The sequence below is a fragment of the Podarcis erhardii genome, assembly GCF_964252035.2.
Source record: "Podarcis erhardii genome assembly, chromosome: 10".
Lineage (NCBI taxonomy): Eukaryota > Metazoa > Chordata > Lepidosauria > Squamata > Lacertidae > Podarcis > Podarcis erhardii.
The window spans coordinates 69,072,838-69,649,553 of record NC_138500.1 but is presented as its reverse complement, the minus strand read 5'-3'; the positions used below and the strand labels follow the sequence as shown (position 1 = coordinate 69,649,553).

Here is a 576,716-nt window from a genome sequence, read left to right as displayed (position 1 = left end):
TCCTTGTCTTAAATAGAACCTTCTAAAAGGATATATGAAGGAAGGTGGGGGTGGACTGGGATGTGCTTATGTGCCTCTCAAAATTTACTAGTCCTTCCATCCATTTTCAGCCTTCATTTAAAATACAATCTTTAGCTCTCTAGATGTTGCTGGACTCCCAGTTCCCATGTGCCCCTGTCAGCATGGCTAATGGTCAGGGACGATGGGAGTTGTAGTCCAACATGCAACAGGCCACAAGTTCCCCATCCCTGCTCTTGCTCCTTTAACGCCCACAGCTGCAACTGCAAAAATATGCAGACAACGTCTTATCAGTCGGAAGTAAACCTCTTCCTGCATTACATTGGGAAGATTGGCATGTATTTGGCATTTTGAGCATCTTTTAAAATGTATGAAATGAAGGAAATGATCGGCAGAATCCAAGACCAGGGAGAAGAGTCAGTGGAAGAAGATTGGAAGAAATTTAAAATCTATCTACAGAAACACTGTAAAATTATTGAATGTTATTTTTTTTTTATAATAATATTTATTAAGTTTTTGTTTAAACAATAAAAAACATACATAATAACATAGTATTTTCCAATATCCACATTTCATTCTCATCTTTGGACTTCCTCACATCTCTTGTTCCTGCATTCTAAACTCATAGATTTTGCTAGCAAATTATTAACCTATTTCGATTCATACGATGTAGTTTTCCAATATTAAATCTCAAATTTTAGAATTTAAATCACTCTTTTGGAGACTTAATTATAACATACTATTTATCCAAAATTTGTCTTTTCTTTCAATTGCATTTAGATTTGTATTCCTTATAACTAATTTGTTGGAGCCGAACTATTACTAATCTTACATCTTTCTTTAACATTCATACAATTTACAATATTTTTGTAGATAGTCCTTGAATTTCTTCCAATCCTCCTCCACCAATTTTCTCCCAGGTCTCGGATTCTGCCAGTCATCTCCGCCAGTTCCATATAGTCCATCAGTTGCATCTGCCATTCTTCCAGTGTGGGCGAATCTTGAGTTTTCCAGCATTTGGCAATGAGTATCCTTGCTGCTGTTGTAGCATACATAAAAAAAGTTCGATCCTTCTTTAGCACACTCTGGCCGACAATGCCTAAAAGAAAGGCCTCTGGTTTCTTAGGGAAGGTATACTTAAATACCTTTTTCAGCTCATTGTATATAAAATTATTGAATGTTAATGACGTTGGAATGAAACGAAGTGGTTCTAGCAATAAGGCAAAATAAGAATATGCAAGAAGGGATTGATATCAGATGAAAATTTGAAGTTAGAATATGTGAGGACAAACAATTAAGGGTAAATTAAGAGGGTAGGAATTTGCTGAACAAATTCTTAAATGGAATACAAAAAAGGGAGGTGTGAGGAAGTCAGGAAAATAAGTAAATGATTGTAAGATATCAGAAAGAGGGATTTATATTTTTAATTTTTACGTTAAATTTCGGTTTTTGTATTTTCTTTGTGTGTTCTCTGTTCATTGTTTACTGTTTTGTAATCCTTTTTTTTTGTTAAAAACTTAATAAATATTATTTTTTAAAAATGTATGAAATGACACCTGATTTTAGTAACAACTTTAAGTAAACCCTAGACATCTTATAAACATATTGGACTAACTTGATCTAGGTTTCTGCTGCTTTGCACTGATTTCCAATGTACTCCATTCTCCCAGTTTCCAGAAAGGTAGCTGTGCTGGTCTGTTGCAACAAAAACAACAAAGTGCCACAAGAGTTCATTGTTTATATCCCTTCTATTGGCCTGTGACTCGGGTAGTCTGTTTCCTACATCTTTTAAGGAAATTCTTGTTTGTACTGCAGCACACACCTATAGCAAGCATGTGTTCTGCTTATCAAACTATTTTTGGTTAAGCACTTCCCTTGCCAAGCACAAACCACGTAATTTCTGGGAATATAAAAAGCAGTGGCGAGGGCTACTAGAGGGGAACTGGGCCAACAGGCTAAGGTGATGTATGATGCTATGATTGGACAAAATAGGTTGCATCTTTGACCTACTATGAATTCTTCTCCTTTCTCAAAAGCCTGAATGGTACCTAACCCAGGTACTCATGTGGATAGGAAATCATGCTAAGTTTCTTGAAGACAAAATCCAACCAGCGTTGGACAAGGCAGGTGTATCTGTGAATGCAAAGGTAAGCATCTCTGTATATTGTTAACATACCGATAACCATTAAATTATACATCCAGCACAGGATGGGCAGAAGATTGACTGGAAACAACTGTTACGGTCACTGGGTGTTTTCCAGTTGATCAGCAAGGATTTCTGACTCCCAATTGATTATTGGCAGCAGCAAGAAAGTGACATATGCAGACTACTGAAATTAAGAAAGATGGGGGGGGGCAGGATACTCAATTTGAAAGGACTGTGAGAAAATGTTCTAGGCTCAGGATTCTTTAATTCTAAATGTGTCTCTTTTGCACATGGGTGGCGGGGCATTGATTAAAAAAAAAGTAGATTCCACCAGCCTGAAGTTTAACCATTTCTGATACAAATGCAGCTGTCATCTGAATTAATCACTTCGTTTTTTCTTAAGCTGGAATTTTCCCGAGCTTTGGTGATGCTGATCCTTGAGAAGCTGGCTGCTGATATCCCCTGCTTGTTGTATGACGACAACCTCTTTTGTCACCTGGTGGATGAGGTACTTCTGTTTGAGAGAGAGCTGCACAGCGTTCATGGGTATCTCAACAGCTTCCCCAGCTGCCTACACATTCTATCAGAAGAAACCTGTTTTCAAAGATGGTTAACTGTGGAAAGAAAATGTAAGATACTTTGGGGAGATCTGACTTGGTTAAAAACCAGACCTGAAGAAATTGGGTGTTTGGGGAGGGGGGGGCCATTCCAAACTCCCCTACCTTCGGGGAATAACTGTTTTAAATCTGAACAAGTCTTGGAACTAGAGTTGTGCTCTAAATGTTTGCATTTGGGATAGAATTTACGGTGTACGTAGTTTTCTGCAGAGGCCCATGACTGTAAGAAACACAGTCCATGCTGCTGCTCCTAAAGGTGTCAGGCTTTTGGTGGGGAGAGGTATATAGATCTGTCTGATAATAATCCTGATGCACAGCAGAGGATATAGCTTGCTCCCTAATCAGGAGGCCTACTTGATAGCCGCTAGAGGGCTATCCCAGGAATATTAGTTTTCAAACATAGCATGGTAGAGCCAACTTTACTGGGAGAGGGTTAAGATGCCAATATCCATGAATTAAGGCTAGATTTTTAGCCATTGAGACTACTGAGATAGGCTTCTAGGAGATGTGCTTAATATTACTGCTGTAACATATGAGCTCTTCAGAGCTTTTTATCTACTGCAAAGCAAATCCCTGACAAAGAAAATAGAGGCAAGAACAGACTGTACCACCAGAGATCAGGCAGCTGATGCATATTTGCTTTCCATGTCAGATCCATCTTATTTCTGCTTGAATAGTACTCTCTTTGCTAAAGTTCAGGAGACTTTAAAGTAGAGAAGAAATCATAATAGCAAATGCAACCTGGAAAAGGATGCATTATTGCTAATTACCCCCTTATTACAGTTTATCGTAAAATTGAAGATCGGGTCAATAAGAAGTTGAGTTTGTAAAACCTATGAAATTCGAATCAACAACTGTAAAAATGTGGCACTAGGAAGTGTTAAGCTTTACTTTGGCCAATACTTGCATAAAGATAATAGTGTTTGTCAGTTTTGTAAGGGATTTTAACAGTTGGTATAAGAGAACTCATCTGATTCCAGGGCTTTGTTGATAAACGTGCTCTCTTACTGGGTTCATATTGATTGTTTTAGCTGTTACTAAGGTTCATTCAGTTAACTCCTTTAGTTGAAGCAGCATCTTAACTTTGATTTGAAATTGCCATATTTGATATGTTTTTCCCCTGTCCCAAATTTCATTTTAAAAAGGAACAATTTGTTTCCCTCTTGAAATAAAATTTGAAATAATAAGGTAACTATGGTAAGTTATTCTATTTTAACTAAGGTAACTATTTAAATATTTAAGTTCTTTCTGTGCTCGGCAGTTGCTCTTCAAAAGATGGACTCGATGCTTTCATCTGAAGCTGCCTGGATATCACAGTATAAAGACATTACAGATGTCGATGAAATGAAAGTCCCAGATTGTGCTGAAACTTTTATGACTCTGCTACTGGTTATCACAGGTAATTATAACGTTTCTGGCATTGGGTTTTAGTTCTTGAATAATTCAAGAACTGTAACGCAATCAACAAGGAGATCAACATCCTATCAGCGGCTACAGTTGTCACCTAATAATTATTATTATTATTATTATTATTATTATTATTATTATTATTTATTTCTACCCCGCCCATCTGGCTGGGTTTCCCCAGCCACTCTGGGCAGCTTTCAACAGAACCTTAAAAACAGAATAAAACTTCAAACATTAAAAACTTCCCTAAACAGGGCTGCCTTCAGATGTCTTCTAAAAGTCAGATAGTTGTTTATTTCCTTGACATCTCATGGAAGGGCATTCCACGGGGCAGGTGCCATGACCGAGAAGGCCCTCTGCCTGGTTCCCTGAAACTTCGCTTCTCACAGTGAGGGAACTGCCAGAAGGCCCTTGGCGCTGGACCTCAGTGTCCAGGCTGAACGATGGGCATGGGGATGCTCCTTCAGGTATACTGGGCTGAGGCCATTTAGGGCTTTAAAGGAGTAAGAGTTGGAAATTGGAATTGCATTTGCATTGGAACAAATCAGTTTAGTTTCTGTTCATTCTTCTTTCCATCATTGAATAATTCACAAGGTAGTCATGGCACTGTTAATACTAACAGCGTGGATATGTTGGGCAATTACTGCTGGGATAATGTACCTTTAAAAAAGAAAAACAATCTAAGAATATTCAGAAACCTAAAAGAGACCAAACATTGCTAATAATTATAGTATGGATTTTGAGTGTACCTTATGCTTGGAGTACCATGGAGCAGCATCAGTTAATTCAGAGGAAGTTAATTGCCCTTTCCATCATTATCTCATGCATCTCCCATTGAGTTGAGTCGCACTCAACTGTGTGTAGTATTTCAGGTTTAGGCCTGCAGAAATAAGTGGGGAAAAGTTAGTCATTGTTAACTTCAGGTCCATTGAAACCATGGTGGCTAACTTCCTCTCGATCTAGCTTAATGTGTTTTAGGTTGATACCCCTATTTTATTAAGTTAGTTAGCAGTCAGTGTTTGGCATAGAACAACAGACAAATGCCATTAGGGGAATGAAATGTGGCCTTTGTGTGTCTACAGAACAAGTTCCCAGCCTGTCTTGTATCCATTAAAAATGCTCTTTCTGTGGGACAGCAGAGACTATGAAAAGGAGGCAAAAGTGTTAAGTGCCATAGCGCGAAGCACTGAGCACATTAATAAACAATTTTTTGTAACACCATTCCCATTCCTTAAACAGGGCCAGTTAAGTCTGTGATGAAATCTTGGACGGTAGGTGCTTTCTAACAAAAGAGAGCCTTTAAAAATATGAAATAATTTACCAAATTCCTTGTAATGTGTTCTGCATAGATAGGTATAAACACCTTCCTGCAGCTGCTCGAAAGCTTCAGTTCCTAGAGTTGCAGAAGGAGTTGGTGGACGACTTCAGGATACGCCTCACTCAAGTTATGAAGGAAGAGACCAGAGTGCCTTTAGCCTTTCGCTACTGCGCCATCCTCAATGCTGTGAACTACATAGCAACAGTCCTGGCAGACTGGGCGGACAACGTTGTAAGTGATGATCGTTTTACATAACTATAGTTGCTCTTTGTGGATTGCCAAAACTTAATTTTAAACGCCTTTTGTTACACAACTGCTCCTATTTCTTCACAGTATAGAATTGCCTTTCACTTGCACTGGTAGAATTCAGTACATTTTCAAAGTGGAGGGGAACAGATTGCGGCCATTTTAAGTTGCGACAATTTTTGGGCGGCAGTGCATACAGCAGGGTCTTCATGTCTGTCTAGTTCTTTTTGCAGCTTCAGCAGGCGGCGCTGGAAGTTTGTGCTGATAGCAGCGCACTAAATAAGCTGCAGCTGGGACAACTGGCTTCCATGGAAAGCTCCGTATTTGACGACATGATCAACCTCCTGGAGCGACTAAAGCATGACATGCTGACTCGTCAGGTGGACCATGTCTTCAGAGAGGTGAAAGAGGCTGCCAGGATGTACAAAAAGGAAAGGTAATACTTTGCTGGACACATTTTAATTTGTACACAGTATGGAAGGGAGTGAAGGGGAATTTCAAAAATGTATAGCCTGCGTTCTTCTTCCTACAATACTGTATGCCATTACCTTGTTTTATAAAACCTGGTCCTGCTGAATGCATCTGGCAGGATACAGATATCTGAAAGGAATGATCTGGATGTCTATTTGAGGGAGAACAGTCATCAAGGAATTGTATTCTGTGCTTGTTGTGAGATTGATAAATAAATCGGCTGTTTTATCGTGCCATGAAAAACACTTGTATCTTCAGGATGTAGTAACAATTTTGCCATTTAGAGAACCCAGTTTTGTCACCTGAATATTCAGGGGGGACGACCTTGGAGTAATTCTTCCAGTTCCAGAGTAGTTGTGCGGATTGACCCAGTAGTGTTACAGCTTTGGAACACAGAATTGCTTCCAAAAACTGTCTTAATGTTCAGGATGGTTAAATAAAGCCATGTTTGTTTTTATTTTAAGAGTCCACTATGATTCCACTTTGATTTATCGTCTATCCTATCATATCACAGAGTTCGAAGGGACACCCGAGGATGATCTAGTCCAGCCCGCTGCAGTGCAGGAACATGCAGCTGTCCCTCCCATTCAGGGATCGAACCTGCAACCTTGACATTATCAGCACCATGCTCTAACCAACTGAGCTATCCAGGATGGATACTAGTCACTGTGGTTTTGGGATCTAGTAATGTGTGTATTAAAATACATTCCTCCCCCTTGCCCCACCCTGCTGGCAAGGATGATGTTGCTGCCGTTCCCACCATCCCTGGCCCATTAGGTACCTTAACTGGGGCCAATGGGAGTTGTACTCCAGGGACATCACAGGTCACAGGTTCACCATCCCTGTGCAATGGAGAGAGATTCCTAATGCCAGTGGCAGAATGCAAAGGCAATGTACTGGTTGTGTCTCCTAGACATTAGCAGGTGTGTTTCTGGACTCTCTACTCCTTGAGAGCTTTGAACCAGAATGTCAGGGATGGAAGCTGGGCTCTGCCATTGAGCTTAGATGTGGTCCCCTTCCCCATCTGTCAAGATAATGGACTTATCTGGAATCGCAAACAGAAACAGTGTCTTGTAAACTCCCAGGCAAACTTGGAGTTGGGTGCTGTCAGAAGCCTTCCTTTGCAGTGACGATTTTCTGTTTCTTTCAGGTGGCTGTCTTTGCCCTCGCAGTCAGAACAGGCTGTGATGTCTCTGTCGGCCACTGCCTGCCCGCTGCTAATGACCTTGAGAGACCAGCTCCTACAACTAGAGCAGCAGCTTTGCTACTCGTTGTTCAAAATCTTCTGGCAAATGCTTGCAGAGAAGGTGGACTTGTTTATCTATCAGGAAGTAAGTGTCTGTCCTGGGTGACTAGGGCCGTAATGATAAATCATGCCAGAAATGTTCACTATGACCTGCCTGTTTTTTGTATGCTGTGTGCAGATCATTCTGGCCAATCACTTTAATGAAGGAGGAGCAGCGCAGCTGCAGTTTGACATGACCAGGAATCTTTTCCCTTTGTTCTCACATTACTGCAAGAGGCCAGAGAATTATTTCAAACAGTAAGTAAAACATATCTCACTTTCTAGTTTACTTCAAAACTTATATATTGGAGGGGAAATAGAGGAGTTGCAAGGAACCTCTTCCTTCTACCCTTTTGTTATGAACACTTTTCTGAGAAAGGGTGTGTGTGTGTGAGAGAGAGAGAGAGAGAGAGTGCGCGTCATCCCTTTTAAGAGTTTTAATAAAAATGTAGACTGGCGACAGCCAGTGTGGTGTAGTGGTTAAGAGCAGTGGACTCATAATCTGGTGAACCGGGTTCGCTTCCCTGCTCCTCCACATGCAGCTGCTGGGTGACCTTGGGCTAGTCACACTTCTCTGAAGTCTCTCAGCCCCACTCACCTCACAGAGTGTTTGTTGTGGGGGAGGAAGGGAAAGGAAATTGTTAGCCGCTTTGAGACTCCTTTGGGTAGTGATAAAGTGGGATATCAAATCCAAACTCCTTCTCCTCCTCCTCCTCCTCCTCCTCCTCCTCCTCCTCCTCCTCCTCCTCTTCTTCTTCTTCTTCTTCTTCTTCTTCTTCTTCTAGCATTTACAGTAGGGTTGGTTATATGGCAATTTTATGTTGTCAGCTGCCATGAGATCTACAGGTATATGGCAGTTAGTTAGTTAGTTAGTTAGTTAGTTAGTTAGTTAAATAAGCAAGCAAGCATATAAAGACCACTGCTTAATACTTTTACATCACTGTTGGGGAATAATTATGGGACAAGTTTAAGGCGTAAAAGCATAAGATCATGGTCCTTGCCAAATTAACTGGAAGACAGTAGTTAAATAACATAACTTCTGCAAGCATGGGTTCCCTCCCCCGTTTTGTACAAAAAAGTGAACTTACCATTTACAAGCTGAGATATTTAGTGAGATATTTGTCATTTGAAGAAGAAAAAAGCTGATATAGCATGAAGATCTGTTGTTCCGATTTCTCTGTTTTAAATGTGGCTTGTCATATGGCACGATGGGCGTTATATAAGCAACAAGCCTAAAGTTCCCCTCAACCGTTTGCATAGCTCTCTAGGTTTTTCCCTCATTTCTGAAATGAGGACTTTCTCATTTTCTTTTGCAGCATAAAGGAGGCCTGTATTGTGCTGAATTTAAATGTTGGCTCAGCCCTACTTTTAAAGGATGTGCTTCACTCAGCCACTGAAAATAGAACTGAAACCACTCTGAATTCAAGTCAGCCCACAGCAATGGCAGCATTAAATGAACTTGGAATTTACAAGTTAGCGCAGCAAGATGTCGAGATTCTTCTTAATTTGAGAACAAACTGGCCTAACACTGGGAAATGAGCAAATAGAGAGAGTAATCACTCTGTTGAATTCTATGAGAAACAAAGCCTAGTTTTCTCTGTGCTAAACTAACTATTTCAGTGAAGATGAAAGAGCTGTATACATGTCACAGTTTCAAAGATACAATTTCGTGTTGGGTACAGTTCAGCAAGTATTATAACTGAACAATATGTTCAGCTGGAATATATTCTTGTCCAACACCAGTGTGACAAATACAGTTTTCTCAGCTGACATTCTGTGGTAATCAAGTAAAGTTATTTTCATTACAGGGCATATTCTAATACATCCCCTGTACACGAACAGGAACAGATTAAGAGTGTGTGTCTCTTAATCTCAAGGTTGTGGGTCGGAGCCCCACATAGGGCAAAAGATTAATGCACTGCAGAGGGTTGGACTAGATCAGTGTTCCCCAACCTTGTGCCTCCAGCTGTTTTTGGACTACAATTCCCATCATCCCTTGCCACTGGTCTTGCTAGTCAGGGATGATGGGAGTTGTAGTTCAAAAACAGCTGGCGGCACAAGGTTGGGAAACACTGGACTAGATGATCCTTGTGCTCTCTTCGAACTCTACAATTCTATGATTTTATTCTAGGATCCTTCTAGGAGTTTGTGGGAACTGCATTTTATGAGCTAACCTGAGTTGCTTCCCCTTGTTGGCTGTTCAGTCACACAAAATCCTGTTAAGTCTGACTGGATTGTTGCTAGGGTTTTCCAACAACTCTTTGCAAGGGCTCTGAGCTGTTAACACCAGACATATTGCAGTGGTCCCCTATCAACACTAGGGGCTTGCAGCATTTTCTGCGATTTCTATGTCTTCGTCTGGAAGTCTAGAGCACTCTGAAACAGCTGCAGCCCTAATCAAACTGAAGACCAGCCAGAGAGAACTTGAGAACTGGTTTGTCTTTTTGTCTTCCTGGGCTGTTGTTTCTGTCGACATCCCCTGTTGCTGAGGACTGAGATTTTGCATTATCCCTGATGAAGAGCAAGTAGACAACTGTTTAATTATTTGTTTGTTGAAAAATTGGGCTGGGGGGTTGCTACAGGCCTCAGTAGAAAGGGGGAAAAGCAAAGGCTGGAGAAATAAAAAGGAGTGGTGTCAAGACATAGGTGGCGCAGCTAAAGACTGTGGCAGATCATGAATAGTGCAGTATTGATAATTCTCTGGTGAAGACTGGGAGCCAGTGGCTACGCTGGTCTGAGAGGGTGCCTTGTGTAAAAGGTTGCACAGGTAAGTTTTTAAAGGTGGCCAAACTGCAGTCAGAAGTACAGCCATAGGAGCTTTGGGGTGCAGAAAGAGCTTAGTTTGTTTCATTTCATAAAATTAATACACTGGTCTAAAAAACACAAGGCTCCCCCAGACCTCAGAGCGATTTACAAGAGAGGATTTGCCACAATAGCTGAACTGGGTTGTGAGAATAATTGGCTGGCATGGAAATGGGGAAGGGGGGGGAAGAGAATTTGGCCTGCGGTAAAAGTCTCTTAGAAGCTGGCTCTTGAGTCTTTGGAAAGACTGCAGCATGTAAATATTAGTATTTCCTTGGGTACAAAGGTTGTCTTTAATAAAGCAATTATCTTAGTTTAAAGCAGGCAAGTGCAAAGTGTTTGGGGGTCCTGACATGGCCTCTGTGGCAGTTTATTTCCTGGGGTAAAACCCCTCAATAAGGGGTGGGGATGGAAAAAAAGCTCAATAACTTAAATCCTAAAAAAAGGTCAACAACTTTGGTTGGTCTTGGTCGGCCCTCACGGCCCTTCACTTCATCAAATTTGGCCCTCTTTGAAAAAAGTTTGGACACCACTGATTTAAATTACAGCACTCCTCTCTAGCCAAGTGTCTCTAAAGATGGCTGGCTAAGAACAAGGTATATATAGCTTTTGCTTTCTTGGGGTTACTGTTTTCTTGAGTCTGTGCGATGGCAGGAGGAACATTGTGTGTGTTCCCTTCTTCAAAATGGAGCAGGTCCTAATATTAAGGATGTAGACTAGAGTACCACTCTTGACTAAGGTGTCTCCGAGTCTACCATGAAGAGACCAAAACACTTGACCTGTAAAGGTACTATCTGCTCCTCAGCTTTAAATTCTCCATCTTGGGGCCAGAACCATCTGAACAAGCTATGAATTGTGGACTCCCCATACCCCAACCCGCCTATCCTAGCAGCAGCCGCCACCGCCTCTTAAGTAGGAAGGCGTGGGGATGAAAATCCCCACAGAAACCTACTTCTTCATGTGGGCTGGACCTTGCTGGATCAGTGATGACATTTTAGAATGAACCCCAATCCTAAGTGATTGCCTTGTATTTACAACAGTGACAAAATGAGGTAACAGAAGCACTGGTTGATGCTGCATGAAACAGAAAAAAGTTTCCCAAAAGTAACTTTCCTTCAAAAGCTAATAAAAACGCTTCACCTATTTCTTACAAACATATAAATTATTTTATTTACAAAGCCATGTTACAAAAAATAATAATAATAATAAAGCAAAAAACAAAATGTAACCCCAAAACAAAAGAAATACAATCGCTCACTAGAGAATATCTCCAGGCCTGGTGTTGAACTGTGGCAGTATCAGTCAGATACATGTTTGTTCTTTTTTCAAAACTGTAAGCCATAAAGTTTTATTATTTACACCTTACTTCCGACACAATTTTCACAAGCATGGAATGGGCTCTTTCTGATACTGCTAATACATAAAAGGTGCAGAACAAAGAATGAAAATACTTAGTGTTACAAAATATGGGTTTGTAGAAAAGAAACAGACTGTACACATATGGCATTTTCTTTTAGAATGATTGGACATGCTTTCTTCAAAAGTCTTCTGGAAAAAGATTCTAAAATCTGTAGTAGGAAAGCACAATACAGGAGGTGCAAAGTCATTTCTGTGCAACAGTTAATATTCCCCATGACTGACCAGCTATGCAAAACCCACAGAGTTTTGTTAAAGTGCCATGGGCCAACAGCATAACAAAATATAAGGTGTAAATAGAAAATTTTCTTTTTTTTCAAACAATAGTTCACTGAGAATCAGCAGTAATAGAATATGCTGTATAAACTATTCTCTACAAAGGTTGATCAGCACTATGTACAATTGTTAACATTGATACAAAAGAAGGCATACAAGTTATCCAAGTCGCTTTTGTTTTTTTAATATGGCTGAAGGGCCTATGCATTGCGTATGTGTAACAACCAAAGCTGCTGAGCCTCTATTGCTGGAAACGAATCACAAAGTCTTCAGGCAAAGGTGGGAGGAAGAAGAAGGAAAAGCAACTGTTGGAATGAATGCTACACTAAGAATACATTATAGGCTGGTCCAGTTCAAATCCATTTTTTTAAAAAACAACAACTGCATTTCACTTTTCAGGCTGGACATTTTAGCACGTATAAAATCAATTGATTTTTTTTAAAAAAATGCAGGGGATTAAAAAAAGTATGAGGTTTTTACTTGGTTTCCAAAATGCTTTCAGACCGATGCCACTGAAAATAAAAAGATACATACATAAGCAGCAAAGAACACTCCAGCTTCTTACATAACAGATGCATGTTAAGAGCTAAGGAATTCTTAACACGACTGAATTGTTCCTTCGGTCACTGAGTGACATTAATCCTCAGAAGCAGCCACTGAATCTCACCACCCCTGTTTCCCCTCTAGAAGTAGAAAACAGCAGTTCACTTATCAGATGGTGTTTTCCTACTGAGATTTTAAAACTCCTGCAGTTATACAACACAAAATAAATTAGTTTTTTTTATAGATAAAAAAAGTCAACAAGGCTCTGTTCCTACAACTGAAGACAAACATTGTGCAAAAATAACAAAGATATGTACACTTTTTTCAGTCTGAAGAAATGTACAATAAAACCATAACTCAAAAGTACATGAAAAATATAAGCATTGCTTAAAACTTTCCTAAGTTTCATATTGTTCATGAAACTATTCCTGTCACTTCCCAAATATAGCAAAACATAAATTACAAAATTAACACTATAAAATTTTACTTTAAGAATATCTTCTAATTTCCCCCCAAAGGGCCTAGCCATGTTTACAATTGTTAAACATTGTATAAGCTTTAAAAATTTCCTTAAGCCTTCCACCCCCCCCAAAGGAAACAGCTTCCTGCCCCCTTGAGATGTAAATAAACCAGCATTTAAGTGCACTTTTAACACTGTAGAAATAAAAATTAACTGCTCTGTAGTAATTTTGCAGTACCCTAGTATTATTATTAAGTTCCTGATTTCAAAATCTACCTTTATTTTTTTTTAAAGCAGTAATTCCTGTAAAACATTGTCAGTGCAATTCTAACTGATACAAATTCAGTATGCTCAGCTCCTGTCTTTTCAAAGAACAAATTGTTTCATTAAGGAAAACAGTAGTATAGATTCTTTGTGGCTCTCCCATCTACAAGTGAGGAAATTTTCACATGGTGCTCCTATTAATCTCACTGGGAACAAATTGAATATACCCTTCAGTACACTGAACAGATTAGGAATACCATAATCAACAAAAGGTGCTACACACTGAAACCACTGAACAACGTCAGTGAAACTTCTGGCCACACAGTTGTTAGTTACTGCTGAGAAATGCACTAGGACAATAATAAATAATAAATACAGAAGTTACTGTAAATTTTAAACAATGAAGGGGTGTTTTAAATATAATATAACCACACATTGCATTATTTCGGAATGTTCACTGCTGTCATTTGTTGCAAGAAACAAAAAGGGGAAAATGCAACAATTTGCTTTTAAAAGCTTGAATCCGAATCAAACCAGTTTGCACAGATCAGAGGCTGATGTATATTGAAGAACTGAAATACGCCACAGTTTTATGTAGATTTTAAAACATTTGGGTTTTTTTTAAAAAAAAACCCACAAAAAATATTAAGTAAATTTTATCTGCAGGAGAGAAAAAAATAAAATAAGAAACCAGAGTAGGGCTGCTAAAACGAGAGAGATCATAGGCTGGTTGCTTTTCCTTGTTATGGAAGAGTCCTTATCCTACCAGTCCGGTTTAACGTCTTCTGGAAGAAAGATAAGAGTTTATTGTAAAACAATGCAACATTTTGCTACACTATAAGAACTTAATTAACTACAAACCCCCAAATTTGGGATACCCTCCAAACTGGTGCCAAAGTTTCGCAGTCCTTTTGCAGCACGAACCCCACATTTTGCAGCAACCCACTAAACTGAGTAATTCATGCTCAAACCAGAGGTCCTAGGTATCACCCCAAAACTCAACATACTTCCAGTTTACAGAACCTTCCCAACAGTTGGCTAGGCAGAATTCTGACTTGCTAGACAGAGATGAGTGGCTTTTTAGAAGCCTGCATTAAATCATTACAGTACTTCTTATAATGCAATAAACGTGTGCAGCTTCGGTAGTTTATATTAAAATCACTGGTCAACAAACTGGTTATATAACCACTTCAGGAAAATTTGTAGACTGCAACTCACTTGTTTGTTGTGCACTGGGTTCGGAGTACTTGAAGGACTGGACTGAGACAAAGCTACACTGCTATTTTTTCCAATCTGTAAGGTACAAACAGTATTCAGAAGGCAAGATGCAGAAACCATATAGAACTGCCATAAAAGCAAGCGTACTCTCAAAATCTTTTGCAAACTTTTTCAGCAGGGGGCCGGTCTACTGTCCCTCAGACCTTGTGGGGGGGCCGGACTATATTGGGGGCGGGGAATGAACAAATTCTTATGCCCCATGAATAACCCAGAGATGCATTTTAAATAAAAGGACACATTCTACTCATGTAAAAACTTGCTGATTCCCAGAACGCCCGCGGGCCGGATTTAGAAGATGGTTGGGCCGGATCCAGCCCCCAGGCCTTAGTTTGCCTACCCATGATTTAAGTCCCTATTAACATACTCTCATTTAAAAGCAATATGGAACACGTGACTCTCAATTTCAGTAATGTATCATGCAGATGTCAGGCTATCCTGGGAAATGTTTGGGGCTGACCATTGGGTAAGCGTGGTACAGTGGTGCCCCACAAGACGAATGCCTCACAAGACGAAAAACTCGCTAGACGAAAGAGTTTTCCGTTTTTTGAGGTGCTTCGCAAGATGAATTTCCCTATGGGCTTGCTTTGCAAGACAAAAATGTCTTGCGAGTTTTTCCCCTTTTTTCCCTCCTTTTTCTAAGCCACTAATAGCCGCTAAGCCGCTAACAGCCGCTAAGCCACTAATAGCCGTGCTTCACAAGACGAAAAAACCGCAAGACGAAGAGACTTGCGGAACTAATTAATTTCGTCTTGCGAGGCACCACTGTATAAGAAACCAGGAAGTTGCCTCTGCATCCAGGAGCGGAATGGGAGATGCAACCTTTCTTCAACCTCATTGCTCACTCACAGGCCAACGGAGGCTGGCTGGAGTTGTGCATTACATTTGGACAGGATGCTGACTGGGTGCTCCCTCCGCAGTTCACCTTTGTGGGCATCCTGATACATCCGCCAGACTACTTTGCCCCTGCCAAGTCAGGGAAACAAGACCCCACAGACTCGTGAAACCCTTACCTGCCGAGAGATGGAGCTGTTTGGAGTATCTGGCACCGTAGGAATAAGGTTGGCAGTGCTCTTTTTGTGAACGCTATTCATACCAGGCATTTTAGTGATTTTACAGGCTTTGCTACTAGAACTAGAGTTTTTGCGTTTCTTCCCTTCCGATTTGTCAAAACAAAGGGGGAGAGAGGACACGGCGTTGTGTGCTGTTAGGGAGTGGTCCCCTGAATGGTGGAGGAGGGAGGGCACAGACAAACCGGAAGAGTCAATACTGTTTACTACGATGCTCATGTGTTTCACTGAGTCTGCTGAGCTACTTGATAACGAAGTCCGTCCTCCTGAGGGCTCCGATTTGGCACTGAGTGGGGTTGTTCCATTGTTTGCATTGTGCACAGACAGACTGTTATAGGAAGATGTGGCCTGATAAGAGTTCAAGGTCGAGCTCGGGTTCAAGACGCAGTTCTTTTTGTGAGACCCTGAAAAGGAAGAAGAGGGGGACGAGGAAGTCTGCAAAGACAGCGAGGAAGAAGAAGAGGGCGGCCTTTTCTTTTTGTTACTAGAAGACTCATCACCGCGGCACGAGATATCTCTGACTTTTGAGGATTTGCTGGTTTTCGTTTTGGATGGCTTGTGGGACGGGGGAGGGATAACCGCTGGCACAGGTGACATGGCCGACGGGGTCTTAAATGTCGAGTCTATAATACTCAGGCTGGCAGCCACGTGAGGGAACGCCGTAGTGTGCGACATAATGGAATTTGTATCCGATGCAGTCACAAAAGCCGTGTTGGACAACATGGCAGAAGTCATCAAGTAGGAAGAAGGTATTCTTGAACTGACGGGCGCCGAAGGAATATACACTGCACTAGGATTGCTGAAAGGTTGCAAAACCGATGCTGGAAAAGGGGTGGAGATATGTGCTGCTGGAGAGGGCATCGGACTATCCACTGCAGGAGGGATTTTCCTGTAACAGGAAAGAAAAAGAAATACTTTGAGGTTTGAGCACCTCGTAACTCAGCTTAGCTACAAGGACTGAGCAATAAACACATACACACAAATAAGAATTATTGGATAGTTTTAACTTACCAATTCCAATTCATTACATTTTGGGATTTATTTCCGGATTCTTGCAACTGGGCCTCCTCTTACTTCACACTGGACTGAGGGTATATGCCACTCAATCACATATGCTCTCCCAACTGCCCCGCCCAGCCGTCTTATGTGAAATTTCCTTCCATTCTTTTCTACTTAGCTGTTAATCAGGAATGCTCCTAAACTTACTTTGATCAATTGAGTTTAATCTGGGTTCTCAAAAAGAAGTAACACCACAGTTGTGCTGGTAGTACTCAAATCATATACATAACTGGGCCTGATCCACTCAAGTGTCAGAGTAGGTTTCCTAAGTGGTTAAGTCCTATTTCTCCCATTCTCCTGCCAACACCAGGAGACACTGCAGGGGATAGGAGATGTTGTTCATGCCTCCCCCAGCCACGTTCAGCCCTCCCTCCCTCTGCCAGGCAAGTTCCTTGAATTCACCAGACAATCTACTCCAATCCAAATAACTTCAAATATAGAAGGACTATCATAAACATTAACAACCAATTAGTATTGGGATGTGCAAAGTTAACAGAAGACTATGTATCAAGTCTGACCCCCAAAGTTCCAACTATTGTACCTCATTATTATTATTATAGGGACGCGGGTGGCGCTGTGGGTAAAACCTCAGCGCCTAGGACTTGCCGATCGAAAGGTTGGCGGTTCGAATCCCCGTGGCGGGGTGCGCTCCCGTCGCTCGGTCCCAGTGCCTGCCAACCTAGCAGTTCGAAAGCACCCCCGGGTGCAAGTAGATAAATAGGGACCGCTTACCAGCGGGAAGGTAAACGGCGTTCCGTGTGCTGCGCTGGCTCGCCAGATGCAGCTTGTCACGCTGGCCACGTGACCCGGAGGTGTCTGCGGACAGCACTGGCCCCCGGCCTCTAGAGTGAGATGAGCGCACAACCCTAGAGTCTGTCAAGACTGGCCCGTACGGGCAGGGGTACCTTTACCTTATTATTATTATTATTATCATTATTATTTATTGAATTTATATACCGTCCAATACCTGGAGGTCTCAGGGTGGTCATCAATAAATTACCACTAAAGAACAAGTGATCAATGTTCCTTCAGGCAAATGTTACAAGTGACAACATCCAAGTTCAAGACAGTGCAAATGGCAATCACAACCCCAATCTTCGGAGGTTCGCAGAGTTTGCTTTTAATGGCCCGGCCCCTGTGGCGGTCACACAGCGAACGAGGAAAAGGCACAAGATCTTCCGGCAGTTTTCTATCCTATGGTCACAGTGGAGGCTTCATTTAACCATCAAGACAAATAGCCTCTGAGAGCCCTTATGAATTGGTATAAATCCCTTTAAAGCCATCTCTGCCAGTGGATATCACCACAGATTGTGGGAATGACACTGAATACATTGTGCAGAATACTACTCTTGGGGGGGGGGGGGCTGCCCTAAATCTGTCAGGCCAATCAAGCTAGTTGAGTTGAGTATAGAACTTCTCTTGATCCACTTCTGAATACTATCCATAATGGTATAAACCTGTTATGTCTCTAATTCACGTTTTTTTCCTGGTTAAAACAAAGCAAAACTGAACAAACATTCTAACCTTTCCCCATGAATAAGGTCCTCTAAACCTCTCGATTGTTTCTGCACCTTTTCTACCTCTACAGTTGTGTGTTTTTTTAGTTTAGTTAGAATCGAGTATATTCACTTCCAGAGTTAACACTAAATACATTAATTCTAGTAAATGAACCACCATAGCTGCTAGACTCTAGAGGGCCGTGAAAATTGGTGTCCCGGGATTTTTAGACTCCTCTATCCATGCACTATCTGAAACCAAAGGGGCCATAGGAGCCAACCTCTAGAGACCAAGCTCCCTTCAACCCCTCCCCCAAAATAATGTATTTGAGGGGGCTGGCCCCCCCAAAGTTGATGGGCATTGCCATTCAAATGGGTGCATGCACTGTGTACTGTGATCAATTATATGCAGCATGGGGCTTACCTGGTCCCCCCTTAAAAAACCCTTTGAGGTGACAGATGTGAAATACATTGGTGTTATTTTCTGCTCTCATACCCCACTCTTAGACCTGTAGGATAACATGAAAGCAGAAGCTGTTTACTTACCTCCACATCTGTGAGTTTAAGTGTCTTTCTACCATGGAATTCAGTGCTAGTCGAAAACGATCCCATCTTCTATCAAACACGTAGTAACCTCTTCCCATCAAATGACTTCCAAATGAACAAAACTGGAAAGGATAAAGGGGAAAAGATATAGGGATCTTGCAAAAATCAAAGGATGCTGTTGATCAATACATTGACTACAGAAGTTAGTGATTAGTCTGCTATCTGTTGGAGTCTAGTGAAAATAATTGCATTAGTAAATACCTTTGGCTTTCTCCTTTTACCCCAAAACTTGATTTTATTTTCAGGTGATTTGGATGTATATCACTTTTGATATCTGTAACTAACATCCTTAAATTTATGCTGCCATAAATATATATATATATATATATTACGGTCTCTGGCTTGCTGTGCATGCATCCTCTAGTAAGATGCAAGTCATCACAAAACACAACATGGGAGAAGCCACAAACTGCATTAACATTTGCATTTGCAAAAGCTACAGCCTTGAATACTATAATGTTAGAGGATGTTATTAGCTTTATAATAGCTATTATCTTACTTTCGCTCCTAGGTCATCTACCTGGTAAAAAAGTATAATCTACTATTAAATTAAATGAGACAAGGAATTTCACACAAATATGCTGAAAGAAAAGATATTCATGAAATCAGAAGAGCTTCAGGGTATATACTATAGGGAGCCAAGATTGCAAATTAGTTAAGGATCTTTGGACTTACTGTGAAATCATTCTTCTAAATCAGGCATAGGCAAACTCGGCCCTCCAGATGTTTTGTGACTACAACTCCCATCATCCCTAGCTAACAGGACCAGTGGTCAGGGATGATGGATGGGTGTTGTAGTCCCAAAACATCTGGAGGGCCGAGTTTGCCTATGCCTCTTCTAAAGACATCTAAAGATGACCTCAGGTGGGACTTGAGTTCCACCTAGTGGTTGAAGTCAGGAAGTGCTGTTCATTTGCAGAAGCTTCTGGGTATCAATTGAACCACATGGCCGGTTCTTTTATGACAAGCCATACAGAGAACAGAACACAAGACCCGTGGCAATAAGGCAAAAGACATACACCGCTGCTCCTGGCTCCTCTTTCCTTCAACCCAGTGGGAGAGATGGGCATCAGATGGGGACGCTGAAATCTCCTGGGGCACATTCACGATCCCAAAGATCACCAAACCATCCTCAAGTTGAGAGGGATCTACAGGGATCACTTGCATCTACATTAACCACAGAGGCCAAAACACAGCCTTCTGGTTTGGCAAGAGAGCTGTGTGCATCATTTAAGGAAGCACAGGCAATTTTTCCTCTGCTTTTCCCTAATTGCTGCAAAACACTTTGCTTGGAGCTAAACCAGAAGTCTGGGGCACGACAGGTCTGCTGGAGACAGAGAAGGAAGGAAGACTGGGGGGCACAATCTTCACAAAGGGAAGGGCTTCTGTGGAGCAGGAAAAAGATGAAAATGGACACAGGTGACAAAGGGCTCTTTTATTATTACTACTTAAAGGCAAAAAGGTAGGAAGGGGAAAGCGGGGAGACCTCAGGAACTAGCCTAGGGAATGGACAGACAAACTGATATGAGAGAGACAGAGAGAGACAGAGAGATGGGCTCCATGGAAAACATATACACAAACCAAGAAGGGAACAAATGAATAAAAACACACCTAAACTCAAGGTGAAGCCGGAAACAGAACTGGTCACAGAGTGAATTGAGATCCAGGAGCTTCTGCAATTTCTGCCTTCAATCACTAGGTGGATCTCAAGTCTCACCTGAGGCCATCTTACATTTGGTTGTTTTTCAATATTAATGAGCTGCCTTCTACCTGAAACATAAATCTATGTCCCTACTAAGGATTGAAGCAATTAGATCTGCACGTTCACAGCTTGTGGTCTCTATCATTCAACATGACTGACTGCTCTGCAGGAATGCAACGGTACAGTTGTGTAGACTGAAGATGGCATACAAAGTTTGAGCAGCGTGGGGCAGGGCAGCTCACCAACTTGGGAGACCTCAGATCAGGGATGGAGAAGCTGAGAACCTCCAAGGTTGTTGAATTCCAACTCCCATCAGCTCAGACAACATGCTCAGCTGTGAGGGGTGGTGGAACACCAGCACCATCTGCAAGTTCCCAGGTTCCTCACTCACCCTTGCCTTCAATTATGAACTACAAAGTAAATGAGGACATGCCATGGAAGAGTTGGGTGGAGAAAGTCAGTATGAAGAGAGAGGGCTACTTCTGGAAAAGAACCCAGCACAGGTTGGCCGTTGGAGGATGGATGGCGGCTAACAGATTGAGGTTGAATCCTGACAAGACAGAAGTACTGTTTTTGGGGGACAGGGGGCAGGCGGGTGTGGAGGACTCCCTGGTCCTGAATGGGGTAACTGTGCCCTTGAAGGACCAGGTGCGCAGCCTGGGCGTCATTTTGGATTGACAGCTGTCCATGGAGGCACAGGTTAATTCTGTGTCCAGGGCAGCTGTCTACCAGCTCCACCTGGTACACAAGCTAAGACCCTACCTGCCCGCGGACTGTCTCGCCAGAATGGTGCATGCTCTAGTTATCTCATGCTTGGACTACTGCAACGCTCTCTACGTGGGGCTACCTTTGAAGGTGACCCGGAAACTGCAATTAATCCAGAATGCGGCAGCTAGACTGGTGACTGGGAGTGGCCGCCGGGGCCACATAACACCGGTTCTGAGAGATCTGCATTGGCTCCCAGGACGTTTCCCGAGCACAATTCAAAGTGTTGGTGCTCCCGAGCACAATTCAAAGTGTTGGTGCTGACCTTTAAAGCCCTAAACGGCCTCAGTCCTGTATACCTGAAGGAGCGTCTCCACCCCCATCGTTCAACATGGACACTGAGATTCAGCGCTGAGGGCCTTCTGGCGGTTCCCTCATTGCAAGAAGTGAGGTTACAGGGAACTAGGCAGAGGGCCTTCTCAGTAGTGGCGCCCACCCTGTGGAACACCCTCCATTCAGATGTGAAGGAAATAAGCAGCTATCCTATCTTTAAAAGACATCTGAAGGCAGCCCTGTCCAGGGAAGTTTTTAATATTTAACGCTGTATTGTTTTTAACACTCGATTGGGAGCCGCCCAGAGTGGCTGGGGAAACTCAGCCAGATGGGTGGGGTATAAATTATTATTATTATTATTATTATTATTATTATTATTATTATTATTATTATTATTTAGCCTGGGGAGTAGTTTCACTTTCCAACAGCCTTTCCTCTGTACTTTGGTGAATGGCTGGGGCGGGGTGCTCAAACAAACCAAGGTTACTCCAGGATCTTAGGTTTGGGTGTAATGACAAACCACGGTACCAAGCCACAATTCATAAGCCAAGCAATCATGAGTTCAAATGGTGGCTTGTTAAAATGTAAACCATGGTTACTTGCTCGGAGCTGGTTCAAATGTTTAGGCAAATCATACTTAGGTTAAGCAAACCATGGTTTAGTACAAACACAGCCAGTTTGTTAATGTGTCTTTATATAACGAACATGGGTTTCAGCAATGAGGTACCGTATTTTTCGCCCTATAGGACGCACTTTTTCCCCTCCAAAAATGAAGGGGAAATGTGTGTGCGTCCTATGGGGCGAATGCAGGCTTCTCGGACCTCTCAGCAAGCAGCGGGAGCCAGCGCTGGGCTCCCACAGCTTGCAGAGAGCTGCCTGTTTGGGGGCTGGGGTCGGGGGAAGCTCGAGAGGGCCTCCCCTGCCCCAGCCCCGCGCCTGGGGGGGAAAAATAATTTCCCCCCCTTTATTTCCCCCCCAAAAAACTAGGTGCGCCTTATGGGACGGTGCGTCCTATAGGGCGAAAAATACGGTACTTCTTTTGTAAGTGTATACAGCGAGTTATAAATGTCAGCAATGAACAGGGTTACTGGAGATAAAAATACATACCCCAAGAGGTCGAGGATGGTGTCCGGAATAGTGACAGTCTAACTTCTCAGATTCTTCGGATCCCTCCACTTCGCCCTCGTCACTAGATAATCTGCTAGGCAGATCTCCTCCCATAGAAGGCAGAGGCAGTTCTGGAGCATAACCACCATGGTTTGAAGAACTAGTGGTATTTATGCTGTTTGCAGAGGAGGGCCTAAGAGGGTAAAATGACCAACACAGGGTTCAAACGCCACAACTACCTTCCTAGCCAAAAGGAAACTTACAGTCAGATACTGCAACACATACACACGCCAGAGTAAATGTCACCATGCTCAATAAAACTTATTACATCCTAAGCATGTTTACGATGGAAGCCTTACACAACTAACTCTCAACTTACACACATTTATCTTGTGTGCATTCAGCTTTACACACTTTGAATGAATAAATAAATGAATGAATGGGGCTGGGCTTACAAGAAAAAAGACGTTGGCAATCCCACCCCCACCATTGAACCCGATGTGTTTTGACTATACACAATTTGGCTTTCCGCGCTATCTCCTGAACGTAACCCCCACCAAGTTGAGAGTGTGTACTACAAACACATTAAGTAAGCAGTAAGTCCCTCTGAATTCTTTGTTCCTGACTTCTGAATAAATGTGCATAGGATTGAGCTGTGTGTGTGTTTCAATAAACTATGCACATAAAAACCTTTCACAAAAATCCATCTTCAAAATGCCATTAGTATTGAAACATTAAATGCATTACTGCTAGACAGAAAGTCTGGATTGGAAAATAGACATTTCCTACAGAAAAGGAGAAGGAGAACATTCAATGCCCCCGCTACACAGAAAGCACAGAAGCTTTTGAAGTATAGCAGATTTACTATGACATTTATATCAGAAATTTAGAAGGGCTTGAAATTTGCCGGGACTTTTATCAGGAACTGAATTGCAGAATTCTGAATGAAATCCAGAATGAAACCTGATCATTTCCTACTTCATTAAAAAGGTGCAACTTTCAAGCCCTGATTGTGGAAAGCAGTTGGAAAACAAGTTCCTGGTTTTTGCTAGAGTCTGAATAGTGACTATGCCTCAGTCTCTAAAATTTTGCACTGCACACGTGGGATATATATATACAAATAAATATGATTTCCATAGTTTATCCACGCCACTGAATTGAGCTTGCTCATATCATAATTTGGCAATTCCCTGGGCCCACTGCTTCCTGTGGAAATGCTCACTGAATGCCAGAATCCTGTGCCCACTTACCTAGGAAATGCTGAATTGGGCAGTCTTGATTTTGCAGGCGACGTTCCTTTGGGCTCTTGCCCAGAGTTCACTGATGTTCCTGACAGAGCGTCTTGGACTAGCACAGGCTGAGGCTGATGAGTTTCCCTTATACATTGCGGATGCTCCTTGTCTTTTGCTACTTCTTTTTCCCGCGATCGAGCTTTGTGTTCAGCTAAGAGAATGTCAAACTGTTTTTTACGGCCTGGAACTGCTCGCCGGTGATTAAGTGAATGAGTCTAAAAAATAGGGTAGTTGAAAAAAAAAATTGGGGGGTGCAAATATAAAAATCAATTAAAATATTAATCTAGGAGATACCTAGAAATATTTGACTGATCATTGATTTTATGACAACGCGAAACAGTTATTCTATACAGGTTAGTTCACCTGTCCTCGGAGGCACATGCAGTTTAATGAAACATTATTTTGGTGATAAGAAAACTTTCCATGAAAACACTTTACACATTAGTAGCATAACCAGAGCATTGTGGTTTTAAAAAATGGGGGTGTGAATATAAAAACAGTTAGAATATATTAATCCAGGAAATAGCACAAGTTCCATGATGTTATTGTGTAAATTAATTGCAAACCAGACCTGGAAATTGCATTCTCTGTACCTTCAACATAAATGTTCAATAGCTTTTCATCTACAAGTTTATTTATTATTTATGTCATAAAATTTATACACCAGTTTTAAAAAATCCTCAAAGCAGTTTACAAAGAGAATAAAACCAAACCAAAAAAGAAAAAAAAGAACTCTTTAATTCATTCAAAACAAAGTTGCAGGAATATTTTCCTTTTGTTTTTAAATGAATGGGTAGAAAGCAGGTCTTCTTGTCTTTACAAAAGGCAATATATCCTAAAGACAAGGGTTCTCAGTTTGGGTCAATCAGTCAAAAATAATATTTTCTTTACTCTGAAACAGGAGCTGCAATGCTGAAGTCACTCAGATGCACTCCGACTTTTCCACATTTCTTAAAAGGGAAGGCAAATATTACTATTCTCCCCTACCCCTTTGTAATCTGTTAAATTATGGCCTTAAAAGGATTTTCCTTAGCTAAGGGAGTAAGTTGTCATATATGACCAACAGCTCAGGTATTTCTGTGTGTTTCAACCCTTTAATTGGAAACCACTCAACTGGATATTCCTGGTCAGATAACGTTGGTCTGGGCTTTGGAGGCCTGAGTTTGGGAGCTCCTGCGACGAGACAAGCTCCTTTCTGCCCTCCCCAGTACTGAGAAGAGACGGGGAAATGCTTACTCCACTTAAAGGGATTTTTGTTTGGTTCCTCTTGCTGTCCCTCCTTGCACTCCAATGCCTGAAACCTGCCATTAAATGCCTTGTCAGCCTCCCTTACTCTTCCAGCCATCAACACTTCATCCAGCAAACACCTGTGTCTTCAAAGCATCATGTGCTTAACCCCTATGAATTAGCTACAAAAAGAAAAAAAGATAAAGCCTATCCATAAATGAGGACTGCACTACTGCAGAACTATTGTTTTCATTCATTCATTCATTCATTCATTCATTCATTCATTCATGTTTGGCAATGAATAACCAGAGTGCCCAAATCACCCTTTTGATTTAATATTGGGTTACTCTTGGCTATTTAAAAATACACGACGTATCAGAATGACCTTTATGCATTAGTAAAGATGTCAGTCACGACAAAGCATTATATATATTTAAATTAACAAGAAAACTACCTTGCAGGTGAGTGATCTTGTGCAGGGTTTCTTTGTCTCAGGATCCAATACTCCACAATGTTTATTTGGGTCAAACTCTCTTTCTGTTTGAAAATAATAATTATAATAAAGTGAGAGGGTTTTCTCCTTTTTTTATAAAAAAAAACCTTAACATGTTTAAAGTGACATGAAACAAAAACTAAATACACTTTAATGGTGCAGATGAGAATAAATATATAAAGATATTGTACTTTTCCTTAACACATTCTGATTTTTAGCATACCTGCATCAAGGAATGATGCTTGCAGACAACAGATTCACAGACACACAAGTTCATTCTCACACAGAAACTTAGCAAGATTCCTATCTAGTTAGTAACAAAGCTAATTTCTCTGTTCCGCTCTGCTTCTTGAACTGAAGCTTGAAAACGACCCCACTAGCATCACCTACCCCTTAACAGCAGAGCATTTAATGTAGCAAAGGGAACGGCTGGTGCAGGCCTGCTTTCCATACTGTTCTTGTGTAACGGATTATTTTTTGCACTTGGGCAAAAAAAATGAGAGGCACAAATACAAGATGGGTGACACCTGGCTTAAGAGCAGTACATGTGAAAAGGATCTAGGAGTCTTGGTTGACCACAAACTTGACATGAGCCAACAGTGTGACGCGGCAGCTAAAAAAGCCAATGCAATTCTGGGCTGCATCAATAGGAGTATAGCATCTAGATCAAGGGAAGTAATAGTGCCACTGTATTCTGCTCTGGTCAGACCTCACCTGGAGTACTGTGTCCAGTTCTGGGCACCACAGTTCAAGAAGGACACTGACAAACTGGAACGTGTCCAGAGGAGGGCAACCAAAATGATCAAAGGCCTGGAAACGATGCCTTATGAGGAACGGCTAAGGGAGCTGGGCATGTTTAGCCTGGAGAAGAGGAGGTTAAGGGGTGATATGATAGCTATGTTCAAATATATAAAAGGATGTCACATAGAGGAGGGATAAAGGTTGTTTTCTGCTGCTCCAGAGAAGTGGACACGGAGCAATGGTTCCAAACTACAAGAAAGACGATTCCACCTAAACATTAGGAAGAACTTCCTGACAGTAAGAGCTGTTCGACAGTGGAATTTGCTGCCAAGGAGTGTGGTGGAGTCTCCTTCTTTGGAGGTCTTTAAGCAGAGGCTTGACAACCATATGTCAGGAGTGCTCTGATGGTGTTTCCTGCTTGGCAGGGGGTTGGACTCGATGGCCCTTGTGGTCTCTTCCAACTCTATGATTCTATGATTCTATTCTATGATTCTATTAGCACTTCACTAAGCTCAATATGAAATGTAATGAAAGACCGGGAGGGAGACAGCTCGATGGAGTTTACAGGCTTCTTTCTATGGGCGTTGGTGTGCAGAAGAACTCGCATACCTGTTAGAAGGCATGTGGAACTATTCTATTCTTTTCCTTCCCTCCATTTCCTGTTGCTTGGACAAAATGAGCTGCTTGTCCTAACTTCTCTATCAGAAAAGTTATGGGCTAGTCTTAGGATCAAAGCAATGGCCAGTCTTCCTGTTTTGGTTGCACTTGCCCTGGGCTAGATCAGGGCTGACAACACGAAGCCCACAGGCCACGATCTGGCCTGCTATGGGTTTTCGACCAGCTCACATGCAGTAGCTTACCTGTTCACTCTTCCAGCCAGGCAAAAAGTTTTACAGAGCCAGGAATAGGGAACTTCTAGCTTCCAGATGTTGTCTTACTACAGCTCCCATCAGGAGTGCCAGCTTAGCCCAGTGACTGTGGGTGCCCAGGGGCCTTGGGTGCCATGCAGTGTGCATGGCCCTGGCACCAAAATTTGTGGGTGCCTGGCTCCTTCATGGGGACTTTTATCAGTGGCCCAGGGTGCCAGGGAGTTGGCACCTATGGCTCCCATCATCACTGCCTGTACTGGTGAATGGGAGTTGAAGAAGATTAGCGTTAGGTAAAGCCATAGGCTCGCCACTGAAGGTCAAGAATTTGACCCAATCTGCATGCACAAAGACATCATCAAACATGAAAAAGTGTTTCACTAATACAAAACAGTGTTTAGATCCTGCCATTTAAATCTAAAGCACAACACTAAATTTAAGTATGTGCTTCTCAATGTATGTCATTCAAAAACAGAACAGACATGTCCCTTTCTCAATCTGCAAAGGTCAGAGAATTCTGGATCTCTGATCAAAGCACGAGTGGTGAAATTAATGGGATCAGAAGACTTTCCCACAATAAAATGTATCATTTTTACTATTACATAACAGAACCAAGAATGTGATAAGAATTATCAGGATGGTTCAGAGGATCATTTTCTACCAATTTCTTGCCACTTGAACTTTTGGCACACTGCATGTTAAAGGTCTAGCATTAGCTCTTACGAATGGTTGCACCCACTCCTGAATATGGCATAATTATGCACTAATTACAAAGATCTTTCTTGTGTTTATTTTGTTTTATTTCTCCACCAAGGTGTTTTGTTTTGTGTTTGTTTCGTTTTTAATGTCAGGAGAAAAGCATACATGATAGCTTGCTCATTTGGATACAATTGCAAGCTATGGTTTGCCCAAAACTGAAGTCAGTGAGGGAACTGGAGTGCATGAGGGACAAGGGAATATGCAAGCCCAAGACTCGCTCATGTAATGCCAGATCACAGTTTGGTATTACATGTTTAACAGGTCATTTAATTGTGCTCCCTTACTAACTGTGGTAAACATACGATCCCAACTTTGCTTTCTGACATTCTTTAAAATATTGTTCTGCCCTTAATCTTGTCTCGGTTACACATACCCAACTCCTCCAGCCTTTCCTTATATGACTTGCCTGCTGGACCTTCTGTCACCCTCATCACAGAATCCTCTGAACTTTTCCTCTTTGCTGACAATGTTCTTGCATTGTGGCACCTAGTGCGGAACACCATATTCCAACTGGGGACCAGCCAATGCTGAGAAAGAGGATACTATTCATTTACTCCGTATAGCATACCACTCACAGCCTTTACTATCAAACCAACATTGCCTCTTCACTGTCATCCCTGGGCAGAGGATGTTGTAAAGTGTACTTAAACTGAGAGAACATGGAGAGGTATTCTCAGATGAGTGTTCCACAACTGGGGAACTCCTCCTGTCGACCTATTAAACTTTGAGTCTGTAAGATACCCCTGTTTCAAGTAACCTACAGCTATACTTCAACTGGTGGGTCAGGACCCACAACTAAGTCAGACTAAGAGAAGGTAATGCTCACTGTTGGCACTAACATCCAAACACATGCATGGTAAAAAATTAAGAAGAGACCCCACCCCCCAATCATGAATGAGTGCCAGATCTGTGAAGACTGAACACTACTGTGCAACACATAATAAAGTCTAGGAGGACAGGGAGCTGCTATTATTAGACTAATGCTATGGTGGAAAGTTCGTCTCTTCTTAGAACATCTATATAACTATGCTAATACGAATGTGTACATTCAAATACTATCAGACCAATTACTGTTTAGTATTCCTAAGGTATTAATAAAACATGCCAAATAACCATTAATGATCAAATACAATCTTTCAATGTTCTTTTATTGCACAGGCCTGCTAAAAGTCAATTCTTTGAGAAAAATAAAACTTCCCGGAAAGCTTTTCGCTCATTTCATAGAAGCATCACAGTGCTGGATGACAAAGGCACACAGTCTTGAGCCAAATACACCTGTTGCTGCCTTTGAACTAAACCACTAAAATGAGATAATGAAAACTATACATATACGAAGTAATCTGAATTGTCTGCTAAAAAGACAGCATCCATATTTGTGCATTTCCCATTTATGTGATCTCTCATTAGGGAGTTACCAGTTGGGCTTGTCCAATTGCGAAAAGACACTGCAGCTTTGAAGCAACATGCACAAAGCAGCTGAATAATCAAAGGGGGTGAGTGGATAATTTCCTTCGTACAAGAGCTAGTATTTCAGCACACACAAATTTCTCCAAAATTGTAGTTTCCCTCCTTTAATGTTAAGCGCTAATACTTTACTCAGGCATTGCGTACATTTCTCCCCCAACATTTGAACAAAGATGACTTGATTGTTCAGCTTTGCTTTCTCACCTCAAATGTTTCTTAATTATCATTTATTTTTCTTGCTCACATAACTCTCAATTCTAGACTTGCTTCACTGTAAGATTCTATTTTCTGGTCCTCCTATTTCTGACCTTTGTCCTACTCTCAGTTCCTTTCTTCATTTGAATTGTTCTGAATATTCTCCCTTTTCCTCTTGTTTCGATTTACCACTAACTTTCTTGCTTTCAAGCATCTTCGTACCTCCACTCTCCCATTAACCTTCCTTCTTAAATCTATCCCTTTCCTCCGGAGGCCCACTTTATGTTCCTTCCCTTTTAAAAAAGCAACCCGTTGAAAATAATCATTTCCTAAGCGTCCCATGGTTACTCCTCCTTTCCCATCCTCTATTCCTTTCTCTTGTTCTATTCCTTATCTTGCAAGTCTATCATGGCTACGAGCCCAGAGCCAATGCTTATCTTTACTTTTCAAATTTTATGCATTGTCCAGATTTTAAGCGCTGGAAACAAACAAAACACCTTTTTTTAAAAATCAGGTTCTTTCCTATATCATGGTCCAAATAGAATTGTACAAGCAACATTCCTGCATTAGAAGGCGTTCCGGTCATCTTCAGTACACATGAAATGATCTTTACTCCTTTAAGTTTTTAGGAGCAGGGACGCGGACTTATAAAAAATATTGGGGGGGCCCGGGAAAGCTCATGAATAATAAATAAGCTCATGAATATGCAAATAAAGTGGCGCCGCCTCCTCGTGAGCGAATAGGGGAGAGCGTGCTGCGCCTATTAATCAGCTCCAAAGGAAATTGGGTGGAGCTTTTGCTCGGGAGGGAGGGCAGGAGGCATGCAGCCCGCCCCTCCCTGTGCATTTTGGGCTGGGGGAGGGGCGGCGATGGCGCTCTGCTGGAGGGGCGCCGGAGATTATTGGGGGGGCGGAGCCCCCCCAAACGAATTTTTGAGGGGGCTCGGGCCCCCTCAAGCCCCATGGAGTCGGCGCCTATGTTTAGGAGTACAGTAATAAGTCAACAGTTAGTAGTTTATACAGTGCATGATTGCCAGTTGAAATGCAATGAGCAAAGCTATGTGTCATTAAAGCGATGCTTTGTTCCAACAAAGGCATGAATATTCACATGAAGGGAATGCTGACCGATGAGACAAGTAAAGGACACCTACCTTTAACCAAGAGAGAGGAAGTACTTTGTGCAAATCAATTGTTTTTTTTGCTTGTTCAAATTTGGGAACACTGGGTTAGTTCCAGAGGTTCCCACCTTCCACTGGGGCAAGGAAATATTCAGATCCAAATCCATTTTATTTAAATACCGCTGAAGGGAAGCGCAGCCGACAGCCTCCTTTATGAGATAATCCTGTTTGATTTTTACAGAATTTGTTCCTTAGTTCTCCTACGTTATATTGCGTTTTGCAAAATTAAGAAATAATGCCAGAACACCAATATAAAGTGTGAGGCAAGTTGTGCTTCGGTATTGACGCATAAACAGATTTGACATGTGGGCCGAGATCACCATTATGTAAATAATAGCTACGGCATATAATAAATAGCAACAAACGCTACTAACGAAGAATGATGGGATCTCATCAAGTCATGCTACAATGCTACTTACCTGAAACTCTCTTGTAAGACTTGTTACTGTTTTTAGTGCCGTTTTGGTGTTTCTTGTCTATTGATGGAGCTATGATGCCTTTGCCATTCAAAATCTTTTCTGGCGATGGTGGCACCGATTTACATGTCAAAGCAGATTTAATTGGAGCGGATGTGGTAGATGAAGAGGCCGAGGAGGTGGAGCTGGTGGTAGTGGTTGCAGAGTTCATTTTAACATTGGCACCATCTGCCTTCACTAGGTTAGGAATTTTCTCTAGACTGACTACGGGAACAGGAACACTGAAACACCAAAGAAAAAGTCTTCAAGATGTGTTTTCTGCACCATGCGACATATAGTCTCTCAACTTCCTTCCATGCTTGGTTTCACATTACAGCCACTAACCCTGGAATTAACCTAAAAATGGCACATTTAGTTATACTGTTTATTAACATGTGCGCACACTATTTTCTTAAAGGCCAGTTCTAAACACAAAAATATAAGTGGTGGGATATGTATGTATTTTTAAAAACCTATGCGTACTTGTTTTTAAAATTGTTTTCTCTTTGATTATTATTATGCCTACTCTTGAAATAGTGTAAATTTATAAGGCTTACTGGCTGTATGGTGCAGGCCTCTATCACAGAGAATAAAGGTAAAGGTAAAGGGACCCCTGACCATTAGGTCTAGTCGTGACCGACTCTGGGGTTGCGGCGCTCATCTCACTTTATTGGCCGAGGGAGCTGGTGTACAGCTTCAGGGTCATGTGGCCAGCATGACTAAGCCGCTTCTGGCAAACCAGAGCAGCGCACAGAAATGCCGTTTACCTTCCCGCCGGAGCGGTACCTATTTATCTACTTGCACTTTTATGTGCTTTAGAACTGCTAGGTTGGCAGGAGCAGGGACCGAGCAACGGGAGCTCACCCGATTCGAACCGCCGACCTTCTGATCGGCAAGTCCTAGGCTTTGTGGTTTAACCCACAGCGCCACCCACGTCCCATCACAGGGAATAAAAGGAGTCAAAAGAATATTAACATCTTCAAATTTATCATCCAAACTAAAGTGTTTGATAGACAGAAGAGAAGTCTTAAAAGATTTTAATGGCATGCTTTTAAATATTGTCACAGCATTTAATAAATCTAACGGACCCTGAAATAGAGGACCAGAACGGAACCCCTGTGCGAAATGATCGCCACCTGTATTTCAGTTCCAAACTACTGCAAAATGTGGCACAAATTCAGACTCTCAGAATTGTAAGTCCCATGACTACAGAGACCTTTACTCTGTAGAAGACTATGTACACTGATCGTGTAATATTAACAGTGCTTCATTAATAAAAAAAAACAGTTTCCAGACACTGTGATGACAAATACATATTTTGAAGTGGAACTGGCAGAAGTATACAAAGCAAACAAGAAGGATCATTGCACTCAGCTTTATGTTCTCCCGGCTCCATTATAGTCTTGTTGCTTTATGATATTATCACCATACTTAATTTCACTTTCTGATCTTGGTCAAACTTAGAAGCAGTTTTCACACACAAGACTAAAAAGACATTCAGCTAATGTTGTTGATACAGGAGAAAAAAGAAAAGAGGAAACTGGCATTTCTAAAGATCTTCATTGGAGGCCATTCTTTGGGTGCCCCAGCCTTTACTGGTTAGGCCAGAAACCTCCTGCCCAGCCAATGGAAAACCATGGCAATAGACACTGGCATTGTGAATTATCTGTGTTGATTTCAGTGCCAAATTAAAACTAACTTATTTCGAAGACTTTATAACCAAGGTTTCTAGAAGGCTTTTCTGTTTTATAGTTATCTTGCTGGTATTTTACTTATTATTATTATTATTATTATTATTATTATTATTATTATTATTATTTAATGTATTTTATTTAGAGATGTGATTTAAGTACACTTATGTTAACCGCCTTGCACACTGCCCAGTGAAAAGGGAAAATACACTGAAACAGACCCAAACATTAAAAAACCCAGTGTACAGTTTAACCAATACAGATTTTACATCCACGTATGAGACTTGGTAAATGCACCGTAAGTCAAAATAGCCATGCATCATTAGGACATTGAGAAGATCTTTGACTGCCAAAAATATTTCACAATCAAAATTCTGGCCAGTACCTTTTGTAAAATTTCACATTAAAGTTAGGTTGTTGTAAGAAATGTTTAACCTGGTTGCTTTAAGAATTTGAAAAGGGCATTCAATTTTCCCCCTTTTAAAATACCAATTCCATTTTTGTTGTTGTTATTCTTGTTTTCAGTATAAATACAGAGATAGAGATGTAGTCATAGGCAGAACGATAGCATGAAGCTCCATGCCTCTCTTGTCTCATGCATCAATATGCTCTCCTTTGCCTTCAACCCATATTATCTTTCTCCATTTCACGATACGCTATTCTTTCATTCATGGAAGATTTTCTACATGCAGCATTTGTCCTGTGTTTACCAGTTTTTAAATTTCTCTACAGTTGGAAATGAGGGCTGTTGCTCCTTTAGTCACATGATGGGAGAATATTCGCTGTGTTCCAATCTGTGCAGAATTTTAAAGGAGCCCAACACAGAAAACTTAGCAGAAGTGCTGTCAGGCTATCACTGCATATGAGGCCCTATTCTATCATACCAACATGGTTAAACCAGCTCTGGCTGTGTTTTAGCATCCGTTGTTGGGCGCTGGAATTTAATTATAATGGAGTTACTTTCACAGCTAACTTACATCAGCAAAGTACATCTCTACAATAAACATGATGGCATATACTTCATGGGTAAGTGAATCATTCAGAACTTTACAGTGGTGCCCCGCAAGACGAATGCCTCGCAAGACGGAAAACCCGCTAGACGAAAGGGTTTTCCGTTTTGGAGGTGCTTCACAAAACGAATTTCCTATGGGCTTGCTTCGCAAGACGAAAATGTCTTGCGAGTTCCTGCGGGTTTTTTTCCTCCCCCCCCCTTTTTCTAAGCCGCTTATCTGCTTATCCGCTAAGCCAATAAGCCGCTAAAAGCCGCTAATAGCGCTAATCCGCTAAGCCGTCAATGGGCTTGCTTCACAAGACGAAAAAACCGCTAGACGAAGAGACTCGCGGAACGGATTAATTTCGTCTTGCGAGGCACCACTGTATTTTGCACAAGTGACAATGACTAAGTTTTGAAACTGGGCAACTTGCAAGAAGATGGGTCAAAGCCACAACTGATTCCATGAAGCAGGTCCTATCCCTTAAAAAAACCCCGTAAAACTGCAATCCAGTAAAGGGGGACAAAGAAGCCAGACATTAGGATGAGTAGAGATAGCCTAGTGATAAAGCTGTAGTTGAGAACATATGGGATTGGTGAAAAGGCACCCTAGCCAACTGGAATACAAGTAGGGATAGCTCAGTTGGTAGAGCACGAGATTCTTAATTCCAGCGTTGTGGGTTTGAGCCCCACACTGGGCAAAATATTCCTGCACTGCAGAGGATTGGTCTTTTGGTCCCTTCCAACTCTACAATTCTATGATTCTAAGTGCTGCTTTTCAGTAGATGCTACACAGAGGCTTGAAAAATTAATCTGGATCAACCTCTTAGTAAGTAGAAACAGGACTGTTTTCTCTGTTTTAAAATGAGTTTGAGTCTGTGGTTCCTATCTTTTGCCTATAAATGACAACTTTGGAATGGATATTGCCTGTTACCTATTGAGAATTCATACTCTTGATGTTATAATCCAAGAACAAAAAGTAGCAGACATTCCCCGAGGTATATAAAATAACTACTGGGATTAACTAATATTAATTTTTGCTTTTTGCTGTCGCCATGTTGTCATGGAGTGGGGTTCAGCCATTTTGATGTGATTCCTCCTATCCCCTCCTCAGGAAATGTCTTTTCCAAAGGAAGTCAGAATTCCTTATTAACTTGCAAAATCACAACCTCTTATTGGGTCATATACAACTAACTTTTACTCGGATTAGACCCACAGAATTTAATGGACCCAAGTTTGCTCTCACCAAATGTGGTCCAAAGGAAAGTCTCACATTAGAAACAGCACAATGGCAGCCGAGAAAATCAGTAACGTCCCTTTCTAATATTATGTCATTTTTAATTAAGAGCAAATGAACTAGCATACCCTCCAACATTTCTCCGATGAAAATAGGGATGGGCCATTCCATAAGGATAATTTTACTATTTATACCCCACACATTTTACTGTGTTTCCCCAATCACTCTGGGCAGCTTCCAACATATATAAAAACATAATAAAACATTAAGCATTTAAAAAAAAACTTCCCTATACAGGATTGCCTTCAGATGGCTTGGGGATCATATAACTCCACACCCTCCAACATTTATCCAATGAAAATAGGGATGTCCTAAGGAAAAGCGGGACATTCTGGGGTCCAATCAGAAATTGGGACAGCTTCTGTAAATCAGGGACATCCCTGGAAAATAGGGAAACTTGGAGGGTCTGAACTAGTGCATATCCAATCTAATTCTCGCAGATAAAGGAATCGTCATTTCTACTCGATATGCTACAATTACAATGCATTCAACTTTTGTCCCTTAGGAAAGAAAACTGTTCAGTAATGGGCCTTGTCAAATATTAAAAACTGCAATAAAGATACAACAGCCCATATCCTATCACACAAAGGCCTGGGGTTGCTCTTCTTCAGATCTTTCCAGGACAGAAATATCAAATGCAATATTGACAATTTTTTCCCCCTAGAGAAAGCCAGAGCAAGATATGGCAATATGCTGCCCTAGGCATAGAGGCTGTTCTAGATTATAAATTAAGGGAGGATCTATATACTGAAGACTGCCACAGGAATCCAGGACAAAGGAGACATGATGAAAAGGGTCACCACAGCTGTAAAAAATGACTCCTCGCTGAAGTCTTAGTTTTCCAGATCTCAGGAAGTGCAGGCCCTGTTAGAGAACCCGACAGTCATTTAGCAATGCCTGAGGTTTGTTTTGCAAGGGAGACTTCCTTCTGTACATGTGCAGAGACACTAGTATTCAAGCATGTTTTAACTCTTTTGGCATAAAGTGCTATTAAAAAGCAGCCCCAAAGGGCTGAAAAAACAGGTCCTCATTCAATAAAGGTAAAGGGACCCCTGACCATTAGGTCAAGTCACAGATGACTCTGGGGTTGCGGCGCTCATCTTGCTTTATTGGTCGAGGGAGCCGGCGTACAGCTTCCAGGTCATGTGGCCGGCATGACTAAGCCGCTCCTGGCAAACCAGAGCAGCGCACGGAAACGCCGTTTACCTTCCCGCCAGAGTGGTACCTATTTATCTACTTGCACTTTGACATGCTTTCGAACTGCTAGGTTGTCAGGAGCAGGGACCGAGCAACGGGAGCTCACCCCGTCGCGGGGATTTGAACCGCCGACCTTCTGATCGGCAAGTCCTAGGCTCTGTGGTTTTTGAAGATGACATTCCGTCGCATGCATGGAAGTCTGTTGCAGCAGCAGGGCTGGTTACAGTCCAGAATGACAGCACAAATATAACAATAAATGAAATAATTGACCGTTTGATGCCTTTGAATGGTACCCAGAAATCTACTGTATCTGCTTAAGAGCTGGCTGGGCCTGCTACTAAACAAACATATCCTATTAATATCAATGGAGCTGCAATATGAAATGACTGGGGTTTTTTTTTTTAGGTGTGCGCATATGCACATGTGTTAAGTACACCCACACCCCATAGGGCATAAATGGAGGTTTCCTGCTCTTGCGCCATGAATGAATTCCCATATGTAAATAATTCACAAGGAATTAGTCAAATATTACACCACAGGCAATTGGGCAGATACAACACACAAATCATGCAGAAACAGTATTATTCTTGTATACAGCTATTGTCTGGGATCCAAGTTCCAAATGGGGAATTCTATACTTCCAGCTGTGCTCCTGGAGCTCCTCCTACCAAGAGCAACACCTGGAATTTGGGGAAAATTTTGGAGCAACCATCAACATAGCACAAGGAACTAAGGAGAGGCTGGAAGGTAGTGGGTGTGCAAATTCAGGGTCCTAAGTGTGGCAGCACTTGCCCTCAACAACAGGAAGGCACCTGCAGTATTTGGCATTGAAGTACCTGCTTAAAACTCACCTGTTCACTCAGACTTTCTTTGAGGGATAATTCAACTATGTTGATAAATTCATTTGAGCTACTAATTTGCGCTGTCTTTGTTTTGTGGATATAATCTGATTGTTTATTTTATGTCATTTTGTGGTACACCACAAAAACAATATGTCCATCTTGTGATTTTCTATTTAAGAAACACACACACACACACACACACACACACACACACGCTAGAAGAGATCCATTATTCAGCCACATATTAAATTTCTGTGCCTGTTTTATAAGAAATATTGAGAAGAAAAAGGAGAAGAAGAAAAAACCCAACAGTTTTCCAGAACAGCAACTTACCAAGGTTTATCCCTTGATACTTTCGAAGAAAAGACCATGTGCTGTTTGCTAGTGGAGGTAATTAGATTGTCTTTGGGCGTTTTGAATGGCTTTGAGTTGTTATTGACAGGGTTATGGCCGCTGATACAGGATCTCGGTTTCATCTGTATAAATGATGCCCTGGAATTGCAGGGTGGAGAAGCCGGAGATGGGGAAGGCTTACACATTGAACCGTGTCTTCGTTCTAAAGCAGGGAGGGGAAAACCCAGAGACAATGAATAGGCAAGACAATGGCAGCTAGGTAAGAAAGAAAAAAGAAACCCAAGCAGTATAGAAACCATTAGCCCAAAGCATCCCGAATAAAACTGATTTGCTATTAAAACATTATTTATACTATAATATATATTATAATATATAGATGGCCCAAATAGAAATGGAGTACAGTGCCACATTGTGTGCTTGGTGAATCAATGCTAATGGTTATTGCTGAGCTGGCACTGAAACACAGTCCTTGGAAAAGCCAAATGGAAACCAAGTGGGACTCTTATGTCTGATGAGTGGGCTGGTTTGCAGGTATCTTCGGCCTAGATACAAGCTGTATGGATAATAAATAGAATTTTCCTTATGCATACTCAAAACATATCAGCACCTCTTCATTCTGTGCTATTCAGCTTAATAGGGTGGCTGAATAATTACACAACAAAGCTACATTTCTCTCGCAAAAATAATTCCCAACATTCCCTCCCCTCCAAGTCTTGTTTGTAGACTTGTAATTAAGAATAGAGAAATGTTGAGACTAGGGCAAATAATTTTAGACGTGGTGGCAATTCCCATGATCTTAATGGCACATTTGTAAAATAAAAAGAGTACCGTCAAGGAAATGGCTGCTGCACATATATGTCATCATGTGATCCCATGCTTGAGCAGCAGAAAATAAAAGTAACTGGCTCACAGATCAGTTACAATCTTTGAAACAGTCCTAAACTTTTTGTCCTGACTTCCTGTGCCTGTTAGCAAACACAAAATGATGTACTATGATATGCAAAACCTCAAATTTCAGCCTTTTCATTTGCTCATGATTTGATCTGCAGTAACAGTTTGCACATACTCGTTCTCCTTAGGGACCATTAATTACCACATTTATAGGAAATGCCAGGTCCTATCTTTGCAACGGGGGAAAAATTGAACTAAGAACTGAATCTGAATTAACTGCCTAAGTGTTTATACTGATCAGTATTTAACTATTTATATTAACGGTCATAATCAATTAAAAACAAAAGGGCAAGAAAGACAACATTAATTCCTTCTTCAATCCTTCAGAAAAATTAAAGTGAGAAGCCCATGGACCTTAAAGGTCACATTCTGTCCGACCAATACAAGGGGAAAGGCGCTCAGTGTGTCCGAATCAAGGGCCTCTCTTAAGAATGCACTCTCTTCCATTCCTCAGCACGTGAACATATCAAATGTCTAAGCTGATCTCACTGGCTGTACAGTCTCATGCATGCAAAAGCCAAGACCTCGTTATACGTTTAATTCACATACACCAATGTTAAAACTGTGTGGATTAGCTTTATGTCAATAGATTATGAAGTTGGATAATCGATCTTTAATAGCAACATGATCTCAACCGCTCAAAAATGCTCAGTGCTTACTAGAGCTCTTAAAAAGAACACAAGCCAAGTATCACAAGTAACGTTGCAAACATTAAAGAGATAAGAAAACAGGAATGTGTGAGAAGAACAATGCCTAGAAGAATGAATATTTATGCCTTTACATTATCAAAATCTAGCATATCAGATTGTGTTTATTCATGCTACAGTCTTTAGCCAATAACTTGTGCATATGCCGGAAGAAAGTTTTGTCATTCCTGTTTATTATCCAAGGTTGTTTATTTTTATTGAATTTTGAATTTTGTGATTACCCAAGTCACCATATGCTACAGTGGTCAGTTATTCAGAGAAAAACACAAAAAGGTGAGAGCCAAGAACCCCAAATTATTACTATGCTTTCATATTTCCCCCCAGCCTTACAGATTAATCGCTGATTGGAGTGAAACAAATCATTATCATCTCAGGCTAAAGAATCATATGAAAAGCCCTAGGAACAACAAATGCAAAAAGGCAGGAAATGAAGTAAATTTCAGTTGCACAGCCACAGGATGCTAAGTCAGCGGCAGAAGAGTAGAAATGAGTTACTAAAGAAAAATCTATAAAAGGAACTTGGTGGGCTAAGAATTCAAACATTTCAACCCCATTTCTGCTGATTAAAGCATTCTTCCTTACTGGACCAACCATAAAAGGACTGCTGAGCCCCTTTTCGGTGCTTTTTAAAAAAACTTTTTTTAGATATGCTTCCACTGCCAAAGCAATCAAGCCAGTGTTCCCCCCCCACCATCAGATCATGTGTGGTTGATTAAATGTAGCGTCTTCTTTTTTTAATTAAAAAAAAAATATTTATTAAGAGTTTAAAGATTACAAAAAGAAAGAAAAAGAATTAAACAAATCAACATAATAAAATAGAAAAACAGAAACAAAAACACTACATAAAACATTGAATTAACAAAACAAAACAAAAACAATTAAAAACACTTCCAATATTTTCAATCTTAACTTTCATTCACTTGTTTCATTGACTTCCTCACGCCTCCCTTTTTGTATTCCACTTCAATTAACTGTTTCAGCAATTCCTTTCCATCTTCATCTAATTTCTGTCCTGTAATTAATCTTAACATATTCTAACCTTGTTTTTTCCCTTTAATACATTAACAATCTATCTGTACCTAGTTCCTTATAACATTTCTGCCAAAGCCATATAACTTCATCCCACCATTTTTCTATAGCTCATTAATTTTACAATATTTCTGTAGATAATCTTTAAATTTTTTCCAATCTTCTTCCACCGACTCTTCTCCCTGGTCTCGGATTCTGCCAGTCATTTCCGCCAATTCCATATAGTCCATAAATGTAGCGTCTTCATCGCCAACAACATTCTGTTGCAAATAATCATAGCTCCATCAGGGCAAGAGTTCTCCCATGCAATGATGGTGGGCAGTAAAAACACCAGCATAATATGGCAAATTTGATAGTATCAGCCTTGCTGCCTAGTCAATGGGATAAGTTAGGATAATAAGAGAGCTTAGAATTCCTCCACTGATATTCTGTCTTTTTAAAACCCCCTGTATTTTTTTTAAAGCTCTCTATAAAATATAAGACTTGGACTAGGCAGTGATATGATGTCATTATGTTCATTGCATGATCCCTGATTGGCATGGACTATGCCATGACTATCAGCATGGACTAACCCCTTCATGGATCACTGCTTTGCCGTGGCGAAGGGGCTTGAATAACTCAGAGAAGCTAGGAGCTATGCCGTGCAGGGCCACCCAAGATGGACAGGTCATAGTGGAGAGTTTTGACCAAACGTGATCCACCTGGAGCAGGAACCGGCAAGCCACTCCAGTATCCCTGCCAAGAAAATTCCATGGACAATTGGTGCTGGAGGAGACTCTTGAGAGTCCCATGGACTGCAAGAAGATCAAACGTATCCATTCTTAAGGAAATCAGCCCTGAGCGCTCACTGGAAGGACAGATCCTGAAGCTGAGGCTGGCCACCTCATGAGAAGAGAAGACTCCCTGGAAAAGACCCTGATGCTGGGAAAGATGGAGGGCACAAGGAGAAGGGGACGACAGAGGACCAGATGGTTGGACAGTGTTCTCGAAGCTACAAACATGAGTCTGACCAAACTGCGGGAGGTAGTGGAAGATAGGAGTGCCTGGCGTGCTCTGGTCCATGGGGTCACAAAGAGTCGGACACGACTAAACGACTAAACAACAACAACATGCCATGAAGAAGCCCTTTAAAATGAGACAGCAGCAGTAATTCAACAAATAAATGTTGCAAATAGGGTGCAAAAAATGCACGAAGTAACTGAAGGGAAGGTGTGCAGTTTGCCAGATTCTTCCAACTTACTGAAAGGGCACTTTTTACATTGAAAAATGAGCCTCATGAAAATACAGCATAGCGTTATATGAAACCCTGCAGGTCACCACGGCCTTCCCAACATTTAAGTGCTCACAGAGTGCCAGATATGGGGACATAACTCTGTGGGCAGACAAAACACTGGGAGCAAAAGAAGAACGGAGGCAACAAAAATTTTACTTGTGTCAGGCAGGCTTACTGAGATAGAGCTCAAGATCCCCAGTGAAAACTGGAAAATCAGGCCACCACCCAGCTAGAAAGCTACTTATCAATGTTAGCTTACAAAATTGAAAACCAGAGACTCAGAGCAAGGTACACTCATTTACAATGGTGTTAATGTGCTACTGCAATGTACTTCCTGTTAATATCGCAAAACTATAGACTGACACACTTCATTCGGAATTTCCATTAAGCATGCAACCAAACTGATTTTGTACAGGCAATACCCGTCATAAGTCAACAACTTTGTAGGTTACTATCTTAGTAAGTGATATGACGTATGCTTCCAGTTTAAAAGGTCTAAACATTAAACCAAGTGCCAAGCATATTTTAATACAAAAAAGCATACTCTTGTAATGAGCCAAATAACTCGAGTTATTGGGGAGATTAGGGATAACAGGCAGTTACTTCACAGCCAATCGCCATAAACACCTTGCTAAACACTTTCATTTTCCTTGTGACAAAGTCTAGCACACACTGTTGTCCATTAAATTAAATAACAGAAAGGAAGGAAGGAAGAGGGAAAGTCTGCTAACAAATTTGAGCGTTGTAGGAGTGGTAGAAAATATCCAAAGAAAAATGTATAACCTGAGAGAGTTGGATAAACATAGTTTCAAGTTTGGTTGAAAACAATCTTCAAACTGAATCCACTCCAATTGTATTTGCACTGTTGAAAAGGAAATGGCAGAGAGTTTAGCTGTGGCTCTTCGTGTAAACTGACAAAGGAAACAGACTGCCAGGTCGAAGAAGAGTACTGATGTTTTTGATTTAAAAAAAAGCAATTTAAGAAACTTGTTAACTCCAGAGACATTACTGGAAAACAATCAGCTGAAATACCCACCCAGTTGCACTATTCCTGTATTGGTTACACACATTGTCTTCCAACATAAAACAGCTAAAAACTCCTCATTTCTGCTGGGGAGGGGGAAATCAGCAAGAAGACACAGTATACAAAACAGCTTGCTAGAAGAAATTGTAAACTAAAAGGACTTACACCGAGGCCCAGTCTGCCAAGTTAATCCAATTCTAGGGCGACTGTAAACAACTTGTACTGCTGGAACATGAAATGATTCACGTTACGGACACTGTCAGAGAATGACAGCAATATGATTAAGTATTCTGCAAAGGCTGGAAACGAGGCAGACGACTGCTCCAGTAAGCAGCACACTTGCAGTCGCCAACTGTTTTGACTACAGACACAAAACACCATCCCTAACCAGGTTTCACACCCTACCAGTTAGACAATATAACTTTTTAAACAGCTTAAAAAAGAGAAAGACAACTACCATGCATTATAAAAGAAAAATGTTCTGCACATTAATAAAGTTTTGTTGGTGGCAAATCTCACGGTGACCAAGTAGGGATGGCAGTAAACTTACCCCCCAATTACCATGGCCTTTTGCATTTTGAAAACACAGCTCAGGACTACCACACAATTAGGTACCACCTGTGTACAATGTGGCTTAGCATTGGCCGGCAACTCTGTTCACACGAAGACAGCTATCTTGTCTGTTGTTCAATCAGTCAAGAGACCATCATGTCTTTTTCTACTGTCAAAAGTTTATTCACTGCTCAGTGTTTCTCAAGCTTGAGTGACCAGCTGTTGTTGGGCTACAACTCCCATTGTCACTGACCACTGGTCCTGCTAGATAGGGATGATGGGAGTTGTGGTCCAACAACAGCAGGGGGCCCAAGTTTGAGAAACACTGTGCTACATGCCGATGAGGAGGCATACTCACAACAACTATTTCATTTGCTGCACAAACATACGAAACTGTCTTATATGGTGTAAGATTATTGGTCCAGCTATTCCTGGACTTCAATTTCCATAATTCCTGAACAATGGCCATGTTGGCTGAGGCTGATGGGAGTCCAAAAACACCTGTAAGGCCACAAGTTACTTGCCCCTGCTACTATTGTGACTGGCACCAGCTCTTCAAGGTCTCAAGGAGAGGTTTCCCCCCACCTTATTACCCAAGTTTCATTTATACTGAATTAATCTATAATATTTTGCATGCAAAATATGTGCTCTACCCACTGAAATATGGTTACTCTATAGAATCAAAATCCAGCCAAATAACCCATTTGTGCGTTTTATGTAAACAGAGGAGTGTCATCATGTATTCTAAAAAACCAATATATTACAAATGTTGACTAGTCATTTATACCAATAAAACCTGGTTCTGTTTTAACAGTGATCATATCTAGGGTTGGGGAATAGATGAGTGACCCCAAACTCTGAAAGCAAAGCCATGTTCCCAACAGTCCAAAGCACGCTCAAATGTTTCTGCGCATGCACTGTGGGGTTTTTTTGTGAGGCATGCATGGAGCTTCACAAACCACCGTTTGATTCCCCACTTTAATAGTCAATTAGAAGAAGCAGAGTCTATTAGCTGAATACAGGCAACTTTCCCCTTCATTCCCACTTGATGAATTTCTACCTCCCACATACCTTTCTCCTAAATATTTTGCCAAAGCTCCAATTCGAACTTAACTGCTACTTTTAACAAAAAGCATAAGAATGTGAAAAGCTACTTTAACCCAACCCCCTCAAAGTAAGTTGCAGTACTGCTTTCAACAGAAGCAAAAGTTCTCAATATGTGGCGGTGTCAGTAGCTGCTCTTTGTAGCTTATGGTTACAACACGTCCCCGTTTCCCGGGGACAGTCCCTGGATTTACAAATCTGTCCCCGGACAAAATCTGTCCCCGGATTTCATTTAACGTCCCCGGATTTATATTTTAAGTGTTGTAGATTTATTAGTAGGGAATGAATGTTGCATGATTGGTTCAACGGCACAAGACACATCATATGGGGACTTCCGGTGAGGCAAAATGGTGGACGCCACGGCAGCAAGCAGCTCCTGAAGCCAGCCAGAGCCAACTGCTCTACCAGGCTAGCTCCAACCTTGCTGCACTGCCGCTGCTGCTGTAGCTGAGGAGAGTTAGGAAAGCACCAGGAGGGCAAGGACACCTGGCCGAGCCCAGGCCCAACCTGAGCCTACTCCACAGCTGCTAGCGCTCCAAGAGAGCAGGCCCAGAGGAAGGCTGCGCAACAGAGGAGACTACAGAAGAGAAGGTATTAAAAATATTTTTTTTAAAAAAAATTAAGAAGTAATAACTCCCCCCCCAAAAAAAAGGGTCCCCGGATTCTTTGAAAAAAATCTGGTAACCTTACTGTAGCTTGCTTTGTAATTATATGACAACGGAAACTACAGAAATGGCTTGAGACTGAAGGGTTGAAATTAAGGGGTGGCATCTGACAAAATCATATGCAGAACAGACCCACTGAAACCACCCTCCTTCCCAAAGCCTAGTTGGTGCTTTCCCAGCTTTGGGAAGGAGATGGGAGGGCCTAGGACGCTGCCAGAGCCTCGTACCTCCTTTTCAAAGACTGACACTTCGCTTAGGTGGCTTTGGGAAAGCAGCACAAGGACTGGGGTGGGTGTGTCAAATTCTGGCCTTGCTCCCTCCCCCCCCCCCCCACGAATGCACAACAAGGCAGCATGTGACCTGCAGGTTCCATGTTGATCTAAAAAAGTTGGGTCGCCCTGCTCCAAATCACCTTCAAAAAGTATGGAATAAGCATAGCCAGGAGGACAAGCTTGGAAAGGAGGAGTTTGTATGGACAGGGAGCAGCAAGCAGGGCAAGGGTTAAGCACCACCTTCTCCCACAGATTCTCCCCGTCATATCACCTACATTATTCAGCAGACACATGGCAAAGGAACACGACCTGCCAAGGTAATATTCAGTCCCTTACTCAGCTTCCTCCAGACAATTGTGTGCCAGCCTGCAGACACACAAACAAGCAACCAAATCAGCCCAGAAATCCCCTGACCGTATTTGTTACTCATCGCCGATGAAACTCCGGTTGCACCTCACAAGTGGGCACTGCCAACTAACTACAGAAAGAGAGCCTGTGCTTATCTCTAATTTGGTGAAATAAAATAAACAGGGCTCTAGAGAATATTAAAGTAATTCCAGGCGGAAGGAGGACACCAGCCTGCAACAGTCACACTTGTAACAGGAAAAAACAAACCCTTGAATAACAACTAATTATACATTAAATGTGCATTGCTCCTCTTGGGAAAGCCATCAGGTGATTATCAAGTGTGGAACAATAGATCTATTATTGGATATATTTTTGTTCACGTATGACATGTTATGAGATAAATTTGCTTCAAATCTTATTCAGTTTAGGGAGGGGGCAAGGAGGAGAGTGAGGAAAGCTGAAATCTGTTTCTACACCTTACCAAGCAACACTGTCAGATGAGATTCATACAATTCTGGAAAGTTTGCTCTCATTTGCTCTGCTACTTGCTGCGGTGTTCGTGAACCAAGAAAGGCAACAGTGCAGGTTAAAATTTGAATCCAATTTTAAAAGTGTTCTAGGATACCAGTTAATTTGCGGGCTAAACTTCCAAGTGGGATGGCAAGAATTAGACCTGCAGAAATGAAAGCATTTGACTGCAGCTTTCTACTGTTAAAGCCTCCTTCAGATCCCAGAAGAGGCCAATAGTTGCAAGGCCAAATATGAAGTGATATGATCTCCCTCTGCTGGCTATGTATATGCAAGCAGCTGAGAAGCTATGAAAATCTGAGTGTTCCAATAGAACGCATTTCACATGACAGAAAAAAAACTAAATTAAGTTATTGCCACATTTGGCAATTAAATAGCCTTTTCCTCCTGTTCCGGTGCTGAAATTCCTGAATAAACCCACAAGCTGTGCAAAAATAAAAAACTGAATGTAACAGTGGTCAGAGTTCCTCAGCTATGGCGTGAATAATTTCAATCCACACACTGTCTTGCAGGCACACATATTTGAAAAGATGTTCCCCAGCCTCACCACTCCCCTCATATCTCTAGCATGCTATACAACTTTCTTAAAAGAAAAGAAAAATAGCTGAAAGGCGTGAAAGGAAGACATCCCATGCTGGACACCAGCATCATCCCAAGGTGTCTGATGAAAGATTCAGCCACAACATAATAGCAAGCAAACAACTGTGAGAGATTTACAGCCATACCTATATGGCCTATGATTTGAAGAAGCACCTTAACATTGTGCGTTTTGAATTTCTTCCCCCATTCTAAAAAAAAATATCTAACTCTTATCTACACCTCATTCCTAGATCTCTTGACGAGATAAAGGTAAAGGTAAAGGGACCCCTGACCATTAGGCCCAGTCGTGACCGACTCTGGGGTTGTGGCGCTCATCTCGCTTTACTGGCCGAGGGAGCTGGCGTACAGCTTCCGGGTCATGTGGCCAGCATGACTAAGCCGCTTCTGGCGAACCAGAGCAATGCATGGAAACACTGTTTACCTTCCCGCCCGAGCGGTACCTATTTATCTACTTGCACTTTGACGTGCTTTTGAACTGCTAGGTTGGCAGGAGCAGGGACTGAGCAACGGGAGCGCACCCCGTCGCAGGGATTTGAACTGCCGACCTTCTGATCGGCACGTCCTAGGCTCTGTGGTTTAACCCACAGTGCCTCCCACGTCCCGTTGAGAAGATAGCAAGTTACAAAATATTGTGGTGGTTTACTGTACTGTGAGAATTACAATAAGAGAGGGTTTTTTCCCTGGTGACACACACCTACTATGATTTGCGACTGGGAACGTTATGGTCCGCATGCTAGACAGAGAAATAGAGATTAAACACAGTTTTAAAGCATAATATTATTTTGAAAGAGGCCACAAAGTCACATGTTAGATCAGCTTTATTTCGCACTGTAAGAGAAGCCCCAGTTCTTTGTCAATAAGATCAGTCGGTGTTGTGGCCTATGGGTGCCTTCGGCTTTTACGCAAGAGGTAGCTGTTATTTAAAGCAGCCAAGGAAGTGATCCTAACAAGTGCGTAAATGTGTAGGAAGCTTTCAGATGCTGAAAATAAAACGAGGCTGTTGATTAGCTGTGCACTTTCAAAGAAAGGGCAGCCTAAAGAAGCAAACTGATTAGCCACAAAAGTTATCTGAAGCCTTTTCCTCTGCTTATACAGGCAATCTGTAAATTTAGCACAATGGAATATGCTGCTCCAACACACACACACACACACACACACACACACACCCAGGACATACCTCCAGATCAACATAAGCAGAGTTCGCACTCACAGCCAATACTTTAAAATGAGGTTTATGTCCAAATAGCTCAACTCTGCATTATTAAAGAGGAGGCAATGCATATAGCACGACAATAAGAAAACAGCACACGTGGCTGATATGAACTCCAATATTTAAACTGAATTTTTTGCTGTGCCCATTCACTTGCATCAAGCTACTTTTTCATACGGCTTGAATACCAATTTGTGGGGCTCGGCGAGGGGGGGGAGTGATTCAAGGTGGAAATCTTATTTGTTCACAGTTGGCACATGTTCATTCTAATGCAATACTCTTTTCGGCAGGGTGGATCAACATAATTTCATACCAGAACCCAAGTATGCTGATTGAAAGTAAATCTCGCTAATTTGAAAGGGAATGGTCTGCTGAGTAAGGATGCTTTAAGGTAGGAACTTCCCACAGTCCTGGTCTGCTGCTTTTGGGATGAAGAGCAGAACACACTAGCTTAAGCAAGAACATTTAAAGCATACAGTAAACCAACAATTTATGCACACTGAACTCGTGTGCATTCAGCTTTACACTAGTGGCAAAAATAAAAAATAAAAAATGGGGGAAAGGGGGCAGGATTCTGGGGAAGATTACTTTGGCCCAACCAGCCACCACTGAACCCAATGGGTTTTGACTATACAGTGGTGCCTCGCAAGACGAAAAGAATCCGTTCCGCGAGTCTCTTCGTCTTGCGGTTTTTTTGTCTTGCAAAGCAAGCCCATTAGCAGCTTAGCGGATTAGCGCTATTAGCGGCTTAGGGGATTAGCGGATCAGCTGATAAGCGGCTTAGCGGCTTAGCGGATCAGCTGTTAAGCGGCTTAGTGGCTTAGCGGATCAACTGATAAGCGGCTTAGCGATCAGCTGATAAGCGGCTTAGCGGATCAGCTGTTAAGCGGCTTAGCAGATCAGCTGATAAGCGGCTTAGCGGCTTAGAAAAAGGGGGGGGAGGAAAAAAACCCCGCAGGAACTCGCAAGACATTTTCGTCTTGCGAAGCAAGCCCATAGGAAATTTGTTTTGCGAAGCACCTCCAAAACGGAAAACCCTTTCATCTAGTGGGTTTTCCGTCTTGCGAGGCATTCGTCTTGCGGGGCACCACTGTACACAATTTTGGCTTTAGGCAAGATCCCCTGGATATAACCCCTGAGTAAGTTGCAGGCTTACTGTATTTAGTTAACAGAGCTAGCTTACAGAACCCTTAGCAATCTACAGCTCCCAGAACTATTTGGGTGGGTGGGTGGGTGGGTGCATACTTGGAATGTGTTAATGCTATAAATGCATTATATGTAGGGCTACCTCTGAAGACAGTTTGGAAACTTCAGCTAGTGCAGAATTCAGCGGCCAGGTTTGAATTCTGAACAGGTTTGAGCGTATTACACCGGTCCTGGTCCGACTGCACCGGCTACCAATTAGTTTCCAGGCCCAATTCAAAGTTCTGGTTTATACCTATATAGCCTTAAATGGCTCAGGACTGCAATACCTAAAGGACTGCCTCTTTCCATATGAACCCTGGGATCAACTTCTGAAACTCTTCTTCGTGACTCCTTGAGAGGTTTGGAAGGTGGCAATATGAAAACGGGCCTTCTCTGCAGTGGTTCCATGTCTGTGGAATGCTCTCCCCAGCGAAGTTCGCCTGGCACCTTCATAACACACCTTTAGGCGCCAGGCAAAAACGTTCCTTTTTAACCAGGCCTTTGGTTGATTTCACTGACAAATCCTATGCCCTTTTAAAACATAGGTTTTGGGGGGGCGTGGGTGTTATTAGGTTGTTGTTTTTATTTTGATAATATATTTTGTGGTGCTATATTTTGATTTTGTTCTGTGAACTGCCCTGAGACCTCCGGGTATAGGGCAGTATAAAATTTTAATAATACAGTCATACCTCATGTTATGTTTGCTTCAGGTTGAGCATTTTCAGGTTGCGTCCTGCGGCGACCCAGAAGTAATGGAATGGGTTACTTATGGGTTTCGCCGCTCGCACATGCGCGCAAAACGACATCACGCGCATGCGCAGAAGCGGCAAATTGCAACCCGCACAGATGCGGGTTGCATTCTGTTCAGGTTGCAAACGGGCCTCCGGAACGGATCCTGTTCGCAACCAGAGGTACCACTGTAGTAATAATAATAAGAATAATAAATGCATACAGCCATGGACTGGCAGGTCTGTATCAGTCCTGTATTCGTTGCCCCTTGTGATGTGGACTGGTGGGACCTAGCATAGGGAACAGTCATTCAAGGAACAGAGGCAGCCCAGCTATAAAGCCAGGGAAGGCTGATTATGGGCCAGTTCACAAAGTCCTCATGCTGCACAGACGCTACGAACAGTGGGGGCAGGGCAGGACTGTGTCCAGCCTTCCCACTTCACAGATTCCCAGGCTGCATGACTGCAACATCTGGACCCATGTGCAATGAGTTCTACATACCCCCCTTTGCAAATGTTGAATAGTTTCTGCCGAGTAAGAAAGTAATCCAAACTTGGCCATTGAAGAGACAGCAGAGTGGGAAACAGGCAATTCTGATCCATGGGCATAAATATTTGTTTGAATGGTGGCTGCACAGGGATAATACCTCATGTCTGTAGGTTCTCCCTCGTGTTAATTAGTGGCAGCAATCAACAGAATGTGATTTCCTGGCCAGTCAATAATAATAATAATAATAATAATAATAATAATAATAATAATAATAATTTATTATTTGTACCCCGCCCATCTGGCTGGGTTTCCCCAGCCACTCTGGGCGGCTTCCATAAAAACCAGAAATACACTAAAATATCACAGATTAAAAACTTCCCTGAACAGGGCTGCCTTAAGATGTCTTCTGAATGTCAGGTAGTTATTTATCGCTTTGACATCTGATGGGAGGGCGTTCCACAAGGCGGGTGCCACTACCGAGAAGGCCCTCTGCCTGGTTCCCTGTAACTTGGCCTCTCGCAATGAGGGAACCGCCAGAAGGCCCTCGGCGCTGGACCTCAGCGTCCGGGCAGAACGATGCGGGTGGAGACGCTCCTTCAGGTATACTGGGCCGAGGCCGTTTACGGCTTTAAAGGTCAACACCAGCACTTTGAATTGTGCTCGGAAACGTACTGGGAGCCAATGTAGGTCTTTCAAGACCGGTGTTATGTGGTCTCGGCGGCTGCCCCCAGTCACCAGTCTAGCTGCCGCATTCTGGATTAGTTGTAGTTTCCGAGTCACCTTCAAAGGTAGCCCCACGTAGAGCGCATTGCAGTAGTCCAAGCGGGAGATAACTAGAGCATGCACCACTCTGACGAGACAGTCCGCGGGCAGGTAGGGTCTCAGCCTGCGTACCAGGTGGAGTTGGTGGAGTCAAAAATTAATTGCAGCTGGGACCCTCTTTATCCCAAGTGTCGAACGCACAACAAGCTCATGGGAAAATCTGCTCCTCTTTCTAGCTTCAACCTTGTGGCTAGGAAGGAGAGGCAGAAAATCAGAGGCTCGCTCTGCCTCAGCACCTTCTCTAATCTGGACATGTACCGTGTGTGCAGAGCAAGCCAATGCACATCCACCTTTACCCCTTCAGCCCAAAGGTGCATTGACCTGCTCCGCTTTTGTGCCCTACACTCAGAGCAGCCCCCAGGCACGGGAGAAGAAAATGCAAGGCGCAGGAAGAAGCCTCTCACTAACCCCTGTAGCTTCGAAGTACAGAAGCATTTGACTTTTGCCTGCAGTTCCAGGTCCAGAGACTAAGCTCACTCAACAGAACCTGTCTCCCTTCTTGCCATGCCAAAGGGATGAGTGAGCCTGCAAGTGGCACCTGAGGGCAACAACTCTCTCTCCTCCTGGTATTCAGAAGCACACTGCCTCCAACAATGAAAACAAAGCGCAGCCACTAAGGTTTTCAGCTACAGATAGTCTTAAAGGTAAAGGTAAAGGGACCCCTGACCACTAGGTCCACTCGTGACCGACTCTAGGGTTACGGCGCTCATCTCGCTTTATTGGCCGAGGGAGCCGGCGTACAGCTTCTGGGTCATGTGGCCAGCATGACTAAGCCGCTTCTGGCAAACCAGAGCAGCGCACGGAAACGCCTTTTACCTTCCCGCCAGAGTGGTACCTATTTATCTACTTGCACTTTGACGCGCTTTCGAACTGCTAGGTTGGCAGGAGCAGGGACAGAGCAACGGGAGCTCACCCCATCGCGGGGATTCAAACTGCCGACCTTCTGATCAGCAAGTCCTAGGCTCTGTGGTTTAACCCACAGCGCCACCCGCGTCGCTTAATAGTCTTCTTCTCCATTAAATGGGCCATCCTAGTTGGTGGCCATTGCAACAGCTCATGAAAGCGAATTCCATAGTTCAGCTATGCACTGCGCAAAGAAGGGTTTTCTTTAGTCTGTCTTGAATCTTCCAACATGCATTTTCATCGGATGCCCCTGAATTCTGGTGTTTTAGGAGAGGGAGAAAAACTTTCTCCAAGCCAAGAATAATTTGAGGCATCTCCATCACGACTCCTCTCCTCAACTTTTCTCTAAACTAAAAAGCCCCCAAATGTTGCAACCATAAATCATTCTTGGAGAGCAGACCCACAGAGAAACGGGAAGATGGTCCTTGCCTGGTCTTCTCTCCTAGCCAGCAAATGCGTTTGTGCTGCAACAGCTGTTTGGCCCGTGTACCATCTGGTTGCACTGGTTGCGCTGTTTGTAGTGGGGGTCAGTGTTTTAACTGCTGGCTGAGTGCATGCAGCTGGGGTGCAGCTGTGATCTAGGGTTCGGCCCCGAAGGGGACAACACGAAAGGGATTCGCCACTTTTGATCGCCCCTTTGGGGAGATGCTCTGTCAGTCAGGGTATAGCAGTGTAGGCCTGGCACTGTGTGAGACAGGTCTGTGAGCCTCAGCCAGGGTGAGAGCCTAGCTGAGGGGAAATTTGGTTTGGTGGAGTTCCCCCTGCGTGAGAGGCAAGGGGAGGAGAGCAGGTAGCGGATTTAACATCTGCCTCTGTAAGTGTGGGGTGCCTATTATCACTGGGCCTTAGTTTACTGTTCTGTGGTCCATGAATGGTGGCGTCAACAACTTTTCTGTCCGGATTTTCACTTTTTGAAATATGGCAACCCCAGGAAACACTCCTGAGTGGAGTGGCAGTTGTGAGGCTGCTCCAATTCCAGTGGTGGTGGGCAGGGGGAAGCATGACTGGAGTTGGGGGGCTTCATTCTTTGTTCCAGCCCTTTCACTCCACCAGAATGCTCTGTGGGATGTGAAACACAGAGCAGTCAAATACAACATTCCTAGAGTGGACATAAAAAGGGGGTGTCTGGACCAGCCAGTCGGAACTTCCTGTTTCCTCCTGGGCTGGGACAGACTTCCTCTGTGTGTGACCAGAGGTGGGTGTGGCCTCACCTGTGTAGGTAACAAAATACCTCAGGGGAGACAGACATCTCTCTCTCTGACTCCATTCCTCGAGGAAGCAACATCTTCTTAGCCTGAGATGCTCTCTTGGCTCCCAGCCAAGAGAGGACAAAGGAACTATCTCCTTATGGGATAGATTCCAGGTGTATATATTTTGTAACCTAAGTCTGCCTTCTGGGATCCTTCTGTGAACAGAATGTGAGGAAACTATTTTATATACTTTTATACAAGACTGTGTCTTGTCTATCTTTTTATGAGGGAATAAAGGCGAATTACCATGGAAACTTATTTTAGAGACTTATACAAGCCTGGCAAAGACGTTATCTGCTGTACAAGTTTAAAAAGGGGAATGTTACTCTGCTAAATTGTAGAACTTGTTAACACAAGTTGGGAAGGCTACAATTTAACAATATATCCTCTCCTGCCTCCCTGAACATTCCCACACTCTCTGGTAGCATATCCGCTGGGCCCTCTGATCTGGTGGTTCTGTTGCTGAATCACAGATCAGTCCACAACAAACTTGACTGCGGATGAGCAGACTGATTTGCCTTGTATTACTGAGACTTGGGTGAGTGAGCTGGGTAAGGGCCTGACCTTACCCAGTTGCACCCCGCCCCCTGGATTTTCGATACTGCACAAGGCTAGACTGGGGTGGGCGCGGGTATCAAGGTGGGGATGCTGATGTTGTCTACAAGAACACCATCTCCTCTTGACCTTGGAATGGGCTTGGGTCTGCATCTGGTATTGAGCCAGAGAGACACATCAGGGATGCTACTGCTCTACTGACTTCCTTGCAATCCTAACCAGGCTGGGTTAGGGTAGTCTCTGTTGGAGGACCCTAAAACAATAATCCTGGGTGATTTCAATATCCACCCAGAGGCTGCTGCCGAGCCAGGTGAAGACTCCATGACAACCATGGGTCATTCTCAAATGGTCATCAGTCCCACGCACCAGGCAAGGCACATTCTTGATGTGATCTTTGCCCCAAATGATACAAGAATGGACTGAAGATAGGGGGACTGCGATGCACTCCCTTGTCAGGGTCCGACCATTAGCTGGTTAAGTTTGGACTAACAGTGGCAATTCCTCCCTGTACGGTTGGAGAGCCCATTTGAGAGGGTGGGATTCTCTCAAAGACTGATGGAACTTGTTGTGTTCCTGAATGCTCTGGTAGGTGTTAGCACAGGGAATAGTCCCTGACATTTGAAGGAACAGGGGCAGCAAGGGAAGGCTGATTACGGCAAAATGAACTGGGCAGTTAACATGATCATTCCTGAGCATCCTCCTTGGTGTTTGGGAGCCCAAGCATCCCTTCGCTACTCTGAGGATTTCCGGACAATCTGGATGAGGACCAGAACATAAGTGGCGCAAATCTCAATCTGCAGCAGACCTAACACTGGTCAGTACACATAACCATGCCTACCATGCGGCAGTATTTCCTTTGGCACCTGTTGAAAACCTGCACAGATGTTTACAGAGTTTGTAGGAGTTTAAAATTGTTTTAGTTTATTTCTTTGCAACTTTTATCTTCTGTATGTTGTAAATTTTTGTCTCTTTTTTTTTTTTTGGCTTTATCGTTTTCGTAAACTGCCCTGAGGTTTATTTTCTACCATCAAGCATTATATAAATTTAATGAAATAAATAAATAAACCCCAACGAGCAGGAAGAGTAGTGCCACTTGGATTTTCTCTCCTAGGCAACAGATTTTTTTGGACCGGCTTTGATGAGCAACAAACACACTTCTGCCATCCCACCCTTAAAAAAAAGTGTTTTCTGTGTGTTTACCTCGGCAAGGTAAGTGAATTTCAAGTGGTTTAACAAGATGAGAAGTTCAGCTTGAAAAAGAGGAAGGAGGAAGTTAACTGCTAATGCACCATTTCTTTTGGGACATGTACACGAGCCCGTAATCCAGGAACAAAAGTTTTCACTTACCGCAGTGTGACTGGAAAACCTGTGGCTTGACTACCTGATTGCAGATATTGCACACTACTAGATAGAAATCATCATGAGCTGGATAATGGCCAAATAAGTGCATATCTGTGGGAAAGTTAAAAATATATATATACAAGTATTAGAAGTTGTCCTTTCAAAAAAAAATATTTTTTTAAAGAAAAAAGTTAAAATTCCACCATACTGTATTTTAAAAAGACACTCAGGGAAAAAAATATTAGTATCACTACAAAGAAGAGAATTTTAGGAATACAGCTTTTCTAACTCTGTAAAGTCTACATATTTTTTCTTTTTAGTATACCAGGGATGGGACGTCTGATTACCACAGTGCAAAAAACAACATGCTCAATCACTGTGACTATCAAAGGTAACTGGTGTTCAAGTAAAAGAAGAACCAATGCAATTATCATCACCCCCATCCAAAAAGAAAAAAAAAAGAATCATTTTCTGAAGTTGAAGAAGGAAGCTTACCCAAAGTTATAGTCATATAAAGTTTGGCTCCTGATGAAATCTTAAAAGAGTGAGGAACTAGTGACAAGGCAAGACAGAAAGGGGAACAAGGAGAAATGTCCCCTGGTTGTGTTGGTAGTCACAGGAAATGTCAATGCTGATTACCAACCCTTAACCAGTATTCCCAAGGACTGAAATTAACTCCTGGCCAAGGACCCATTCTTTCCACACACATAAGCTGCTGAGATGCAGCCTTCACTTTTCTCATTAATTTTTACAACCTAGGGGTGAGGTTAAGGGGTGATATGATAGCCATGTTCAAATATATAAAAGGATGTCACATAGAGGAGGGAGAAAAGTTGTTTTCTGCTGCTCCAGAGAAGCGGACACGGAGCAATGGCTCCAAACTACAAGAAAAAAGATTTCACCTAAACATTAGGAAGGACTTTCTGACAGTAAGAGCTGTTCGACAGTGGAATTTGCTGCCAAGGAGTGTGGTGGAGTCTCCTTCTTTGGAGGTCTTTAAGCAGAGGCTTGACAACCATATGTCAGGAGTGCTCTGATGGTGTTTCCTGCTTGGCAGGGGGTTGGACTCGATGGCCCTTGTGGTCTCTTCCAACTCTATGATTCTATGAGGTATAGAAATGATTGGCATAGAATTTTCCATCAGCAACAAACCTGGGAGAACTCTTCAGCTAATTAGGAGACAATCAGCAAAAAAATTTAAAAATGACTAGTTTAGTCTGCCCTCGGACTTCTACATCCACGGAACAGAAATCAAATATGAGTCATGGTCTCAACACGGAGAGCAGTGATGGTGCATCTGTGCAGTAGTGACTGTGTCATCCCCAAAATCCCACTTAAAGTACTTGCAATCTCACTCCCCAGTCTCTTTTTAAAATATAGTTCATGCAGCAATATACCTATAAGGCATTCTCTTTCACTCTTAAAGAGGATGATTCAGCTTAAAATGCAATGGTCAGTAACTGTCAACATGAGGACTCGCAGCACTGCTTTTCACTAATAAGCATAAAAAGCTCACTCTCTGCAAATACCGCATTTACTCGAGTGTAAAGTGCCATGGAATGGAATGCACACCACAATTTTCAGAACCTTGAAACCAAAAAAAGTATTTGTTGGCAAATGTAAATGTGCCATCAAATCGAAGGCACACCTTAATTTTCACAACCTAATTTGGCCAAAAAAGGTGAGCATTAGATTCGAGTAAACACAGCATTGTGAATTCAAAGGTTTCCTTCTTCTACAGGAGGAAGGCTCTTTCAAGCCAGAGGAAAGGAACCTTGGGATTCGACCCTTTGCATTTATCAGTCACCTCCAGTGACTTCCATTAGTGACCTAACAGGTTCTCAGATAAGGGGCAATTCTTAACTCTCACATGCTAATAGGCTTGCAGCGAACACCAGCCACCGTCTGAAATATCCCTAACATTTTCTAAAAAGCCTGAACTACCAACTCCATCCATTCTTCAATGATTATTAGGTCAGTCATTCCCTGGTGTTCCATCTCTTCTCCTGCCACAATTTCCACTCTTTCTTTCTTTTAAAGCTTTAATTTTAAGCAATCGGTATTTCGATGAACCCTTGTTGAAATGAATGGTAAAGTGGAACTATGAATGGTTAGACTAACTGAGAGTTCATTTATCTCCAGCACCACCTTTAAAAAGAGGGTTATTCTGTGCACGATGTCAATGAGGTGAACACCATCCTGTATCAGATACACTACTTGTACCACTTCCAAAGTCCTGCTCTTGACTCCTAAAGCAGCCCTCTGCTCTTACCTATGAGAAAACAGAATTTTCTCCATTTCTCCTGAAAATTTTATCACAAATGCCACCAGCTTTTAATTCAAGTTGTCCAACGGAAGCCCACAAAACCCCCAGCACACTAGATTCAACAGTGGAAGAAGTTGCAATGTTAGATGCTAACACATTCAAGGTGCAACGTAGAGAAAACGCTGTGTGCCTAAGATTCGCTGGAAATAAAGCGACCGAGCCTAGAGCACATAATTGTGCACCTGAATTCTACAGACCACAATGAAATTTAGACACCCAACGTCCCCTAGACTGCACCCAATCCAATGAGATGATGCAATTCAACAGCCTTTATAAGATTCACTAAAGAGGATTACAGGTTTGAAGTTTTAAAAGCACAAAGGGGCTGCACCAATGATTGCTACCACAGCTAAACACACACTTAACGAGGTGGTGGAACTTTTTCATAAGAAATCACTTTTCAGACTGAAAGGTATGAAATTTCACCTCAATAATGTGTAATTTGGGGAAAACGGCAAATAACCCGACAGTGTTGAAAATAAAATATATAGGAGGGCATTGGCAGTGTTGCCATCCTATCTGCAGTCAAAATATGTAAATCTAATGTACTTAAAACCACTTCATTCCCCCCCCCCCAATTTGTTTCCTTCTTTTTGGTCCTCTGAGAACCATCAAGATGACTTACAACCGTGTTGTCCAAATTTTTTCAAATAGGGCCAGATTTGATGAAGTGAAGGGCCGTGAGGGCTGACCAAAGTTGTTAACCTTTTTTTTAGGATTGAAGTTTAAGTTGTTAAGCTTTTTTTGGGATTAAAGTTGTTGTTTTTAGGATTTTAACCCAGAAACTGCCACAGGGCCCCCCGAAACGGACTTTGGACATGCTTTGGACATGCTATTTGGGTCCATGGAGCCTTCAGTGCAAGTGAAGCACAGGTAACAAAAAATAACACTGTTTTCCAACTCCATGCTAGGTAGTAAGGTACTGGAGGTTGTAGCCGTTGGTAGGCAGTTGTGGCTTCTTTTGCCATCAATCCTGGTTTTTGACAAAAAAAAATCTTTTCCTCTCTTGACTGAAGGGAAGTTGTGTGAGCTATGTGCAGGTATCTTCCCATGGTTGTTGTTTGGGCAATATATTAAATGCCTGCTATTTTCTTCCCTTTCTGTGTTCAGACACAGTACTTATGAGCCAGGTGTCCTTCACGTAAGGCTAACATGGGGGAGTCCCTGGGTGCCCATGATAGGTGGGCACAGATGGTGTTGCCATGGGTGCTGTGAACATGCCTACTGTTGCTCCATTCTGTGCCTTTTCGAGCAGTTTGTTTCCACCCTCCAGTTCTGGGCTGGAAAAACAAAGGTTATGGTGGACACCATGCTGACTGACATAGGGGTGGCATCTTTCTCCCTGTACTGGGGAACAAGGATTGCTCTGTCTATTAAGCTCAAACGCAAATTCATCTTATCTTCTCAAACGATTTTATTTCCCCAAGCAAACTAGTTTACCAGTGGGACTCCCCTTCAACTTGGCCTCCCCTTCAGCAGCATAATCCCAATTCAGATTCCTAGGGAGAAAAATGGGAATCTAGGCTCCATGCCACTCTTGAAATGTCCAATATCCCTCGCCCAGCACTAAAAGCTCACTAACAGAAGAACAAATTCACTGCCACCATTCAGTTCTGTAATTTGGTTAAAGTAAGCTCATAAAAGGGAGGTAAAAAAGAAATAGTGGGTCTTCAAAGTAACTCTTTATAAAGGTAAGATACTTAATTAGTTTTTCCCTCTTGCTTTGGAGCACAATCACAGATGGTGTATAAATCTACTGGCAATATTTCCTCTCCCCCTGGAAAAAAACCCCATAATTGCACAACTATAGCAGATCAAATACATTCATTTTGTTTCCTGATTTGTTTGTTTGTTTGTTTGCAAGAGTGCATGTTTTAATGTTCTCTCATAGCTGACTCAGAATAGATGTTTAGATTTCCAAATCATTGATGGGCATTTTAAATGAGGATATTTGAACAACATCACAATAATTGTTTTCGATAAAATGATGACCGTCCCAAATGAAACTAGAAATGATTTGTGGTTTGAAGTTATACATATGTCCTCTGTGTGCTCTCTTATGCAAATATGTAGATATATTTATTTGTACAAACACACACACTTCCAAGGAGAAGATAATTTAAAGACCTAACCTGCCAGTATGGATTTTACACAATAGAGTTGAGTCACACTACTCAAATCACAGAAAAAGTATTCAGGACTAACAAGAATTCAAAGACTGGAACCATGCAATCCTATCATTACCCTTTGAATAAGGTCAAGATGTTCCAAGTGAATTATACCAATTTAGCTGTATGACTCTTTCACAGGAATCACACTCTTACGTCCCCACAATGGAACACACGCCTAGAATGGAGCAACAATTTCCAAGTAAATAACTCAGAAATCACTAAAAATGTGGCACGCTGGCCCTGCAAGTTCATTAATCTTAAAAGGGATCCCGATTTCATTTCGTGGGGGTAAATGTAAAGTCGGGGGCATGTGCTTTCAGTGGGCAGAGGAGTGCTCAAACAAACAGGTTTAATGAGGAAAGGTTAAAAGATTTGCAGTTTGACACCTGCAAAAAAACGCTGTGGTTATAAGTAGTAACAAGGCAGCATTTGGCTTTCGGACAAAAACATCCCCTTTGGGTGAAAGCAAACATGGGAAGCACAGACAAATTATTTGCAGAGGAGATAGCACTAAAGCAGATAACAAAAGGAATCCAGCAAGTCATTAAGAGAGTCTCTTGGAAAAGCTTTAAAACTTCTTTAGCAATTGTGCCAAGATTTGTGAACTGTTTTCACATAAACACTCTCTCTCTCTCTCTCTCTCTCTCTCTCTCTGTGTGTGTGTGTGTGTGTTTGGAGGGTGGGGAGAGAGAATCAAGCAAAAGCAGCAAAATTCAGCTGTCAGGAAAAGCACTGAAATGGGGATAAAGGTAAAGGTAAAGGGACCCCTGACCATTAGGTCCAGTCGTGACCGACTCTGGGGTTGCGGTGCTCATCTCGCTTTATTGGCTGAGGGAGCCGGCGTACAGCTTCTGGGTCATGACTAAGCCGCTTCTGGCGAATCTGAGCAGCGCATGGAAACGCCGTTTACTTTCCTGCCGGAGCAGTACCTATTTATCTACCTGCACTTTGACGTGCTTTCCAACTGCTAGGTTGGCAGGAGCAGGGACAGAGCAACGGGAGCTCACCCCATCGCGGGGCTTCAAACCACCAACCTTCTGATTGGCAAGTCCTAGGCTCTGTGGTTTAACCCACAGCGCCACCCGCTTCCCAGACAATTCCTCTATGGGTCAGAAAGGAAAACCCAATTTTGCCAATGAACTCTGCAAGGTGCAGCCAATCATGGCTCTCCAACAAGTGCACTTCTGTAATACATATATTTGCCATATTCACAAGTTTATATATTTTTTAAGTGAGTACCTAAAAATAATGTAATGTATCATGGGTTCCTAGGATCAAGTAGGGAAATGCTCCCACCACTTCAAAAAGCTGCCTATCTTTTACAAGCTGAGCTTTTTACAGGCTGAGCGTTTTATATGCAACACAACATTATTTATTTTATTTATTTATTTCATAAAATTTATGCACCGCTTGGTTGTTAAAAAGCCCCCACCTCAAAGCGGTTTACAAAAAGATAAAGCAATATAATCAAGAAAAATTCACAACCACGCTTTAAAACAAAGTTAAAATACTAAAACAGATAAAAAATTGCCTGAAATGCATCTGATCCATCAATGGGAGGGGGGAAGGCAAGGAATCCAACTAGCTTACTGACATCCCCTTAAATTGCCCACAATTATGAGAAGCAAAAGATGGATTCAGGGGCCTGGTAACCTCATAAAGGTTTCAGGCTTTGAGGTGGAAGGGACTGCAAAAGCACCAGCCTGGTTGCACCTGAGAAAGCCCTCGTTCCAAGCACAGTTACTCAGAAGTAACTACATACTGAAAACCAGTGGGTCTTCGAAGACAACACACTTCAGTTCACACTGAAAGTTGTGCTGTATCTTATTTAGAAAGACAATAATATACCGTATTTTTCACTCTATAAGACACACTTTTCCCCTCCTAAAAAGTAAGGGGAAATGTGTGTGCGTCTTATGGAGCGAATGCAGGCTGCGCAGCTATCCCAGAAGCCAGAACAGCAAGAGGGATTGCTGCTTTCACTGCACAGCGATCCCTCTTGCTGTTCTGGCTTCTGAGATTCAGAATTTTTTCTCTCTTGTTTTCCTCCTCCCAAAACTAGGTGCGTCTTGTGGTCTGGTGCGTCTTATAGAACGGAAAATACGGTATATGCCATAGAACAGTGCATAGGTACAGCATGCTTTTCACAAGCATACTAAGTCCCAAAAGACACGACCTACAGCACAATATTTTGTATTTGCACACTGTTCTCTGGTCCCTTTCCTTTGCAACTATTCATGACAAAGTCCACCATGTAGAAGCCACAAGTGACAACAGATCCACAGGCCCATCACAAGGGGTGAAAACCATTTGTTTATCACTAAATTGCTGAATTTCTTGGACCTGTCTGTTCACAGACTGTAAAGCCATGGTGCTGCACATAATTAAAGGGCTACGCTTCTCATGCAACAGTCAATTTGTTATACTGAGCCCATTTTAAGATAATGTTCACAGACAATTGCTTTCTCACCAGAATGCATTCAGAGTGAAGTGTGGCGTGCTTAATGAGGATGGACAACCATGATCTCATGAATGTGTGAGAAATACATTGACAGATTAGTTGAAAAGGGCTGAACAGAGATGCTGGATTTGGCAGAGAACTCGATTATTTTTAACTATCTCACATTGTGGTACAGAGTTAAGATTACCTGGCTAAGATTATCTTGCTATCTTCTCACCACTGAAAGGAAACAAGAAGTTCATGTCCTTTACTTAGTATTTTAAAACAATGATGCACATTTGTGGTTAATGCCAAGAGGCACAATCCACCAGACATTTCTCCAACAGAATCCCAACAGGAAATGAATGGATCACACTGTCTTAATAGACGCTCTAATATTCACAACAGCACAATGTAAAATTGCTACACATCCAAGGATGAACCTGAGAATGTAGCAATTAAACAGGCCAAATTGGAAAGGTGTGTTACATATTAAAATCCACAACACAGACAGACACGCAGCTAAGATTTCCAATTTTACTGCACTACAGTAGCATTCTTAGAAAATACACATTTACCAACTTAACAACTATAGAAATAAGACATTATCAAAAGAAGAAAACAGATTTATTCTCCAATAAAGATATATTTGTAACAATAAATCCTGTCTTGCGTGGTAAGACCAACTTAAACCATAACCTTACTACGTATTGTGGGCCATAGCTGACCCCAAACGTAAGTGTGTTCCCCCCCCCCAAAAAAACCCTGCCCCCTCTCATGAAAAAAAACCCTTTGCTATTTCACACTTTCTAAACTCTCCTACAATAAAGAGGCTGAAATGGAAACACCTCAGAATAAACCCCACAATCTCTGAAATTTGGTTCTGTTCTTACACTGAGGATTTCGCTGAAAGACAAAGCAGACTGTTAGCCTCCAATTAAACTGATTAGGGGGGCAATCAAATACAGTGGTGCCTCACAAGACGAAATTAATCCATTCCGTGAGGCTCTTCGTATAGCGTTTTTTTTGTCTTGCGAAGCAAGCCCATTGACAGCTTAGCGGATTAGCGCTATTAGCGGTTTAGCGGCTTTTAGAGGATCAGCTGATAGGCGGCTTATTGGCTTAGGAAAGGGGGGGAGGGGGAAAAACCCGCAGGAACTCGCAAGACATTTCGTCTTGCGAAGCAAGCCCATAGGGAAATTCGTTTTGCGAAGCGCCTCCAAAACGGAAAACCCTTTCGTCTAGTGGATTTTCCGTCTTGCGAGGCGTTCGTCTTGCGGGGCACCACTGTACTTTATCTCAACGACATGGGGTAAGGGGGGGTTTGATGAATCCTATATAGTGAAATATTTCATTTAACATGATGAAAAGTTTAAACAAGGTATGAAAGATTCAGGTTTTTGTTTAATTTTTCAAAATTCATACTTTCAGAAGCTTTTTAGTTGAAGGCAAACCGAATTGCTAACAATGAGGCCCATAGCAGACTCCAGAGACCATCTTTCTGAACTTCAAATAAAAAAGTTTCATTTAACATTGCGCACTACTTTCATATGCCTAAATTTTACATCGTTATGACTTAACTCTTTGATTCCAATATTGTATTAGTAAAGGACCCCTTATAAGTATAGGAGGGTTTATAAAAAGCATAAACACTGCTGCAGAAGAAAAACAACATTAGAAGGTATTCTCTTTTACCTTATTTGCAATACCATGTGACAAAAGGCAACTTAACAAGGGCTCTTCTGTTCTTAAAGGGGGTGGGGGAACTATATGTCTGTCTATCTGAAATACCTATGTTCACCAGAATGTGAAAGGAAGATCTTTCAGTGCATGGAAGAGGGAACAAGCTTGTTTTCTCTGGAGGGTAGGACTCGAGGCAATGGCTTCAAGCTACAAGAAGGAAGATTCCGACTAAACAGTCGGAAAAACTTTCTGACAGTAAGAGCTGTTTGGCAGTGGAACAGACTCACACAAGAGGCGGTGGACTCTCCTTCCTTGGAGGTTTCTAAGCAGAAGTTGGATCTGTCACAGATGCTTTAGCTGAGATTCCTGTATCCCAAGAGATGACCCTTGGGTGCTGTGATGGCCTGGAACTCGGGCTCAGACTCGGAAGCAGAGGAGTCTCGGTCCACACCAGATCCTCTGCCTCAGGCGGCATCTGAACCGAGTCTGGGGCCTGATCCTGAAGAGTCCCAGTCTGCACAGGTTCCCCTGCAACAAGCACCAGCTGGGCCGAGTCAGGGGCCTGAGCCTGCCCTGGCTCCAGATGCGGGGATTACCTCGTTGCCTTCAGCTGGGCAATCACTTACAGCTGCTCCACTACCAGTTGGGTCAGGAGAGGCTGGGGCGGCCTCTGGGTCTAGTAACCCACGAACATCTCCCAAGTTGCAGAGACTGAGGTCGGAGAGAAGGAGAGACCTGAGTACTCGCAGGAGGAGTGCTCGCCTTCGGGCGAGACAGGGAGGTCAGTCGCCGGGGGATCAGGACCGGCCATTACCCGACAGAGATAAAAGGCTGCTGGACCCTGCCCCAGGTTGCAGGAGCAACATTGCTGTTACCTGCCTGTTACCCTGTGCCTGACCTCACCTGGTTTCCTGCCTTGGCCCTGTTGGACTGACTCCTCGTGGAATCCTTGGATTCGGGACCGGACCTGGACTGTGTTGCTCAGGTTAACCCCCGGGCCCAGCACAGGTGCCTTCCAACTCTAAGATCCTATGAATGTGGACTACACAGCCAACAATCCTCTTCTGTAACATTTACAGAGGTGAACCAGCTCAAATGCTTTTCCCCCATCCACTGTGAGCCGGCAATAAAATACATTCTGTGGTGCACGGCTTCTTTTACGCAAATGGCTTGAGGAAGCACAAGCATGTTCAAGTTGAGAGGAAGGCTTTCCCAACATGAACAATGCACTCAGGGGAGGGAACTACAGAGTAAATTGAAATACAGTCATACCTCGGGTTACAAACACCGGAAGTAGTACCTCGGGTTACGAACTTTACCTCAGGATGAGAACAGAAATCACGCAGCGGCGTCGCGGCGGCAGGGAAGGCCCCATTAGCTAAAGTGGTACCTCAGGTTAAGAACGGTTTCAGGTTAAGAACGGACCTCCAGACCGAATTAAGTTTGTAACCAGAGGTACCACTGTAACAGTTGATGTAGCTTCCCCCACCCCCAGCTTTTAGAGAGACATTACAGCATTCAGTCATACCTCATGTTACGTCCGCTTCATGTTATGTTCTTTCAGGATATGTTCCACAGTGACCTCAAAGTACCAGAAAGGGTTACTTCCGGGTTTCGCCGCTCGTGCATGCACAGACGTGCAAAATGACGTCACGAGCATGTGCAGAAGTGGCGAATCGCAACTTGTGCGTGCGCAGACGCACCACTGCAGGTTGCATTCTGCTCATGTTGCGAACCGGCCTCTGGAACGGATCCTGTTCGCAACCAGAGGTACCACTGTACTAGAAAGATTGAGGGCACAAGGAGAAGGGAACGACAGAGGACGAGGTGGTTGGACAGTGTTCTCAAAGCTACCAGCATGACTTTGACCAAACTGCGGGAGGCAGTAGAAGACAGGGGTCCCTGTCGTGCTCTGGTCCATGGGGTAACGAAGAGTCGGACATGACTAAACAACTAAACAACAGAGAAGCACAAACTTTCTTTTATCTGCCCCACAGTCACCAAAAGAACCCTTCTTCAAAACAAAAACGAACAATCCATGATGGATATCCACAGCCTTGCAGACCTAGAAAGAATCCTTGCTCACGCCATTTAATACCATCTTACATCCATATGAACTCTGATACAGTGGTGCCCCGCAAGACGAACGCCTCGCAAGACGGAAAACTCGCTAGACGAAAGAGTTTTCCGTTTTGGAGGTGCTTCGAAAACGAATTTCCTATGGGCTTGCTTCGCAAGACGAAAATGTCTTGCGAGTTCTTGCAGGTTTTTTTTCCTCCCCCCCCCTTCTAAGCCGCTAAGCCGCTATAAGCCGCTAAAAGCCGCTAAACCACTAATAGCGCTAATCCGCTAAGCCGTCAATGGGCTTGCTTCGCAAGACGAAAAAACCGCTAGACGAAGAGACTCGCGGAACGGATTCTTTTCGTCTTGCGAGGCACCACTGTACAGGTATCACATGCTAAAGAGATTCACTTCTCTCTGCTAGGGAGTAATGAGAGGGAAGCAATACCAGGGCATTGGGGAGAACAGCTTCAAGTTTTTTAACCCTCTTATTTTCCTGCTCCAGCATCCTGGCATTTATAGCAAAATATCTAGCAAACCTTGAAGGGGGGCTTTTTGGAAAACTCTTTTATTCAGAACACACTGAAGTCAAGTGACCACCCTCAAAGTTAACAATTTTCTCACCCTGTACATAAACTACTGGTGCACAACAGCAAAAACATTTCTGCCCAGAAGTGGTGCTATTGAAAGAATCATTAGCTGCCTTTGGTGAGCAATTAGAGACAACTGTAACCAAAGAAAACCTTTAATAAAAAATATTTTAAAAAGATTGCTTTAGTAGCCTTAAATAATTAAAAGAGAGCTGGAAAAGAGGCAGACCTATCAAGGTTTAGCAATTAAGGTGTCAGGACGATTAACTGTCTTTTTTTTAATTTTTTTTTTGGCGCATCACTAAAAAGTCTTAGCTTCCCACCAAGGCAGTAACCTCGTGTGTGGACTGTAACAACTTCAGGCTGCAACTGGGCTCACATAACTGAACGCTTCCCCATTCCAAGAACACAATAAATAAGAATCTCTGCAGTTGGAAAACTAGAACGTCAGGGGAAAACATTCTGCTTAACTTACTAGTTCCTTATGTGTAAACTTTTTTTCATACCAACATACCAGCAAATGAGCCCCCACTCACTCTCTAAAGTGGTTCTCATAAGACCCAAATTGCTACACCAGCAAGAACTTGGTCAAAGGATATGTAAGCATTGAAAACATTAGCAAAACTATTTATTTAGGAGCAAAAAGGACTACATAACTTTATGCTATAATATACTGTGATTTTCTATAATACTCAAAGGTAGTCAGCACCATAACATCATGAGCAAGCATCATGTCAAAGAATGGGAGCAAGCAAATTTTCAAAATGGATTAACATCACATGGTAATTGTTGAAGAAAGAGGTTTGGAAGAGAGATTTCTTACTCTCTTGTAGCAGCGTTAAACACAACAGCAATTGCTTTGAGCACATTTAAATTTGGTTAGATTTTGTATCTGCCCCCATCCACAAAAATCCATTTTAAGCAAACATTTCCTGTGAAAATACTTAGGATAGAATAAATCACAGACACTTGGTAGTAGATAAAGATGGGGGACGGGACGGTTCCAAACAACTTAAAAAGAAAAGTACAAAGTTTTCTTACAAAAAAGATAATGCAATCTTTGAATGAGCAAATATGCATGTTCCAGATAGCACAAAGAGAAAGAGAATGAGAAGTGGGGAGCAGAGGCTGCTGAGAGACACCCACTTGCAGCCTGAGCTCAGATTAACCCAGGCACAGGCAAACTCCACCCTCCAGGTGTTTTGGGACTACAACTCCCATCATCCCTATCTAACAGGACCAGGGGTCAGAGATGATGGGAATTGTAGTCCCAAAACATCTGGAGGGTCGAGTTTGCCTATGCCTGGATTAACCCTTTCACATACACACAAGTGTGAATTAATAACTGTATGTTGCAACAGTAAAGACAAGAGATTCCTGCATTTCCACTTCATTAACTCCTCATGACTGTCCAGAAGTTCCTCTTTTTAAATCATGATTCTGTGTCAGTATTAGGAATCAGCAGCTTACTCTCAACACCTGGTTTTGTATGCTACTTTTTGTGGTCAAACCTGTGGCTGTTTGAAAAGCAGATGTTCTCTCAGTTATGAATTCTCCATACAATAGAAAGTATGAACACCCTCACCTACCACACATGCAAATCAGAGTACATCGCAGCTGACCCCCTCCCCCAGTTCTCAGAGGCTTTTTCACCGATTTCGCTGTTATTAGGATTTTTTTTTAAAAAAAAAAAAAGTTGTGCTGCTCATCTATGATGCAATTCATGATTTAACATAATTTCTGAGGAGTTTTGTTTTTATACACCAGTTGAGGAAAAGACAAAGCTGCCAAGCCAGGTCATTGGTCTGTATAGCTCAGCACTGTCTACCCCAGCCTCTCTCAACCTCAGGTGCCCAGATGTTATTGGACCACAGATGCTGAGAAAGGCTGGTCTACACTGAATGGCAGTGTGATGGCAGTAACTCTCCCTCCCTCTCTCTCTCCCTCTCTCTCTCATGAGTTAGCATGCCCAGGTAAGGAAAGAGATATTTATGTATTTTTTTGCACAATCTCCAGAACCACCTTAAGCCATCCAAGCCTTGCCCTGGACCCCTTCTGTGCAAACACCTTTGCCGGTAGACCTTCCCCAACACCTTCCCAAAGCATGCCTGATTTTGACAAGGCAGCGTAAGGGCTCTTGCAATGCTGGCGGAGCCCTAGCACTGCATTCCCAGAGACTCTGGAATTCCTGGCACACAGGAACTCCAGCACCTGAAGAGGTGGAGCCTGGTCACTTCTGCTTCCAGGGTACAGCTTTTTGCACTCCCAAACCTCCGGATATTTTGGCCTTTTTAAAACATTCCGCCGGACGCTATTTTCGCTGTTTGAATCCTGGACGTGTCCAGTAAAATCTGGACATATGGCAACCCTAAAGCAGGGATACGCCCAGGGTTTGAACCTGGAAGCTTCTGCATGTACCACCGAGCTACGGCCCTTCTGAAGTTTAGGAAACTAACAGACAAGTAAGCTAATGTAAATGTACAGCGAATACACTAAATAACAAGTTCTTGCGGTGCAGGCATGGCCTCTGGAGCAGTCCAAAGGAGAATATAAATTAAGTGATTGAGAAAATGGCGGAGTAAACAACACGTCACAGGGCCCAGGAAATAATATAATGTTGCAACAATGTTGCAACCACTCCAGCAAATAAATCTTGTTTCCGATGGAAGAAAGTAACATTTCTTTACATCGTCCCCTTTTTGATCCAGTTCACCTCTGATTCAATTGGGAACGACTGATTCCTGTAAGTACATTTACTTTAAAATCATGTTTTTATCCTTCTCCTCATCAGAAAAGGTTCCTAGAGTGGCTTACAAAGAAAGAAAGAAAGAAAGAAAGAAAGAAAGAAAAAAAGAAAGAAAGAAAGAAAGAAAGAAAGAAGTCCCTATCCCCAGGCTTACAGTCTAAAAAGACATGGCAAAAGAAAAATGGATCATAAAAGTTGGGAGAGACCCAGAGGTTCATCTAGTCCAGGGATGGCCAAATTTGGCCCTCCAGCTGTTTTGGGACTACAACTCCCATCATCCCTAGCTAACAGGACCAGTGGTCAGGGATGATGGGAACTGTAGTCCCAAAACACCTGGAGGGCCAAGTTTGGCCATCACTGATCTAGTCCAACCCCCTGCAATGCAGGAATATACAGCTGTCCCTTATGGGGATTGAACCTGCAACCTGGGCGTTATCAGCACCACGCTTTAACCAACTGAGTTAGGAAATAAGCAAACTCAGGTTCCAGTTCTTAATTGCAAGTTGTTCCAATTACCAGCCGGGATGGAAAGATTCAAGGAGAGGAGAAACCAAAAGATGCTGGCCTCCCAGTTGTTTTGATGGAGTGGCCCTGCACCCCATCTCTTCCCTCCTCTGCTGCAGACTGATGTAATGATACATCCATGTCCAATTATTGTTGGCCAGTATTCAGTTTCGATCTTTGTTTTATAGACAATTATGTCAGCTCCCTAAGATAAATGCAGTATCTTTTGAGAATCCATAAGCAGGGTGGGCCAAGCAACCCACTTAGCCTGCCACCAACCTGCGATCATCATCGGAGACCCTTCTCCGCGTGCCTCCCCTATGAGAGGTCCGAAGGGTGGCAACATGAAAATGGGCCTTTCCTGCAGTGGCTCCCCATTTGTGGAATACTCTCCCCAAGGAGGCTCACCTGGCACCTTCATTACATCTCTTTAGGTGCCAGGCGAAAACATTAGCCTTTGGGTTATTAACATTCTACGGCTTTTTAAATGTGCTTGTGGGAGGGGGTGGTTATTGGTTGGTTTTTGTTTTACAGTGGTGCCCTGCAAGACGAACGCCTCGCAAGACGAAAAACCCACTAGACGAAAGGGTTTTCCGTTTTGGAGGTGCTTCGCAAGACGAATTTCCCTATGGGCTTGCTTCGCAAGACGAAAATGTCTTGCGAGTTTTTCCGACTTTTTCCCCCTTCCCCCCCTTTTTCTAAGCCGCTAAGCCGCTAATAGCCGCTAATAGCGCTAATCCGCTAAGCCGCTAATGAGCTTGCTTCGCAAGACGAAAAAACCGCTAGACGAAGAGACTCGCGGAACGGATTCTTTTCGTCTTGCAAGGCACCACTGTATTATGTATTTTGTGTTCTCATTTTGTATTTTTATGCTGCGAACCACTCTGTGTTCTTCGGATGAAGGACACTATACAAATGTAATTAACAACAATACAGTCACACCTCGGGTTACAGGCACTTCACGTTGCGTTTTTTCGGGTTACGGGCGCGCCAAAACCTGCAAGTACCAGAACGGGTTACTTCCAGGTTTCGGCGGACGCGCATGAGCAGAAGCGCCAAATCGCAACCCGCGCATGCGCAGACGTGGCACTGTGGGTTGCGACCGTGCCTCCCGCACGTATCAGGTTCGCAACCCGAGCATCCACTGTACTAGCAAAGTGATGTACACGGGTGTAGCACACCAAGAATACCAGACTGCAAGTAAGTAGCTTTGTGTTCTTTTCTACACAGTAGTCAGAGAGAGAGGAAGAAAGAGAGAAACATAGACACTAAGAGTCCTGTTATGTTCTATAAAATAGCTGCTGTAGTTACTGTATAACCTTATTAGCATTAACCCGTCTCCACAGCACCTTGTAGAAAGTGTGATCACAAATGCAGAAATGAATAGAATTAAATGAATAGAATTAAAAATTCATTCCTTTCCTAAAAGAAAGCGGGGGGGGGGATTAAATCATTCTCAGACTATATCATAACAATAAATAGAGAAGTAGGCTATCTAAGCTCGGTGGTTCCTACTTCCCCACCAAGACCACGAACCACTTGAAAATGGCTTGGTGGACCGCTTTATGATTTTTCTGCCTGTCCTAGCAATTACACCTTGAATTCTGTGGAATTACAAGGCGTATAAGATGTGCTGTCTACTATCTGCAGCCACAAACCAACCCGCATGTCACAGATCACCTGAATGAAACTTGCCCAAGGACCACAGTTTGGGAGTCCCTGATCTTGCTGGCTACTGTACAGTGTTCTGTCTGGAAGCTGCAGCTACAGCAGAATTCACCTGTGCATTTAACACTGGGAACTGGCCGCAGGCAGTCAGATTTAGGGGCGCGTGGGTTAAACCACAGAGCCTAGGACATGCCGATCAGAAGGTCGGCGGTTCAAATAGCCGCGACAGGTGAGCTCCCGTTGCTCGGTCCCTGCTCCTGCCAACCTAGCAGTTCGAGAGCACGCCAGTGCAAGTAGATAAATAGGTACCACTCTGGCGGGAAGGTAAATGGTGTTTCCATGTGCTGCTCTGGTTTGCCAGAAGCGGCTTAGTCATGCTGCCACATGACCCGGAAGCTGTACGCCGGCTCCCTCGGCCAATAAAGCGAGATGAGCACCGCAACCCCAGAGTCAGCCATGACTGGACCTAATGGTCAGGGGTCCCTTTAAACTGTTTGGTTACGTTGGGTGCAGAGCCTTGCAGGCACTGCAGAGGACACCACAAATATGATTTAGAATGCTGCGTGAGAGGCAGGCGGCAATTTTTTTTTTTGGCATCACTGAAATTTGAGACCCCCAAGGACCGCCAACCACTGCAGGGTTGGCAAATCAACACTGACCGATATTTATCCAGATCTGAGGAGTTTCGAAGGAACTTTAGCTGAAATTCCTAAAGGACCTGGGATGAGAATATACGCCAACCTTTCCACTCCTTATACATTACCGGATGAGGCCTTGCTCCACATCCCTTTACTGAGTGAAGTAAAACCAGCAGCACGCAAGGCTGGAGGACATGCTCTGTATTAGCATGCCCCTGAATGCAAATGGCTAGTCATGGGTCAGCAAACTTTTTCAGCCAGGGGCTGGTCCACTGTCCCTCAGACCTTGTGGGGGGCCGGACTATATTTAAATAATAATAAAAAAATTCCTATGCCCCACAAATAACCCAGAGATGCATTTTAAATAAAAGGACACATTCTACTCATGTAAAAACACGCTGATTCCTGGACCATCCGTGGGCCAGATTTAGAAGGCGACTGGGCCGGCCCCGGCCCCCGGGCCTTAGTTTGCCTACCCATGGACTAGTGTGTCTATCTCATTACTTGCATTTGTGCATAAAAACAGAACCTTCTTATTCTCCTATTTAAAGACACTTTAAATTTTCCCATTGTTTTCTGTTTTCATTTATCCAGTTGTTTCTACTGTCATGACATTCGAATTGCCTTAAGGAAGTTTTAGTTGTTCTTTTTATTTGAAAAAAGGGAGCAATTAATACTTTATTTAAAAAAAATCAGCAGGTTATGTCTTAAGTATTGTCCACTTCAGCCTCAATTTATAAATATCATTAAGGTTACCTTCAAAAACACAAACTATAACTTCAGGTAAGCAATATTTTATATAGTTTTCTGGTAATCTTTCACCGGGATTGTTTAAAATGTTTCCCTCATATAAATTAGCTCTCATATCAGGGCAGTTCTTCTGTCTCTGTCCCAGCAGCAAAGCCTCTTCAGTAGAACAGCACCTTATAGCAAAGCACAAAGAGATGGAAAGTGACAAAAAAAAACCCCAACAACCCGAAAGAATAAAACAAACGAAAACATTATTTCTAGTGGCATGGCGAATTCTCCCTTCACAGCAGTGGTAAGAAGCAATACTTTCCCTGGGGCACTCATCATTTGTAATACAGTAGTGCCCCGCAAGACGAATGCCTCGCAAGACTGAAAACTCGCTAGACGAAAGAGTTTTCCGTTTTGGAGGTGCTTCGCAAAACGAATTTCTATGGGCTTGCTTCGCAAGACAAAAATGTCTTGCGAGTTCCTGCGTTTTTTTTTCCTTTCCCCCCCTTTTTCTAAGCCGCTAAGCCGTTTATCTGCTTATCCGCTAAGCCGCTAAAAGCCGCTAATAGCGCTAATCTGCTAAGCCGTCAATGGGCTTGCTTCGCAAGACGAAAAAACCGCTAGACGAAGAGACTCGCAGAACGGATTCTTTTCGTCTTGCGAGGCACCACTGTACCAGAGTCCTCTTTGCCAGACAAAGGGGAACCTGTTAACCCACTAGATGCCAACATTCTTACTATAACCCAAGTTGCACCCCTCCCTCAAAGTTTTAAGGACACACAGAGCAGTTACAACCTTGATTCACATGAAGGGAGAGAAATTGTGGAAGGAAGTCAGTGTTCATACATCATTCCTCCACTAGATTCACCATGAAAATATAAGAAGGAACCAGTTATTATACATCAGATTCTCTTACCTGGCATCTTTTTACAGTTTCTGTGAAAAATGCAGTGTGACACAATCAATAACCAAAGTGAAGAAGCAACACAGCAAGGGTTGTGGTGCAGTTTGAAGGCTTAAATACACATTCATCAGAATTCTCGCAAGAAAGCAAAATATGAGAAACCATGCAAGGTGTTATCTCAGAAGCACCAGTTCATGAAATAAATACAACTGGGAGGCTGCCACACCAGCCTCCATCAGCCTGGTCCCTTCCAGATGTTTTTGACTATCATCCCATCATCTCCAGCTGCCACAGTTGTGTCAATAACAACTCCAACCAAACAACTAAGACTGAAAAAAATAGGCTTCTGTGACACAGAATGGAATCCCTCAGTTAAGGGAGACCCTGTGATTTACATAAATCTTAGAACTATTAGTTCAAGTGTTATTCATTAGTGTTTAGCTGCTTAGGCAAGAGTAAAGCGCATGTTTTCAGTTTGGGATATTACAAAGTCGTAAGAAACAGGCAGCGTTTTTCAGCTACATCAAAACTGGCAATCTGTTGAGGAACGTGGAGATCATTTTGTTCTGGATTAGTAGTCGACTTGTCCTCATATTATCTCGGACAAGCATGATGGCGGTGGTTGTTAAGACTTTGGTTTTAATGGGATTTTTACTATTTTCTTTCCAAAGAAGTTATGAAGTGACAAACAGAAACGTTCAAAAGTTACTATTATGGTTATTTACAGTCTTACAGAAGAACCCTTTGCTTGTCTACATAGAAGAAAGTGCCACTAAGTTTAACAGGACATATCCCAGACAGGTGTGCATAGGATTGCAGCCTTACCTGTGTTTTGTCATCATAACTATCTTCAAAAGTAGGTTGATATGGGCCAAAGCAGATGCATGAATGTTTAATAAACACATGCTCTCTGGTTTTGCTTCAGCACAAGGGTTAACATTTAATACTGTGCTTTATAGCTGAAATAATGAAGTGTCTGCGAAAGACACACACACCTGATTTGGCACCATTTTACTGATTTGCAATGGAATACAGTCATACCTTGGAAGTCGGATGGAATCGATTCTGGAAGTCTGTTCGAGTTCCAAAATGTTTGCAAACCAAAGAATGACTTCTGATTGGCTGCAGGAAGCTTCTGCAGCCAATCAGAAGCCATGGGAGCCCCATCAGATGTTTGGCTTCCATAAATACAGTGGTGCCTCGCAAGACGAAAAGAATCCGTTCCTTGAGTCTCTTCGTCTTGCAGTTTTTTCGTCTTGCGAAGCAAGCCCATTAGCGGCTTAGCGGGTTAGCGCTATTAGCGGCTTAGCGGATCAGCTGATAAGCGGCTTAGCGGCTTAGCGGATCAGCTGATAAGCGGCTTAGCGGATCAGCTGATAAGCGGCTTAGCGGCTTAGAAAAAGGGGGGGAAAGTGAAATAAAACCGCAGGAACTCGCAAGACATTTTCGTCTTGCGAAGCAAGCCCATAGGAAATTCGTTTTGCGAAGCACCTCCAAAACGGAAAACCCTTTCGTCTAGCGGGTTTTCCGTCTTGCGAGGCATTCGTCTTGCGGGGCACCACTGTATTCGCAAACCAGAACAGTCACTTCCGGGTTTGTGACGTCCGGGAGCCAAAACGTTCGAGAACTTAGCTGTTCGAAAACCAAGGTACAACTGTAACTTGCTTAAGTCCTTCCAGTCAATCTGTGGCGAAGGTGGGACTGGAACACCAACAGTCCTACGAAATCCATGCCTACCTAATTTCTAACCATAGCTGCTCAGGTGTGCAATCCTAACCCCACCTGCAAAAAAGCTTCACTGAATTTGGTTGGAACATATGCAGAGGAGGGTGACCAAGGCGATCAAGGGTGTGGAAACAAAGCCTTATGAGGAACAGTTGAGGGATTCGTGTATGTTTAGCCAAGCAAAGAGGACACTGGGAGGACATATGATGGTCTATCACATGAAAGCTAGAGCAAGCTTGTTTTCTCCTGCTCTGGAGGGTAGGATCAATGGATTCAAGCTACAAGAAAGGAGATTCCGACTAAACATGGGGAGGAACTTTCTAACAGTAATACCCGTTCCAACAGTGAAACAGGCTCCATCGGAAGGTGGTAAACTCTCTTTCATTGCTTTTTAAGCAGAGGTTGGGTGGCTATCTGTCACAGATGCTTTGGTTAAGATTTCTTCATAGCAGGGGGTTGGACTAGATGACCCTCGGGTCCCTTCCAACTTTACAATTCTATGATTCTACTAATTAAGCTGCTACCCTATCAGCATTACCTATTTAGCTCATCTGACAAACACAAATACATTTCCAAATTTTCTGCCTCAGGCAACCATTTGTAAAGAGAAACTAAAACTTAACCCATGTGCTGCAGCCTTCCATGCAATTATAGCTAAAACAAATGAAAATCATCATGCCTGCTATGGCTGTTTTACAAGATAAAGCTGCCATGTGAGGACTGGACTCAGGAAACCTCTGTGGGCCACAGTTGCTCCAAGCAGTGAGCTTGCCACAGCGATGGCCTCCTACCACACAGTTTGGTTTCATGCTGCAGCCAAGCTGTTGTCAAGAGTTGTCTGGTGGGAACGTGAAACAAAACATTCTAGGATCTGGTTCACATGACAGCTGCACTGAGAAAAATGAGCCTTAAGTACAGTGGTACCTCGGGTTAAGAACTTAATTCGTTCTGGAGGTCCGTTCTTAACCTGAAACTGTTCTTAACCTGAGGTACCACTTTAGATAATGGAGCCTCCCGCTGCCGCCACACGATTTCTGTTCTCATCCTGAGGTAAAGTTCTTAACACGAGGTACTATTTCTGGGTTAGCAGAGTCTGTAACCTGAAGCGTCTGTAACCTGAAGCATCTGTAACCCAAGGTACTTTCTGTAAGGGTGTGTGTGTAATTTTTTCTGGGCAAAAAGTATAATAGACACCAGGCCACCTCTGCGCTACAACAAAGCGAGTCAAACACCAAGGGACGGTGTGATTTCAGGATCGCCAAACAACCAGCAGCATCGAAGCCAGACAAATACTAGGGGATAACTGTAGAACACAATACACTATCCCATTCCAGAGGCCTGAAACAGTTGTGCTATTTTATATTCAGTCCACCACTCTGCAAGCAGCTCATGCAGACTCTGGTCTTTTTCTTTTCCTACGCTTACAGCCTGGAATCAACTTCAATACCACCTCTAAGACCTCACCCATACTTACTTCAAACTCAACTTATGCCCCTTGTTTCAAAACCCTACTGTAAAAAAGATGAAACATGCAAAAGCGAAGTTCATCCCGTATTATTTTCCCACTTGATTCCCCGCCCCCGTTTCCTTTGTGTCAGTTTGCAGCCCCCTTAGAGTCAACTTCTTTGTGAAATGCCATATATATTTATCTATTTATAAAAGTATTTATGTGCCACCATACTGTAAGATATTGGGGAAGGGAACAATGATAAAACATAAAACAGTATTAAAAACAATGTGAATTAAAGTAACTGGCTAATTAAAGCGCTGCTAGTAATAATAATAATAATAAAAAATAATAATTTTTTTATTTATACCCTGCCCTTCCTGGTTCAAAAACCAGGCTCAGGGCAGCTAACAACAAATTTAAAACACTTTAAAACAATTATAAAAGCAGCATAAAATACAGTATAAAAACATGAATAACAATAAAATTCAAAAATCAAAAGGCCTATTGGCACAGAAACCTATTCAAGAGATGCCTGGAAGTGAAAAGTGGGGATGCTTGCTGAATCTCTGCTAAAAGGTTAATGCCCAAGTTCCGGCTGAAGCTAGTTGGGCCTCTGTAAGACGAGGAATAACCTGAAACTGGCTTGGCAGCATATGGGCAGCCAATGTAAATGTTCTAGCAGAAGTGCCACATGCCGTCAGCCTTCTGCCCACACACTGCCAGCAGTCCAGTCACTGTAACAGCTAGAGCTTCCAGAGCACATACGAAAACAGCAACTACCATTGCTACACCGAGTTGCCTAGGCGGGCAAAAGCAGCCACGGAGATAGGTCCAGAACATGATGCGCGTGATAAGCAAATGCTACTGGAAGCCCACATAAGACGTAACTGAAAAAGCAAGGTGCCAGAGCAGTCTATGCCATGGAAAGTTATGCCAGAGGCAGCCTGATAAACATATGGGTAAAGCTTATGCAAACAGTACCAAGGGAAGAAAAAGTTCATGTATTCAAGCTTCTGTATTAAAGATATGGCCAAATTAATTATCCATTTCCTGCCTCCACTGTGAACCAAAGCGGGAAGGAAAAGGCTCGTGTCATCACCCTCTCCCAATTATCACTTCCTCTATCTTCCACATGCCGAGTTTGTACAAGGAAAATTAATGTATCCATGCAGGGATATTACGTCAGGCCATGAGATACACAGTTGGGTCATCAGCAGCATATTTGGACATGACATCACCCATCTTATAAAGAATCAAGAGAATCAAGAGTGAATGTGTTGCGTTCCCAGATGACATTCCTTTTCCAAGATGGGCTACCTTCCCAGGTTGACAAGCCACATCTGCCCCTCACTTCCTGCTACAGCACGTATAGAAACTAGCCCCTTGACCGTTGGACCCACTACTGGTCTCGTCCAAGAGATCCACCGGAGCGTGACTTCGCATGCAGGGCAAATCCCTAACTCACTGAGGGTTTGAGACCTATCAGCTAGCCTCATCTGGTTTATCCAGCCAGTAGAAGCTGTTCCCAGGGTACAATGCTGCCGCATGATGAGCTTCTAGGAGCTACAGGTGAGAGCTGAGCGCAGGGTAGGGACCAAAGGTGGTTGAAATACCCCAGAAGAAGCACAACCTGTCCTCTACCAGAGGTACTACCCCTCTCCTAACACCCCATTACACCTGTGTAGGCTGCAAGGAATAGCAGTAACCAACAGTAGCTACATGCAATATTTCAGACTTTACTTTCAGAATTGTACAGTGTATTGTACTAATCATTTAGTAACCGATAGGCTATTCTGTGGCAATTGGGCAATGCTTCATCATGCTTTGTGTCCTTCCACTGAAATCTATTTCCAACTATGTGATCATCAACCTTAAAACAATCATACGCTAGCTAAGTGAGACCTGGAATGAATTTTGTCCAATAAAAAACCAAATTAAAATAAGTTCCACTGGAAGGCAGCAACGTACGAAGATAAACTGAATTTTCTCGCTGTAAAAGGAATCCAACATATTCTGTCTTATTAAAGTTTTGCTCAAGATGGACGAAGTAAAAGCTTGTGAACTGAACCAGCGTTCAATGTGTATGGAGCCTTAAAAATATTTTCCTCCATCTATCACTAACTTCCAAATAGTGTGCCTTCATACCTAAATGTTAGGCTTCACTGACGACGACAACAACAACAACAACAACAACAACAACAACACTACTAATGGTTTAATTAGTACGGGCGGAATTTGTATTTGATGGAATTTCTCTCCACATTTGTCTTCCATAAGCAATAGTGAACCTGCTGGACTACAACTGCTGGACTACAACTCCCATGATCCCAATTGATTGACCATGCTGGCTGGGGGTGATGTGAGTTGGGGACACAACATTTGGAGGGCTACAGGTTTCCCACTCCTGCTTTATAGAATACAATTTCACATTCAGAAGGACACGTTTCAAGTCTGCCGAACAAGCTACATGTTCTTCAGTTGGGGTGGGGAGGGAACCCATGGGTTTTTCTGCAGAAATGGCACAGGAGAGTCAAGATACACTAGCTGTTTACGTGAGAGTCTAATTTGTTTTGCTCCAAGTTAACAATGTAAGACAGAAGTGCCTAAAAGGCTCAACATGTCCTGGATATCTCTATGTTCTCTGGAAATTTTCAGGGTTCTATCTTCAAGCATAAGAATTTTTTACTGCAAGCACGAGGATTCATCCATTCTCTCTCCCACATCCTGCATTGCTGAATGGAAATTACAACCAAAGGCCTAGGAAAGGGCACCTGCCTTCTGTCTTCCTTTATCTTGCCCATTGGCCAACTATGCAACATCTATCTCAACAGATGCATACTGAACACAGTAAGTAATAGGGAAGCCTGAGTTTTAACATGCCAAATTTTAATGAGTCACTACAGAGTAATCTATAGTTTGCATTTGTTGCACTGGAGATCAGTGTTCTGGTCTCTTACATGGTGCTATAATAATATTTCTTTTGCATATTTTATTTTATAATAATCTCACACATTCACACTTAGCCATGATTTGCGCTATGTGGAAACCAACCAATACTCTGCAACAGGGAAAACCTAAATTTTCTTAAAGTAGCAGATGAAATAGTATTGTTCAAGAAAAAAGGAACGACAAAGAGCAATTATTCTGCTCAAGACTATTAGGGAAAGGAGATAGCCTCAGCCTCTCTCTAACTTCAAATAATGAGAATTTATTCACACAGTGTACTTGCATATTAGGTTGATCTTGGGAGATCTAGGTCCCCCAATAAATGACATGCAACATGCTGAAAAAATACATTAGAAGTTTCCCTCCAACACAGATCTGAACTACTTTCTTCTTTTTCAAGATGTTTTACAAAGATCAATCAAGCTCTTCCAGCCTTGAAGAAGCCAGCAGGAGATGCCTATTTGGTTCCCCCACTCACAGCATCAAAGCCAACGAGCCAGTTCCTGCCACTCCAGACACAGAGGTTCAGTAACAATATCGGTGCCGAGTCAAAAGAATTTCTCAAGTGAAGTGCTACAAAAACAGCAAATGCACAGCTAACCCTAACACTAATCCTAAATCATATCAACACTACCCTGCCTTACACTGTGATGGATATGCAAGGTTTCCTCATGTTGGTAAGCTTCACTCCAAAGAATCACCTAGGTGAGAAAGATTTATTTTCATTCATGATCGAATCCCCTAACAACTAAAAACAACAACAACAACCCACAAGCATCTACTCCATATGCACTTATTAAAAGTATCGCTGCAAAACACCACAATGTAAGAGTTGATTCACACACTGTTATGTGGCATAATGGCTAAGGGATGGGACAGAGCCCACTCCTGAAACTTGTGAAGGCAACCCTAGACAACAAGTCATCGTTTTCAGCCTCCACCCCATCATCTAAAATATAGGAATAATACTGACAGACCTAACATGATTATAATGATTTATAAGGGCGCTTCCAGACTGCTGCCGTTTTCAGGTGGGATTCAATCACACCTAGAAATTCAGGTTACATGATTAAAGTTGATTCAGTGTTCTTGCAGAACAAATCCGTCTGTAGCCACCACCACCTCACTGGACTTTTTGCTGTAAGAAAAGTGACAGGAAAAAGAATTGGAAAGTGGGAAGATAACACTTACTTGACAGAACATTGTCTAACCTCCCCACAAACCTTGTGCAAACAAATCAGTATTAAATGTTCAATGAGAGGGTCATCTGGAGGTGACCTAAGATAACATTGTAAGGATTACAGGCAACTCCGAATGACGCATGATCACACACATGTGCACAGCTCAGAACTCGGAAGTAGCCCCAAAACATCATAAAGACGTCATGAAAAGGGATGGAGCGGACTTACACGTGCAGAGGTCTGGAACAGAACACTTTCACCAAACAAGGATTGCCTGTACTGCAAGAACACTGGAAGCTTCCTTACACAAAGATCACTGTGCCTTCTTGGTCAGTACCATCTGCAATGGCTGAGTTTGCATGTAATGCTAAGTCAAACTATGGCTTAGCTCCAGGTAACAAGACAACAAGGGAGCAGCAAAGCAGCTGCAATTTTTACTGTAACTTCAGAGCATATGTTCATGCTTAGCCATGGTTTGGCTTAGTGGTACATGTGAACTGGACCACTGACATGATTTAAAGCATGATCTCTCCCAGCCTACCCTAAAGGTGCCAGGGAACAAACCTGTGAACAACTGTATGCAAAGCTCTCCCAACCAATGACCCTTCGTACTATTTTGAACATTTCAAAGTGCTATATACGTGCCAAGTATCACTTTTTTCCGCATTGCAACTGACTGCAAAAGCTGCTCATGCAGGCGGCATACTCATGTGAATAGTGTTAACATCGGAAGTGGAACTTACAGAAGGTACATAGTGGCTTCTGCCCAGGAGCAGATGCGTAAGAAACAGGGAGTTGCTTTTCAATGAAGTAGCTGCTGTAATCTTTCAGGAGCCATAGTTCCTCCACCATGACACTGCTTATGTGAGTAGATCACTTACACACACACACAGTTATTTCCACATATTAGCCAGTCAGATTCTGTACAAACTGTTTTTCAACCACTGGGTGGTTTGAAGAGATTGCATGGGCAATGCATGCTATCACACCGAAACAAGCAAATTCTGTGCACAGATTACATTTGTATCAAAGAGGCTTAAGCACACAGTGCTCTTGGGATGAGGTCTCTGCTCCCCAGGCTTTATTTCTCAAAAGAACAAGGCTCTGGATTCTCTAATGCAAGAAAATCATTTAATATTTAAATTATTAAAATACATTTCAATGTTGTGCAGCAACATATTTTTACAATATATTCAAGCACACGGTCTGCTTAAAAAACAACAACACCCAGTCAAGATACTACTTCCATTTTATGATAATTTGGGTGTTGTTTTATTGTTCCATTTTCCGTGGATTGTTTTTATATACACCACTCAGAAATGCAAATAACTAAGTGGTATGTAAATGTCTTAAATAAATATTTTGAAAGGACTATTATATATACCCTGATGCGGTATAATTCTAATCAGAGCAACTCTTTACTAAAGCAGAACTGCGCAATCCACTGCCTCTGTTTTATCAAAGTTTCTCCAAACCAGCCTATCCTTGCTCCCTAGACTGTACTGACAGCCAGTGGCAGAGCTTCATGCTCCAGCACCGGGGGGGAAGAGCAGGTGGGGCGGGGCTGGTGTGCGTCCCAGGAGCATGGTGCACCACCTGTGGGGGTGTGGTGTGAGTCCCGGGGGCATGATACGCCGCTTGTGGGGAGCACGGCAGCAGCACGGGGGGGGGGGGGCAGCCACAATGGCACCCCACCAGGATTGCACTGCTCCCCCTGCACTCCTCTTCCTCCGCCAGTGCTGACAGCCAAGCCCCATGGACCTCACACATTTGCTACCAAGTCAGAACTCTGAGCCCTAAGACTGACAGGCAGTGTCCCTTGTGGTGTGTGGTAACATGAGCGTACACCAAATGGCCGAAATATTGGGAAATTTTGGAACGAGAGGGAGATAGATTAAAATTGCAGAGTTTTGAAAAACTAAAAAACAAAGTGCGAGATTGGCTTCATTATTACCAAATAATGGAGGTTTACAATTTGAACAAGAAAATTGGCTTCCAGGTGGAAAAATCAAAATTGGAAATAGAACTGTTAGATCCCAAAACTAAGAACTTGTCAAGAATGTATAACTTGCTGTTGAAATGGGGCACTCAGGATGAAACGGTAAAATGGGTTATGATTAAATGGGCACAAGATGTTGGACATAATATTATGATGGCTGACTGGGAACAGTTATGGACCACAGGTATGAAGTTTACGGCATGTAATGCCTTAAGAGAGAATATAATGAAAATGATCTATAGGTGGTACATGACACCAGTCAAGCTTGCAAAAATTTATCATTTGCCCGAAAATAAATGTTGGAAATGCAAAGAGACTGAAGGTACATTCTTTCACCTTTGGTGGACATGCCCAAGGATTAAGACTTTCTGGGAGATGATCTATAATGAAATGAAGAAGGTATTTAAATATACCTTTCTGAAGAAACCAGAGGCCTTTCTCCTGGGCATGGTCAGCCAATTGGTGTCAAAGAAGGATAGAACTTTCTTTATGTATGCCACAACAGCATCAAGAATACTTATTGCAAAGTATTGGAAGACACAAGATTTACCCACCCAGGAAGAATGGCAGATGAAGGTGATGGACTACATGGAACTGGCGGAAATGACTGGCAGAATCCGAGACCAGGGAGAAGAGTCGGTGGAAGAAGATTGGAAAAAATTTAAAGTTTATCTACAGAAACATTGTAAAATTAAGGAATGTTAGAAGGATGTTGGAATGAAGCTATGTGGTTTTAGCAGAAATGTTATAAAGGATTAAGTAAAAATGGATTGGTAATTAGTGAAAGAGGAGAATGTAAAATTATAGTATATCAAGATAATTTTTTAGGATAAAAACAAAGATGGAAAGGATTTGCTGAAATATCTAATTGAACTAGAATACAAAAAAGGGAGGTGTGAGGAGGTCAAGGAAATAAGCAAAGGAAAGAAAGTTATGTAAAGGTTGGATTTGTTTTTTTTTATTGTTTGTATTTTTGTGTGTGCTTTGTTTAACTTTTTCTACTTTTCTTTCTGTAACCTTTAAAACTTTAATAAAATCTATTATATATATAAAAAAGATAACATCATCGTACAAGCAGAAGCAAGAGCAGGAGGCATAATTCCACGATCCTCCCAACCAACAGAATAACCACTACCATTTAGTAGGGCAGGGGTGGGGCAGCATGGCTGCAAGGTTGAGGCTGCACAGGTGTGAGTACTGGACTGGCTCTGCCAGTGTGCTCGCAGAGCCCCAGTTTCACCCCCCACACCTGCCTTACCCTGCCTCACTAAGTGGCAGCACAGCACTGCTCCTGAGCAGAAGGGACTAAACAAAATATAGTGGTACCTTGCTTTGCAAACAGTCTGGTTTGCATACATTTTGGATTACAAACACGCCAAACCCAGAAGTGTGTGTCCCTGTTTGCAAACTTTTTTTGGATTACAACCCATTTTTTTGGATTACAAAAAAAAAAATTGGGAGGCCCCATTGGCGAACGTGCGCCTTGGGTTACAAACTGTTTTGGTTTACAAACAGACCTCCGGAACAGATTATGGTTATAAACCAAGGTACCACTGTACTCCCTGCCACCTTCGAAATGGGGTTGTTTCCCCAGACTGTGCAAAATAGCTAATGATGAAAGACAGCTAACGAGGAAGTCCTGTGAATGTTTACTCATAATTAAATCCCACTGTGTTCAAATAAATGTGCACCAGAACGCATCCCAAGAATATAAGCCAGTAGGTCCCTAGTTCAAGTGAAGGCAGTATTTCTCAGCATCCTACCACTTGCCATACGAAAAGATCCATAATAAAATAAAATCCTCAGTTTGCTAAGAATTGACGTGAAGTGTGCTCTAAAAGCACTTTATAGCTGCTAAATATCACTGTAAGATCAAGATGTCAAATGGACAGCAACTGGTGCTGTTCTGGGATTCTGGGGACCCAGAAATTGATATTACAGTAAGCTGCTAGATAAACTGCAAGATAGCCAAGCAAAGTTGCCCACCCATCCCAGTAGTATTTCTAGCTTTGTCTAGGCAGTCTTCTGCCACCCTTCTGATGCCGAGAGAGCCTAGTGCCACAATGGGAGATGTTAAGAGAGTACAAAAAGGGATGTGGGTGGTGCTGTGGTCTAAACCACAGAGAGTACAAAGAGTAGTTCTCAATTTGAAAGCCTCACTTATTCAATACTGTAGATTATTAATTAAAGTTATTCTCCAACCAAGCAACAAGTATAACCAAAGCTCATTTTGACAACTGGACCTTCGTGCACGCCATTCAACGGCTCAGCCTGAAGGCATGTTACGTTAGCAGGCAAATGCCAACAATGAGGTACATCAACAGCTATGACAGTGTGATATCAGAAAACATGGCATTACTCTGCTCTCTCACACAGGATAAATGCTTAACATTGGTGTGGAGGGACCCCATCAACAGAACTTTGCCAGCCAAACACTTTTCATTCTCACATAGATTCCTTGGCTAAACTATTCAGGTACTAAATCAAGTGCAATCAACATTTAAGCAAACCACACCACCTTTTCAAAAAGCTGCCATCAGTTACAAACAATGAAAACAAGAGCCTACAGGTTGCAGCAGATTATATTGTGGAGAAAGGAAACTTTTCAGTTTAGGCCCGACAAAGGGGGTGCCTAAAATAAGCTAGGAATATACTACAGCTAAAAGTAAACTTTTAATATGTTATGTTTACATCATAACATGGTTTAATTTGAATGTAGTAATTGTACTGTGTTTTAAAAGCATAAAGTTTCCACCTCCCTAAGAAATAACTATGGAGGGGCCAGTTTCATCGCAGAAGCAACAATATTTTTAGGGGAGCCATTACAGCAGAATGTGATCCAAGGGCTTTTGCAATGTCAAAGAATATCCCTGGGGCGTACCTCTCAGTTCACTAGATTCATGCAGAAAAGCTGCTTCAGGAAGTAGCGCATCTTGAATGAACCCTACAACAAATATAAAAAAACACTACTGTTTTTAAAGACCCACGTCATACAGGAGCTGAAACTGCGGCAAGCTCAATGACCCTGTCTATATACAAACTAGTGCAAAATACATTCATCCACTAAGTTCTCGGTCTTCCCTTCTACTGTATTATCTCAGTTATCAAAATTTTACATTAATCTTCATATTCAGGGTCATCAAGCAATTCAAAGCAACCGCACAGCACACTTCCTGGGAAGTAAGTTCAGTTAAAATATGTGAGGATTTGAATAAGGAGACATACTTAACACTATTTTAAAAATTGGAGAACATTTTTAGCCTGCAACGTTTATACTACAGTTTAAGTGTCCTCCTATGGACCAGGCGGTTCTACAACGGAATTTTCTGAGGTACATCTGGAGGCAGTTATCACGAGAATTTTCAGCTCAGTCTGATATAATTTGGGAGGCGGATTAATTTGAATTTATGATATATCCTGGCAACAGCAAAATTACAAAATGTTATAAAACCCTAACTATCCCCCAAACGTATGCTTGTGATACTGAAAATAATTAATAATATTGGTCCTAGACTTGTGTTAAGATTTACTAGAAGCTGATGTATCTATACTTGGAGTTGAATTTTTCTTTCAAGGTAAATAATTATGTATCCTAATCTGCTGGTGGAGCATTGATGCCCCTTCCGAAAGCCTCTTAATACCACAAAAACTCAAAAGGGTGTAATAGAGTTACACCACTGTTCTTGGCTTCAGGGCAGATAAACGGCATGCGGTGTGCAAGCCTGGGAACGTAAGCCTCACAATATTTAATGGGGCTGACTCCCAGTTAAGTGCTAATAGAAATGTACCCTTAGAATGTCATCGTATGGACACCATCAGCAGAACTAAGATTATAATCCTTACCTGCATTTACCTGACAGGAAGCCCCACTAAATTCAAGAGGACTTGCTTTTGAGTAGACACAATTTGATTTATAGCTTTACCTCTGAGTAAAAACACTTAAGAATATGCTGACAGGTGCCGCTTAAAAAGCTACTAACCTTATTCTCACTCATGCCCACTGGAAAAAATAGCCCTTGCACAGCTCAGCAGAGTGGAAAAGGAGAAACCCATGGCTCATCCTGCTTCTGTGCTTGGGCCAGAGTTCGGCACCTGCACCAGCAAGGCAGAATGAGCTATCCACCTTCAATGGTCCTGGAATCTACATGCCTGATATTGATGAAGTATTGTCTCAGCACATTAGTTAACAGGATCTAGCCATTAGCTTGTCCTATCAAGTTCCAAAAATACAGTGTTTTTCTACAACATACACACTAGTTAGTTTCAGTTCTGCTAAAAGAGTGTGTCAAACCCTTGCTCATGCCATCATGAACCCACACAGCTTCTTCAATGTACATAAAATCTGACAAATGCTTGCTGATAAGTCTATGGATCACATTACAAAACAAATCTGTCAATAGGAACTGTCTGCAGTCATAAGTACTTCCTTGATAGAAAGTATAGGCTTGTTTGCCAACTTCACTCACTCGTAAGCTGCACACATGCTCACAAACCTGGTGCCATATTAACAATTCTCTGAATTACAATTTATGTACGCTTCTTTACAAATGTCAAAAATGCTCATTTAGTTTGAAAAGTTGCCCAAAACTTAAATACTCACTACGCACTGCACCTCTGTGCACCAACAGCTTTATCATCACGAAAACCAAAGCTTATGTTGAATATTGATCCATCATCTGGTTATTATGACAGAACTGTTTTCAGCAACACTAAAAGTAAAACTATGTGATTGCTTGATTCAGCTGTTGCCTTTTCAGCTACAGAATAAGTTAGTAAAAAGAATATGAAACGCTGACTAGCCTGGACGCAGATGAGCAGATATAAGTGTGTACTTACTTGCATATTTGAAACACAGCACTGTCTCAAATTAATAATGGGATAGCCAGTTCCTTATAAAACAAAAGCTGAAGAGAACCATGCAAGTACTGAATATTCATACATGGAACTATCTCAACACATAGGCCCAGTAAGCCTTATTTGTGGTTAGATTCAATAGGATCCACATGGCTGTGAAGCACCGGCCATACTTGGTAAAACAAAAACAAAAAAACCCTGAGCTCTCTAACCAGAGCCACGCAGAGAGCAAGGTACAATAACATATGGTCAGACCCCTGTCCCCTTCCTTACCTTCTTTATTAAGCCTCATCACCTCCCTGCTTTTTCCACCCTCTTTTCCAGCATCTTCTAGCTCTATACCTGCAGAAGAGAAGCAAAAGTCAAGGGAGAGCAGAGGCAGAGGCCGCTATATCCGAGGAGAGCGCTGAAGAGTTAAAGGGTGCTCCGCTAGCCAGCGGCTGCAAAAAAAGGCAAGATGCAACAATCGCTGCATCTGCCAGGCAGGAGAAACCCCCGGGCAGCCTTCAACCAGGCAACAAGCATCCTTCCGCACCCAGCAGCACCCTGGCCCAGATCGCCCCCCCCAACCCCCTCCCCAAATGCAACGGCATTCTCCTGCCCCTCCCCCCGTCCCTCTGACAGCCAGCCACCCAGACAGCATCTTCCTCCTCTCCTGCAGCCGGAGTTGCCCAGCAGGACAGCACCGGCCGGGCACGGCGCACCACCCGCACACATGCATGGATGGATGGATGGGGGTGGCTGGGTGGGTGGGTCTCCATGCAACTGGGTGACGGGGGCGGGAGCAAACCCCAGTGCCGTGGGGGGGTCTGTGCAATGCAAGGCAAGTGCAATGCAATGGGTCGGCGGGGTGCTGGGGGAGAAGAGGCGGCAGGGCATGCATGCAAGCTCCCTCCCTCCCTCCCTCCCTCGCTCGCATCCACCCCGCATGTGCGTGTCCGGGGAGAGGGGCGCCTCCGCGAGACCCCCCACCCCACCCGCCGCCCCGATCCTTGTGTGCGGCGGGCGCCCTTACTGTGCGGGGGGGCGGCGCAATGCGTGTGCGGAAGGGCGGCCTCCCGGACCCAGGCGGCCCAGGGCTGGCCCAGGAACGCCTCGGGACTGGGCACGGGCCGCTCCAGGGCCGCCATGGCGCCGCCGCCGCCGCCGCCGCTCCTCCGGCAAGAGTCTTCCTCCTCCTCCTCTTCCTCCGTCTCCTCCTCCGCGCCGCTCCTGCCGCCGCCGCCGCCGCCGCTCCTCCTCCCTCCTCCTCCTGGCTGCTGCTTCTTCTTCCCCCGTTCCCTTCGGCACAGGCGAGCGAGGAGCCAGCGAGCGAGACACGGGGTTCGAGAACGCCGCACGTCATCCTCGGGACGTTCCGCCGCCCACACGGGGGTAGTGTCAGCCCTGGCTTTCCCTATCAGATCGCGCAGGCGCGGTGCGGGGAGGCGAAGCCGCTGCCCTGAAGAGGGCCGCCCGCCTCCTCCCGCCCGAGTCCGCGAGGAGGGGAGGCGCGCCGAGAAAGCGTGGGGGGGGGGAGGGAGGGGCGTGGGGGAACGGGCAGGGTGAGAGCTGGGAGGGAACCGAACCCACGCAGTCCAGTGACTAGAAGACCCCCGGGGATGAGAGGAGGCGCCGGCTGGACTCTCTTCCCCCTCAGCCGCCGCCTCAGGTGGCTCCGCTTCGGAGACCGCGCTGAGGGGACGAGGCTCGGAGCAAGGAATTGGGGTGACAGAGAGCAAGGGGGAGGGGGGAGGGTCGTGGACGGACGAGGCTCCTTCGCCCGCCTCAGCTGCTGCCCCTCACGCGCGGGCGCGTCTCGGGGTTTCTCGCCCTCCGTGAGGGAAGCGGGAAGAGACACCTGTCAAAAAAAATCAAACCCCGAAGCCCAGCGCGCGCTGCGTCGCGTGACTGGGGGGGGGGGGAGGGGCAGGGCGAGGAAAGTTTTCCTCAGGCTCTCGCTTCCCAGCGGGGATCGGTGGCTCCGGAGGCGCGGGCCAAAGAGCCTCCTCAGGCAGAGAGGCGCGCAGCTGCTCCTCCGGGGTTCAGAATATCATCCCGACCGCCGGGAGATGGGATCTGTTGTGTATTGAGTCAAAGGATTTTATATCTGTATTACTATTGTCTGTATTTGCATTAGGGTAAAGTAACTGCCTTTTGGTTCCAGAGGGTTCAGCTACTATTGGTTCATTTAAGCTGCTGTATTTGGATCCTCGTTCTTATTGGTTGCCTCCAAAAGGCAGGACTGTGATTGCCTGATATTGTTCCCTCCAAAATGTATCCTTTCTAGCTAGTTCCCTGTCCCTATAAATGTAGCTCTCCCCTCCTCAGTTTTCAGTCTTGTTGGTTTAATAAAGAAGTGTTACTAGAGAACTGTCTCCAGCATATTATGTCAAGACAGCTGAAATCACAAACCCCACGTCCCAACAGGATCTCTTTACAGGAAGGAGAGAGTCCGCTTCTTCGGAGCGCTTCCTCGCTGGCGTGGTTTTGGGTTTGGGTTTCTGAAATATAGACATACTGTAGTACATGACTGGCAGAATCCGAGACCAAGGAGAAGAGTTGGCGGAAGAAGAGTGGAAGAAATTTAAAGTTTATCTTCAGAAATATTGTAAAATGAAGGAATGTTAGAAAGATGTTGGGGGGGAAATTATGTGGTCTTAGCAGAAAGGATTTAAAGGATTAAGTAAAAATGAATTGGTGAAAGAGAGAATGTAAAACTACAGTATGTTAAGATAAATTACTAGGATAAAAACAAAGTTGGAAGGATTTGCTGGAATATTTAACTGAATTAGAATACAAAAATGGGAGGTGTGAGGAAGTCAAGGAAATAAGTGAATGTAAGTAAGTGAGTTAAAGGTTGGATTTGTTTTTTATCTCTTTTTCTTTTTTCTGTTTTTTGATGATGTTCTTTTTTATGGGTATTGTTTTTTCTTCTTATTTTTTGATTGTTATATATATTTTTTCTTTTTTTTCTTTTTTTCCTCTGTAACCTTTAAAATCTTAATAAAAAAATTTATTTAAAAAAAAATGAAATATAGACATAGTACATAACAGTTTCCCTTGCTCAACATCAAAAAAACGAAGATCATGGCCACTGGGCCCATCGCCTCCTGGCAAATAGAAGGGGAAGAAATGGAGGCAGTGAGAGATTTTACATTCTTGGGCTCCATGATCACTGCAGATGGTGACAGCAGTCACGAAATTAAAAGACGCCTGCTTCTTGGGAGAAAAGCAATGGCAAACCTAGACAGCTTCTTAAAAAGCAGAGACATCACCTTGCCAACAAAGGTACGTATAGTTAAAGCCATGGTTTTCCCAGTAGTGATGTATGGAAGTGAAAGCTGGACCATAAAGGAGGCTGATCGCCGAAGAATTGATGCTTTTGAATTATGGTGCTGGAGGAGACTCTTGAGAGTCCCATGGACTGCAAGAAGATCAAACACATCCATTCTTAAGGAAATCATCCCTTAGTGCTCACTGGAAGGACAGATTGTGAAGCTGAGGCTCCAATATTTGGCCACCTCATGAGAAGAGAAGACTCCCTGGAAAAGACCCTGATGTTGGGAAAGATGGAGGGCACAAGGAGAAGGGGATGACAGAGGACGAAATGGTGGGAACAAACTGCGGGAGGCGGTTGAGGACAGGGGTGCCTGGCGTGCTCTGGTCCATGGGGTCACGAAGAGTCGGACACGACTAAATAACTAAACAACAACAACAAAGGACCGGGATGAAGGTAAAACGCAGTCTGGAGTGAGGGGCATGGGCATAGCCAGGATTTATGGGGAGGGGGGGTTGGGGGGGACAGAACCTCAGTTAGTTAAGTATTTTGATTCGGCATTTTGTGTTTCTGTATTGTGGCTTCATCCCATGGACCGCCCTGAGACCTGCGGGTGTACAAATTTGAATGAATCAACAAATCAGCTCATGGGGTTTCATCCACCTGGGAAGGCAGCCCATCTAAGAGAAGGAAAACTCTCTTCCTAAACCTCCACTGCCTTGCAGGACATCTTCAGGAGAAGAACAAGCTAAGGAGTCCCTAAGGTGGTTGGGTGGTGCTGTGAACTGCTGGCAACTCCTGCAGCCAAGCTGGTGCCAAATGTCTTGCTCTGCTTTCCTTTAGACCACATCAGTGAGGCTGAGAGGGGGGTCTTGTTGTCTGGGCAGCCCAGGACCTCCAGACAAGCTGCCCAGACTTGTGCCCAGTTGAGGACACTTTGGTGCTGCCAAAGTAGTGGTTTGACTTCGGAGTTGTCTTTACACTTGGCAACAAAGTCACACTCCAAAAAAAATTAATGTGTGTTTTTCTTCTTTTTCTTTTGAAGCAGGCCAGAGCTACCAAAAAGCAATCTTGACATCCCAAAATTCCAATGTTATTTTGAAAATGGTCTGATGTGGTCAGTTAAGTAATCATGGCAGTGGATGGAAATGTGTTGAGAATGAGACTGCAGCAATGTTTACATAGGAAGCACCAGGTCAATGGACAGAGGAAGGGGTGGGGTTTGACCTGTTACGGGTGGAGCTTGGTGAATTTTTTGTGGTTCACTGACGAGTCTCTTGCAGATTTGGTTTGAGATAATTTATTTTCTCAGTGATACTGAAAATCAGTCGGGGCCTGCTGATTAAAATGTACTGAAAGGAAAAGCTGTGTTGGTTTTGTTTTGTTTTTGTGAGTTTTATCTTCAGAAGCAAAGAGCAGTAGGATTTACCAGCTTTTGGGGGTGGAAACTAATATTGTAGTTTGTGACAACTTTTGCTCCTACTGCATTTTCCGTTGACCACTGCTGGACTGCATCTGAGCCCTGTCTCTTCCATACTGGGCTTTCCTTATTTGTATACGATTTCTCTCCTAGAGACTGATTTTCTGAAGTTACTTTCCCCAAGTCTATATACCCATGTTAAATATTTACTCCTCTTCAACTGCTGTCTTTCCTCTCCCCCACCTTCTTCCATTTCCCCCATGCATAACCTTCTCACCTGGCCATTGCACAAAAATGGGAGATACTGGAGGATTTGGATTTAGACTTGTGATATTGCAGTGCATGGGATATATTGGTGTCTGAGAGACAGACTCAGGCAAGAGAACTCCAGACAGATTTTATGTCCTATGGCACACATTTATTGAAACTTTTCATCATGTGGAACAGAAACACAGATATGAGTTTGGCTGTTCTGCTGACAAATACTTTGGGACTATAGCTTTTGAATGGATATACCTTTTGAATGGACATTTATATCTTGATTTTGCGGGACTTGAAGGAAGCAGAGGAGATGAGAGACATACTAAATTGCATTGGCTATGCATTTAGTTGTGACAACTCTTTTCTTGCTGTATTTGCTGAAGGATCTGGCTAATTTCATATGCAGCTTAACACACCTGTTGTTGTTGTTGTTTGTTTTCCTGCTTTATTTGTTCGCTGTTTGACCAATACGGCATTTGAAAACGACAACAAATTTAGCAGGGACAGTACACAAAAATAAATAAAGAACTGCATAATCTTATCTGATCAACTGCCTGCTGCTTATGCATTTTGGAAAATTTCCTCAACACTCAGTTATCTTCCAGGCAACACTTTCAGAGTGCTTGGTAATGTCCATCAGGAAACAAGGTCTGGATAAACACTTCCTACAGGAAGTTGCCGCTGCCACTTTGGCATTTCCTTCCCTTTATTTGCCCCACCAGCACAAGGGGCTATTTGCCACTTCTGTCATCTCTATTGATGCTTCACATGTTTGTGTGGGTGAGAAGCTGGGGTGTGATTTGTCTTCCCATACAGATGAATGCTATTTGGATTATGAGTGCTTTTAAATTTTAAAATAGACTGTGTGTGCTATGTTTCCTAATGCTAATCACCTAAAAGGTTAATTTGAAATTAACAGTTTGCCTGACATTTTATCTATTCGCTATAGCACATTTTTTTAAAAATAAAACTGTACCTTTTTTAAATGGAAAAAATGTTTTGCAGAAAAATATAGTTGTAGGACAATGTCCATTCCATATTACTTTTAATATGCACATTCATATTTATTTTGGTTTGGTTTCTGCTCACAGGGCTTTGAAACATTGCAGAAACTGCAAGTCTTGTTTACTAGAGGCAAAGGTGGGGTGAATATGCACAGCACTGGCAGCAAACCCTCTTTCTCCCTTCAGCTCCTTGTCTCTAGGCTAAAGCTGTGGTAGGAAAACATGATTTCTCTCAACTTTCCAATATCTGAATTTGCCTTTGTTAATACAGACTGTGATTTCAACATAAAACAAGTTTTTCTGTAACATATATGTTTTCTGAGTGCAATCAATTAGATATTTTAGTCACATAGAAACATTTCAGGTTTTGCTGAAGCTGAGGTCAGCTGGAGCCTGACAGAGACACTCTGCCTTTTCTTACCCTAGCAGTGCGAAACTTAATCGCTGCCTTATTAAAATGAGCTAACACTGTGTGGAGTCCCTGCTCAGACTGTGCACTAGCAGCTGTAGCATTCTAATAAGAACAAGCTGTGATTTTAGTTTTGCCTTCAGGCATGGCAGACTGGAGAGAGTTTACCTTTTCAAAATTGGATGCTGTTTCCTGCCCAAAGCTTTTCTTAGTGGATTCAGTAAATGAACAAAGTGCAAACACGCAACCATTTTTGACACCTGTTTTGCTTTGCAAGGAATCAGAGGGGTTGCTAGTGGAGCTGGCTTTCAGTCTTCTGTCCTGATAAAATGAACAGTTTATAACAAGAGCACAGATGTAATTCTGCAGGAAGATAATCTATTGTCTCTTTAAAATCAGTATGAGGTGTACTCAGGAATTAGTATTATTTGTCTGCTAGCATTTCCTGAGTCTCAGGGAAGGTTGACAACCACATTTCTGGTAAAGTATAAAACCGTATTGACTCCCCAAAAGGAATGGATGGTGGTACACAATGCGCAGGAAGAACCAGGAAAACTTCCAGTCCTATTAGCCCAACTCTCACAGGAGGTAGGAATTCTTTAAAAACTGAAAGGAAGAGTCTTTGAAGCATTGTTGCACTAGTCCATGATAAAATGTGGGGAGAGGACATGCTTAAGCCAGAACATGCTTATAAAGTGTAGCAGTTAAGACGATGAGCTTGAAATCCCTAGTTAAAATCTCAGCTCAACCATAAACAGAGACTATGTACACATCATTATTTACTCTGGCTCCAGCAAAGTAAACATGATGTTTGCCATATTCTATAGCTCAGGCATAGGCAAACATGGCCCTCCAGATGTTTTGGGACTACAACTCCCATCATCCCTGACCACTGGTCCTGTTAGCTAGGGATGATGGGAGTTGTAGTCCCAAAACATCTGGAGGGCCAAGTTTGCCTATGCCTGCTATAACCTCTTGAGAAATACTCCTGTTTGATGTGCTTTCCCTTAGACCAGCTTCCATCGAAATTGAAAAAATAAGCTTTGGTTAAGCTGAGGTGTGTACTTTTAAGGCAGTTGTTGCACAAGTGTAGATGACAGCTTCATTGAATTAGAGTTTAGCTCAGGGAAACAAATCAGGTCATTTGCCTCAGGTGAATGCACCCCCCTCCCTCTCTGGTGCTGAGCAACGTAAGAATGTGACTTGAAACACGGCGGGGGGAGACAACCTTACTGTGTTTCAAGCCACTAATGTGTACATTGTCAGATTGTGCCATGGACAAGACACTTGTTGTTGACTTCAGCCTCTCATCTGTAATATGGACATCAAGCAGTGCCAGTACCAGGCTATTTTGCACCCTAGGCTAGACTAACTATTTGCACCCCTCCAAAGAAAGGCTAACTCCAGTTAAAAAAAAAACTGTAGAAAAAAATGAAAAGCACAAAACTTGAAACTTCTGAATTTATTCTAAATTGCAAGAATAAGTAACAGAGGTGGTGACAATTTTAAAGGTAAAGGGTAAAGGGACCCCTGACCATTAGGTCCAGTCGTGGCCAGCTCTGAGGTTGTGGCGCTCATCTCGCTTTATTGGCTGAGGGAGCCGGCGTACAGCTTCCGGGTCATGTGGCCAGCATGACTAAGCTGCTTCTGGCGAACCAGAGCAGCGCACAGAAATGCTGTTTACCTTCCTTCCTGCCAGAGCGGTACCTATTTATCTACTTGCACTTTGACATGCTTTCAAACTGCTAGGTTGACAGGAGCAGGGACCAAGCAACGGGAGCTCACCCCGTCACGGGGATTCGAACTGCCAACCTTCTGACAGACAAGTCCTAGGCTCTGTGGTTTAACCCACAGCGCCACCTGCGTCCCTGGTGACCATTTTAGGCATGTCCAATTGACAGATGATCACCAACGCATAGGGACTCGGAAGAGGGAATAATGAGGGTGGGGCAGGCTTATGTGAACTCACATGCACTCTGTCGACGCACGTGGGAGCTGGAAACAGAAACACCACGTGAGAAATGGTTGTTGCCTGTACAACAGGCTTTGAATATCTTTCTCAAATGCAAAATAAAATGTTTTGGCACACAAATAAGTTCGAATAATCTTGTGATTTGTGATGTTAAAATTTAAATTTCTTAAAAGTTCCAATTTCAGGCCCATCAAATTCTCACTTTGCGTGCCTTTTCCTTTGTAAATTTTGTCATCAATTCCTTCAGGTCAAGTGCTGATGCTTGGGCATGTTCAACTGATATAGTTGCTAAGCCACCTAGTCCCTTTTGCAACATGTTAGTTTTTATAAGTTTGAGCTTTGAGAAACTGCATTCAGAATATTAAATAAAGTAAAATATAAAAAAACCTAATCAGTATCAAACTGTGCCCCTCTGAGGTCTGCGTCCTAGGCATCTGCCTACTTGGCCTAATGATAGCACCAGAACTGAGATCAAGGATAATTATACTAATGAACTTGACTGCAGCACTTTAGTAAAAATTGAAATAGCAAACACAATACTCTTGTAGTTTGGTTAAAAAGAGTTGCCCGATTCAAAGCTGGTGAACACTCATATAAATGAGGGATTGCCTCTCTTCTCATGTGTCTGTCCATACTTTGAGTCATCAGTCCGAGGTCCTTCTTTGGGTTTCCCCACTGTCTAAGGTACAGTGGGTGGTTACATGGGGAAAAGCATTTTCAGGATGGTACCCCAGCTGTCAAATGCTTCCCTCGGAGAGGTTTAGTGGGCACCCACTCAAATTTGTTCCCATGCCAGGCAAATACTTCTTTGTTTCCCCAGGTGTTTTAACTTTGGTTGACCAGCATTATGGCTCCACATTTTGTTTTTCTGCTGCTTTTATACTTTTAAGCTTATTTTATTGTGTTTTTAATATGTTATTGTAAGATGTCCTTATAATGTGATTGAAGGGTGTGGGGGGGTGTACGTCTCACAAGGCAGGAGCAGTCAAGGCAGGTGTTCTTTCTCCTACATATTTCCTCCAGCTCATAGGGATAGGTGGATGATAGAAGCACAGAATGAACAAGCACAGGAATCTGCACCATACTCATTGAAAGCTCTAAAGGTTCTGAATATTCTCTGGCTTCCCTGTTGTTAAGAAATCAGAACTGTGTCTTGGGATTTTATGCTTTCTCCTGCAGCACCTTCCTTCTCTCCACAGCAAGATATTTGTGCTGCAATGCTAATGTGATATGTAGCAGAATTGCACAATTCTCTTTGCCTAGGAAGTGAGAATTCCTTATAGCACTAGATGGCGATATTCCCTAGCTCTCATTGACTATGCAAAAGCCTTTGACTGTGTCGACCACAGCAAACTATGGCAAGTTCTTAACGAGATGGGAGTGCCTGATCACCTCACCTGTCTCCTGAGAAATCTCTATGTGGGACAAGAAGCTACAGTTAGAACTGGATATGGAACAACTGATTGGTTCAAAATTGGGAAAGGAGTACGACATATTGTCTCCCTGTTTATTTAACTTATATGCAGAATTCATCATGCGAAAGGCTGGGCTGGATGAATCCCAAGCCGGAATTAAGATTGCCGGAAGAAATATCAACAACCTCAGATATGCAGTTGACACAGTCTTGATGGCAGAAAGTGAGGAGGAATTAAAGAACCTTTCAATGAGGGTGAAAGAGGAGAGCGCAAAATATGGTTTGAAGCTCAACATAAAAAAACCTAAGATCCTGGCCACTGATCCTATCACCTCCTGGTAAATAGAAGGGGAAGAAATGGAGGCAGTGAGAGATTTTACATTCTTGGGCTCCATGATCACTGCAGATGGTGACAGCAGTCACGAAATTAAAATATGCCTGCTTCTTGGGAGAAAAGCAATGGCAAACCTAGACAGCATCTTAAAAAGCAGAGACATCACCTTGCCAACAAAGGTATGTATAGTTAAAACTATGGTTTTCCCAGTAGTGAGGTATGGAAGTGAGAGCTGGACCATCAAGAAGGCTGATCGCCGAAGAATTGATGCTTTTGAATTATGGTGCTGGAGGAGACTCTTGAGAGTCCCATGGACTGCAAGAAGATCAAACCTATCCATTCTTAAGGAAATGAGTCCTGAGTGCTCACTGGAAGGACAGATCATGAAGCTGAGGCTCCAATACTTTGGCCACCTCATGAGAAGAGAAGACTCCCTGGAAAAGACCCTGATGTTGGGAAAGATGCAGGGCACAAGGAGAAGGGGACGACAGAGGACGAGATAGTTGCATAGTGTTCTCGAAGCTACCAGCATAAGTTTGACCAAACTGCGGGAGGCAGTGGAAGACAGGCGTGCCTAGCGTGCTCTGGTCCATGGGGTCACAAAGAGTCGGACACGACTAAATGCCAACAACAAGGCAACCTAGTTCTAATTTTCTCTAGAGTTGTGTGGCAGAGATGCACAGCCCCGGTTTTGTTATTTGTGTACAAAATGATCAGGTACGGCAGACCAGCAGAGGTCAGCAGAGGACAAATTGGAAATAGAAAACGGATTTTCAGGTGCTGTGTAGATGACCCCATGGAATCTATCACGTCATTGAATCTATCTGTCATGGAATCCCTCAATGGTGATTCCCCCGCCACACACACTTTTTTTCATAATCAGGTTAAGAATTGGATTCCTGCAGTTTCCCTTCAGGGATTCTTATTAATAATAAGGGAAAATGAAAAACGTGTGCAAAACAACACAAGGCATGGTCCTAAGCATGTTTATTCAAAAGCCCACCACTTGCTTATAAATATGTTTCAGAGCCAAATGGTCACAAAAATGACACTTTGTCTATTTGTGCAAGTATCTTATTTTTCTGAAGGTATGATAGTGTCTCAGTTCAGTTTTTCTATGAAAGAGCTGTGTGTTTAAAGCAACAAATACCTATTTTGTTTAATGGAGCTTCAGCGTACATTTGTGCCCTAACTAGACTTTCTCTCTTTGGCAGTTTGACAAAGGATTAATGTTTATATTCTACAATTGTGGGGCCAATCCCCTACACACACACACAAATGTTCCCACACAAAAATAATGTTTGTGTCAGAAATAGCATGAACCTCACCATGGCCAGCACAAAACAGTTTAGCACCTGAGGCGAACCACAAAAAGGTGCTTCCCCGCCAGGGAAGAAGAGGTGAGTGAAGGTCTACATGAGGAACAAGGGAGGAAGGACGCCGCTTGCCCGGAGCAGGAGGAGGGCAGAGAGGCGAGAAAAATGCAACATGGCCCAGCAGCTGCAGTGGCGGCGGCGGGGCTGTGAGGAGGGGCTGCCTGGCGCGCCCCCCGTGGCCCTGACGCACAGGGACTGCGGCGAGCGCTGAGAGCCGCTGCCTGCCGGACGCCTTCAGCCCGGACGCGCGCACAGCTCATCGGTTCCGCAAGACATGGGGCTCTGCTACAGCCTGCGCCCGAGGCTCTTCGGCGACTCCGGAGGCGGCGAGCGCCCCCCCCCGATGTTGCGCCCGGTGCGGCCGGCCCCCCCTGCACCCCCCACGCTACGCCACTGCATACACTGAAACCAGTGCCCATTCATAACATTTATTACTCATTCATTTCAGAAGAAATGAAAAGTTAATAGAGTGGGCCCCATTTAGTTGAGATTCTCATTCATTTCCAAAACTAATGCCCACCCCAACATACCCCCTACACCCCAGCTAAGTCAACCTTTGAGGGGTTTGAACTTGAGTCTCTGTCCTTCTCTAAATACAATACTATATCCATACTTCTGTTACTGGGAAGGCTTGACACCTTCTTGTGTCAAAGTGTATTTATTCAGTTTGGCAATATGTGTAGCACAGATTGATTTACAAAATGTCATTTAGACACAGAGATTTCCAGTTCTGTTGTATTTGCTATAATGTATTTCCACTTTTCTTTCCTGAATTTACTATGCATTTTTCTTGGAACAGATTTGCATAGTGGGAAGAGATTATTGACTCTTAGTTTTGCTCAATAATCCTGAGTAACAGTAGCTTGCTCCATCTCTACGTAAATATTGAAACTGCTTCAGGAAAGCAGTGGTGATTTAGTAAAGGACATGTACCTGTCGGATGGAATTTTTGTGCAAGTGCTACTACATAAAGTGATGAACATACAAAGAAGGCAGGGACGTCTTTCAGAATTGTCATGGCAGCCTCCTGAAGGTGGAAGATTAAAGTAGGACTATAAACAAAGTGCTCTAGTTGCTTCCAAGTAAAACAGAGGGAGGGTCTTGCTGATCCCAGTCTACACCCCACTTTGTCAACTGGTGCTTCAGTCTTAGTTTTCCTGCTCCTTCAGCCCCATGAAGAGCACAGATTCATTCTCTCAACCCTTGCACAGATCTTCTAGAAAACGGAGATTAAGCAGAGAAGTGGTGCAATGGATACTGGAAAATGTCCCATTGCTTTGTATAAGACTTGACCCCTTTCTTTCTTACCCATGCAAGCAAGAACCATCAGAAGCAACACTGTGCTATTAGTGAATCTGGTCAGCCAGCTCTCTTCTGCTCTGTCCATCCATTGACTTATGTTCCTGAGATACTTTTCCATCTGCATCTGGCAGTGGCTTGATGCTTCCACTTTCCAAAGGCTCATTACTCAGTTATCAAGTCACACATAAAAAGAGATCTGGTGAATCAGATCAAATATCAAGTTCTCCTGGTCTTGTTCCTCAGCAGCTGGTCAGTAGCATGTTGAATCTGATTTACAACAAGGGATAGAAGAACCCGTCAGTTTCTCTAAGATCCTCATTTTCCCAAGCTTATGTTTGCATCATATCCCACATCAGTTTGAAATTTTAAAAATTATGCACAAAATGCATATTATTATTATTATTATTATTATTATTATTATTACTACCCACTCTTCATGAGCAGATTTCAGAGTGGCTTACAACAATGTTAAAATTCAGAATAAAAATACTTAAATTGTTACATTCACAAGAATAGGGTGGGCCCTGAAAACACACATTTCAGGTGTCGAAGGCCAAGGTAAAGGAAGTGCACCTTCATCATCTCCCAAAATCTCATACATCATAAGGTAAAGGTAAAGGGACCCCTGACTGTTAGGTCCAGTCGTGACCGACTCTGGGGTTGCGGCGCTCATCTCGCTCTATAGGCCAAGGGAGCCGGCGTACAGCTTCTGGGTCATGTGGCCAGCATAACTAAGCCACTTCTGGCGAACCAGAGCAGCGCACGGAAATGCCGTTTACTTTCCCGCCGGAGCGGTACCTATTTATCTACTTGCACTTTGACGTGCTTTCGAACTGCTAGGTTGGCAGGAGCAGGGACCGGGCAACGGGAGCTCACTCCGTCGTGGGGATTCGAACCGCCGACCTTCTGATTGGCAAGTCCTAGGTGCTGTGGTTTAACCCACAGCGCCACCCACGTCCCTTTCATACATCATAGGTAAAGGTAAAGGTACCCCTGACCGTACGGGCCAGTCTTGACAGACTCTAGGGTTGTGTGCTCATCTCACTCTAGAGGCCGGGAGCCAGCACTGTCCGCAGACACTTCCGGGTCACGTGGCCAGCGTGACGAAGCTGCTCTGGCGAACCAACACCAGAGCAGCACACGGAAACGCCGTTTACCTTCCCGCCAGTAAGCGGTCCCTATTTATCTACTTGCACCTGGGGGTGCTTTCGAACTGCTAGGTTGGCAGGCGCTGGGACCGAGCAACGGGAGCACACCCTGCTGCGGGGATTCGAACCGCCGACCTTTCGATCAGCAAGTCCTAGGCGCTGAGGCTTTTACCCACAGCGCCACCTGCGTCCCTACATCATAGAGTAGTGTAATTACTCTACATCATAGAGTAGTGTAATTATTTACCTGGAAGACTGGAGATAATTTTTGATTGTTATTCTAGGAACATTTTATCCATTATAAAACCTCTGATGAAATCTTTGCAGGGAGTGAAAAAATATAGGCTGCAATCCTGACCCCATTTACCTGGGAGTAAGAACTTACTTCTTAGTAGACATGGGTTTAGATCATGTGTGGAGGAAACTCACTTAATAAAGCAGGGAAAGCTGTTCCTTTCCAAAGAATGAAGAGATAACACATTCTGGGAACCAGATCTCTGCTGCCACTGTAAAGTTGTTTTCTTCTTCATCATCATCATTTAAAAATCCAGCAGTGCTACAATGCTGTTCAACACTACTAATGTCAGACCAAACTTTTATTTTATTTCCTTGTGGGAACAGAACATCATTGAAAAACTTAGGCATGAGTTTCTGTACATAGAAACCTCACAGTTTCTGTAAACCTATTTAAGCAACTCTGTTTCCTTTGTGCCATTTGCTACTTCAAATAGACATTTGTGTATTTGCCAATCTCATCAGCTCAGGAGGCTGAGCAATTATACAGCAGTATGTAAACGAGTCAGTAAATAAACTGTAAGTACTGCAGCCTGCCAAATAGTTTAGTTGCCTTTCTTGTATGTCAAGATAAATCCAGATCTAATTGCTCACAGCATAAATCTCTTCTCAGGGCACAGATCAGGTCCATGTGTCGGGGAGAATTCTGCACAGCGAGTTCTGATGTCCAATTTTGCTGCTTCCCCTTTCACTGTCTGTTCTGGTGGGGAGAGGAAGAGAGATTACACGTCCTGTTAAATTTAAAGAACAGCAGGGTCAGAACAAACACCAAGTCTTGTTACCTTCTATATGCTGGGTTAATTTGGACTGTCATGTTTGATCAAGAATGTAATAAAAATTAACCCTTCTGTGAATAGTGCGAAGACTTACCTCTATTAAATTTATTAATCCATGAAGAAGCGCTGAGATAGACATGTGGAAATTTAAAGGCAGCATGATTTTCTAAGTTCACATTTAAGAAAGGAAGCCAAGAGCTCTATCCCTGGAGTTCTTCGTTTGACCTTTCTACAGGGCATGTCTAGCTGCACCTATGGCCTCTTTTCAAATTCTCTGGTTGGATCCTGCCTTATATTCAAGTCCTACAATCTTTCTAGCCCAAGCCTAGAATTAAGATCCAACAAAGAATATGGAAAGAGTTGCGAGAATGGGGGGAAATCTTGAGGAACAGAAGATATCTAGATTCTAAATTGTATGTTCTAAAATTAAGCTATACCTATACTTGATCACTCAGATTTAGTCCTATGAGGAAACAACAAGAACAACACTGCACTAGATGGACCACTGATCCGGATTGGTATGAGGCAAGTGTAGTTTACTGGTAACAGCTACAATTCCCAGCACCTTCAGTAGTAAACTTCAGTTCCAAGCATTCCTTAGGGGAAGCCTTGTTAATGAGACCTGTGAACTATTAGAATACTCTTCCCACCCACTGCCTACATTGTAAAGCATTGAGGTTCTTGCCTAATACCACTGATAAGAGGCATTAAGTGAACCATGGTTAGGCTGTATTTGTAAAACCGTTTAAATGGGAAAAAATACATCCATTACTTTAAATTATGAAATACAACAAGCAGTAAAGAACTGCATGCATTTTTTCATGTTGTCAGCCACCTTGAGCATGCTTTGAACTATGGAAGGGTGGTATACAAATATATGTATGTATGTCTGTTTTGGGGAATCTATTCTACCACTGTTTTTTTTCAAAAGCACTTTCTTCATCTATGAGATCCTTCATATACCCTAGAAAGAGAAGAAATAGATACAGTGGTATAAAATATACAACCCCCCCATAAATTCTCTTATTTATTACAGTTGCCCATGCCAATTTGATTTTAAACCATTGCCACCAGCAGTACATAAACTCAGCATTGAGATTACCCAACATTCCAATACCCCAAACTAATATTATAGATTTTATTTATCCTGTTGGCATTAAATACTGCTTATAAGAACCATCAAAAGTCTTTTTAAAAGCTATAATAATGATAAGCATAAATAAAACTGATTCTGTAAGCCTGTTTTAGTAGAACCATATCTTACATTCCCAGTTTTTGCCATGTGAATTTCTCCATGTTGTTTAAGACTGAAAAGAGGCCATTGAGATAATCAATTCTGGCTACCTGTAAACTTTCTAAATCTTCTGCCCTCCTTTCACTACTACTCTATGAGGATCACTAACTTTGTGATGGATTGTTATCAGTGAGCCATTCACAAGATGGTAAACAGACTGATGTTTTAGAAACTGCCCTGGCTACAGCAGAATCTTTGTTTGATTTGTCACTCCTCCATGATAAGGAAGAAATTGAGCAATGAGATTGAAGTAGGCTAGGAGAAAGATATCTCAGTTTGATCATGGATGGCCACATTCAAAGAAAGACTCAGGACATGCTGTGCTTTTGCCTCCTTTTGTTAGGAGAAATATATGGTAAGGACATAATTTTATTCCTAGATTAAATATGGAACACTATTTTGATTGTTCTCAGTAAATCTTTAATATTCTGGTAATCAGTAGACCAAAGCCCAGTCTTTCAGAGTCTCTCTTTGATTTTCTTCTATGAAAGGGAATGTGCTAAATATCTTTTTAACAGTTAAGGCTTAATTGATGGGGTTCACTCTCTCTTCCCTAACTGTGACCCCTCCTTCAATTGGGAGGCTGTTTTCAAGTCTAATTGCTTTCCCTGGGACAGGCAAGGAAGTGAAGCCACAGACGGAATGGCTAGGTCTTGCAGACCACTTCTTGAATTAAGCTATAACTAATCAGTGTAAACAATATTTTTGCTTCATATTCTTGCTTAAGAACATAAGACAGTGCCTTTTTGAATCAGGTCAAGGCCCACCACAGCCAGTCTTCTCTGAAAGTACATCAGCAGGTGCTGGGTGATTCACCATAAATTTGTCGGTGGCACACCAAGGACCGCAATCCAGCTTCTGCCCATCCTGAACTAGACAGTGACTTCCTAGTGGTTTTGCTATGGACTTATAGTGCACAATTGCAAACATGGGAAGTAAAGACGGATGCATTGCTTACTGGGAATAACCTTGTTATAGGATGTGGGGTGTGAGACCAATGCAGCTCAGTGTTGACTGTAGACTAGAGGGCAATGAATGTGATAAGTACTTCATACCCCCCCCTCTCTCTCTCTCTCTCTCTCTCTCTCTCGTGTGTGTGTGTGTGTGCGCGTGTGTGTGTGTGTGTTTTAAATGTTAGTAAAGAATTTCTTTTTTAAAAAAATATTTGGAGATGACTAACTGACTTACGGTACTTGCTTTTACATGGGGATTGATTGCATGGTTTCCCCTCTATTTGCTGTTGATATTGATTTTATTGTTGCTATAATTATATTAGCTGTTTGATATAGACTATTTAGAAAGGCCATTTGACTAGATGCAGCATTTAGGTTGCACACAACAACATTTTATTCTAGAATCAATGGAGACTGAGTATTTTTACTGCCCTATGTAGTACACATATAATTTAGATCTATTGCATATTTTTTGCCCCTGAAAAGCACTTATTGATAAACTGGTTTCACACATTCCAAAAATAAAAGCTCATTGTAGATTGATTCTGTATTACCCAACAATGTGTGCATTTGAAAATAGATGCAGGCAGTCCCAGCAGTGTGTGTGTGTGTGTGTGTGTGTGTGTGTGTCCCCACACCTGCACAGTGATATTGTAGGTGGGCATATACCAAGATCGCAAGCACCCCTTCACTCACCTGGGACATCTCCAGGGAGAAAAATATATGGGTAACCTAATCAAGGGAATGGTTTTCAAAGTCACATCAAATAACCATGTCCACTTTTGTGGACAGCAGGATCTAGAATCTATATGGATTGAAAGCAGCGTATTGAACATAAGCATGAATGATACTGGACTGAGAAAAACTACATTTTTTGTGCTATGAATGGGTTAATGTTTTTGCAGTCATAAAGCTTAAGGTAGACAGATGGATATAGTTAGAAAGCAAAGTGGTTTCTATTTCATGGGAAGATACTGTTAAGACAAAGTGTACGTTGTCGACCAGTCTGCACTTAAAAATAATATTTCTGAACAATATATGCTTTGATTCTCTGTAATCTGCAGGGGGAAGAACACTGAGTTTTTCTGGCTTACCTGATACAGCCAATGTAACAGAAAATTCTCCAGCTGGTACTGTGGTGTATACTTTCAGTGTTGATTTAACCCCAAATGTTTCAGTGGCAAGCGGATATCCTAAAATAATAAACTCAAACCCACTCACACAAGCTTTTGCTATCAACCCTAGATCTACAATTCTGTACCAGGTAAATATTTGCTTAGTCTCAAAATCTTGCCCGTCAGATTCTGGTGGTGGAGGATACTGTTATAACATCAATAACTTTTTTTCCTTTAATAATAATCTTCTTCTTTGGCGATCACTCATAGCCGAGTAAGATTGTCTTCCATATACACGGTTTTAACAGTGGAGGCCAATTCTGGATCCACACGTCCTTCCACAATGGGGAATTTCTGGGGTTTTCACAATGGGGTTTCTGGACGGGAGCTTATCATGGTGAGGGTTTGCCAAGCATGCCTTCCTCTTAGCATGTTTCTCCCTTTTGCCCTGAGTTTGAGTGTCTTCAAAGCCCATGACACCTTTGGTAAAGGCTATTCTCCAACTGGAGCACTCGCAGGCCAGTGTTTCCCAGTTGTCGGTGTTTATACTACATTTTTTTAGATTTGCCTTGAGAGAGTCTTTAAACCTCTTTTGTTGACCACCAGCATTACACTTTCCATTTTTATATCAAATAATAATTAACATGAGTACCATCGATTTCATTAGGAACTAATTGCAACTCACTTATTCTGGGTCTAACCCAATGTTTGCTAATAATTACTCGTTTTTATTTTAGGTTGTTACCACTGGAGACCCTGTTCCAGATTATGAAGCTATGCCACATCGATTTGAATTACAGATCCTTGCTTATGACGAAGCTGGGGCAAATGACCTACAAATACTGACAATCCAAGTGCTTGATATACCTGAACCTCCAATGTTTCTAGGCAATCTGAAATATCAAAGTAAGTCATTTGCTTGAAATAAAAAAGAGTGTTTACTACACTACTGATAGCTCAGGTCCACTGTAAGAAGACTTCACCTACACCTGAAAAACGTTACTATTAGACTTGTAATAGTAAAAATCTGCCCTGCCTTCACCCCCATAATGTTTCCACTGATCTGGTGGCCCCCCCTCTTCACTCTGTTGAATGGGGCCTTGGACATCTGCCCCAAAGTCCCAGTCTGAAAGCACCACTAGGTTTGCATCTGTCTTGTGATTGGAAGAGAGCAAACTCGCATGCAGTGATTCATGTGCATTGCTGACCCAAGGCATTTTGCTGCATGAGACGACGGACGCCACCTTGAGTTCTTGGAGGAAAGCTGATATATAAATGAAATAATGATTTTAAAACACCATCTCTCCATTCTATGCAGAAGCTGATTGGATTGGCAATTGAATGCTATTTCAATGCTGATGGTAACAGGATAGCACATCTGATGGCAGCAGGCCAGGTTGCAGAGGGTTGGGGGGAGGGTCCAAACAGGCCATGCATCTCACACAGTTCTATCCTCCTAAAGATGGGGTGGTCAGAAGCTCAGGGGGAACAGCCAGTGGGTTCACAGTGCTGGCCCCCCAGCAACTCCTGCTTGATGTGGTCAGGGCCAGCTCACACATGGAGTGGGCTAAAGCAGCCACTTTGATTGGCAGAATCCTACGGGGTGCCTGCCCCCCGCCATCATTGGGGTCGCATGCCAGTGACTTCTTCTAGTGAGATCTCACAAGTTCTCATGAGAACTCGCCAGAAGCTACATGCAAAACGCTGCAAAATAATTGCCAAACCTTGGCACTGGTTTGGAGTGAATTAGACAACATTGGGTTCTTGGGTGCTACCAATGACCCCTGTTTTGAATATCATTTACTTAGTTTTTTTTGGGGGGGGGGTGCTTCAAAATGTGGGATTTTCACTGCAAAACTTTGGCACAGGTTTGAGGGGGTCCCAAATGTTGGGGTTTGTGGTTAATGAAGGGCAGCACCTTCCTGTTTTGCCTCAGGCAGTGAAACAGTACGGGCCACCGCTGGAGGTGGTCATTTCATTCTGCCTAATGGTAGTGCTGGTCCTGTTCAAGGAAATACACAATGGGCACTTCTCTCTGAAGGCAAGCAAGGCATCTCCACATTGGGAGTTTTTCACCTGCTTTCACACAGTCCAAAAACATTTGGAGCAGGTGAGGTGTCATGCCAACTGTACCCACTCCCAGCTTCCACAAATTAGCTCTGTATGTACGGAACCTGTGTACAGCGGCGTCGCAAGGGGTGGGCTGGGGGTGCAGTCTGCCCCAGGTGTCATGCCTGGGGGAGTGATTAAATCCCCCCCCCCCGGGCGGATCGGTGTGGCGGCGCTCACACCCTCGACAAACAGATTTTCCCGCATACAGTACAAACTTAAGGAATGCTCTCCCTGCTGAAATATGGGAGGCCCCATCTGGCACTCCCTTGATGTCTGTCCTGAGTCTTCTGTTTTAATTGCTGTGCTGTTTTAATGGGATTGCTTTAGTGCACATTTTAATTATGGAAGTTTATATTTTAGTGTTTTAAGGGAAATGTTTTATTTTGTATTTTAATTACGGAGATTTATATTTTAGTGTTTCAGTGTAATTGGTTTTTATGCTTGCAAACTGCTCAGAAGCCTCTTTTTTGCATTAAGCAGTAAATAAATTAATTATTTTGCATTGCTAATGACCATGTAAAAAGTGAAAGAGAGAGCAAGTAAGATCTCCCTCTTCCTCCTCCTCCTCCTCCTCCTCCTCCTCCTCCTCCTCCTCCTCCTCCTCCTCCACACATCCAGCCTACATGGTTTTGCCCAGCATGCCGGCATTAAGCCAACAGTTTGATTGGAAATTAGGTAAGGTCTGAACAGTGAATCTGAAGCACGTGAATGTAAGCAGGTACTCGCTTGGTGTTAAATAAGGATCAGGCAGACTCAGCAATGGAGAATAAGAAGGTGAAGTTTATTGCCAGGCAATAAGGACCCAGTTTGGAACCTCTTCCAAAAGGAACTGGGACCCCGATTGACAGAAATCCAGAGGTCTTTATACCTGAGCAGATCACAGCAAATCATAGATCATGAGACAACCATGAGACAGTCACGATATTGTCAGCGAAAATTAGCCAATTAGCAAGCTTCTTGCCATGCTACCAGCTCCTGGTCAAGCACGGAGTTCTAGTTCTGCTTTCCGATGCTTGCAGTGACGCTCTGTCTAACCTCTCCCCTAGTTATGACAGGACAGGGAGTTTGGAGATTTTGTGGTTTTATCTTCCTGTTCTGTGGATTAATTTAGCCTGTATCTGAGGGGATTTTGTACCAGAATCTCTGATTCACATCTTCCCCTTGTCCATGGTACACGGATGTTTGTAGGGGAAAGGTTGGCTCCTAATTTTGCTGTTTCAAGCAGTATGCAGTTAGCTAAGGCACAGCTTCCCTTTGATTCAAAATGGATTATAAAATACTGTAAGCCTTGATTATGTGTGAGCATATATGAATATATTGATTACTGATAACTGATTATATGGATAGCATAGGGGTAGCCCTTGTTCCTTGCCTCAAATCAAGCAGATGCATCAGACCACATCCTTTCAGTGAGCACTTCAGGCACACAAGAATAGTCCATTGTGATTTGCTCAGTTGGTTAGAGCATGGAGCTGATAATGCCAAGGTTGCAGGTTCGATCCCCGCTGCATATTCCTGCATTGCAGGGGGTCAAACTAGATGATCCTCGAGGGTCCCTTCCAACTCTACAAACCTAGACTCTAGGACCTATGCTTTAAATTAATTGGGTTTTTTAATGTTATGTTCTTGTTAGAACCTCCCTCCAGTTCTGCTGATGCTTACTAGAGACTGGTGGCATTTATGTAACATTTGAACACTGGAAAATATCAGAGTGAGCACATAGTACAAGAATTTCTTTTACACTTACATACATCTGTATTCTCTCTCAGCTGGAGGTGCAATAAACCAATGCTTACTTCTGAGTAAACATGCATAGGCTTCAGGGCCAGCATAAAAACACATTGGTGGACCCTCAAGCATAGCACTGCTGATTGGTCCCGGGCCAGAGCCAACCTGACCTCCATTGCTGCCACCCACCGTTGTGCCACTGCCATTGTACTGTGCTGCTACCTCCACAAATCACCACCCTCCATTTCTCAGTAGGCATTGGGTGGCAGCAGCTCGTGAAGATGGGAACCAGTCTGACCCTTGGCCATTCTATGGCATCACCTGCCATCTTACACATCAGGCACTGCATTTTGAGCAATCTATGTAGAGCATAGATCAGAGAGGTGTGTTGGATCAGCTCCCATTCCAGAGTGCTGCTACCAGCCAGGGATATGTCCAAGGAAGATGGGTGACTAGTGGTCCCAGTATGCAGCAGAACCAAGTAGGAGGTCCCAGTGTGGCGGTCGGCAGCTGCAATACTGCACAGGAGCCCTGGTCAAGGTGGAAAGGGTAGTGATGATGGGCCCTTCTAAGCCCCAGGTACCCAACCATGATGGCCCTTGAAATCTGGGCCCTGATAGGATGGTTCTGTTAGTGATCCTTCACATGAATGAACTCTGCAAGGAGGGTGCCATTTTTGAGTATAGCTTCACATCCAGTGTCCTTTACACTGCATCTTAAAGCTGCATTTCCATAAACGCTTAACAGACTTCTTAAACGAAGCAGCAAGCTTTGCAAGCATTTTAAAAGCCCTTTATTGTGTTACACCTGAAAGATACACAGGGTATTATATAGGCATCAAGTCATAATGTGTTCAGGCCTACTTACCTATATGCTTGCATAATATCTTCATAACCTCTTTAATTTAATGCACATTATACTTTCATTTCCACAGCTGTTATGATCTACCAATTTGAAGGAGCACCAAGTGGAAACATATACCAAATTAATGTAACCACTCCTGTAAAGGTAAGTCAGTGTGAGTTTAATTTTAGAAAATTATGTTCTAGGAAATGCAACAGTTAAAACTCTTCTCAACTGAATTCAGTAATCAGAAATGATCAAAAGCCACACAGCATATCTGAAACTTATTGCACTGAAGCATTGAAGTCTTTGACATTGATTGACTGAGTTACTGTGATGACAAGCTGGGTGAAGGAAAAACATTAAAAGTGACAATGGTCATAGTCCAGCTTTGGTGAGTAGGAATAGTTTTCAGTTTGACGGCGATTAAGATATCACACAGAAAACTAGATTGAGTAAAAAAAAAAAGGTTCATTTTTTTCAGATGTGTCCACATTACTGTGCAAATACCTTATAATTTTCCTCTTGATAGTAGCTGGAAGATTTCCAGGTGTTGGGAAGTAATGACGTCTTCTTTTTTAAAAAGATTGTTAAATTCATTTTATAAAGTGTATTTTATAATGAGAAAAATTATAACAACAGATGAAAATTAAAAGAGGAAACACGAACCATAAAATAGATATGTAGAACAAGTAAGGAAAATAACTTATGAGCTGGTATGCATTGGGTATAGTCTCTAGTGCTATTATTATAATAATAATAGGCTTTTAAGGAGATAAACTGACTCTGATACACTTAAGTCTATCTGGTTTCCATTTTTGTAAACACCTGCAGAAGAACCTCCAGAAGAAATTTCAGAACTGATTTATGGGGCATGCAATGGAAGGTGAGAGTGGGAATTTCTGTTGCACAAATGGAAATCCTTGCATTGATGAAACAAATTGGTTGGATCCTGCCCATTGTCTTAGTTCAGCCAAGATGTTGTCAGCGTTTTCTGACTTCCCGGAATCCAGACAGAGAGACATTATTGCCCTTAAGAATACCATTAAAGCCTGCTTAAACTATGATAGGGTTGCCATATTTCAGACAGTGACAATCAGGACAGAAAATATATTAAGCTTCTTTGGCAAAGTTGTTGAGCTATTTTTATGAAAAATTGGCAAAAACAGCACAGCCGACATGGGCTGCCATACATCCGGATTTTCCCCGGACATTTTTCCGATTTCTGCACAGACACTGGATTCCAGATATGTTCGAGAAATCCTAGCCGTATGGCAACCCTAAACTATTAGTCAGTTTCTTGACCTAAGCTTGTTTCCACTCCATACCCAAACATTACCTAAGTAACACAACTAAGAATGAGTTTTTGCAGGTCACACAACTATATATTAGGACCATGCTTCTTTGCTTACCTCTTTACAAAGGTTGGAATTCTTATCGCATCAGCTTCTTTCCCTACCCATCTCATGAGGGTTTGATGTTATTGTTTCTGTCTTGGAAGCAGGAGTTATCCCATGTGGGATTGTGTGAAGTTGATATTGGTTGTGGGTTTTTTTTACTGTACAGTTCAGAGTATTTATTTTAATAATTTATATATTGCTTAATACAACAGGTTTTTATGTGGTGTACAGTATGTGTGAAGATAAGATGTGGCGCATGTGAAAAATCATCAGGGTTAAAATAGAATGAAGGTGATGATATAACACAGTGGGACAAAGGCAGAGATTATGTATAACCTGGTGAGACTGTCCAGGCTAATCGCTGGAGGAATTATGGCTCGGAAGCATTTCCTGTAAAGAAAACAGGGAGTGAATTACCAAATGGAACACAATTTACTAGCCATTTGCATCTCTCTGATTCATACTGCACAACAAAGCAGTACTGTGATCTTCCAATTTGTGTCATTTATTTCAGTATTCCATGACCCCAGCATCACCATTGTTCTCTATTTCTGGAACTGGAACCATTTCTTCCTTGAAGGTATTTGATTATGAGAAAGATCCACATAGGTGAGTACGTATTATGTAGGTAGTCCCTAAATGAGCACCTAACTTGGCTTTTTTAATTGATTATTGTTAGCAGAGAAGAGATCTGTCGTATGGAACCCACAATGTGACATTTTGGGTGTTTTGGTTTTACAGCTATATGTTAAACATTACGGCAACAGACCACCTTGGTCGGAATACTAGTGGGACTCTGATAGTCACTATCATAAACAGGAATGATGAACAACCTTATTTTACCATGTAAGTGAAAAATTCTAGGTGTATCAAAACAGTGTATTTTGGTTTTATAAGTGGATGGCAGCTCACACAAACCACTCCATGCATAGCTGGGATAGATGAGTCTAAGCCCTGTCCTGTCTGTGATCACCTCATTACCACCACCACCACATTCAACCACCATCAGAAGGAGCTCTACCTATGTACATCTGTACACACATAGAACTCCTTTTGATATCCACTGAAAGTGTGAATAATGGTTGGAGTGAGGTAGTGGGTGGATCTGACTAGACACCCTCTGCTCCTTCTGTGAATTCTTTCAATATGGAGGAGGCATCTGGAACTGTCCCCTTTAAATGTTAATGATCCATGTGTTTTGGATGGTTCCAACACAGTGATTAACAAATTTGAGTTTTCTGCTCAATATTTGGCAGGTTATTTCAGTTGAGCATGTCAGGGCCAAACAGATTCAAGACTGAATTTTCCAGATATTTGTTGTTGATGATGATGATGATGGTGTTGTTTTTGTTGTTACAAAAGCAGCTCTGAGGCATTCTTATTTTTATCAGAAAAGTGACACCCAATTCTATATTTGTGTTTACATATATTGACAATGATTAGCAGGTGGGACGCATGCTAGACAGTGATTTTCACCAAATAATGTTTTTTGTCTGGTCACGATACTAGGACATATGGGATAGTGTTATGAGTGTGTCATCTAGTGTGGCACAAAAGTTACTTTGAGGTGTAAACCCCCTCCGCCAGTTCATAAATGCAGCCTGGGCTTCTCATGTTAAAGTGTGCCATGGCACCCTGGGGTGCCTTGAATGATGGCCAGAGGTGCCACAGGCAACACTGGCCTCTGTCCCTCTTTCCTTCTCTCCTTCCTCTGATGCTCTCTTGCGTCTCTGCCTCCCAAAGGCTTGCACAGCCTTTGTTGCAGCAGCCCTGGCTACAAGCTCCACAAGTGAATGGTGCCTCAAGGGCTGGCCAGGGAGTGCTTCCCAAGTCCCTATGGGGCAGTGTGAAGGGGGCACCTATCTTTGGGGTGGGGGTGGGGTACAGCTCAGAGACCAAGGGCAGCAGTGGCAGCTGCCCTGAGGACTCCCAAGGAGAGGGAAGAAGAGACGAGGCTGAGGGAACACTCTACAACAGGGGTCAGCAAACTTTTTCAGCAGGGGACCAGTCCACTGTCCCTCAGACCTTGTGGGGGGCCAGACTATATATTTTTTGGGGGGGGACGAATGAATTCCTATACCCCACAAATAACCCAGAGATGCATTTAAATAAAAGCACACATTCTACTCATGTAAAAACACCAGGCAGGCCCCACAAATAACCCAGGGAAGAATTTTAAATGAAAGGACACATTCTACTCATGTAAAAACACACTGATTCCTGGACTGTCCGCAGGCCGGATTGTTCCGGATCCGGCCCCTGGGCCTTAGTTTGCCTACCCATGCTCTACAAGGAAGGGTGTTTGAAAAAGGGTGAGAGGCTGCCAGCTCTGCAGGCAAGGGGTGACACAACTGGGCTCCTGAGCCCCACAGGGGTGTCGCAGAAAGAATGCAGTTGGTCAAGGGGGTCGTGGATGAAAACCTCTGTATTAAAGCATATTGCTCAAAAAGGATGCTTTGGGCCAGAGAGAATTCTGCTGCATCTCAAAGGAGACAACCTTACAGTCATAGGTTGTACGATATGGGGTAGTGCAGGCTTTTTTTAGATGTCCAGATGTCAGACACATAAACTTATTTTGGGATGCCATGTATGTGAAATTTAAGGTGCTCATGCAGTTGCTTGACAGACAAGGATCTGGGGGCTAGGAATATTTATATTTAAGTATCATTTAGTGAAAGCTTTTTTACCCAATTTTTCAACTGAAAAGCTCCCAAAGTAGCGTATAAAGTTCATTGAGAATACAGTAATAAGGTATTGGGAACTTCAGGTTCGTGGTTCCCATAAAACTATATTTGTTGAATAAGTTGATCTTAATAAATGCATCACTAAAGAGTATGATGAGAATAATAAGCTCTTGGTGGAGGAGGAAACATACACACCACAACGGATAGCCTAAGTGTTTTATTTTGCTACCATGTAGAAAAGCTACTAGATGCATCTCAGAATTTTATGCTCAGAGTACGTGTAAACATCTTGGCTAGACTACATGAACAGAGAATAATAACACAGACAGCTATTATTATTATTAATAATAATAATAATAATTTGTATGCCGCCCTTCATCCATAGATCTCAGGGCAGTTCAAAACATAAAAAAACCTGTGAATAAGAGAAAAGTAAACTAAATAAATGCAGGCCCTCACATTAAAATTGGGGTTAAAAGTGAGTTCTGGTACTAGAAAATCTAGATTTTATTCATTTATCATACTTTTTGTCTAAGGCACTCAAGGTAGTGGTCATGAATCTTCACAACAACTCTGTGAGGTAGGTTAGGCTGAGAAATGAGTGGCTCAAGGTCCCCTAATGAAGTTCACACTGGTCACACTAAACAGACAATAATCTAGAGTCTAGATATTTTTAACCCAAGATGCCAGTTCTCTTTTATACAAGGAAGAGCTGCTCAAACCCACACATTTGTGGCTTCATTTTCTACAACAGGAAACAAAGAGCTTTCAGTGTTCTAGAAGAAAGTCTACCAGGAGAGATGGTTGCCAATGTAACAGCTAAGGATCCGGATGATGGGGAAGGTGTTAGTAGTCTTCGCTTCAGGATCAATAATCCTGAAGGGATTCCTTCTTTCTCCATAGATGCAGGTCAGCATTTCAATTTACGGATTCCTGAAGGATTTGGAATGGCAAGAAACATTGTGGGCTACAGAAATTCACCGAGTAAATGTTGAAGGAACAGAGCTTGCTTGGCCCAGAGAAGAGTAGGCAAGAGGAGGGTCATGATATCACCTTTCAAATATCTGAAGGGCTGTGTTTTGCCTATCAGTGTGGTTCCTCGAGAGCGATCAGGCAAGGTCCCTCACTGGTCTTTTCAAAGGCTTTATTATTGGTGCAAAACATTTACAATGCAGAACGCCTCTATTCCTTGTCTTGCTCACTCACTAGCAGAATCTGAGAGTGGGCGGTCCTTAAACTTTCCCCAGCCAGTGGCGTAGCGTGGGTGGTGCAGGGAGGCCGTCCACACCGGCCGCAACATCTGGGGGGGCTCGCTCGCCGCCTCCGGAGTCGCCGAAGAGCCTCGGGCGCAGGCTGTAGCAGAGCCCCATGTCTCGCAGAACCGACGAGCTGTGTGCGCATCCGGGCTGAAGGCGTCCGGCAGGCAGCGGCTCTCAGCGCTCGCCGCGGTCCCCGCGCATCAGGGCCGCGGAGGGCGCGCCAGGCAGCCCCTCCTCACAGCCCCGCCGCCGCCGCCGCTGCTGCAGCTGCTGGGCCATGTTGCATTTTCCTCGCCTCTCTGCCCTCCTTCTCCTCCGGGCAAGCGGCGTCGTTTGGGCGGCAGCGCCAGTGGCAACTCGCCTCAGATCACCTGACATGGACCCGCCACTGCCGCCGTGGCTACCTTACCGTAAATACCCCAGCCCAGGCAGCAACAAGAAGAAGCTGGCAGCGGCGGCAGGTTAGGGGTTAGGGGCACAAATTACTTGCCTTGCCCCGGGTTAGGGGGCGCAAATTACTTGCCTTGCCCCGGGTGCTGACAAACCACGCTACGCGCTGTCCCCAACAGAGTAGTCTCTTGACCCCCAGCCGACGCCTCCCCTCTCTGCGAAAGCCTACTGAGCAGGGAAGGCTTGGGTAAAGGGGGACCTCCCTCCTCCCTGCTTTGCTCAGGCTCTTGTCTCTTTCTTGCATCCTCCGAGCCCTGCAGCTCTTCCCCACTAGAGGCAGGGCTTCCTTCCTCCGCTGAGGAAGTGCTGCTTCCCATGATTTTTGGAGGCTCTCTCTAATCCAGCTGCCCTTCCCCCTCTCTCCTCTGAGCTGATGGCAGTTCCCTGACAGGCTGGCACAGAAGGGGGCAGAGACATGCTCTCTCTGCTGCATCAAGGGGCAGGAAAAGATCGAATGGGCTTACATTACAGGAGACAGTAAGGGTTTTGCTTGAACCTTGGCAGAAATGTCTTAATAGAAAGAGGAGTTTGGCAATGGAACCTGTTACCTAGAGAGATGGTGGTGGGCTGTCTCTCATTAGAGGTCATCAGGCAAAGGCTGGCAGCCAACAACTGAGGAAACTCTGGTTTTGGCTTTCCTACCATGAGTAGTAGCTTGGGCTAGGTGGCCCATGAAACTCTCTCTAGCTCTCTATGATTTTGTTCTACTTGCTTCTCTACAGTTTGGAGGTAACCAAACAAAAACCTGTGGTTTATCATTAAGGGAACAAGTCACAGTGAACTTTGGCTTCACATGCTCAGTGCCCTGTTCCTCCTTTGCTGCAGTTAGGCTTTTTTAAAAAATATATAAAAAGTCCCAACCTTCTATTGAAAGCAATAGAAATATTTTCCCCAAGTCAATTTGTCATTAATTGGGTATTTTTCGGTGTGGGGACGGAGATAATCATAGCCGTGGGGTGGAGCGAACTCTCCCCAACCTGTGTTCGTTGACCTCCTGCACTGAAACCCTAAATGCAATTAATTTAAGGGAAAAAGCTGCTATTTAGTTTCTATTGATCTCTCCCACCGACTGAAGCAAGTGCTGCTGATTCTAGAATGTCTCACAGATCAGAAAAACTGGGAGTGCATAACTCTATATTTAGAGTGAGAGAGTAGAGTGGGGGAATTGGTGTTTGGAAACAAATGTATGTAGGATGTGGAAACCCTTTCAAAATAAAATTCCTAAGTCACAGAAGATATTTGTGCTGCACGCAATTGGAAATGCTTACAGTATATTTCTTTCTCAGTAACTGGTGTGCTTCTGGTGGCTAGAAGAATAGACCGAGACTCGGACCCATTGCGAGAACATCCCAACATTACATTGATCATTCGTGTTGACGATAGGCCTAGCGGTGGACAATATGCTGAAACAGAAATTGTTGTAACTATTGAAGATATTAATGACAAACCACCAGAATGTGACAAATACAATTACAGGTATTTGTATTTTTGCACTTTTATCAAATTCCACAACATTTGAGCAAGTTTTCAGAACAGATTATATCTCCTGAATCTTTTTTAGCACAGGGTTTGTGCTAAAAGTTATGAAGTTGTAGTGGTTATTGTAATTTATTGCTAGAATAAAAACCAAGCCCCACCAAAACATTAGGATTAAATTATTTTCTTAATAAAGGCCACTCTCCAGTACTAGCAACACTATCCACTGAAATATATAAATTCAATAAATAATAGTAGTAATAATAATAAAATGGCAAAATAAAATCCTTATAAGAAAATGTAGTAGGATAGTTGTTATATATGTATATATTTAAAAATCTTGTCCTAAGTCACTGTCAAAACTTCTTAGGAAATTGTTAAAACTTCTTAGCAAATTTTGCCCTCTTGAGCTCTCCTGCCTTTTTGGCTATCTTCTCTTATGTTTCCCAGCCCCCACAATGCTCCTTTCTAAATGCCAGCAGCTCATATTTCATCCCAGGACCTATTTTAGATTTTTCATAATCAGACCAACTTTCTGCTTTTCCCAAAGAAGCTGTGCTTTGTCATTTTTTTAAATAGCCAAGCTCCCCGCTCCCCCACCAGAATGTTTATAGACATTCTGTGACATCACAGCCGCTCCGCCAAAGGCTAGAGTGGACTCGCTGACAAACAACAAAGGATAATGGATTTTTTATCCCATGTACAGTATTAATTTGGCCTGGAATAAGGATTATCAGTTATTTGTGCCTTTCTTTAAAAGGAGAGAGATAAAAGAAACAGACCGCCCTGGAGAAATAATTCTTGATTTGAAAGATTGCTGTCGTGACTATGATGCTGAGTTACAAAACCAGCTGTTTAACTTCACTGGATTGTCTGGCGTTGGAAGTAGCAAGTTCACACAGGATCCACCTGGTTCTGGAAGGATCAAGGTCAGCTTATTATTGATTTATTCTCAAAATATTTATTTACTAAATTAAGAAAATTTAGATCCCCCAGAGCTTATTGCTCTGTACAAAGAGGAAACTAATATTTTTTTAAAAAAACACAAAATGAATGGCAACAGATATGTAATGGAAGTAACAATTGCCAGAACAGCAGAGGCAACCTTAAAATACTAGAAAGTAAAAACGCATTTAGAACTACTGGTTCTCAAAGCAACCTGCATAGAATTATCAACACAGCAATTAAAATGAAAGTATAACTAACATAGGCATCACTAAAACCAAACACTGTACAGAAAATAAAGCAACAATACAGTTTCTAGAGTCTCTTTCTAGGTACTCAAATGCCTTTTTTAAAACAGGAAAACCTGTAAGTCAGGTGGACCCTGATGATTGTACAGTTCCAGTACACATAGTTTGGCTTACCGTGTCATGTGAAATAGTTCCTCAACTGGAATTGTTGTTCTTCCAAAACAGGAAGTATGCGTATGGGGTTTTTTGCTAGTTTTTTTGCATAAATGAATTACAGGAAACGGATCTAAATCACAAAAGAAAGCTCTGGTGATGGAGGAGAAATTCTGTGTTACTCTTCAATAAAATCTTTGTGTGCAGCATGTTTAGTCGTTTAGTCGTGTCCGACTCTTTGTGACCCCATGGACCAGAGCATGCCAGGCACTCCTGTCTTCCACTGCCTCCCGCACTTTGGTCAAGCTCATGCTGGTGGCTTCGAGAACACTGTCCAACCATCTCGTCCTCTGTCATCCCCTTCTCCTTGTGCCCTCCATCTTTCCCAACATCAGGGTCTTTTCCAGGGAGTCTTCTCTTCTCATGAGGTGGCCAAAGTATTGAAGCCTCAGCTTCACGATCTGTCCTTCCAGTGAGCACTCAGGGCTGATTTCCTTCAGAATGGAGAGGTTTGATCTTCTTGCAGTCCATGGGACTCTCAAGAGTCTCCTCCAGCACCATAATTCAAAAGCATCAATTCTTCGGCAATCAGCCTTCTTGATGGTCCAGCTCTCACTTCCATACATTACTACTGGGAAAACCATGGCTTTAACTATACAGACCTTTGTCGGCAAGGTGATGTCTCTGCTTTTTAAGATGCTGTCCAGGTTTGCCATCACCTTTCTCCCAAGGAGCAGGCGTATTTTAATTTTGTGACTGCTGTCACCATCGTGGGCAGCATACAATAACATAATAGAAACTATAAAACTGCTACCGGATAACACTTAGAAGCAGCATTAAAACTGGATACCACTGTAATCAACATCCACCTTATGCTACATGCTGGAACATCCTAGCTAACAAATAGGTCTTCACCTGGTGCCAAAATAACATCAAGGTTGAGGTTTGTTGAACCACCCCAAGGAGGGGTGCCACAACTGAAAAGGCCTTCTTTCTGGTTGCTTCCCAAATAACTTCAGATGGTGGGGAACATGGAAGAGGGGTTTGAAGATGATCACAAAGTTTAGGCAGATTTGTGTAGTAAAAGATGGTCCTTAAGGTACCCAGGTTCCAAGGGCTTTCTAGATACAGTGGTACCTCGGTTTAAGAACACTCCAGTTTAATAACGGTTTGGTTACAAACTCCACAAAACCAGAAATCGTGTCTTGGTTTGAGAACTTTACCTCGGTCTAAGAACGGAATCTGAACGGTAGAAGGGCACCGCCGGCGGGAGGCCTCATTAGGGAAAGCGCACCTCCGTTTAAGAACGGTTTTGGTTTAAGAACAGACTTCCGGAACGGATCAAGTTCGTAAACCGAAGTACCACTAGCAATTGCTAGTATTTTGAATTGTGCCTGAAGATAGACTGCCAGCTGGTGTAGCTGCTGGGAGACCTGGCCAAGTATGATTCATAGAGCCAGTCCCAGTTAGTAACCAGCTGCATGTTGCACTGACCGATGTTTCCAGGAACTATTTAAGGTTAGTCCCATATACATTGCAATAGTCAAATTTTGAAGTTACTAGGGCCACACTACTTCTGTCTAGGAGGGGTCACAACCTAAGCTGATGGGAAGAGGTTGCTCAGAATCGATAGAGGCAAACTTTCGTGAGTAAATGGTGTTCCTGAAATTGAATAATACTAACCTTTAAGAAGCAATCCTAAGCTCCTGGGAAGGGTAGTTGAGGAGGCCTCCCATACTGCAGATCTCCATCTCCAAACACCATGGGTGGAGAAGGAGCTTCACCTCTGGGCGGCGTCTTGTTTTGATGGCAGAAAACTTCTCACCACGACTCCACTGCCTGTGTTCTGACAAAGGAAGAAAAGGAACAAGTTGGGGTGGATCAGGGAGGCCTTTAAAAACAGTTCCAGGGAGCAATTTTTGAAAAGAATAACCAAGTACAAAAAGTGGGGCAGTTGTTCCCCATCTACATGCCTGTCTGATGTACATTCAGCAGGGCTTAGGAGGCAGTGGTCCTTCTGCCATGAATTGTCCTCCCTCTCCTCTTTCCATTGGATTACAGTCATAACTCGGGTTGAATGTGCTTCTGTTGAGCGCCTTTGGGTTGCGCTCCACAGCAACCTGGAAGTAACAGAGCGCGTTATTCCGAGTTTCGCCGCTCGCACATGCGCAGATGCTCAGAATGATATCACGAGCATGCGCGGAAGCAGCAAAACACGACCCACGCACGCGCAGACGCGCCATCACGTATTACGTTCCATTCAGGATGTGAACGGGGCTCCAGAACGGATCCCGTTCACATCCCGAGGTACCACTGTACTCTGTTAAGGAAATAAAGCTTTCCAATGCAGCTTATCACTAAAGTCACAATACAATAGTAAAATCGCAATAAGCCACAAGCAAATAAAATTCTCCCAATTTTTATCCAGCTGATAGGAAATGTGGATCTTGAAAATGCAACTGATGGAGCAGAGAAGGAAGAATATACTCTGACCACTGAGGTGCAGAATATTGCTTTCCCATACTATGCTAGCAAGTATCTCTTTTATTCTTCTTATTTATTATTTTTATTTTTAATTTTAATTTTTCTACATTCTTCTTCTTCTGAAGGAACTGGTCTCTTTAAAATAGGATTTGCAACTTTAAAACAGGATTTGTTTTATCCTTCATCCTTCCCTTGCTATATTTACAGATATTATCTACATTTATGTCAAAATACAACCGGTCAACGAGTTTAAGCCAGTATTCAGGGATGCTTCGTATGTTTTTAATGTGTCAGAAATAGCAGCAGGTAAGTAACAACACTGCTTTCAGAAATGTACAAGGCTGTAGAATGTAAGTATACTCCAAAATAATGTCCGATTGTATGGGGCCATCAGCCACTCATCCTTTCAAGCAAGTAGTCGTGCTGTGCTTAATGCTGTATTCATTCATTTTAGTTAGTAAGTTACACACACACACACACACACACACACACACACACACCAGTCAAGTGCTTGCCCCTCTCTCTGCCAAGCAGTGGCAAGAGCCCATAGGGTCCCAGGCACTCAGACAGGATCTGTGATGCTTTGGAGAATTGAAGACATGGTGGAGAGTGTTGTGGCTTTAAGAAAAATGGTTTATTCACCTATTTACACCTTCAGTCTGCATGAAGGGAGTCCAGATCTTACTGCGTGGTCATTTCAAGAGGGGTTTGTACCCCACAGCTATGCAGCCCTGGAGCCAAGGCATCTCTGCAGCCAGCCCCCTCCAAAGATGGATCTCAGCTCTTCTTCCTGCTTCTTATTCCCAACACACCTTGGCAACCTGTTCACATCTCAGGGTGGTGGTGGTGGGGAGAGTTCTCTTGTATTGCTAATAGCCCTCTATTGTTCTTTTGATAGCCATAGCTCAGCCAGCTTGGTTTGTATAAGCCAGCCCAGGAATTCCCTGCCTGGCACAGCTCTGCAGCTTGTACTTTAATTCATATCCCAATTGATCAAAATCCTAGTATTTAGCATATAAATAAATAAACAATACAGTGGTGCCTCGCAAGACGAAATAAATTCGTTCCGCGAGTTTTTTCGTCTTGCGAGTTTTTCGCCTTGCGAAGCACGGACTTTGGAAAAGCTTCAAAAATCACCAAAGTCTTCAAAAACCTCAAAAAAGGCTACCACACCGCGTGCTATGAGTTGCTCCTCGAAGTCAAGTCGCAACTGCACCCCCTGAATGCACGTTTTTAAGAAAAAGGAAACAAACTTCCAAGACAAAGGAAACAAACTTGCAAGATGTTTTCGTCTTGCGAAGCAAGCTCATAGGGAAATTCGTCTTGCGAAGCAAGCCCATAGGGAAATTCGTCTTGCGAAGCAACTCAAAAAACGAAAAACTCTTTCGTCTTGCGAGTTTTTCGTCTTACGAGGCATTCATCTTGCAAGGTACCACTGTAGTGGGTGGTATTCAACTAAGTTTTACTCTGAATGGGACCCATTGAAATGAATGAATATGACTAAGTTAGGTCTGCTAATTTCTGTGGGTCTACTTTGAGTAAAACGTAGTTGAAGATTTATTTATTTATTTACCTGTCAAATTTAGAAAGCTTTCCATCACCAAACATTCCCTAGGCAGCTTACAGCAGAATATTAAGAATGCAGTTATAATAATAATGAAAACCATCAATAAGAAAAGCAGTTATGGAAACTGCTGAGGCAATCTGCAAAGTCCTTCGCCTTTAATATTGGAAATATATTTCCCTCCAAGATGTGTGTGTTTCAAATGTTGCTTCATTTCAGTTTATTCCAGAATCGGACAAGTGATTGCTACAGACAAAGATGTACCACCCACCGGAATATCATATTCAATTTCAGTTGGAAAAGGCAACCCTAACTTCTCAGAAATTTTCTGGATTGATCCTACAGGGGGCTACTTGACAATTATAGCTAGATTAGACTACGAAACATGGCAGAGTGCCATTCTCATGGTGCAGGCCTCTGACAACAATGGCGAGTTTGCAACTGTGCCAGTGAGTAAGATGCTGGCTTTTAGGCCAATATCTCTACTTCTAATATGTGCACTTTTCTTCCAAGTGTCTAATAAAAACAATAGGGCTTGCAAGGCATTCCAAGAGTGCAGAGACATGGGGGTTTTCTGAACCAGATGAGTTTCATGTTTCAATTTCCACTATTCCATTCCAAAACTCAGAGCCATCCTTCATCAAGTCCTGACAGCTTCTGGACCCTGAGTCAAATGGGACCTCCTTAGCAAAGGAAGTTGGTTCCACCTAGCGAGGACTTTGAGGCAGCCTCTATAAAGGGCATGCCATCCTTGCACTCAAGGGCTCCAACATATACCCTTTGCCACATGCCTGCCTTCCCCTTATGCCACAGCAGCTCCAAAAACAAACAAAGACAATAGCAAACCTGAAGAGAAATGGTCAGCTGAAGAATGGAGTGGTCGCTTGGCAGCCTGACATCTTCACTAAGGTCTGCTGCTGAGGGATGAGACCTGACTTAAGTGCTAGCAGGATTGAGTACCCCACATGAAAAGTAGGCTTCCCATAAGGAACCTCTCATCAACCTCTGCTTGGCTGGAGCTGGTATAACACCTATCCTTTCTTTGTGGGCAGCTCTCCTGCTATTTCAGCAAATGCCCTGGACCCTGGTTCCCCCATCTCCCTTGTAGGCCTGTGACTCCATCCCACCTGCTCCTGTTTGCAGAAATGGGACACTCCTTGTTCACACTGTTTGCTCATTGGAATGGATAAACAATTATGAAAGAAACCATCTCTTGACATCTTTTAGACCCATTGAAATTAATGAGCCTAAGTTAGTTATGTCTATTCTGAGTAGGACTAGTGTTGAATACCACGCAATATCCCTAAAAGGTGGGTGGGAGAGGATCAGTTCTTGCCAGTGAGTATAAAAAAGTAACCCAGCTTAATTACAGGAAAGGTGGTTTCATACCCACACCCTGCTCCCTTCTTTTAGGTAACTGTGAATGTTCTTGAAGCAAATGATGAGCCACCAATCTGCAGTCCTAATTCATATTTGCTGAACATCCCAGTAGACCAAACTTCTGGCAACATTGCTGGATTCCATATTACGTGTGTGGATCGCGATTCAAGTCCTAGATCATTCCGTTATTCTTTTGATTCAGGTAATTCACTTTTGGACTTTTGAATTTCCCTGTGTGATTGTTTGCTAGCAGTCTTTAATAGAATCAAGTGTATATTACAACCAAACATTTCATGTGGTTTTGATTGCATATGACGTTGGTTCCCAGGGCCAGTCCTACCTTTAGGCAGAATGAAGCAACTGCCTTGGTCAGTGGATGCTGGAGGGTGGGGCAAGAAGTAGTGCAAGAGGTTGGAGGACAAAATTGTGTGGGCTATGCAGCCTCCCTAAACTAGCCGACTGCTCTCAGGTATAGCTCTCAGGTACAGTGGAGGATGCTGTTCCATCATCAGTATGTGTTCTGGTCCATGATGATGTTTGTAGTCAAGGGAAGATAATGGCCCAGGCAACATGGAAATCATTGGGTCCAGGTGCAGATGAGAAGGTCAGGACACCTTGGATAGGGATCAAGGTGGTGGTTCAGAACCACACTTCCTGATCAACTCTGGGCCCTGCAGGATCTGATTTCTTTCCGCAGGGCCTGTAAGACAGAGTTGTTCCGCCTGGCCTTTGGCTTGGAGCCAATTTGATTCCCTTCCTCCCTCTCTCTCTCTCTCTCTCTCTCTCTTTTCCTTCTCCTCCTGCGATGAGGCTACATTTTAATATTTTAATGTTCCATTATTTTAATGTTGTATTTTATTTTTGTTTTTAAGTTGTAATCATTCATCTTGTTTTTATTATTGTTTGTAAGCCGCTCTGAGCCCGGCCTTGGCTGGGGAGGGCGGGGTATAAATAAAACATTATTATTATTATTATTAGTATTAGTATTAGTATTAGTATTAGTATTATTAGTATTATTATTATCTTGCAGCTGAGCTAGAAATTACAAATTTTCTCAGCATAGCAGCTGGCAGAGCTTTATAGTCCGCTAGCATGTTTACTTGGTTGTCTGAAACATACAACCAAGAGCAATTTAAGTCAATGGGGAGCAAAACTTGTGCATTGAGATTTCTATGCAGTAACCACCAGGTTAATTGGAAATGTCACAAATCCATCCATGCTAGAGAATCAAAATCAGGAGCGTCCTTCTTGTAATTTGCTACTCGTTTTAATCTGCAATTTTACCTTGGCTTTGTTTTAGGTAATGTGAATAACCACTTCGCTTTCTCACCAAATGCTGGCTCTAATGTCTCGCGGCTCATCCTTGCATCCCCTTTTGACTTCGAAAGCGGCTTGGATAAAATTTGGAACTACAGGCTGAAAGTCTTCATAACAGACGATAACCTGCTGTCAGTGGGAGACAGAGCTACAGTCCGCATTGAAACTGGCACAGTGACTCTAACCATCAACGTCATCCCAAAGCCAACCACAGAGGCCCCGACAACAGTAAGTGCTCTTGCGGGCTGAAGAATGCAAGTCCCTGTCTGTGTGGCATTAAGAGACATCAGTAAATATGCCTCTTAATAAGTGGAACCTCTGAATTCCCCTAGGGGGGATGTGAAAAGCCTGGGCCCACCTCTTCACAGCTTCTCCACAAATTAGTTTTCCAGTGAAACGATTTGTTGACTAGGAGTGTGTCATTAATGCTACCATTTAGAATTCGGGTTGGGAACCTTTGTCCGTGTGTGTGTGTGTGTGTGTGTTTGAATCTGGTCCTCAGGACTCTCCCTCAGTCATGCCTCCACCCTAGCCACGCACCGCTCTGAGTATTTTTGCATGCCTGGGGTGTGTCCTTGAACTGTGATAATGTCTCTTTCTATCCTCAATTCAGGGAAACGAGGTGGGGAGGGCTGTGCTTGGGTGGGTGTAAAAATGAAAAATTTATATTTCTCCGCCCACTTTTGCCCCCGGCCCCCCAGAAGGTTGCCCACAAACCAATATGGCCCGCAGGTTCCAAAATGCTCCCCGCTCACTTCTTTAGAAGTCTCTCTATCTATGACAATCGCCGAGCTAAAATAAACCATCATTTCTAAACACATCCACAAAGGCTGCAATCCTATATTCATTTGCTTGGGAATAAGTCCCATTGACCCAAGGGGTTTACTTATAGAAACTAACCCCTTGCAATTCAGGAATCTTTTGCTCAATGTGGGGCTCGAACCCACGGTCCTGAGATTTAAGAGTCTCATGCTCTACCGACTGAGCTGGACAGAGAGACATGCATACAATTGCACTCTAACAGTCTCAAAAGTACCTGCAGTATATAGTTACCACTGAAAGGCTAACCTTCCATTATGAATGTGTTTCTTTTGACATTTTTAAATTTTGTTTTGCAAGCCTCGTGTTATCATTTTGACTAGCAGAGAAAATGTGTATTCTGCCTTGGCTTGGTACGTGCCATTCATCATTTCCCTCGGCAGCGTGATCCTCCTTGGGCTTCTTGCGTATCTCACCTTTTGGCTGGCAAAATACATCCGCGCCCACTGCCCACCAAAGCCTAGAGCTCCAAAACCTAGAGCTGATAAACAGCCACTGTAAGTAATTGACAGAAACAATGCACCTTGTATCATTTGTTTCTACACTAATATATTACTGCCTCCACTAAGAATCCGTGCAGGTCAGCAAGATCACATACCCTCAATTGTTTCTGCTACACTTAAGTTTCAATGTAAAATACGCACTTTACCTAGAATCTCACATGGTACATGGACAGGGGCGCCGACTTATAAAAAATATTGGGGGGGGCGGGGGCCCATACCGACTTATAAAAAATATTGGGGGGGCCCAAGACCTCCAAACCGCTGCTGCTGGGGGAATGAAAGGGGCGAGCCCCGGGCTGCCCCGACCTTAAGTGAACCTGTGAGGGCCCGCCCTTTGCGGCAGCCGATTGGCTGCCGCCGTGGGCAGTGAATATTAATGAGCTAGGGGGAATCCCTGCTTCTCGTGGGGCTGACGCCAGCCCCGCGAGATTGTTGATGGGTCGAGAGCCCGCAACCCCACCCCCTCTCTAGATCGGGAGTGGCTTTGTTTTAACTCATTACTGAATGTATTTTCAAAGGTAACTATCGTCAAACAAGGAAAATAAAAAATACCAACATAATTTTGTGATTTTACAAAGCATAATATAACTAATAATTTTCTTAAATTATTGGGGGGGCAGAGCCCCCCCAAACGAATTTTTTAGGGGGCTCAGGCCCCCTCAGGCCCCATGGAGTCGGCGCCTATGTAACATGGACTATGTTTTACAGCAGCTTGTCTTTTTTTGCACAAAAGAAAACTGAAAGCAAAACGCAAAATACTAATACTGAATATAATAGAGTAGCCTTTGTTCAAGAAAGACAAAGTAAAATTACTTTTAAAACATGCAACGTTTTCCCATTCACGTGAATTGCATTAGACAAAATTTAGAAGCAGAAATTAATAACTGTATTATATGAACACCCAGTTGCTCTTATCTGTCTGCAGCAAGGCAACTGGAGGAAGATGGGTGGGTATGAGATAACAACAGGAATTAACCCTCAGTAGGAGAGGGGCACCTAACAGAACATCATAGTCCCTGGTATGTTGCTTTCTTCCCCTAGCATAAAAGCACTAAAATGTCATGCCATGCATATTGTGTTTAGGGGCAGACTTCATTCACACTGCCATCAGTACTAAATTGCGTTGTTATGATATCTGCCACTTAAACCTGGATCATGAGCAAATGCCCAAAATTTGGAGTCTCCATTGTGTTTGATATGTATTATAGGATTAAATGCTCATTTGTGTATTGTGTTGCCAAATGACTGCTCAAATAGATTAACATTTATCTATTTATTTATTATTTTACGACAGGATGAAACCACCAGGTATGCATTTCCCCCTTTTTTCAAATTATGTGCATATTTCTCAGATAACTCTTCAGTCCAGATTTGCATGTTCTAAAGTCCTGTTGAGGTCAAATAACAAGGTTAGAACGAAATCTAGACCAGAATGTAAAGTTTCAAATATTAGCAGAGCTGGGCAGGGCTTTGTTATATGGTTTATAGCCAACAAGGCTGGTACACTCCACCACATTTGTTTGATGCTGCAGTGCCTGCTTCCTTCCACATATGTATCACTTGCTAGGTCAGTAACTGGAGGCACAAACTGGATTCAGGTGTGCATTTGAATTCAATCTGAGTGTGGAAACCACCCACCACTAATTCATCCATCCATCTGCACTACATTGCTTTCAATGGGGTGCATATTATTTATTTAGTGTTGTTTTTTTTTTTTAAAAAAAATCACATTATGCCCATAATTACAGGTGTAGTTTAAATCTGGGGTATTGTTAAAAGTTAGCATAAGCAAGGCCATCTTTTCCTCTTTTTTCCAATAGAAAAGAAGAAAGCTAAGAAAGAAGTGGTTTGGGTATGTATGCTATCAAACAGAAAATAAAAAGAAGTGTTGCTAGCATAAGACTCTCCCTTTCTTCTTTCTTCCCATCCTAATGTTATAGAAGCTTTTCCTTTCTGTTCAGAACCTACATTCAAAATACAAAGCACACAAGCATTTGAGTCACTGCTTTTCTTGCTGTAATGTACAGAAGCAAGAGCCCAGGCACTCCCTAGTTGCTGTTTCCTTGTAATGATTTGTTTATGAGGAATAGCCAACATGGCGTCCTCCAGACTACAGTTCCCATCATCCTTGACCATCAGCCATGCTGGCCAACAGCATATGGGAGGTACCACATTGTTTACCTCTGCTTCACACCATTATTGTCATTCACAAGTGAATCAAGAATGTAACGTGCTTTGAATAAAGTTGCCCTAATTTGCATATAGGCAGTTAAGATACATTTATGAGCCATGAATAAATCATCTTGTCATCAGGTTTTGAAACCTGTAAAAGTACTATTTCTTGCATTCTAAGTTACATTTCCCATAAAATATGGATAAAGCATGGGTAATCTATAAGATTTGTTTGGAAAACCTTGTGCAGAAAAGCCTGAGAACAGCATCTCTCTCTTTAACCAACCAATTTACCTGGCACAATGATTAGATTCCCAGCAACCTACCTTTCATAGGTCTCTGAAATCTGCTTCATTCTATATTGGTCAATATTTCTGCTCTTCTCACCATTTAAAAAATAATAAATGACACTGATTTCTTGATTTCTTTTTCTGGCTAGGAGATGACCAACATAAACCCTGTTTTTGATGGTGAAGCAAAAGACCCAGGTATCATTACTTCTAATGGGAGGGGAAATGAGAAGAAGAAATAAGTTTGAAATGAAAGAGCTTAACTTTAATTGCAAGGAGACACTGACATTTCCAAGGCAAATATCAGTGACATACAGTTTAAATAGGAAAGTCAAACTGCAATCTTTGGAAGTGTACTAAAGTAATAACACATATTTGCTGCTATTGAATAATTGGTTTGCCTACCAGTTAATACTGCACGTGTGGAATAACTTTTCCATGTGCAAAACTCACCTTCTGCTTGTCTAAGGAAAGCCGCAGCAAATCCACCCAAATGCACAAGCACATGATGATGGTTTTGTTGCTTTTTTCACATAAGTGACCCAAAGCAATTTAAAACATTTAACCAAGCATAAGAACAAGAATAAAATAAGCACCTAAGTACATGAATATATTCAGTGCAATGCAAGCTGTAACATCTCTCCAGAAGACATATGGATATGCATTGCTCCTCTTTCTCTTTCTTTCTTTCTTTCTTTCTTTCTTTCTTTCTTTCTTTCTTTCTTTCGGATGAGAGACAATGTGCATCCTTGCTGTCCTTTTCCCAAGGTGAGGCAGGCTGGAGCTTGGATGAGAGATGTTACTTCACCAATGAAGCAGGGAGCTTATGTAAGAGCCAGGCCCTGATCTGAGAAGGTGATTCTGTGCCATTTCCCGTCCTCCCAAGTAGCTCTATTTGGCAGCATGCAGCTCCTGCCAGGCTCACTATCTCCTCTGGTCCTGGGGGAGATGTCAGACTGCAGGGGTCAGCAAACTTTTCCAGCAGGGGGCCGGTCCACTGTCCCTCAGACCTTGTGGGGGGCTGGACTATATTTTGAAAAATATATATGAACGAATTCCTATGCCCCACAAATAACCCAGAGAGGCATTTTAAATAAAAGGACACATTCTACTCATGTAAAAACATGCTGATTCCCAGACCGTTCGCGGGCCGGATTTAGAAGGTGATTGGGCCGGCCCCCGGGCCTTAGTTTGCCTACCCACGTGTCACGAGGGTCTGAGAGCTGGCCAGGAACCCAGGCAGATGGTGTGGTGGTCTTTAGTCTTGGGGCAAGGGTGTCCAGATCCAACAGCTCCTTGTGTTGTAACGGTGTGAAGATCTGTTGGGGTGCCCTGCTTCCCCCCGTGTACTGTGGTTTAAGGTCTGGGTATGGCTGAACCCTGACAGTGATCTCATCATCACCATCATACAGATGTTAGCTACTTGCTACCTGAAGGTCTCCAAGTGACAAACAACACAGTTTAAAACACTGAGTACATTTATACAATAAAAACCAAAACCCCTTAATAACAGCTGCAGGAAGCTTTGCCAGCACACTAGTAACAAAACATCATCTTGGTGTATTCTAGACCTTGGGGGAAAGGTAAGTCTTTACCTGGCACCAAAAAGATGACAGCAAAGGCACCAGGTGAAAATGACTGAGGAGTATTCCACAAACAGGCAGTCACTGTGATTCTTTGGCTTCACTGTTAATATAAACTAAATATAATCTTACGCCCTTAATCTGTGATGTGGAATAGCTACGTTATTGTTTTTCCCCTCTCCATAGTCACTGGCAAATGGTATGAATATAATTCCAAGTCTGGGGCTCGAAGATGGAAAGATTCCAACACGCCTTCTAAGTTGGAAGCAAAGGACCCAACTGCAGAGGTGATGACTACGAACAGAGTCCAACGGGATCTAAGCCAACAGGAAACTCAGCCCAGTGGCCCAAAGTTGGGAGGACAAAACAAGGTGGCACAAAAGTCCACAGAAAGGAAGACAGAGACTTCTGACCCAAATAACAAGCTAAAGTTGCAGAAACCAAAAGAAGAGTCTTTGGGCAAGGGGTCTTTGTCACCTGCTCCCCCTCACAAGTCCCCGGTCCCTTCTCCCAAAATATATCCCAAGTACGAGAATCAGTCTATACAGAAATGAAGGGGGTTGTATTTGTAACCCAGAAAACACCCCACCTGTAATCTTAGTCCAAATAGTGAGAGGTAATGCAGACAAATTGTAATCATTTTCAGTTTCAGCCCTACACAAAAGGGAGGATATCAAATGATCTCTTCTGGCTGCCTAGCAATTCTCATTGCGAAGGCCTGTTTAGAGCACAATCCATTCCAGTGACTTAATACAATGGGATGGTGAGCGATTTGTGTAACTTACAAGCAACTTTGGCTTTTGCAATCTCATGAATCAGATCTGAAACAGTGGGGTGGGGCAGGAACTGAACTTGATTTTGAGAAAACAGTGAAGTGCATGTATATTTCATTAGAGTTCTTGTGACAAGATCATTTGCCTGTGGGAAAGTTGCAATAGAAGGTGGCTGCAAGCTGCTATGGGATTTTTGATATATGTGTAATCATAGACATATTAGTAGCATAATTTGGGCACAATGGCTTTTGACAACAGTTGGCTCTATTTTGGCTCATCCTATGTATCTTAATTTTTGAAGCAAAATGGCCATGCAAGTTTCTCCAGAAATATATTACAATAAACCAGTTATTGCGGCAAGGGCGGTGAGCCTCTTTTGTAACCCTTGGGTCAGCACCCATACTTAGGTTCCATGCCCCTTGTATTCAATTCTGGCTTGAGCTGTGGCTCACAAATCTCTCATACTATTAGTAATTTCAGGCAAGAGTCCAGAGTCCCTAACTACCCAAAAGCCCAGAGAAAGTGAGTTAGCACAGTGCTAAAAGGAAGAATAGGGGAGTGGGTGTATCTGATCTTAGAGCAGGTGTGGTGTCACAAGGCAAGGAATTGAGATCTGTGCTTTCTGCAAGAGTTAAGCTCTCCACTTCAAAATCCCATTTCAGCAAGACAACATTGTGTCTCAAATGTTCCTGTGGTCCAGTGGAGTGTAAGGTTGATCCTTCAGATCGCTGAGAAACAAGGACGGGTCTTGTTGGAGCTGTGAGCTAACCAACCATTGAAAACTTGAGGATTAAGTATATTTTGATTCCAATGTCTATAGAGAGGACTTCCTTAGTGAGTGACTAACATGACACCAAATTCTTTGAACTGTTTTCCTTCTAGTGCACTATTATGTTTTGTGAGGCAAGAATGAAGTGAAGAAAACACAACCTTAATTTTTGTGAATACTACATCTTTAGCTTTTACAATTGCTGAAGTATAAATTTGTATCAGGCATTTTTTTCACAGCCTGTGTGATGTCTTGTTTCCACCAACAGAGGAGACTGATAACTAGATCTTTATGGCAAATACAAGGGTTCATGTTCTGATCTTTTCTGCAAATGTTAGCTGTTCTTTCCAGGTCGTGTTTATGTTAGGAATTTGCACCATGGTCTCAGATAGTTCTGGGAGGATATATTTTATATTAAACATGCCAGCTACACTGATTCCTTCATCCGCAGAAGTAAATTCTCCTATTGTCAGGGTAGAGATTAGTGCATGATTTATTTTGTTTGGCAACGCCAACAAATTAAGGAGACAAATGTCATTCTACTACTGCAATTCATTTCCCCCCTTATCTGAAAATCACACAATAAAGAGTGTGGTTGAAAGCCGGTGGGTAGCCCTGACATGTCCAAAGTTTACTGTGGCTCTGTGGTTGCGATGGCGACAACGGGTCGGGTAGCATTAATGATGCAAGTTCACCGTTCAGAGCTCTACAATGCCATTGTTGCCACTGATTTCATGTAAATAAAATGCATCCAGGTTTGCCATGGTTGACCTTCTAATGAAGCAAAAGTGCTGTTGCTAGTGGAACCTATCGTTGCACTCATGTTTCTGTCCTCATAGCTTTGACAGGACCAAGGCTACATACACTAAGCCTGTATAATGAAGCTGTACACATCTTAGTAGTCACACATTTTAAGTGACTTTAAAAGAGTGCACATATTTTTGCTTGCATTTCAGTTGACAACCCTCCTGATCTTCTGTCATGCAAATGATCACAGTGCAACTCAAGACACCTCTACAAAATTAAGCCCTTTTTCAGTTCAGTGGGACTCAAAAGCAAGTGTGTATAAGACTGCAGCCTTAGCCTGAGTACCTCACTCCACTTACCTGGCATTTTCAGGAGGTAAAATTAACATTCTTTGGTTTCCCAAAATGTTTCTTCATCAAATGTACACTTACCAAGTTAAATGTTTCTCAATAAGAAAAACAGCAAATTGGAATTTTTCGCACCCAAAAACATCTTTAAGGCACCTCACTAAAGAAATTTGCCAAAATTAAGTTTCTCTCTCCTCCCCACACCTGCCCAAAAAAATGACACACTGTACAGTCAGAAGAGGAAACCGATAACCCTGGGACAAGAACTTCAATAGTCTAACAATGCTGACAAGAAATCAGAAGGAAGAATATTCCCAACAAAACAAAATTCCTAGAAACTTCCATTTATTTAACTGAAGTCAAAATACAAGCATGTCACAGGTGTTTCCGCAAAACGAAGTAGCCATGCATATACATCCAAACTTAAGAATTAGGAGCAATCTTCCTAAAGGGAAAACTGTTTGCGTAACTAGTATACTCCAGAACAGAATCTCTCTCATTTTAGCACATGTCAACAGCTTTTCAAACATGTTATCACTGTTGAAACTTTGGTTTTAAATGGACATGGGCGACGAACAAGTGGTTAGAGCAACCTTTGCCAACCTGGTGCCCTCCAGGAGTTTTGGATTACCACTCCCACCACCCCAAGCCAGTTGTAGCCTAAAACATTTGGAGAGAACCAGGATGGCAAAGGCCGATTTAGAGCATCTGGCTCAGTATTTTTGTCATCCAAGATTTACTCTCTCTTCTAAATCAAGAATTAAACTATTATACCAAAAGCTGGAATGCAAGTGTGCCAAATTTGGAGGGGAAAGGCTTTTAAACCAAGCAACTGAAACCTGTTTAAGCTTGAGAATTACTGTTTCTGAGCATTAAAATAGGCAACGTTATTTATAGCTCCTCAGACTGCATGTTAAACGGAAGTGCAGCACAGGCTTGGAAGAGTACTAGTTACACTGGCAAGGTTTTGTAGAAATCAAATGCCGCTAACAAAATATTACTTCCAGAGAGATTGCCCAAATTTTTATCAAGAGTGTCTGTGCGTTAGACTGAATGAATACTCTATCAAGTATAGGCAACCCTTCCAAAACTTACTGATTTTTCTATGCAGAGTATGTACTTTGAAGTGAATTTCCATTTTTAAAAAACAGCTAAAGTACATTGAACTTCAAGGTTTTTAAACTATTGTCAACAGAATGCAGCTTTTTGTTGTTATAGTTAAATTCCTGATGCAGGTGGATAAAGTCCGGAGTCTGGAGAAGCATTGTTAGGTTTATGCAGAATCGTCTCCTTGTATACAAACCAAGCATTTCCTGCCCACAGAACCATATTTAACAAGCCAAAAACCTGCAATTTAAGACATGTGTGTTATCAGATAGTTACATTACTATTGAATACAACCAGCTAAAAGCCTTCTCCTCGTTAACAATTCAAAAACTTTTATCATGTAGCCCAATAGTTACCAATTTGATTTGTTACCCACCCTCCACCCCAACGTCTCAAGGTGCGTCACAACCATTCAAAATGCAACATTAAAAACAGTTTAAACCAAATGACAGTCACAAGAATAGGGTCCTAGAGGATACATCTGCAGAGTTAAAGTCTAGGGCAGGGGCAGGAAGTTTCCAAGAGACTGCAATCTACCCCCACTAAAAAAAACCTGAACACTGGGGAGTTCCATAACTTAGGGGTTGCCACAGAGAATACCATATCCTCTGTCACCAGCACTCCTGAGGATGCTGAAACTATCAAGAAGGCACCCTCTGACTTTACCACCTGAGAAAGTCTGTAGGGAAGGAGTTAGTCTTTCAGATTGTTGGAGCCTACATTGTTTAAGACTTTAAATACCAATGTGAGTACCTTGAGTTTAGTTTGAAAACAAACTTACAACCAGTGCAGCTGTTATAAAATGGGTTATACAATTTCTAAATGGAACCCTAGCTAGTATTCTGGGCATTGTATTTTGGACCATAGTTTAGAGATGAAGCAGCAGTTATTACATTATTATATTCCCATTTGTGTGTCTGGGCATATTCAAGGACACTGAGCAATATCAGTTAAACATTAATATTAAATACTACAATACTGGACCCAGTGGGGAACAATCTCTAGCTGCATTTAGACTGGAAGGCATACATATACAAGGTTATTAGTTCCCTGATCTCTTGCATTATGCCTGGTTTGGCTCCAAGTTTACAGACTCGGGTGGTTATTTACGTTTGATCTGCTGACGCTACTTAGATTCAGCTCGTAACACTAGCACTTGAATGCTCAAAAGCTGACATACATACCACAGACACATTCAGACTTCCCATGCTGGTTACCGAAAAAAAGCTGGTTACTCAAAAGCTGACATACATACCACAGACACATTCAGACTTCCCATGCTGGTTACCGAATCAAACAAACAGGAGGTTCCTGGTATTTTGCAAGCAGATATTTCTTCAATAATGCGTGGACCAGTTGATATTTTGATATCAACAAGTGCCTTTGCCCACGCAGCACTGCTGACTAGCCACAGAAAGACGGCACTAAGAGTGAAGACATAATCCTGTAATGAGACAGTCCAAAGTTACCAATTGCTTCAGTCTAAAATGCATTTAGGGGCTGAGAGGGGGTAGTCAATATTTACTATCACTTGACATAAAACCATTTTCATTTTAGCAGCTATGTTCATTTTACTGTAAAGTATCTAACCATCCAACCACACTCCTAGCACGCATGCTACCATTTTCTGGAAGACACTTTCCTTATGTAGCAGTGACTATTTGGCCAAAATACAGACCGCTTGAGAAATCCACAACTCCAGCTTTTTATCCAAAAAGTCACTTGGGTGTAGCACTGAGGATGCCTTTACAGTTTGCAAAGAAGAAACCATAGAGCCCAAAAGCGATGCAGAACTGGTAGCTAAACACAGCTCAAAAGATGCTGGTTGCGTCCTCTATTTCAAGAAGTTGAAAATGCAAGTTTACCCTCTTCAGCAGCAGCCTTTCTTAACCTGGTTCCCTCCAGATGTTTTAATGATAGCTGGGTTGATGGGAGTTGTAGTTAAAAACATCTGAAGGACACCTGATAGAAGATGTACTTTTCAGGTTCATTCAGGCATGCTCCATTCACAGAACTTGAGGGAAATTCTCTGCACCAACAAATAGATACTATGCAAAGTAGGAATTACACCTCCTAAACACACTGACTTGTTCCTCAATTTTTGCATTTATAGCCTGCCTTTCCTTCAAGTAGCCTAGGGTGGTCACACTGTTCTTCCTATCTCCCATTTTATCCCCACAGCACGCTCCTGAGACAGATGTCCCCTCCAGATGTCCAGTTTATTGCACATTTGTGATGACTTGTGCTCATGATGCTGTTAGTTAGGGTGATAATAGGCTGGACTGCTTTTAATACAGTTTGTGCCTGCAAGGGTTTCGGGGTAGTCATACAACTTAATTAATTAATCAAAACAACAGAACCCCCACATATTTTGAATGATGAGTTTACACATCAAACAAGTAAAAAAAACCCAGAGTTCTGAGTTACAGAATTAAACTTCTGGTAACTTAAATTCAAGGGTTTTTTTTAGATTTGTCCTTAGTATCAACCTACCATCATTGGTAAAATGCCACCGCTTTGGTACAGGTGCATATAACCAAGATACAGCACAAGGGCAGCCATGCAATACAAGAATATCAAAATCCCAAAAGTTACGAAGAACTGTGCAGTGGTGGAGAAGTTGCCCACGAGGTGGGTTTCACCCCAAGTGCCATTGCATCGGGTTGGATCTGGCGAACCAAAGATCACTTTGTTCAGCCTAAAAGAGAAGTAGGCAGAAATTATCAAGGGAAGCATGTCTTAGCTACTACAGTCATCACAGAGCACAGGCAACTGGGCTGTTAAGCTTCACTTTCTGTACAACCGTCAGCTAGCATATCAATTTCCATTCCACTGGTATGTATATTGGCAAATAATGAACTGCATTGTGTTAGTCTCCTAGGCCTGCATACCTATCATCCTCAGCAGTTAAGGCTAGTTTAATGCATACAGCAGAACAGCTTAAGGTAGATTATCATTATTATATATGCATACCCCACCTTGCCCCCCCCCATGGGGACTCAAGGCAGCTTACAGGTAAAATAAAGACAGCTTAAAACATAGGAGAGGAGTCATTAAAAAACAAAGAAAGACCAGTAGAATCATCTGACTTTCTGTGTAAGCTGCTTTTTGCTGCTGTGGGTGCAATGTGTTGAGGCCTTGACACTGTGATAAGAGTAGCAGCCACGAAGCCAAACAAAGATGGCAGCATAACACGTTTTGACAAACCAGTATTTCATAGTCTACATCTTATGCAAGTCTGCCCATATGAATAAAGACATTAATGGAAAATTAATGGAAATTTCCATCCCCAAGCCTGTTGTTGATCCAGGTCAGCTACAGATTAAGCAGAAAAGTAACAGGTTAACTATAGAATCTATCTAGAACCGAGCACTGAACTATATGTTACATTAAGCAAGTTTTTTTAAAAAAACAAATATACATGTTTGGCTTTTTTCTTTTTCAAGAAAAAGCAGCCACATAGGCTCTGATCCGGAATGTGTAGGAAGGAGAGCATAGACAGAGGAGGCTGCAGGTGTATTTCACTAGATAAAGCAAAACGGTCTCTTAGCAGTGAACAAATTTAATAGGATATGAAAGGAAGTAGTAGTCAATCCAATACACTGGTTTTCCCTGGCCGGATGCTACATATCTGAGAAGACACTTTTATTCTGAGACCATTTCTGCTATTACTGGAGAGAATGCACATTGGACACAACTGCCATGCAAAGTACAAAGGTAAACAAACTTTTTCCACTGATGGCACTATAATAGAGGATTCATTCTCCATTCAGATTTTAAAAAAATAATAATCTGTAGAACAGGCACATGTTGTGCCAGGCCACATGAGAAATGTGATCCCCCCTGCCCTAATTTTAGAAAGACAAGATTGTTGTTTGTCCTGTACATTTGTATAGTTCATGTTCTATCATTAATTACTGATGTAGCCCCTGTTAGAAGACCTTATCAGAGCAATATTAAGTACAGTGGTGCCTCGCAAGACGAAATTAATCCGTTCCGCGGGTCTCTTCGTTTTGCGGTTTTTTCGTCTTGCGAAGCACGGCTATTAGCAGCTTAGCGGCTATTAACGGCTTAGAGGCTATTAACGGCTTAGCGGCTTTAAGAAAAAGGAAAAAAACTCGCAAGAACTCGCAAGACGTTTCGTCTTGCGAAGCAAGCCCATAGGGAAATTCGTCTTGCGAAGCACCTCAAAAGACGGAAAACTCTTTCATCTAGCGAGTTTTTCATCTTGCGAGGCATTCGTCTTGCGGGGCACCACTGTAGTTAAAGCTGGAAAGATTTATCAACTATAAATTGCTGGACTGACCTAGTGCTAATCAGGTAATGGTGACCAATGATCAAGCACTGGCAGGAAACTTTACATACAGAAATATACTAGACACTTGCCATTTAAGAGGCTCACCTGAAAGGATAAGCAAAACTTGCTCTTACTGTTCCATTTGCAAGTCCATTACAGGATACTAAAAGCACTGTTACACCTTTATAGCCTCCACATGTAGCAAATGCAAACATGGAGAAGAACTGTATAAAGAGAAAATGCACCACATGCATTATTATACGCATTTATATACATTTGGAAAATTTAAAAAAATGTAAGGAACACTTTACACCCAATCTTAATTTGACTCATTAATTCCATCCAAATTTACAGCTTTAGTGGGTGTAGCTACAGTCGAAACACTATGTGCACTTATCTGGATGAAAGTCTCAGCCAAATCAATGGTGCTTACTTCTGAGCAGTTTATATATAGGACTGCACTGAAAAATGCTGAAAGTTTGTTCCTTTTATTAGAGTTCCTAAGCAATATAAATGCACAGTGCACTGAAGCATACAAGTTTTTTGATATTAGTATTTTATTGAAAAGTTTTCAATTATAAAGAAAATGAAAACAAGGCACAAAAAATGTGTAGAGAAAAAAATGTGTATACAAAAAATACCCTACCCCATACATTATTTTATAGGTTTGATATTATCCTAATATATTTGTAAATACTAACAGCCTGCATTATACAAAATATTGTATAATTCCAACTCGTTCCAAATATTGTCCTATTTATCCAAACAAAGTCTATGTCTGTAAGCAAACTTAAGCATGCAAGTTTATCAAAAGGGGGAAAAAGAAATTTAATTTTATATTAGCATAATCTGTTGAGTGTTCATATGGAAGGTGTTTGATAGACAGTTATGAATGTTTCTTTACTCTTTATAGGGCTGCTGACATTGTTATTAATGGCAATGGCACCTAGAATGTTTTGTTACTTGAAATTGAAAATCAATTTAAAAATAGTTATGGGGAAAACGTTTTAAAACCTGTTTCTGTCAGAAGCAGTTCCTTTATCAGCTGCACGATAAGCAGTTTAGTAACATGCAAAAGATGTTCAAGTTGCTTTCATTATAAAGGGGTTGGAGGCAGTCAAATTATTATCAGATGTACACCTTATTGTTTAGGAAACTAGGCATTTGTCTTCTATTAGAAAGCTTACTTGTTTTCCCCTATGCCCTAAAGCAAAGGCAAGCCTTACCCTTAAAGCATAACTAGGGAGCTGCCTAAGGCAAGGATAGGAAACCTGTGGCCCTCCGGATGTTGGATTACAACTCCCATCAGGCCCCCAATCATCAGGTTGATGGAGTTGTAGTCCCCAACTTCTGAAGGGCACCTTGTTGGCTACCCCTGGTATAGAGTATCACTCTACAAAGGGAAACAAGTGGGTGAGTCCATCATGGCATAAAACTGTTAAGGCTAGATATAGGAAATTGGTCAGGGTCGGCGGGGGGGCGGGGGGGCAGGGAGACAGGCATACTGGGGTGTTACAGCAGGGCCAACCTTAAGGGTTTGCAAGACCTTGCACTAACCTAGTGAAAAAAGCAGTAGGGTCTTTAATAACGTTTTTTACAAGCTGCCTGACAAACTACAAAAATGAATTCCCATCAAATTAGCTTCTTTTTCAGGCTATTGCCACGTGTCCTATACAAAAATGAGACCACTGCTTTATTTGATGCATCATTGCCGTGTACAACAAATATAGCTTGTGTGTATGCATACACACAGAGACAAATAGAAAAGAAATGTGCAACAGTTCGATTTCAAAATTCTATATCTGACAAAAAACTATCCAAACACCCTGTCGGAACTAGAGCAGGAGGTTACTGGCAGGAAAGCAGAAAGTGCAAAATAGCTGTTGGACTTTCCAATACACAACCTTTAGAAGACATCTGAAGTATTGGGAAGCTTTTAAAGTTTGACATTTTATATATATTTTTTATTTTGCTGGAAGCTGCCCAGAGTGGCTGGGAAAACCCAGCCAGATGGGCGGGGTATAAATAATAAAATTGTTGTTGTTGTTATTGTTGATTGTAGGACCTGGGAACAGTGGGACTTCTTATACTGCTAGGCTTTGCATTCCTGCACAAGCCACGCAAACTTGGCAACACTACAAAGCTGGCTGGGTGTGCTAGATGCAGCAGAAAAATCATAATTGGGTCTAGAATGCTTTAGGGTGTTAACATTAGTATTTGTAAAACAGAAGGAACGACATCACTTTGTAACAGGATGCAGAAAATCTGACTGGCTGTTTGCCTTGCATTGTATAGATCTATTATATTTAAACCCCTTCATGGATCACTGCCTTGTTGTGGTGAAGGGGTTTGAATACCATATTTTTCGCTCTATAAGATGCACCAGACCACAATACGCACCTAGTTTTTGGAGGAGGAAAACAAGAAAAAAAATATTCTGAATCTCAGAAGCCAGAACAGCAAGAGGGATCACTGCACAGTGAAAGCAGCAATCCCTCTTGCTGTTCTGGCTTGTGGGATAGCTGTGCAGCCTGCATTCGCTCCATAAGACGCACACACATTTCCCCTTACTTTTTAGGAGGGAAAAAGTGAGTCTTATAGAGCAAAAAATACGGTAACTCCAAGAAGCAATGAGCTATGCCGTGCAGGGCCAGGTCATAGCCGAGAGTTTAGACTAAATGTGATCCACCTGGAGAAGGAACTGGAAAACCACTCCAGTATTTTGCCAAGAAAACTCCATGGACATAAAAAGGAGAAGCTTTGAGAAGAAAGAGTTTCCAAGGCATGCTCTGGTTCATGGGGTCAGGGAGAGTCAAACTCGACTAAGACGACTAAACAACAACAACAACATTATATTTAAAACAGCCCCCTCAAATTCAAATGGATTTCCCATTTAAATGCAGAAGCCCAACTTTAATGTATAGAAGGCAGTTTTTCACATGAATTAAACAAAACACCGAGTTTTCACTGAAAAAACAGGTATTTGGTAGTACATATGGTACTAATTTTGCTCAACAGACCTGTGCAACGTGACAGTTGAGAGATTACACAGAGACCCCAACGCTTAAAAAGACATTTTACTCCTTACAAATTAAGCGTTCAAAGTCATAGGCTTTCAGGGTTTTCCCCAGCGCTGCAGAAGAAACTGCACACAGGCATTACTGAAGAATTTTTTTTAAAAAAATGGAAATTATTTCCAGTAATTTAATATTTTGTATTAAAGGAAGCTACTGGGAGATTACAGCCAACATCAGGATTCAGAGAGGCCAGGAGTTTTAAGGGAACACAGGCTTAGAAACAGCTGGGGAAGGATTTAGGCCTAACAAGACAGGCAACTATTTAAAAAGTCAGTTCCAAAGCATGTGCAAGTCTAGGCCTCACCACTTTGGAGGCAAGCCTAACCCCACATTTTGGGGGGTAAGCCTCCTTGAACCCAACAGGCCTTGCTTCCAAATAGGAAGGCACTGCAACCTCAGCCTAAAACCCTTTTATTCCACCATCCCTCAAGGCCTTTTAGGAGAACATCCCATATCAAAGGAAACGGCCCTGCAAGACAGTCTAGGCAAGGGGGTTGACCCATATGACCTGAACCCCCTAACCCAGCAGACTCACCCACTCAAGAAGCTTGATGAACCCCAGGGGCTCCTTGAGCGGGCTAAGATCCAGGCGAAAATCACTCATTTTCTGCAAGAGAAAGAAAAAGGAGGAGGAAGGGGAACACATTAGGACAGAGAAGTGTGTGGAAGGCACAAAAAAGAACCATGCGAGGTGTAAGACCAGACCTGGCGTCCTCCCCCTGGCCTGGCCACCAAAGGCTCCTCCTTCCCTCTCTAGGGCTTCACTGCAGCCAGCGCCCGACCTCCGTCCCCTTATATAGGCTGCCTCTTCAAGCTCCGCCCACATCTCCCAGGCAACGGAACCGCCTTCTCCTCCTTCCCCAACTGCCATCTTACAATGGGCCTGGGAGACTCTCAGGTGTGTTTGCGTCCTGCACTCTTCTCTATGCAACGCAAGGACGCGCCACTTAAAACCATGTGGGGTGGTTGTTGTTTTTCTGTTTTAGTACCTAGGCCGAGGCTTCCCTGTCATAAAGAAGTCCTCTTGTTCAGTGACAGCCTCCTTCCAATCCTTTGCTAAAAAGCTGGGTTTTGAGGGAATCGCAGTGGTCAAGCTGGTCTGAAGCCTTGGGGAAAGCCTGGCATGCTCGTTTCTGCCTTAATCTTATGCAACAGCCAGTATTTTTTAAACAGAGACAGGGAGGGTTAGGGGCCTTCATAAAAATATTCAAAGAAGTCCGTTTTAAATGTTAATATTTTAAGTGATAATTAAAGTAAATGTCTGCCTGCAAATTGGCAATGGCCATTTCCCCTCCCCCTTTGAAAGAGGTGGTCACTCTAAGAAGGACCCGTCTTGCTCCTTCCTTGAACAATGCCTTTCTTTCTTTCTTTCTTTCTTTCTTTTTGGGGAGTAGTTTCCAATTTAACTGTCTTGCAAGGTTAAAGATGACCACGCTATGAGAAAAAATCAACTATTTCGGAAAATAAAGAGAGAACAGTTGTGGTCTTCCAACGGTTGGTGCTTTTGTTCTGGAAAGGAATAGATATAAAGAGAGAGAAGGAGGATTAGGGTCCCTGCAACTTTATTTTCAGCAGAGTTTCTTTCAAATGCTCGTAGCACAATGAAACATCAGGCTACACCTGCTGAGATTCCCAGTGCAGCAGTTAAAGGTAGAGGAACACTCATGCCAAAAAGTTGGTCATCCTTAAGCTAAACCATGGGTAGGCAAACTAAGGCCCGGGGGCCAGATCCGGCCCAATCGCCTTCTCAATCTGGCCCCCTTGGACGGTCTGGGAATCAGCGTGCTTTTACATAAGTAGAATGTGTCCTTTTATTTAAAATGCACATCTGGGTTATTTGTGGGGCATAGGAATTCGTTCATTCCTCCTCCCCCAAAAAATATAGTCTGGCCTCCCACAAGGTCTGAGGGACAGTGGACCAGCCCCCTGCTGAAAAGGTTTGCTGACCCCTGAGCTAAACCAATTCCACAGTCCTTTCCAGTGTAATTTCTACCAGTTTGCTTTCAGACCAGTTATATGTGGGAGGTATAGCTGCAACAATAGGACAATTCAAGAAAAGCTTTTTAGTCTTCTAACGTTTCCCCTTGGAGCAACATACTTTTGACTGCCTGATGCTATGGCTTAATAATAAGCTATAGGTAACTTCTCTGAGGCCAATGTTAGCAGAGGATGGTTATCATTTAGATGGCCTATTGGATTAACCAGGAAGGCTATCATTTTCTTTTTCTTCTGATTTTATAAGTTTGGATAGAATGGAAAGAGTTTATATTGACTCCAGAGTATTCCTATTTACTGTTGCAGACCTAATCCACAGTAATGGTTTGGGGTCTGTTTGGACATAAAGGTAAAAAAGAGTAAAGGAACAGTTAAGTCCAGTCAAAGGCGACTATAGGGTGCGGCGCTCATCTCACTTTTCAGGCCAAGGGAGCTGGCATTTGTCTGCATGGCTAAACCACTTCTGGCGTAATGGAACACCGTGAGCGCATGGAAATGCTGTTTACCTTCCCGTTGCAGCGGTACCTATTTATCTACTTGCACTGGTATGCTTTTGAACTGCTAGGTTGGCAGAAGCTGGGACAGAGCAACAGGAGCTCACCCCGTCACACAGATTTCAGCATATTCATAACTGGGGCATAAGTCTTCTTAGAACTTCTGCAATTACACTGTAAAAGATAAATTGGGAGGGTCTATAAGTATGATGGCCAGTGACTGTCAACAGTCCTTCCTCCTGGCAGTGCTGTGCTGTTTTCTGCTAGCCCTGTCCTCAATGCAACTGGGCAATCTGCTTTAAATTATTATTATCCCATATTCTGGCCCATGGTCTGCAGGTCTGAACAGTGCTTGGAAGAAAGATTTCCTCACAGGAATGCCAGCTTGGCCCTGCGACAGTGGGTGCCCGGGGCCATGGGTGCCATGAAGCGTGCATGGCCCTGGTGCCAAAATTTGTGGGTGCCTGGCCCCTTCATGGGGGATTTTGTGGGTAGTCAGGGCCCCAGGGAGTAGGCACCTATACTTCCTCAGAACTCTGAGTTCTTTGGTATGCTTTGATATAAGTGATTTGTGGATATTCATGCCACAAGCTTTGTGTAGGCCCACATCGGTTGAATGGTCTTGCTTTACTGCTTACAAAGTAGGATTAGGAGGCCTGACAGTCCGCTCATATTTTATGTTCTTGTCTGTTTGAATGGGAATATATTATCTGCCAACTTATTTTGGAGTCGTGTTGTAATTTAACCTTTGTAGGCTGCAAGGATTCCCATTAAATTAATTGTTATGTACTGAGTTGAATAGGATCCAAACTGCAGCAGTCTGATTGGTCCTAGAACAATAGGCTCCAAAAGGCAGCAGTCTGATTGGTCCTAGAACAATAGGATTCAGAATGCAGCAGTCTGATTGGTCCTAGAACAATGCAGCAGTATGATTGGTTAGCAGGAACCACCCAATCATGCTCCAGATAGAAGTGAATCCACAACCTGATTGGCCTACAGTAGAATCCTGGAATTAGCCAATCATGTGCAGCCCATTGTGTAAATAATGTATATAAAGCAGATACTTTGAGGGGACATTCATTCATTCCTCCTCACCACTATGAGCTGAATAAAGAGCATGAAATCACTTTGCGACTCTGAGTATATTTCACTGGCGACGAAGGTGGGATCCCGCTGAGCTGACTGCCACACACAGCACCGCAGCACCGCCACCTGCCGCACCGCTGCCTCGCACCGTGTATCCAGGCTTCAGCTCCGGGACACAAGGAACTCAGAATGGCAACTGACAGCAGCTTCTCGCCATTCAACCCAGCATCTGGAGACTGGGAAGCGTACGCCTCCCGTTTCACCTTCCTCCTAGAAGCCAAAGGGGTCACCGATGAAGAAGACGCCAAGAAGAGGGCAATATTCTTCAGCGTCTGCGGAGAGGAGACATTTGAAATCGCCCGGGCTCTCCTTGCGCCTGAAGACGTCGCTACTGTTCCATACAAAACAATAATGGAACAGCTGAAGGGGCACTTTTCGCCACAGCCCTCAGTGGTGGCTCGTCGAAATGCCTTCTACGCAAAGCGGCAAGCCCCTGGGGAAACCATAACTGGGTTTGTGACCTCTCTCCGCCAAGCTGCCCGGTTCTGCAACTTCTCAGAGCTGGAGAACATGCTTCGTGACCGCCTCGTCGGTGGCCTGAAGGATGAGAAGCTGCAACGACGCCTCTACGCTAAGAAGAACCTAACGTTCCAGGTCGCTCTGGAGGAGGCCCTGGCAACGGAAGCTGCTGAGAGGTCGACGCAAGAGGCACGGCTGAGCCAGCCGTCCCAACCGAGGGTCCACCACGAAGACCTCACCAACGACTCGGGATCCGACAGGGAGGAGGTGCACCGAGTACAGCAGCGCACTCAAGCAGCCCACATACCACAGCTGCCTCGACGAGAAGGAGGGAACTGCGCAAGCTGTGGAGAAAGTCACGAGAGGAGGACCTGCCGTTTCCGCAACGCAGAGTGCAGGCAGTGCAGAAAATTGGGACACATCGCCCAGGTGTGTCGGGCTCGGCCCACCCGAAGCCAGGCATCAGATGACCAATCCAAGAGCCCCAGGTCCCGGGGCCCAACGCACCAAGGCAACTCGACGGAGCTCACAGACTTCCAGGTATACCAGTTGCCCCACCCCAACGTAGAGAAAATTTATGTAGAGGTACAGATAGAGGGGGCCCCATGCCGCATGGAGCTTGACACGGGTTCAACTCTATCCATAATCTCGGCAAGGACCTTAAGGAAACTGTGTCCTACTGGGGGTCCCAAACTCAGGCCGGCCCCATTCACCCTCCGGGACTTCCAGAAACGTAAGGTCCCCACAATGGGGGTGGGGACCTTCAGGGTGCAATACCGAGGGCGGACGCGGCAACTGGACTTGCTTGTGGTCAAGGGCCCCTACATTAGCTTACTGGGGTTGGCATGGTTTGGACCACTGGGACTAGCCATCACCGGGGTGAACCACATGAGCTTACAAGTGGACGTGGACGCCATATGCAAGGAGTTTCCGGGGGTTTTCGATGGGAAATTGGGACAGTATACGGGCCCCCCCATTGCTCTACAGCTTGACCCCGCAGTACGACCAGTCAGGCTCAAGGCCCGCCGGGTCCCATTCGCCCTGAAACCCCGTATAGACGAGGAATTGGACCGACTCGTGGAGCAAGGAGTGCTGGAGCCGGTGCCTAATGCCCCCTGGGAAACCCCAATCGTCACACCCGTCAAGCCTAATGGTTCGGTCCGCATCTGCGCAGACTACAAATGTACCATAAACAAGGCCCTCATGGCCCATGCATACCCAGTGCCAGTGGTCAGCCATGTCCTTGCCACCCTGGCTGGGTCGAAAATTTTTGGCAAGCTGGACTTGGCCCAAGCATATCAACAGCTGCCAGTAGATGAGGCCACAGCAGAGGCACAGACGATTGTGACGCACAGAGGAGCGTTCAGGGTAAAGCGGCTGCAATTCGGGGTCAGCGTGGCACCAGGCATATTCCAGAATCTAATGGACTCTCTCCTTAAAGGGATTCCTGGTGTCACCCCCTTCTTTGATGATGTGTTGATTGCCGGGCCCACACCAGAGGAGTTTGAGGACCGCCTCCGCACTGTTCTGCACCGTTTCCAGATGGCGGGTCTCAAGGTGAAGCGGGAAAAATGTCTACTAGGAGTGCCTCAAGTGGACTTTCTGGGATTTATGGTGGATGCAGAAGGGGTTCACCCGACTGGGGACAAGGTACGGGCCATTTGTGATGCCCCAGCGCCCAAGAACAAGACTGAACTTCAGGCCTTCTTGGGATTATTGAACTTTTACCATTCCTTCCTTCCCCACAAGGCGGCGGTAGCGGAGCCCCTACACAGACTCCTGGACAAGCGGGCCCCTTGGGTGTGGGGCCAGCGCCAGGAGGCCGCATTCCAGGCAGTCAAGGACTTGCTTGTCTCAAACTCGGTCTTGGCACACTTCGACGAGAGGCTGCCGGTGGTGCTAGCATGCGACGCCTCGCCCTATGGCATCGGCGCTGTCCTGGGACACCAACTCCCGGATGGAAGAGAGGTACCGGTAGCATACTTTTCCCAGACACTCAACGAAACCGAGCGGAACTACTCGCAAATCGACAAGGAGGGTCTGGCAATCGTGAAGGGAGTAAAAAAATTCCATGATTTCTTGTACGGGCGGCCCTTCACCGTGGTGACTGACCACAAGCCGTTGCTTGGCTTGTTTGCCCCCGAAAAGCAGACCCCCCAAGTGCTGTCTCCTCGCGTCCTCAGGTGGTCAATTTTCCTTGCCAGCTACCAGTATGCACTGATTCACCGCCCTGGAAAGGCGATGGGCCATGCAGACGCCCTCAGCAGGCTACCACTACCGGAAACAGGCCCCGACCCAGCACCTGCACAAGAGGTTATGAGCCTGGAGCTGCTTCCTGACCGCCCCATTCAGGCACAAGAAGTTGCACACCATTCCAAGAAAGATAGGGTCATCTCCCGGGTCCTGGACTGGGTGTGGAGGGGATGGCCCAGCCGCAGCCCCGGGCCAGAATTCGCCGGCTACACAACCCGCAAACATGAACTGTCAGCCCACAAGGGGTGCCTGTTATGGGGAAGCAGGGTCGTTGTTCCCCAGCCCCTCCGCAAAAGGGTCCTCACAGCCCTACACGAGACACACCCAGGGGTAGTAAGAATGAAGGCCCTTGCCAGGAGTTATGTGTGGTGGCCGGGGATCGACGGAGAGATAGAGGCCTGGGTCAAACACTGCCAGGCCTGCCAGGAATCCCGCCCAGATCCCCCAAGGGCCCCAGTCCAGTCCTGGGAGTCCGCCCGAGCACCATGGTCACGCCTGCATGTGGACTTCGCTGGCCCCTTTCAGGGGAAAACATTCTTCATAGTGGTGGACTCCTACACCAAATGGCTGGAAGTCGCACTGGTACCGTCCACTTCTACGTCCGCAGCCATCCGGGTACTACGCAGGCTGTTTGCAACCCACGGGCTCCCTGACACTCTCGTCTCAGACAACGGGACTGCATTTACATCAGGAGAATTTCAAACCTTCACAGTGCAGAACGCCATCCGCCACATCCGTTCGGCGCCATTCCACCCTGCCACCAATGGCCAAGCAGAACGCATGGTGCGGACCACCAAGGACACCCTTCGCCGCATGACGCAAGGGGATTGGGAGTACCGCCTTGCCACATTCCTTCTAGCACAGCACAGCACCCCCAGCTCAACGACTGGCCGGAGCCCCGCTGAACTACTAATGGGTCGGCGCCTTGCAATCAGATTGGACCGCCTTCACCCCGATAGAGCTCAGGATGAGGTAGTGGTGGGGGAAGGCAGGAACCCCCGGACCTTCGAGGCCCAGGACCCAGTGTACGCAAAGAATTTTGGGGCAGGCCCTGCATGGGTACCTGCCACAGTCACCAGGGTCACGGGCCCCGTGTCGTACGAGGTGCTAACAGATGGGGGGCAATGCTGGCGCCGCCACTGCGACCAGATACGGCGACGATTCCCGGGAGAAAACCAGGAGGAGGAGGACAGGTCAGAGGAGTCCCAAGGGAACAGTGGGGCAGTGAGGCCCATAGAGCAGCAGGGGCAAGCAGGAGAGGCAGAATCAGTAAATACAGAGAGGACCCGCGAGGCCGAAAGGACACCGGAACCAGAACCACGACTGAGCGAGCCGGTTGCGCCAGACCAAACAGCCCCATCCTTGGAACACGAGCCAGAACCTGAACCCCGGACCAGGGAACACCCCAGGCCGCAACGCACACGTAGGCCACCGGCGTACCTTGAGGACTATGAATGCGACCTTCCGGGCAGGACTGGAACTTAGAGGGGAGGGGTGTTATGTACTGAGTTGAATAGGATCCAAACTGCAGCAGTCTGATTGGTCCTAGAACAATAGGCTCCAAAAGGCAGCAGTCTGATTGGTCCTAGAACAATAGGATTCAGAATGCAGCAGTCTGATTGGTCCTAGAACAATGCAGCAGTATGATTGGTTAGCAGGAACCACCCAATCATGCTCCAGATAGAAGTGAATCCACAACCTGATTGGCCTACAGTAGAATCCTGGAATTAGCCAATCATGTGCAGCCCATTGTGTAAATAATGTATATAAAGCAGATACTTTGAGGGGACATTCATTCATTCCTCCTCACCACTATGAGCTGAATAAAGAGCATGAAATCACTTTGCGACTCTGAGTATATTTCATTAATGCAAAGTCTGCCCCTTTTAATTTTTATTTAAAATTATTACAGACATAACATAACCATCAGCTGCACTCTAATCTGCTTTAAATTGTTGTGGAAATCTCAGGCCCATAGGATCAAACCTGATCTATCGTTCCAGGCAGAATAACAAGCTTCTGGGTTGGAAGTCTGTTAGCAATATTTCTTGGGAAGATAAAATACATGTTGGTCCATAAGAAGAAAACTCAAAAAATTGACAGTTTGGCAATACTTTTATTGGGACCAACCCAAATACCACTAAATTATGGGAAGCTTTCACAGCGGGGAGGGGAATTTAACAGTAAAAAACATAGAAGTACAAAAATTAGGCTAAATATTTGTAGCCATGAGGTCAATATGTAGACTTAGTTCCTAGATGTTGATTGCAGGATGTTCAATCCCCGTTTTGTGTAACCTCATGCCTGATGAAGAGCACGAGAGAACTCGAAAGCTTGCCACAATTTTGGTTGGACATTTTGGCTGGTCCTAACAAACGTTTTTGCCAAACTGTTGATTGTGGAGTTTTGGGGAAGGGTAGACATGCCCTCTAGTGGCTAAGTAACACCAGAAATGGGCCAAGTCAGTTGAAAAGTTGCAAATGGGGGCAAATGGGGACATTTTCCCATTTTCTAGCCCAGCAGATGGCACAATCTCCATTCCGATGCCAGTGGCAAAGTGAAAAGATAATTCTCCCCTACAATGAACTAACTGCCTTTACATTAAGACTCTGGCTCCCCCGCCCTTGTAGTTAGTTGAGGAAAGACAAGATACGTTGCTGTCAGAGGTGTTAGTGGTGCAGAGTGCCAGGGAAGAGGCGGAGGCTGGACACCAGTGGCGTAGCGTGGGTTGTCAGCACCCAGGGCAAGGCAAGTAATTTGCGCCCCCTAACCCGTGGATTTGCGCCCCCTAACCCTAACCCCCAGATGTTGTGCCGGGCCCCCCCCTGCACCCCCCCACGCTACGCCACTGCTGGACACGGCGCCTTCCGGCATCAGCTCACCGCCCTTGCTCACCTCTGCCATGTTGCGCCTAAGCAGCGCCATGCCTGGAGCCTCCGCCTGCTGTGGCCACTACGGCACGAAGCGTCCAGCTGAGCCAGGAGCTGCCACGTCCAGCCTCTACCTCTTCCCCGGCGGAGGTGCTGCCCTCCAGCTGCTGCCTGTCTCCTCCAGCCCCTCAAAGCTGGGCACATCGCTGGCAGCGCCGTCCTCCCTAAAAATGGTGTGCAACTCTGGGAAACGGGGGGGGGGGCGGCGGGAGGAGGGATCTTTGCATCACAGCACCCAATATACTTAAGACGGCCCTGGTTGCTGCCTACCCCGTATTAAGTGCATGTCTACTTTGGGTGGCCCTTACAAATGGTGGCATGCCTCACTAATCATTACCATGGGGAAATGTAAGTTTGGGGAGAGAGAGGAGGAAGATTTCCTCCTTAACTTTATGAGTTCTTCACCAGATAGGGGAGGGGATGGCAAGCTGTCCCTGGACCCCTCAATATGCATCACCGTCAACTTTCTCCGAGTCCCTTTATCTAGCTCTGGTGATGAATTCAGGGTGAAATGGTGCAGAATGTGTTTTCTCACTCTCTTCTTCAGCCTCTGTGCCATTGAGAAAGCTTGTCATCGATTTAGGACAAGCCACTTTCATCTCCTGCGTCCAAGTCTCTGTAGCCTAGCACCCACAGTGGTTTCAGGGTCAAAGTGACACCAAAGTCACTACAGTGACTTTTATACGAGGCTGGAGGGAATGACCGCTCCCCGCTTAAAACGGGGGGCGCCCTTTGCGTGGACGTGTGCAGCCCCTAGATCTGGAGCGGCTCCAACAGCATAGGCTTGGCTTTGCCTTCCCTCAGGTGGGATACCTGGAGGTCTCCGCCTACCTCAGTCAGTTGTCCAATCCCACCTGGGGGAAGCGTTGCCAAGGAGACCAGGCCAGGTAGGGGAGGGATTACCTGCCCACACAATAGAGGGAGGATCTTACCTGGGAATCCTCACTGGGCTCCAGAGCTTCTCCCACCCTACCCACCCTCAGTTAATATCTTATTTTGCAGGTTAACTTTTCTTCACAGGTTTTGCAGGTTAATTTTTCTTCACAGGTATGCGGGCGCTGCTACGTTAAGGTCGCTGTTAAAGGGCCGGAAAGGAATTTCCCTGCATTGGCAGGTTTCGCCTTTCCCATAGCAAAACGTCACAACTTCGGCGGTATCAGGCCTTGGGCGGAATCCTTTAGTCCATCTTCCTCTTTGCGGTGGCGATACCAGGGTTCCCCGTTAAAGGGGTTTTCTGAAGGGAGGCTTGGACCGTACGCCGAAAGGTCGTCATTGCTCTCCCCTGCGGCGGCGGCGGCGTAACAGGGGCGGCTATCTCTGCTTGAACATATGTTCTCCAGAGCCGGTCCACCCCCCCCCCACACACACTGGATAACCCTGATGCTCCCTAGGTCCCTGGCTGGGGACTGGGGAGGGAGAACGCCCAATGCCTGAGCCAAGGTCTACCCACATTTGAAATTTAATAAAGTTGTGGCCAATTTAATCCCATAGCACGTTGTCTAGAGTCGTTATTCCACATGACGGGGGGACCGCGCGGGAACTGGGGACTCTGCCTGTCCACGCAAATGAGTGACAGGCTTCTTGCTTCCTTTCAGCCACCTGCAATTTGATCCTCACCTGCCAAGAATCATAGAACTGTAGATCCAGAAAGGACCCTCTGCAATACAGGAATCAAGGGCGACAGTTGTAACTGTTTTTCTAGACTGAGCAAAAGACCCTTGCCTTCCCTGCCAGAAGCTCTAGCTTCCCGTCCTTTGCATACAGGGAATGCAAATAATAGATTATGTCCTCTACTTTTTCCAGTTTCTGCTTTCTTGCATCAGGATGCAGCAGAAGTAAACCTAAAATAAATGCCTTTTCAGCAGAATGACTCTTCCAGCTGTGCTCCGCAGATCACTTAAGCCTGCTTAATTAAGTCACTGAGGACAGTCACTGTGAAATCTGTAGCAATGCCTCAGGTCGTGGAGAGTTAGGATAATTGTTTGGTGCATGTTTGTAGAAGTTGGTCAGTGTTTTGAAGTGTGGAGAGTTTTATAGCAAAGTTGGCAAGCTGTTTCTGGGCATGGCCGAAGTGAAAAGGTGAGTTCGGCAAATTTGAATTTGCTTTAATAGTCACATTTGGGGGATATTGGAGTGGTCAAAAAACATTTGGGATCACAGAATGGTTAGTAATTCTTGAAAATAACTAAAAACACGTTAAGCATGTTTTTGGGGAGGTTACAAAAAGCTTTTGGCATCCCAGTGGGGGGTTTCTATCAGAGCAGTCAAAAACAAATTTAATGGGACCACCCCAAGTCGTTTTAGCATCATGGCATCATAGGATTAGGTTCAGCATAAAGAAAAAAATATTATTGATAGATGGGTCTTACAATTTACTTTGGGGTCTCTGAATGAAATGAGTTTTGAACTGTGGATTTCTCAGTCATTGTTCTTTCTCTTGAACAGTAGGATGTTTATGAACCACATAGTGAGTGAGGAATTGCTGCAAGATTCCCAGCTTTCAGCTCAATCTCTCCATCTCCATTACTGGTTCATGTTTAACTGTTGAATCACATTTTAATGAGCAACAGATTTATTGGTGCATAAGCTTTTGTGGTATAAAACACAGTTTGTCAGAAAGGTAATCAACCTGAATGGATTGGGGTCGGGTTATCTGAAGGACTGCTTTCTTTTCCTTGCAAACAGTGTTCAGCATCAGAGGCCAAGATCCATGTTCCCCCACATAAGCTTGAAAGTGTCTTCTCAGTAATGTCACTCAGTCTGATGGAACTGCTTCCTGAAAGAGGCTTGGTTAAGCCGTGCTGTTGTTTTAATTATTTAACTGATCTATTGTGTTAGTTTTTATATTTTTAAAATATGTTTTCACGCTTGTGTTTTTACTTTGGAAGCCACCTTGGGGGACCCTTTGGGAGCTGAAAAGAGGAATATAAATGTTCTTAAATAATGAATAAATAAATAAATAGCTGCGTAAGTCTGTGGCAGTGAAAGGAACAGTCTCCTGGCACCTTCAGACACTAGCAGGTTTATTGTGGCTAAGCTTTGGTGGAGTAGAGCCCATTTCATCAGATGCTTGAAGTGTTGTAATCACTTGACGCATATTATGTGCACATGCACACACACACATCTAAAGAAAAACATCGTCAATGGTGGAGCCAAATTGTCAGGGAACTGCCATCGGAAGAGCAGGTGGTGGAAGGGCTCAAGGAGGTTAGGAGAGACTTAACCGCAGAGGAGGGAACCAGCAGGGGGAGAGAAGGAGCTCCGAGGGAAAGGGAGTCGGAGGGATGGCTCTGGGACACTTCTAGCGAAAACAGTGAGGAGGTTTCAGGACCTCCTATAGGGACACCCACACCTCGCCGGAAACTGTCACGCCGAGAGTCCAGAAGACGCGTTTCCGTTAAGGAGCTTTTATGTTGGAAGAGATTCCGCAAACGCCCACTGTCGGATTCTGCCAGCGATTGAGGGAGCCATGCTTAAGGGGCTCCGCTACAGACAGAGCTTTGCTAATCTGGGCAAACTCTGAGGGACTAAGCTTTTACGCACAAGCAGCTCATCATCCCATCACACAAATGGTCATGAAATTTAAAGAAACAAAACTGTAGCAATTCTGTGTTAGGTTCGATGGACTGCATGTAAGACAAACGCAATGACCATTCACATCAGCGATAATATATGATCACACAATTTATTTAGCTTTCATTATCTTTTCAAAAAGCCAGTATAATATTCCATGGGGCAGGGGGCAGGGACAAAGTGAAATTAATTTGCTAATAAATGCTAATTCAGCAATTTCATGTGGAGCGCCCTTTGAAAGTACTTTTGTTGAAGACTTCAATTGCAATTCAATTGTACTGTAGATTTCTGGACTTTTGATAACGTAGCTATTAATGGCATCTGCATGACACTGTGTTCAAAGTCACTTGTTGGAGCTTGGTTGACTTTGGCAACATAGTTTTGCATGCTTTCAGTGTAGTGTGTGACTCAGAAGCAAATGTATCGTGTCAGGTGAGATGTTCCAGACCAGCACAAACAAGACTATTACTGTCAGAAATAAATACTCCTGCCGCTTTGTTGTAAGAAAGGAGAAATACATTAGGCCCAAAGAGCAATTGCTCTAAATATATCAGTTTCTAAGTATAAATATAAATGCCAAAAAGTTGACAAAACAAACAATAATGTGAAAGGAGCAGCTTAACTCAGAATATGGTAATCCTACATTTCAAATAGAACCAGATCTAATGCCAGCATTTCATAGAATCATAGAGTTGGAAGAGACCACAAGGGCCATGGAGTCCAACCCCCTGCCAAGCAGGAAACACCATCAGAGCACTCCTGACATATGGTTGTCAATCCTCTGCTTAAAGACCTCCAAAGAAGGAGACTCCACCACACTCCTTGGCAGCAAATTTGTACTCAGCCCTAACATCAGAGTACATAGTTTTTTGTTCAAAAGAGTTTCATGGTTAATAAAGGAACCGGGCAACACAGGAGTGGCTAATCTGTTTCTTTCCAGTTGTTGTTGCACTACAACTCCCTTCCACCCAAGCCAACATGGTGAATAGTCAGGGATAATTAATAATAAAAAAATTTTATTTGTACCCCACCTCCCTGGCCGGAGCCGGGCTCAGGTTGGCTAACATAATAAAACTAACACAGTATACAAAGAACGTAAGAACAGAAAAACAGGCAATCAGTAATTAAAATACATCTTAAAATTAGTCCGAAGCAAATTAAAATCTGGACATCCCATCTGGATGATGGGAGACGTCGTCTCAACAACACCCAGACTACATACGTAGATTGTGGTTGGGCAAATTGATTGTTTTGGATACATGGTAGTGTTATTTGTGAAGAGTATTAACTTTACAAATGTATCAAAGTGCCTTGGGCCTGGTCTCGATAGGCATAACATTTGCTAATGTTCGACAGGCATCTCCTATACTTTTTTTTAATAGAAAAGCCAGCATAAAGTGTTTTTACTGCAATAATAAAGCTCCACGTGTTTGCATGATGATGGTGGAGGAGGCAGGGGAAGAGGCAATAGCAATTCTATTACCAAAACTCACTACGTGAGGGGAAAGGTACCGTATTTTTCGCTCTATAAGGCGCACTTTTTCCCTCCTAAAAAGTAAGGGGAAATGTATGTGTGTCTTATGGAGCGAATGCAGGCTGCGCGGCTATCGCTGAAGCCAGAACAGCAAGAGGGATCGCTGCGTTCACTGCGCAGCGATCCCTCTTGCTGTTCTGGCTTCAGCGATAGCCGCGCAAAGCCTCTTCAACAACATTTGACTCAGAATACTTTTTTTCTTGTTTTCCTCCTCTAAAAACTAGGTGTGTCTTATGGTCGGGTACGTCTTATAGAGTGAAAAGTATGGTAGTCAGTAGGATGGTAGGAGGCTGTGGCAAGCTGCAACAACCAGGCCTTTGTCTCCTGCTAATGCCCCACCCAGCTAGCTCTGCCCAGCTGATAACTAAATCCAGGGTTTGGTATGTGTTTGGCCAATATTAACCAAACCTTCATTCATTCTAACTTTTACTACATCCAGGAAATATGGGAAGGATCTGGCACCCAGTAATTTAGGGGAAGCTGACCCTCCCCCTCAAAAACAAGTCCTGCCAGACATTTGTGTGTTTTTTGGATAGAGTTACAAGCTGTTAGATCAGGGGAATGCTGTAGACATAGTGTATCTTGATTTCAGTAAGGCTTTTAACAAAGTCCACCAGGACATTCTTGTGAGAAATCTGGTAAAAACTGCATTGAACAAAGTAAATGTTTGGGGAATTTGGAGCTGGTTGGCTAACCAAACCCAAAGAGTGCTCACTAATGGTTCCTTGTCATCCGGGGGGGGGGGGAGCGATAAGTGGATTGATGCAGGGTTCTGTACTAGGCCTGTTGTTGTTCAACATTGCTATAAATGACTTGGATGAAGGTATCAAATTTGTAGGTGATACAAAACTGGGAGTGGGTACATATTGCCACTGAAGACTGAAGCTGAATTCAATATGACCTTAACAGATTGGAGAACTGGGCCAAAACTAATAAAATGAATGTTAATAGGGACAAATGTCAGGTTCTGCACTTAGGCAGGAAGAACCAGCTGCACAAATAAGATGGACACATGGCTTACTATCAGTACATGTGAAAAGGATCTAGGGGTCTTGGTGGACCTCAAGCTTAACGTGAGTCAACAGAGTGATGCAGTGGCAAAAAAAAGCTAATGCTATTGCTATAACTGGCTGACTGACCGAACACAAAGGGTGCTCATCAATGGTTCCTCTTCATCCTGGAGAAGAGTGACTAGTGGGGTGCCACAGGGTTCTGTCTTGGCCCCGGTCTTATTCAACATCTTTATCAACGACTTGGATGATGGACTCAAGGGCATCCTGATCAAATTTGCAGATGACACCAAACTGGGAGGGGTGGCTAACACCCCAGAGGACAGGATCACACTTCAAAACGACCTGGACAGATTAGAGAACTGGGCCAAAACAAACAAGATGAATTTTAACAGGGAGAAATGTAAAGTATTGCACTTGGGCAAAAAAAATGAGAGGCATAAATACAAGATGGGTGACACCTGGCTTGAGAGCAGTACATGTGAAAAGGATCTAGGAGTCTTGGTTGACCACAAACTTGACATGAGCCAACAGTGTGACGCGGCAGCTAAAAAGCCAATGCAATTCTGGGCTGCATCAATAGGAGTATAGCATCTAGATCAAGGGAAGTAATAGTGCCACTGTATTCTGCTCTGGTCAGACCTCACCTGGAGTACTGTGTCCAGTTCTGGGCACCACAGTTCAAGAAGGACACTGACAAACTGGAACGGGTCCAGAGGAGGGCAACCCAAATGGTCAAAGGCCTGGAAACGATGCCTTATGAGGAACGGCTAAGGGAGCTGGGCATGTTTAGCCTGGAGAAGAGGAGGTTAAGGGGTGATAATAATAATAATAATAATAATTTATTATTTATACCCCGCCCATCTGGCTGAGTTTCCCCAGCCACTCTGGGCGGCTCCCAATCAGTATTAAAAACAATACAGCATTACATATTAAAAACATCCCTGAACAGGGCTGCCTTAAGATGTCTTCTGAACGTCAGGTAATTCTTTATCCCTTTGACATCTGATGGGAGGGCGTTCCACAGGGCGGGCGCCACTACCGAGAAGGCCCTCTGTCTGGTTCCCTGTAGCCTCACTTCTCGCAATGAGGGAACCGCCAGAAGGCCCTCGGCGCTGGATCTCAGTGTCCGGGCTGAACGATGGGGGTGGAGACGCTCCTTCAGGTATACAGGACCGAGGCCGTTTAGGGCTTTAAAGGTCAGCACCAACACTTTGAATCGTGCTCGGAAACGTACTGGGAGCCAATGCAGATCTCTCAGAACCGGTGTTATGTGGTCCCGGCGGCCACTCCCAGTCACCAGTCTAGCTGCCGCATTCTGGATTAATTGCAGTTTCCGGGTCACCTTCAAAGGTAGCCCCACGTAGAGCGCATTGCAGTAGTCCAAGCGTGAGAGAACTACAGCATGCACCACTCTGGCGAGACAGTCCGCGGGGAGGTAGGGTCTTAGCCTGCGTACCAGGTGGAGCTGATAGACAGCTGCCCTGGACACAGAGTTAATCTGCGCCTCCATGGACAGCTGTGAGTCCAAAATGACTCCCAGGCTGCGCACCTGGTCCTTCAGGGGCACAGTTACCCCATTCAGGACCAGGGAATCCTCCACACCTGCCCGCCTCCTGTCCCCCAAAAACAGTACTTCTGTCTTGTCAGGATTCAACCTCAATCTGTTAGCCGCCATCCAACCTCCAACCGCCTCCAGGCACTCACACAGGACCTTCACCGCCTTCACTGGTTCTGATTTAAAGGAGAGGTAGAGCTGGGTGTCATGATAGCCATGTTCAAATATATAAAAGGATGTCACATAGAGGACATAGAGGTTGTTTTCTGCTGCTCCAGAGAAGCGGACACGGAGCAATGGATCCAAACTACAAGAAAGAAGATTCCACCTAAACATTAGGAAGAACTTCCTGACAGTAAGAGCTGTTCGACAGTGGAATTTGCTGCCAAGGAGTGTGGTGGAGTCTCCTTCTTTGGAGGTCTTTAAGCAGAGGCTTGACAACCATATGTCAGGAGTGCTCTGATGGTGTTTCCTGCTTGGCAGGGGGTTGGACTCCATGGCCCTTGTGGTCTCTTCCAACTCTATGATTCTATGATTCTATTTTAGGCTGCATCAACAGAAGTATAGTGTCCAGATCAAGGGAAGGTATAGTACCACTCTATTCTGGAATACTGTGACCAGTTCTGGGTGCCACAATTTAAGAAGGATATTGACAAGCTGGAACATGTGCAGAGCACATACAGAGTTTGGAAACCAAGCCTTATGAGGAGTGTTTGAGGGAGTTGGATATGTTTAGCCTGGAAAAGAGGAGACTGGGAGTAGATATGATAGCCATCTTCAAATATCTCAAGGGCCTTTGAAGTTCCTTCCAACTCTACAATTCTATAATTCTCTGATTGAAGATTGAAGGCTTCAGACCTGTGCTCAGTTATTTGGAGTAGGCTCCATGGAAAACAATGGGACTTACGTCTGAGTAGACATGCATAGGATTAGAATCAGATGGTCAGAACAAAAGGAAATGCCTACTGGTGAGATCAAGAAAGACCAAAGTGCTCCTTATATACAAATTCAAATACATTTGTTTTTGGACTACTCCAGTCTAATCTGAATGAGGGGAAACAGCTAAATAATGCTCATATGTGGATAAGCCTTAATGCCTTGACTAGAGCTTAGGCCTGTTACTGTGGAATACTGTATATCCGATTTCCTTTCTCAATTGCTTTTGTTCCTTGGCTTGCATCCCTTTTGTGATTTCCCAGGCACACGTGCTAAACTGTTGTTATTAGTTTTGGCACTTGCAAGAGAAAACAGTATGTAACACTGAAAAGTCCCCTGTGCTCTGTGGTCCATTCCATAAGTGTCTGGAAAAGCATCCACACGGATGTAAAACAGGGGCCATAACCAACATCAAAACACACACAAAATCTAATATAATTTGAAGGAAATAAAAGGAAACAGATTGAATGACAAAGAACCACCACTTGGGAATTTATTGTAGAAAATGGAGTAAGATGCAGCAAATGTATTCGTTGCCTTAAAGTTCCACAAGCTTGTACTTTAGAATTTGTTTAATCAGCTCAATCTTGCATGCAATACTTATTTAGGTTATCAACTTCAACTGTTTAAAAATCTGTCATTAGCATGTGCTTAATCATGAATAATACTTGTTGGAAGATATAACTATAGTTTAACATAACACCTTTAATTCTTTAAGTTTCCCTCATTTATATGCAGACAACAAAAACAAAACACATGAGCCCATGCATAGAATTCCATGCAATTTTATCTTCCTCTCAAGTAACAGGTCCTTTAAATATTATGCAAGCCACGTGCAAGTTGTCTTTCCATAGTTTAGCACTGCATGCACTCATTCTCTTCTTGCCTTCCTCCTCCAGCATAGCTGCAACAAAAGTAGAAGCTTTTGCTTCCATTTTCAGCTATCTGTGATTCCATGTTATGTCCAAGTCTGGGCAAAACAAGGTCGATATTAACTATGGTTTATTGAAACAAGCCAACTTCAAGCAGTAGTTGTTACCATATTGCAATAAAGTAGCCACAGCTCCCAGTTCAGACATAACAAGAAACTATGGTTAGGTTAAAACGGAAGTGAAAGCTTTTGATCTCATCACAGCAGTGCCAGCAAAGGAAAGGGGACAGGTTAGATGAACCCAAAGCTTGTACATGTATTGGTTAAGGTATGGTGACGTTATGTGGAATCCTGGCCAATGCATGAAGAATTCCTACATTTTTATTTCAGAAGTCTTTATCTAGAAACATATATTGCTGCTTCCTCCAATTTTCAGGAGATGGAGCTCATGTATTAGAAATACCAGTTTCCTCTTCGTATATTTATGATATTCTGTTTAATTTTTATCAATTCCTCACATACACCTAATTCTTTTTGTGAGATGGTTGCTATACCAAATAATTTTTTTGAGAAAATACTCTTTGAACATTTGAAATTGCTGTACTGCTTAAACTGAGAAAATTGTTTGTAATCAAGCATATATCTAAGTTTGGTTTTAACCTTTTTTTAAGGTGCAGTAGTTATAGGGAAAACAAGATAATCATTTGGAGGAAAGTAATATGTGAATGTATTTTATTCCAATGGGAGGTTTAAAAAAAAATGCAAAGAATTGGAGTTTTGAGCATAGTTTCATGTATTTCTTAATAAGTTTTCAGTAGCAATACATATCTTCTGACATTATTGGGATAGTGGAAGCAGCACATTCTGCATCAGAATTTGATTAATTCTCCAAGGCTTTGCACATGTATGAACCTGTTCCTAGTATTAAAGACTCCAGCATGGAATCCAGATGTCTAGATGAATGTATTTTTCAAATGTCCAGATGAACATTCCAGATCTGTGAGACATCTAGTGGACAAAAACTGGTCATCATTGTCGGTCCGTCCCCATTACAGTGTAGAAACATTTTTATTCAACATCCAGAGGATGATGTTTTCTGTTTTGAAACTCATTCATTTTTTTAATGTGTTGATGTTTTGAGTTCCTGGGGGCACCCACCCCCTCAAAAAAAGGAACCAATATTATGTCCGGATCAGGTTTTGTTTCTTACTGTGTGCATACACATGTGTTTAACAGCCTGCTATTATTTTCACTCCAGTATAACTGCTGTTTTAAGCTGTCTGAATTCCCATCTATGATTATTTTGACATTTAAACTTGCAAATTGTGACAGCCTTCTCCTCCTCACTAGCTGTATATTACAGTGTGTGCCACCTCTCTGATATGTATAGCTGGCGGACTCTGCTTGCTTCCAAAAACAGACCAATTTATTTTATGCTCAGTGATTTGGGCCAGGTCACGGAGCGATGTCGGGAATTCAACGTAAACTGTGCTGTCTAGGCAAACATGCTAATAGTGCTGCTTGAGTCCCTCCATTTATACACAAAATTCAACTTACTTCAACACTGATGATGGGGCAACATCCTGCAATGTACCTGTTGGCAGTAGGCTAGGTTAGGAGACAGGTTAGCTTAAGGGGAAATGGTAGAGGGCTGATTTCATCCCTGGCATTTACTGCCTGAGGCAAGTGCCTCATTCTACCTAATGGTAAAGGTAAAGGTACCCCTGACCATTAGGTCCAGTCGCGGATGACTCTGGGGTTGCGGCGTTCATCTCGCTCAGCCAAGAGAGCCGGCGTTTTGTCCGCAGACAGCTTCCGGGTCATGTGGTCAGCATGACTAAGCAGCTTCTGGAGTAACCAGAGCAGCGCACGAAAACACCGTTTACCTTCCCGCCAGAGCGGTACCTATTTATCAACTTGCACTTGACGTGCTTTCGAACTGCTAGGTGGGCAGGAGCTGGGACTGAACAATGGGAGCTCATGCCATCACAGGGATTCGAACCGCCAACCTTCTGATCAGCAAGCCCTAGGCTCAGTGGTTTAGACCACAGCGCCAAACGCGTCCGTAGCTGTCAACTTACAGATTTGAAAATAAGGGACCAGCAGCCTTGAAAATAAGGGACCAGCAGCCAAAATAAGGGACCTGCAGCCTCACCTGTTCCAGGCACTCCAGTCTTCCTGTCCTCCTGCAGTCTGGTCAAACTCATGCTGGTAGCTTCGAGAACACTGTCCAACCAACTTTGTAACCAGAGGTTCAACTGAATAGAATCGGAATCACATGCACCACAAGGCCTATGCAGCCTCAACTTAAGATGGCTCCCTGGCCTGGCTTTGCACTGCAAAGTTTGCAGCAGCACGTGCAACAAAATGGCATCCAGCATTTAAAAAACCCCTCAGCTTGCATTAACTAGCCACACACAAGGCATGCAAGCTCCACCCCCCAGTTGTTCTTAGACTTCTTATTGGGTGAGCAACGCAGCCAAGCAACACGATTGGAGCCTCCCTCCTCCCTGGCCGGCAGGGAGGGAGGGAGAGGAGCTGCTTTCTTTGAAATTTAAGGGACATTTAAGGGACATTTAAGGGACATCCATCAATAAGGGACAGCAGCGGGACATGGCGCTGGAATAAGGGACTGACTGTCCCTTCAAATAAGGGACACTTGACAGCTATGCCCGCGTCCCTCTATTAGTGTCTATGATAGGGGTGATGAATCCCTGGTCTGCTGGTCTGATCCAGCCTGCCAAGGCTTTCTCGGTGACATGCCAGACCTCCTTGTCCAGTTTTCCATTGTGTTGCAGCCCTGCCAGTTTTCTTTCTCATCAGATCACCCTCATTATCTGATTAGCAGGGAGGGGTGATCTTTGAACCCATAATGGCACTAGGACTGAGGGGAAAAGGAGAATTCTGTGTCTGTATGTGTGTCCTGTTTGTGCATATAGACTGTGTAATATAATGATTTGTCCAGCCCCTTGATTTATCCAGGGACATGGTGAAGGATAAGCTTGTGGCAATTATACCGTAGCTGGTTTAACAATGTCATTTTAGCCCCAGGGAACAAACATCAAGATCAGCACCTTTCGGGAACAGTCACAACACGAGACCTCATCAAGCAGCTTTACAGGGAAACGATGGGTCATTTTGTTTGTGGTTAACAACTGAGAAACAGGAGATTAATTTGCAGTTTAGGGATGGAAATAGGAGGGGCTCAGCTGCATGAAGCCTGCATTGCCATTAACACCAATAAGAGAAGAAAAAGAGTGTTGTCTTTGTGGCAGCCCCCTCCCCAACCCACCAGAATCCTGCGTGGGGAGCCTTGCCTAGAACATTAGCCAAGCAAACGTGATGGGTTTCAGCGAGCCTGTGATGAAATAATACAACTCCTCCATCATCTACCTACTGTATGGTGCATCCTTGATTGGATAAAAGTTGGTTTGTTTTAAAATGAGCTCTTCACATATTTTCATTAATGCCTTGGCTGCAAAGATGAGTAAAGATTCTGATAGGAATCAGACCTCAACAAAGGAAGATATCTGGGATCTACAGCCACTTGAATCTGTGACAAATCCTTTAGGTAGGCATTGCTCCCTCCAGCACTTACCAGAGGTCATGATGGACAATCCAGAGAATAAGCAACAAAGAGCTTAACCGATTTCTTTCTGCATAAGGCCCCAGGCCACATTATCAGATGCAATGAAATGTTTTCTGCAGTTGTGTGTGTATGCAAACAAACACACTCGTGGATTTTGTAAGCACGCTGGGGCCAAATGACTGTGAGGTGCAGTTTGTGACTGTTCTGTACAAACAAAATTAAGCATAGTGATATTCACAACAACAGTAGCGCAAAACGGTTGTCCCCTGTCCGTTATTCCACAGAACGTTTCCTTTTCTTGGGTCATTTAAATAATTTGTTGTCGCTATTCTGAAGATTTGGGGAATAAATATTGCTTTTTAATGTAATGTGTCAGATCTACATGCAGTCCACAGGTGATAATTCCGGAGTAGTATGGCATTCGTGGCGAGATCTGGCACCTCTTTCTCTATAAAAATAGCACTGATAGGTAGATAGATAGATCAATAGATCCCACTGCTGAATATTGACTGATGATGGTCACACATTTCATGCACATGATATAGCTGTGCATTCATAGCTGTCAACCTTCCCTTTTTTTGCGGGAAATTCCCTTATTCCAGCGCCGTTTTCCGCTGCTTCCCACTGCTATCCCAGATTGTTAGATATCCCGTAGACTGTCCCCGGGATAGGTGAGGCTGCTGATCCCTTATTTTCAAGGCTGATTCCTTATTTTCAAATCTGAAAGTTGACAGCTATGTGTGCATTACACTGTGGCAGGGCCCATTCATAAGTTGTTGGACACCAGTTCCTCTCAGGTCCAGCCAGCATAGCCAGTGGTCAGAGATCATGGGGTCCAGCAATATCTGTAAGGGAGGGACAGCTTACCTACCCAGGTTTTAAAGTATAACTATTCAAAGCACTTTCTGAAAATCCTCAAGTTCTTGCATTATATAGCTCAGTGGATTACAGTCCGTACACTCGACTGCTTTGTCTACTCCATCTTATTTATGCCTTAATACAGTGAGCCAGAACGCTTATTATCCTCTGTTAAAATAATAGCAATCTTTTGATATTTGAAACGGCAGGAAATCAGCATATTAAGATACTGTAAATAAGTTCTTAGTGTATTATGCCAATCAAGTTAAAGGTCCCCACCTGCTGGGAAAGATGAGACTCAATATGGTTTCTGCTGGTAAAAGATCTCTTGTGGTTTTGTATTACACTGTTAATGTGCGGGGTCAACGAGCATGGCGCGTTCTTTTTTTTTTAGCCTTTTATCTGCCAATGTCCATTAAGCTTATAGGAAGCTAGATATGATCTGAGGAACTTCATGACATATGAGCCTGTTCATAATTTTCCAAAGCTTGCCCTTGATTTGAATGCACATGATTAAGAGATAACTCTCTTCTTGAAAGGTGTTTTTAAGAATCGGAATAAACCATAATACAACTCTCTCCTTCCTTTTGAATCTTAAAAAAGTCTCAATCTAAAAAATTAAAAAATGTCTCGATCACATTTTTGGAACACACTGAAATGAATATATTGTTGTAAAGAGGCCTAGCCTAGGAAAACGTTGGTAATTTAAGGAGCAGATGGAGAAAAACCTGTTTCTCTCAGCTGCACTACTTCAGACTGCAGGTGGAGGAATCGTGTAAATGAATGCTCTTCCACTCAAATAAATCCCTGCCTGGGAAATTTAGATACCAGAGGAAAGGGCACCGTACTAGGCCAGCGGCCGTCCCCACAGCAGCTACTTTTCTATATTTGTATATGTATTCAGATCATAGCTGTCAACCGTCCCTTATTTGGTGGGAAACTCCCTTATCCCAGCGCCGTGTCCCACTGCTGTCCCTTACTGATGATGCCCCTTAAATTTCCTGGGTTTCAAAGGAAGCAGCTCCTCTCCCTCCCTCCCTCCCTGCCGGCCAGGGAGGAGGGAGGCTCCAGCTGTGTTGCTTGGCTGCCTGGCCTGCCCTCCTCCGGCCTCCTCTCACCAGTCCCGGCCCCCGGGAGCCCCTCCCCGCCAGGACTGGCAGGAGACTCGGGCCCTTCCGCCACCATCCTCCTTACAGCCGCCGAACGGAGCGTCTCTGCCTGTAGCCTCCCCTCTGCCCACTGCTCCCGCTAGGCTGTACTGCGGCTGCGCCACCAAAGGACCTGGATGAAATGGGCAGCCTGGTGCGCCCTATGAATTGCTGAGGAGCTTTGAGAGGAGAGCGAGGGCAACCATAGAGAAAGCAGTTCAGAGAGAGGAGGTGGAGGCGCGGGCAGGTGTTCCAAGGGCTAACTATATTGGGGGAAAGCGAAGGAAGGACCGCAAGCGCCTCTCCTATTGATTTGTAGTGGTAGACTAGCATAGATGGTCTGATCTGCGGGTTTACTTCGGGCGCTATTCCCCCCCTCCTCCCGCCCCACCTGATGGAACTGAGAGCTGCAGAAGGAGCACAGAGAAAAGATACAGATACATCTTCGTAGCTTGGACTTCGTTTTGTGCAAAAAGTGGTTGCTGCTTGTAGTTATTTAATTGCAGTGTTTCATCAGCTGGTGTCTTGAGCAGCAACCTCTGGAAATAAAGGGCTGAAAACCGGCGCTGCTCTCCAAAATTATCTGGTCCCTTTTAACTTCGTATTTCAGCTGGTTGACTAAAATCCCTTATTTTGGCTGCTGATCCCTTATTTTCAAGGCTGCTGGTCCCTTATTTTCAAATCCGTAAGTTGAGAGCTATGATTCAGATATGTGAGCTCACACTTGCAATCTAAAGGGCTACCTCTCAGAAGGCGATTTACCTAGCAGTTGTTGTATAAGAACTAGGCAATATAATCACTAAGTACCTTGATACAAAAACAAAACAGATAAAGCTGCTGAGCTGTGGGGTAAGGAAAAGCACCGTGCTTGGGATTTGGCAGCTATATCATCATACACACATATGCAAACCTTTTCTGCTAAGTTCTAACCTGCCATCTTGACCCGCTTGCGACACTCTCCACCCTGATATTCCCTTTGGTTTTCTCGGATAAATTATGGCAGCAAGAAATGCCAGCCCGGCAAACAGGAGTGCTGAGAAACAGAGAAATGTGTGTGGCAACAAACGCCAGTTTAGAGGGCTGAAAAGGCTGAAAGAAAATATTTGTGCTTCAAATAATAGACCGTAGTTTTGTGGTGAAAAGACACAAACAGATTCATTGATCTACTGGGAAAATGTGTTGCTTTCATTCTCTCTCACACAGCTCTTTCAATAAAGCCCTTAAGATTATTGTTAAATACGTGAAAGTACATGAGTAATATCTCAACCTTTTTTTTAAAAAAAAAACAACTAGCAGGGGTTGGATTTAAAGGACAGAGGGGGCATTTTTAATAGTTTGCTGTACTCTTTCAGGGCCAGCCGAAGACATTTTTCTGCCTGAAGCAGAGCAGAAAATGGTGCGGACACATCCCAAGAAAAGTCTGCATGGTAGTCAAGACAAGCTGAGTAATTTTGGACCTGAGGTAAAAAATCCCACAAGGATCGATCCCCCACCCATCGTGACGGTAAGAAGAAATAAATAAATCGTATCACAACCGTTTGCCTCCCATTCATGACAAGCAAAAGCAGTGGCCTGAGGCAGCCACCTGATCCGTCTAATGATAGGGCCGGTCCTCACTTCCTTCATCCTGTCTACTGTGTCCCAACTGTGCTTCCATTGCCTCAGTTCTTCATGGTGTGGGTGTGGTGAGGGTGTGGATATAGATTCACTGGAAAGACCTGGTTCAAAAATCACCATTCAGACATTAGACACACTTGAACCAATCACTCACTCTCTCAGCCTATTCTGCTTCACAGGATTGTTGTGAGGATAAAACATATGCACTACCCTGGGCTCTCTGTGGGCCACTGGTTTAAAAATCAAATAAACCACCATGGTTCTGAACAAAATAAATGCACCTAAATTGACTGAATGTTTGTGAGGTGCATTCAAAATAAGCCCAGTATTATAGTCATCAAATGATAAAATCTGTGTTTCTGTTGAAACCAGTTTGATTTCCCTGCCTTCCTAGTTCCTTAATCTCAAATTCTCATGTCATTTTAAGAGCCAGACAGCAAATTGGGATGAATTGGAATCTGAGTCACTCCAGTGCCCTTAATGCAGTTCTGTTGCATTGGGCCCATGAAGATTTGGATTGTAGACAAGCGTTAAAGCTCACATTAATACTAAACAAGGGACAGGCAGTATGACAGCAAAAATATACACATTATTATGGTAAAAATTCCAGAAAATAGAAGCAGAGGGGGAAAATTGAAGCCTGCCTAGATAGACACCCCCCCCCAAATTATTTATTTTGTTATTCACTAGCACCTTTCTGAAATGTCAGATTATAACCTTAATCAACAATGTGAAACCCTATTGGTTTTTTATTAGTACAGTCGTACCTTGGAAGCTGAATGCCTTGGCTCCCAAACAAATTGGCTCCCAAATGTACCCGGAAGTGAGTGTTCCAGTTTTTGAATGATATTCGAAAGCAGAACATCTGGCGCGGCTTCCAATTGGCTGCAGGACACTCCTGCAGCCAACTGGAAGCCACATTTTGGTTTTTAAACAGTTCTGGGAGTCAAACGGACTCCCGGAAGGCATTCTGTTCGAAAACCAAGGTACCACTGTAATTTGAAGAAAGCCACATTTGTTTTCATGATGCTATAGCCTGAATAAAAAGCAAGAAATAAAAATGCAGGGCTTTGTAAAGCATCGTGTTTTTCTACATTTACATAATGTAGATTTAGATAATGGTAATATTGCATTTTATTTTGCTCGTCCAAACTCCGAATTGCACATCAGAAAACAAATATTTTTGAACTTTGAGAAAGAATCTTACATGAGCTTCTGATATATCAGAAGGATAGCATTCAGAAAGGCCTTGACTTTTCAAGAGAGCCTTGACTGGGCATTCAGCCATTTTAATAGAGAAATACCAAAGAGGTGAACCTTGCAGCTTGCCAAATATGTGGAGACAGTTGGACACTCCTGTGAACTTCATTCCCAAGTTTCCACATCTTTCTCTCTTGCTTGCTAGGCTCCATACATATTCAAGCAATCGTGCACTATATTGACTTTTGCATGATGGAATCAACCCATTTACTTTCCCACCTATTAGCAGAAGGGGGATATAACTCACCATAAATGAGTTTTGACAGGACCATTGATTTCCTGGCTGAAGAAATAGGTGTACCTTTTCATTTTGTCTACCTTGTTGCCAGTGTCTGCGCTCCACTTGTCTCAGAGGATCAATAGAAGGTCTCTTCTATGGTTATGACTGGGGCTGTGGTTTGTCAATTAAATGGCACAGCACAGCAGGATTTAGGAGAACATTGCTCACGGGGAGCCATGTCTGAGAGCTAGAAACCGAGCTGTAGGAACGCTTTCTCCACTTGGTGCTCCTCTGCCGGGAACACTTGTCAGTCACAAGCAACTGAAAATAGCAGAGTGAGCTCATAGTGCAGCTGCTAAAAATATACGGGAAAAGATAGCCAACAAGTGCTCTGGGTTATGGGCAGACGAGAAGGCACAGGGAAAGTCAAACTTAGTAGTCTCAAATTTGGTTTCACATTCTGTACTTGACAGTATGCTTGACATTGCTGATGGCTTGCGAAAAGTCATGGGGTGAAGAAAAACTTGTAGAAGCAGAATTGTTATAATTTATTATAAAAACTATAACCCATCCTTCAAATAGTGTCTCAGGGTGTTAATAATAATAATAATAATAATAATAATAATAATAATAATAATAATATATTTATACCCCGCCTATCCGGCTGGGTTTCCCCAGCAAAATGATAGTACAGTAAAAGCATTTAGAAAGCATAAGCACAGAAGTTAAAAGAAATGGGGTTTGAAACCTAAAGAAGAGCAGCGTACAAACTTCAAAACAATAAAACGGTTTTAAACTGAAATTATTATCATTATTATTATTAATTTTATTTATACCCTCTCCCCCCCACACACATCTGGCTGGGTTTTCCCAGCCACTCTGGGGAAGGTGTGGGAGGAAAAAACAAAAAGGGGAGTTAATTTACTTTGTTGTAGAAGTTGCTCAGGATTGAGCGCCACCCTGGAAATATATCCTAAGCCAAAGGAGTGCAGCGTTGTGTGGATTTCAGTACAACAGAATTAGCAAAATTTGTGCTGTGAACTTGGCAAATGCAGTTTACATCTAAAATCAGAAGCATTACTTAATGGCAAATACTGTACGTACGTTATGGAGAAAAGTTTCTTGAAAATAAAAGAAAGAACAATCCTAGCATAGTTCCAGTAATTCTACTGGAAATTTTTTAAATGGTAAGATAACAGTCACAGATCTTATGTTTGACTGCCAAGAGATGGAAACTAAGAGAAAGCTTATCTATTCATAGATTTTTGGGAGGGGAGGGGTTAAATGTGTTGCCAGGTAGACGAAGCTTTTCCCTTCTGCAAAGTGGGTATTTTGTCATTGGTAACACAAGTGGCTTGGCGACAGATACAAAAGTTGTTTACCATCAACGAAATGGGTGGTTTGTGAAAGGCCATGTATGTATTAGGGTTATGGTTAGGGCAGGTATGTCCAAAGTCCGTTTCAGGGGCCAAAATCCTAAAAAGCTCAACAACTTCAATTCTAAAACAATGTCAATAACTTTGGTCCGCCCTTTGGTCAGCCTTCAAATCTGGCCCTCTTTGAAAAAAGTTTGGACACCACTGGGTTAGGGTTAGGGTGCATCAGCAGCCATTTTGTGACATCTTTATAAATAACTTGGATGAAGGAATTGAGGGGATGCTCATCAAATTTGCAGATGACACCAAACTGAGAGGTAGCTAATGCCACAGAAGACAGAATCAGAATTCAAAATTACATTAACAGATTGGAGAACTGGGCCGAACTAACAAAGTGAATTTCAGTAGGGACAGATGTAAGGTTCTGCACTTAAGCAGGAAGAACCAGATGCACAAATAAGATGGGTGACACCTGGCTTACTAGTAGTATATGTGAAAAGGATGTAGGGGGTTTTAGTGGATCACATGATTCTAGGTAGCATCAACAGAGGTATAGTGTCCAGATCAAGGGAAGTAATAGTACCACTTTATTCTGCCTTGGTCAGAATACTGTGTCTAGTTCTGGGTGCCACAATTTAAGGATATTGACAAGCTGGAACATGTGCAGAGGAGGGCAGCTAAGATGATCAAGGGTCTGGAAACCAAGCCTTACGAGGAACTGAAGGAGCTGAGTACAGTGGTGCCTCGCAAGACGAAATTAATCCGTTCCGCGAGTCTCTTCGTCTAGCGGTTTTTTCGTCTTGCGAAGCAAGCCCATTGACGGCTTAGCGGATTAGCGCTATTAGCGGCTTAGCGGCTTTTAGCGGCTTATCGGCTTAGCAGATCAGCTGATAAGCGGCTTAGCGGCTTAGAAAAAGGGGGAAGGGAAAAAAACCCGCAGGAACTCGCAAGACATTTTCGTCTTGCGAAGCAAGCCCATAGGGAAATTTGTTTTGCGAAGCACCTCCAAAACGGAAAACCCTTTCGTCTAGCAGGTTTTCCGTCTTGCGAGGCATTCGTCTTGCGGGGCACCACTGTATGTTTAGCCTGGAAAAGAGGAGACTGAGAACAGCTATGATAGCCATCTTCAAAGATCTTAAGGGTTGTCACGTGGAAGAGGGAGCAAACCTGTTTTCTCCAGCTCTGGAGGGTAGGCTTCAAGTCACAAGAAAGGAGATTCCAACTAAACATCAGGAAAATACTTTCTGACATTAAGATCTGTTTGACAGTGGAACCGTCTCCTTCTGGAGTTTGCGGACTGGTCTTCCTTGGAGGTTTTTCATCAGAGGTGAACGGCCATTTGTCATGGATGCTTTAGCTGAGATTTCCCTTGGGGTCCCTTCCAACTCCACAGTTCTAAGATTCTATAAGAGCAGCCCAGGTATAGCAGCCCAACTTTCTGTTTTCCCAGAGGCCAGCCAGATGCCTGTGAGAAGACCACCAAACATGGAGTGAAAGAAGTATGTTCCTGTCTGCCCCAAATTTGCAATGGTGACATCGTACACAATTCTCAAAATTCCAAATGAGCCCATAGATTCAAGAGGTTGTGGAGCCCTGTTACACAGGAAGAAAGTTGTGAAGCTACAGGAATGCAGTTTGCATCTTGCTAACAGGCCAACTCCCTGAAGGCAGAATCATACAGTATCCCTGCTAAAGTTTTCTCTACACCGCAAAAAAGTTGACTTTCAAGTATAGTAATACCTGGGTTATGTTCCATGGAGAACACCGTGTAAATGAACTGTTAGGAACTTGTGTGCACACCCTCTGACTGTGTTACCTGGGGCAAGGCTTTGCCTGAACATATCTTTTGGCAGAATGCATAATATTGAGCCACCACTTCTGTGGTTACTTGCTGGAAGGAATGGTCCAAAGATTATTCATGTGTATTATCTTACATCTTTTTATTTGGATGTAGAAATTTACATGGTTACCATCCGTTCAAAGACTGCCACTGCTGTCTGCTTCAAAAAGAAAACAACTTGTAGCCTTCCAGGTTGTATATGCACAATGCTCTCCATTTCTCAATACCTACAAGGGCAGGCCTATACCTCAGTCATGCAAACAAATCCAAGTTCTGCTGTCTGTGGGGAGGAAGTTGGACCTATGTTCCATTAAAGCACATACAGGTAACCCCCCCTTTACACGCATTCAATATGCGTGTGACTATGTATATGTGCTTCGCCTGAAGCGAATTTTTAAAATCGCTAAAACGGCCCCCAGAAGAGGTACAAAGAAGTAGAAAAGGCGCGAAACATCACCTAGCAATCCCACAGGCCTTTGCATTTGCAATCCCAACCAAGAGCCCTTCCACTGACCATTGAAGCCTGTGGAGAGCTGGGAGTTTGAGGAAAGTTGGGGGAGAGCGAATGTGTTGGAGTTTTGGGAGGAATTTATTTGAGATGGCACCTAAACACACAGCCCTGTCATCTTCCATGGGTGATGACAAACCCAAGAGACAGAGAATGGTGCTCACGCCGGAGGAGAAATCGGAAGTGTGGGACTGTTTACAAGCCCATGCGCTAAACCCTGTCCCCGGTGCCCGCCACGCCCCCAAGAGATGAGACATGACAACAATGTATGGGTTCATAAGAAGTGTAATTTTAATAAGGTTATGATTTATGTCTGTTTGTTTGTTTATCTGTTTGTTTGTTTGTTTGTTTGTTTATAATTTTGTGAAAATCAATTTTAAAAAATGGGGGGGGGGACAATGTATAGGTTCAAATTAGGCCCCAACTTTATTTAATTGCAGCTGTAGGAACCTCGTCTTAGGCCTTCGAAGGTTTCCCTCTTATACCCAACAGGGGCTGAGGATGTGCTAGGCAATCAGGTGTTGTGGGAGGGGACTGGAAAGCGCAAACTTACCCAGCATGCCCTCCCACTTCACCTAGCCGGGAGTTTGACCTATATGCCGCCGCTGTAGGGCCAGTGACTCCCACAATAAACCCTCTAACAGGCCCTGCAAACACCGCTGCATGGGCGTGCATCAATATGCTGCCCCCGACTATAGACTATAGAATACCGACCAAGGCCTAAAACTGCCACCCGAGACCCTAACTAGGGTTTCGCTGCCAAGATACCTACAGCTGAACATCCTCTCCTACTGAGGACTAGACCCTGCCACCCACCAATCCCTGAGGCCCTGGTAAGTTTGTGGCCTATCTAAGCACTGCTGGGGGGAGAAGTTTGGACCATAGGATGGTTGTTGCTGGACTTAGGGCATATCCCTCCAGGTCCACCTTCGCAGATCTGTGCCGCTTAGGCACCTGCGCACCCCATCGCATGTCTCGTTGTCAAGGTTAGGCCTCCAGATGTGGGAGGCAACAGGAATTGTGCCCAGTGAGCACTGCCATGCCCCCATGCCCTAGACTTCTGTGCTGGGCACACCTACAACAAAGTCAAAGGGAAAACAGTAAATGAAAATACAAAGAGTGACCTGAACCTGGGACGAGGAGCATTGGCCCCTTATGCTGGCCCTTGCCCCACCCCCCAGCATACGTGGCATCAAGATTTGGGAGGAGATCCGGGCAGCAGTGGCAGCGAATATCTGTACACCTACAATTGCCAAGGTCACCAGCCATGTGTGAGACAAGGCACATGAGGCACTGAATCTGTGGCTAGAGGACATGAACTGCCAGCATATGCCCATCAATGGCGGCACCTTGAGAAAGAAGGCGCTTCAAGGACCCTGCAAAGGAGGTCAGCGCCAGTTGGCTGGCCCGCTTCAAACGACACTTCCAATTTGAAGAACATCGAACTGTATCTGCAGACCAAGCGTGCCCTGAGCAGCTGAAGAGACAAAAGCACCCGCTGCTCATCACCATGTTCCTCAGCAAGACACCATCAGCCCCATCTGACCCACAGCCAAGTACTTTGGGGTACTGGTCTAGCCCGCTTGTTGTCGTTTGTAACCTGTCCTCTAGTGATGAGGAAGACAGGCCCACCTTTCGTGTCCGTCCAACATAGGGCTGTTGGTTTTTTCAATGGTTTCCAGAGGTTTAAAGGATGTTTGCAGCCAGTGTGGTGTAGTGGTTAAGAGCAGTAGTCTCCTAATCTGGTGAACAGGGTTCGATTCTCTGCTCCTCCACATGCAGCTGCTGGGTGACCTTGGGCCAGTCACACTTCTCTGAAGTCTCTCAGCCCCACTCACCTCACAGAGTGTTTGTTGTGGGCAAGGAAGGGAAAAGAGAATGTTAGCCGCTTTGAGACTCTTGAAGGGGAGTGAAAGGCGGGATATCAAATCCAAACTCTTCTTCTTCTTTTCCAACAGGTGCTCCAATTATATGCAATTTTATGTATGTGCGCAGTGCCTCGGAACGTTGCCCGTACCACCACACACAATCTTGCTCATCGCCTATGTGCCATGAGGATTTTTTTCCTGACACTTATTAAGGCTGCTGTGATGAGCCACCAAACAAAGCCACATACCTATGAATCACATTAGCTTTTTTTGCTGCAACTCAATATTGGCTTAACTGCAATAACTCCCAAATCTGTATTTGCAATTCTGCTTAGCATTTGGGTCATCCACTCATTTTGTAATGAGTAAAGATTTACAATAAAGCCAAGTATAAAAAGTTAAGCTGCCTATTTGAAAGGTGAAATGAGTTCATATACCTTCCACTTTGTAAGGTAGGATAGACTGCAACAGACCCTGTTCTGTCACCCACTTGCAGGGATTTGGGATGCGAGCAAGGCAAAAAGCACACCAATTCCTAGGTTTTCTTAGAAGGGAAACTGCAGTGAACAGCAAACCTGACCTTATGTCCTCTTCAGTTGCTGGGATCCCCTTTGCAGAAGCAGATGAGTCCTAGGCAAAGTTCAGAGACTTGCCTGGCCTGCTTTTATGCTCAGTTAGCTCAGTTGGTAGGGACGCGGGTGGCGCTGTGGTCTAAACCAGAGCCTAGGGCTTGCCAATCTGAAGGTTGGCGGTTCGAATCCCCGCCATGGGGGTGAGCTCCCGTTGCTCGGTCCCTGCTCCTGCCAACCTAGCAGTTCGAAAGCACTTCAAAGTGCAAGTAGATAAATAGGTACCGCTCTAGTAGGAAGGTAAACGGAGTTTCCATGTGCTGCTCTGGTTCGCCAGAAGCGGCTTAGTCATGCTGGCCACATGACCCGGAAGCTGTACGCTGGCTCCCTCGGCCAGTAAAGCGAGATGAGCACCTCAACCCCAGAGTCGGCCACAACTGGACCTAACAGTCAGCACAGTAGCAGATTCTGGTCTCAATTCTGCCCATCACACAAAGAACAAATAATTGTTGGCGTCTAGAGAGCTTTGAGGCATGGTTCTTTGGTCAGGGGCTTGCTACAGGGGAGGAGGGTTAGGTTTTTGCCACAAAGGCACATGGCATTTCCACATATTGTTAACACCTTGTCATAAATCCTACACATGAAATTGCACCACTGGTCTCAAGAAACTCAACGAAACTAGACCTAAGTACAGCACATGATCAGCACTCCTTTTGCTTTACAGGAAAATAAGGGTGCTCTATTCCAATTTAATTTTAAAAAGCAGCAGCATATATCTGCTATTGTGCAGCTGCGTCAAGGTGAGAATACAGTGGTGCCTCGCAAGACGAAATTAATCCGTTCTGTGAGGCTCTTCGTATAGCAGTTTTTTCGTCTTGCGAAGCAAGCCCATTGACGGATTAGCTCTATTAGCGGTTTAGCGGCTTTTAGTGGATCAGCTGACAGGCGGCTTATCAGCGGATCAGCTGATAAGTGGCTTAGCGGCTTAGGGAAAGGGGGGAAAGGGGGGGACCCGCAGGAACTCGCAAGACATTTCGTCTTGCGAAGCAAGCCCATAGGGAAATTCGTTTTGCGAAGCGCCTCCAAAACGGAAAACCCTTTCGTCTAGCGGGTTTTCCGTCTTGCGAGGCGTTCGTCTTGCGGGGCACCACTGTAATGTAGGATTTCACAGGGAAAAACATTCATTTTTGAGTTTACATCTCAGACAAGCGCTATATGAATGTAACACAGGTACAAATTTTTGGCTCTATGGAAGAAAAGACCAGTTGAGCCCAGTGCTGACTTCTGAAGGGACAGTGGCTCCAAAGTCGCACACTGAAGTCTTTATCAGAAGATGGCAGGGAATGAGCCTGGGACCTTTGTCATACAATGCACATTCTCTAGAAGAACTACAGCACGTTCGCAACTTGTGCTTGACAGAGAGGTTGAAGATGCTTAAAGCAGACATTTCCCAAGTCCTCAGCTTACTGTTTTGCTAGCTACACACCATTTTAGAAGTATAAAGCACCAACACAGAATTTTAAAACTATTTTATTGAAATATTTGTGTTCCATCAAAAAGTGTGAGACTCAAGACACACCGTAGATCACTAGAAATCTTTAAGAACTGCATGTTTTAACCAGGTTATTTGGGTGTTTTAACCAGGTTATTTGTAGCTGCTGATCTGGCAGATCTTTTAGGAAGCACATTCACGTTCAGCTTCTCGAGTCAGTGACCTCACACCATGCAAGCCAATGCGCTCCATACCTGTGAAGCCATTTAGTGCAGTGTGGTGCCAGTTTGATTATAGAACTTGACTCTCCACAATGGGTTCAGGTTGCATGTTAAAATATATTGCAAGGCTTGGGAAATAAAGTGGCCAAGCAGAATACAGTGGCTGGCCATCCCTGGCTTACAGCATCACCCTTTCTTCTGTAAGTAATTTTTGACAAACAAAAAGAACAAGTCTGAAATAAAATCAAATAGCTATATGTTTTACTACTGGAACTAAAACTTTATTTCCATGTTTATTACATTTGTCTTTAATGCAAAGTACATTTTGACTAAAACACAGGATTTAGGTGAAGAATACTTACTCGGCTAAGTAGGTTAAGAAGGAATGTAAAACTAGAGAAAATTCTGTTTACTTTTTGAATTTTGGCAAACAATAAATACATCTCAAATCTTCCAAGGTGGATTCTTTGCTATAAAAAGATTTCATATCAATTTCATAATCATTCCTCTGAGAAAAAAATAGTCATAAAAATAATTTCTTATGTTAAATACAGGTTACAAATAAATTAAACACAAAGCTTCCCAACTGCCGTTTTTAAAAACAAGTACTGCACTGCAATGAAATGGGAGCTAAAGATCTGACTCCATACGATCCTAATTGATAAAAGCAAACCCAAACACAGTGCTTGCTTTTGCATGGAAGAATTAGGATATTTAAGGTTCAAGCTCTGTAAAGTTGTATCCAGCACCAAACTACATCACGTTTCAGGTGTCAACCGTCTTAACACTAAATCCTTGATGGTAAGAGCCCAGGATTTTCCAACCAGGATAGGTGAGGAAACCTAGTGTTTTATAAAGAGGGGGGAAACCACACACCAGCCCCTCCCAAAAATAATTAGAAATCAAACACCCAGGGAATGCAGGGTGCATAAAAGAGTGCTTCTCCATTGCCCTCAAATATAAAAATATCAGTTGAGAGACTTGCCAGGTTTCTTGTACCACTTATCATACAGTTCTTTCTTTGGTACATTATGTGGAAGCTTAACCTTTCATCAGTTTTGAACTTTTTCAGCCCAAGACAAGCTACTTCAGTTATTTCTAGGAGTGAAACTCACTGTTCAGAGTGCTAACCAAACCACTATTTCTGATAGCAATAACGTAGAAAACCTTCTAACACAAAATAGATCGAGACTGTGGAATTAAGTATGTTCCATAGCAGGAATATTAAAATATGGCTTTTCAAGCATTTTTAAAAGTATATTATCTTTGTTTTCTCCATTATGTTAGAGCTCTTCTGAACCATTTCCCAGATAATTGTTTAAACCCACTTACGCGTCACCTATACAGCGATCCGAGATTTTATCCCTCACCAGAGCTAACAAACCAAAATTATATTGCTTCCTCTAGAAAGGCTGACAAATCCATGTCTTCTACCAGCCCGAAGTATGGCTGTACACCTGAGAACTTGATACAACATGCCCAGTCATTCACCAACAGACTTGTTCTTTAGTAAGAAATTCAAAGCATGTGTAGAAAGTGAATCAAGTGCAGTCATGAAGAGTACCTTTCATCACCTTTAGTATTTAAAATAGTTAACCTCTGCATAGTATCCCCTATAGGGGAGGCTACCAATGTAAAAGGAGTTTGCTAGTATAATGTTTTATTAAAGTTGTTCAACAAAAAAAATAGTTAAGACGTCTATACAAGGTCAACATCCAGTCTGACAAAAAGGCAAAATCAAAGACCAAAATACAAAAAGTAAAAAAGTGCACAACTAAGACCAGTATTCTGCTTTTAGGTTTGTCACAATATATGTAAAAATAAACCCCGAAGTGTAGTTACTTTAATACATCACTTCCCTACCTGTCAATATTTTAGATATAAATATATGTTCCGTAGCGGAAGGAAATCCCTTAGAAGTTCTGCTGCCAGATCTCCTTCAAGCTTACTTGGAAATGAGTTGCACTGATTTCAGATTCCAATATTACTGGAATATTGAGGTGCATTTGGCAATCTGTGTTGCAGTAAGAAGTCCTTCCTCATTTGGCATTCCAGTTAGATCGCCTACTGTCTAGAAAGTGTTTGTGTTTATATATTCTCACAGCACCTCAGCAAGAACAGGAGGTTTCGCTGGCCAGTAGCTACAATGAACAGCAAAGTCCCTTTGTCTGTGGGTTTTGAGGGAGCTATCCTGATTAAAACTTCCAAATAGTACAGTTGTCACAACAAAACTTAAGGCCATGTTTTATTTGCTGATCAATGGACACAAAGGCAATGTATTCCCCCACCTCAAAATATTTCCTTGAAAGTCTGTGCTCATAAAAATCATGAAAAGTTGGAAAGACATTATAATTGTAACTTTTAAATATATTTTACACAATCTTGTTTGTACAAAAATACAAGGTAAATATAAACATAAAGCAATGATACTTTTATGCAGATCTGTTTTGTGGTATGTTGCTATATATATATATATTTATATGTATAAAAAGTCTCAGTTGTGTCTCATTAATGAGGAGCTCAATACCAGATTGAATACCAAAGGACTCCTAGAAGCACATATTTTACACTGCAAGTGTTTTCCCAACTCCATTTTTTTCTCTAAAGGCTGGCAAAAATAAAGGAAAAGAAGAGAGAGGGCAGTGATGTCCATAAACCAACAAATAATTTGGCTATAATGTGGCAAACAGAAACACACAGATCTGTACAAGAAATCATTAGCTATGCAGTACACAGTTGTTACACAAATACAAACATGGAATGAAACTTTAGTGAGATGCCTCTGTCAGTTCACTACTCTTCAGCTTGGCATTTTTTCTTACTTCATCAAACGAATAGGACTTCGTTACTATTCCATTCTTAAACACTGTATGAAGGAGATCCTGCAAACAGAAACCATTTTCTCTTAGTTTCAATAATAAAACAGTATTTGGCCTGTCAATGTCAAGGAGTCTGTTTTGGCAGATGAAGACCCTCACTCAAGAGCGACACAGCTCATCATTCCAAACTCAGACACATATAAGCCAGGCTGGGAGGAATTTGAAGTCCCCCAGAGACAGGCAGGGAACATAGATTTTATTATCCATATCTGTCGTTCAGACTGTTGCTTTTCTACCTACTTGTTTTTAAAGTTGGTTGATTTTATCTGTATTTTAATGAATATTTTGTTTTATTTTATGTAAACCACTTGGAATGTTGGTGTTTTTGTTAAGCAATATATAAATCTGTTTGAATAAATAGAGAAAGCATCTTACCTCTTTTAGCAGCTAACTGTGCCTAGGGCTTGAGAGTGGACAATTGTATGGACAATTAGCCCCTAAATGAACATTAATGTCCAACAGATTCTATTTCAAACTGGGCTCCTCAAACCTGGCAAAGTGTGCTTGCTTCAGCAGCACATAAACTCAAAACTTGGAGAAACCACAGCTTTAACTCTGAGTTTTTTAATTTACATATCATGGTAATTATGATTTAAGTTAAAACCCGTATTAAAATAGAACCATGGGCTGATTCACACACTTGTAAGTCTTATCCCTTTACGGCTCTGTTAAAAACGTGAACTATTGCAATTGAAAATGATTGCCCTGGGATAGGCATTGGTTAATACTCAGGTTCTTCCCTGGTGCTGATTGGTTCACACGTTCAAGTAATCACCTGATGCTACAATTACTGAACATCAACTGTATTCAGCATGCTATAAAAATTAGTTAAGTCCACAGATGGGACTATGCATGACTAACTTTTGATATCACCCTACATCAAGGGTTTAAGGCATACATACCTGCCCATATTCTTCAAGGTCTCCCTTGCCTTCTTCTAGCGTAACGAAGTCTCCATCGGGAGTCATGTGTAAAGACAACCTGCCTTTCTTTGACCTTTTGTTGGGATCAGCTACAGGATCTTTAAACACGTTTACCTAAAATTTGGAATAAAAAGATGCTATGAGTAAAAGATGAGCACATTCACACTGAAGAATGAAATCAAGGCCCTTTTTTTCTAATGTAAAATCTACATTTAAAGAACATACCCCAAGGCCGTTGGTTACCACATAACTGCATTTGAAGGAACAATTCAAGAGATCCCTAGTTATTTTCTGCAGTAAAGCTCCACCAGACCCAAATGAAATATTTTCAATACTCCATTTATTTTGTTTCATTCCTTCCACCATCTGATAAGAAAGCAATAAAATAAAATTAAGAGGTGCACAAATAAGACATTTTTCATATTAAGCATTTACCATGGTGTTCTTTTACAGACTAGTGTATATTATGGGAACAGGAACTTTAGACTATTTAAGGCTCAGTGATACTTCGCAAACCCTCTGAAAATATTTCATGTAGTTACAGCAAACTGCTGCCAACAAATACCATAATATGCATAAAAGTGCAATTAATTATCTTTGGGGGAAACAACTGCACTGGTAGGTAGGCATATTTTACACACAAAGATACTGACTTTACAGCAACATGTGAGGATAAAAACGCCATTTATTTTTCCAGCTGAAAGACAAACACTCAGACTTCACTTCCTCCCTTCTGCTAAGGTTTGCTCACATGTTATTTCAGTTCAAGGTTAGATGGTGCTTTTGTATGCCAAGTGACAACTAGCAATGTTCATGCACTACAGCTGTTACTAATCTATTGAACCACAGAAACACACAAATGAGTGAGCAATTGATTTCTGTGGTTTAATGGTCCAAGAAATGCCTTTGAAAGCACAGATCAGCTCCTGCTCTATTTACACCTTCATAACTCTTTGCGCGGTGGGACGCGGGTGGTGCTGTGGGTAAAACCTCAGCGCCTAGGGCTTGCCAATCACATGGTCGGCGGTTCGAAACCCCGCAGCGGGGTGAGCTCCCGTCTTTCGGTCCCAGCTCCTGCCCACCTAGCAGTTCGAAAGCACGTCAAAGTGCAAGTAGATAAATAGGTACTGCTTTATAGCGGGAAGGTAAAACGGCGTCTCCGTGTGCAGCACTGGTGCTGGCTCGCCAGAGCAGCTTCGTCACGCTGGCCACGTGACCCGGAAGTGTCTCCGGACAGCGCTGGCCCCCGGCCTCTTAAGTGAGATGGGTGCACAACCCTAGAGTCGGACACGACTGGCCCGTACGGGCAGGGGTACCTTTACCTTTAACTCTTTGCGCTCTCCAATTTCCCACACCCTATTTCATCTTCCTGTCTATACTGGGTTATATACTGTTAGAAGAGCCCCAGAGAAACTTCCAGCAGAATTGCCTGACCAGGTGTGCTCTCTCCTCACCTTCCAAAGGCTCTTCTGCACCAGATAATCTGCATCTTTGGTGGCTTCCCTCCATAGGCTGGGGGGTGGGTCGCTATCAAGTGTTATCCTGAGATTAGGCAGCTCTCAGCTATCTGATCGGCTGCTTCAAGACATCTTCCTTCAAGGTAGCGTCTTTCACAGCACTGGATAGCCTTCAGTCTGAAGACAACTTTCAAAGGCTAGATGCAGCCAGTTAACAGCAGGCCACATTTCTTTCAAGGGCAGGAGTGTTTTTGGCATCACATTAGAGGCCAGATGAAACTAAGCTGTGACATACAATCTTAAATCATAAAATCGTAGAGTTGGAAGGGCCCTGAGGGTCATCTAGTCCAACCCCTTGGTATCCTGGGTGGGCTCAGGCTAGCAACCATCTAGTTAACAGTCAAGCACACTGACCCATTTGGGAATAATATGAACAAAAATGTGAACAAAAACAAAGTTGTTAATCATTTCCCCCCTCTGAACATCTTATTTAATTGCTGTGTCAGAGAAGACACTGAAGACGCAATCTACATATTAATAAAAAGGCGCACCTCTTGTAATGTGTTGATATCTACACCATCTCCTTGAATAATTCTTAAGTAAGGGGGCAACACTTTATAGCCTTTTTCATTTTCTGTAATAGGGAACTTCCTTCCTAGAATCTCCAAAACCTGCAGAAAGCCAAATTAAACAATTAGTCCATTACTTCGCTGAATAAGCCAGTTCAGTCATACAAATATGTGTGCCTTGGGTCAAAATTTTATGCTTCAAGAAGGTGAACATAAAGGAACTCAGCCACTGTATTGAGGCATACAACTCCCAAGGCTCAATCCCTGCTGAGAATATTCCTTGTCAAGAAACCCGCTGCCATTCAGTGTGTGGAGAACACTGAACGAGATAGACCAATGCAACGACTTGGTATAGGGAAGCCAGACTGTGATATTCTTAAAAGTAATCTAAGTTTGCGAGGTTGGATTTTTAGTACAGTTGTACCTTCTAAGTTGAACAGAATTCATTCCGGAAGTCCGTTTGACTTCAAAAACATTCGGAAACCAAGTGCGGCTTCTGATTGGATGCAGGAAGCTCCTGCAGCCAATTGGAAGCTGCATAAGCCGCGTCGGAAATTCGGGTTCCAAAGAACGTTCGCAAACCGGAACACTCACTTTCGGGTTTGCTGCATTCGAGAGCCAAAACGTTCAACTCCCAAGGCATTTGGGATCCAAGGTACAACTGTAGAAGGCTTCCAAAAAGCGGTAGTCCTATTTACTTAGGATTAAGCCTTAACTACTCGTGTCTCTTGACTGGAAAGTTAGTTGAAAATTTGTTATAGTAAGAAGTGTTCAAGTCTTATTGTTACCTTCTGCATGGCTGCCTGCTAAAGTCACTAGCTCATCCAAAGCCTTAATTTGAGATTTACGGCTCTATTTAATTACAAAATTGTTTGTGCCTACTCAGGTCTTTCCTCAGGTCTCAGTAATGCCTTAAAATTGTACAATATTCTGCCACTGGAACCTGTGCCAATTTAAACAAACCAGATATATTTGTATTTGTTTTTGTAGATAGCAGCAGCTGAAACATTTGTCATTGTTTATCAAGCACTCCATTGTGCTGGTAAACTGAAATCATTAACTTTTATTGGCAACGCAGCGGCACTATACGGTGTTGTTTTAAATTTCTGAAAGCCAAAGCTGGAATCCCCAAATTTCAGAAACTAGTCTGGAAGTCACCATTCTAAACTATTACCCTGGAAATAGTGATGTCACCCCCACCCCAAAATGCTGTTGTAATTATAATTGAGATGTGTCCTATGCAAAAGAACAAACTGATAGCTTAGAACTACTTCACTTAAATAATATGCTACCATCCATGACGGTTCGGAAAGGAAGGGTTAGGACAATCAATTTACAGGCAGCTATATGTAAGAATGAAAAGACTCAGTGGTGCAACCTACTAGTCAAAACATATGTATTGCAAACTGTTTAGTTTTATGGGATTTTTGATTTTATGGGGTTGTGAATGTCTTTTAAAAAAATTGCATAGCTAACAAAGAGAAAAAAATAAAAGGATTAAACAAATATAATACATACATATCATTAAGGAGACACTAATAAATCAAAACAAAAGTTAATACAATATACAGTGGTGCCTCGCAAGACTAAAAGAATCCGTTCTGCGATTCTCTTCGTCTAGCGGTTTTTTCGTCTTGCGAAGCAAGCCCATTGACAGCTTAGCGGATTAGCGCTATTAGCGGTCTAGCGGCTTTTAGCGATCAGCTGTTAAGCGGCTTATCAGCGGAACAGCTGATAAGCGGCTTAGGAAAGGGGGGGAGTGAAAAACACCCGCGGGAACTCGCAAGATTTTTCGTCTTGCGAAGCAAGCCCATAGGGAAATTCGTTTTGCCTCCAAAACGGAAAACCCTTTCGTCTAGCGGGTTTTCCGTCTTGCGAGGCGTTCGTCTTGCGGGGCACCACTGTACATTATTATAACATGTTCAAATAGTTATCCACACAAAACTGGTGTCTATATGAAATATGGCCAGGGCTGTGAGGTCCTCTGTTCACTACATGACACACCAGTATTATCTTTACGTGCTCTTAGCAACGTAGCTTGTGAAATCCACTTTCTGCACAGCCAAGTGCAAAGCCACATGCCCATTAAGTCGCTGGTTCCCATGCATTGGTGGCCTCACTCCTATGTCATGATCTATATGACTTATTGGGACCATGCAAATAAGCATATTTGCAGTCACTGCGCTCCTGCAGAGTCCTTTTCTTTTTAGTCCTTTTAGCACAGAAAAGGCTTGAGCTATCATTACAGGCTGTGGTTAAGGAAGAAAAGCCCTTAACCAAGAAAAGCCTAATCTTGACTTGGCCACTACACTGTGCTAAAAGCACTGGGAAGGAACAAAGGCAGGCATAGGCAAATGCAGCCCTCCAGATGTTTTGAGACTACAACTCCCATCATCTCTGACCAATGGTCCTGTTAGCTAGGGATGATGGGAGTTGTAGTCCCAAAAACATCTGGAGCGCCGAGTTTACCTATGCCTGAACAAAGAGGTTGCCAGCTTCTCTCTGGAAGTCAACACAGTATGCATGGTCCCAAGCATAATTTTGTTTACCATAATGTGTGAACCAGGTCACTTTATGAATTTCAGGTTAACGATATGAGATGTTTAGGTCTTTCTATAGAAACTTAATATATGCCAGACACCAGTTTAATAAACGTCAGCATAGCTCATTAATATATTTAGATACAGAAACTGAACAGATCCAACAAAAATTATCTGTAGGCATAGCTAGTGAAGTCCACATAGATATTTCTAAGTAATTTTAGATAAATCATTTTGTCAATCATACAATTTTGTAACAGAGTAGAACTAAAAGAAAGAGTAGACTAAAAGAAAGAGTAGAACTAAAAGAAAGAGTAGACTAAAAGAAAAGATCTTTCCCAAATAACTTCATTGAGTAAGTTTAAAAACTGAAGATTTTTTTAAAGAATTACCTTTAGCACAGTGTCAAGAGGATTTCCTGAATCTGGCCTAATAATCAGTGGCGCTTCTGCACTTCTTGATTCAATTAAATGTCTTAAATCTTCACCCCATATCTTTTCACAAGCATTGTATATGTCATAACTGTCACTGACCACAGATACAGGCACTGAAGAAAATTGTGTCACAATGTGTTCAAAAGCATCTTTTTCGTGGTCTTTCCCCCAAGCTGTTATAGTACTGGAAGAACAGAAGAGATTTACCCATTTGATATTTAGTTGCCACACTATGTTTTCCTTTTAGCATGCAGCAGACAACTCTAATCTATGCTAATACAAATGCAACCATTCCTTATCTTCACACTACTTTTTAACCAACCGACAGTACAGGTTTCAATCAGTGATGCTTTCTGGAGCACTACAAAGTTTATTCATGTTCTGCTTTCATTCACGTGGAAGAATTTTTTGCTGCCTAATTAAGCCCAATATCTTAACTGCTTCTTAGACGTTCTTGGTTACGCCCAGGTTTGGAGGGCAGGTATCAAGACAGCAGTAATAATGCTCACCCTGATCAACTGCATGCACACAAGCAAACACGGGGTACCAGCAGAATGTCAGGCTACAGTCGTACCTCGGCAGTCAAACAGAATCTGTTCTGTAAGTCTGTTCGACTTCTGAAACGCTTGGAAACCAAGGTGTGGCTTCCAATTGTGCAGGCGCATCAGAAACATTAGCGGAAGCTGCACCGGATGTTTGGCTTCCCCCAAAAAAGTTCAAAAAACGGAACACACACTTCTGGTTTTCAGTCGTTCAGGAGCTGGAACGTTCAACTCCCCCAAGGCGTTTGGGAGCCGAGGTATGACTGTAATTGCTGGGACATTAAATCTGCACTTAATCCCAAGTGTGTAATCAGATTTCTCAGGAAGTGAGATCTTATGTATACTAAAGAACCATCTTATACAAAAACAGTTCCAAGGTCTACCAAGTATCTCTTAGACAGTTGAGTAGCAAAGAAAGTACCCAAATCATTAACATTCTAAAACAATGTAAGTAAGGAACAGAATATAAAAATCAAACTATATTCTTGCCAAAAGGTAATAAGGACTGTGTGTAGTAGAAAGGCACTGGAATTTACCACTGACTTCAGCAGCTCACCTCAGCATGATTTTTAGGACAGTTATGTACCTGATCATAGCGAGTTATCAACTTTATGGTACATTATTCCCCACACTGCATTTCACCCATACAAATTGAACAACCCTTGGAGTGTTGTTTTATGACCACCTAAATGTAGTAGCTTGGCAAGACCACCAAAAGAAATAAGAAAGATTGAATATGGGTTGAAACCGAAGTGCAAGTATCAAATATTTAGGCACCCTGGTTTTTTCCAGCGCGACTTTTCTTTGAACATTGCATACAAGTTATTCAATCTGTTCATACTGACCTATGAAACGTGGTTATTAACGGGTTAAGCAGCACTTAGAATTGGGGGGGGGGGGTTGGGTTACGCAGCACTGACTCATTTTGCTGTGCTATACATACTCAAACTTTCTGCTCTGGAACACTCCAAAAACCCAAGCTTTTTATATTGTAGTGGAAGCATTTGACAGCGATGGAAAAATTCAACATGCTGACAAAAGAGGTACTCAGTTTCTAATTAACTAAATATCAAGCTTGCCAATTATGACACATTAAATAATTATTCTAATAGTTATTGCTCAGATCACAAAAATTTGACAAGAACAAGCTGTAAAAACATGTTACATATTAAAGTTGCTGAATCAAACTTCTATCTTCCTGGGACCTGGTAACTAACTATTCAGGCAAGAATTTACTGACTAATTAAATAATGTAAAATCAGAGTCAAAAAGAAAATTGAATGCTACTACATTTGAACATATAAAACAAGCAGAATCAACAGCTATAATTGCTTGTCTGTAATTACCAACTTGTTTTATCAACTTGTTAATGAACTGTTTAATAATTTGAGTTCAAGGTGTGTGCTTCCTTTTAAAAAAAAAAAAAAAGGACACGTGGTCCTCAAAGATGCTGGAGGACCAGACCTTCAGCTAATCTGCACTTGATTTCCACATACAATGCATCAAAGAAATACAGATACCTGTGTTCTGCAGCTGGTACTGAATGGCCTGGCACAGGGTCTTTCGTTCCATAGTACTTCTTAATTAAACAAATTCCCGCTACTGTGTCAGTTCCTTTAAAGTTCACTAAATGTGCAGAGGCTCCTATTCCTGCAGTCTGAGAATAAGACACAATTATGAATTACAGGCATGCAAAACCAATGGCAATCACTAGAAGATTCCATTTCAGAGCAGAGTAACTCCACATTAATAAGTACTCTCTTCATTTGGTCTTAATATCTGCTGGACAATGTAAATAAGATATGAAGTGCCACACTTATTGACTATTACTGAAGAATTTAAGGCTGCAAGAAGAAATACACAGTATACTGTGGAAGTTTATGGATTCCAATTTTGGAAAGAAAAAAAGATAATATGTAATTTCAATACATTTTTAAAAATAGCATTACCTCTTGCGAAGAGACTCCTCTGTAACCGAAATCATGTAGTTTGTACTCCAGACCTTCTAAACTGCCTGAGGTTTCTAGCAGATATTTTGCTAATATTTTCTTTTGTTCTCTTGAGTTTGTGGCCACTGTGATGGGATACCATGACTGAACAAGAATAGTCTATAAAGATGAAAAATGTTTCATGCGTAAGTGTGAAGATACCCACTCTTAGATACAATAGGGAAAATGAACCTTTCCACTAAATGGAAACTACAATACAGAATCAAATTAGATATGGCAGGTAGTTTTCATATATGCACAAAGGTAATTCAGGTTTCTATTGGCGCTTTCCAAGTTTGAAAATTCTCTTGAAGTATTAAAGGTTTTCAAAACCCATTCACAGACATTTAAGAAGTAATTACAGAAATCTACCTCCATCATCCCACAACAAAAATTCCGTCTGTGGAGAAATAAGCACGACTGGGCTTAATTTCACTTAGTTTGGGAGGGGGAAAGGATGGCAAAAGATGGTGGTTGTGATAGGAGCCTAGTAAGTGATGGGAAAACTCAAGGCTCTATTTCTACAATGCGCTTTATGTGAGGCTCACCCTTGTATCTGGTCTAGAAGTTGCAGCTACTGGCAACACTGGGTCCAAAGTACTGCCTGACTCCTTACTGCTCCACACTTCAAATGCTGAGGTCTTCTGATGGGGCATTTTTGGTGCTCCCCATGACCCTGAGGTTCATCTGGCCTTTATAAGAAACTGGCCTTTGGCGTGGCAGGTGAAACTCCTTGCCAATAGAGGTTTTAGCAGGAATCATCCCTGCTTGCTTTCAGACATCTTCTGAAACCTAATATTTAGACAGGCCTTCCAAACCTGATTTTCTTCGCCAACCAGCTTTTACAGATGTGCTTGATATAGTTTTAGCAAAAAGAGATGGGGGAAATAGTGACACTCTAAAGAACCAGTTGCCCCTTTGGGGACAGAAGGGAGAGGTGGAACTTGACAAGAGGCCTTCTGCATAAAAGATGCCTTGGCACCACTTTATACCAAACAGGGCACACATGGCTTCAATCTTAAAACTCGTAACCCTAGGAAACTTGATTAAGCAGCTTGTGGGCCAATAAGTAAGAAATACAAGCCGCCTTACATACATCTGGGAAAAAGAGACCCATGCAAAGGAATAAGCCAATGCCTTTTGAGTGTAGTCTAAAAGCACATGGAACACAGTACAATTAGCACAACTTGTATTTAATTATGTGTTCCCTCATATCAAAGGGCAGAATGACATCTTTAAACATGGATTCAAATATATGATCAGGACATGTTGAAAATAAAGCAAATTCGCTAGAAAGTTATCATCAATCACAGAGATAATTTTTCATTAATTACCTCGATCCAGTTTGTGAGCCAGTAACAGTCCGGATCCGTGTTTTCAACAGTGAAGAGCACATTCCCCCTGGGAACGACACTGCCCTCAGGAACAGCCTTGACTTCTATGGGAAGACAACCTTCGTACTTCTGTAAACAGATACAATAATTATTTGGAAAGGGGGTTGAAGACATTTTCATTGGGTGAAAAATAGGTTTTGTATCCATGAGTATTTTTTTTATTTGACAGTATATTCCTTTAAATGGGGGTTAATCAATGTACAAAGCTACACAACTTTCAAATTTGATTCAAAAAACACTACTTTTTCTCTTTTCAGTTACAATGCTTATAATTGATTTAACTTAAATTTAGCAAAGCTTAGCTCACTTGTAGAACTTGTTCATGAGTCACAGTGCCTCTTTAAAAGCAAGTGATTTCACAAGGGAATTTAAGGCTGTACCTTCAAACTGTTGGGTAAGCTTCCTTAGAAGGGCACTGACAAATTGCTGGTGCACCAACATGTTGCCCAGTTTCAACTCACCTCTGAATTTAAATTAATATAATATTGTAAAAAACCAACTGGTTTTTATCAGTCAAAAGGCATAGAACAAGATTATAATGCTCTTTCCAAATGTGTCAGTTGTCAATTCTATATGGATTCCCTCCCCCCCACCCAAAAAAACCTCAAGGTCAATTCCCACATATTTTTGTGTACAATAACAACTCCCAGTAAAGGATAGGCATTGCTTTGCTCTATGAACTATTAACAAAACCAAAACCCACAAAAACAAATACCAACAAAGTACCTATGCTATTCCCATCAGACTGAAGAAGCTAAGCATCTGTCAGCTACAACCACATAGTTAAGACCAGATAATATTAGGCAGTTTAGTGTGTTTGTGTCTTCACATTTGAAGTGTTCATTATTATTATTTTACCTCAAGGATGTAGTTCCACCCAGTTTCGTTGAAGACATCATCCTGAAAGTGTTCCTTGTATACCTCTTTGGCTTCCTGGATTTTCTCTTTGGTTACCACTTTGCCTATGGTGAAAAATTTTAAAAGATGTATAACAATTACAAAAAAAAATACTGAATCATAAGAATATGTTCTAAAAGTTGGTTGGGCATTGCCATTTATTGTTTTATGGAAATCCTGAGGGGAAACAAACTAGCCAAACTATGCAAAAATTGTGATTTCTTGGCCACGGCTAGTGCCGTTCTCTCTAGGACTGTACAGGCTTGTGGTCCTATACCACTTACCTGAATGCAAGCCCTATTAAATCAATGGAGCAGGTCTGAGTAGACATGCCAAGGGGTGCATTGCTGAGAGAAGACCTGACGAAATTGGTAGGATATATGTCCAAGTAAATGTGCCACAGATTGGGCTGGGTGCATCCAGATTGTAAACACTACTTACTCAACAACAGATTCCATTGCTTAAAGTGCAATTTAATTTTAAATGAATGATTTACAATTAGGACATAGAGCAAATCAAATAGCCAGTTAATATACCAGCAAAAATAGCATGCTTATCTCTACCCATTGGCTGTAATCAGATGAGTCTGACAGCGATTTCATGTACTCGAATGAAAGTTGCAGTTGTCACATAGTAAATCTTAGATTACCATTACATTCCATAGCAAACAGAAAGCTTTTCCTTCAGATTGGGTCTCTAGACACTATACTGATCAATATAAATCAAGAAAATGACGACCTGGCTGCATGCCAGTGACAAAATGATGACCCTAACCCAGGTGCTAAAGATATATATTATCATCACTGTACTTGCAGAAGCTGATATGATAAACCAGACAGCTCCACATGTAAATAAAATAACAACAACAACAATTATTTATTTATACCCCATCCATCTGGTTTGGTTTCCCCAGCAGTATATTAAAAACACAGTAAAAGATCAAACATTAAAAACTTCCCTAAACAGGGCTGCCTTCAGATGTTTTCTAAAAGTCAATGGTTGTTTATTTCTTTGACATCTGGTGGGAGGGCATTTCACAGGGTGGGTGCCACTACCGAGAAGGCCTTCTGCGTGGTTCCCTGTAACTTCACTTCTCGCAGTGAGGGAACCACCAGAAGGCCCTCAGAGCTTGACCTCAGCGTCTGGGCAGAATGATGGGGGTGGAGACGCTTCTTCAGGTATACTGGGCTGAGGCCACTTAGGGCTTTAAAAGGCAGCACCAACACTTTGGTTCCCAGTAAGTTTCTGGGCACAATTCAATGTAGGTCCTTCAGGACTGGTGTTATCTGGTCTCAGCGGCCACTCCCAGTCACCAGTCTAGCTGGTGTAAAGTATTGGAAGAATTATTACATTATGGAAGAATGTCAAGTACTTCCATAAAATGCTTTGCCAAGTTACACTATCATATTTGGAAACAATTTTTAAAATTAGATTCTGTGCAAAGATTGTGTTTGGTAATCATTAAACTGCATTCAAATGTTGTTACATTTGTATGCCACCTTCTCACCAAACATATACCGTATTTTTTGCTTTATAAGACTCACTTTTTCCCTCCTAAAAAGTAAGGGGAAATGTGTGTGCGACTTATGGAGCGAGCTTTCGCTGCGCAGTGATCCCTCTTGCTGTTCTGGCTTCTGGGATTCAGAATATTTTTTTCTTGTTTTCCTCCTCCAAAAACTAGGTGCGTCTTGAGGTCTGGTGCGTCTTATAGAGCAAAAAATACGGTAAATAAAAACAGGAAATTGAAGAAATTGCAGCATTTTCTGAGGCCATACCTTTCAGCTTATAAGGCCAAAGGCCATCTCTCTTGAATAAAACGTCTTTGCCTGCTGCTGAAAGGTCAGCAGAGAATGAGCATTTGATTTTATCAATATTTTTAAAATAAATATGTTGTAGAGTCATAGAATTGCAGTGTTGGAAAGCACCTTGTCCAACCCCCAGCTATGTAGGAATCTCAACTACAGGATCCATGACCTGTGGCCATCTAACCTCTGCTTAAAAACCTCCATGGAAACAGAGTTCACCGCCTTCTGAGGGAGAGGCTTCCACAGTCTAACAGCTCTTACTGTCAGAAAGTTCTTCTTGGCCCGTGAGGGGTGGGGGAAACAACAATAGGATCCAGTGACCATATCCAGTCGCCCACCCCTGACCTAAGTCTTAAATTAAGTCAACCATTAGAGTACAGTGGTGCCTCGCAAGACGAAATTAATTCGTTCCGCGAGTCTCTTCGTCTTGCGGTTTCTTCATCTTGCGAAGCACCCCTATTAGCGGATTAGCGCTATTAGCGGCTTAGCGGCTATTAGCGGCTTAGAAAAAGGGGGGAAGGGAAAAAACTCGCAAGACGTTTTCGTCTTGCGAAGCAAGCCCATAGGGAAATTTGTCTTGCGAAGCAACTCAAAAGACGGAAAACTCTTTCGTCTAGCGAGTTTTTCGTCTTGCGAGGCATTCGTCTTGCGGGGCACCACTGTATCAAACAATATTACCCTTTGATAGTTATTTTATCATGAATGAAGACATCTTTATAGCTGCTCCTGCTTAAAGGATCCACAAAAAAAGTTGTGAAGTTAAAGAATGGATGAGTAATTTTATTTAAAATTCCAACATGAAATACCTTTTAAGTATTTATTAAGAATGTACTGCAACCCGTAAAAAACCGTTTCCTCATATTTCACTTTCCTGAATTTAGAGTTTTCTGTCTTCTTTTCACGACATTCGAAGTAGGAATAAACTTTACTTGTATTGGGTGGATATTGTTTGTAATGTGTCACCTAAAATGAGAAAAACTTGGGTAAGAAAACATTTCACCACATACAAAATGGTTATCCAAACGAGCTTTGACAGTGCCATACACATTCTAGTGAGGATCACTTTCAACCTTCAACCTTCAAGCTTGCTCAGCTTGGCAAGCTTGAAGTAGTTCAGCTTTTCCAGGATTTGGAAAATAAGGAGCAGTTTAGCACTCTGCTTCTCTTGTAGCATATTGAGCAGACGATTTCCAACCAGACATCCCTTTGTCTGTCCAGTTTTCAGCTGACCAAGCAAAAATGTCCATTACTATATTACCTATGGGGTTCCTTTTCTATCTTGCTTATCTAACAACTTTTCCATAACTGAGAAGTGAAACTGACCAGAATTCAGAACAAATGGGAAAAGCGACATGTTTGGTTAATTTTTGCTTAGGGGCTCCAGTGTCAAACCTAGTATAGGAGCCTGACTTTAGAGGTGTCAGTGATCTGCAGTATTTTTGCTGTCCTTATTAGAAGTTTTCCTTCAAGCACAAACCGAATGTAACAAGCATTGCTTGCAACCAGTTATTCTGGTGGAAGATCCATATGATCTCAACACCCACCACCCTGAGCAGTTGCGTATTTTTTACTTGCACAGCAATTATAAATTGCTTTGTCTTGTCTATAAACAAGCTCCTTTTAAACTTCACCTGTCAATCGTGTGCTTCCTGGGGAAATTGCACAGCTACACACAAGAACTCCATATAAGCAGGGGAAGAAAGATTAACCAAATTTTATTGTCCACATTAGTGACACCACAGGTAATGAATGACATGGTACAGAATATTTCCCCCCTCAATTGCAACAATGTTATAAGTGGTTATAAAATTACAGGAAGCTTACGAAAAAACAAGAGCTTTGATTGATACTTTAATCAACACAGTTTTCAATAAATGACTCTGCTAACCTTCTATTGAAACTAAAACAAATCTATAATAAGACATGAAAATGGGATAATTTTACACATAGAACATCATTTTGATGGCACCTCTTCTGAAAGATTTCCCTGCTTACTTTAAAATATGTACTTCTGACATTTTCAAGACAAAAGCATTTTATTTTTCCCTTACCTGCAAACTAAAGCTGTAGATTAAAAGTTTTTTAAAAGTCAAATTTCCTTTCCACCATTTATGCTTTTTTATTTTTTTGCATTTCTCTCAGGTTGGGAAATGAATTAGACTGGTCAGTTTCACTCTCTGTTTCTGACACACCAGCACAATGCTGTAATATTTGGGTTTCCAACACTGCAAGGGAATGTTTGATAATGGTAAAAAAAAATTTAATATAGTGAAAATATTTTCAGTCAGATTTTTTAATTCTAAAAATCCTAAATTTGAATTACTGGCGTATTACAATGTGTAAACAACTTCATAATTTTAGAGTTAATTTAAGCAAACCACTCTAAAGAGTTTGATGTAGCCCTACAAGCAGGACACCCATTAATTAAACAAACAGAATGGGGAATTATTTTGTTCTGTCATCTCCAAAGGTAGCATTTGCTACAACAATTGGTTGAATTGCAGTCCACAGCTAACACCAGCAACCTTTCTCTGAAATAACAGATCAGAAGGTTTGTTGGAATGCTATTAAAAGTTTTAAGAATTCTACATGGTCTGGAATTTTTTTTTGAGTGCCATATTTGAATATTAAATGTCACATCCAGGTCTTACTCTAAGGAATATACCTAAACTGAAAACACTTGATAAGAAAGCTCTTTCATTTTGCTCTTTCACTACATTCTATGGTTCACATATCACATTAAATCATGGCGCTGCTTACATGTTCCTCACACATCCCACAGACCATGGTGCTACTCAAAAGTAACCACTCCTGCTGCCATAACCCCTTGAACAAAGCATCTTGTTGAATCCAGGCTCAGTGTATGTTTCCGTCAAATAAACCACAGAGTAGTGAGCCAGGACCAAACTGGTTTGACACTCATGTACGTTTGCAGAGAAACAAACTATGAGCCTGGGTATGGACAACCAAAGCCAGACTCTGCTTTGTTTCATAAGAAGCACAGTGGCGCAGGAGCTGAGGACTAACATGGGAGCTTTGGAGCACCTTCCTTTTAATGTATGGTTTAGTGTGATGCTCGAACCAAGCCTATCTTTGCTTGAAAAACTGAATGTCCATACACTACACCATAGATGTTTTCTGGATAGCAAACAGTATCTTTTTGGATTTAGTTTTCTGATCCGGGAGCTACTATGTTCACTTTTAAATCTTGCATCCTAAACTTACTTGAACTATGTAAAGTGATATGGAACCTATCAGGACTAAAAAAATATGAATATTTTTTAAAGCTTTCCAGAACTCTGCTAAAACTCTGATTAAACACTTTTTCAGGCAGGACTATGTACGCCTGCACATTGTTCTCTCAACTAGACAGCATTCCAGTTGCAGAATCCAGAAGAGTGATTTTAGTGCAAAAACAGACAGGAACTCAGCAAATTAAAGCCTGGATGCCTAGTAAAATTAGCTCCATATCAAGGGAGTTTCCTTGAATGCGAACAGAAGTATTTTTCAGTCTGGAATGTGATGCCAAATAATGAGCACTATGCAGCTTATATTAAAAGCTTCATGGCACTGATCAATATGCAATACTACGAATGGTTAAAACAGGTTATAATCAAGAACGAGGTGGGTAGTAAAATACGTATATTTCATATATATCTATATTTCAAGGATCAGGGGCGATGAAATATCTTTTCAGTGTACAACACAAACTATACAATTAAGGTGACAGTCACAGACAATTCCACTGCTTAGGGCCTGCCACAGAAGGTAATGAGGCTATCTGAACTGTTTCCATTCTAGCTGGTTGTTTTAAGAACTGTAACTTTCAGAACTTTTTCGTGAGCTTACTTTTTCTCTCTTCCCTCCCCAACCGCTTTCCCTTGTATGTCACATCTTTCAGACTGTCATTTTGAAGGCAGATACTATTTTCCTGGGGCGCGGGTGGCGCTGTGGGTAAAACCTCAGTGCCTAGGACTTGCCGATCGTATGGTCGGCGGTTCGAATCCCCGCGGTGGGGTGAGCTCCCGTCGTTTGGTCCCAGCTCCTGCCCACCTAGCAGTTCGAAAGCACCCCTAAGTGCAAGTAGATAAATAGGTACCGCTTTATAGCGGGAAGGTAAACGGCTTTTCCATGCACTGCGCTGGTGCTGGCTCACCAGAGCAGCTTCGTCACGCTGGCCACATGACCCAGAAGTGTCCTCGGACAGCGCTGGCTCCCGGCCTCTTAAGTGAGATGAGCATGCAACCCCAGAGTCGGTGACGACTGGCCCGTACGGGCAGGGGTACCTTTACCTTTTTACTATTTTCCTACTGATCTTCGTAAGCCACTCTGGAACCCTTTTTAGCAAAAGATTGGGGCAAACATGTTTCAAATAAATAATAAATGTGCTGCTGTATGCCAGCGAGTTGGTTTAACCCAAACTACACAATTTTATAAATCTTGGGAAATTAAGGTCATCTGTAACCAGGTAATGTGTTTAGTTTAGTGTCTTATATTTCCTCTGAATCACAATCACTTATTTCCATCAACAAAGTCTCCATATTAAAAGGAAAAGCATTCTAATCAGATGAGCAAGATGTCTCACAAGTGCTCTTCCAAAGTAACACAGCGCCAAACTTTGTGTTCATATCCACCCAACACTTATGCGGCTTCCCTTCCAAAGTATTTGAAAGTTCCAGCTAGTGTAGAAAATGGCAGGTTTTCTGTTCAATTGGGAAAAGGCATTGTGAATATAACACCTGCTTTGTGTTAACCACAATGGCAACCAGTTAGTTTTCTGGCAAAATGCAAGTGTTTTAACCCACAGCTAAAGACTTTGCACAGTCTTCCCACCAATTAAAATGGAAGTCCTGCTCTGAGTGCTAGTGACTTGTGAAAGGAGCAGGGCCTTCACAGTGGCAGGTCTGGTTTGCGGCAATCTCTTGTTAAAGGAGTTCAACCAACATCCTTGCTTGACTTTCAGTGATGAACTTAACATGTTTGCTTAAGTTTTCTGTAGGAATTTAAAAGACTGCCAGTGTGGTATAGTGGTTAAAATGTAGGACTAGAACCTGGAAGACCAGGATTCAAATTCCCACTTGGCCATGAAGTGCGCTGGGTGACACTGGGCCAGTCTTATCACTCTCAGCCTAGCCTATCTGATCTCAACTACCTCACCAGGCTAAATGAAGAGGGAGAGAACCATGTACACCATCATCTTGAGCTCTTGGAGGAAAAAGTGGAATGTAAATGCAATCAATAATAAACTTGGATAAGCTTACTTTTAAATTTTAAGCAACTCCAAGAACATCTATAAAGTGTTTTTTATAGATCTTCTTCAGATCCCTCTAAAACATTTATCACCTCATATTAGCTGCATGTTGCCTTCCCAGTGCAAAAATTTAGACTGTAAGGTCCATAGGGCAACCATTTGTTTGGGGTTTTTTTGTTTATGGCACACCAACATTAATTTTTAATTGTCCCTATATACTGGTACATGTACCCAGGTTAAAATGCCAATTGCCTCTATTTTGCCTTTCAGGCAGCTGTTTGGAGCACGTTTTTTAAAATGATCAGTACACATGCACTCTACAAGTTTCTTAGCCTCCATCCAAAGGTCTGTACAAATGAAATGTCTTTGGTGATAAATCTTCACTAGTACATACACACAGAAATTCTCTAATTTGAATGTCTATGCCATTTTCACATTTCTTCATTCATAAGCCACACCATTTCCACATTCTACATTTTAGACAAATGTGCATGAAAATTCATGTTAAACAGCTTTTTCTTTTTTTTTTTACAGTTGGAAGAGACCACAAGGGCCATCGAGTCCAACCCCCTGCCAAGCAGGAAACGCCATCAGAGTACTCCTGACATATGGTCGTCAAGCCTCTGCTTAAAGACCTCCAAAGAAGGAGACTCCACCACACTCCTTGGCAGCAAATTCCACTGTCGAACAGCTCTCACTGTCAGGAAGTTCTTCCTAATGTTTAGGTGGAATCTTCTTTCTTGTAGTTTGGATCCATTGCTCCGTGTCCGCTTCTCTGGAGCAGCAGAAAACAACCTTTCTCCTTCCTCTATGTGACATCCTTTTATATATTTGAACATGGCTATCATATCACCCCTTAACCTCCTCTTCTCCAGGCTAAACATGCCCAGCTCCCTTAGCCGTTCCTCATAAGGCATCGTTTCCAGGCCTTTGACCATTTTGGTTGCCCTCCTCTGGACACGTTCCAGTTTGTCAGTGTCCTTCTTGAACTGTGGTGCCCAGAACTGGACACAGTACTCCAGGTGAGGTCTGACCAGAGCAGAATACAGTGGCACTATTACTTCCCTTGATCTAGATGCTATACTCCTATTGATGCAGCCCAGAATTGCATTGGCTTTTTTAGCTGCCGCGTCACACTGTTGGCTCATGTCAAGTTTGTGGTCAACAAAGACTCCTAGATCCTTTTCACATGTACTGCTCTCTAGCCAGGTGTCACCCATCTTGTATTTGTGCCTCTCATTTTTTTTGCCCAAGTGCAATACTTTACATTTCTCCCTGTTAAAATTCATCTTGTTTGTTTTGGCCCAGTTCTCTAATCTGTCAAGGTCGTTTTGAAGTGTGATCCTGTCCTCTGGGGTGTTAGCCACCCCTCCCAGTTTGGTGTCATCTGCAAATTTGATCAGGATGCCCTTGAGTCCATCATCCAAGTCGTTGATAAAGATGTTGAATAAGACCGGGCCCAAGACAGAACCCTGTGGCACCCCACTAGTCACTCTTCTATTTAAATACACATGTTCAAATGTGTTATCTTCAAATAGATTTCTAGACCAATTTTCTATTAAAGTGAGCATTTTTTGTGCCGAAAACTTTGTCAGAAACATTCAGAAAGTGCAAACGCTGGTGGATAACTAAGTTCCAGTCAGCTGTGGGGGTGCAGATCAGGTCACCTCAGATCAGAATTCAAAATTCCCTAAGCATCTGCGCGCGCACACACACACACAATGTACTGCTTCCCTTCCATCCTTGATTCATAACTATCTCCCTCTCTAGATAGTAGAGGCTGACGAATCTGCCTGAACTGCAATTAGGTCTGCTATAAATAAAATCAGTGGGACGCGGGTGGCGCTGTTGGTTAAACCACAGGACTTGCCAATCAGAAGGTCAGCGGTTCGAATCCCCGCAACGGGGTGAGCTCCTGTTGCTCGGTCCCTGCTCCTGCCCACCTAGCAGTTTGAAAGCACATCAAAGTGCAAGTAGATAAATAGGTACCACTCTGGCGGGAAGGTAAACAATGTTTCTGTGTGCTGCTCTGGTTCGCCAGAGGCGGCTTAGTCATGCTGGCCACATGACCCGGAAGCTGTACGCTGGCTCCCTCGGCCAAGAAAGCGAGATGAGCGCCGCAACCCCAGAGTCGGTCACGACTGGACCTAATGGCCAGGGGTCCCTTTACCTTTACCTAAATAAAATCAGGTCACTTGTGGGGTTCAGCATTCCTCTGTAATAAGCGTACAGTCAGGTTACTAGCACACTTGCTTCAGAAGCAAATGTTGGACAAGATATTGGACAATGTTGGACGAGTACATCAAGGCAATACACAGCAAGTGGAAAAAACCTTCAGCAATACAGTGCTACCTCGGGTTACATACGCTTCAGATTACAGACTCTGCTAACCCAGAAATATTACCAGGGGTTAAGAACTTTGCTTCAGGATGAGAACAGAAATCGCACAGCAGCGGGCCGGCGGCAGTGGGAGACTCCATTAGCTAAAGTGGTGCTTCAAGTTAAGAACCGTTTCAGGTTAAGAACGGACCTCTGGAATGAATTAGGTACTTAACCCGAGGTACCACTGTATTTCTCCAATAGCCACCAGCAACCAAGAATTCCATGCAGGCAAGTGATCAGGCTGGTGGAGGTTGGAGGGATCTGTTCATCACTCCTTCAGCAATTCACTTGGGAGTGGGCTCTTTTTACTGGCAGTCTGTGTTTCTATGCTGGTTACTGGTGAAAGGCTCTCCTTCCTTCAGGGTCAGCATAGAAAGAAGGCTACTAGACTCTTAGCAGTAACCAGTGTAGGGCTTTGTACAAGGATATTGAAGATTGCTAAGGCAGGGATTACAGGGGCACTGTAAGTAAACAAGACTAACTGAAATTAGAAAGTCCTCCATTCAAATCTAGTCTTCACTCTGACTTCACTAGATGCCCACAGGCATCTAGCTGCCTCTCTCTTTTGAGTCCAGCTGCAATCTGGGGGCCTAGCAATACTGATTTATCTTATAGGGTTGCTGGTAAGGATTACAGCTAAATACAGAAGGAAGTGCTTTGAACGCTTGAAAGCATGATTTAAACCTTTGCTATTTGATACTACAGTAGCATAAGGCTCTCTCTGAATTGCTTTCATTTACTGTTAAATGACAAAGTCACTTGGGCAAAGATTAGGAGACTCCTTATACATAACAGAAGGATCTCTTTCACTGCTATTCCCGTAAAAGCTAGTCATTGTTTCTAGCAGGGCACAATCTAGCAATTAAGGCTGCAATCCTATACTCACTGACCTATGAGGTTGCACTTAACTCAATGTGGTTTAGTTCTGAGTAGACATGTAAAGGATTACATTGCAAATTACACTGATATCTGCTTGCAGCAGGTAAATCACTACAGCAAATCTGAATCAAATCCATTATATGAAATTATAATTTTAAGCCAATTATTTCCATTTATCATTTATCATTAATTCCATAAATTGGTCATAGTTTCCTGCAAGAAGAACTTTCCCCTGAAATCAATGCGGCTATTTTAATGCTTTTATCATCAGTAACAACTGTATGACTGGTTTAATGGTTTCAGTTTCACAATGCTTGATCTACCACCATATACAGTTCCAAGTTTTTAAAGACTGACAAATGTGTAACAGAATTAAGCTTTGGGTAGTACTATCACTACTGTAATTATAACCCAACCATTTATGCACCAAAGGCAGGTCTTGCTAAGAAACAAATATATGTATGCTGAAGGATAGCTAAACCAGTAGTGAGTCCAAACGAAAACCCTGTGATTTAAAACCTTGCCGGAAGAGCTTAACTTCCTTATCTTTTCTCATTAACCTCCTCTCTTTTGTTTTTCTACAACACTGTACTGTTGTTGTAACAGTTAGGAAATACCAAAAGTATAGGAAATACCAATAGTATAAGTGACGCTTTCAGAGCTGTTAAGTTCGGTACAGATGAGTAGCCAGAATCTACTATCTTGATAAAAAGCAAACAGCATGCTTACTTTGATCAGGTTCTTTCCCACACAGAAACCTGGTACTTCTACTATCAGATAAGTGTTAAGTCAGTTTGCCTGCAAAGATTACCTTTCCTCAGAAACACTCCCTTTCCTGCCACCAGAGAACTAAAATTAGCGCTTCCCACAAGTCTAGTAAGTGAAGGAGGCAGGTGTTTCACTATCATTGCATTCCCCCTGCAAGAATTTGGAAGTGAGATGAAAGAGCCAAGTGCAGTAGGAGTTACAGTGGGGAGGCATCTCCTCCATGCCACAGGTGTCACTTTCTATCTCGCCCCATTTTCTCTCTCTGCACTCGCCTATTACTTACCAGAAGCTTCTCAGCACAAAGCATAAAGGGAGGGGGGGGGGCAGAAGAAGTAAAGCCAGTGTCTGCTGCCCACCCTCCACCTATGTTAGCATGTGTGGATGATAAACCAGTAAGGATATGTGAGGGAGGGAGAGATGTTGCACTCCAAAAGAAGCAAGGAGCTTCACTGTCGCCTCCCTCCCCTTCTCCATTAAAATTATATACCACTTGACACATTCAATGGGGTGGATAGGAGGGAACAGCCCCCCCTCCCCGGACTCCAATGGCCAGACCAAGCCATCAGAGCTGACAATTCCGCCCTCAGGAAACAAAACAGGCGAGCTAGCAAGCCAGGTGTACAAAGGACCGCAAGCTTCAGCCTGCGCTTTGCATTGCATAAACCAAGGCGAGCCCCATGAAAGAGCGCGCGCAGGAGAGAAGGGCAAAGGCCAAGCGGGGCGGCTTCCCCCCCCCCACCTCACAGCCTCCTGCATGTGGGCCTGGCCTGCGAGCCGCCCCACACGTAGCTCCGGGCCCCCCTCGCAGCGGCGTAGCGTGGGTTGTCAGCACCCGGGGCAAGGCAAGTAATTTGCGCCCCCTAACCCGTGGATTTGCCCTAACCCCAGATGTTGCGCCCGGTGCGGCCGGCCCCCCCTGCACCCCCCACGCTACCCCACTGCCCCCTCGCCATGCAGGCAGCCCCAGCCTCGTCCTGGCCCGGTGCCTGGCCTGGCGAGGGCGGGGTGCGAGGCAGGAACACGAAACAGAAAGGAGCCTGGAAGGAGGGGGGGGGAGAAGCCCAAGGCAGCCTCCCTCCCGAAGGGGCCCCCTCGCCCGCCCGCCCGGCCCCCCCCTCCCGCCTCTCCCTCCCTGCCGCTTCGCCCCCAACCTTGTAGGAGTCGGTGGCCAGGAGAATGTTGAACTCGGCTCCCCCCGTCGCGCTTTCCATCTTGCTCGGGGGCTGAGGACGGAGAAGCACGACGACCCCGCGAGCCGCTGAATGGGGAACAGGAGCTTCGCCGCGAGGCAGGCAGGCAGGCAGGCAGGCTGGCTGCCACTGGCTGACTGACTCGCTTTCGCTGCCCGCTGCCGAGCGCCTCAGGGGGCAGCCGGGCGGCGGGGCGGGGCCACGACGTCACGGAGGGCCGAGGGACCGCCCCGCCGCCGCCATCCCCGCCCTGGATTGGACGCCGTCCCCAGAGTGGCGGGAGGGGACGGTACAGAGAAAGAGCTGTGAGGTCACCGCGAGGAGGAGGAGGCGGGGCTTTTTCGGCGTCTCCGTCAATTGGTCCCGCAACCTCGGCAGCGGAGGGCGCGTGGGGTTGGTGGAGTGCCCGGAGACGTCGCACGCGCGCGCGCGTTCTCCCCTCGTCCTCCAATTGACGTCACAGGGGCTCGCGCTCCGCTTTGCGTCCCTCCGATTGGGCGGCGCGGTGGGCTTAGCGGGCGAAGCAGTTGGAGGGAAGGAGGGCGGGCGTGAGGCGGCGCTCGACGCGGATGGCGGAGGTTGCCGGAGACGGGAGAGAGAAAAGGATCTGCGCGCATGCGCGGCAAGCGGCCGTCTGGGCTACGCTTTCGATTCTCCTCAGCTCACGGGCGGAATTTGCTGAGGCGTCTGAGGGGAATGGAAAGCGAACCTGGAGCGCGAAGGGACATTCCTCCCCTCTGCAGCCTCGTGGGCTCTGAGTTTCCTGGAAGCGGCTGGGATTCCCGTAAATCCCCTCAGGGGACGCCACAAGATTGCTTGTAGGGTGTGATTCGGCCCTGAACCAAATATATATTTATTTTTTAAAAAAGAATATTTATTGGGATAAATATTTACAAAGTCATAAATACAAAAATACATAATAAAGAAAAAAGAAAAAAAGAAAAACAAAAATACAAAGTACCAAAAACGAGAAAAATAGAAAGAAAAAAGAGGTTAAAAACAAATCCATTTTTTTTAACTTTAGACTCATTAGCTTGTTTCTTTGACCTCCTCACACCTCCTCTTTTTGTATTCCCATTTACATAATCAAATCAGCAAATCCTTATCCTCTTTCATTTATCTTCTTAACTCTATATCTTAACATATTATAGCTCTATATTTTCATCCATTATCAATTCATTTTTGCGTACTCTTTTTGACTTTGTTGCTAATGCCACTTATTTTCAATCCAACATCATTTTAACATTCAGTAATTTTACAGTGTTTCTGCAAAATTTTGTGCTTGGGGGTTGCGTTTAAAAATAAAAAAACACCAAACGGTCCAGGTGCAAGTCCTGCTATGTCCAAAGGCACTTGTCTACTCGAGAGTAGACCTCACGAAATTCAGTAGGGTTTGCTGCCAGCGGAGTGAGCAGAAGATGGCAGCCTCGGCGCGACACTATAAAGTCCTAATGTTTCCAACTATAAACTCCATAAAATGTGCTCTGGGGAAACGTAATTCTAAAATACACACACACACTTTTTTTACTAAAGAAATGTTTAGGGATACTCTCCTTTTCCTACCATACTGAAATACTGCCCCTCAATGAGGCCAAACTTAAATTCACAAAATGTTTAGGGGTATGTGTACCCCCAGAAAAAAAGCACTGTGTGTACAGTGGTACCTCAGGTTACATACGCTTCAGGTTACAGACTCCGCTAACCCATAAATAGTACCTCGGGTTAAGAACTTTACCTCAGGATGAGAACAGAAATCGTGCTCCGGCAGCGCAGCGGGAGGCCCCATTAGCTAATATGGTACCTCAGGTTAAGAACAGTTTCCGGTCAAGAACGGAGCTCCGGAACGAATTAAGTTCTTAACCCGAGGTACCACTCTATTCGAAATCTGTTGTGATGGCTAGGTATCCCAAACGGGGCTAATGCAAAATAGGAGGACATGTTGGGGGGAGGAACTCCAGATTTGCAGAACTACTTTGCAGAAAAACCTTTGTGCCGTTGCCGAACTGGGGCTCTGGTAGTTGGAATGGAGTATCCTGAAAAGGGCATGGCTGGGCACAGAAATCAGGGCCTTTTCAGTCATGGCAAAGGGTACTTGGGGAAGGCCCTCCCCAGGGAAGCCCATCCATTTTTTTTAAATGATATTTTATTAAGTTTTCACAATAAAGAAGTTATAAGACAATCAATGAAAAAACACAAGAAAAAATACAAAAGCACAAAAATACAAAAACACAAAAACACAGACAATTGACATAGAAAAAAAAGAAAAAGAAAAAAGAAAAACAAAAATCCTTTTTTAAAATTTCTCCTCTTTAGTTAACTTATTTTCCTGACTTCCTCACGCCTCCCTTTTTTGTATTCCACTTAAAAATTGGTTCAGCAAATTCATATCCTATTAGTTTATCCTTAATTATTTTCCCTCACATATTTTAACTTCAAACTTTCATCTAATTTCAATCCACTCTTATATAATCTTTTACCTTATTACTAGAACCCCTTCATTTCATTTCAATGTCATCAACATTCAAAAATTTTACAATGTTTCTGTAAATAGATTTTAAATTTCCTCCAATCTTCTTCCACCAACTCTTCTCCCTGGTCTCGAATTCTGCCAGTCATTTCCGCCATTTCCATGTAGTCCATTACTTGAATCTGCCATTCTTCCAGGGTGGGTAGGTCTTGTGTCTTCCAATGCTTTCCCAGGGAAGCCCATCCAGCCCATCATAAATTTTGCTAGTTGTGTGAAATATAATTGTTTCCAAATTACATTCCTCTCCCCACCTTTTCTTCCTGACCCCATACTAGTTTTCCTACCTGTTCTCAGACATTATTTTAAAATAGTTGGCTTGCTCTGTTTAAACTCTCCAATTGATTCTGTTCTACATCTAATTCCCTTTTTGATATAATAAATTTACTTAGGATTGATCTTCCTGTCGACACTTGGGGTGCCATCTTTCAGAGCACATCCAGCCTGCGCTGTGGAAAAATCCCTAGAACTGAGTGTTAGGATTGCATGTGAGAACTGCAGGCTTCCATGCAAACTGAACACTTTGTAACAGGAAGTAGCCATTGCTGAGCATAGCACAAAACACACTAACATGAGTCAGTTCCTATTTGTAGTGGTTTCAGCAAAACCAACAAGTAAATCTCGTGGCACGTTAGAGTCTACCAAATGAATTATGGCCCACATATACTGTGGACTACAGTGCACATTTGTGAAATTTGTGGCCCTCCAGATGCTGTTGGATTCCACATCCCATCAGCTCCAGCCAGAAGGATCAAAAGTTATGGATGATAGGAGTTGTAGTCCAGCAACATCTGGAAGACACCATGTTGACAACCACTGTCCAACCCTTTACTTGAAAGAAATAATCCTACTAACCACACACTGTTGCTGTTTTCTTTTGTTAACAACGTAGCATAACCATTTTTGGACATTCTTTCTGCCAAGAGCGGCTGAAAGGGGAGATGCTTTGCATTTATGTGGCACAAAGGCAACATTTTCACCAGTGAGAACAACCTTTTTCATTTGGTTGTTTGATGTGGCTATCGAGAAATCAAAGCCCAAAAGATCAAAAGATTACGGTATTAAAGGAAGATTATTGTGCTTCAGTTTAATGGAAAATACTCCGCACAAGCTTTAAAAAACACACAAAAACACATTGCATCACAACTTTATGAACAGTAGTTTGCTCTTTAATCCTCTTATAACCTCTTGGGACATTATCAGGAGTCCTTTAGGTGTGCAGAAGGGGTTCCTCACATACTCTGCCATCTAGCTTAAGCTTGCCCTCCATGCAGCCTATAAACACCACCTGGTGTTGCTATGCAAATTTCTCCAAAAAATCCTCGGGGGATTGTCAAAAAGTAAGCAGAGCAGCTATTACCAAAGAAGAAACAAGTTGCAATCCTATCTCTTGACTACAGTGGGATTTAATTTGGAGCAGGTGTGGGGAACGTTTTGCCCACCAGATGTTGATAAACTACAAGTACTATCATCCCTGACCATTGACCACGTTTACTGAGAATGATGGGCTTTGTAGCTCAGCCACATTTAGAGGGCAAAAGGTTTCCTAATGCTAATTTTGAATAAAACTGTTTAGGACTGGACACGCCGCTTGTTTGCAGTCTTCAGGGTAGTAGCCTAGGATTAACTTGTTGACCTTCTGCTTGTTGACTCCTTTTCTTCTTCACAGACAACAGTAGTCATGGTGCCGCCTCCAGGGTGGAGCTGCTGCACACTTCAGGTGCTAACGCACATTCCCCACATATTTCTTCTAGGGCGTATGACATTATTTCTTCTAGGGCGTATGACACAACAAAATTGACTGTAGGCATCTTGTTATGCATGGTGGTTGTGTTGCCAGCGCTTAAAGTAATGGCGTGTTACTGTCATTCCATTGACTCCGCAATGTTGCCAGTCACAATGTGAAGCACATGGTTCTCCTCAAACAGCCTTTGGTGAGTCATCCTTGTAGTCTCTTCTACACCAAAGGCTTGTTGGACTTGCAGGGGTGGGAAAAGTTCAGCGAGAAAGAGAAAGGTATCCCTTCGTTTTATCACCTCCCTGAATGTTCTGAGCTTGGCCAAGATAAGTCTCCCTAGGGTAAACATTCAGTCTCAAACAAATGTCTCTTTATTGACTTCCCTTCACAAATACAATCCTTGTTTACCAGCTCCATCTGGTACGTAGGCTGAGACCCTATCTGCCTGCGGACTGTCTCGCCAGAGTGGTGCATGCTCTGGTTATCTCCCGCTTGGACTACTGCAATGTGCTCTATGTGGGGCTACCTTTGGAGGTGACCCGGAAAATGCAATTAATCCAGAATGTGGCAGCTAGACTGGTGACTGGGGGCAGCCGCCGAGACCATATAACACCGGTCTTGACAAACCTACATTGGCTCCCAGTACGTTTCTGAGCACAATTCAAAGTGTTGGTGCTGACCTTGAAAGCCCTAAATGGTCTCGGTCCAGTATACTTGAAGGAGCATCTCCACCCCCATCATACTGCCCGGATGCTGAGGTCCAGCGCCGAGGGCCTTCTGGCGGTTCCCTCATTGCGAGAAGCAAAGCTACAGGGAACCAGGTGGAGGGCCTTCTCGGTAGTGGCGCCTGCCCTGTGGAACGCCCTTCCAGCAGATGTCAAAGCGATAAACAACTACCTGACATTCAGAAGACATCTTAAGGCAGCCCTGTTTAAGGAAGTTTTTAACGTGTGATATTTTACTGTATTTTTGGTTTTTATGGTAGCCGCTCAGAGTGGCTGGGGAGGCCCAGCCAGATGGGCGGGGTATAAATAATAAATTATTATTATTATTATTATTATTATTATTATTATTGAACAAGATGAAAATGGCAGGAATTGCCATGAGGGAGCATTCCAGGTTTTACTTTCAATGACTTATTTCCCACACTTTTCCTACCCTCAACCCAATCCTCCAACTGGTCTGCCTGGTCTTCCTTGTCACAGCTTCTCACTTTTGTGCAGAGGTAGGCAGAATGTAGACTAGGATCCTAGATCTCTTGGTGATTTGCACTAGAGATTCATTCATTTATTGTATAACAAAATGTATGCACCACTTGAGTGTAGTAAAACCTCCAAGCAGTTTACAAGAAATATTTTTTAAAAACAGTTAACAATTTAAAATAATCTTAAAATGATTAAAACAAACAATAAGAGATTAAAAGGCATCAACATCTACACGCTTGGGTAGGCTTTCCTAAACAAAAACGTTATAGCAGGCACTGAAAAGAGGACATTGAAATCAGTGGTCTGATGTCAATATGCAGGGAGTCCTAAAATGTAGTGTTGCTAGACAAGAAGAACAATTTCTGACAAGTGTGGAATGACTAGTATCTGTAACGGTGCCAGTTCTACAAATCAAAGCGGTTATGTGGACACATGTAGAGTAAAGCGATCCCACAAAATAAACTGGTCCCAAGTTGTTCTGGGCTTTATAGACCAGTAGGATCACCCTGAATTGGTAAATCGGTAACCTGTGGAAATCTCTCAGCTGACAAGGTCACACTCCTGTCAACAACTGGGCTGCAGCATTCAACACTATCTGCAACATTTTTGGATCCAGCTCAAGGGAAGCCCCACATACAGTAGCGCATTGTAGTAATCCATGTTCGAAAGTCACCAGTGCCTGAACTAATGTGACCAAGCTCTCCTAGGACCAGGAATGGTCAGAGTTGTGCATACCAAGCACAACTACCAAAAGGAGCTTCTAGCCACCGCGGCAACTTTGCCTCCCAGTGACAAAGTTGGATCCAGAAACAACCACAGGGCCAACTTGAGGTGAGGTAGCCAGAGCTGTGCACAGAGTTTGGCACCCCAAGAGTTATCACAGGCAGCTGGGACAAACATCAAATTTATTATGTCAAGAGGGAATTAGTGAATTTAGTAAACGTGCAGACCTTTATAAGCAATACCGTATTATGAGGTGGAGTTTAGAAGAGTTGGAAACCAATGCAAGAGTTGTTCTTAAAACATGTCTGGGATTTCTGAGGGGAAACCTTGTGTGCGTTCAGAGAGAAAAATGGGCTTTGGTTAGAGCTGCTTGCTTTTAGAAAGAGAAAGGGAATGTAAGAGGAATTAGGGAGGTTGGGGTAGTGGATTTTGGCGAAGTTCTGAGGTAAAAATGAGAGGAAAGCAGGTGGGGGAGTTTGGGGCAATGGCTAAACGTAAAGGTCTGTTTTTGCAGAGGGTTACTGTGGATTGTGAGGAATTGGGTATCTTAGATTGGGAGTTGAGACATCTAAGGGGGAAGAGATGATAACAGGAAGGAGGAGGAGCAGGAAGTGGGGATGAAGGAAGATTTCAGACTTGTGCTTCTTCTGTGTGGTTGGGGTTCAGTGGGTACATCTTTAGCAACAAAAGGGATGGGAAATGGAGTGGGGTGGGAGTCCACAGAAAAGTTTCTGGGCAGAGAGGAGAGGTCTCTTGGTAAGCCAAAGATTCCTAGTTGGCAGGGTGAAAAGCATCATCTTTTATGCTTAAATTGGGCTTAAAACATAAAAAAGACGGAAAATCACATCTTATTGACAGTGAGAGGACTTAAAATTAAAAAAAGGTGCCAGCCAGGAAGAGCCTATCTAAAATGTTTGCAAAATAGCTTCTAGAAATGTGTGTTATTCTGCTGTCCAGGTGAGATGGGGAAAAGAGATTAACATCTCTTTTGAGCTCCCCAGAAAGGAGCCTCAGGCCACAGAAAATAGCATGATTGGTGATTGTGAGGAGGGGTGAACAGGAAGGCCCTCACCCCTAGGTGATCACATCTTTGTTGAACACTCCTTAGAAAGTTTCTGGTGCGCCTTTGTTTCTTTTACATTTACAAATGCTACAGGAGGGAGGGTAGACATTTAGAGTAACAGAAACCATCTACCAGGTGCTGATGCTTGCTTGGAACATGGCTTCCTGTAATGAAGTCTCTCTTGAGGTCTCCATGTCAAAATCAAATCACGCTTCTCTGGTGCTGGCTACGCTTGCAAAAGCTGGATATTTTTAGGGGTGCTTCATAACACAGTACCTTAATTCTAACTTGCTCTGGTTGGTAAGGAATTCTTGTAAACAGCAAGCTGGAAGTCTGCTCATAGAGCAGTTAGTGTCTACTTAGCTTCACTCCTGCCCTGATAATGTCCCCCCCCCCCCCGCAAAGATACCACTTCATTGCCTTTTATCACTTACTCCACACTCTGTTGGGACACATATAAGCCTAGTTCTGACTAAGGTGGTAAACAGGTATCTGAAAGAGTGTACCTCTTCTGACTACTGAACTCTTATTACCCAAGCACTGTATTTTCAGTAATAGGATGTCAATAACCCATGCAATTTGCACTAGTATAACAGAATACAGAACACAAAGCTGGTGTAGCATATTGGAAAAAAGACTGTGGTGTGAACAAGGAGGGATTCATATCTCTTCTCTGCCATAAACTCAGTAGCTGACTTTTGGCAACCCAGCCTTTGACTTCCCATTTGCAGTACAGGGTTTAAAAATACTAACTTGCCTTAAGTTAATATGGGGAACCTGTGGCCCGCCAGTTGGCTTTTGTCATTTTCTAACCATTGTTATTGACTGCTCCCTCATCCCACATCTTTAAAATATACCTGCTCAGCAAAAAGGTTAATATTTTGATATGTACTGTCCTCTGCCCTGCAACTCAGCCTGTAGAACAGTAATCCTTTGCAAAGCTGCTGAAATATTAAGCCTTCAACTAATGTTTCACCTGAACACGTGTGCGTGTGTTTTTAATTTCTTATTCCTCCATCTGCCCTTCCATATATCACTAACCGCTCTCAATTGTGGTATGTTATGCCTGCAATAAATTCAAGTGTGAAAGTGCTTTAATTATACTTAGAAAGCTAAAGCTCTTAACACCCATTATGTAGGCAAGACACAAAAACTGTCAGTTGTGGCTGTGTGAGTAGCTACTATACACAGCTCCAGCATAATTCCATAGCTGGGATTTGCCTTGTATAATGCACATCAAACCTACCATACTAAGTTGAAGAGTGTTCCAAGAGCAAAGTGGCTGAATGAGTGTCATTAAATATAGCCATGCTGCTAAGTTAAATGGAACAAAAAACAAAACAAAAAGATAGTTCCTTTTTGAGAAATGCCGCTGAGCTAATACCTGGCTAATAGCTCTCATGACTACTTTTCCCAAAGCCATAATTCAGATGGGCAAAGCTAGCTGTGAAGTTTCACAGCCACCTCAGCTAAGCCCGATGACTCCTTCTGATGTTTGAAGCAAATAAAATATCTGTTATCATCAAGGGGGAATTCACATCTCCTCTGGCCACTATCCATCTCAGCTCATCACAAGGAAGCCTGGTGGGGGGAAATGCAAAGAAACACACTCCTTTCTTTTATGTCAAACCCTTTACTGATCTGAAACTGGACAGAAATCTACTGTGGCTTTTTGAAAATAACAGCAACTTCCAAAGAAAAGAAAGAAAGAAAATCTTGAAAATGCAACAAAGCTACTCAGAAGGGAGCTGGGGAGATTAAAATGTAACCATGCAACAAGCAGTCCTCTGTTCGAGAACTAAGCACTCCCAAGAGGGCTTAAATCCACAGAGTCTGCAAATGGAGACAGTTCTCCTTAAAATGCCATTTCCCCACTGGCCCTATTCATCTCAGCATAACAGAAGACTGCAATATAAAATTTGGTAGAATTTCTGCCGTTTCCCCCTTCCCAGTGTGGTCGTAGAAGCATGCGAGCCATGATGTTGATTAAGGCGCTTGTCAAGATAGAAGCAGTATTTGGGTCACTGTGTTTGGTCTCAGTGTGAATGTTGTTGTTGTTGTTGTTTAGTCGTTTAGTCGTGTCCGACTCTTCGTGACCCCATGGACCAGAGCACGCCAGGCACTCCTGTCTTCCACTGCCTCCCACAGTTTGGTCAGACTCATGTTTGTAGCTTCGAGAACACTGTCCAACCATCTTGTCCTCTGTCGTCCCCTTCTCCTTGTGCCCTCCATCTTTCCCAACATTAGTGTGAATGGCACCACTCAAAGCAAAAGCATCAGTTTCATGCACAGTTCTTGGGATGGCTACCAGCCTTTTCCACATCAAGTGACAGCGCAGTTAAGATGTCCCTGGGTACATTTTATAACACGGGGATGATCCCGTGGCTCTCCATATGTTTGCTGGGCTACAACTCCCATTGTTCCTTGTTGTACAAAAAATATGGGGTTGGCTTTTACAGTCCTATTTCCTGTTATAGGAATTCTAAGGTCTTATATATAAAAAATAAATGTTCATCAATGTACAAGGCAAACACATATAAGTAAGGCTGACGTTTATTTGTTGGAACAGAGTTCACACACATACCCCTTGCAAGGAGATGAGGAGGACCCAGAACAAAGGTGTGTAACAGCTTTTAAAGACTTTAGATGTTGCCCAACTCTTAGCCAAAGACCATCCAAAAGTATCACAGAAAGAGATGGTCTACAACAAAAATTTGACAGTGTAGCTTGTCTCCTGTCTGTCAAGATATCTGATAAGGCTTGCTGATTGCCCCACCTTGGCCAGGCTGGGAAATGCCTTAGTTCTTGAATCCAGTTCACAGGCCTACCCTGTTCATACACAAAACATCCCCGTTTTACAGGATTTGAAATTCAAAAGAACCATTGGGAGGGGTTTTTCCAATATATTTCCTTTGGGGTCATTAAGAGCAAGATGGCTTCGGGATTGCTTTCATGTACACGTGGTTTATATTCTTATGTGTGGGTGTTTACCTTGTGCACTGATGAATATTCAACTTATTTATGACAACTTAGAATTCTTACAACAATCGCCCGCCCCCACAAAAAAACTGGTATCCAACTTCTCAGATGGTTTTATATAAGCATGGAGAGAGACTTGCATGCCAGGCCTTTTAAGGCTATTAAGAAGCATTCTCTCCCCTTTCCTTTAGAAAATGAGGGTCTGTGCTTTGCACTCCCTGTAGGTGATGGCCCTCCCTGTAGAAAAATGCTTGCACCTCTTCAGCTAACTGCTAAGGGACTTTACCTGGCTCAGCAACTGGCGGATTGCTTGAGCTCTGGAGTTCAGGGCTGCTGCTGCGGGCTACGCCGATCGGGTGTTCGCACAAAGTTTGGCATTCATGATCGTAAGAACATAAGAAGAGCCTGCTAGATCAGGCCAGCGGCCCATCTTCTCAGAGGGCCAACCAGATCCTTATGGGCTATCCAAAGCAAGACCTGCGCACAACACACTCTTCCCCCTTGCATCTTCCAGCAACTACCATTCAGACCATTGGCCTTCAATGGGGTTGATGGACGTCCAAGAACACCTGAAGGGCCACAGCTTCCATGGGCCTATATTCTACAGCAGTGTTCCCCAACCTTGGGCCTCCAGCTGTTTTTGGACTACAACTCCCATCATCCCTCGCTAGCAAGACCAGTGGTCAAGGATGATGGGAATTGTAGTCCAAAAACAGCTGGAGGCCCAAGGTTGGGGAACACTGTTCTACAGTACCTGTGACAATCCCTGGTGATGATGGCACCATTCTATTCTCACCCTGAGCAACTTTGTGAATACCGTATATCTATTTATGGCCTAGTATGGCTCCCCTTGGGAGTAACTGCAGACAGGCACTTAACATGAAGGGACATCTTAGCTCAACCTTAAAGCAAATCTATACGAAACCTTTTAAAGTCAAGATAAAAGGAAAAGCAAGGCATAGAATATGATATCTGTGCTTGCTCACCTGTAGTATGATTACTCACTGAAAGGAAAAAACCAACCCAGGTATTTCCAGAGAAATGCATAAGGTGTAAGAAATATTAGCCTCAAGAAATGTAAAAGCTATGCATGTCCTTTTTTAAAAATGCAAATGTGTCTACGTAGGAATGAATATATTTGTTGCTGCTACTACTACCAAAAAAATGATAGGGATTTTTCTTTTTAACAAAACAATTGTTTTAAAGCTTCGTCTCAACTAGCATAACATTCCCATAGTATGGTCAAATTACAGATATATATACATGCTTGGGCATGTGTATATATATATAGATATATAGATATATATATATATTGAAATTGCTCTGCTTGAAGTTCAACAGATTTATATCACAAGGCATTTTCACCCTTTCTCAGGGTGAGATGATTGACTCAGCAGCATTTTAATCCATTTGTATCCAAACAGTTGTAAACAGGTTACTTACATAACACTATTTTCTTTGGCCTCCTTAAGTGCTTTCTCTATCAGGTGTGCAAATCAGTGTGTTGTAGTACATATTTACTGGAGTGTTATGTTACCGGGTTCACTCCCAAGTAAGCATGCTTAGAAATAAAGCTTCAAACTCTGATATTATCAGTTAATCATAGCACAATCTTATGTGTGCCTACTCAAAAGTAAGTCCTGTGGTACTGTATTAAATGGGGCATAATCACAGGAAATTGTGCACAGCATTGCAGCCCTAGATGCAGAGGCGTAGGAAGGTCAGGTGGTACCCAGTGTGGAAAATTTCTTGTGTCATTCCCCCCCCCCATTGATTTTTTATTTTTATTTTTGCCTATAACAATAGTTTTACGTTATTTCATATTTTCTTACAAAGGAATGTGGATTCTGGGCCTCTGATAACAAGCAGGCGACTGTAAAATCTACAGGATGGATTGTGTTTTGGCTTGTGTTATTTTATTTATTGTTTATTTCATAAAATTTATGTTTAAAAACCTGCAAAGTCAAAACAAAATAAAAAAAATCCTTCCAGTAGCACCTTAAAGACCAACTAAGTTAGTTCTAGGTATGAGCTTTCGTGTGCATGCACACTTCTTCAGATACCATGCACACGAAAGCTCATACCTAGAACTACCTTAGTTGGTCTTTAAGGTGCTACTGGAAGGATTTTTTTTATTTTGTTTTGACTATGGCAGACCAACACGGCTACCTATCTGTAACTGGAACCTGCAAAGTGGTTTACTGAAACAAAAAAACAAAAAAACACCACAGCAGTAAAATCAAGAAAAATTAACAATCCTACTTTGAAACATTCAAAAGATAAAATATTAAGGTTAAAATTACTTCAGCTTCCTAAGCATCTAGGTATGCTTGCCTAAAGAAGAATGCTTTTAGCAGGGGCCCGAAAAGAGTCTGGCAAAGGCACGAACGAATTTGTTGCAATTGGCGGGGAGTTCCAAAGGTCAGGTGCTGTCCCAGTAAACAATGCAGTACGGATATTATGTGGAACCTGTAGCAGTGCTTGAAACTACTGAAGAGGAGGTTTTATTTATTGTGATTTCACCATGCTCTGTATTATCTGGAACAGCCTGAAGACTTGATGCAGAGAGGAACCCCACCCGGGTTTCCCCGTAACAGGCAGGGAGCCAGCTCAGCTGGAGAGAAACACATTGGAGGAGGGGAGGACAACAGTCCGCCCATTTGATCCTCTTTGGGATGCTGGCGCTGGGCTCTGGGACCCCCCTCCCCCAAATATTTATTTGTCTTCAATGTATTGTGACCACTGTGATTCTATAGCACAGATCCTTTTTAAATTAAACACTTTCTCTGAAATCAAAATGGCCTCCTCAGCAGCCAGGAAAGTCGGCCTGTGTGGCCCCGCCCCCAACCCAGCTGGCCAATCGGCTGCATGCAGGGGGCGGGGCAAAGGCAAGGCCTAATCTACTTGGCCTAATCTCATGCTCTTCACACAGGCTGACTTTCCAGGACCCAGGAAGCCCAGTGGAGGAAAGGGCAGTACAGTGGTGCCCCGCAAGACGAACGCCTCGCAAGACAAAAAACCCGCTAGACGAAAGGGTTTTCCGTTTTTCGAGGCGCTTCGCAAGACGAATTTCCCTATGGGCTTGCTTCGCAAGACGAAAACGTCTTGTGAGTCTTGCGAGTTTTTCCCCTTTTTTCCCCTAATAGGGTTGCTTCGCAAGACAAAAAAACTGCAAGACGAAGAGACTCGCGGAACGGATTATTTTCGTCTTGCGAGGCACCACTGTAGGGCGGTTCCAAAGGTCTTATCTTACTAAACTAGGGATTATATAGCTATATCTGAAATTTCATGCGTATCAGTTAATATATTGACCCTGCGCCACTGAATTGAAATTTCAGCCTTCAGGACACAGGAAAACGGCCAAGTAAACAGCTGTTTTCGTGGAGGAGGGTCAAGATATTAACTGATATGGACAGCAAATAGCCGAGACGGGGCAGGCCATCAGAAGCGCGCCCCCTTCGCCGCCTTGACCGGGTTGTGGGCAGGGAGCGATGACTGACGCCGATTTTACGGCTGCCGATTTCCCCCCCCCCTCGCCTGTGCCCCTGGCAGGGGCCCACCTCACCACCCCCTAGCTATGGCCCTGGTTGGTGCTGAACTGAACTGAAAATGAAATATACACTTTAACTGTCAGAAAAATATCCTAATGTATAAAATATAAACAACCAGAAAGGCTGAACATGGAAATGCTGCAGAATCTGCCTAATCAATTTTTAAAATACCAAACCTCAATACTTATTCAGTATTTCAGTATAGCTCATTAAAGGAAAATACATTTTCCTCTTAGAGGAATTTTTGAAAAGACATCCATTTCTTGAAAGCAGAGAGCAGAACACAGCTTGACAGGTAAAGTGTGTATTTCATTTTCAGTTCAAAGCTGTAAAAATTTAAATACATCAATCAAAGGATGGGGCGTGGGGGTGGGGACTAGGAAGGAGACCTGAATTGTCCCAGTAGAATCACAGTACTAATTAATCTACCAAATCCAGAACACCACACATTCAGGTACATTTCCCCCCCTGTTGGCTTCTTCTTTTATAATCTTATATATTGAACTTATCCCATGCAAAGATTTAGATATTAAAAGGTAAAGGTAAAGAGAGTTTAAAGCAGTATCATACCACTATAAACAATAATGGCTTCTTCTCAAAAATCGTGGGAACTGTAGTTTCTCAAGGGTGCCGATAGTTATTAGAAAACCTGTTTCCCTCATGGAACTGCAATTCCCAGAGTCCCGATGGAACTGGATGGATTGTTAAACCACTCTGAAAGTTGTAGCTCTGTGAGGCCTCGCATAAACATGACCCAATACCATTTGAGCCAAAGAGTCAACGGCTTTATTTCTCCAAAGCAGAGAAAACACTTTATTATGACAGTGTGGCCTTTGCTCTTCAGTCCAGGGTACTTTCACTGTGAGCCCCAACGCTTGTTCTGTTGCATACCTTTGTGGAGGAAAACTTTGGACCAAGGTTATCAAGTCCATTGCACTCCTGCCCTGTACTTGCTGGAGGGTGCTGAGGCAAAGATACTGATGACTTGATATGGGACTATTTGTTTTGCACTCACTTTTGCTGATATAAAGAGCAAACAGGGACCTTTTACTATTACTCCAGATTTATATTAGTGCAGTTCAGTTTTACAGCTTCTCTGCTTAAACCACTGGCAAACCCCTTATGTTGTAGCACTTAAGTTTAATTAGGGTGTTATCAGTAGCACTGGTGCTTCTGAGATGTACATTTGTAAACCACAGGGAGCTAACTTGTGATAAAGATGTCACAAATTCGGGGGGTCATGAAGGGTGTAACTAGGGTGATGTCTCCATGGACTATGGATAATTGATTAGAGTACATTTAGAACCCTAATGTAAGGTTTGAATAAGATATATATGTAAGAGATACTCTGTGTCATTTCCATAATTGTTTTGCAGTTATTTATTATATTCTGTATTTCATTTGTAGACATGGAGCGTTCTCTTTCTGGATCCTGTCATTGCTACCCTCACACTTGAAAATAATAATAATAACAAAAGACAAACAAGGGAGGTGATCAGAGACAACTTCAGGGTCTTCTTCAGTCAGACTGCTTTTCCCCACCTCTCTGCAGCAGGACTAAATGGACACCCTCCGCTCTCCGGGAAGGAAGAAGGAGGCAGCAGCAGGCAGCCAGCCAGGGGTAAGCTCAGGAATTGCTCCAGGCAGTCTGTTCCTCCCTTTGTATCATTTGCTTTAGTTGTTTTAAATCTGTAAATTGCCTTGAGTAACTTGGCAAAAAGGCAGTAAAAAATGCAACAAGCAAACAAGGAATGGAACATCGCATGGGCAGCTGTGGCATTATGTGGCCGGAACAGGAAAGGCTGTGGCCTTAACTATGGGGCCAGATCAGATCCGTCCTCCCTGCTTAGCTGTCACGCTGCACCTGCTCTCCTGCTCAGTAAACCTGAAGCACAACCACACAAAGACACTGGGTTGACCATGTACTAGTATACACTTGTCTCATACTTCCCTTTGTACAGTGGGCTGATTTCTACATGAACTCACATACCTGTCTCTGTCCTTCATCCAGGCAAGCACATGTTATTATCAGAGTTCAAGGACACATTCCACCTGGGTGGTGGTGGTGGGTAGACACACAAGGGCTGTAGTGTACTTCTTCTCCCCCCCCCCCCGGGCGGAACATGCTTTAAATGTGCTCTAAAGCATACGTATGTAGGCAGAGGGCAAACCTTTAAAGAGGAGTTTGGCGTGGAGAAAGGGGGCATCACCTGGGAGAATTCTGAGGGCAGATAAAGAGGCCTGGAGAGTCACATTTGGTCCCTGAGTACGTTCCCTGCTGCCACAGCAATACAACAGGTCAAATCTGTGTCCAGGGCAGCTGTTTACCAGCTCCATCTGGTACGTAGGCTGAGACCCTATCTGCCTGCGGACTGTCTCGCCAGAGTGGTGCATGCTCTGGTTATCTCCCGCTTGGACTACTGCAATGCACTCTACGTGGGGCTACCTTTGAAGGTGACTCGGAAACTACAACTAATCCAGAATGCGGCAGCTAGACTGGTGACTGGGAGCGGCCGCCAAGACCATATAACACCGGTCTTGAAAGACCTACATTGGCTCCCAGTATGTTTCCGAGCACAATTCAAAGTGTTGGTGCTGACCTTTAAAGCCCTAAACGGCCTCGGTCCAGTATGCCTGAAGGAGCGTCTCCACCCCCATCGTTCTGCCCGGACGCTGAGGTCCAGCGCCGAGGGCCTTCTGGCGGTTCCCTCATTGCGAGAAGCAAAGCTACAGGGAACCAGGCAGAGGGCCTTCTCTGGCGCCCGCCCTGTGGAACGCCCTTCCAGCAGATGTCAAAGTGATAAACAACTACCTGACATTCAGAAGACATCTTAAGGCAGCCCTGTTCAGGGAAGTTTTTAACGTGTGATATTTTACTGTATTTTTGGTTTTTATGTAAGCCGCCCAGAGTGGCTGGGGAGGCCAAGCCAGATGGGCGGGGTATAAATAATAAATTATTATTATTATTATTAATAGATACTGAACCTCCATGTCCCTGCAGTTGTGCTGGCAATGGCCACTGGGCCTCTCTGTAACCCAGGTCCATGGAGGGGATACTCTTAAAAGTAGGACGATAATTCCTCCTTCATCCATCACACTGCAACCTACCATTTTAGGAGCACCCACTTCCTATTTTGTCATTTCCTAGCAGGGCGTTCCATTGTTTTGTAATGTCAGTGCTGTTGTCCTCATCTAACCTTGTGCTGCAAACAGTACCTTGGCAACGAAAATGGATCCTGTGAATCCTCATGGTTGCAAATTGACATACTTCAGCTGGTGTTGGGAGTGGGGGAGCCTAATGATGGTGAATCTGTATGTAAGAGTCAGACAGCTGCTGAATTCCTTGAAGGCATTGTGGGCTAAGAGCCTAAAGGAGCATTTCAATTGTAGCAGAACACTGAGGCAACCACATTGAGGTTACTGATGTACCAGGCTCACAACTAGCTGGCCGGGGGGGGGGGGGCAGAGCCTGAACTTTATTTGTTTTTTTAAAAGAAAAAGTATGTGCCTAGCCCCTCTAGAAAAATAAAAGTTATGAAGCAAAATGTGCAAGTATCCTTAGAAGCAATTTCTGTGAGATGAGCCAGCCTACCTGCTGCCACCTTTTAGTGTTTTTAGCCAATGAGTGACAGACAGATGTCAACAACAACTTGAAATGCAGCTGGAGAAGTGATGAGTTCTTTGCAGTTAAAACCTCTCTAGTGTGTGCAGGGTTCTAATAATTTACCGTATTTTTCGCTCTATAAGACCTAGTTTTTGGAGGAGGAAAACAAGGGAAAAAATATTCCGAATTTCAGAAGCCAAAACAGCAAGAGGGATCGCTGTGCAGTGAAAGCAGCAATCCCTCTTGCTGTTTTGGCTTCTGGGATAGCTGCGCAGCCTGCATTCGCTCCATAAGATGCACACACATTTCCCCTTACTTTTTAGGAGGGAAAAAGTGAATCTTATAGAGCAAAATATACGGTAAATGAATAGTAGTAATAGTAGTGGCAATTTTCAAGGTTTGGGAGCAGGGTTTGTTTTTTGTTTGATGTGTCTGTTTGCAAGTGTAGAGCAAGAAGCAATTTATTGCCCTGTTGCTCCTCACCTGGCTGTTATCACAAATGCCCTAAGGTGACTTCTTAGGATAAGGATATTTAAATCTTCTGATAGCTTCTGCCCCTTCACCCTGAGGCTTGACAATATCCACCCTCCCTTCCCCACAGGTGGGTGGAGTTTGTGGCACCGAGCAGGGCTCACCTGGGCGGGTGCCACCTACCTGCTTGAGCCGGCCTTTGACCCGCCCTCGGCCAGGGAGGACAATGGACGACCGGCCAGGGGTGGCCTAAGGCCAAAAGAAGAGGAAGACTCTGTTGCTCAAGCCTCGTTTGCTGTTCTTCCTTCCAGTATCATGCTCTGATCACTGTGTCATTATGAGATCTAGTCTTACTCATCACAGGTGATGTCTGTGCTTTTAATGCAAATTACCTAAATGTGGGTTATACCTGAAAGAGAGATATACAGTTTCTTTCTTGATAGGAAGGCAAGATGTCACTGCTGGGATTTCAAAAGAAGGCTGTGCAGCCATGTCACTGTTGTACATTTTATTTGGAGGTCTGAAAAAAAGTAGGATGAAAGGTGGTTGTCCTCATTTGACATTAGTTACTAGGTTCTGTATTTGTGTTATTTACTGGCTCGCTATAATCTGCACTTGGTGAACGCCATTTTCTGTTTGGACAGTGAATCAAGCACTAACTTCACTAGCATCAATAAACTATTTGGTTTCCCCCAAGGATGCAATGGTAGAGAACTCTATGTTGTGACAATGTAGGACATCTAGAAGTAGGGACTTCTGCTGCAAATCTTGCTCTCCAAAGCTCAGCGGTTTGGCTATCCCTCAAACTCAGCTGCGTGGGCTAGCCCTACCTTCCCTGCCTGTTTCCAGGCTCTTCCCTTTTGGTCATCCTAACAAAGTTATTACAGCACCGAAAACATGCTATGTACATGCATGCATAGTAGATTAGGATGGTCCTGTATAGAAAACACATTTTCAGAGCTTTGGTTGCATGATCTGATGTCATGAAGAAGGCCTTTAAATTATAACTGGCTGCAATGCATCAGGCTGCTTTAAAATCCTCATTTTGTCAGCAGCTTGAGAAACCATCTCTTTTGTTTTGGGGTTCATTTTGGATACCCCCACCACTTTAAAGAATTTTATTTTTTAGGATTGATTATGAGCAGCACAATTCCAAACTCTGAGTCTTCATGCCAAGAACATATTCTGTTGCTCAGCCTGAAAAGAGAAACTCCCAAGGGACCTGGAATTATTGCAACGCGTCTCCATGCTTTGCTTTAGAGCTCTAAATGAGATCAGACTTGTCCTTGCGTGAAACTGTCAAAGGGAGTCTCTAGCCTTTACCTTGCTATTACTCAGTTTCAGCTCCTGTGCAAGTCCCCTCTTTTGCTGGATGAGCCACACACCATCCATTAAAGAAGTAGGTGGGGTCAACAGCATTACAGCCACCACACCTTCTCAATCTTCTGGGTGAGAGGGCTTCCTTTTTCAAGTCAATGGATGGGTGGATCCATCTAGAAAAAAGGAATCTGCATATCAGTACATCCCTTGTATTAAGCCAGGCTAGTTTAATCATAAAGTGATAATCTTGGGGTTGAGTCATCAAGGGGGATTAAGGTGCAAATGGGTGGGGCCCTTCTCTCATCTCCCAGAGAGTGAGAAGGACAAAGCCAGAATTTAGGGCAGAATTTTGCAGCTATGTCTGTGATTTAGATGCAAAGTGATAAGCAGAGAGAGAGAGAGAGCCATGCCAGATCTCTGCTTGAATCCGAGGCTGTGGCTATGGGTGATTTATGTTATGAGCCCCTCCATCCCAGGCTAAACTTGTGTATATCATAAAAGACGCCACCATCTCCACTGTGCCTCACTTCCAAAAGGAAACATGAATCCTGGGTAAGCACCCCTGGAACTTTGCACCACTCAGAGGTTGGGGTGGCATGCAACAATATAAATAGTCCACAATGCTCTGGTGACAAGACAGAGAGCAGTTATCATTTTCTTCTTAACTAAGAAGTCCCAAACTGATTAACACATCCCTATAGGGTGCTCCAACCCTACAAGTGTTTGTTATGGTCGTTCTTTGCTACAACCCCTGCAGCTCCCTGACCACACAGTGTCAGTATGCCTTTCAGCTGATGCCAACGGGGGGGGGCATAAAATCGGCTGCCGAGACCCTCCAGCCAGCACTCCCTGTCCAGCCAGCGCTCCCTGCCCACAGCCCAGGCAAGGTGGGGAAGGGCGGTGGCTGCTCTCAGACACTATTTGAATGGCAATGCCCATTAACGGGGGGGGGGGGAACCTCCTCAAATATTTTAGGGGGGATGAAGAAACCTTGGCTCCTAGGCCCTTCTCCCTATTAAAGTGGGGTGCTCCCCACTTTATGTGATTTCACTTATGCAGGTAGGGGCCTGGAACGTAACCCGCACGTAATTGCGGAGACTTCTATATACTGTGGTACCTCTGGTTACGAACTTAATTCGTTCAGGAGATCCGTTCTTAACCTCAAACTGTTCTTAACCTGAGGTACCACTTTAGCTAATGGGGCCTCCCGCTGCCGCAGCGCTGCCACCCCACGATTTCTGTTTTCATCCTGAGGTAAAGTTATTAACCTGAGGTACTACTTCTGGGTTAGTCTGTAACCCAAAGTTTTTTTAACCCGAGGTATCACTGTACCGTTATCTAGGTCAGCCTTCCCCATCTTGGTGTCCTCCTTTATCAGAATTCATTAAAAAAAGAATTTATTACAAGGTGAAGTGTGTGAGGAGTTGAATGGGTGCCGGGGGTGTGTGTGTTGGAGGAGAGGCAGAAAGAAGAGCTACCGTATTTTTTGCTCTATAAGACGCACCAGACCACAAGACGCATCTAGTTTTTGGAGGAGGAAAACAAGAAAAAAAAATATTCTGAATCTCAGAAGCCAGAACAGCAAGAGGGATCGCTGCACAGCGAAAGCAGCAATCCCTCTTGCTGTTCTGGCTTCTGGGATAGCTGCGCTGCCTGCATTCGCTCCATAAGACGCACACACATTTCCCCTTACTTTCTAGGAGGGAAAAAGTGAGTCTTATAGAGCAAAAAATATGGTAATTTGTTCGTGGCTAGGGGGCGCAATCCGGATGGTTCTGCCAGGGGCGCAAGATCACCTAGCTATGGCTCTGCCACCAACCTGCCTCTCAGTCTTGCCATTCCCATCCTCCTCTTTATCTACCAGCCAAGGGGATGGAGCTCGCTGTCTTCTTTTTCCTCCTTACACTAAAGTTTGCCTTTTCTGAACAGAACACATAGGCAGGATGGCGACCAAAGTGGAATTTGTTATTCCTCTAGCTGTTGGTCTCCTTGCCTTCTGTCTTACCAGCCACCACTCTCCCATATTCCAAATGTTCCTGCTCTAACTTTTCAACTTGTAATGGCATATTGTCCGTAGAGATCCACATTCTGCACCGAAACTGTCAGCAGGCTAAGACATTCCTGTTAAGCTTAGTTCAAACTGTGTGTGGCATGACTGTGATGTGTGTGTGTGTTTAGTCTGTGTACACACTATGGCTTTAGAGCACACTCAAAGAACATTTCCCCCCTAAAGAATTATGGGCATCAGAATTTCTAAAGGGTTGCTGGGAGTCGTAACTCTGTGCGGTGCCCAGAATTCTTTGAGGGAAAGAATGTGCTTCCAATCTGCTTTCCAAGTATACTGTGTATGCAGCCCTTGAGTGTCCCCACCTAGCTGCAATGCGTCCTTGAACTCTTCCTTGATTGGATAGAATACAGAGACATGGGCAGGAGAAGGGGAAGGACCTTGGTACTGTTGGCAGCACAAGATTAGATGAGGACACCATTGAAAAACAACAGAACAGACTGCTAGGAAATAACAAAAGAAGGAGCAAATGCTCCAAAAACGGTGAAGGAGGAATCATCATGCAACTTTTGAAAAATGTCCTCCCATCCCTACGGACCTATGGTACACAAAGGCTCAGCGGCCACTACCAGCCCAGCTGAGTTTCTATGTCTACCGTAGTACTTTGGTATCGTGGCAACAGGGGAATTTTGTGCACCCTCTGATCAATTGGACGCAAACAGAAGTTACTGCAGGGGTGGGGAACCTCAGGCCCAGGGGACAAAAGTGGCTTCCCTAGCCTCTCTCTTTGTCCCTAAGAACTTTTTCCAGAGCACATCCCTGCTTGAGGATTTGCCTTGTTTCACACTTCCTTGATTGTGTACACATTGTACCTTTGACACACATTCAAAGCACATCCCCGCCCCAAGTTGGCCAGTTACCTTTTATAAGGAAAGGCCAAGGGACTCGAGATACGTGACCAGGACAGCTATTGGTCCACCTGCTTGTCTCCATCATGGATGCAGAAAGCGGGTTTAGGGAAATGCCTAACCCTTTGAACACAGACACCCAAGGGCCAAGGAGGTGTGTGTCTTCTTTCCCCCTACCTCTGAGAGGGTGGGAAAGATGCAGGGAAGGACCCCAATGCTGGAATCTTTTGTATACAGCTTCTGAATTTTTTTAAAAAAGCAGATTCACACTTTCAGCTTACTTAAATCATCACTATAAGAATAAGCTGGAGTTTGCTTTGGTTGTCCCGGTGGTGCTAAATGTATTTACTGGGAAGCAAGCCTCATTTTGTTGTAGAAAGGAAAATAGGTAGAATTCAATGTCTAGCTGAAGTGATCCTTCTGCCAGCGCAGCTATAGATAGATATTCTTAGAGCAAATGGTTTGCCGGAGTCTATTTGTTCCTGTGGCCTTAGTTGCACAGCCACCCAAAATGTTTCCTAACTGCATTTCTTGAACATAAATTCCGTATGAAACACAGAAAAGATTGTCAAACATTGTTTTGGAGTTATATTATATATGATTAAGGAAGGTTTAGATCAAGAATTCCTAACTGAAGAAAGAAACCAATTCGGTTCATGCACAGAAATAACATTCCCCCCCCCCCCTCTCATTTGGCAATGTACTAATGCCAATTCATAAACCAGGGGGGTTTTATTCTCAGCACAGTCAGTGCATCCTCAAATTTATAATCCAGGTGCCAAATGGATTTAACAGCTGATACCAAAATGGGAGCAAATTACTGTGAGTTGGGATTTTGAAGTTGCTGTGAAAATTATAATATGAAGTGACAAGACAAAGGTTGGAGACTCTTAAAAATATCATTAGTAATAGCAGGTTGCCATCTGTTTTTCTCTGCTCAGCTAAACAGTGATAAAAAAAATGTGTGTGTGTGTGTGTGTGTGTGAAAGAGAGAGAGAGTGTGTGAAGGAAATTAGATTGCTGATCTCTCCACCTCCAGTTAAACTAGCTGCATTTAAAAACACAAAAATTGTCAACCAGTTTTAAAAAAACCCACAATGAGAGGAACGGATGGAAATATGTCTTTATTAGTAAACACAGAATCTAGAACACTACATAGGCATGTTTGCTGTGTCATAACACCTTTTCTAGCTTAGAAAGCGGCGGCTGTTTCCGGGATCCTTTGTTGTATATAAATAGAACAAGTTTCTAGCTCTCTTGGTGATTAAATCAAAACATGAGAATGGGGAGGCGGTTTAGAAAAGGTGGTATATTTGCTTCACACAGTTCCATGGTTCCATTGGTCTCTTATGCCATGTAGAGGCAATAGAGGGCTATCTATACTTGGTTTAAGGCAGTCAACTTCTTCTATGATGAGCTGTTGCTCAAGGCAATCCTGTATGGAAGAATTTATACAGTTTTTTATATATGCCAGCAGAGGGCAATGTTGAAGTGATTATGACGCCTGCCCTGGAACTGCTCCCTCCTATCCGAGGGCAAGAAGGGCTGCTGGTGGCGCTGCTGGGGGGCGCTGTGCCGGCCGGCTCCGTGGCACCTTTCAGCCGCATAGGCTACGGGGTCTCTGTCCTCCCTTCATCGGGGACTCTCCTCTTCCCCAGCATCCTGCACCTGCACTGCCAGAAGGCCCCATCCTTCAGGCTGCTCGAGGCCTGCCAGCGCACGCTGCTAAACAGCAGCCTGACGGGCCATGACTTGTTCAGGGGCGGCTCGTGGGCTGGTAAAACGGTCTTCGTGGGCCGCACATTACCGACCCCTGATCTAAACGAAATCATAAACTGCCAAGCAAAGGCTGAAGCACCACAGTGTTTGAGGCTTGCATTGCTGCTAGGGTTGTGAACCGCGCTTTCCTCTTCTCCATCCCTGCTCCCTGAGTCACGGGGGGGGGGGGGGAGAGGACTTCATAAATGCTGCCTCTCCTTCCCACCTCTGCTTTGTGACACGTAGACTGCTAGATTCCCACCCTTCTAGAACCAAGGCATAGAACCCAGACACCCTGATAACAGACACTGCAGGAGCAGAGAAAGGGTGGCTTCTAGTCACCCTCCCTCCTGACCCTGAACCTAGGGAACATGGAGGAAGGGCCCCGATTCAGGGATATACCTGCATTGAATGCAGAAGACCCCGGGGTCAGACTCCAACACTATCTCAAGTTAGGGCTGGGGGAGAGACCCGTCTGAAATCTTGCTGCTCAGCGGGGCCAACATTGAGTTGGATGGACCACTGTGGTCTGATTCGGGCAGCTTTCTGTTTGAGAAAATCCCTGCCCCATGCAAGATCACGGGATGCCCTTGGCTAACTGCTCCCTCCACCCGCCCCAGGAATATTAGGCAGATGGTTGAGCTCAAGAAAGGAAAGGTAGACTTCGAAGAGAATCGCTGGGTATGTGGTATAATGGTTAGAGTGTCAGATTGTGGCTTGGGAGACCAGGGTTCGAGCCCCACTTGGCCGTGAAGCTCGACCTCGGGGACCTGTCCCTGTCTCTCAGTCTAACCTACCTCACAATGTTGCAGGAGGTTGGACTAGATGACTCGTGTGTGTTTCCTACAGGATAGCCACTGTGGGAAGAGGATGCTGGACTGAATGGGTCATTGGCTCGATCCAGAAGCCTGTTCTAATGCTCTTAACATTTGAAAACAGTCCTCTCAACTCTACTTACTACATAAATAATCTTAATTTCACACACAGTAGCATAGCGTGGGTTGCCAGGGCCCGGGGCAAGGATCCTCAGCACTGCCTGCCAATAAATAGGCTGCAACAAAGGGCCAATAGCTCTGCAACCTACACAACTGGCAGCCGCAGCACCTGTGAGCATTCAGCACAGCGGAGAACAGGAGGAGGGAATGTTCGGGAGCGGGTATCTATCCTCGCACCCGACTGTTGCCCAAAGCCACTCCTCATTCTGCCCACACAAACACTGGGAGATTTTCAGGGGGGGCATGCTATTTTTTATTTATTATTACTATTTATTATTTTTTTTCCTTTGGAAATGTTGTGCCCCTAAGATATTTGCACCCAGGGCAACCGTCCCTGTGGCTACGCCACTGCTTGGTTATCTAAGACTCCATTTCTGAGACTCACTGCCCATCTGAGTAGACAATCAGGCAGGTTTGGAGATTCATCAGACAACAATTGGGGAATCTGGCATAAAACCATAAATTGATGCTTGGGAAATGTGAGTTTTCACTTAAAACAGCCCCAGCCTCTCCTTAAAGGGACCCCTGACCATTAGGTCCAGTCGTGGCCGACTCTGGGGTTGCGGCGCTCATCTCGCTTTATTGGCCGAGGGAGCCGGCGTACAGCTTCTGGGTCATGTGGCTAACATGACTAAACCGCTTCTGGCGAACCAGAGCAGCGCACAGAAACGCCGTTTACCTTCCCGCCGGAGCCGTACCTATTTATCTACTTGCACTTTCATGTGCTTTCAAACTTCTAGGTTGTCAGGAGCAGGGACCGAGCAACGGGAGCTCACCCTGTCGCGGGGATTCAAACCGCCGACCTTCTGATCGGCAAGTCCTAGGCTCTGTGGTTTAACCCACAGCGCCACCCGTGTCCCTACAGCCTCTCCTTATTTGCAGCTTATTTCACTCCTCACAACACTCCCCCAAGGTGGGCTTGTTTAGAAACCGAGCTGGTGGATAAAAGCTGGCGGCAGAGGTATGCCACTCGAACAGAGACAGCCGGCCTCACTTGCAACTCCCCTTTGTTTCCCTCCCTGCCCTGCAGGTACTTGCTGGCTCCTGGCAATCCTCTGGCCTCCCTGCCCTTGGCATCTCCCCCGGGGGGCCCTGATGTAGCGGCAGAGACCGTGGCCGACCTCCTGCGCTTCTCTCTTCCGCCATGACGCCCGTCCTGGAACCGCTCCCTCCTATCTGAGAGCATGAAGGGCCTGCTGGTGGCGCTGCTGGGGGGCGTTGTGCCGGAATGGCTTTGTGGCGCCTTTCACACGCATGGCCAAGCAGGCCTCGGGCTTCGCTTCATTGGAGATCCTCCTCTTCTGCAGCATCCTTTGCCGGCTGCCTGCGCTGCCAGAAGGCCCCATCCTTCGGGCTGCTGGAGGCCTGCCAGCGCACGCTCCTGCACGCCTCGATCGGCGTCATCTCCATCAGCTGCGCCTACAGCTCCTTCATGCTGGTGCCCAGTGGGAACGCCACCACTGTCCGGAAGGGCTCGTCCACAATCTGCTCCATCCTGCTGGCGCTCTGCATCGAGGACGGCAGCCTGACGGGCCACAACTGGTGCAGGGGCGGCTCGTGGGCTGGTCAAACGGTCTTCGTGGGCCGCACGTTGCCGACCCCTGATCTACAGGCCTCAAACACTGTCGTGGTTCAGCCTTTGCTTGGCAGTTTATGATTTCTTTTAAATAATGAGAATGACAACATAATCACTTCAACATTGCCCTCTGCTGGCATACAGGTGCATAGACACTTTGTTTGGTCACGGTTGTTACTGTGAGACTTGTTGATGCCCTCTTACTTATATTTGTGAATTTGCATTAGTGCAAATTCACTAAAGGAATTATCTGGTAGATGGATATTCTTACAAAAGCACAAAGTTTGCTAGAGGGCCAGTGTCTTGGTGTGAATCTGGAGGCCTCTCACATACATGACTGAGTATGTATATGAAGTGCTTTGAACAGTCAGGAAGCAGGAGGCATATGCCAGTCCTTATTTTTATTCAATGTATTACTCCTTGTAGCCCCCTCTGCCTTGCCATCCCAACAAGTTCAGATCAACCGGCACAGGTCAGGTGGCCCCAGGGGAGACGCCAAGGGCAGGGAGGCCAGAGGATTTGCAGGAGCCAGCAAGTGCCTGCAGGAGAAGGAGGGGAAACAAAGATTTTAAAAGAATTTTTTTTAAAAAAAGTGTCCCCGGATTCATTGAAAAAAAATCTGATAGCCTTACCATCACTACAAACAGCAAGCTGTCAAATGAAAACACTCAGGAGCAGTCAGAGTAGCTAGTGAGGTTGCTGATGCGTTTGTGACCTCATGCTTATGCACACCACACATGTAAAGCAGATGATCCCCCCCCCAAAAATAATAATAATCCTGGGCTGCTGTTTTTTAGCATGGACTGCCGGGCCTCGAAGAAGCCCGAAAAACGGGGTCTTCGGGCAGTGCAGGGAGCCTGCAGAGGGCAGGTGCAGGATACTGGGGTAGAGGAGGGTCACCAAGGTAGGGAGGACGGATGGGAGGGAGCGGATCCAGGGCGGGTGTCATGGCGGGGGGAGAGAAGCGGAGGAGGTCGGCACTGGTCTCTTTCGTTAGGTCGGGGGCTGCCAATGGCAGGGAGGCCAGCAAGTTCCTGCAGGAGAAGGAGGGGAAACAAAGATTAAAAAAAGAATGTTTTTTAAAAAGTGTCCCCAGATTCATTGAAAAAAGTCTGATAAGCTAGCTGTCAAATGAAGGCACCCAGGCGCAGTCAGAGTAGCTAGTGAGGTTGCTGGTGCATTTGTGACCTCATGCTTGTGCACACCACACATGTAAAGCAGATGACCCTCCCCCCCCAAAACAGAATAATCCTAGGAAATGTAGTCCCACCCCCCACAGAGTTACAGTATGCAGCATGCTTAACAAACTACAGTTCCCATAATTCTTTGGGGAAGTTGGCTGTGTTGAATGTTCTTGTACAGTGTGGATCTGCTCAACTGCTCCGAAGCCCCATTTATTTGAAATTGTGTGGATCCTTTTATACACACAGATGTTCCTGTTTATAAGAACCTAATAATGGCTCCTCTGGTCCACCATTCTGTTCTCACAGTGGCCAACCAGGTGCCTGTCAGAAACCCACAAGCCCCAATGTCAGCGGCTTAATAAGTGTTGGTTCACACAAATTGTGCCTTCGCACAAACCCAGTCCATTGGCAAAGCCATATGTGCTCCCACAGTGACCACTAGCATGTAGAAGACAGCCATAGAAACTCAAGGGAAAGCCATGGAATAGGCAAGGACTTTATTGAGGTGTTGCGGGTCGACTTGTTGAGTTTTGTCATTTTTTTGTGGTAGACCTGTAAAAGGGTAAAAGAGTATTGGGAAATAATTCATAATGAATTGTAAAAAAAAATTTTAAGTACTTTAAAAAACCAGAGTCCTCCTTGTTGGGGATAATTCAGGCAGAAATTCCCAGGTGTCAGAAAAGTTTATTTTTGTATGCCACTACTGTGGCTTGTGTTTCGTTAGCCCAAAAATGGAAAATGAGTGAAGTGCCAACTAAAGAAAGAAAATGGCAACTTAAACTGATGGAATATGCGCAGCTTGTGGACCTAACAAATAGAATAAGAGAACAAAAAGAACATATGTTTAAAGAAGACTGGGAAATGTTTATTGAATATATGGAGGAAAACTGTGTATACAGTGGTGCCTCGCAAGACGAAAAGAATCCGTTCCGTGAGTCTCTTCATCTAGCGGTTTTTTCGTCTTGCGAAGCAAGCCCATTGACGTCTTAGCGGATTAGGACTATTAGCGGTTTAGCGGTTTTTAGCGGCTTAGCGGATAAGCGGCTTATCAGATAAGCGGCTTAGCGGCTTAGCGGCTTAGAAAAAGGGGGGAGAAAGGAAAAAAAACCGCAGGAACTCGCAAGACATTTTCGTCTTGCGAAGCAAGCCCATAGGAAATTCGTTTTGCAAAGCACCTCCAAAACGGAAAACCCTTTCGTCTAGCGAGTTTTCCATCTTGCGAGGCATTCGTCTTTGCGGGGCACCACTGTATTTGAAAACATGGGCAGCATTAGGATGAATTCAACGGTGTAAATAAGTTTTGATGGATGTAATAATGGAATACTGAATGGTTTAGTTTACCGTATATAAAATATGCAGGGATTTATGTTATGCAAAATGAACCATGGCAAGAGAAGATGGGACGTCATTGATATTTTAAGGTTGTTTAAATGAATATTCTAAAATGTAAAACAAAATATGTAATAAAAAATTATTGAGAGAGAGAAAAGAGCTTTGCCATGTTTTGTTTGTCTAAAGGGCAAAATGAGTATTCCCACTCTTAAGGGCGCACATGGCCTAATCTTAAAACTAAATAATAATAATTGCACCTATGTAAAAAGAGCACAAAATGGTGGGGTGGGGAGTTATGTGAACACTCCTCATAACTATTGATATTACAGGTGCTAGCCAATAGGTGCCAACACTAGTCACACAACCTTGATGAACACAGCATCTGGAATTGCAGTATATTTTTTCCTAACAGAAGCTCTGGCAAGATGCCTCATTCTGTTTTACTAAGCTAAATCTCTCTTTCTGGAATGTCTCCAAGGCAGAAATACAAGTTTCAAAGCTTTTAGGAAAAAATGATAATGGTTTGAAACAGAATGTCTCAGTCATATCAGAAATTCTTGCTCAGCAAAACATTTAGGACTGATTCCATTATCACATTAACAGTAAGCATATATAATTATTCTATTCCATCTTCCTTCCTAATCTGAAAATTTATGACTCTGCTAAATTAATAGTTCACAATCTTTTTGTTTGTTAGTTCATGGTTTTAATGGCGACAATACTGCTGTACCTGGGGGAATGGGGGGTGGGGTGCTTGATGGGAATTGGCTTGTGGTCACTTCTTGTCATCTTCTAGAGGGTGTGATTTTTGAAATCACAGATTCACAGATTTGTAGTCCTTTCACCCTTGGTGGGCCTTGAACCCACTTCCCCGAGATTAAGAGTCTCTTACTTCACCAACTTGAGCATCTCTCAGGGCTGTTATATGTGTGGGTATAATTTTTAATATTTTCTAGTGGGGTTAATTTTTATATTTTACTTCTTTGTATTGTTAGAAGTATTGTTCTTTGTATTGTTAGAAGCCCTGAGACCTGTGGGCTTTGCGGGGTTCTCATGAAGGAGGGGATCATAATATAATAACCACTGGAAGACCTGTTGCAAAGACCGCTCAGCCCACAGACTTCATGTCTGGTGACAAATGTGTGATTTTGTCCCATTGGTAGGAGAGATAGAGTGTGTGTGTGTTATAAAACCACCCTAGTAAAAATTCATTTGAAAGACAGAAGACAAATAAGCAACATAACAAACAACAACATGCAATTAAGAGGGCTCCTGGACTTTCACTCAGGTCAGCAGATGGAATGGGAGAGGCTGGAGACTTACTAATTTTCTTACTAGGGGGAGGGGATAAGAAAAACATCACGGGAAATGGAATGGGAAGTTGATTCTATTTTTTAAAAATGGAATTTATGAGGAACATTTGGGAATTTGAGAGGGGGCGGAGATGTACACTGGGACCTCGGTTTTTGAACAGCTTTGTTCATGAACAACTTGGAACCCGAACGCTGCAAAACCAGAAGTAGGTGTTCCAGTTGTAGCAGGAAACCCCCCCCCAATCATTCAGTTTGTACAAACTTCACACACACACACACACACACACACACACACACACACACACACACACTACATACACTACGCTTCTGTTATAAATTCATAGAAAATCAACCATACATCGGATTTGCACTGTTCCACCTTTATTTTACTCCATGAAGGAAGAACTACAAAATGGGGAAGGTTTGATACAGGGCAGCCATAATCCCTTGAGCATACCAGCACATCCACAGGAGCCCTGCCCAGTTGCTATGCCAACCCTGATGGTCCCAGACAGAAGACCATCAAGATCACAAAGAACTTGCATATGGGAGTGGATTCACCACAGACTGGAACAAAGGACAATAATCAGCTCTTCCCTCTGGGGGCAAGAAACTGCAAACTCCCCTCTGTCACCTGGAAAGTACTCATGGGGAGGGGGAAAGGGGGGTCCAGCCAGGTGACAGGACACTCAGGTTACCACCACAACTCCTCCCTCAACCCCTCCCTTCTGTGATGTATGTATGATGTTTCTGGGGGGTGGTCTTGGTCTACAGGGTGGAATTTCAAAAGTCTTTATAAGGCCTTGCACACTTTTTTTCTGTGTCCTTCCTCTCTCCTGCAAGTGAGGGGAGCACCCTGTTGCAACAGTTCAATAAAGGCCAAGCCTACAGGCTGCTGTTTTGCTCCAAGTTATCCTGGTTGGTGTCTTTGTTTTTGTCCAAGGGAGCCAGTGGCGTAGCATGGGGGGTGCAGAGGGGGCCGGCTGCACCGGGTGCAACATCTGGGGGTTAGGGTTAGGGGGCGCAAATCCACGCATTAGGGGGCGCAAATTACTTGCCTTGCCCCGGATGCTGACAACCCACGCTACGCCACTGAAGGGAGCCCTCGGATTTTTCTGGTAACACAGTTTTTGAACTTTTTCCCCTGAAGCCGAAAGTGCTCTGTTAAGTTGTGGGTGAACATATCAGACGACACAGCGATTCTTCAAACAGCTCTTGTTTATTCAGAGGCCAGAACAGAACTGAACTCAAGGGCTCAGTCAACCTGCTTATATAGAGCTCCAGTACAACGTTACTGTAGCGACTTTCTAAAACTATCCAATCACTGAACGTCACTTTCGATCCTTCATTTGCATAACTATCTACAGTATCCCCTGCTGGCCCAGGGTGAGAACTTCAGTACATAACCTGCTCCATGTTGAGTCCCCCTGTGTTTCTTGTTGTGCTGCTAAATTGTGCCCCCCCCCATTGTAATTCAAGCCTTCCATTTCCGATTGCAGTGTTCTGAGGTGATATTTGGAGCTTATATCTGGTGCTTTTGTTTTTGCTATTTATTTTGCGTTTTTTGTTTTGAGGCTTTTTGGGTTAATTTGTTTTTGTGACTGTGTGGATCCCAGTTCAGCTTCTGATTGATTGACTGAGGAAATTGATAAAAGCCCCCCATTCAAACAATGACTATCATCAGTGCAGGTAAGAAAAAAAAATAATTTTAATTTTTATCATCTACAATACAGTCTTATTTATTTTACAGCACAGCACATTGATTCTTGCTTTCATGTTATGGATCAATGGTCTAGTAAGATAGTAAAATTCATGTTAAATTACTGTTTTAGGGATTGTTTTTAAAAGTCTGGAATGGATTAATCCATTTTGCATTACTTTCTACGGGGAAGCGCGCCTTCGTTTTGGAACGCTTCGGTTTTAGAATGGACTTCCGGAACGGATTAAGTTTGAGAACCAAAGTAGTACTGTATAGTGAAAATGCAGAGTATACCTCTGTGGGGAGGGAATCCCACAACTGAGATTGAGGTATTGAGGGAGCACAAAGCTTGTTGGTGTGTTTGTGATTGTGTGATTGTCACCTGACAAAGCAACATAGTCTGTCCTGCCCTGAATACAATATAGAGCCCAAAGGGCCTCAAAGAGGCAGTCAGATAAACCAAGCCTTTCAACGTATGCAGGCTGCTTGCCGTAATAAACATTGACTGACTTTTATACACTTGTGTAGGAGAGAGTATTTTGGCAGGAAGACTGGTTTCGGTTTTGCCTTTGGGTTTTTTGTTCATATCCCACCTTTCCCGCAAGTCCATCTGCCCTCAAAAGCGGTTCACGCACACACACAAAACTCCAAACCGTACACAAGACATATAATATTGCTGCAACCCAACACGGAAACATAACAATGAAGAAGGAACAGCTCATTTATCATATACAAAGGTTTAAGTCAGAGTATCCCTTTCAGGAGCGCCCTCATGAAGGCTCCTAGCGCTGGGTGGGGCGAGGCAGGTGGAACAAGCCACTCCTCAATGGCCAGCACAGAGCCTCTCTAATAATAATAATAATAATAATAATAATAATAATAATAATTTTTATTTATACCTCGCTCTCCCCAGCCAAGGCCAAGAAAGAGGGGGAGGGAATCAAATTGGCTCCAAGCCAAAGGCCAGGCGGAACAGGCCCTGCAGAAAGAAATCAGATCCTGCAGGGCCCTGGTCTCATGAGACAGAGCGTTCCCCCAGGCCGGAGCCAGTGTTGAAAAGGCCCTGGCTCTGGTTGAAGCTAATTGAATTTCCTTAGGGCCCGGGACCTCTAGGGTGTTGCTATTTATGGACCTTGAGGCTCTCCGTGGGGCATACCGGGAGAGGCGGTCCCATAGGTACGAGGGTCCTAGGCCGTGAAGGGCTTTAAAGGTCAAAAGCAGCACCTTAAATCTGACCCTGTACTCCACCGGGAGCCAGTGCAGCTGGAAAAGCACTGAGTGAATATGCTCCCATGGCAGAGACCCCGTGAGGAGCCTCGCTGCAGCATTCTGCACCCTCTGGAGTTTCTGGGACAGCTTCAAGGGCAGCCCCGCGTAGAGCGAATTACAGTAGTCAAGCCTGGAGGTGACCGTCGCATGGATCACTGTGGCCACGATTAATACTCCTCAATGCTGCGGTAGATAGGTCAATGGATTCTGGAGAAGATAGATTCCTATGAAGGGAAGGGAAGAAAAAAGAAGGGCAATAGTTAATATGGTCTGCTTTCCCTCTGAGTCAGCGCTGCAGAGCAGGGGGAAGGCACCAGCACTTGTGCTTATAATGGGAACCCTCCTTAAGAGGAGCCCTTGTGCACATTTGTGCGCATTTCCCCGCTGGAGCCAAGGTGGCGGACTTGTCAATGCCTGTCTCCTGCTGTCATTGACTTGGTGGCTTGAGGTATAGAATCATACAATCATACAATCATACAATCATACAATCATACAATCATACAATCATACAGTCATACAGTCATACAGTTGGAAGAGACCACAAGGGCCATCGAGTCCAACCCCCTGCCAAGCAGGAAACACCATCAGAGCACTCCTGACATATGGTTGTCAAGCCTCTGCTTAAAGACCTCCAAAGAAGGAGACTCCACCACACTCCTTGGCAGCAAATTCCACTGTCGAACAGCTCTTACTGTCAGGAAGTTCTTCCTAATGTTTAGGTGGAATCTTCTTTCTTGTAGTTTGGATCCATTGCTCCGTGTCCGCTTCTCTGGAGCAGCAGAAAACAACCTTTCTCCCTCCTCTATGTGACATCCTTTTATATATTTGAACATGGCTATCATATCACCACTTAACCTCCTCTTCTCCAGGATAAACATGCCCAGCTCCCTTAGCCGTTCCTCATAAGGCATCGTTTCCAGGCCTTTGCATGGGAGGAGGAAGGGAGTAAGGAGGGAAGAGAGGGAGGAGCTGCCAACTGACTCGCCTGTCTTTTGGCGCCTGTGCTTCTCCACGAGCCAGCTGACTCGCAGGGCAGGGCAGCATCCAAAGCCAGGAGTGGGGTAGGAGAGCGGAAAATAATTTAGGCACTGGGGTCATTCCAGCATATATGGTGGACTTGTCAAAAAAGTCTTGCCATTTTGGAATATGGTCTTTGCAAAATTTACCCAAATGACTGGACAGCAGCTGTTGAACTCTCAGGAACTGGCCAGGATTTTCAAAACAACAACGGGGGTTGCAATTTCAAACTTATTATTCTTGCAACTGCTGGCTCGTTGTTGCTCAATATTGGAAGGACCTAGAGGACGCCGTGTTAATTAAGTGGCATAAGATGGATTGGCAACTCGTTTTGGTGAAAAAATAATTTACATCTGGCTAAAGTAACAAAATAAAAAGATTCTTTTGTGGCAGATTGGCACTGTTTTATTGCTTATGCAAGCACAAAAGAAATACAAAACTTTCTGGCTGCTATGAACATCATGGATTTCAGTGTTGATACTTCCTGATGGGCTGCACTGACAAATTCACGTTTTGTTTTATATTACTTTAGACTTTCGGTGCAGTTGGATCTGGTCCAGAGGGGTCCTGCCTGCCAGCCTTGGGTTTAGTGACACTCCCCGCGTCAGGCTTAGTGTCAGGAACCTGGTCTGACTCTTTAGCTAGTGACTCTGCAGTCACTGGCTGATTCCCATCCACACCACACATTGAAAGCACATTTAGAACACATGGATTCCCCCAAAGAACCATGGGGGCTGTACCTTACCCTTCACAAAACTGCAATTCATAGAATCATAGAATCATAGAGTTGGAAGAGACCACAAGGGCCATCGAGTCCAACTCCCTGCCAAGCAGGAAACACCATCAGAGCACTCCTGACATATGGTTGTCAAGCCTCTGCTTAAAGACCTCCAAAGAAGGAGACTCCACCACACTCCTTGGCAGCAAATTCCACTGTTGAACATCTCTTACTGTCAGGAAGTTCTTCCTAATGTTTAGGTGGAATCTTCTTTCTTGTAGTTTGGAACCATTGCTCCGTGTCCGCTTCTCAGGAGCAGCAGAAAACAACCTTTCTCCCTCCTCTATCTGACATCCTTTTATAGATTTGAACATGGTTATCATATCACCCCTTAACCTCCTCTTCTCCAGGCTAAACATGCCCAGCTCCCTTAGCCGTTCCTCATAAGGCATCGTTTCCAGGCCTTTGACCATTTTGGTTGCCCTCCTCTGGACACGTTCCAGTTTGTCAGTGTCCTTCTTGAACTGTGGTGCCCAGAACTGGACACAGTACTCCAGGTGAGGTCTGACCAGAGCAGAATACAGTGGCACTATTACTTCCCTTGATCTAGATGCTATACTCCTATTGATGCAGCCCAGAATTGCATTGGCTTTTTTAGCTGCCGCGTCACACTGTTGGCTCATGTCAAGTTTGTGGTCAACCAAGACTCCTAGATCCTTTTCACATGTACTGCTCTCAAGCCAGGTGTCACCCATCTTGTATTTGTGCCTCTCATTATTTTTTTTGCCCAAGTGCAATACTTTACATTTTCCCTGTTAAAATTCATCTTGTTTGTTTTGGCCCAGTTCTCTAATCTGTCAAGGTCGTTTTGAAGTGTGATCCTGTCCTCTGGGGTGTTAGCCACCCCTCCCAGTTTGGTGTCATCTGCAAATTTGACCAGGATGCCCTTGAGTCCATCATCCAAGTCATTGATAAATATGTTGAAGACCGGGCACCTTTAACAAATCTCAGGATTCTTTTGTGGGGGAGCCTTTGTGCTTTAAATGTGCGTTAAATGTATGGTGTGTACGTCATGAAGAAAGCTGCTGCTGGAGCCTGAGGTCATTACATTGGCATAAACTGTACCACACATAATCCGGCAAACTGTGGCATTTGATGTTACTGAAGGGTGTATGGAATCCTCTTTCTGACAACATGATTGTGCTTTGTGGATGGGAGAGAGGATGTGGAATGGGCCAAATAAGGTAACTGTGGTATTTCCACTATTGTCATGTGTTGATTCATGCCTTCAACACACTAAGATGAGGGCATCATCAAGTGCGACATATATACAGTAAATGTTTGGTGGTGATGGTCTCTTGAAATCAATATAGTAGGTGCAACTTTCATGCTCCTCTTCCAATTGTTCTTATTATGTTTTCCACATTACTGCTAGAAGTTTAGTTTTGCTGATGTAGAGTTGGTTGACGTATTTCAGGAGGGGAAAATCTGGACACTAAAAGTTGTTGAGCTTTTTTAGGGCAATTGCCTGATAACCCTGCCACTGCCATCAAGCCCAAGTCACTCATGCCAGAGCCTGAACCAGAGACACCAGCGCACAATTTTTAATAAACAAACCCCAAATCCAGGACATTTGCTTTAAAATGTAAAATTCCCCCAGAGGGCAGGTAGGACCTCCAAAAGAGGACATGTCCAGGAATTCCAGGACATATGGCAACCCTGTCTGATGTAAGCTACTAGTGTACTGTAGTGCAGTGGTGGCTATTTTAAGTGAAGTCCTGTGCTCATGGGAATGCCAATCCCATTAAATTCATTGAAACATTTGCGTGTAAACATGTTTAGGATCAGGAAATAGTTGTACATATAGTAGCAGGTTTGAGGTGGGGTCCGTCTGTGTGATGCTGTGAGTCACCTCCAATTCTTGGGGTCCTGTACTCAGAAAGGCTTAAAAGATGGTGGAGGGTTCTGTTTCCAACTAGGCAATTATAAGATAATGGACTTAGCTTGCTATTTAAGTGCCTTCATTCATATAAGCAAATACTTTGCTTTGCTCCAGATGGCAAATGAGTGGGCTGGTAGTTAGAAGGACAAAAACCTGGGCAGTTGTGTGTGAGCTGAACAGAAAGGAGATACTAGGAAACAGAGACATGCTTGATTTATGCTGGACCCAAAGCTGTGACTAGTGGAGAAGCCAGTTCTGTTGGGGTGTTAATGCTGTGAGCACCTCCACCTTAGGCTCAGATTGCATAGTGTTTAAGAATATATTGAAACTATCTTCATATTACGAAAAGCTGACAGATTATCCACTTTACCATTGTTAATCAGGTTGAGTTGTTGAGATGTACTACTAACCATTTGCTGTTAGATCCAAGGGAGGCAAGCTGGTTTTTACAATAAAAATTAGTTGCCATGGTGTGTCTTCTCTTAATCTCCAGGTATTTTCTGGAGGAGCCAAGGGCAAGCTCCATACTAGGGAATGCATTTGTTGGCCACACCCAAATAACTTATCTCAAGAGTTTCTATCAATATGATTGAGATAAATGTTTAGGAGCAGACTGTTCTCTCAGGCAGTGGTGACTTTCGCTGGGATCTCTCCATGGTGGAAAACAGGGTGTCAGATTCGTAGGGCAAGGTTTCAGATTACTCAACTTCCTGGCATCTAGCAGTTTCAGCAAGGTTTTGTTTCCAGCTGAACAGTTTTGCTGAACAGTCAAAGTTGACAGGGTGGGTGAAGAAAACGGAAAGCCATAAACAAATTCAGCATAGAAAGTGTATGTCGGCACTTAATCTGAGTCTATAAGTTTATACCTTATGCAGTACTTATACTTAAACAGGCCTGGCAAAACAAAGTTATATTTGCAAGGAAGAATTAACCAAGCAATCCTGCACACCATGGGTGGAGAACCTTCTATAGCTGTAGGGCAAAGGGAACAAGATTCTTGCAGTCAAAATAAAATACAGTGGTGCCCCGCAAGACGAATGCCTCGCAAGACGAAAAACCCGCTAGACGAAAGGGTTTTCCGTTTTGGAGGTGCTTCGCAAAACGAATTTCCTATGGGCTTGCTTCGCAAGACGAAAATGTCTTGCGAGTTTTCTGACTTTTTTCCCTCCCCCCCTTTTTCTAAGCCGCTAAGCCGCTTATCTGCTTATCCGCTAAGCCGCTAAAAGCCGTTAAGCCGCTAATAGCGCTAATCCGCTAAGCCGTCAATGGGCTTGCTTCGCAAGACGAAAAAACCGCTAGACGAAGAGAATCGCGGAACGGATTCTTTTCGTCTTGCGAGGCACCACTGTAAAAATAAAAAACATAAATTGTCCAGTAGCACCTTAGACACCAACTAAGTTTGTTCTTGGTATTAGCTTTCGTGTGCATGCTATTGCAGGAATTTATGTATAGGTTGGGGGGGGGTTGCCCCTCCAGCAGATATCATGCACATGCAGCCCAATACCAAAATCAGCACAATCACTTTTGTTGCTTGTCCCCACAAAACACTTCATCACAGTTTCTTCCTATCTATTCAAAGGGCCTCTGCTGCACAATACCAAATGTAACAATTCACTGATAAATATATCTATGTTCTGGCTCACTGGGAAAACTTCAGAAATTCACATAGACATGTGAGCTCAGCTACTCAGCAGCCCCTCTGCCTGAGTGATAATCCCTGGCATCCTGATACCTGAGTGCCAGACAGGTAGCCATTCCAGAAACAACAAACCCAGATGAAGACAAAAGGGTGTGATTAACTTGGTTGGGAAACAGGGAAGTGCAAATATCTCTTTTGTTACACTTGATGGGTGTTTGGTGGAGGGCAAGGAGAGGCATGGGGCAGGGACCAGGATGCTCAGATTACTGCCACCCGACCTCCCCTTTCATGATGTAACCATGATGTATTAGTGATGTTGTGTAGGGCGGGGTGTAACATGGGGATTAGCATCTAATAAAAGTTTGGGTTCTCTTTTGTACGGGGCTTCCATCTTGTTTCACCTTGTGGCAGGTGGGAGTCCTGTCGCGACAGTCTTCAGTAAAGACCAAGCCTACTGGCTGCTGTTTTGCTCTGCTATTCCTGGCTGGTGTCCTTGTTTTTTGTCCAAGGGAGCTGTCAGATTTCTCCGTTAACAATGAACACTTCTTCCGATATGGTTCTTGCAGTACACGTAAATAATTTCATTGGCTGATCCAGCCCTGGAAGCAGGAAACCCAGTTCTGTTTCCTCAGTTACGCCTATGTGCACTTTGGCCACAATCCAGGAAAACGTGTTGATAGATCCACAGCATCGCAATCCTTTTAGTCACAGCTTTCCCCTTGATACCAAATGATGAGCCACGTCTGATTTTCCCCAAGTTTAAAGCCTGGCCCCCGTAAAGGGAGTTGCTTTGAAGAATGAGGCATTTTCTTAAAATGGGTTGAAAACGGAAGGCAGCCTTCACCCTTACCCCCAGACGGGTTTGTTTCTGGAGCATGGATGAGGAAGGAGTAGTCTACCCAGTGGAGCCCATCCTCTGTGTTTTGACTTGAAAGAGTCCTATTCTGGGCATGTCTCCTTATTGGAAGGAGGCCAGGGCAGGGCAGCTACTCCTGCGGAGGTGGAAAGGGAAGCCTCCCCTGAGAGCTTACAGTTCTGCTGCATCTTTCCATTGGTAATGATGGAATCATCCAGTCGCACTCCCAAGGCGGAGAGCATGCTAAGACTAGACCAGGGAATCATTCAGAGATGTCACAAGCAGCCTCCTCTGCGGAGTCTGTAATAAATTGATTTGACAGCGGCACTCTCTTTTGCAATACACAGTTTGAGAGTGACTTGACTAAGTTAAAAGTAACTTACTAGAGATAAATACCCATCACCTGGAGATTTTAGCAGAAATGATGCAAACATGTAATATATCAAACACGTCTTGTTTTTCATTTCACTTGATCATGCTGTAATAATAGAAGAGTTATAATAGGCTATTTTAAAGCACATCTACAGCACATTCTTTCCCACAAATAATTCTGGGTACCAGTGGCGTAGCGTGGGTTGTCAGCACCCAGGGCAAGGCAAGTAATTTGCGCCCCCTAACCCGTGGATTTGCACCCCCTAACCCGTGGATTTGCCCTAACCCCAGAAGTTGCGCCCGGTGCGGCCGGCCCCCCCTGCACCCCCCACGCTACGCCACTGCTGGGTACTGTTGCTTACCCTTCACAATATTATAATTCCCAGCAACTCTTAACAAACTACAGAGCCCAGAATTATTTGAGGGGGGAAATGTGCTTTAAAGGGGCAGTGTGAACACAACCGTAGTACACAACCGTAGTAAATAACCCTAAACGGCCTCGGCCCAGTATACCTGAAGGAGCGTCTCCACCCCCATCGTTCTGCCCGGACACTGAGATCCAGTGCCAAGGGTCTCCTGGTGGTTCCCTTACTGTGAGAAGCAAAGTTACAGGGAACCAAGGAGAGGGCCTTCTCGGTAGTGGTGCCCGCCCTGTGGAACACCCTCCCATCAGATGTCAAAGAAATAAACAACTATCAGACTTTTAGAAGACATCTGAAGGCAGGCCTGTTTAGGGAAGCTTTTGATAAGGGATGAATCATTGTATTTTAATATTCTGGTGGAATCCGCCCAGAGTGGCTGGGGAAACCCAGCCAGATGGGTAGGGTATAAATAATGACATTATTATTATTATTATTATTACTACTACTACTACTACTATTATTATAAGACATGATTATCAAGCCAGCTTTCTTTGCTCCTGCCATGGATGATTGCATTTTCCAGCACATGGTCTAGCAACAACTCTATCCTTCACTCAAGCCTGCCCCTTACCCATGTCTTTTGTCTTGCATGCAACCTCACTAGCATCTACATAAACTCTGATATGCTTATTTTGTTCTCCAGCTAATACAATTGCAATATCTGATCTGATTGGATCAAAGGATTAGTCTCTCTCTCACTCAAGACACACAGAGACAGTTGACCTTTGATCCTATCACTCCTGGAGTCTGGAAACTCCTAATTTAATTGACCCTTTTCTACACCATGCTTGTTTATTCTGAAATTTACTTAGGGGTACATGATTTATGCCCCAATTCTTGATGCATTCATTCTGAAGTGAAGCTTAGTGCATGCAATACTAATTTCCTAGAATTTGCACTGGGGTTGATGGGAATAGGAACAGATTGGACGGTTGGGACTACAGAAGGAAGAAGGAAAGTTACAAATTTTCCCACTCCATGCTTCCTTTATGCTAAGGGCAGTTTCTGTGGGATTAAAGAATCTTCCCTCCTCTGAGGGACACAACTGGATACCTTAGAGTTAGTTCCATGACCCCTCGTGCTCTGAAACCATTTTCAAGATGACAAAATTTCTTCTGGGAAGCTCTTGTCAAATTCCTACTCAGGCATGAAGCTCACTGGGTCACCTTGAGGCAGTCAGTGGCTCTCAGCTGAACCTACCTCATGGTTTGTTATTATAAAGCGATTACGTATGCCATCTTGAGCTCTTTAGGAGTGGGCTAGAGCTGACCTCACTGGCTGCCGATTGATTTCCGGGCCCAATTCAAAGTGCTGGCTTTGACCAAGAAAGCCTTAAACAGCTCAGGACTGGAAAACCTGAAAGACCACCTCTCCCCAATATAAACCATCCCAGACTATGTTCGTCACCTGAGGCTCTTCTCCATGTGAAGTTAGGAGGGTGGCAACATGAGAATGGGCCTTTTCTGAAGTGGCCCCAAATTTGTGGAACGCTCTCCCCTGGGAAGTTTGCTTGGCACCTTCATTACTTATTTTTAGATGCCAGGCAAATATGTTCCTCTTCAACCAGATCTTTGGCTGATTAATCTTTCACAGCCTTTAAATGCATCTGTGGGAAGGGAGGGGTATTGATTTGCTGTTTTGATTTACAGTGGTACCTCAGGTTAAGTACTTAATTCGTTCCGGAGGTCCGTTCTTAACCTGAAACTGTTCTTAACCTGAAGCACCACTTTAGCTAATGGGGCCTCTTGCTGCTGCTGCGCCACCGGAGCACGATTTCTGTTCTCATCCTGAAGCAAAGTTCTTAACCTGAGGTACTATTAATTGGTTAGCAGAGTCTGTAACCTGAAGTGTATGTAACCTGAAGCGTATGTAACCCGAGGTACCACGGTACTTATTTACTTGTTTTTGTCCTAAATTTTATTTTGTGAACCACCCTAAATTTTTATTTTGTGAACCACCCTGAGATTTTATGATGAAGGGCAGTATTTAAATCTATTTAACAACAACAACAACAATACTACAGTAGTAGACATATGCATTATACTGTATGTACATAAAATATAACACACAACAACAACAACAACTACAACAACTACAACTACAACTACAACTACAACTACAACTACAACTACAACTACAACTACAACTACATGCCACCAAATGTCCCTTTCAGGGCTGGGGCTGCTGGTTTGCAACATAGCCAAAAGTCATCATCATTCATATTTATTCACAACATAAAGTAATCAAAGGGATGTACAAGATAAAAACATAATGAAACACAAAAACACAGGTCTGAAAACAACAAAATCAACAAATTCTAAAAGCAATAAAACCACCCCTACAATAACAACAAAACAATTTGTAGATGTTGTTCATACGTGGCTTTAAGAGTATGGATTTTGGAAAGAATCTGTTACCAAATACAAAAGGCAATTTGTGAAGCAACCCTCTGCTATTTTCCTCTCAATTACTTGTTCACAACAGATTGACTGGGCTAAACATACCATTGATTTTCCATTTTTCACTGCCAGAAAGGGGAGAAACGACCTCATGTTTCAAGCCGCTAGTGTGTACATACACACTAAACCTTTTTCAGAAGATTCAGGCTAAGAGTTCAAGGGTTCTCTTTTCATCTCCTTGCAAACACCCCTTAATAAATTTAAGTATGGTTGTTTAATTAAGTCAGCCTATGCCTTGCCTTCTTGAAGTTTGTTGTCCTTGAGCAATCTGCCTAAGTGATACATTGGAAGATGCTACAAAAAGGTCATGTAGAATGTTTCATGAGATCCTTCTCAAAGGGAGCACACATCCTTTCATTCTTCTAGTGCCTCTTGAGAGAGAATGACAAAACACTTCAAGATTTCTTTAAGATAGAGAGAATGTTCAGTCTTATAGATAACCTTAACTTCCAGCATTGCACTGTAGGGAAAAAAGCAACGCCGAGTTCCTGGCATTCTTAGTTCTTAATTTGGGGAGGGGAGTGAAGGGAAGCTACATTATAGCTGCATACATGTTCATTTGGCCAGGACCAATGGTTCCCAAACTCCCCACCCCACCCCACTCCCAGCCCCATAGAGCATTTGAAAATCTCAAAGATAGCCTTGATGGACCACTTAATTATTTTCTCTTCTTGTTTTAGCAATTGTAATGCGCTGCTTTAGATGCTGTAAAAAATGCAATTGTATTTTTATTGCTTCCTTTATTCTTGCATATTGTACAGTTGAATTCCATAATATTCAAGTTGCACAACAAAATACATAAATGCGTAAATAAAAATAAAAAACACCACACAACATGGGTATTCAATGAGATGCTGCCTCCCATCTTCAACCACATATCCACAGAAACGCGGCAGACTGCCTGAATCTTGACCACAGCTTGGGACCCTCTTCCTGGACTATTCCAAATGCCCCTTTCACAGGAGCACATCCAATCCCTGGTACCTTGTGGCAGCAATAGCTTTGTTGCCACATTACCCAGGATGGAGCCCATCATTGATAAAGGTATTCCCTACAAAATTATTTAAAAAAGGTGCCAAATATCACAAATCTAAACAAAAGCTGGTTGCCACATAAACTTCTTGCCAGTCACTCCTATGAGTAAAAGAATGTGTTTTGTCATATTATTTGAAAAATCAGTCCACCAGCAAATTTGCTTTATAAAATTTTAATCAGGCAATCTTTTTTTCTGCCTCCGCTCAAGTTAGTATATAATGACCCTCTGCCTTCTTCTGTGTTATGTGTGTGTGTGTGTATATACACACACACATACACAAATCAGAGGTACAGAATAATTAAAATGTCTTCAACAGTACAGATATTTGCCATTTTTGAGTCAATAACTGTTATTGCAAAGGTTGATGAATCCAGTACATCAAGTAACAAAAGAGCAAACAACTATTTACCTTGCCACAACACACACACCCCATAAAATTTTAATTTTTGTTAGCAATCCACACACAATTCCTCCTCCGGAATAACACTTGGGCAAAACTCTGTTGCGAGTGGAAGCAGTGGCGTAGTGTGGGGGGTGCAGGGGGGGCCGGCCGCACCGGGCGCAACATCTGGGGGGGGCGCTAATCTAGTGGAAGAGACTCGAGTGCTAAAATCCACGGGTTAGGGGGCGCAAATTACTTGCCTTGCCCCGGGTGCTGACAACCCACGCTACGCCACTGAGTGGAAGACAAAGAAGATAAATAAGGTCAGGAAAACTGTTTACATGACAAGATATAAAGGAACAAGATCACCGTCAGTCAGCGCAATGAACAAGATGAGAATTCAGTGCTAAAACATAAATATAGATGTTAAGCGTTCTTAATTTGCATAGTATGGGGGAGGAGGCTGTGAATTGTCTTCTGTATTATTAACTGATAAAAGAGCTCCGAGTTGAAGTAAATTTGTCTGTCTTCAGAGTGCCATGTAAGACACTCAATTTGGGGGTTAGCTTCTCCATAAGAGCGATATACCAGATTTTGTGGTACCAGCATGGAAGTGTAGCTTCAGTTGTGTTCCTCCAGCGTTTTGTGATAGTTAGTCTTGCGGCCATTAAGAAGTGCTTAATTAGACCTTTGTCAGAGATGCCTAGTTTCCTATAAAGAAAAAAGGTTTAAGAGTGCCAGTTGTGGATTTATAATTGAATGTTGAGGTATATTGTAATTTTCTGAATTTCATCAAAAATACAAGTCCAGAATTGCTGAACCCAAGAGCAAGTCCACCATGTACATACATGCCAGGGACTCAGCAACCTCTCCATCATATTGGTAGAGTAGTTGGGGAGTTGTGCGAAATGCGGACAGGCGTAATGTGTAACGTTGGGACGGGCTCAGAATCCTGTGTTCATTAGGCAGAAGGGAGAGCAGCAGGTCGGAGTGGACAAACAGCTCTGACGATTCCACTCATTCCAGTCAAGAACCAAGGGAGGTGGAATTGCTCTGCCAACAAGGCAGAAATGGTGGCTGGAATTGCGTTCAATGAATAGGGCCAGATCAAGCAATGTTGGCCTATAATTAATAAATGGACATTAAAACAATTTGTCATCAGGAGCTCTTAGATTTCAGGAATCTTCTTAATTGTTCCTTCTACAGAACAATGTGTACACAGTTCTCTTCATAATGCCGTAAGATCAGTCAGAAGTAAACAATGACTGGATCAGTTCCAAAGATCCAGGGCTTCGCTGGAGCCAGGGATTCTATAGACTTAGCCAGGGAACTTATTTTTAGTGTTGTGACTCAGCAGTAAGAGAGGCGATCATAATTCAGTGGCTCCCCACACCCAAAAAAATGTCGCTAGTTAGTGAGAGTTAGTTTACAAAGTTACGACGATCTGAACACCCTTCTTCTATCTCCCCTAAAAGAACACACAAAATGAATAGTCTCCTAAATTCAGTGCCTAGGACCAGTGCTTTTTTCTTAAAAAATATTTAGGGGTACTCTCATTTTGACTCAAGAAAATCACCATTTAATAGTTCCAATTGGGAAAAATAAATACAGCAAATAGACAAGAGTACAAAGATTCACAAAATGTTTAGGGGTATACGTAACCCTGCGTCTCCCCCCCCCCCCAGAAAAAAAGCACTGCTTAGGACTAGCCATAGCTCTGTGCCCTGCCAGGAAATGGTAAAAGGACTCTATTGGCCATCTTATGCATTTACATGTAAGATTCACAAAACAGTCTCTGAAACCTTTGACAAAATGAAGCATATATATTTTAATAAATAGATTAAAAATATAAAATTATTCAGTTTATGAAGTACTGTAACAATCTCTTTAAGGTGGTGGTGGGGTTTTATATTTAAAAAGGTTTTTATTAAGATTTTCTTGGGTTACAAAAGTACATACAGCATCTCTGGTTTCAGTTCATGGAGTCCTTTCTAGAGATCAGTTATATTTGATGTGTGAGACACTAACAAACAACATAATGTTGGGGGAGAGGAGAGGGGTGGGAGAGAAGCAGGGTACACTGGAACCTCGGTTGTCAAACGCTTCGGAAGTCAAACATTTCAGCTTTTGAATGCCGACAACCGCAAAGTGAGTGCCTCCGTTTTCAAACGCGCCTCGGAAGTCGAACGGCTTCCGAGGTGCATTTCTCAGTTTTTTCAATGAACTTGGCCGACTGGCAATTGTGCCTCAGTTGTCAAACATTTCGGAAGTCAGACGGTCTTCCAGAACAGATTACGTTAGACAACCGAGGTTCCACTGTATATAATGTTGGTTTTAAGTACCCATAATTTTGTCCTTCTTCCATATATTACTGTCCATCATTTGATGACTACAGCATGAATGAGCCACCACAGACCTATCACTGCAGATCTTTTCATGGAATGCCTCCTTAAACACAACACTTTTTTTTCAATGAAGGTAGTTAAAACATTTGGTGTGGAGGTATAGAACCTCAGAGTAGTTTTTAAACTGATAGCTGTGAAAAGCTGTCAGGAGCTGAGGAATGCCCATTTCAAGGTGGATCATCTCCAGGAGGTGAGAATGAAGTTGGTTAGAGCATGGTGCTGATAACGGCAAGGTTGCAGGTTCGATCCCCATATGGGACAGCTGCATATTCCTTCCTGCATTGCAGGAGTTGGATGAGATGATCCTCAGGGTCCCTTCCAACTTCACGATTCTATGATTTCTATGAAGATGTTTTATCTAAATGGGAATGGGGATAGAAGTAGGCAATGCAAATGGACATGGTAGCCATTAAAAAAAAGAAAAAAGCTCAAAGTACCACAGGGGAAAACATACGAGTCAGATACATTTGAAAAGAGGCACCGACCCTGATGTTGGGAAAGATGGTGGGCACAAGGAGAAGGGGACGACAGAGGACGAGATGGTGGGACAGTGTTCTCGAAGCTACAAACATGAGTCTGACAACAACAACAACAACAATATTTATTACGGCCATAGGCCCATACAGGTAAAAACAACACATAAATAACAGCTTGTGCACATGGGGGAAAAAAAACAGCCGCTAAAACACCACTATAACAATAAAATACTATAAAATAGAATGGCATACTACGCCTTAGTTAGCTTGTAGTGCTCCTTGGCGTCGCTTTTGGGTAAGGACAGCGACCAGGAACCTTGCCACTTTCAGGGTCGTATGAGTATCCTTATCCTGCAAGATTTGAGCAAGGTGGAATTTTGGTGGGGTACCCTCTAGTTTCTGTATGATTGATCCCAACAAATTTGCCCGTGGCACATTGAACAGGGGGCAAGTGAACATGATGTGCTGGAGCGACTCTGGCGTCTCCTTATCACATTCGCACGTGGCGGGGGCTTGGCCCTTTGAGAATCTATGTCTCAAGACGTTGGAGGGAAAAACGTTGAACCTCGCTTTGGTGAAGGCCAGTCTATGGGCAACAGTCGAAAGGGAGGAGAGATATGATGGAACGCAGTAAGTTAAAGTGATACCAATGTTCTGGGGCGAACAAACACCTCCCCCCAGCATATAATTTCGCTGTAGATCGATGTCATCCAGTCTTTGGCGGATCAGTCTTTGAGCAGTAATTTGGTCTAGTTTTAGGGAATCTGAAGGAGAGATTCCATAACTCAGGAGTTTGGCATGAATTCTACTAGTCCAAAGGCTAGAGAATTCATCTCGCCATAAGCATTGGACAAGGTAGTGGTTATGAGTCTGACCAAACTGCGGGAGGCAGTGGAAGACAGGAGTGCCTGGCATGCTCTGGTCCATGGGGTCACGAAGAGTCGGACACGACTAAACGACTAAACATCAACAACATGCCAGTGCTAGAAACAGGTGAGCCAAGATGGGCAAGCTGGAGCATACAGCTTTGAAAGAGGGCATCACTATAGGAAGGACTTAGGGTGGTGTCCATCTGTATATCAATGAGGAGAGAGTCAAACAAGAAACCCCAAAATGGGTGGACTTCTCTACAGCAGTGGTTCCTAATTAGTGGTCCGCACACCCCAGGGTGTCCACATTACCCACCCAGGGGTTTTTCCAGCGCCATTCACATAATAAAAACTGGCATAGAGATATCAAAGTTTTCAAAAGGAGGGGGTCCATGGCTTGGCTGTTGGAAAACAAAAGCCTAGGGCTTGAGATGGAGAATGGAATCGAAGAGGCATTCAAAGGAGGAAGAATTGCAGGAATGGACAACTTAAAAGACCCTCACAAACCGGGTAAGTGTGTAAAATTTGAGAACTGGTAGAAAAGAAGTTGAAAAGTCAAGGAGATCAAATCTCTCCAGTATGCGTGGGAGATATTTAAAGCCACTATTTAAAAAACTCTGCTAGAATCAGAAAATGCACCAGAAAATACAGCAGATCAGAAAATGCACCATTAGGTACAAGAGGATGCCTGCATGGTTAAAAAAAACTCCATACTTCTGTTAGAAGCTGGTGAAAGCCCAACTTCAACTAAAGCGTGGTGGGCTGCCCTAAAACATTGGCTCAGGATTTCAGTGTTTAATCTAGGGAAGGGTTTGTACCAACACCTGACCAATGAGGAATTTGTCAGCAAATGGCAGAAAACCATGGCTAGAAAAGCCACCTCTATTGGTCTGTCACCCCCCCCCCAAGTGTATTACCTGCATTATGAAGGCACCCAAAAAATGTTAAAGCAAAGATTATGGGATAAATGAACACAGTGACTTGCGATCTCAATCACACACAGTCTGTAGTCCGCTGGCAGTAGGAGTACAATATGGATATGTGTTTAAGTTAACATCTTACATTAAAAACCTGACAGTACTAAACTATCGAAGGCTTTTCACCAAAGCCAGACTAAACGTCTTTCCTTCTGCAGTGTTGGATGGCAGGTTGAGAGGAGTTCCCTGCCAGGACAGACTTTGCTCGTGTGCTCAAGACATCGATTCCATAAAACATATTTTGTTGCATTGTGCAAAATATGAGCAAGCCAGGGCTGAACTGATACTACCCTTGCTGGTACCTTTCCCAGGAAAATCAGAGGCTCACTGTGTCAGGTTCCTACTGGAAGACCAGACAAATGCTACAACATTAGCAGTGGCAAAGTTTTTATCGGTGGTTGCAAGAACAAATAATCCCTATATTCTGAACAAAATGCTTGTTTAACCTGGAGGTAGGCTGTATGAATTGTGTATTGCTTTGTAATGATTTGTTGGGTCTCTGGACCGTAATAAAGACTGAATGAATGGGGGGGGGGGGAGTCAACAAAGCTATCAAAGGCAAGAAGGCTTTTTTTTTCATACAATGGAAATCTTCCCCACATGAGGAGGACAAAAAACAAACCTTGGTGGAGGTTGCAATAAGAAATGCAAAAGGTAAAAAAGGAGTGTAGCACTAAAAGCATAAAGGCTATTTAAAACACCAACATATTAAAATACATTAGAAGCAGGCAAGGATGCAGTTAGACCTTTACTCAAAAAGCTCCATGTGAGCACTCTTGCAAATCTAGTGCAGATCCCATCATGGGCATCTGTGAAGAGCTGAAGGGCTCAGCAGAGAACATCCTGTAATAAAGAAAAAGGGAAGGGCTAGTTGGGAAGGAGTGAGTGTGGTTAGTTACCAAGGCAACGGAACAGAATCCTGGGATGGGGGAGTTATGTCGTAGTAGTGGATAGCTGGGAGGGAGGGAAAGCAATGAGCAGTTTGTACAGTATAGCTTCAATTCTGCTTTGAGGATAAATCAGTTGTCAGGGGTGCCAGCTTGAATAAAATATGGGGGGGGCAGGTAAGCCCCTCCCCACATAATCAATCACATGACACGGTGTGCACACACCACCTGAATGGCAATACCTATTGACTTGGGGGGGGCTGCCCCTCAAATATTTTATGGGGAAGGGAACAAAGACTCCTCAGACCCTGGGAGTTGGTGCCTATGTTAGCTGTGCTGATTTTGTCATGCTAAGTTGTTTTCTTATCCCTGTCCATTTTTTGAGAGGAGTCCAAGAGTGTTCCTTCTGCTAACTAGACTGAACCAACAAGATTAATCATTCTAGAATAGACCCTTTACTACCTAACAACGCAGAACCCAAGGCTGCTGCTTGGGCATTCAAAGGTATAGATGACTCTCCACTTAAGCGGGTTGTTACGTTCAGGGGCCCCAAGCTCATAAGTGAAATCATGTAAAGTGGGGAGCACCCTCTTAGCCCTGCTTTAGACACCTTCTCTGCCACATGTAGGAAAGTGATGGTAGCCATGCTACCCCTCACACCAGCTGTTAGTTGGGGAGGCTGAGTAGTGTAAACAAAGCCCCACTGCACATCTAAGTCTCTTTGGGGTTTCCTCGCCCTCACTTATGTTTTCTCGGGCTCCAGCAAGGGTCACCAGCTCCACAAAGACTCTCCAGCTCTTTCCTGCCATTTTCGGGTCAAATGAGAGTAAGCAGTGGGGAGTCACCTGTACTTCAGACTAAATCACTGACCAGACCTGTTTGGAGAAACATTCTTCCCCGATGTTAGCAAACGGAAGAATCAACTTTTCTTTCACCCTCACCATATTGGTATGTTTTCGAAGTAGACTCATAGATGCAGTTCTATTCCCGATAATAGTAAAAAGATCATAGGATACATCTGCCAAGTCTCTAAGCAGCAAGGTGGAGCCAAGTTGGGTCCAGATTTTGCAGCAATTGATTGTCAGGAAGAATGAAGAGCACCTCCAAATTAAATAGAGTTGATACGTGTGTGTGTGTTTTCCCCTAGGAAGGAACCTGCTCAAAGTATTAAATACTGTACTGAGACAATGCTATAACATTTGTTATAGCCTTTAACTTGCACCTTGAAGGGAAAACAAACATTACCTTGAGGAACACAAATGGATTCTAGGCAAAACTTGCATGGTTTTAATTGCTCAACCACCTGCAGAAGAAACTTCTGTTCTTCTACCATCAGTAGGACAGGGGCCTCATGCTGGAACCTTTGAAGGCTCCATAAACCCTAAGCTTAAAGGTCTGCTTAAGGGACATAAGGAACTATTAGAGGGTTTGGACAGGTTCTTATATGAGGACAGGAAGAAAAATTATTTGTTCTGTTTTTGTTGTAAGAGCAGCCCCAGCCCAGGTCCATCTAGATCACAGGCCTATCTAGTCCAACATTCTGCTCATGCAGTGGCCAAGTAAGATACCTGTGAGAAGCCCCTCAGGAGGAAAACCTCCCTCAGATACCAGAGGCCCACCATGAGAATTAGTAGCAATTTATAGATTAATCCTCCAAGGATTTGTATAATCCTGTTTTAAAGCTATCCTTGTTGGTGGCCATCGTAAGATCTCCTGGCAGTGAATTCCATGCTTTATGTCAGGCATGGCCAGACTTGGCCCTCCAGATGTTTTGGACTACAACTCCCATCATCCCTAGCTAACAGGACCAGTGGTCAGGGATGATGGGAGTTGTAGTCCCAAAACATCTGGAGGGCCAAGTTTGGCCATGCCGGCTTTATGTGATTTTTGGTGGTCCTAAATCTCACAACATTTGTATTCAATGGATAGTGCCTGCTTCTAGTGTTAAGAGATGGAGAAAAACTTAATTGTTTTCTCTACGCTATACATAATTTTATCAACACATCATGTCCCCCAACACTTGCCTTGTTTTTTAATCTAAAAAATTCTGAACATTGTGCTCTTTCCTCAAAAGGAAGCTGCTGCAGCCGCTAGATGGTTTTGGTTGTCCCTTCCTCTACCTTTTTATTATCTTCTCTAAAGGGTTATGGAGATAAATGCCTTTTAGAAAGGCATGTTATCCATTCTAGCTCTTCTGCTGACCTACACACAGTTTACTTATGTAGATTCAAAAAATTAGTTTGGATACCTCTTACGATACCATAACCCAATTTGGCATGATGGTTTCTGATACCAAGGAGCAGGTTTTTATCCATGTTAAGACATAATTGGACACCATTTTAAATCAAGATGGTGGACTGAACCTTTCAAAGCTGTGCCAATTTAACCACTACTTTTTAAAATGCGCTGGTTCATTTCTTAGAATTCCGAGTGTGAGGCTGCTAATTTTAAATATTGGAGTAGTTTTAAATATTCCTCATTTCACTCAGTGTGCCCTCAAGCTCTTTCCCTTCAAGAGGAGGAAGAGAGGCTTTTTGGGCTCAACAAAGAGATGCAAGTGGGAAGAAATGAGGGCTGAGGTATGAGTACATTCAAGAGGCAGAAGAGGTGGAAGGCACAGCAGCTCTACACACCTCCTCTTTTTCGTCTCCCATTCTGTCTCTTCCTTCTCTCACAAAGGGCCACTCTGTCCTGCCATTGCTCATTTCCTTCCTTCCAGCTTTGCATTCTACAGCCTCACTCTGTGCGCAACTTCTGCTCCCATAAAGCCCATTCGCTGTGCATCAGAGTAGTGGTTGTTGGCAGCAGTCGAACCCAAAGCCTGGACTGCAGGGTAATAATGGCAAAGGCCTGCAAAGCTGAGGCCCACTGGTGCCAGTTTGAGAAATGCTGCCTTAGGCCAAATTATTTGAAAACCTGGTACAGAGGAATTGTGAGGGTTGGGACTGGCTGAATTTGTCCCTTAAGACCCTTTGCCATGTCCCCGACCAAGGATCAGTGCAGCTACCAGGCTAGCCATATGGGAGCTCCTTAAGGTACCCATGAATTGAGGGTTTTTTAAAAAACTGTAGCCACCGAATCTTTTTTTAAAAAAATAATATTTATTAAAGTTTTAAAGGTTACAGAAGGAAAAAGTAAAAATACCACATTAAACAGAGATAAAACATCACAATATGAAGAAACAGAAAAATAAAATCCATTAAACAAAAAAAACCCAAAGAAAAATACAGCAAATCTTCTCATTACTTATCTTTCATTAGCTTATTTCCTTGACCTCCTCACACCTCCCTTTTTCGTATTCTAAATCAATTATCCTTTTCAGCAAATCCTTTCCCTCTTTTAAAATTTTAGTCCTGAAATTTATCTTAATATAATGTAACTTTATTTTTTCTCCTTTCACCAATTAAGTTATTCTCAACTCCTTTATATCATTCCTGCTAAAATCATATAATATCATTCCAACATCCTTCTAACAATTATTGATTTTACAATGTTTCTGTAGATAGTCTTTAAATTTCTTCCAATCTTCCTCCACCGACTCTTCTCCCTGGTCTCGGATTCTGCCTGTAGCCACCGAATCTTAGGCTTTGAGAAGCTGACAGGCTTTTTTATGGTTGCTCTTGGGAACTGTCCCTGGCTCCTTTGGTCATTTCAGAGAACAGAAATAACCTGCTTTGCTCCTGAGCTTTAATATTCCAGTGCAGTCCAACTTTTCATGCCACAAGAGTACTTTGACATGGAACCTGTGGGCCTTGTCATGCGGGAGGGGAGAGCAAGGCCAAAATTTGATACACACCAGCCCTCATGCTGCCTTCCCAAAGCCTGGCAAGTGAGGTCAGGCTTTGAGAAGCAGATGTGAGGCTCTGGCAGGGTCCTAGAGCCCCCTCCCCATCTCCTTTGCAAAGCTGGCCAAGCACTAACTAGACTTTGGGAAGGAGACGAGGACTCTAGGACCCTGAGTCCTCATGCTTCCAGCTTACCTTGTTTCTGAGAGAAGGGCTCCAGGATCTTAATTCTTGCTCTTATGGAGATACAATCACCCTGGGTTAAAGGAAGAACAGGTGGGCACCATTTTGAGAGATGCCCGGCAGTGGAAGGACAGCAGCAACCCAACTCACCAGATGATTTATGGTTTCTGCCCACTCTCTAATGCAGGGGTCAGCAAACTTTTTCAGCAAGGAGCCGGTCCACTGTCCCTCAGACCTTGTGGGGGACCAGACTATATGGGGGGGGGGCAAATGAACAAATTCCTATGCCCCACAAATAACCCAGAGATGCATTTTAAATAAAATCACACATGCTACTCATGTAAAAACGCAATGATTCCCAGACTGTCCGTGGGACAGATTTAGAAGGCGATTGGGCCGGATCCAGCCCCTGGGCCTTAGTTTGCCTACCCATGTTCTAATGCATACATGTTGCAGTATGTAAAGCCAAATGGTCCCCACTTTTAAAGCTTAAAATTTGAGGTGTTGGGAGCCAGATGAGAAGCAAAAGATGACTTATTCCCATTGCTGGTAGGTCTTGGCTTTAAGTTGGACTCCTTGGCCAAGCAATTTGGTTTCAAAACCCTTGACCTAGAACCAATTTTATCAGTTGACGAGTTCTAGGTGTGCAGAACCTGTGGCCCTTCAGACCTTGCTGAACTGCAACTCCCAGTATCCTTGGCCGCCGGCAATGCTTCCTGGGGACAGGATGTGAGTTGTAGTTCAGCAACATTTGAAGAGGTATCCCAACTATCCTACACTTGGTGTGAATGGACTCCCCAAGAAGGAAGAGTAACCCCTTACAAGAGACATCCCTACTTACCTCAAGGTCATCTCACGCTTCAGTTCTGTAGCAGATTAAAAGGTAAAGGACCCCTGACAGTTAAGTCCAGTCGCGAATGACTCTTAGTACGACCCAAAAACAGCCACACTGCTCAGAAGGGCTTTGTGTCTTGAGGAGATTCTTCAGAATTAATAGACCTGCTGGCAGCCAAAAGGATGACGCTCTCTGTCTGGACTGCCTTCATGCCAAAACTCATCTTGGGGCTTTGCATAGAATCATAGAGTTGGAAGAGACCACAAGGGCCATCGAGTCCAACCCCCTGCCAAGCAGGAAACACCATCAGAGCACTCCTGACATATGGTTGTCAAGCCTCTGCTTAAAGACCTCCAAAGAAGGAGACTCCACCACACTCCCTGGAAGCAAATTCCACTGTCGAACAGCTCTTACTACTGTCAGGAAGTTCTTCCTAATGTTTAGGTGGAATCTTCTTTCTTGTAGTTTGGATCCATTGCTCCTTGTCCGCTTCTCTGGAGCAGCAGAAAAAACCTTTCTCCCTCCTCTATGTGACATCCTTTTATATATTTGAACATGGCTATCATATCACCCCTTAACCTCCTCTTCTCCAGGCTAAACATGCCCAGCTCCCTTAGCCGTTCCTCATAAGGCATCGTTTCCAGGCCTTTGACCATTTTGGTTGCCCTCCTCTGGACACGTTCCAGTTTGTCAGTGTCCTTCTTGAACTGTGGTGCCCAGAACTGGACACAGTACTCCAGGTGAGGTCTGACCAGAGCAGAATACAGTGGCACTATTACTTCCCTTGATCTAGATGCTATACTCCTATTGATGCAGCCCAGAATTGCATTGGCTTTTATAGCTGCCGCGTCACACTGTTGGCTCATGTCAAGTTTGTGGTGAGCCAACAGTGTGACGCGGCAGCTAAAAAAGCCAGTGCAATTCTGGGCTTGCTCTTCTTTGCAACCAGTTCCGGCTTTCTCCTCAACGGGTGGTGCATTATAAATGCAGTTGTATATTCTTCCCAAAAGTCGATTCCAACTGTTATCATAATGAAAGAAGTTCCAATCTGGAGCTTTGCAAAAGCCTTGTTGCTCCAAAGCAGGCAAGAGAGAGAAGGCTCCAACTCATGGATAAGAAAGATACAGTGTGAATTCATGCAAACAGCCATGCATCCAAACGAGAGCAGCTCATCTCTTGCTTAACTACCACCATTATATGTCGGTAAAGCTTTATGTGGCTCCCCTAACACAAGCATGGGCAAACTCCAGCCCTCCAGAAGTCTGGGACTACAATTCCCACCATCCCTGACTACTGGTCCTGTTAGCTAGGGATGATGGGAACTGTAGTCCCAAACATCTGGAGGGCCTGAGTTGGCCTATGCCTGCAAATGCACATTTATTGTGGTGGGTAACACACGGCCATTACTAAAATACAGCTCCTGGAATTTTAAGTTTGGCTAACAGGCCTGTTTTATTTACTGCTTGGACAAAGCTGCTGCTGGTGCATTATCCTATATTCCTACCCTTGTCTACAAATTTGGGAAAAGTCGTTTGAAATAGAAATGCTCACAATGAGCTCAGCATTTAGACGGCCCCCTAACCCTTACCTGGGAGCAAGCACCACTGAATTGTATGTATTGTATGTCAAGGCCACACAGATTATTTTAAACTGTAAGCACATTGAAGATCAATGGCTTTTTGTATTTCCAATCAGATTTTAAGGGGAATAGAAGGTGGCCAGAACAGCAATTCTGAATAGCCACAACATTGGTTTTTTAAAGGTAGCAAACAATCTAAAATTCCTACTTGCTCCTGTATTTTAGTGATCTTGCTGAACTTGTCGCCCTGTGAACACTTTCAATGAACCTTAACACCTTGTAGTCCAGCCCAAACATTCTTAATAAATTAAACTGTAGAAGCAAATTCTTACTTCTTACACTTTTATTAGTTTTCACTTAGCTTGAGAGCTTCTCTAAAGTAAAGATTATATAAAACAAAGTATCCAATACAATTCTCATTTTTAGAAACTATTAGAAATACTAGTTAAATTTCAACTATAAAACTTTATTACATACAAAACATTCAACCATTATTATATTGAAAGTTTGTTATCACAAAGTCCAACTCATGTACAAAACAAAAACAAAAAGGAGCAAAACATTTTTGCACCATCCAATAAGCCGCGAGCTGTTAATTAAGTCTTCATTCCTTGAGCATCCTTGGTCAAAAGCTTAAGTCCCGTTATCTGAAACTGGAAACACTTAGCATATTCAAGTAACCCTGAGCATCTAGTGCAATTGCACAAAAAGTCATATATAATAGTCCATTGGCTACTTCTTAGAGGGGGGAAATTGGCATTAAACTGATAGCAAAGTTCCTTTGGAAAAGTGGGGGGGGGGGGGGAGAGCAACAAGTGATCTCTTTGCCAAATTCGTGAGTGAGGTAGCCCAATGGCAAGAAAGAAGAAGTGACTCGAAAGGAAAGGAAAAACCAGATTGCATTTCTTGCCTCCTCCTCAGCCCAAGGTTATCCAAGGTAAGTAGAAAAGGCTCCCCCCCTGTAGCTCGTGGGGCGAGCAGCCAGCTGTGGGCGGCCTTCCAGTCCAGATGGGGAAAAGGGGGCGACAGTCCTCCCAAGACTTCGCCCTAAAGTGCAGTTCATTGAATTGGTAAGGACGACCCAATCCGGACCAAAGTCATTGTAAACAGGTGACTGCCACGCGCCTCCCTTCGCTTGTTCGCTACGTCGCGGCTGGCGAGGAGAGGAGAACCCCCCCCCCAAAAAAACACACCACGATCCCGGTTCAACGCCCCCCCCCAAGCCCGGTGCCTGGGGCGGGTCCTTCAAGGGGCGCCCGCTCCTCGGCGCCCGACCAGCGGCAAGCGGCGGAGTCTCACGACGGGCGCCAGGTCGACCCCCAAGAGGCGCCGCGCCCTCCGGCGGGTGGCCTCCAAGCTGCGCCGGTTCCACACGCTCCCGCGCACCGGGACGGAGGGGAAGGAGTCCGGCGGGCGGGGGGCGGCCGCCTGCCCGATGCTCCCGAGGGACCGGCCCTCCAAGAGAGTCCCCGCGGGCAAGGGCGCAGCTGCCGGGCCGGGAACCGAGGGCTGCTGCTGCTGCTGCGGCGGGCGCCCGTCGGAAGCGCAGCGGGCAAGCTCGACGCCTTCTTTGCAGCGCTTCTTGGCCGCTCTCTTCGCGCCGCCGCCGCCGCCTCCTCCTCCTCCGGCGGCGGCGACCCGCAAGCGCCTCCCCCTGGCGGCGGCTCTCCTCCACGGCCGCTCCCTCCTGCCCTGCGCCGCCGCCGCCGCCGCCGCCAAGCCCCGGGACAGGTCCGGCACGGAGGCTCGGCACGAGGCGTAGCCGTAGACGTCCTTGCTGCGGAGGATGACCGGCGAGAACTGGTGCTTGAGGCTGCACAGGAAGCTCCACAGCTCGGCGTCCGAGCTCATGAACTCCGTCGACTTGGGCACCAGCAGCTTGAAGGCGTCGCCCAGCGCCTTCGTGCCGCCGCCCAAAAAGAGCAGCGCCTGCGAGCGCGAGTGCACCACCTTCTCCGCCTCCGAGCCCGGCGCGCCCCTGACGGCGGCGGGGGCGGCTCCATGGCTGTCGGCAGCGGCAGCTCCGTGGGGCTTCATCGCCTTCTTCGCGCCGCGGCGGCGCCGGCGGCTCCCTCTGGGTCTCTCCAGCGCCGCCGCCTGCCGTCGAGCAGCTACTGCGGCCGAGGGACTTTGCGCGCAGCAGCTCCGGCTGCTCTCTTCCGCCGCCGCCGCCTCCTGCCTCTTTCTTCCCCCAAGAGGAGGAGCAGGAGGCGCCTTCCTTCCTCCTCCTCCTCCTCCGCCCCCCCTTCTTCGCCTCGCTCTTTCTTTGGGTCCCCTCGCGGGGGGCGCAACTTCTCTCGCTCCCCAAGGCGGACCACGCCAAGCGATATCCCGCCGCCTCCCGGACTAGCCGGCACAAAATGGTGCTCTTTTTAAAGCCCCGGGCGGGGAGGGCGCGCTTGACACGCCTCCGCCGCCCTCCATTGGCACGTTTGAACGGCATCACGCGGCGGAGGCCCGCCCCGTCCAGGCCCCGCTTGGGGTGCGGGGCCGTCGCGGAAACGTCTGGGAGGGTGTTGCTTGGAAGAGACTTGGAGTTGGGGGCCTCCAGGCTCAACCAGTGAAGGGGGGTCTGCTTCCCAGTTTAGGATGAGGGGATTTGTAACACTCCAATCTGGCATCATCTTGTTGCCTTTGCTGGTTCCACAAAAGAAGAGAAGGCCTCCTTGCATATAATCTCCATTTCTAGGTCCCCACTTCCTTGAAGCAAACCGTGATGGTTTCCTAGAACAACATCATGTGAGGGGAAATTGGGTGCCATTTTATATTTCTTTGGTTGGAATTCACGTTGAAATTCAAAAGCTTGCCCTTAAGACGTAGGAAGAACTAAATAGGGGAAAAAAACAAAAAACCACAATGTAGCTTATAAGCATTCATAGAATCCTAGAGTTGGAAGAGACCACAAGGGCCATGGAGTCCAACCCCCTGCCAAGCAGGAAACACCATCAGAGCACTCCTGACATATGGTTGTCAAGCCTCTGCTTAAAGACCTCCAAAGAAGGAGACTCCACCACACTCCTTGGCAGCAAATTCCACTGTCGAACAGCTCTTACTGTCAGGAAGTTCTTCATAATGTTTAGGTGGAATCTTCTTTCTTGTAGTTTGGAACCATTGCTCCGTGTCCGCTTCTCTGGAGCAGCAGAAAACAACCTTTCTCCCTCCTCTATGTGACATCCTTTTATATATTTGAACATGGCTATCATATCACCCCTTAACCTCCTCTTCTCCAGGCTAAACATGCCCAGCTCCCTTAGCCGTTCCTCATAAGGCATCGTTTCCAGGCTTTTGACCATTTTGGTTGCCCTCCTCTGGACACGTTCCAGTTTGTCAGTGTCCTTCTTGAACTGTGGTGCCCAGAACTGGACACAGTACTCCAGGTGAGGTCTGACCAGAGCAGAATACAGTGGCACTATTACTTCCCTTGATCTAGATGCTATACTCCTATTGATGCAGCCCAGAATTGCATTGGCTTTTTTAGCTGCCGTGTCACACTGTTGGCTCATGTCAAGTTTGTGGTCAACCAAGACTCCTAGATCCTTTTCACATGTACTGCTCTCAAGCCAGGTGTCACCCATCTTGTATTTGTGCCTCTCATTCATTGTTATACTAATCTGATGATAATTGGAGATATGCGTGCCCTTAAAGGATAATAATTGCATGTGCTGGTTTGCCTCAGTAGATTGGTATGTCTAGAGATTCTTGTGCCCCATTCTTAACCTTTCTGGCTCAGCAGAATGGAGAACCTCAACACGATCAATATCTCTAGCAAAATTTAAAAAGTTCTTGCATTTTTAATTTTATTTGGTGTAATTTTTTAAATAAATTGTTCTTTCATCATCATCATCATCATTAGTGGTAGGCAGTCTACCAACATGAAAACGTAATGGTACAATAATATTGATTAAAAAGCAGATAGCATAAGGAGGGCATGCCCCCAAAATGGTCCAGTCGGTCAGTCATGCCTTCTGTGATACTCCATTCTGTTTGCCTTCCTACATCATTTTTTGGGGGTCGTCCACACACCCCAAGTCAGTCAGCATTCCAGGGCTATTCAGCACATTCAGTCCCTATTAGGCTGTTTGGGACATTTTGCCATGTCTCGTCCAGCATTCTGTTCTCACAGTGGCGAACCGGATGCCTTTGGGAAACCCATAAGCAGAGCCTGGTACCTCCCTCTTCTGCTTGGTCCTGTTTGGGGGCTACATAAAGGAATCAGAGAACTGAGATGGCTTTCAAGGATGGTGAATCTGCCCTCCAGACCAAGAGCATGGCCAATGGTCAGGGATGATGGGAACTGGAGTCCAGAACCTTCTGGAGTTCCACAGTTACCCATCTCTGAGAGAGGGAAAGGTAACAAAAGTTTAGAAAATTATAATTGGCCAAGAACAATAGTATACCTCTCATCTAATAAAACCAAATGGCAATTGGCTCCAGACAGATGAGCTCTTCAGGCAACACCTATTTACTTATTTATTATCTTTGATAGTTGTTCTTTGCCCAAAGGTGTCATATGTAATTACAGGTAGTCCATAATCATTATTGCACATAAACAGAGAAGCCAGGAAGTAGTGACAAAGCTGTGCAGCAGTTCATTGAGGGATGGGTAGACTCACAACCTGAACTTCCTGGTTTTGGCAGACTCTTTCCATCCCAGGATGTGAGATCTGTCTATTGTAATCAGTTGGAAAAATAAAAAAATATTACTTTAGCTTAGGTTGGGTGTCTTGCCAGGCCAGGGGGGCAGGACTAGCAGAGAAGACAGAATTTATACTCCAACTCTGCTCTTTTTTAATTGATAAAAGTGCATATTTTTGTTTTTAAACTTATAAAAGTGCAGTGTGTATGCAACTCAATGGAGCACAAAGCTTGGCAAGTGAGCACTGCATTTGAGCTGGTGGGGGGGGAGGTCTGAGAGGGGGGGCAATTTATTTTTATTTTTATTGTTATTTGTACCCCGCCCATCTGACTGGGTTGCCCCAGCCACTCTGAGCACAGTGTTAGAAATTCAGATATATAAGCTAAGCGCCAAATGGCTCCTTACACCAGGGTTACAGTTGCCAAAATGAGATGCCTGGTTGCCATTTTTGGACCAGACGGTTCAAAAGTTGTCTTTTTCATTATGACTTTTTGGTTCCTGAAATTCATTCTGATTGTGCAGATAAAATATAATGGATCTAATTCTACAGGATGGGGTATTAGTGTGTGAAAACAGCCCAAGTGCAAAGATCCCCAGGCATGCAATTCCAGATGGGGGAGACATCAGGCAGCATCTGGGCGCCCAGGCATCTTCGCTTGGTCGCAAGTGGCTGATAGCCAGGTGCAAAATGCAGCTGGCGCCTGGCAAATTTCAAACGCTGCCTATCCCTCCATGCATTGCTGCACAGTTATCTCACTATTTCCTGGCCTGTTTGTTTTTATGGTTTCTTCTGCTCTTGCTGACTTTAAAGTTTGGAACAGTAACATTAGCAGTATGAGCAAGCAGGTCAATAAGACATATTCCCCTCTTTGATGTCATTCTTAAGAAAAATGTCTGTCATTATTGCTTTTAAGCCTGTGAAGCCACCTTTTGTGTGCAATTCTAAATTATGCACATATTTTCCATGTGCAATGAGCATGCAACACTAGCACAATGAAAACAATTTTTAAGCAAGAAAAACTTAAAAAATAGTATTCGCTTTGCACCTCCAAGTAAAAAAATGCATATATACAGTTGCCATCAAAATTGTTCAATCCCCGTTGCAAATCAGGTTTATTGTCAAAATTTGCAGACTTTCAGCTGTTTGCAATGAGCAAATCAAACAAAAGCAATTGAAATAGCTCAGCACAACAGATTCTTCAAGTGGTTCCCCAAATTCAGCTGAAATTGGAATTTGTCCTGGCTTCTACAATCTCACTATTATTCAACCCCTTCATGGCAAGCATCTTTAGTACTCAGTGGAGCAGCCTTTTGCTGCTATGCCCAGCTGCAAACGCAATGCATAGACAGACAGACCAGCTTCTGGCAGAGTCCCTGAGAAATCTTAGCTCATTCCTTATGAGCAATGGCCTCCAGTTCAGTAATATTCTTGGGTTTGCGTTCTGCAACCGCCTTCTTCAAATCCCACCAGAGATTTTCTATGGGGTTCAAGTCAGGTGACTGAAATGGCCACCTGCCAGGACTTCTTCTACAACCAAGTCTTGGTGGAATTTGAGGGATGCTAGGGATCATTGTCCTGTTGGAAGGTCCAATGACGCCCAAGCGTCAGCTTCCTCGCAGATGGCATGACATTTCCTCCTAGGATTTCCTGATACTTCAATTAATCCATCCTGCCTTCTACACACTGCAAGTTTCCAGTGCCAGAGGATGCAAAGCTGCCCCAGAGCATCACTGAGCCTCCACCATTCTTCATTGTATTCTTTTCAGTGTATGCTTCATTCTTCTTCCTCCAGACATAACATTGATCCATGGGGCTGAGAAATTTTGTTTCATTGCTCCACAGAACAGAATCCTAGAACTTCTGTGGCTTATTTATATGATTTTGCTCATATTAGAACTTACCCGTATTTTTCGCTCTATAAGATGCACCAGACCATAAGACGCACCTAGTTTTTGGAGGAGGAAAACAAGAAAAAATATATTCTGAATCTCAGAAGCCAGAACAACTAGAGGGATCACTGCACAGCGAAAGCAGCGATCCCTCTTGCTGTTCTGGCTTCTGGGTAGCTGCGCAGCCTGCATTCGCTCCATAAGAAGCACACACATTTCCCCTTACTTTTTAGGAGGGAAAAAGTGAGTCTTATAGAGCAAAAAATACGGTACTTTGTTGTGCTTTTGGGTCAGTAGTGGTGTACGTCTTGGAGTTCTGGCATGGAAGGCGTATGTGTTTAGTCTGTGGCTGGCTGTGTTCACTGAAATCTAAGTCCCTGCTGCCTCCAAGTCTTGCTGCAGCTCATTTGAAGTCACTTGAGGGTTTTTCCCAGGCCATCTTCTCAGAAATCTGGTTGCTTCCACAGATAGCTTCCTTTTTCTGCCCTGTCTAGGTAGTGTAACCACTGTTCCTCTGAACTTGCAAACTATGCTTCCAGCAGTGTCTCTAGGAACATTCAGTGTCTTTGCTATCTTCTTGTATCCTGCCCCTTGCTTATGAAGGGTGATTATCTCTTCTCTTACCATTCTCTTGACCAGTGTTCGAAACTCCCGTTGTTCTAGGCGCATTTTGCGACAGGCAATTTCATCAGCACGAGCCATTTCTGAGCTCTGAGAGCAGTACTGCACCTAAGATTTCAGATTAAAACTGCAGTGGAAGGAAAGGAGGGCCTTTTTCAGCCTCCCCACTTCCAGCTCCTTTGAAGACTGGAGAAGAGACCCTTTTAAGAATATTAGCGGGGCGGGCGGGGGAAGCATGGCTTTTTTTTTTTTTTTTTTTGCAGTCTTCAGATGATGACTAGACCATGTAAAAAATTGTAAGATTTTAGCTGAGGTACATTCATTTTCAGCACTGTATTCTTGTTATAAACAAGCGCACTTAGACATTCCGTTGTGGCGCCCATAACCTAGGTTTAAGGTGCTGTTTAGCTCCCAGCTTTCATAGCTCTGTTTCTAACACTGCTCTGCACTTGGCCATATTTCTGACATTCAGTCAAATTTGACACTCCACAAACCTCCGGACACAAAAGTTGTTGAGCTTTTTTTTTTAGTTTTAGTCTTGCCAAAGTTGTTGAACTTCTTTTGCAAAATCTCAAAAGAAATTGAGCCTATTTTTAAGGGAATTTGGCAAAATCTACACTCCATATGTCCAGATTTTCCCTGCTTCTGACACCTGAATCCAGCTCAGATATTTCATGTGTTGCAGCTGAAGCACATCTAAGAAGCCCTTGATTAGTTGCATCAGGTGTGCCTGAGGCAACACCTGTTGTATTTGTGTTGCTGTTCCAGTTTCAGCTGAATTTGGGGAAACCACTTGAAGCATCCATTGTGTTTAGCTATTTCAATTGCTTTTGCTTGATTTGCTCATTGCAAACAGCTGAAAGTCTGCAAATTTTGATAATAAACCCAATTTGCAATGGGAGTTGAATAATTTCGATTGCAACTGTAAATATATATAATGCACAAATTCTCATATTCTATTCAGAACCGTAATGTTATAGCTATGGCAACAGTTTCCCATTAAAAATAAGTAAACTTGAACCAGACTAGATTCCCCATGAATATTTAAAACTACCTCATGATAACTACTGTATCTTTCAAAATAAGGTATGGAACAAAAAATAGACAGCAGAACCTGTGCATGTTTACTCAGAACTAAGGATTAAATCTTAACGTGGTTTACCTTGGGGTAAGCCCTATTAAATTCAACAGGATTTACTTCCGAGTATCAATGTTAATGCTTCTCAGAACAGACACATTGAAATTAACAGACATGACTAATTGGGTCCATTAATCTCCATGAGTCTACTCTGAGTAAAAGTTAAAAAAGGTAAAGTAAAGGAGCCCTGACAGTTAAGTCCAGTCGTGAACGACTCTGGGGTTGCAGCGCTCATCTCGCTTTACTGGCCGAGGGTGCCGACGTTTGTCTGCAGACAGTTTTTCCGGGTCATGCGGCCAGCATGACTAAGCCACTTCTGGCGAAACCAGAGCAGCGCACGGAAACGCCATTTACCTTCCCACCTTATCTATTTATCTACTTGCACTTTGACGTGCTTTCGAACTGCTAGGTTGGCAACTGCTGGGACTGAGCAATGGGAGCTCACCCCGTTGCGGGGATTCGAACCACCGACCTTTGCATACCTACTTGGGAGTAAGTCCAATGGGGCTTACTTCTGAGTTGACAAGTAGTACAGTGGTACTTCTGGTTATGAACTTAATTTGTTCCGGAAGTCTGTTCTTAAGCTGAATCTGTTCTTAACCTGAGGTACCACTTTAGCTAATGGGGCCTCCCGCTGCCACCGCTGCACAATTTCTGTTCTCATCCTGAGGTAAATTTCTTAACCCGAGGTACTACTTCCAGGTTAGCAGAGTCTGTAACCTGAAGTGTTTGTAACCTGAGGTACCACTGTATTGCTGCTTGAGATCTGAAAACCATTGAAAGAAAAAAACCCAAAAGATAAGCTGTTCCTTAAAGGACAACCGTGGTTGTAAGACTCTAGCTTGGGTAAATACCTCCACAACTCAACATAATCAGACATGGGTTACTAAGGCAAATGACCATTAAATCACCTGGGAATGTGCCAACACTTGCTAAAGCTCCCAACTTTTACCACACATTTGTGGCAGACAAAAGATTGGACAGTGTACGTATTAATCTAGTTGATCAAACAATTATATGGTCAGAAGCCCGGCCACATGGTAATATGGTTGTCAGTACTGGGTGACTGGGGATGCAGGTGGCACTGTGGGTTAAACCACAGAGCCTAGGACTTGCAGATCAGAAGGTCAGTGGTTCGAATCCCCGCGACGGGGTGAGCTCCCGTTGCTCGGTCCCTGCTCCTGCCAACCTAGCAGTTTGAAAGCACCTCAAAGTGCAAGTAGATAAATAGGTACCGCTCTGGCGGGAAGATAAACGGTGTTTCCGTGCATTGCTCTGGTTCGCCAGACAAACGCCGGCTCCCTTGGCCAATAAAGTGAGATGAGCACCGCAACCCCAGAGTTGGCCACAACTGTACCTAATGGTCAGGTGTCCCTTTACCTTTACTGGGTCACTGTTCCCATGCAGAGCTGGGTCATTCAGTTCTTTATCAGGAAGGATGTTTCAGAAGAGAAAAAAGTGGATTTTTTAGTAGTATGCGGGCATCCTGAGACATGCAAGGGTGTAATCATGAACTTTGGTCCTTGCTGAAAATATCATGAGATTACATTGTTAGCTTGGTGTCTGAGCATTTGGAACTGTTGGGTTATATAACAAGGCAGAGTCATGTGTATATGCCTTTCATTACTTGTGCAGAAGGGAAAACAGACACATGTTTTCTCATTGTAGTCATAGGCAGAGAAAAAGTGGGTGAGATATTGTTCCAGAGGGCTTTCTCCCACCCATGAGCTGTAGTCATCCCTTTGCCCATTCCTCTTGTCTACGTCATGTGTGTTGAATGTGAAATCCTACTTGCTATTGAATGCACACATCATTACACAACTGTGTGAGTCTTCTATCCTATCCCAGAAAGATAGGATATAAATGTAGTTATGTCTACATCCAGGGCTGAGCCCTAAATTCCACAGTCCCCTTGCCCAGGCTAGAGAACTAGCACTGAAGAAAAAGGTGGGGCCTTGTGGACTTTTATAGTACCGGGTTGTGCCCAATATTTGTCATACTCTGGGCAGACCCATTGAAATTAATAGGCATAACTAAGTTAGAGAACTTAGTTGGAGACAATCCACTGCTGCTGAAATTCCAGCAGAGAGACTGCTCTTTCTCAAAGGCTTTGGAAGCAACTGCTGCTGTCAAAAATCATGGTTCAAGTTTCTTCCTCCACTGCCATCAGTCTGCAATGGCTTAAAGTGCTTTACAGTGTTAAGACTGTAGGACCAGCCCCAAAGGAAAACTGGAACAGTACCACTCTGCTTTGCCTGTTTGCAATTCATGATCCTGAGGAAGCTGCTATTTGGCTTATCATCTGACATCTATAATATTCTATGCTTTAAACACACACACACACACACACACACACACACACACAATGCACAAATCAACAAATGTATTAATGTTATAACTTGTTGCTGGGCAACACCATTCCACCACCATTTTGTGTGCTCGTTGCTGAAAAAGTTGTCTTTTTGTCTGGAAAGGTCAACAAGTCTGGAAAGAATCTTGCAAACTGAGATAAACTGCCCTTGTGGAAACACTCTATTGAAATGGACAAGGAAATGTCCCCACCCACTATTTTCTTGGGAGTGACCTCTTAATGTAATTAAGAGGGATTATTTACCCATTCTCCAGTTCCTAATCTAATCAAAGAACACAATCTCCCATTGGCTAGCTATGAAGAGTTCCAAGATTTTGAGTACATCTTCAAACTCCATCTTCAACAAGAACAAGACAGTGGTTTCTCTTTTGTGTACCTGGTGGTCTTGTGCACATTCCAGGATCACCCTGAGTCATTGTAATCAAAGACTAGAGCTGCCTTGGAACCCCTGAACTCAACAAATTTCCCTTTGAGTCCTCCATAATTCTCCTTCCCTGTTCTCAGTATTGCTGGTAGACACTCTGCCCAGGTTTTTGGAGCTATCACTCAGGTGCTTATTCTTGCACCTCTGAAATCTTAAATCCTGGTGGATTCCAGAAAAGGATTCTGTTTTGATAAACATAGCCTGCCTTTGTTTGGAATCCCAACATTTGAGTGCAATCCCATTTCCAGTGGGTTCTGTGCAGGAAAACCTTGCTGTGTCTGAGGGAAGTACTGTATCTTATTTTTGCCTTCTTCGGGTATCTACCCAGATGCTAAGGAATGAAAGGGTTTCACAAATACTCCACCTTCCAGTGAATAGGAAGTTCGGGGAAGTTTTAAATGTGTGATATTTTAGTGTATTTTTTGTTTCTGTGGAAGCCGCCCAGAGTGGCTGGGGAAACCCAGCCAGATGGGCGGGGTACAAACAATAAATTATTATTATTATTATTATTATTATTATTATTATTATTATTATTATTATAGAAAGGCTTTGGGATGACTGACAAACACTTGGTGTGTGTATCGATTTTATCAACCCTGTGGAATGATGATTTCTTTTACTAATGAGATATTTATTTCAATAATTTATAAACCCATTCACAGCCCGAGGCCATCAAAATGGTGTAGAGTGGGATTGCAAATAAGATGGAACAAATTCTAAAAACAATTAAAACAATTCCTACAAGCTCTAAAAGCCAAAAACCTGTTCTTACAAACTAAGAAAACCCACCAACTTTCTCAGTCATACAAATAATATTTTATAACTGACTGAGTCACACCTCAGTGAAAGCTTAAACAAATAAATTTTCACAGAACATTAAAGCAATTAACTCCTTTAGTGACCCAGAACACTCTGTGATTGACCAGAAGACAGCCATCCTTGAACAAAGGAACTTCAGAAATAAACTCCAGTGTGGAAACTACTGAATTACAGTTTATCAAGAAGTTAAATTTTATGCATTTGGTTCTGAAGAGAAAGACAGTTTAGTACAGCCTGGAACAGGTCTCGGTGTTTTGATTTATGGGAATGGAGTTGAGAGATGACCTAACCTGGGGAGAAAACAGCAAAGACCTGATGAAGAGAGCACAGCAGAGGTTATATTTTCTGATAATCCTCCGGAAAAACAATCTCTCAAAGGACCCGTTGATGGCATTTTACCATTGTACTGTGGAGAGTGTATTAACTTATGGTCTGTGTGTGTGGTTTGGGAGCTGCATGGTCAAGGAAAACCCAATGCTGTCCAGGGTTGTAAAGACTGCGGAGAGAATAATTGGGTGCACTCTTCCCACCTTGGATCAAATCTATGCTTCCAGGTGCCATAAGAAAGCGGCAGAGATAGCGCAGGATAGTGCGCACCCCGGAAATGATCTCTTTCAGCTTCTACCTTCTGGAAGAAGGTACAGGGTTATAAAGACTAGCCACCTGAGAAACAGTTTCTATCCAAATGCGATTTTGGTTTTAAACGCAGTGTAAGGAGTCTCTATGGGAGTACACTATATTTAAAAATGGGGTACAGTGGTGCCTCGCAAGACGAAATTAATCCGTTCCGTGAGTCTCTTCGTGTAGCGGTTTTTTTGTCTTGCGAAGCAAGCCCATTGACAGTATAGCGGATTAGCGCTATTAGCGGTTTAGCGGCTTTTAGCGGCTTATCAGCTTAGCAGATCAGCTGATAAGCGGCTTAGCGGCTTAGAAAAAGGGGGGGGAGGGAAAAAATCCCGCAGGAACTCGCAAGACATTTTTGTCTTGCGAAGCAAGCCCATAGGGAAATTTGTTTTGCAAAGCGCCTCCAAAACGGAAAACCCTTTTGTCTAGCGGGTTTTCCGTCTTGCGAGGCGTTCGTCTTGCGGGGCACCACCATCAGAGTTTTTAGGGGGCTAACCAGGTTGGGATAGCTGGGATAGGATGCTTGTTGGTTTTTGAATATCTTATGTAGATTTTTTTCCAATTTCGTTGTTCTGTATGGGACAATGACAATAAAGATTATTGTATTGTATCGTATTATCGTACCTTAGCTAGAGCATTGCACTAGGAGAACTGGGTTCAACTCTCCACTCAGCAGTGAAGCTCACTGGGTGACCTCAGGCCAAGCATAGCTTCTCAGCCAAATATAATTCTCAGGATTGTTGTGAGGATAAAATGGGGAGCAGGAGAAGCATGTGCACTACGTTGAGCTCCTTGGAGCACAAGTGGGATATAAATGTAGTAATAAATAACTAAATGATTTTGTGTGCCAATACATTTGTGGATTTATTCAGCAATGCTGATTGTTTTTTCAGCAATTGGTGCAATTCTTATTCTGCATGCGCTTAAGTACTAAGTCACAGATTGTACTTTTTGTATTTCATTTTGTCGACTCCAACGTCTACATTTTCTCTTACAGATAGGTAGCCGTGTTGGTCTGCCATAGTCAAAACAAAATAAAAAAATTCCTTCCAGTAGCACCTTAAAGACCAACTAAGTTAGTTCTAGGCATGAGCTTTCGTGTGCATGCACACTTACTGGAAGGAATTTTTTTATTTTACATTTTCTCTGTAACACCCATGTGCATAATTATCCTTCATTATATTTATTATATATTTATATTTAATTTTATATATTTATTAAAGAAATTTATATACCATCCTTTGTCAAAAGGCCACTGGCAGGTTGGCAATATGGTAATGTAAGGACAACATAATGTACATAGTGCTATCCATAAAATATATAAATGCAATATAAAATATAAATTTAAAAAAACTGTCCAGGAGAGGAAACTTCATCATAAGCAGCAATGTCAACTCAGCCCTCTGTGAAATGCAATATAAGTTATGATCTATTCATCTCAGGTCAAACTATAAAATGTAATACATATTTAGCAACAGCAGCAATATGTACAGTAAGGGGGGGGGGATCTTCATGCATCTCCCAATGCATGAAATTATGTATAATCCTCACTCCCCCCCCCCCCGTTCCACACTTTTTGTGACACTTCAGTGATGTCTTCATGACATTTCTGGGTCACTTTCGGGTTCAGCATGATGCATGTATACATGGTTGCACACATAGTGAACGTGTGTAAACGGGGCTGCCTATACCACTTGCTATGGGACGCGAGTGGCGCTGTGGGTTAAACCACAGGGCCTAGGACTTGCCGATCAGAAGGTCGGCAGTTCGAATCCCCACAACGGGGTGAGCTCCTGTTGATCGGTCCCTGCTCCTGCCAACCTAGTAGTTCGAAAGCACGAAGTGCAAGTAGATAAATAGGTACCGCTCTGGCGGAAAGGTAAATGGCATTTCCGTGAGCAGCTCTGGTTCACCAGAAGTGGCTTAGTCATGCTGGCCACATGACCCGGAAGCTGTACCCGGAAGCTCCCTCGGCCAGTAAAGCGAGATGAGTGCCGCAACCCCAGAGTTGGTCACGACTGGACCTAATGGTCAGGGCTCCCTTTACCTTTACCTTATACCACTTGCTAGAAACTCCAGGAGGGAAGAGTATCTAGTTGCCCACTGTGAGAGCAGGATGCTGGTCTAGGTCGGCCACTGGCCTAGGACCCTCGTACCTACGGCACCGCCTCTCCTGGTATGCCCTACGGAGGACCTTAAAAAGCAATACAGTGGTACCTCGGGTTAAGTACTTAATTCGTTCCAGAGGTCCGTTCTTAACCTGAAACTGTTCTTAACCTGAAGCACCACTTTAGCTAATGGGGCCTCCTGCTGCTGCTGCCGCGCCACCGGAGCACAATTTCTGTTCTCATTCTGAAGCAAAGTTCTTAACCCGAGGTACTATTTCTGGGTTAGCGGAGTCTGTAACCTGAAGCGTATGTAACCTGAGGTATGTAACTTGAAGCGTATGTAACCTGAGGTAGCACTGTACTCTATTTTTTTAAAAAAATAAATATTAACAGGCCAATCAAATCACATTATTTCCAAATCACATTAGTTCCAAATTATACAGCCAGATTTTAAAATTTTGTTGGGGGTACCCATACATCAAGCTCCAAACGGGGGTCCAAGCATCACTTATATTGCTGCTTTAATTAAACAGTTCTATCCAGATAGTCTCTTTATTACTTTCTTCATCTTCTTGTTGTTATCATATATTACTTTCTTTGCGATCTCTGATAATCTTCACAAGCGGGTTGGAAACAGACATCCTCTGTGTGGGTTTTACACTCTCCAAAGATCATATCACTTAGGGACAGCCGCCATTCCACCCTTCCATGAAAATTTTATCTTCGGTCTGTCCTTTAATTTTCTCAGGCTTGCCAAGTATATCAGGAGGGCTCTGTCAGGTTAAGATCACATTCCAATCATCATTCACATTCCGATTATCAACTTGGAATCAACTTGATCCCCTCCCCCTCTTTCCTTTTTCCTTCTGTGATGGAACTCCTATTTGGGGTCTTCCTTGGCTTTTTTTCTGGCCCATGTAGGACCAGTCTGGATAGTTGGCCTTGGTGAAGATTTGACATTTTCATCCCCAAAAAGTTTTTGATTTGAGTTTCTACTGAAATGAGGCTGCATTTTAATGTTGTATTTTAATCTTGTTTTTAAGCTGTATTTTAATCAATTGTTTTATATCTGGTGTTAGCCGCCCTGAACCCGGTCTTGGCTGGGGAGGGCGGGGTATAAATGAAAATTATTATTATTATTATTATTATTATTATTATTATTATTATTATCATTATCCATCAAGCTTTTCTTATGCCCTTATACCAAGCATACACAGTTCAGCAGATCAGATGCTCAAAGCACATGCACAGAAGTTCTTTAATGTTGATTCCTTATTCTTCGTAACATTCTCATTGATTGCTGTGAAATTATATGAACAATAAAAAGCCAGCTGCTTTGTAGATACATGGGCAGGCATTATTCAATCTCAGACAGCTGCATACGCCAATAAACTCTTGCTCACTGCAATGAACTATATGATCAAACCACCTGATGGTGCAGCCTTTTGTTTGGTATCTCCTCTATTTGATCCATAAGATCTCCCTATTTAAATTTGCTTCTTGCAAAAGTTGGTTGGTGCGATGCAGTGTTGCAGGAAAGAGTAAACTCGCCCAGAAATATGATAATTCAACTGGTCTACAGAATCAATGTTCATGTGGCAATGTTATGAGCTAAGAGAGAATCCTCAGGGCTCACCCACATTGAAGTTTAATGTGGATTTGAAACCCCTTCTGTCTTTTATATTTTTGTGGCATCCACACAACATCTTCCTCAGAATGGCAGTCCATACTTTCCCCCTGCTAAATTTGGATATTCCTGATCCCTGCTTGACTGTGGACATACTGAAGTGAATTATGTGGGTGTCTTTTTAACTTGTGCCGTAACATTTTGTTGGGTGCCATCCATTGGCATCCCCCCCCCACTTCCATTTCACACAAAGGAAATGATGCAGCTACTTTACAAGTAGCTGTTGCTGAAGGCACATTTGCAGTATTTTAATTTTTTTAAATAGCTACTTTGTGCCAAAGGCCTCTAGCACAAAATAGCTGCATTAAAAATAAAATTAATCCTTGCAGGTATCGGAGGCCAGAAAGGGAAGGAAAAGAAATACCCATCTTTAATGGGAGTGACTATAAATCCTTTTTGTGCAAACATGGTATTTAAAATAACTTGTATTTATTCAAAATATATATTAAATCAAAGGTGTTCAGACACAGGTAAACAAATGCCCATGTGCATGTCTATAATATACCTCAGGTTTTAGGAACTTATGGTGGATAGGAAAGTGTCAGGGGCTCAGGAGCAGAGGCACAGGGGAGAGAGGAAATGGAGAGCGAAGGGGAAGAATCTGAGGGCAGCGTAGGGGAGTATGACAGTGGCGCGAGAGATTCCATGAGCTTCTCCAGCGAATCAGAAGATTCCCAGAGGGGGGCGCCAAGGGCCACGGCAAGGGGGGTCCCAGGGGGGATGCACCAGAAGCAAGGGGCCAGCGGGGACTCCCAAAGCAGCAGCGGGAGATCAGGACCAGTTCCCCCACCAGAGCGTAGTGGGGGGGAAGAGTCCCATGTATCTGGGCCAGCATCTCCTCCAGCAGGGAGAGAAGATGAGTCAGGGCTGACCACGCCTCTATCGGAGAGTGAGGGAACGGAGGGGAAGTCAGGTCCAGCTAGCACTCCCGAAGGGGGAAGCAGTGACAGGAGCAGTGTAAAGGTCAGGAGAAAGGTTGCCGGCTGGGCGCGCGCGCCAAGTTCAAATGTACAGGCGCGCGGGACGGCAGAAAACCCGGATTGGGAACCAGGTCCCAAAGCCCGCCGGAGGCTGGGGGAGGACTCAGGGGACTCAGCGTCAGAAGAGTCTAGAAAGGGCAAGACCCCAGCGGACAGGCGGACCCAGAGGAGGAAAGAGCAAAGGAAGAGGTGGAGCAAGGCTAGAGTCTTAAACTGGTGTCTGGGGGGAGGAGATTCAGACGGAGCTTCAGCGGTCTAGAGTTGAGACGTAGAGCTGCGCGCCACGGCTTTGAAATCGAAACTGAACTTCAATAAAGACTTTTGTATATAACAACGAACTGGCGTTGGTCCTTTGTGAGCTGGGACCTCGGGCAGCTCTGACAGAAAGGATTAAGTGAGTGGAGAACAACCCACAGCATGAATATGTTCCATCACATACCATCCACCCAAGTGGATAGGAAACACTGAGATTTTGGAGGCATAGAACTGAAAGCACTTCTGCGTTGTTGAAGATGCACAAATGCACACATAGAAACTGGGGGAATGTTCAGGGAGGCAGGAGAGGCTATATTGTTTATTAATATCCTTCCTAACTTGCGCTAGCAAGTTCTTTTACTTAGCAGAGTTTTACATTCCCCTTTTAAATGCACAGTGGGTAGCTGGTTGCAGGCTTGTGTCAGCCTCTCACTATTAAGTTCCTGGTAAGATCCCTTATAGGGACCCGGGTGGCACTGTAGGTTAAACCACAGAGTCTAGGACTTGCCGATCAGAAGGTTGGCAGTTCGAATCCCCACGACGGAGTGAGCTCCCATTGCTCGGTCTCAGCTCCTGCCAACCTAGCAGTTCGAAAGCACGTCAAAGTGCAAGTAGATAAATAGGTACCGCTCTGGCGGGAAGGTAAATGGCGTTTCCGTGTGCTGCTCTGGTTCGCTAGAAGCGGCTTAGTCATGCTGGTCACATGACCCGGAAGCTGTACGCCAGCTCCCTCGGCCAATAAAGCGAGATGAGCGCGCAACCCCAGAGTCGGTCACGACTGGACCTAATGGTCAGGGGTCCCTTTACCTTTACCTTTTAAGATCCCTTATATCCCTCTTAAAAGAATAAACACACGGCAATCTTATTTAAAGTCAATAAAAGACCTTTATTGGATCCCTTAAGGCAGACTTAGTTATAAGTAGTATATGCATGTGAATCTACCCCATATGGGGAAATAATCCCAGGGACTGCAAGCTACCAGTCACTGCAGTTCACATGACGAAAGAAAGATGGGAGAGAGTGCTGTATGCCCTGTCCTTTTCTTACCTGGACAGGTAAGGTCACACCCACCTCTAGTCACATGCAAAGGAAGTATGTCCCAGCCAGGAGGACCAAACATTCCCTCGCATGTCCACTCCAGGAAAACAAGGAATGTTGTACTTGACTGCTACTTACGTATCGCATTCCACAGAAACAGTGACCCAGGTACGCATGAACACACTAGTGTGGATGCAGCCTCAGAAAACAGATGGACTTTTCCAGAAAATTAGCAAATACGGAGCCCATTCAAACCAATGTTTCTTTGGGCCACAGGTTCTAGCACTAATCCTAAACCAGGATTACCTAGAAACAAATTAGGCTCATTTCAGTATAATTTTCTTCCGGGTAACTATGCTGAAGATTGCAATCTCTGATAGTATTGCTTTCAGCTACTCTGTCTTATGTACATGAGGTGGTTATTCCTTCCAAATTCTTGCCCTTCTGCTTCTTTGTTTCCTGTCCTCCCAATACTTCCTGAATTACTCATCTTGATAGTATTGGACTCACCTTGAAACTTCCTCTTACACCTTTCCAGAGGAATTGCAGGATAGAATTCCTCAGATAACAATATATTTAAGAGCAGCTTGATCTGCAAAAACCAGCAGGTGACATTTATTCACAGCACAGGTATCTTCTAGGTATGCTCTGAGCTCCTGCTAAAGTGCTGGACTCGGAGGCAGTAAATTTTGGCAACTCTACTAACCATCTCAATAAAGCTTCCAGATAATGCCATCTAAGCCTACTTTATAATTAAAGGAATTACAGCAAGTCTCATATTATAAACCTCCTCTCAGATGATATCACATTCCTGCTGATGAATTGCAAGGAGGCAATCCCTAATGAAACTGCTAAAGGAATATGCAGAAGTGGTTGGCCCAAACATCAGCCATGATAAATCAGAACAGAAGTATCTGCATCATTCTGGTATGCCCCACAGAGAACCTTAAGGTCCATGAATAATCATAGTTTAGAGGTCCCAGGCCCTAAGGAAGTTAGATTATCCTCCACCAGGGCCAGGGCCTTCTCAGTGATGGCTCCGACCTGGTGGAATGCTCTGTCCCATGAGACCAGGGCCCTTCAGGATTTAACTTCCTTCCGCAGGGCCTGTAAGACAGAACTATTCCGCCTGGCTTTCAATTTGAACCTAGCCTGATCTTTTATTCCCCTTCTTTCCCTCCCCCTTCCCCTTTTTATGAAGATTACCCACTCTGGGATCCCACAGCTAATTCTCCCGTGGTCTCCTCGCTGGCCCAAATAGGACTAATTTAGCCAGCTAGCCCTAGTGATCATCAATGTTTATTGGATGGATTTCCCCCCTATATTGATTTTTTATTTTATTGTTATTCACGTTTTTATACTGTATTTTATGTTGGTTTTTTGTAGCATCAATTAAGTGTTTTAAATTTGTTGTTGGCTTCCCTGAGCCTGGTTTTCTGAACCAGGAAGGGCGGAGTATAAATAAAAAATTATTATTATTATTATTATTATTATTCTCTGAATATATAAAAAATACTTCCAGGTTTGCCGTGTTTGCATCCTGAAAGATACACAACCATAGGTGTGCTTATCTAGAGGTACCACCTTAGTTATTTATTGCCACCCCACCACCACACTTACCTGGCCTGGGGAGTTCGGATTGCATGTTCTACTGGTCAAAATGGAAGCCTCAGCCATCGTCCTCTCCCACTGGAAACAATCCAGGACTACTCCAAGAAAACTCATGTGGCAAAAAGGAGCATTAGGCCCTAGTGGGCTGCCCCTTTACCCACTTGTGATTGGCCAAGCGGATAGCCAGTCAATCGGTATTAAAAAAAATAAAATTTCTTCCCGCCTCACTTCTCATGTCTATCTGTGACTGCCCAGTCTTGTCCTGTGGCCCCTGTTTATGTGATTTTCACCTGTGGCCCCCATGGAATATCCTGGGGGGGCCCCCAGGGGGCCATACCCCCCCCCCGGTTGGGAAACACTGATCGATCTCAGCTGATCTGCAGTCTGCCCTTTGGTGCAATGGCTACTAAACTATTTTGGTTGAAATTAGGGAGGCCAGCTTAAAACCACTTTATTGTTAACATCTTAAGGTAAAGGGACCCCTGACCATTCGGTCCAGTAGTGGCCGACTCTGGGGTTGTGATGCTCATCTCGCTTTACTGGCCGAGGGAGCCGGCGTACAGCTTCCGGGTCATGTGGCCAGCATGACTAAGTCGCTTCTGGTGAACCAGAGCAGCGCACATAAACGCCGTTTACCTTCCTGCCAGAATGGTACCTATTTATCTACTTGAACTGTGTGCTTTTAAATTGTTAGGTTGGCAGGAGCAGGGACCGAGCAATGGGAGCTCACCCCGCTGCGGGGATTCGAACCGCCAAGCTTCTGATCGGCAAGCCCTAGGGTCTGTGGTTTAACCCACAGCGCCACCCGCGTCCCTTTGTTAGCATCTTAACACCTCTCAAACTCAAAAATATTTAGAAGATTCCTTCTCTTCTGTGCTGATGAGGCTGTGAAACAACCAGTTACCAGTAATTCATTGCATGTGGCAGTTCGTTCAGAAAGATCTTACCACCTCTTTATTGCTGGCAGCTTACATGGAGATTACACAACACCGAACAATCTAGTATTAAGGAGTAATATCAATGACTCTTCAGTATGGAATTTTGCATTGATGGGAAAGCTTTTGCATCATATCTGGTTGTCTTACTAAACCAGACTCTTTAAATTTATAAATGAGAAGCAATCTTACCACTAGAACTTCTCTGTAATTCTAGATCCCAGAACAATTATGCAAGAGCTTTTCCTTCTGGACATGTTGCTAAATTAACTTTATTTTCCTATCCTTTATAAATTTAAATCCTCTACAGTGAAGTTTAACTTGCGCAGGATGGCCTGAATAAGTTCAGCGCTAATTTTCTTTTGCTTGGCACTTAGTTAAATACAACCCACACTTATTTAAATCTTCAGTTTTTAAAAAGCAATCTATAGTTACCAAGTCTGGATTGTGTAGCATCCACAGTCTTTAAATCTGACAAAAAATGATAGGAATTAAAATTAATAGCAGTTGACCATTAAATATTCTCTCCCCAATGTTGTAACATGCCCAAACATTATTTACATCCCAGATCTAAAAAATAGATGATTTTAAAAGATAAGGGAGGAAACTGCAAATTTATTTTCTACCTGTCCAGCAGGTGTCAGTGTGTGATATTTTTTAAAGTGTATATTCACAGCCATAAACCCACAAGAAACATTGATGAAAATGTCCTGAAATAATGAATTCTGAAGGAATGTCTAATCCCATTTTGTTTTGGTGGCCAGAAGTGTAACCCTAAAGGAGAGGTTGTTGGTCTCCACCTGCCATCAAGCCCAGCCAACATGGTCAATGGTCATGGAAGATGGAAATTGTAGTCTAGAAACATCTGGAGATTGCCCATTCTTGTCCTAAACATTACTCAGAAGTAGCAATGTCAATTTTGCTACTGTTTCTAATTTTTAAGATCTTGAATTCCATTCTCCACATTTAGGCAGCAATTCAATTTTTTTAAAAAAAATCTGAACGAAAGGCTTCACCATTTTAGTGCAAATTTCTCCAAACACATTTTTGCAACCAGTTTCTTCTTATATAAGGTATTTGTGCATGTTATCTTCACTAATGTATGCATTTTACGCACACCAAATAAATATATATGTTAAAACATTGGTTGGGGAATTGCATTGCAACATTTGGATAAGCATTAATTTTAAATAATCGCTGTGTTTTTAGTTCTCATATTGTTTCAGCAAGTGTGGATTTTATATAGTGCCTTTATTATAAACTGGATTGAATCTCTACCCTTTGTAGGTATAGGATTGTAGCTTTCAGTCGCTTTCTCTCAAAGGCAAATAGGACAAAGCAGCCAACTGCACACACATTTATACTTCACAGTTAGTGAAAAGCCTCCCAAACTCTGGTGATCTAAAATTAAAAAAAGCTACCATGAACCTGCCAGAGGCATGCAATTTTGGTCATGCTGTATCAAGACGCAGCTGTGAAGAGACACAGAGGCATTGCTGGGGTCAGATTCATCTACGGGAATTACAGCCGTACCTTGGAAGTCGAACAGAATCCGTTCTGGAAGTCCATTCGACTTCCAGAATGTTCGACTTCCAAAGCGTGGCTTCTGATTGGCTAAAGGAAGCTCCTGCAGCCAATCGGAAACCACAGAAGCCCTGTCAGACATTCGGCTTCTAAAATAATGTTTGAAAACCAAAACACTCACTTCCGGTTTTTTATCGTTTGGGAGCCAGAACGTTCGACTCCCAAGGCATTCGGGAGCCAAGGTACGACTATACTCCCAATGCCACATATTCCAATAGCAAAGGGGCAGAGTTCAATGAGGTTCAGTAGGAGCTGCTGAAAGCTAAACATATTCCTGTCTGCATAGCTTTGACCCAGCCATTCTTTTGGTCATAAGAGTGTGAAAAGGAACAAGAAGCCAGCAGCTATCTTTGTTGAAATATATTTTTATGAGTTTGTGGTTGCCAGACTCTCCTTAAATTCCTGGGTCCAGTAGATGTTAGAATCTAATCAGGGCTCAGGGTCTGGATGCCAGACTCATAATCCCAAAACCCAGCCTCCCATGCTCAGAAAATGGCCAGGGTTGATAGGCCATTAGGAAAATGAAAGGAAGGTAATTAACCATTTGTTGTTGTTTAGTCATTTAGTCATGTCCGACTCTTCGTGACCCCATGGACCAGAGCACGCCAGGCACTGCTGTCTTCCACTGCCTCCCGCAGTTTGGTCAAACTCATGTTGGTAGCTTCGACAACACTGTCCAACCATATTGTCCTCTGTCGTCCCCTTCTCCTTGTGCCCTCCATCTTTCCCCACATCAGGGTCTTTCCCAGGGAGTCTTCTCATGAGGTGGCCAAAGTATTGGAGCCTCAGCTTCAGGATCTGTCCTTCCAGTGAGCACTCAGGGCTGATTTCCTTAAGAATGGATAGGTTTGATCTTTTTGCAGTCCATGGGACTCTCAAGAGTCTCCTCCAGCACCATAATTCAAAAGCATCCATTCTTCGGCGATCAGCCTTCTTTATGGTCCAGATCTCACTTCCATACATCACAACTGGGAAAACCATAGTTTTAACTATACGGACCTTTGTTGGAAAGGTGATGTCTCTGCTTTTTAAGATGCTGCCAAGGAAAGCCAAAAAGAGAGTTTGAAGTAGAGTTTTAGAGTTGGCCTAGGGGTGAAGAGATGACAGGCTGTAAAAGGTGGAGAGGAAGAGCACAATGTTTGCTTTTCTGCTGGAATCCAGGGCTGCAGCTATGGGAGAAATAATACCTTTTTTGGGTGTTGATGCTGTGAACCCTTCATCATCATAGCTAAGGTTGTATATATGTGTAAATAAACTATATATCCTAAAGACTCCACATTCCCTGCTGTGCTTCATTCCCAAAAGGAAACATGAACACTGCGTGAATGCCAGAAACTCCCCCAGGAATCTCACAATGCTCAGAAATTGGGATTGTGCAACTATATGTTAAGCAAACTCTACATTACTCAGGCAACATTGTAGATTTCTCCCTTTTATGAACACAAAATATCAAACTTAAGAGGTAGAAGTGCAATTTTAAATGATAATTAAGTAGAAGTGCAATTTTAGAGGATGGTTTAACATGGATGAGTAACAGTAAAATCAGAATCAATGAAGTCACTGAAAATATTAAACACCACCCAACTTGTGATATTTCATACTGTTCTATCTTGGAAGAAGAGCAAATGTTCCCATTAAAACTAGGGCTACAATGTTTCATTAGTTATTAATCAGGTAGCTGATTAAGAAAAAACTACAAATTTATTTCCTACGGAAAGCAATGGCTCTTTTATGATTTTTGCTCTCAGGCAGGCAGATGTGTCTACCATTTTAAAGCAAAATGAGGCTTTTGATTTCATAACTATTGCTTTTACTTGTATGAAATGTAATCAACCAACAAAATACAACTTCAAAGTCCCTTACAGTACTTCCAAGTAGACATGGTTAGGCTTTCAGCCTGATGGTTTAGTCCTATACATATCTACTCAGAAGTACACCTTATTGAGTTCAGTGGAGCTTACTCCCAGGTACATGTGCATAGGATTACACTTACCTGGGAGTAAGCCCCATTTAACTCAGTGGTACTTATTTCTGCACAGACATGCACACAATTGCACAGTACAGTTTCTTTGATCAAGTGACACCTCTGGAGAAACCATATAGTTTCTTTATGAGTAAGATCTGTCTCTGGTTTTTAGTAATAATATTAGGGGAACTCTGCTTATGTATTTGGCATTGTAAGAAGCACAAGCTAGAAAACACACACACAAAATAATGGAAATCAAGCCTTCATTGTTGATGACTGGATTAATAAAACTTTTTCCCCCTGGCAGGACTGCCATGCCTTGGATGTCTGTTAATGGGAAAAAATCCAGCCGAAATTTCTGCCTGTCAAGAGCCTTGTTAGAAAAACAAAATTGGCAACCCTACTGCATTACAGCAAATGTCATCAAATGTGATGTTTCAGCTGGGGAGCTAAATATGCATTTTAAAAAGAGAGAGCCTGAGATGGATAAATATTTGCCAGAATGAAAATCACATTGCCACATTCCTTGCAATTCATTGTTCCCATTTAAGTTCATGATCACAAGCCTCATGTAATTATTCTCACAAAAGAAATACAGGGCAAATAACTGTATCCGGGCTGCATTTCCTTTGGTTTATATTAGCAAATTGATTGCCTGTGTGCATGACTAATTTTGATTAAAATTGCTTCATCTGAATACCAAATCGGAGGCCTTCACTTTCATTAATCTGTGCATTTAGATAGCACTATTGGGTTGATATATTTTTATTTAGAATTCTAAGAAAGCATGTGAATATCATTCTAGCAAATTTTAATACTGGATAAAAAAGGCAACAGAAATATGAAGTAATCCATTGCAGTTTTGTTTGAGGTGCCAGCTGACCAGAAGCCTGCTCCCGTGTTATGATCTAAGTAAGATTATAAATTGATTAAAAAACAACAACCTAATAGCAGGTTTTAAAAAAAACCAACACAGCTGAATGTTTTCAGACTATAATAAAATGGGGGAGATTTGGCTACATTTCTCCCCTGCTGTGTTTAGGCATATGTTCTATCATAAAACAAGACAACAATATGCACTAAAATTAATTGTAGCTTTAAAAGGTAACGGAGGAGTTACACTTTCCTCAATATTGTACTGTTATGATCTATTTCTTGTGTGCATGTGTTGAATGTTGGGGCAGAGGCCTCAAACATTTTCCTCTGTGAATATGTGCAGGCCAAGGCGGAGTCATTTCTTGGAATTGGATACCGTGTAGGAACATCATGTGCACCTCCCAAGAGTGAGACGCAAGTAATTTATTATGTTGTCTCTTATTTCTGACATTTAGACTTTGTTTCATCAGTTTAGGCTTACGTAGCCAAAATGACAGCACCCACACACAAGAGGGAGATATCAGTAGGTGTGGAGGGGGGACTCAAGTTTTGCAGAAGTAAAAAAAAACACCTTTCAGGGTTTTCTCCCCCGCAATTAGAACTAAGCATGCTAAGTGCCTATGGAATTCAGATGGCCTGTTTGGGGGGTGTGGAATGGAAAACCAGATAGGAGGGGCAATCATAGAATCACAGAATCATAGAGTTGGAAGAGACCACAAGGGCCATCGAGTCCAACCCCCTGCCAAGCAGGAAACACCATCAGAGCACTCCTGACATATGGTTGTCAAGCCTCTGCTTAAAGACCTCCAAAGAAGGAGACTCCACCACACTCCTTGGCAGCAAATTCCACTGTCGAACAGCTCTTACTGTCAGGAAGTTCTTCCTAATGTTCAGGTGGAATCTTCTTTCTTGTAGTTTGGATCCATTGCTCCTTGTCCACTTCTCTGGAGCAGCAGAAAAAACCTTTCTCCCTCCTCTATGTGACATCCTTTTATATATTTGAACATGGCTATCATATCACCCCTTAACCTCCTCTTCTCCAGGCTAAACATGCCCAGCTCCCTTAGCCGTTCCTCATAAGGCATCGTTTCCAGGCCTTTGACCATTTTGGTTGCCCTCCTCTGGACACGTTCCAGTTTGTCAGTGTCCTTCTTGAACTGTGGTGCCCAGAACTGGACACAGTACTCCAGGTGAGGTCTGACCAGAGCAGAATACAGTGGCACTATTACTTCCCTTGATCTAGATGCTATACTCCTATTGATGCAGCCCAGAATTGCATTGGCTTTTTTAGCTGCCGTGTCACATTGTTGGCTCATGTCAAGTTTGTGGTCAACCAAGACTCCTAGATCCTTTTCACATGTACTGCTCTCAAGCCAGGTGTCACCCATCTTGTATTTGTGCCTCTCATTTTTTTTGCCCAAGTGCAAAAATGTAATGAAGTAACAGGAATCCTGAACAGAAGCATACCACACTGCAATATATTAGTGTTGCCATATTTCAAAAAGTAAAATTATTGAGCTTTTTTGGGGGGAAACCTCCTCCCATAACAGCTTTCACAGCTGCTTCCGCTGCTATTCCCATCACATTCCCATACATCCACGTTTTCCCCAGACATTTTGCCGATTTGCCAAAATTCCCCCCGATGCCATTTTTACACGAAAAACCAGGTCATGTCAGGAATTTTCCTGACATATGACAAGCCACACACTGTACAGTTATAGTAGAACCCACTTGTAATTACCGTGGTACCTCAGGTTACAGACGCTTCAGGTTACAGACGCTTCAGGTTACAGACTCCGTTAACCCAGAAATAGTACCTCGGGTTAAGAACTTTGCTTCAGGATGAGAACAGAAATCACGCGGCAGCGGCCCCATTAGCTAAAGTGGTACCTCAGGTTAAGAACTGTTTCAGGTTAAGAACGGACCTCCACTGTACTTACTTGCAAATTCCACTGTGCTATATCTTTGTATCTATTTTTAAAGTCTGATCATTTGTAATTGTAATACTAAAATAAGATATGCTATTACTTGCTAAAATCTAAATTATTCACATTATACTTATTGTTCATGTGTAAATTAGATACAATAAGAGTGGGTTGATAAGCAAACTGAAGTTTGCTGCCAAATTCGGCAGCAAATTAGCTGAGTTTAGTAGAGATTGAGAGTGAATATACCAGTTGCGTCCCAGTGAATGTACTAGCAGTAAGGTTATTATAAATTCAATTTCTTATCGCTTTATCTTGGCCAGGGCAATCCAAAGCGACCTGCCAACCAACAAATAAACTAACAGACAGACAACCCCCTCCCAATACAGACATTAAAACCAAGAGCAAAAAGAAACACAGCAAGCCCACAACTTGCAAGTCCATTTAACTTGGGTGCACTCAGCTTCATGCACTTGGCAAATAATAAAATAAAAAGAAAGGGGGCAAAAAGCAGGAAAAGGACTTTGGCCATTGAATCCAATGTGTTTTGATTATATGCGATTTTGGCTTTAGGTGTGATTCCTATAACATAACCCCCATGTAAATTGCGGGACTGAGACATTCTCTTTTTACAGAAGCTTGATGGAATTAATGACCTTTTAGACCTTACAACTGATTTGTCCAGTTGCACAGTCATTGAGGGGGATGGAATTACAGTGGTACCTCAAGTTACATACGCTTCAGGTTACATATGCTTCAGGTTACATACTCCGCTAAACCAGAAATAGTGCTTCAGGTTAAGAACTTTGCTTCAGGTTGAGAACAGCAATCGGGCTCTGGCGGCGTGGCAGCAGCAGGAGGCCCCATTAGCTAAAGTGGTGCTTCAGGTTAAGAACAGTTTCAGGTTAAGAACAGACCTCTGGAACGAATTAAGTACTTAACCTGAGGTACCACTGGACTCCAGGATTCCTTTTCCTTGCAAGGCCCCATGGGGCAGGCTGCTAACCTGCAGCAGTTCAACTGACTGCAGTAGTTTCATTATTAGAGTTGTGGTTACTTAACAATTAATCACCTAACAAATATTCACAAGTATGGTTGAACACTGAACAACAGCTGTCATTTTCATCTTAAGTTAAATCTTTTTCAAACTTATGTAAAAAAACCCCCCAAACTTCCCTGATCTTTCAATGCACTTACAGCACAAGACTTTACTCGGCCTTATTGAGTAGATACATATAGACTGACTCAACAAGCATATTGAGGGATCAGAGTTTTTCTGTACTATTTAAATTAATATATGTATTGAGGGAGTTCATTGGGACTCGCTGTATGCACTTGAACAGGACTGCAGCCTTCATTGGAATGAAGTCTCATTTAGATTTAGTTGCAGCTAAGGTTGCAATCCTAAAATGAATTATCTTGCAGTTAGTTAGAAGTCTAGAGGTGGATTTAGTGGAGCGCTACTGATTCAGTGTCACTGGGCAAGGAGCCTCAGGGCCGCTAAAGGGGTCCTGCAACTATGATGTAGAATGGAAAGCAAGAGGCAGTGTGTGTGGACAAAATTTTGGCATTGCACAAGGTGCCACTGAAATTTGAGGCTCCAAGATCCGCAACTGCTAAGTCCCACAACAAAAAATTATTTCTGAGTAACCATGCAATGGGTTGGGCTGAATACCCAGCTACCATACTGCATTCAAAAGGGGCTTTACTCCCAGGTCAGTCGGGTTAGACTGGAAGTTGTTACATGGAAGGTGTCATGGGCTTTGAAGACACTCGAACTCAGGACGCAAGGGAGAAACGTGCCAAGAGGAAGGCACGCAAATCCACACTGTGATCAACTCCCGCCCGGAAACCAATGTCCCCACTGTGGAAGGATGTGTGGATCCAGAATTGGCCTCCACAGTCACTTACAGACTCATTGTTAAAACCGTGTTTATGGAAGACAATCTTACTCAGCTACGAGTGATCGCCAAAGAAGAGGAGGAATAAACGGAATGTAGAAATGCTTACTTCTGATTAAACATGCACAAGGTCAGGCTGCTGAAAGGGTGGCAAGTAAGTTTTAATTATTATTTTGTTTGTATCCCTGTTTCAAGAGAGAAGCAAGTGCATTTCCAGACTGCAGTGCAGAGACCACTAACTTGAAACCTACCTTGTTTTTGCCTCTTTATTTATTTGGGTTTTAACCCTTTATTGTTGTATTATTTTGCTGTTAGCCTCCCTGAGCCTGGCTTCAGCTTGGGGGGCGGGCGGGATATAAATAAAAATTATTATTATTATTATTATTATTATTATTATTATTATTATTATTATTATTATAAACTGCCCAGAGAGCTTAAGACAATTGGATAGTTTAGAAGTGTAACTGCTGGTGAATAGGCCAACTTATGTGTTTCCATCTTATCTATTGGGTGGGTAAGATAAATATGCAATTGTGAGGACCTTCCCTAAGAAAGAATGCTGTGTCTTCCTAGGGAAGAGTCGGAATCTTCAGTTTGTTTCGTTATGGTAAAATCTGGGTGCGAGGCTGCTCTGCCACCCAGCTTGTCGGACTAAGTCCGCGGGTCCCTGCGGAGGAAAATGAGCTCAGCCGGAGACAGGAGCAAGCTGCAGAAGATCCAAGTTTATTGCGCAACAGGTTCAAGGTGAGATTGAACAGCGAGAAAGGGGTGACATGAACTTTTGAAACTTCCCTCCATGTCCTAGAATACAGTGCAAAATACATCCCAGTTACATCATGAATACATTAAGAAGAGGTTGGGTTACACAGATTACATCATGAATACATTAAGAAGAGGTTGGGTTACACAGATTACATCATGAATACATTAAGAAGAGATTGGGTTACACAGATTACATCATGAATACATTAAGAAGAGGTTGGGTTACACAGATTACATCATGAATACATTAAGAAGAGGTTGGGTTACACAGGATTAACATATGGAGGAGGGAGGGGGAATATGCAGAGCTGGAGATATGCGCAGATAAGCACATCCTGAGTACCGGTGATGAGAAGACAATGGTCCATGTACTGGCATTGCCCGGAGGAAAGGCTTGGCAGAGTGATTTGACAGGATTAGGGTCTTGACACCTTGCTTGAGGGATTATGGAGGACAGGGGAGGTGTCATGGAGTCCTAGAGAAATTGAGCAAATTGGCACGTTGAGTTTCTATGAATTTTATAGATTTTAGTCCCTTTTGACATTGACAATTGGAAATAAATGGATATATTGTAGCTAAGAAGAAGGTGAAGAAGACATGCCCCCCCCTTCCCTATCAGTTTTTATGCGTTTTTATTATTATTTAGGCCTCACATAACTTTATTCAGTTACAGATAGGTAGCCGTGTTGGTCTGCCATAGTCAAAACAAAATAAAAAAAATCCTTCCAGTAGCACCTTAAAGACCAACTAAGTTAGTTCTTGGTATGAGCTTTCGTGTGCATGCACACTTCTTCAGATACACTGAAACAGAAGTCACCAGACCTTTCTACATAGTGAGAAGGTGGGGAGGGGTATTACTCAGAAGGGTGGTGGGAATGGGTGATTGGCAGATAGCTGTGATGAGCCTGTTGATGACTCTTAAGGACTGCAATAGGTCTTACAGGAAAAAGCAAGGGGTGAGAAGGTGAAAAATGGCTTTGTCATGTATAATGAGATAAGAATCCAATGTCTTTGTTCAGACCAGGTCTCTCCATGGTTTTAAGTTTGGTAATAAGTTGCAATTCAGCAGCTTCTCTTTCCAGTCTATTTCTGAAATTCCTTTGTAATAGAACAGCTACTTTGAGATCTTGTATAGAATGTCCTGGGAGATTGAAGTGTTCTCCTACTGGTTTCTCTGTCTTGTGATTCCTGATGTTCAACTTTATTCAGTTGCAGTTATAGATAGGTAGCCGTGTTGGTCTGCCATAGTCAAAACAAAATAAAAAAATTCCTTCCAGTAGCACCTTAAAGACCAACTAAGTTAGTTCTTGGTATGAGCTTTCGTGTGCATGGTATCTGAAGAAGTGTGCATGCACACGAAAGCTCATACCTAGAACTAACTTAGTTGGTCTTTAAGGTGCTACTGGAAGGATTTTTTTATTTTGTTTATTCAGTCGGGCACGGATTCCTTCCCTTTCTAACGTTTTGCCTTTTAAGCTCTGTTTAGGAGAGGATCCGTTCCTCGCATTTTTATTTTGCTCGTTTCTTCCGCCAACTCGTCGGGGCCTCGGACTGGCGGCCCTTACTCCGCCCTAGACTCTTCACCAGGCCAAACTTTGCTTTTCGCCCCACCACAGACAGGTGAGGGCCACTCCCGCCGAACCTGTGCGCGGCCCTTGGCGGCCTCTGCGCGCCTTCGCCTCCGGCCGGTGAGCGCGGCCCTCCTGCGGCCCAGGCCGGGCCCTGCGGCGGGCGGCCTCCCTCCCTTCTGGCGGATCCTTTCCCCTCAGAACGAGCCGCTCGGCGCTGGCTCGGGCCTCCCCTCTTCCCGCCTTTCCTAGGCCGCGCTGCCTTTCGCCTTTCGGGAGGAAGGGGGCGAGAGAGAGAGGCCTCCGCCGCCTGGGCAGGTGCTGGGCAGCTCCGGCCTGAAGGAAGCCGAGGCAGCTAGCTCCTCAGAGGCGTTTCTGGGAAGGGCCCTGCCGGGGCAACGACCGAGCCGGCCGCCGGCCATGTAAACAAGCGCAGCCCTCGCTGCGGGGCTCAGGCAGGCAGGCAGGCAGGCAGGCAACCTGCGTGCGCGGCGGAAGGCAGGCAGGCAGGCAGGCGGGCTCGCTCTCCCCTTGGCGGCCTCAGTAAGTAGAGCGAGGAACCGGGAGGAGGAGGAGGAGGGCAGCGTGCATGTGTGGATGCGTGGACGCGTGTGTGCTCGTCGCCCTGCTCCGACGTTCTCTCCGGCGGCCACTTCCTCCTCCTCCTCCTCCTCCTCCAGAAAGTCGTACCTGCCGCTCCATCCAGCTCCTCACCTGGAGGAGGAAAAGCGGCAGGCAAAAGTCTTCGCCTAGTTTTGGGGGAGTTGGGTCTCTCCGTCTCGCGGCTGTGAGAAAAGTTTGCTGAAAAGTGGAATGGTCGGTTGGGCCTCTCGCTGGTCTGGCGTTGAAAATGAGTTTCATTCTGGTGCGCTGCTGCTGTAATAGGGAATTCGGGGGAAATGAATAATAATAATAATAAAGATGGATGTTCTAAAAATTAATAGTTGGAAAGGTAAAAAATAAAATAAAAAAATTCCTTCCAGTAGCACCTTAAAGACCAACTAAGTTAGTTCTAGGTATGAGCTTTCGTGTGCATGTTAGTTCTAGGTATGAGCTTTCGTGTGCATGCACACTTCTTCTTCTTCAGAAGAAATACTGAATACTGGAAGGAATTTTTTTATTTTGTTTTGACTATGGCAGACCAACACGGCTACCTATCTGTAGTTGGAAAGGTGGTGTGTCAAAAAGGCACGCACACACACACGGAGGTTTGGGTAGATGTAAATAAAACTTTTTGCTGATTAAGACCCCCCCCCCAAAAAAAATTATCACTGCTCTCCCTATTCTCGAAGAGAGTAAGAAATAGATTGTGAGAGTAGTTCTGTGTTTTTGTGTTGGAAGTTATTACAAATGTAAAGGGCACAAAGTGTTTTAGACGCTTGCTGTGCATTTCTAAGGCTTTTTTGTAGTCTCTTGAACTCTGCCCCATTATTTTCGGCTCCGGTTTAAGCTCCTGTTCCTGGAAATGCCTTTACACAAGCAAAAGCTCTATCCAAGGGACTGTGGAGAGAGGTATAAGTATTTGCATGGCTAGAGATGGCATACATTAGGGCATGGGCGAATGCCCTGTTTTTGAAACACAACTCTCCTCCTGCTTGGGGTTTAGGAGATGTCAGGTGCGGTTTTTTTGGAAGTATATTTTAGTAATAAAATTCAAATGAGCAGTAACATTTTCAAAGTTATTTGTGTGCTTTAACATTCATTTCTACAAATGAAGACCAGTTTCCTCCTTGGTCAGTCTGTCACGCTTACCAGTGTTCAATGCTAACTTCATTAATGTTTTTCACAGCACGTTAGAGGCACAAAAGAGAAATGTAGTTTGCAAAAAGCAGGTTTAATAGAGGTGTTCAGCGGCTCTGTATAAGCTATCACAACTCAAACAGGTGCCTTACAGATGCTTTTTCTTGCCTAAGTCAAATTGTGGTTTTAGCAAGGTGTTCTGAGTTAGAGCAAGGACTCCCTGAAGGCCTTGTTTTTCTCTGTTGATTCGGGTCACCAAAAAAGCAAATTGAAACAAATCGAAATTGATAAGGGAAATGCCCTGTGAATTGAAGTGCAGGAGAGGAGTAGCTTCTTTTGATGAACAGATCTAGCTTTTCATTGGAGGCAGTTATTTTACCAGGGCTCTCCAATTACTGTACAGTGCTTTTGGGAGATGGATGTTGACACAAATAATTTGTTCCATGTGCTTGTTGCAAGTCCGTCCATTCCCTGGCTTATTGTTCCAGGCACATGTGAAACTGTCAAATGTTTCATATAACCAGAACCATGAGTAAGGCTCTTCTCTTTATTACACGCTGTTCTATTATCTTAACAATTCAAATATTGCATGAACAGGTTGAAAGCTAAAGCAGCTTAAGTGCCAGATTGTTGGGCCCTGGGTGGTAATGCTGGAAACAATACATGTTGGTTTATAGGTTCCCTTGTCAATGGAGTATCTTGATTGATTTGTCAGTGCCTTGTCTCACCGATGAAAACAAGCATTGCTATGACAGTGAGGATTCCTTGGCCTTGGTGCAGCAGTGTGGTGCGTGCAAGGATGAAAAGGACTCGCATCCAGTATTTGAGATCCAGCAGGCCTTTTGGTGCATTGAATATGCTTCAGATACATAGTGTGGACCTGCTAACCAGTGATGAGAGTTGCATCCCTGGTTAGATAAGAATTGCATCACTCATATGATGAAGATGGATGTTCTGCCTTAGTAGCTGAGCGCGGGATCTTTCTGTATCCCTGTCAATTGCAAGAGATACTTAGCATTCACAGCCAAGTGCAAAGCAGAGTAAGGACCAGCTTCCAGACTTCTTAAAACATTTTAGTTACAGCCTTTAAACGAATCATCACCTACCCATTTTCTTTTCCACCACATGCTTGCCTCCTTCAAGGCACAGCCAGAGTTCATGCTCAGTGAGAAGTGGAAGATGTTGGGTGGCTTTAAATTACTGATGTTGCAGCTTACTCCACCTCTTATAAGGTAGAAAACGTGGCTGAAATCCCTTGCTGTCAGGTGCCTGCTAAGTGGGCTGGATCCAAATGAGTTCACTGTTGTGACTGCACATTGTCTTTTGTTTTGTTTTGCTTTGTTCCCTTACAGAGTTGCCCTTGCAGGTTTTTATATCAAGAAAATACTTTCTGTGAATATGGCAAATTGTTTCTACCACAAAGATTGTTTCCCTCCCCCGCCCCCAGCAGAGCTTGTTAGCTTCAAAGCTCATTCTTGACTCTGACAGAATTTTACTAATTGACAAAATCATTAGAGGTGACTTGGTTCATCTTAACAGCAAGCACTTTTTTTTCTTCTGGGAAAATACAATGTTTCAGTGATATTAGCAAATTCTGTAGTTCAGGACAGCAGTATTTTGGGACAGCAAAATATCTTCTTGCAAGTGGGCCCTCTGCAAGATTTTTTTTGGGGGGGGGGCACTCAGATTTGGGTGGGAATAACCAAAAAGCCAATACATGTCATTGTGGGTGACTAGCTGTCTTGGTCTAGACTAGTACCCATCAATAAAAAAGCACATGTCTGGAACCTGTAATAGTTTTATTAAAAGACTACAGATCTTCTCATCAATTGATGGTGTGCGATCTATATTCTTGCAGGCCCCAAAACCTTCCCTCCATTTTTATTTCCCAGAGCAGTAGTCTGTAGATGCTTGCTCTATTCCACTGATCTTGGTGTTCTGCATCGCTTCTGTTACTAATAACATACCGTATTTTTCGCTCTATAAGACGCACCAGACCACAAGACGCACCTAGTTTTTAGAGGAGGAAAACAAGAAAAAATATATTCTGAATCTCAGAAGCCAGAACAGCAAGAGGGATCGCTGCGCAGTGAAAGCAGCAATCCCTCTTGCTGTTCTGGCTTCTGGGATAGCTGTGCAGCCTGCATTCGCTCCGTAAGACGCACACACATTTCCCCTTACTTTTCAGGAGGGAAAAAGTGAGTCTTATAGAGCAAAAAATACGGTATATCAAAAACAAACCCAGTTCCTCCATTTGTTGACTTCTTTAGATTGCTTGCTTAAAAGAGGAAATACTGGTTCATATAACACTAAACCATCCACATTTTTGGATGACTTAGGCTGCATACGCACCATAGATTTAAAACACATTGCTTCTTAAAGGAATCCTGGGAACTGTAGCTTTGTGAAGGATAAACTATAATTCCCAGGATTCTTTTTGGGAAGGGGGTGGGGGAAATGTACTATAAATGTATGGTTTGTCTGTAGCCCTAGTGGCTTGCATCCCCCTCCCTCCTTGAGTCATGCTTGCTTTTAGTTTCAAATAATCTTGGTGTAGTGAGTCCTGGTTAGCAACAAGCAGTGGTTACAGTAGTTGCTAGCCAAGCCAGCTTCATACCATAAAGGTATGGGTAATCAAGCAGGCTTGTTTAGCAACTAACCATTGCTTGTTTTAAGCCAGGATTTCTGGCTCGCGCATAAGTAGCAATGTAGGATAGGAGCATGTACTTCTTGCTGAGGCTTATCAATGTGATGCTCAGCTTTGGTTTAGTATAATAATAATAATAATAATAATAATAATAATAATAATAATTTAATAATATATTACTTTTACCCCACCCATCTGGCTGGGTCTCCCCAGCCACTCTGGGTGGCTTCCAACAGGAGATCAAAAATGCATCTAGTGTTAGATCTGAACAAGCCCATTTTACAGCTTAAACAGCATGGTGTGTGTTTATCCAATTACAGTGTTACCTCGGTTTAAGAACAGTTTAAGAATGATTTGGTTAACAAACTCTGCAAAACCGGAAATAGTGTCTTGCTTTGAGAACTTTACCTCAGTCTAAGAACCTGAAGTGGAGGCTCCAATACTTTGGCCACCTCATGAGAAGAGAAGACTCCCTGGAAAAGACCCTGATGTTGGTAAAGATGGAGGGTGCAAGGAGAAGGGGACGACAGAGGACGAGATGGTTGGACAGTGTTCTCGGATCTACCAGCTTGAGTTTGACCAAACTGCGGGAGGCAGTGGAAGACAGGAGTGCCTGGCGTGCTCTGGTCCATGGGGTCATGGATAGTCAGACACGACTAATGATTAAACAACAACAACAAGAACGGAATCCGAATGGTGGAAGGGCCCCAGCGGCAGGAAAGCACGCCTCAGTTTAAGAATGGTTTTGGTTTAAGAACTGACTTCCGGAACGGATTAAGTTTGTAAACTGAGGTACCACTGTACTGGTTGTTATTATCAACAAGTTACTAGCAGGCCAGTGTTTCTCAGACTTTTTGAGCTTGGTCCCACCCTTCTAAGCTTGATTTAACATGTAGCTTCCCCAACCCAGGAGCAATAATTTGTTCTACACATAAGCATGTTGTGTGCATTCAGACTGCTGCTATGCGCAAGGATCTATGGGTGGGCTCATGAATCCAACATTGGCATTAGAAAAAGAGTAGGACAGAGCATCTCTGAACCCTCCTAAATCACACATAGGGAAGTGCCATTAGTACAAAGCAGATGCACTTTGCAAAATGTATTGGGATGGGACAGACTTCTAGATCCAACATGGATCAGGGAGGACTCTCTTGGTGGCTGTTGGGAAGAAGGCTGCACCTGCCTCAGAGTCGGATCCCTCCCTGGAACTTCACAGAATCCACTCCAAGTGTTCTGTGCCTCCCAGGAAGGCATAGTGTAGTTGGTGATCCACTAAGAATAGTTTACTGTATTACCAAATATGATTCATAGTCTGCTGTTTTCCTATATGCTGAATTAATTCATTTCCTATTTATTCTTTTGGGCAACTTTTAGCATATGTCTCCACACGTATGCGTGAAAAACCGGTTCCTCTTTTAAAAGTTGCTATTACGGTAAGCATGTATTTGACTGCTCCTTCTCGTAACAGGAAAAGCATCATATATATATATATATATATATATATATATATATATATATATATTGCAACCCTCTTTATAACCAAGTGGGTTAAAGCTTCCTTCCTGGTTACTAGAGCACTTCCTTTGCATCTGCTTATGAAGACAAACAAGAAAAGCGGAACAGCCTACACAAACTACTCTTCATGTTGTGAATGATTGTCGTTTTAAAGCAGCCAGACTTAAAATCTGTACAGATGAGTCTTCTCCAGGAGCTCAGGTTCTGCTTTGCAATTGGGGGTAATGTTTTGTTAAATGTTGCGTCCGTGTTTTAAAGTGGTGTTTCCTGTCAGTTGGCTCTTAGAAAACTAAGAATGCTGTTCAGTAATTTGTGCCGTCCCATTTCAGGTTGGTTGTGTTCCCATCTTTCTTTTAAAGCTTTCTGGGAAGTTAAAGTCGGGGAAGGGGTTACTTAAAATCCATTCTGGAAAAAATGCTATTGTTGAGCAACACAGTTCTATATAAGAAGGGGAAACTAAACCAGGGATAGTCTAGGTTGGTTAACTTTCAGTTCATTTGATACAGCAGAATTGAAACAGTAAGGACATTAGTAGATAAGGTGAAAGACAGAATGTACTTGAGACAAACTGGGGGGGGGGGGGGTTCAACCTTCTCTGCTTCTGAGCTCCCAGAAGGCATAGTTGGCTGCTCCTTGAAAATAATATACTGGACGAGATGGTTTTAGGTCTGATCTTAACTATGTTGTTGTTGTTGTTGTTGTTTTAAAACCCTCTTGCCTGTGCATTTCAGATCTTCTGTGGAGTCTTTTTACCTCTCTTTGACAAGCAGTGTTATTGTTTTGACAATGCTTGTGTTTTATTGTAAATGTAGTAAATACAAGGGGCAGCTCAATTATTAAGTGCATACTTTCTGATCTGCATACTGATTCAATTAGTGAGTAAAGGCATTGTTAAATATTATTGTTATCCAGGAACACGAGGCTGACAATTCAACAGTGCTTCTAGGGTTTTAGCATACTGTATCTAGGAAAGGTTGCCAACTTAAATATTTGGAAAGGTTGTGCTTAATTTCCTATTAAAGAAAACTGACATAAATTGTGGTGTTGATGGGATGGGAAAGAATATTAACATCTCTTATGCAGGGCTGTAAAAATATTTTCAGTTCCCAGGCTTCAGCTTTAGTATTTTAGGAGCCAGAATAAAAACTGTGTGGCTGAGCACAACCAAACCCTGGGGATTTATTTTTTTTAACTTTGGGTAATTATCACAATAGCCTTGCAAACATTATTTGAGTGAATGGCTTGCGACTTATAATTTAACATTATTATAATGGGCATTTTTGGGTGCTTTTTTGAATGCTGACTATGTTTTATTTAAGAACCAACCAAGCAGAAAGTCTAAAATTAAAAAAAAAAAAAGATAAATGAAGCTGCTGAATAGCAGAGAAAATGGTTCCAAGATGAAGTTCTATTCCTGAAGCTATGCAGGTTTTGGCCTGGTCAATATCTGGATGAGTTTCCTGTTCTTCCGTTGTTTACACAGTCTTTCCCTTGATCTGGAATTTCTGTTTTAGTTGCTGTGTGGTGTTGTTAATGAATTTGCTTTACTGTATATTTTAACAATTTAAATGTTTCTGTAACTTGCATTTATACTTTGCAAATGGCTTAGAAGCCTACGTATGAGTTTGTTGATGATATAAATGAAGTAGAAAGCATTCACTCAACCAAGAAAGAATCTCTTTAACCTTGAGGTTTAGGGTTCACAGACTCAAATCTGAAGTTTGAAGATCAGTATAGTGTTGTGGTACAATCTGAAAGCTTTCCCATATGTCATCTGCTGCCGTTATGAGGCAATAGATTATATATAAAAACCCTACTTTGAGTTGGATCTAGACATGCCCTTCTGCAAATTAAAGAGCTCCTTTCATTGACAGAAGGGATTCTGATCCAGTAGATCAGTGGTTTCCAAAGTAGGTGGTACCACTCCCTGGGGGGCAGTGGGGTTACCAGGCACTAGGAAGCGTGTGTGTGTGTGTGTGTGTGTGTGTGTGTGTGTGCTGTAAGTAAAAATGACTATCAGACTTTGAAGAGCTGGTTTCACTGGTTTAAATTCAATTTTGTTGGATAAAATAAAATAAAAATTCACTGGATTTTCAATAAATGTAAAATTAATGTTTACTGTTTGAATTTTATTGGGTAATTATCTTCCCTTGGGGGGAGGGTGTTCAAACTGCTGTTTGGAATAATGCTTTTCATAGGAAATTTCATAGGACAGGGGGCATTGAACCAAGGGGGGGGGGTGGTACAAAAAAAGATTGGGATAAACTCCAGTAAAGGCTCCCCTTCAGCTGCCCCTTGCATCAGGGGGCAAAACAAAGACCCAGTTTGGCACTCCCCATGCACATTTGCGTACACACACAGGCTGGGAACCTCAATGGCACTTCTCTGAAGTCTTCATCTGGGGCAGAAAACCCAGCTAGCCCCCACCCCACCTTGTACTACTCCCACCCTATCCCAGATGGTACCCCACCCTCTGATATGCTTTCTGAAGGGCATGGGGTGGCTGCAGGGGAAGGTGAAATCAGGAAGATTTTCTGCTGCTAAGAGGAGAAATCCATTAGTGGAACTCCACTTATGATTAGTGCGGATACATCCCATTCTATCCAGACTTTTTGGCTGGGTTGCATCCATTTTTTCCTGAACTTAAGCTGTTTTAAATACTATTAAAGGAACTCAAAGGGACTTAAAATGCTTTAACTTTGGCTGGCTCATGTCTGCTGTCATTTATGTAAACCTGATGGTGATGATTGAATTCAATGAAAATGCAGCAGGAAAAAAATAACTGAAAATTAAGCAGAACTATGCTGATAACGGGACGCGGGTGGCGCTGTGGGTTAAACCACAGAGCCTAGGACTAGCCGATCAGAAGGTTGGCAGTTCGAATCCTCACGAGGGGGTGAGCTCCCGTTGCTCGGTCCCTGCTCCTGCCCACCTAGCAGTTCGAAAGCACGTCAAAGTGCAAGTAGATAAATAGGTACCACTCCAGCGGGAAGGTAAACGGCGTTTTCGTGCGCTGCTCTGGTTTGCCAGAAGCGGCTTAGTCATCCTGGCCACATGACCCGGAAGCTGTACGCCGGCTCCTTTGGCCAATAAAGAGAGACGAGCGCCGCAACCCCAGAGTCGGTCACGACTGGACCTAATGGTCAGGGGTCCCTTTACCTTTACCTTTTTATGTGGATAACAAAGGACTAAAAATGACCTGCTCTTTTCTCTTGTGTTCCTAGTCTTCCTGTGGTATGGAGTTGGTGAGCAGTGAACAACCTGTTGTTATGAGAGACGACAACAAACGAAGAAGGAGAAGGATGAAGCCACACTCTACAGCAAGCAACTTGTCTTCAACTGAATTGATATCCATTGAGTTCATTCTCCCTACAAGCAACATGCTAATAGATATAGCCAGCAACTGTACAGTAGAGCAGATGAAAGCACAAGTTTGGATGCGAGCAATAGAGAGGAACCAGACCTCAGATTTCTACCATAAATTCACTCCAGATCAGTTTGTTCTTCAGTACCAAAAGAAGGGACAGTGGTATGAAATTTATGACAAACATCAAATAATACAGACACTTGACTGTATATTGTATTGGAAAGTGCTACAGAAGAAAGTGGGCAAAATTCATGTGATCCAAAAGCAGAAGCCCACAGAGGACGTTCAGAAGTTTCAAAAGCAACTCAATTATTTGATTGGCTATGATGTTACTGATGTCAGTAATGTTCATGATGACGAGCTGGAATTTGCTCGACGCAGGTTAGTCACTCCACGGACAATTGAAGTAACCTGCAGAGATCCAAAATTGTATTCAATGCACCCTTGGATTACATCCAAACCACTTCCAGACTACTTGCTTAGTAAAATTATCAATAATAATATTTTAATAAATATACACAGAGGAACAACTAGCCAAAAGATTAAAGTACCTATTGATGACAGTCCAGATCTCATCCTTCAGAGTTTTTTCACCAAAATGGCAAAGAAGAAATCTTTGATGAATATTCCTGAAGATTACAGCGAGCTGAACTTTGTTCTGAGGGTGAGTGGCAGGGATGAGTATATTGTAGGAGACACACCTCTCAAAAACTTCCACTGGATAAGGCAGTGTCTCAAGAATGAGGATGAAATTCACCTGGTCCTGGATGAGCCACCTGACCCAAACCAGGATGAGGTGCAAAAAGAGGAGTGGCCCTTAGTGGACGACTGCACTGGAGTGTCAGGATACCATGAACAGCTGACAATAGATGGCAAGGATCACGAGAGAGTATTCACTATATCATTGTGGGATTGCAACAGGAAGTTCAGGGTCAAAATAATTGGCATTGATATCCCTGTGCTTCCAAGAAACACAGACCTTACTGTATTTGTTGAGGCTAATATTCAACATGGCCAGCAGCTCCTTTCACAGAAAAGAACTACAGCTAAACCATTTACTGAAGAAGTCCTGTGGAATACTTGGCTTGAGTTTGATATTAAGATTAAAGACTTGCCCAAAGGGGCACTTCTGACCCTGCAGGTATATTGTGGCAAAGCACCAGCTTCGTCTGCAAAGGCTAACCTCCATTTGCATGATTCCCCAAGTTCTGACGCTAAATGCAAAACCCAGCTTCTCTATTATGTAAACATTTTGTTGATAGACCACCGGTCCCTGCTCCGGACTGGTGACTACGTGCTTCATATGTGGAAATTTCCAGGCAAAGGGGAAGAGCAGGGAAGTATAAATGCTGATAAGCTTACTTCGGCCACAAATCCAGATAAAGACAATTCCATGGCTGTCTCCATTGTCCTGGACAAATACTGCCACCCCATAGCCTTGCCCAAGCACAAGATAGCATCGGATCCACAAGCGGACAGGGCCAGAGCTGAAATGCCCAACCAACTGCGCAAACAGCTTGAAGAGATCATAGCCACTGACCTGCTTAATCCACTTACCCCTGAAGACAAAGAGTTACTGTGGCATTTCCGATATGAAAGTATAAAGCACCCAAAGGCATACCCTAAGCTGCTTAGCTCTGTGAAATGGGGACAGCAAGAAATAGTAGCTGAAACATACCAATTATTATCCAAGAGAGATGCTTGGGACCAAAGCACCTTGGATGTTGGATTGACAATGCAACTTCTAGACTGCAACTTTTCCGATGAAAACGTGAGAGCGATGGCGGTGCAAAAACTGGAGGGTTTAGAAGATGATGATGTTCTTCATTATCTCTTGCAGCTAGTTCAGGTATGGTGGATATTCATTCCATTTTTTCTTTTCTTTTTAAGGGAACATGAAAAGCTTTGGGCAGCATGATGGGCATACATCTGTTGCCTGGTGCATCTGAATGTGTGAACTGATCAGATTGCCTTTCAGGTCGCACTCAGTTGGAATGAGGAATCTTTTTCAGCTTGAGATGGATATTCTGTTCTGAACAACCTTGCAGGGGGGACATGCCAATGGTGGGTGGGGCCAGAAGCAAAAGTGGGTGGAGCAGTTAATGTAAATTTCACCTTTATACAGACTAATTTCCACACACACTCACACCCCTCTCTCTGTCCTCAGTCCCGGCAAGCAAGAAGCATTATCAAGGTTCAGTGACACATTTCATCCAGGCAGAAATGCTCAGGTTGACTCCTGGACTTGAGGTTCTCCAGTACTAAGTGATATGACTTATCTCATGTCTGTTGTGTCCATTCAGAAGTGCAAGTTTCCAATTGATTTTGCAGCCATCCATTGCTCAGCAGAAATGTATAGAGTAGTCAATATATCCAAAGTTCTCTTTTTACCGCAGAATCTTTGCCTGTGTAAGAGTAGTAGAACAGCATTCTAACCAACCAATGTGCTTTTGTATACCTTCATCCCCTATAGGATTCTTGTTTTGCTGCTGGCTTTTCTTTGTATGTCAACCACCTTAGTACATCTTCTTGAAATGAAAGGAAGTATATCAGTTGTTTTAATAATTCCCAAGGGCATAATTTAAAGGAGGGAAGTGCTAACTTGTGTTTAGGTCAAAGTAGCCTGCGTTGCGCTAAAAAATTACAATTCCTCTTGTCAGCTGACATATATACCCTTGGTGAAAATGCCCCAATGTGGTAAAATTGCATGTTACATCTTAAAATGAAATGTGTTTCAGAACACAGCAGCTTCCTGACTTGTCTCTGTGCGCACATTTGCAAGGTTCTTTTAACACAAGAACCCTGTGGATAAAAGTAATTTTGTGTTAGTTTATTATCCTCAAAAAGTAGTCACATGAATTTGTCTATTATCAGGGCTTTGGAGATTATGAATTTCATGGACCAAGTGGCTCTTTACTCTCCTATTATAAAAGGCAGAATGGTGAGGAGTGGGTTTGCAGTGAGAAGTAGAATAACCCCTGCAATTGCTCATATCACGTAGTCTTGTAATTTTTATTGGCACATGAAGTTGCTCGAGCATAAGAAAATGATGAAAATGCTTTTGAATTTGGTGAGAATTCTACTTTTGACATAATCCTGTCTAAGGCCCCCCCTCCCCAATATTTCATTTAGGCTGCAATCCTAACCCCATTTACTGGGAGTAAAGCCTGTTGAATTCAATAGGACCACCAGAGTGGTGAACAACAGATCAAAATGCAGTAGGATAAAAACACATCCAAATTTACTAAACCAAGACAATAATCCATCAGTCAAAACAGCAGGATCGGGGAACTCATCAATTGTGATAAAAAGGGAGAGTCAAGCCAGAAGAATATCATTATTTCTTTTTGATGGCATTACAAGCTTGGTGGATCAGGGGAATGCTGTGGACATAGTGTATCTTGATTTCAATAAGGCTTTTGACAAAGTCCCCCATGATATTCTTGTGAGAAAGCTGGTTAAATGTGGGTTGAATGAGATAACTGTTAGTTGGATTTGTAGCTAGTTGACTAACTGAACCCAAAGAGTACTCATTAATGCTTCCTCCTCATCCTGGAAAAAAGTGAAAAGGGCGGCACTGCACGGTTGTCCTGGGCCTGTTCTTGTTCAGCGTCTTTGGAAACGACTTGAATGAATGAATTGAGGAGATGCTAATTAAATTTGCAGATGACACCAAACTGGGAGGGGTAGCTAATGCTGCAGAAGACAGAATTGGAATTCAGTAGGACCTTAACAGAGACTTGGACCTAAACTAACAAAATGAAATTCAATAGGGACAAATGTAAGGTTCTGCACTTAGGCAGAATATAAGGTGTGTGACACCTGGCTTACTAGTAGTACAGTAGTACCTCTAGATGCGAACAGGATCCGTTCCGGAGCCCCATTCGCAAACGTAACTAGCGACAGCACATCTGCGTGCGCACCACTTTCCCCTGATTCTGCGCATGTGCGTGACGTCATTTTGAGCGCCTGCGCATGCCCAAGCAGCGAACCCGGAAGTAACGCGCTCCGTTACTTCCAGATTGCCGCGGAGCTCAACTTGAACGCGCTCATCCTGAAGCACATTCAACCCGAGGTATGACTGAATATGTGAAAAGGATCTAGGGGTCTTAGTGGATCACAAACTTAACATGAGTCAACAGTGTGATGCAGCAGCAAGTAAAAGCCAATGCTATTCTAGGTAGCATCAACAGAGGTACTGTATAGTTTCCAGATCAAGGGAAGTAATAGTACCACTTTATTTTGCCTTAGTCAGACCACACATGGAATACTGTGGTGCCACAATTTAAGAAAGATGTTGACAAGCGGGAACGTTTGCAGAGGAGGGCAACCAAGATGATCAAGGATCTAGAAACCAAGCCTTATGAAGAATGTTTGAGGAAGTTGGGTATGTTTAGCTTGGAAAAGAGACTAAAAGGAGGTATGATAGCCAACTATGATTATCTGAAGGGCTGTCACATGGAAGATGGAGCAAGCTTGTTTTCTCCTGCTATCGAACCAATAGCTTCAAGTCACAAGAAAGGAGATTCTGATTAAATGTCAGGAAGAACTTTCTGACAGTAAGAGCTGTTTGACTGTGGAACGAACTCCCTCAGGAGGTTGTGGACTGGCCTTCCTTAGAGGTTTTTAAGCAGAGGTTGGATGGCCATCTGTCATGGATACTTTAGCTGAGATTCCTGCATTGCAGAAGGTTGGACCCTAGGGGACCCTTCCAGCTCTACAATTCTATGATTCACTCCCCCCACAGCTCATGGGACAAATTTGACAGGGGGTGGAGCTGCCCACCTGTCAATCACCTGAAGACACATTGACACCAGGTGATTTTTTTTATTTTTGCCTGCCCCTTTCAAAGCACTGTCTTGCCCTGTGCTTTGTCAACCAGCTGACTGGTGGTGCCTGCAAACTTGCTTTTATCTATCTCACAGTTCAGGTGTAGGGCATCTTGCCTGAAAGCAACTAAAACATCGTTTTTTGCTCTGGCATTTCCAGGATGTTAGTTGTTGACAAGGTACTAAGCTGTAGCTTTGCTAGAGCTTTAAGAAGTGGTCGTTTTACTTTCATATTTTTATCTGCTCTTGTTCTGTCTTGCCACACTTAGTAAAGGGACGATGGGTTCTGAGTCAAAATGGTCTGCATGTTTAACTTTCTGATTGTGTCTTTAAAAATTAAAGCATAATCAAACCCATAAACAAATTGTATGTGTGTGTATTCTATCCTGATGTGCACCCCACCCCTGGTTACAGTCACCTTAATAATCTTACATTGTATTTGACATTAATGGTATGTAGACCAACAAAACTGGAACTGGAAAGAAAAGATGTCTTTGTCTCACATACTGCACAGAAATTAAGTGAAATCAATCTCCACTTACTTTTGTTATCTGTTTTTCAGGCTGTGAAATTTGAGCCTTATCATGACAGTGCATTAGCCCGATTTCTTCTAAAACGAGGCTTAAGGGTAAGTATTCTAAACTCCTTCAAGAAAATGAGATGTACAAATACCGCCAGAATTAAGACTTTTTAATTGAGAAGATAATCTCATCTTTTAATACGTTCTCTTCCTCCCACTCAATAGAACAAAAGAATAGGACACTTTTTGTTTTGGTTTTTGAGAAGCGAGATTGCACAGTCCATGCACTATCAGCAAAGGTTTGCTGTGATCCTGGAAGCCTATCTGAGAGGCTGTGGGAGAGCCATGCTGCAAGACTTCATGAAGCAGGTTCAAGTAACTGAGCTGTTGCATAAAGTGACCATGGACATGAAGTCAGTTTCTGCGGAAAAGCACGACGTCACACCTCAAGGTACTTGCAGATCTTCTAAGCACAATCTCACCTTATGTTAAGCTTTTATTGTGTGTAATGCAGGGATAGGGAAGCTGTGGCCTTTTGATTTTTCCTGAACTACAAATCCCATCATCCTTTGCTATTTGACTAGGCGCTCGGGGGCTGATAGGAGGTAGAGTCTCAACAAGTTCAGGAGGGCCACCGGCACCGTACCTCTGGTGTAATGAAAGGTAACTCGCAAAATTCTGTGGTGCCTTTGCATCCTTGGTAGGCAGTGCTAAATGAAAAGTTGCAAATGGTTTGCTTTTTGTTTTTATACGGCTTATGAAGACCATTTCCCCCCAACCAAGTGTTTCATTCATCTGCTATTTTCAGAACTTTTTATGGTCTGCTCTTTTTAAACCATTGCATTTTTACTGATGCTTTAGTTAGTGCTGCCATTCTAGTGTTGTCTGTGAAATGATGTTTTGAAACGATGTATGTTGTTTATTTGCATTTTGTTCTCTTGGATGTTTCTTTGGTTGTTTTAACAAAAAAGCAGGATTAAGAGAATAACAATAATAACAGCCCCCCCTCATTTTGAGTAGCATCTTTGTTAGCAATTTCAATTCAGATGAGATGCTAATACTCTGGAGTCCGCCACAATAAGTGTTTAATCTTGATTATGAATCCATAAACCAGGCATGTCCAAAGTCCGTTTCAGGGGCCTAATCTGGCCCGCTGGTCAGTTTAATATGGCCCCCGTGGCAATTTATTTCCTAGGGTAAAATCTTCAACTTCAATCCAAAAGAAGCTCAACTTTGGTCGACCCTTTGATTGGTTCCCACGGCCCTTCACTTCATCAAATCTGGCCCACTTCGAAAAAAGTTTGGACACCTCTGCCATAAACAGTAGTGGGGATCCTCCTTCCCATGGGCCTAAATTAAGGTAAAGGTAAAGGTACCCCTGCCCGTATGGGCCAGTCTTGACAGACTCTGGGGTTGGTGTGCCCATCTCACTCAAGAGACTGGGGGCCAGCGCTGTCCGGAGACACTTCCAGGTCATGTGGCCAGCGTGACAAGCTGCATCTGGCGAGCCAGCGCAGCACACGGAAACGCCGTTTACCTTCCCGCCAGTAAGCGGTCCCTATTTATCTACTTGCACCCGGGGGTGCTTTCGAACTGCTAGGTTGGCAGGCGCTGGGACCGAGCAGCGGGAGCGCACCCCGCCGCGGGGATTCGAACCGCCGACCTTTCGATCGGCAAGCCCTAGGCGCTGAGGCTTTTACCCACAGCGCCACCCCCCAAAATCACCCTATTTGTCCCGTGTGGTCATTTTGGTCAACCCATGATGACCAGTTGTGCTACTAATTTGGCTAAACCAAAAAAGAGAAAAAAGCTGCAACCGCCTTCAAAACCCAGGCCTTGTATAGAGCTCTGTGTATTGCTTTGAAGTCCCGTCAACCAGCTGATTGTTGGGGCTTCAAAGCACTGCACACATCTCTATACAAGCACTGATAATAAGTTGATAGTTGAAGTTTTCAAGAGCTCTGCACAGCAGGCTTGCACCCACTCTGTCTAGTTTCAGACTGTATGGGACCAAGTTTGTTTCAGACTTTCATATTCTGCTTAATTATTTGCAATTCTAAACATTGTACATAAAGCAATCCACACAAAATCCTACAGTAAAACGATAAAAAATGATCATAAAATAGATGCTTAAAATGCCTTCTGGAACAATGAAAGTCTTAGTCATATGCCTGAAATTTAGCCTGCTTAATCTCAGTTGGGAGGGAGTTCTGCACAATGCACAGCTTTCAGTGGGTCACCTGATGTTATTGTGACATTAGGTGATGGATTGGTGAGTGGTCCTGCTCAGTAGTCAGGGTTGGCCCATGAAGAGATGAAGTTCTATCACTTTAGCTGGATCTGATTCTCCAGCACTGCCGGAAAAGTTCTAAATAACCTTAAGATTGGAGGCAAACACATCTCCCATTGGTATAGACTTTTTTTATCCACTTCTGGTTAAGAAGTAGGCTCTCTGAGTGTGCGTACCATGGGACTAGCAATTTCTTGTCCATGTTGCTGTCCACTATCTCCTGACTAATGGTTTCTGACTGCAGACCCTTTTTTTTTTAAATTGTCACTCTTCAGTAATCGCACAACTCAAACAGAAACTTGAGAAACTACAGGACAGCAAGTTTCCCGAATGCTTTAGAGTTCCGTATGACCCTGGTCTGAAAGCAGGAGCACTTGTGGTAAATATAAGCCTCTCAAATAATGAACCTGGGTGGTTGAGTTGTGAACAGGATTGGAGAAGAAAGTAGGGTCCCTGAGAAGCAAGAGGGGGAGGTATCAGCATGATTAGGTGAACCCTAGGATATGCAGACATACAAAACATTTTAAAAAATAAATCCCAAAGATGTAAATGAATGAATAAACTGCTTAGTGAGGACTGAGCATGCTCAGTTGTCTCCAGGAGTCATGGAATGTTGAGAGCCAGCTGGAAAATAAAACCGGGAGAGAGTAGAACAGGGATGCTAGTCCTTTTCGCAGTGCCTAAGGGCTACATTCAAAATTAGCTCACACTTTGAGGGCTGCATCTCTCTGTGGCACCCTTCCCCCAACACTTCCACCCTTCAGCAAGTTAATGGTAAGAGCAATTTCTCCATTAACTTGCATGGAGGCAAGAGGAAGGTTGCAGCCCTGAAAATGGGGGGTGGGCAAATCCCCCAACACAGACCTTGGGCTATGTGTGAAACACCCACCCCCCAATATAATTTTGGCAGATAATTTTAAAGACAGATTTTTACATTTATGAACTTGGGGGGTATATCCATTATTTCAAAATGACTGTTAGATTTGTTAATCTTTGGACATCAGTTCTGGCTGTAGGAAATATATGAATGTGTATCTTGCAGATAGAAAAGTGTAAAGTAATGGCATCCAAGAAAAAACCGCTTTGGCTAGAATTCAAATGTGCAGATCCCACATCCTTATCCAATGAAACAATTGGCATCATCTTCAAACATGGAGATGACCTGCGACAGGACATGCTTATTTTACAGGTATTATCTGCATTATGTTGTGTTGTGAATTTGCAGGGGAGGAGGTAGGCCTGTACGCAAGATCCTTCTAACCACTGGATCCAGCAAGTATTTAAAATATAAGCCAGGCTAATTTCCTGTGTTCAGCTTATGGGCCATTAAGAGAACAAAGGAAAGGGGGCTCTGTGCGAGAAGACAAACTGATGGGCCCCCTCCTCCAGCTTGCAGTTAGTTACAAGACAAAGCCAGAGTTTAGAGTTTGCATTGGTGTGACCTGGAAGTAAAGCAGCAAGCGGGACAGAGAGTCAGAGCGACATTTGAGAGCAATGTTTGATTTCTGTTTGAATCCAAAGTTGCAGCTATGGGAAAAACAAGACCCCTTTGGGTTGTTAATGCTGTGAACCCCTTCATTGCAGGCTCAGGTTGTATAGATGTCATTTTTTGCTCATTTTTTTTTAAACCACAGTTTAATGCCTTAAATCATTGTTTCCAGACATTTGATACTGGGTACATAATAATTACAGGCATACCTCAAAGATATTGTGAGTTCGGTTCATGGGCATAGCCAGGATGTTTGTTGCCGAGGCAGGCTTTATGTTAGGAGGGGCAGAACCTCAGTTAGTTAAGTATTTTAATTGATTTTTATTGATTGGGGGGCAGCTGGCTAAGCCCATGGTTTCGTTCCAGACCACCGCAACGAAGTGAATATCGCAATAAAGCAAGCCACACAATGTTCTTGGTTTCTCAGTGCATATAAAAGTTATGGTTACATGGTCTGTTAACCCCTTGGCTACAGGGGCAGGAGGGGGTGGTGGAAAACCCAACTCCAGTCCCAGCCAGCTCCACTCCTGTGGTCAGAAGAGGTACAGTGGTGCCTCGCAAGACGAAAAGAATCCGTTCCGTGATTCTCTTCGTCTAGCGGTTTTTTCGTCTTGCGAAGCAAGCCCATTGACAGCTTAGCGGATTAGCGCTATTAGCGGTCTAGCGGCTTTTAGCGATCAGCTGAGAAGCGGCTTATCAGCAGATCAGCTGTTAAGCTGCTTAGCGCTTAGGAAAAGGGCGAAAAAAGCGAGAAAAAAACCGTGGGAACTCGCAAGACATTTTCGTCTTGCGAAGCAAGCCCATAGGGAAATTCGTTTTGCGAAGCGCCTCCAAAACAGAAAACCCTTTCGTCTAGCGGGTTTTCCGTCTTGCGAGGCGTTCGTCTTGCGGGGCACCACTGTACTGCAGCAGCTCCAAGAACAATGGGGAAGGAATCCTCGTTGCAACTGCAGGATAGCCCAAGTAGTATTGCTTTCAAGTTGCAGTGTTGAACCCCTTCTCTATGTTCGATGAGAATGCATATGGGGCTTCCTTAATCTGACTGGCTTGGAATAGTGTAGTTGCACCCAGCTTTTTGATTTCAATTTTAGGAGGAATGTCTCAGCCCTTCACACAAATCAATGTCTTATTCAGAAAGATGACAATTACCGGTAAATCAGGACAGATACCGGAGCAAAGATTTGTATACATTTCACATTTAGCTTTTTATTCTGATATATTCTCCTTCTCCGTAGACTTGCCTCTTCTACAAAATGGATATGTCTTAAATCTTTTTTGTAACACTAGAACGGCTTCTTAATAGTTATGATTAAACAGTGCAAGCCTAACCGTGTCTACTCGGAAACAAGTCAAGCTGGATTCAGTTAGGAATAGGATTGCAGCCCAAGTCATTGTTGTGTCTTTTGCTTTACCAGATACTTCGAATCATGGAGTCCATCTGGGAGGAAGAATCCTTGGATTTATGTCTGTTGCCATATGGATGCATTTCTACAGGAAATAAAATAGGTAGAGCAATTAACAAGATCAAAACCCCACAGAACTATCTGGAATTGGGATTTTATTTTTATTTTTGTGTGGGGTTATGTTATACACCAGTCCTACTTGACTTCCCCTTCCACAAAGAGACCCTTAACCTCAGGGTTGTGGGTTCAAACCCCACGTTGGGCAAAAGATTCCTGTATTGCAGGGGGTTGGACTAGATGACCCTCATGGTCCCTTCCAACTCCACAATTTGATGAATACAATAGCAAGGTTCTATGAAAGGAGTATGCATGGAGGAGACTATGTTTAATGCTTTTTCTAGAGTAACTTTGCTGCCGACACTTGCCTTTGTGTAATATTTTTCCTCTGCTTCATATGTGCATCAAATTCATGTCCCTTGACCATCTTTGAAGTAAACTAGAGCAATGCATCAGTGAGAGCAAGTTGTTTTTGATCTGTGTGGGTATCAAACATATTCCTGCTCAAGTACATTTTTTCAGCTATTGCTGTCATCTGTTTTGAAGTTGTTTTTTTCTCCCAACGTGGAAGTAGGCAATGACTCTCCTTTCTCCCATTCTATTTAAGCTACACTTGGCAGAGTTCCAACTCTTTTTTTGGGGGGGGGGGGGTGTCTTCCGACTGTCCCAAAATCAGCTGCATAAGGTCTTATGTTCTTACATGCAGATGAATTACAGTGGTGCCCCGCAAGACGAATGCCTCGCAAGACGAAAAACTCGCTAGACGAAAGAATTTTCCGTCTTTTGAGGTGCTTCGCAAAACGAATTTCCTATGGGCTTGCTTCGCAAGACGAAAATGTCTTGCGAGGTTTTCCGACTTTTTTTCCCTCCCCCCCCTTTTTCTAAGCCGCTAAGCCGCTTATCTGCTTATCCGCTAAGCTGCTAAGCCGCTAAAAGCCGCTAAGCCGCTAATAGCGCTAATCCGCTAAGCCATCCATGGGCTTGCTTCGCAAGACGAAAAAACCGCTAGACGAAGAGAATCGCGGAACGGATTATTTTCGTCTTGCGAGGCACCACTGTATTCTAATTTCACAGACATGCCTGGGTCTTGAACTTTTACTGATTGGATTTGCTTATTTTTTTATTTTTAAGAATCCCTGTTAATTACTTGAATAAAGTAATGGGGTTTTCTAAGAAGGAGGAAGTTAGATATTCTTGTGCCCAGAATGACTGTAGACTTGAACATAGCATTTGGTTCTGTGAACCCATTACATGGGGAGCCTGGGGAAAATCAGCAAAGGCTAAATCAGACCAAAATGTTGCATTTAACACCAACCTTTTTATTATGATTGCACAAACAGTGTGGACACACATAACTGCTGTTGCCATTGCCATGACTGACAATCTGTAATATACTCTGCAAAAAAATAAATTTTAAAAATTCAGGTTTGCCTTATTTTAAGAATCCTTGCAGGAGAAATAAAATATCTAGTATGAAAATACTAGCAGTTTCAATCCCGGCATTGATCAGGAATTCAAAGAAGAAGAAATTTCTTTTGATCAGTTTTGAATCTGGTTCAAATCAGTTTTGAAAGGTTTAGTCCGCTATTTTGATTCAAAAAGTTATCCTGTTGAATTCAAGCACAGGAAGAAACCTGCTCACTGATCTCAGAAACTATAATGCAAAACTTGGTTGCAATGTCTTAAGAGATGTCTAAGTGCATAGAGAACAGACAAACAGCATTCTGAAATATATAGTAGAATATTAGCATGCCTTTAATTTTTATAGGAATTATTGAAATTGTAAAAGATGCCACGACGATAGCCAAAATCCAGCAAAGCACAGGTGGAAACACAGGAGCCTTTAAGGACGAAGTATTAAACCAGTGGCTAAAGGATAAATGTGTAATTGAAGAAAAGGTGAGTTATTTCTTCTTTTCACTGGTTTAAAAAAATGTAATTATTATGAGTAATTATTTTGAATTGTTGTATGTTGTTTTTTAAACTATTTTTAAATAGTAAAAGTAAAGGTAAAGGGACCCCTGACCATTAGGTCCAGTCGTGACCGACTCTGGGGTTGCGGCGCTCATCTCACTTTTTTGGCCGAGGGAGCCAGTGTACAGCTTCCAGGTCATGTGGCCAGCATGACTAAGCCGCTTCTGGCGAACCAGAGCAGCGCACAGAAACTCCATTTACCTTCCCGCTGGAGCGGTACCTATTTATCTACTTGCACTTTGACGTGCTTTCGAACTGCTAGGTTGGCAGGAGCAGGGACCGAGCAACGGGAGCTCACCCCGTCGCGGGAATCGAACCGCCGACCTAGGCAAGTCCTACGCTCTGTGGTTTAACCCACAGCGCCACCTGCGTCCCATTCTTATAGTAGTTAAGTTGACACAATTCCATTCCTACCAGGAGCACTCAAAGAAACCTCTGGAAGATCCCAATACCACTTTTCAGTGAAATGCCAATTCTTGTGTCAAGCAGACTGTATATAGAGTGTTCTCTTTCTAACCTCACTCTACATAGGTAACTATGTATAAAATTATTGATGCAAGTATGGTTACATTTTAATACATTGTACTTGCTTCAGATAGGTGCCTTTAAAACTTTCCATTTGAGTCTGACTTGAGGGAAAGCTTCCCATTTTCTTTCAGCTTGCTTTGATTAACTTCTCTGTCTTGCTTGTAAAATGGCCACAACAATAAGCATACAAAAATGTTAAGAGGTTGTATTCAACTCAGTTTTACTCTGAGGAGGCCCACTGTAATAAATAGGCCTTAGTTAGTCACGTCCGTTAATTTCAACAAGCCTTCTCTCCAAACAATTACTGATACTGGATACAGCCCATAGTATCAATTTCTTGGCCTCTGTCTGTCTCAGGAGACAATGGAAGAAGGTGCCTTTGGGGATAAAGTCAAACTGTTGGAGAGGCTGGTAGGGGAGAGACAGGTTTTGTTGCAGGTGGGGCATCTGAAGGCATCTGGTTTTGCTTCAACAGCTGCACCAATTCTTTGAAAGCAAAGTTTTGCATAAGCTGACATACGGTTGTGAAAAAAGAGCATTTTATTCTTTATAACAGTGAAATTTTGACGCTAAAGTTGATCACGGAAACACACAAAGCTATCTTGCATTGAATCAGACCATTTATCCACCTTGTTCAGTATTGTCTACCTAGGCAGGCAATTGCTCTCCCGGACTTCAGACAAGGACTTCAGCAGCCCAACGTGGAGATGCTGAGGATTGAACCTGGAATCTTCTGCATGCAAATCATGCGCTCTGCCTGTGAGCTTTGGCCCTTCGTTACAGCTGCTTTCTTTAATTTATTAGTTTCAGGCAGCCGTGGATAGATTTGTGTACTCTTGTGCTGGTTACTGCGTGGCAACCTTTGTCCTTGGAATAGGAGACAGGCACAATGACAATATTATGATCACAGAGTCAGGTGAGTGTGTTTTGTTTTTGTTCACACCTGAGTGGCATCTATTTCAATGTAATTTGAATGCAAGCCTGCATTCCATTGCTACTGTTAATGTAAGTGATCTTTATTGTCTACTGTTTACCATGACCTCAGAATTATTATTCTTACTTTTTAAAATGCTGCTACATGCCTTGGATTAGAGAAGAGGTTTGGTTTTGGTTGAAACCTGTGGGGAAGAACTGGTGACTGGAAGGTGGAATAAACTCTGGGAGAAAATGAAGCTGAAAGTACAATGTTTGTGTAAAGGCATTAGCAAGACCATCTATCATGCGCTCCTCGCCCATAGCTTGGGGTTTGCTTCACAGCTCCCCTAACAGACAGACTTAGCAGCGAGCCAGTCTAAGCTTCCAGCCCTCAGCAGTGGCAGAATTCAAGCTGTCTGTCTTTTTCCCTTTTAAAAATCCATCCTTTGTGTTGCTGAAACTGCAAACCTTTTAAAACAGTTAAACAGCTGCTCTGGGAACGGGGTGAATGAGGTATGCCGATGTTTTGCGTCCTGGAGGTGCTCTCTCCATAACTGGCTCCCCTTTCCTGCCACATTCAAGCCAGCCCTCTCAAATCCTGCAGAAACATTTCCCACCCCCAGTCTAGAGCCTAATCCAGAGAACAATGTCTGTTTAGAAAGCTGCAGATCCAATATTGCACTTCTAGAATGTTATGTCTGTCTTCGTCTTTCATCCTCAGAAAGGAGAGAGACCTGCAAATTTTCAGTCATTAGGTTGTAAGAAAAAGCAATCTTTGACAAAGTTAAGAGAGCTATTTCCATGGAAAGGTAAGGTCAGTAGAGTTGGGTGGGGGAGAGGCTGAAGAGGGATGACAGTTTTAGAGTCATACAAGAAGCACTTTTTCAAACTATAGCCAGGTCAAAAAAGCATGCAAGATCGCAAACTAATTTGCACCTGCAATGAGGTCTTTTTAATGATCACTAAGCATCGTATTGATTTCTCCTTCCAAAGGTAATCTATTTCATATCGACTTCGGCCATATTCTTGGAAATTACAAGAGCTTCCTTGGAATTAATAAGGAAAGAGTTCCTTTTGTATTAACACCGGATTTTCTGTTTGTCATGGGAACCACTGGAAAGAAAATGAGTCCCCGCTTTCAAAATTTTCAGGTAAGAAAACAATAACCCATGAGTGGGAATGAACCTTATAAGAGAAATGTGCAGTACACCTTAGATTTGAACGTTAGCTGTAACATGCTATCATCCAACATTGCAAAATAAGTTGACCGAGATCCCTACATTTGAATCTGAAGGAAGGGGAAGAAGATAGCAGAGGAAGGATCTGAGGGGGAGGGGCAACAAAATTATTTAGCGGCTGCATGCTTTTTCTATTCAGCAGTAGACCATAATATTCCTTGAGTTTTTAAAAAGACAACCCATCTATTCCCCTGTGGCAAGGCTAACTACCCTTTCCCACATACATTTTGTGTGGAGAGAAATGTTGTACAATCGATATTAGATCCTGGCTAGCAGTACTGTAGGGCTGTATCCTACGCCACATTTCTACACAGCCATATGCAAATCTAAATGTGTACAACAGAATAGCACGTACAGATGCATGTCCTTGTGTGTTGGGTTTGTCTTCAGATTCTCCCTGTTTATGCATGAGATACGTGAAGAGACTCCCTTATTTATATTGGAGCATTGGGACTCTGCCTACCAACTGAAGCTCTTGAGGAGGCTTGCAATATTTTAAAAGTGCAATAAAATAGGCAATGGTGCACTAGTTACAAGAGTGGGATGAATATGAATATACAGATGCAAGAGGTTGCAGGAGCACAGATGTTAGAAACCTCTCTCCCTATCCTCTGATGTTCCATCGGCCACTCTCCCTGCTAAGAATAGAACTTGGGTGATGGGTGGAGTCTCAAAAAAGCAGTCTCTCCTCCATTTCTGCATCCTTTGACTTGGAAGCACTGACTGCTTCTGAAACTCTGGGTGCTTCCTTCCCTACTTTGTCAGTCACAATAGTTGACCCTCAAGTCATTAGCTGTAATCGTATGCACATGGGGATTCACATGCCAGAGGTTGACATGCTCTGCATTCCTAGCCGTCTGGAGTTCCATGGAAGTTTATTGGGGATTCCTCACAGGAAGCATCAGGAGTGTTGGACAAGCTTCCTCGAAAAAGTCTTACATACTCTTGCTGATCTCCTCCTTCAATCTGCAGTTGCAAATGGAGTGCTGATTGCATGCTCCACCGACCCACTCAGCTTCTTCAGGGCAATAGCGAAACCCAAAAAGTGTGGCTGGCATCCCATGTGAGGAGAATGTGCTCCTTCTAACATGCCTCTGGGTGCTCTGCAAAGCTCCAGGGTTCCTTGCCAGATAAACCCCATGCAGAAAAGGTTCCACGATGGACAGAAGTTAGGTCTGTGGTTTTCAAACCAACCCAGAGCAATGCATTTGCAGAAGCACAAAAACAATCGTGACAAAATTAGGTGGATTGGACTTGGTGCATCCTTTCTGGAGCCTCTCTATGTAGACTCTGTTCTCCAAAGTATCACCTCACCCTGGGGCTGCTGTGTGAGAAGAATGGGTAGAGTCCGTAGGCGTAGCACCCATTGGAAGTGCCATTTCACACAGATGTTCATCACACATGTTTAGATAAGAGGACTGATTTTGGGTGCTATGTTTTCTGACTAACCACAAATTGCTTCATAGTGTATAGTCATTTCAATGAGGTTTGTTTGTTTGTTTGTTTGTTTGCCTCTAAAGGATATCTGTGTGAGGGCTTACCTTGCTCTTCGGCATCACACAAACCTTCTCATCATCCTGTTTTCCATGATGCTGATGACTGGAATGCCTCAGCTGACTAGCAAAGAAGATATTGAGTACATCCGCGATGCACTGACGGTTGGCAAAAACGAAGAAGATGCGAAGAAGTATTTCCTAGACCAGATCGAGATTTGTAGGGATAAAGGGTGGACTGTGCAGTTCAATTGGTTTCTGCATCTTGTGCTTGGAATCAAACAAGGCGTGGAGAAACATTCTGCCTAATGGTGAACGGATGCACAAATAACTAGAAAGTAACCTGCTGTTACAATCGGTTCTTAGCCTTTTGGGCCACCCCGGTTTCAGGGACTTTCCCCTGCCTAAAATCCAACTCCCCTTAAAAAGAAGAAAAGAACTTTTGTCGAGGTCTTGATACTGCACCGTGGTTGATTTAACATACACAAAAGCCTTGTTGAAATGGCCTTCATGCTCCCTCCTTATTTGCCACAGGTGTTTAATAACCTATTGTTAGAATTTAGATGGCACCACTGCTTTGCTGATTGTTTTGTGTAGCTCCTGCAGCAGGATAGAAAGACCTTCTGAAAATACTGGACCATATGCAGAATAATTTTTAAAGTAATTTTTTCTCTTTCTCATTTAATTTTTAAGTAAACTGTAATTTAAAAATATTTTCTCTGAGTGAGATCAAATGTAGCGTGAGCAGGTGTCCACTTGTGAACTTGGGGTTTCCTTCCTCCTCTCCCACCTGAAGCCCCCCAAGCCAGCTCCAGAGGTTGGAGGACCTTCCAGATAAGATTTGGAGAGATGGAGGTGGACAAAGAGAAGCTGGAAGTCTTGCTCTCTGCTTTCATAATACTAGCAAAGGGACTCCATTGTTTTAAGGATAGGAAGTTGGAAGAGGAAGCATCATAGCGGTGTCGTTCTAGGTCGAGAAATCCTCTCTGTTGCTGGGATGAATATTACACACAAGAGGAATCGTTCATCTGTCTGGAAACAGAAGTGCCACTGTCTGTGGATTCCTCTGTGGATTCACAGAGTGTTTCAGATAATTCCTTTGAAGAAAGAAGATGGAAGAGCAAATTGCAGGAGCCAATTTGCATTGGTGGGGGGACAGGGACTGCTAGCGTTGATAGGTAGTAAACAGCTGATCCATTCTTAAGTTACTTGTAACCACTGCGTGTGAAGTCTGTACCTATTGTTACTCTGTGTGGAAGGATAAAATCTCTGTAACGGGGATTATTTGTCCAAGAGAAGCACTGCTTGGAAAAGAATTTTACCCATCCAAATTTCATTCTTTGCAGTGTCGGTTAGGTTTAAAGTTTTCAACCTTTCTTCTGAAGTTTTTTTCCTTTTTTTAAAAGTGAGGGGTAGTTTTCATTGCCTGGTGCAGTGATATATTTATACTAATTAATAGTAAACTCAGTGAAATATTAACCTGTATTTAAAAGCTTTATAATGGTGGTACTAGAAGAAACACTGTCCAAGAGCCTCTCCTTCATTTACCAAATGTTTTGACAAGCCAAAAGCTTATTTATTTTTCTCAGTGCCAGGTGTTTTAGTTTTCAAATACATACCACTGCCACAATCCAGAACCACAATGGTCATACCCAGCTTAAAAAAACAGGTTTTTAAAAATGGGTCATTCTTTCTTATTATCTAGTACTGCACCACAATCAAAACAGAATATAAAGAGACTATATATTAAATAAAACTACTAGGGGTGGTATTCAGAGTAGATGCACTATAATTAATGAACTGAAGTTAGTTTTGTTCATTACTTTTAATGGGTCTAGTCTGAGTAAAAAGTAGTTGAACACTACCCCTAGGTGTGTTAAGATCTTCACTAGGAAGATGGTGAGAATTTTATAATTGATTCTAGAACTGTAAAATTACAAAAGCATTGCTAATAATACAGATGTTGTCTGAATTGTGTTTATATAGCCAAAGCAAAAATGGCTTGAAATTCTGGCTTCCATGTGTTATGTAACAGCAATTGGTATGTAACAGAGTGTGTATGTTAAATGTTAAAAAGCGTAATAGATTTGGCTTAATCTTTTTCTCATCTACATGAGTCACTTAACACGGTGACCCAAATTAACAAAGTAATGTGTTGTGACTCTTTATTAAGAAATTCATTCTTTCCTTGTCCATTTAAATTGTTGTTTTATGTGCAGTGATTTCTTATACAGTATTAAGTAATTTTGGCTGAAATAGGAAAACATATTCTAACAAAGTTGCTTGTATATGTTTTAAAACTCGGTATGTGTACTGTAGGCTTACAGTTTTAAAATCTGTGTCCTAATTTTGAAATGATTTGCATATATGATTGATTAAACAATACTCATACACCTCTTTTTCTCTCATAAATTTATTTTAAAACTCTAACTATGAAAATATTTCATACTGATTAGGAAGAAGTGAGGTTTCTAGTTTGTCCTTGTAAATCAGGGATTTAAGGAGTGCCATTCTTGGTGATAATCCAAGATTATTTCTTTCTTTCTTTCATTGAATTTCAAATTCATAATTTCATATGTGGTGTTGTTGTTCTGTAAAGAGAATATGCATTTTCAGGGCATTTTCACACCCAACAGAAAATGTACTTTTTGCATTTCTATAGTGAGTGAGTTGTATGTACTGTCTACTAGCAATTATTGGCTAGAACAGGGGTCTGCAACCCGCAGCTCCGGAGCCGCATGTGGCTCTTTTACACCTTTGCCGCGGCTCCGGGGCGGATACTAGTGAGGGAACGAGGAGCATTGTGCGCCCCGACACTCCCCACTGTGGCGGGCGCTGTACTGGCTGTGACGACGCATGGGGGCGGTGCGTTAGTCACGCACCGTCCCGACGTCACCGTCCCGCCCGCCCGCTACATTGTAAGGGACATGTACGCTGGTCACTGCATTGAAAGGGGGCATGTGCGCTGGTCACTGTTTTGAAGGGGAGTGAAGAACACACACACACAAAAAGGTAACTTTTTAATTTAACGTTTATTTCTATGAGGAGGAGTAATTCTGAGGGGTCAAACAAAGAAATAATAAAAAAGTGACAAAAAAGTTATTTTTATAATGACGAGTTTTGCGGCTCCCAGTTTTTTTTCCTTTGGAAACGGGTCCAAGTGGCTCTTTTTGTCTTAAAGGTTGCAGACCCCTGGGCTAGAAAGTACACTTGGTTTTAAAATGGCTTCTTTGCACTCTTTCTGCTGCATTAAGATTTGCACATGTGAACAAATAGCACAGGAACACTCAGTATTGGCTGAAAATGCCCTAAATAATATCAAGTGCTAGAGTGCTAATATATGGTAAATGGCAGCAGGAACATTATTTCACCCTAACCACCAGATAACAATTACAGTAAGTTGAATAACTCTGCATGACTTTTTGCATTAAGTATTTTCCCTTTTGTAATAATTTGATCTGCTTTTGTTTGCCCAATGGATACCTTACTCAGCAGCACTGCCTCTGGCTCCTAAAATTTCTCTAAGAATTCCTCATCTATTTCAATCTCAACCCTAGAGCTGGAAATACAGGTCTTTAAAGCTAGGAAGCCAAATTCTGCAGCCAGTAATATAGGCTGTGGCCCTTGGGGCTAGACCCTTTCCCAGCGGTTGCATTCTGAATGCCCATGGTCCTCAGCTATGTGAGTTTGCACACTGCAGAGAGAAAGGGCTTGTGGACCCTTTTGTGTAAGTGTGACCTTTGTCCAGGATTGAAGTAAAACCAGACCACAGACCAAAAATGTTCTTTGGAAGGATTTAAAATGAGACATACTGCAAAGCTGAGGCTAGCTTAGCAATTTTTCTGCCAAGCTACAGAAGCAAGAACACTGCATAGGGACAAAGTAGTTTTCAGTAAAAAAAAATGAATTCTGTTGTGAACCACCTTGAGATCTTTAGGTGAAAGGCGATATACTAATAATACCAATACTAATAGTTTTACTGTGAGCTCACTAAAATCTTTAGGCATGCCACTTTTTCCTCAGCCTTGAGCTCCACATCTGAACAATGGGGGTAATACTGCTATCTGACCTTACAGGGTACTTTTAACGATTACAAAATATGTGAAGCACATTGCACTCAAGCAGTATATAAATGCTTATTAATGCCACTATTACAGTTCCATCTGTGCTTGTTGTATATTGGTTAAGGCGGCAAATAATACCAGATCAGGATAAATATTTAAAGGTAAAGGGACCCCTGACCATTAGGTCCAGTCGCAGATGACTCTAGGGTTGCGGCACTCATCTGCTTTACTGGCCGAGGGAGCCGGTGTACAGCTTCCGGGTCATGTGGCCAGCATGACCAAGCTGCTTCTGGCGAACCAGAGCAGCGTACGGAAGCGCTGTTTACCTTCCCACTGGAGCGGTACCTGTTTATCTACTTGCATTTCATGCTTTCGAACTGCTATGTTGGCAGGAGCAGGGACCGAGCAATGGGAGCTCACCCCGTTGCAGGGATTCGAACCGCTGACCTTCTGATCAGCAAGCCCTAGGCTCTGTGGTTTAACCCACAGCACCACTTATTATTTAATAAGAAGCTAATATTTAATAATTTAATAATATTTAAGAGGGACGCGGGTGAACCACAGCGCCTAGAACTTGCTGATCAGAAGGTTGGCGGTTCGAATCCTTGCGACGGGGTGAGCTCCTGTTGCTCGGTCCCTGCTCCTGCCAACCTAGCCAGTTCGAAAGCACGTCAACGTGCAAGTAGATAAATAGGTACCTCTCCAGCGGGAAGGTAAACGGCGTTTCCATGTGCTGCTCTGGTTTGCCAGAAGTGGCTTAGTCATGCTGGCCACATGACCCAGAAGCTGTACGCCGGCTCCCTCGGCCAATAAAGCGAGATGAGCGCCGCAACCCCAGAGTCGGTCATGACTGGACCTAATGGTCAAGGGTCCCTTTACCTTTAATATTTAATAATTAACAGTTCATGCCTTTTTAAATGTGCTTGTGGGAGGGGTGCTATTGGTTATATTATGTGGTTTTATTCTGTATTTTAAAATATGTTTATGCTGTGAACCACCTGAGATCTTCAGGTGAAGGCCAGTATACAAAATTAATCGATTAATTAAGCAGCAGGGAGACCAGGCCTCCTGGCCACGCTCCAAGCTTTATGAACTTCCTGTAAGGAGCAGCAGCAACAGCAGCAGCATCTTCTGCCACAAAAGACGAGCAGAGCTGCCAACTGACCAGAAAGAAAAGGCGAAGGGAGGGGAAACAGGCCCGGCATGTTCCTGCGCCTTTAACAGCAGCCTGATTTGTGGGAGGCAGCTTTTCAGGGAAATGGCAGCTCAGCCGATTTCTAGAAACCATGCTGCTGTTTCATAGAAAGAGGAGCTGGGGGGCGGGAATGGTTAAAAAAAAAAAAATAGCAATAAGGCCAGCAAGCCCAAAGCAGTCTCCGGGGGGACTTTTCCATTGCACGATATTGACTTATCATGTAAGGCTTTCCCCAGCGCCGATGCAGCCCCGCAACTCCAACCGGGCCTTGCTTGCGCGCCTTCCTCCGATTGCATTTGCAACGCTGCAGCGCGCGCGGCGGAAGGTTGTCATGGTTTCGCGGGTCACATGCGCGCGAGGTTTCCCCCAGCGCTGGGGGGCGGGAGATGCGGCTGCAGTCGCCGTCGGGACTGGCTCGTTCCCGGCTGCTGCTGCTGCTGCTGCTGCACGGAGCAGGGCGGGGGTGCAAGGAACCCAAGGCAAGCAAGCAAGCAAGCAAGCGAGCGAGTCAGCTAACCGGCAGCAGTAGCAGCAGCAGCAGCCGCCTTGCAAGTGCCGCCTTGCAAGTGCCCGGTTGCAAGCTCGGCGGGGGGGAGCGGGTGGCTCGGGGACCCCCGCTGGGCTCCGCCCGCCCACCTGCCTTCCTGCCCCCCGCCTCACCCCGCGCGCTCCCCCGGGATGAGCATCTCCGTCCCGGAGGGGCTGACGGAGCTGCTGCAGGGCTTCACGGTGGAGGTGCTGCGGAGCCAGCCGGGGGACCTGCTGGAATTCGCCCTCCAGTACTTCGGGCGCCTCAAGGCGGCGCAGGCGGCGGCGGCGGGCCCGGGGGGGCGGCAGCAGCAGCAGCAGCAGGAGGAGGACGGGAGCCCCGCCGCCGCCGGCCAGCGCCACTTCAATGCGGGCCCCCCCGAGGCGCTGCGCAGGGCCCCCTCCGAGGGCGGCCGAGGGGTCAACTTCGCCCAGGAGCCCATGCAGACCGACTCCGAAGCGGACGACGACGACGAGGAGGAGGAGGAGGCGGAAGGATTCGCCGGTAAGCCCAGCCTCCGTCGGAAAACGCCCCCCGCCAAGGGAGGGCCAAGGGGGGGGGGAGTCTGCTTCCAGCCCCATTTCCCCCAGAAAAGGGGGCCAGGGCTGACCCCGAGGCCCGCGCGCCCTTCCCCTCGGCGCTGAGGTGAAGGTGGGGGGACTGGGGTGCCGCCCCCTCGGGTCGCCTTGGCGTGGCTTCGCGGGAGGGAACAAAGGCAGCGGGTCGTTTCCCGCGAGGGAGTCTCTTCCTGGCCCCCCCCCCAAAAAGCTGCATTTCTGCCAGTAAACTGCTTTGAAGTCTATTTTTTTGGATTAAGTAGTATATAAATGAAATAATAATAATACAGTATATTTGCCCCTGCAATCTTAGTCATTTCTTAAGCTACATGAACCAACCTCCCCACCCCCCACCCCACATCCAGTGGCATAGCGTGGGTTGTCAGCACCCGGGGCAAGGCAAGTAATTTGCGCCCCCTAACCCATGGATTTGCACCCCCTAACCCTAACCCCCAGATGTTGCACCCGGTGCGGCCGGCCCCCCCTGCACCCCCCACGCTACGCCACTGCCCACATCACCCCACAAGCTGTCAGATCCCCTCATATTTGGCATCACCCAAGCAGTAAAAAGTTCCCAGGGGCTTGGTTGCCAGCTTTCGGGCTGGCCCCTGCTCCTGTGCCCTTAGAAGAATCGCTTGCTCTGTAGATCAGCAATTGGAGTAAGTTGGGGAAGTATTTCTGGCCAGGCGCTTAGGTCTGGAAACCCAGAGAGGAAGGTGTGGGGTGTCTTTCATTCACAAATTTGGGGAAAATAAATGTTTTCTTATGAATGAAAGCATTCATCAAATGCCTGGGTAAACACTCGGTAGAGCTGCCAAGAGCCAGATGACACGGCTTCTGAGGCGGGATTTTTTTTCTTCTTCACCGTGTGAGCTGTCACTTGGCAGATCTTGCCATAGCGCAAGTAGCCATATCTTCGTTGATAGTCAGGGACATCTTTGGGAAGTGGAGGAGCAGGCCTTGGTATCAGCGGCGTAGCGTGGGTTGTCAGCACCCGGGGCAAGGCAAGTAATTTGCGCCCCCTAACCCGAGGAAAGGCAAGTAATTTGCGCCCCTCACCCCTAACCTGCCGCCGCTGCCAGCTTCTTCTTGCTGCTGCCTGGGCTGGGGTATTTACGGTAAGGTAGCCACGGCGGCGGCGGGTCCGTGTCAGGTGATCTGAGGCGAGTTGCCACTGGCGCTGCCGCCCAAACGACGCCGCTTGCCCGGAGGAGGAGGGCAGAGAGGCGAGGAAAATGCAACATGGCCCAGCAGCTGCGGCGGCGGGGCTGTGAGGAGGGGCTGCCTGGTGCACCCTCCGCGGCCCTGACGCGCGGGGACCGCGGCCCGCGCTGAGAGCCGCTGCCTGCCGGACGCCTTCAGCCCAGACCGAGCACAGCTCGTCAGTTCTGCGAGACATGGGGCTCTGCTACAGCCTGCGCCCGAGGCTCTTCGGCGACACCGGAGGCGCCGAGCGCCCCCCCCCAGATGTTGCGCCCGGTGCGGCCGGCCCCCCCCTGCACCCCCACGCTACGCCACTGCTTGGTATACCTGAGCAGGAAGTTCAGGATTTCGGGTACAAACAGCAGCATCTGCGTACCACTCTCCTTTCCAGGGATGAGCTGTGTGAGAAGCTGCTCATGTGATGTGCAGCTCAGTTCTGCTTCTTTGGATTTCGAAAGGCCCCCCCCCTCCAAAGCTGTCCTAGAGGCAGAGAAAGAAGGAGAGGCGTGATGAGCTTGCTGGCTTGTCACCATCCCTGCCCACTCAGTAATGAGGGGCTGTTAGCAGACTTATTCTTCGCAAACCAGCAAGAGGAAATGAGTTGCTGGATGCCTGAGCTTTTCTGTTTCCCCTTTGCTTCCTTGCGGATAATCTTCCCTACTTCTCTCAAATAATGGAAGGACTAAGCTGAACCAGCCAAGCTGGCCTTGGTGCCTTGAATGAGAAGGCACTAACTTTCTGTTTTTCTCATGTGTCAGATGGGGGCAACACCTTGAAGCAACGACTTTCTCTGAAGACGTTCAAATTCCCTTCCCTTGACTATTAGCACTCCACTAAGCTCCACAAATTTGGGATTTGGGGAAGATACAGAAGTAACAGGGATAACCCATATTTGTGGGCTTGTGCTCCAATGTATATATATTTCTCCCTGTCTTTCTCTCTCTCACGGGTTTCTCAGTTTTGGGGTGGCAAAACTATACCAAAATTAAGAAAAGTCTAGGAAAGTATTGCTTCTTTGTGCTTTGAATAAGCATAGCTAGGAACAAGCTGGCAGTCATTGCAAGCAGTCCTTTCAGGAGATAATGTTACTTGCAAAAGGGCTCATTGAGTGATGGTGGCTAATTTTTCCTTTGTTTTGCCTCCTCCTTGGAAACACACAAAGGGCTTTGCAACTGCTAACAAACCTATATTGATCAACAGTTCCGTTAATGTGAAAGTGGACACTTTCTAAAAGGAGGATGAGGCTTTAAAAGGAAAGCGAACCAGCAAGGGTAGAGAGAGTGCTGATGCAAAAAGCTGAGAAATGCATTGGTTGTGCAATGGGGAATATGCATTCAAGATCTGCTGTAGGGGTGTTAGTTGACTGTAGGGGAATATGGCAATATTTGGCCTATGTCTTTAGTTTGTTGTTTTTCCAGAAATTGTTAGTTTTGTGATATTTATCAGTACCTGAGATCCTCTGTTCCTTCATGGTTAGAGGAACCACAGTTGTTTATATGGTTCCCATATGGATATACTGCAATTTATTGTGGGAACCAACACTCATAGATGTTTTGCATGCCTTGTTTTGCTCCCAGGCATCTGTTCAGCAGCGAGCTGAGGCCAACCCTGGCTCTGGGACTTGTGTATCTGTATGATGTTCAGGTTTATTGCATTCACATGCTACGTTTTAAGTCAAGGCATAGGCAAATATCGGCCCTCCAGATGTTTTGGGACTACAACTCCCATCATCCCTAGCTAACAGGACCAGTGGTCAGGGATGATGGGAGTTGTAGTCCCAAAACATCTGGAGGGCCAAGTTTGCTTGTTCCTGTTTTAAGTAGACATATGAAAGACCTTCCACTAGACGCCTCAGTGGTGCAGCACCGTGACTGTGAGGTTAAGAAAGCCACGATTTTCAGGACTTTGATGAAAAATGGGAGAGTGGGTTTGTGGGATTTTGTACAGACTCGCTATGTAATATGGGATCCTCAAAACAAAGCTGACTAAAGCCTTGCTTACCCTTGCAGCTTGGAAGATGGTGGTAGAGGGGACTGTAGGTGGCGAATCAACATTTTTGGAGGCTCCCGTGCATTAGAATCAGCAACCCTGTGCTTCCTGTAAATAGAAATCTAGCCTAGCTGGCTGTGGGTTAGAACCTCTTTCCCTGATTACCATCGTTTATTTATGAGTGCCGTCTATGTGCAATGTGTACGAAGCTTAGCACGAACAGGTATGACAGGTCCCTGCCCCAGGGGCCTTCCATAGAAACTGAGAAATAACAGAAGAAGGGGGAAATGGAAGCACCGCATGGATAGCCAGGGGAAGAATGTGCAATCATTTCAGTGGGTCATACTTTGGTTTAGTAGGGAGCAGCAGTTGCGAGGGCAATGGAGGAAGACAATGAATAGGGATGAGATAAAGAGAAGTGGCAAGGTGGTGCCAAAATCTGCTTCCTTGTTTTAGTTTTGTTGCATATGCAGGCAGCCTTTTTTTAAAAAAAATGTGGAGAAGCATTCAGAAAATACATTCCCTGCTTGCCACGAGAAGGGGCACAGCTTTTTCTGTCAACTCAGGATTGCTACCCCCTTCTACTAAGTGTGAGTCCATGGATTTAAGACCCATTCTGCACATTCGATAGGTAAAATAGTTGGAAAATGGACCAACCTTTTCACTTTGTAGGCATGGAAACGGATGCTCCATTCGCACACAAAAAAGTTTTCCTGAATGTAGTAAAACTACAAAGCTATTCAGAGTTTTCCTCCCTAGTTTACTTAAGAGGAAGATTATTCAAAAGTATGGCACTCCCTCTCCCCCACCCCACCCTGGTCTGAAGTGGCGCAGTCCAGAATTCTACCACATTCTGTGAAATGTGTAGAACTCTAAATGATGCAGGTAACCAGAGCCAATGATACAGAAATAGTTCTTCTTTTAGAAGCACATTGTTCTGTACAATTAATCAGCAGTAATGAATATTACACAAGTCAACTGGAATGAGTACAAATTGAAAATCAATTAGTCAAAACAAAAAGCAAAGTTGTAATTATTATTCTTTCAGATAACTAAATCTAGGAAGTACACATATTTATGTGTGCAGCTCTTCAAGCACGCCCAAATTTGTATGTTAAGAGTTTTTGGTTCCTTCATTCCCCCTCCTTACAAGTGAACGCGCATGAATGAGTTGTTATATCTTAAAATATTTACAGGTATTATTATACAACAATTTTCAGGTAAAGGTTTGAATGTTTAAAACATACTGACCATGCTTGGAGAAGAAAGTGGGGGACTTATACTCAGATCAGTGTGTAGGAGTGTTGCATTTTTTTGAATGTCTTTCCCCATATGAAATATTTCCTATAGTCAATTATGTCTCTTTACTGGAAAAAAAGTTTTTTTGGGGGAAAAAAACATTTATTTTTCAGTTTTTGAATACACCTATAACAATCACCATACAGTGGTACCTCGAGTTAAGTACTTAATTCATTCTGGAGGTCCGCTCTTAACCTGAAACTGTTCTTAACCTGAGGTACCACTTTAGCTAATGGGGCCTCCTGCTGCTGCCGCGCCACCGGAGCACAATTTCTGTTCTCATCCTGAAGCAAAGTTCTTAACCCGAGGTACTATTTCTGAGTTAGCGGAGTCTGTAACCTGAAGCGTATGTAACCTGAAGCGTATGTAACCCAAGGTACCACTGTATACCGTATTTTTCCATGTATAAGACTAAGTTTTTTAACCAAAAAATTAGGTTTAAAATTGGGGCTCGTCTTATACACCGGTAGTGCTGAGGAGTGTTTTCTTAATTTGGAGTCTCCAAAAATAGGGGGCGTCTTATACATGGGGGTGTCTTATACATGGAAAAATACGGTACCTCAACCTCTCAAGAAACATTCCATGCATATACAGTGTAAACAATATAGTCAAGCATTAAGCAAGTGTTTGGTGTTTGTGTTCTTTGGTGTTGTTTTATCCTACCTGTAAGAGCTGTACCTCTGGCGCTTCCAATATTGTGTTAATATAATTCTAGCTGCAAAAATGAAAAAAGAAGTAGGTCCTTAAACAGTAAATTCTTAGGATCATCTATAAACAAGATTTAATAAAGCTAGCCTTGGATCAGGCTGTATCACCAGTCCCATAAGAGAAGGGAAACCACTTCAGCATGTGAAATTAACATTGCATACTTCCTTAGGTTTTGTTTTTAATTAAAAAATGTAAATCAAATGACCATGCTGAATTGGATCTTTCTCAATTTAGGGCAGTGGACTGTGTTCCAGAAAGCATGTGTTATCACCATTGATGGCACGAGGGGATTGCGTGTTCCCAACTCTGCTCAGAACGTTTCAGGTGCTGACAAGCTGAAATACTTTGGATACTATCAAAGTGATAGTAAAACACAGGAACGCATTATGGTGGCTGTGTGACCATATAGAGCTAATGGGCCCCTAAGGGTCAAAAGGAGAATCGGGACTTGCCTTAGGGGAAATTGATGTTTGCCAACCACCCGAACTATCAATGGCTACTAGGCATGTTCTCTGCCTTCACACTTAGAGGCAGTCATGCTTCTGAATAACCGTTGTGGAGAGCCACAGGAGGGAGAAGGCTTTTGTGCTCAGTCTTGCTTTTGGGTTCCCTGCAGGCATCTGTGAGATAGGGATGCTGAAATGTATGGACCATTGGCCTGATCCAACATGGCCCTCTTCTGTCCTTATGGCTTATCACAAGCCTGGAGCAAGCTGTACCTTTAAACCACTTGTAACAGAATAAGTGTAAACCTAACATTCCCACAGCTATGCTCTCTGGGAAGGCAAATCCTCAGCTTATCATTATTGTTTCAATTGTTATGCTACAGCCAACAGTTACATGTGGAGTTGGGTGAAACTGTGTAGGTCTTGATTGGATAGTGCAGATGTGCACAGCAGCTCTGAACACTCCTGAAGCCAATTATATCATCTGTGAACCCCAGGAGGTGGGGGGAGAAAGCCATCACACAACCTGAAAGTGGAGGTTCAGGAGAGAGAGAGAGAGAGAGAATGGATTAAAATATCTACATTATGGCTGTCAAATTTGTGACTTACGGTAATGTTAAGAACTCGGTTGATTTAACTGTTGGTGAGTGAAGCCTTGTCACATTGTATTTGTAATGGTGGATTTTTTTTTTGTATTTATATGTTAATTTCTTATTGTAGGTGGTTATGCTCAAGCTGTATAAGAATTGCAAGTGGACATCAGTAAATTAATACTTTCAGTGACCTGATTCTTAGAGCACAGTTATTGTAAACAATGTCTTCGTGCTGCAAAACTATCTTTACAATGACAGAAAACCATTATTTTAAATTATTTGGTTTTCTGTAGATATGTTAGCAGCATTTATAACGTCCAAGAAATGATTTGGGAAGCACCACAAGCATAGGAATGAAACTGCCTTAAAATCCTCAATTTCCTTAAAGAGATTTATTATACAAACAGAAACTGACCTGGTTTTGAGTCTCAGTGGGACTTAACTTCTGAGCAGAAAAGTATAGGATTGTGCACTTGAGCTTTCAAGTTCATGGACCGGGAATAATAAAATAAGGCGCTGCGCTACTCTTTGTGCGCAGAAAATGGATTTATTTTACAGGGTTGTAATAAAGGTGTACAAATAGCCACTGGTAACAGATATAGTTACGGTTAATTGTTATATATTTAGCTTCAGTGGTGTTTAAGGTGCTATGCAGAAACTGTGGCCATTGATGCCTTTAAAAGATGGGCCTAATTTAAAAATAATTTACGATGTGTGTTTAGACATACTAAAATGTCTCAAATCTGGATCCTACTCATTTTCAGTTTTTTTTACATCCCCCGCTAGTTTCTTGTTGCTTTATTCTGTGCTTTTTTCTGTAAAGACTGTGTAATAAATAAATTCATTTTTCTTTTGTCCTGTATCTCATAAATCCCAGAACTGGGCTTTCTCCATAGATCACTTAAATAGCAGGATATGGATGAGATTGTTAGTTTCAGTTTCATGCATATTCATCCCAAGATAAAAAAACCAAAACCAAAACAAAATAATTTGATCAACAACTTATGCCTTCCCACTGCACTCAAATTGTATAACTAAGAGATGATGAAATTAACGCTAGGATTTATAGAATTCTGTAAGCATTTTTAAAAGCCAAAGTTTCAAAAACAGGACAAAAATATAAGTGTTTATGAATATGAATTTCATTGTGTATTTCTTTACTTTTAAATGGGCTTCTGTACTCCAAACTAGTAAGAGAAACACTTATGACACTTATGCATAAACATCACTCTGTGCCCATCATAGCACAACTAGACACAACTGCCTGTACATTCCTCATATGCATTACATTACTCTTCCAGGCCTCATTTAAAAATCTGGATACATCATTTAATTGAGATGGAGATTCTCACGTAGGACCCCACATGGCTTGTTGTCTGCAAATGAAGTTGAATTGGGGCCATTTCGGGGCTTTCAAAAGTAATTATTTGATGTAGTGCTGAATGTATTACACCAGGGGTAGTCAACCTTTTTATACCTACCACCCACTAATGCATCTTTCTTAATGGTAAAATTTCCTTACCGCCCACCAGTGCTTGATGGAAGGAAGATTCAGCTTGTGCTGTAGAACCCCCTACCGCCCACCTAGAATCCTGAAACGCCCACTAGTGAGCGGTAGGGACCAGGTTAACAACCCCTGCGTTACACAAATTGATTGACTGGAAAGAATCCCAGGGCCAGGTAAACAAAGTGGTAGAAATGAATGCATTTCTTTAAAAAGTGGTTTAGCAAAATCATGGTTTTGTTGTTGTTTTCTTTAAAAAATTTATTAGGAATTTCAACATAAGAATTTATCCAAAATATATCATCTTCCTCTTCCCCCCTCATTTCCCCCCCCAAGAAAAACCCACCCCCACCCCACCCCCCAAACATCCCTCAGCTCCTCTCTGATTTCTCAACACATATTGTTGAGATATTATAACATTGTATGAATCCTTAATTTATCTATCTATATATTACCAACAAAAAGTTGGTGAATGTTTATTCAAAACCTGCCAAGGAGTCCAGTTCATTTTGTTGTTTCTTTAAGTACTTTGTAAAAGGTTCCCATTCTTCTTTAAAGTCACAGTTGTCCTAGTCACGTAGTTTGTGTGTTAGTTTCACCAGTTCCGAATAGTCCATCAGTTTCTCTTGCCACAGTTCTTTAGTCGGGATTTCGTCATTCTTCCTTCCTTGTGCTATTAGGACTCTTGCTGCCGTTGTCGCACACATGAAGATGTTTTTTAGTTTCCTTGGCAGGTCTTTTCCTACAATCCCTAGCAGAAATGCTTCAGGTTTTTTTTTACAAATGTTAAATGGAACATTTTCTTCAACTCATTATATATCATTTCCCATTTTTTTTTATTTTGCTGCAATCCCACCACATATGGTAAGCAAAATCATGGTTTGACTCTGGCCAGATCCTCAGGCTCACATACTCATGCCCTGGTTTCCAGTACAGGTTTGCAAGGCAACACAAACCAGTATTTGTCTGAAATGGCAGACTGGCATGATTCAAACCAGGAAAGGTGGGAGGAAATGGACACATGAGGGGAATAGCAAGGAGAAGAGGCATCTGAATGTCCAGCCAAGGTCTGTGGTTTGGTGTTAGGTCTGAGCTACCCCTGTGACTGGAATCCTCAGATTAGAGTTGCAGAACCGCTTGTCTTCTGACTGTGCTCCTGTGCATGCTAAGAGCTGTGTGATAGGGATAAAGAGTGGCGTAGCGTGGGTTGTCAGCACCCGGGGCAAGGCAAGTAATTTGCGCCCCCTAACCCGTGGATTTTAGCACTCGAGTGCGAGCGCGCGCGCCCCCAGATGTTGCGCCCGGTCCCCCCTGCACCCCCACGCTACGCCACTGGGGATAAATTCAACAGCCCGCCTGCTGGAGATGAGCTGATGTGTTCATTTGGCCTGACACTCCTGTTCAGATCCTGGTCTTGCTAAGAAAGAGTTAACTCCAACTCGCTCAGTGTGATTTACTGCTGGCTTGCCCCTGACAGAAGCAGACTTTTCCCATCACAATACTGAGCGGTACAGGTGGGAGCATTGCAGGGAAATGGAGGAGCATCTGACGGACTTTCCCATTCTGTGCAACTGTTAAAAGCCTAGGTGTCCTCTGAGGCCTAAAGCAAGTTACTCATTCCACATAGATGTGTGTATAAGCCAGTATTTATCCATTAGTGAGCCAGGATCCACCAGTGGGTGTTGGACCGCTTACAGGTGGTCCCCAATGCCACTGCACAGTACCTCTTTCCTTGCCTGCCCTGCCTACTAGCCTTCCAGCTGGAACAGCAACTCCTTGCATCCTGAGTAAAGGTAGTTTCAGAGATGGAGAAGTTTGCAGGCAGGGAGGAGGGAAGGAAGGTACCTCTCCTCTGAGAGGAAAGGGACAGAGGAGTTGTTGAAGGAAAGTGGAATACGAGAAGCAAGGTTAATATTTAATAATAAACTGGGAATAGAAAAGGGTAAGAGGAAGTTTGTTATAGGAAAAGGAAGTTCATGTAAAAGGACCAGGGAGAAGCAAAGAGAGAAACTGACAGGGTGGGGTGTTTGCATAGGGTGCAAGTTAAGTGTGAAAGGAACATTGGAGAAGAAATTCCTGGAGGTGGGCAAAAATACTTTGAGAAGCATGTAGGGATGTGCAGAGAAGATATAAAAGAAAGAAGCCTTCTCCCCTTAGGCCTCTGGATTAACCATTTTGTGACTGGCAAGCCTCAGTAATTTTTAGCCATCTCAAGTGGAACCTGGAGGTAGAATGTGTGAGAACCCCTGTACTGTTGTTAGCCGCTCTGAGCCCAGCTTCAGCTGGGGAGGGATATAAATAAAATTTTATTTATTATTATTATTATTATTATTATTATTATTATTATTATTATTACTACTACTACTTCTGTTGTGTTTTTATGCTGCGAATGACCTTGAGATCTAAGGACAAATGACAGTATATAAATTTAAGAGATAATAAGCTGAATATAGATGGAACAAAAATATAAGACAAATCTAACAGAAAGAATGTGTGCATTTTAACTTGAATACATTTCAAGCACTGAGTTCTGCATCAAGGAACAACAAGAAGCTTGCTTTTCTGATTCCCCTCCCACCCATTGTTGAACTAGTTCTAGGTGTTTGTTTTTGTTTTTGGTGCGGCCTGTTTGGTATAAAGAAGAAGTGCATTGTACAACATGATTTTAAGTTTACATTTTAATAGACCAGGATTTATCATGCTTTGTAGGCATAATTTCATGTAGGGCTTGCTTGCTTTTTATCGTTGCACAGAAGAGCCCATTTCAGCAGGTGCTTCTCTTCCATCAGAAAAATGTACAAATAGGCTCACACTTAACTCCATCCCATTTCCCAGGAGGCCCACATGAGTGGGAAAGAAAGAAAGAAAGAAAGAAAGAAAGAAAGAAAGAAAGAAAGGGGGCTCTCTGTTCCAATACATTTACGAGACAATTCCCAGATCATAAAATAAAATGCTTCAGGTTTTGGGTTGTATTCAGCATTAGATACGCTTAGGATAGACCCATTGAAGTCAATGGGCATGGCTAAATTAAGCCAGTTTTGGTGGGTCTACTCTGTGTTAAATCTAGCTGGGTAGGACCCTTGGGTTTTTATTTTATTTTTAGAAGAGAAGAACTGAAGGGAGGAGGAAAAGCTTAGAAGTAGATTTCCCCCTCTAGGACAGGTGGAGAAAATTGTTCGTCTACAGTTCTCATCAGCCCCAGCCGGCATTGCCAATATTTAGGCATGATGGGAACTAGATTCTAGCAACATTTATAGAGGTATGCAGGTTCCCTTTCCCTGCTCAAGGATAAACATATATGCTAGGAACAGAATACTTTGGTGAGAAGGGACCACACATTCACATGTCTTAAACGGCACAGTAAATGGATGGTTAGGAGGGAACCATTATGGTGTATGATCTAATTCTGCCATAGCAAGCATCTTTTAGGGAGTGCCATCTCTGTTCTTTCGTTTGAAAAGCTGTTGGAGGATAAAATGTGGTTGATCTTTGGGAAGTGCTTTTTGTGGATTGCTGCGTTTTAATTGCCTCAAGTGTTTACAGTAAGTGATAAAGGAGAGAATATGAGACAGTGATGTCACCAAGTTCAGTGTTAAAGATGGAGGCAGCTGATCTCTTGCTGTTCCTCTGCATTTTGCTGTGTGTCTAGGGAGGTTTCTGTAAATCTCGGCCAAAGGGGAAGTGGCACAGCCACTACTGTTTCTTGCCTTATGGAAACGCAGGAAAATTGTTGCAAGATGCATGCAGTTCTGTTTTTTGCTTCATCTTAATGTGATTGGTTTGCCACGTGTAATTGTCTAAGTATCATGAGTAATTACGTATCTCTTCCTATTGTGTGTTCTCTCTTGTTACATTGCTCAGTTCCGAAGCAAAGCTTTTTTGAAACGGCCCCAGTACAGGCAATAAATAAAACATGTTAAGAATGTCCTTGGTTGGGAGAAACCCAGTTCATATTAGCTTGTTGTGCATGCCATAGAAGCGTTTGTCTGTTTCTAATTTCGAATTGCATATTTTTTTTTGCTCTTTTTAATGGCTGAACTGTTTTGATTTTTTCTAAGCATTAAATTTTAACCTAAACTACACTGTTGTAGTGCAAATGCAAAGCACTGAACATCTTCAAGAATATCTATGTGTATTTATACCCCAGATGGGTGGGGTATAAATAATAAAATTGTTATTGTATGTTCTTGTTTCATTGAAAACAAGAAAAATAATTTTGTATATACAGTGGTTACATATGCTTCAGGTTACATACACTTCAGGTTACAGATTCCGCTAACCCAGAAATATTACCTTGGGTTAAGAACTTTGCTTCAGGATGAGAACAGAAATCGTGGTCCGGTGGTGCGGCAGCAGCAGGAGGCCTCATTAGCTAAAGTGGTGCTTCAGGTTAAGAACAGTTTCAGGTTAAGAACGGACCTCCGGAATGAATTAAGTACTTAACCTGAGGTACCACTGTAAAGATGTTTCTAGGTTGTTTCTATCCATGTAGTAGACTTTGGGTTGTGATCCAGCCACACTTAAGCACTTCTAAGTACCAGCCTGTAGAACCCTCTTAATCTCAGGGGTTGAGAGTATAAGGCTCATTCTTTCAATGTGGCTGTGTAATGTCAATAGCTTTTCAGTAACTTGGAGGAGGTATTGTAGAGCATGGGTAGGCAAACTAAGGCCTGGGGGCTGGATCCGGCCCAATCGCCTTCTAAATCCAGCCTGCCAACAGTCTGGGAATCAGTGTGTTTTTACATGAGTAGAATGCGCCCTTTTATTTAAAATGCATCTCTGGGTTATTTGTGGGGCATAGGAATTCGTTCATTTTATGCCCTCAAAATATAGTCCGGCCCCCCACAAGGTCTGAGGGACAGTGGACTGGCCCCCTGCTGAAAAAGTTTGCTGACCCCTGTTGTAGAGCTTTTGTTACCTGTAGTGAACTTCATCATTTGTTTGTTTTTGAGGTCATGGTCTCCATGCAAACGAGTTTTGTGGGTTTTCATTGCATTTCAAGCCGTACTATGGGAAGTTCAAAGCAAGGTTTCAGAGGCACACCTGGGCTGCAATAGATAGGTGTATATTTTGATGTGGTTGTTCCAGGCACATGTTGGATGCTCTGGGGCATGAACTGGTTGTGGGTGCACATCAGGCATTGGTTCCAGGCTTCTTGTACCACAAGGGCTGCTGCTGTTAGGATCTTCACACAGTTCAAGCCAGAACATTGGCCCTGGGACTTGGGTGACCCAGAGAGCCTATCTTGTGCCACTGCTTGCTAGAAAACTTCCAGAGCTGAGGCTATCCTTCAGTCAAGACAGTTAATAGCTGATGAGACCTACTGGTTTTACTTCTCGGCACCATCAGGTCAGTTGAGCACATGCCTTTTTGCCTGAGAGCATTAGAAATATGCACCTTTGTAACTTGTCTCCCGTGAAACTCATGGATCTTTTTCAATAAATCTTTTGCTGTTTGCATATTCTCTCTCTCTCTCTCTCTCTCTCTCTCATACACACACACACACCATGACTCAAACACTAGAGTGAGCATCTCTTGATACATATTTGTGTTTGTAAAGCATGCACAGGACTTATACCCTGAAGCAGTTTCTACCTTCCTTCCTTCATTATTTTGTGTTTATAGAGTTATCGCTGTACTGAATCAGGATTGGAGTCTGTGCTCATGTAGCAAAATATAGTAGCAAAAGTCTGCTGTATATATTACAGGCTTAGCTCCTGAGGGCCCCAATCCTGCTACTCACCACCATGCCTAGGGCAGGGCCTGACAGGCTCCATAAAGGACTGCCGCCGCCACCACTGCTGGGCAGAGAGGGCTCTGTTGTTGTTGTTTTTAAATTGCTGTTATTCTTTACCAATGTCATTTTAAACTGTGATACTAATGCTGTATTCTTAGTTTTAGATTTTGATTTATGTGGAAATTGTTTTCCATTTCGTTGTGTGTTTTTTTAAAAAAATGTGGTTTATTTATTGTTTGTGACTTTTGTAATTATGTAAATCTTGTCGTGTTGTAAGCCGCCTTGAGCATTGTTTTTAACTGGAAAGGCGGCATACAAATGATGATGATGATGATGATGATGATGATGATGATTGTATGTACATAGCCTGCCCAGAGTGGTATGGGGGACTGGTTTCCCAGCACAAGGTACGGTTTTCACATAGAAGAATTAGGTAGACCAGTGATAGGACTAGGTATATATGGTAGTACCTTCATATATTTTGGAAAACACGTCATGCTTCTGCCAGTCATTTTTAGGGAAATTACTGCATCTACATCTTGTGACCTATATTTGTTTGATATTACTGTGCCATACAGTGAAAATGCAGACGCTACTTAGGAATTTGTAGATCCCAGCTGTTTGGTGTGAGATTAATGAGCTTCCCTTCCCATAGTTTTCAGAACCGAGGCCCAATTTTTTTAATACTTGGCAGATTTTATTTTACTAGAATTGCCTTCTTTTTACTGGAATAAATATTTAACACTCTGTCAGAGATCAAAGGGGTTGCCTAGTAATATTTGTATCTGATCACTAGGGAGAAAGTTTCCAAGCTTTCGATCTAATTTGTCTGCTTTACATGCCTAGGGGAACTTATTCCTAGTCTTCGCTACCAGTTCCCCTCCTTCCTAAGCAAATGCAAAAGGGGATGAGAGCTGACAGCAGGAAGAATTCCCTGCAGACGGGAGAGGCCTTATTAATTTTCCTGAAAGTCTGGACCCTTAGTAACTGGATTTTAAAGTTCCTTTGCCTCCCAGCTCAATTCATTGAGTTCAGAGGCAGTGGAGATGACAACACCCTTGCTTCTGAGATAAAATCACACACACACACACCCCGACTTGTTTGGGAAGATTGGACCTTAAGGATGAGGCCTTCAAGGCCTGACTTGGCACCATTGAGTCCTCCTGATACCAGTTTCTCCACTTGGTTTGGGAAGTGGGAATAACTGGTAGGGGATGCTGGCATACGAAGCAGAACTGAATTTCAGAAGGACGTTGGTGTCAGCTTGTAATGAGGATGGGATGTGGTGAATTCTGAATTTACTAGATCCCAACTCTTAAGTTTGCTGACACCGCTAACAGGAAACAAAAAAGGTTTGTTTGTTTTTTGCTTTTTGAAGAGTGTGCGTGGCATGTACATGTTTGAAAAAGCAAGCTATAGGAATATCAATATTATTTACAGAACACCTGATCTTTATTGTTGGCTTTCAAAGTCAACTAATTTTGTTTGTTTGTTTAGCGGCTCCACTGCGGTTGGATGCAAAATTATTTCTGTTCAGTGCCAGGAGTTGTATCATTGATTTGAAAATGGCTTCTATCTGAGTTTAAAACCAGTCTGTGGCCCAAAAGCAAATTATAGGAATCAATATGAATTCATGTTCATTTCAATATATGAAAAGGCTGGACTATTACTGTTGTTGTTGTTTTTTGCATTTCTTTTTTTAAAAAAAAAAATTTATTAAGAGTTTTGTTAATACAGTAAAGAAAAGAAACAGAATAAACAGAGAACAAACAAAAAAAGAAACAAACATAAAATTTAACATCTTATAATAACCGTCTTTTCTTCATTTTTGGACTTCCTCACATCTCTTGCTCCTACGTTCCAAATTTATAAAACTTTAGTCAGCAACTTATCACCTTATTTCCATTCTTATTGTACACATTTCCAATACTTTGTCCCTAACTTTGAATATTTTTATCTAGGTCTTAAATACCTAATTTTGACATGATATTTATTCAAAATTTATTTTTCTCATAAAATTCACTCATTCTCATAATCTTTTCAACTAACTTTATGGTGCCCTGTTATTTTCAAATCTCTCATCCTTCTTAGCACTCATATAGTTTACAGTGTTTTTGTAGGTAGTCCTTAAATTTCTTCCAATCCTCTTCTACTGCTTCCTCTCCCAGGTCTCGGATTCTGCTAGTCATTTCTGCTAGCTCCATGTAATCCATCAGTTGCATCTGCCATTCTTCCAGTGTGGGCAAATCTTGAGTTTTCCAATATTTGGCGACAAGTATCCTAGCTGCTGTTGTTGCGTACATAAATAATGTTCGGTCATTCTTTAACACCCTCTGGCCAACAATGCCCAGAAGGAAGGCCTCTGGTTTCTTGGGAAAGGTATACTTAAATACCTTTTTCAGCTCATTGTATATCATTTCCCAGAAGGCCTTAACCCTGGGGCAAGTCCACCAGAGGTGAAAGAACGTTCCTTCAGTTTCCTTACATTTCCAACACTTATTATCTGACAGGTGATATATTTTTGCAAGCTTGACTGGGGTCATGTACCACCTATATATCATTTTCATAATGTTTTCTTTCAAGGCATTACATGCCGTAAACTTCATACCGGTGGTCCATAACTTTTCCCAGTCAGCAAACATGATATTATACCCAATATCCTGTGCCCACTTTATCATAGCTGATTTAACCGTTTCATCCTGTGTATTCCACTTCAGCAGCAAGTTATGCATTCTTGAAAGTAATTTAGTCTTAGGTTCTAACAATTCTGTTTCCAATTTCGATTTTTCCACCTGGAATCCTAGCTTTTTATCCAATTTAAAAGCCTCTTTAATCTGAGCGTAATGTAACCAATCTCGCACTTTATCTTTTAGTTTCTCCAAACTCTGCAATCTCCAATTGTCTCCATCTCTTTCTAATATTTCCCAATATTTCGGCCATTCGACCTCCATATTGGGTCTTTTCACAGCCTTAGCTTCCATAGGTGATAACCACCTTGGGGTCTTGTTTTCTAATAAGTCTTTATATTTTGTCCAGACATTAAACACTGCTTTCCTTACAATATGGTTCTTGAAATTCTTGTGAATCTTAACCTTGTCATACCACAGATATGCATGCCATCCAAAAGCATTGTTAAATCCTTCCAAATCTAAAACATCGGTGTTCTCAAGAAGCAGCCAATCTTTCAGCCAGCAAAAAGCTGCTGATTCATAATACAACCTTAAGTCTGGCAGGGTTAGGGTTAGGGTTGCACTATTACTGTTAAGTTGTAGGCGAACATAGCAGATGACACAGCGATTTCTCCAGAGCAGCTCTTTACTTGCAAGCTGGACAGAACTGAACAGCAAACAGCTCAGCCGGCTGTCAACATTGTAGCAACAACAACCCAGAGTTTCCCGTCTAAAATAACTGACGTGGACCTGAGTGAAAACTATCTACAGACCTGAGTGAAAACTATCTACAGTATCCCCCTGCTGGCCCAGGGTGAAACTTCACTACATAACAATTACTAAGAGTAGTTATATACATATACATATACATATACATATACATATACATATACATATACATATTCATACTAGCTTATGTCCCATTAGCTATGTGAGGTCTCCAGCCTTTACTACTTCCACAGAAGATGTTTTCAAGATGGCACCGGGTATCTGATGTGTCTGGCTTGGTTTTCTTTTTTATGGTGGTGCCATTGTGTTTAAGATGATGTGACTCCAGAGAAACCTAAGGGGCTGCTTTTGGCTCCTACCACTGTCTTGAAGAGCTGGTCATCACAAACACGCTTTTCCAACAACACAAGAGACAACTCTACACATGGACATCACCAGATGGGCAGCATCGAAATCAGATTGATTATATTCTCTGCAGCCAAAGATGGAGAAGCTCTATACAGTCAGCAAAAACAAGACCTGGAGCTGACTGTGGCTCAGATCATCAGCTTCTTATAGCAAAATTCAAGCTTAAACTGAAGAAAGTAGGAAAAACCACTGGGCCGGTAAGATACAATCTAAACCAAATCCCTTATGAATACACAGTGGAAGTGAGGAACAGGTTTAAGGATTTAGATTTGCTGGACAGAGTGCCTGAAGAACTATGGGTGGAGGCTCGCAACATTATACAGGAGGCAGCAACGAAAACCATCCCAATGAAAAGGAAATGCAAGAAAGCAAAGTGGCTGTCCAACGAGACCTTACAAATAGCGGGGGGGGGGGGGGGAGAAGGCAAGCAAAATGCGAGGGAGATAGTGAAAGATACAGGAAATTGAATGCAAAATTTCCAAAAAATAGCAAGGAGAGACAAGAAGGCCTTCTTAAACAAGCAATGCAAAGAAATAGAGGAAAACAACAGAATGGGAAGAACCAGAGATCTGTTCAAGAAAATTGGAGATATGAAAGGAACTTTTCGTACAAAGATTACCATAATAAAGGACAAAAGTGGTAAGGACCTAACAGAAGCAGAAGACATCAAGAAGAGGTGGCAAGAATACACAGAGGAATTATACCAGAAGGATATGGATGGCTCGTACACCCCAGGTAGTGTGGTTGCTGACCTTGAGCCAGACATCCTGGAGAGTGAAGTCAAATGGGCCTTAGAAAGCACTGCAAATAACAAGGCCAGTGGAAGTGATGGTATTCCAGCTGAACTATTTAAAATTTTAAAAGATGATGCCGTTAAGGTGCTACACTCAATATGCCAGCAAGTTTGGAAAACTCAGCAGTGGCCAGAGGATTGGAGAAGATCAGTCTACATCCCAATCCCAGAGTTTCTCTTCAGATCGTATAAATCTTTCGCCTTTTACCAAAGAAGGGCAGTGCCAAAGAATGCTCCAACTACCGCACAATTGCACTCATTTCACATGCTAGCAAGGTTATGCTTAAAATTCTACAAGGCAGGCTTAAGCAGTATGTGGACCGAGAACTCCCAGAAGTGCAAGCTGGATTTAGAAGAGGCAGAGGAACCAGAGACCAAATTGCAAACATGCGCTGGATTATGGAGAAAGCTAGAGAGTTTCAGAAAGACATCTACTTCTGCTTATTGACTATGCAAAAGCCTTTGACTGTGTCGACCACAGCAAACTATGGCAAGTTCTTAAAGAAATGGGAGTGCCTGATCACCTCACCTGTCTCCTGACAAATCTCTATGTGGGACAAGAAGCTACAGTTAGAACTGGATATGGAACAACTGATTGGTTCAAAATTGAGAAAGGAGTACGGCAAGGCTGTATATTGTCTCCCTGCTTATTTAACTTATATGCAGAATTCATCATGCAAAAGGCTGGACTGGATGAATCCCTAGCCGGAATTAAGATCGCCGGAAGAAATATCAACAACCTATGATATGCAGATGACACAACCTTGATGGCAGAAAGTGAGGAGGAATTAAAGAACCCTTTAATGATGGTGAAAGAGGAGAGCGCAAAATATGGTCTGAAGCTCAACATCAAAAAAACAAAGATCATGGCAACTGGTCCCATCACCTCCTGGCAAATAGAAGGGGAAGAAATGGAGGCAGTGAGAGATTTTACTTTCTTGGGCTCCATGATCACTGCAGATGGTGACAGCAGCCACAAAATTAAAAGACGCCTGCTTCTTGGGAGAAAAGCAATGACAAACTTAGACAGCATCTTAAAAAGCAGAGGCATCACCGTGCAACAAAGGTCCGTATAGTAAAAGCTATGGTTTTCCCAGTAGTGATGTATGGAAGTGAAAGCTAGACCATAAAGAAGGCTGATCGCCGAAGAATTGATGCTTTTGAATTATGGTGCTGGAGGAGACTCTTGAGAGTCCCATGGACTGCAAGAAGATCAAACCTCTCCATTCTTAAGGAAATCAGCCCTGAGTTCTCAAGGCTACCAGCATGAGTTTGAGCAGACTGTGGGAGGCAGTGGAAGACAGAAGTGCCTTGCATGCTCTGGTCCATGGGGTCACGAAGAGTCGGACTAAACGACTAAACAACAACAACACTGTCTTGAAGTATTATTATTATTATTATTAGTAGTAGTAGTAGTAGTAGTAGTATTACCTGTCCTTCACTAGGGCTGGGTGATAACAGCTTTTTAACACCACAATGTATCACCAGCTAAACATCACGATATAGGGATACATTGCAGTGTTGAAAAGCGGAGCAAGGAGGAAGCTGCAGTGGCCCCCAGCCCCACAAGGCCCCCAGCCCAATGCAGTTCTCCCCCCCCCCAGTGCGCTGGGCGCTGGTGGTGGAGGGACTCAAGAATGGCAGTGGTTTCACCTGTGATCTACTGCTGGGTGAAGATGCCATTGTGCTTTGACCCTCAAACTGGTCCTGGGTGATGTATCGCTACATCACCCAGGCCTACCTTTCACCAGCAGGTTCCAGGGCAATTTACAACAATTTTAAAATTCAGTGTTAAAAACAAGTGAGACAGTCACAGGAATTCTGAAAACACACACCTCAGGTCTCAAAGTCCAGGGTGAAGAGGTGTGTCCTCAACGTTCACTGAAAGCTGTGTAGTGAAGATGCCAGAACCACCTCTGTCGGGAGGGAATTCCACAACTTACGGACAGCAGAGTTACCAAGATGGCCCCCTCTGCTGATCTGAACACCTGAGAGAGGGTTTTCAGGGAAGGAGGCAGTCTCTCGGATCATTGTGTTGCAGCAGTGGAACAGAGAGGTGTCAAGTGGCTTGCAAAGCATTGGGGTAGAATGCTAGAAGGGCAGTCCCTGTGGGTGGTTATTTGGTCTGGCACAGAACGGCCCCTCTCTTTTCCTTAACTTCATGCTGTTTGTGGGGGAAATTGACACAAACATCTCTGCATAGGCCTGCCTACCCCAATCTATTGTCTATTTAAAATCTACACTCTATGTACACAGACACACCTTGTGATATGGGCGCCATTTTGTTCCTAGAGCAGTGTGAGAGGATGGCAGCTTTCCTATTCTAGATTACATCTAATAATGAAGAACTACATAGATCACCTGGAGCATTTTTGGCCGGTTTTGTGTAGTTGGAATCAAACTCTCTAGTTGTGCTGATTTTAATTAATAAGTCACCGTTGTATCTTGCTTGTACTCAAATGGCTGCTATTGATAAGGGCAATTGTAGATTTTTTTTTACACCTTGGGATATAAAGTATAGGAGCAAAACTTTGGCGGGAGGGACCCAATAGAGGTCCTATAATTCGTTACTTGTGAAAGGGGTAATATATGATTTCTGAATCCAGGTAATTGCTTCTTTAGAAAAGACCAAATGAAGCTGTCAGTGACCTATATTAGACGGCTACTGCTAATGTGTAGTCACGATGTGAAACTTAGTGACCATGTATTGGTTTCTCCTCCTGCTTAACAGATTGTTGGTAGTGAAGGATAGCGAATGAAATATACAAATTTGTGTGTGTGTGTGTGTGTGTGTGTGTGTATGCACACACATACACACAATGGTGATGGTTGCTGAAAGAGACTTAGATGTTGTTTGAGTTACTGCAAAGTTCCAGAACTGTCTAATACTCCATAAATATTTATTAAAATTCTGCACAATAGCCAGGGCATCAAGTATATGTACTGAATTTCAATTTTCAAGTGATAGTTAACAACTGAATGGGGAAAGCACATATGCCATGAAAACAATGTAATGCTGGAGCTATCATGTTTAGCATGTAGTAGTGATAGTGTTAATTGAAACAAAATGCAGAAAGAGATAAGAACACAGTAAACCCTCTAAAAAAACATTTTCTCATTAAGCAGGACAAATTCTAGTTGCAGCTGTCTATCAGTTGTGCTCTGTCAGGAAAACTGCTGTGGGATCGAGTATGTTGCAGGAAAGGACGGATTCTTGGCATCTCTCACACTCTCCCCCCATCTCTGAGCTGTGCTTCCATGTTCCTGTTCTCCCTTCCCTCCTTCTGTATCTGTATATCTATGCATAATATTAAATTTTACCCGCTTGGATTTGGCTGAGCAAGTGACGTCATCGGAAGAGATGAAGGCTACCCTCCCTCTCTCCCCGTTTATTATGCACTACAAATACAGAAAGGAAACCTTGCCTCCTGCTGCTCTAATATCTGTTTGTCTTGGAAGTGGCATGCATACAAGGAATTGCAGGCACTGATGCAGTAGAAGCATGCCTGAAGCTTCCATAAGGCAGAGTAGATTTTCAAAGATACTCAGATACCCTTGCTTAGGTATGTAAATTAGGTGCACTATGGGGCATGCTGTGGCATCCAGTTAGGTACTTGGGTAAGCACACTAGATCTGATAGCTCCTGCTGTCTTCAGTCACAGATGCTGCATGCAGAGAACTTTGAACACCCGACCCTCTTCAATTAGCTGCTGCTTGGGTGCATAGACCTTAAGAAAAAACGTGGCGTGCTCATAGGTGCAGAATACTTTGGATGACGCAAGTCAGTCTCCCTAGCAACGAAACAATAGCATAGCACTTTCTCTCGGAAAGGCAAAAAGAACATGTGCCTGAAGAAAACTGTTTTGTAGTGTAATTATCAAGTTTATTTAAACAGAAATGCTTGGGTGTTTCACCACCATTTATGTACAGATGTCATGCTTTCGTTTTGCACATAAGCAGATTCAAAAGTAAGGCAAAGGAACACAACAGAAATCATAACACCGGTTGAGCTATAATATTGCAAAACTGACTTCCATGTACAGTCAGTGAGCTTTGAGGTCTGCTGCATCTTTCTTAATCTACTGCTATGCAGCCAGTGTTTCAAGTTAGAACAAATGTTTTTTCACCATTGCCATCACCTTTGTTAAACGTGGATCTGAGAGGTCCTTTCCCCATTCTCTAAACTTTTATGGATTCGGTAGCTGCAGTATGCATGCTGAATTGTCCAGCCTCGAGGGATTCTGTCTTCATTTCAGTGGGAGAGGAAAATTCACAGGAGTGAAAGGTGTGTTTATAAACCTGTCCTCTCCATTAAATTGAATGCAGACACCTGTTTGCAGAAGAAGCCTTCATATGGACTAAGAGCTGGGAGACCTGGACTCCACCATTAAGCTCACTGTGTGAACTTGGGCCATTCACTGCCTCTTAGTTTAACATACCTCACATATATTCCACTGTGAGTACGAATGGAACAAATAAATGCTTTAGAGTTCAGTGGAAGTAGGACAACTGTGGAGAGATCCTAAGTAATCAATATCTCAGCTTCATCTGCCCCCGCAGTAAATGGGGATGACACTGACCTACTTAGAGGGGTTTTTTGCAAGGGAAAATGGAGACTGTTAAAGTCCAGTGAATGTCCTGGGAGTGTTCAGTACTATAGTTTAGCTATGGAATCACTGAACCCCATGAAAATCAATCTTTGCTTTCCGAAAGAATTTGTGGAAGTCTTTTTTCCCAAGTGATGCCTGTTGTCTTTGTCCATGGAGTTTTCTTGGCAGGGATACTGGAGTGGCTTGCCGGTTCCTGCTCCAGGTAGATCACGTTTGGTCAGAACTCTCCACTATGACCTGTCCATCTTGGGTGGCCTTGCACAGCATAGCTCCTAGCTTCTCTGAGTTATTCAAGCCCCTTCGCCATGGCAAGGCAGTGATCCATGAAGGGGACTGAGGGCACAAGGAGAAGGGGACGACAGAGGATGAGATGGTTGGACAGTGTTCTCGAAGCTACCAGCATGAGTTTGACCAAACTGTGGGAGGCAGTGGAAGACAGCAGTGCCTGACGTGCTCTGGTCCATTGGGTCATGAAGAGTCGGACACAACTAAACGACTACTGTATTTTTTGCTCTATAAGACTCACTTTTTCACTCCTAAAAAGTAAGGGGAAACGTGTGTGCATCTTATGGAGTGAATGCAGGCTGCGCAGCTATCATAGAAGCCAAAACAGCAAGAGGGATTGCTGCTTTCACTGTGCAGTGATCCCTCTTGCTGTTCTGGCTTCTGAGATTCAGAATATTTTTTTTCTTGCTTTCCTCCTCCAAAAATTAGGTGTGTCTTGTGGTGTGGTGCATCTTATAGAGCGAAAAATACGTAATTCAGCCATTTCTGGAGGGGAGGGAGGAAATGTTGCCCAAAATTGGGATGGGGTAGGTGAAATTTTAAGATTCTTGGTGAGGGAGTTGGCCTTACAGATGGGGTAGTTTGTTTACCTGGTGAAGTTTGGACTGATAGTGGCAATTTCCCCCTGTAAGTGTGAGGGGCCACTCTGCCCTCGGAGACTGATGGAACCTGATGTGTTTCCTGAATGCTTGGGGGGGGGGGACGGCTTTGCAGCCGAGAAGGCTGACAAACATGTTGATGCTCTGGTTTTGCTGTGTAACAGTGAGATGAAACAGGAAACATGATTGCTCCTGAGAGTTCTCTCCAGTGTTTGGGCTCCTTGGAATTCTGGGGAGCTTTGAGCTATGAAGCAAGACAAAGAGTAGAGAGCATGGGTGGCAAAGCCCACCAGACACTGGTTAATGCACACAATTATGCTTACTCTGTGGCAGTGTGGGTTGTGAAGATGGCTCATTTTTACAGCTGGCATTGCATCCTCTAGTACAGTGTTTCCCAACCTTTTTTGGGCAAAGGCACACTTGTTTCATGAAAAAAATCTCGAGGCACACCACCATTAGAAAATGTTTAAAAAATTAACTCTGTGCCTATATTGACTATATATACAGTGGTGCCCCGCAAGACGAATGCCTCGCAAGACTGAAAACCCGCAAGAGGAAAGGGTTTTCCGTTTTTTGAGGCACTTCGCAAGATGAATTTCCCTATGGGCTTGCTTCGCAAGAAGAAAGCCTATAGGGAAATCTCCAGGGACCTCTTTTAAATGCTGGCGGTGGGGAGCAAAGCCTTCCCCCCCCTCCGGCCTTCAGAAGAGGTCCAGGAAGGCCGGCGGGGGCCGAAAGGCTTTGCTCCCCACCGCCAGCATTTTAAAAGCAGTCCGGGATAGCAGGGAAGCGCTTCCCGCTATCCTGGACGGCTTTTGAAGGCAGGCGGGGGGAGCAAAGACTTTTGTTCCCCCGCCCGCCTTCAGAAGAGGTCCAGGACCTCTTCTGAAGGCTGGCGGGGGGTGAAAGTCTTTGCTCCCCCCTGCCTGCCTTCCCAGGAGAGCGGAGAAACGCAGCGTGTTTCTCCGCTGTCCCGGACAGCTTTTGAAGGCAGGCAGAGGGGAGCAAAGACTTTCGCCCCCCGCCCGCCTTCAGAAGAGGTCCAGGACCTCTTCTGAAGGCGGGCGGGGGGCAAAAGTCCTTGCTCCCCCCCTGCCTGCCTTCCCGGGAGAGCGGAGAAAAGCAGCGTGTTTCTCCGCTGTCCTGGACGGCTTTTGAAGGCAGGCGGGGGGAGCAAAGATTTTCGCCCCCCGCCCGCCTTCAGAAGAGGTCCAGGACCTCTTCTGAAGGCGGGCGGGGGGCAAAAGTCCGTGCTCCCCCCCTGCCTGCCTTCCTGGGAGAGCGGAGAAAAGCAGCGTGTTTCTCCGCTGTCCTGGACGGCTTTTGAAGGCAGGCGGGGGGAGCAAAGACTTTTGCCCCCCGCCCGCATTCAGAAGAGGTCCAGGACCTCTTCTGAAGGCTGGCGGGGGGCAAAAGTCTTTGCTCCCCCTGCCTGCCTTCCCGGGAGAGCGTAGAAACGCAGCACGTTTCTCCTCTGTCCCGGACGGCTTTTGAAGGGGGGGAGCAAAGACTTTCCGCTCTCCCGGGAAGGCAGGCACGGGGGAGCAAAGACCTTTGCCCCCCGCCCGCCTTCAGAAGAGGCCCTGGACCTCTTCTGAAGGCGGGCGGGGGGCGAAAGTCTTTGCTCCCCTCTGCCTGCCTTCAAAAGCTGTCCGGGACAGCGGAGAAACACGCTGCGTTTCTCCGCTCTCCCGGGAAGGCAGGCAGGGGGGAGCAAAGAGGTCCTGGACCTCTTCTGAAGGCGGGCGGGGGGCAAAAGTCTAATTCTAATTTCAATGAGTGTGCCCTCCCACGGCACACCAGGCAACGTCTCGCGGCACACTAGTGTGCCGCGGAACACCGGTTGGGAAACACTGCTCTAGTAGCCAGCTGGCAGAGTTATTTCAGACCGTCTGGAGGTCGCTGACTGTCAAGAACTGGTGGGGCTTTGAGAGGGGTGTGGAGGAGGCAAGGGAGCTGGAGGAAGATCTAGAGGGAGAGGCCAGGGACTTGGGGGGTTCTTTTCCCACCCATGAGGCAGGACTCGGGGCTGGGGGAAGAGGAAGAGGTGGGGCTGTCAAAGGCAGGGGAGGAGTTGAAGGAAGGATCAGGAAGGGAAGGAAGAGAACAGTCCTTGAGAGAGAGAGAATCTGGCCATTAGGATCTCCTCCATTCCCTCCTCCCTGTCTCCAAGGATAATGAGGGGCTTAAAGCGCCAGGCGCAGCAGCAGCTACCATGCCAGAGAAGTCGCAGGCTGATTGCGCAGTGCACATTTCACTCTGGTGAAGGGATTTAAGTTCGGGAGAGGCGTGGTTACGCTGTTGCTTCAGTGGTCCACTTCAGGGCACTAGCCTGGGGAGTAGATGCCTAGCTAGCTACATAGCAGGAGTGGCTTGTATTTCCTGTGCACCTTGGGAGATGCTGTAATTGAGTAGTTTGCCAATAAAGAATTAAACTACCACCCATTTGTTCTCCTTGGGCTAGGTTTGCTTCCTTTGCTGGGAAGGAACATCTGGAGCATTTGAGGACCTGATGTGGCTATACCCTTCAAGGAGAAAATTGCTCAACTTCAGAGTGACCTTGACGCTGCAGTTGTTGCAATTCTGTTTATATCTGGTCTTCTTCCCTGGCTGGACACAAGGCAACTTACAGGCAAAACCTCAGACTTCTGCCATTGTTTTAAACCACCACTTCCCCCTTCTTATTGTCACTGCCTTCTCATTCCCATGCCATGGCTACTTCTGCTGTGCAACTTGGCTTCTCTTTTGCTTCCTTCTCCTACCCTGACCTCATGCCCATCCAGGATTGTGACACTGCACTACAAATCCTTGAATTGGGGTTGCACGTTGACAGCATTACGTTTTTATGTATATAGGAAGAAGAAGATGCCAATAAGAATACTTTTGAGGTATGATGATGCATTTCCCACAGCAGCCTCCTCATGACCGTCTTGTAAAACGAGTTGCTGGTCTGGTGTATACAGCAGAGAATTGCTCTCCATTTTCCCTGTGTTGTTTATTCTGCCTCTCTGTGTAGCCCCCCTCACCCTGCCCTGACTTCCCTAACAAGATCACGATAGTTTCAACACCCTGGATATCTTTAAAAGCAGCAACTGTACCTGAGCTTTCTTGTAAAAACTGTGTTAGTATTGGAGATTTACAATCCCCTCACCCTCATATTGGAAATGGCCTTAATTAAAATGCCAAGAGGGTGGTTTGGTTTTCATGGCTATTCCCTTGCTGTCTTTGCTGTCTCTGCCTTTTTTCTTCAAATAGCAGTCATGGTTTTGTGCAGCAGGACAGAAAGCAGTTCCCTGGGGACCAAAATGTTTCCCCTGTTTGCCACAGTGAGTTGCGCTTTAAAGCAAACTGTCACTGAAGGTATCAGCTTGAATCTCTTAACCAGAGAAGATGGGTGCTGTTTAGTGGAAAACAACATTTGTCATATTTTGGTTTCTTGCAAAGTTCAAAATAGATATGAAGATGGTTAGGAAGTATTAGCTGTTGGGTTAGACTTGCTCATTTGGAAGCTGTTTTCTATGGTGTCATCAACTCTTAATGCCTAAAATCACGTGGCAGCTAAAGTTATTGTTGTTGGCTTAATTGAATAATCTGCTTACATATAACACGGATGGCCAAACTGGGTTATATACTGTTGGTAAATTGAGAGTTTGAAAGGGCTGTATTTGATTGAAAGAATTTGGAATTTATTATAGATCACGTTTTAGTGTGCTTCACAGTCTTGGTGCTGCCCTCCCAGCAGTTCTATTGGTTATAAACAACAGAGTCTTGCGGTATCTTTTGTGTCATAAGCTTTCTTGGACAAGAGCCCACTTCGTCAGATGTATGGTTTATGTACAGAGAGAAGGGGTGGTCATGGATACTTCTTGCAGAGCGAGGCCAAACAGTGAAGGGTTACTTTGCAGAGGACAAATGCATTTGAGAATGAGATCAAGTCAAATGAATGAAAGACCCAATTGGAATAAGCATCACCCACTCCCAACTGTTCATGAATTGGCAAAGTAAAATAAGTAACACACACAAAAACCTACAAAGGAACAATAGTTCACTTGGCGTATTGCAGGGTGGGAGTCAGGCTTATGTTTGAGAAAGTACTTTATACTGGTAATGTATTCCAGTAATATTTCACTCCTATGCTGCAGGTTGGGGATTTGAGTGACGCTGAGATGGTACAGTCATACCTTGGGTTACAGATGTTTCAGGTTGCGTGTTTTCGGGTTATGGACACACCAAAACTCGGAAGTACCGGAACGGGTTACTTCCTGGTTTAGGTGCTTGCACATGTGCAGAACCACCAAATCGCAACCTGCTCATGCGCAGACATGGTACTGTGGGTTGCGGACGCTGCGGGTTGCGAACATGCCTCCTGTACGGATCACATTTGCAACCCGAGTGTCCACTGTATTCATAGCAACCCTGCAGCGTTTCCATTGCTGTTATTCTTCCCACCCCATCCCCAATCACTGTATTAGCTTTTAAAGCCATAAATGCACTTGGTTCAAGGTGCCCTAGGGAGAACCTTCTCCATATACCCTGATCCGAAACATATACTAATACATTTGGGTGATGGCCTGCTTTGAGTCCTGTCCTTTATTTAAATTAGATTTGCAGGAACAAGGGCCAGGCATTCTCCGCAGTGGCAAAAGGCAAGTTGCCCATTGGGCTAGTGCACTGAAGAAGAACGGCGTGTCCAACAACTTCGGCTCCCCTAAAAAAAGCTCAACATATAACATATTTGCCCTGCACCCCCAAAACCTCAACAACTTTGACCTTAACCCCAAGAAAGAGGGTAGATCACTGCACAGTCTCTTGGGAGTTGGCCACCCCTAAAAAATCCCAAACCCCTTTAATTCCAGCTTGCGTTTTGCAGCTGCATTGTGTTACTCTAAATCTTTTTAAGGCTTCTAGATTGTGGGTTTCATTTATTCAATTATGTATTAATGGTTGTTGTTTCTTTTGAATGGTGATTGCTAGTCACCATGAGGCACTATTACGCCACATGGCATGGTACATATTTCAAAATAAATATGTAACATTTTGATAATGGAAGGGGCTGTTTGTGCACCAGCCAATCCATTCAGTAGGGAATGGACTTTGAGTGCAATCCTGAGGTGAATAGTGCAGAGTGGGATTACTATAAAGGCAGAACGAGTATAAACACTTTAGAAATAGTTTGCTGGAAAAAAATAAAAAGAAAAAAATAGATCATTTACTGTTTATGTTGCTACCCCATGACTAGTTATCTGCTGTACCAAGTAACTGAAAATTCAAAATGTATGAAAGGTATTTCATCACAAGTTTTGTAAAGGAGATCTGGCCATGGGCATCTGCTAGTCTTTTCGTAGTGGTGGTACAGAAAATACTGTAAATAAAGCATAAGTAAAATCTGAGAACAGGCCTGCCATTTCTGGTGCTTTGAGCAGGGGTGAAGCCTGGCTAGGCCTAGCCTCTGAGAAACTTGTATTCCAGGTCTATCCCTCCTTTAGTTCTTGAGAGGTAGACCTGGCAACTAGACCTTGGGTTTCATTCTACTAAACAGCCGGAGCTGGTACAATGGGACTTCCCACTTTCTCCTCCTGTGCTTCCCAAGTCATCACTGAAACCCTCAATTCTCCCCCTTCATCCCTTGGGTAGTTGCAATGCAGCTACAATCCACTTCACAGCTCCCTCCCTCATTTCCCTAAAAAATGCAACTGCAGCACATCAGGAAAGGACCACTGGACTACAGGGTTGTTACACTACTCAGCCTCTCCCCGCCCCCCATAAAATGGGCTAAGCTACTTTGGTCATGTGGGTGGGAGGGGAGCTGGAGCCCAGAAACATCTGGAAAACCACAGCTTCCCCTTCCCTGAGACCAAGAACTTGAATCTCAAGAGTTATTACTGGCTGCCTGAAGCCAGTAGCCACATTTTGAGGGAGTAAGGCTCTATTTTTTATATATATGTTTTCATTGTGCCGATGCTTTTTAACTCACCGCAGTCTTGACATCATTTATGAAGTGATGCACACTATGGAACTTTTTCCTTCAGTTCAAACACATTTTTAATTGTGAGGAATACTTCATGTTGCAATACCGTGGTGCCCCGCAAGACGAATGCCTCACAAGACAAAAAACTCGCTAGACGAAAGAGTTTTCCGTTTTTTGAGGTGCTTCGCAAGACGAATTTCCCTATGGGCTTGCTTCGCAAGATGAAACGTCTTGCGGGTTCTTGCGAGTTATTTTCATTTTTCTTAAAGCCGCTAATAGCCGCTAAGCCGCTAAGCTGCTAATAGCCACTAAGCCGCTAATAGCTGCTAAGCTGCTAATAGCCGTGCTTCGCAAGACAAAAAAACCGCAAGACGAAGAGACTCGCGGAATGGATTAATTTCGTCTTGCGAGGCACCACTGTACTTTACATTAAGAAATGCTTGTGTCAAACTTGCAGATCAGTTTTTGCAACTATCCCCACTCCTCCCAAGTCATTGGAAATGAGGTCTCAGTGGATGGTCAGAACATTATAATGCTCTTTCAGCTGTCTGTGGCCTTGCTTACAGCCCTCGAGAGATCTAGCATGGCTGCTCTTCTGATAGAATGTGACTTTCCAAGGCCTGGAGTTCTGTTATTCAGGACCTAGCCTGCGTTAGCTGGCAAATGGCTGATTACACTCCTGAGTTAAAGTTCTTGCACATACAAACAATAAGAATAACATTGTGAATGAATCCTTACGTAGGCAGGGAAAAGACAATGTGGTTTTGAAGGTTGGCGGACTGTGGATTAGAGGGACAAAAGAGAAGTAAATTTCACATGACTCACGCTGGTCCCCAGAATCGTTGCTTGCAAGTCTCTTGTTCCTTTAAATTTCATCATGATGTGATGTTTTGAGAAATTTATTTTACTGTTATATCTATGTATCGAGTGCACATTTCAACAAAGATATATATATATATATATATATATATATATATATATATATATATATATATATATAAACAAACAAACTGTAGTAACTGCAGTATGTTAGAAATGTACTTCACATAGCTAAGAGAGTGTATTCTGTGCAGTACTCTCTGAGAATTTTCTAACAAAACTTCTTCTTTTTTTGTTTCTTTTAGCTCCAGTGATAAACCGGTTCATTAGAAGGGCGTCAGGTGAGTTTCCTGTATTTGCATGCTTTTGTTGTTATTGTAACAAAGCTCCCCCCTATTTTATTTAAGTATGCTAATATTGTCTTATAACGAAAGAGAGAAATCAAAACGCTAATCAAAGAATGGGATGTAAAATCAAATATTAATTTATCACGCTGAATGGTGTTTTTTAATTTTTATTTTAAAAAAGCTTTATTAAAAACCTGTGACCAACGTGTGACTCAGAAACTGAATGTGGTTCTTCTGATCTTTATTGGAGTAGCAAGTGAAATGTCACTAGCCAGGGGACGGACTCGTTGGGAGAGTTGTGAACCACATCTCACGCCATCGACTGCTGTGACAGGCCAGCTCCATCAGGCCTCTTCTCCCCTCTGCTGTCATTTGGGGGCAGCCAAACCAGCTGCCTCAATGGGGGAGATGGGAATTAGGTCTCATTTCATCAGCTTCATCAGGCACCTCCTTCCTCCAAACTGTGCCAGCTGGTCATCATAGGAACATCCGGTGTTGGAAGGCTCTTTCCCCTCTTTCCTCACTGCCCCTTGGGTTGTTCTCATTTAAATCTAAAGCCTGGGGGTAGGGACTGTCTTGTTTTGATTGTATGTAAGCTGCTCTGGGATGGGACGCAGGAGGTGCTGTGGGTTAAACCACAAAGCCTAGGACTTGCCGATCAGAAGGTCGGCGGTTCGAATCCCCGCGATGGGGTGAGATCCTGTTGTTTGGACCCTGCTCCTGCCAACCTAGCAGTTCGAAAGCACATCAAAGTGCAAGTAGATAAATAGGTACCACTCTGGTGGGAAGGTAAACGGCGTTTCCGTGTGCTGCTCTGGTTTGCCAGAAGTGGCTTGGTCATGCTGGCCACATGACCCGAAAGCTGTATGCCGGCTCCCTCGGCCAATAAAGCGAGATGAGGGCCGCAACCCCAGAGTCGGTCACGACTGGAACTGATGGTCAGGGGTCCCTTTACCTTTAGCTTAAGCTGTTCTGGGAGCCCTTTTGTGCTGTAAAGTGGGGTACAAACGCTCCAAGTAAAATAATAAATAAAGCATTGGACATTTTGTAAGTTTACAGCGTAGGTGTCCAAGTGGTATGAAGAGTTTTGAAGCGGCCGTTGTGCAGCAGTGATAGAAAAACATGTTTTCACCTCAGAACGCTCAGATATTTTCATCATATCTGACATACAGGAGAACACACATACACATATTTTCTTGATCAAGCAGACATAAACACATACAGTTCTCTTCCACAATTATTTTCAGAGTGAACAACTTTACCAACCTGCCACTTTCTTTCCCCAATGTCAGAGACCAATATGAAGGCTCACCAAGGATCGAACTTTAATACTTTTATTTGAATCAGGTTCCTAAATACAAACTAAAAGCAAAAATATGAAGATGTTTCATTTGTGACTGAATGCTGAATAGATTTAAGCCTTCTACTCTGTAAATTTTGATCTAGGCAACCTCTGTAAATCTAGTTCCCAGTTCATCATTTTTCTATATAGTCACCCAGAAAGTGAAGAATATTGCAGAGCTCATTATAAAGGATCTGTTGCAAAGTGCCAGGTTGCTTGTGAAGGACCTCATTTGTATTGTAAAGTGTTCTGTTTTTATCTAATAGATTTCTTGGACAGCCAATAGCATTGTTTCTTTAACTTAAATGAAGGTGAAGTTTAAGCACAATAAAAGCAAAGTTGAGAAAAACAATTTCTATAAATCTCCTAAAATCAGAATGGTTGTTCGACTGTTGACTGCAAACACTTCACTGAGTCTTCCTTCCTTCCTTCCTACCTGCCTACCTACCTACCTACCTTTCTACATTGGATCTGCTTTACTCTCTTTCTTTAAAACCTAGCGGTATATTTGTGATATTTTTGTTTTTGTTTTGAGTTTCAGTATTGTATGCACGTTTAAGGATGACTTGCTTTTTCTTGGCACAGCTACCAATTAAATAGCCAGAGGTTAATTGCAGAAGCACCTGCTGACAATAATGTAGGCTGTTAATTATTTAGCAGATATTCCAGCCTACATACTGTGACTATTAACAATTTTTTTAAAATCTTGCATAGCTATAATTGGTCTCAGCAGCTGTGATGGCACAGTTCCACACAAATCAATCCTCTGCAAATCTTTATCTTTCACCCAGCTTGCTTCCTTTAGCACTACTATTGCCAACCCCAAATAGTTTCTAAATCCAGGGGATTTCCACCCAAAATCATTTAGAGTTTAGGGTTAGCGTAGAAAGCTGCTTGACAGTGAAATGCTTGAAAATAAATCTGGTGTGCTGCCTCAGGATTGAAAGTGCAAAAGTCACTTTCCATAGCTAGTTACAGACTTTCACATAAGAACAACCATTTAAGAGAGGGGGGATTTGTAGAATAAGTGCCATTTGGTATAAACAAGAATTTCCCCTGTCAGTAAGAGCTGATTGACAGTGGAATGGACTCTCTCAGAAGGTGATGGACACTCCTTCCTTGGAGGTTTTCAAGCAGAGGTGGGATGGCCAATGCAAGAGCTAGTTGAGATTTCTTCCAACTCTACAATTCTGTGAGTCTATGATTCTATAAGCCCCAGTGAAGAGAGGGGAGGCGCAGACTTGGCGTCAAGAAGTTGCTTTGCTGGGGAAAGTTTAAGAACTGCCCACTCATGGATTCTGCCAGTGATTGAGCCAGCCACGGGAGAGTGGGGCTCTGGACAGATAAGGTGTAGTTTGCCAGCAAAAGCAAGACTTCACAGCCAAGCAGGGAAATATTTGCTTGCTTACTCTCAAGCAACCCCTTGGAAACATTACAGTGAGGAAAACGAAGTGTGTGATAACCTCTTGCCAGATTGAAGACACTGTACACAATATAGCCTGTATACTTCCAACCTCGGGATTGATGCTTCTATTGATTTTCAGAATTTTCTAGGAGGTCAGTCAGATGACTTCGAAATTACATGGTTGCTGGCCAGGATAAACTAATTTGTTACCTATAGAGTAGCTTTATGTTCACTGGCAGCGGGAAATGTATTGTGGGCTACTTTAAAAAAAAATAATTAAATGATTTGGGGGGAATGTTCCCATTTTAAGTTTTGATAAATTGTACTTCGGAAAATTGATAGGTTTTAGCTTGTAATTGGATTGTCCTGTTTTGCTTTCTTGTGATCTATATTGTAATGGCTGTTTGCGACGAACAAGAAAAATCGGACTGACGGGTGCTACTCGCTGCTCCCAATTTCTTAGGAGTGGCAAGAGACTGGAAGCAATAGGACTGTACTGGATCTGCATGAATTGTACTGTTCAGATGTAGCTAAATTAGATAAATGAATGGAAGCCTTCACATTCTTGTGCTCTATCTTTCATGCTACATATGCTGCTCGTGTTTGTTATAGATTCATAGCAGGCATGACAATACTCTTCCCCTCTTAGCAATCTTTTGATTCTATAAACAAGCTTAGTGAGGCTGCACAATATTCTTGGCAAACTGTTTTTTTTTTTTAATTTTTGGTGGCATTCACACAAAGAATGAAACAATGTTAGGTCTTCTGAAAGGAGTTGTTTAAAGTCACAGTGATCACGGTGATTTGTAGCACATTCTCTGCAATAATACAAGACTTCAGTCAATACCGTTCTTTCAAGGATACTGAGAGACCCATGGTACTCTGCTTTGCTGTTATGGTTTATTAAATAGTTCAAGTGGGGGGAAAGGTTGGCTGTTAGATTTCGCAGTTGGGGCTTTTCAGATTATTTACAATAGGTTGTAAAGGTAAAGGTACCCCTGACCGTTAGGTCCAGTCGCAGACGACTCTGGGGTTGTGGTGCTCATCTCTCTCTATAGGTCGAGGGAGCTGGCATTTGTCCGAAGACAACTTCCGGGTCATGTGGCCAGCATGACTAAGCCGCATGAACCAGAGCAGCTCATGGAAATGCCATTTACCTTCCCGCCGCAGTGGTACTAATTTATCTACTTGCACTTTGATGTGCTTTCGAACTGCTAGGTTGGCAGGAGCTGGGATTGAGCAACGGGAGCTCACCCCGTCGCGGGGATTCGAACCGCCATCCTTCTGATCAGCAAGCCCTAGGCTCTGTGGTTTAGACCACAGCGCCACCCTACAACAATAGGTTGTAGTCCTACTCAAAGTAGGCCCCCCAAAATTAATAGGCATGACTAACTTAGGTCCATTAATTTCACTGGGTATACTCTGAGTAGGATGGTTTGATATGCAGTATTCATATGAGTTTTAATGCATGGTTAATACTAATAGCTATATGTGCATCCTTCAGAATTCTTTGGTGTAGGGCCCCCAATAATTGTTAGATGAGGAAATGACAAAACCTCATTTGTTGTAGCTTTTTAGAGAGGTGTTTGCTGTTGAAATGAAATTACTTGGAAATTTTGTAGGAGCAAACACCCCCCTATTTATTTATTTATTTATTTGTCAGTTTGGAAGCCTAAATTGAAAGCCTGTGATATATCCTGAACATTAAAACAAGGAAAAGAACTTTGGAGTAATCTGGTTAGAATTTGAAAGCATAGGACATTTGGGAGGAACACAGACCTCTGGCGAAACAGGGTCAGCACGTCTAGGTTAGCAACGCAAATGGAGTTTAATGTTAGCAGGGATTAATTGAATCGTATAGCGTTGTATAGATTTATGTCCCTGAGCTGAAACGGAGAAGATATAAATAGCGTTTGAGGGTTAGAAAGTAGGCAATGCTTTTTCTGTCATATTCTCTTGACGAACTTCTGAGTAGCTGAAGTTGATGTGATTCAGGTGCATTGCAGGTGGAGGAAATTGTTTTTAGCAGCTGTGCATATATCTTATATCAAGACAGTTACCTGTTAAGCACCTGATACCACCCTGGCAGCAGTGATACCAGCTCAGGATCCTTGGCACCCCGCCCTTGAGTGTCTTGTTTCATGGCAGTGGAACGCTTCTTCATGGCAATGGTGACAGTGACCCCCTTCTCTGGCCTTGAGCTTACCATTTTGCAGACACTTGCTGGCAGGAATTCAATCAGCAGGAACCCCTCCCCACAACTGGCAGCCAGTGGTAGGCTAGCTTAGCCAGGAAAGCTGGGTGGAGGGACGCCTGCGTTCACTTTGTGTACACCCCAGCCCAGCATAATGGGGAGCAGGTTGGGTTGTTCTGTTGGTCTGTCAAGGTTTGTTTCAAGAGTGGAAGCTAAGAGGGTATTCTCATTTGCTTTATTTCTATCTGTTCCTCATTACAAACAGGGAAGAAAAGTTGAAACACCTAGAATTTCCCCCTCAACTGTCAAATGGTGTAAAGTGAAATTATGTACAGCAGGAGGCTTCCCCCCCTCTCCCTCCCTCCCTCCCTCCCTCCCTCTCTTATATTTCTAGTAGAAAACTAAAAACCTAATTAAACTGGATGAGTGCTAACAGCTTTCAAGGAAAAGCCTCGAAAGCAAAACAAACACAAAATGGAAGCCAACATTTCTAAAGTGATGAATATGGTTTGCTGTTTTTTCATCACTCATTAGTGTGCTTATGTAACATTTAGCATTAGTTTGTTCTAATTAATGTTCAGATGCTAATAGTTATGCAACCATGTGAAAATTTGCAATTCCTGGTGTAGTTACATGTTTTCTCAACGTCGTTCAGATAATCAGCTTATTTGTGCTTACATGACAATTGATACTCAACCCACTTCTTCTGCAGTTTTTTGCTCATCCTCCTCATCTGCTCATATTTTTATAACCGTAACACCAGGCTAATGTAAGAAGAGTCCTTCTAGATCAGGCCTGTGGCCCATGTAGCTAAGCAAACCATTCTTACAGTGGCCAGTCACTGTCAGATGCCAACAGCTGTCCCATTCGGGGATTGAACCTGCAACCTTGGTGTTATCAGCACCATAGTCTATCCAGCTGAGCTTATCCAGAGTCCTGTAAGCCCAAATTGCTTAAGCTGGACCATAGCATGCAGAACATCCCAGGTTCGATCCCTTGGCACTACCAGTGAAAGGAATTGTTTAATTTTTTTTAACACTGTATATCCTGCCCTTCACCACAAGCAAAGTCTGGCCTTGATGGCTGGGGCTAATGTGAGTAAAAAAAAAAGTGAGTCTGTGGACGAACTCCGGGCTCCCTTGGCCTGAAAGTGAGATGAGCACTGCAACCCAATAGTCACCTTTGACTGGACTTTTTTTTTAAAAAGTTGTTATTGATAAAATAATTGAGCATTAATACACATATATTGCAAATATACAAGCATACAAACATACATTTCATACAATCCTTAAAAATGTTCAAACATAACTACACTCAATTCCTTTTCCCATCACCATCCACCACCCCTCACCCCACCTTTGTGTTAGACTTCCAATCTACTCAATTGCAATTTCTTTCCACTTCTATTATTTTCTTTAACATACCTTTAACCTAATTTCATACTTCTTTTTCTATTACACATTGTTATCCATCTTATTTAGTATTTCAGTATTTGAAACGGAACTTGTTTATTCTAATAGGAGTTCTGGTTTTTAGATATGGTTTTGCAAGTATCCTTTAAACACCCTGTCTATCTTCTCTTTTGAGATCCTTCCAAATTCTCCCATTGTTTTGGATATATTATAGTACTCCAAGAATTTGGCAAGCCACTCTATTTTTGTCGGTATAATACCACTTTTCCAATTTTTTGCAATCAATAGCCTTGCGGCTACTGTTGCATATAAATATAATGTCTTATCTTCTTCCTTTAGGCTTCCTGGTACTATTCCCAATAGAAAACCTTTGACTGGACTTAACCATCCAGGGGTCCTTTACCTTTATCTTTAATGTGAGTCACAGTGCAAAACATCTGGAAGGCACCATGTTCTTAAATGCTGAAGGAGACAGTTATGCAGTGGGTGGACCAGCGATCTGACTTGGCATAAGGCAACTGTATGGTCATTGCAGAATATATTAATGATGAACACGAGTGCCCTGAACTTAAAGTCCAGCCATTTCACAAAGCTGCTAAGTTGCTCAGCACCAATGTGCTGATTTTAGAAAATGCCCCTACTTGAAATGTTGATGCACGCTGTGCTCCTTGGTGGCGCTGTGGTCATCTGCATTCTGACTTCCTCAGTTCGTGATTTTGGAGGGCCTTAAGCAACTTGTGTCCTGTTCCCAAACACAGGTTCTTTTTGATGACCGTGAGGCCTTGGGCCTCATCTTGCTGTGGAGCACCTCCCAAGACCAGAACAGGGCAGGATTAGACGGATGAGTCTTGTCAGTGGAAGCCCTATGGCACTTCCGCTTGTTCGAAGGGGCTTCTCCTTTCCCCTTCCCCTCTGTTGCCCAAAATGGGCTTTGGAGGAATCCACAGATTGGATGATCTGGAGGGAAGAGAGTGGAGATATGGAAATGCTTGCCATGATGGAACGATCGACATAATTTTATGTTGCATTCCTTCCATAGTCCCCATTTAGTATAAACTGTGCCTAGATTATTATTGATATTGCTAGCTGTAGGGAGATTTGAGAACAAAATGGTACAGTAATGAACAATTAAAACTGAAGTATTGCTAACATCTCGGGTGTTTTCAAAAAATATGCCGAAGGCATTCGTGTGGAACAATTAATGTTCAGCATTGGGAAGATCCCTTTGAGGTGATGTAAGCAGGTCTCTTTAATGATGTAAAAATTATTTCGTACAGAAATAGAACTCTTTCTCTATGAGCTTAAAGATGCTATAGGCATGTTTGAAAAGACACTTGAAGCAAGCAGTATGAGAGAAATCGTTCGCCATCTTCTGAGAAGACAGGGATCTGCCTCTGATAAATGAGGGCTTGGCGGAGTAGCAGCTCTCAAATTGCTTCCATCCAAGTAAGCCTAATTATTGTACCAGATATTTATAACCAGTGGGCATATTGGATTGGGAACATCTCCAGTGGAAATGAATGGGAGCGTCAGAAAGCATATCAGCTGTGCTTTTGTATAATTCTCATTCTTTTAAATGAAAGGGGCTTGTGCAGAGGTAGCCTGCTCTGGATCAGTTAACAAATCAGCGTTGTTATGCCCGCACTGGGCTTAAAAGTAAGGTGGACAGCTAGTTTTTAAATTGCAGAGTCTCTGCCAAATATTTGCAGCTGGCATTGCAAATACCGTATTTTTCGCTCTATTGGACGCAGTTTTTCCCCTCCAAAAATTGAGGGGAAATGTGTGTGCGTCCTATGGAGCGAATGCAGGCTTCTGCCATAGCCACACGCAACCCCTCCGGCAGGGAGAGGCTGCACGGGGCTATGGATTCTTTAGCCCTGCGCAGCGTCTCCCGGCAAGGAGAGGCTGCACGGGGCTAAAGGGGAAGCCAAAGCAGCGAGTGGGAGCCATCCCGCTTGCTGCCTTGCCTTCTTCCATAGCTGCGCGCAACCTCTCCGGCAAGGAGAGGTTGTGTGCAGCCTGTACGCTGCTCTTTGGGGCTGGGGGGCGAAATATTTTTTCCTTGATTTCCCCCCCTAAAAACTGGGTGCGCCCTATGGTCCGGTGCGCCCTATGGTGCGAAAAATACGGTACATAATGGAGGAAATGTGTTGCTCACCTGTTAGAATGTCCTGGAAGATGTGGCTTCTTTTATTGTTTCGGTAGAGTCTTTGCTTCCCAGAAATCCGCTGTCTCCGCTGAAATGGTATATTTCATATTTACTGCAGGTGTTTGGGTCAGACTGAATCCTCTCTTGTCTTGCACGCAAAACTGAATCCTCCCCCCCCCCCCCAGCTCTTTACTGGCATAGTAGAAAAGAGGCTAGAAATGGGGGGGGGGGGAGAGAAATACTGTGTTTCTTGAGACCTGATGTGAAGGAAAAGTTGGTTTGCTGAGCAGGTTGAGTCGCCAATTGTTTTTTCCCCTGCCAGCAAACAGTTAACTCTCAACGGCTCCTGATGGGTCACAGTTCCAAGGGAGGCAGTTGCGGGGGGGGGGGGGAGTCACCATCGTGTATTGTGTGGTTCTTAACTGAACTTGTTCTTTAAAACTTATGTGGTCATTTTTGTTGTTGTTATTAGTTAAACTGGCATGTCTAGAGTTTGTGGCAGCAGGGAGTGGAACTAAGCACAACCAGGGGCTTGACTTTTCCGGCCAAAATTTAAGTTATTAAAAAGTCTTAATTTACCTTGTTAATTCACAAAATTTTAGCGATGAAGGTGGCGAAGTAAGCTTTTGGAAATCAAACTCAGTTTAGAAAAGCAGAATAATGAACTTCGAAAGGAACGTCAAGATGCCGATGGACAGTTCAAGGACCAACTTGAAGCAGAACAATATTTTCCCACACTGTATAAAACGCAAGTTCGAGAACTAAAAGAAGAGTGCGAAGAAAAGGCAAAACTCAGTAAAGAAGTGCAAAAAATAAAATAAAAAATGCCAGAGTTGCAGGACAAAAGAGATTCTTTGGCAGCACAACTTGAGATCACGTTAACGAAAGCCGATTCAGAACAGTTGGCTCGCCCCATTGCTGAAGAACAGTACTCCGATTTGGAAAGGGAAAAGATCATGAAGGAGTTAGAAATAAAAGAAATGATGGCAAGGCATAAGCGGGAACTTGCTGAAAAAGATGCCACAACAGGATCGCTCGAAGAAGCAAATAGGACGCTAACTAGTGATGTGGCTAACCTTGCAAATGAGAAAGAAGAATAGAAGAACAAGCCCATGTATATCACTTTCCAACAAACTGTGAGGCTTGCATGAAGCCGTTATGGCACATGTTCAAACCACCTCATGCTCTGGAAACCCACCACTGCCACCAATTAATATGCAGCAGCACCAGTACCTGCTAAAATTATGTGAATTCACAAGGTAAATTAAGATTTTTTTCGTAACTTAAATTTTGGCCGGAAAAGTCAAGCCCCTGGTCGTGCTTAGTTTCTCTCACTGCTGCCACAAGCTCTAGATATGCCAGTTTAACTGACAACAACAAAAATTACCACACAAGTTTTAAAGAACAAGTTCAGTTAAGAAACACGATGGTGACCCCCCCACCAACTGCCAACTGCCAACTGCCTCCCTTGGAACTGTGGCCCATAAGGAGCCATTGCAAGTTAATTGTTTGCTGGCAGGGGAAAAAACGCTTGGCGACTCAACCTGCTCAGCAAACAGATTTTTCCTTCACACCTGACAGCTGACAAGATCACTAGTAGAGACACGAAACACATGGAATTGTATAGTAATCTGGCAACTTTCAAACATGGTTATTTTAAGCTTTTAGACCCTTGTTTATAACATCTGGAACTAGGACAGTGTGAGTTACAAGCAAGCTTTGGGACGCTGCAAGGGGCAGTGAGAAAATAAAGGGTAAAGGGTGCAGAAAGGAATGTTACCCCCACCTACACAGCGGGTTGCTGATAGTCCCAAACTAGGTCTTTCTCATTAAATAAAAAGTAAACATAGGTCCTTTGATCAGATATAGTCATGGTATAGAAGGCAGCCCTGTTTAGGGAAGTTTTTAATGACTGGTGTTTTAATGTATTTTTAATCTTCATTGGAAGCCACCCAGAGTGGCTGGGAAAATCCAGCCAGATGAGCGGGATATAAATTATTATTATTATTATTATTATTATTATTATTATTATTATTATTTATTTCCTCCTTCAGTTGCAGCCCCTTACATACTACATGGGACCATTTTGTTACCTCACAGAATAGGTGGGAAATTAGCAGGGCACCAGGCACATTTTGCGTCTAAAAATTCTCCATTTGCGAGCACTTCATAAAGTCCGAGTGCCCTTTTTTTTTTTTTTTGCGCCTGGCCGACACTCAAGAGCTACTTGACGCCTTAAAGTCTATGTTAAGGATAGACAATATGTTAAGGAGTTTAACAATAAGGAGTTGAGCGTTTTGAAAACTGAAGCACGGTACCAGTATTTTTATTCTAAACACGAAATTGCTTAAAATGTAGTCACTTATGTGAACTGCTTATTTTGCTTATCAAAATAATAAATAAAAGTGTTGCCGACTCCCCCCAACCCCCCCCCCCCAGTGGGGACTAGACATTCTGTTTTGGCGCCCACAACCCAAGTCCCAGAAGCCATTTGGCTCCTAGCTTTTCTCTCCCAGTTTCTAACACTGGGCAGAACTGTGGATTCCTCAGGGTAGGCACCCCACAAGTGAGAAAACATCTTTCTTTCTCTGTTGGTAGGCCAAGCTTCATATAAAATGCTCAAACATTCATCTGTGTAGTGCTTTGTAGGTTAGACAAACGGTGTTTTGTTGGGTTCCGTGGTAAAGAACTTGTTTCAAATGATGTCGGCATCTGTCTGTCTCAGAGGAGTGTGCCTTTGGGGGTGAGGTCAAACTGTCGGAAGGTTGCAGCGCTCGCTGTGGCTCTAGAGACCAATACTGGAGAGACCTGTTTCGTTGCAGCTGGGGCAGATGAAGGCGTCCAGTTGCGCTGCTGCAGATGCAGTATGGTGTTTCTTCTCTGCAATCATTCCTCCCCTGGTCACTGTTATGGGTGCATGAGCTGACTCTCTCCAGGCACTGTGGTCATCTGCAAGGGATTCCCACAGGGCAGAGTTGATGTTGCCAGCCACACATCCTTGAGTGGTGTTGCTGTGCTTGCTGGTGAACGATGGCATGATTCTGTGGTTGCGCATGCATCATGCTGATCTCCCCACTGCCACACCTTCTCACCTCCCAGTTTGTGCAGCAACACTGTTGCCAGGAGGCCACATACATGGTTGCACCCCCTCCTTGCCAGGCGCCCCTGCTTTCAGGTGTTCATAACATTGCAGCCTCAGGCTGGATTCAGCTCTATGCATGTTTAAAAATCTGCTCTATCAAAATGAAACCAAGGACTGACCACTTACATGGAAATTTGCAGAATGGCATTCTGCATTTAGTGGGAAACCTATTAAAATCACCAGGATGATCTGTTATGAGGAACTTATGATTTCCCCTCATCCTTATTTAATACTGTAGAAATTATGACATTCTTATTGATTCAGTTCATTTCCCCATCTTCTGATTATGTAAGTGATCTCATGCATTATTTATTGGGCATTGAAATTACTCTTAATTTTTCCTTTCCACCAAGAAGATGATTTACAGTATGAATAACATTACCTTCTCTGTAACCTTAGAGCCACCTATTTCCATCTTGATTAGCTTCTAAAGTAATCTTATTTCCATTTGTTCTTGCGGTACAGGACCTATTGTACTACAGTGATTGATGCAGTTCTTTTTGAATTTCACCTTGCACAAAATCATGACTGCTAAAAGCCCCATTCTCCCCAAAATAGACACTGTATGTAGATGCATGTGCAATGGTACAGCTGCTTAAGCTTTGGATTTTTATAACTTTCCCCCAAATGTTTACATTATTTGAAGCTAGGTGGCTGATGACCAGACAGAGAAGGCCTTTTCAGGCAAGCTGTTTATGGAGTGGCTTGCCTGGCGCCCAACTGTGTTGTCTTTTTTTGGAGTTAAGCAAAGATTGTTTCCATTTTCCCAGGCCTTCCATCGTGGAATGCAACTAGGCTGATTAGCTTTTATCCTTTTGCTGAATATTTTTTCCGTGCAGTTGTTCCATGTATACTATGACTGTTTCTGTTATTTACCTGCATGCCACTTTTGACAGTTTTATTAAAGGGTAGCCTAGAACTTTTTTTTAATAAACAAGCAAACCCATCCTCATCTCATTATGATTTTTGCAGCCACTGCAGGCATGATGTTTCCAAAATGGAATGCATGCATATACTCTTGTATACTTAAAGTAAGCCATGGGAGAAAACAGTAGTTGGTGGTACAAGATTACAAGAAGAGTTTGGATTTGATATCCCGCTTTATCACTACCTGAAGGAGTCTCAAAGCGGCTAACATTCTCCTTTCCCTTCCTCCCTCACAACAAACACTCTGTGGAGGTGAGTGGGGCTAAGAGACTTCAAAGAAGTGTGACTAGCCCAAGGTCACCCAGCAGCTGCATGTGGAGGAGCGGAGATGCGAACCCGGTTCACCAGATTACGAGTCTACCGCTCTTAACCACTACGCCACACTGGCTCTCCATGAGAAGTACATGGAGCCCCAAATGGCTAAGAGCCAAGGCTCTAAACAGAGTGACGAATTCAAACTGGGGAGCCCAGGGTAGCAATGTGTCCTGCTTTTCAGAAGAAGGTCCTCTGTTTAAAGGGCTGTCTGGTCCAAGTCCTGTTGAAAGATAAAGGAGAACAGCAGGGCCTTGCCTACCAGCATTTAACCCCTAGGCAGAAGAATGAGCAGGTCATTTGATCAGAGTCTTTCCCCATGTGATGAGAGGTATTGCATTTCTGTTTAAATTCTAGCTTCTGAATTTGTATGCATGCATATAACTTAGTATATGCAAGGTTAAGTTCTTTTTAGTCTTGTCCTTTGGTGATGCATGAGGGACCTCCCTAGGGAGACTAGAATTCACATCTCAGCTCTGCTGTGCACTTTTGTCTTGGATACGTCAGTGCTTCCGCTTTAAAGTTTGGAAAAAGAAACCTCACTTGCAGGACTGATGTGAGGATTGATGAGGTGAATGGTTGTGTATATGAGACCTGCAAAAGGAAACTTATACCGGTAAATGCAGTTATTTGGGACTGCTGGCTTGCTAAGGCTAGGAACATGCAGCTATCAAGTGAGAACATAGGGGCTATGGCTGATAGTGTTAAAAATGCTTTAGGTCCGAAGTTTTCAACCCTTTTGGGTCCACAGCTCCCTTGACAAACTGCATTCTTTCTGTGGCAGCCCTGTGGGACTCAGGAGCCCGGTTGTGTCACCCCATGCCTGCAGAACTGGCAGTCCCTCACCCTTTTTAGAACACACTTCCTTGTGGAATGTTCCCTCAGCCTCCTCTCTCCTTGGGAGTCCTCTGGGCAGCGGCTGCTGCTGCCCTGGTCTCTGAGCTGCTCCCCCTACCCAGCCTCAATGAGAGGTGCCTCCATACACTGTCCTGCAGGGGCCTGGGACTTGTCATAGAATCATAGAATCATAGAGTTGGAAGAGACCACAAGGGCCATCGAGTCCAACCCCCTGCCAAGCAGGAAACACTACCAGAGCACCCTGACATATGGTTGTCAAGCCTCTGCTTAAAGACCTCCAAAGCAGGAGACTCCACCACACTCCTTGGCAGCAAATTCCACTGTCGAACAGCTCTTACTGTCAGGAAGTCCTTCCTAATGTTTAGGTGGAATCTTCTTTCTTGTAGTCCATTCCCAACAGCAAGGGCTGGTGGACTGGTTGGCTGGGCCAACCAGCACCCCCTGGTGGCCAGCCCCAGAGGCACCATTCACCTGCTGAGCTTGTAGCCAGGGCTGCTGCAACAAACAGCTGTGCAAGCCTTTGGGTGGCAGAGATGCAAGAGGGCATCGGAGGATGAAGGGAAGGGAAGAGGGACAGAGGCCAGTGTTGCCCGCAGCCCCACAGACCATCATTTAAGGCACCCCAGAGTGTTAAGGCACACTGGTTGAAAACCACTGTTTTAGAGCATTTGCTCTCCCATGTTTAATTTATATCAGGAGCTACTGTTGAACATAAAATAACTTTTATGACTTCCTTCGCATAAAATATATAATCTTGCATATGCTCAAGGATTTGAATATGAAGAAATTTAGCATTTCTAATGCAAGGTAGTCCTAATGCAACGCTACGCAGATTGACAAAGAAATACCTTCTGTGTGGAAGAAGTATTGGCTGAACTTTTATGTTACGATATATATGCAGCCAGATACCAGATGTGAGATATTGTAAGCAAACAACTACGCTTCTGGCGAAGTGTGCAAACATGGCTCACAGAAGAACGTAAACCTTGGTACAGCTTCAAAAATGGCTATACTGCCAGTTTGATAAATAATTGGTGAGGAATGAACTGTGATGACTTGAAGCCTTGGACTGCAATGTTTAGTTGGCTGATTGTTTCAATTAAAAATATTTTGCTTAAAAAGGTGAGCCTAAGGTGTGCTGAGAAAAACAGGAATGCCTGTTTTAAGATGGTGGCTCTTGCAACATGTATTTAGTGACAAAATGCTATGCAGACATTTTGTGATGGAATCTATTGTGTTACGGAATGTGAAATAGGAAGTAGGAGAGAAGATGCTTATGTAGACATGGCTGGTATTCAGACTTCTACATCTAGGAAATTAAAATAAAATCACAAGTTTTGAATATGGTGCTGTGTGCTTTCTAACATATGACAGACAGATATAGGCAAATTCCTGGATGTGCCCAGGATGGCCGCACTTGTTTGATAGAAGGAATTTGTGCATTAGTAGGTGGAGCCAACCCATTCCAGCCAGGACTCTCGGGGGCATCTGTTGTGTGTGTCATGGTTCAATCCTGGAAATGTTGGTGCTTAGCAATGGATTTTCTTCCATTGCTGGAACAGAACTCCGGCACTTGCACAATATAATAATCAAGAACCAAGTATTTCTGAGCATTTGCATTTTGCATTTTTTTTGTGTGGCATCCATCTTCATACTGCTTCATTCACATGATGGCAGCAGCAGTAACAGGCACACAAATGTAGCTTTGGTGGAACACCTATTTTATACCTCTTCGCCTCTTGTTGCCATGCGGAAGCCAAATCATAGGGAAATGGCAGTGAGGTGTCTCAAGAAATACAGTCGAAACTTGTTCTTTGCACTGGGGGAAAAAGAGGGTTAATGAACCCTTTTGCCTGCATCTCAGCTTGCATGAGACAAGAGCGTTGGGTAATGGGATTGGCATACTACCAAGGTGCTCACTTTTAGGCCTGTGTTTGTTTGAGCCTGGTCAAAATTTATTGGAAGAATCTAGAAGATATTCCATAGGAAAGATTGAAGGAGCTGACTTCTTTTGGCCCAATGAAAGAAATATACAAAGGGAATCATATATTTGCATAAAGTCTCTCTTTCTTTTTAAATATACTTGTTTTGATTTGTTCATTTCAAGTGCTTTTCTTTCAAGAAATGCAAGATGATAAACAACAAGCTACAACAAAATAACACAATTCTAAATGTTCACCATTGAATGTTGGTCTCAAAATAGAATTCTGAGAGCATTTGGTTTGAAACTCAGTTCATATTTTCATTGATTTTGTAGTGTGCGCAGAAGCTTATAATCCTGATGAAGAAGAGGATGAAACTGAATCAAGGGTATGTTGACTTTGTAGACTAAATGTACCGTATGTTTGTATTATTGGAAGACAAATTCAGGAAATATGCAAACACACTCCTTAATAGAAGTTGTATCACATAAGTTTTTGAAAAATGTGTTAAAATATAAATTAAAAAACCCTTTTCTTTCACCGTCATCTTTATTGTAATTTCCCTTTGATAGAAATCAAAGGCTAAAGTTTCCTTTCATCATTCCTGTGCTGTGTCTTTTAAATTTGAGATTGATTTAAAATTCTGAAAGTCTCAGTTATTTCCCTGACAATATTTGTTTAGTAGTATGATTTATACGTATCTCGGTTTCCAGGAGTGTTCATTTAAATTGTCCTTTGGCCTCTTTTAGGATCATTTTACGTAAGACTAAGAGAAGTGAAATAGAAATTGCAATTATTTCTTCCAGATTATTCACCCCAAAACAGATGATCAAAGAAACAGACTGCAAGAAGCTTGCAAAGACATACTTCTATTTAAGAACCTAGATCCAGTAAGTGGTGACTTTATTTCTTTTACGGATCCCAGAAACACTTAAGAGATTCATCTTTCAGGGAAATTCTGAGATGAAGCATGATTCTGGGGTTTTGTTCCTTTAACAACAAATCATTGTGAAAGTTGGTGTCAGTATCAAGAGAAGCTATAGTATTGTCTGTAACAAACAATACCAACATTCTTTTAAGATAAGCTGTTAGAATTGTTATATTCTTTGTTTCCAAAGGTCCATGTAGTATGAATGTGTTTGCTTGTATGAACTTGATATTTTATAAAAGTTGTTTAGAGTAACATTGATGTCACTTAATCTGTTTTGCATTTTTGCCTAGTTGCTTTACTCCAAACTGAATACAGTCGATGCTCTGGTTGCGAATGTGATCCGTGCGGGAAGCACATTTGCAACCCGCAGTGCCCGTACCTGCGCATGTGCAAAGCGCGATTTAGCGCTTCTGCACATGTGCAAGCATTGAAACCCGGAAGTAACCCATTCCGGTACTTCCAGGTTTGGCGCGGTGCGCAACCCGAAATTTCACAACCCGAAGCGTCTGTAACCCAAGGTATGACTGTATGCATTTATTTTTAACCGTCTAGACACAATCTGCTGCATTTCTGCTAGGGGCTGTGTGCGTGTCGAAGGCTCCTGCTTTTCTATTTCTAGCTTGATGAAGATCTGTGCATTGTAGCAGAAAAGTGGAGTCCTCAAAGCTATAATAATCAGGCTTATGAGCTGGAATGGGCATAGCTCAAAGGTAGCTTTGAAAATAAAAAGGTTCCAAGTACAGTCCTTGGCTTCTCCAGGTAGCGCTGGAACGCTATCTGAAACTCTGAAGAGCCACTTTCAGTCATTGTAGACTCTATTGACCCAGATGGGTGAATGGATTGACTCAGTACAAAGCAGTTTCTGGTAGTCTGATATTCATGTATTGCAGGGAGTATTGGAGTCAGTTCTGTAATGTGGAAATTCAGTGCACAAAGGGCACTAGCTATAGCAAGTAGAGTTGTACCTTGGATCCCGAACGCCCTGGAACTCAGACGCTTTGGCTCTCAAACGCTGCAAACCTGGAAGTGATTGTTCCAGTTTGTGAACGTTCTTTTGAATCCGAGCATCTGGCAGGGCTTCCGCAGCTTCTGATTGGCTGCAGTAGCTTTCTACAGCCAATCAGAAGCCACAATTTGGTTTTTGAACGTTTTGGAAGTCGAACGGACGTCTGGAACAGATTCCGTTTGACTTCCAAGGTACAACGGTATGGATTAAGTTCACTCTGTTTTTATAGCATTTGTGTCACTATTGGGTTGACTGTGACACCTATTAAATACTGTGTCTTTTCCAGGATCCCAAGCTCTTCGTGGCAAGCACCTCTGTTACAACTGCTGACTGTGACAGCTGTCAGAGATGATTGAGGTGCAGGGATGGGTGTCTGAAGGACCTTTTTTGGGATGGGTGTGCAAAACACTGGTGCAGGGAGCAGGCTAATTTTTCACAGAAAAAAACAGTGCCTGTGCATTTTGTCTTGTATCTCAGGTTCTAAAAATGCTAGAAGCTTACTCTTTCTAAAAAATGGAAGCTGGAAATCTGGGGATTATCCAGGAGGCACATTGCTCCCTTGCACTCCCCCCGCCTCCCGCACCATGGATGCCCATGTGTGCAGGGGAGATTTAGGAGCAGTATAGGAAAAAGTAAAGGACTGGTTTCTCCCAGGGAGATGTGTCTCCCATAGTTGCAAATTATTGCAGTAGCAGTAGGTCACAGGATCCTTCCATAAACCTGAATCATCCGCTTTTGGGGTAGGGTATACTGTATAGCAAGGCAAATATCCCTTTCCTGTGCACCTGCACCTCTTCCCTTGAAGGCTGAATGCCAAAATACCACCAGAGTTGAATATGCTCAGCAAGCGTTGAACTGGTGTATAAGCCACTGGCTCTGTCTCAACATCAGATCCACGTTTGCTGTGGAAATTTGGCACAGGGTAGATTTCTTTAACGCTTTGTGGAAGTTGTCCTGACAACACAACTTCGGAGGTAAACCACCATTATGACACATAAAAATTTGGAGACATTGATTCTGTTTCACAGAACCATACTTTTGAAGCAAGAAGGAATTGTTCACACATTGCGGCTGCAAATTTTGTGTGTGTTGTATGTGTACTAAATATTACCCCTCCCCATGCCATGTAGTATTTCACAGCATTTTGAAATAAGCTTGTGTATAGCTGAATTCTTTATAAAAACGTGGGCCGTGAGGCTGCTGAATGGAAGACGGCAACATTGCAGCTGATATTCGGGGGTTGATGGCTGTAAGACAGCAAACAGAGAGTGTAACAAGGACTGAGAGATTGGGGGGGGGCTCGTTTAATCTCACTGTAAACAAGTGGTACAGTGACAATAAAGTATTTCTATTCTATTACAGAACCCTGAATTGTAATTACTTTTCCTCCACTTTGAGGTCGAATTTTATCTGAAGTGCACAAGTAAACAGTGTTCCCTTGTATTAGATCTTTCTTAGAAAGCAAGCAAATGGTGACTTACAGATTAGTCAGAACCAGTTTGCTTCAGTGTGCAGTCTATTTGCATAATATGGGAACAAAGCATCATCTATGCTGAAATGTGCGAAGGGATTTTGTGGCAGCAGCAGGGATTACGAAGCCTGTGGCATCTATTACTTGAACCAATGCAATGTCTTAGAACATTTACAAGGCTTAAATGCAGGGAAATGAAACACAGGATGTTTATAGAACATATCCATCAGTTTGAGAAAGCGAAAGGTCAGTTTGGCTGGTACTGAAACCATAGGGAAGGAGATTTGAGGTGGGGTAGGGAGGCTCAGTGAGAAGAGGCAGGGAAGCTAAGTAAGTGTTGGCAGAAGCAAAGCACATTGTTGGCTGTGGACCTAAATACAGGAACCTGAGGGAAGAATAGATGGAGTCAGACACAATTCTGCAGAAAAGATGGGGAGAGAAGATAGACTGTTTTAAATTAGGAAGGTGTGTGGAGCAGGCAGGGAGAGAGAAAATCAAGGGTACTGATCTGCACAGGGTCCTGACTAAGGAGCTAGGATGGTGGAATAAAGGCAGGCTTTGCTATTCATTGAGATAATAAGCAGGAACTTGAAGACACAACGCCAAACTGATAAATAAGGTTTAATAAAGTTGGAGGGGGGGAATGTTGTGACTAAAGGACCAGAAACAAAAAGGCCTGTGGGGTGTTGGCAGAAGGGGAGTGGAAAGACCAGGGAGTTTAGAAACTGGGGGCCAGAAAGCCAATGGGGGAGCATAAGATGGCAAGGTCCACATCTTGAGAAAGCTCCTGTATTTTTAAGAGTCACATCGAAGGTGAAATCTGCCAAGTATAACCTTTCCCATCGCTGCAGCATTATGACAGGAAAGGCTGCATTCAGTGACATCTCACCTTCCAATTCTGCTTTTTGGGGGTCTTGGGGTCTCCCCCTGGGGGCCATTTAATTCCAAGTGACAATGTTTACGATTGGGATGGCCCCTAGCATGAGGCAATTAGTGTCAAAACCCAATGAAAACATTGAGAGCAGGTCATTGGCAAGGAGCCAATAGCTAGTAAGCACACAAGAATAAACAAATGAAAATTACAACAGGCCCCCCATCCCTTCTTGTTATGCTGTTAGCCAGAAGTACTATTTTCAACACACACACACACACACACACACACACACACACGAAATTCCCTGCCTGGTATGCCAGAATGTTGAGATAGCTGGATTAGCTAGCTAACTCAGCCTTGCTCTTTTTGCTTTCTCAATTTCAAATTCTAAACAATTCTACTGAATAGTTAAATACAGTATGTGCTTATTAAGAGAGACAGATTTATTACGTATTTTGTCTTCAATGGCTTATTGCAAGAGACAGCTGCTATGCCTTTCAGTTCTGGGTCATACAGTACCAGGACATTGGTGCCTGCTCATAAAACAAGCCTAGAATGAGAGACTGGTGATATGAGCAGGTTTTAGGAATTGTCTTCGTTGCGGGATTTTGCAGGCGTTCCATGAGTTTGTTTAGGTCTTGGGTGTGAGTCTGGGTCAGTTAGTAGAGTCCTAGGTGAGAGCCATGAGGCTGAGAGGTATTGAGGGGGAAGGTGTGTTGGAAGAACAGGAAAAGCTATCTTTGTATATTTTTAGTAATGAATGGTTTTATTGTGGATTTTAAAAAAATAATAAAAAAATGTTTTCTTGAATTAGAAAAGTGCATACGGTGTCACAGTTTTCCATTAATAAAATCTTTTCTACAGATCAGTTATATTTGATGTGAGACACTAATGTTATAGACAATATAAGTTTGTGAAGAACAGAAGGAGAGAGAGAAAGAAAGAGAGAGAAGGTTGGGGTAGTAAACTTTTTGCGGGTTTTTGTAAAATTTGTTGTTGTTTCCATTTGCTGTACAGTCAAACCTCAGCTCCCGAACGCCTAAAACCCGGAAGTAAATGCTCCAGTTTTCGAACGTTTTTTGGAATCTGAACGTCCGACGTGGCTTCTGCTTGAGTGCAGGAAGCTCTTGCAACCAATCGGAAGCCACGCCTCGGCCATCGAACATTTCGGAAGCCGAACAGTCTTCCGGAACGGATTATGTTCGACAACCGAGGTTTGACTGTATAGTGGTTAGAACATATGGAGCAGTAAAGAAATGGTCTAAGTAAATCATGATTATCCATCTTTGGGGATACTTTTTGTGTGCACAAAGCCCTCATAGTGGATGTTGCCAGAAGTGTATTGTGCCGGCATCTTGTTATCTTGTACATGTGACATGATAGGACACACATGCAGCCCAGGGCTTTGCTGCCTGTCTGTGGTGTAACAATTTTCCCTGCCTGAAAGTTGCCGCCTTTTTTGGCAGTGGGGATGAAACTCTGGCTGTGTGTCTCAATCTTCCCACAGCTTCTATATTATGGCTTTGGACCCTAGACTTGGCTCAGCACACCTTAAACCCTTTCACATTGCTGGTTTGCAGTGGTTTTTAAGCCTCTCTCTCTTTTTTTTCCATTGACAAACTGATTATTCTTAACTGCTTGTGTTTTGCAGACCACTTTTTCTTAAAATGGATAGCCAAATGGGTCTTTGACTCTATTGAAGCTGATTGCACTGCATAAAAAGGCAATTTCCTTTTGGTTAAAATTTAAAAATGGGCTCCCTCTTTGAAATGTGCTGAAAATTTTCACGTGAACAAGTTTTCTCCAGCATTTTCCTCTTTATTTTCATTGGCATGGTTTTTTGGGTGGGTGTGTGGGTGTGTGGGTGGGAGTCCTAGGATGTGTCTTGCAAAAAAAACAACAATGCCCTTTCAGTCCCCTTGAGAGGCTACCAGAAACTACCAGTGGTCTGCATGAAGTTTTCCTTTGTTGTAATTGATGCCACTTTAAAAAAAAAAAAAAGCACATCACTTTACAACTGTGTTCCTGAACTGAGTATTGTTGGGGAGTGTGGAAGAGGAAGATGATGAAGATGCTGACCACAGCCTAGGAAAGGGTTACAGGTTACAGACCAAAATTTAGCTGATACCCTTTCTGTGTGTTGCATTTTGGTTAAATTCTGATTTTATGCTGCTGCGTTATCTGAGTTCAATACAAACCAAGCTATAAAGAGAAAGCAAACATTTAAACTAACTGGTGAAATTGGCCATGGTAGATTTTTAAGGGTTTTTTTAGAAGTTACATTTTCAGTTATAATTTGTCACATACGGTCATTGAAGAAGCACACTCTGAATGCGTTATGTTGGAGAGGCCCTATCTATACTATAAATGGCCTGGGGGTCGGTTTGCTTTTCGTTTTCAGGTGGACAGGACCGCAATCTTACATCTAGAAAGTCAAGGAAAATAATTGTTCGTGTGCACATGAGCCCAAGACTGAAGCCTGAAGCAAACATAATATACTGTGCTGCCAATTTCTTAATCATAGTTAAAAGATCAGGAACAGGCTGAGTGCTCACACCCTGTTTCCTTTTTGCCTCTCTTCATCTGCATTATTATTATGTCTGCACTGTTCTGATCAGCTTTAATTTTACCCTTGGTAAGCCAGCTTCAGAATCTGCTTAGAGAGAGAATGCTGTATCACAGCTGACGCTGGGAGAGGAAAGGAGGAGAAATTTCCTTCAGAGAGGGTAGGCGGTCTGTCTCCTCATCTGCATCATGTCTAAAGCAGACCTAAGTGCCAGCGTAATAAAATAAAAACACAACCTGGGCTTAGGGAAGCAAATTCATGTCACAACTGGTCACAAAAATGAGTCATGTTTCCGCCCTTCTTTTTTTAAGTCTTAAGTCATTGCATCTGAGAGTAGCCTTTAATCCCCATGGGGATTGTGGAACTGCTCTGAGCTGAAAAGAAAAGTGAGCAATAAATGCAATAAATGAATGAATATTCTTGATTAACAGGAGCAGATGTCTCAGGTATTAGATGCCATGTTTGAAAAGTTGACTGAAGGAGGGGAGCATGTCATTGATCAAGGTGATGATGGCGACAACTTCTATGTAATTGATCGGTAAGTTTTTTATTTTATTTTATGTACAGTGTGGTTGTGTGGAGGGCATAAGAGTCCCAACATTATTTGGAGAAAGTCTGCAATATTTTATTTACACTTTTCATTTTCCCAATTTATAAACTGCTTCACGGCACTAAGCCATCTAAGTGGTCTACAATATAAAAATGAAATAAATGTTTCTAAAAGCAACAAAACCTTCCTTACAAACTCTTAAAACCAATAAAGGCATTTCTACAGATGTACAATTAATATTCCGTAAATGACTGGGGAAGCCCTTCTTAAAAATGTGCTCAACACTCACCTGGGCATCATGATTCCAGGCGGCCCGTCTAATTTCAGCTGGTAATTGAGTGCTGGATCTGCAACACTACAAGCCTGCTTTCTGTTGAAAACTAAACACAACTCTGGGGCGTATAGTACTGTCAGCGGTGCCTTGGGCAGGAATCTATGGGGTTAAGTGGTCTCTTCGGTCTCAATGCTAAAAGCAAAACCTGGAAAAGGCACCTGGGAGCATACTAGCAGAAGTGTTTTATGGTGTCAATGTGATGCCCCTAATTATCTAATAAGGGGAATATTATGCAAGTATCCATACCTGCCACAGGGACACAGGTGGCGCTGTGGGTTAAACCACAGAGCCTAGGACTTGCCAATCAGAAGGTCGGCAGTTTGAATCCGCGCGACAGGGTGAGCTCCCGTTGCTCGGTCCCTGCTCCTGCCAACCTAGCAGTTCAAAAGCACGTCAAAGTACAAGTAGATAAATAGGTACCACTCCAGCGGGAAGGTAAACAGCGTTTCTGTGCACTGCTCTGGTTCGCCAGAAGCGGCTTAGTCCTGCTGGCCACATGACCATGTACGCCAGCTCCCGTGGCCAATAAAGCGAGATGAGCGCCGCAACCCCAGAGTTGGTCATGACTGGACCTAATGGTCAGGGGTCCCTTTACCTTTACCTTTATCCATACCTGCACTGCCTATGGTGGGTTGCTCCCTTGGCCATATTTCCCTTTGCCCCTGCCAGAGCAGTAGTTGCAGCATCTTCTTCACTGGCACCCAATATACTTCCAAGGCACCCAATATACAGCAAACAACCCCCCCCCCAACCAGTGCTGAGTTACCAAATAAGCAGAGAAGGCACCGGCCTACAGACCCCATGCCTTTTAGGGGTCTCGTGACAACGGATCAAAATAATACTGATTTGATCTCAAAAGAAATTTGCAATCAAGCTTTCTTAATTCAATGTTATCCCACTAGAGAGAGTGCACAAGGACCCCCCCCCCCCGAGATTTTGACAGCCTCCATAGGGTTTAATCCAGCACTGCACACAACACACACTCCTTTGTGCAAATCAAACCCACTCGTGCTCCTCTCACAATACACTTCCCAACCACAGCCAACCTGTGTCACTGACAGAGGACATCTGATTTGCCTTGGCTGTTCGTATTATAAATGGCCATGCATGGCAGAAATCAGATGAATAAAAAGTATTCTCTGTGAGCAATGTAGTGTGCACAATCCAATAAATTAACCATGCCAATTGTGATGATGTCCATGGATTGTATCTATACATGTATCATACAAAGCTCTTGTAATGGACCTGGGATGGGCTTGGGGTTCCTATTGAATGTAGATCCGATAGCAAGGCCAGGTAGTTTAACATTGCCAAATGAGACTATGCTCCACCTAAAAAAATAAGAAAAGTATCTGGATGGTAGGGTTGAATTTATGCTTTATATGCCCATTAGAAGTTTACTTTGTTTAAAAAATTTTTTTTATTCAAAGTTATAACAAAACATATTTTCCAAAAACATAACCTTATTCCCTCCCCATTTTCCTCCCCCCTCCCCCCACAAAACCCATCCCCCCACCCCACCCCCCGACTTCCCTCAGTTCCAGTATTTGGTTTCTCCAGTAATGCTATTTTCTGCATGTTACAGAGTTGTATAGATCCTCCAACTGTTTAGCTAATTATTATCAGTAAAAAAAATAAAAATGTGGATGTTTATTCAAAACCTGCCAAGGAGTCCAGTTCGCTTTGTTGCGTCTTCAAATACTTTATGAAAGGTTCCCATTCATCCTTAAAGTCACAGTTATCCTTGTCCCGTAGCTTATGAGTCAATTTTGCCAGTTCTGCATAATCCACCAATTTTTCTTGCCATAATTCTTTAGTTGGGATTTCTTCAGTCTTCCATCCTTGTGCTATCAGAACTCTCGCGGCCGTTGTCGCATACATGAAGATGTTTTTCAACTTTTTTGGCAGGTCTTTCCCTACGATCCCCAACAAAAATGCCTCGGGTTTTTTAACAAATGTTAGATGGAACATTTTCTTCAGTTCATTGTATATCATTTCCCAAAATTTTTTAATTACCTTACAATCCCACCACATATGATAAAATGTTCCCTCCTTTTCCTTACACTTCCAACATATGTTTGAACTAGTTTTGTACATTTTCCCTAACTGCACTGGTGTTGTGTACCATCTGTACATCATCTTCATGTAATTCTCCTTCAATAGGAACAGTCTGTAAATTTTAAGTCAGTTTTCCATAATTTAACCCAATCCTCCATCATGATGTTGTGACCTACATCTTGTGCCCATTTAATCATAACTGATTTTACCTCTTCATCTTTCGTCTCCCATTCTAATAGTATGCTATATGCGGCCTTCAGTAGTTTCACTTTCCCTTCAATCACTTCCGTTTGAAACCTAGATCTAGTATAACTAAATCCTTTCTTACAGTCTTCTTTATATGTTTCATGTAGTTGTCGATAATGCAACCAACTCTGAAAGTCATCTTTGATCTCATCATAATCTCTTAATTTCCATTTTCCATCATGTTACTTTAATAAATCAGCATATGTGAGCCATTTTTCTTTCTTTCCAAGTGGTTTGAGCAGTAATGCTTCATGTGGTGAAAGCCACCACGGAGTCTTTTGTTCCAATAAGTCTTTATATCTCTCCCATACCTCATTAATGATTTCCTGATTATATGGTTGTAAAAGCTTCGATGAATCTTCCCTTTCCCGTACCATAAATATGCATGCCAACCAAATCTGTTGTCATGACCTTCTAGTTCTAGTGCCTCTTGCTTGTCCAAACTCATCCAGTCCCTGATCCATACCAAACAAGCAGATTCGTAATATAATTTATGGTCTGGGAGGGCAAACCCGCCTCTGTCTTTTACATCTGTAAGTATTTTATGTTTTATCCATGGCCTTTTGCCCCCCCAGATAAATCTTAAAATCTCTTTCTATATATAGAAGTTTACTTTTTGTTGGTGTGAGCTTGGTTCAGATTAAGAAGCAGTTTAAGCCTGTGTGCTTTAGTAAATAACAGAGAGGTAGAGCTAGGAGACTGGATTGAAATCCTTGCTCTACTGGTAACACTGTGGATCTCGTGGGTTTCATCATCTCTGCTGTGGTTCCGCATTGTACAGTGGGGGGAAAAATGAATGCTGCAGAGGTAAATGTTAAATTTTGGGGCCCTACTCCACCCCTTAATTCTGATGCATTTTTGATGTAAGCAATATCAGCATTTCTTTTACTTTTAATCTTTCCAGCATTGCACACGCAATCTGTGTTCACTTTATGTATATCTTATAGAGGGACGTACGATATCTATGTGAAATGTGAAGGTGTTGGAAGGTGTGTTGGCACGTATGACAACCGTGGGAGCTTTGGTGAGCTGGCTTTAATGTACAATACACCCAGAGCGGCTACAATCATTGCTACCTCTCCTGGTGCTGTGTGGGGTTTGGTAAGTTTAATTCCTTCGGACTTGTCCTATCAGTGGGTTTTTAAAATATGTGTGTGTGTGTTTGTGTTCCAAAATCGACTTAAGTATACACAAATGTTTGCTTAGTTGCTGTGTTTAAATAATTGTACAAATTATTGTTTTTAACCTGCCTTTTTAACTTTTAACTTTAATACAGTTTTCTTTTCTTTTTTTAAAGGACAGAGTCACATTTCGAAGAATTATTGTAAAAAACAATGCCAAAAAGAGAAGAATGTATGAAAATTTTATTGAGTCGTTGCCCTTCCTTAAGTCATTAGAAGTAAGTTATGTTATTAGTACTGTTTCATTTACTCTAACACAGTTATTTTCTTTTTTCCCCTTTTTTTCCCCTAACACAGTTATTTTCTTTCCCTTTCATTTCAGAAAAGGTGGGGTGTTGGGTTTCTTTTGCAAATACATTTTGGTGTAATTAATTCAACATCTGGAATAATAATGGGGAATTAATTTTTTTAAACAAACGCTTTGCATGCCTTTAATAGATTTGCTATAAAGAAAAACTGTTTTACTATGTGGTATGTTTTGTACTCCAATGATCATTACTTATCATGTACGGATTCTGTTTCCAGGTATCTTGTCCATTGCAAGTCTCCATCCCTATTTTTTTCATTTGGTGTGACTCTTTTAATGTTTTAGTTGGATACACACACACACACACACACACACACATGTTAGTCACAGTTGCTTTTCTTCAGGTTTCAGTCCATTGCCCTAATTCTCCGAGTCTATAAGCCATGGGTAGCAAACTTCAAGCCTGGGTGCCAAATGTTCGTTCTCCAGGCCGTTTGATCTGGCCCTCTGAACTCTTCCCAGGCCACAAATGTTCTTGCCTGGCTGGAATATGTCATTGAACTTTGATAACATCTTAGAATCATAGAATCATAGAGTTGGAAGAGACCACAAGGGCCATCGAGTCCAACCCCCTGCCAAGCAGGAAACACCATCAGAGCACTCCTGACATATGGTAGTCAAGCCTCTGCTTAAAGACCTCCAAAGAAGGAGACTCCACCACACTCCTTGGCAGCAAATTCCACTGTCGAACAGCTCTTACTGTCAGGAAGTTCTTCCTAATGTTTAGGTGGAATCTTCTTTCTTGTAGTTTGGAACCATTGCTCCGTGTCCGCTTCTCTGGAGCAGTAGAAAACAACCTTTCTCCCTCCTCTATGTGACATCCTTTTATATATTTGAACATGGCTATCATATCACCCCTTAGCCTCCTCTTCTCCAGGCTAAACATGCCCAGCTCCCTTAGCCGTTCCTCATAAGGCATCGTTTCCAGGCCTTTGACCATTTTCGTTGCCCTCCTCTGGACACGTTCCAGTTTGTCAGTGTCCTTCTTGAACTGTGGTGCCCAGAACTGGACACAGTACTCCAGGTGAGGTCTGACCAGAGCAGAATACAGTGGCACTATTACTTCCCTTGATCTAGATGCTATACTCCTATTGATGCAGCCCAGAATTGCATTGGCTTTTTTAGCTGCCGCGTCACACTGTTGGCTCATGTCAAGTTTGTGGTCAACCAAGACTCCTAGATCCTTTTCACATGTACTGCTCTCAAGCCAGGTGTCGCCCATCTTGTATTTGTGCCTCTCATTTTTTTTGCCCAAGTGCAATACTTTACATTTCTCCCTATTAAAATTCATCTTGTTTGTTTTGGCCCAGTTCTCTAATCTGTCCAGGTCGTTTTGAAGTGTGATCCTGTCCTCTGGGGTGTTAGCCACGCCTCCCAGTTTGGTGTCATCTGCAAATTTGATCAGGATGCCCTTGAGTCCATCATCCAAGTCATTGATAAAGATGTTGAATAAGACCGGGCCCAAGACAGAACCCTGTGGCACCCCACTAGTCACTCTTCTCCAGGATGAAGAGGAACCATTGATGAGCACCCTTTGGGTTCGGTCAGACAGCCAGTTACAAATCCACTGAGTGGTAGCATAGTCAAGACCGCATTTTACCAGCTTCTTTACAAGAATATCATCTTTTCCTTGTCTGGTTGGAGGGCAGAGTCAGGTGTGTGGACTGTGTGCAGAAACTAATCTGCTATCGAAACATAACGTCCATCACTGACATGAGATCCTCATGAGGTATCCTCAGGCAGTGGAAAAGAGAAGCACACATATCTCCATATTTACCTGTGCCGTGTTGGAGGTTATGCATGTATATGTTAGCAAAATTCATCTTCCTTTTTTTGCTTAAAGCTTTCGGAACGGTTGAAAGTGGTGGATGTGATCGGCACTAAAATATACAAAGACGGAGAACAAATCATTGCTCAGGTATGCCTTTGTGTTCTGTTTGGCTAGTTATTCAGTAAGTATAATGACTTTATCTGCAAGCAGATCATACATAAAAGCATATTGGACAGCCTCAAACGTTGAAGTACTGAATTATGTGACATACAAGAAATAGCGGCGTAATCTAAAAGGCAATTACAATGAACACCGGAGTTCTGGGAAACGAATTCAAAAGATAATTTGAATACCAATAATTAAACAAGTGCAGACGTACATAAATTATGCAGTCAAAGGTGTCTCTTTATCTTATTGTATGAAGCCATGTGATAAACCACCTATGGTTTAGCTGCTTTTGTTTTATTTTTGAAACATACATGATAGCCTTTTAAATTCTTTTCCTCCAGGTGAAATTGCCTGTACAAAGCAGCAGTGTAATTACTTCAGCATCAGCTTACATAGACCTCCTACTTAGATTCTCCATGGACTTTCTAGCCTACTGGGCTACTTGAAAAGGCCCCTTCCCATCCCTGACCCTGTGGAAAAGCAAAGAATGTTCATGCATCCATGCATATGTGCATTTCTCTTTTTGTTTGGGGAGGGTGACCCACGGAAGGGAGAGAGAAGCAACCAGAGGGGGTGATGCCCATGACACACTCCTAAAAATTCCAAATGGGCCCCCAAAGGTTGGTGACCACTGCCCCATCCACTTCCTGTTTCATTTGACTTCATGCACAGGCTTTTAGCAGGCTCTTCTTCTCTTTGGGTGAATTATGCCACAAAAAGCTGTTCAGCAGAGTGATTTATTTTTTTTGGAAAACATTTTGCTTTATTATATCTCTATACCGTACTGGGCAAGTTCAGATACAATGCTAAGCTAGGATTTAGCATTACAGGGAATGATCCTGCCTAAACCTAAGAAAATAAGAAGAGCGCTATTGGTTCAGCATTCTATCTTCTTCCACTGCGACCTGCCAGATTGCCTATGGGAAGCCCCAAGCAGGGAGTGAGCACAAAAGTACAGTGGTACCTCTGGTTACAAACTAGTTCTGGAGGTCCGTTCTTAACCTAAACCCATTCTTAACCTGAGGTACCACTTTAGCTAATAGGGCCTCCCGCTGCTGCTGTGCCGCCACTTTCGGGCAATTTCTGTTCTCATCCTTGGGCAAAGTTCTTAACCTGTACTACTTCCGAGTTAGTGGAGTTTGTAACCCGAAGTATTTGTAACCTGAGGTGTTTGTAACCCGAGGTACCACTGTAATCACTTATGATACCCAGCAAGTATTATTCAGAGGCATACTCTAATTAGCTTTCTTTTGAAGTAGGTAAGGTAAAGGTAAAGGACCCCTGGACGGTTACCGTATTTTTCGCCCTATAAGACGCACCGTCCCATAAGGCACACCTAGTTTTTTTGGGGGGGAAATAAAGGAGAGAAACCCCCCCCCCAGGCTGGGGCGGGGGAAGCCTTGCGGAGAGCTGCGCAAAGCCTGGAGAGCGAGAGGGGTCGGTGCGCACCGACCCCTCTCGCTCTCCAGGCTTCAGCGAAAGCCTGCATTCGCCCCATAGGACGCACACACATTTCCCCTTCATTTTTGGAGGGGAAAAGGTGCGTCCTATAGGGCGAAAAATACGGTAAGACCAGTCAAAGGCATCTATGGGGTGCGGCGCTCATCTCGCTTTCAGGCCGAGGGAGCCAGTATTTGTCCACAGACAGCTTTCCGGGTCATGTGGCCAGCATGACTAAACCACTTCTGGCACAATGGAACACCGTGACAGAAACCAGAGCGCACGGAAATACTGTTTACCTTCCTGCCACAGCAGTACCTATTTATCTACTTGCACTGGTGTGCTTTCAAAATGCTAGGTTGGCAGGAGCTGGGACAGAGCAATGGGAGCTCACTGTTGGTTTCTATTTCCCTCACTGAGCAGCAAAACTGCTTGTCACAAGACATTGTTTACATTCCACAGTCAGAGTTTCTGTTGGGTTCTCACGGGAATGGGAGACTGGGTGTGACGTACACTGGTTTCCTGTTTTTCACTGTTCTCTCGGTTTCTTTGTGTCAAGAGGAGTTGCTTCTCTGCTCTCAGAGGCAGGATGGATGTTTGTATGCTCTCAGCATAGAGTGTAAATAAACTTCAGCATGTAGCACATTACCTGCTTGTGCTTTCGTTGCTAGACTACACTCTGCTTGGGCTCAAGATAAGACGAGCCTGTATCAGCTCCTGATGGGCCGGAGCTAATCAAAATCTCACCTTCCCTCCATTGCGGGGATTCAAACAGCCGACCTTCTGATCGGCAAGCCCAGGAGGCTCAGTGGTTTTAGACCACAGCACCACCCGCGCCCCTTTTGAAGTATGAACCATGGACTTAAGGAACTGTGGTTTGTTCTAACTGTGCTTAGTTAACAAACCAGGACATCAGACGGTGAACATAATTTCATAGCCAGGCTAGCTGCAACAGCTTCTCTGTGTCATGGTCACTGTTGCCCTTGGAAAAGTAGTCTCTCTGTTGTTCTGAGCAGGATGGACAAAGTAAACTTACCATTTTTCTTGGCGTAGTCCTTGAGAATAGTTAGCGAAGGAACATGTAGAGAAGGCGCTGCTTTTCCCCCCCATTTGGTGCCTGTTTAATTTTTTGTTTCACCTGAGAGAATCTCATTGTTTGTGCATGGTTTATTTCCACCAATTCTCAGAGAGAACACTGTGAAGAGGACTCTTCCGGATTAGTTGCAGGCAGATGAAACTCTGGCAAGCTGCTGTATCCGCTGCCCCACCCTTCCAGGCCCTGGCTGTTCTGCCTCTGCTTCCTACTTTACCCCAAATTGATATTTGAGGATTGACTGAAGGAAATAACAGCTGAATTACACATTATGCATTCAAAATGCATGGGAACAGACCCAGCATTAATTAGGCTTGTTTTGATTATAAGGATGTGGAAGCTGCTCAGTTGTTTATGAGAAAAGGAAAGGATAATTTCACACTGTCACACTGATAAATGTTTTTGGTTTTACATTGTTCGTATGCTTTTTCTTTTTTTAAAGCAATAGAACTACTAAATAACTGCATTCATGTTTTTCTTATGGTGTTTCTTTTTTAAAACAAACAGGGAGACATGGCGGACTGTTTCTTTATTGTTGAATCTGGAGAAGTGAAAATCACAATGAAAAGAAAGGTACATATTGTATTAATGTATCTGAAAAAACTTGAAAAGTTTTCTGCTGCTTTACATGGTAAAAAGAACATTTGTGCAACTTTAATGGCATATTTCATTTATCACAATTTATTGAATATTATATGGGCTGTAACCCATTGTTTAATGAATGTCTGACTGTTTTCTTTTGCTTCTATACCTTTTAGGGTAAGCAGGAGGTAGATGAAAATGAAGCAGTGGAGATTGCCCGGTACACTAGAGGACAGTATTTTGGGGAACTTGCTCTTGTAACTAACAAACCTCGAGCTGCCTCAGCATTCGCACTCGGTACAGTCAAGTGTTTAGGTAATGCAAAGTTATTTTATTTTTGTATTTGCTTTATTATTTTATGTAGTAAAGAGAATACTGCAGTTTCTGTTGGCGAGCATGCATACTCTGTAATACGTATTTTCTTATACCATAAAGCCAAATTTCATTAGCTGCATTAAGTTCAATCAACCTATTAGAACTTAACCAGTGCCTATTGCTATGATACCTGGTGATATTAGAAGAATCCCTTTATTTACAATATTATGAACACAGAAGTATTTTAACACCTTTCGACATGTTGTTCGAAAGTTGTATTCATGTATGGAAACTGTACTCTGTGGTCCTCAGAAACCTTAAGAATATTTTACTTCCTTGACAAATTAATATTTGGACTCACTGCAAGCTTCAAGGGGTGACATATTTCTCTAACAGTGGATTCAGAGCTAAAATGATTTGAGTAATTGAATACATATTTCTTCTTCTTCTTCTTCTTCTTCTTCTTCTTCTTCTTCTTCCTCTTCTTCCTCTTCTTCCTCTTCTTCTTCTTCTTAACAAGATTAGACAGACTGACACATTAGAGCAGGAGTAGACAACTTTGGTTTTTGTTGTTGAGGACCGCATTCCTTTGGGGAGGTGATTTGTCAGAATCGCATGATGCTGGTGTTGGGCAAAGCCAGATAAACTGAGGTTGCCCACCTTTGTGTTAGAGAAAGCAGTGTAAAAACCATCACCTGTATCTCTGTTACTCTTCATCCTGAAAGTTTTGGAATACAAAGTTGGATCCAAATATCTGCACCTAAAACAGATTTTAAAAATGATGATGATGTAGCTATACTCATGAAAAAAGTGACTCAAAAGTGACTGACAAACAAAATAGAAATACTTTTGAAGATGGACAGGGATTTCTCAGTTGCAATACCTAATGCACTACTTCAGATGCTGCTGTAGGAGGTCTCCTGGCTTTTGGTTGAAGGCTTTTTTGAGGACCACAGAGATTGCAGTGGGAAAAGCACAGTTGGTGCATGCAAGGACATGGCTATTTTAATCTCGCCGTGCTCTTTCCAGTTGTACTGATTTTAAATGTGTGCATTTTAAATAATCTTCCTATTATCGTCTAGATTTGGCAAAGTGACTGTTGGGACTTCTTCATTCTCTTTCTTTCCCCCCAAATTTTTAGTTATGGATGTACAGGCATTTGAAAGGCTTTTGGGACCTTGTATGGAAATAATGAAAAGGAACATTGCGAACTATGAAGAACAGCTAGTTGCTCTATTTGGAACAAACATGGACATTTCCGATCCCAGTGCATGAAGTGCAGAACGAAGCCACACGATCTGTTCATGAGAAATAGCACAGTAGTGGTTAGTCCACTGATAAATGTGTCTATCTTTCTGTAGATGCTAAGCATTTTTTTGTGATTTTACAGGGGATTGGGTTTGTTGGCATTTTATTTTATTTTCCCAACTTTTATTTGCGTGTTTTTACACTGTCGTTCAAGTGTATAAGTAAACACAGCTGAGAAATCATTCTGTTGGCCTAACCTTAAAGGATTGAGCCCACCAGTAACTCAGCTTCTAGGTAACACTCCTAAAAGATCAACCCCATAAGTCTTTCATTTTTCAATGGGAATTTGCAATCTTATGTGCAGTTTTTGGGTTATAACCATTTGACACCTCTAAAAAAAAAAGACCATGTCTTCTATAATAAAGTTACTAACATTTCTTTTAAATAAGTCCGTGATTGCAATCCAAACTCTTTGTGCATACTAGCATGTCTCTTTATTTTATTCCCCCCCACCCACCCAAAGAACGGGTCTTTGCTTTCTACTTTTGGAGAAACATGTTTGTTGGTAAATAGCAGTGATGGCTGTTAAGAGAGCTCCGCTTCACCTAAATAATACAAAACCCTTTGAACTGCAGCATATCTTTGGAATAAATGCATTCCTACTTGTTAAATAGTTAATGGTTTTTGTTAAATATCTGGAGGTAAAAAGAATAAATAGGTGTTGGTGGGGTATTTGCCACTGACATAAACTAAAGTCAGGGTTTCGTCCATATGTCAGATAAATGTGGTATATTGAAAACGTTAGTGCACCAGTGTTCACAAGTATCTAGTATAGAAGGCTATATATTTGGCTTTTTGGCTCTTTGAACGGGCTTTATTTAAGGTGGTATTTATAAAAGTAGTTACCAGAAGCCTTCCAAACAGCAAACCATGGCTTTGTATTCATGATCTGTTTTATGAGCTAGGTCTGAGATTAGCTTTGTATTTTTGTTTTTAAAGTCCACTTGATTTTATAATAAGATGTCAGATTTCATTTAGGTATGTATGAAAGATACTGTAATACCTTACAAGATGTGGAAGATTTATGTAATGCATCTATTTTTAGTTGCACTTGATTTATATATGTGGTATTGATTATTTAGACTTGAGCTGGATCTTCACTGAAAAAAGTTAATTTTGATTTAAGGAAAAGTAACTTTGCATAGGCAATGGTCATAATCTTGTATATAATTTGCATAAAACATAGTCTTCAAAGCAGTTTTAATCCTGGTATAATCTGGGATTAGGATTGCAGTGTCACAAGAACGATCCTCAGTTAAACTGAATTACCTGGATTTTGTGGTGTCCTTATTCCACATGGTTTTATTCCCTTTTAAAAAAACAACAACACACAATATGTTTACTTTTGTGAAAAGATTCCCCCTTGTTTCAGATTCAGTGAACTTGGGACAGTTCCTACCCTATAAACTGGTTTTAGCTGAAATAATGTAAATGGTGCCTTAGGCCACTGCAGCTAAAGCCAGATCTAATCTGGTCATGCTGTCCTCCACCTGCCTCTGGAGCAGGGATGTGCTGGTTTTCAGTGAATGGAGTGGTTCAAGGAACTCATGGAACAGGGCCACAAAGAATGTATGGAATGGTCTGCAAGGGCAAAGGTCTAACACTGTAGCTAGGTCTAATTTTTGCCTGCTACAGTCAAATCTAACCAGTTTGATTCAAAATAATCATGCAGAAAAAGAGTACCAGTTTTTAAAAAGTGTTGTCTTACTTGGAAAAAAGGCTATCACTCTGCCTTCAACATAGAATACTGTTTTAGCCAGCCTTGTAAATAAGCTTACAAAGTGTTTAACTAGCCTCCTAGAGGCTAACAAAAGAGGAGCGATGAGCTCTGTCCCTCCTCCAGCAGCCCATTGCATTTCTGCCTTGTGCCATCTTGCTGGGCACAGAGTAGTCCACTCGCTTGTTAGCATAGATTTCCATGCACTCAACCACACAAAATTCATTCTCACCTATAGCTACCAGGCTAGTGCTTAAATACAAGGCTGGCACACAGTGATATCTTCCATTTTGGGCTGGAGAGAGAGTATTAACCTTGCAGTGCATATGTACGTTCGTGTAACAGTATATGGAACAGCTAGTGATTGGTACAAAGGAAAAAAGAAATGTACAAGGCAGATATTATACAATAATATTATCAGTGTTACATAATTTATATCATATGTTGTGATATAAATGACCAAGTGTCAACTTTTTACGTAATCTTCCTGATAAAGCTTCTTTGTTCTTTGATTTGAAAAAGTGGTTGTGTTGTATACTAGGAAGAAACATCACAAAGTAAACTCCGTGGTCTGGATGCAAAGAACTACACTACTAGTTTCATATGCAGAAGGGAGCGTGTTTCTTGAAAAGAAGTTGTCTGTATTACCAAAAAAGGGACTTTCAAAAGCCGTAGAGTGTGGCAAGTTCGTTCTTCAAAGTAAAACAAAATCACACCTGCTGTAGTTCTTTGGATCCTGACCAACAACTTTTATGTTTCTAACTGATTATTCTTAAATATTATGTATTAGTTCAGTGGGGTGTTTTTTTCGGGGGGGGGGGAACATTATGAATTACCTATGCGATAGTGAGTTCCACTCAAAGCCTAAAGAAACACCAGTGTCACTTCTGTACCTTTGAAATATCCTAGACATACACAAACACTATACGTATTGGACACTAGATTCAACATTTCACGAACCAAACTATGCACCATTAAGATTTCTGTAGAATTCCTCCACCTCCTGCAATGAATATTAGGGCTGCAATGCACAAATGCACACTTCCAGTCACTGAAAGCTGGGTTGCTTTTGGTAGTGTGTAGATTTAAAAATTAAGCCACTAGGATCTTACTTGGTCCTACCCCTTAGCAAGGCATGATCACACATTAAATAGAACAGCCATCTGTAAGAGGAAACAGGTTTACGTGTACAGAACTATCCTATCATGAGTACAAAAGACTGGGTTTTTTTGCGGGGGGAGGGTAGTTTGCGGGGGGGGAGGTCCCAGCAGCTAGTCCCTGTCTTTTTGTGCTGTGTGTGTTAGTAGATGATCACTACTGTCAGCTTTGAGAGTATCAATGGTTTGTTAGGCAGGGCCCAGGGAAGTGCCTCTTTCCACCCACCTTCCAACGCTGTCAGAGCTGGGAGTGATGATCGACTCTTGGGAGAGCTCCACAAGCACAGATTAGATGTGTGGGCATCTGCCTGGCGGCTGGTTATTTGTACTGAGGTCAACAATGTGAATAGTTCAGCTGGGAATGTAGAGTAGCTTATCTCGCTAAGGATGTTGCATGCTATGGTTTGGAATATGGGTACCCAAAGTAGCCTAGGCAGTGGGGCTTTGTGACAGCCCTTCTCAGCAGTGGGGTTGCCCATGGACCTCGTTATGGCATAGACAGAATCAGGCCTGCCTTGGTTTGCCATTGTGCATGCTTCCTATCTTCCAGCTCTTTTCTTGGTATGGCCAGTATAGTGCAGAAGTTGAGTCTTCTTCCAGGAAAAGAGTTACATTTCTAGATAAGCCATGAAGAAATTATCACAAGATGTTGTTGTGATAAATGAATACATAAATGCACCTTGGGAAATGTGAGAAGGGGGGGGGGAGCCACACAATTGTCCTTTGAACAGGGACATCTTAAATTTATGTGGAAAGGGAACGTCACATCAGGATATGTTCATAGTTTTGTATCTCAAATGGACTTCTATATGTAAAAAAAAGAACACTTGTTTGTCTTTTTAAAAGTAAGATTCCCACGCACACATACCTGGAAGTGTGTACACCCAGCGTGCTTGGATTGTACATTACCCCAGCCAGGGGTGCCAACTTGAATAAAATATTTGGGGAGGGCAGTTAAGCCCCACTCTGCATAATCAATCACAAGACACAGCACATGCACACCATTTGAATGGCAATACCCATCAACCTTTGGGGGGGCACCCCCTCAAATATTTTATTGAAGGGGGCGAAGGGATCTCAGCCCCTAGGAGTTGGCTCCTATGACCCCATCTGTGTCTAGCACACTCCCAAGACCACCTGGAAGCCTCCTGTTTTATGTAATGTTGGTATAGAATCTGCACGCATAGGCCAAAAACTGCACAGTTACACCTCAAAATCTGGGGTTAAAGATCACGTGGGTTGGAGTTGACTTCATTGAAAAGTTATGAGATTCATTGAAATGTGCATAGGGCTAAGGGTTTAAATATTCCAAATGATGAAGCTTTAAGTAAAATGGCTTGAGCACAAGCATTGCATGAAGACGATTCAGTTGCTGGCATCCCCAATCTGAAAAACGGATTTGGTGTAGAACAGCTGCTCTGCTATCTCTGCCTGAAGCTTTAGAAAGCCACTGCTACTGTATCTCATACTGAACTAGGGGGACCAATAGTTTAATACAGTAGGTATATTCTTGTGTACAAATGTCACTGCTGTAAAATTGTGCCACTTCTTCCTAGAGAAACTAGCTAATGCCTAAAACAAGAATATGTTCCAACAGCATCACAACACCTTCCTATAAGGGATGATGTTTAGAGGCCTGTGTTAAATTAGCCATCCAGGAGCATATAGAGGAAGTAACAGCTGTATTTTGAACTTAATTGGTTTTAGGAGTTATTGCTTTTGATACGTGTGTGTGTGTGTTTGGAATACTTTTAGAATATGGAAAATAACGATCTGCCCTGCACCTTTTCGATAGAGCAGAGTTTTAAAAACAACAACAAGGAAATATTCTTAATTTCCCTTAAAGACGTTTGTGTGCCACTCCCCTTTCCTGAATGTTAGTATTCTGTCTTTTTATTGATGCCTCTTTTTTATGGTACCTACGAATTGTGGAGATTTACAATGTACAAAATTAATAAATAATTTTGAATATAGAATATTTGTCATGAGTCTGTGGATTGCATTATCAGATCAGTTCAAACATTTCATATATCTGCTTAGCAGCAGCCCTGGATCTTTTGTGATTCAAAGAGCATGGTTCGTATGACGTTTGTTCACATTGTTGTTGAATTTATATATGAACAAGACACTTGCACTCCCTCTGCTGGGCATGATTTGAGTAAGAATGTTTGAATTGGTGTCTTCCATTCTGAAACTTCCTGAGAGCCCATATGGAATGAGCCTTACTAATGCCAGTGAAATAAGGTGATAAGGAACATCAACCACAGCTGTGTTTGAAATATTTCTTGTGTTTTAGATACCTTGCAACTAGTTAGCTGTAGAAACCAAATACTAACATCTGTTCCAGTTCAACCAGCTGGTAAGAGAGCCTAATGACAGTTCTTCTTAACTCCCAAATTAGTATGTCAGTCAGGGCACCTTCTCACGTTGCCTCAGGGACATGGATGACCATTTTTGTGACAACATGCCATGTTGCTGAAGTAGCTCTCTGTGTATTGGAGCCAAGTGAGCAGGGGCCAGTCATGTGGATCATTTGCATCTGATCATTGTCCTCATTCCCAGCCAAGTAATATGGGAAAGGCCCACAAGATTGAATCTGTGTTGGTGGTTCCTGTTGACAGTTAATGCACCCTGTTTATATATGTGTGTATAGTAACTTTTTATTTTATAAACAATAAAATATAAAAAATATATTTTATTTTTATATAACTTTTATAAACAAAGATCCTAGGAATAATGATACAAATGAATAGATTAGGTCTTCTCATGTCATTTGTATATCAACTACAGAATGCACATTTAACTAGTAAAGTTTAAAAAAAAGTATCTTAAACATTTCAAAAGAAAACATTACAAAAGGAAGTATAATATAAAATGTCCATTTAAAACAGCACAATTAGTAAGAGAATAAAATATTATCGTAAGCATAGAACGTATCTGCTGCTGTTCTGCCAATGGTAGTTCTCAGCCAGGCTCCCAAGCCAGGTTGAAAAAAGCCCTGCAAGGCAGGGAACAGGTCTTCCAGGATTCACAGCCAAAACTTACTCTCTCTCCTTTTTATAGCTTTCCTTTAGTGCTCATCAATGATGCTGGCATATGTTTTGGCTTGTTTGTAACTTCCCTAAGCTGCTGTTTACAGTTTAATTTCTATTATGTGCTTTAAAATAACCTTCAAGCATGCTGGAGTGATTTAATTCTCCTGACTTTCCTTTTCAACTTCCCTCTTGAAATTTAGGACCCCTCTGGACTGGTGGTTTTCGGTATGTGTATTCTGCAACATGCACTGATGGTGCATTAAAGATGGGTTCATACTGGATACATTGTTCTGGTTTAATAGGTGTTCCCCAATATTCCTGTACTGTATTATTGCCATCTGTACTATAGCACAAATAAGCAGGACAAAAATAGACCCCAGAACTTAGAAAAGTTACAAGATTTTAGTGTGAAACTATGGGTCATGCACCTATTTTGAAAAAAGCAGTATGACCACCCCAAAACATATGCTACTCTGTTGAGAGAAATGGAGCATTCTGCATAAAACACTTTGGCCTTAAATAATCGAAACAGATTGGAAAACAGTCTTCTAGCGGTTTGGTTATACGGTTTAGGATGGGCCCAAACCCCATCTAAAATACCAGCTCCTCATTCTGGGTCAATCTCTTTAAAAAAAGTTTATTTGCATAGTTATAAATTACATAATATTATGATTATTTCATTCAATAAGACTTCATAAGCATGCACATATAGAGTAATGACTTGCTCTCAATTGCGTGGAGGTCAGGGAAATCTCGAACGTGATTGGGCTTTTTTTTGAGTGGTATTAATCTGCTTTGAACCATCTCTTTTCCCATCCGCTTCCCTTCTCCGAAAAGGTAAGAGACGTATCTACGATACGGAGAACAGGAGCGCTCCTCCTCGCTGCTGTGTTTGACTTAAAGGGTCCCTCCAGGGCCACAATATGCTGGTTGAACAAATACACGTGTCCCTAAGAGTCTTGTTTACCAACGACCGAGAGCCTTCTGGGAAATGGTGTTCATCAGCCCTGCGCTTAGCTAGCTTATAAGACGAAGAGAAACAACAAATCCCACTGTCCTCTGCGGCTCGGGAGGCTGGCCAACACTTATTTACGACTCTGCGTTCGGGATGACTGGCAGGGCCTCCCGTCCAACCGAAGGCGCGGAAGGACATCAAAACAAGTCTGTTTTCCACGGAGGAAACCTGACAGGCATTCGCAAGATCCAATGAGCAGAAAGAAGCATTTGATGGGCGTCCGCCGGAGCCATTGGGAGCCCAAAGTCCATAAAAAGGCGGGCGGGGCTTTCCCGAGAGAGAGAGAAAGAGAGAGGGCGGGGAAAGGGAGTCCTGTAATGGCGACGGGTTTGGTAAGTAGCGAGAAGTTTTGGAGCGAGCGTGAGGGGCGGTCAGGAAGGGACGGGGACGGACAGTCTGGGAACGAGTTGTTTCGAAGGCTTTTCTTTCTCGCCTGAGGGCCGTCGCGGTGTGGCGGGCAGAGGGGAAGCTTTTTGTGGGCGGTCACTTTGTGAGGGGCCGAAAAACGGCTGAGGAGAAAAGGAGGGGAGGAAGAAGACGGGCGCGACTCCACGGGGGGGGGGGGGCAGACCCCCGCCAATACGGCAACGGGCAAGGCCAGGCGGGCGTTAGACCTGAGGAGAGCCCCCCCCCACTTGTATTTCTCTTTTTTTGTCCCCTCCGCCTCGCCCCGCTTGACGAGACCCGCTTGTCGATTTGGCCAGCTGAGGGGAACGGGCCTTTATCTCGACGCCCGAGAGCGTTTCCCCCCTCAGCTGTGGGGCGCGGGCCCCTTTCCCCGCCCCCACCCGAAGCCTCGTCCTGTTGTTACGCACTTCTGAATGAATGGGGCCTTTGCGCGCATGCGCCGTTGTCCTGCGAGGAAAAAGTTTATAAACAAGGAGCGAGCGAGCGGGGGGGGGGGCGCGCGCTCCTCTTCCAGGCAATGGTCCACGTGACCAGAGAGAGGGGCGGAGGGAGGGCCGGCGCTCTGTGTTAAAGGGACCAATCGGAGCCCCGCGGCTCGTGCTCTGGCGCGTGACTCCCAACCGCCTGCCTCCCTTTTTCTCCCCTCTCGCCAGGCGCGTGACAGATACTTGGCGAACGGGCGGCGCGCGCGAGCGTCCTCCCCCCCCCGCCTCCTGTTCTTGTTTTGCGCAGATCCCGAGACGCTGCGCGCGCGCGGGTGGGGGGGGGGGAGGAGCGGAGCTGACAGTGACAGAAGCGCAGCAGGAGGAGTTAGCTGGATCAGGATCAGGCGCTGGCCGCCCTTCCACTTTCTCGGCTTGTATAACAGTGGGAAGTAGTGTCAATTAAGACTCAGTGTTCCCCAACCTTGGGCCTCCAGCTTTTTTTTTGGACTACAATTCCCATCATCCTTGACCACTGGTCTTGCTAGCGAGGGATGATGGGAGTTGTAGTCCAAAAACAGCGGGAGGCCCAAGGTTGGGGAGCACTGAATTAAGTAAGCGCACAGCTGTATCCAGCTTCTCTCTCTCTTCTCCCTTGTGCGAACGGTGCATGTTTCGTAGAGTCGTAGAACAGACTGTAGGGTTGGAAGGGACCCCCGTCATCGTGTCCAGCCTCCTGCAAATGCAGGGATCTCGACTAAAGCCTCTCCGTGACAGAGGGCCATCCATCCTGTATTTTGGAACCTGTTTTTTTTTTAATTAAAAAAAAATTGTGTGTTTGTGTTGTGAAGCATCCTGAGATCTGTGGATGAAGAGTGGTATTCAAATTTAATAATAATAATAACACTATTCAAGGAAGGAGAGTCCAAAATCTCACGAGGGAGACGGTTCCACTGTCAGAAAGTTCCTCCTGATGTTTAGTCAGGATTTCCTTTCCTGTAACTTGAAGCCATTGTTTTGGGTCCTACCCTCTGGAGCAAGAGAAATTAAGGTTGCTCCATCTCCCATGTGACAGCCCCTTAGATATTTGAAGGTTGCTGTCATATCTCCTCTCCCAAGTCCTTATCACCAGACTAGACATACCCAACCCCCTCAACTGTTCCTCATAAGGCTTGGCTTCTAGACCCTTGATAATGTTCCTGACCCTTCTTTAACTTTGAGCTGCGTGAAGATGGCAAGCCAAATAGGAACCAGAGGGGGTGCACTAGGGCAAGCATGGCTGTAGGGAGGACCAGAGGGTCACTGGTGGCTACTGTTGTCTCTAGCTGTGAAGATACCATTGTTTCTGCACTGCTCCCCCTTTCTTCCCCCCTTTGACCTTTTTTGGGGGCGGGGAGGGAACACAGAATCCACCAACTGAGAAGAATCTTTCTGTGACTTGCCTTGTACTGCTTTGATGGTTGCTGGTGAATAAAGTGAGACAGGAGAAAGCTTTGTGGTAGTGGCTTTTTCTTCTTTAAAATAAATATGTGTGCGTGTTACAGGAAGCGCTGTCCCGTGGCTGCTCACTGATACATGTAAAGGTATCTTTGACAGTGGGATACTAGTTTTCAAATGCACTTGGTTTCCTTGACTGTTACGATTTTAAGCATGCATCATTCACACAAGTGTCCAATAGGAACATGTGAAGCCATCTTAAGAGTGCATCTGTTGTTTGTTTATAATGTTGAATGAATTGAACACTGCCAAAATCTACCTGAAATGAAATGCAACAGTTTTAAAAATACAGTGGATATCTTAAGGTGAATAGAAATGTAAAATACAAGTTTATGATAAGAACTGCAACAGCAAGTAATATTGCATCAGGTGGTAATCTCATCTGCTAGCTAACTGCACAACCGAGGTTGTGAACTCATCAGCAGGTTAAAGGTTTTAAAATATTAAAAGTTTTTATTTGTTGGCAGAATGCCATCAGGGAAGTAGCCATGCAAATCTTCTTTGGGAAGGCTTTCTTATGGTGTGTGGTCAGCAACAACTTTCTACACTGTAATCTTGCCCATTTTCATATTGTGTACTGGCATGTGAATATCATTTTCTTCAAATTAAAGAAACAATATTCAATCAATAGTTAATTTTTTAAAAAAAGATTCTTAGGACAATGGTGGAAAAGCCATCTGGGTGTTTATATAATGACTTACAAGTTATTAAGGATGAAAACAGCATGGGGGGGGGAATCCTACTTGTATGCCTTATTTGCATTTTTTGTCTCAAAATTGATTCCTATGTGTGAAATCTGGCATTGTTTTTCTCTAGTGGATGAGTTCAGTTTCCTCTGTAGATCTGCGCACACCTGTATATTGCTTTTCGAGCAGCCTGCTCTGATTACTGACTAGTGGAGAGCTTGGCTCTATATCCAGCCAGTACATGGCTCTTGAGCCCCTTCCACGGACCATTTTGATGGGTGGGGTTGCCCACTTATCAGTCAGCTGACATTAAGCGACCCCACAATCCTCATTTTAGGCAGCAAATGACTGCACTATGGAATTCTGTAAGAATGAGTGGAATAGCTCTATTTTTACTTTAAAAAATCTTTTCCTTGTGGATAATTGCTGTGGGCAAATTTTGAATCACAAAGTGGAGGGGGACAAGATGCAGTTCCTGCAGGGACTCAGTTTGGCGCTTTGGCTTACTACAGTAGTTGGCTTTCTTTCTCTGAATGGCAAAACAATATGCTAGTGAGACCTGAAACAAAATGTTGCAGTATGGAGTGCTCCTGCTCAGGTTCTAGCCAGCCATGTCCTCTTCTAGGACACACCATTCCATTTCCTTTCTCCCTCAGTTTTTGATTCCTCCCCCCTGAAAAAACACGGGGTTAGTATGCTCACTCGTCTCATTGGTCTGTGTCTAAGCCCCCCCCCCTTTTAGGGTTTTTTCCTATCTTTCTTTTTAACTAGTTCTGGAATTCCCCTGCACATGTTCCCTCTTATTTCTTAGAAGCCCCATTTTGGCTACACTGTGGTTGGCACTCACCAGCTGACTTTGGTGTTAGGAGTGATGTTGGGATATGAGTTTAAGTTGTGTCTTTAGTCAGTAGCTTGAAGTTTGCAAATTTTGTCTTCCAGAGGTTTTTTGTATACCGTAAATTATGGCTGAATCTTGCTGTTTACAGACTGATTCTGTATTTCAGGATGCATAAAGGAAAGTGTTTATGCATGATGTTTGATTGTTGCTGTTCTGCCTTGGTTTTAATTTGTAAATTATCCATTGTTATCTTACATATGCAAAGACCTTATGGCTGGCTTTTGTTATTACTCAGAGTAACAAGTTATTGCTTTAGAAGGGTGTGTCATTTTAGGGAGTGAAACTTAATTTTTGCAAATTTCTTCAGTGAGCAGTCTTAAAAAAAATTTTTTTTGGGTGTGAGGAATTCAAATCTGCCATTATGTTTGTTATTGGACAACATTTAGCTTGGTAAAGCTACGTTTGATTAAAAAACACATAAATTGGAAAAACAAATAATTTTAATTTTACCTTCTGAGAATGTTAAATACTGCTATAAAATTTTAGTTTTATCTGCATAAAACATCCTACTAAGTATACATTACCTTGAAATCATAAAACAACATTAGAAAGTAATGACATCAGTTAATATGAAATTTAAACAACAGGTTTCATCAAGTCTTGCTTTTATTCATTCTTGGATATCAGCCATTGACTTGCTTCTTGGCCTCTAATATACCTCTCACTTTTCTCATGTGTATATACCCTGCCTGCTGCCCCTGTGACTTGTTTCTCACACCTCTCTATAAGACTGAGAATGACAGGGCCACTGTGGAACTTGCATTGGCTTGTCAGTAAACTTTTTTACTTTTGCTGTAGTAAGTTTACATGCCAAAGGAGGTTCATACACCTCGCCAGACCAGTCTTGCCAACTCCCAACAGGGATGAAGCACTGGGGTTTATGGAAGGTGTCTTCCTCGGACATACAGGAAGATGTCCCAGTGTGTCTCTGCCCCTCAAGTCAACAATCTCTGCCCCTCAAGTCAACATCTGAGCACAAAAGTGTCTGGATTATCATTTTGCTGAATACATACTATCCTGCATGCTGGATGGTTGGCCAAGCAGCGTCCACTACAGCCTTCTTTTGCAGCCTAACACACCACAGCTGAAACTCTGGTCTTTTTCAGTGATCAAGCTAGCACCCATAAAGGCAGCAGTGGTTATGGCAGCTGTGGCCACAGGCCAACACCATAGCTGATGCTTTGCGTAGCAACATTATGTATTTCTAATGTGTTCCAATCTTCTTTTTTATTAGAAGTGGAAGGTGTACTTGGTTTTCCGAATGTCAAATAATAACTTCCATCATTTCCATCTTTGGCATCAATGAGGGTGACAAAAGTACTGTTTGCTCAGTCCCACTTGTCAAGCATTTTAGGGTAAATGTCAGTTGCAAGACTGGCTGTTGGGTAGTTTCTGACATCCTCACCACTTTGTTCTCTTTGCAGTAGCCCATCACAAAGTTGGGAGTTCAGAGTTCCAATTAGGTTGCTCATATGTCTGTATATCCCAGCCTTGTTCTCTGTTTAGAAGCCATTGTAGGTCAATTCCTTATGGGTAGGATGGTTGTAGTAGTAGAATTACAGAGTTTGAAGGGACCCTGAGGATCATCTAGTCCAACCCCCTGCAATGTAGGAATATGCAGCTGTCCCTTATGGGGATCAAACCTTATGGGAAGCAACCTTGGTGTTATCAGCACTGAGCCAGCACTGATGTTTTTAACACACTGATGAAGATTCTTCAACCTGTGAAAGAAGCAAAATATTCCTTTTTCTGCCTCAAATTCGGAGAAATTGAATTTAGTTAGAATAGCTCTTACTATAAAATATACCATTCCATCATTTCAACCGATGAATGCAACATTGTATAAAGAATCATGCTGAGATGTTACATTTGATGAATTGTGTAGTCTATGTATAACAATAAGGTCAGGCAAGAGTTAGCTATGAGTCTTGGAGACATTTTAATTGGCAAAAATTTTTTATAGAGAGTTGGGAGTGATAGATCTTGGTAATCCATCTTCATGCAGTTGTAACTGTAGCTAAGTGACTTAATGCGTGTAATTTTCTCATTCTGCTTAAGTCAGATAATTTGAAGCATCCTACCATGGTTTGGGAAGTTAAGACTAACCAGATGCCTAATGCAGTGCAGAAACTCCTGTTAGTGGTGGACAAGAGAACTTCAAGGATGAACGAATCATTGGAATTACTGAAGTGTAATGAGAACCTCCCATCTTCTCCTGGATATGCATCTTGTGATGAGCACATGGAGCTTGGTAAATACTCTGGCTTTCTTAAAATAAACTGAGGATGCATTTGTCTTACACAATGAGATTCATATAACATTCACTGGGTACCATCCAATCATATGTAGAGTTGAGAGTGGGACTCATTCAGCACAGATACTTGGGCCAAGATCTAGAGTGCATATTGGGTCTATGCAAGGGAATTAGGCAAACTTGCTGAATTCTTATTATTGCATTCCCTTGATTGACTTGATTCTATGCCAAAAAACAAATGTGTTTGGAAACTCCCTTCAGTTTGCCATGGAGGGAAGGAGCATTGTCAGCTTGAAATTGCAGAGAATGCTGTAATAATAGCAACATGAATGTGCTGGAAGTTGGCCACAATTGGTGGATGTCTTCTGCTTCTTTGCTGATGCCATATGATTTCCTCATTTTTGAGAAGACTGTTCCCAAAGGGCGACAATATACCTTTCACTAGATGAAAACACTAAGATAAGGTTGGTTGCAAAGAATCTGGGCATTGCTAATTCCAAATATTCCAAATAATATAATATCTGTCCAATTTGAGGAACTTGCACATGAAGCTCCACCTCTGTCAATATCTGCTCCAGTCATGCAAATATGAGGTGGTGTACAAATGTTGGGTTGAGTTCTTCATTGCTTGATATTGTGTGTTCAGTGTACTTTTTATGAAGGGACCCTCCAGAAACATACCAAGTTGCTTGCTCTGCAGACTCCTGTGTTTAAACATAAACTCAGATGGGACAGTTCAGAACATAAATATATGGCCCTCCATTTTCAATGCTGTTGGCATAATTTGATAATCCCTGGCCTACGGGATAAGGAGTGTCAAAATCCCAAACTGCGTCAGCAAAAGCCTTTCCAGAAACTGAGACAATACTGGTGTAGTTAGAAGTGTGGGCTCCTTCCACCCAGCTCAGGACTTTTCATGTTCCCATTTTGGTGTGATGGTGCTGTGATGGGCCTTGAAGGTAGGAAATGGGTATGGACAATAGGTAATTTGTCGACCCCCCCCCCCAAAAAAAACAAATAATAATAGTCAGGGAGATCAACCTTAATTGACCTGTAGACCTTAGGTTGTGCTGGTCTAATCTGTAGGAATCAATCAGACCATGTGCTCTTTTTTGCAGATGATCTTCCTGAACTGCAGGCTGTTCACACTGATTCTACCCCACCTGCACTTTTCCAGCTGAGTGCTGATGTATCGCATCAGGAATATTCAAGGCCTTCATGGAACCAGCATACCTCAAGCAGCAGTTCAGAAAATGCTTATACTTGTGAGAATGGAGTGAACTGGTTGACAGAATTGGCAAACATAGCTACTAGTCCACAGAGTCCTCTAATGCAGTGCTCTTTTTATAACAGGTGTGGTGTAGATTCACATTTCTTACGTTTCTATCCATTTTGTAGCTTGCAGCAGCATTCATATTGTTTAAAGAGTTTTATTTTGCATTAAACTTTGGGATACTACCCTTTTACAACTGGAACCTCCTTGCATGGGTGGTTGTCTAAAGGCATAGCAACTGTTTTAAACATGTAATAACATGAAACAAAAAATTTAATGGTAATTGCAGAGTCCCTGTTTTTAAAGTAGGCTGTTGACAATTATCACGTTTACTAGCTTTAACAGTTTATTGTTTAAATTTATTTTTTGCTCCTTCTATTTGTGTGCCACCCAGTCTACTTGCTCACGATCTAAATAAACCAAAATGTTGCTTGCTATTACTTTGGGCCCCTCAGTCACAGTTCTGTAGCTGAAAGGGTGGCAGGAGGTTGGAGCTTCTAGGCTGCCCTGCCATGTTAGAACACTGTAGCTAAAGGACTGATTCTCCCTTGTGTCCCCCAGCTATAGCCTGGAATAAGGAGGTCTTCAAAGAACTCACTAAGTTTATTCCCCAGCCCTCCTTTCTTTGTAGCAATGAGCATTGGTTGGACTACTTACTGTGTTAACCTCTTTTTCATCTATGTGTTTTGGTAACACTGGGGCAGACTGCTGCGGTGTGATAATAGTAAAAAATAGTAAAAAAATTGAGCACAGTATTTGTTGATGAAACCAAGCACATCATAGAAATGTTAGCAGCATTATGTTCTATTGCCAAATACGCAAAGGGAGAAAAGACCTCGAAGTTACAGAGTATAATTTATTGGCCAAACACATTTAAAGATTTTTATTTTTTCAGGAACCACTGATTTTGGTCTGTTCAAAGAAGCAACTAAGACATTACTATCTCAGAATTGTCAATAAATTACTCTTGGTGTACCTGTGATGCTTTTCCTTCTTTCCTTCCTTGAGCAATATCTGCTTATATATATATATATATATATATTTAACAATTATTTCCTAGATCATCTCCTGTTCATCTAATAGCTACAAGCAAAAGTTTACATTCCTATGCACGTCCTCCACCAGAATCCTCTCAGAGTGACTCTGGTTTTCCTAAGCATCACATTGATGAAACACCTGTCAGACATGAAAGGGTAAGCTTTGTTTATTGAACTAGCTAAAGACCAGATTTAAACTTTTTAGAAATTGAAATAGCTTTACTTTGCCAGCTGCTCATTTAGATTTTTTACTTGTTTAGTGTTGGGAGCAATCTTTGTGGTAGCGTACATAGCTTGAAGAGCTCACAATCCAAGGGAGGTACAGAATGAACTACAAAAGACCAAGCTTTATGATGTTCACTATTTTATGCTTGGCAAGTAGATTAAGTATGAGAGAAGCTGTGAAACAAAACATCAAAACACATGGAACATTGTCTTATTCATTTCTACTACTGTCAATACAGAACACTGTATTCTGATTCTTAGGCCAATTTAAAACATACATTTTTAGCATCACTTACTTTTGAGAACAGTTGTCTTGGCGGTTTTCTATTTGCCTTAATCATGTTGCACGTGTCATTTTTGTGAGGGGGGCACACTAAGTTGGGGTGAGCTTTGTGTGTGAGAGGGAGAGAGACAGACAGGCAGGCAGAAATGAGGAAAGTAGCATAGGAATGCTTAAATATGGAACTGGGTCTTTGGTTTGTGAAAGATTTGTTCCATAATGTAGCTGCTACAAAGAGTCATATAAAAGATGTAAAATTTAAGAATACTTGGGAAAAGACATGGCAGCAATTAAGTGAAATATTAGAAACCCCATGCAGCTTGGTTTTGCAAGAAACTGAAAAGTATTCATATACTGTCCACCTAGAAATATTTATTTAAAAACCTTTATGTGGCTTTGTTTTCTCAACAGACAACTAGTGAATCAGAGTCTGGAATTTTCTGTATGTCATCCCTGTCAGACGACGATGATCTAGGATGGTGCCACTCCTGGCCTCCAACTGTTTGGCATTGTTTCCTTAAAGGTAAAATGCCATATATTACAGGGCAGGATTTAATAATTGGGTTTGTCATTTTGATGACACTAATTTTCTTTTTAATAAAACTTTAGGAACACGTTTATGCTTTCATAAAGGACGCAACAAGGAATGGGAGGATGCTGAAGATTTTGCTAGGTCCACAGCCTGTAAAAATGAAATGGATGATTCAGTGAGTACTTACAAAGTAAGTTTTTCTTTTCATATTCTTTTGTAATGACCCCAGCAATTTATCAGCTGTTTGCCTGAGTTAATTTCTAAACGTTGCATTCTTTAAAGAGAGACAGACAGCAAAGGAAAGCATTTACATGCAGCCATCTTAATAGGCTAGCCTGTGAGGAAGGAGTAGAAAGGTATGGTTGGCTACTTGGCTGCATATCCAGGAGCAATGGCAGATTGCTCAAGAAAAGCTGATGCTAAATTATTTGGTGATAGTGTCTAAGGGAAAGTTTCCTCTTTTGAAGTGCTGCTGCAAACTAGGCTGATTACATATTAAAGAAATCCTGCCTGGTATGTCTTGCCCATGGTGGCTGATCATACATGTAGTAAACAAATCTAGTGACTAAAGTGAAATAAATGTTAGTGGCTGAGCCAGAAATATTGTGGGAAGGAGAAAGTGACTGTTCTTGCCAAATAAATTACACACTCTTAGTTCTTTTAGGATGAGAGTAGTTTCAATGTCCGTAGACTCACGTGTTCCTTGAATAACCAAAGTTCGCCTGTTCTACAGGGATATGGTTCTGATGGTTTGAAGTTGATATCCCATGAAGAAAGTGTTTCATTTGGCGAGTCAGTTCTAAAATTGACTTTTGATCCTGGCACAGTGACAGATGGCTTGCTTACTGTAGAGTGTAGACTAGATCATCCTTTCTATGTTAAAAACAAAGGTAAGAAATTATTATAACTATTTTAATGCATGTAGAACATCACTGTAAAGTATATTCTGGTAATCCAGTCATCATCTTATTGCCATAAACTGTCATAGTCTTTCTACCTCTGCTTTAAAAAAAAGATAATCTATTACCATGACAAAAACTTTATTCTTCATCTCTGCAGTCTCTTCTGTCTCTGTGCAGAAAACTTCTAAAACTTCCATGTACATCCTCCTCAATTTTTTCAACCTCCCAGCGTTAGTACATTTAGCGAACACCTCTAATACTAGAGACTTTTTTTCTGAAAATAAAACCTTGTTCCAGCAGGCTTTTGGGAACTGTCAGATTTTAATGAAAGGGCCAGTGTCATACTGTTTTCATTATAATTATTTGTATGGTTTTACCAGATTTTAAAATTAAAGCTATCTATATGTAAATGTTTGTTTTTTAATTACTGCTTTTTCTAAGTTTCTAGCACATCTTTTTTTTTTAATGTTAGCTCCCTTGAGTCCCTGTCAGGAAAAAAGGTGCGCTATAAATAAATAAATATATATATATATATAACAGCAGGCTTATGTTAAATGCAAATGCCTGCTGGAGAAGGAGGTATGGAACTCTTCTGGCAGGTTCCAGCATGATAGATACCTATATGTAAATTAAAGTGTTTGCTATCTCTTGCAATGAAACTCATGTAGCATCCCAATGGTGAATATTTTTATTGCCATGATGTTATGCTGTAACGTTCGTTTGGTTTGTGCCATCTGAACTCCTTTATGTGCAGGCACAGCAGGTCCTAGGGTACTGGAAAAGTTTAATGTCTTCCATGATACTGAAAATCAACTGTTGCCCTTGTATAGAATTTGAACAACTGAAACCATTCAACTTCTGGGAAGAGCTTTATTTACCAAATAACCCCTGATCCTACTAAACTTAATTGTGCTCAAGTTCCCTGGAAAACAGTGCTGTTTGCATTTTCTTGCAGACATTATTCAGTTGCCTCACTGATTTCAGTAGGAGTTAAGCATGACTAACTTCAGATAACACCATACCCATGACTTTTTGGACATTGATATGGAGCAGAGGGAAAGCCTTAAGCTCTTAATTGCGCAATATATTCCTTGCTGAAAGTGGTGAAGTCCTATTAGATTATTCATTGCTTTGGTGGTAGGATATGTTTAAAATAAGCAATTAAAAAAATGATGTGAACAATTTTTTTCCTGTTCTGAAAAAAATACTGAGATTCTAAAGCCTCTTTCTTCCCTTTCCCTACATATGTGGTGACTCCATGACACTTTGGGCAGGTTCCTTTATGTATTTTTTTTCTAATTGTAAAACATCTAGGGAAGCACCAAGGGTGCAATGCCCAGGGATCATAGGATATATTGGGTCTCCCTCTCTGACATTAGAGACAAGAGATTCGATGCCACACTAGAGAAAGAAATTTCATGTCAGATTTTGCCCCCAGCCTGGTGCAGAAACCTCTTGATGCTCTAGCCCAGCCCAGAATTGGGCATGTTGAAACTGGTTCAAAGGTGTGTCAGGGAGGGTTGGGGAACAACTCTGGAGAGACCCGGTCATTAATTGATCTAAATCTCTCTCAGTAATTGTTACCCCAGTGTTCACAATGGGAGGGAAACTGTGGAAAGGAAGAGAGACTGCAAAACAGATGAATGTGTGCAAGAGCATTCCTCCAACTCACTTTTCCACTCTTAATGAGAGCCTGGCAGATCTTTGTCTGATTGCTTAAAGCGCCTTCATATTCTTGACATTTGGATTCTAAATACATTTGCTAAGGAGGAAGCCACATTTAACACAGAGGGGCTTATTTCTGAGCAGATGTATATAGAATTGACTTTCGTGCTATTGGGACTCTAAATAAAGAGAATCTGAGTTGCCGGACTATTTATCTAATTCAAGGTTTTTTCCATTCAGGCTGGTCATCTTTTTATCCGAGCCTGACTGTGGTTCAGCATGGAATTCCATGTTGTGAAATGCACATTGGAGATACCTGTCTACCTCCAGGACACCCTGATGCCATTAATTTCGATGATTCGGGTGTGTTTGATACATTCAAAAGGTAACTCTTAAGAATGGACAGTATTTTATTTTGTTTCAATTGTTTTTTGCTACCTTGAGCACTGATTGGTGGAAGAAAGACACATAAATATAACTAATAGATAAATAGTGTAAGTATCAAGTTACTTGCTTTTCTTAGGTGTTGCTAACAATTTTTTGGTTCCTTCTATTCCAGTTTAAATTTTAAACACACACAAAAAGCAGTCAATGATGTTTCTCAGACTTTTTTTCTCACAGTATCTTGAACAAGTAGCAGATGATGGTAATCTTAAAACTGATGGTGCAGGGTTTTGTTTAAAAAAAAAAAACTTTTAGAATGCAGTTTAAATACAATATTGGATGTTATTTTTGGAAATGTGGGACACATGAACTATATTTCAGCAATTTGTTTTCTTTATTTATCAGCTTCACCTGTAGTATCAATAAAAAAATCTATAGATTTATCAGTTTTCTTCCACTAGGGGGTAGAAAACGACCAGTTTCAAGCCTTCAGTTAGAATGTATGGCATGAATAAGAGATGAATTTACCTCCAATTGATATACTAAATTAGATGGAGAACTAGATCCAGCAAATGGGAGCATTGTTACATGTTATTTGAGAGTTGTGATGTTAAATTCTTGAGAATAATTTTTTGGATTAATGTGAATATTAGAGAATTTTCGTTTAAAATAGGAGAATATTCATTTTAATACATTGAAAATGATATAATTTTAATGTACAGTATTGAAAATGTTATAATTCGTTAATATACATGTTTATTCATGGGTAAGCTTGTTCAGATGGCAACCAAAAACTGTACTGATACTTTTATTCAATGGGGCAGTGCAGTGTATTCATATTCTTTGATTTATTTTGCACCAAACTTGAAATTGAAAATTCAACGTGAATGACTCATGTTAATCACTAAGCCTGCCACTAACTCTATATTTACCATCAACTTTGAATTCTAATTATGTTGTATATGTATGAAATGTAGCTTTTAAAGTAAAGGGACTATAAAAAAATCTCAGGTCCACTATATGAGAATGTTATTTAATAAGCATATCTACGTGGTACAGTATTTTCAGTGCAACACTAATACAATCAATATAAAGTTTAAAATAAATGCTATTATTTCCAGAAAATAAAACACAAATAATCAGTAATGACAAGTGACATAACATCAGAAATGCAAATTGCTATCTGCTTAGACAAGTAAGGCAACATACAACGTATTTAAATTATAACTGATAAATTGTCACAAGAAATAAATTTATTTTAAAAATAGGCTTTAAGTAACAAGTGTCAAATGTTTATAAATTTATATTGACTCCTCAAACATCTTAAGAGGATAAGTCACCATTTTCGTCTCCACTGGTAACAGAGCTTTCAGTTCCACACTGATCATCTGATCATAAAACAAAGTTGATGGTTGTGTAAAATTCACTGAGTTTGTTAGAAGCTGTGTTTTCTTCTTCTGAGAGTTTTAAGTTACTTACTAGATTTTTAAAATGTGGGTTGTAAAACTGGTTCTTACATTAGAATTTACAGTTTGTGGAGAATATTCTCATTCTCGAGATTATTATCTGGAGAATATTCTCACCTCACATCACTATTTGAGAGTAAATCTAGACTTGAAAAATAAAACCTGCAACTTATTTTTTAAACTGGTTTCTCCATTTCAGTTATGATTTTACACCGATGGATTCCTCTGCGGTTTATGTGCTAAGTAGTATGGCTCGCCAGCGCCGTGCTTCTTTATCTTGTGGAGGATCAGGAAGCCAAGACTTTGAAAGATCAGAATGCAGTACAAACTGTGGACCTGCTCAGTCATCACAAATTTCACCCAGTTCTTTGTATAGTAAAGCCAGCAAAAGCCACAGCTCAGGGACTGCAAGTACTGTGAATGCCACTTCTCCCAACAAATGCAAAAGACCAATGAATGCCTTCATGCTTTTTGCCAAAAAGTACAGAGTAGAATATACTCAGATGTATCCAGGGAAAGATAACAGGTAAGGAATATGTATGCTTCTGATTGTGATTTACATTTTAAGTGCAGAGAGTTCAGATATGGGTTGCTGGCCTGATAAACGAAATATCCTTGGGGTCCTTCTATATTGCTTTTGAAAATGATTCCAAAATGGAAACTTGCATATTGATGTGGTTTGATGTAATGTTCTTTGTACAACCAAGGGTCAAGCAGTGGGTTTGTAGACGAGCTTAAAACACAGTTTCCCGGTTTGCATCTCATTGGAAACTGTGGATTAACAAACAAAGAAGTTTCGTCTAAAAAAGCAGAGAGTAGTAGCACGCTGCCATTGACATAATTCACAATTACAGTACTACCGACATTTTTGATGGATGGAATGGGAAGCAGGCGGGAACAAAATTATGACATGTGGCATAATTACCAAAAACTACACGATTGCTTGGCTTATTAGTGTCTATTCCTGGCTAACTACGTACTTCCATGATTATGGGGCGTGTTTAAAGATGCGGTTGCTAAACCTCTTCTTCCCTTTATTTTATTCAATGAATGGATGGCTAACCTCTGGTCATCCAGCTGTTGTTGGGACTCTTAACTCCCATCAGCCAGTCAGCATGGCCAACAGTTGAGGAAAGTGGGAGTTGTGGACCAGCAGTACTGGAGGGCCGTAGGTTAGCCATCCCCGTTTTAAATTGAGGAACACATGATCTATATCAGGCATAGGCAAACTCGGCCCTCCAGCTGTTTTGGGACTACAACTCCCACCATCCCTAGCTAACAGGACCAGTGGTCAGGGATGATGGGAGTTGTAGTCCCAAAACAGCTGGAGGGCCGAGTTTGCCTATGTGATATAAATGCTAGGTGGTGTTATTGTCATGCATGGCAGAAATGTTATATATTTTAGGCTGCAATCCTACAGACACTTATTTGGGAGTATGCACTGCTGAATAGCAGAAAAGGAAAACTATAGCAAGACACACAACAAACTGGTGGTTGTATTAATGTTGAATTTCTTTATCAGTGGTTTCTTATACAGTGGTGCCTCGCAAGACGAAAAGAATCCGTTCCGCGATTCTCTTCGTCTAGCGGTTTTTTCGTCTTGCGAAGCAAGCCCATTGACAGCTTAGTGCTATTAGCGGCTTTTAGCGGCTTATCAGCTTAGCAGATAAGTGGCTTAGCGGCTTAGAAAAAGGGGGGGAAAGGGAAAAAAAGTTGGAAAAACTCGCAAGACATTTCGTCTTGCGAAGCAAGCCCATAGGGAAATTCATTTTGCAAAGCACCTCCAAAACGGAAAACCCTTTTGTCTAGCGGGTTTTTTGTCTTGCGAGGCATTCGTCTTGCGGGGCACCACTGTATACTGTTATCAAAGTAGCCACAAGCAGTATGTTTTGGACACATCTTTATATGCCTAAAACAAAGTATATACATACTCTTCCAAACTCTGCAACTTCGGACTGGCCCAATGTGAACTTGCAGACACATACTGACTTCATCCATTTTTTTTTAAGATTAGTTGTCAGGATAAGTGGGATAAATAAAAAGCACTTTGTTGTGTGAATTATGGTAATAGATGTCTAGTTGAAATGTATTTGTATTCAGCAATAAGGAGATGCAAGCATAATGGGTATTAATTACATATGTAGAAGTCTTGAATATTAAGGCCCTGTAATGAGGTGAATGCTTTGCTCTACCATCATCCATGCTTACAGAACAATAGTTCTCCAAATTTGACAAATTACTTACAAATATCTTCAAAATCACGTAGGACTTCCTGCCTTTCAGTTAATTCAGTGTCACAGGATAATAAACAATTGCACCTAGCTTGAACAAGGACATTATCTGTGAACACTTGAGTGTTTTCTTGTATATAATTTTTATCCTGTGCTATCCTCAGAAAGGAAATGAATACTAGAAAATGTTACATGTGCTGCTGGATTCTTGCATTGACTATTTCCTAAATATTTCTCCTGCAGAGCCATAAGTGTGATACTTGGTGACAGGTGGAAAAAAATGAAAAATGAAGAAAGGCGGATGTACACATTAGAAGCCAAGGCCTTGGCTGAAGAACAAAAACGTTTAAATCCCGACTGCTGGAAACGGAAACGAACAAATTCAGTATGTTTTTCCTCTACTTTGACATTTTAGTGCGCATCTTGGTGCTTGGGGATTCACGTAGAATACTTCAGAACTGCAGGGCACCTGTCCCTACATTCTCTGTGAAATTTGAAATGTAACCCCATGCTTGCCATCAGGCTTTTCCTTTCATAGGGAATTCATTTGTCCATGTTCAAAGTTACCCTTTTCATGATACTGTATGATAATGCACAAAAGGGTGTGTGTGTAAAAAAGTCTCTCTTTTTTTGCATTTCCCTGTGTAGATGTTAACATCTAAAGGTAGGGGCAAGAATCTCATAGAGTTGCTTATAGCAAATGTCTAAGAAAACTAATCTGTGTATCATCATCATTCAAAAAGTCCTGCTTTCCCTGGCCATATACCATATATTGCTCTGTTGAAAGAGCAATGTTTTGGCACTGACCAAGTACTCAGCCTTATGACAGCACATCCATCATCCCCACTCCCCCCCATCAATTTATTATATTGATGCCAGCACTGTCTCCTTAAGCCATAGAAGCCAGAGCTAACAAAGAGATAATTATTTCTAAACAATACTAGCTGAAGTCTACACAAGACCATAGAAAGGTTCTGCCTTTTACATTCTGGGCAGGTTTTGAAACCACCTTACAAAGGGGGAAAGGAATAAAGGAACGCACATTTTGAGATAGGTGCTTTAAGGAAAACCAGTTGTAGAAAGCATTTATTATGGGTTGGATCCTTAGGTTCCCTTTTAGACCAAATAATTTCTGTTGTAGGAAAAGAACTTGGGTCCAATGCAATGCTTTTGGGTTAAATATATTGGCAGAAGATGACCTGAAAGTTCTTCCAACAGGGTTGCCATTTTTTGGGGGGGGGGTTGTGTGTGGTTGTGCTGAAGCAGGTAATATACTTCCATGTGCAAATTGAGTCTCACGCTTTGTGCATTCATCTTAGTTTCTGGTTCTCATTTTTACAGGGTTCACAATAACATTAGATCGGAATTCTTCTACAAATACATAGTGGAAGAAGACTTGATGATCAAGAATTCATGATTTGTTGTGAAGGTGCGACCATAAAATACTGGCAGCATTGAGTTGTTAGGAATGAGAATTTGCTTATTACAGTAGAGCATTAAGAAAGCTAAAAACTATCAGCATTTTAAAACCAAATTGCCTTATTTTTCTTCCAAACTACATATATGTCTATCAGGTGTAATAGGCTTGAAAATGGATATCCTGTGGTGCTAAAGAATAGTAGGAAGAGGAGCTTTGTATAAATGTTTATTTTTAAGAAAAATGCAAAAAAGGGGAATTTTAAATATGTAACCTGTTTATACATTGATTCTTATTGCTGATTAATATGTATTGCACAAACTATGTAATTAACTACAAATCTGGGAGCTGGGATTTTCTGACATAATATATGAACTTCTCGTTTGCCCAGTGCCAACAAGTTACCAGAATGTGTGGCAAAGTGGATAGGAAATGTATATACTATATGTATACTATATGTAGCAAAATTGTTATCTTTTTGGGAAGATAACACATTTATAAATTATTTGAGGTGTGATCTCTTCCCAGCAAGAATAAAAAGCAGAATTGCCAGGGCTGTTGATAAAGGCCCAGGGTTAAATTCATTACTTGCATTATCCCAAAAGAATGGTGCTTCTTGTGGTGTCACCATTTTATTCTTAAAGGGTTTTTTTTTTGCCGGGGGGTGGGGTGGGGACGGGTGTTCCTATGCTGCATATTTTAAAGATTTTATTTTGCCATAAGACATCTTTTATGGTGGGGACAAACTTTGCACTTACTGTAGGTGCAACATTTGCACTTTACTGTTTCCCCTCCATCTATCTAAAAGTAGAGGAAATATGTTAGATTTATGGCTACTTTTGCTGTGAACATTACAACATAGCTTTTAATGTTACTAAATAAAGAGTGTGTTTCTGTTTAAGAATCACAACAATAAATTTCAGCACCTGACATGTCTATGATGTTGCTCCTATGATTTTGCACACTATATTCATGTATTTCAAATAAATTTGTAAAATATATTGTCTAGTATTATGTACATCAAATGAGTTGTGACTAAATGCCATTACCCATCTATATGATTGCTACATAGGAGGAGCACTTAAAGCAAATATGCATAGGATTTTTAATTAAAGTAGATTTCCACTCAGAATATAGCATGAGTTTAAGATAAAAACATTGTTACTTCAATGTACATGGAATAAAGAATTATGTAATATGAAAAATGTGACTTTAAACCTCAAGGATCGTTGCCAAGAAGTAAATGTGTATTGTATACACAAAAGGTTTTTCTTGTGGTCAGCTTAGAAGCTCTTTACATGAAAATCTTGTTTCAGTGTCTCCAGGGAAAAGAGCCTTTTTGTGATACAAAATGCTTTGGTTTCTAAATTAAAAAGTGACATTAGAACAGTATTTAAAAGTTTTTTTTATTATATATGGAAAGCTGAAGACTGCAGAGTGCATTTGATTTTCAGACATTTAAGTATTGACGTCTTATAGTTCTTGGTAGGTTTTGCAAAAGTCAGATGCTGTTTATATTAATTCTAAGTTTTACCCTACCAGTACAAATTAAATATGTCAGAGGAGTTTCCATACCTTCCAAAGAACATTTTACTGAAGAGTAGACAGTGCCTTCTGTAGCAGTTGTACCATTATGGGATAGACTGGAGCAAATTCCTTTCCTTCTCTACTTCTTACTGACTGAACATAAGCTTCCAGTGCACCTCTGTTAAAAGGAAAAAACCATACTCATTAGAATCGGAAGTGTTTGTTATGTGAGCCTCTAACAACAAGCTATACGGATCACACTTTCAATTTTGCACATGTTATTTTGTAAGTCCATTCCAGCCCATTTCCACATTAAGCTGTGATTTCTGAAAGAAATGATTCTCTAGGAAAATTTGTATTTAAAAAACTTACTTGATTACAAAACACATTTAAATACAGTATTTTTTCTCCGTACATGGATATATAAACTTCTTTTATCATGCAAAACTGTATAGAAAAATTCAGAAAGATGCAAAACCTAAAAGATAATTATATTCTCAACCATATTATTATGGCAGAAAGTTTGAACTGAATCATCTCACTTAAAAATGCAGCTTGAACACAATTTGGTCTGTAAACACCACGATGAGGGGACTGAACCTATGACTACCGTAGGTTTTACAACTGAAAAGGGTTACAGCTATGTTATGAGAACTACGGGCTTGTGAGAAAGGGCTGCATAAGGGTTGTCTGAAGTGGGTAATGCTGTGCCTTCCCTACACTGGCAGCATACTGTACTGTTTCAGATATTACACAGCACAAATAGAGGCACTTGTGCTCCCAGTACAAAATTGTCCATAGATGACTCTGTAACATTCTGATCTTTGCTGCTATAGTGAAGAAGTAATCAACCAATTTTGTGGACGTGGAACTAAAAAAGATAATGAAAAGAAAAGCAAGAAATCCAAAGGAGATAGGAGGCAGTTGTGGCAACTGTTTAAGCAAGTTATTCTGTATGTAACACACCAGTATGAGCCCCTGTTCTTTTAATCCAGATGATTACAAAAACTATTGCGCACAAAACCAAACTGAGCAGAGCCGAGGCCCCTGGCTGAAGTCAGAAAGTGCAGTACTTAAGAGAAGTCATTTCAAACAGCATTGGGGCCTATTCAGACAAATCATAATAGCAAACTAGTAAGAAAATAATCATTTTATGAGCTAAATATATTTTAGTTTGCTTTTGTTATCTGCCAATCCTGTAATGCACAATATACTAAGTAGGTTCATGTATAGGCAAAGAGTCTAGGAAAAGTCATCATTAAAGCATGTTTAGTTAGACCAGGTGGGTCAGCAAACTATTTTAGAAGGGGGCGGGTTCACCGCCCCTCAAACCTTATGACAGGCCGGAGTGCGCGCACACAACGGGGGGGGGGGCTTCTCTCCCCCTCTCTCCCCCAGCCCCTCCCCTCCCCCTGCTTTCCTACCTCCTCCACCACTCTGCGGTTGGGAGCCGGCGGTGGTGGCAACACCTCTCCTTTCTGGGCAGCTTTCCTGGGCACCAGGCGTGGGGCCAGCAGGCGCATCAAGCTCTAGCTGAAGCCCTGCGAAGCGCCCACCACGATGCCCACAGCGAGGCCATGGACAGAGAGGCTGGCAGGCGGGTGGCAAGCCTGAGCCACACCTCAGCGCGCAGGTGGCAAGGCTTCGGATTGGCTGGCACCAATCAAAGCCCAGCTCCCTCTGCAGGGCGGGGAGAAGCCAGGAGTAGGGAGGAGGCACCGCCATGATGTGTGTGGGGGGGGGAGAGGAATGGTGCCTGAAAAACATTGCAAAAAAAATGGCGCAGCCCGAACAATCACGCTGACCCAAGCGGTGATTCCAGGACCGTCCATGTGCCGGATCCAGAGGGGAATTGGGCCTGATCCAGCCCACGGGCCTTAATTTGCTGACTCGTGAGTTAGACCAACCAATGCCTCCAAAATGGTATCTCAGGTACGGCCAATCTAGGTTTCCTTAGATTGGAATTTAATGTCTCCCTTAGCTAGTCTGCACTGCTGTGTAACACAGTCAAGGGTGCCAGACTGACATAACATCTCTTGAGGACAAGCTCCTCACATTTCCAATAGCATGTTTTTACCATGTAGGCAGCTACGAGAAGGAATGGTGTAAAGGCTTATTCTGACACACGAACAAGGTGAGGTCTGAATCTATATTTACTTCTTCTGCAACCACAATCACTATAACCACAAAGCTGGCATGCCAAAACTCCCTCACCCTGAACATTCTCACCAGAGAGTTTCCTTCCCAACATCCCCTCCAACAAAGGGGTGGCAGAGCTCACTGGAGTGAGATGCCACCTGTATGTAAAGTTTAGCATCGTCTCAAGGGGCAGCTTGCTCCACACTGCTTTCCACGCTCCCTTTCTTTGACCAACAGCAACTAAATGGAGAACCACACACATTCAAAAATGGTCAGCATTCCACTACTTGTTCCTCTCTGTTTCTACCAAGTAACTGTTTAGCTCATCTGAAGAGTTTGCTAGCTGGTGGTCCTGTTTAGTAGGACACAGCTAACTAGATGGCACAATTGCCACAAGGAAACGAAAAATGCATATCCTACTTGGGCACGCAGGAACAACAGCAAAGCTTCTTGGACACTTGGGAATGTAACAAAATGTGTCAGACAAACACTGTTGTAATCCTTGCCCTGGATAGGTACTTGGAAATGATTTTGAGCCTCTGCCAGAGACTTGAATAAGAATATTAATATTTCCTACGTATACAGTGGTACCTCTAGTTACGAACTTACTGTATTTTTCGCTCCATAAGACGCACTTTTTTCCTCCTAAAAAGTAAGGGGAAATGTCTGTGCGTCTTATGGAGCAAATGCACTGGACGGCAGAGGGATCCCTCAGCGGCGGCTGCAGTCGTGAACTGAGGGATGCCTCCGCAGCCAGAGCCATGGCTCCCGTCCATCACTCGCTGTGAAGCAAGCAGACCAAGCAAGCATGCTCTGCGCAGCTCTCACTTTTCTTGCTTTAAAACAAGAGCCATAGAGGCTCTTGCTTTGCTGGCTTTATAGCGAGGCTCCTGTCCGTCCCTCCTCCCGCCTCGCTGTAAATCCAGCAGAGCACCTGTCCCAGTGTCTCCTCCTCCTCTTTTACAACGAGGCGGGAGGAGGGATGGGCAAGCAAAGTGAGAGCTGTGCAAAGTGGGACAGAAGCCATGTAAGCGGCTCTCGCTTTGCTTGCTTTAAAGCAAGCAAAGCGAGAGCCACTTACACGCTCTGCGCAGAATTTTTTTTTTCTTGTTTTCCTCCTCTAAAAACTAGGTACGTCTTATGGAGCGAAAATTTTGGTAATTCGTTCCAGAGGTCCGTTCTTGACCTGAAACTGTTCTTAACTAGAGGCGTCCTTTCTCTAATGGGGCCTCTTGCTGCTGCTGCTACGCCGCCGGCACATGATTTCCGTTCTCATCCTGCGAGGTAACTCTTCCAGGTTAGCGGAGTTTGTAACCTGAGGCATTTGTAACGAGGTATCACTGTACTCCTCTTTTTCCTAAGTGTTTGCATCCTGTGAAATAAGCATTCAAGTATGATTCAGGAGGAGTTATCACTGCCTTTATTCTTAATTTCAGCTGCTACCTTAGTAAAACAAGCTCCAGCAAAAACTACTGCTTGTAATCACAGCACTGCCTATATGGTTTCTTTCATTTGTTTAATTGTGTGTGCATGTGCATCTATACCTATTCAGAGAGATGTGTGTGTTGCAGTCTTTAAATTAATATATAAAGCCATTTCAAGAGTGCTTTAATTTTGTTCCGTATACCTTGCTCACCAAGCTCCTTCTCTTCCCTTTTTAGTTTTCTAAACACTCTAGCGAAACAAACAACTTGATCCCAAACATACTTAACTTGGAAAGCAGTCCTGCTGATTTAAGTAGAGTTTCTGCTGCAATTCTTAGGATTACAGCCCAGGAGGCACTGTATCATTCAAAACATATCATAGAGCCAGTACTGCACAGGGATACAAGTAGTTGAATCCCCAAACAGCTATAAAATAAGTAAGATGACATCTTTATTAGATGAATTTCTCCTGCAGTAGGAAATAAGAGTGGCTCCCAAAAGAGAATTCTGTGTAATTTGGAATCTGGCTTGCTTCTGCACCAAAGAAGTTCTAATAAAAGACTACCTTGCTGGTCTGGAGTTAATCCCTGAAACCAATGCAGCTATAAATGTCTTCTTGAAGAAGCCCTAATAGAAGTTGTTGCTTAGAATACACCAAAGCGCTTCCACACATGGTTAGACAGACAGCAGGATGCCCAAATGGTCAACAGCGGGGAAGAAAGAGGAAAGTTTCCAAGTTGCAATACTGCAATATTTCTAAACTTAATTGGGGAAAAAAAGTGTTTTACCGTATCAAAATGAGTCTGTCCTTCTCAGATGGATGGTCATCAAGCCACCGGGAATAACGTGCAATGGTCCACTCTGCTCTCTTTCACAGGAAATAAATAAATAGAAATATATATTATTTCTAGACATTTTCACATACTGGATAAAAGATAATGGCAACAACCTTTCACGGGTTGGTATACAGTAATCAGTAGCAATTCATAGATTGTTTAGCACTCAACCACATAGGACTGTAAAAAAACAGTTGCTTCTCCACAGCACTTTGGCTTGGGCAACTATTCTGGAAACGTGTAAAAAAATAGCTCAGAACAAATTAAATGGCCACTAAATTAGTTTCAACTATGGATTAAACAAGAGGGGAGGAAGCTGTGGCTCTACATGTTGATAGACTAGAGTCCTCCTCATCCCTGACATTGGCCAGGCTGGCTGGGGCCGAAGGATCACAGTATCATCTCTGATGATTTCCTCTGTTGAATTGTGAAAGCATTCTATTGCCAGAAGTTAACCAGGATGGAAAACTCCTGTGGCCTGCCGTGATCTCATAAAACCAACCCCACAAGCTGCAACTTGAGCATAGCTACGAAACAGCATTGGTGACAGCAATTTGAGAGAAATGGTTTTCCGCCACTGGTGGAGTATATGGTGAGAAAAGGCTGCGTAAAGTAATTACCTGGAATGGGGATTTTAATTCAGGTGGTGCTCTTGTAAATAAGAACTGAATAACGGTACTGAATGGAATGATATCTCCCACGGTCGGGCTATTGATGATATGCTCACTAGTCTGAAACAGCATTGGTCTGCGGGGGATAAAGCAAAAGTTAAGATGATACAGTTAAAAGAAGATTATGCTTCCCTATAATTTACTAGGAAAATGCCTCTTGTGGTGGATTCAGTTCCACATTGCAACAGGCTCTTCCAACAAGTACTTCACCTTTTCTCATAGGATTGAATGACGGCCGTTCATTTGCATGGGAAAATGCAGAGACACAAACAAAGTTGGAATGAGAGTTGAACCTGCGGTTGCCTCTTCGAGTCTCCCATTTCTTGGCAAATGTTTCGCCTCCACCCATATCAGTGTTGCCTATTGCAGCTGATTTTGCCCCACAAAAAAGGGCCCACAAGTATCTGACCACAAAGGGACAGAACCCAAGGAAAGCTTCATTTTAATCCATGCCACTCTAATAACACACACAGCACCATAAAAACAAACGTCTGTTCCTTCCCATGCAGCAGTTGTTTTCCGCTTTGCTTCATTGTCATTATGGAATTTGGTAAGCGATTGTTTGTAGTAACAGCAGCTTATTATTTAATTAAACAAAAACACTGCATCTCAAATCCTCTAATATCAGGGTAGGGGGCTGAGTGTAACTGCAGCTCATCAGCATAAGAACTGAGATCCACAACAAAAAGCAAAAAGGTGCAATTTAGCTGACATTTGCATGACAAAATTCTCCCAAGTTATAGTTAGACTCTGAATAAAATGTTCAAGGAAAAAGCACTAATTTGTTGGTAATTTTCACATGGTGCCGCCAGAAGGTTTTAATTAAAAACCCAAATAAATTGGCGATGATTTAAATTCTTCATTACCTGGTGCCAGCTGCGAAAAATATTTTGAAGGCAATATACCTGAATGATCTTAGGAGTCTGTAGGATATTCCCAGATCAGAGAGCCGTCTGCAGAGGGGAGCGACTGCTAACTCCATCTGTCAGAGAAAACGAATTGCACTTCAGTCAGATATTCAAAGCCCTGGGCCAAACCAGCCAGTTAGGAATTGGGGAAGGCAGGTTTTCAGCCAGCAAATTTCATGAAATAGAACCAGTTTTTACCAGCAGAATTTCTGGCAACAATCGAGCAACAACCTGCAGCCATGGGAACGAGCCCATTCCAACCATGGGACGAAGCCATGGAATTAGAAAACCAATGTCACTGCTGATACCATGTAAACAGGACCACCGTTAGCTATTTTAGGACCACCAGGAATGAATCTCGTTTTACTGCCAAATTAAGAATATACCCGTATTTTTTGCACCATAACACTCACTTTTATCCTCCTAAAAAGTAAGGGGAAATGTCTGTGTGTGTTATGGAGGGAATGCCTACGGGTGGCATGCCTACGGATTTTCCTCCTCTAAAAACTACGTGCGTGTTATGGTCGGGTGCATGTTATAGAGCGAAAAATACGGTGCCAAGAAAGAAAAGCCCACAGCTTATTCATTTATGCCAGATGAAATAATAACAGTAATATAAACAACCAGCATCTCCTCTGCATACACAAGAGTTTTTTCACTGGCTTTTGGAAAGAAGAGTATATCTGTACAACCAATCCCTTTGGTTTATCTGTAATTTATTCTATCCAAAAGAACAATATAATTTCTTACAGCCCCTAGGTTAAACATTTGTGCTTTGGCAAATGAAGAGTGGATCTTTTTATTCTAACGAATGGAGATGTGATTACTATTTTTGCTTGTTATCACGTGTCCATTTCCCCCTCTACACTAAGCTCACAACTCTTGTCTTAAAAGAGTATTTTTGTGTGCCAGAAACTGAAAAAAATATTGTGGGGTTTCCTTCCTCGGTTCTGACTTCATCATGTTCACATTTCAGTCTCTTAATCATACAGAGCTGCACAGCTTTTAAAGTGCAAAATATGACTCGCAATCTAAAATACTCCAAATTACTGTAACCCTAGCGCACTTGGCTTTTTTATACAGCAACAAAGCTCTTCATAATGAGGAGGTCAGAATGTACAACAATTCCCAGATGATGTCCCATGATATGTATAAATGTCAGGGAAATGTCATTTCAGAGTACCTTACTGACCCCAGCAAATTCTTTCCAGGCCAGACGGAATTGTGAAAATTGAGCCAGGCATTCAGCACAAGCCATTCTCTCCCCCCCCCCCTTTTACCCATATCTTTCAAGTTCGTATCTTTACAGACATCAATGTTTTGACTGCTAGATATAAAAACAGTCAAATTCCCCAGTGATTAGGGTGCCTTGGATGTAACTTTAAACATTTTTGGATATACCAAAATATCCACCATTTCTAAGGTGAGACTTACAAATATCTTCCTTTCACACTTTTCTTATTTAAGTTCAGTGTTACTTATAGTCTGTAGACCTTCAAATTCCAAAAGCAAATATCTGGAAAAAGAAACTTAAAAACAGAAGGAAGTTCATAACAAGCTGATCTTACAACCCACACTTAGCATGTTTTGTGCATCTTTCCTTTACGTCATCCCAGCAAGGGATGCCTGGTACCAAAGTGATTTAGTACATATATACCCTGCCTTTCTTCCATGATGGAACTTGAATTAGTGAACATGAGGCTCCCATCGATGCACTGACTAGACCTCCTTAGCTTCAGAGAAGTAGCTGCATTATGTGTTCTCAGAACAGACACAGCTTGATCTTTTTTAACACCAAAATACCTATTAATTTGTTCAGGCGTTTCAATATGACACCTCTGTGTGCGTGTGTGTATTTTCTTATTAACTAATGGTTTTCCGTGGTTTGTTATCTTGGTCACTAATGTTTTGGTGGTTTATTATTGTCAGTATGACTGACTGAATGCTCTTAAGTATTAATCTCTCTGAGAATCCCAAGTGGAATACAAATGTATGTATACATAAAATTTAAACAAGTACTGGAAGTAACATTGTTATCTGGCCCTACATTTTAAGTCTCCTGTTTCAAGGACAAATGTAAAACAGAATGTACATTTATATATATATTTTCCAATAACTGGTGTGCCTTGGACTACGTTGTGTATCAAAATCAGGGCTCTAGCTTACTTTAGGAATTTCAGTATCTCTCACGAATGAGTCGCTCAGGGTCAAAGAAGACATGGCTTTAATCATGTTTTTGGTTATTTTTAAGGATGCCCAAATACTAAGTCCCAGCTACCTTTCTTGAAACTGGCATGAAATGGGAGGGCTATTGAGAAATAGAAGGAATAAACCAAAACAAAGTAAGAAAGATTGCAAGTAGGAGATGGGCAGGGGGAGAATTAGAAACTAGAGATTCACAGGTTTACTTAAAACTTCCCTCCCAAAGAACAAGAGCACAGAGATTGCTAGCGAGCTAACATAATAAATATGTTTTTGGAAAGATAATGGAAAAGCTCATTTTATGGTTACAACCTGGGCTTTTTTTTCAACCGGAACTCAGTTCCAGCACCTACAAATGCCATTTTTAATCTTTCTATGGAAGAAACTTGCCACCAATTTTTATTTTTATTTTAGAATCTGGCTCTCAGTTGTTCTCCACAGTCCCTCTAAACTATGTAACTGCCATAATGCACACTAAGGTTTCATTTCAGCAGTACACTGCCACAGCCTCAAGGTTTCTGCTCTCAAACTCCAATTTTGGCAGCTGAAAAACATCCAGCCAAATCTAACTAATCCTAATTTATCACAGTCATTATAATCGGACTCTGCTTTTCATGTATGCAGAATATAAATATTTTTAGGTGGAGAAGAGCTTGTGGAACAGCGAAGCAGCATATGTTTGTATGTCTCGGGGCATAGGATTTTTAATTCAATGTGTAGTTCAGTGCATATGAGGAAATAAAATCAACACTGTCTCCCTTTCATCTATCTACCTGTGCAAAATCAGCAGCAAGCCGCATTTTTCCGCCTTCGCCGAGAGGCCTTAGTAGGCTGGCATTGCGAATAAAAAGCTCAATTGCTCTCTGGGCAATGGCCTCTGTGCTCTCATAGACAAAGTCGTAGCATTCAAAGTGTCTGAAGTAGTCATTCATGACTCTCGCGATGAAGCCCTGTAGTTCTTTCATGTACAGAGAACAAGGGACATCGGGCTTTTCTGAAGTGGGTAGCGACCTATCAAAAGAAACAAAGAGGATAACGAATGTTAATTTCATGTTTGCATCAACTTTAACCACGTCACTGCGCTGCTTCACTTTTGTCCTGTGAAGGAGAACTACAATGGCTGCATGCATCACACCATCATATTTGTACAGAAATAAGCTGTGTCTGAAACACCTTTTCCTCACGTTAACTGCAGTTTTACAAGGAAAATGTGAACCGTTCTAGTGGTGTTTTCTCTTCCTCTTCCCCCCCTCCAAGTCTGGAGCATTTTCATCAGCCGGAAGCTGAAAAGCTCTAAATTTAAATGGCACAGCTGTTGGTATAATTCTCTAATAATAGACCACATCATACATATTGTGGTGTTAAAAGTCCAGCCTGCCTCAAAACCCTCACTAAGTCTGCTCTTGACTTAAATTGCTCAGAGATTATATGCACAGATGCCTCCAATCTGGGCAGAACCAGTCCAGGATACAAGGTGTAGCAGTAACAAGGCAACAGCAAGGACCAGACTTCAAGAATCCATATCTCAGAGGATTTAGTCAGTAAAGTGAGTCAACAGGTCACATTAGAAGTCTTCTATTCCAAGCAATTGACCTTCCCCCCCAATTCTATTCAAAGTGGCCCCACTTTAGAAAGGGCTGAGGGCCTACGTAAGTTCCAGCCATGTATAATAAACCAAAAACGTTTTTCAGAAGTCCATGTTCTCTCCACTGGATTCCTTCATAGAGGAGGATAAGCAATTACAGTCGTACCTTGGAAGTCAAACGGAATTCTTTCCAGAAGTCCGTTCGACTTCCAGAACGTTCAGAAACCAAAGTGTGGCTTCTGATTGGCTGCAGGAAGCTCCTGCAGCCAATTGGAAGCTGCGAAAGCCCCATCGGGTTCCAAAGAACATTCACAAACTGGAACACTCACTTCCAAATTTGTGGCGTTTGGGAGCCAAAACGTCCGAATACCAAAGCATTTGGGATCCAAGGTACGACTGCACAGATGAAGCAGAATGGAGCTGGGACAGAAAATTTCACAAACTTCTCTCAAAAGTAGGATTCATTGTACTTCTGAGTACTGTATTTTTCGCTCTATAGGACGCACCCGACCATAGGACGCAACTTGTTTTAGAGGGGGAGAAGAAGAAGAAATTCTCCCCTTCTCTGCGCAGCGCCCCTTCAGCGAAGCGGCAGGAGAAATGGAGTCCCTTCCATTTCTCCTCCTGCTTCAGCTGAAGGGGCACTGCGCCTTAGCTGAAGGGGCACCTACCCTTCAGTGAAAGCAACCCAAAGCCTCTGGAGTGCAGCGGGAGCTCCCGCAGTGCTCCGGAGGCTTCAGGCCTTGGTGCGCACTGACCCCGCTCGCTCTCCAGGCTTCAGTGAAGGCACCCTGAAGCCTCCAGAGCACAGCGGGAGCGCTCCCACTGCGCTTCGGAGGCTTCGCGTTGCTATCGCTGAAGCCAAGCAGCCTGCATTCGCTCCATAAGACGAACACACATTTCCCCTTAATTTTTGGAGAGGAAAATGTGTGTCTTATAGAGCGAAAAATACAGTACTTCTCCACACAATCCTACCAAGGCAAGATGCAGGGCAAAGCTGCTAACATTTTTTGGAGGGTGGGGGAATGGGCTACGAACTCAAGGATGGAAGCCTGAGTAAGACTGCTTGGCTCATTCAACAGAAGACTTAAATGCCTGCAGTGGAGTTCTCTTATGCCAACTCAACTATTAACCTGAGCAAAGTGATGTTTGCCTCTTGCCACACCTTCAGAGATGGATTAAGACCTTTAGAGGTCCTTAGTATTGAAAAATTTTTGGTGCCCCATATATATCTAGTTCAAAATGTAAACAATAATAAACTGTAAAATGAAATTTTATTTCTCGAAATTAAATGAAACCTACAGTAAGATGGAAAATGTTGATTTCTGTATACTTCCACTTCATTTATATTTGAAAAATGTTCTCCTATTTTCCCTAACTAAAAAGTCTTTGATCAGATCCTCAAAACAAATCTTATGCAGCATATCTGCTTCTATAATTAGTAGAGATAGGGCATGCAGCCTGGCTAGTTGCATAGTTGTTCTGTTGGGATTTTTAAATATACATCAAGTCAGAAAAAGAACGCTCAGTTAAGCAATTTGTGACCATTAATGATAAAATGCTAAAACCATTAATGCTAAAATTAGTTCTAAAAGTCTGGATATGGACATTATCTGTGCAGTCCCCCTTCCCCTGATGCCCTAAGCACGTGCTTATTTTACTTAACAGTTAATCCAGTCCTGCACACCTTCAGAGAAGGCCCAGATTTCCCCAACACGCCCAAATATATGTGATACGAAAATAAATGCAAGTGGAATCCCTGCTCCCTTATCAACACTCGGGAACTCCTTCCCAGCTGAGAATCATGCTAATATAGAAGAAAACTTTTCAGGCTTGAAAGACCCCAGTGAAGGGAGAGACAACGGAAAACCTGCTTCTATGTAAAGAGAGATCAACTAGCATTTATTTCTTGAAAATAATTTTGTGCATCCAGTCAATTCTCACATTCTACTGTAACTTTAAATGTCAAAAACTAAATAATAAAAACAAGTGGCTTTTTTTTTTTTAAAAAAAAAAATCCTCACTGGAAAATCCTCTTCTCACATTTCATTTTAAAAAGTGTTGTCCATATTTACTTTCCAGGCAGACAAATAATTTCAGCAGCCAGAAGTCCTGCTAATTCCCCCAACAGCACAGGCTGGCTGCTAAGGCAAGCACTTTTGCCGCAAGGTAATAAATCTCTGGGGTTTTCGATATGGTGCACATATCGTCCACATGTCTAAAACAACACTGAGATAGTGACTCCATTACCCAGAAAAGTCCTCCTGATGCATAGTGATGATAATAGCCTCTATCGAGTCTCCAACTGAGTTCAGCAAAGGTTGCACAGCATTTCCCATCAAATCATAGACTGCCTACAAGAAGGATAACCAAGGAGGAAAAAGAATGAGTAAAAAAACCATACAAGACATCAATATGCTGTCCATGAATACCAAGAGATAAATAAATTACAAAAACTTTATCAAGTTAATTCTGAACAGTGCTGTTTTGTGCCATGACATAGTCTGTGTATTTATACAGATATATCTATATAGATGTGTTGTGCGATATATTTTGAACCTATATATACATGAAAAGTTAAACGTATTGTGCAACTTAACTCGAAATCTTCCCAACTCCTTATGTGGAGCAGTGGCTGAACAAGGGCCAACAATAAAAGAGGCACTTACAACAGGACAAATTCTTCAGGGAAGTGTAACATGATGTGACAACCGTTTCCAGAGCTTTCTACAAACTGAAGTTTCTGACCAGTATCTGACCAGTTCCACCATTCAAATGTGTATGCTTCCTCTTGTGGTAGTTTTTAAATTATGCTGACAATATCGTTTGAAACTAGGGGCTTTTCCTAGAAAGAAGGGCAGGCCAATATATTCCACTATTATCTTAATATGTAATTAAAGATCAACGTAATGAGGTCTCTGCTCCATCCTTCAAAAGAGGCGGTGAATGTTTTCCTTTCAACCTACATCATTCACACATTGAAAAGCAGTGGATTGGGAAGACCATGGATGAAAACGAATGGAAAGCTGTCTCCAGGGTGAAGTTAAACGTGAAAAATGAAAGCACCAGGAAAGAAGAATCATCACTTTTAATGGTGAAAAGGTAGGCAGTTTTCCTCTGCCTTGCTATCATTCAAGCGCTGCCTAAGAGCCTCTGCTAAACGTTGAGCACTTAGCTAATTCATCCTCGCCTAACACAGACAGCAAATTATCTCAAGAACAAACATGAATAGATAGGTTTTCCTGCAGGACACCACCACAAATGTTGCAAGCAAATGAATGTGGCTTAGTTTAAAGTGGGGGGCGGGGGGGGGGGGGAGGCACAGCAGGTTTCAAATCTATGTAATATTCGTGACTTTTTAATATTCACCTACCTTCAAGGCTGTGCTAATAGTTTCCTCTGAAGAGGCTGGAAATGCACTTTGGCAGGATATTACCTAAAAAGAGATGCAGAGATGCTCAATCATATACTGAGACCCTGGTGAAGCCAACACTCTCTTACTGCTGCTCATCGCTGGGCCCCTCCTTGGCCAGGCTCTGGGTACCAGCAAATGTTGGTCTCAGGGCTCCTCCCTCTAGATCAGGGATCAAGCGTCAGAGCGTGTGAAATAAATATCCTGTTTATTTGATTATGGATCTCCAGAGGCGAAGCCAGCAAGCAGGAATCTCCCATCACAATGGGACCCTGCAATCTCTATTGTCTCTGACAACCATGAAAGCCACACATACGGTTTCTACACTGACTTGTGCATGGATAACTAACTGCATGATATACATAAAATGCCACAAAATGTCGCTAATCACACCGTTCCTCTTGGACCTCCATGATTTTTAAATACAGAACTGAAAAAATTCACCTCCCAAATGCTTCCATATCTTTCCCCCCGCCTGACAGCATTTTTAAAAAAGCTATGGAGCCAACATCTTGTGACACAAAAACCCATCTGTTCCTCCATAACTATTTCTAACTTGTTCAGCGTTTACATTCAAGTAAGGTCCTAGCAATTTCTTTTCTTTTCCAAATTTCACTCCAAGATTTATTTTTGTGTGTGTGTGTGTGTGTGTGTGTGTGTGTGTGTACACACACACACACACACACACACACAAGCATTCCAAAGTGGGTAACATGAAACTCATGAGAATGATTTACACTCTGCAATGTGAATATAGGATATAGAAATCAGTGATTTTAAAATACTTGTTTTTGTTTCTTATGGTTTTAAGATATTGCTTCTAATGTAAACACTAATCTAAATGCTATGGCTGACATTTGAAAAGAAATCCAGCTAGTTCTGTGCGTTTGAGGGGGGCTTTGAGTTCGTACTTTTCAAAACCGTGCAGCAATTCCATATGACAACTTTTCCCAACCCAGTGCCATCCAGATGTTGTAGACTACATCAGTGTTTCCCAACCTTGGGCCTCCAGCTGTTTTTGGACTTCAACTCCCATCATCCCTAGCTAGCAAGACCAGTGGTCAGGGATGATGGGAATTGTAGTTCAAAAACAGCTGGAGGCCCAAGGTTGGGAAACACTGGACTACATCTCCCATCATCCTTGATCGTGGCGAGACTGCCTAGGACCACAACAGCTGGAACACATCAGGTTGGGCAAAAGTGCCATAGGGCAGCCAAAGCAGAATCAAAACGGAGGGGACTTTCCAATGAAATTTGTGACACGGCATGAGGGACTATTGTTTAAAGGGGCTTTGGAATCCAAAATACCACGGCTTGGATCCGAGCTCGTATCACTTCTCATACGAAGCCCTAAGGGGTTCTTTTGTAATGTTCTGCAACGGTTCATAATTTAGGCAAGTGAAGTCAAGGACATATACAGTATTATCCTGAACTCCATTACAGTCTCCTAAATTAACAGAAAACTCAAAAGATAGCATCTTTAGGAGTAAAGCACTAATCAGCAAAGAAACACTGAAGAAGGCAGACATATCAAATCTATGAGAGAGAGATCGGTGGGTGGGAAACTGGGTTCTAGCCCATTATTCACGGAGACCATTTCAGAAGTGTTTACACATTCTCTCCAATTCAATTCAGGATTTGTGGTGAATAATTAAAACCACAACTTAACAATGATTATGTTTAAAGTATCCCTGCCACTTACTTTAAGAACCGACTGGTGTAACCTGTACAATGAATTCACTACAGCCACGTTTCTTCTTTGACCTTCTGTTAACGGCCCAATCACCTGGCTGGCTTCTCCTTGTGTCGACAGCTGCAAGTCAAGCATACAAGTCATGCAAACTATTTCCTTTTAAGTACACTAATCCAAATAAATACAATTCTTCCCCTTAAAATGGAATGGGAAAATCAGGTTGCATTTAAAGGTAAAGGTACCCCTGCCCGTACGGGCCAGTCGTGTCCGACTCTAGGGTTGTGCGCCCATCTCACTTAAGAGGCCGGGGGCCAGCACTGTCCGGAGACACTTCCGGGTCACGTGGCCAGCGTGACGAAGCTGCTCTGGCGAGCCAGCACCAGCGCAGCGCATGGAAACGCCGTTTACCTTCCCGCTATAAAGCGGTACCTATTTATCTGCTTGCACTTAGGGGTCTTTCGAACTGCTAGGTGGGCAGGAGCTGGGACCAAACGATGGGAGTTCACCCCGCCGCGGGGATTCGAACCGCCGACCATACGATCAGCAAGTCCTAGGCACTGAGGTTTTACCCACAGCGCCACCCGCGTCCCTTCAGGTTGCATTTAACACCACCTTAATTCCCAGCACAGAAAAAGTCGGAATCTCTGCTCGACCAAGCCTTTGATGAGGCTCCAAGCACGTTCCCATTACGCAGAGTATCCAGCACAGGGAAGAGACGAGAAGTTTGAGCTACATGCTAAGACTTTTATTGCTAACTACGCAGACAGAAAAGAAATATACATGCTCTCTCTGTGAAAGCAGAGAGCAACTGGAAAACAAAGGAACAGCAAACCAGTAACGTCACATCCGTCTCCTGTCTTCCGTGAGACTTCCAACAGTATGGAATCTCTGGAATGCAAAACAGAGTCTTGTGACTCCAAGGACTGCACAGTGGCAACACACAGAAACCAACATCCTCCCCCTTTCTGTGAACAGCACTGGGCAGTGTGTCAGTACAATCTCAGTACAAACCCAACAAAAGTGTCCTGAAACTGTTTGGGTTTTTTAATTCTATGGAAAATAACTTCCTGAATTTCCACGTTTAGGGTTGCTTCTTGCCACACATTTTCTTAACATGGGATTATTCTCACGAGCTGTACAGGCGCATGAAATTATTATCTAAACAATGAAAGCAAGTGACAGGTTCTCCCAGCAGATTCAGGACCTGCAGCACTTTGAAAGCCTCACAGGGACAGACCCAAGAGCCGGAGGACTTTATTTTTCTGATGTTACACAGGAACAGGAAGAATGCAGAACGATGCCACACTTCAGGCAGAACCATCTCTGCATAATATTGCCAGCAGGAAGAAAAATAGCATCTACAATCTATCAAGGGCGTGAGGCCACCCAATTATATATGCCACAGGGAACTTACCCAGTCAACCAGGAAACGTTAAGTTGAGAAACAGCCAGGCTGGTACAATTAAAAAAGAGACTCAAGCATTCCCCACCATGGGCGACAGATACACTCATTGTCCCAACCTCCTAATAGGTCACCAGTAAAAAAAACCAGCCTAGCAACATTGAAACATCAGGGAAAATCCTGAATTAAGCTTTAGCAAATAAAAGCATTATTTAATATTATTTCACAGCAATTTTTCAGTTGTCAAATAGTGTTCCAAAACAAAAAATGTACCTGTAGTGAATAAAAATATTGCTCTCTCAATACTGTAACCCCCATGTCTCATTTCCAAAATGGCTGTCAGGGGCTTACTAACACCAACCCGTTCCTTCAGGTGGGAATTAAATTCTGACAGAAAGTATCTAAATAGACATGCACAAATCTCCCTCGGAGGTATTTCACCTTCAGGAATGTTGATTCATTCTATTCTCCACATTGCTTCAGCAGAAAACACATTTTAGCACAGCATACTGTGATGCAGATGGCACGTAGCACAGTTAAGAGCTAGAAGCCTCGGGACCTCTGTCAGATAAAAAAGAAGAAAATCCACTCATCCATAAATAGGGCTCTATAGTTTCCAGTAGCATTATCCTTTCAGGGACCATTGCTAACCTCAATCTGATTTAGGCAGACTTTGATGTTGTTTTGCGGTCTGAATTGAACGCTGCAACGAGTTTTGCAATGAAAATTAGGTGGGGCTCAAGTTTTTAAAAGGGAGGAAGAAAAAAGGAAGTTCACTAAATTTGCCAGTCATTTAATGCCATTAAGCACCTCAGACAATGCATCAAAACAGAACCATTCCTTAGACTAGATACTAATTTCAGTACCCTGAAATCATTAACATCTCTTCCAGTAATCTTCTACCGTTAAATCTCTTCATGACAAGAGTCTGAGAAGGAGAGACAGACTTCGTGGGGAATGCAAGCGTTAGGAGGTCCAGGCGCTGTAGAGTCCTTGGCTAGGGAACGGGCAAAATCGTTTGCAGTAGCAGTCAAGCTGATTTCAGACAAAGGCTTTCTTTTCATATGTTTCCAGCTCCGCATATTTTGAGTAAAACACCAGTAGTTGCTCAAATGTTGAAGAAAGAAATGCTGGAGCAGCTTTTGGGAGGGAGGTGAAACAGCTTGCAGGGGAGATAGGGAACTATATAGGAAGCCCAGCCAGATGGACGGGGTATAAATAATAAATAATAAATTATTATTATTATTATTATTATTATTATTATTATTATTATTATTCAAATGAACTCTGCTCGCAGGATGCTTAGGCCACTGGGATCTAGGTAAAATTTCAATATTTTATAAATGGTTTTGATGAAACTGTTGGTAAATGCAAGTTTGGTCTTAAATTATGATGGGTTAGGGCAGTGCTGGATTGCAAAATAGGCAGAGTACCGATCTATGGGCCCCACGCCTTTTACGGGCCCTGCGACAAAACATCAAAATAATATTGATTTCATCTTGATCTTGTTGGTTGGTAAAATAAAAAACGTATTAGGAGATAATCTGCTAGGCTCCTGGCCCTGCAAGATTTTGACTGCCTTAGAGGCCTCCACAGGGAGGGTTAACTCTTGCCCTGGGCTAGGGCCTGAAAGACCCGAGTTCAAATCTCCAGTCAGAAGCTCATTGGAAGACTTTGGCCAGTATTTCTCTCTGCTTAGATCCACCTCACAGGATTGTTGTGGGGAATTAAACGATGAATGGTTGAACCCATGTGCATCAACTTGAGTTTCTGGGGTTAAAAGGTGGAGCACCTGCGCAATAAATAAACTGCAATCCAGGGACGTTTGAAATACGAAGCCGAGCGGAGGAGGAGCAAAAATCAAGGGGAAAGGCGGTGCTGTTTAGGCAGGGTCAATGTGGCCCTTGGGCAAAGCGGTGGCAGCAGAAGAGCAATAGCTTGCTGCTCTCATAGACAGGCTAGGAGAACAGCAAGTCTATTCGCCCACAGTGTAAAGCAGCAGTGAGGCAGCAGCTTCCTTCCTCTTCCTCCTCGATGCTGCGCTTCCTGGGTGCTGCCCGAAGCAGCTAACTCACCCCATTCATTGGTGGGCCGGCCCTGGCTAGATCAATAGATATAGGAGAGAAACACATCCCTGAATGTGTCAGATGCTAAATGTCTGAGACGTGCGCAGCAGAGTAAGAGCCCCAAGTCGTGGATTAAGCCAAGCGAAATCTTCAAATAGAGACTCAATTTCATAGGCACCCTCAGAGAGTTTTGTGTCTACCCAACCGTATTCTCACATTTCGGGGAACTGTAAATCTTGATCGTGAACCTTTCAAGGTTTCATGGTTCTGGTTCTAAGGTTCTAAAGAGAATGGTTTACACTGGCATGAATCAATTCAAATTTCCCTTTTTCATTTAAAGGAGTAGGAACAGTTTAAAAAAAACACACCAGTGACTTACATTTCTAAGTGGAAAGAGCAAGATTTACACGTATTATTCATAATAAGAGTAGTGCATGCCATATTTCTGAAGTGTTCAGGGTATTTCATACACATTAACAGTTCAAGAAACCCATACAGTGGGCTAATGCAATTATTCAACATTACAGATGAGCCTATCTCAGGCTGCCTCATGGCTGAGGTGATATTTTAACCTGGTGCATTCAATCTCACAGGTCGTTCCTTTCAATGATATTACACTAGCTCAGTGCTTAGAGCAGATCAACAAAGGCTTCTTTCATGTGAGCTGAACTCCAATGAGTCACAGTGAATTTAAATAAAATAGATTTTATGGAAATGTTGCTTCTGCACTGTTTCTAGTAAAACAAACTTGAGTTTGTACTGATTACTGGAACATACTGACTGCTTCCTGTAAGTCTGGATCAATTAATCAAGTTTTGTAATGGACTTGTTGAGAGTGATGATATTGCTGGTATAGATGTATCGGCTGCAAACCGCTTTGAGTGCAGGATTTCAGAAAACAAGGTACAGTGGTGCCCCGCAAGATGAACGCCTTGCAAGACGGAAAACCCGCTAGACGAAAGGGTTTTCCGTTTTGGAGGCGCTTCGCTAAACGAATTTCTCTATGGGGTTGCTTCGCAAGACGAAAAAATCTTGCGAGTTCCCGCAGTTTCCCCCCGCTTTTTTCTGCCTTTTCCCTAAGCGCTAAGCCGCTTATCAGCTGTTCCGCTGATAAGCCGCCTCTCAGCTGATCGCTAAAAGCCGCTAGACCGCTAATAGCGCTAATCCGCTAAGCTGTCAATGGGCTTGCTTCGCAAGACGAAAAAACCGCTAGACGAAGACAATCGCGGAACAGATTAATTTCGTCTTGCGAGGCACCACTGTACATAAATAAACATGACTTTATGGTCTTAAGAATATCTGTCATAAAACACTGCTGTAGAATTTAAGAAGCAACAGATCACTTTGAAATTTGGAGGTTTGTTTAAACTGAAAATGGTACAACGGCCAAATTAAGAGCTGTGCTTCTGATTAAGATTGTTCTGCAAGAGACCCAGCATTGATGTTTATGGGGTATTTAAAGGGACTTGGATGTTCCAAACAGAACAGACCATGCAGAAAGTGGAAGTTCCTACCTTTAAGATGTGACCCACTCTGCCTTTAGGTCTTCCAGAACAAGCCTTGTAGCTGCCCAGAGTGGCAGGGGAGGCCCCGCCAGATGGGCGGGGTGCAAGTAATAAATTGTTAAATTATTATTATTCTATTGCCTCACCACAATATTAGGGAATATTAGGTTGAATATATATTATATTATATTATATTATATTATATTATATTATATTATATTATATTATATTATATTATATTATATTATATTATATTATATTATATTATATTATATTATATTATATTATATTATATTATATTATATATAATTTATGTTTAAATAAACAATTGACCAATTTATCTCCTGATGGTGCTTCCCTGAAAGTTCTTCCTTGTGACCCTTCTGGAGTTAAAAAAATAAAATCAGCCTTTGGCAATCCACAATGTTTACAGTTTTTCAAGTCCATACACTCCTATGTCTATGACTAAATCACAATGATGTGCCTGCATGTGACATAAAAATAGGATTATGGATTCATTTTAACGTGTCAAATACGGAACTCCAATTCACACTACAATTGTTTACCACTCATAATGGCATATTAATAATAATCTTTATTGTGGTCCAACGACCCATAACATGGATTCAGAATAAAATACTGATTCATACAGACAACCCCCCAGGGAAGGGAGACCGAAGCGTTATTTGTTTAGTCATGGGTATGTTTTTTTTTATTATTATTATTGATTTTAATTCATTTTGCTACTTTAATTCATGCTATTTTAATTCATTTTGTTGATCTTTGATTTGTATGACAACTCAAAGAAACTTTGCCATGGCCACTGTGATATCATTGGACTTGTCATCCAGAAGATATTTGGTGTAGTAGATTGACCCAGTGGTTTAATCAATAGTTCCCTAGCTTGGTCATATTGTCCGCAATGCAATAAAATATGCCTCATGCAGTCGATGTCCTGAGAGCATACACAGATCCTATTTTGATAAGGGATACCTCTCAGTCTGCATAATGGCACATTTTGCCACCTTAAGCACGCAGGTCTTCAAATTTAATACAGTATATGATATGGACAATAACAGATGTGTCACCCAAAGAAAAGGACTAATGAGTTGGTGGCATTGACTTGTGGCTCAGTTGCTGCCCTGCCCTGCTGCTTATCTAAATATTTTCTGAAAATGTCACTTCAGGGATTTTTAATTTATTTCTATTTTTTTGCTGTTTGCAAGCTTGCTCAATTTTATTCTTTCTAGCAACTTGCAACATTGAGCAATTAGACAAGAGGATTAGATTCATTTTCCTCGAGCTGTCAGACAAATCCCACGGCTAAAATACAACCTGCATAATGATTCATCTTTGATCTGCATATAGCTTAATGTAGCACTTTAATTTAAAAAAGGGGAAAAAAAACACCAAATAATAAAGGTAACTCTTAGTAATGTATCCTATATGTGATGCTTCCTAATTTAGACATTATTTCTGTCTAATTCACCACTAAAAATCCAGGCTGTAATTTCCTTATAAAATAAAAAGCTGAAACTTGGCAGACAAAAGCAATTCTTCCAGCGTTCTTTCCTGCGCCATAAAAAAACATTCCATAATTGCAACAAAATTATACCAGATAGAGCTCCATCCCAAATAAGTCATGGATGGCACTTGAGACAAGTACTCTTGAAATTAATCCAGGTGTAGGACTAAGGGAAACACTGAACCAAGAGAACAGTTTTCCTAATGCACACACACTCAGGGCAGCTCTAGACCTGGTTTCAGACAAGTGGGTACAAGAGATACCAATATATCCAGCCCGTAGTCAGGAAGGGCCCCTAAATCTGAACTTTCATTGAAAGAAAAAAAAGAGCAAGTCTCTAGTTCTCCTGGAAATAAAGTTATGAAACAAAATGTGCAGGTATCATTCTAAGCCATTTCTGTGAGATGAACCAGCCCGCCCCGCCTGCTTCCACCTTTCAGTGCTTTTTGCCTATCAGAGCTATGGCTGACAAGTGAGTTGCTGGACACCAGGTAATAGGAATCCCTCATGTCCTAAAGAGCTGCACTTTCCACCTCCTGTTTACTGTACTTTGACTGCTTCAATTTACGGTAATTTCTCTGTTCTTGGAATCTCTGCAGTTTGACCTTCCTTCCTAGCAACTAGGATGCATATTTCTTGCGATGGGCTCCTCTGAGATCAGGTACTCCCTAAAAGTTTTTCTGTCGATACTACCACACAGTAAGAAAACCACCGGCCCCAGCAAATTGCAAATTTGAAAATCTGAAGAGAGTTGGGGATTCTGATTTGAACAATGCGGGATGGGGCACAGGAGGCTGCAGGAAAATGTGGGGGATTGCCTCAAATTGGGCAATTTCTGCCCTCCTCCATTAGCTCCCTGCACCTCATAGCTCATTATTTAAAGGTAAAGGTAAAGGGGCCCCTGACCATTAGGTCCAGTCGTGACCGACTCTGGAGTTGCGGCCCTCATCTCGCTTTATTGGCCGAGGGAGCCGGTGTACAGCTTCCGGGTCATGTGGCCAGCATGACTAAGCTGCTTCTGGCGAACCAGAGCAGCATACGGAAACGCCGTTTCCCTTCCCGCCGGAGCGGTACCTATTTATCTACTTGCACTTTGACGTGCTTTCAAACTGCTAGGTTGGCAGGAGCAGGGACCGAGCGACGGGAGCTCACCCCATCACGGAGATTCGAACCGCCAACCTTCTGATCGGCAAGTCCTAGGCTCTGTGGTTTAACCCACAGCGCCACCCGCGTCCCTATAACTCATTATTTAGGAAGGCCTTAATTGAGTGGGACATGGTTTCATGTCAAAGCAATGTTATGCCTTTACCTGACAAATCGTTTTGAGTAGGAAATCTAATCTGGCCTGGTTGCATGCAAAATCACCACCAACTGATGCAGATGAAGGAAAAGTGAATCTGAGAAGGAACAAGTGAGTTATCTCTTCTTTTCACATTTAATGGCCTCTGCACGATTCACTAATTCCAAAGCTGCTTTTGGCCTCTCTTTGCAATGTTCCCCTTATATAAAGTGAACACAGCAGAATTATATATATGTAAGAAAAATAGTACTGACTGTTTTTCTAAAAAGGGCAACTAGAACAGCATGCAGACAAGGCAAAAAGACAGCTTTGTGGAGCACTCTCTGTGGAGTCTAAACATCAATGAGCTTAAGAGAGAGAAATAACTTAATTGACAGAAGGAATTTCCCTTTTACTGCAGACACGACAGTAATTCAATAGCCATGTTCTCCCTGCTTTCTTGGAAAATGTTCACATATGCTTACAGGAAAAAAATACATTCATATATTCTTCAAAATATTCTGTTTTTTTAATTTTTTTTGCTCACTTGTGATGTTGGGCAGATATTTATCTCTTACAGAAGGATAGAAAGAAGCTAAAAAAAATACACGAGTAACGAGTACCTAAAAAGCAACGTGGCGATAATTATTTTTGTTTATTTTTGTATCCTTAGGGAAAATTGAGAAGGGTTTCTTAGACTCTAAGGAAAGCGTTCCTCATTTCTAGACATCTGAATTTTCGTGTTCGCAGCACAGCACATTTTTTATCTATGTGCAGCAGGTGGGCATGTTAGTGTATTTCAATCCACCCACATGGGAAGCTTAACAGAAATAGCATCAAAGTAAAAGAACATACAGTACTTATAATACCACTCACATACTGCAAGCTAACTGCAGACATAACTCAAAATGAAGGAGAAATTATTTCTTTTTTTTTTTTAAGGGTAGTCATTGACAAAGAGAAATTGGATTACTTACTTTGTCCATTCTGACACTGTAAGCTTGCTTGCCATTTTTGCCATATTATGTAACCATTTTCCTGATTAATGCTTTCCATCAGGTGGGAGATTTTGCCACAGAGGCACTCCCACTGCCAAGGAGCCCAGTGCAATCTGGGTGGCATCTGCTACAAACGCTGCTGCTCTGGAAAGTTTAAGAAGTGCTTTGCGGGCCTGATTTGGGCCCTGCTGTGGGGTGTGCTCAGAAGATCCTTGACCCACGTGATGGGTGCTCTTGAAAATCCAGAAGCAGTGTGAGCCCACACAGATGGCAAGATAATAATAATAATTTATTATTTATACCCCGCCCATCTGGCTGGGCCTCCCCAGCCACTCTGGGCAGCTTCCATAGAAACCAAAAATACACTAAAATATCACACGTTAAAAACTTCCCTGATGTCAGAAGATGTCTTCTGAATGTCAGGTAGTTGTTTATCGCTTTGACATCTGCTGGAAGGGCGTTCCACAGGGCGGGCACCACTACCGAGAAGACCCTCTGCCTGGTTCCCTGTAACTTGGCTTCTCACAGGGAGGGAACCGCCAGGAGGCCCTCGGCGCTGGACCTCAGCGTCCGGGCAGAACGACGGGGGTGGAGACGCTCCTTCAGGTATACTGGGCCGAGGTCGTTTAGGGCTTTAAAGGTCAGCACCAACACTTTGAATTGTGCTCAGAAACGTACTGGGAGCCAATGTAGGTCTTTCAAGACCGGTGTTATATGGTCTCGGCGGCCGCCCCCAGTCACCAGTCTAGCTGCCGCATTCTGGATTAGTTGTAGTTTCCGAGTCACCTTCAAAGGTAGCCCCACGTAGAGTGCATTGCAGTAGTCCAAGCGGGAGATAACCAGAGAATGCACCACTCTGGCGAGACAGTCCGCAGGCAGATAGGGTCTCAGCCTACGTACCAGATGGAGCTGGTAAACAGCTGCCCTGGACACAGATTTGACCTGTGCCTCCATGGACAGCTGTGAGTCCATGGACAGCTGTCAATCCAAAATGACTCCCAGGCTGCGCACCTGGTCCTTCAGGGGCATAGTTACCCCATTCAGGACCAGGGAATCCTCCACACCTGCCCGCCTCCCGTCCCCCAAAAACAGTACTTTTGTCTTGTCAGGATTCAACCTCAATCTGTTAGCCGCCATCCATCCTCCAACCGCCTCCAGACACTCACACAGGACCTTCACCGCTTTCACTGGTTCTGATTTAAAAGAGAGGTAGAGCTGGGTATCATCTGCATACTGATGAACACCCAGCCCAAACCTCCTGATGATCTCTCCCAGCGGTTGCATGTAAATGTTGAAAAGCATGGGGGAGAGGACAGAACCCTGAGGCACCCCACAAGTGAGAGCCCAGGGGTCTGAACACTCATCCCCCACCACCACTTTCTGAACATAGCCCAGGAGGAAGGAGTGGAATACTGTATGACGGTGCCCCCAGCTCCCAGCCCCTCAAGACGGTCCAGAAGGATGTTATGGTCGATGGTATAAAACGCCGCTGAGAGATCCAGCAGAACTAGGAAACAGCTCTCATCTTTGTCCCTAGCCCGCTGGAGATCATCAACCAGTGCGAACAAGGCAGTTTCAGTCCTATGATGAGGCCTGAATCCCGACTGGAAGGGATCCAAATGGTCCGCTTCTTCCAGGCGTGCCTGGAGTTATTCGGCAACCACTCGCTCAATCACCTTGCCCAAGAATGGAAGATTTGAGACTGGGCGATAGTTGGCCATTGTGGCCGCATCTAAAGATGGTTTTTTAAGAAGTGGTTTAATAACCGCCTCTTTCAGCGGGTCTGGGAAGGCTCCCTCACGGAGGGAAGCATTCACCACCCCAAGAAGCCCATCGCCCAGTCCTTCCCGGCTAGCTTTTATAAGCCAGGATGGGCAAGGATCCAGGAGACAGGTGGTTGGCTTCACTCGTCCAAGCAGCCTGTCCACATCCTCGGAGGTAACAGATTGGAATTGATCCCACACAATTTGACCAGACAGGACTCTAGCACTCTCCCGCCCCGGCCCTGCTCCCACGGTGGAGTCTACTTCTTCCCGTATCTGAGCGATTTTATCTGCAAAAAACTTTGCAAAATCATTGCAGGAGAACATGTGGCCCGTACTGGGCCCCGATGTTGCAGGTGGTTCCGCTAAATTGTGAACCACCTGAAAAAGTCTCCTGCTGCTGTTTTCTGCAGATGCAATAGAGGCAGTGAAGAAATTCTTCTTCGCCGTCGCTATCGCACTTGGTAGGCTCGACGTTGAGCTCTAACCTGTGTCCGGTCAGATTCGGAATGAGTTATCTGCCACCGGCGCTCTAGCCGTCTCAACGATAGTTTGATTGCCCTCAGATCCGTGGAAAACCACGGGGCTGTCCGGGCTCCATGCAATCGGAGAGGGCGCTTCGGAGCCAAACAGTCAATAGCCCTGGTTAACTCCACATTCCAGCGGGCCACCAGGGAATCAGCTGAAAGGCCATCAACATGGGATAAAGCATCCCCTACCACTCTCTGGAAACCATTTGGATCCATTAAGTGGCGGGGGCGGACCATCCTAATTGGTCGCACCTCCCTGCAGAGGGGATGGGTCGCAGAGAAGTCCAGTTGCACCAGGAAGTGATCTGACCATGGCACTTCTTTCGTTTCGCTTTTACTTAGTGTCAGATCACCAACATCCATAGAGGTAAACACCAGGTCCAAGGCATGTCCGCGGCTATGGGTTGGGCCAGACTTATTCAGGGACAGCCCCATGGAGGCCATGCTTTCCACGAAGTCCCGAGCGGCCCCTTGTAAGGTCGTGTCGGCATGGATGTTAAAATCCCCTAGGACGACCAAACTAGGTGTCTCCAGGAGAACATCCGCCACGACCCGAAGCAGCTCGGGCAGGGAATCCTTGGTGCAGCGGGGAGGTCGGTACACCAAAAGGAATCCTGTACTGCCCCTATTGCCCAACTTCCAGAACATGCACTCGGAAAACTGGGTCTTCCCAATAGGACGCCTGGTGCAAACTAGTGACTTCCTAAAAATCACTGCAACCCCCCCTCCCCGCCCACATGACCTGGGTTGCTGTGCGTAAGAGAAACCTGGTGGACAAGCAGCGGCAAGGACAGGCCCATCTGCTTCATCCAACCAAGTCTCTGTTACACATGCCAGGTCAAGTCCTCCATCCATGATCAAGTCATGGATGGCAGTGGTCTTATGAATCATTGACCTGGCATTGCACAGCAGCACCTTCAGGTCATGTGGGTATCCCTTGCTGATTCTAGTATCCATCCGGTCAGGACCAGACCCGGAGGCAGGAATAGTCCTCAGACAACGACTAACCCTGCCCCCTCTGTAATGACATGGTCTAGTCTTAGCAAAACTCCTCCTACCCATGATCACTGAGATCAGTTGTCCCATTGCATCCCCCCCTGTGGAACATGCCTCAGCCATTTTGTGGGCTGGGGCCCACTCCCTGGCAGCCCTGACCCCTCCCCTTAAGAACAAAATAACACCTTAAACAAACAAACAAAACCAATAAAACAATACAAACAAAAAAACTGTAAAAATTACAAAAGCAACAAAATAAAAAAAAATCCCCAAACCCAACCAAACATCCACCCCACCCCCACCCCCACATACAAAAAATTCAAAAGAATTTTTTAAAAAACACTCTGTGCCCCTCCAGCAGCAACAGCAACTGTCCTAGTGAGGCCCCGCCCCCAGGCCAGATGGTAAGTGGCAAGAGCAGGGCCCTCAGGCACTCACCACAGGGGATGGCAGAGTGCATTGGCAACATGAGACCATCTTGGGGCAAAGTCCAGCAGCCATCCTGCCATCTTGCCTTTCGTTTGGCCTTGTCGGCTACCAGAGGCTTCAGGCACCTACGGGCCCAAAGACACCATCAAATTCATGAGCAGCTAGATGCGGTGGTGGATGGAGGGTGAACATCCATGTACCGGGGAAGGACACGGTGGACAAAGAGGGACATGTTTTGGCAGGGCCATCTGGGTGTGGCCTACAAGCTCTGTCTGGGTGTGAGGACCCAAGTATTGGCTAATAATAATAATAATAATTTATTATTTGTACCCCGCCCATCTAGCTGGGTTTCCCCAGCCACTCTGGGCGGCTTCCAACAAAGATGAAAAATACATTAAAATGTCACACATTAAAAACTTCCCTGAACAGGGCTGCCTTCAGATATCTTCTAAATGTTAGGTAGTTGTTTATCTCTTTGACATCTGATGGGAGGGCGTTCCACAGGGCGGGTGCCACTACTGAGAAGGCCCTCTGCCTGGTTCCCTGTAGCTTTGCTTCTCGCAATGAGGGAACCGCCAGAAGGGCCTCAACGCTGGACCTCAGTGTCTGGGCAGAACGATGGGGGTGGAGACGCTCCTTCAGGTATACTGATCTGAGGCCAATTAGGGCTTTAAAGGTCAACACCAGCACTTTGAATTGTGCTCGGAAACGTATGTGAGATTGTAGTCTTTGGCAGAGTGTGAGCAGGGGGAGGCTGCAGGTGGACCAAATGCAATACCTTCCACTGAAGGCAGACCGTCGGGCAACAAAGAAGAATGAGGGGGGTTTTTTGTTTTAGTTTTAGAAGAAAGGTAGGTATATAGGTGGGAAGGTAGGAAGGGTGATTGAAGGCTGCCACTCCAAGGGCGAGGCTTCAGATGAAGGGGGAAACAGAGGAAGATGACAGAAGGAGGAGAATAAGGCCAGAAATGAGAAGAGGAAAAACAAATTTAAAGACCAAAAGAGAAAGAAAGCGAGAGCCAAGAGCAAGAAAACTGATTGGGAGCCGCCCATTTCCTGAATGGTTTTCCCCCCTGCTTTGTCATCAGGGTGGAGCCAGAGCCCAACTCAGCGACTCCATGAATGTAAGTAGGAAATGAGCCCAATCAGTAGGGGCTTTGGAAAGGACACCATCAGCCATGTTTCTATTGGCAGCACCTCCCAATAAGGGTACCTGACAGCCGCCAATTTACAAATCAGGAGGCATCTAATAGTTGGGTGGTAACACTTTTTATCGTCTCCCTTCTGTCATGGCAACCATGACCTACACATACAGAATTTCCCAGTCGCTTTCAACCCATGGCTAGGGGGTGCAGAGGCGTCTTCACCTGCCAATCCCCCCCCCCCCCGTACTGAATGACAGTACAGCTCAACAAGCAGACCGCATGGTGTTGATAGTGTACATTTGTCAGAAATTAATCCTAAGTAAAAGCAGTGACAAAAAAGGCTGGGTTCTTAATTAAGTGCGCACACTCAGAATGTAAGCAACAGGCTTAATTAAAAGAAGATCAATGAGCGACTGTGCTCAAAGAAAATAATATATTAGGATGCACAAATAACAAGTAGAGCAAGCATTAATATTTTAATTTGAAAAATTGCATGCTCGTTACTATGTTGCAGGAACACTCTGTGCACACAACTAATGAATAGCCCAGACAAAAAAATGGCACTTTTGTGCGCATTCTGATAACACAAAGAGGCACATTGTTTAGGAACACAGAAAGCTGCCATATGCTGAGTTAGGCCATTGGCCCATCTAGTCTTGTTCTGTCAACACTGACAGGCAGCAGCTACACAGGATTTCCAAGACCTACTTGGAAATACTAGAAATTGAACTCAGATAATTTTGCCTAAGTGTATTTTTTTTTTTTTTTAAGAATGTATTTCGAAATGGTAGTTTATTTCAATACACACAATCAAGAATGGTGGGAGGGTTTTGTTTTTTGTTTTGCAAAGAATTGGCTATATTTATGGAGGATGGATCTATCAATTGCTGTGATTGCCAAACAAAGCTTACATGTACAAGGAATGTACAACCGACTACTAGCTGCTGGGAAATTTTGAAGGTTGTCAACACCATGCCTTGCTTATAAGCATCTTTGAGGCACTTTGCTGACTGCTCATGGGGAAGAGAAGCCTGGACGGATTGGTGTTACCTATAAATTCTCGTGTAAATCTATCACAGATTTTCATTTGTGACAAAGTGTGTGTGTGTGTCATCAAAGCAGGCTGGAAGGCAAAAAATAATATATGGTAATTTACAACAAACATAATTTCCTCCAGGCTACAACTTGACTTTGAAGCAATTAGCTCAGGCTAATCTTGAAAATCAGATTAGGCACACCAACTTGATTGATGATGGTGACATATTAGCACCTCGCTTCCTAGACATTTTCTTCGCATTATTTGTGTTCTCACTGACTGTGCTTTAAATAAGCATTTCCTTGCTTTCTACACCCTTGGCAAAAAGCAACACGGTTGTGGTTCGAGGACCCGACCCCCGCAATGTGGAATGAATACACAAGGACACGTGATATAAGGTTAATGCGCAAGAAAAGGCCACAACTTTATTGATTACAGCAGTGACAAGGGGGTTTATTCACCAGTAGGTGGAGCCTGTTGATGCTAATCCAACTATAGGCTCTCCCCTGATGTCACCGAGGGTCATGCCATGGCCTCCCGCCAAGCAGGCATCAGACAGAATACACGACCGCCAGATTCCTTTAACGGAATATCCAAAAATTGAAGGCATAGGCGATGGCCACACCTAGCCCTTCGACACACCACAACACATTATGCCATTGCCCAACCTACCCACCAATACCACAAAAGTTGTGACGAGTGCTACGAGGTAGGCGAAAAAACCAAAAAGCCTAATGCCAAATGGAAAAACTCCTACCAGGCCCCCTAGGCAACCAGGGCCACCAACCTAAGGTCCATAGCAAGGCCAAGGAACTAAGACCCTGAACTTGAAGGGAGTGGAGGGTGGGTGACTCGCGACGAGACGACGGAGAGGAGAATGAGGCCGAGGGGGGGCTGGCGCCACAGCACATAGGCTGCTGAACACGCCCCCTCGGAGGCACCTGGCCCACAACCACTCCCCTCTCTTCCAGGGAGGAGAGTCTTTTTTTACAGACCTGTAAGAAGAAACCTACTGGAGGCTACATAATGAAGCACATCTACCTGTTGAACGCAAACTCTTACAGCTTTTACAGCCACTATTATTTCCTTAAGCCACATTATTTCCTTAAGCCTCCACTGAGATCACAGTACCAATAAAATGGGTTGAGGAGAGGGAAAGGTTAAGAAAATGCACCCCTCCACTTTTGAGAATGAGCTGCTATGAATTTCTACCATTCTAACCCTACAGGGACGAAAAATCCATGTTGCCTTTTTCTATAGGTTATCACATTAAAATAGTTAAGAGACCACATACAAGAGGTCCTAGGTCCCCAAGTGTTCACTAGGGTCAGTTCCTCAGCTGCTCCACTGAATCCAGACTTCTATTAAAATATCTCCTGACACCATTTACGGATTCTGCCTGTATATTCTTACGCAGGTACATCTACCCACCAGACATGCGGGGTTAGATACATAAACTTGAAAATACGCTCAGACCAGAACACTGAGAAGCAAAATGCAAACATATACAGACTTAAGGGGGTAAAGCAGCCAGAGCAAGGAGACATTTAATGCAGAACGCTCCTATCCTATCTTAACATAACCGACCTTTTCTCCTTAACTCTTTCCCATATCTATTTCTCTCATCTCACTCCCTCTGTCTCTGCCACTCTCTGCCAGCTGACATAGTCACAGCGTTCAGGGTGTTCCAGCGAGAAACTTCTTCAAAAACCAATCACTAGCGGTTGATTAATTTGATTTCATTTTATCCTACTTTTCCTCTAAAGGACTCAGTGTGGTTTACATCACCAGGATAGGTTAGATTAGGGAGTATATTGTATTTAATTATGGGGTACCAGAGTTTTTAGGGGGCTAACCAGGCTGGGATAGCAGACTTGTTGGTTTTTGAATGTCTGATGTAGATTTTTTTCAATTTTGTTGTTCTGTATGGGACAATGACAATAAAGATTATCGTATCATATCGTAACAAGTGACCTAAGCTTTGCGGCACAGTGGGGATTTGACGCTGCGGTCCCTTAACGCTCGGAGTGCCGCAACACACACAGGAAAACATGGCAATCATGCAAAACCGCAAACCCTTCTACCACAACAGAACCCGTTCAACTTCAGGGGTAGGATTCAGATTTTAGCAGGTGTAATGCTCGAGGCACTATGAAAACTCTGCTAGTTTGAATGCATCTGCTCTGTTCTGACTGGGTCAGGCTTTTCGTTTTCTGTGTTTGTTTAGAATTTTTTACTGCTTCGTGTCTCTGTGTCTGAATGGCTACTGGCACATGACCACGAGACTCTCGCAACAGAAAGGCAGCTAATACATTTTAAAAATAAAAGCATAGGATTTAGAGGAACTGGCTTGTCAGTGACTGTGTAGTACAACCAGGAAGGATGGGGGCATGCCCAAGCATTTTTTTCACACAACCAGAGGCGCTTCTACATATGTGTCCCCTGTACAAGTCCGGTTTCCTGGATTTTGAAGGCTGCTACTGTCACATCCCGCAAAAATATCACTGATACAAAGCAAAACGGAAGGTTGTATTCAATGCAGCACTAAGAAACGTCCCGTCAGCTCAAGGATTTCTCCGCACGCAACAGAATGTTCTCTCCCTCTTTGCACCGTCCCTCCACCATGCAGTCGTACCTTGGATCCCGAACGCCTTGCGACTTGAACATTTTAGCTCCTGAACACCGCAAAGTGAGTTTGAGAACGTTTTTTGGAAGCCGAACGTCCAATGCGGTTTCCGACTGACTGCAGGAAGCTCCTGCAGCCAACTGGAAGCCGCGCCTTGGTTGTTGAACGTTTTTGAAAGTCGAATGGGCTTCTGGAACGGATTCCATTTGACAACCAAGGTACGACTGCATATTCCAGGTTTTTGTCCAACGTCTAGAGCAGATGGGGAGGGGGTGCAGGGTGCATATTGGGAGAGAACTGATGGTTGGGGGAGTCATGTTACACTAGCACTGATTGTTATAGGCGTTTCCCTCCCAGTGCATCCCTCCCAGTGGCACATTGGAACATTGTGGGAACACGGGATAGATCATGGGAAGGCAAACTAAGACCGGGGGCTGGATCCGGCCCAATCGCCTTCTAAATTCGGCCCACGGACAGTCCGGGAATCAGTGTGTTTTTACATGAGTAGAATGCATCCTTTTATTTAAAATGCATCTCTGGGTTATTTGTGGGGCATAGGAATTCGTTCACCCCCCCCCAAAAAAAATATATATATAGTCCGGGCCCCCCACAAGGTCTGAGGGAGAGTGGACCGGTCCCCTGCTGTAAAAGTTTGCTGACCCCTGGGATAGATGTGTTAGTGTTCCTAGTCTGAAGATGAGTTTAAAGTGTATGGTGTTTTCCCTACCAAAGTTATCAGGATTTCCCACCTCAAATCCCTCAATGTCATCTTTCAGTGATGGGCGTTTGGCAGCTTAAAGTCACAACAGCTTTGAAGGCTTCATACTTCATCAAAGCTAGCCCTGAAGAACAGGGTCTTCAGAACAACTGATGTGAAACAAAAGCAGCAGCAGCAGCCCCAAATTCCTGTCAGTGTTTTTTTTTACAATTTGTTTTTATTCTGAAACCTTGCCTCTTTGGAAAGCACGCTTCTTTCTGAATCACCCTCAACATGGCTCTGAAGACTGAATGACACATGCAATACAAAACTCCACGGGGCCTGAGGCCTTCTTAGCATTTATGGCTGCCATGCCTGCTTTTACAATTCACTGACAAAATCGTCTTGGCTTGTCCTTAGAAATATTTTGTATTACAGACACTTAAGGCCGTTTATTTATTTGCAGGAAACTAGTTTTGTACTATTCTAATTTTTCAGGTTTAAAACACTGTTCGCCAACATTGCATCCTCCAAATCATAGAATCACCAAATTGTAAAGTTGGAAGGGACCCTGTGGATCATCTGGTCCAGGGGTCAGCAAGGTTTACCTCACCTGGGCCGGTTTACTCCATCAAAGATCCCTCAGTGGGCTGGATCGTGCATGCCTGAAATTTCCGGTGCCTGCGCAGACACAATTTCCAGCACCACAGAAGCAAGTCCCCATGCTAGGCTGGTTTAGTACAGCACGCGGGGAATTGCCAAGTGGGCGGCTCAGTTTGGGGGTGGCTCAGGGGCCAGTTAAACGACCCCCGTGGGCTGCTTGTGGCCCATGGCCCTTAGGTTGCCGACCCCTGATTTAGTCCAATGCAGGGATATGCAACTGTCCCATATGGGGGTCGAACCTGCAACCTTAGTGTTTCCAGCACCATGCTCTAACCAACTGAGCTAGCCAGGCTCATAATACTATTTGGATTACAAGTCCCATCATCCCTGACCATGCTGACCGGGGGTGATGGAAGTTGGAGTCCAACAACATCGGGAGGAGCACAGCTTCCGCTGCTCTCCTACAAAATGCAGTTGTAGGTCTCTCTGTTCTGAGTCAGCCTCCATTATCACTACATCTGCAGGATTGGTGAGAGGCATCACAATTTTACTTAACGCCACCCCACCCTTTCTAGCAAAATCTTTCATGATCCACCATTTTGGGTGGGGAGAGTTTTCCATGCCTGCAACAGAGAAGCTTGTGAGAGGAGACCTTCTCTGTCCGCAAACCTCCCTTTCTGTATGTGGTGAAGGAAATCCACCACTCAGTCCTTGGAATTAGATTGTGCCCCGAGTAATTCTGATCCACAAAATTTGAAAACGTATACAGTGGTGCCTCGCAAGACGAAATTAATTCGTTCCGCGAGTCTCGTTGTCTTGCGTTTTTTCGTCTTGCGAAGCACGGCTATTAGCGGCTTAGCGGCTTAGAAAAAGGGGGAAAAAGAAAAAAAACTTGCAAGAACTCGCAAGACGAAACGTCTTGCAAAGCAAGCCCATAGGGAAATTCGTCTTGTGAAGCACCTCAAAAAACGGAACTCTTTCGTCTAGCGAGTTTTTCGTCTTGCGAGGCATTCGTCTTGCGGGGCACCACTGTAACTGGAAATATTTAAACATTTCAGCTGTTCAAACTGCACTGCTGTTTTTGAGGAGCACTGATGACAGAAAGAAACACATTTTTAAACCTAAAACGATTTCACAACTGAGAATTACTTACAAGCTGTTCAGACTTCACACTAAAGAGCTGTATGGTCTTTGCCACATTTTTTGATACTGCCAAGGTGAGATTTGGATCTACAGCAGCCACATTCAGCTCACTAGAAACAAAAGGGGGGGGGAATGACTGTTTAATCACAATTCTTCAATTGTTTTCTTGCTATTTTAGACACCAAACAAGGGGGAATAACATCTACACACACTATGTTAGGATAATGAATTTAATTCATCTAATTCTCAATGCACCATTCACATAGTGACTTTCTTTTGTGCTTCTTTACTTGTTCACAAATAAACTGTGTTTTAAAACTTGTTCATAAATGATCTAGAGTTAGGGGTGAGCAGTGAGGCAGCCAGATTTGCTGATGATACCAAAACATTCAGCGTGGTTAAGACACAAAATGAATTGTGAAGAGTTCTGAAAGGATCTCTCCAAACTCGGTGAATGGGCAGTAAAATTTGATCACAGATTTGTTTCTCGTGTGCAGCAGAACTCGCCCTAAGGTATCTTTCATACAACGCTCTCCACAGATCATAATGCAATACCACCAACATTGGCATTCTATAGGTCGCAAGAGCAAATATGGATATCCTTCTTCATCAGGTCTAAACTCAATCTATGAAAGGAAATATTCTTTTTTTGTTAAAGAACAGTTTCATGCTTTCAAAACAGTTTGACCAGCACTTCATGTTCAAAATTGCAGCACAGCCACCCATGTGACCAAAGAGAGGTTATGATATAGAGATGCAGGGGACAAATAATTATTCTGTTCTGCTTTTTGGTCTTCCCAGCCACATAGCTTTTTAAAATTTAAGTTCAAAGCTCTGTGTCACTCTATACCAGCCTTTCCCAACCTAGTGCCCTGTCCAGGTGTTATTGAACTACAATTCCCATTATCCTTGACCACTGGACATGCTGTCTGGGGCTGATTAATCTCGCAGCCCAAAACATCTGGAGGGCATCAGATTGAGTAAGGATATTCTAGACTCTTCTTAGATCATGATTATGTCTATACTTTCATCTCCCTTGGAACAATATGGCATATCCTGAAGGGAGGGATAATGTTCATATTATGAAAAGTTTTAATTCTTCCAAAGACATTTTTCTCCAGACCTCTCCCTCAACCATTACTTCACAATTACTATCACACAGTAAGACATGGTGAAACATACAATGTAGGGCTGGGCTCTAACAATGTGGCTGGAACGTTTATGTCCACTCCCAGGCCAGCTAGGGCTTAGACACCTTCTCTTTTTAAACTACCTTCAAATTCAGAACAGCAGCAGAAATGTCCAGAACAACATCTCCAGGAAGTAGCATCTAACGTGTGCAAACACAGAAAGAGGTCCAACAGAACTATCTGGGTTTCTCCAGTTTGCACAATAAAAATGCATGAGATAAGCTCTGATTTAATTTCACTGCTAATTGCTTGGCTAATTAATGAGGAATCAATCATTTAGCAGTAACGAGCTTTCATTTCCTAAACTATAATTTAGGGAGAGAGGAAAATCACGCTGCATGTTACGTCCCAAAATTTATTACCAACACTTTACCTTGCAATGGTTTTGATGATGCTGTCAAGCTCATCAGCTGAAGGAGGGTTGCGACCTCCAGGGGGAAAGACGAGGTTGATGGGGTCAAAGAGCCGCGATAATGACTTTGACAAGTAGGCAGCTTCATAAGGTTGCAAAGAGTCTTTCAGGGCTATTTCTGGACTGAGTAGTGGGGAAAACGGGTTAAGATAAAATATATTTTTTCAAACAAAACAACAACAAAAAGCAACCCATTTTGGGTTCGACTAAGGTCTACCTTAAAGAAACACCACCCCTATTTTCTCAGCTCTTATTCAAATTATTCCGAAGGCATGCAGATCCTTTAGAGTAATTTCTAGTGGGAAAGTATGCAAAAGTCTATAAAGCAAGTATCTTGACTTTAGGAGCAGCTACACTTACTAAAGTGTTAATTGGCAGAGATGTGTGTAGCTCTAGGAATTAATCTTCTCCTTCAAAACGCATGAAATGTTCAATTAGCAAGCAATTTTTCTAAATCAAGGTCTTTCTTTGAGACATTCAATGTTAAAAACGGAACATTTCCTAACTTAAAATAAAGTTTGCTGTAGTTACATATGCCATATACATTATATTGTTCTGTTTTTAGTATAAGAGGCAAATTTGAGTCCCTGACCCCAAATGATGCTGAGGAACTCATACCAGCTTCTAACCCAGAAGTGAAAACCCACTGAATACATTACCCCCTGTCTTTTATTACTGACCCACCCATAAGGACCCCTCAACCTGTACTTTCAGGAAGCACTGTTTAACAGCATACTGTTGTCAGGAATTTTAGAGATTTCCCAAGACACTCCAGCGGCTGTCTTGCACACACCATGAGACAGAAAACAATACAGCATTGCAATCTCTATCAGAATTTTTATAAAGTTTTTTTTCATTCTCTGGGGACACCAATGCAGTGAACCTGCAGCCCTCCAGGTGTTCTGGATCTCCCATTAGTCTCAGTTAGTATGATCAATGATCAGGGATGATAGGAGTTGATGTTCAGCAACATCTGAAAGGCCACGGGTTCCCCAACTCCAATATCTACAATGGTCTAAATGGTCCCCCCTCTGGAATGAGATCAACGTTTGACACAGTCAGGCCAGTGGACACATTCAGTCCCAAAGAGATGTTGCTTTGGGGAGCCTTAGTATGACACAGTTTGAGAACTCCAGGAATAGAGTGTGTCAGAGACAGCCCAATAATTCAGAGCCTCACATACAAAATATCTCACAAACTAGACAGGTGGGAGATCAGAAACCCATTTAATGTTTGTCTACTTCTGTCCAAGCCAATCAGCACTGTACAGTACATGCCATCAACAGCAGATTCAGTGGCCTAGTCTGCACATCACAATATATCTCAGTTAATGGTTTAGGATGTGCTGAGCAGGGATGTTGTGCTCCTACTGCTACCACACAAACGGAAACAAACAAAACCCCCTAGCTTAGTGTTATGTCCGAGCCACGTATCATGGCTTAGTGTTATGTCCGAGCCACGTATCATGGCTTGTTTTGCTCCCAAAAGTCACGATCAGCGAGCCAACAACAAACTTTGGCTATAGACTGAGATTCATTGGAAGTGAAACAATCCCCAATTCTGCCATAATGCTAAGCCAGGCTCATGGTTTGTTTCCTCAGTGCATTGTGGTGTTGAGCATTCAAGGTAAAGCATTTACTCGTTTGCGGCAAATCATTAACTGTGGTTGATTTTAACTGTGGTTAAAAATCATGTACACTGTAAAAAAATAATGCCCAAACTGGTAGAATGAAATAGCACACTGTTGTTAATTAAAATGTTAAAACAAAATGCTGTATGTTGTGGGGAATACAAAGCTTCAGAGTCTAGAATTTTCTATTTTTTAATATATACATACTCATAATCCTGTTTCTTTTGCATGAAAATGTCCTGTGTATCATCTTCTATCTGTTGAAGTTCTGCAAAGTGCTCGGCAGTGCCATTTGTAATGAAATTGCTTTGAATATTTTTGCTATATTGTTGAATACGCTTCCAGAAATCATTATAGAGCCTCAGTAATTTAGGGTATTCGCCTTCAAAAGCTTGTTTCAAAAACATGGAAGCTACAACACAAAAAAACCAAACAAACCCATAAATATTACTTGGAACACCCTATCAGTTTCTGTAATACCAACAATTCTTGTCATTTAAATTCAACATAATACGGACACATAATATTTAAATAAATGCAGTCCTTATTACAAGGCCTGTATGGGCTAAATTTCATCCCAGAATTATTTTCAAGAGGAAATTGGGTGTCCCTCACAACCTTACAGGATTGCCTTGCAAAACACTACTCAGGGTTGTTGTTGTTTTTTTTTTTTTTGCAGTCCTAATACAATGTTCCATCCTGATCTTCATTCCTTCTTTAGTGTTAAATCTGCTTCTTTATAAAATAGTTACCAATCTCTCAATGAGAAATAATTTTCATTAACATTAGCAAAGGTAAATAAAACTTCTTGTCTTCTAACTATTGGATGGTTTGCGTATAATGCTAAGCCATAGTTTGCTTAACAAACCATGTGTTAACAACGATCATCTCACAGATGATTAAAAAATGGCTTCAATTTGGTGAGTGTGCTGGGGAGGGGGTGGTAATCAAACAAACCATGGTTAAGTAAGAGTACTTGACACACATGTTAAACAAACCAAAGTCTGAATGCCAACAACATGCGATGACTCCAGATCAGAGTTTGTTGCAAGTAAACAAAACATAGTGAAGTCAATGGACAGAGTTCCCACATACAGCTAAGTCATGGTTCAATAAACTATAGTTGAATAAACCATTGTTTAGCATTTTGTGGTAACTAGGCCAGTATCACTGCCTTCTCTCAGGGCATAATTTGACTAAGGATCCATTTTCAATATAATGACTCAACTCTGAAACACAAGAAAAGATTAAAGTGTCCCTGAGCAAATGTCCCTCCCACTACTGAGTAACTATAGAGACCCAACACATACAGCTAAGAGGTAAAGTCTCTGAAATAAGATGGAAGGATTTCTAGATAGGTTTTTTCCTGCAAATTAAACACTGTGACCCTTCTCAGTCACCAGCAGAATTTCCACATATTATTTAAAATATCATTAATCAGAATATATAGACATGTACCTCTCTTAACAAGAGAGGCTGATTTACAATTTGTTGTATTTTTCTGATTTTGAATAGAGCTACTTATTTTGCTAAACCCTACAGATTTATTTCCAAGGTTTAGATTTCATACTTTTTAGAGTTGGATTTTGCCAAGCCCACACTAAAGTTAGGAGTGTCTGAAAGAGGGCTTGTCTGTGGGCACGCCTATTGTGTTTGTTGGTGACTAAATGCTCTTAAAATTCCTAAAAAGAGCCCAGAAGCTTCACTGGATACATGTATAATAAACAAGTTAAAATACCCAATGAGTGAGAGAGTAACAAGGAAACGAAATATTATTGCAAAAGACATAGGATGTACAGACACAGCTTAGGCCTGAAACATTTGTGGGCAGTTTTTACATTTCTTTATACTTTACCTTACAACCCTTTAAAGGAGGATTAGACAAATGGCTATGCTCTCCCTCTACTGCTGGAGGCAGTAATATTTCTGAATATCTGTTGCTGGAAAGCAGAGGAGTGGCCCTGCATTCAAATCCTGCTTGCTCTTTTCCCATGAGCAACAGTTTAGCCATTGTGAGAAAAGGATGTTGGACCAAATGGGTCATCGCTCTCATCCAGCAGGCTCTTCTTATGATTTTACAGCCACATTGGGGGTGGGGTGGGGTGGGCAGAAGGAATAATAATTGGAACCACAGAAAGATATGAGTTCACTGTCCCAATCATAAAAATCTCCCCCTCCCTGAATTTGCTATTTGTGCTGGCAGGAACACTTTACAGGCAGACTTTCTGGAGTGGGGAGCAGCGGCGTAGCGTGGGTTGTCAGCACCCGGGGCAAGGCAAGTAATTTGTGCCCCTAACCCCTAACCTGCCGCCGCTGCCAGCTTCTTCTTGCTGCTGCCTGGGCTGGGGTATTTACGGTAAGGTAGCCACAGCGGCGGCGGCGGATCCGTGTCAGGTGATCTGAGGCGAGTTGCCACTGGCGCTGCCGCCCAAACGACGCCGCTTGCCCGGAGGAGGAGGAGGGCAGAGAGGCGAGGAAAATGCAACATGGCCCAGCAGCTGCAGCAGCGGCGGGGCTGTGAGGAGGGGCTGCCTGGCGCGCCCTCCGCGGCCCTGACGCGCGGGGACCGCGGCGAGCGCTGAGAGCCACTGCCTGCCGGACGCCTTCAGCCCGGACGCGCGCACAGCTCGTCGGTTCCGCAAGACATGGGGCTCTGCTACAGCCTGCACCCGAGGCTCTTCGGCAACTTCGGAGGCGGCGAGCGCCCCCCCCCCCAAGATGTTGCGCCCGGCACGGCCGGCCCCCCCTGCACCCCCCACGCTACGCCACTGGTGGGGAGTAATTCATGAAAACTGTGGTGGGGTTTTATTTTGGTGGGGGGGAGGTTAACACCCACACCCATGGCCCCAATTTAGATTGGAGGCCCTGTGGCTGCTACTGATATCGAAAAATTCACACATCTCCCTCATGACATGTAGCTTGACCCTACGTAGGGAACTGATGCAGCCTGAGTCCAGGACCCGGCAGCTATGAGGAGTCCTCTGAGATGCCAATTTCTTTCCAGCCTGACAGCGTATTTTTTATTTAGTAATGGTGAAGTATATTTGACAGTATTAGGCAGTCACTCATATTAAATTAGATCACTTGGTTACTTAGCAACTATACAAAACAACTGCGTACAAATAGAGCAATAGGCAACTTTCACCGTTTTTAAAAGAGGGGCTAAAAACTTCAAAGATGGTTACAGAGATGCTGTGCACTTGCAGAAAGTTAAGATTTATCCATAAGCACAAAGGGAAAAATGCTAGTAAATTCACGAAACTATTGTTGTGCGGCTTCAGTATCTGTTTCACCTGAAGAAAAGATACGCAGTCTTTTATATTCTTTGACTAATGTGGAGCAATACAAAACAAAACAAAAAAAACCTTTCCAGGTTGCCTTTTTGTCCTGTTCTTCTCCGAAGGATTTCAGGACAGCCTGCACAGTAGGTCAGGGGTTGGCAACCTTTTTTGGGCCGTGTTTCAAATTTTGGGAGAGTGCAGGGGATGCCGGTCACAAAATGGCTGCCACGTGGAATGTGTCATAGCAACCACCCATGGTGGAGACAACCACCCATGACAACCTTGTGCTTACCACAGGAATGTCCCGATTGTGGAGCTCACAGAATACTGCATAGACTGATGGTGCTACTGTCTAATAACAACAGACAGTGTTCTTCAGTGCCATGAAAAATACACATGGCGGCCATATGACACTCACTCTCTCTCTCTTTTTTTTAAAAAAAATAATTTTTATTAACTGGCCAATCACATCAAATTAAATCACATCATATAAATTCCGAATTACAAAGCCAAATTTTAAATTTTGTTGGGGGGACCCATACTTCAAGATCCAAAGGGGAATTCTGATCATCTTCTTGCTGCTGCGTTAAAGTCCAAATCAGTCCAAATCAGTCCAGACAGAGTTCATAATTCTATCCCATCTTATCTTGCTGTTTCCACTTCACATCTTGTTCATATATTTTCTCTTTTTTCTTTATGATCTCTTCTAATAGTCTCCTTAAGCCGATAAACACCAATACATATGACACTCACTCTCATTTCAAGGTACCTGAACATTTTGCCTCATAACTTTCTTTCTAGAGACTTCTTTATTTTAATGAAAGCTCAGAATCTGGGGAACTTAGCCAATGAAAGCCTTCACGGCACCATGGCATCGATGGGCAAAAGGCTGACAACCTCTGTCTCAGAAAGTAATGGTGAAATAACTATGGGGGAAAGTCGTGCATGTGCAAGTAGTGTTTTCAACCCGTATCCCCCTAGTTACACCACATCAGCTCTCACACTTTTCTAATGTTCTTGGATTCTTGACATGTGATCAATGCTCTCTAAATGGGTGCTCAGAAATATTCATACATATTCAATGACAAATATTTATCACTAATTTTCCAAGAGATTTTTTTTAAAATTGCACATACCACACAGGGGCCAGACAAATGTTTTAGTATAAAAAGGGGGGGGGGGAGTAAATTGCCATTATTCAGTTACTGCAGTGTGTCCTGCGTGTTTCTTCAAAGTAGCATACAGTGGTGCCTCGCAAGATGAAATTAATCCGTTCCGCGAGTCTCTTCGTCTTGTGGTTTTTTCGTCTTGCGAAGCATGGCTATTAGCGGCTTAGCGGCTATTAACGGCTTAGCGGCTTTAAGAAAAAGGAAACAAACTCGCAAGAACTCACAAGACGTTTCCTCTTGCGAAGCAAGCCCATAGGGAAATTTGTCTTGCGGAATGACTCAAAACACGGAAAACTCTTTCGTCTTGCACGTTTTTCGTCTTGCGAGGCATTCGTCTTGCGAGGTACCACTGTAGCTGGACTCAGGACTGTGCAAAACCCAATTTCCTCAAGGCAGCGCTTCTGTTGTAGGAAACGTGATTTCCTGAGCACTGAAACTGCGGCATTTTAATGTTGAAAAAATACGTTTTCTCTTTCCACCTAGTGCCATCAGAATGCTGTGTGGGTTACTGCTGCGTGGATATCATGGGCACCTAGTAGATCAGCAATGCAACTCTTCCCTACCTGCATTATTTTGTGCAGATTTCCAAGCAAGCAAGCAAAAAAGGCAGCCTATTAGTATTACTGTTATTATTATCACTATATTAATTTATATCCCACCTTTTCCCCGAAGCTCAAGGTGGCTTACAGCTAAAACACCACAGAACTACCTCCTCCTTATTACATTTCCACAGGTATTTGTTTTTTAAACTCAGGTATGTAGCTGTGATGCAGTCGAAATATATTTTTAAAAATGTCCAGTAGCACCTTAGAGACCAACTAAGTTTGTTCTTGGTATAAGCTTTCGTGTGCATGCACACTTCTTCAGATATACTTCTCTTTCAGTGTATCTGAAGAAGTGTGCATGCACACAAAAGCTTATACCAAAAGCAAACTTTGTTTGTGAAAGCTACATCTTCTGCTACTTCAGCAGAGTAGGGGACATCTTCCCTGCATGCCAATGAAAAAGCCACTTCCTGCTTTTGCTGGGAGGTTGTCAGAAGCTCTGAAGACAGGCATTCCTCCCCCATGCTGGACCGAAGGACTGGATATATTGCAGGAGACAGTTACATATTTTTTTGGTGGGGAGGGTTGATTCCTACCAACCCACACTGGTATTTTATTGAGCACTATTTGGCTGGGTAGCGGGGGCGGCAGCAGTGGCGAATTCTACAGAATTAACATATTTTCAGGATACATGTAGAAAACAAAAGAATCGCACAGGCGATACTTACAGTCGGTTGCCTTCTGAAACTGGGAGGCAAGAGTCTGAGTCACTGCCGTCCAAAATGTGCACAAAATGTCTGACAGGCCATCCTGGGAGAAAAAGAGGACGAGAGAGATAAGTCAGAAATGCCCCAAATTTACAGCTAGGGATACTGTACTCTTCATGCCTCAAGGACCACCAAGAAGCTGCCTTAAACCGAGTTCAGGCCATTGGACCATCCAAGCGGTATAAAAACACAATCTAAGGATTTGGCATATTGACTGTAACCAGCAGTGCACTTGACCAACAGCACTCATCAGCGAGAGAATGGATGGGTAGAAAGGTTTTTAGCATGCACCGAAAACACACCATCGCCAGCACAGGCCTTATTTCCAGGGGGGGAATTGTTTCATTAAGCTTGGAAGCCAGGTGAAAATTACACACACACACAAAGAACGTTAAGTCACACAAACAGCGATTGGGCGGGCGGGCGAGGGAAAAACATTTGTAATGCTGTCTGTGAACTCAAGTAACAGACAGATTATCATCTTGTAATACAATCCGCTATAGTGGAAGCCGCTGACAAGATGAGTAATGGACTGCATCCGATTAACTTTTCAGCTCAGTGGAAATCGTTTCAATCAAACTCCTACTCTTTTAAAGAGCAATACAGGACGAAGGGCATCAGCCTCTTGTGACCTGTAAGTGTATTTCAAGAGCATGGGAGGCTTTTTGCCGAGTCTGGTAACCCATTTCCCTCAGAGCAACACAATGAGTTCTCCCTTCCACCAGCAGCACACACAGGTGCGTATATAAATGTAGTTTCAACACACACACACAGGTGCGATCTTATTTGTGCACTTTTAGATGTCCTCTTCCTTGAGTCTTCTGCTCTGCCGGTGATGTTTTGCTCCTTTCTATGGCCATGCTCCCCTTTATTGCTCCCAATTAAGTTGTCTTGAGACACTTATGTGCACTTAGAGGTTATTAAGGTTAGTATTCACACCTCAATTGAATCTATATTTATCTTTCGATTTATGCTTATGACCACCCAATATTATTCCACTTTGTACATTTTTATCCTTCTGTTTTTACGGACTGGACCGCTATCCTATTTTATAGTTGAATGAGTCCATATTTTTCCTGTATTTCACTGTAAGAATGCAAGAAGAGACTGGTGGATCGGGGCCTTTCTAGTCCAGTATCTTGTTTCCCACAGCAGAAAATGCTTACACAGAAGCTTATGTCTGCATAATGCACATTGATTGACTGAATCAAATGCCCAACCTTTTCAAAAAGCAATAACTATAAATATAAGAACGGTTCAACACAACAACCCGTACATAAAATCAATTTAGATCCAGGGAAGATATCAGTTGGGATAAAGAAGCCTTATGGAAATAGGAACGTCTTTAGCATGTGCCCAAAAGCCAATGGTGAAGGCGTTTCTTTGCTATGCAAGGAGTGGCAGTTCCAAAGTGTAGGTGCTGCCACACTGCAGATGTTTCTGGGGATGGTATCTGCAGGGTGCCATCTCCCATAAAACATAGATATAGTTTAGGTATGTAGGGCAGGGGTTGGCAAGCTTTACCTCACCTGGGCCGCTTCACTCCAGTAGAGATCCTTCCGTGGGCCGGATTGCTCATGCGCCCGCAATTTCCAGTGCTGCGGAAGTGAGTCCCCGCGCTGTGCCATGCTGGTTCAGCACAGAGCGCGGGGGCTCAGTTCGGGGGCGGCTCGTGGGCCAGTTAAACGACCCCCATGGGCCGCTTGTGGCCCATGGGCCTTAGGTTGCCTACCCCTAATGTAGGGGGTGAGGTGATCTTTCAGGCATGACAACACTTTGATAGCTTGCAACCAGCAGATGACCCCAAGAGTGGACTACAAGTCTCCTTTAGCTCACTGACTCATTGCAAGTCCCAGCTATAATCCAAATGTGCTCTTAAATAACTACAGATATGCAATGTGTGGCAATGATAGAGAGGTTCCTAATCCACTGGCGCATGTTCACTTGTGAAACTAAAATTCTCTCACTCTATTCTGATAAATCACAGAACAAAGGGAAGCCATAGGAACAAAGGTTCAAAGTTACACATTTCTGCATTATGCAACATTATGCAATGTTGACGGTTTTGCCCAATAAATTTCCAGCTGGAGGTTCCAAGCAAACCAGAAGTACTACATCTGCTGCAAGCATTGTATCACATGCATCTGCAGATGCTCACATCAACAGAACAGGCTCCAAATTTAGCGTACTGCTGCCTAGTCACAGGATTATAAGATTATTCCTGAAGGCAAAAACGGCTGGTAGTGACAGAAATGTGAACCTACTTGTTCACATTAATCTATCCTGATGCCATTGCTCTAAAGTATAACTGAATGTTCCAGTCAATTACTACCAAAGAATCAATGAATTCCTCAGAACCAGCCCAAAACCTGGCATACTGTGTCATCTGTGATAACAAGCAATGACATTACAGCTGCAATCTAAAAGTCTCATTTCAAATTATTTCTTCAACATTAAGACAGAACAAGTATCCTATTTTTAGACAAAACATATTTATCTGCTCATTTAGAAAAATCACAAGCTTGCTGTCTGTCTTTTGCAATTAATCCATATTTGAAAGGAAAACCTAGTATTACTAGTGAATTTCTATCTATCAGTCCTCTTCAAACAGGCGGGTGGTGCCTATTGCTAGTCTACTGGAACGCTAAGCAACGTGGATTGACAACGCAAATATTCACAGTGGTCTGCCCTTCTTCTTTAGTTATGGAAAGTTGCTTCTTGTACAACAACAAATCTGCAACAGAGCTGGAATCCTCCAGGACTATTTATCTAACGCATCACCTTTTGGGATCCATCCCTTAAGCAGGTGGGATAGTCCAGATGATCAGGTTAAGTGTGAAATGCCACCACCCTCCCTTTCTCAGGTAGGGTAGAAAAGAGGCAAACCACCTGATGAAGCAGATTGTGGCCCACCAAAGCTTAGGCCATAATAGATGTGTTAATTCTATTAAGGTGTCACAAGACTCTGCTGCTGTTTCTGCTGCAAATGACAAAGATGGATACCCTTTCTGGGGGAAATTATATCAGCAGTGTGAACAGGGCTCACCAGACAATCTCATTACTTGTTGAGTCCATAGAGCTTTCTCAATAAGAGCAGGAAGAGATTTAATTGCAGAAGCAAGATATGACTGCACCCCCGCCCCTCGAGGGGATGGGGAAGGAAGAGAACCAGCTGCAAAGTAAGGAGACTTGAACACTACAAGTAGCTCCCAAACAGGAGAAAAATCAAAAGCCTTCCAGCTTTTTTAACTCCCTCCAGCCAATGGTGGAAATTTACTACTGGGAATTGAAATAGAATCATAGAGTTGGGAGGGTTGTAGAGTTGGGAGGGACTTCAAACGTTATCAAGTCCAACCCCTGCAAATGCAGAAATCTCAACTAGACCATGAATGCCAGATGGCCATCCAACCTCTGCTTAAAAACCTCCAAGGATGGAGAGCTCACAACGTCTCATGGGAGTCTGTTCTACTGTCAAACAGCCCTTGCTGTCAGAAAAATCTTCCTGGTGTTATGCCGGAATTTCCTTTCTTGTAACTTCAATCCATTGCTTCAGGTTCTGTCCTCTGGAGCAGGAGAGAACAAGCTCGATCTACAGTACTACCTCGGGTTACATACGCTTCAGGTTACAGCCACTTCAGGTTACAGACTCCGCTAACCCAGAAATATTACCTCGGGTTAAGAACTTTGCTTCAGGATGAGAACAGAAATCGTGCTCCGGCGGTGTGGCGGCAGCAGGAGGCCCCATTAGCTAAAGTGGTGCTTCAGGTTAAGAACAGTTTCAGGTTAAGAATGGACCTCCGGAACGAATTAAGTACCGTATTTTTTGCTCCATAAGACTCACTTTTTCCCTCCTAAAAAGTAAGGGGAAATGTGTGTGCGTCTTATGGAGCGAATGCAGTCTGCACATCTATCCCAGAAGCCAGAACAGCAAGAGGGATCGCTGCTTTCACTGCGCAGCGATCCCTCTTGTTGTTCTGGCTTCTGAGATTCAGAATATTTTTTTTCTTGTTTTCCTCCTCCAAAAACTAGGTGCGTCTTGTGCTCTGGTGCGCCTTATAGAGTGAAAAATACGGTACTTAACCCAAGGTACCACTGTATCTTCCATGTGGTAGCTCTTTAGATCAGAGCTCCTAACTGTGTGTCGCGACACGTTAGTGTGTCGGCTGCAGTGTGTAGGTGTGTCACGCTAACGCTCCCTGCGCTCCTCCCAGAGCTGGAAAGGGGTTAGTTTGACCTCCGGTTTGCTGTCTAAAAAGTGTGTCACCAACACGAAAAGTTTGGAAAGCTCAGCTTTAGATATTTGTAGATGGCCATCTTATCTTCCTCCTAGTTTCCTGTTTTTCAGGCTAAACATATCCAATTCTTTCAACTGTTCCTCCTAAGGCTTGGCTTCCTGTCCCCCTTGATCATCTTGGTCGTCGTCCTCTCCATAAACAGAAGCAGCAAAGCTCAGATTACTTAGCACTGGGTAGGAAAAAAATCCTGGGGATAAGTACTTCCATTTTGTGCCAAGTGACTACTTGGGTTGTAATTGTCGTGGAGAACATGCTTGATAAATAGACCCTCTGGTGAGCATTATGACAGATCAATAGTTAAAAATACAGATAACCAACAGCTACCATTACATCCTGGGCAAGGTTTAAAATGAAAAATCAAAATGACATTCCACCTGTGCATTATTAGATGACTACTTGCAAGTGCTCAACAGTGTTATTTATATAGGAAAAATACCAACTCTTACTATGACACACTGATTTCAGTCCTCCTTTTTATACAGCACATAACACAGCCTCCAGAAGCAGTTTGATTAAAACAATGAAAAACATTTATTCTCAAGGCCCTTTGAAATGTAAAGCTATACAGAGAACATTACTGTGCAGTTCATCTGCTACAGGGTCCCAAAACAAAGCTCTTAATACTAATGTGGACAGGGTTTTTCTAATCATCGAGGCCCCAAAGGCAGGTTTGGAAAAAGCATCTTGAAGACAAAAGACCTTGGAAGTTACCCCATAAATATTTGTAAGCTATAACAGAGGACTGCAAAAGATTTAACAATTCTGTATTGCAGGCCTCGTGGGACTGAGCGAAGGAAGATCCGTACACGCTATTTCTATAGCAACGTGACTTCCAAATGTGAGACTCCGAGCAAAAGATATCATTTGCAGTAGTAAAAAAAAAAAAATGTCATTAGAGGAACTGTCAAGTTCCCAATCACCTCAATCCACCCTTTATTTCTGTTTGTGGTGTTTTGAATCAGATTTTATATACATATGTATAATGCCTATATATTTATGCTCTTGTGTATATGAAATATAGTGTGGTGGTCACACAATCAATAAACACCACCACAGTTTTGAAGAGGGTCTTGTGTTTTGTTTCACTGCAGGCTACATTTCATTATATTCAGTGCTTTCCAGTGGCAAAATAACATTTTAAAAGGTAATCTCTTTATGTAGGTGCCAGGGAGAACATGGTTTAGATATTTTTGAATATTGCTTTTCAAACTAAAACGAAAAAGTCAGGTGTGTGTCTTTGCTTTGTGTACAGATGATTCCAGGGGGATAGTATTTTTATATGGCAATAATGTCTAAATCAGGGATGGGGAACACTTTCCCACCTGCTCCTTGGCAACGTTCTGGTGAGCACATGGCAGTGATGGGAAGGATCAGAGGCAGAAGTGGGGGTGGCCAGTGACCAATGTAGGTGGAGCTATGGCCATTGACTTGCATTGCAGAGTCTCCAAGGAGACAGATGGGCATCTAAAGTGGAATCACAGCTGTTGAGGGAGATAGATGTAATGCTAGAGTTGACCTCACCACCAGTAATTAGCAAACAGAATGTAAAATGCAGGGTTTATGTTACCATCTCCTGTGAGAATGGGCATACGGCCCTTTAAAAATGGACAAGTTCCAATGTGTTTTGTTGTTAGATCAACTTTCTAATGTGGACACACAAAAATCCAACCTTCTCTCCTCTCCCAGACACTTTATGTAGAGTGGAAACGGATAGTATCATACGTGAAATTGCTTTGGCTTTTTAAATGAGTATTAGAATTTCCATGATTTATCAGCTTATTTTTAACTACTGGCAGCAGACTCAACAGATCCTGCACTCCCATCTGGCTGTCCCTATTGCTCAACAGACACTGAGGGTATGCTTGCATTTCTAGATTTTAGCTGCTTGTTAGGCAGTTCCAAAAGTCCTACCTAGCAGCTTGTGACAATACAGTGGTACCTCGGGTTAAGAACTTAATTCATTCTGGAGGTTCATTCTTAACCTGACACAGTTCTTAACCTGAGGTAGCACTTTAGCTAATGGGGCCTCCCATTGCCACCGCACCGCTGCCGCGCGATTTCTGTTCTCATCCTGAAGCAAAGTTCTTAACCTGAAGTACTATTTCTGGGTTAGCGGAGTCCGTAACCTGAAGCGTCTGTAACCCGAGGTACCACTGTATGTTAGATAACTAGGGGACTTAAAAAAATACATGATAGCCTTATTTCAGTAGCAGAAGCAAAAGGCAGGTTTTCAGCACACAATACCAATGCCATCTATGAACGTTAAGGCCAGTGCGCATTTTGTTTGGGGTTCAAATAAAACTGCATTCCGTTAGAAGTTCAGAGAAATAAGCACTGGGACAGAATACAATGGACTAAAGACCCGCCCCTCAGCCAAATAAATGCCAAATAATGGTATCAAAATAATGGTATCCATTTGAATGATCAACACCCTTCTGTTGAGTTCTCTTGACTAGTATTACACACTCTACGTTCCACATGAGCATGAAATCACAATAAAACAAAATATTGTTGAATTACTTAAACTAGGATTTACAGTGGTCCTCTCTAGTACAATGTTTGCTAGGGAAGTGCAGGAATTTTTAAGGGCATCTCCCTCCAAGCCATCAAAGGGGGCGGGTAGGGAAGCTTTTAAAAAAAGAGGTGTATCAGTCTATTAGATCACCCACCCATCTTCTGGTCCCAAAGACACATCTTTGGACATACAACCAAACCGAGCAAATAATATTTTTAGAAATGTGGTGTTCATAGTGACCAGCCATGAAAAAAAGCCACCCCTATTCCTCATCACTTAGATTTTCACACATAAGTGATTTGAGTATACTGAGCAGCCAGAGAGATCTAGGCTGACACCATTTTGCAGAGGGAGAATGAGGACGTGTCACTGAGCTACGAAACGTCTTCCTCTATGTGCCAAAAAGAAATTTACAATGCCAAACACAGAAACATTTTGGGGGCACATCTCTCAGAATTGACCTCACCACCAGTAATGAGTAGGGCACAAGAGGAGCCCTTTACAGAAGCAATGCTAATTCTTGCAGGGCAAGGCTTATGCTTCCCTATGCCGTGCAGTTCTACCCTTGACCATGCTTCCCACTAGTTTACCCAAGGCAGGTCCCTGGCCTATAATTTCCTGGCATCAGTGTGTAAGATAAATTACTATTACTCAGCCCAATGCCTTGTGAAGGGCAGGCTGTAACTCCTAACAAAGACCATGTAGCTGTGAGAAGCTTCTCCTATAAAGAGGGTATGTTTCCTAGGGTTTTTCTTTTAAGTCGATTCATAAGAGAAACTCAAAGAGCATGCCGCCGCAAGAAACAAGTTTCTGTTTCTCCATTTAATATTTATATTGCAAACTATTTGCATAAACGGTCTCTCCTCTCCATTAAAAAAATTGAATCTGCTGGAATTTATCCAGCACATGGAATTGGAACATTTTCTCTTTCCCTTTGCATAAAATTTGAACTTGAACATGAATTGAGGAAGGGGCTCTCCTTCACAAATTATGATAGATGAACTGATTGGCTAGCACTGTTATTGCCCCTTGGGAAGATAATTCATCAAATTTGTCTAAATAAGAATACAGCACAATACAAGTGAATGGATAAGAATAGGTATTCAGAGGGGAGCTACTGTAGGCAAAGGACAGCCGTGGATTGTTTATCAAAGAGGGAATTGCCAAAAACGAGAGAAGCAGATGGCTGGATCATGTGACAAACCATACAAAGACACATTATCTTACTAATACATAAGATTAATTAGCCAATGCACACAGTATCATGGCGAAAGATAACACTGATCATTAATAAAGGCACGTAACGATATTTTATTATTCTTTCAAATATGACAAAAAAGCAGTCATCCCAAGGGATTGGGCCCAAATGCTGCCATGTGGAGATGGGGCAGTGTTTATGCACATCTCTTGTGGGGTTATCAATTCCTCCCATACTTCAGTCTCTTGCATTCCCTAAAAAGCCATTCCACAGAGTTCCCAATCTTCAAAAGGTGGTTCCCCCCGCCCCCGAAAAAAGTTCAGAGCAAATTACACTAGTTTCCATCCAAGGCAAGGAGAACAAGCAAGCAAGCAAGATATCCCTGGTGCTTTGCTGAAACTGGGCCACTTCATCTACAGCTGCACACAAGGGATTCATAGACCAGGCCATCCCTGTGCTGGCAGGCTAACACTGTACACAAAGCAACAGAGGTCCTGGTTTAAACCAGACGCAAGGCCCACAAAACAAACGGTTAAGTTCTACTTGCCTGAAAGGTACACATACAAGCTAGCCTTGTGTCTGTGCCCAAGAGACTATAGATCAGGCATAGGCAAACTCGACCCTCCAGATGCTTTGGGGCTACAACTCCCATCATCCCTAGCTAACAGGACCAGTGGTCAAGGATGATGGGAATTGTAGTCCCAAAACATCTGGAGGGCCGAGTTTGCCTATGCCTGCTATAAATCTTGAATCATCCATCAATGCACACTGTTCGGGCTAGTCTGTGTGTCACCACTATTTCATTACACACTGAAATACCAAAAAGCGAACACTCCCTTTCTGCTGACATAATTAAAAAAGGCGTTACCTTTGCAATAATGCACTTAGTTAGAAAGAAGAGATGTGGTGCAGGGGAAGAGGCCAGGGGAGAAGCGTTACCTTTGCTAATTCTTCAATGAAGCACACCTGTGTAACTGGATCTCTTTTCATGGACAGTACTTTCCGCAGATGCTGCACCTGAAAAGGAAAGATGTCATTTTCAGCCCAACTCGCTTCTGCATTTCACAGTGCCCTCCAAACCGTGCCAAGCCAGAAGAGGATGTTTAAATAGCCAAGTACCTGCCCACAAGCTGCACAGATTTGATCCATCAGCTTTTCCATATTGGTCCATAGAGCTGCTCTAAAGGCTGCCGTGTTTCCTGGTGTTGGCATGGATGCTCTTCCAGGACCACCTGTTTTAAGAACAACCTGTCTCAAAAACTTAAACGACAACAACTCAACTTGAGGAATTGCTACAATTAAGAAGAAGAAGAAGAGTTTGGATTTGATATCCCGCCTTTCACTCCCTTTAAGGAGTCTCAAAGCGGCTAACATTCTCCTTTCCCTTCCTCCCCCACAACAAACACTCTGTGAGGTGAGTGGGGCTGAGAGACTTCACAGAAGTGTGACTGGCCCAAGGTCACCCAGCAGCTGCATGTGGAGGAGCGGAGACGCGAACCTGGTTCCCCAGATTAGGAGACTACCGCTCTTAACCACTACACCACACTGGCTCCCATGCTGCCATGCTGGCAGGGGCTGTTGAGAGTTGGAGTTCAATGACATCTGGAGGGCCACAAGTTCTGGGCTAAACTCCCAACTCTATGACTGCATAAAAGTGTTGGGTTTATACCAAGGAGTTTGGTGCTCAGAGCTCCAGTGAGCCATGACCTCACTGGATGGCCCTGGGCAAGTTAACAGACTCTGGACCTCGTGAGGATGTCGCAAGGACAAAACAGGGTAACTCCCATATATACTACCCTGAGGTACTTGGGGGCAAAAGCGGAATATAAATGTGGCCAATGTAAGTAACAGCTCCTTCTTCAGACATAGAGGCCTCAATAAATCTCTGCCAGCACACAGTGAACAGCTAAATCGCCACGTTTTTCCAATGTGTGTTAACTAAAGGTAACCATTTCTGAAGTGTGTCCATATATCGGTGCGCTTTTTATTATTTTGGATTTTATTTAATTTTGTTTGTTTTTTTGTGTTTTTTTTAATAATATTTTTATTAAGTTTATGAAATACAGAAAAAAGAGATAAAGACAGAAATAGAAAATAGAGTAGAGAAATTACAAATTTCCATAATGATTTTATTTAATTTTGAAGTTCATAAACCACCCAGAGGATCTGGCTGATACGCAATATAGAAGTGTCATGAATAAATAAAGTTATATATTTGATATGTTCAGAAGTAGAACAGGAAGTCAATATTACACTGTTATTTAAACACTTTCACAAAAAGAGCTCCAAACTCCATAATGTAGAATGGTAGAGGACCTATTGCCTCCTTCCTTTGTATTTTATTTTTAATGGGGAAGAATTATAAGCCTTTTTGGCACATGCCAAGAGAAAATCCAAGACCTAAAGCAAATGTCGTAATAGCTATGATGAGGGTCACAAGTATAAGCGCTAAAAATGCCAGCTGAAAGCGATGCTGTGATATATATATATATATATATATCTGTGTGTGTGTGTGTGTGTATGTATGTGTGTGTGTGTTTCTCAATTGGGGGACGTACTTCTGAGTAAACATTGTGCCGCTGTAGTTACTATGCTGCACCAGCTGTTGACATTACTTGAAATCTGGAGGGAAGGAGAATACCGTGCTGCAATATTAAGTACAACACGTTTGAAGTGAGAATGACTTGTAAATGGGCCAATTCATTTACCTCAATGTGACTTTTCCACTTCGCAGCTTGCAGTATTATCACACCCAAAGAAAAGAAACAGCTTACCAAACAGTAAAGTGTGATGAAGACTAATATGAACATGAAGAACTGTATTAGATCCTGCTTACGGGAATATAATGTCCAATTACCAGGCACTGTATTAATAAAGAAGGGAGAAGGCATAGTACCTCTAGCCACTGTCTGAGAGGGCTGAGTCAAAACCTTAATATCCAAGGCATTGTTGATGTTCTCCTCCAAAGACGTGCAGTAACCATCCACAACATTCGTGACGGTGACTTTCAAAGTGCCAAGGTTATAGAAAACTTGAAGAGCCGTTCCTACTTGGGTAGGATTCTAGACAGGGGATGGAAAGAGACACAGAAAGCAGAAAGTGTCAGTATGTTAACCATTCATTGGTACGTACAGAATTTGCATACCACTTAAATGTAAATAAAACCTTGGAAGTGGTTTACAAAGGATATAAAATATACATTCAAACTGTCAATAAAAAAACCAAAGTTTAAAGCAAGTTTTAAACCCCCCCCCCAAATATAAATAAAATAAACCTGTAAAATGTACATTATAAACTAAAATTGCAGATTAAAAAACACACCAGCTTTACAGTTAAAAGATTGATTCCTTGTGTATGGGGAATGAACACTATAAGGCACTTGAAAAAGTTGTATTTCTGTAAAAAAAAAAAAAAAGGCAGTTGAGATGGGATAAATAGCGTAAGCCAATACTCCCAAGTAAACCGGTCCCAAGGCCTTGGAAATGCAAACGGAACAGGCAGTATCAATAGCCCCAACCACCTAAACGTAAAGGAATTACAGTGACCAATTCACAAGACAGTGTTCATCACAACACAACCCTGATATTGGCGAGCTCCAATGGACCCATTGGTTTCTAATAAGAAAGAGATGATTCAGAACTCTCCTACAGCCATTTCATTCTATAATGACGTTTCTGAACATGTGGACTCTTTTCTCAATGGCAAATAAAGCAGTTAGACTGTTATCTCAGTAACTTAATAACTGGCATCCTGATCCTAAACACATCTGCCGCCAAATAAAGACTGGTTCCCGTAATCCTCAGACTTACAGGCTATTTTTAAAATGGAGTTCGTGTTCATTCTCTCTCATGCTGGTAAGTGAGATCACTGCCATACATTTGAACTGAGCTGTTTTGCATGTCACAGCAAATGCTTATTTATTTCAGTGCAACTTATTGAATGAAAAGATCCTTGAATTGATGCTTTGCAGTCCTTCACAAGTCAACACAACACTGCCACAGGTACTGCATTCATGGGAGCACAACTCGGGGTTCCTTGGCAGTCTTCATTCCTGAAAAACGCAGAGCAATACAGCTAATCTTTTTACCGTATTGACCCGAATATAAGCCACACCTGAATATAAGTTGCATCTTTAAAATTGGAGGGCGGGGAGGACAAAAAAGGAGAATATACCAGAATATAAGCCCCTCCATTCCTCACTGCTCCTGGCTGCATACTGGGGGCGGGGGAGTTGCACTGCATTGCCAGTGAACTTTCCCCTTCCCGGCCTTGGGGGAGAGGATGGGGACTACACATGGGGCAGGCGCCACATTTCCACGCTCCTGGCACTGTTTGCCCCCGACTCCTGGCTGTATACCGTAAGGTCACGAATATAAGCTGCACTTTAACTTTTCATGGTCGGAATTGGGGAGAAAAAGTGAGGGTTATATTCAGGCCAATATGGTACAGTGGTACCTTTGGTTACATACGCTTCAGGTTACAGACGCTTCAGGTTACAGACGCTTCAGGTTATGGACTCCGCTAACCCAGAAATAGTACCTCGGGTTAAGAACTTTGCTTCAGGATGAGAACAGAAATCGTGCTCCGGCGGTGTGGCGGCAGCAGGAGGCCCCATTAGCTAAAGTGGTGCTTCAGGTTAAGAACAGTTTCAGGTTAAGAACGGACCTCCAGAACGAATTAAGTTCTTAACCCAAGGTGCCACTGTATTTGCAGCCACCCTGACAAAAAGGATGACTCTATCTCACAAAACCCTCTCCAGGAATTCTTCACAGGTCTCACTTTTTTTTGGAATCTCTTGCTGGGGACAAAAAGCTTTAATGATCATGCTGCTGTGACTAAAACCAAAATGCCTCCTGTGTCGCTTAGTAAAAGCAGCAGCAGCGGTTTCAGGGGGAAAAAAAATCCTCTTTCAAGAGATCACTGAAATAACACACATCAAGTACCTTAGCAGGGCCAAAGCACAAAGGGAGCAGAGCTACAGTCGATTTCAGCATGGAAAAAGAATCACATACAGACTTCCTCATCCCCTGTTAGAATAACAGAACTATAGAGTTTGAAGGGACCCAAAGGATCATATTGGGAGAAAAGCAATGACAAACCTAGACAGCATCTTAAAAAGTAGAGACATCACCTTGCCAACAAAGATCCGTATAGTAAAAGCTATGGTTTTCCCAGCAGTGATGTATGGAAGTGAGAGCTGGACCATAAAGAAGGCTGATCGCTGAAGAATTGATGCTTTTGAATTATGGTGCTGGAGGAGACTCTTGAGAGTCCCATGGACTGCAAGAAGATCAAACCTATCCATTCTGAAGGAAATCAGCCCTGAGTGCTCACTGGAAGGACAGGTCCTGAAGCTGAGGCTCCAATACTTTCCCCACCTCATGAGAAGAGAAGACTCCCTGGAAAAGACCCTGATGTGGGGAAAGATGGAGGGCACAAGGAGAAGGGGACGACAGAGGACAAGATGGTTGGACAGTGTTCTCGAAGCTACCAGCATGAGTTTGGACCAAACTGCGGGAGGCAGTGGAAGACAGGAGTGCCTGGCGTGCTCTGGTGCATGGGGTCACGAAGAGTCGGACACGACTAAACGACTAAACACAACAACAACAACAGGATCATATAGTCCAAACTTCTGCCATGCACTCCTCAGATGATCTGTGCAGAGGCCCTCCTTTCCCTAGGAGCTCGATTATTTACTTTAGAAACTTTCTCAGGGACTAAACACACACACACTTCAAATGTGAGCAGGGGGTTCTTCATATCAACGTTAAAAAGCAGAGCACTTTACCAGCAGCTGCGGTGGCTCCAGGCACCTCCAGGAGTTTTTGGATCACCAAAAACAGCCACGAGGCCCTGAAACCGCCAGAACAGCGTTCCACGGCCAACGTTACCCTCAGTCCAGCACTTTCACATGCAGCACCGAGAAAGAGGAAAGAAATGAGAGGAGGCAGCAGTAATTTGGAGAAAGAGGGGGGCAGCAGTGAGATGTTAGACAGCGACTGGAAGTGGGTTTGGGATACTGGGAGAGACGTGGTGGGCTGGATGGAAAGGCCTGGAAGGTTGGGTCTGGCCCATGGACAGAAGGTTCCCTGCCGCTAGTTTAACATGTACCACCAACACCTGAGAAACAGAGAAATGAAACATTTCCCTGGTTCTCAAGGAAACGAAAGAAGGCCCACAGCATGCAATAACTAAATCAGGGGTCAGCAACTTTTTTCAGCCAGGGGCCGGTCACCGTCCCTCAGACTATGTGGTGGGCCGGACTATATTGTGAAAAAAATAATGAACAAATTCCTATGCCCCACAAATAACTCAGAGATGCGTTTTAAATAAAAGGACACATTCTACTCATGTAAAAACAAGCTGATTCCCAGACCGTCCGTGAGCCAGATTGAGAAGGTGATTGGGCTGAATCTTGCCTACACCTGAACTAAATCATGTGCTAATTAAACTGAACTAAAGTGAGAGCTGTGGCCACACTCTATGAAAAGCAACTGTCCCCTCGATCCGAAATAGCAAGTATTTCTTAAAAAATGGTATCTAACAAGCAGGCTTCCTTTTGAAATCCTACTGAATTTGTTAAATTTGTTAAATTGAGTAAGCATTGTTCTGGCAAAATCTTTCCTTTCCCCCTGAAATTCCAGCCTTGGAAAAAGTCCTGTGTGACTTGAAAGCTTGATTCCAGCATTCCATTAAAAAGAAAACTGCAGTTATTACATGATGGCCTAATCACGTACCACTCTCATCATTTGATGACTTCTAGCAAGAAAACAATTACATCTCCACAGCAAGGCAGGTTATCAATGAAAGAACATTTTAAAAGTGTGATTGGTAAAGGTTATTAACTGTTTGTAAATGCTTGCAGATTGCAATCCACCTACAATCTACACTATATGCAATTTTAATATATTGATCCCTATGGGTAACCAAAAGTTTACTAACAGCTGATTAGCAGCATTCAAGCTCTTTACCTACTTTGTCAAAAAGTCAAAGAAATAATACAGGTGCATTCCCACCCCCTCCCAACCAATTCTATTCACACTTATAGGGAGAAAGACAAAGTTAGGGTTCTCATTTACATTAATGATTTGAGCAAAGATTAATATGGAGTACAAAGATGTAATCTTGTGCATGTGGCATAAATTTCACCAAGAGCACTTCTGCCTCAATATGCAATTATTCAGAATTTAATGAGCAGCCTGGAGAGAAAACAAGATGGAGAATGTATAGGTCTAGAGGGGATCATGCAGTAGAATAAATAAGTGAAATCAGATTATCAACCCAAGGAGAAAAAGGAAGAAGAATTATATTATTTTCCCTTTGCGGGACCTCAAGGGTCATCTGATAGAGTTTTGACTCTGCTGTACACAGATGTGGTCTATTAATGCTGCCCATGTAATCATAGCTCACCTAATTCAATTACTTCAGAACCTGTTAACAATCAAACAGTCAACAGCCCAAGACACAAATGGAATTACATAGACTGGGGGAGAAAATAATTTAACACAATACATCTTATCAGGAAGGGATGAGCTTTAACAATTATAAACCTTATTTTTGAAATGAGCCAGAGAAATACGGAGGTTGCCAGATTAAATTACTGGAGTAAACTACACAGGAATATAAATCAATGGACGAGGCAAACAAAGTTCTACTCTCTATGCCTGGTAGGAGTGCGTATATTTCATGTAAATGTGGGGAGAATTTGAGGATGTGCTTCATCTTGGTAAGCTTCAATGTCAGGAAGTATTGGTCAGAACTTGGGTAGCAGTAGCTACTGCATAACATCACAACTCATAGCACTGAGCTGCTTTTGAAAGCAGTTTCAGGGTCTAGTGCAATTATACAAGAAAGGGACACCATTGCCAAAACACATAACTACAATGTCATTCCAAGCTATGACTGGTAACCAGTGGCATAGCGTGGGGGGTGCAGGGGGGGCCAGCCGCACCGGGCGCAACATCTGGGGGGGCCGCTCGCTCACACTTGCAGCTCTCTGCCCCCTGCTAAAATCCATGGGTTAGGGGGAGCAAATTACTTGCCTTGCCCCGGGTGCTGACAACCCACGCTACGCCACTGCTGGTAACTAAATGATTGGAGATGAAACACATCTTAAAAGCAGCCACTAAAGAACCAGCTATGCCCATGCAGACCCAAGCACATAATATTTGGCGATGTGTTTTTGCTATATTTATACCACCTTGACTGCAGAGATGAGACAAGGTATAAATTAATTAGTTAGGATGATAAATCAACATGAAGCACAGCAGACAGACCTGCCTGCTTGCCTCATGTGGGATGCTAAGAGAGTTACTAATTATATTTCTCTTTGGAATTGGGGTGAGGAGTGTTAATAAAAATCTCATTTCATTGAACATCCAGCTGCATATTTGTATTTCATGTAATGCTAAGATGATTACACAAACTTGCCTTCATGAATAAGCTGAAAAAATATGTTTGTTCATCTGTCTATAAATAGACACTGCTCATGTCAGGAAAGGCTTTGTGTAGCTTTTAGATCAGAAAGGGATCCTACTTTTAATACTCTCTAAAGCAATATCTCTAAAGCAGACTGTAAGCCAATATTTCTTCGGGAAGCTCTCTCATTCTTAACATTTTTCAGGCAGTGTGCCCGGGGCAGTGCAGATTAACCCCTGGGCAAAAAGGAAAGCAAATCTGGGCAAGACTAGGACATGGAATATATATGCAAGCATTTCCCAACAAGTTCTCCAAGAAAATCAACTGCTAAATTGAATAAAAAGTTTTTTAAAAGTTACTATAAATAGTTAAAACAAATATTTTTAAAAACCAGTGATTTGTCTGTTATTTTTAATCACAAACACATATGAATGTTGTTATGATTAAACTAGAGAGACTTACCTATTTTGCAGGTGGGGGAGGAAAGGAAGGTATCACAAAAGTAGAGTGGGGGGAATGGAAGGAGTTTTGGGAACAATGAATTCTTACACATGAATACTGAAGCACGAAGAGGTATTTGCTAAGTAGCATGGAAAAGAACAGACCAGTATTTGCAAATGCCCCATTATCCACTCCCTAAACCTTTAGTTCTAAATTTGAATTTATGAGTCACAGACACCTACTACACAGACATACAAACCATGCCTCTCCATTTTTGTTGAAAAAGTGACATAAAGGCTTAGGAGTAATAGGATGGAGAATCTCACTAGCCTGAGAAGAAACGAAAAACACTGGAAAACAAATGAAATCCTCATTGTTCATTTGGATTACACTAACCAACATACATAGGGCAAAATGGCCTTATCAATTCATGAAAGGAAATGAAAATGCCCTTTTACAGTTTAGCTGAAGGCCGACACTTGACTCCGTGATTGTTCTCAATTCACTGTGCCACACAAGATGACATTCCCACTCAAACTGGGGTGTAGGAGCTGGTCTTATTTATTTCTGTTTTATTTATTTGGGTGGGATGAAAACATAGAACAAATGGTATACAGCTTGAACTACAGGTTTTGGTAAAGTATCTTAAGAGCTGTCTCCTCCTATACAAGTCCATGTAAACATGGAGGTTATCTCCTGGGGCCCTGTCCCTCTACCACAGGGGTCGGCAAGCTTTTTGGGGGGTGGGCTGGTTCACCACACCACAAACCTCCTGGTGGGCCGAAAGGGCTGCTTTTGGGCTGCTCGTTCCTCCTCCTCCTCCACCGACGGCAGCAGCAGAAGTGGTGGCGGAGGAACAGCAGCCCAAAAGGGCTACTTTCGGGCTGCTCGTTCCTCCGCCGCTGCTGACAGCCTCTGCTGCTTGCAAGGGCAGGCACAGGAACTGTGGCGGCACGAGCAGTGGCAGCAAACAGCTTGCTCCAATGAGGGGCTGCTGGAATGTGTTTGGCCAGCTCAGCCCAGTCCCCTTCCTCCTCTCCACTGCGCGCAGCCTCTGCTCGCCCATTGGCCAGGGCAATTGGCCGGTGATTTGCTGCACCAGGAGGAGGGAGGAGGTTCCACTGAGGTGGGGGGGGGGAAATGTCGGCAGGGGAAAAATGGTGCCTGCGCCCGGAAAAAACCCCACAGAATCCCTACGCCAATCCACAGAACTGGCCATGGGGCTTAGGCTGCTGACCTCTGCTCTACCACCATGAAGGACTAAGGCAAGGATGGGGAACATGTGGCCCTGCAGACGTTGCTAAACTTCAATTCTCTTCATCCTTGACCGTTGGCTGGGGAAGATAGGAGCCGGAGTCCATCAACATCTGCAGGGCCATAGGTTCCCCACAACTGGACTAGGCTTTCTTTCATGTGGAGGGCTCCCTGGCTTGCCTTCTGGTGGGAAATTTACATTTTTCTATTTTGGCAGGAATTCTAGGAGCTGTATTTTAATAGTTTGCTGAAGTATTTACATATTTCAAAACTTCTGATTGCTTAAATGGTGAGGATAAATCAAAGATGGGGAACCTTCCAGGGTGCATGGGATCTCCCACCAGGGACATTGGAGATTTGGTGCTTTGAAGTCCTTTAGTTGGGACCTCAAAGCAAGTAGAAGATAGCAAGGTGCTGCTAAAGAGAACATTTCTGCTCCTTCTTCCTTCTGAAGGAAAAAATACCCTTCTAGTTAGCAGTGCACTGCTGACTGCTACATGTGCGGCCAAACGGAGCAGGTTTAGGTGCAAGAGCGCTCTCACATGTACCTAGGCTGCGCAGCAGCACCCTCACATCGTATCAGGGGTCCTGCTCACGCCAGGCGAGAGGAACTGAGAGCAGCCGGAATCATGTGTGACTTCTCGGAAGACCAGACCGCTGAGTTCAAGGAGGCTTTCCAGCTCTTTGACAGAACTGGAGATGGGAAGATCCTGTACAGTGTAGCAATGTCATGAGAGCCCTGGGCCAGAATCCTACCAATGCTGAAGTCATGAAAGTTCTGGGGAACCCCAAGAGTGATGAAATGAATGCAAAGACACTGAGCTTTGAGCAGTTCCTGCCCATGATGCAGACCACTGCCAAGAACAAGGATCAAGGCTGCTTTGAGGATTATGTGGAGGGGCTGAGGGTCTTCGACAAGGAGGGCAACGGGACGGTCATGGGAGCAGAGATACGCCATGTGCTTGTCACCCATGGGGAGAAGATGACCGAGGAAGAAGTAGAGATACTTGTGGCCGGCCATGAAGACAGCAATGGCTGCATTAACTATGAAGAGTTGGTGAGGATGGTTCTGAGTGGCTGAAGAACACCTCTAGCTTCTCCCGAGAACCTCTTCCAGTTTATCCTTAAAATGTTTGTGCCTTTTTATCTGTGTCTGAAACTACTTTTGGTTCCCACTTTCTCCAACCTCTTGGTTTAGTCCTTGAGGCGAGGGCTAAGGAAAGGAAGAAAAAAGCATTTGTCTGAAGGGGGGTGTTCCTGAAGGGAAGGGTAGCAAACTGCTGGCTTGTCTTGCATCACTTTATTTCCAGAAGTGTTCAGCTTATTTCATCTTGGTTGCTTTAATAAACTGTTCCCAAAAATGTCTTACTAAAAAAATAATAATCAGGGGTCCTGCTCAGCATTGGGTATTGTTGTGAGACAAAGTTCTCTGCAGAAAGCTCTCTTACATCTCCAAGACCAATCCTGCTACATTGGCTACATGATCCAAGTGTGGTTGCATGAGCTGATGGGCAGGCGAGCATGATATGGGGAAAATCGGACCCCCCAATTGGCCAAGACGAGTCTGTAGGCCAAAGGTTCCTCATCCCTGGATTTGCTCGCACATAAAGCAGTCAGATTAAACAACTCAACATGTAGGAGGATGGCCCCTGTTAAGTAGTAACAGTTTTAACCACATGCCTTATGATGTATTTAAGTGACCCATTTTAAACACTTTTTCTGGGATGGTCAGAACGGGTTTTAGGCCCCACAAAGTCAGCCAGATTGGGTAGTTGGGAATTATGCACCCTAAGCTCCAATAGATATTCTTGTTTCATTCATATACCTTATGACAGGATGGCCAAACTTGGCCCTCCAGCTGTTTTGGGACTACAACTCCCTACATCATCCCTAGCTAACAGGACCAGTGGTCAGGGATGATGGAAATTGTAATCCCAAAACCATCACTTGGCCATCACTGCCAAGAGGTAATATCTAGCTCCAGAAAGGAATTTTGGTGGCCTGCCACCCCTTAAGAACCCCAACAGTTGCTCATAAGACTGGTAGTTTGGGAAATGCCATAACTTTTGTAAGATGCCTAGATCACGAACCCTTTTGTGCATTATGATAGTACAACCTGGGCTCTTAAGACTATATGGGAGATTATGGCTTTGAGAGAAGCTGAGCGTGAAAGCATTTTCAGACATTTGTGAACACCATTTTTCTACGTGTTGGATTTTCTATGCTTTGTATATGAGCCAGTAAAACACACTGGAAAGATCACAGAAATGCACTGAAGATTAATTCCAGTACTGAACTCATGGCTCTCTAGCCCTCGGGGGCACAAGTTATAGTGCTGTCATTGACCTGTTTCCCCCGAGTGAGTTATTTAAGTCCAACTTGTAACATGCCATATGGACAATTTAACATAGTTAAAACAGAATCCCAAATTCTTTGTTTAATTATGCTGAAAAAGAGGGAGGGGTGAGATCCAGTACTGTACTCACTGAGTATCTGCTATCCCAGTCCTCCTCCCCTAGCTCCACTGTCAGAGTAGATGCTGAAAATCTGGCATGCAACATTACTTTTTAAACAGCTCATGATTCTCTTTCATTTGAAATGCTGTTGTCGTGACAGGTTTCTGTGGTACTTGCTTGCAACAGTCGCTACTTTCGCCTTCTCCATTTCTATTTTAAAAATGTAACTTGTAGCAACGACAACAGAAAAACCTAATTGGGGCGTGTGGCTACAGAAGCACCGAAAAATCAGCAGGGAAACAGGGGGAAATTATTTCCAAAAATGCCAGGGCGAGCTGTTCACATGCAGTCCACTCCTCTCCTATTGCAACTTATAAAGAACTCGAGTAATTTCCAAGTCCCAGATTTCCCCCATGGGTTTTAATACTCTAGTAAAGGTAAAGGTACCCCTGACCAACAGGTCCAGTCGTGACCGACTCTGGGGTTGCGCGCTCATCTCGCTCAAGAGGCCGGGAGCCGGCGCTTGTCCGAAGACAGCTTCCGGGTCACGTGGCCAGCGTGACTAAGCTGCGGCTGGCGAGCCAGCACCAGCGCAGCACACGGAAACACCGTTTACCTTCCCGCTGGAGAGCGGTCCCTATTTATCTACTCGCACTTTAAGGTGCTTTCGAACTGCTAGGTGGGAGGAGCTGGGACCGAACAACGGGAGCTCACCCCGTCGCGGGGATTCGAACCGCCGACCTTTCGATCAGCAAGTCCTAGGCTCTGTGGTTTAACCCACAGCGCCACCTGCGTCCCTAAGACTCTAGTAGAACATCGCAAACCCAGAAAAGCATTCACTGAAGCCTGTGACTTTAAAGGAATTTGGAGTAATTTAAAGATAGATAAGGACAGACATCTATCTAACATAGATGAGGATAGAGAAGGGTTGTAAGGGCAGCGGAGGGGGACCTGAAAATTCCCCAGCCTTCCCCCCCCCCAAGGGCTTCACCTTTCTAAATATGGAATAGTTCATACATTTGCGAATGATCAGAACACTACTTAAGACAATGTTTAGAATCCAATCAGTGCGAACTGAACATTTAAGGCTAACACTCACAGAAATATTTGGCCGTCAAACATGTGCATCTTTGTAGAGGAACTCAGATACAGTGCTGCCTCGCAAGATGAAAAGAATCCGTTCCGCGAGTATCTTCGTCTAGCGGTTTCTTCGTCTTGCGAAGCAAGCCCATTGACGGCTTAGCGGATTAGCGGCTATTAGCGGCTTATCGGATAAGCGGCTTAGCGGCTTAGAAAAAGGGGGGGGGGAGGGGGGAAAAAACCCGCAGGAACTCGCAAGACATTTTCGTCTTGCGAAGCAAGCCCATAGGAAATTCGTTTTGCGAAGCACCTCCAAAACGGAAAACTCTTTCGTCTAGCGAGTTTTCCGTCTTGCGAGGCATTCGTCTTGCGGGGCACCACTGTATATTTGTTTCACTTTATTAGATGGCTACTAGATTAAAAGAGGAAAAGAGATGCGGTTTCTATTAATAATTTGCCCCATTGATTTGAACAGGGGTCAGCAAACTTTTTCAGCAGGGGGCGGTCCATTGTACCTCAGACCTTCTGGGGGGCCAGATTATATTTTGAAAGGGAAAAAAACCCAAAAAATAATTCCTATGCCCCACAAATAACCCAGAGATGCATTTTAAATAAAAGGGCACATTCTACTCATGTAAAAACACGCTGATTCCCAGACTGTCCGCGGGCTGGATTGACAGTGGTGCCCCCACAAGACGAAAAAAATCCTGCGGGTTTTTTTCCCTTCCCCCCCCTTTTTCTAAGGTGCTAAGCCGCTTATCCGCTAATCCGCTAATAGCGCTAATCCGCTAGTCCGTCAATGGGCTTGCTTCGCAAGACGAAAAAACCACTAGACGAAGAGAATCGCGGAACGGATTCTTTTTGTCTTGCGAGGCACCACTGTAGAAGGCGATTGGGCCGGATCCGGCCCCCGGGCCTTAGTTTGCCTACCCATGGTTTAGAAGAATGTCCAAAGTTCTAGAAGATTGAAAACCAGAGATTACAGCACTAGTTGCAAAATTTTGCTCAACAGCCTACAAAACATGGCTGTTGTTCTTAACTACTATATCTACATAGACTTTTTATCTCTCTTTTAAATCACCAAGTCTTCAATTTTGCTTACTTACAATTTTATTTTATTTATATCAGTACCTGTGGTATTTGTTGTATTAAATAGAATACAAACTGGCTTTTAACTGTATAATATCTCTCTCTCTCACACACACACACACTCCCCCCCCCATGGTTTTAGGTCTTTGTTTAATGTTTTTAGAGATTATTACCTGGGATGTTCTTCAGTGTACATGGTGGAGAATAGGAAAAGGATGACCGATCGATCAGCTTATAACTTTATGAATTTTTACTCTGTATAGGGTGCTACAAGAAACTGTTGCTTTTGATAACTCAGTGAGAGATTTACGTAATGGAACACAGAAGGGTGTAAATTCTAAGGTAAGTATGTTCACGTCAGACAATCTTCTGAACCATCATTTGGAAATAAGCTACAGTCATCCCTTTATTGTCCTTGTATGTGCATGTGGCCTCCTTCTTAGTTTCTTGTTTAGCACTTGGCAAAATTCGCTGCTATATCCAAATGAAAAATAATGGTTTGCTTGCGTCCTCTGAACCAGAAACTACTTCCAAACCATCATACCTGATTTCGGCTTAGAAGATTCTCTTTGTGACGCATAGGATAAAATTGGTATCACATAGTGCAGGCATGTCCAACAGGTAGATCTACTGGTAGATCACTGAAGCTCAACAACTTTGGCTCCCCTAAAAAAGCTCAATATTTTAGCCTTGCACCCCACAAAAAACAGCACGATAAGTATGACCTGAACCCCTAAAAAATGGACCTTCCTCCTCCCTAACAAAAGCCTAACAACTTTGGCTCGGATCCCTAAGAAATGGGCCTTCCTCCTTCCTAAAAAAAAACTCAACAACTTTGGCCTGAACCTCCAAAAAGGGGGTAGATCACTGCTGGTTTTTAACTCTGTGAGTAGATCGCAGTCTCTTGGGAGTTGGCCACCCCGACATAGTGGACCATTTCATGGAATACCCTGACATCCATCATATAATATGCTTATGGTTATAATTTCTGAAGTCACTGGGAAATGAACCCAAGGCTTGATTAAAATTGTCTGGCGCATCATGGTTGTTAATGGGCCTGTTCCAGAAGATGCCCACTTCCTGTTGAGTTTCAGGTGTTCAGCGAAGACACTTATTTTAGCAGGCATTTAGAGCAAGCTTTTCTGATGTTACGTTAATTTAATTTAATGTTTTCATTTTTTTGCAACGTCATTGTACTTTATTTAGAAACCACAATGTTAGGTATATGAAGTGATGAAACAAACAAAACAAGCAAGTAGGGAGATGAGATCTGCCCTCCTCCCATTACCTGACTCTAACCTAGACAGCATCTTAAAAAGCAGAGACATCACCTTGCTGACAAAGGTCCATATAAGCTATGGTTTTCCCAGTAGTGATGTATGGAAGTGAGAGCTGGACCATAAAGAAAGCTGATCGCCGAAGAATTGATGCTTTTGAATTTTGGTGCTGGAGGAGACTCTTGAGAGTCCCATAGGCTGCAAGAAGATCAAACCTATCCATTCTGAAGGAAATCAGCCCTGAGTGCTCACTGGAAGGACAGATCCTGAAGATGAGGCTCCAATACTTTGGCCACCTCATGAGAAGAGAAGACTCCCTGGAAAAGACCCTGATGTTGGGAAAGTCTGAGGGCACAAGGAGAAGGGGACGACAGAGGACGAGATGGTTGGACAGTGTTCTCGAAGGACGAACATGAGTTTGACCAAACTGCAGGAGGTAGTGGAAGACAGGAGTGCCTGGCATGCTCTGGTCCATGGGGTCATGAAGAGTCGGACACGACTAAACAACAACAGACCTACAGCAATTGAAAGAATCCCCAGCCCCCCACTGATCAGAGCACAGAGTTATAATTTCTGAGCCCCTCTGTAAGAAAGCCCAATTTCTCCAATCCCACAATTTTTAAGATTTCAGTTGTGGCAGCATTTATCTGATTTGGAGACATGCTTGGAATATATAGCAATGAGGGATCTGAAGTGGTAATACATTTTTCATGTCCAGGGAATACGTGGACAAACAGTTGATGGGCCCATGCCAAATAATGTTTTTCTTCTGACAGATGTTTTTAAGCGCAAAGTCAGAACAGATCGGGGGGAAGCAGAGAACAGTATGCAATGACAAGTCAGTGCCAGGATGCTGTCAATCTACTGCATCCGATGTCTGAAAGAGTGATTTCTTTCCCCCAATGTAAGGGAACACAAAAAGCCTACCAGCTCAATGTGAATCCCCTCTTATGGGCAGCTGTGGTTAACCAATGCCAGTTCTGCCACGGGCACTGCAATCTGTACTCGGTAAAGTAAATTCCATACCATATCTTGAAACATTTGCCACCTTTCACAAAACTCTTAGGATTAACAGACCCCTCTGGCTACATGAATCAATTAAAAAAATCCCCCAGCAATGCAAAAACTGTTGGCATCTTGGATTAGGAATCAGCAGTTGGTGGCTCAGGGCTACATCTGATGGAATAGCTGCCCCAGATGACAGTTGGGGGGGAGGCTGGCCTTTCACAGCAGAGCCGATGGAGTGAACTTTGCTTCCCAGCACTCCTGCCAGCGCACAGCACCGGCACTCAAATGGACAGGAAGCCTGAAGAGGGACTTCCTGTAGTCCATAGCAGCCCCCTCCCTGACCCTCAAGTCTATGCTATTATTGACTGGTATCCAGGACAGCATAGTTGGAAAAGCCTGATACCACCCATCCAGGTTCCAGTAATACATATCAGACCAGCTCCCTCACTGACAATCAAATCATGGATAAGGGAGATTTTTAAAACTGATCTAGCACTCAAGATCAGCCCTGAGTGCTCACTGGAAGGACAGATCCTGAAGCTGAGGCTCCAATACTTTGGCCACCTCATGAGAAGAGAAGACTCCCTGGAAAAGACCCTGATGCTGGGAAAGATGGAGGGCACAGGGAGAAGGGGACCACAGAGGATGAGATGGTTGGACAGTGTTCTCGAAGCTATGAAGATGAGTCTGACCAAACTGCGGGAGGCAGTGGAAGACAGGAGTGCCTGGCGTGCTCTGGTCCATGGGGTCACAAAGAGTCAGACACAACTAAATGACTAAACAACAACAAAGCACTCAAGATTAGCCCCGGCAGGAAACTCAATGAAGGCCCAAAAGGCATAATCAATCTTCCTCTTACCCAGGTTGTTACACCCCCCAATTCCATCTCTCCCACCCCGTGACCAATATGGCAGGGACATTTCCATCCCATCATGTTCATTACCTGCATGACTCAATACCTCCAAAGTAACAGAAACAATAAAACCAAGGAGGGGGAGAAAGCTCTTTCTCATTTATGGCCCCCCAGGGCCCAATAAGACTTCCCACCATCCTCATCTTGCTAGGAAGCTGCCAGTTATAACCCAAACATCAAAAAGATTTGCTACCATTTTTCAAAGAGGCCCAAGGCAAAACTTGGACAGCAGCAGCTGAGAGAAAAGCAACTGAAGAATCAGAGTGCCAGGAAGCTGAAGCGCTCTTGTGCAAAACCAAATATATGGGGCACCCCTTTCTCACACCCAAGATTATTTAGAAGGTAAGCTGTTGAGAGGGACGCGGCTGGCACTGTGGGTTAAACCACAGAGCCTAGGACTTGCTGATCAGAAGGTTGGCGGTTCGAATCCCCACGACGGGGTGAGCTCCCATTGCTCAGTCCCTGCTCCTGCCAACCTAGCAGTTCAAAAGCACGTCGAAGTCCAAGTAGATAAATAGGTACCGCTCCGGCAGGAAGGTAAACAGTGTTTCCGTGTGCTGCTCTGGTTCGCCAGAAGCGGCTTAGTCATGCTGGCCACATGACCTGGAAGCTGTATGCTGGCTCCCTCGGCCAATAAAGTGAGATGAGCACCGCAACCCCAGAGTCGGCCACGACTGGACCTAATGGTCAGGGGTCCCTTTACCTTTATTTAAGCTGATGAGCTGGAGAAGCCTGGTACTGGTAAGTAACACCTGGCATGCTTCACAGCTTCAGTAATTAAAGTGAAGTCAGCCTCACATCTTCAAAGATGATCACCTTAAGGATTTCCCTTTCAGATGGTTCACAGTTGAAACTCAAAAGATCTTTTGCACCAAAGGCTATGAAGCTTAGCAGACAGCATAGCCAGAGGCAGAGTCTGACTCACCAGGAATTTTAGCAATGAGTATGGACAACTTACTCCCAAAATAAGAGTGCTTCAAACTATGTTTTCTCTAGAGCTGAGCCAAAATAGGGAAGGGTAGGTTGCAAACTGCTTTTCTCCCCTCTTCGGCAACCTGGAGAGAAGCTGGGTTTTTTTCCATGGTGGACATTGCAACTGCAGAGAGAAGCTCCCTGAACAACCCATGCCCCTCCACCTGTCATTCAGACAGCCTGCTCTTAGCCTGGAAACGATGCCTTATGAGGAACGGCTAAGGGAGCTGGGCATGTTTAGCCTGGAGAAGAGGAGGTTAAGGGGTGATATGACAGCCATGTTCAAATATATAAAAGGATGTCACATAGAGGAGGGAGAAAGGTTGTTTTCTGCTGCTCCAGAGAAGCGGACACGGAGCAATGGATCCAAACTACAAGAAAGAAGATTCCACCTAAACATTAGGAAGAACTTCCTGACAGTAAGAGCTGTTCGACAGTGGAATTTGCTGCCAAGGAGTGTGGTGGAGTCTCCTTCTTTGGAGGTCTTTAAGCAGAGGCTTGACAACCATATGTCAGGAGTGCTCTGATGGTGTTTCCTGCTTGGCAGGGGGTTGGACTCGATGGCCCTTGTGGTCTCTTCCAACTCTATGATTCTATGATTCACTGTTCCAGTGGCATTTGCTCACTTCAAATCAATCTTTTCTTCCTAGCAACAGGGGTACCGTCACATAACCAGTTCTGGCAACGTAACGGATGCATTGCCGCATGACGATATCACTGTCACTAGGAAGAAAGCGACGGGTGCAACCCCAGGGGGTCTTGGGGGAATTACTTTAGACTAAAAGTCCCTATTTTCATGCCAAAATGTTGAGCTAGACCAGGGGTCAGCAATCTTTTCCACTGTCCGTCCCTCAGACCTTGTGGGGGGCCGGACTATATTTTGAAAAAATAAAAAATAAACACATTCCTATGCCCCACAAATAACCCAGAGGTGCATTTTAAATAAAAGGACACATTCTACTCATGTAAAAACATGTTGACTTCCGGACCATCTGCGGGACGGATTTAGAAGGCGATTGGGCTGGATCCAGCCCCCGGGCTTTAGTTTGCCTACCCATGAACTAGACAATGCTGTAAGCTGATATGAAAGTCTGCACACTTTCAGAGTTTTGCATTACAAAAAATAAATACAGCTCATCTAATGGAAAATATCCTCTGCTTAGGTCCAAGCTATATGAAAGACTATAGTGGCTGAAACAAATCTGCTCGGGTTTTGATATCTTCGGGGAAGACCCTTCTCTTAGTCCTGCCACCCTCATAGGCATGCTTGGTAGAGACGCAGGAGAGGGCCTTCTCAGTGGCTGCTCCCAAACTCTGGAACTCCCTTCCTGGAGAAGCTAGATTGGCTCCCACCTTGTTGTCCTTCCTTAGGCAGATGAAAACCTTCTTGTTCCAACAGGCTTTTGGAAACTGACTGCTTTTAATGAAAGGGTGCTGCCATACTGTATTGTAATTTTGGTATGTTTTAAATAGGTTTTCATATATGTATATGGTATGGGGAAGGGGGGGGTTATTGGTTTGTTTTTGTTTTTATTATGTATTTTGTGTTTTAATCTTGTACTTTTATGCCCTGAAATCTATATATGAAGGGCAGTATATAAATTTAATGAATAATAATAACCCTATCAATATTTAATTGTATTTTCATGGTGGATTTTTAAAATCATTAGTGGTTTAGCCTTGAGTGCCATCAGGGGGAAAGGCAGGGAATAAATAAATATGATGATGATGATGATTCCTAATTTGTCTTCAGGAAGCCTCGAGACACCACTGCATGGAAATTTATTTAAAAGGGTCTTTTCACAGGCATGCCACACACATCTGACGCTATAAGCACCAAAGCCTTCCACCTGCACCTGGCTCAATGGCTGGCCCCATGGCTGAGAGAACACATTCAGAGTTGGTATGTTTTCTAGCCCAGAGGCAGCTAACAAATTCTCAGGGTGGTGATTTCTCGGAAATTCCATTTTCTACAAGTTGGGTTTGCTCCATAATGGAATACCGTCTTTTTCATTTTCTTTTTTTTAGCTGGTATAGAAATACCTTAACCAATCTGGGATACAACTGTGCATTTCTCATTCCAAATGTGAGATGCAAAACACCTTTTGATACTTCTATAGCAACAAGGGCATTTGGGGCGATGCACACACCCAATTTCATGTTTCTAAGTGATGTAGAGTTACCCTCACAATGTTGAGGCACCCACAAATGGGTGTAGCTAAGGCTAAAGTGTCTTTAAACTACGCAATAATGAAAAGAATCTAAAATATATATATCAGGAACTATTTTTATCTTTGGTTCTTCTTCTATGGCACAGCTTTTTTACAACGTATTTTCCAAGAAGTACAGTCCCAATACTTAAAGGAGAGCCATAAACACCCGCTTGTCTCATGTCTCATTTAATAACTACTGTAGGCAATTTACTTTCCCCTTAAGTATAACCAATTTTTAAGTGAGTAAAGATTTTTCAAGAGCACAAAGGTTAATGTTTGTTAAGCTTGGCATCTTCCAATAAAAGGCATGGTTATTAATGCTTGCAGGTAGCTTCCTCTTTTTCTGCCCGAAACGTCCTGTCACCATTTGCTTCTAGGGAATATATAATTCAGATATTTAACAAGGTTTTTAACTGGTTCATTGTAATGCAATTGCTATTAACGGGGGATCATATTTTATTTTAACCAGACAAGGTTTTAAGTCTTGTCTGGTGATTATGCAGAGGTGGACATTAAGGAAGCCTGCTGTGACTCATGGAACCAAACACATTTTGTCTTTTAATCACTGATAATATTTGGTTGTTAGAGCTGCATGATGCAGTTTAATACACGTGGCTATAGAGAAACATAAGAAATCACTGCTCTTCTTAAATGCTAGTACTAGAAAGAACTAGCAGTAAATGTCAGTGGTATAAATATATTAAAATGTGGTATTCTGAGTTTTAAAAGTTAAATATATATATTTTTGTAATACGTATTATCCACACAGGAATGTATAGCTAATTACGATAAAACAATGCTGATCATACTTAAAAGGTTTTTAACTCTCATGAGCTGTGGTCGCTATCGACTGTAGCAGCTGCTTGAAATATTCATAAAACTTCTTAGCCAACCTAAACCACTTCACACTTTATATGTTTCTCAACCATTATGCGTTAGTTGTCCTATATTGTTTCATCACATTGCTCACCCCCATTTCAATTTTTATTTTTTAAACTTCCTAAGCTGTCAAGGGTTAAATTTATCCAATTCAAATGAATGGGAAATGGAAAGTACCAAAAACGTAAAAGAACTGGGATTCCCAGAAAATTCTCAAAAATAGGGTATGGAAAATAACCACTTATTATTTTGCCTGTATTATATATTCTCTGTTTCATATTTATATTACTTCAAGAGTACTGGAGTAGATTTCCCCCGTTGCTGTGTTTTTAAGTTACATTACTGCACACACCAAAACAAAACTAAGAATTATTCCAAAGTCCTGCAGAAATCCATTGGATCTTGGGAGTGAATTTTACCGCAGGGCAGGGGTGGAGGTAGAATGCTGGACTTAATAGACCCTTGGTCTGTTAAAACAGGGGACTTTTTATGTATTACTTCAATTTGTTACCTGCCCTTCCTCCAGGAACTGCAAGGCAACACATGAGGATTCTCATCTAAGCAATGTCCACATCCAAACTTGCTTGGCTTTCACAAGTTTGCTGCATCATATGCATTCAAAGCATGCCTTTGGTTGGTTTACATGTGGAGCATTTTCTCCCCTTCCCTCAGAAATAACTGGAAACTGTTTAAAAGACCATGGGCTCTGATTTTAGTCTAGAATCTTCATGGAGCTACAGATAGTGAAAAGGCATGTGGAGAGACTGAGAAAGGGCAATCATAAAGGCCTTCCTAAACACCCCTTATCTATTTGATTCTCCCTAAAAATACCTAAATAATGACCGTTCAATTAATTAAATTCCTCCGATAAAGTATCACAGAACCATGCGTTTTATTGAGTTTCAAATGCAGTTTGATGTGACAGTATAGCCAAATCTACACCAGCCTTCACAGATGATCTACAAGTAATGTGTGCTAAGTTAATACTAAAAAGCAATTTCTAAAGGAAAATGATTTGTAGTTTTTGAAGCTCTGTTCTCCCCAAGCTAAAATTCATGACCTCTGTCTGGTCTGCAAACAGGGCACTTTTTTTTTTTTTTTTTTAGATTTCAACAATACAGAAACATGGATAAGCAAGGATTCCCCCCCCCCCAATTTATTCAACCTAGACTCAAACATTCTATCATCTGTTCCTATGGAAACTAAAAAGATATTCTAGGTTATATCACTATCAGCTGATTATACTGCAGAGAAATCTGTGGTTTATTTTAAGCCCTAGTTTGGAAAGAGATGTATTTTCAGTACATAATGTTAGTCTGGTTTTTAACTCCCATACTTAGCATCTCAGATTCATTAGGATGGAACCTCAAAATGAGCTTTACAATTTTCAGATTATAACTAGTAACAAACAAAATTTTACATCTAATCAGGTCCTATGAATAACACAATTAAATCCCTCTGTCAAAGAGTACGGACAGAGGCCAAAGTATACTTTCTTGCTGGGAATTCTAACTGAAACCAACGAGATTGCTTTACAAATAGATATGGCTAGGATCAGGTCACACATATGTTTTGGGATACAACTTAAGCTATGTGTAGAATGCTTAACTCTCTGGGCATGGTTCATACACTCCCCAAAAGCTGCTCGTCCGTGTTTGTGTGTGCAGTCCAGCTCATTTGCACTGTAATGTGCAATGCTTGCTGCCGTATACACAGTACCCCCCACAGGGATACAGATTCTGATTTGATGGAAAGGAATGAGCAGGCCTGCTCCTCAGATTATTCTCTTTTTTGACACCAGAAGCAAGGAAACAGCGAGTGGAGCATGTCTACAACTGCAGCACTGTTTCATGAATGAATGTTTGCACAGTTCTTTCCCCCCTTGAAATACGAAGGTTAAAAACGCCATTTAGAATAATCGCAAGGCACGATTAATTATCCCACAGTTGCTGTTGGTTGTTTTTTGAAAAAGGAACCATGTACCTAGAGGCTAAACTTAAAACATTATTCTGGAATGTGGGAATACCATTTCTTAGTAAAATCAGTTTACTGTAGTGGGCATAACTCAATATTAATTAGGGAGACTGGGGTTCAAATGCCGGCTGAGCCATAAAACTTGCAGTCTCGGGTTCACCTCTTTCATTGGGTTCAGAGGACAAAACGGGTTGCCTGCCTATTTCACCCTGAAAACATTTGAGGAAGACCAGCATACAGGACTTTAAAAGTAATAATCTTAAAACTTAAGCTTTTCTCCCTATGCTTAGTTAGAGCTGTAGCTGAGACTGCCATTTCAGAATCTAATAAAGCCCAAATGCAGCACATTTTCTTCTCTCTTTCTCTGCCATTTCATTTAGTGAACAAATAATAATGTATAGTACAAGGTATACATGAAGATTTCATTAGCTACAATTACACATAAGTGGCTCCCTATGATATGAAAACTTACAGCACAGTGTTTTTTCACATGGGGCTTTTTCGGTGCTTGTTCTTGCGCAGAAGAGTCTCTGGAAGGAAAAGGTCACGGGGAACGCGGTCCTTTGCTTGCAAGACTAAAATGCAACAAGCACCCTTTCCAGCAGGTCCAAACAACTGGCTTCACAAATTTTTGCCAGATAGGTCCTATCTAAACAATTTCTCCAGCTATTTGATTAAAAGGATCCCATTGAGAATTGTTAGGCAAATAACAGTAAGTTTCAGACAGAGCTGCTTAACAAGCAAACCATAGCCAAACTTTCTGATGGTGTCAAGGAGTTAAGTGGCACTTAACCAGGTGTTTAAAAGGTGTAATGCTCTGAGCCCTCCATCTTTTAAATAAAGAAAGTGGCAATGATGGATGTTAATGAGTGCCACATTGAGTCTTTATTCAGCACTGCTACCTATTTTAGTCCAAGTCTTTTTAGACTTTATTAAGTGTCCCATTCTCTCTAGAAGGACAATAAGCTGCTTAGCAGTGGGCCCAAATTAAGAGTCTTCTATTGTACAGCAAAGGGAATGGAGTATAATAGCCATAATGTTGTAAGGACAGAAAAGTGCTTTATTGATAATAGGCCAAGTGCTATTCTGGCTCACCTCAGCCCTTATATGTCTGAACTGAGCTTGAGTCCAATTATATTGATCGCTAATGATGTGAGGGCAAGTTTAACACACATTTTGTGGTACAACCCCTTGCCGGGATTGTAGAATAATGAGCGGGCCATGAAACACAGCGCGGTTCAGAAGTTTTAAGGTGAAAATATTTCACGTCTGCAAGGTTAATAAAAGGTAGTATAAAAATATAGCATCAATTTGATTAGCCAGAACCTAAGCCTTGAATGCAAATGTTACTGGTGTATTTTATCGATCTCCTTTTTGTCCTACCCTGTTTTTATATACACCCTTGCCAGCCTAGTAGGCTTCAGATGTTTTGAACTAGAAGTCCCATCAGCCACAGTCAGTGCATGTCTTATATAGCTAGAAAGTTCAATTAAAATGTTTTTTTTGTTTTTTTTAAAATACAAATATCATTATCCCTTATAAGCTGCAAACATCACAAGCTAAGAGAAAATTATTGAAAAATAAAGAAATCATTCGCAGATTAAACAAATTTGATAGAAGAACATCTGAAGGCCTTATCTGGGATCTTTAAAAGCCATTTGCAAGTATTGTACTCAATAGCTTGTATTTCAAGCATTAATTTAAAAACAAAGCCAAGTCCAACCAACCAAAGAGTTACAAAAAATGTGAAAAACCTTTGAGCTCTCCCAGTGGCGTAGCGTGGGGGGTGCAGGGGGCCCGGCCGCACCGGGCGCAACATCTGGGGGGGGCGCGCTCGACGCCTCCGGAGTTGCCAAAGAGCCTCGGGCGCAGGCTGTAGCAGAGCCCCATGTCTCGCGGAACCGACGAGCTGTACGCGCGTCCGGGCTGAAGGCGTCCGGCAGGCAGCGGCTCTCAGCACTCGCCGCGGTCCCCACGCATCAGGGCCGTGGAGGGCGCGCCAGGCAGCCCCTCCTCACAGCCCTGCCGCCGCCGCTGCAGCTGCTGGGCCATGTTGCATTTTCCTCGCCTCTCTGCCCTCCTCCGGGCAAGCGGCGTCGTTTGGGTGGCAGCACCAGCGGCAACTCGCCTCAGATCACCTGACACGGACCCGCCACCGTGGCTACCTTACCGTAAATACCCCAGCCCAGGCAGCAGTAAGAAGAAGCTGGCGGCGGCAGCAGGTTAGGGGTTAGGGGCGCAAATTACTTGCCTTGCCCCGGGTGCTGACAACCCACGCTACGCCGCTGAGCTCTCCACAACTCTTCATCGCGGAAGATGTTAGGCAAAGCAAGGGGTGAGAGGACATTTTCTGACACGTAAGCATAATTAAGTAAGCAGCAAAATATAAATCTCATAAAAAGTTTTCTGTTCTCTTGTGAATTTATATGGGCACCATGATAAAAGCAGCAGTACATGGCAAGGCAGTCAACAGGGAAGATTCTGTTGTTGTTGTTGATTTCTATACCGCCCTTCATCCTTGTACCATAGGGTGGTTTACAATATAAAAATACAAAAATGCCATAGTAACAAACCAAAACAAACAAAAACGCCATAGTAATAAACAAAAACAACAACCCCACACAAAGTTTAGAAGGCCATAAGATGGTTTAATTAGCCTAGGGCCTAGGAGAAGAGAAATGTTTTTGCCTGCCGCCTAAAGATATGCAATGAAGGTCCTAGGTAAGCCCTCTTGGGGAGAGAGCATTCCACAAGCAGGGAGCCACTGAAAGAAAAAGGCCTATTCTTCTGTTGCCACCCTCCGGACCTCTCATGAAGAAGGCACACAAAGAAAGATCTCTGGTGTTGGTTGCATGGTCCAGATCGGTTAATATGGAAAGAGGCGGGCCTTGAAATATTGCGGTCCTGAGCTGTTTAAGGCTTCGTAGGTCAAAACCAGCACTCTGGTTTTGGCAACAGATGGTCTTTCTAAAAGGGTTCTTTCTAAAACATTAATTATCTACTAGGAGGGAGACCAGGAGGGTGGTTGGACTCAAGCATGTATGCCCCAATCTTTCCCATTCAACAAGTAACCAATGTTGCTGTGGATTTAAGACTAGTGTGGAGGAAAGACAGAAAATTCCTAGCCCTCAACATGCCAAACATCAGACCAGCGCTAAGAAAAGCTTCTGTGCTCCAGCCCTTGTCAGTCATTCTCTTAGAAGCAAAGGGGCATCAATAGGCACACAGTTTCCAGTCTGAAAGCATAATAATCAGTTCCCATGTTATGATTCAATATAGTCAACCTAATGTAAGCAAACTGAACTGGTGAACCCCTGTTCAATGAGTTCCATTTCACCATACTCAAAGAGCAAACTTTTATTCATCTGCTTTTGAAAGAAAGCAAAATGTATTTTTACCTGAGTCTCTATTCCTTGCTCCAGCAACCGCTTAGCCTGGTTTTCTACCTCCAGCCGAGCTCTTGCCATAAAAAGCAGTTCGTTTTCAATTACTTCTATTCCAGAGAGATCCATTCCTTGGGAAAGGTAATCTATAAAAGCAACAGCATTTTTACATGTTATTAGAAAATTCAAACAGCAGCGATAATGAGAAACATTAAATCTGCTATGTATTGTTTCCTGTTGCATTTTCCTGCATAGAACCTGACATCAGTATGCATTGCCAGGGTTTATTCTGAAAGGAATGGAAGAAAAGCCGCTCATCAGTATGTGAATATCCCAACAGCAAAAATTGTGCACTTATTTATTAGCTTTTCACTAAGAAAAGGAACTGTAAGTAAGTGTTCCAATGGTAGTACAGTAAAAGTGGGCTGGATCCATTCACAGAAGAGATGTTTTAACCAGCCGCACTACTTTATCCATTGCCTTGTGCAGGCATAGGCAAACTCGGCCCTCCAGATGTTTTGGGACTACAAGTCCCATGATCCCTAGCTAACATCATCATCATAAACTTTATTGCACTAGCCAAAGGCCATGGCATCATTCACAAAGGGAGCAAAAAGGAAAGCAACAATAACCATAAAAACACCAGGCACTGCAGATACAATAAACCACGATCACTCTCCTAAAAATTATTTGTCGCATATGATAGAATAGCAAGGGCTTCTCAGGTAGAATCTGCCAGCTTAAATGTCCAAATCACCTTTGCAATTGACCGCTATTTTATCCCTAGCTAACAGGACCAGTGGGACACGGGTGGCACTGTGGGTTAAACCACAGAGCCTAGGACTTGCCGATCAGAAGGTCGGCGGTTCGAATCCCCGCGACGGGGTGAGCTCCCGTTGCTCGGTCCCAGCTCCTGCCAACCTAGCATTTTGAAAGCACGTCAAAGCGCAAGTAGATAAATAGGTACCGCTCCGGCGAGAAGGTAAATGGCGTTTCCATGCGCTGCTCTGGTTCGCCAGAAGCGGCTTAGTCATGCTGGCCACATGACCCAGAAGCTGTACCCTCGGCCAATAAAGCGAGATGAGCGCCGCAACCCCAGAGTCGGTCATGACTGGACCTAGTGGTCAGGGGTCCCTTTACCTTTAACAGGACCAGTGGTCAGGGATGATGGGAATTGTAGTCCCAAAACATCTGGAGGGCCGCGTTTGCCTATGCCTAGACTTGTGGGACATCTTCGAGAGAAGAAAAGGCTAAGCAGTAAACCCTACACAAATTCAAAGTGGATGGAAAAGGTTCCTCGCCACAGTATATGGGAAATGAAAACAATTTTAATTTAAATGTCCATGCAGCAATATGAATCAGAAGCGTCCTTGCAGGTGCAAATCATGATGCATGTTGACCTGACCTGCAGTTTTGCAGCTGTTGTAATGCATACGCAAATCCCACTAAAAAACTACCTTGTCTTACACATGTTAAAATGTCACACAACTGCAATCAATGTTCTAGAATGAAAAACAGCAACATCCTTATCTTTGGCTGAACCATTGTACATGTTACTAGCACCTTGTACATGCCAAGTTTCTTTGTTAGAGCCATTTAAAAAAAAGTTTCCTTCAATAAACAATTCCATATTCACGTTTTAAAAGGTCTCTCGTAAAAACAGCACAGCCTCGTCCGCTAAGCTCCCACAAGATTTAATTTGTTGTGATGCATCAGGGCTTGCTTTTGTCCAGAAAAATAAATGGCCATAAATGCAAAAAGATTCAGAGTGGTACCTTGAGAAAACTCTTAAAAAATAATAATAATAATTTTTATCAAGTTTCCAATTTTACATTTCAAAATAAACATTTTACAAACTTTAAGATATCCAGTGACCTCCCTTCTTCTCCGTCATGGTTCATTTTACATATCATACTTTCCTGCATATTTTACTGTAACCATTCAAATCAGTCTTCCACTTTTACATCCATCAAAAATTATTTAATCTGTTGAATTTATCTTAGTGCTGCCGGTGTTTTCAGCTGTATACAGTTATTTTCCATATATTCAATAAATGTTTTCCACTCTTTAAATATATGTTCTTCTTGCTCTCTTATTCTGGGTGTTAAATCTGCAAGTTCTGCATATTCTGTCAACTTACGTTGCCAAACCTCTTTAGTTGGGACTTCACTCACTTTCCCTTTGGGGGATAACAGAACACGGGCCTTGGTTGTTGCATACACAAATAACCTTTTCTGACACCTAGGAATTTCAGTCTGGGTTATTCCCAACAAAAAAGACCCTGGTGTTTTGTTTAAAGTAGTTTTAAACATTTTTTTCAATTCATAAATAAATCATTTCTCAATATACCTTTACCTTTTCACATGTCCACCACATGTGAAAAAAGTCTCCAACTACTTCTTTACACTTCCAGCACATATCTGATTCTGTTTTATAAGTCTTAGCCGACCTACTCAGAATTAAATACCATCTATAAATCATTTTCAAATAGTTCTTTTTCAATGAATAACATGAAGTAAATTTCAGGTCGCGTTTCCAAAGTTTCGCCCAGAGGTTAAGATCCATATTGTGTCCTATATCTATTGCTCAATGTGTTATTGAAGCTTTAACAAGCTCGTCTTTTGTTTCCCATTCTAATAAAAAATAATATATTTTAGAAAGAGGTTTATCCTTATTTTGTAAGAGTTTTTTCAAATTGTGAGTTTTAGTACAGAAATCCATTCTTTCTATCTAATTTAAACATGTTGTATATCTAGTGATATTGCAACCAATCCGTAACTTGACTCCTAAAGTTTTCTATTGATTTTAGTCTCCCCCCCCCACTCCATAAAATCCAGCAGTCCCCAAAGTCTATCCATATGAACTCTCTTAATTGTAATTGGTGTTTTTCTTTCCAGCAGATTTTTATATTTCTCCCAGACTCTATACAGATTATTCCTAAGAACATGGTTCATAAAACTCTTATGGCTTTTAGCCTTCCAGTACCAAAGACATGCATGCCATCCAAATTTTAAATCATAACCTTTCTAAGTCTAAAATGTCTGCATTGCCCAATACAATCCATTCTTTTAACCAACAAAAACAAGTTGCCTCATAATATAATTGCAAATGTGGCAAGGCAAAGTCTCCTCTTTCTTTTGTATCTATCATAATTTTATGTTTAATTATTAGCTTTTTCACCTGCCAAATGAACTTAGAGATATTTTTTCCCATCCTCTGATGCAGCTTAAATTATTTACAACTAGGATTGATTGGAATAAAAGCAGCATCCTGGGGAATATATTCATTTTAATGGCTGAAATTCTACCTAACACGTAGAGATTCATTCTCTCCCGTATCTCCAACTCCTTCTTAACCTCTTTCCACAGTAATATAACGCACCGTGAGAAATTCCATACCCAATTCTCCACTTTGATTCTAGATGGAAATATTACGATCCAGCATTTGGAGCGTGAAAATAATTTCCTCTTGCTCAACACTGCTTAAATGGACGATAACTGAATATTGCCTGTTGCTCTGAAGGCACTGAAGTGCATCATAGAAGATACGAGTAAATAGCCTTTACACTGAAGACAGTGAGTAGCACCTCTCTGCAGAAACATGTTACAGCTACATTTCTTCATACTGCAGACAATATTCTTCACTCCATAATATGCCATTAAAAATATATTAGTCACTCCATCTGTGCCTTCCCCGAATATTAAAACTGTGTACTTCACCAGACGGAATAAACTTCAAAATTTGTGTCACCTTCTGCAAATAGATAGTGTGCCTCTACAACCACAACAAAACCATAATCTGCCTCCCAATCAATGCCTTCTACTGGGGGTGGGTTAGACACCAATCACCATATATTTTCAGTATTAAAGGAAGTATAATGTGAGTGCGTATCTGTCCTGAGTACATCCTGCCCCAGGAGGAGAAATGGCTGATAATTTAATTCTTTATTAATAATAATAATAAATTTCATTTATACCCCACCCTCCCCGGCTAAGACCGGGTTAGGGCGGCTAACAACTAATAATAAAAACAAGTTGATTGAAATACAACTTAAAAAACAAGATTAAAATACAACATTAAAACATTAAAATGCAGCCTCATCACAGGAGAAGAAAGGAAAAAAGAAAGTGGGGGAGGGAATCAAATTGATTCCAAGCCAAAGGCCAGGCGGAACAACTCTGTCTTACAGGCCCTGCGGAAAGAAATCAGATCCTGCAGGGCCCTGGTCTCATGAGGCAGAGCGTTCCACCAGGCCGGAGCCAGATTTGAAAAGGCCCTGGCTCTGGTTGAGGCTAATCTAACTTCCTTAGGGCCCAGGACCACGAGGGTTTGCTATTTATGGACCTTGAGGCTCTCCGTGGGGCATACTGGGAGAGGCGGTCCCGTAGGTACGAGGGTCCTAGGCCGTGAAGGGCTTTAAAGGTCAAAACCAGGACCTTAAATCTGACCCTGTACTCCACTGGGAGCCAGTGCAGCTGGAAAAGCACTGGGTGAATATGCTCCCATGGCAGAGACCCCGTGAGGAGCCTCGCTGCAGCATTCTGCACCCACTGGAGTTTCTGGGACAGCTTCAAGGGCAGCCCCGCGTAGAGCGAATTACAGTAGTCAAGCCTGGAGGTGACCGTCGCATGGATCACTGTGGCCAGGTCGGGGCGGGAAAGGTAAGGGACCAACTGCTTGATGCGGCGAAGGTGGTTTATTGACAAAGCACACACTTACGGGAGCTCCTAAGGTGCACAGAATACGCGAGACACTTTGGGCGACTAAGTAGCCGGGAGCCCCTTGCCAGGCTTGTGATTCAAGCTGGATTGTTGACGCAACAGTATAACCAAGCTTTCATCCAAACTTAAGTACCCTCCTCTGATGCATAGCTGTCAACCGTCCCTTATTTGGCAGGAAAGTCCCTTATCCCAGCGCCGTGTCCCGCTGCTGTCCCTTATTGATGATGCCCCTTAAATTTCCCGGGTTTTAAAGGAAGCAGCTCCTCTCCCTCCCTCCCTGCCGGCCAGGGAGGAGGGAGGCTCCAACTGTGTTGCTTGGCTGCGTTGCTCACCCAAAAAGGAGTCTAAGAACGACTGGGGGGTGGAGCTTGCATGCCTTGTGCTGATCAAATTGGCTGCATTGCCTGGGGACTCGCCTTTGCTCAGCGCTTCCCAGCAGAGAGGTGACGGTGGTTTTCCTTGCTGCATCCCCTTTGCCGGGTTGCTGCACTGTGGGAACGACCGCCTGAGGCTTTGTTTGGCTGCTGGCTAGGCTTTCTGCCTTTGGCTCGGAGGGGCTCAGAAGTTGAACATGCCTGTGCTCTGAAAATCCCTTATTTTGGCTGCTGGTCCCTTATTTCCGAGGCTGCTGGTCCCTTATTTTCAAATCTGTGTTGACAGCTATGCTCTGATGATGGCCTGCACAAGCAACCTGCAACTTCTCCTACACAGAAGTCATAGCTGTCAATGTTTCCCTTTTATTAAGGGAAATTCCCTTATTCTGAATAGGATTCCTTGCAAGAAAAGGGAAAAGTTGACAGTTATGACAGAAGTTGGCACTGTGCCTGTCTCTTCAAGCCCCTCCTGATTCTGGGGGACAATGGGGGGGGGATAGAGGGGATTCTGCCCCAACTCTTCTTCGGCACTGCCTCCTCTTCCTCCACTTCTGACAAGTCTTGCCCTTCCTCCAGTCTCGGCTCCTGCCCCACGTCCTGCCCCCCATCCCATCTCCTCCTGCCCATACTACTCCCCTTCCTCCAGCCCTGGCTTCTGCCTCATGAGAGGCACAAAACCCCATAAATCACTGCCCCCTATCCCCTGGGCCAGCATCTGGCCACTCTGCCAGACACTCCTCAGCAAAGAGAGAAAGCAAAGATCTAAGATTCTTCCTTTCTGAAGACCTAATAGGAACATAAGAAAAGCTTGCTGGATCAGGCCAAGGGCCCATTTAGTCCAGCATTCTGGTCTCAAAGCAGCCACCCAGAGGCCTGTGGGAAGCCTGCATGTTGGACATCATCATCGTTTTATTATTTATCTCCCACCCATCTGTCTGGGTTGCCCCAGCCACTCTGGGCAGTTTCAAACACATATAAAAACAGAATACAACACCAAACATTAACAACTTCCTGGTCTGTTTAATTTTTTGCAGTTTATTTAGGGTTTCACTGCTAAATCTTCCAATGAACTGAAGATGAGAAAAGTAAAATAAATGACTAAAAACAATGAACTGAAGTATCCCATACTAGATTCCACACTGCACATCTTGCATTCTGCCGGGCTTGCATTGTGAATGCTGGCTTTCACTGAAATCACGGGTGAGAGCTTAAAACTATGACAACTGACATTTCTTTTGCACTTCGGGGATGGAGGTTGGTCTCCGACAAAACTTGTTGGCACAAATTCCTTGTTTCATAAGCACAAGGAAATCAACTTCTCATCTCTCACTGACAAAATCAAATTGTCACACGTCTCATATTCTTACGGTATGAAGTGACGAACAGACCAACTTGTTTAAATGGGGCCAGGGTGAAGCATGGCAGAACAGAGCCACTGAGCTGCTACCATCCTGATGCTCGCTAGGCGAGAAGACGTTCTTTTGATGTTTGAACTCCAGGATGGCACAAGAGAGAGGCCCATCTCAGGAAGATAGACCAGCTTCGGATCCAGGGGGGTCTATGACAGGGCTCTGCTCCACCCTGTGTCCCTCTGGTTACGAACTTAATTCATTCCGGAGGTCCGTTCCTAAGCTGAAACCGTTCTTATCCTTTGCTAATGGGGCTTCCCGCTGCGTGTGATTTCCATTCGCATCCTGGGGCAAAGTTCACAACCAGGAGCAGCTACTTCCGGGTTAGCGGAGCTTGTAACCTAAAGCGTTTGTAACCAGAGGTACCAGTGTATTGCATGTTGAAAGTCAAATGCACATGCGAGCAGTATTATGAAGACCAGATTGGAATGCATAATAGCTTTTGTTTATACAGGCATCTAATTATATGGAGAATTTGAATTATAGCTAACAAGTTAATGATTTATTATTTATGCATTAGGTCATCAAATGCCGCTTCATCATAAAATACTTTTTATGATACTCACAGAACAGGAAAGCATTATCAATAAAAGCAGCTAATGCTTTTGAAATAGTTGTTCTGGTTTCCATGATTGAACATTTCACTGGAAACAAGGGTATTCTAATACCAGCTCTCCCCTCCACCAACTCATCCTGTGGCCTTGGCATGTCACTCCTCTCCTCCTTGGTTGTTGAAGGTGTTCTGTCTTTAAAACATCAAGGGCCTATGGTGCACTACAGCAAACAAATAAGAAGGATATTCAGGGCTAGAGATTAAAGCAAAATATGAACAATAAGGACAAACCCATAGAGCCTCAGCCTTGATGGTTTCTTCCCAACTTTGGAATCCCACACTCCTTGAGGTTCAAATCAGGTGGGTATTCAGGAGAAATATGTATTGCAGAATTAGGGATTTCCAGTATTGCCTAGTGGACGCTACCTGTGAAGGTACAGCTTTCAGGATGCTGTAAGTGTGCTGGTCCTAGCAGCAGCCACCTTTTAAGAGCATCAGAGGTTTCATCTCCAGGTTTGCCTAGACCAGGAGCCCTCTTAGACTACTCATCTTCTAAAGCCCAACCTGGACCATCATGTATGTGTCCATTTAGGCCAGAAAAAGAATCAAGGAAAAATACCTTGTTCAACAGGTAACTTCTAAAGGTTGTATGTGGCCTCTCTTCAGCTGCCCCTCAAAATTTCCAAAACACCTCGCCAATCCTGGAGAAGTAGTACTGGCGGTTGAAAAAAAGCAGTTCTTTTAAAACATAAATAAGGCATGGCATCACATTTGTTGTAGAACATTCACTTTGTTCTGCAAGCTGAGTAATAAGACCCCCCCCCCCTTTTGTTTAATTCTATTTTGGTATGCACAAATAAAAGTATCCAGCTTCAGTTTAACTGCCCTTGAAACATTTTCAGGAATGTTTAAAACAACCAGCTTTCTAATGAAAGGGACATCTAATCTAAATTCATTCCTAAAGGAACACATCCAATAAGACACTGCCTGAGATTTATTCCAATGGCCTTTGCGGCCTGAAAGCTCCAAGTTATCTAGCAGTAATTTAGGGGAAGTTTCCTGAAAAAAAAGAGGGCATCAGCAGCATATAAGGGCAATTTAAAAAAATGGATTGCCAATTTTTTCTGGTCATGTATTTGACTGGGGAAGGTGTGGAGCCTCTAGCCATGACTGGAGGGGGATTTGTAAAGTAAGTCTACCTGGGAGGATTCACTCTGCTGGTAAGCCAAAACTCTAGATGTTATCTGTGAAGGAATTTGCAACAGAATCTATTAAAAGCCTTCTATGAACCCAGCGGGAATGCGGGTGATGCTGTGGGTTAAACTACAGAGCCTAGGACTTGCCAATCAGAAGGTCGGCAGTTCAAATCCCCGCGACAGGGTGAGCTCCCGTTGCTCGGTCCCTGCTCCTGCCAACCTAGCAGTTCAAAAGCACATCAAAGTACAAGTAGATAAATAGGTACCGCTCCTGCGGGAAGGTAAACGGCGTTTCCGTGTGCTGCTCTGGTTCACCAGAAGTGGTTTAGTCATGCTGGCCACATGACCCGGAAGCTGTACGCCAGCTCCCTCGGACAATAAAGCAAGATGAGCACCGCAACCCCAGAGTTGGGCACGACTGGACCTAATGGTCAGGGGTCCCTTTACCTTTACGAACCCAGCAATGGTACCTGTGGAGAAACCTCTTGTTCTGCAGCTGATGTCATATTCAGAAGCAGCCTATGACTGTTTGCCCTTTGACACTCCACACCTAAGTCCTACCCAAGCAGGATGCAGCATGATAGTGGTTCATATACTTAAAAAAAATAAATTGCTACATGAAATTGCTTGACACCTAAACTGAGGAGATAATTCAACTCTAACTTGCACCTCCATATGGTTTCCAGAGCAGAGAGATACATGCCTCATTTATTCTCTTGGGCTCTCAGAAATTGTCAAATCTCCCAGCAATAGGGACAAGACTTCTGATTACTACTTCTTTTTTTTTTTTTTTTTAACATTCTGTACAATAGCCACCAGGACCAAGGTTTTTCCCAGCCCTATTAGCTTTATTCTCTGTTCTATTTTTAGATGTGTTAAGGAAGATCTCAAAAGAAACTACGCTGCGCTTCAGACATGAGAAAGTTCAGACTGACAAGGAGAATTTCCTTGGAAGAAAATCCATTGTTGTCCCTTCTTTTAAGATATTGTCCCCTTTGTATGGGTCTGAATAAAACTGCTTAAACAGTCCATTTATATTTTCAGGGTTTTTTTTCACCTATAAGCTAAGTGCCTGACAGCATGATCTCCAGACTCCCAGAACAATTGCCAGGTGTGTTTAATTAGGAAGGTTCCCCTGCAGAACCTTAACTATACTTAGAGATTACGTCTTCCTCTGTGTTGGACGGTGGATAAAAATGAGTTCCTGTTTCCCAACAGATCTGTATTTGTAATTTGGTAGGTTCAATTCTTTTTTTTAAAATACATTTTTATTAATTTTAGCATACAAATTATAAAACGTACCACACACATTATTACAAATACACTCTTTTTGGACTTCCATCAGCACCTCCGATGATCTTCCGTCTTAACCTCTTTTTATGCATTACTTAATTTTATATTGTCTTTACCTCTCTTAACGTATCATCTCCCCTTTTCCATTTTTACAATATTTCCAACAATACTCCTCGCAGAACTTCTTGCAAACCTACAAACGTCGTCTGATCATCACAAATACTTTTCATGTAGCTCATAAATTTACTCCAGTCTTCGGTAAATTTCTGGTCCTGCCGGTTTCGGATCCTTCCTGTTAGTTTGTCTAATTCTGCAATTCAATTCAATATGTATTGAAATGTCCCTTATACGACGGGCCAAGAAAAAAAAAGTATTGGGAAATATTCAGTCTAAATTAACAACCTATTCTGACCAAGACCATCATTAGTTTTTTATCAGAAGATCTTCACCTTTTTGTGACCCATAGAACAGGTCTGCCTGCTTTAGCTGCAAGGAAACACTGGGTGGGAAAAAAAGGGAAAGATCAGGATGCCTGGGGGGAGCTTCTTAAACTGATAATAGAACTTTTAGGGATTTTGTTGTACAGTGGTACCTCGCAAGACGAATGCCTCGTAAGACGAAAAACGCGCAAGACGAAAGGGTTTTTCGTTTTTTGAGTTGCTTCGCAAGACGATTTTCCCTATGGGCTTGCTTCGCAAGACGAAAACGTCTTCCGAGTTTGTTTCCTTTTTCTTACAACTGTTAATACCCAGGGAATCCGCGCTCCGCAAGACGGAAAAATTGCAAGACGAAACAACTCGCGGAACCAATTAATTTCATCTTGCGAGGCACCACTGTATTGCGATACTTTTTAAAATAGCATTATTTTATTTCCTTGTGATTTGTTTAACAGAAATTGCATATGGAAGCCACTTGAAAGTTATCAAGGCAATTTCTAGTATAAAAGTTGGCTGCGGATAATAATGATGAGGACGTTAGCTTGCCCTGCAGTCAGTTTGTTTACGGCAAAATTACTTGGAAACAGTTCATATTTGGGTCAATGGTATTCACCTAGGCCAGGGGGTCAGCAACCTTTTTCAGCCGTGGGCCAGTCCACCGTCCCTCAGACCATGTTGTGGACCAGACTATATGGGGGGGGGGGGGAATGAACGAGTTCCTATGCCCCACAAATAACCCAGACAAAAGATGCAACTCAGACAACCTAAGGGCCCAGATGTCACATGGACAAGTGCACGATAGCCCACATAATGGATCAAGTTCGACCCAGCACATCTTTGTTTAGGAGTATATCCATAACTTAATCATCTCTCTTTTGAGACCGTAATATTTTGATACTTATAGGAAAAGTATGGTACCCTCTCTTACTTGGCTAGACATCGGCACCAAAAACTTGGCCTGAATCTTTTGCAACCAATTTACATGTGGTTTTGGCATTTGTTTTGTGTAAGGAATCCATGTCAACTCTTTTTTTATGGCTATCTTAGTAGTTGCTTGTAGGCTGGAAAAAGCTTTCACGTTCCTTGTTAATTTTTTAAGGAGGAGCCTTCTTATGTTGCAAGAGGGGTAAATGCTGTATCAGAACATTATGGGCCCAGGATGTATATTGGGTTTACTCATCCAATTTTATTCTGTAGCATGCATCCAAGTGCAATTCTTTATTACCCAGTGACTCTTCTGATTTTCTGCAAAATAAAAGAAACTGCGGGTGGCGCTGTGTGTTAAACCACAGAGCCTAGGACTTGCTGATCAAAAGGTCAGCGGTTCAAATCCCTGTGACGAAAGCACATCAAAGTGCAAGTAGATAAATAGGTACCGCTCCGGAGGGAAGGTAAACGGCGTTTCCGTGCACTGCTCTGGCTCGCCAGAAGCGGTTTAGTCATGCTGGCCACATGACCCGGAAGCTGTACACCAGATCCCTCGGCCTATAGAGTGAGTTGAGCGCCGCAACCCCAGAATCGGCCACGACTGGACCTAATGGTCAGGGGTCCCTTTACCTTTACAAAACCAAAGATTGAAAAAGAAAACAAAAATTAAAACAAAACTCAGAGTAGAAACACCCCCAGAACTGAGGGTCCCATTCACTCTCCTATGACACAGGTTGGCCTCATGGAAAAGTCTCGCCTGAGATCCTCCCCTATAATAGCATTGCTTACTTCTACACAGAAGGTTCCAGCGGGCACCAAAGAATCAATGCATTGCAACCTATTAGTATCATAATGTTCTCAACAAGACAAGGGAAATGGGGAGGGAGAAGCAAAGATGGCTAGCTACCCGACCTCACTCTCCGACCCTTCTGTCAAGCATCTGTATCAGATACCAGATCTAACCCTTAGATTGAAAGAGAAAAGTCAGAAGGAAAACTCACATGCTATCATACTAATGTCTTACATTGCTGAAAACAGCATTTTCACATTTACATTACATTCCTTTTTACATGCATGACTATTATAGGCTAAAGCAGGCTTCCTCAACCTCGGCCCTCCAGATGTTTTGAGACTACAATTCCCATCATCCCTGACCACTGGTCCTGCTAGCTAGGGATCATGGGAGTTGTAGGCCATCTGGAGGGCTGAGGTTGAGGAAGCCTGGGTTTAAAGCAAGATGTAGCAAACTCTAGAGTTAGCAGCATTCATAATCTACAGTCTGGGAAAGGGACAAGACTTTAGGTCTCTTAGGGGAAAGGTATTGTGGTAATTAAAATTACAAATTTCGTGATGTGCTAACGCTAAACAGCTTTTTAAACCCAACAGCGGAGTTGCTGCTTAATGATCTATACACATTTTAAAGCAACGTTTCAAAAAGGTAGTTACATAACAGGCTTAGCCGGAGGAGATAAAACCAACAGCCACACAGCAGGTTGTGCAGCAAAAAACAGTTTTCTGAGTTGGCAACTATCCCTCCCCACCCCACCCCCCAATAACTTGCCACTTTGTCCTTCCACTTATCACAGTCATAGCCTCAAATTCTGCACAATGACACTTTTGAAGACTGCAGTGGAAAGGGGTGGGGAGGTTAAGTGAAAAACAAAAAGATGACACTGAAAAATAATCTACTAGCAACAAACTGTATTAAATTTCAGTTTTGAACTAGTGGTAGGAAATACTTCTGCCTGTGTGAGGCAAGGGCATCCAATTTTCTACAATTCCCCCAACTGTAGCCATCCGTGCACCCCGTAAAGCTATTCCAGAACAGAATGGGATATGACACAAGTGAGGATCTGTTTAAAGTCTAAGGGTGGCATTCCCTTCTGGCCAGGGGAGAGCAGCGCCAAGGGCAAAAGTAGCAGGAGAGATCAATGGATGCAAGAGAAGAGGAGTTTGGATTTGATATCCCGCCTTTCACTCCCTTTAAGGAGTCTCAAAGCGGCTAACATTCTCCTTTCCCTTCCTCCCCCACAACAAACACTCGAGGTGAGTGAGGCTGAGAGACTTCAAAGAAGTGTGACTGGCCCAAGGTCACCCAGCAGCTGCATGTGGAGGAGCAGGGAAGCGAACCCGGTTCCCCAGATTACGAGTCCACTGCTCTTAACCACTACACCACACTGGCTCTCTGGCCTGGAGGACCGCACGTGGGCTGAGTGGGCCCCCTGAGTGGAAAAGCTTTCTGCTAAGCCACTTCCACCTTAAGGAGGAGGTGGGGTTGCGGGCTTCATGGCCCCTCCATGTGCCCAGGGGGTGGGAGGCCAGCCCCTGCACTACTGGGGATTCCCGGATGCGTCACCCCCTGGCCGCCCAATCGGGTTGCTCGGGGTGTGTGGCCTGTCCCTTAAAGGCAGGACACAGCCGAGGATCTCCCTCTTTATCCGCCCGCCAACTGCTCCTGTTTTCCCACCTTCCCATCCTCTATGGTTTGCTTTCTCTGACCTTGCTATGGACCTTGGTTGGTCGCCCTTGAGGGGCCTGGTAGGAATTTGTCCACTTGGCAAATTGGCACCAGCCACTTGGTTTTCGCCTACCTCGTAGCAAATCATCACAACTTTCTGGGTATTGGCGGTTAGGCATTGGAATAGTTCTGTAGATGGAAAGAGGGGAGGTAGCGCCATAACCTGCCCCACATATTGAAGGGTAGTCCGCTAAAGCAGTGTTCCCCAACCTTGGGCCTCCAGCTGTTTTTGGACTACAATTCCCACCATCCTTGACCACTGGTCTTGCTAGCGAGGGATGATGGGAGTTGTAGTCCAAAAACAGCTGGAGGCCCAAGGTTGGGGAACACTGCGCTAAAGGATTCCAGGGGGCGTGGCCCTGTCCGAAGCCTAGGGAGGTTAGGGCCTAAGGCACGCCCCCTATCAGTGACCCCGGTGGAGTTGATGTGCATCAGCAGGACTCCCCCTACTGGAGGTTGACCCTTCCCAGACTTCAAGCAGACGGGCTGGAGTCAGATATAGTCAGCTAGGACCAATGCCTAAGCCAATGCTGTTCATCACCTGTAACCAATAAAGTTGTGGCATTTTTTAGCCCATTAACCTTAATAGTTGTGTCATGTGTCATTATTTCTACCTGGGGAAGTGTCGGGAACTTACCACACAAAAAGGACCATTGGATACAATCCATTGTGCACAAGCTTACATTTCCATCAGCAGTACCCCTTCTAACAGATAACTGCATTATTCGAAGATCTTACTAGCGACAGGTTGCCAAAATTCTGGGTATTTCCGGATAAGAGTGTTCATTCACTTGGGGGGCAGCTATTGTTGCTATGGGTTCCCGGCAGTTTTGGATTTGTACACAAAATGCAGTACTGTGCCCTTCCCTACCTCAATAACACCTTTGCTTCAGAAAGTGTATAGATCCAGAGGCACACAGAACGCCAACACCAATCAACCACACCAGACCCAAACCCAGACCCTCTCCACAGATGAATTACAGACAGCATCCAGTAGCCAATCCATGGTGGCACCTCCGGATGCTGCACCCCCTGCAATCCCTACACAGATCTGGCTGACACAAGCCACAAAACCACAGCTCGCCCCTATACACGAAGCCAAGCCAGAGCACAACTAAGTACAGTACAGCCATCTTCTCATGAAAACTCTTCACAAAGTTCAAGAGGTCAAGACACAAAGACTTTAGCAACTAATCCACACCTAATGACCCACCTAAGTGGTACTCAGGATATCACTCAAGAAATCACTCAAGATATCTCTCAAGTAATTAAGGAACAAAAGAAGAAAAGGCACACTAGCCTGGGAACTTCCTCTCTGCCCAGAACATTGGAGGCTATACACCACACCCCCTCTACAGTATTTATAGGAACTCAAACACTGAGATCCTGCTCTGTTCCAGTAACAAGAAGCCGAAAGCACCAGCCTGAAGATGACGAGTGAGACCTCGTCGAAACGTCGCCTAGACACCCCAACTTTTACACGGGAAGACACCCGAGGACACCAAAACCTGCATGTCTGTTGACAAGTGTATATGCTCTTCTATAATGTGTTTTTATACAGTGGTGCCTCGCAAGACGAAATTAATCCGTTCCGTGAGGCTCTTCGTATAGCGGTTTCTTCGTCTTGCGAAGCAAGCCCATTGACAGCTTAGCGGATTAGCGCTATTAGCGGTTTAGCGGCTTTTAGCGGATCAGCTGATAAGCGGCTTATCAGCGGATCAGCTGATAAGCGGCTTAGGGCTTAGGAAAAGGGGGGGGAAGGGGAAAAAACCCGCAGGAACTCGCAAGACATTTTCGTCTTGCAAAACAAGCCCATAGGGAAATTCGTTTTGCAAAGCGCCTCCAAAACGGAAAACCCTTTCGTCTAGCGGGTTTTCCGTCTTGCGAGGCGTTCGTCTTGCGGGGCACCACTGTTTTGTGATTTTATGTTGTTGTTGATGATGATGACACCTTTTGGCTGATGCCCACTAATAATGTGCTACAAAACCAACATTCCAAATATTGCCCAGTTTTTGGTCTTTTTTATTTACTTAAACAATGCCGTGGGCTTCATCCCGCTAGTGTGCTTTTGACAAATCTCTCTACCTTGCAAACTGCCCCTGCAGGAGCTTTCGTGACAGGAAAAAGGGTGCATATTATTTCCCCTAGGATGGCTATGGAGACTGTCTAAATTGCCACCTAGTCAAGGCTACCGCCAGCCTAAAAGGAAAATCAAACTAAACCACTAATGCTACAATTCCATTATTATGAAAGTGGCTTAAAATAAGATAAAAGTCGCTAATTACTGAACTTATTCCAATCTGTTATCCACTGTGGAATTTTCCAAAAACAATGGGCTGATTGGAACTGTAATAGCTTCACACTTTACAGCTTAGCTTACTTAGAAGAAGATTCAGGTTTTCGAAACCTGTCTTTGAGCTGGTGCACCACAATTTACTTCTGCTCTCAGGTGATGACACATTGAATCATGGGTTAAATCAATAAGGTGGCTTGACAGAGCCCTGGGGAAGTAGCTCTTACTTGCAACTCCCCAATTCCTTCCTTCCTTCTGGGTGCCGGTTGCAGTTTGGGTAAAGGAAAAATAAACATTGCCGCTTCTGGCCAGCTGGGGCTTCAAAGTTCATGGAGCTATCATTTCTCACAGTGCCAGACATAGTATGTTTCTCTCTCTCTCTCTCCCCACCTCAAAAGCTACTTGATTTGTGTGGGATCTTTGGCACTATGGACCAACAAGAGCCCAATCAGTCTTACTGTGACATGCTCCATATAAAGTGCATATTCTTTATGATTACAGAGCAGTTCTGATACTAAAAAATACAAGTGTTTTTTTAAAAAATAAGGTACAGTGTTGCCCCGCAAGACAAATGCCTCGCAAGACGAAAAACCCGCTAGACGAAAGGGTTTTCCGTTTTGGAGGCGCTTCGCAAAACGAATTTCTTGCTTCGCAAGACGAAATGTCTTGCGAGTTTTTCCGACTTTTTTTCCCTTCCCCCCCTTTTTCTAAGGCGCTAAGCCGCTAAGCCGCTAAGCCGCTAAAAGCCACTAATAGCGCTAATCCACTAAGCCGTCAATGGGCTTGCTTCGCAAGACGAAAAAACCGCTAGACGAAGAGAATCGCGGAACGGATTCTTTTCGTCTTGCGAGGCACCACTGTACTCTTGAATGCTTTGTTGAAATCTATTGTGATTGACTGAGTCACATGTTTCTCTTGTTGAATTTCAAAGATTCAGTTTCCCATAGCTACTGTAGAGTAGACTAGTAGGTCAACTACTGCATCCAGCCAAAGTGCAAGGTAGGATATAGTCTTTCTTCCTTCCTTTCTCTATGGGAGCTCCAGGCTCTTCTCTGGGAATTGAAATTAATTAGGATCCAGCAGATCATAATTCAAGGCCCTATTCTGGCTACTGCTGGCAGTGGTAACATTTGATCTTTTGCCCTTTCCATGGCTGCAGCGAGGAAGCCACTCATCGGTGGAGGCAGAAAGAGGTCCGGAGACAGGTACACCTGCTATATCCTTACCTGCTGCAGCACCAAGGATTCGGGACTAGGTCTGCAATGCCCAGTGTGGAGAACATGCTTTGCGCACCTAAGGTAGCTGGTGTAGCAGGGCTGATATAATCCTCTTCTTAAGACCTTGAAGAGCCATTGCCTGTCTGAGCAGAAAATACTGGGCTAGATGGAGCTATGGGTTGACTCAGTATAAAGCGGGTTGAGGCACATTTTGTTTATATTTATTAGTGACTTCATAAACAGCATTCTCTAGGCAACATATGAATACACTGAATATAAAACAAGATTAAAAACACAAAAGCAGCTGAAAAAACAAGGATCCAAACCCAACATAAAAAGAATGCCACCCGCAACATATCATTTAATACATACAAGAGGCAAAAGCACCTCGCAAGTGAAAAGGACTGAGACAATACTAAAATCCTTGCCTGGCTGTTAGCAAGACACTGATGTAGGTGGCAGATAAGCTTCTGTGCAGACAGTGTTTCACATACAAGCAGCCCAGAAGACCTTCTCCCTTGTAGCCACTTTTGTCACCGGACATTATCAGTCGCTGAGTCCTCTCCACCACCCTGCCTCATAACTGAAAATCCTTTGAGACTATAAGGTAAAAAGGTAAAGGTAAAGGACCCCTGGAAGGTTAAGTCCAGTCAAAGACAACTATGGGGGTGAGGCACTCATCTCGCTTTTCAGGCCGAGGGAGCCAGCGTTTGTCTACAGACAGCTTTCTGGGTCATGTGGCCAGCATGACTAAACTGCTTCTGGCACAACAGAACACCATGATGGAAGTCAGAGTGCACAGAAACGCCATGTACCTTCCTGCCACAGCGGTACCTATTTATCTACTTGCACTGGCGTGCTTTCGAAATGCTACATTGGCAGGAGCTGGGACAGAGCAACAGGAGCTCACCCCGTTACAGGGATTCGAACTGCTGACCCTCTGATCAGCAAGCCCAAGAGGCTCAGAGGTTTAGACCACAGCGCCACCCGCTCTCCTATAAATCACTGCCATAAGTAATGCCTGTTTGATGGCTAACAGATATTAAATTCTGGAAATAATAAGGGAAGAAATGGAGCTGAGAAGTTGGTAGTTGAGAAAGTAGATATACATGCTTTTTGGAAACATGGGAAGGAAAAGAAAGACAGGGCAATGGAACAAGGAAGAGAACAACAGGCTGAGATAATCAAATAACACAAAAATAAAATGAGTATGCACAGCCTGAACTCATCAAACAAGAGTCATACATAACATGTCATTTCCACTTCAAATATTCCCTCCTCCAGATATTCTAGCAGTCTCTATTACTTGTTAATATCCCATGCCCACTAAGTTCCCACTCAAACCTCTGAAGAACATCTAAAGAATGCTTTAAGCATCTCAACAAAGCTTTTATATAAAACTACAGGTTTCAAATAGATATTACTCGGGACTTAACAAAGGTCCTTATGGAGCAGAAATATTTGTTCAACTCCACTACAGAGGCATTCTTCCTAAAATGATTCATATAAACATTAAAGTGAAGACAGAGGGCTTATCTACACCTGTAAGACAGATTGCTATGTACCATCTATCCATAAAACTATAAACAGAAAATATGAAAATCTGTGTAATCCAGTGCTTCAGTTTGGCTTAAGGCTAATACCAATTTTTCCAGGAACTAGACAAAGATTGGGAATGGATCCATGCACATGCCAAGATTTATAAACTGAACAGGCAATCTTCTCCAAAAGATACATATGGCTGGATCCAAAACTCTGCAGGTTTTACAGAATGCAACTTTGGGGACATTACTTGCGATTTGTACTATACAGCACTTGTGTAAAATCAGGAAAACCTCCCAGTTAAGATTTCCTTAGACGCAATGAGTGGAGAGAGTAATAATTTACACATTTGTTTTGGTTACTCTAATTTAATTTCTATTTAAAGCCTCCCATCTTCCCCCAGTTCAGTACTGTTTAATTAAAACAGTAATTAAAACAGAATTGCTCTAAAGAACCCATTAAAATGTTTTTTTAAACAAAGTAAGCAGTATTTAATATTTTAACAGGCTTTACTAGAAACATGTACAACTGACGGAAGGCAATCAAGTAGTAGAAGACGACAATGGATTCATTTTCTACCTCCAGAATCTCTCATTATGAGTGTACTAGATGTGTTGATCACAGTATATTTCTACCATCATCATTAGCTGTCAGTAGGATCTTCAAGAGAAGCTAGTTAAGCTTACTACACACATTTTCCTGGCAATAAGTCTCATTTAATTGAGTGGTGCATACTTCTGGCCAGTCATATATAGGATTGCACTATAACTAGCCATGACCAGTTTGCCAATGCATGATAAAATAATACAGAGCCACAAAGATTATTCAGTCACTGCTTGGCAGTACCTAAAACTGAGACGCGTACAGCCACAACAATTTAAAAACAGAAAGTATGAACTGCATCCAGACATAATTCTCTGGAGTGATTGCTAGTTGACAGCCAAAGCATCTGTAGCTATGTACCACTGAATGTTAGAGAAAATATATTCCAAGTACAGATAGGATAAGAAGAAAGTAGGACAGAGAGCATCAAATCACTCCCCTAATAAATCATATTCTTACATGCAGTCACATTGTTTCTAACTATATAAAAGCCACGAATAACCTGCAATCGGACTTAAATAACAGAACTTAAATTTTAGAACGTAACTGGACAGCCTTTTGCTTTCCAAAAAGCAAAAGAAAGTGCAGCAATGGGAAACCAATGTGTTATTCACATCTGCTTGATGGAAGTGAAAAAACGCCAAGAGGACAACATATTCTGCATAGAATTTGCAGCAACAGAAACTGCCTCAGAGTCAGCCCACCTGTCCATCAAGCTTAGCATCGCCTCGACCGACTGACAGGAAATAGTTGCTCTCTTTCACCATCGTGATGTATCGCCGGGTCGCAATATTTGGCTGGTGATACATCGTGATGTTGAAAACCTAACATCACCCAGCCCTACCTCTCACAAAACTATGGTTCATCCGGCCAACAGGCCAGGAAGCTACCAACCTATCCTGCTCCCGTCAACTAGAAAAATAGCACTGGTTCCTGGTATTAAAAGCAATATTGTCAATTAACAATGCACAATCTGTTGGAGGGATTTGGGGATACATCTTGTAGATAACACTGGAAAACAAGATGATGAGATCGAAAAGAGGTGGACCAGGTTTCAGAAATATATTTCGCACAATTAGGTGACTGAACGCTTGGGGAGTGAATGGGGTATGCAGTAAATATTTTAGGAGAGCATTCGTTACCCTTCACTGCCATCCCCATTGTAGGGGTGACTGAGGTGTAATAAACATTATGACCCGAATTTTGTGTGGAATCTGAGTGTATCCCACAGTTCTCCGCAACACAGAAGGGCCCCATGACAGGAACATCAACGTGAAATGATTCCCTGACGGAAAGAAGATTTGAAAACTGTCATAATCAATCTCAGATACCCTCAAATACGGAATGTTTTGAATCATTCATGCGAAATAAATAAATAATAGTGACGATTTATTTAAAATGCAACATTGGAAAACCTATTTATATGGGAAACTACCATGAAGTCTTGTGGGACAATATATGTGTTCAGTATTTTGTGCCGTAAGATTCCAATTACTGTATTTTTCCATGTATAAGACTAGGTTTCCCCCCTAAAAAATAATGTCAAAAATTAGGGGGTGTCTTATACACAAATACATCTCCCCCAATTTTCTTAAATCTGAGTCTCCAAAAATAGGGGGTGTCTTATACATGGGGGCGTCTTATAGACAGAAAAATACGGTATATCAAAGGATCTGGTACAAATAACAAAATCAAATTAGTACTACTGAGACTTAAGAGCAAATCATAAGCAATTCCAAGTGCTGTGGTCTAATTTTAGTATGACACGGGCAATGAAAGCTATTCTGCTGTTTTGATGACTGATTGTGGGGGACGAGCTTATTCATTCAATGGATGCTTCAGAAAGCAGGTGGCGAAAAAGAGTATTGAGGGACAAATAGTGATTTGATTTCATTTTTGCTGGGAATACCAGAAGCTTGTATAAAGACATGTAAACAGAAACAAGAGATAAAATGCTGCCATGGTTTGCATTACCAAATTGTTTCAAACCCTGCAGTACAAAATGTTGCATGGGCACGGCACAAAGTATATATGCTATAGACAGAGAAATAGGTAAAGGAAGGGCAGATTTTCCTGAGTTCTTGATAAGGGGAGAACATCAGATATAATTAGCTTTTTAAACTGAATTCCACAGGAAATAAGGCATATGGGGCTTTCATGCAGGGGACTTTAACAAAATTAAAAGAAAGGAAGGAAAAATTCTTCGAGAATTGGATGTGAATTGTAAGCATGGTCTGAAGAAACGAAGCCTGCTAGATTCCAGAAAGGTAGAGGCTGTAGGTCTCTCACAAGGGCAGACTTCACCATTTTTGGTTAGGAAAATAGAAAACCTGTTCCCTCTTCTAGGTTTGTTTTAGACAATCAGTTTGAAAACAGAGTTCCACTGGGGAAGGAACCTACTAAAGTTCAGACAAATAGGTCCAGAGGTTATTCCACTAGGTGATTTGACCTTCATTATTTAAAAGATTGGAAAAGTTTGGGTTTTTTCCTTGCTGTTTCCACCCTTCTCTAGAAGTACACTCCTGTTTGTTTTTTTAAAAAAGAACACATTACAAATTTTATTTTTGTTAGGACAAATAATGATTGGGGGGGGGACACAGGCCGTTCAAATGTATTTAATTCAACATCCCTCCTCCTAAAATGGAGTACACTGAAAACATAATTATCTGTGATTAAGAGTGAGACCCATCCATCAAAAAGAAAGATTCCCCTACTTCTCCAACTCTGGGCATTTTCCCATTCAGCTTGATTTCATTTCAAGAAAAGTAAAAAAAAAAGTAGAACAAACAGAGCTGCTCAGAAGGTTGGAGACTCCTTTATCTGGCACAATCCAATTCAGAAACATGAATTATGTTCCCATTTTTGGCAAGAAAAACAAACTTTTCCAGTTGTTTAAATAATGAAGGTCAAATCACCTATTATCAATAAAGCTCAACAGTAGTCTTCCAGACATAACAAATTGACCTCCAATACTAATAAACAATAAATCATTGATCTTTATTCCCACGGAAGTCTCTTTGCTGTGGTCATATATTAAAAGAGGATTCCCCCCATATTCTCCTGAGTGAATGACTAGCAGGCAAAGTTTTGATTAATTACTAGAGCAATATAATTCGCCATATTGTCTGGGTATGGCAAGTTGCGTGGCAAGGCCCCGCCCCTGCCCCATTGTTGGAATAAACATACTAGACACCAGTATTTTAGATTAATGGGCTAAAAACGGCCACAACTTTATTGGTTACAGAATGTGAGTGGTATTGGCTTAGCCACTGGAACCAAACTGACTATATCGGACTCCTGTCTGCCTGCAGGAAGTCTCTGAAGGGTTAACCACCAGTAGGGGGAACCCTGTTGATGCACATCATCTAGGATCTCCCCCGGGGTCACTGATAGGGGTCGTGCCATGGCCCTAGCCCCTGCCTGGGCTTCGGACGGGGCCACGCCCCCGGATTCCTTTAACACAGGGGGAGGCAAAGTTTTTGTGGCTTGGGCCAGTTCACTGGTCCTCCAGTGGACTGGAGTGCACACGCATGCATGCGCAAATGCCATTTCCAGCGCTCCTTCCGGCACAGAGGAGGCATGCACAGCTTCCTATTGCCTGCTGGAGCTTCCTGCAGCCAATGGGAAGCCAGCCAGTGTCGTGGAAGGCGGTCCCCGCTCTGTTCCGCGCCTGTTTAGCGCGGCGCATGGGAACTGAGCGGGTGGGCGGCAGGGGTCCATGGGCTGGTTAAACAACCCCCATGGGCTGCTTGTGGACCATGGGCCTTAGGTTGCTTGCCCCTGCTTTAACGGAATACCCTTGAATTAGGAGGGGTAGGTGATGGCCACTACCTCTCCTCACCTCCAACCGAATACTCCAATGCCTAACCGCCAAACCTTACAAAGCTGTGACGATTTGCAACAAAGGTCCGTATAGTTAAAGCTATGGTTTTCCCAGTAGTGATGTATGGAAGTGAGAGCTGGACCATAAAGAAGGCTGATCGCCAAAGAATTGATGCTTTTGAATTATGGTGCTGGAGGAGACTCTTGAGAGTCCCATAGGCTGCAAGAAGATCAAACCTCTCCATTCTTAAGGAAATCAGCCCTGAGTGCTCACTGGAAGGACAGATCCTGAAGCTGAGGCTCCAATACTTTGGCCACCTCATGAGAAGAGAAGACTCCCTGGAAAAGACCCTGATGTTGGGAAAGATGGAGGGCACAAGGAGAAGGGGACGACAGAGGACAAGATGGTTGGACAGTGTTCTCAAAGAGACCAGCATGAGTTTGACCAAACTGTGGGAGGCAGTGGAAGACAGGAGTGCCTGGTGTGCTCTGGTCCATGGGGTCACGAAGAGTCGGACACGACTAAACGACTAAACAACAACAACAGGCAAAAGAACCACGTGGCTGGTGCCAATTTGCCAATTTGCCAAGTGGAAAAAATTCCTATCAGGAATGTGTAGAAGTTATTAATACTGCAGTTGTTGTATAAGGGATTATTATTATGACCGGAATGTAATGGAAATTAATAAGATTTTGGAAAACAGAAACAAAGCAAAAAATCAAATCATCAATTCTATCATGCGGGGTGGGATTTATCTAAATTATATAATTCAGTATTTGAATGATTAATATTAATAATTGTATTATAAATTGGTACTGTTATAATGAGGCTATTATTGGATCTACTGTCAAGAGGCAGTATGCCTCCAAAAACCAGTCACAAATGGACAGAATACTGTTGTACATTTCCGAGCACAATTCAAAGTGTTGGCGCTGGCCTTTAAAGCCCTAAACGGCCTCAGTCCAGTATATCTGAAGGAGAATCTCCACCCCCATCGTTCTACCCAGACCCTGAGGTCCAGCGCCGAGGGCCTTCTGGCGGTTCCCTCACTGCGAGAAGCCAAGTTACAGGGAACCAGGCAGAGGGCCTTTTCAGTAGTGGCACCAGCCCTGTGGAACGCCCTCCCACCAGATGTCAAAGAGAACAACAACTACCAAACTTTTAGAAGACATCTGAAGGCAGCCCTCTTTAGGGAAGCTTTTAATGTTAGATGCATTACTGTATTTTAATATTGTGTTGGAAGCTGCCCAGAGGGGCTTGGGAAACCCAGCCAGATGGGTGGCGTATGAATAAATTATTATCATCATCATCATCACCATCATCATCATCATCATGTCTTGCTTACGGGCTTCCCACAGGCATTTGGTCGGCCACTGTGAGTTCAGGGTGCTAGACTAGATGGTCCACTGACTTGTAGCAGCAGACTCTTCTTATGTTCCTAGCGTACGTGTTACAAAATTCAGTTCAAAGTTCTACCAGCAAGAATTCAATCTGAGCCGCTATTCCTGCCATTGCTTCTGCCCAATCTCTACTGACAGAGGCTGATCCGTCTCTATTTTTCCATATGTTTCCAGATACGCAGTCTTTTATTAGTCACGCCGAGTTTAATGAATCTGCCGTGTCCTGCTAAGCACCATTTCGAAATAGTGTGAAGATAAACTTAAAACTCTGGGGGGAAATAGAGGAAAAGAAAATTGTGACTGGAGAATTTAAAGAGAAAACTGGATGTGCTTTAAACAGTTGCACCATTCTTTTCTATCTCTAACCCAGTTACTCCTCCACTACCACCCCACCCAACAGATTTGTAATAAAATATTGTGAAGGCTGCAATGGTGATACCCACTAGTACTCATCTTCCATCTGTGTAGCCTTTTCTTCTTCAGAAAAGATTTCATCTCCTTGGCTAGATTCATGTGAAATGTTATTGGGAGAGATAATTTACAAAGAACATTACCTATACAAATTAGAATGTTTCGGGTTGTCATTTTAAGTAGACAATACTAACCTATTATATATTTTGGAAAGTTGGTTGTTCACCAAGCATTTGGACATTTCAAAACAAAATTTTGCATGACAGTTCCTGAGATCAAGGAAGAGGTTTTCAGCTGTTGCCACTTTGAATTAAGATGGCCTTTGAAAACTACAGAGATTTTAACCATTGATTATAAAAGTTCACCTTTTTTCTCTCCTTATCATTCCTATGCAACAATAGGTAAATGCCGCTAGCTGTTCTATAAATCTAACTTTGGCTCCTGAATGTGGAATAGTGTAACCATTTCCTTTTGAAACAGGAAGAGGAAAATCAAAGAAAAATTCTTTATCTGTGATGGGGGGTTTTCTGGAGCACTCACACTGGTATCCATGTATCTGAACTGCCTATGAAAGCACAATTCAAGCCAGAAGTGGCCAAATGTGCATGTTATTCAAAGAGGGCATATACATTCCCTACTAGGGCTGGGTGATATATTGATGTATCATCCAAAATGGGTTTGACGTTCATATTGTTGTATCAGTTTCATAATTTTTGACCTGGCGATATACTGTGAATCATGATGTCTATTAGGGCTGGGAGATATATTGCCCCAAACCGGCTTTAAGTCCATACCGTGATATTTGTTTCATAATTTCTGACCTGGCAATAGTTCACAAATCATTGTATGTGTGCGCGCGCTATGCAAAAACCACACTTTGGGAAAAACCATGAAGCCAGCCAATGCCTCTAAATAGCTCCATCCTTATTTCAGACATTGAGATATATCGGTATATCGCGATGTTTAGCTGGTGCTATATTGTTATGTTGAAAACCAGACATCGCCCAGTGCTATTCCTTCCTTCCCAAATGTTTGATCACATGGATGGGGTTGGAAAGGGCCTGCTTCCCCCGGCCACTATCTTTTTGCACCACAAAGCAGAAGTGGGGCCCCTCTGAATTGCAGTTAAGCAACCTATACATTGCTTAAATAAATAAATTAAATTAAAATGAATATTGATGAATATTTAATTCACACCCTCCAGGTGGCTGACCATGCTGGAGAGAGAATCCAACGACAGCTGGACAGCCCAGGTACTACAGCTCCTCCAGAAAATAAGAAATACTAACTTTCTAGGATAATAAATAATAATTTTATTATTTATTCCCCACCCATCTGGCTGGGTGTGGGTGGCTTACAGCACATAAACAATTGCAAAACATTAGACATAAAAAAATTCCCGATGAAGGGAAAGCAGAACAGAGGAGAAACCTCCTTCCTCAAAATGTCTTCGCTGAGTATGAGCATCTTCATGAGGGGAAAGGCGGAAAACGTACTCAATAAAGCAGAGATTCAAGGCATGTTTCCCTAACACCTGTTGGAGTCCCTAGCACAGTTTGCTTTTATACATGTGAATGGTGTCTAGAAATCAATAAACTGGCCTGAAGATGATATCTGCCACTTTATATACCTGCCCATCTCTAGACTCAGAGGCTTAAGAGGAAAATCTGATGTTCCTGCTAGCTGAGCTATTGGCAAAAAGCTCCTGAGCAAATAATCAATGTGCTGCCGCTGAGAACCTGCCAGTGGACCTGCCTCCGTTCTACAATATCCTAAAGACAAGATCAGATGATCTGGTGCTTACCATCACTATTTCATAGCTGGCTTATATCAACAGATAAGAGAGAATCTCAGCCATGAATCTACCCTATAGTCTGTGTCGTTTACAGCTCTTGAAAATGCACAAATAAATGTATTGTTTGTGTACTGTGCGCTGCATATGAAACTGCAGTTATATGTTGTTCTTGCATTTACATGAAAACCAATAAATTTATATATATATTTTAAAGTTCCCTATAGGTAAAAGTTACAGTGTCTGGGCTTTTTAGGTAAGAAAAAAGTGAGAAAGGGAGGCATGGCAGAGGTATAAAAAATAATAATACTTCATGATACAGAAAAAGTAGTACTGTGTGGCACCGGTAACAGTACCAGTTGTGGCAACTCTTCCATGATAACTTATACATTGTATTGTTCCAAGACTGGGTCACAACTGTCAATTGTAGCACAAAAGTTTATCTGCCCAAGTGTGCATAGTTCTAGCCATGCGCATGGTACTTTACAAAGAATGAGCAGGCAAGTTGCTGCCTCAAAGGATTTGCAATCTAGGAAGTGTATGGTTTAAACCAGCAACTGAAAATAGAGTAAAAGGTACAGTGGTGCCTCGCAAGACGAAATTAATCCGTTCCGTGAGGCTCTTCGTATAGCGGTCTTCTCGTCTTGCGAAGCAAGCCCATTGACAGCTTAGCGGATTAGCGCTATTAGCGGTTTAGCGGCTTTTAGCGATCAGCTGTTAAGCGGCTTATCAGCGGATCAGCTGTTAAGCGGCTTAGCGGCTTAGGGAAAGGGGGGGAGGGGAAAAAACCTGCAGGAACTCGCAAGACATTTTCGTCTTGCGAAGCAAGCCCATAGGGAAATTCGTTTTGCGAAGCGCCTCCAAAACGGAAAACCCTTTCGTCTAGCGGGTTTTCCGTCTTGCGAGGCGTTCGTCTTGCGGGGCACCACTGTATCAGGAGAGGAACTGTGATGACACCCTCCCCTTTTTCCTTCGCTAATGCCTGCATCCATCCACCTATTGCCTATTGCCAAATTGGGTTAAAGTGAAACAGAAGAGGAAGCAAACTGACACAGCAACATGGAGGCTTGGTGCCCCAAATAAATCCAGCGGTTAGAGGCAACCTTTGTAGGGGCAGCATTATCTGATCACAAGGTGTATGCTTCAATCTATATCCCATCCAAAGCCTGGGATCCATAAAAGGACACCTTTGGACTCCCCTCTATGGTTTTGGTCTATCGTTTTTCTGAAAGCACCTGAAGTTCAGAACATAAACCAACCTATGAAGCCACATGGTCCAAAGAAGCCATGTTGATTATCTTGCTTTGTCAACAGCCTGCTGAAGAAAGGGGAAACCACCAACTTTATAAACAAGTAAAGCAAACAAGATGGCCACACAATTAAACTGTCAGCAATTTCACTTTACTCAGGCAACAAATGCATTTGTCAAGATTCTGATTTAAAGAAGACCATTAATGTACAGCATCTGAACGTATTTCCAAAAGGCAAAGAGATTCAAGTTATGGCTATGTTTCTGACATAAAAGCCCAAGTGTTTCACACAGCAACAAGGGTAAGATGCTCACTGAATCTGATGGGAGAATTATCAGGTACGATCAGAGACCTGCTGCTCTTCTAAAAACCCAGAATTAGAACTAAACGGATGTTTTCTTCCTGTATGCAACCATGTGAATAAATGCAAAGAGAGACCCAACAGCAGCCCCAGATTCAGCTTCCCTTGGTTACATTTGTCAAAACTAGATTAATTACTGCTTAATTCCTCAAATCCGTCTGACACTAGCACCCAGCAAATGTAGTGTCATCTATTTTCCTTAAAAGCCTTATGGACATGGATAATGTTTCTTGTACAGAATGTATATTGACGACAATTGACTTTATATTAAAACAAAGTAAACTAGGCAGTAGACACAGAGCACTCAGTATAAATGTACTGTTACTGCCATTCCAGGAACAAAGTGTGAGAATACTAGTAATAAATATGGATGGACGAGCTCATAGATTGAAACTGAACACAAGATCTGATGGATGGTTTTAATTACTTTTACTCATCAGTTAACAAGAGAAAATTATTGCCACCGATACATTTTATTTGGTTGCCTAAAGTAAAACAAAGCACACATTTGTCACAGACAGACACATGCGGTAACATGGGTTAGTCAGTGAATCCCATTTTAAGAGTTACTTTTAAATTTCATTTATTTTTCCTCATATACTCCAGGGGAAAATGGAAAGATGTATAGACATGAGTTCTGCCATCTATACGTCAACACACTGTGATGGGAAGTTGGAGATTGTGGTTCACTATTTGCAAACTGGGTCAAATTAAAGGATAAATCTATATCCTTTACATGCATGTTAGCGAACGCTGTTGCCTAAATGCCACGTGGACAGTTGAGGTTGTTGCCCAAGATAACGTCCCCATGTCACACTTCAGTAGGATGAGCTCTCAATTTCTCATTTATCCCCCAGTTACTGGGCGGTCTATATGGGTCGCACTAGTATGCGACCAGGAGACAGGATAAGGCAAACACAAACAGTGTGTCCCCATGCTGGCTTGTGGCTCTATATTATTTTAGTATGACAGTAGCCAATACAAGGGTCCACCAAACATGACCACTTGGCACAAAAGGTTCAAATATGAAGATTTTCTTATCATGCTTGAAAGCAGCCATCACATGTGATCAGTACTTCTCAAAAAAGAAACATTCGCAGAATGTTTTGCATGCTTTGTGTTGACTTGAAGGACTGGTGTGACGTTTTTCAGTGGAGAAACTCTAGGTTTCTATCAAAATACTTTCATTCCTAGAAGAAACCAAATGACATGCAGTGCGATGGCATCTCATATGAGGGCCACATTCCAGAGGCAGTGCGCATATGCATAGCCCATGCATAGCCCAAAGCTGCCTGCTAAAAGCAGGGGAAGCCCCACGCAGAGGACCTCCCTATGTTGCAAGACGAGTGAGAAGTGGTGGAGCCAGAAAGAGGAAGGTTCTCTCTGCTGTGGAAAGGAGGAGGAAAGAAGGAGGAAGGCAGACAGGTTCAATTTCATATTCATTCCAGCTTTTTCTTTGCCTGCAGCTCTCTCTGTCAGGCTCTTTCCACTTTCTTCTTCCTTAGCTGCTTCCAGCGGCGTAGCTAGCCGCTTGGGTGCCCAGTGCAGCCCACGCGTCCTGCAGCAGGGGACGGGGCGAGCCAAGGCAGGGCATGCTGCTTGGAGCATCTCTGCAGCCTCCCCCTCAGATGTAGGGTGGCTGAGGCGGTGGGCAGAAGCAAGCCCCGCATTGCTCAAAAAAGCAGCACGGAGCTTGTAGGCAGCCCGCCCGCCGCCTCCCCCTCAGGAGAGATGTGCGGCTCAGGTACACTGCAGTCCCCACGGTGTGGCACCCAGTGTCCCCCGCTTCACCTAGCTACCAGTGGCGTAGGAAGGGGTGGGTGGTGGGTGCGGGAGTTATTTTTTTTCCGAAATAGTATCAAGAGCCCAATTCTTAAGATGCTTTTTAAGACGCTGTCTAGGTTTGTCATTGCTTTTGGGAGAAAAACAATGACACAATGACAAACCTAGACAGCATCTTAAAATGCAGAGACATCACCTTGCCAACAAAGGTCCATATAGTTAAAGCTATGGTTTTCCCAGTAGTGAAGTAGTGAAAAGCAATAATTGATGCTTTTGAATTATGGTTCTGGAGGAGACTCTTGAGAGTCCCATGGGCTGCAAGAAGATCAAACCTATCCATTCTTAAGGAAATCAGCCCTGAGTGCGCACTGGAAGGACAAATCCTGAAGCTGAGGCTCTGATACTTTGGCCACCTCATGTTCTCAAAGAGACCAGCATGAGTTTGACCAAACTGCGGGAGGCAGTGGAAGACAGGAGTGCCTGGCGTGCTCTAGTCCATGGGGTCACGAAGAGTCGGACACGACTAAACGACTAAACAACAACAACCTCTTCTGCCACTGCCTCTGGAAAGCCGTTGCAAGCACCTATCATTGAATTTTCACCAATAAAATGTGTGTGTGTTGCAAATGCACCATATTTCCAAATGCACATTACTTGGGAATATTGTAATGAAAGTGATCATTACTTTTTTGAGCTCTGAAAACTGACACGTGGGTAAGAATGTTAGAGCCAGCACCAGTTTTATACAGCACGAATAGCCATGCTTAACATGTACTAAACACAAATGTTTCGTACCACCGTGTCCCCAATCCACCTAAAGTTTGAGAGGTTTAAGATTGTGGTTAATATGCAAAACTACAGCCACCAAGCTTCCCGATATGTAAGGTGAAGGGTCCTATTCATGTAACCACATGGTAATAGACTATTTCAGCTCTGTTTTTATTTTTATTTAGATTTCTGAAGCACCCACCCAACACTCCAATTGGTTTCATAACCATTAATAGAAAACCCACACTAATTAGATTACAGTTGTTGGGAGAGTCTGTAGAGCCCTTAACACAAGGTCAAAAGCACTCTGCACAGAGAACATTGTTTACTAGAAGGCCCAAGCGCAATGTTGCATGAGTCCTGTTTTCTAGAACAGTAGTGATCAATAATAGCAGAACAACATTCAATATAAGAATGTACAGGGAACATGGACTACACCCTTCCTCTCTACAAATATATGCATACTAATAGCCTAGTGGCTATTATATGTAAAATAGCATGCATCTAAAATGTTTATGTGTTGCATGAGAGGTCACAAATTTACTCAGGGGGGAGTATTCTTTCAAGAACAATGCTCAATAACACTTTACATCACCTCATCGTCATATAATCCATCTACAATTTACACTGAAAAAATCAGTATAATTCATAAAGTATGTCAAGCACCAGCAAAACCGGAGAACTGTGACAATTTGACAAGAGGAAGAAACTTGTTGAAATGCATGTGATTCTTGTGGTTTCCCACCCCACCCCCCACCAGCTTTTCCAGCATAACAATTGAGCTCATCTTTATTGAATGATTTACTCAATAACATAACATTTCCTGGCTAAGTTGCCCTCCTACTACAAAATCTCCACTTTGAACCAGAAAATGATTACAGAGTCAAGAGGAGAAGCACTAATATGTGTGTGTTTGTATATGTATATGGGTATAGAAATTATTATTATTATTATTAATTAAATTTGTACACCACTTTATACCTGTAGATCTCAGGGTGGTTCACAGCGTAAAATCACAAAAAGGGTTTTTATCCTAGCCTATGTGCCAACCCAGACTCTAAAAATCAACTTCTCATATATTACATATCTATACAGACAGCTAGTTGCTACCAATTCAGATGCCAAGCAACCCTAGGAATCATGGTGAAACTGCAATTCAATGTGCAGGAGCAGTTTTAAGAAGGCAAATTCTACACTAGGGAGAAATTGGGGTTGAAAACATTACTGCTAGTGACCTACTGCTCTTAAAAAAACAAACCTGTGGTGTAGCTATACTTGGAATATTGTAAAATTCTGGTCACTTATCTCAAAAAGGGCTAGAAAAGGAAACAAAATGATCAAGGGTCTGGAACACCTTCCATACTAAAGTTTGGGGGGCTGTTCAGCTTAGAAAAGGTAGTGGAAGTGGGACACGACACAGGTTTTAAAAATTATGAATAGCATGGAAATTTATGGAAGTAAAAAGACAGAAATGTCTCTGTTATAACAGTAGAACTCACTGTAATCTTCTGAAATGTTTTGGTAGTAGAGTTAGGACACACAAAATGAGGTACTACTTCACCAAGAATATACTTTATGCAATTTACCCCTGTATGATGTGGTGGTGGTCTTATCTTAGATTTCTTTGAAAAGGGCACTTTAAAAGAGGATTAGACAAAACCATAGAGGAAAATCAATGGCTATTAGTAAGGATGGCTACCTGGAGCCTTCCAGTACAGGGGCAGCTTGCCATGAATTCCAGCTGTTGGGGATGACTGCTGTTCTCATGCTTTGCCTGTTGGATTATTTTTATGTTCATATACAGTGGTACCTCATTTTACGAACTTAATCCATTCTGGAAGTCCATTCTTAAACCAAAACCGTTCTTAAACCAAGGTGTGCTTTCGCTAATGAGGCCTCCCGCCGCCGGTGACCTTCCACCGTTCGGATTCCATTCTCAGACCAAGGTAAAGTTCTCAAACCAAGACACTATTTCTGGTTTTGTGGAGTTTGTAATCCAAATCATTCTTAACCGTTAAACCAAGATACCACTGTAGTGATATACCTATTTACAGTCATGCCTTGGGTTACAGACATTTCAGGTGTGCGATTTCGGGCTGCGCACCGTGCCGAACCCAGAAGTACTGGAACGGGTTATTTCTGGGTTCTGACACTTGCGCATGCGCAGAAGCACTAAATCGCACTTTGCACAAGCGCCCAAGCGCCGAATCGCAACCCGCACATGTGCAGACGCGGCGCTGTGGATTGAGAACATGCTTCCCGCACACATCACATTCGCAACCCGAGCGTCCACTACACTACCATGGTTCAATGTAATGCCTACACCAGGGGTCAGCAAACTTTTTCAGCAGGGAGCCGGTCCACTGTCCCTCAGACCTTGTGGGGGGCCTGCCTATATTTTGAAAAAATAATAATGAACGAATTCATATGGCCCACAAATAACCCAGAGGTGCATTTTAAATAAAAGGAAACATTCTACTCAGGTAAAAACACCCTGATTCCCCGACCATCCGCAGGCCGGATTTAGAAGGCGATTGGGCCGGATTTGGCCCCCGGGCCTTAGTTTGCCTACCCATGGCCTACACTGACCAAATACAAAACCCTCACTCAACGGGTAACTGTATTTGAAAGATGACTAGCTGTGACCAGAGGCAGATTTAGGGGAACATGACAGGTTCAACTGCACAGAGTGCCGAGCCGAGAGGGCGCCTCAAGGGGGCACCACAACAAAGATGGAACAAGGGGAGTGTAGAGGTGCATGGGAGGCACTGAATTTTGGCTTCGCACAGAATGCTGCTGAAATTTTAAAGCCCAAAGTCCACCACTGCTGTGACTAGCTCCATTTTAGCCAGAGATGAAACAATATTTGTGGGGAGGTTTCCGATTACCTTTCATGCTGGTTAAGAGACCATAACCAAAAATGATCTCCCATCACCCATCTAATGCTGGAGAGATTTATCTTAATACAAATGATGATCTCTGTAAACAGTAACAAGAATATTATGAAAATAATATCAGGAACTTAGTTTCTAGTCCATATAACCACATATCCCGCTATATCCAACAATTAAAACAAAGTGATAGCTGTTAAATTAAAAGCGATAAAGGGAAAAGGTATGAGATCATGGACATTTCTTAATTGTTTTAAGCCATAGAACTACCACTGTCAAATGTAGAAATCTAGACAAAATACTTCCAGCAAAAAATAAAAATCTCCTGGCAAATACAGTGAAATACATGCTGATGAGGATCAGAAAGAAAATGAAGGGAATAGCAAATTCATAAGACAATTCATTTTCCCGTCTTTGAACTATCAGGTGGATAAATCACAAGAGACACAGACTAGGTAGAGGAAGACTGAAATTATTTATTGTATTATCTCAAGTATTTTGCTTGCTGATATAAATATGAGGTACGGGTATAATCAGAACACCTTCATAGATAACATTTGAGGCAAAACTGGCAGGTGATGTCAAGGACCACAGGTGGAAAACTCAAAAGGCACAAATATTGTAACAAGGCAATGTAAAAGTTATATATATTCAAGAATCTTATGCAATAAACCACAGAATTTATATCTTTTAGTTAGTTTAAATAAATTTCTTAATTTAATTAGACTTTTAGTTGGTCCTTCATCCCAAAGAACAATACAAAAACTCAACCCACATCGGAATTAAAATTGATTACCGCAACTTACAGTACAGCAAACAAAAACATCACCAGAGATTCAGAGGCGGCAGAAACACAACCAGCAAACTCACTCGCCAAATGCTTGGGCAAAAGATGTATTTTGAGTGAAAGCTGGAAACTTCTGAATACAGAGGACAACTGCACCTTCACAGGAAGGGAGTTCCACAAGTGGGGTGCCATTATGAAAAGGCCCTATTCGGTGTTAGTGAATGCATGTATGTTTTGTGTGTGTGATTTAATTGCGGTGAGAATTATTTAGCTAATCCCCTCAAACATTAGAAATGTATGTACATTGTTACTAAGGTATCCCCATTGGTGTGAATAGATATGCATTGTCGCTGAGCCAGTCCCCGCTGAAATGTTAATTGTGTTTATGTTGATAGTGCATGTACGATGAATAACACCCCCACTTTCAAGACCTCTGCAAGTGTAACTTACTGGGTAAACCTGCCAAGATGCACTATTGCCAATGTCTAAAGATCTTAATTCACAAGACTCCTAGGAGGCTTCCTATTTATAAGGGGAAAGGACTCATCCTTGCAATCATACTAGGCTTTGGAGGTTCTCAGAAGCAGCAAGAGGTCTTGCTGCTTCCACCAAGTGCTCTGGCGGCCAAGTACAACAACATACTGGCAAAAGCTTTGACAGTAAGCCAAAATCTGGGGTGGCCACTTATCCTACGCCATTTGTGCCGTATGTCCCAATCGTAGCTGGGGGTGGGACAAGAGATGTGGCAGTGACATGTTTTGGCTGACTACTAGTTTTCCAACTTCATGAAAAAATGGATGTTCAAGAAAACCTGGCCCCACCAATTTGATGGCCATTTGAAAGAAAACTACCACTGTAGTATGTAAAGACATCTTCCATTATACATACATTGTAGTATGTATAGACATCTTCCATTAGCAACTCCTTTTCTCTTTACAGTGTATTTATTCTTAAAACTTTAAAAACTAGCCTCCTTACAAATGTGCTGTCTATTGTGCATTTTTCGGTTTTTCCAGCAGTTTACAGCTGTGATCCAAAGAAAGCATTCCTGTGCCTCTGCAGTTCTTCCAGTTGCAGTACCTACACCTAAGGAAACAAGCCAACCATTAACAGATAACAGGTCCCTGGGTTTTTTTTAATGCCTGCAATGAATTGCAACCCACATCTACATACCCACTAACAGAACATAATTTTAGACTAATCTATTCTTAAACCTAATAAAAGGCGTTTTCCAGGTGTGTCTTATCCACATTCTAGATTTAATAGCACATCCTGACTCATTCAAGATGGTCCTAACAGAACATCCTGACTCTCTGATTTAATTGCTCATCATATAGCTACCACTACTCAAGTTCCTACTCATAATTGAGCAAAGATTAAATATTAAGTTAAATGAACATGAAGCTGTAAGACAGATAAGAAAGATGTACGAAAGAAAATAGAGTTTAACAGAATGATGCATAAGAACAATATTCAGTGTCCTGCACTGAAAGCGAAGTAAATTCACAGCTTTCACATTCAATACATTTCTCAGTGAAATCTATCAAACTGCAATATGCCAGAACTTCTGGAAACCACAGTTGACAGACTATATAAAATCAAAACTAAATGAAATTCATTTTTCCTACTAATATCCTAAATACCCCAAGTGATTCCATGCCAAACTCTACTTTTTCAGTTCCTACTTCCCATAAATATACAATATTGGCTAAGATTTAGTGCCATTAACTGAAGAGAATGGATTTGCACCAGAGAGGTAGATGTAAAGCGGACCCTAAAGGAACAGCATGTGCAAACAACACATTTGTCTAAATATAATATATGCAATATGATATATACCTGCTTTCCCCTACTTGTGTGGTCTCATGTAGCACATCCACTATTCTACACACACACACACACACACACACACTGTGCAAAATGGGGATACTAAAACTATTATTCTTTAATATATTCAAGGCATCACTTTAAAAAATAGCCCTTTAAACAGAAGCTTCCTCTAAAAAGAGAAAAAGAAAATTCACTCCCATATGCATGAAGCACAGTTTAAGCCGAACATCACTGACCAATCAAAATTAGTGAATGCACTGCATCTCTCTGCAGTGAAGAGAAGCGACAAGGTAGGTTGTCATTCTGCTCAGGCTGCCCGGAACAAGCTTTCCTAAGCAGCCAAAGCTGCTCCTCTTCCGAACGGCTGAGCCTGCGCTGCCTCTGGAGACAAGAAGCCTTCAGTATGTTAAATTACTTTCATTATGCATTTTCAGATGCTTATTGATTCTACGGTGGGAAGCGGGAGACTGCAGCAGGCTCTGAAAGCAGCACTGCATGCTGTGTGCATGTGAACAAACAGCGCGGAAACAATGGCACAGCACAAGCGCAAATTTTCATTAAGGTCCTTTTTCGGAGAGATGCTTTTCACCCTCTTCCCCCTGTACTCTGCTAACAAGTGAAAAAACAACAACAACCCAAAAACAAACAAACTATGAATCCCTCCAAACTGGAACTGTTCCACCAGCTTCGGGAATTTATTGCATCCTCAATAGAGGTAAGGAACATTCCTTTTTACAACACAGAGCCTCAGCAGTAGCTAAGAAACAATGTTTGTGAAGGGGAAAGAGATGACAGGTTCAGCTTAAAATTCTGATTTGGCTTCCTGCTTTTATTTTTGAGGACGCACAGCATTCAAATATGCTTTCTTCCATTTAAAAGGATGAAATCCTTAAACAGTGTTTTGCCTGTAAATTCATGCGATCTGGAAGATTACAGTGTCTGTACCTCTTAAGCGATGGCACAGCTTAGGTTTCGGCTGCTAAATAGTTTGTAATGCAGTTAAAATGCTTTCTTCTGTCAAGGCCATTTAAAAAATATATATTAGGCAGCCACATATGTCACTAACAAATTCAAATATCCCATAAAGGATCATAAATGCTTTGGGGGGGGGGATGGGTTGTATGACTAATCCCAGGTTGCCTATGGGGAAATTGTGTGTGTGTGCATGTGTGTGTGTTTCTGTTAAATGCTTTGCTACTGAAGGTATGTCTGAAGAAGCGTAATGCAAATAATCTTACACAAAGTAAGGAAATCAAAATGCTACTTATAATTCCTAAGAAGCAGTGGAGACTTTTACATGGTCACATGAAGCCAATACATTAGTATGTAAACTAGTCTGTTGTTAAAGCTGCATTCCACAGTACTTATGAATTACTGTTTTTTTTAATTGTAGAAACATTCCTCCCCTAACTACTACTGTATCCTTGGCTTTAACGTAATCTTAAAATATATCCAGTCTAAATGGATCCAAATGGAAAGGTATTTCAGGATGGCAAAGAACAGAAGAGAACTACCATATTCGGAAGTACTTAAATAATTTTGTTAATGTTATATACTCCTACAGAAAACAATTTCATACTGTCTGACAGAAGCCATCTTTCATGGTGTGCAATCAGATGATACTAGAAGCATGTAGTCAGTCATAATTGTATTAAAATTATTATAGAATCTCTGCTTTCATCATGTTTCATCTTCCTTTTCAAGGGAGCATATAATCTGATTCGGTTTTATTACCGACAACAAGAAAAACACAGTCGCCAGCAGATCTTCACAACAGCTATCGGGATTTGCTTATTATAATATATGTTTTTAAACCCAAGGATTTACAAGAAAGTTATGGATCTATATTCCCCCTCGAATGGCGTGTGATGCATATATGGACACAGAGGACTAACAAAGGCACCTGCTCAAATACTCAAGGAGAGAAGATTAATTCAGTGGCTTATTGCTGAAGCAAAATGGTGAGCATCTCTTGCAAATGGATTTATAACATAAAACCAGAATTGTGGATTTGGCTGATGAATGAAGAAACAGTAACACAAATTTTCCCTGAAGGAATATCTATATAAATACCAGCATGCTAAAATTTGGCTCCAAGTATGTCATATACAACAATAAAACGCCATTTGTAGCACTTAGTACAGTGACTAAAGTTTAAGGGAACTATCCTAACCAGCTGATGTAGTTTATGACCCGAGTTATAATAGCTGCAAATGAGCACACAGGAACTGGATTAATGCAACACACAGCAATTTTTGTGGCAAACCCAGGACTCCACACTAACGAACAAAAGTACCACACAAGCCATTGTACAACTCTAACAAAAGGGCATTTTTGAAGTCCAGTGTTAATTTCTATTCTGCAGCTTAAATTTTTAGAAATGAAATTAAAAAGTGGTGCCAAACAATGGAGAAGAGGCTAGAAATTATGAATCACTCACAAAAGAGTTGCTGTCCACCAGTGGCTTTTAAAAGGGAGAGACAACTCATATACACCAGGCTCTGGTCTCTAGGAACCTATAATTAAGCCTTTTCATTCAATTGTGCTTTTTTTTTTTCATCTGCTGCTGATGTGCTGAAAACAAAAAGAAAAACTAAAATATTCTGCAAGGCTGGAAACAGATCGCAGCCATCTTTCTGTTGCCAGGTGAAAACGCATGTCAAAATCTGTCAGTGACACCATGTATGAATTTATGAGAAGCTGCTATAGTGAGCTGAAAGGCCCCTGAGGCAACAGAAAACAGGTAGGTCAGATGTTGCATGCACCCAAACTCTGTTTTAACGTTTGCAGAAGAAAAGAGCACAGCTCTGGGTATGCGTTTCATTTTAATTACCTTCCCATCTTGACATCTCTGCTTTTATTTAACTGAACATCTATCTAACTGACTGGTGCGACAAAGACCTAATGTTTAATCTGTCTGTCTAAAAGTTGGCACATGGGGAATTTTTCCATTTTTGTAAGATTTCAGTTTGCATGTTCCTGCAGCTTAGCCTAGTAAAACAGGCTAGGTTATACAGTGTGCTTAACTACCTCTAATCTTTCTGAGTTTTTTTGTTAACCACTGCAAAGGGTATATAATTTACAATACATTTAGAATAGCTGTAAACATGTCCCTATGGCTAAGACCTCATAAACAGAAGAAATTGCCATCTAAGTCATTCAAAACTTGCATCTGGTGATAGAGTAACAGCTAGTATTTTTTAAAGGGTTTTCTGCTTTATTTCCTAACCAAAACTCTTACAGTATAAAAATCATTGCCCTTCTTCAATAAATATGCCAGCTAATAATTAACCAAAACCCCAATCTATTATTGAAATTTCCGAGTGAAAGGATTAATAACTGTCATTTTATTTCTAAAATGTTTATTTTACAAGGGTGTAAACACGGATATGAAAGAACCAAGTCAAATAGGTTTTTGCCGAAATATCTTGCGCAGCAAGTCTATGCACGTTTACCTAGGAGTAAGCCCCAGTGACCACAATGGGACTTACATTTGAGTAAATAGCACAGGCCTAAGGCACAGAAAGTGGTTCACCTTTCAGAAGCAGTCAATTAGCAAGCATCTAAAAGTATTATTATTAAATATGTGACACTGGAATCATGAACTACCCAGGGTGTGGTCATAGCAGAAGTCATATTGCTACAATTAATGCTATTTCAGTAAACCGTAAATCTTCAACATGGGATGGAAGACGACTTTTACAGTATTTTGTGCAGAAAACACACACGAATGCGCCACCCACTTAAGCCTGCCTATGTAACCCCACCATGACAAAATATGTATTCTTGTCTAACAAGATGACAAAGATGTTGTGATTAAATTCTCCTGCTTCATGCAGCTCAACAACTCAACACTATGAAGCCACTCTCTCTGCTAGCAGCTTGAATTTCCTTGCATGGAACATGCTGGGTACATAAAAAATATGTATCAATAGTTTATGAAACCAGTGCAAGAGACTACATACGTTTGCAAATCTTTGCGCATATGTACAAACATTCACTTATAACTGCACAATCAATTTATATGCACCCACAACATTTTACACGTATTGATACATGAAAAACAATCACTCGATACAAGACACTTCCAAGGAGATAGCAGTACACCATTCCAATAACATGACTGTAATCTAAAGAAATGTTTCAGGGTAGAGTTATCATCCAGAGGAAGAAATGCAAAATGCATGTTTCTTTGAAATATAGCCACCTCCCTTTCCCCACAAAAGCTTCATATAAAATAATATGGCTTAGTTTCCAACAAGTACAAAGGTCAGAGCTATGCGTGCAGTTTGCATTGCAAATGTTACAGCCTTGTTTAAAAAAAAATTCTTTTTTTTACTGCCTTCAATTCCTGCAAGCTAAGTACAATTCCAAAGTCACCGTGTGTTAATTAAAAGCTAATAAAAACCAAAACCTGCTTTTCTGTAGACATGTAAATTATGACGAGCATCCAAAAACCAAACAGCTTTATATGTTCTCTCTCGTCTTTCAGGGCAAAACAAACTTCCAACAAAAGAATGTGTTTCTCTTCCATTCTAGAAGTCAACATGCAGTCTGAATCCAACATTACAGTTCGAGATGCCATTGACGACATCGACACAAATATGTACCAACCACTGTCTTATCCATTAAGCTTTCAAGTTTCTCTTACTGGATTTCTGATGCTAGAAATTGTATTGGGACTTGGCAGCAACCTCACAGTATTGGTACTTTACTGCATGAAATCCAACTTAATCAACTCGGTCAGTAACATTATTACAATGAACTTGCACGTCCTTGATGTAATAATTTGTGTGGGATGTATTCCTCTAACTATAGTTATTCTTCTGCTTTCTCTGGAGAGCAACACAGCCCTGATCTGCTGCTTCCACGAGGCTTGTGTCTCCTTCGCAAGTGTTTCCACCGCAATCAACGTCTTTGCTATCACTTTGGACCGATACGATATCTCTGTGAAGCCTGCAAATCGGATTTTGACCATGGGAAGGGCTGTGACGCTCATGACATCGATATGGATTGTCTCTTTCTTCGCCTTCTTAATTCCATTCATCGAAGTGAATTTCTTCAGTCTTCAAAGTGCCAATACTTGGGAAAATAAGACGCTCTTGTGCGTCAGCACAAATGAATACTACACAGAGCTGGGAATGTACTACCACCTTCTAGTGCAAATTCCTATATTTTTTTTTACCGTTATAGTAATGTTAATTACGTACAGCAAAATCCTCCAGGCACTCAATATCCGAATAGGCACAAGATTCTCCACGGCACAAAAGAAAAAAGCAAGGAAGAAAAAAACCATCTCTTTGTCCACACAACACGAAACTACTGAAGTCTCCCAAAGCAGTGGAGGGAGAAACGTCGTCTTTGGCGTGAGGACTTCCGTTTCTGTTATAATTGCCCTACGGAGGGCTGTAAAGAGACATCGCGAAAGGCGGGAAAGACAGAAGAGAGTCTTCAGGATGTCACTGTTGATCATTTCAACTTTTCTTCTCTGCTGGACGCCAATTACAGTTTTAAACACGACCATTTTATGTTTGGGCCCAAGTGACCTTTTGGTAAAACTGAGGTTATGTTTTCTAGTCATGGCATACGGGACTACCATTTTCCACCCTCTACTATACGCATTCACTAGGCAGAAATTTCAGAAAGTTCTGAAAAGCAAAATGAAAAAGCGCGTTGTTTCAATAGTGGAAGCTGACCCCATTCCAAATAATGCTGTTATACACAACTCGTGGATAGAGCCTAAGAGGAACAAGACAATTACTTTTGAAGACCATGAAGTAAGACAAAAATGCTTAGTACCTCAGGTTGTCACAGATTAGATTTCAGTATTCACTGAATCATTTAATAGGAAATGTTAAGAAGAAGCTGAAGTAAATGCTGCCAAAATAAGGATATTTTTTTTTTAAAAAAAATGGACGATAGAATTGGGTAGACTGTAAATGTTTGACATGTGCTAAATAGATAAGGCCTGTATATTCTATTTCTTCATTAGTCAAGGTGTGTGTTGCATGGCAGTTTGTTAAGAGTAATACCATGGAAATATTTTGTCAATATGCTGTCCTCCAATATACATCTACGTAAATATTTTATATAAAAATAGCCTTAAAAGGTGTACACTTTTAAACATATATATATATATATATTTGAGTTGCTGTAAATATATAAAGCTTTGTTTTTAAGCTTTCTGCCACCAAGAGTTTATTGGCTTGACATAACTTGCGTGACATTAAGGTTTTTAAATCTTTCCAGATGGCTCTCTTCTGATATATCAAACTATATTAATGGACACCAAACTTTTTTTTATCAGAGCCAGAAATTATAATTATGTGTCCAATGCATCCCACACATGTTCATCACACACCACATCTCTGACCTAATCTAAGGAATTATTAAATTTTAAGTTTCTTTAAAGCCGAAACAACCTGCCCTTACAACTAGTTTTCACAGCAAAAATAGACAACCTCTCTCATAACATAATGTTAATCTGTTACAGAAATGGTTATATGATAATGCACTTAAGTGTGAAGTAAAATGGATGAAATAAGGAATGTTCTTCCCATGTTTATGAGCCACATAAACCAGCCCTAATTATGCTATTCTGATTTTAAAACAATATTTTCTTCCTTCCAGCAGTTTCTACTAAGTGTAGCATTGCAATCAAAATGCCAAATCTCCAACAGTTACTTTCCACAAATGCATCACAGGGCAGCAACACAAGTGTTATTATGAGCCCACCCAGACATTAAATTTGCAGTACAGCATTACTTCATTTGATTTGTAGGATCCAGATATCTGCCCTCAAGGAAGGCAGGATATTGCGTTTTCCTACCACTCAAACTAGCACTGCACCTTGTCCAATAACTAACAGGGTAATTGCAATTTGGAAGGCTATCAGAATCATAGCTAGCTGCATGATTTCAACTCTCCCCCACTCAGCCAGAAAAGAAAGGAATTGCATAGGAACCCCCACTGATCCTTTATCATTCTGTTCTTACTACCGCTAGTTAACTCTAACTCTTAAAGTACTGTGCAGAATAGACATTTGAAATAGTAAACTTGCAGTGATCCCTTAATCTTAAACCAGATGTGATATTGCTACATTTCTGCCAGTTAACTCACTGATCAACACTGGGCGCATCCAGCTGTCATCGCTGCTTAGGCCAGGGTTTCCCAAACTTGGGTCTCCAGCTGTTGGGTCTCCCACCATCCCTAGCTAACAGGACCAGTGGTCAGGGGTGAGAGGTACTGCAGTCCCAAAACAGCTAGAGATGTGACTTCGGAAAACCCTGGCTTAGACCAACTGTGAGGTATAGAACCCAACACTGTACTTGGGGCACAGTAATTTGGATCCTTGTCCCTTCAGAACTAATAAAGACCAACTTCTGATCAGGCTCAGCAATGCTTTTGGGATAGAGGTGACACAGCCTTTTTTTAAAGAGGGGTTTCTTATATTTCTTCCTCAAGATGATTGGGTGACCAATCTAGGATACTTTCCCCTGGGCAGCAGGAGTGAAACTGAACAAGTGATGGTGTAAGGACTCCAGGCATTTCCAGAAAAGACAGTTTTCTCTGCTTAACCAATTTGAAATATAACTTGGGCATGGGCCAGGGGCAGCCTTCATGTGGACATTGGAAGGAAAAAATCCAACCCACTGCCCATTTCATTCCAATGATCTTTGTGCACTGATTCTAGAGTGGACTTAGGATAATCTTGCAAATGAATCAGCTACCTGGTGTTAGGTCTGCAGCATCAGAAGTCCTGATGCAGACCCAAGTTGTCAACCAATCTGTCCTGAGCTGCCACTGCTCTGATCTCACCAAGGGAATTTAAAGCCTAGCACCAGCCAACGTAATGCTTTGTGAAACGGGGGAAGAGATGGAATTTCAATGAGCACCTTAAATTAAGCTACCGCCCCCCTTTGCCACGGGTTTTCAAAGGACACCCAAAAGGTATAGATCAGTCAAGAGGTCTTAAAAGACTTATCAAAGGCAGGGTAGTAGATGTGACATACCGTATTTTTTCGTCTATAAGACGCCCCCATGTATAAGATGCCCCCTTTTGGGGGGGGCAACAACCAATCGCCAGTCCACCCTTGGCACTATCCGTGTATAAGATGCCCCCTAATTTTTGACATTATTTTGGGGGGGGGGCTAGTCTTATACACAGAAAAATGCGGTATATGGCAAAACCAAGATACTGAGATGCATACTGCAAACACCCACACACAGTCACTTTCAATTTAATGGGGATGCTATGGAATGGTTTCACCACCGTACTGGCACATTTAGAGGCAGAGTCTTCTTAAAGGTTCCTTGCTTGGCCCCTGTAAACAAGGGAAGGAGTATGATGTAGCCTCTGAACCCATGCTTAAGCCCAGCTTCAGCTATGTTCTGCTTCTCTGGCTGCCCGAGCAGCTTCAGAAAGTTGGGGATACTGGACTTAACAAGGTGGTCAATATGTACAGTGGTGCCTCGCAAGACGAAAAGAATCTGTTCCGCCAGTCTCTTCGTCTAGCAGTTTTTTCATCTTGCGAAGCAAGCCCATAGGGAAATTTGTTTTGCGAAGCACCTCCAAAACGGAAAACCCTTTCGTCTAGCGGGTTTTCCGTCTTGCGAGGCATTCGTCTTGCGGGGCACCACTGTACATAGAATTACAGCCTTCACAAATGCCAGCTTTTAAGAAGTCGCCCAAGGGAAGATATACCCCATCCATATAAAGCACAGCCAATGCACATTTAAAGCACACAACATGCCCCAAAGAATCTTGGGAACTGTAGTTTCCTCCTCAAAGCTACAATTCCCAGCAGCCTTAACAAATGACATTTCCCTGGATTCTTTGGCGGAAGCAATTTCATTCATGGCTCAGTAGGTAGAGTATGAGACTCTTGATCTCAGGGTTGTGGGTTCGAGCCCCATGTTGGACGAATTCCCACATTGCAGGCGGGTTGGACTAGATGACCCTCGTGGTCCCTTCCAACTCTACGGTTCTATGATTCTAAGTTATGCACTTTAAATGTGTTTTGGGTGTGCTTCCAATGTATGCTGCGGATCTGCTCTGAATCCACCCAAGGTTTTCAACACGGAAAGATGACCAAGCTATCTGTTTGTAAGATGTTGCTACTCCTTGCTGTTGTGGTGTGTCTGGAGACCCGCAAAACACAAACACTGCATAAGTGTATTGAATAAATATTAAGCCTAAGTTCCAAGAGTTCTGAACAACAGGTGGCACGACGCAAAGCACACACACATAAGCTGCTGCTTGCCAAGCCTAACACAACCCACTGGCCACATCCTGCGGCTTAGCAAGTGATTTAACTATCTGTTTTCGCTGCCTACCTACAAACTGTCAATCAGCGATGGGCCATCATGCATGGCTGGCAAGATGCATTCACTTTGTGTTTTTTTTAAAAAAAATATTTATTAAAAGTTTTTAATTACAATACAAATAAATAAAACACAGTAATACATCTCATAACACATTTTCTTATCATCTTTGGACTTCCTCGCATCTCCCACTCCTGCGTTCTTAATTTAAAAATTTAATCCAGCAATTTATCACCCTGTTTCTATTCTTTAATAGCTAATCTCCAGATGTTATTTCACACATTTTATCTACACTTGTTTGAAATCTTAAACAATTTTAAATTTAACCTAATCATTATCAAATTTGAACTTCTCTTCATAAATCACATCATCTATTTTAATGGTGCCAAGTTGTTTATGATCTAGCCTCCAGCTTAACATTGATACAGTTTATAATGTTTTTGCAAATAAGTCTTGAATTTCTTCCAGTCTTCCTCTACCGTCTCCTCTCCCCGGTCTCGGATTCTGCCAGTCATCTCAGCCAGTTCCATGTAGCCTATCAGTTGCGTCTGCCATTCTTCCAGTGTGGGTAAATCTTGGGTTTTCCAATGCTTAGCGACGAGTATCCTTGCTGCTGTTGTTGCGTACATAAAAAAAAGTTCAATCCTTCTTTAGCACCCTCTGGCCGACTATGCCCAAAAGGAAGGCCTCTGGTTTCTTAGTGAAGGTATACTTAAATACCTTTTTCAGCTCATTATATATCATTTCCCAGAAAGCCTTCACTCTGGGGCAGGTCCACCAGAGGTGAAAGAATGTTCCTTCGTTTCCTTTACATTTCCAACATTTGTTATCAGACAAATGGTATATTTTTGCAAGTTTAACTGGGGTCATGTACCATCTATATATCATTTTCATAACATTTTCTTTCAAAGCATTGCATGCAGTGAAATTCAACCCAGAGGTCCACAACCTTTCCCAGTCCTCAAACATAATATTGTACCCAATGTCTTGTGCCCACTTTATCATAGCTGATTTTACCATTTCATCTTGTGTATTCCATTTTAACAGCAAGTTGTACATTCTTGAAAGTACTTTGGTTTTAGGCTCTAACAATTCCGTTTCCAGCTTCGATTTTTCCACCTGGAATCCTAACTTTTTGTCTAATTTAAACACTTCTTTAATCTGAGCATAGTGTAGCCAATCTCGCACTTTATCTTTCATTTTCTCCAAACTCTGCAAAAGATGCATTCACTTTGGCCACAAGTTAGTCGCGCAAGACGGCCTTTAAAAGCCCTGCATAAAAATTACTTATGCAGCAAAAGGCAGGTCTTTTAAAAGACAATACAGTTACTGAGCAATTGCAGCAGAAATTATTATTAAGAATATTTGGCAGGCAAGCTAGCATTAAAGACGACGTGATGGTAGAAGTGGGAGGAATCAATGTACCAGAGTCTCAAGTGTTACAAAAACCTAAACTAAATTAACTAAATGCTAATGCTAACTAAAACTTATCAACCATAATGATAGCTCCTATAAGCCCAGGAAGATTAGGGTGAACTGGTTCTTCTCATGGCAAACAAAACAGATTAAAGTAATAACAGTGGCTCAGCATTCATCAAACATTCGTCATAACCTTCTTTGGAGCAACTTATATCTTTCATCTGACAGAAGGAAGACAGCACCAGTTCTCAGTTATCTAGAAAACAAGGCTCCACATCAATGCAAAATATTCTCAATCACTTTAAATCTACCGTATTTTTCGCTCTATAAGACGCACAAGACGCACCTAGTTTTTGGAGGAGGAAAACAAGGAAAAAAATATTCTGAATCTCAGAAGCCAGAACAGCAAGAGGGATTGCTGTGCAGTGAAAGCAGCAATCCCTCTTGCTGTTCTGACTTCTGGGATAGCTGCGCAGCCTGCCTTCGCTCCATAAGACGCAGACACATTTCCCCTTACTTTTTAGGAGGGAAACAGTGAGTCTTATAGAGCAAAAAATACGGTAATCCCTGTCTTGTCTTTAAGGGAGACTGAGGTACAGCTACTGTCAACTTACGATTCTATGGCTTCTCACACAAGAGATAATACCCACCTTACAATGACAGACACAGATTTGTAACACAAGCAAGTGTAAGTTAGCTTTTAAAAGCGACGGACAGAATTCACAGAATTCACTAGCACCCCTTTCCAATAATTTAGTCAAGAAGCAATATGTGTAATTAGATAGACTGACAATAGGGAACCGGAGCAGGTTTTGGTAAGGACTATATCACAATTAGCCAGTACTGTACATACCAAGTATCAGATAACTAAACAGGTCTTCCTGGTGAATATACCTTTCTGGTGACGGGTTCATTCACTGCCATTGTATACTGTATGTTGTATTTTATTTTTTATTTTTTTACAACAAAGAAACGGAACTATCTTCTCTTCCCCCACAGCCAGCTACAACCCCCCGCCCAAATCCTCTCACGGGTCCCCGTGAAAATGTGGGGCTGGGCTTGGAGGGGCTAGGAAAAGTCAGTCCTGTCCCAGCCTACAATGTTCAGGGAGGTCCCGGACCTTCCAGAGAGGCTTCTGAGGGTGAACAGGGAAGTGCAAAGGGAGACAGGATATATACTTTCAACAACTTGCCTGCATTAATTCCTCTTACGGTCTAAGCCAACGATACCAATTCAACAAGACTAGGCTTCCAATGGATCTTGCATGTGATTCTATCATCATGTATCCGGTGGCAAAGCAACATCTTTCTGAAACAGCCCTTCCCATCTCTACGGTGGAAGGAAATTAAATGTTGTACAGTCGTACCTTGAAGTCAAACAGTATCCATTCCAGAAGTCCGTTCAACTTCCAAAACATTTGGAAACCAAAGCGTGACTTCCGATTGGCTGCAGGAAGCTCCTGCAGAAGCCGTGTCAGATGTTCAGGTTCCAAAGAACCTTAGCAAACCGGAACACTCACTTCCAGGTTTGCGGCGTTCAGGAGCCAAATCGTTCAACTTGCAAGGCGTTCGCAAACCAAGGTATGACTGTACAAGGGTTATAATCTGAAACAGACACCTAAAAAGAGGCAGCTACCGGATCTGAAATTAGATTGTATGTACTAAAACAGTAGATTTTTAGGCAGACAGCCTCCTTAAATGTTTGATAAATGTGTTGTGTTTGCAATATCATTTTTCGCCAGCACTGCTTTTGCCTCAACAACTCTGCAATCGCTCATGGTTAAAGGGAACAATGGTCATATCAGATAGCAAGTCCTTGTTCCTCTTATCAGTCAGATGAAGGAAAATAGTTGATTGCTCTTTAGTTATCTGACTACCATCTTTAATTCAAATTTCCTGTCCTCCTCTGACAGATGGTTTTAACTCGATAAGTGTACAGCCAATAATAGTGCCATATTTTACTACCAAACAACATTTTTTTAAAGTGTTCTAGAGTTGCATTGGGTTGTTCCAAGCGCCTGCTGTAACAATGCTAGCCTAGGTACAGCATGCCTACTAATAAGTAAATTGCATTGAGTTCAGTAGGATTTACTCCAAGGTAGTGTGTTGCACAAGGCAAATTGTGAGTTGCATAAGACTGTTCAGCTGATCATATTTTATCTAATCAGCTAAATATACGAACAAGTATCTTGCTCTTGTAGGTAGCTCCTTTCTTCACAATGGGAGCAAAATACAGTCATACCTCATGTTACGTCCGCTTCATATTACGTTCTTTCAGGATAAGTCCTGCGGTGACCCAGAAGTACCAGAAAGGATTACTTCCGGGTTTTGCCACTTGCGCAGACACGCAAAATGACGTCACGCGCATGCGCAGAAGTGGTGAATCGCAACCCGCGCGTGCACAGACGCAGGTTGCGTTCTGCTCATGTTGCAAACAGGCCTCCGGAACGGATCCCGTTCGCAACCAGAGGTACCACTGTAATAAGTAGAAGATCAGGAAGTAGTTTCCCTATCCGAACAAAATAGGAAACTGTACTTAACTGAAGACTTCTTAATTTCTCAGTTTGTTCTTTGTTCGCCCCAAGAGCTACATGAGTAACCAAAAGACTTGTTCATGTCTCAGCTTATTTAAAAGAATTAGGATCGTCCAAACACAGTGTCCCAAAGGGCAGGTTGCTTCAGCTGCAACGCCAAACCAGTTCGGCATTTCTGGAATGAGCTCGGCGCTTGCACACTCCCCACCACCAAATTCACTTGACTAGCAAATTCCTGGGTTTTGGAAAACCATAGTTTGCCACCTGAACAAGCCTCACCAACTTCTGGAGCATCCCTGTACCATTTTGTACCTTTCACAGTCAAGGTTACGAACTGTGCAGAGAGCCACCAACTTCAGAAGAATGCCCTTCAGAAGATCTGTCCACTATAGATTCATCAGCCTTCACAGCAGAATCTATGGAGATCGCAAACCTGTCGTCCTCCAAACACAAGGTGGGTTTCTTACATTGAGAGTTTGTCTTGCATTTAACAACTTGCCTGGTAGCCAGAACCAACTGCAACTTCCATGCAGGCATGTAAGCAGGCTGGCAGAGGAGACACAACCTGCTCTACCCCTCTTCTGCCAGCTTGCTTAATTTCCATGCCAGCCACAGAAGAAGGAAAGTCTCCTCCACAACAACCATGGAATTGCACTGGGCAGAGGGGGTGGGGGAAATGGAGTCATTTTTTTTTAAGTCTTCTTTCTAAGAAGCCAAACAGTCTAAATAGCCAGGTTCACCATGTTAGAAGGGCAGCTTGTGCAAGCTGTTGTTTCTTGTGCAAGCTAGTAAATCTTGTTGGGTTCATCTGCAAGGCTGGCTTACAGAAAGATGCTCCCTGTCCATTTAGGTCTATACCTCTGAGTTTAAGCACAATAAAAAGTAGTGCTCAGGGTAGCTATTGATTATCTCCTCGAGACTCACGCAAAGATTGCCCTACAGAAGTGGGGCAGATCAATTTTTAAAAGATGTGACTATCCAGGATCAATATATTTTGCCAACAAGCTAAAATCACCCTGCACAGATCTTCAAATATAACAAAAGCATTCTGACTCAAACACCACCTTGACTATTCCCTACAGAGCTATTCAGCTGCTATGTGTCGTTAAACACAGGCATCCATACCTTAGGGAACATTTATAATGATGCTTCTTTCAAATCCTTTGACACTCTCTGGTGTGAAAATGGACTTTCCAGCGGTCAAGCACAGAAGCACTATCAGATCAGAAACTGTTTTGGAATGGTTTAAGGATGAAACTAAACCCAAAACCAATCTTGTATGCCATCTGGGTTGCAATGACAGAAGAATTCAAAAACAGTGACAGAGAAACAGGTTTCCTTTCATGTTAGTCAGCTGAGTATATGTTCCCCCAGAGAGAATAAGGGATTTGAAAGAATACTATTCTTGCAATTATCTTAGCAAAGATATGTCTCATACAATATGCTTTAGCACCTATCGCTTGAGACAACACACACACACACACACACACACACACTTGGGTAATACATCTCATTTGGATTCAAGGCAATTTCAAATGATTAAATATTGTTAAGCCACTAAAAAGACAAAACGTTTGCTTACACAGAGCAATTTAAAATCTTCAATTGTGACATTCCAGCATATGAGCAATAGCCTGTAAGATTCCATTCCACCATTTCAAACAGGCTCTTCAGAGGAGTGAATAAACCCTATTCTAATAAACACATTTTGAAGCAATCATGAAAGCTAAAAAAATAATCTAGTAAACACACACAACCCCAGGCCCCAGTTGCTCTCCAGCACAGAACCATTATTCAACAACATTTTTTTTAAAGTGATGGTTATAAATGCTTGGTTTTTTGTGCATTAAAGGGAAAATTAGATAGTTCATATCATACAAAATTACACCAGGAGGCACTTCCCTCAAAATTCTACCATGGATTATATTCTGAGTGATTTCATGTACATAAATAGCTTGTGTGAAGGACAAACACTGGAGTGATATGACTTTGGTCTTAAATACTATTCTACTTTACTCGAAATGAACTAACATGCTACACAGGCACAGTCCTGGATTAAACCAAATTCACTAACTGAAAAACGCAGAAGCTACTTTCTCTCCCATTACCTAAAATTTAAAGGGCTAAAAAGGATCTATGAATTTCTGGTGCTTTACTACACTGATAAGTGCACAGGTATTTTCATCCGACAACTGCAGCTTTCCATAACATCATTGATAGAAAGTGTCAGTGGGACAGGGAAAACTATTTAGGGTACTTCTATTTGCTTCTTAGCTTCCAGGGATCCTGGTAATCCAATTAAGGAAAATCATACTTTGGGCGGGCCCAGTTAAGCACCTCCACCTGCCTGAGGGAAGAGTTTGAATGTTGCCATAGAAACAACAGGGCAATGATGCTCTCCAGGAGTGGGTAGACATTACCCCAGTCCCTTGCCTGGTTGAAGGTGCCATCATCTGGCAAATAGAACAACAGCCTGGGTTAGTCTGTGTATGAGGAGACCTGGGAGCTGGGGCTTTCTCTGTGCTGAAACCAAAAATGATGGCTTTGGGAAACGTGCCATAAACCTGATGGCGAACCAAGATCTATTGGAGTGTTAATGCTGTGAGCCCTTCCATCTTACGCTCAGGTTGTACATAGGTGTAAATAAAACCTGCCTGGAACATGTGAAGAAATAATAATAATAATAATAATAATAATAATAATAATAATTCTTTTGAGCATCTTTGAGAAATAGAATCCCAAAGGTTTTCTGGATGTGTGGAATTTTGAGATGGTTTAAAAAAAACAACACCTCAACATGGTGGCCCTTTGAAAACAATACAGAACATATTAAAAATACAATAATTAAACAGACAAACAACCATCTGTAATCAATGGTACCATAACATTTTTCTGCTTAGTGCATTTATATATATATATATATAGCATTTATACCCCAATGTCGAAGCAGCAAGAGACTTCAGAAGTCCCAGGACTTACCCAGGATTCGGTTTTCTTACAATGAAGGTCAGTGGAGACTGTGGTGTCTTTAAGATGTATGGTTCACTAGTAATCACACCTCCCACCCCTTGCAACAAATCAAATTCACCTTAAGATGAACCAGCAGGGAATTGTAATAATAGCTGGACATTCTTCTCCCCCACTACAGCTACGCACACTAGACTGATATGGGCAAGTGTGAGGGGAGCTAGCCATAACGCTTGTGATCTAGTACATATTGTGGGCTTCTTTGCAAGTCTGGTGCCAGGACACAGTCCTGTATTCAAACAGCTAAGCTTGATGAGGTCTGAGGACACTGCTCTTGCTTGTTGAAAGGGCGCCAGAAGATTTATCAAGGCTAGTCAAAGATCAAAGTTAACCGGCATTGTAATGGTCTTAGGGGGAATCCCAGGGGATGCGCTATATTCATGGCATCAAGACAGGGTGTCAGGAGTGCGTGCAGGAGCCAGGCCCTGTGACTAGCAGGGCCTTCCTAAGTTTGTTCTGGAGAGGCACACAGGTGAGGCCACTTGGTAACTCACTGCACCTGGTGGCAAGAGCCGGGAAGGGATATAAGGTCAGCATTTCCCTTCGGCTCTTTGCCACAGCAACACGTTTCCTGCCTTGCTGCATTTGGCTCCTTGACCCCTTGCTTCTTGATCCTCAGACCCTTGACTTTGCGACTCCTTGCTTCTTGATCCTCGGACCCTTGACTTTGCGACCCCTTGCCTCTTGATCCTTGGACCCTTGACTTTGTGACTCCTTGCTTCTTAATCCTCAGACCCTTGCAGTCTTGACTCCCGGCTCTCTGACCCTCGGACTCTTGGCTTCCGGACTCCCGTTCCTGCTCCCACCTTGCCATCTTGGCCCCGGTCCCGATGTCCCCAGCCAGGACTTCATTCGCTCGTGAACCAGACCGTGACACAGGGGAATCCCCTCTTACGCAGGGGTTCTGTTCCCGGGACAAGAGCAAGTGGGGATTCCCCCATTCCATTCTGCCCCCTTTCGGCAAGGAAAATGGCGCATGCGTCAGCAGGAGTGTGCTGGTTGCATGCAACTGGGGAGACGCCCATGCCTAAACAATGCTGCCAATGTGCTACTGTGCACATGGTACAGAGCTTCCTGTCAATGAATGAAACAAGTTATGCCCAGGCCTGTGAAATACTAGCAAGCCACTGGATTTTATTCAAGGAATACACCAAATGCATTTGGCTCCATTTATTGTTGAAGATCCTACAACATACCATAGTGTTTTGAGCCCTTCATTTGGAAGTTCTTAGATATCTGCGGCCTCATCCTGTGAGCGGCATGCATCAGACCTGCCTTTTATGTAAGGTTCTGTTTTTAGCTTTTAATCATTTTGGTTTTAATCTTTATATTATTCTGTAACTTGCTTTGGATTACTTTTTGTAAAAGAAAAGCAACTAATAAGTGCTAACAACAGTAATAAATAATAAAGAATAATTGTTGTTGTTGTTACTCTCCTCCCTATTCCCCTCTTCTTTTTAAGCCACAATTTTTAAGTTTTGAATTGATGTTGAAAAATCCTCTTTAAGCCATACATGTTGAAAACACATTACCTGCTAGTAATTGATATATCCCTCGTTTTTAAAGAAATTTCTCAAACACATAATTGCTCCAATTTGCATTCTCTTGATTACTTTATTCAAATCCTTCTCCATGATTTCCTCCCCCTTTCCCTTTCCTTTCTTTGTGTTCTCTTAATTAAATTATAGGGGTTATTTTTAGACTCAGTGGGCCTTTTATTTTATATCTTATACAGTAGTGCCAAGTACATGCACTTAGCTAATAAATACTAACACTGCATTATGCTGGAAGCAGTTTCCATTTCAAATTTCAATTTCACTGCAGGAACCTGGACATTACCATGGTTCTCAAATCCACAGCTTAGGCGCATACTTGCATTCATTCTATCCCAGGTCAGCAATGGCCATACACAAATGGGGAAGGACGTGTAATCTTGGAATGTAAGATTCTCCTAAACCACATCTGTTTTTCCTTGTTGCGCACAGGCAATAGAGCAGGGATAACCAACATGGGACCTTCCAGATGTTGTTGGGACTCCCAATTGCCTGCAGCCTCAATCAACATAGCCAATGGTCAGAGATGAGGGGAACCGTAGTTCAACATTTGGAATGTTGACTACCCCTGCTATAAAGTGTAAAAAGGTAAAGGGACCCCTGACCATTAGGTCCAGTTGTGGCCGACTCTGGGGTTGCGGCGCTCATCTCGCTTTATTGGCTGAGGGAGACAGAGTACAGCTTCTGGGTCATGTGGCCAGCATGTGGTACAGCTTCTGGGTCATGTGGCGAACCAGAGCAGCGCACAGAAATGCCGTTTACCTTCCCGCCTATTTATCTACTTGCACTTTGACATGCTTTTGAACTGCTAGGTTGGCAGGAGCTGGGACCGAGCAACGGGAGCTCACCCTGTCGCGGGGATTCGAACCGCTGACCTTCTGATCGGCAAGTCCTAGGCTCTGTGGTTTAACCCACAGCGCCACCCGCGTCCCATGCTATAAAGTGTATCTGATGTCAATAAGCACTTTGGACTCCAGTTCACACAGTTTTAGCTTCCTTTTAGATTCCCAATGTGGGGGCACTATTATGTTTTTGGGGGGAGGTCTTACAGGGCAATCCTAAGCATTTCTGCTCTGAAGTAAGTCTAATGAGATACAGTGGTACCTTGGTTCTCAAACGCCTTGGTACTTGAACAACTTGGAACCAGAATGCTGCAAACCCAGAAGTTAAGTGTTCTGGTTTGCGAACCTTTTTCGGAAGCCAAACATGCTCCGTTTTGAGTGTTTCACTTCCGATTTGAGTGTTACGCTGAGATTTGTCTGTTTTTGCTCTTTCTTCTGCATTTTTGTTTTTGTGGTTTTTTGTTTTGTTTTTGTGACTGTGTGGAACCCAGTTCAGCTACTGATTGATTGATTGTGTGACTGCAGTACATTGTTTATTGCTTTCATTCTATGGATCAATGGTCTTGTTAGATAGCAAAATTCATGTTAAATTGCTGATTTAGGAGCTGTTTTTAAAAGTCTGGAACAGATTAATCCATTTTGCGTTACTTTCTATGGGAAAGCGCACCTTGGTTTTGGAACGGACTTCCAGAACGGATTAAGTTTGAGAACCAAGGTATCACTGTATACCCTTATAAAAACATGCATAGGATTTTCAGCCAACTTATTATTATATTTATTGTTAATTATTAAATCTGCATACCACAATTCATCCGAAGATCACAGCGCAGTTCACAACACGAAAATACAAAATGAGAACACAAAATACGTAATACAAACAAAAACAAGGCAATAACCCCACTCCTACAGACACATTTAACTTACCCAGGAGTAAGCCTCATTAAATTCAATGGGACTTACTTCTGAGTAGATGTGCATAGGCTTGCACTGTCCTGTTAATTTTCTCAGACCACTGTTTATCCTCAATGCACTTTCAATTCTCGTCAGTGTAGTTTCTCATCACAGAGGCCTTGGCACTGTTCCAAAACTTTCCTTAAGTATGCTACAACTAACCTGAACACTAAGGACAGCTCAGCAACTACTCCACGGATCACACAAAGGATTTATGTTTCCTCTTGAACATAAGCTGCTTTAGACTGAAACTCTAACTTCCCCTCTTACCTGGAAGAAGCCCCACTGAATCCAGTAGAACTTACTTCTTAGTGGACGTGATTGGCATTCCGCCATTACTCTCAATTAAAAGGGAAAACATGGCACACAATGACCTTGGCAAATTTTAAAAACAACGCCCAAACATAGGTACATGTATATCATTTGGAAACTGGTGGGAATGCAGACCCAAGAACGCACGTTCTAAACTTCTTGAAGTTCGGCCCCACAAAGCCTTCTCTCAAAGAGAAACGGCAAAAGTACGGATGCACACACACGTAATGCAATCACTGATTTGGGATCCAGAAAAGGGATACTGATTTTGAATGATTAAAGCTGAGGCTGGATTATTATTTTTTTACTAAGATGCTCACCTTCTCCCCCACCCCCACACAAAAATATTCAGGAACCCTGGATCCATTATTTTATTAGTAATAAATAAGAATTCTGCAAGGAAAGCCAAAATTCTGCTTGATAATGAAATAGAACACCAATATGATTCATTTAGTAACTCAGGCTTGGTTCTCCCACCCCCATCCTCTGGTTAAACGTCTTTCTATAGTTAGGCTGAACGGAACACTCACATTCCACCAAATGCATTAATTGGCAATAAATCCCTTTGGGTCATTATACCAATCATATCCAAAATTCAGCTGCACAAAGAATACACTAGCTAAGCCAGCAAATATTATTCATGTGATAATCATTGCACATTACAGGCATCGCCGTAGTTTCGGTTCATTGAACAGCTAGTAGCATAAGCTTAATTTTTGCACAACGCTGCGATAATTACATGGTATGCTTGCTGTTATTTCCTACAATCTAACAAAACTATAATGAACATTTTACTGTACAGCTAGATGAGTAACCCTCTTGTTTTTGTTTACAATCCATCCTAAGGAGTTTTGTGAATGTGAAACATCTGAATGGCGAGAAGGATGTGGTATTTTGAGCAGAAGGGAAGGAAAGAAAAGAAAGAAAGTTATGGAGTGCTATGGAAAAGATCTCCAGCTTATACAGAACATCACAGTTTAAAAGCAGTGCCTTGGAGGTTGCAATCCTATCCCCGCTTACCTTGAAATAAACCCCACTGAATCATTGGGGCCTACTTCTGAGTAGACGTGGTTAGGATTGTAATGTTAGTTATTGTACAACCTTGACCCAATGGAAAAGGAATTCAATCAGTTAAGCACCTTAAGAACCAGTAGCCGATTTCTGTTTTGCTGCCTAGTACCTGCTGTGATAAAGGGACGCGGGTGGCATTGTGGATTAAACCACAGAGCCTAGGACTTGCCGATCAGAAGGTCAGCGGTTCAAATCCCTGTGACGGGGTGAGCTCCCGTTGCTTGGTCCCTGCTCCTGCCAACCTAGCAGTTCAAAAGCACGAAGTGCAAGTAGATAAATAGGTACCGCTCCGGCGGGAAGGTAAATGGCATTTCCGTGCGCTGTTCTGGTTCACCAGAAGCGGCTTAGTCATGCTGGCCACATGACCCGGAAGCTGTACACCGGCTCCCTTGGCCAATAAAGAGATGAGCGCCGCAAACTCAGAGTCGGTCACGACTGGACCTAATGGCCAGGGGTCCCTTTACCCTTTACCTACCTGCTGTGATTCTTGCACAGCAATGCATAAGGGGTTTGATCCTGGCACTGCTGTGTGCTACACCAGAAACTCCCTACCTGCTAATTTTTTGCTCAACTTAAGTAAGATACTTGTGCAGCAGGTCAGAACCATTGGTCCTATGAGGCATAGGAACAGTAGAAGCATTTGCCCCCTTCACACTTTATAATCGCTTGAAGGGGGTTTGCTGCAATGAAGGAGCAGCTGGGCTGTACTGCTGCCTCTGATGCTACACAACTTACTTCCACCACCACTCAACATCTACACAATGACTTCAGCAAAGCCTTTCTATGTAGGCTTTCCAGGCATCCCAGAAGCCTGATAATGAAGAGTTTACATTCATAGTCTTCCCCACTACACACATCCACACATAAGGGTTGGAGAGGCCATGAGAAACTAGGGGCGCCATCCCTTTAATCACGTGAACCTGGGGCTTTCAGATTGAATGGAAGGAGCTTTCCAGCACTAGGACAGCTGAAAAAGAACCAAATATTGGCCAATTTCAAGAAAGACATTGAACTTGCTTGTTTAGAGGTAATACACCTTGTGATTGTCAAAGACAGGAAACAAACCATGAGAAGTGGTCAGCCGCATTATGCCTTCTGTGTGGACTTTCTGAAAGCATTGGGTTTGACCGTGGTAGAAAACAAAATCCTGAAGCTTCATCTAATAAAGCAAGGCGATTATTACGTCAAGAGTGCACCCTTGTGCATCACTTGATACAGGCAAGTTATATGATCGCTCTGGAGAGATAAAGGGTTGTTTGGTGCTAGAAATATATTAAAGTGCGTTCTACTCAAGTACTTTACCATGCCTTCCTCTTCATTTCAACCCCCTGTGGTTCCTCAAAATCGACTCTTTGGAACTGAGACCCTCCAGTACCACCTGGGATGTGATAAAGCGGTGCAGCAGGACTGGGAGAACTGGCAAAACTCGGGGAGAGGGCTACCTTACACATGCAGAAGTATTTTTCTGTTTTACAGAAGGCTCACTTAGATCCAACTCACACAGCACACATTATTGCATTGTAAGTATAATAGATAAAGGTGATTAAAGACAAAAAACAAATTGCCCACAGATGCTTCTTCATGTTGATCAGTTCACTGCAATCTAAACTACTTTACCAAGGTGGCACAAACCACAATTTGAGCAGATACAACACCAGAGAGGGATGCTATGTTAGGCAAGCAAGCAAGTCAGCATCTTCCATTTTCCCCCCTGCTGATCAACTTTGTTGAATTAAAACATCCAAAACAGAGGGTAAGGTTTAAAGAACTCCAAGATTAGTTCAGCAGTCATACCCTAACGGCAATGTGCAACTCATTAAAAAGACAGCAGTACATATATATAAAACCAACTAAAGCACGGATACACTATCTTCTGTTATTTAAGTTTATGCTGAATTTAATTTTGTAAGATAAACGGGTACCGTACACTAACCTCAACCCATTCCATTTCCTAACCTCTGAAGGCCTGACTGAGGAGGTATGTCTTCAACTGCCTCTCAAAAAAGTATAGCGCTGAGGCAAGATGTACCGTATTTTTTGCTCTATAAGACGCACTTTTTCCCTCCTAAGAAGTAAGGGGAAATGTGTGTGCGTCTTATGGGGAGAATGCAGGCTGCGCAGCTATCCCAGAAGCCAGAAGGAGCAAGAGGGATCACTGCGCAGCACTCCCTCTAGCTCTTCTAGCTTCTGGCTTAGCCCCTCAGTCCCTTCCCCCACCTCCCGCAAAAGCCCCCAAGAGCCACGCTCTCTTTAAAGAGCCTCGCAGAACGTGTGTGCGGCTCTTGGGGGCTTTTGCGGGAGGTGGGGGAAGCACCGCACATATGCTCCATGCGGCTCCTGAAAGGGAGCGATGCATACAGGCTCTGCTCAGCACTCCCTTTAAAGAATTTCTTTCCCTTGCATTCCTCCTCTAAAAACTAGGTACGTCTTATGGTCAGGTGCGTCTTATGGAGCAAAAAATACGGTATCTTAGTGAAAGGATGGTTTTGGAGCAGTTACTGAGAAAGCCGTGTGCGCCTGCTCCTCACGGTAGGTCCCCCACCCCATATCCCAAGCACCCATACTGGGCAGCACCCAACACAAAACAGGAGTCTGCAGCAGCGGAGTCTGCAGCAAGCAGATCAGGCGCCTGGGGGGACACACATTCCCTGCCCCCCGGGGTGGAGCCAGCCACCTGCAGGACGGGGCGAGCTGGGGCAGGACACTCCATGGGGCCCCCGAGGAGTCTGCCTGTACCCTCCTACTCAGCTGCCCTACAACTGAGGGGGAGGTGGCGGGCGGACCATTTGGGGCAGCGCGGAGCCTGCAGGCGCCCAAGTCCCCACGTCACTCCCAGGCTCGGGCACACTGCAGGCCCCGTGGTGAGTGCCGCCCGCCATTTTGTCACTCCCCTCAATGGTGACACCCGGGGCAGCCCACCCTCACCGCACCCACCTTCCTCCGCCCCTGGTCTGCAGCCAGGGAGGGGGGGAAGCAAAGTCCTGTGTGTGCACACAGAAGTGCTTTAGGTACATGCACACGAAGTTTTCCAGACCTCAGCCATGATCTAGTCAGTGCTGAGGCAACAGTCATTGAAAAACTCATCATGACTACGGACAACGGTCTCTGAATGTAACATATAAAAACAGAGCTTAAAACATATAAAGGCAGCTCCAAAATATCTGAAACCGGTCTGCATCAATCAAATTCCCACCTCTAGAAAACTGAGAATGTCACCACCATAGGTGTTTTCATTATTGCTGAATAAACCCAACTTAAGAATTGTATTTTCCACATAGTCCATTACCCCTGTAAGAAATAAGGAAACTACCGTATTTCTTCGTGTATAAGACTAGGATTTTTTACCTTAAAAATAATGTCAAAAATTAGGGGACGTCTTATACACGGATACATCTCCCCCCATTTTCTTAAATCTGAGTCCAAAATAGGGGACGTCTTATACATGGAGGCATCTTATAGACGGAAAAATACGGTACATTTCCCATACCATTTTTTTTAAAGGAAAAAGCATTTCACATTAGCAAATAGAACACCACTAAAAATGACCAAGTCAACTCACCAAGCTCATTGAGGCTCTGAGCAGCTTTTGTTATCTCTCTGCTTCCTCCTTGTAGCTGGCCTTGAAGTCTCTTGCTGACATACAAGATGCGCATTATTCTCCGCAGCAAGTCACAGGAAGCCTTGATAGGAAACGCAGTTTAGGAATATATTCAATATGTTACATTATTATACAGTTGTTAAGTACCAGCTGTGGAAACACAGCGCACATTTCTGGCCTGACAATAGGTGTGTATGATCACATTATGGTTCCGTTCATGGCTTGATATCATCTGGAATACACTATCATAAAAACACGCCACAGAGGGCTGTAACTACAAGCTGCTCTGCAGGGATGGAAGGGCATTTAGTCACAAATGCACAGTGAGGGAATTCTACAGATAAAGACTGCAATTCTGTTGTGTTAAAACCATGGAGAGTCTTGCTACAGACTTCAAAAAGAAGCAGGCGAAGGCTTAAAATGTGGAAGTGTCTCTTCAAAAAAACCCAACCCAAACCAATTATGGGGAGTGGGATCTAATTCTGCATGCAAATTTTCACAAATCAGCACAACAAACACATTATCCATCCTTTTATGCAGGAGCCTGAAGTATACATATATACAAACTTTAAAATGACAGTAATCAAATTTAAATTCAATCTTGGTTTATTTCCTGAAACCAATTATTGTAAGTGCCTGGTTTAAAATCATATCTGAATGCTAATTCTAATAAAGTCCCTACTCAAAATCTCTCAAAACAAAATTTACTTATTTCTCCATCAAACATACTGAGTTATAGCCAACTTTCCGCGGGTTTATAAGAATAAACCAGGGGTATAAATATGTGGCTTTTGACATCCAAGTTCATAAATATGACAAAATAGATCATAAATTTTACCTAAACTGGGAACTCAATGGCATGGACATTTATATCTGGTTTGGATGGAATGCTAAACCATAGTTTAGTTTTACTTTTGCTTCCCATCTCCTCCCCAGCACATCCAACTGCACCCCAAACCAGAAACCATGTTAAGTTTCAGCTAGGTTTATTCCAGGGACAGCCAACATGGCAGCTTCCAGACGTTATTAGATTATAACTCCCATCGTTCCTAATGCTGGTTGGGTCTGATGGGAAATGGAGTCCAACAATATCTAGAAGGCCACATGTTTCTCACAGTTCAAATGAAATTAGAACTAATTCAGGGATGGGGAACCCATGACTCTCCAGATGCCATTAGAATACAATAGCCATCATCCCTTAGCCAGCTGGCTGCGGCTGATGAGAGCAACAACATTTTTTTTTTGTTTAGGTTCCCCAAACCTGAATTAATGAAAGTTGCTTGTTGACCTAAAATGTGTAGAAAGAGAACCAAACATAAATCCACAACTGCTATTCTACCAATATCTATTCTATGATATGTGAGTGACATGACCACTGGTTAATGGAGTATCATAAAGACTAGATCTAGTTTCAAAGAGCATCTATTCCAATGGTTACTGCATCCAATTAGTACTATGCATGCTTGTTTGGTAAATGAACTAATTGGCGGAAAGCTATTTAAAGTAACCCTTTTTGTGGGCGACTTACCGTATTTTTCGCCCTATAGGACGCACTTTCTCCCCTCCAAAAATGAAGGGGAAATCTGTGTGCATCCAGGCTTCAGGAAGTTCCCGCGGGGCTCCCCACGCTGCGGATAGCAGCCTGCCGCCCGGCACGCAGGGTGCCCTGAAGCAGAGCGTCCCGTGCGCCGGGCAGACATCCGCAGCGTGGGGAGCCCCGCAGGAACTCCCCCCCCCAAAAAAATTAAGTGAGTCCTATGGGACGAAAAATACGGTAAGTCACGATTTAAACCAATTATTTATATCAATCCACTCTGCGTCACATAAAAATATGCAAATTGGGGAACATTTAATTCAGAAGCTGAGTTTCTGCACACTACAAATATGTATGGGCTCTATGCAGCAGAGATACATGGAGAAAAAGTGTGAAGCCACAAGGAAAGAGCCCTTCTCGAACTGGCGGAAATGACTGGCAGAATCCGAGACCACGGAGAAGAGTTGGTGGAAGAAGATTGGAAGAAATTTAAAGTTTATTTACAGAAATATTGTAAAATTAAGGAATGTTAGAAGGAGGCTGGAATGAAGTTATGTGGCTTTAGCAGAAATGTTATAAAGGACTAAGTAAAAATAGACTGTTAATGGATGAAAGGAGGGAAGGTAAAGTTACATTATATTAAGATAAATTATAGGATAAAAATTGGGAAAGATGGAAAGGATTTGCTGAAATAGCTAACCAAATTAGAATACAAAAAAGGGAGGTGTGAGGAGGTCAAGGAAACAAGCAAATGAAAGATAAGTTATGGGAAGGTTCGCTGTGTTTTTTTAATTGTTTCTATTTTTCTGTTTTCTGTGTTTTATTTTTTATTTTTCCATAGTGTGATGTGTTGTTTAGTTTTTGCTTAACTTGGTGTCCTCTCTCTTTTTTTGTAACCTTTAAAATTTTAATAAATATTATTTACAAAAAAAAAGAAAAAGGAAAGAGCCCTTCTCTCCTCCAAGGCCCCTTTATATTATTTATTATTTACTGAACTTATATACCGCCCTATCCCAGAGGTCTCAGGGTGGTTCACAGAACAAAATCAAAATATAAAACCACAAAATATATAATCAAAATAAAAACAACAACGCAATAATACCCTCCTTTATAAGCACACTGAGCCATCTGGGAACTGCCCTGAGATCTGCGGGTGAAAGGTGGTATGCAAATTTAATAAATAATAAACAAACAAACTACATCTCTGTAACACTGTCCCAAATTGCCACAGAAGATGCAGGAATACTGCAATCATGTGGGCCGGGCTGATTACGTGAGTGTTTCCTATAAAATCACTATGCTTACTTCTGGCGCAATTGCCCCACCCTCATGGCAGAAGGATGCACACACCCTTCAGTTGTTTGAGACAGAACTATGGAGAAGACACACCCAGAGAGCTTGGTGTGGGAGTGTGCACAAGTGCTTAAATGTTCTACCGATGTTTAATGTGTATTTTCAGCTATCTGATACAGTGGACGCTTGGGTTCCACGTTCGCAACCCTTAGCATTCGCAACCCACGTCTGCACATGCGCAGATTGCGATTCGGCGGTTCTGCGCATGCGCAAAGAGCGATTTATCGCTTCTGCGCATGCGCAACCGCCGAAACCCGGAAGTAACCCGTTCTGGTGCTTCCTGGTTTCGCGGCCCTTAACCCAAAAAAACGCAACCTGAATCGGCTGTAACCCAAGGTATGATTGTATACTGAAAGATACATCTGCAACTGGACCTACAGAGTGCTGGTGACAGCAAAACTCTGCTGGTTTCAAATTCTACATTAGATATTCCACAATATGCAGTATTTTTGTGCATTGAATTAAAGAACACCAGCAGTCTTTAACGAACTATAGTGGTACCTCGGGTTACAAATACCTCGGGTTACAGATTCCACTAACCCGGAAGTAGTACCTCGGGTTAAGAACTTTACCTCAGGATGAGAACAGAAATCGCGCACCAGTGGCGCAGCGGCAGCAGGAGACCCCATTAGCTAAAGTGGTACCTCAGGTTAAGAACGGTTTCAGGTTAAGAATGGACCTTTGGAACAAATTAAGTTCATAACCTGAGGTACCACTGTACAATCATGGTCCTAAAACATTCAAAGGTGAACAACCTATTAGAACAAGTGATTAGAAATCTGATGCCTTGGTAGGATTTGTGGTCTAGACGAGGCAACTTTTGGTAAAGGACAAGTCTCATATGTTTTTTAAAAAAACCTGAAATTACATCTGAGCTCTGTGCTTCATCTAAAGTTGCCTAGTGACAAATATTCCCTTCAATTTCATAACAGTTCTATATTATATAACATGCACTTCCGACATTTTGACTGTTAATGTAATCTGTTGAGAGCACTATCTATGCTGCTGGAAGATGGAAAAAAAATAGGCATGTGCAGATTTTTAAATATATTTTCACACAACTCAAAATGTTATTTTAACTCATTACAGACACAGCCTGGAATATGGTTAACTGACATAAGCTCTTAATCACTACACAGTTCGAGCACAGTAAAACGCCTGCAATTTCAGGGGAAAATACGTATTACAATTTTCAGGAGTTCTAGAAGTGCCAAAACATGTCAAAGAGTAGATCAAGCAAAACCTAAATGTTAGGGCAATTGTCTAGAGAAGAGATTTGGGGGCTGCTGCAGCTGAGTGGCTAAATTAGAGCTCAACGTCGAGCCTACCAAGTGGCGATAGCGACGGCGAAGAAGACTTTCTTCACCGCCTCTATTGCATCTGCAGAAAATAGTAGCAGGAGACTTTTTCAGGTGGTTCGTAATTTAACGGAACCACCTTTACCACCGGGGCTTTGTAAAGACCCCAAGATCTCCTGCAACGATTTTGCAAAGTTTTTTGCAGATAAAATCACTCATATTCGGAAGGAGCTAGACACCACCGTGGGAGCAGGGCTGGGGCGGGAGAGTGCTAGAGCTCTGTCTGGTCAAGTTGCATGGAATCGATTTCAATCCATTACCCCCGAGGATGTGGACAGGCTGCTTGGACGCGTGAAACCAACCACCTGTCTCCTGGATCCTTGCCCATCCTGGCTAATAAAAGCAAGCCGGGAAGGGCTGGGCGATGGGCTCTGCGGGGTGGTGAATGCTTCCCTCTGTGAGGGAGCATTCCCAGATCCGCTGAAAGAGGCGGTCATCAAACCGCTTCTTAAAAAACCATCTTTAGACCCGGCCAGTATGGCCAACTATCGCCCAGTCTCAAATCTTCCATTCTTGGGCAAGGTGATTGAGCGCGTGGTTGCTGAACAACTCCAGGCACGCCTGGAGTATGCGGACCATTTGGATCCCTTCCAATCGGGATTCAGGCCTCATCATGGGACTGAAACTGCCTTGGTCGCGCTGGTTGATTATCTCCGGCGAGCTAGGGACAAAGGTGAGAGCTGTTTCCTAGTTCTGCTGGATCTCTCAGCGGCCTTTGATACAATCGACCATAACATCCTTCTGGACCGTCTAGAGGGGCTGGGAGCTGGGGGCACTGTTATACAGTGGTTTCGCTCCTTCCTCCTGGGCCGTGTTCAGAAAGTGGTGGAGGGGGATGAGTGTTCAGACCCCTGGGCCCTCACTTGTGGGGTGCCTCAGGGTTCCGTCCTCTCCCCCATGCTTTTTAACATCTATATGAAGCCGCTGGGAGAGATCATCAGGGGGTTTGGACTGGGTGCCCATCAATATGCAGATGATACCCAGCTCTACCTCTCTTTCAAATCAGAACCAGTGAAGGCGGTGAAGGTCCTGTGTGAGTGCCTGGAGGCGGTTGGAGGATGGATGGCGGCTAATGGATTGAGGTTGAATCCTGACAAGACAGAAGTACTGTTTTTGGGGGACAGGGGGCGGGCTGGTGTGGAGGACTCCCTGGTCCTGAATGGGGTAACTGTGCCCCTGAAGGACCAGGTGCGCAGCCTGGGAGTCATTTTGGACTCACAGCTGTCCATGGAGGCGCAGGTCAATTCTGTATCCAGGGCAGCTGTCTACCAACTCCACCTGGTACGCAGGCTGAGACCCTACCTGCCCGCGGACTGTCTCGCCAGAGTGGTGCATGCTCTAGTTATCTCCCGCTTGGACTACTGCAATGCGCTCTACGTGGGGCTACCTTTGAAGGTGACTCGGAAACTACAACTAATCCAGAATGCGGCAGCTAGACTGGTGACTGGGGGCAGCCGCCGAGACCACATAACACCGGTCTTGAAAGACCTACATTGGCTCCCAGTACGTTTCCGAGCACAATTCAAAGTGCTGGTGTTGACCTTTAAAGCCCTAAACGGCCTCGGCCCAGTATACCTGAAGGAGCGTCTCCACCCCCATCGTTCTGCCCGGACGCTGAGGTCCAGCGCCGAGGGCCTTCTGGCGGTTCCCTCATTACGAGAAGCAAAGCTACAGGGAACCAGGCAGAGGGCCTTCTCGGTAGTGGCACCCGCCTTGTGGAACGCCCTCCCATCAGATGTCAAAGCGATAAATAACTACCTGACATTCAGAAGACATCTTAAGGCAGCCCTGTTCAGGGAAGTTTTTAATCTGTGATATTTTAGTGTATTTCTGGTTTTTATGGAAGCCGCCCAGAGTGGCTGGGGAAACCCAGCCAGATGGGCGGGGTACAAATAATAAATTATTATTATTATTATTATTATAAATTAAAACAGAGTGTGTGTTATGCTTGTTATACAAGCCGCAAATTATTCTGTTAAATCCAAATAAGCATATAGTCAAGCTTTGCTACCTCTGCACCACCAATGGGCATCTATCAATGTCAACTCAGCACAAGATCTATTGGGTTCAATGCTCAAGAGGCCTGTAATATATATTTTTTTAAAAAAAGCGAACAGGAAACATTCTGCTCTATGAAGGTAACTATGGTTTTGTTTTCTTAACTAAGGTAACTAGGGACAGAAAAGCACCAACTAGAGCTTTGGTTGAAATAGTCAGAACTGTGTCCACAAGTTGCGGTAAAGAAAAAGAATTTGGTGAAAAGCATATGAAGCTGGGGAAAGCTTGAAAATTTGTTTTGAGCTATCCAAGACTTGAAAAACAGCAGCAACTGAGGAATCCGTCCAAGTTCATTGCTGATTTGCCAATCAATTTTTAAAACATTTTGCCAAGTAAAGAAAAAAATAAGGACTGCTCCCGGCATGAGAAGGCAGCTACATAACCCTAGACAAAGGATGCTACCAGGGAGACACAAGAGGAGATAACCCCATATAAATTACCTCAGCTGAAATGAGCAATTACAGATATGGAAGAAAGTTGGTGCCAAGCGCAAATCTGCTTTGAGAGAACTTATTTTTCCTTTCCACAAGGATTTATAAAGTGCACGTATTCAGTGGTTTCAATTATTTATTCTGGGAGTGTTGCCTTTGGAGTCCCAAACCAGTAACCATAGCAACACTCAGTCAGAAGAAAAACGACAGAGTTCTCTCTGGCCACCATTAAATCTTGTTCATATATCGGCTCAATTGTTGCAAAGTTGCAAAGAAACACTGCCTCAAATGCTTCTGACCAACACATCTACTATTCTCAGCAGTGTTGCATTCCTGTCTACAAGAAGAAAACCGTCCTTTTGACAGAATCAGTAGATAGTTCTTTGAACTGCTTTCCCCCTCTCCAATCAAAAGAAATGTTATTCCTGGAGAGTAAGGGATTAAAGATGATTGTAAACTTACCTGAAGCCTTGCTAACTGTGCTGTACGGGACACGATTTTGTTGTAAGGATCGATTATTTTGGCTCTGATTCTGATGAAAAACGAAATATGTTTTAGAAACCATGGGAGTGCAGAAGGACTTAAAACTACTAAATCATTGTTATAGGGATGGCATACCTGTCAACAGTACTTTGCAACGCACTGATTCTGGTCTGCATCATTTGAAGAACACCTAAATAAGAGAGCAAAAGCAGTATTTCAAAAGCACACAGCTGACAGAGAGAATGCACCTTTCCCCAGTAAAACGCCACATTTTAAAACCAAGCGAGGAACTCAAAATGGTAGCGGCAACTTTGATCTTTAATTCTTCCTATACCGTTTTTCAGCGTACAAAGTGCTTTATTATTGCAATGAGTAGGAGCGCTTTTGAAGATGGCTTAGAAACGGCGTTACTAAGGGCAGAATTCAGCAGACATTCAGAATTCAGCTCACTGAGGCAACGTAGTCTGAGTACACAGCACCAATTCTGGCCCAACTAAACTGGTTACCAATTAGTTTCTGCGTATAATTCAAAGAGTTGACTTTGACCCTAATACTTCAAGGACCACCTCTCTCCATATGAACCAACCCAGACCCTGTGTTATTCATCTCTGAGGGAGGTGCACTACCTGTTCTTGGGCACCAGGTAAAAACAATACTAATCACCCAGATCTTTGGATTTCAATTTTCTATTTATAATTTAGTGGGGTGAGGTAGAGCTGGATCTGTTTTCTGTTTCTATTACTTGTATATTTTTAAGTTGTTTTATCCTTCTTTTTACCCTTGCTTTTAATGTTCATTTTTGTAAGTCTCTCTGAGGTTCATCTTCGGGGGGGGGGGGGGGAGCAACGAATGAAGACAATAAATAAAATAAAAGGTATTGTTCTTAACACATTTACAGCCTCATCCTAACCATTTATACACAAGTGAAAGTACCACTCAATGGGATGGACTTTCTGCCAAGTACATTAAGGATTGTAGCCTTAATAACAGCAATGGCAGCAACAACAATATTTCTTATTTATACCCCACCCGTCTGGCTGGGTTGCCCCAGCCACTCTGGGTGGCTTCCAACACATATAATAATAATAATAAAACATCAAATATTAATAGCAACTATCTGATCCAATATAAAAGTCACAATCATTTTAAAATAAACATATCAAATGAAGCAATATTCAATAATCCATTAGAATCCAATAGTAAACAGTAAAATAGTAAACAGCAAAAATAGTAAACAGTAAAAAAATAGTAAACAGTAAAATAGTAAACAGCAAAAAATAAACAGTTTACACCTGTCAGTTAAAATAAAGAATTACTAATCTATGATCAATAAAAATAACAGCAAATCACAATGCACAAAACACCACAAAACCATGAAAAAGGATCAAATTGAGAAATAAGGACACACAACTTACAATTTTTAAAAAATATATATATCCCTGAACTCCAGCTGCTTCTGCTGTTTCTAAAGTCATGGTCTGGGAAAGGCTGCCAGTGCTGGAGGGTGGAGCAAGGCAGGTGGAAAAAGCCATTGCCTGATGACCGACAGAAGGTCTCTCACCCTTAATCACTCAAACTACTATTGTGAAGAAGGTCAAGTAAACAAATGACAAGACACCAAACACTACCCAGTGAGCTTTATGGCCAAGACTGAATTTGAACCCAGGACTCTCATATATCATCTATAAAACAAGCCTAGCAATTACTCTAGTAATCCAAGCTGAAACTTGGCAGGCTGAAATCTGAGGCCGGTTACTCGAAAGTGCCAAGTTCTCTTGACATCTCTATAGCTACTAGTAGTATTGTGCTACATTTAGAATCTGTTTAGAATCCATTATTGCCTAGAATTCATTACTTCCTAGAAAATCAATCAAGGCTATTACACAATAAGTACTAAGAGAAAATCTGAGAACACTGATTAAAGACGTACAGAGTATACTGAACTCCCTACCACCACGACTCAATATATTTGTATTCAATATCACTAAGAATATTTTCTCACTCCAGAAATCCCAGAATTTTTGAGATGACATTGCTAATATGCCAGAAAATCAACTGTTTTTTTAACCTTACCAGCTGATTCTCCCCCCCCCTTTTTTTTTTAATTTGGGAAGTTCTACTGATTACAGCCTAGCAGACCAATCCTTTTCATATTTAGGGCACTTATGTACCTATGGAGTTATGTTATCAAAGGGGACATCACAATTTTCTCCCAAACAGAACAGCCAAATTTTGGCATATCTGAAGCAATGCTGATCTTTTGTTGTAAAAGTACATGCTGCAACTCAGAACGTTATATTATCTGTTCAATCTCATGTAGGAGTCCAGTTCTATATATGTATCTCTGTAGGCTCAGCATGGCAGGGTGTCTCAAGAAGAATTTGTCATCCCACACATTTGTCAAGGCTTAGTCATCTATACATCAAGGAGTTAGGATTCAGATAAAATATTATGCATTATTTCATTAGACAGGGGGCATAATCAAATTAAGGTTGCTCTCTGCTCAGAATCTCAGAATCTTCAAGGAGTCTTCAGGCTTCAAGAGCTGTGTCCATAAAAAGTATGAAAGTTTTAATTTAATTTTTTTTAAGCGACCTTCTCCCCCAAGGAGCATGAGGAACAACACATGACCCAACATCCTTCTATCCACACATCAATCTTTCTTGTGGTCAAACACCGGACAGTATCTACACTGTATGGCAGATTCTTCATTTAACACTTTGAGACTGCCTAGGGCCCCACTGAACCATTTAAAATGCTGTAATAAACATCTTACATCCAGCATGAGCCATACTCATTGAAAAGCACTGAAAACAAGGAACTAGATACAGTGGTACCTTGGGTTAAGTACTTAATTCGTTCTGGAGGTCCGTTCTTAACCTGAAACTGTTCTTAACCTGAAGCACCACTTTAGCTAATGGGGTCTCCTGCTGCTGCCTGTTCTCATCCTGAAGCACAGTTCTTAACCTGAGGTACTATTTCTGGGTTAGCGGAGTCTGTAACCTGAAGCGTATGTAACCCGAGGTACCACTGTATAATCCAAAAGATTAAAAAGCAGATTGGAGGCATTGAAACAGCTGGTTTCTTTTTTTTTTTTTGGCTTGTCTTTTTCATTTTCATTTTGCAACCTGAAATGAAATTCCATTTAAAAACCATCAGGGATGGAGCTAGTTTCTTTCAGGAGAGAACTCAATAAGCAGGACACTGCCACAAAGGCGGTCCTATCCCAAGTTCCCTCCAAGAAAACCTCTTCTGGTGATGGAAGCAAGGACCTGGTACAAGGTCCCTCAGCAAATTGGCATTTGACCACAGATCTCCCTCCTCTATGCCCAAAACCACACAATTTGCCTATATTTTCTTGCGTGGCTGAGGAATCATTTCCAGAAATATTGAAGCTGTGGTTTTTTTCAAGGAAAGGGGTTATTTTTTAAAAAAGGGGAGGGATGCAATACTGTAATGTTCTTTTCACTTTTTACAGACTGAAAATCACTTTCTTACAGTGGTACCTCGCAAGACGAATGCCTCGAAAGACGAAAAACTCGCAAAACGAAAGAGTTTTTCGTTTTTCAAGTTGCTTCGCAAGACGGATTTCCCTATGGGCTTGCTTCGCAAGACGGAAACGTCTTGCAAGTTTGTTTCCTTTGTCTTGCAAGTTTGTTTCCTTTTTCTTAAAACCGTGCATTCACTTCGAGGAGCAACTCATAGCACGCGGTGTGGTAGCCTTTTTTGAGGTCTTTGAAGCTTTTCTAAAGTCCGTGCTTCGCAAGACGAAAAAATCGCAAGACAAAAAAACTCGCGGAACGAATTAATTTCGTCTTGCGAGGCACCACTGTATCTTAGGAACATAAAAGGCATCATGCATAACCAGAGGCGGCCACCTCCAACTCCCCAATGCTGCCCTCCCCTTTCGCCATCCAAATGCCCTGGCTTTCGGCAAACTCAGGAGGAGTCAGGGAGTTCTGCAAAGCAACACCGCTTGGCTTTTCTGCCCAGGGAGAAGTGGGTGTTGTATTGGCAGCAGAAGCAGCGAGGCAGCTGCAGAGCCACCTCTTGTATTCCACCGCCTGAGGCAGGTACTTCACCCTCTTCATAGGTGAGCCGGTTCCCTGTAAAACTTGGGTTTGCCACAAAATTATCACGTCTGGTATATTAAAAGTAGCTTATTCAGACTATAGGGACGCGGGTGGCGCTGTGGGTTAAACCACAGAGCTTAGGGCTTGCCGATCAGAAGGTCGCGGTTCGAATCCCAGCGACGGGGTGAGCTCCCGTCGCTCGGTCCCTGCTCCTGCCAACCTAGCAGTTCGAAAGCACATCAAAGTGCAAGTAGATAAATAGGTACCGCTCCAGTGGGAAGGTAAACGGCGTTTCTGTGCGCTGCTCTGGTTCGCCAGAAGCGGCTTAGTCATGCTGGCCACATGACCCGGAAGCTGTACACCGGCTCCCTCGGCCAATAAAGCGAGATGAGACCAAAACCCCAGAGTTGGCCACGACTGGACCTAACGGTCAGGGGTCCCTTTACCTTTATTCAGACTATAACAGCAAACTGAAAATTTAGTTTTTGTTATAAATGGTGCTATAAGCTGCTCAACTATAAATAACCTGGCATCTCTTGGGTTTTTCCAGTTAATGGGAGGGAAGCAGGCAAAAAAGAATAAAAACAGAAGCAATCAACATTATAGTAAAACATATTATCATTTATTCCTCCACAGCGTCAAGCAAACATAAAGCACTCGTTTCCATAAATAGCTGAGAAAAAAAAAGAGAGGAGGGAGAACAAAACTCAGTGAATGCTACATGACATTTAATCAGTCGCTTTTTCTAAGCTATCCCTGTCCGTTTCTGTTTCTTCATAAAGAAGCAAATCTTTTTTCACAGATCTGCAATCCGATGTACTACCATAAATATCAGCGCCTGCTAAAGCGCACTTTTAAAAACTTGCATAGGGAAATCAACATTAAAGCATTCACATAATAAGGCCCAGGAAATGGAAGTGCTGTTTACATGCAAGTGATGGCACAGTGAAATCCTACTCCAAATAAGTCTCACTGAGTTCAATGGGCCTCACTCCCAGAAAGGTGAATCTAGGTTTGCAGCTTCCTTGAATTCCGTGACTCAAATGAACTGCAAATGTGAGTAACTGAAATAAAAGGAGATGTAGTACAATATTTTTTTCCAAAAGGTAAAATATCAACCTGTGTGTGTGTGTGTAGATTCAGGTGGGTAGCCGTGTTAGTCTAATGTAGTCGAAATAAATACAATTTTTTTAAAAAAATATTCTTTTTAAAAAAATATTTATAAAAATCAAATTTCTTTTTAAAAACCCTTAAAAAGATCCTTCTAAAAAAATTAAAAAGTTGTCCAGTAGCACCTTAGAGACCAGCTAAGTTTGTTCTAGGTATATGCTTTTGTGTGCATGCAAATATTTCAGATACTTCAGAGTTATTTAAGGGATTTTTAAGAAATTTGAATTTTTTTATTAAAAAAAGATTTTTTAAAGTAAGTTTTTTAATAGAATTTTTTTAAAAATCTGTGTGTGCGCGTGTGCTTGTAGTGTATGTTATTATTTATTCCATTTATTCTATTTCTTTACTCCATTAATTCTTTCGATTGAAAAGCTGCTTAATTACCCAAATCTGCAGTTCATTCAGGTTCTCAATGGTTTTTGATGTAAACAACACTTCTATTTAGCCAGAAGTGACTAGTAGAAAGCATTGTATGAACAGCTCCACCTGCTGACGAATTAAGGACGTATACTTTAACCTGACAAAAGGAAACCGACAGTATGTTAACAACTAGTAACAAAACAACGCAATTAAAACTCCAACAGTTTGATAAACTTTTTCCATAAGTCCACTATACTATGATTTCAGGCCTTTCAAGGTTTTCCAGTTTCAGAGTTCAGTGTTTAAACATTCCCAGCCTTTTAGTATTATTTTTATTAATCAAATACCTTTTCAAAAATGTTTTATCTTTGGTATTATATCCACATTAAGATCCTAAAAATGTAGAGCTGTTAATTCCAATGATTAATGATATAATCAACTTAAATTGAGTTTTAAGTGCATTTGACAGATATGTAAACTATATAAATTATTATTAATTTAAACGATATCGTAGGCTGATTTATTTGTACTTCTAAGCTATATTAAGAACACAATTAGGAAAAACTAGCAAGAGCTAACTAGAAAAATATTAAATAAACACTCAGATAGTAATCAGAAAGTACTGGAAACAACATAAACTCACTGGAAGAGTGGCAAAGGAAGTTTTGGTATAGCATGCTAATAAATAAGCTCATATATTATAAGGGACTTTGAGAAGTTATGAAACCTGACCATCGTTTCTGGAAAATTGGCATAGCTTTGAGATTCATTAGAACAGAAGCAAACCACATAATTTTGGTTCCTCTTGCAAGGCCCCACCCCTACGCAAATGGAAAAGAAACCCACTCCTAGGATAAGAGATTATTTGTAAATATTATAAAGTTAATAAACCATGCTTACCTTCCAGAGATTCAATGCCAGTTGCTTGTGCCAGCAAGTCCTCATGCCTTGCAACTACCTATAAAATAAGACTATCAACTATTAGCAGAAGAATAATACAAAAAAACACTGGTTTGCTATGCGGCATTGAGCATGCTGTCTCAGAAATGCAAGTTCAAACTGCCCTTCAGTTTGCTGTATTTGTTGCATGGTTGCCTGGATCTTGGCCTTTCTAATTTGCATTTCTAATGCAAGTAGCATGACATAAAATTTCTGGGCAGCCCTGGTAATATTTCACTCATTATATAACAACAGAGCACTAAACCACTAGCATTAAACATACAAGCAGCAGTGAGCCTCAGACTTGAACACAATCGCAAAGAAAATCTGAAACTTCCATTTCCAGTTTTATACTAACCAGAGTTTATTGTTACATACAAACCAAGAGATTTCTTTTTAAACAAGTGAGGCTTATAAACCATGGTTTGACCCTGGCTTGTTTGAACAAATCATCATATAATACAGAGTTTACCTGCAAAATTGCCTTACCCCATATAAGGCCACTCGGCAGCTCTCATCTATTACAGGTGTCACATATCATTTGTTCCAAATTTGTAAGAAATTGAGCTTTTAGGGTGGCCGCACCCACACTCTGAAACTTTCTGCCTATGAACATCAGGCCTTCACTGTGCCTTTGGGTGCCTGCTAAAAACATTTCTGTTTAGGCAAGCCTGTTTAAACATATGTTTTAATCTGGCTTTTAGCTTATTGTTGATTTCAATTATTTCTGAAGATAGTTTGTAACTGGTTTTTAAACTAATAATGTAACTGGTTGTCATGTTTTATTCTTTTCTGTAAAATGCTTTGAGGTTTGCCTTTTAGTTTTGTGGAATGAATAAATAATATAAGCAGAGTTCCCTCACACCAATTTAGATATAGCAAGAAATTCTGATTAAAAATGTAAAACAGAAGCAAATGCACCCAATCTCCTTGCCATGACCGAGGGGCAGGAGGAGGAAAGCGCCCAAATTCATGGCTGGCTGCTACTAGTGCATGTACTACTAGTGTACGGTTTGATATTGCATGTGAAAAGCGTCATAAGAGTAAGTGCTTCCAATGAAGCCCCACCTTACAAACTCCACAGAAAGGCAAACAAACTTGGTTTGCGGCACACAAAGGATCACTGCCTGCCTTTTCCGTAATAACTATTTAAAGGACACATGTTAGAGCTGGCAGGAAATCAATATTGCACCGCACTGCTTACTGACAGCTTCCATTCTACACCAGAAGCACTCAGCCTTGGCTAGACTCAGAATAAATATATTCAGTTATGAGAAATGTACCTGCACATTGGTTAAAGGATAACCTCTGGCAGTTGTTATAAACAGATTTTATATCAAAATCAAAGAGTGATTATTGCCTACTATAAGTTTCTAGTCACCAGCAATAAACTGTTAACCCAAAAATTTAACCTATGCGATTCAATTTCTGTTAGTTTTGTGATTTGTGCTTATATTGTATTGTGATGGCTATTGGCTATAAACAATAAAAATCTATTGATTGACTGGTTGATTAATTAAGTGTGAATACCAAAGTGAAGTTCAATTCTCCCATTCAATACAGAATTTCCTCAACAGAATCTACTCATGTTTACTTGTTAAAATGCTGGCAAATATTTTAACAAGGATAACCATATTTTGCCTATAAAGGTAATTCTAACTAATCCTGAACTCTCCTCTCTTCTCAGTTCAAACAATAGCCACAATTAAATCACATGTTCTACCATCACAAAGCATATTTCTCCTATTCCAAATTGCATTGCACAGCTCTTACATCAGGACTTGGGGATTTTGTTAACAACGTTCCAAGAATTCATTTACATGTAAGAGGACAAACCACATTCTTATAAAAAGAATACTAATAAGCAAATACAGTTGGTGTTGTGGGTTGCATGCTGGGTCATAAGAAGAAATTCTGTTTTCCAGCACTGGCACAGGCTCCCCACTCTGTGCTCAAGGAAGATCCCAGAAAGGCTCAGGAGTTTATGTAGCAAGTACAAATATAACTGCATATCTTGGAAATGTTTTGTGTGCCCAATAAAGTTAAGTGAGCTCTGAAGCCTCTCTTTAAGGCTGAATGAATCACTTGGATCATCCCAATGTATATAAGGCAAACCAATTATTACTATTCACATTGTGTGGTTGGGCTTCTTAACTTTGCATTTATTTCTCCATTACCAACACACAAACATGTATAGATATACATTACTATACACTTACAATAGTTGCAGCCATTTTGGAGAGCTTACACACTGACAATTATCATAATAACACTGGCTATGAGACAACCATATTAATGTTGCCTGTGCATGTTTATTTGAATACATTCTGTAGGAGGCAAAATATAACCATCACTTTCCCATATATACATTCATTGACAGAAAGCCTCTTCAATTAGTTAAGTATGACATTCCTTGTTGGGCAGGTCTAAAAGCTGTAGAGTCGAACAAACAATTCAATGCCGTTTCAGAATCTCAGCTGCCTTTATGTATAGATTCGGGTGATACGCGTGGCACTTACCTGCAAGTGCAGCTCTTTATCCAGCTGACTAATCCCTTGAGCAAGTTTCGCTAACTGTTCGGCTATCACAGCTTGATGAATCGATTGCGAGGTGTACGCCTTCACGTCAAAATCTTCCTTCAAGAAGTCCGCATAGCATTCTGAAAGAGATGCAAGAGGAGAGAGAGGGGGGAGGCTTGGCATCTTCTTTTCCTCACAAATTGTCCACGCTCTTTTTTATTATCATTTCGCTCTTGAGCAGGCAGAAACCTCCACCGAAAAAGAAAAACACAATAATAATCAAAACAAAATAAAAAAATTCCTTCCAGTAGCACCTTAAAGACCAACTAAGTTAGTTCTTGGTATGAGCTTTCGTGTGCATGCACACTTCTTCAGATACACAGAAACAGAAGTCACCAGACCCTTCTATATAGTGAGAAGGTGGGGAGGGGTATTACTCAGAAGGGTGGTGGGAATGGGTGATTGGCAGATAGCTGTGATGAGCCTGTTGACGACTCTTAACGACTGCAATAGGTCTTACAGGAAAAAGCAAGGGGTGAGAAGGTGAAAAATGGCTTTGTCATGTATAATGGGATAAGAATCCAATGTCTTTGTTCAGACCAGGTCTCTCCATGGTTTTAAGTTTGGTAATAAGTTGCAATTCAGCAGCTTCTTGAAACTTTTCCTGTAAGACCTATTGCAGTCGTTAAGAGTCGTCAACAGGCTCATCACAGCTATCTGTCAATCACCCATTCCCACCACCCTTCTGAGTAATACCCCTCCCCACCTTCTCACTATGTAGAAGGGTCTGGTGACTTCTGTTTCAGTGTATCTGAAGAAGTGTGCATGCACACGAAAGCTCATACCAAGAACTAACTTAGTTGGTCTTTAAGGTGCTACTGGAAGGAATTTTTTTATTTTGTTTTGACTATGGCAGACCAACAATAATAATCAAGTAGTTCCGGGGGGGGGGTGTCCTTTCTGCCCAGTCCATCAGCTGCGCCCTGTTAACTTTTTGCAAAGTTGCCAGGAACTCAGGTCCCCACCTAAAAAGGAGCCCTCAGAAAAACACCCTGAAGACCCTGAGCCCTTATTTGTCCAGAGTCAAGGGCTGCTTTTCTCGGCGGCATCCCTTCAGGGCAGGAAAGGAGGCAAAGCTCGGAGAGAGCAGCGCCAGGGACTGGGCGCAGAGCCGCGCAACGCGCGCTGGTCGCCATCCTAAAGGGCAACGCGCAGCAGGAAGTTCTCCCCACCGAACCCCAGGCGAGGCCAACGGGGGTCTCCCTCCTCCCTCCTCCCTCCTCTCGCCCAACTTGCCCCCTCACCGTCTCCTAGCAACTCCCCGGCCTCCGGGTCCGGGGCTTCAGCCGCCGTCGCCTCAGCGGCGCCTCTCTTCCCTTCCATGCTGGCACAGGTGGGTGAGCGTCTCCGCCGTGACGCACTCAAGCCGCGACGGCCGCCCTGTCCTTCCGCCGCCCTCACGGGGCAACCCTAGAGATAGGAAAGGGTAGAGTCGGAACAAAGCCTTTCTTCTCCGCGCATCTCTCACACGGCCTCTTTCCCCCTTCCGCCGCAGGTGGGCGAGTGGGAAGAGCAAAGAGGCGCCGGGAGCAGCGGGGGAGTCTCTGCATCGGGCTTCTCCGGCCCGTAATCGAACGCTTCAGTCTCCAATGCGAACTGTATGGGATTGTCAACATAGAGGTGCTAAAGAATAGAGCGATGCCACCCTCAGGCGCGCGGAGCTTGAGGGCTCATGCCGGCCTGATTTCAGTTATAGCCGTTATGGGTCACGCCTAAAGATCACCAGTGTTGAAGCAATGATTCTTCAACATCAACTTCGTTGGACTGGCCATGCTGAGCGGATGTCTGATGATCGTCTTCCAAAGCAACTACTCTATCCAAACTTTGAAAGGGAAAGCCTGGTGGTCAACAAAAGAGGTTTAAAGACTGTCTCAAGGCAAATCTTAAAAAATGTAGTATAAAGGTAAAGGGACCCCTGACCATTAGGTCCAGTCGTGGCTGACTCTGGGGTTGCGGTGCTCATCTTGCTTTATTGGCCAAGGGAGCCGGCATACAGCTTCCGGGTCATGTGGCCAGCATGACTAAGCCGCTTCTGGCAAACCAGAGCAGTGCACAGAAACGCCGTTTACCTTCCTGCTGGAATGGTACCTATTTATCTACTTGCACTGGCGTGCTCTCGAACTGCTAGGTTGGCAGCAGCAGGGACCGAGCAACGGGAGCTCACCCCGTGGCAGGGATTCGAACCGCCAACCTTCTGATCGGCAAGTCCTAGGCTCTGTAGTATAAACACCAACAATTTGGAAACACTGGCCTGCAAGCGCTCCAATTGGAGAACAGCCTTTACCGAAGGTGTCATGGGCTTTGAAGACACTCAAACTCAGGACACAAGGGAGAAACGTGCTAAGAGGAAGGCACGCTTGGCAAATCCACACCGTGATCAGCTCCCGCCTGGGAACCAATGTCCCCACTGTGGAAAGACATGTGGGTCCAGAATTGGCCCCCACCGTCACTTACGGACTCATTGTTAAAACCGTGTTTACAGAAAGTCAATCTTACTCGGCTACAAGTGATCACCAAAGAAGAAGAGGTGTCGTGCTATCCCTGGACTGCAGATTTCTTCCCTGCTTGTTTATATGGTGGGTGAAATTAGGCAGTGAGATACTAAGACCCTCCTCACATCACAAAGCCACTATGATACCAACTTAGGATACATTCTGAGGTTTAAAGAGTTGTAAGGGGACCCCGAAGGTCACCTAGTGCAGCCTTCTCCAATGCAGGAATCTCAACTAGATCATTCATGAGAGGCGGCCATCCAACCTCCAACCTGGTAATTACCTGCTTTCCTGGTAATTGCTCCTTCCTGTTTACTCGACCATCTCTACTTTAGCGGCTTCCCAGAACTATTTTTAAATTGTTCAAGGTCACACCTGCAATTCTCAGCTCAGCCCAAGAGTAAGGACTATTTCCTTTCTCCCAGATTGAGCATCCAATTTCCCTTTCCCTTTCGTCAACCTTCCCCTTCCCCCATACAGCAAATCAAAGTACAGTAACAAAAAATTAAAAGGCTAAAGAAAACAAATAAGAAACTTCAAAAATAACTCAAGTAAAATACAGAATTAAATTTTGTTACAACCACAGCAAAAAGAAGAGAAAGGGGGAAAACACACAGAGAGAAATAAAAATGCAAGGCAAACTTTATTTCTGTAAAACAAAATTATACTTGTCTTCTCCATACAGTGGTAATTGAGAATAGTTCCAAAGTCCCTATTTCGGCTTCTTAGTTTTTGTAATCCAAATGGTTTGAAAGTTAAGTCCCAAATATGCTGGAGTTCCAGTCCTTAAGTCTTTCTAGGCAGGTAAGCTGGTGGCACTGAGGCTGGTTCTGAAGCTGTCCAAGGATCTCTTCTGCTTTGGGGATTTCCCCCTCAAAATACTGAGAGAGTTCTCCTGCTTGCTCCACTTATATGCCTCCCAAAATCTGGGTGCTGTCTTTCTTCAACAGATTTTTTTCCACCCTCATTCAAGGTCTTCTATAATTATGTCCTCCGGAAGAGAATGAAAAAGAGAGATTGAATTAACAGCCTCTCTCAACTAATCCTGCCAAACAATACCCAAACCCAAAGGGTTCAACCATCTCAGCTTTTGTAGCTGGAGTCAGTCAGGGCTCTGCCTACTGAGGCGAAGTAAAAAGGGCCAGCAAGGCACAGAAAATACAGCAAGAAGGCCTGGGAGATTTTTCTCAGGAATGAACCATAGAGCTACTAAGTGAAAAGTCCCCAAGGTGTGGAGATTCGTTTACCTTCCTCAGGTGCTGGACGAACACGGGACCGGTGTCGGGCCATTGCCTTCTGCAGAGGAAAGAGAAAGCTGGATGAGACGCCTTTGGTAAAACTACAAAACCCACCATTGACGGGTGCAAGGGATGCATCTGTCAAAACTAAGGATGACATGCTTTTGGATAATATTTTTTATTTAAATTTCTAATAAAAAAATTAATGAAATAAAAAGAAAAAGAAAATAGCAACAACCAAGGCTGTAGCTAAGGGGTGGTGAGGTGGGCCCCTGCCAGGGGCACAGGCGAGGGGGGGCGTAAAATGGGCGTCAGCCATTGCTCCCTGCCCACAGCCCGGTCAAGGCGACGAAGGGGGCGCGCTTCTGATCGCCTCAATCGCGGTGTAGCTGGCGCACAGGAAAGCTGATAGCCGCCACACACGTCCATTTGTGATCCTTTTATTTCTTTAAACCAGATGGGGTATGTGTTAAGTCCTTGCAGACTTTAAATAATAAAAATAAAATTATTAATAATAAGAAGTTCCCCTCCCCTCTTCTCTCCATTTTTAATCACGGCAGGACATTCAAATTTCATCCCTCCATCTCGATAGTCTCATTCAGATTGCAGCTGACTGTCCACATTTCCTCTGGAGGCGCCTTTAATTTTGATCCAATATCTCAAGAGGTGAAGGAGCTTTGCCTCTTGCAATGGCAGCCGTGGAGCCTGCCTCAGCGGCGCAGGGCTTGAGACCAGCAGGAGCAGGCACAAAGACGTCCACAGGTGCCTTGTCCCCCGACTGCCTCCAAGGGTTTTTAGAGGGTTTTACAACCTCAGGTAACCCCCTCCTCAGGTAACCTCAGGTAAAACCCTCCGTCTGAGTCTGGTCCCAGAAGGGAGAGACGTCGCCATGGCAGAGACCAGAACCGGAAGCCCTACAGATCTTCAATAATGATGTCCTCTGGAAGAGAACGGAAATGAGAGGCTGAATTAACAGCCTCTCTCAAGAAAGCCCTCTAAACATTGCCCAAATCCAAGGGTTCAGCCACCACAGCTTTTGTAGCTGGAGTCAGTCAGGGCCCTGCCTACTGGGGCGAAGTGAAAAAGGCCAGCAAGGCACAGCAAATAGGCCTGGGAGGTCTTTCTCGGGCATGAACCAGGGTGTGGAGATTTGTTTACCTTCTTCAGGAGCTGGCTGAATACGGGACCGGTGTCGTTGGGCTATTGCCTTCTGCAGAGGAAAGAAAAAGCTGGATCACATGCGTTTTGTGACACTACAAAACCCACCATTGACGGGTGCAAGGGAGCCCACAAGGAGGCCCAAGCCAGGAAAGAGTGGCCTCCCTCAGGCTTGGGCCCAATCCCTTGCCCCAGAGGACAATCCATGGGCCCTGCAGCCTCCTGGGCAGAGGTGGAAGGACAGCACCAGGGAAGAGGGCAGGTCATGCCTCTGGCATCATCCTGACACCCCAAGAACCCATGCCACTGCAGAATTGGGGGCAAAGACCACAGTCAGCGGGCAGAGGGTCTGGGGGATCCAGTCCCTCCTTTTTTGTTTCCCCCAGTACTAACCTCAAGTTCCAGGAAGATCTGGGATAACTTTGTCACAACTGCAACAAGAGAAGGACATGGGGACAGGTTAGTTCGTCCCTTTGCAGCTTCCAAGATTGTTGCAATAATCTTCTCCTCGATTCCCCTGCTTCTACACTCCTCCTACAGGGGTGGCAAACCCCAGGCCTTGGGGGACAGTCTTGGCCTGCAGCCCCTCGAATGAGGCTCATAAGAGAATGTGGCCCTCTAGCCGTGGGTCAGAGCCAGCAGTCTGGCTCTTTTGGTTTTTTTCTTACCAGCTTCTCCTACCCCCCAAATCCTATCCTATACCCTGAGCTGCCCCCTAGCCTATTCCTGCCTTGCCCTTCCCAAAATGGTGTCTGTGGGGGGGGTGTACTTCCTCACCTGGTGTCACAGGAGGCTCCTTGTTCTGCAGCGGGGCCACTTTATTGCTCTTTTTGAGCTTCATGAAGCTTCTCATTCGCCTGAGCCTAGAAGAGATGATGCAGAACAGAAATACGTTTAGCCTAATAGAGAATTGCCAGCACATCCCTCCCAATTCCTTCCCTCCTTCTGCAGTTGAATGAACTGTAGGACTTCATAACAGCTGCAAAGAGGCAGCCAAGAGCATTCAGGGCTTGGAGAGAAAGGAGGTACCAGCTCCTGCCATTCCAGGACCTAGAGAGCCTGGCTACCCTAGTTCAGGCCCT

The 576,716-nt window shown here is 43.1% G+C and overlaps 11 protein-coding genes, 9 long non-coding RNA genes and 1 pseudogene across 42 annotated transcripts in view; 13 read left to right on the top strand and 8 right to left on the bottom strand.

The window, feature by feature from the left end:
* RINT1 (RAD50 interactor 1) overlaps positions 1-9,278 on the top strand; it is a 20,295-nt gene extending 11,017 nt beyond the window's left edge. For both annotated transcript variants that reach the window (XM_081878479.1, XM_081878478.1), the window contains exons 9-16: positions 2,055-2,165; positions 2,568-2,793; positions 4,043-4,180; positions 5,538-5,737; positions 5,974-6,188; positions 7,374-7,554; positions 7,648-7,766; positions 8,825-9,278. In XM_081878479.1, the coding sequence (XP_081734605.1) occupies positions 2,055-2,165; positions 2,568-2,793; positions 4,043-4,180; positions 5,538-5,737; positions 5,974-6,188; positions 7,374-7,554; positions 7,648-7,766; positions 8,825-9,047 (1,413 nt within the window). In that variant the 3' untranslated portion in view covers positions 9,048-9,278. The remainder of the gene's footprint in view (positions 1-2,054; positions 2,166-2,567; positions 2,794-4,042; positions 4,181-5,537; positions 5,738-5,973; positions 6,189-7,373; positions 7,555-7,647; positions 7,767-8,824) is intronic.
* Positions 9,279-11,453: 2,175 nt separating this feature from the next.
* On the bottom strand, positions 11,454-89,018 carry ATXN7L1 (ataxin 7 like 1). 6 transcript variants are annotated; one of them, XM_081878470.1, is made up of 13 exons: positions 88,840-89,018; positions 88,098-88,166; positions 85,852-85,914; positions 55,207-55,311; positions 37,643-37,865; positions 31,256-31,533; positions 25,596-25,678; positions 23,873-24,129; positions 22,623-22,815; positions 18,716-18,837; positions 15,558-16,503; positions 14,488-14,562; positions 11,454-14,054 (listed from the first exon to the last, which is right to left on the bottom strand). In XM_081878470.1, exons 1-13 carry the CDS (start codon positions 88,952-88,954, stop codon positions 14,013-14,015), a joined length of 2,571 nt encoding a protein of 856 aa, XP_081734596.1. In that variant the 5' UTR covers positions 88,955-89,018; the 3' UTR covers positions 11,454-14,012. The 6 variants fall into 6 exon arrangements, with proteins under 6 accessions (XP_081734596.1, XP_081734597.1, XP_081734598.1 ...); XM_081878471.1 differs by having other exon boundaries at positions 11,454-14,051; XM_081878472.1 differs by lacking the exon at positions 85,852-85,914 and having other exon boundaries at positions 88,840-88,985.
* Positions 89,019-91,321: 2,303 nt separating this feature from the next.
* On the top strand, positions 91,322-132,698 carry CDHR3 (cadherin related family member 3). Of its 4 annotated transcripts, none has more exons than XM_081878467.1 (19): positions 91,322-91,539; positions 106,105-106,304; positions 106,893-107,061; positions 110,930-111,003; positions 112,753-112,847; positions 112,980-113,084; positions 115,677-115,831; positions 117,918-118,107; positions 118,868-119,036; positions 121,882-121,984; positions 122,145-122,243; positions 123,721-123,950; positions 124,915-125,083; positions 126,182-126,426; positions 127,318-127,514; positions 128,815-128,828; positions 129,341-129,372; positions 130,132-130,180; positions 131,752-132,698. In XM_081878467.1, the coding sequence occupies exons 3-19, from the start codon at positions 106,932-106,934 to the stop codon at positions 132,117-132,119; spliced, it is 2,424 nt and encodes an 807-aa protein (XP_081734593.1). In that variant the 5' UTR covers positions 91,322-91,539; positions 106,105-106,304; positions 106,893-106,931; the 3' UTR covers positions 132,120-132,698. The 4 variants fall into 4 exon arrangements, with proteins under 4 accessions (XP_081734593.1, XP_081734594.1, XP_081734591.1 ...); XM_081878465.1 differs by lacking the exon at positions 91,322-91,539 and adding an exon at positions 103,985-104,442; XM_081878466.1 differs by lacking the exons at positions 91,322-91,539; positions 106,105-106,304 and adding an exon at positions 103,987-104,442.
* A 1,831-nt stretch (positions 132,699-134,529) lies between these two features.
* Positions 134,530-143,517, bottom strand: SYPL1 (synaptophysin like 1). Its single transcript, XM_081878512.1, has 6 exons — positions 143,388-143,517; positions 143,218-143,289; positions 139,711-139,829; positions 137,802-138,006; positions 136,564-136,752; positions 134,530-135,548 (listed from the first exon to the last, which is right to left on the bottom strand). The coding sequence occupies exons 2-6, from the start codon at positions 143,284-143,286 to the stop codon at positions 135,420-135,422; spliced, it is 711 nt and encodes a 236-aa protein (XP_081734638.1). The 5' UTR covers positions 143,287-143,289; positions 143,388-143,517; the 3' UTR covers positions 134,530-135,419.
* A 4-nt stretch (positions 143,518-143,521) lies between these two features.
* LOC309351127 lies at positions 143,522-188,863 on the top strand. Its single transcript, XR_014160705.1, has 3 exons — positions 143,522-143,580; positions 168,389-168,540; positions 188,347-188,863. It is a non-coding gene; the product is annotated as an uncharacterized lncRNA (long non-coding RNA).
* On the bottom strand, positions 180,240-204,003 carry NAMPT (nicotinamide phosphoribosyltransferase). The gene is made up of 11 exons (XM_081878499.1): positions 203,867-204,003; positions 194,242-194,398; positions 191,592-191,695; positions 190,674-190,802; positions 189,301-189,459; positions 188,872-189,008; positions 186,768-186,993; positions 183,818-183,937; positions 182,035-182,175; positions 181,789-181,923; positions 180,240-180,889 (listed from the first exon to the last, which is right to left on the bottom strand). The coding sequence occupies exons 1-11, from the start codon at positions 203,924-203,926 to the stop codon at positions 180,776-180,778; spliced, it is 1,482 nt and encodes a 493-aa protein (XP_081734625.1). The 5' UTR covers positions 203,927-204,003; the 3' UTR covers positions 180,240-180,775.
* Positions 204,004-219,284: 15,281 nt separating this feature from the next.
* LOC309351128 lies at positions 219,285-221,174 on the top strand. The gene is made up of 2 exons (XR_014160706.1): positions 219,285-219,986; positions 220,665-221,174. It is a non-coding gene; the product is annotated as an uncharacterized lncRNA (long non-coding RNA).
* Positions 221,175-227,094: 5,920 nt separating this feature from the next.
* Positions 227,095-230,392, top strand: LOC309351289. Its single transcript, XR_014160788.1, has 2 exons — positions 227,095-228,435; positions 229,780-230,392. It is a non-coding gene; the product is annotated as an uncharacterized lncRNA (long non-coding RNA).
* Positions 230,393-230,915: 523 nt separating this feature from the next.
* On the bottom strand, positions 230,916-233,422 carry LOC309350697. Its single transcript, XR_014160502.1, has 2 exons — positions 232,770-233,422; positions 230,916-232,414 (listed from the first exon to the last, which is right to left on the bottom strand). It is a non-coding gene; the product is annotated as an uncharacterized lncRNA (long non-coding RNA).
* Positions 233,423-260,406: 26,984 nt separating this feature from the next.
* Positions 260,407-262,796, bottom strand: CCDC71L (coiled-coil domain containing 71 like). The gene has a single exon (XM_081879393.1). It carries the CDS (start codon positions 261,996-261,998, stop codon positions 261,207-261,209), a length of 792 nt encoding a protein of 263 aa, XP_081735519.1. The 5' UTR covers positions 261,999-262,796; the 3' UTR covers positions 260,407-261,206.
* Positions 262,797-292,077: 29,281 nt separating this feature from the next.
* PIK3CG (phosphatidylinositol-4,5-bisphosphate 3-kinase catalytic subunit gamma) lies at positions 292,078-320,078 on the top strand. 3 transcript variants are annotated; one of them, XM_081878463.1, is made up of 11 exons: positions 292,078-292,223; positions 300,807-302,798; positions 306,341-306,406; positions 306,524-306,749; positions 308,864-308,967; positions 309,631-309,777; positions 311,493-311,583; positions 313,306-313,436; positions 314,844-314,955; positions 315,948-316,105; positions 317,713-320,078. In XM_081878463.1, exons 2-11 carry the CDS (start codon positions 300,819-300,821, stop codon positions 317,992-317,994), a joined length of 3,297 nt encoding a protein of 1,098 aa, XP_081734589.1. In that variant the 5' UTR covers positions 292,078-292,223; positions 300,807-300,818; the 3' UTR covers positions 317,995-320,078. The 3 variants fall into 3 exon arrangements, with proteins under 3 accessions (XP_081734589.1, XP_081734588.1, XP_081734590.1); XM_081878462.1 differs by lacking the exon at positions 292,078-292,223 and adding an exon at positions 297,365-297,500; XM_081878464.1 differs by lacking the exon at positions 292,078-292,223 and adding an exon at positions 297,654-297,803.
* A 3,252-nt stretch (positions 320,079-323,330) lies between these two features.
* Positions 323,331-393,450, top strand: PRKAR2B (protein kinase cAMP-dependent type II regulatory subunit beta). The gene is made up of 11 exons (XM_081878500.1): positions 323,331-323,977; positions 354,695-354,730; positions 370,735-370,787; positions 371,206-371,289; positions 377,679-377,785; positions 381,383-381,536; positions 381,733-381,834; positions 383,767-383,841; positions 386,903-386,968; positions 387,154-387,292; positions 388,434-393,450. The coding sequence occupies exons 1-11, from the start codon at positions 323,623-323,625 to the stop codon at positions 388,565-388,567; spliced, it is 1,305 nt and encodes a 434-aa protein (XP_081734626.1). The 5' UTR covers positions 323,331-323,622; the 3' UTR covers positions 388,568-393,450.
* On the bottom strand, positions 361,749-364,657 carry LOC309351121. The gene is made up of 2 exons (XR_014160698.1): positions 363,248-364,657; positions 361,749-362,046 (listed from the first exon to the last, which is right to left on the bottom strand). It is a non-coding gene; the product is annotated as an uncharacterized lncRNA (long non-coding RNA).
* A 2,291-nt stretch (positions 393,451-395,741) lies between the features above and the next one.
* On the top strand, positions 395,742-414,488 carry HBP1 (HMG-box transcription factor 1). 3 transcript variants are annotated; one of them, XR_014160693.1, is made up of 12 exons: positions 395,742-395,856; positions 401,494-401,686; positions 402,808-403,042; positions 404,023-404,155; positions 404,916-405,027; positions 405,114-405,226; positions 405,770-405,926; positions 407,844-407,988; positions 409,653-409,979; positions 411,928-412,069; positions 413,026-414,215; positions 414,251-414,488. XR_014160693.1 is itself a non-coding variant. In XM_081878494.1 (11 exons), the coding sequence occupies exons 1-11, from the start codon at positions 395,842-395,844 to the stop codon at positions 413,035-413,037; spliced, it is 1,584 nt and encodes a 527-aa protein (XP_081734620.1). In that variant the 5' UTR covers positions 395,742-395,841; the 3' UTR covers positions 413,038-414,488. The 3 variants fall into 3 exon arrangements, 2 of the variants coding, with proteins under 2 accessions (XP_081734620.1, XP_081734621.1); XM_081878494.1 differs by having other exon boundaries at positions 413,026-414,488; XM_081878495.1 differs by having other exon boundaries at positions 395,747-395,856; positions 401,498-401,686; positions 413,026-414,488.
* On the top strand, positions 396,707-398,581 carry LOC309351125. The gene is made up of 2 exons (XR_014160703.1): positions 396,707-396,809; positions 396,958-398,581. It is a non-coding gene; the product is annotated as an uncharacterized lncRNA (long non-coding RNA).
* On the bottom strand, positions 405,771-572,148 carry COG5 (component of oligomeric golgi complex 5). Of its 3 annotated transcripts, none has more exons than XM_081878475.1 (23): positions 571,991-572,148; positions 570,687-570,826; positions 568,129-568,186; positions 561,761-561,815; positions 561,605-561,674; positions 554,370-554,490; positions 493,616-493,746; positions 469,140-469,305; positions 467,363-467,475; positions 467,183-467,260; positions 458,197-458,278; positions 452,681-452,885; positions 450,805-450,966; positions 449,252-449,351; positions 429,508-429,618; positions 427,767-427,829; positions 426,644-426,747; positions 423,582-423,819; positions 420,604-420,680; positions 419,648-419,774; positions 418,980-419,059; positions 414,677-414,806; positions 405,771-405,909 (listed from the first exon to the last, which is right to left on the bottom strand). In XM_081878475.1, exons 1-22 carry the CDS (start codon positions 572,067-572,069, stop codon positions 414,692-414,694), a joined length of 2,475 nt encoding a protein of 824 aa, XP_081734601.1. In that variant the 5' UTR covers positions 572,070-572,148; the 3' UTR covers positions 405,771-405,909; positions 414,677-414,691. The 3 variants fall into 3 exon arrangements, with proteins under 3 accessions (XP_081734601.1, XP_081734602.1, XP_081734603.1); XM_081878476.1 differs by lacking the exon at positions 405,771-405,909 and adding an exon at positions 410,066-410,224; XM_081878477.1 differs by lacking the exon at positions 405,771-405,909 and adding an exon at positions 413,333-414,464.
* On the top strand, positions 426,537-461,209 carry LOC309351129. Its single transcript, XR_014160707.1, has 3 exons — positions 426,537-426,562; positions 427,383-427,495; positions 460,937-461,209. It is a non-coding gene; the product is annotated as an uncharacterized lncRNA (long non-coding RNA).
* LOC309351288 (myosin light polypeptide 6 pseudogene) lies at positions 476,884-477,739 on the top strand (annotated as a pseudogene). The gene has a single exon. The product of its transcript is annotated as a myosin light polypeptide 6 pseudogene (transcript).
* GPR22 (G protein-coupled receptor 22) lies at positions 529,862-535,963 on the top strand. 6 transcript variants are annotated; one of them, XM_081878502.1, is made up of 4 exons: positions 529,863-530,493; positions 531,483-531,739; positions 532,367-532,521; positions 534,271-535,963. In XM_081878502.1, exon 4 carries the CDS (start codon positions 534,296-534,298, stop codon positions 535,595-535,597), a length of 1,302 nt encoding a protein of 433 aa, XP_081734628.1. In that variant the 5' UTR covers positions 529,863-530,493; positions 531,483-531,739; positions 532,367-532,521; positions 534,271-534,295; the 3' UTR covers positions 535,598-535,963. The 6 variants fall into 6 exon arrangements, with proteins under 6 accessions (XP_081734632.1, XP_081734630.1, XP_081734628.1 ...); XM_081878506.1 differs by lacking the exon at positions 532,367-532,521 and having other exon boundaries at positions 529,862-530,493; positions 534,318-535,963; XM_081878504.1 differs by lacking the exon at positions 532,367-532,521 and having other exon boundaries at positions 529,862-530,493.
* Positions 543,160-547,274, top strand: LOC309351126. The gene is made up of 2 exons (XR_014160704.1): positions 543,160-543,508; positions 546,815-547,274. It is a non-coding gene; the product is annotated as an uncharacterized lncRNA (long non-coding RNA).
* Positions 572,149-573,862: 1,714 nt separating the features above from the next.
* LOC309351608 overlaps positions 573,863-576,716 on the bottom strand; it is a 3,581-nt gene continuing 727 nt past the window's right edge. The window contains exons 2-3 of one of the 2 annotated variants that reach the window (XR_014160926.1): positions 575,635-576,497; positions 573,863-574,485 (exon numbers count right to left, since the gene is read on the bottom strand). This is a non-coding gene — a long non-coding RNA (uncharacterized lncRNA). Of the gene's footprint in view, positions 574,486-575,330; positions 575,417-575,634; positions 576,498-576,716 lie in introns of those variants that run through there. The other variant, XR_014160927.1, reaches the window with a different exon arrangement.

Coding starts and splice junctions, on each gene's coding strand:
- ATXN7L1 (XM_081878469.1), bottom strand. CDS start 88,954: ATGGCGGCCCTGGAGCGGCCCGTGCCCAGTCCCGAGGCGTTCCTGGGC. Junction 85,915..88,097: donor GATGAGGCTTAATAAAGAAG/GTAAGGAAGGGG, acceptor TATTTGTTGTAG/GGTTCATTCAAGATGCGCTA. Junction 31,534..37,642: donor GTATCAAGGGATAAACCTTG/GTAAGTTGCTGT, acceptor TTGGTGTTTCAG/TGTTCCTGTTCCCGTAGTCA.
- CDHR3 (XM_081878465.1), top strand. CDS start 104,370: ATGGATGGCCACATTCAAAGAAAGACTCAGGACATGCTGTGCTTTTGC. Junction 104,443..106,104: donor TTTGTTAGGAGAAATATATG/GTAAGGACATAA, acceptor TGTAATCTGCAG/GGGGAAGAACACTGAGTTTT. Junction 129,373..130,131: donor CTAAGAAAGAAGTGGTTTGG/GTATGTATGCTA, acceptor TTTTCTGGCTAG/GAGATGACCAACATAAACCC.
- SYPL1 (XM_081878512.1), bottom strand. CDS start 143,286: ATGAGTGATTTTCGCCTGGATCTTAGCCCGCTCAAGGAGCCCCTGGGG. Junction 138,007..139,710: donor AGTTTTGCTTATCCTTTCAG/GTGAGCCTCTTA, acceptor CTTCTCTTTTAG/GCTGAACAAAGTGATCTTTG. Junction 135,549..136,563: donor GAAGTCTGAATGTGTCTGTG/GTATGTATGTCA, acceptor CTTAAATTGCAG/GTTTTTGGCTTGTTAAATAT.
- NAMPT (XM_081878499.1), bottom strand. CDS start 203,926: ATGGAAAGCGCGACGGGGGGAGCCGAGTTCAACATTCTCCTGGCCACC. Junction 191,696..194,241: donor TCTTAATAAATACTTAAAAG/GTATTTCATGTT, acceptor TTTTCACCATAG/GCAAAGTGGTAACCAAAGAG. Junction 180,890..181,788: donor ACCTTGAAGAATATGGGCAG/GTATGTATGCCT, acceptor TTCTGTTTGCAG/GATCTCCTTCATACAGTGTT.
- CCDC71L (XM_081879393.1), bottom strand. CDS start 261,998: ATGAAGCCCCACGGAGCTGCCGCTGCCGACAGCCATGGAGCCGCCCCC.
- PIK3CG (XM_081878462.1), top strand. CDS start 297,459: ATGCGTGAAAAACCGGTTCCTCTTTTAAAAGTTGCTATTACG. Junction 306,407..306,523: donor TTCTAAAACGAGGCTTAAGG/GTAAGTATTCTA, acceptor CCCACTCAATAG/AACAAAAGAATAGGACACTT. Junction 316,106..317,712: donor CCCGCTTTCAAAATTTTCAG/GTAAGAAAACAA, acceptor TTGCCTCTAAAG/GATATCTGTGTGAGGGCTTA.
- PRKAR2B (XM_081878500.1), top strand. CDS start 323,623: ATGAGCATCTCCGTCCCGGAGGGGCTGACGGAGCTGCTGCAGGGCTTC. Junction 370,788..371,205: donor AGGATGAAACTGAATCAAGG/GTATGTTGACTT, acceptor TATTTCTTCCAG/ATTATTCACCCCAAAACAGA. Junction 387,293..388,433: donor CGGTACAGTCAAGTGTTTAG/GTAATGCAAAGT, acceptor CCAAATTTTTAG/TTATGGATGTACAGGCATTT.
- HBP1 (XM_081878494.1), top strand. Junction 407,989..409,652: donor GTGTTTGATACATTCAAAAG/GTAACTCTTAAG, acceptor TCTCCATTTCAG/TTATGATTTTACACCGATGG. Junction 409,980..411,927: donor TATCCAGGGAAAGATAACAG/GTAAGGAATATG, acceptor TTTCTCCTGCAG/AGCCATAAGTGTGATACTTG.
- GPR22 (XM_081878504.1), top strand. CDS start 534,296: ATGTGTTTCTCTTCCATTCTAGAAGTCAACATGCAGTCTGAATCCAAC.
- COG5 (XM_081878475.1), bottom strand. CDS start 572,069: ATGGAAGGGAAGAGAGGCGCCGCTGAGGCGACGGCGGCTGAAGCCCCG. Junction 469,306..493,615: donor AGCAAGGAATAGAGACTCAG/GTAAAAATACAT, acceptor TCCCCTGTCTAG/AATCCTACCCAAGTAGGAAC. Junction 458,279..467,182: donor TCATTGAAGAATTAGCAAAG/GTAACGCTTCTC, acceptor TTTTTCTCCCAG/GATGGCCTGTCAGACATTTT.